Source organism: Sciurus vulgaris (genome assembly GCF_902686455.1).
Source record: "Sciurus vulgaris genome assembly, chromosome: 4".
Classification (NCBI taxonomy): Eukaryota; Metazoa; Chordata; class Mammalia; order Rodentia; family Sciuridae; genus Sciurus; species Sciurus vulgaris.
The window spans coordinates 120,030,285-120,607,000 of NC_136464.1; the positions used below are offsets into that span (position 1 = coordinate 120,030,285).

At 33.2% G+C, this 576,716-nt stretch overlaps 2 protein-coding genes across 4 annotated transcripts; one reads left to right on the plus strand and one right to left on the minus strand.

Moving 5' to 3' along the window:
- Nucleotides 1–58,793: 58,793 nt before the first annotated feature.
- DACH1 (dachshund family transcription factor 1) lies at nucleotides 58,794–452,812 on the plus strand. Of its 3 annotated transcripts, XM_079138922.1 has the most exons (12): nucleotides 58,794–60,266; nucleotides 222,540–222,655; nucleotides 271,486–271,647; nucleotides 327,625–327,780; nucleotides 328,223–328,395; nucleotides 341,861–341,996; nucleotides 345,481–345,615; nucleotides 405,319–405,470; nucleotides 413,106–413,253; nucleotides 416,627–416,770; nucleotides 417,269–417,337; nucleotides 450,093–452,812. In XM_079138922.1, the coding sequence occupies exons 1-12, from the start codon at nucleotides 59,413–59,415 to the stop codon at nucleotides 450,128–450,130; spliced, it is 2,283 nt and encodes a 760-aa protein (XP_078995048.1). In that variant the 5' UTR covers nucleotides 58,794–59,412; the 3' UTR covers nucleotides 450,131–452,812. The 3 variants fall into 3 exon arrangements, with proteins under 3 accessions (XP_078995048.1, XP_078995049.1, XP_078995050.1); XM_079138924.1 differs by lacking the exon at nucleotides 327,625–327,780 and having other exon boundaries at nucleotides 58,799–60,266; XM_079138923.1 differs by lacking the exons at nucleotides 327,625–327,780; nucleotides 450,093–452,812 and having other exon boundaries at nucleotides 58,798–60,266; nucleotides 417,269–448,917.
- Nucleotides 200,272–201,161, minus strand: LOC306660570 (large ribosomal subunit protein eL8). The gene has a single exon (XM_079138944.1). It carries the CDS (start codon nucleotides 201,143–201,145, stop codon nucleotides 200,345–200,347), a length of 801 nt encoding a protein of 266 aa, XP_078995070.1. The 5' UTR covers nucleotides 201,146–201,161; the 3' UTR covers nucleotides 200,272–200,344.
- Nucleotides 452,813–576,716: the final 123,904 nt, after the last annotated feature.

Below are 576,716 nucleotides of genomic sequence, written 5' to 3' on the forward strand. Positions count from 1 at the left end.
TGTTGGGAAATAGCAAAGTTCTGGAAGAGTGTGGAAACAGAAATAGTGCTCTGATATTAAAATCTTGCCACCCACTGTCACTACTTACATATCTGATTTTTTATCTAAACCATTTTTAACTTCACTTCATATTTCTATTTCTACCTATCATGGGTCTTCTGGAGCCTAGGTTTACCTAAATCATTGTTGTTCATTGCAGCCTTTATATGCACATGTGTGTATGTCTGAATATGGTTGAAAGAGTTGACAAGAAACCACCACCTCTACTCAGCTTTTATTTTAGACCTTCTCATGGTGCATATCCACAGATATTTGCTACCTTGGGTTCAAGTTTCCCACCTACTCACTTTCTAATCTTTGTTTCTAGGGGTGGGAATCTACATATCATATGTCAATTTTACTAACTGATTTTCTGTTAGACTATTATTTGTAGGTACCAGAGGGAACTTGAAGGAGAAAGAAGAGAAAGGAATCATCCTCTCCCATTTACTTCCAGTTTGCTTTCAGCTCCCATCAATTATAGCCTGACAATAACATCCTAACGATAACAATTTGTTCCAGTACTAATAATTAATTCCAGTTTGAAGTTGTTCTAACAATCCCAGAGTAACTTTATAAAGCCATCCCAGAGACAGAAAAATCTGTTAGTTCATATCCTTTCTTCACAGGATAGTTCTCCAGCTCCACAGAGTCCCTTCTGGTTCAGAGACAACCACACTGTCTAAGTAACCGTTTTCCTCAAAGGGCTGACTTATGGCTCCATGGAGCCTCATCTCCAAGATCTAATAATACACCCTCTTTTCTTTATCCCCAGTGCAAGAGGTGGAAGCTGCTTCTTGTGACCACTTCTGTGACAACCTCCTGTATACTTTTTACATTTTCAGTTGTTCAGTACTTGGCCAAAAATATTTGATATTAATGTTTATCTTTTGAAATACTTGGAATGGTTCATGGAATGTGAAATGAACACAAGTTGATGTACTTGATATATTTTATGTCCCTTACATTTTTAAAAAAACTATTAGTACTTTGGGGTATAGAGAAAAAAAGAAACCACAATTGTGCATATTATATTTTATAAACATAAAAGGTGAGAAGATAGTAAAGCTAAGAATAAAATTAAACAAAATGTCACATATATTGTCATATTTTCCTTGCTTTCCTTAATTTTGCACTGTCTTTGTGGGTCACACTGGTAAAAGTGAGATATGAGGTCACCAAAAGATCTGTGTCTGGTTGCATTTTTTTTTTTAAAGGACTTAGCACAATTTGGCATATAAGCTGGTTTTTTTTTCCCTCAAATAGTATACATATATGTGAAAAAACTTATATAATCAGAAAAATGAGAGATTACACTTCACTTCCATATGATCTATCAAAAAAATCCTATTTTAATTTGGCTGGTTATTTTCATGATTATATAATTAAAATTATATCTATAATAGCATTATTTATAATGATAAAATATCATGGCCCCAAATTTGACTTACATATCACCTGTTTAACATAAAATTTTAAAATTTAACATAAAAGTAATGTTAGTTTATTTTGCCTTTGTATGTCATAGGCATCAGTATGAATAATCAGGTTAAAATAAAATACTATGCTGTTTTGACACTGTTTTAACAAGATTTTTTAATCAATTCTCATTTTATTTCACACATTTTAATATTTATAGATTTTTACCCTTAAAAGTGATATTTAAAATTTTTAATTGTACTTCATACACCTAACTTATTGTCCTCAAATAACCTCTTATGTTATCCTAATTCTTGCTTCCTTGACTTTTGTCTAAGAGAGGAGTCAAACTTACCCTGGGGCAGTAGGACATTTGTCCAATGTAGTGTGGAGTAACCTGTATTTTTGCATGTCTTATAGAACCCAAGAAGATGAAATTTTGACCTCTATTTTGCATAGTTTCTAGAATCTTTGACCATGTATTTCCACTTGTGTTATCGGAACTAGGTCAACCTAACAGCACTCTTTCCCACTTTAGTTTAGTTTTGTTTTGGTTTGTCGTTTCCTTAAGAACGAAAGAGCAGCAAATAATTAGTGGAGTGTCAACCCAAATATTAAAGAAAAATATAAACCTATTGATAATGGTAACCTTAAGGGCCATAATTGTTTAAGTATCTGACTCAGAACAACCATTCAAATTTAACCTTACTTTCTGAAATGAACTTTTAATGAATTTCCCAAGTAAAATGTGTAGATAATCCTTGGATTTGTCTGAATGCTGAAATAATTGCTTTTAAAAATATTTTCCTTTTTTTTTATTTTTCTTTTTTATCCTTTCTTAGCACTGGAGATTGAACCCAGTTTTGCTTTAGAACTGAGCTACAATCCCGGTTGTTTTTATTTTTTATTTGGAGTCAGGTCTCACTGAGTTGCAGAGGGTGACCTTGAATTTGTGATCCTCTTGCCTCAATCTTCCTCCACATTCAGCATGAATGACTACGTTCTTAATTTAGGATTTTTGCAAAATTGAGAGAAACCTAACCCTAATAATTCTATAGGTTGATGTTGTAAGAATATACAAAGATATTTAAAAGTAGAGAAGCTAGAATTTTGTTGAGGAGTTTAAAGAACAGGTAGGGTTAACTTGTCTACTGTAAAATTTAGCAGATACATCTCAACTTGTAGGGGTATCCATTGCAGAAAAACATACAGATTATTTGTAAAACATGGCCATATTCTACAACCCATGACTGGGCAGTATCAGAAAGGGAGGAAGTATTTTCTCCATAAGTTGCATATTTGGGGTATTTATGCAGTAAGCAACTAGATTTTGGAAAATCATTAAATGAAGATGCTAATGCAAAACTCACAACTGCCAAGTTATCCTTCACCAGAAATTCTGGAGACCACATATGACCTTATTGTTTAACTCTCCTAAAATCTGAAAGGGCTTGGGTTAGGAAATTAAAATATACTAATGTAAAATATAGATAGTAGAGATCTATGTCTTAGAGGAAATACACCTAAAAAAATAGTTTGAGTCTCTTTTATCTTATTTTGTTTTGAATTTAGTTTGTTTTTGTGCATTTCAACTACATAAAAGGTTTACAACACAAGTTTCAGAGTGGGAAGAAAAGCACAATATCATTTTCCCAGTCCTCTCATTAGGAAGATAAGATATTATTTATCCATTTTAGAGAATAAACAACAGAGCTCTCAGAGGAGATAAAGGAATTGTCCCTGGTCATCTGTGACAGTGGAGCAGAGAATAAAACCGGGTCTCAAGTCTTTAATATCTATAATTTTCCAATACATATATGCTTCTGATTTCTTAAAATATAAATCATTAAACAAATCTGATGCTATGCATAAAAAATCACTTTGAATATCTCTAAAATTACCTAAAGTTATCAGTGACAGAGAATGGAGTCTAAGTTCTGTTCCTTTGCATATGATTTTAAGATTATGAAAAACATGAGGTCAAAAAGTTCTTATCCATTAGTTCTGCAAATGTCCTCCTTTGACTGTGATTGACAGTTTTTGACAATGATTGATGGACTCTGATAAAAAATGACAGGCTTAAGTGTTTTGAACAAGTTACATTTCAAAAGAATTAAGTTGCTAATGGATTAACAGTGGTCAATGATGAAAAGTCCACCGTTGCTTTTTATCATTACCATTCTTCATAGAACACTGATGATCATTCTCTCAAGTTCTTCCTGAGATTCCAGTGAAATAAGATTCCCTTTCAGGCAAGATTTTATTTTGTTATGAGTTTCAAGATAATCCTTTAGATCAATCACTATGACTGAGAGTGCAATGCAGAAAACTCATTGCTAATATCAGATCTTTGGATACACACAGATTATTTTTTTTCAAATTCATGCACAATGACAGGTCCATCAGACCCAAATCACTTCCAGATATCACTTTTCCTCTGGACTCAGACCATGGTATTATTATAATTTGGACAATCTTTCTAATGAATTAGCAAATCTTTGGACTTGTCACATGAAGTTGAAGGTACCCATTTTTAGTTCCTTCAATGCAGACTTCTTTTAGCTCCTTTGTTGATCTAGGATATTATACAGGCAGGGGGAAAGAGATGATTTTTAAGTACTCAAAATAAATAAGAGTCAATCTGACTATCACCTCAACATATCTCCACACAAGTCAATATTGGCTGGGCACAATGTTACCTTTAATTTGTTGCCTTTAATCTCAGCTACTCAAGAAGATGAGGCAGAAGGTTCACAAATTTGAGGACAGCCTCAGCAACTTAGCAAGATCCTGCTTCAAAACAAATAAATAAATAAGTAAATAAATAAATAGGGCTGGAAACAAAAATAGTCAATTTTATCTCTCACAAAAGTGTATTTTTCCAAATTTCTCCATTCTATCAGTAGTATTAATATTTTTAAATAAATAATTAATAGTCTGTAGTCACCTTTGTTTTTACTCTCTAATCAGGTCCAACTTATTTTTAGATATTGCTAACTTTCTTTTGTGACATATTTTATGTCTTTCATTTCTTTAATTTTCATAGTTCTCAACTTTGCTGTTGTTCTTATTTTCAAGCCTAGAAAATATAACAGCAAATTCTCATAAGTCTGAAGAAACCATGCTTAATAGTAGTAATGGATAAAAAGTCACGGGAGCTGTGGTTGATGGACCAGTCAGCATTAATCAATAGTTGATCATGTCAGGTTTCAGTATTAGAAAGACTAACATCAAAATTTTGAATGTGGAACAATGTGACATAATGTGCTTTAGACTTAAATAATCTGGATTTCAGTCTTAATTGTCTCATGGCACCTCAAAGTCAGATTTCTCATCTGTAAAAACAGAAATAATGAAAATTATCATTTGTTGTGTGTGTACGATATGCAATGCATGGCAGGACATGTGTCTTATTTCACTTAACCCTGACATAGCAACCCTGACAAATAAATAGCATTCTAAGTCTGATAGTCCAAAGGAAAATAGTGAGCCCAGGAAGGTAAATTAATTTTTCCAAAGTCAAACTACTAGTATGTGACAGAACAGGTGCTCCAATCCATGATCATAGATAGGAGAGTTTGTTCTTTAACCACTGATCCTCAAGTGTTTATACATACATATCAGGCATTAGGTCAGGAACATAGTAGGTGTTCAGTGAATGTTGTTTTTATTCCCTTATAATTTCATTACTGCTTATTAGAACACACTTTAAGCACTGGATTCATTTCTATAGACTATACAAAGAATGCACTATAAGCTAAAATTAATTCGAAACACTTGAAGAACAAGTAGCTCCCACTATTATATACAATTGTAATGCATCAATAATTTTTTTAAATAAAAGAATGAATAGCATGATGAATTGCATGATAAACAGCTCATGTTCTGTTACATATTAGCTGTGTGACTTTGGAAGAATTAATTTACCTTCCTGAGGTTCATTGATTTCCTCTGGAAAACAGGGATAGCAGTGTTATTTATTTAGTAGGGTTACTCTGAGGATTAAATAAAATAAGACATATGTCCTGTCACACATTGCATGGCATGTGGTAAACATGCACCATTTAAATATTGGTTATATTCCTTTATAATTACTTTCTCCAATGTGCTTGTTAGAGCACACTTTAGGTACTGGGTGCGTTTCTGTTGACTACGTTAAGAATGTAACTCAAGTAAGTTGAACCACCTGAAGAATGAGTAGTGATGTGCTAGGCATGTGTATTCTGAAGAGTAAAAGGACCCTAAATGTACCTGGTACTTGTCTTCACAGTGGTAGAATTGTGTGTGAGTGTGTGTGACAGAGACAGAGAGAGAGAGAGAGAGACAGAGAGAGAGACAGAGAGAGAGAGAGAGACCAACACATGAAACTTGGGTGAATAAATGTACAAGTTATTTCTAGCATTCAGTTACCCAAGGTGGATGGACTGTTTTAGGAAAAAAATATTGTCTACTGGAACACAGAAAGTGTGTTACACCTGGCGCTGGTTACATTCTGGAACATCTGCATATAAGACTTCTCATTCAACACTTGAGTTCAGTAATCTCTCCCTGCCTCTCCATCAAGTTGGACCTCAGCCCCAACTGTGAGCCCCTCAGGCACTTATTGTAGTGAGCTAGACCACCCTCTCCCCTCCACAGCTTTGGTGTTTCTAGCACTCTCCAGATGGACCCCCTTTGCTCTGCTGCTCTTTCCCCAACACTTTCTACTCTGCTCTCCAAAAACCCTGACCCTGTATTAATAAACGGCCCTATCGGGCGACCTTTCCTTTTCACTCACTGCCCTCTTTGCCTTCTTGTCTCATTAAAAATCTGATATTCGAGCTAAGCAAACTTCTCCCTGGTTCCACTTTCCAGTTTCAGGGGCCAATTTTCCCACATCCAGTGCCACAAGGCCAAGACTTGGGTTTGCTCTCTGAATCTCCAGGGCCATTGACAGTTACTCTTTAACTCTTTAAAGCACCTCTTTGAGGCTTCTGTCATTTGGCACTCTCTCCTTGTCACTTTGGTGGATTCTCCTCCACATTTTATGAGAATTTTGGTACTTGTTTCACAGTTGACCAGAATGATTTTAATATGTACATTGCTGAGTAGTCCAATGAATAGTCCTTCAGCTTTTTGCTCTTCTTAGTTCTAGCTTCTTTCTCTTTTGCATTTCAGGAATGTATTTCCAAGGTCACTATAAATATTTCTCACACCTGTTGTTGATCTGGCACATTCCCAAAATATACTTAGTTAATATATCGCTCTTTTTAGTACTTTACCCAGATTCTCTGTCTGCGTAAGAATTTGAATTTGAATCTGCCTGATTCAAATCTCCGATGCTTTTCTTCCGTTCTTTATACTCTCTTCCTCTTGGTGTGATCTTTACCTTCTTTTCTGATCTTTAGACTCCATGGGCTCTCTTTTCAGTGACTGAGTTGCTATTACTCTTGTTTTTTATTCTCTTGTCTTTGCACCTTGTTCTGCAAATTCAGTCCTTAGAGAAGTTCCAGACCTTCCAATCTTGAAGTAAAATCTCCCTTGAACATATATCCTTCTCTTCCTGATGTTTATTGCTTCCTCTTTAGGTGAACATCCTGAAACTTCTTGAAAAAGTTAGTTGTCATTTCCTTATGTCCCATTCATTCTTAATGTGGCTTCTGCTTCTACCACTTCACTGCTTCTGCTTTCACAAACATCTTCCTTGCCCTCAGTATTACCAGGTGCTTATCACACTCCATCTTTCCATGACCATTGTCACTGCTGAATACTCTTTCCTCCCTGAAATCCCATTTCTTTTGGGCCTCCATAATCCTTCTCTTCTAGACTCCTTTCTTTATCTGTTTTTTTTCTACCCTATCTTCTCCCTGTTTTCTGGTTTCTCTACTGTATGCTTTCTATATCTCACATTATATTATACTGTCTACTTATATTCTATGGAAATACTCTCTCTAGAGGGCCTCATCAAAACCTCTACTCTCACATCTGCACTAATGACTCTCAGTTTCCAGGTCAGAAATATTCTAGACACCACTCTTCTGTGTTTAGCTGACTTGTAGGGGTATGTATGTGCCTCACGCCGCTGCCTAAATTTAACTTTCCATTCTTGCACTGGAACCTCTATCTCTTCCTCTACTGACAGTCCAAGAGTCTGGCACCATGTGGTTCTGGCCAAAATCATTAAGAGTTATTTTGTATTTCCTTCTTTTTCCCCCCATATCTACTAAGTCACCAATTCTTGCATTGATTCAAAAATCGTTTATTAAGCACGTGTTATGTAATATGCAACTGCAGAAGAGTGATGATATGTAATATACTACAGCAGGAAAGAGATGAAGAAGCTTCACCTGGACAGGATGGCATATGCCTGTAATCCTATCAACTCAGAAGGCTGAGGCAAGAGAATCACAAGTTCAAGGCCAGCCTGGACGGTCTGTCTCAAAATCAAAATAAATGAATAAATTAATAGGGCTGGAGATGCGGGTTAGTGGTAGAGTATCCCTGGGTTCGATTGCCAGTACTGCCAAAAAATAAATAAAACAAATAAAACAAAAGAGCAACAATAATCAATATTGAAAATTCAGTGTTATGAAAGTACATAATTGTTCTGTGAAAACAGAAGGTCTGATTGAGTAGAACTGACTAATACCTCTGAGGGCATCCTCTCCTATCCTCTCCTTTCTATTTCACTTATACTTTGTGCAGTAGCCTCTTGTTCTATACAGTCTGAACCTTTTAATTTACCTTCCTCACTGTTGTCAGAATGACCTTTCTAAAATGCCATTTTGATCATGTCACCAGCTGACTTTCAAACCTTAAGTGGTTCCCAGGACTGTCATGCTATAGCTCACAGTTCACAGCTTAACATCCAAAGCCCTTCACCCTGAGGCCCCAGACTTATTTCTAGCCTCTGAGATGAACACTGAGCCACTTATTTTCACTACTTTTTCATATGATGTCTTTTTCCTGAAATGTGTGAGGTTGTCTCGTACTTCTAGATCTTCTCAATTATTTTCAACTCTTCATAGAATACACCTTCCTTCATTACGTCCGGGAAGGCTTTCCCAGTTACCCACTGCCTCAACTCCTGTTGAGAGATCCTTCCTTAACTACCATATCTCCTTCTATATTACCACTATCACGGCAATGATTAATTCATTCACCCAATATTTATTGAGCAGCATCAAACTTTAACTTATCTGCCCTTTTCCTTTACCACACCACAGGTCCTCTGAGAGGTGAGAGGAAATATTTTTTATCTCATTTTAGATGGATGTACCAGAACATAGTACACAGTCCAATAGGGCCCCAAATACAGATTGTATGCAACAAATATATGTCAAATGGATGAGTTCTTGCCACAGGAATTATTGAAAGAAGTACACCATGTTACTGGGATGTATTGGGAAGGCCCATAGCCTAGTCATTAGAATCTCTGGAACCAGACAATTTATATGAATTGTGGATTTGTTATTTATGAACTCTGCATCCCTGGGGCATTCACTTACCCTCTAAAGGGTCCCAATTCTGAAAAAGAGATACTACTTGTTTCTATCACATAAAATAGTATATAAATTCATACACCAAAAGTACTTAAACAAGGTCTGGTCATTGTAAGAATTTAATAAGTGTCTGTTATGTCAGAGGCACAACATCCACGAAATGGCCACTTTGTTTCAGCACATTAAATTTTAGCAAGCGATAGCTTGTTAATCTAGTTGATTCTTAATATTCTTTTAAACTCTGAGACTGTATGTATTTATGATAATATAGTCATTCATTTTACTAGTATTGGAGTAATGTAGATTATTGTAAGCACTTCCATGTTCATTCAGAGCTACTTCCAATAACCAAGTTATGGAACCAACCTAAGTAGCCACCTGCAGATGAACAGATAAAGAAAACGTGGTAATATGCACAATGGTAAACTATTCACTCATGAAAAGAAGGACATTTGCACCAACATTGATGGAGGTCATTATGCTAAGTAAAATAAACCAGGTGTAAAAAGACAAGGGATATACTTCAATATCACATTGAAGTATAATTTAAATCACTCAAACTCTTAGAAGCAGAGATAAAATGGTAGTTATCAGAGACTGAGGATAGAGGGATAGAGAAATGTTGGTCAAAGGTATAAAGCTTCAGTCAGATAAAGGGAATACACTTCATGTTGTTTTAGAGCTCTATTGCACAGCATTTTTATTATAGTCAATAATAGTATGTTGTACATTTTTAGCTGGGCATGGGTGGAAAACGCTGATAATTCCATCAGTTTGGGAGGCTGAAGCAGGAGGATCACAAGTTCAAGTTCAGTTTTGGCAACTTGGTGAAATCCTGTCTGGAAATTTAAAAAAAGAAAGAAAGAAAAGAAAAAGTGTGGGGAATGTAGCTCAGTAATGGTAAAGTACCCATGGGTTCAATCCCAGTATCTGCTTACTCCTAAAAAAAAATAAAGAAATCAATTTTTTCAAAGCCTGAGGACACTGGGAGAATTTAGATATGATTTAGGTAGATCTTTATAACCTAAATCTGAAGTTCAGAGACAGAGTGTTGAGACAGCATTTTAACTTGATGTGCAAAGTGGAGTTAAACAAGTAGTTCTACATTTTTAAACTAGTGGAGCAAGAATTCAAGTCTAGACTCAGTTCAATCCAACAAACATTTATTTGTTCAGAATTTAACACTTAACACTCAATTCTAAGATGAAAAGTCAATGTGGTATAGTCCAAGCCCTTCGGGACCTCTAAAGACAAGTTGTGATAGACAATAAAACCATTATAATACCGTAGGAGGAGAGTTTTAACCGAGGTGACCAAGACTAACAGAGGTACTGTTATGGCATAGAAGAGTGAACTTAAATTATGAGTCCAGGGAACAAAATAGTATGTGATTTGAATCAAGAATGATTCATAGAAGCTTGCCAGGAAAGAAAAGGTTGGAGCAAGTCAAATAAGGAGGTCAAAGTACAAAGGCATAATGTGTGTGAGCTTCAGTGAGTGCTGAATGACTAGAAAATAAACTTAAAGTGGGGAGGCGGTGGGACGAGGCCAGGAGAAGAGGTTTTACATTTCATAAAATGTATTCCAAACACTATTCCAGTGAAAAATGAAAATGAACACCAGGAGTCAGGGCAAACCTATTATATCAAATGTTCTTGGTTATGATCAGAGAGATTTGAACACCATTTACAGGATGGAGCTTCAAGCCCCAGGTATACTAGATGCAAGACAAGCACACTGTTTACAATACTACACATTAGTAGAGAAAAAAAAATTTAATATTCAGACTATGTTCTCACTGATTTTAAGACCAAGCAAAGATGAGAATGCAGGTAGTTATAGTGTTTAGTGAATATCCCCAGACAATGTAGTGCCTCACAGTGCCACTAAATTCTTGGTTAGAGCTGGGTGTGGTGGTGCACATCTGTAATCCCAGTGGCTCAGAACTCAGGAGGATCTTGAGTTCAAAGCCAGTCTCAGCAACAGTGAGGCACTAAGCAACTCAGTGAGACCCTGTCTCAAAATAAAATACAAAAAAGATCTGGGGATGATGTGGTTCAGTGGTTGAGTGCCCCTGAGAGCAATTCCCATTACAAAAAAAAAAAAAAAAAAAACTTGCTCTTTAATACTTTTCCAATGAATCAAACTACTCATCAACATGGTCAACATGGCTTGATTGCTTATTGCCACTTCTGTACTGTGTAGCCTTCCTGGATAACTTTCTCCCAACTTTATGTTGGACAAGAATGTGTTATCTGCTGATGTCCCAAGAAAGGCTCTTTTCTCAATGACCTGCGGACTCTTGCTGGCTTGAGAGTTAAGGATCTGTGTCCATCAATTGTCTGTTCCTCTTAGATCCTCTCCTGTCCCCATTATGTTTGATTTGTACTTCAGGGAGAGTTTTCAGATTTCCTTGAATTCTGATTTCTAGGTAAATTGAGCCAATGGAAGACACTAGTAGAATTGGATGGTGAAGAGTAGGGGGAATACTGGGTACAATTCCCCTTTTCCTCCTTCCTGTGGCATCTCCACTGGCAGGAGGGTCACATCTCTGCTATGGACTTGATTTCAAAGGATTGGCTCTGTCCTTGGTACTCTCAGTTCCCACGGGATGGCCCTGGCATCTATTTCCTCAAACTTTCTATGGTTGATAAGGTGGATAACCTCTGAATTGTCTTACTGGTTGACTTCTCAGCATTTCTTTGACCTGGATAACCTATTCCGTGTGATGAATTCCTTCTGTTACACAGCCGTGCAGTTCTTTCCTACTTCCAGGCTGAACTCTTGTTAAAAACAGTGTATCTTTAAATATTTATAGTGTACATATATTTATTGACTTTGAATTTCTCTATAAATCTTTTATTTGAATAAATTAGACATGATATTATCCCTACTTGAGTTTTCAGTCACTTAAAGAAGGAAAAGCTGATTTTTAAATTCATTACTAAACACTTTTCTAAATAGAACCTAGCAGAGTTTTTTCCTCTAAATTTTGTGGATTTTAAATTTTAAAAAATTAAGTATGTGTTCCCTTTGCTTTTTCTCTAAGAATTTAGTTGCCTTTACCACTTGATCCTCAGCTGAAAACATCCCACTGGTAACAATAAACCAATTCAAATGCACCTCAAACTTACCAGGTGCTGACTGATAATGACCATGGGGATGGGTCATGCAAATGCAATGGTTAGTAATGTAAAGTTTGAATATCCAAAGGTCATAATCATTTACAAAATATTTGTGCTGTTATTCTGTTTGTAGAATTTTCTGTTTTCAGATTTATTAATTCATTCAATAAAGATTTGGGAGGTTTTAGTATATATTTAATATATACTAGGCACTGTTTTAGTATGAGGGGAGATAGTAAAGTACAAACCAGACAACAATCCTTACCTTCAAGGAGCTTAAATATATAACTGTATGTTCTTTACATAATCCCTAATTATAAAGAAGTAAAACAAATCAGTAAGAAAAAAAAAGATGAGCTCAATAACATAAAGGTCTAGAGTTTATACTGATGATTTGCTAAAGAACAAAAACAATTATGTGAGAAAAGTACCTCTTTAGTAACCAAATTCGAAGTTTAAGCAATTAGAATTTTCACTTCCAAATTAGCTAAAACTAAAATTGTGTATAGTTATAATTCAAGGGGCTCCTGAAACTCATGCTTCATGACTGATGTGATGCTACAGCCTGTACTCGTACATTCTTCTTTTCTAAGTTTTCTTTCCACAAAAGATGTGTGCATACTCCTTGAAACATTAATTATGACAGCAAAATAAAACTATAAAAATGTTCAACAATAGCATATGGGTTAAATGAATCAAGGTATTCATACAACAGAATGCTAGTCAGCATTTAGAGTGTTTTTATAATATTTGACAGCATATATTGTCATAAAAAAGTGTATTCAAAAATATGCATAGGATTGTCTTATTTCACTTACATGATATTCTCCAATACCATCCATTTATTTGCAAATGCTGTAATATTATTCTTCTTTATGGCTGAATAATATTCCATTGTGTATATATACCACAGTTTCTGGGGGTGGGGAGTGAGAGAAGAATGGAGGAACTTTAGATCATGTAGAAGGAAATGAGAGGGAGGAGGGTATGAAAAATGGTGGAATGAGACAGACATCATTACCCTATGTACATGTATGATTACAAGAATGGTATGAATCTACATCATGCACAACCATAGAAACGAAATGATGTACCCCATTTGTGTACAATGAATCAAAATGCAGTCTGTAAAACTTAAAAAATAAATAAATGTTTTTTAAAAAATGCATGGCACGGGTGCACACCTGTAATCCCAGTGGCTTGGGAGGCTGACACAGGAGGATTGCAAATTCAAAGCCAGTCTCAGCAACTTAGCAAGGTCCTTAGCAACATAGCAAGACCCTGTCTCAAAATTTAAAATTTTTTTTTTTAAAAGACTGGGGATGTGGCTCAGTGGTTAAGCTCTCATTGTACCTAAAAAAAAAAATGCACTCAGTAAGATTCCATTGTAAGGGTATAGAGATTTTATCCCCTTTTGTTTTACTTAGTTTTTCACAATAAGTACACTTTTCTTTAATAATAATAGTGTTATATATTTATAAGAGATATTCTATGTTTGGTTTTTAAATTCAAGACCATGGAGCCAAGGTTGAGTAATAACACTACCTTACACAGGCTTCTGTCTTGTTAAGCCTTTCCGACTGGGTGTGTTACATTTTTAACATGAATCAATTTAACATAAATATCTTATTTATATTTTAAAGGGTCTAAAAGAGAAGTACCTTTCTAAGCATACCTATATAGTTTGCTTGCAAAAATTCTTAAAATAGCTTTTACCCATTAAAATCTTAAGAGGATTACACAATCTAAATTAGTGCCTGAACTGCAAAAAGCTGTAATGAACTTATTATTATTGCTTTCCAAAATATAGACCAATTCTTAATAGACTATTTTACAATAGGAAGTGCCTTTAGGGTCAGTATAACAAAATTAAGATCAGTTTATATAGCCTTACAAAGGTCTGGTGGCAGCATAAAAATGACCAGTGTAATTATTTGTGAGTTCGTTAGCTCACACATCATTTTCTTTCCCAAGCTTGGTTTATAATGAAGTGGACTGACATATCTCTGGCTTTTCTTCCAGAAATTGCATTTGTATTGTACTATTTCTCTGTTATATAAAGGCTACTTAAACTTACCTTAGTGTAAACCAATTTACAGTTGTTGGATCTGAGATGTGAGATTGATTGGTCAAGATTTGTCTTCAGTTATTTTATTTGAAATTAACCACTGAGGGAAATACAAAATTATCCATCAGGTGATGATAGCCATTGAGCAAGAGATACCAGGTAACTTGTTCTCCTTTGTAGTCTTCTCTTTACAGTCTAGATTTAGTTCCTGCTGCTCCATGTAGTCAGTCTTGCAGTTCATCTCCTTACATCTTTGGCGGTCTGGTTCCTGGTTGCTCTTCATGCTCAGAACCACCATCCTCCATACCTTCCCCTTAATATTCAAGTAGCACCTCTTAAGGTACTATTTTATCACATGGCTCAGCCTTCTCTAGTCTAGTGCACTGCTTAGATGAATAGTTTTGGACATCTAAGAGCACATGTATGGTATTAAAAGTGCAGATTTGATGACCAAGTACTTTAAGATCAAAACAATTGTTTTTTTCTACAGTAATTTTTATAAACCAAATGCAATTAATTCCCTTTTCATTAGTTGTCTGAACCAAAAACTAAACACCATATCCCAATACATTGGAAAAACCTTATACCAATAAATTTAATATTTACCATTAAATATAAAAGCTTTTATGAACATACATTTTATTTGCTGAATCACTTCATGTAGTAGTCAAAAAAATCTTGAGACTATTTGGGTGACTATTCACCCAAAACCAGTTTTCATAGTTGAGCTCACTATGATTTGGAATTATATTTCAGCTTAACTAACACTTTCTAAAAGAAAGCCTGAACGAAAGTTTATTCCTACAGGAAGTTAAGAGAGGGGAATACTCTGGATTATCTACTCTATTTGTATAGAAACTACTGCAACAATTGACTTGAATTATGTGCAGGTCTGAGGCAGTGATTAAGGTTGTTGATTAGACCCAATGTTAGCATTAAACATTAAACATATTTTCTACTAACCTGAAAGTAAAGTGCTTCCCTAGTGTGGAAGACTGTTTTGTTTGTTTGGTTGATTGTTTTTTTGTTTGTTTGTTTGTTTAGTACCAGGAATCCAACCCAGGGAAACTCGACCACTGAGCTACATCCCAGCCGTTTTAATTCTTTGAGACAGGGTCTTGCTTAAGTTGCTTAGGGCCTCACTAAGCTGCTGAGTAAAGAAGTGATTTTATTTTATTTTTTGAATGTGCTTTAGTAAAAGAAATAATTTCTTTCAGGAATGGTCTTTTTATAATTTCTGACCAAATATCTTTTTTCTTCCATGGCTTCTATTTTCAATGCTTGAGATAAAGGGTTAAAAAAATATAAACTTAGCAACAGTATTTGTTTCATTAGTGTGCTTCTAGCTCTCCATAGTAAAAACTGACTTCATTGCCAGTACATATTTAGTGGGAAGTTTTTGCTGTTGTTTTTACTTGGAAAACTGTATATCAAAATGGTGAAAATTATGATTAACTTTCAATGTTAAAACAAATACAACTGGGGGGAAAAAAGCATAGATTTTAAGTAGTCACCAGAATTTAGTAGGTAGAATGTGAAAAATTCCTAAGTTTAATCTTTGGCTTTTTCTCGGACATCAATTCCTGGATGAAGGGTACATTGTACATAAATAGTCCATGCTGAGTGAAGCAGCTAATTAACATACCAAAAGTAACCCACTTAATATTAGTCAATGGAATAGCTTCCCAAAGGAAGAATTGTACTGTACTTGAAGTTATCACTTGAGTCATTTAAATTGACATTGGACACGGCATCAGAGGACAGACTACAGGGAATATACTCTCATTGACAGAAAGAATGGGTAGAGAGAAGGTATGAGAAAAATAAAGATGGATTAAAATTACCAAGACATCTTATAAGTTATTTATTTTTCTGAATCTATGAAAATAAATAGTAAATAATGCATAATTTTATGTTTGTATACTTTTTACATAGTACTATTTAATTTTTATTTAAATGAAATATATGAGCCAGACAACCTTTGGGGGAAATTTGTTAAGGTCTAGTAGCTTAATCCATTTGACTCTTTTAACTGAGATATGTACATAAAATATCACTGTATATGTGATTATTATAAATACTATTTTATCAAATTTACTATTATTAAAGTCTTCCTTCAGATATAAAGGTGCAATCACTACACTACTTTTCCACAATTATGGTGTGCCTCACATAAGTTACCTAATTCTAGGAATATATTTCTATTCTTAGAAGCTTTATTGAAGTCCCCAGTCAAAAAAAAAAAATCTATATTGGAATGTTAGTGGTAAACCTCACTTACATAAATAATGGTGGTCCTGTGTAATGCATAATTTAGTCATGCTTAAAAATAATTTGTCAGTGTGAATAGGAAGCAAAATAAGCTGGTGGCATATGAACACTATTCAGGTATCACCCTGTGCAGAATGCTGCATTTTAAGACTTCACTTTGTTAACTATATTTCCTTGTCCTTAGAGGCTCCATCAAAAATCAGTGATTGTATAAAACTATAGTATTATCATCATATATAAGTTTAAATCTTTGAAGTTTGAATAAATAAATTTCAATCAGTGGGTAATTCCCAGCAATGCCAAGGTCGTATCCAATTCCAGTCTGTAAGTTTGTCAACCTCTCTTTAATCCAGCTTTGCCTTTGACTGTGTATCTACACCCCTCAGTTTGATATCTAACTCAGTGGTTCTCGACTGAGGATATTTTGACCCCCATGTTGTAGTTAGCAATACCTGAAAATGGTTTTAGTTGTCACATGAATCAAAAAGTGAGAATGTAGTGGGAAGAGGCCAGGGATGTGGCTATGCCTAGGATGCCTCCCACAACAATCATTTTCTAACCCAAAATGTCAGTAGTGCCTAGGATGAGAATCCGTTACTAATTCAAAAGTCTTCATCTTTTCATCAAAGAGAGACAAAACCTTCAGGGTTTAAGCTCTGAGGAAATCTTGCAAAGGGACCAAAAAACTTTGCAATTATAGATCAGATATGTATAAACTCAGCCAAAACCACACCCGGGAATCTAATTAGTCTCTCTGGGCACCAGTTTTTTTAACCCTTGTTCACAGTTCTCACTGCCATGAAAGCATTCATTCACGCATCCCATTCACTTACCAGACACGAGCTGAGCCCATATTATATTGATGGTGTACAGAATAACTAGGATTATACAGAGGTTTGCACAGTTCTTGATTTTTCTGGAGCAATGAGTTTACCCTTTAGTATGTATCCTTCACTGAGGATCAAACTGACTCTTTTATGAGTCTTAGTAAAGTGTTTTGAATTGATTGATTGATTGATCTCTTTCCATTCCTTTAGCAGGTTTTCCTATTGAAAAAGGGACACACACACAGGTATCTTACGCTTCATTGGCGTTTAGCATCTCAAGACTACACAAGGACAATGCTTTGAAAGTAAAAAGTACTAAATTTAAGAAGAGACTTTCTACTCAATAATTCATATGCTCTGTTCATTTCTCTTTCCTTTTGCCTCATCTTCTTTTTTTTAAGGTTTATGCCCTCTTCTATTATTATCACCATTGAACTAATGCTTAAGGACCTAGGAAATTAAACATTTTTTAAAAGTACTTTAAAGAGTAAAATGTAATGTGGAAGAATGCAAATAACAGAATGAATATGTTGACTTAATTAAAGTTGGGTTGGGAGGGTAGGGATACAAGCAAAAAAAAAAAAAAAAAAAAAATGGGTTTTCTTCACTTCGCTCTTCCTGAGTCTCTGAAGAGTGTGATCCTTGCTCTTTCTTCAGAATGACACACACATTGAGTCGTGTGACCTAATGTCATAGTCATAGTCCTTGATCTCATAGTAAAGAGATGACAGAGCACACCTCTTTGCCAGGATTATTAGCAGCTCTTCACCATCACCCTGTGATGGCAAGAATTAGGTTAAAGAGTTTTTGTCTTCCTCACTCTATTTTAAGCAATTAACCCAATTCATACATAATTTTAGCTTTTAAATCTAACATTATCATCAAATACAATTGTTATAGCGTGAATCCAGATTACTGAATCTTTTGTATAGTACCAAGTTTTACCAATGAAATTGCTCTACTTGTAAGTCTCATTTTCAGAAAATATAGACTCAAAAAGAGATTAAGATTTTTTGTGCAAGATTTATTTTTACCTCAGAGAATTCCCATTAAATATGGAACATGTTCTATTAATACAATAGAAACATGTTTTATTTGTGAATCAGGATTTATTCTCAGGCAATTAAGGGAAAGAATTTTCTTTAAAACAAGAAAAAAGTTTGTTTTTTTTTTTTTTTTACAGTAAGTTGAACCCATTGCATTAGTCATCTGCAGTGTTAAGAAACTAATAATTGTTTTTTATGCTTTTCAAGCCTCTTAATTTAGTAAACCTATAATTGAAAAGTGAAATTTCGCAATAAAATAATATAACTCAGTTCATGTTGCTATGGGAAAGTAGAGGGTTTCCTCCTACTTTAGTTTATTAATTTTCAAATAATGCTTAAGGGCTTGTTATGATAGTTCTTTACAAGGTAGTAAATATATAGCTATCCAGACTGTCTGGGTTGAAAACTAATTACCAGAAACTGAAGCATTTAGGCTTGCTATTTTTGCAATTCAAACAACTCCAAACACAATTTTCATATTAAATCCAATGTGCAATGATGCAGGGATATCCTCAGAATGAAAACCATGATCTGAACTATCTCTCATCCTTATTCTTGTTTAGAAGCAAGGCAGCCAGAACATTAAAATGTAACATTAAAAAGAGAAGCTGAGGAGGCAGGTAGTAAAAGCAGCAATCTGAAAGAACAAAAGAAATTTAAAATGGAGCCAAATAATTAAAAATTTCTTTGAATACAAAATTACTGAAGCCAAGAAGAAAATACATTATGCACAAGGAAATACCCAATAGTATATGGACCAGAACATACATCTAAGATTAAGTTAAAAGGTTTTCTATAGTTCTCACTTGTAGTTTGCTTTAAATCGTTTTGCAAATGATATATTTAAGAAAGTCACATTTTTGGTGGCAGGGAGTGGTACCAGGAATTGAACTAGGGAGCACTCCACACATCCCCAGACCTATTTTGTATTTTATTTAGAGTCAGGATCTCACTTAGTCTCTTGGTGCCTTGAGTTTGCTGAGGCTGGCTTTAAACTCACGATCCTCCTGTCTCAGCCTTCCCAACCAATGGGATTACAGGCATGAGCCACATCGCTCCCAGCAAGAGAGCCACTTTTTAGATTACAGAGAAACAACATGTATCCCATTTGTTTACAATTAAAAAAAAAAATAAATAAATAAATAAAGGAGTAAGAATAGGAAAGCAAAGTTTTATTTCTCAACAAGAAAACAAATACAATAACACAAGACATCTAACGCTTTTATTCATACTTTTAAATGGTCAAAAGATATTATATTTTAAAAATCATTTCTAGACAGGATCTTTATAAAGACAAAAAGAGCTTCACTGTCATTGAATAATTCCAAGGCTTAGAAATCAAAAATAAGAAGTTTAATGTCAGATGCAGAAACCCTGCAGATGCAAAATTGAGTTAATGTTTCTTAATGTCTATTGAATAAATTAGGTAAATGGGTGTGAGGAAATTTTTGTAAACATTTGCCTTTGTGGGTTTGAATACAGTTGTAGAGAGGTTAAGGGGGGAAACAATTGTTTTGGAAAACTAAAATCTTTGGCTTAACAATTGCAAAATCTGGCCTGGCTGCTTTAGAAGTATGAGAAGAAAGCAATGATTGATGTATATTGTCTAATATGAAATACAATTATATGTATACTGACTTTATGTTGTAGACCAAAAGGGATTCAATGGTCAACAGCAATCCTATGAAATAAATTCTTTACAAGCTGGCTTACTTAGGAAGCCAGGTGCAGTGGTACAGACCTGTGATTTCAGCAACTCAGGAGGCTGAGTTAGGATCTCAAGTTTGAAAGCAAGCTCAGCAACTTATGAGACCCTGTCTCAAAATTTAAAATAAGTGGAAAGGGACTGGGGATGTAGCTTAGTGGTAAAGTGCCCCTGGGTTCAACCCCCAGTACCAAATTTTTTTTTTTTTTTTTTTTTTTTTACTTAGGGTTATAAGTTATGCAATTGATATATTCTTGAAAAATTGCGGCCAATTTTTCTGTGAATGAAAACCTATTATTCACATTTAAATTTGTTGCATATTATATAAACTGGTTCACAAGGAGACACACCACTTTTTGTTACTGAATGCTTACTTTTGAGAAAGAAAATTTATTTATGGCCAAGTTTAATTTTCCTTTGTTGTTATTTACTTTTGTTCCTTTTTAAAAATATTTTCTTAACTTTTGAGTACCCTGAAATGATGACGATTATTAGTGCACAGGAAATACAAAAGAAGAAATGTGGCTAGTCTAGCTCAAATGGACAAAAATGGAATGAGATGGTTATTATTCTGAACAACTTCCTGGCATTGTTGGCATAAGGCGAGGGAAGAATGTGTGAGGGAGACTGACTCCCTAAATGTATGTATCTTTTCATTTTCAACTTTATCACAACTATTGAATACAATACATTGGAAAGTGGTGAGATGAGACTGAAGAGATGAGAAGTATGGACTTCTCTTTTTGTTCCAGTCTGTAGCAATAATAGAATAATAATAATGCTAGCATCTACTGAGAAACAGCAGCATTACTAGTTAAAACTGAACACACTCCTCCATTCTACCCCATCTTATTTCTTTTTCTCCACAAGTCTACTGCCATTTTGCACACAATATATTTTATTCACTTATTGCCTTTCTTGTTTCTCTTCCCCCACTAGAATACAAGTTGCAAGAGTACCCCTAGGAGACATTGAAGTAACCATCCCAGAACCTACCACTTACATTTATTGCTTTTTATGTGCAATAATTATTTTCCTGCAATATTTTAGTGGGATGTTTGTTTGTTTCCTACAGATCCAGGAAAAGGCAGGGAAAACTTAATACAAAGATCCTGAAATAAGAGTAAGTGCAAAATGTACAAATAACAGAAAGTCAGGCACTGTGGTTGATTTTTAAAGAAAGTGAGATGTCCCAGACCCATTGCCTCCAATGCTGCTGCAGAATGAAAAGGTTACTGTGTTAGTCAACTTTGTGTTGCTGTGACCAAATTACCTGACAAGAACAACTTAGAGGAACAAAAGCATCTTTTGGCTCATGGTTTTAGAGATTTAGTTCATGGTTGGCTGACTCCATTGCTCTGGGCCTGAGGTGAGGCAGAATATCAAGGTGACCAGGAAATAGAGAGGGAAGGGGTGAAGAGGATGCAGGAAGATACACCCTTCCAGAAAATACCCCCTGTGACCCATCTCCTCCAGCCATGCCCCACCTGCCTAAGTTGCACTTAGTCCATTCAAACTAGAATGATCCGATTAGGTTATAACTCTCACAGTCTAATCATTTTACCTCCAAACTTTATTGCATTAACACGAACCCTTTTAGGGGATATCTCATATTTAAACCATAACAATTACAGAAAGTGAGAAACCATTACAGGTTTTAAGCATGAAAGTGACATGGTCTAATACAGGTTTTAAATAGATGTCTCTGACTACTTTGAGAATAACAGATTTAGGCAGAGTGGGGATGCAAAATAGAATTGTGAAGACAAGCCAGGAAGACTTTGCAAAAAAAACAAATGGGAGACAATGACAGTAGCAGAAGAAATGGAGAAGTAGACATATTAGAAATGCATATTTATAAAGTATATTTTTATAAAATCACAACCAATGTGATTTTCTAAGAAATCTCACTGAAAGCAAGCTGCATGAGCAAGAATATTATCTCTCTTGTCCATCATGGATCCTGTTGCCTAATAAAAGTCCTGGCACATAATAAGTGTTTAATGACTTTTTGTAGATTGAATGAATGAATAGGTTAACAAAGGAGAGAGAGCAGGAGTTAAAGCAAGAAATGAATAAATGCATTTTTACTTCAGGATAGGAAATTGAACACTATTTTTTAATTTATGAAAACATACAACTGCACAATGAGGATTTTTGTTTTGTCTAGTAAAAATGGCATAAAGTTGTCAGTTGCTTTTTAGTATGAAGTATCCAATACACTTAGATTATGACTTTCTTACTGGTGTTCTATATCCTTTGACCAACAATGATATGCTAATGATAATTTGACATTTAATTTCTCTTTTATTTGTTCATGGTTTTAGTAAGAAAAATTAAATGATGACAATCCACTATAAACACAAATGCATGCACACTCATATGTATATGTGTGTGTGTGTGTGTGTGTGTGTGTGTGTATAAACATAAATATTATTTTACTAAGATCCATTGGTCTAAAAATCAACTCTTAACATTCTAATTGAAGCTGAAAATAGTAAGATGTTTCAGGAAATTTCCTTTTATCTCCATAATAGATAGATGACAGATAGACATAGACATATACACACATATCTACATATATATACATATAGATATGTGTGTATATATTTATATATATGTAGAGAGAGATAAAATATATTTATATATAAATATAAGTACATATATAGAGAAACAGTGATGGAAGAGAGACCAGTAACAACCTGCATTTAAATTAGTTCTGTCCTGTTCTTCCCAAGCAAGGGCGAGGAAATATGCATATACCTTCTTAAATGCTGGAAAAGTTAACCCTCTTTTTCACAGGGAAAGTAATTTAACTATAATATTCATATTACTCAAATATCCTTTTCGAAGAAAATGTAACATTTTATCTTTAAGTATTGATTTTAGAAACACAAATAATTTTTAGTCTCCATCTATAATTTCTCCTAATTTTGGCTATGTTTAATTACTTTCCATACAAAGTTCCTAACTGTGAGACTGATTTTTGAGTCACTACTGTAGTCACAGCAATGACCTCAATAATCAGGTATCTCTCTTGTGGATATTTCTAAATAAAGTTGATGCAATTTTCCAGTCTAATTTATATAGAAGGAACTGATCTAGGCCAAATAATATTCTTATGTGTTTATCCTGAGAGAAAATAGGAACCATGTTAACATTCAAGAACAGTTCTTACTCTATAGATTATGAAATGCCATTTATATTGTATTGGAAATTCATAACATATTTTCTTTAGCTATTGGGTTGCAAAATGAGGTCATATAATGTGAAATGGATTTTTTGTATAATCAAATAGGTGAATGTCTGTTACATCTCTTTATATATTATTCCTTTAGAATCAATTATATTTAAAAGTTGTATAACATGCATTTTAAATCTTTGTGGAAATGTGAAGTAATTTATGTAGACAGCTAAAATGAAAATCACACAACTCACTTTGTAGCACAGGTATTTTTAATAAGGATAAATTTGGCCTACCCCAATTTGTAACAGAAATATACATACCTGTTGTGAAATAACAAGTGTCAATATTATTTGCCCCATTCAAATTTGTTTCTTTGAGCTAACTAGATACATTTTATCAAGGGCATTGAAATTCATTCATTCATTTACATTTCTAATATGAGCTTCAGTTGTCTGAGCTAATAACAACTGCTATTTGTAAATTAAAACATTTTATCTCTAATAATGATTTCTTAAGAAAGGAAACCTTGAAGTATGACTATACAATCATGAATTCTTAAAAACAGAACTTACCTAGTTTTCTCAAAAAATTAAATCAATATAACAGCATTTACTCTTTCTTGACCAAAACATATTGTCTCTTTGGTTATGAAGTATAATATTCAGAAAAGTTTGAAGACACTGTATCATAAGATTTCAAAATCAAAGTTGAGCAATGTAAAAAATCAAGTTCCTTTAAGTCAGTAATTGCTCCTTTAATAACTGTTGATTGCAAAAATTGCATTTTTTCTTTGTTAGTTTTTAAATAAAACCCTGTGATCCATGTGTTTAAGAAGTAAACACTTTTACAGGCAATAGAGGAGTGCTTAGGAGCAGCATGCTAGAATTAGACTGTTTGTGCCTGAATCCTTACTTTGCTGTTTCTTAGGAATATGTTTTGATTTTGACCAAGTTGTTTGACCAATTTATGCCCATGTTTTCTTATCTGTAGGATGGATGTGATAATAATACCTATATCACAGTGTTCAAAGTTCAAAATTAGTTAATATTTGTAAAGTTCTAAACTCTAAAAATATTTATTGTCTAATAAATATATAACATTCTTATATCAAAAGCCCCACAAAATTACCCCAAATAATACCTTTTTTGAAACATGACAACCCTATAATAAAAGGAAGAATAAAAAAGCAAAAGAAAACATTTAAATTATTTTCAATCTCTTTCCTACCATTAAAGACTACACCAGGGACTTTCCTGGAGTACTCTCATTACCATTAAGTCAAGAGACAGATACAACCTATGCAATACTGGTTTTTTTGTGTGTTATGATGAAAAAGCATGATTGCCCTGAGGTATAACTGAAATTTATTTTACTGTTAGTACAATATATTACTGCCAGTTATCAAAAACTTACGGGGCTCTGACACTAAACAGGTCGGTGTAATATCAGCATACTGAGAACCAAAGAAACCATTATTAATTTTCAGTAATTAATCACAAACTATCCTACAAAAAAGTAAAAATCTTCTAGAAAATAACCATTTTTTAATCACCAGAATAACTCCTCATAATTGTGGACCTGTGCAAGAGTATAATTGGACATCTGTATAATGTGTTTTGATAATAAAATGCTACATAGCAGTTTGAAAAACTATTAAGTAAAATAAATCTTCCCACCTGGGCAAATATACTTAAAATAACCTGATGACCAGATGCAAATACGATAGAATCCTCAGACCCCTCTGCAGTCCACAGCTGACTCCCATCCCTGGCACTTCTCCCCCATTGCCTGCCCTTCTCTTCCTTGCCAGGTCAGTGCTAGGAGATACATTGGCATGAAGTAGGAAGCCACAACCCTCACATCTGTACTCAGTTCTCATCTCCAGCAAATATTTACTCCCTAATAAACTTGCAGACCTAAAAGTGGCCCAGGCAGTCCCCAAGGAGACAGATCCCCGGAATAGGCATCTGCTAGCTTCAGGAAATGGTCACTTGGTTTGCTTGGGTTAGCTGTCTAGGCCTGCATCTATGGTCAGCATGCCAGTGATTTCTCACCTTGTATGAAGAGGTGTGCAGGACCAGGGCAGGCTCTCCCCTACATAGACATAGTGATAAAGAGGATGGCAAATCCAAGAAGATCCTTGTCACAAATCATATATATATATATATATATATATATATATATATATATATACATATATATATATGTATATATATATACAAAATTGTCCTCATTATTTCAGTCACACCTGGTATACAAGAGGAGATTTAAAGACATAATAAATATTTTTTCTACTAAAATATACTGTTTAGAGTAAGTGATCTATTGCTCTTGATTATTTAGAACAACATGTATCTGACCCATTTTCCTTAGATCTTCCTTATTTCCACAAGTTTATCTAAAACAGTGAACTCACCCACTTATACAAGTTCAGTGTGGTCACACATTGAGTTTGTCAACCATTCAATAAATATTTACAAAGCATCTATTATGTGTCAGAAACAGGACCAGCAATGAGGATACAGTGTTCCAAGAATAGATCCCATTTCTGCCTTCTCTGAACTTAAAATCTAGGGAAAAAATCATACAAACAAAGATAATGGTGCTGTGTGATAAATGATACACAGTGAACTCTGAGAGTACATAGACAGCTGCCTTGAAAATCAAGGGAGGTTTTCCTGACAGGAAGAGACTTACTTTTGACCTGAAAACCAAGAAAAGATGTGGGTAAAGTGAAGGTAAAGAAAAGTTAGAATAGGGCTGGGGTGGTAGCTCAGTGGTGGAGCACTTGCCTAGCATGTGTGAAGCATTGGACTTGATTCTCAGCACTACACATAAATAAATAAATAAATAAAATATAGGCATAATATCCATTTACAACTAAAAAGAAGAAGAAAAGATAGAATAGAAGAAAACATGCAAGTTCAAGAGAGTCTCTTTCACACACACACACACACACACACACACACACACACATTCTATGGTTGGCAGAATTTGTAAAGAGAATAACTGATGGTCATAGGATGCAGAAGTCAGATGATAGAGGATCTTCAAAACTCACATGAAGTTTGAACTTGATTCAAATAGTAATAGGGGACATTGAAGGGATTTATGCAAGAGAGACATGACCAAGTGAAAGTTTTACAAAACTCACTCCAATATCAGTCTCCAGAACATATTAAAGGCTGGTGTCATAATATAGGTAGAGGATAACAGTGATCTCTTCCAAAAATATGGTGAGGTTTTAAAGGAAATTAAGAGGAAATAAAGTGTAAATAGCATCTTATTTTACAAGTAAGACTGTCTAAATGGTATCAAAGGTGAAGAAAATGGAGAATGGAGGTTAAGTTCTGGATTCTGTGTTCAGCTTCTGGTTTATTAATCTCTACAGAGAATGGTAGGAAGAAAAGAAGTTTAGGTCACAGGGAAGAAGTGGTGCATGAGTTGATGCATGTGCCCTAAGATTTGGTAAATTTCAGACTGTGGTGGGTCATCTAAATACAGGGATGTCCATGAACCAGTGGAGATACCTAGGGAACAGAGTTGAGAGATAGGAACAGATTTGTGTAATTATCAGAATCCAGAGAACCAAAGAAACCATGGCAAGGGGCACTGGGCAACAGAGAGGGTATGTGGAGTGAGCATAAATGTTGGAGAGCTGGACACTGAGGTTGGCAGAGAAAGCAGAAATTGCAGGGAATGGGAGAGCATCCAGAAAGGAACATAAAAGATAGAGAAGGAAATGCCAGATTTATTTAAAGCAGCTAATTTTTTTTAAATTGGGAAATGAAGAAAACTTGAGTGTTTACAAAGCACTGAGTAAATTTATATTTACTCAGATACAAACATATGCAGTTTTTTCCCACAGACCATATTCACTTATAATCATACCCAGCCCCACACCCACACATATTCATAGACACCACACATAGCTCCATAAACCTACAGGCATGACAGCACCACATATGCAAATTCTCCTCCATTAAATTCAACCTCAGGACTGCTCACATACTAATTATTAACTTGGAGAAGTCTACTGATTTAAAGTGAGAAAGCTTTGGTTTATGGCTTAAATAAGACCATGGCTCAGTTTTCTACCTCTTAAATGGGCACAGTAACACTGGCACAGAGGAGTTTTGAGATTTAATTGATGTTTATAAAGTGATCTGGGAGCCCAAGATGAAAGGTGCTATGTAATGCTATTACTGTTGCTGGGGTTGACGGTAGTGACCTCACTTAGCATTTGAGTATTGCAATAGTCTAAACCACAGTGTAATTCAGGATGATAAAATACAAGATATTATTAGATGACTTAGAGGTAGTGAGACTATGACTAAAGTTTCCTTCTAGATATTTATATTTCATTGTCTTTTTGATATCTACAAAGTTTTACCTCTAACGTATCATGCAGATTTTTCATTTTCTGCTTTATCTTAACATTGTATGACATTATGGGTAGAAAGCAGTCTTGGGAATCTTCCAATTCAATCTTGAATTCACAGATGAAGAAACTGAATTCCAAGCTTACATTCTTTATCCCAAAATTACCCAGTTGGAATTTAAAATCAAGTTTTAGATTTTCTGATTTTTCTCTAATAGATTTCACAAACCATAAGTCTGAAATTAGGTTGCCATACCAGATAAGGGATTTACAAAAACATTATTAGTAGAGATGTTGAACAATTTTTCATATATTTGTTTATTGACTGTATATCTTCTCCTGTGACATGTCTGTTCAGTTCCTTAGCCCATTTATTGATTGGGTTATTTGTTTTCTGGTGTGTTTTTTTAGTTTTTCATATATCCTGGAGATTTAATGCTGTATCTGAGGTGCATGGGGAAAGATTTTCTCCCAATCTGTAGGCTCTCTCTTCACATTATTGTTTCTCTTGCTGAGAAGAAGCTTTTTAGTTTGAATCTATCCCATTTATTGATTCTTGATTTAACTTCTTGTGCTTTAGGGGTCTTGTTTAGGAAGTCAGGTCCTAGGTCAACTTGATAGTCACAGGGTCTCTGTTCTGGTGCCTAAGTCTTTGGTTCACTTTGAGTTGAGTTTCCGGCAGAGTGAAGGATAATGACTTAATTTCATTTTGTTACATGTGGTTTTCCATTTTTCCCAGCACCATTTGTTGAATACGATATCTTTTCTCCAAAATATGTTTTTGGCTCCTTTGTCTAGTATGAGATAACTGTATTTATATGGGTTTGTTTCTGTGTCTTCTATTCCGTATCGTTAGTCTATGTGTCTATTTTGGTACCAATATTATGCTGTTTTTATTACAGTAGTTCTGTAGTATTGTTTGAGGTCTGGTATTGTGATGCCTCCTGTTTCACTTTTCTTGCTAAGGATGACAGAATACCACTCAGCTTTAAAGAAGAATGAAATTATGGCATTTGCTGGTAAATGGATGGAGTTAGAGAATATCATGCTAAACAAAATAAGCCAAACCCAAAGTGACAAAGGTTGAATGTTTTCTCTGATATGTGGATGCTAATTCACAATAAGGGGAGGGGCAGGGCTAGGAAAGAATAGACTTACTTTATATTGGGTGGAGGGGAGTGATGGAATGGGAAGGGGTATGGGGTAAGAAGGATATTAGAGTGAAACAGACATTATTACCTCATGTACATATATGGCTGCATGACTGATGTGATCCTACAATATGTACAATCAGAAAAATTAGAAACTACACTCCATTTATGTATGATTTATCAAAATGTATAAATGCATTCTACTATCATGTACAATTAGAACAAATTAAAAAATTTAAAAAAGAAAACATTATTAGTAGTAAACATTATTAGTAGATAAACACATTAGCAATAGCTTTGAGAAGGATAAAATAGCACTTCTTAAAATTAATACAAGAGATACTTTAAATTTAATATTGATAACAGAATAACCATTACTGGAGAAAACCAATACACAATAGAGACACAAGAGAAGGATACAGTAATTAAAATTCATGAAGTACAAATGAGGTATTTGATATCTCCTATTGTTAGTCTTGGTGAAAGGAAAAAATTTGTTAGCTTTGTGTATCAAAGGATTTGATTTTTTTTTAAACCTATATTTGTGACTACAACCTTGGTCCTAGGTACTTCACTAAACTTTGAAGACAAAGGAAAGAGAAATACAGTTAAGTTGGCTGTTTTCATCTAGTTTATAATAAAAAATAAATAAAAAAGTTAAAACAGTATAAACATTTTCAGATTTTAATCAGTGCTATAAAAGAAAGAAGTAGGGTAGGTTATATGAGCTATTAATTTAGATAGATCTGGGAAGGAGTTTGAGTTCAGAAACTGAGAATTTAAAGGAGAAAGCAAAGCATAGAATATGAGCAAGAGAGTTCCAAGCAGATATAATGACATGACAAGAAAAAGTTTGGTTCAAATGAGACTCGTGTGTGTGGCATGCAGTGAGTGAGTAAGCTACAGGATAGTGAGATTGGCAAGGGCCACACCTTGTGTCATGTTATGGAAATGATGTTCAAAAATGTTAGAGGAGCCGTGGAAAGGTTTCCATTGGGCAGAAAGTGACTAGACACAGGTTTTCAAAAGTGTTCTGTTGATTTACTGAAATGAGGTTGTGGAATCATCCCAGCATGAAATGAAGGAGAGTTTGCACACAGTGTTGTGGTGGCCCAGGGGAGGGTTGAAGGTAGCCGGAACAAGAAGATGGAGAGAAATGAACAGTCGATGGTATAGTGCTAACAAGGTCATGTGACATGCAGAAAAGAGAGTAAGGATGACTTTGAGGGTTAGAGTTGAATAACCAGGTACACCATCATATTACAGGGATGGGAAACACAAGAAGAGAAGTACATTTTAATGGGGGAAGTGAAGAATTCCTTTTGGCCTGTTTGAAGCTTGAAATTTTTATTGAAAATTCATGTGGTGACACCAAAGAGGCAGTTGGACATACAAATGTGGAATAACTTAGAGGAAGAGGGTATTAAATATATACATTTGGGAGTTAAACTTACATAATATAATAGAAATTTTTTGGAAGATGAAAGGGTTTAGTAACTGAATTTTGAGGCTCAGTAACATATAAAACCATAAGAACAACAACAACAAAACTACCCATCAAATGAAACTAAAAAGAGTAAGCAGATAGATAAGAAAAAAATGAAGCAGGTGTGGAGGTTGGGAAATCAAATTTCTGTTAGGAGGCAGAAATGGTCAGTAATGTCCAGTGCTTCTAAGAGGTCCAATTAGATAAAGCAGAGAACTGTTTTCTTATTGGCAACACGGAAGTTGTTGGTGGACTTTACAAGTCTAGTTCTGTCATTAGACTGAGATGGACCAAAAAGTTCCAAAGGGGAGATAGTGAGTATAACAAGTATTTGAAGAAAATTTTCAGTACAGGAAAATAGAGGAATAGGACTTGGATAACAGAAATATTGAAGCAAAGATAATGTGTGTGAGTGTACATGTGCAAGTGTGTGTGAGTGTGTATGTTCAAGATTAAAGAACTAGATCAAGTGTTTGCACAAAGGGTCTGGTTTGAGATAGCATCTTAGAAGAGGATAGGCAACAGTCATAAATATAATCCAAAATATTCAATTTCTACAATTTACTTCTCATTAACCGTGTAGGCATCTGGGGAGGGTGACATTTCATAGCAGGTGTGTAGAAGTTTCTGGGTGATTGCACTTTCTTGCAGCTCCCAGTGATATTTATCTAAGAACACAAGGTCATATAGAAATATGAATGTGTTGGTCAGACTTCAGTGGGTGAAAAAGAGAGTAAGTGTATTAAGCAGAAAGGAATTTACCATAGGGAATTAGATGCTTGTAATCTAATATTATAATATGGGGAAGAGAGAGGCTAGAGGAGCAGAAGTCAGAAGGCTGCCAATTGACTTAAAAGCAACACCACCATTACAGACATCCAGAGTCAGGAAATGACTGCTGCCACCCGAGTTGGTGATATGTCAGCATGACTAGTCATTGCTAGGGGATGCTGAGATTGCTACCATAAAGTTATTCTTGATCGGCCAGCAGTAGCAGCTGTGGTGGTTCAGGGCCGTCAAGGCAGTGTAGTAGACCCTCACCAAGTCGAGGGAGAGACCACAGCATAGATTGTTCTAACAGCAGACATTAACATAATAGCAGGAATCATAGCAACTGTATTTTCTAATAGAAATGTCCAAAGAAGGAAGGAACATAACTTGTACTTCACGTACACTTTCCAAATCTCTCCTGGGTACATACTTTAAGGAGAAGCTAATCAACACCCAGAACACTCACTACAAGAGAGCCTTAACGCAATTTTTAGCTTTCCATCATAGAAGATGAATTAAGTGGAAGTCCCAGTTCTCTAAAATGTAGTCAAAAAATTAACTTGATTAAGGCCCTGAATTTAATTTTCAGCACACAAAAAAAGGAAAGAACAAAGGAACGAAGGAAAGAAGAAAGGAAAAAGGGGAGGAAGAGGAGAAGCTACAGCAGAGCAGCTAACTATTTTAATAGCATTTATAAGAAAAATTCTAAAGGATAAGAGATTAAACACATAACAAAAGTTATTGAATAACTCATAATGTGTCTGTCCATAAAATATAAAGCTATTGAAAAATAATGATGATTTATATTTGCAAGAAATCATTCATTCAACAAAACTTATTGAGCTGTACATATATAATAAAGCATATGTAAGATATATTGTTCAAGGAAAAGACTTAGGATAGGGTATATTATGTGACCTCAGGTACAATTTAAAAACCAAGTCATAGGTGTGCATGTGTCAGGCTCTGCCTTCCATGGATTCTCTCACTTAATCACCAAGACAAATGTATCATTATCCCCACTTTACAGGTGAGAGAACTGAGACCTAGAGATATTAAGTAATTAGTCTAGCATTAATTAACTTGTTCAACAGAGGACAAAGGCAAGATTTAAATCCAGACACTCTGACCATAGAAAGGAAATTGTCATTTATTTTAAAGTCATAGAATACTTGTATTCTTTTGTATTATTCAGAAAACATCTCATAGATATTATATTCAGATTTTCAATGTAGTGGTATAATTCTGTGGATGATCATTTTGAAAGTTTGGTTTTGTATTCTTTGTTATTAAAGAATTTTTTTGGGGGGTAACTAGAAATTGAATCCAGAGGGATTTAATCATGGAACCATATTCCCAGCACTTTTTATTTCTTGTTTTGAGACAGGATCTCACTAAGTTGCTTAGGGCCTCGATAAGTTGCTGAGGCTGGCTTTGACCTTGTGATCCTCCTGCCTCAGCCTCCCCAGTGGCTGGGATTACAGGCATGAGCTACCACACCTGATCATATTTTCTTTTCTGATCAGCAAAAGCTCAAAGTATGAACATTTAGATACAAGAAATATATTGTTAATTTTCAGGTTACTTTAACCACATTTATCTTATAAAATCATTTGCTTACATGGTATTACTTATTTTTCTCTTCATGACTAATTCACATCTAATGTGATCTATAAATAAAAGTCATTTACACCACAAAGAATTTGCTAAACAATTTTTCAAATAGTAAAACCATTATTATATAGCTCATCAACTTTATTTTTACTTTAACTGTACATTTGAAAAAAGAAGTATAAAATGTTCCTGCCTATCAGTTTATCTGGGTTGCTTTTCTTAAAAAAAGAAAATTAATTATCATGATATACTCTGAAATCAAATGACAAATATGGGTCATACACAGATTTTTTCATAAAAGAGCTCAAGACCAATTAGAAGTACTAACTATAAAAATAAGAATGCTATTTTATATGCTTAAAGAGAAACTTTGCTTGGATAGAATTTTAATAACTGTGTCAATTATAGCTTACTCAAAAATGTGTGTTGAGTTGCCTTAAAATATTATAGGAAAGAGATTTGATATCTTTCCTTATTTATTATCTCACATAAATCACATACACATATTTGAAAGACTAGACCAAATCCAGTGCTCAGAGTTCCATCAAAAGTGAATGGAGGAGAAAGGAGTGTCCCCAAGGTATGGGGATAATGATTGGGATGAATGGTAGTCCAGCATGGGGGGAGGAGAAGCACTCAAAGAGATTGTGGCTCTTTAGTTCTGGCAGAGGTATTGACAAACTGGACCAAGGAAATGCTGGGAACCAAGTCATCAGGATTAGAGAAAATGGAGAAGGTGACCGTTTTTCTTTCCTTGGAGTGGTCTCCATTCTCACATATCTTTACTCTTTTTTCCTAAGGCTAAATCTGCCTCTGTTTCTTTCTCCTGCAATTCCTGGTCTCTTCTCAAATATCCACAATATCTAAACTTCAGTATATTTACCTTAGTTTGAAAAATACTGTGTTACGTTCCTGTTATCACTGTTATTTAAATGAGTGAAATGTGTTGTACATTTTTCTTTGTCCTTCTATATAGGTCTTAAATTTTTTTTAATGATACCTTCTGATTTAAGAAAAGTTTTTCATTCTTGTCATCATTTTAAATCATGTGATATCAAGTTAACTATGCCATGACTTTCTTTTAAAATATGAAAATTTTAAATCTAGAGAATTTTCTTTCAGGAGTATACCATATTCCACCAAAGGAAATATTTTAAATTGTCATCTCAGGAAAGCTTTCAACACAACCCAATTATTCTCTGCCCACCCTTTCTTGTTCTTCTTAACCTGCAACAACTTAATCCCTGCCCTGAGTGATTACTCAATAATTATTTTGTGGGAGGCTGAAAAGATTGCCTAGGGCCCCTCCGCCTGCATGTCTGGCCCTGTCACTAACCTAGGGTACAGGGTGAAGAAAGGGGTGAGCTGAATCTGCTCTTGGTGACTCAGGGTGTTAGTTAGCTGAAGGTGTCAGATGTGTGAAATAGTATTTAAAGGTAAGTGTTGGAAAGAGACATTCTAGGATCAATTAAAAGTATGTGAAATATACACTGCTCTTTGCAGGAGATCACAAAAGATGAAAGGTGTTCCAGCAGTGTTAAAGAATGATTCAGCCTTGAGAAGGATTCACAAACATGTATTCAACCATTACAGTGCACATTGGATGGTCCAAAGTTACTGCAACATTATCTGCATTCCTCTTACTTCCCAACATTTTCATCTGTCAGAAATGTAAATCTGTGTAGTTTTCTAATTCTATATCATACAAACTGGGAGATATCTGGAGTTATATGGGAAACTACAGTGTTCAGTTAACTCAAGTCCAAAGACTGGAAACTTAAAGGTAAAAATTACTGTGGCCTATACATAAATTGAAGAAAAGTTCAATTAGAACTAAATGGTAGTTGTAACTTCCAAACCCAGGTTACTTCTTAAATATAAGCGCTGTTAATGATTATGACATGCAATCTAAATAAACAACATCATTGGAGTTTTAAAAAAGTCAACATAAATCTTACTACAAAAGCTAAAAGTGTTTCAGATCCACTTTACTTGGTAAAGATAATCTCAAACAGGCTGACTGGTGGTAAGATTAGGAAATGGGATAGAAAGAGGGTAGATGGAAGATAAACAAAAAATAGTAAGAAAACTTCAGAAAAGTAGATTAAAAAAGATAAGACTGTTTCAGTAAGGCCAAAATATTTACACTGTTCATAATGTGAAAAAAAATTATAACATAAGATTCACATGCTTAAATAGAACTAAATTTTCTGGAATACCTTCAGGATATCAGTAAACAATTAATAGAACAATAAATATGACTTTTATCTGCTGGCTCTACTAGATTTCTAGGCATGGTTAGATGCTCTGGAACCAGACTTCACATTATCTATTATTAGACTCTAACTTAACATTAGCAGATCCCAGACTCTATAATTAGCATTCATAAACCATTAACATAACTAGTTCTGAATTAGTTTATAGGATTTGAATATCTATGATACTGTCTATACCCTTTTGGTACTATAAATTTTTGTCTGGGATATAATTATCTGACTCCCCAAATTTCTATCTTAGACTTAATTAAATGTATGTGTGAGTTTTTGTATGTGTAATTGAGTGTAGTGAGCAATACCATATTTGCAGTGGGTATTTATTTGCAATGAATATCCTCAACTACAAAGAAAAATGTTTCCATAAAATGGGAAGACAGAATAAAGCACCTAGAAGAGGCATAACCTTTTATCAGGTAACCAGAATATCAAGGCAGAGAGAGAAAAAAAATAAATAAAGCAAAACTTTATCTCAGAAACCCAAGGGTGGTTTTATTTCTGTGTAAATTTGTCTGTTTAAAGTTTTCAACATCTTAAGAATGAACACAGATATTTTCCATTTTTAATCTATCATATCCTACTTTAAAATAAATTGAATCAGCCAGAGTTAAAGTTTTCTATGCAAAACACCACAGAGAAATTGAACAAGTAAAGAAAGTAAAAACAGTGATGTGGCATAATTATGAAATCTTAGAGAAGAGGCATGGCAAGTACAAATTGATTATAGACTTCCATCTTATTTGTTGTGACATTCAGGGAACAGCTTTAGAAGTGAATGTCAGGGGAATGTTCACATGCTATCCTATTCCTGCGGTCCTATTTTTATTAGTTTCATTGGGGAATTTCATATATTCTTAAAATTATTTTACAGCTCATTGACAATTTTAAGGCAATTGTCTGGGAACTCAGCATGCTTAGAATGAGTGTAAAGTAATAGAAGAATATTGTGCAGGATGAGAATTGTGCTCCCTAGTTCTTACCCTCAGAACTGTCAGGGCCCTACAGAAGAGCCTGGGGCAGTCACAACCTCAATGTTTGTTTCTTCATCAAGGAGATGGGCATAATGATACTTATCTATCACATGGAAGTGTTAGGAGAATTAATTAATACTTAGAAAGGACTTTGAGATCCCTGGATGAAAGGTACTCAGTTAGTGCAAAGTGTTATTATGCTGGTTTTAATAGTTATGATTACAGAGATATTAAATATATGATATTCTATTACCATGCAAATTCTATTCTGGGTTGGTGCTCTGGGTTACATATCAAATGGATTTAAAGAAACAACTTTCATGTTTGTCTTTAATTTAGTTTAAAGTAATGCACGAGTGGGAAAGACAGGAATCTTTATTTCTATTCCAATTCTTGACATTTAAATTTTTGCTTTTTAAAACATCTAATAGTGAGGTTCTTTTAAATCGATAAATGATCCTGTATTGGGTCTTCAATCCTGAAGTTTCATGAAGACACTTGCTGAGGCTACATACTGCTAGAACACTGTGAATGTGCTCTGAGAAAGCCTCTCCTGGAAGAACCAAACTCTCCTAAAGGACAACATTGAGAAAGGCTGTTTGAAGAGCTTAGCATCCTGTCTCCTCAGTAAACCTGGTGCATTTATCCAACTTCTGCCCAAGACTCTACCTGGTATTAGGGAGAGAATAAGGTAGATTGAATGGAAAGGCCTGCTGGGAGGTTTGAGATTATGGGATGGGACTGAAAGAATTTCAGAGGAAAATCCTTAACTGCAGTAGCGATAAAATGGCATGGACTAATCAAAACTAGTCAAAAACTTACTTTTATGTTTATTTCATTTTTTTTTAAAGATCCAGAAATGAGACGTAGAGGGAACATACAGAAACACAAAGAAATTGGCAATGATGTAAAATATTTCAAATGAAGAGTATTCTCGAAGGTTAAAGTATTCTACTTTTAAATCCTTTCAGTCTTGACTCCCTCCATTTGTCATAAGTGTTCATTTACCCATGTTATAAGAAGGTGTATTCAGAGAGATGAAGAGTTAGTATGGAGTCTGTATGAAAAATATTTACAAATCAGGATCTGGTTTTGCCTTTGTGTGTGTGTGTGTGAATCTGAGTGATCGGAAATAGAAAGCTATTTTCTCTAATAGTTGTATGTCTCATTTGTACACCACAAACCAAATGTAAAATGCTGGGGATTTTTAGAAGTAACAATAATAATATAGAGTCCTAATTAAATAATGTATTTAAACTGGGAAAAAATCACTTGTTGGAGAAGAGGTAGAAAAATTTAGTTTAAATGTGATAAAAAGATGAGGTGCCTATAATAAGAGGAATCTCCACAGTTTATTTAAGTTGAAGTGTGCATCAAGAGAATTTGTACTGTGAACTCTTCAAGGGAGTTTCCTTGCATCATGTCCTGGGAAAGAGGCTAACATTATGAATCTTCTTCACACTTGTGCTCTTTAGCATGACCAGTTTGGAGGATATTTTGAAGAAGTTGAAGCAGAAAATGAAGACATAGTTTTCTTTAAATCAAACAGAGGGCTAGGCATGGAAATGCTTTGAAGAGTTACTCTCAGCTGGTTTGTTGCTGTGGTGGTGGTGTTGATTGTTTTTTACAGAAAGGCTAACAATTTTATTTGAAAAATGGAGGCATTTGTAACAGACTTGTGTATTAAGATTCGTGCTACTCACAGGTCTTTCTTTTTGTGTTAAAATATAAACATCATGAAGATTACTATTTAAGTACTTTTCAGTATATAATTCAGTGGCATTTATATATTCATAATGTCATCTAACTACTTCTGATTCCGTCTTGAACTTTTTCATCCTTCCAAATGGATTTGCTGTGCCCATGAGACAATAACGTCGTATCTGCCTTACCCAGTCCTTTGTACTTTCTGTTCTACGTTTCTTCTCCATAAATTTGCCTATTTATAAGTGGAAATATATACTATTTGTCCATTCTTCTATTTTTTATTTCATGGTGCTTAAGTTTTGTTTGTTTGTTGCTTTGGTTTTTTTTTTTTTTTTTTTTTAATTTTTTTCTGTGTTATGGATCAGGCTTAGAGCTAATGCTGAGCAAGTGCTCTATCTCTAAGCAATACCCTCTAGTCCCCCAATTTTCTAAAATAAAACGACTACCCTAATATTACTGACCTGAGTATGAACTTTGGGCCCAGCTTAAGTTCACTCAGGAACTTCTTGGAAATTTTCTTGTCTTCCACAAAGTTGCTCACATATACTTTCTATACAGAATCAAAAAAGATTGTGCTCTAACTCAATATATATATAATTAACAAATTTAGACTTCTAAATGCAGTGTTAGTGATGTAACTGATACTAGGCTTCTAATTATGAACTCTTCTAAGGCCTAAACTGCTGTTATTTTAAAGAATATTTTTGAAAATGTAGTAAGCTATTTTTAATCATTATCTATCTAAATCATAAAGTATTTACAAAAGGACTTATCACGTAACTAAATTTTGCAAAGCAAGGATACCTTTGTTCTAAACCTATCTTTAATCATGTTCAAATCGTTTTCAAGATTTATTCATTTTGCTGGTTTGGTTTCATTCTGTTCTGCTTTTTTCTTTAATGTGGCTGTGAATTGAGATATCGTTTGTATTGTGAGGACCAAGAAAGCAAACTCAAATGGCACAACCAACCAAGTAGGTTTGTTAGCCCCAGTAATTTGAAGTTCACAAATAGGGCTGCCTCCACTGGTGCCAAGTTTGAGATGACTCTTTCTCTCTGCCCTGCTTTCTAGAATATCTGCTTCATCTCACATCTCTTTTCTGACTTGACTGCATAATGTTTGCCAAAGATAATGGGGACCACATTCCCCCATTGTCGCATGCAGAGAAAGTGAGAGCTTTTCTCTCACTTCTGTCTCAGCATTCCATATAAGAATACCAAGATTCTGTGTGCCAAAGAGCTAAGGTCCATGCCTGCCCTTTGTAAATGACAGTGCCCAAGGACTAAAAAATGAACTTACTAGCTTAAGAGATCTGAAGACTTCTCTCTGGGGAGAAGTCAGCTTTCCCTAAGTACCTGGGCTACTGTACTGCAGTCCTTCTGGGAGGTAAGAAGTGAGACAGACATGAAGGCGTGCACACAGACCCACATGGTCTGACTCATTATCCCATTCTGTGAATAAAATACAAAGACATTTCAAAATTATAAAAAAATACACTGGGGTGTATTTAACAATTCTTAGATGGGATATTTCAGATATTATATTACTGTACCACATATAAAGCTTGCCCACAGAACCTTTTAATTCCCTAATTTAAAAGTCTGGGAAAATAGTTATATTTGGATAAAGAATGGCATAGGGGACAAACCCACATAAATACAGTTATCTCATTCTAGACAAAGGCGCCAAAAACATACATTGGAGAAAAGACAGCCTATTCAACAAATGTTGCTGGGAAAACTGGAAATCCACATGTAGCAAAATGAAATTAAACTCCTATCTCTCATCCTGCACAAAACTCAACTCAAAGTGGATCAATGACTTAGGCACTAGAACAGAGACCCCATGTCTAATAGAAGAAAAAGTAGGCCCAAATCTTTATCATGTCAGCTTAGGACCTGACTTCCTTAACAAGACTCCTAAAGCGGAAGAAGTGAAATCAAGAATCAATAAATGGAATGAATTCAAACTAAAAAGCTTCTTCTCACAAAGGAAACAATCAATAACGTGAAAAGACTACAGAATGGGAGAAAATCTTTACCACATGCACCTGAGATAGAGCACTAATCTCCAGGATATATAAAAAAACTAAAAAAACTTAACACCAAAAATCTAAATAACCCAATCGATAAATGGGCTAAGGAACTGAACAGAGACTCCACAGAAAAGAATTACAGTTGATCAACAAATGTATGAAAAACTGTTCAACATCTCTATGAATTAGAGAAATGAAAATCAAAACTACTCTAAGATTTCATCTCACTCTAGTCAGAATGGCAATTATCAAGAATACAAGACACAATAAGTGTTGGTGGGGATGTTGTGGCATATATACATAATGGAATATTACTCAGCCTTAAAGAAGAATGAAATGATGGCATTTCCAAAAAATGGATGGAGCTGGGGAATATCATGCTAAGCAAAATAAGCCAATCCCCAAAAACCAAAGGCTGAATGTTTTTTCTGATATGCAGGTGCTAATTTACAATAAGTGTGTGTGTGCGGGGGGTAGCTAGGGAAGAATAGAGTTACTTTGTATTAGGCAGAGGAGAGTGACAGAGGGGAGGGGGGATGGGAGTAGGAAGGATAGTAGAATGAATTGGACATTATTACCCTATGAGCATATATGACTACATGACCAGTGTGACTATGCATCGTGTACAGCCAGAGGGATGAGAAGTTGTGCTCCATTTATGTACAATATGTTAAAATGTATTCTGCTGCCATATATTCTGCTGCCATGTAGAACTAATTAGAACAACAAACAACAACAACAAAAGAATGGTGTAGGGAATATGAAAAATGACTCCCATTTCTTTTCTTGTAGTCCTATGATAAGAAAAGTAAAATGTCTGAGGAAGCAAGAATTTGTCTACAAAAATATCATATTTATTCAATTGATGATTTCCATCTTTTTTTCTTTTAGCATAGGAACACTTTCTTCTAATAAAGTAGACTAAGAAAATCAAAGAATGTTCCCCTGGTTTAATTGAAGTAGAAAATCTGGAATAACTTTCTACTTTTATTCTCCTCCTTTCAGCAATTTTTATTAAAACAGGAAGAGCACTGGTATGGAAGTCAGACATGTCCTTGGAAAAGTTACTTAAAGTTTCCCTGAGACTTATTTCAAAATTCATTCATTTGGTTAAAATATTGAAAGTTTTGTGGTTACATATAAATGTCTACTTCAGTTTCTGTCTGTCAGTAATGCAGGATTAAGTGCCCAAGTCAACCCTTTGACAACAAATAGAATTTCTGGATAAAATGTATGTCTGTGCATGTGTATGTGTGTAAATTTTATTTTTTTAAATACATCCATTAGGTGGTGAGAAATATGTTGTTCTTAGACCAATGAACAAATGAAAAAGGGATGTTTAAGAAAAAAGCAGAGCATTGAAACCTGCTTTAGCCTGTGAGCATTTAAATATTAAGATAAGCTTCAGTCTCAAATTTCAGGTCCCTGCTTCTTCTTCCTCTTTCTCTTTCCCTTTTTATGGGACATAGACAGGGCTAGAAAAGGTGACGAAGTCAAGAAAGTGCAAAAGAGCAGTTGAGTTGACAATGGAGAACACAGAAAGGTCCAGAAGGTGGTGATGGGTTGGGTGTCCTAAGGCAGTCAGCTGAGGAGCCAATGGCAGGACCATGGTCTGAGGAGACAGCAGATGGGTCAAGGCCAAAGAGGTAGCCCACATGCTTGGGATACTTGCTACTATAGGAATTAGACAAATAATGAATACGTTGAAGATAATGGAAGTTAGAATCCTCACTTTCAGAAAAGCAGAAAGTGGAGAAACTAAACTAAAATGAACACAATGGGCATTATTGGATTGGAAGTGGAAATATTGTACAAATTCACAGGATAGATAATAGATTCATAAGTTGACTTGCCAACATATAGATGACAGATATTGATAGGTTAAAAATAATAGATATAGGAGCAGATATAAATGTGTGTGACACAAACATTTTTTCTATTTATTTGTATTAATGCATATTTTTTACTTTGTTTACTGAGAGGGTCTAGAAATATTGAAACATGTAAAGCATCCTGGTGTTGATTTCTATATACAATCTCACCTGAGAACTGAGTTAGATAATAGCTGATTCCAGACCTGAGATGTAGAAATCATAAGATGAATGTGGATTTTGTACCAGAAACTAAGAATGCTATGGGCATGTCAAAATGACAGAAGTTGGCTGCAATAGGCTCAAACTTGCCAAATCTGTGCCAGTATCAATGTAAAAATAGAGAATAATAGATGAATTACAATGATTCTAAAAACAAGTAAAAAATAATTTGGGAAGAAGAACAAGCTTCTCCTTACATGAAAGAAGAATGGCAGAAATAATAGATTAAACTACTTGGCAGTCACCATAGTGATGGTTGATTCCAGTAAGTTATGAATGGATATTAAGAGGCAAGGGAGAAGCTGGGGTTGTGGCTCAGTGGTAGAATGCTTGCCTAGTACATGTGAGACACTGGGTTCAATTGTCAGCACCACATAAAAATTAATAAGTAAAATAAAGGTATTGTGCTGATCTACAACTAAAAAAAATATTTTAAAAAGAGGCGAGGGAAAAAATATAAAATCTAAAATGGTGGTACAAATAAAAATCACAAAATAAGATGAGAGACAGAAATAAAGAAGTTATTTCAATACATATAAATAAGCTAAAGAGCGCACTTAAAGCACAGAAAGTTTCCAATTGGATTGAAAATAATGGACCGATGTTAAGGGACACCCTAACATGCAGGGACATTGATAAGGCAACATAAATGCACATTAAGGGCTATAATAGAAGAAGAGAAAAAAAATTAAAAATCAAGTATGTTAATAAAAATACATTAGACAAAATAAACTTAAGGAAAATGTGTTAGAGAAAAGGTGAGACTTAAAAATGGTACATAGTTTAATTCACCAGAAAGATGTAGGAATTCTAACCTTGAATCACCTAAAAACATAACCTCAAATTATTTAAAGCAAAACTTGGCAGAAGTAAAGGAGCACTAGACTAATCCACATACCAGGAGATTTAAGCACAGCTCTCTCGATAATAGTAAATCATGTAGTCAAAAAATCAGTCAGATTTTGAAAGCTTTAAACCATAAAATTAACAAGGTTAACTGAAAGAAGCACACAGAACACAGAAACAGTTACACCCACAACTGTAGAATATACTCTCTTTAAGCATATGTAAAGTACTTAAGAATTCTACTTAGGAAGATTATCTGTATATATAACTGTTACTACAAGGACCCCTCAGCCGCAGCATTACTCATGTTTTGGTCTGGATAATTGCCTGTTGTGAGGGGCTGTCCTGTGTATCATAGGATGTTGAGCATCGTCCCTGATCTCTACCCACCAGATGCCATTACCAACATCCTCTCCCCTCTTCCCCTGAACCCTCCATTTCTGCTGTTAGACTCATCAGCTCCCATGATATTAAAACTTAAATGTGTAAAGTAAAATCAAAATTTTTTTAAGTTTTAAGTTTTAATATAATTCATTTTCTGTTTTTATTTTTCTTCATAGACATCTCTATTTGTATCTTAGATAAGAAATTTCTCTATCCCAAGAATATAATATTATTCTTTAGAGCTGTTTTAGAAACAGCTCATAGAGATAATAGATCTTCTAAATGTCTCGGAATTTATGTTTGGGATTTATCCAAATTGAATCAAATGAACAAATGCTTGTTGTATGCATATATGCCTTTTTTTCTGGGATTATACAGGAAAAAATACCTTATTCTCTAGCTGATCATATGGAATAATATAAGTTCATTCAAAATTTAAATGACCAAGATAAAAACAGGAATTCAAGGAAATAATTTCATAGATTTTACAAACGATGGATCACTTGAAGCTAAGATAGTAGATCAAATAAAGTGAGTAAAAGAAAAAGGATTTAGGTTAGCAGAAAAGTTATGAATGAAAAAGTAGAATTCAATTATTTAATTCATTTATTCTTTAATATTTCCTTCATTCAAAATTTGTTTCATCATTCAGATGGAGTTTACCTGTTTCTTAATGAAAGCAAAGTTATATCTGAGGATTGTTAAATGTTTAATATACTAAACTCCATTTATTAGAAGATGATTGAGACCTGTTCCTTGCCATTAAAGAGGAGAGAGAATATTAGTATATCATAACAAATAAAAAAATAAATGTACACATATGATGATGTGAGAGCACAGAAGTGGAATAGTTGGCTCTTTTGTTGGTTTGGAGAATCTTATTTGGAGTGACATCCTGGAGGGAGACAAAGAGTTAGCTAAGCAAATAAATATTGGAGGAGGTAGTCATTGCCAAACACTCAGATGCATGAAATGACATGGTATAGCCATCTGCAAGTAGTCATTTCTCATTTAACAAATATTGAGTCACTTTCCTATTTTAATCGCTATACTAGACAAATGATAAAGTAATAAAATATGAATGATGTAAAGGAACTTTTTAACAGTAGAAAAAGTCCCACAATAAAAAAAGTAAACAACTCCTGGTAGAATTCCAAGTTATCAATAATGTTCTGAAAAACAAGAACAGAATATGACTCAGACTAATTAGAATCAATGGAAGTATTTTCACCATAGGAGTGGTATGATTTTAATTTACAAACATTGCACTTTAGACTTCTAAAACCAGAATTATACCATGAGTGTATTAGAATACAAAAACAGGAGAAAGCACACCTTCTAGGTCATACTCAGTATTATCTTGAACTTCATTCTGAGGCAAAGGGGCACAACTGAATACTTTTAGTCTACAGACTATGGACTATATTCAAGATTCATATTGAAAATGGTACACTCAAGATCCAGGATGGATCTGGAAATAATGTAGGTAGATGAAGGACAAGGCTGGAAAAGGGAGTCAGATGGGAGACCCTAGCAATGGTCAAGCAAGAAATGATAAAGACCTGAGTTTGGGATGTAGCTCAGTTGGTAGAGTACTCGCTTAGAATGCATGAGGTACTAGGTTCAATCAGCACCACCGAAAGAAAAAAGAAAAAGAAAAAAATGATAAACTAAAAATCTAAAATTTCTTCTTGCAATAGAAAGTGTGTCATTAGAAATCAAAGATCTAGTATTTGAAGTGTTGCACCCAGTCTTTGAGGAAACTTTGGAATTAGCACTGAGGGGAAGGAGAGATGGAACTGATTTAAGGACACGACATAATTGTTGGAAGACTCTCCACTGAAATAGGAAATCATAGTTTGTCACGGTCATAGGCATTTCATGATTTGTCTGTTTAGCACTCCTCACCTTTTCATCTAAGAACTATCTTTCCCTTCTGGAGAACTTCTTAGCCACCCACCTCCATGATAAGTATAGCCCTCACATTAGAGCTGCAATTCTTTTAGATTAGTCTGCCTTGTTGGCCACACTGATTGAGCTGCGAGTGAGTATTTGACTCAAGCTGAACCAGTCCTAAGGCCAGAATGATCAGGGATTACTAACATATTCACAATTAGTCACTATTTATTCTAAGTTCTGTGTAGAAACTCATTTAGTCATTGTAACAATGCAATGATGTGGGTATAATTGTTATCTCCTTTACTTAGCTAAGGAAATAAAGGCACAGAGATGTAAACTTGTCCCAGGTCACATGCAGACCAGGTTTTGAGTTCCAAGCATTGAACTTCACATTCCACACATTCTTAATCATTACCTGATGCTGTTCTGAACCAGTTCCTTCATCCAAAAGTGTTCAGATGTCCCAAGGTGACTCAATCAGAGCACTTCTTGGATTTCTAATCTTGGGTATCAAAGAAACAAATCTCAATTCACCTCTGGTTCTGGAATTAGAGACACTGAACATGATTGCTGCTTGGAGCAGTGAAATTAGCTATGTAGAACCCAGACGGAGACTGAAAAAGGCACCCTGACAAAATGTGCTATCAAAGATCAGAGATAATACAAGGAGATGTCTGGATCTCTGGTTGCAGTTAACACTGAGACTAACTGGAGCCCTGACCTTCTATTAGTGTGGTGATGTGGGCTTATTCAGACCCTTTCTGCATAAGCCAACTTACACTTAAAGCTTGCAACCAAGAGTCATGAGTAATTAAGGATACCAATCTACATAGCTGTGGGAGAGTCTTTAGCAATGCTCAGTCATCCAGTAGGATAGCAGATTGCTCTGTTAGTACTGACTGGGGATTCTCCAGGCAGTTGTGTTAGGAAGACAGGGGCACAACTAAGTTGAACATGTGAAAGACAGACAAGCGGGAGAATAAGAGAAATCAGCAAGGAGTGTAGATCATAGTGGAAAAGAAAGGAGGCCCTGGGGTAGGGTGGGCAAGTGATTTAACCTCTGAAGTCTATTTCCTCATTTTTTGCATTGAAGTAAGAATAATTGTCTCTCTCACATGTTGTGAGGATTAAATAAGATAATCCATAGCAAGTTTTTAACACAGTCCCTGGCATATAGTAATTGCTCCATTAATGCTGTAGCTGACATATGTATCTGGTGCTATGGGGACATAGACTCACAGAGAAAAGGATGTCTAAGCTGATATTATAGGACAAATGTCGTTAGATAAGTAGAAACTGGCAGGTTCCCCTCTCTTATAGCTCCATGCCCCTTCATTCATCTCTCACTTGCAATACAGGTGAGACTAGACTTTCCTACACACATTCCACAGGGGCTCAAGTCATAGTCTAAAATATGTAAATAGATAACTTCGGGGATAAAATCTGAGTAACATACGGTAAATAAAGAGAAAAAATTAAATTCAAAACACCATTAAGCATTTGCATTATTTTAAGTTTTACTTTGAAACCAAAATACTTAATTATTAAAACATCAATATACATGAAATTACATCATCATTGATGAAATCTCTCCTGTCTGTAACAAATGTAATTTCAGCTCATAGTTTTGCAATGAGTGATGAGGAAACTTCCAGATGGAGAGCTTTAATTTGTGAGATTTTCCCTAGTCTATTCGCATTGGCTTTAACTTCCATTTTAAATTACAGAGAGAATTCCCAAAATTTCAAATAGCCCCAAGAGATCTGATGAAATAGCTAATCTCTTTCTATGAGCATGCTAACAAAAGCAATTTCTTACCGAGCTATATGCTACCCAGTGGGACTGATAATGAATCTGCATTATAGTAACCTTTATAAAAAGGGAACATAAGAAGACCTTTTGGGGAGGTGTATTTATTAGGTGGTGAGTGTATCTGTCTGTATGTGAATTCCGCTGTTTAGATCCAGCTTTCACTCAACTATGCCAAGACCTTCTGTCTTTCAGTTTTAAGCAACACCTCTGAATTTATAATACAACATCCTATTACATACCCCAATGTCCGTAAATATCAAACACCAACATGCTGAGCAGCTTTCTCAGCATTCAATATCTCTCATTTTGAAAAGGAATCTCATTTACATAACTGATTATAAGCTTTCTACATATTTTCCTCTAGGATTTATGGGGTTCAAACTTGTTTTGATGCAGTTCTGTGATTATTTGTTTATTTACAAACTGGAGAAGAGGGGAAATTTGCCTGTTGTCACCCAAACATACAGAAGCAACATTTACTGGGAGTCTCCTACAGAGGGCGCCTTCACCTTATTGGAAAAGAGAAACTCAGTGGGTACCACAGAATTAACTAAACCTTAAAGGCAGAAAGCACTGCTTGCTTTTACTAACTAGTTTTCTCCTGTATGGTGTTTTTGTTACCTTATCTTTAATGGAAAAGAACTGGCATCCTCTGTCTAATCATTCATAGACACAGGCCCGTAACACTACCTTATTATTATGTTCAGCCTGCCTGTGGGTGAGCTGGAGACAGCTGTTCATATTGCCTAAGAGGCAACAGATCAATGAAAGGAAGGGAAGGACAAGTTTTGAGCTGCCTTTTTGCAACAATGTCCTTTATTCGACAGAGGATATTTTTAAAGCATTGTATTGGAAAACAAAGGCTGATAATAAAATACAATGTTGACAAAACAAACCTTTGCTGTGTTGTTATGATTAGTAAGTGCTTTTAGACTAAAATTACTTACACAGAAACAAATAGGGTGTATTTTTTGGATACCAAAAATACAATGAGTTATAGACTATAAATCTAAAGACAGTGTTATTTAGAAAATTCTGAAAAGGTGTGTGTGTGTGTGTGTGTGTGTGTGTGTGTGTGTGTGTGTGCATGCATTTGGTGTATATAAAACAATTCCTTAAAACCATTTTCGTGTAAATTATGAAAAGATATATAAGTAATTATGTTGTTAAAATAAGAGAGTATCATACTGTGAAGATATAAGTTCCTTTTCTTTGAAAATATTACTTTAAAATTTTTTTCAACATAAGTACCACATACATCTAGAAGACTTCAAGTACAGCATCGATCTGATGTTGGTTTTCGAATGCTTTATGTTTTATGGTGGCTAATAATATTAACACATAAATTCAATATGTATAAATAATTTTTGTATGTTTGCCTTTGACGGGTCCTAATTAGGAGGCTTCTTTTGGAAATTCAACAAGTAGTTGTCAGTTTTATTAGAAAAACATGTTGGCTAATAAAATTAAAACAATGATGAAGCTTATTCCTGAATATTAAGGATCAAAGAAACATTAAACATAAGTTTGTCTCTTTCCATTTGCAAATAAGATATTGTTTAGTTGACAGATGTGCCATTCAATACCTATTATATTTATAAGGAAACTCATCAATTACAGATGATTCATTTTATATTTTCCTTTTATATTCTATGCTTAGAGATAAGTATTCTTCCAATAGGTGCTATTGGCCTGTAGCAGTTGGGCATGTTTTTGTTTTCTTTTAAGTTCAATTTGAAGTATACTACAAAGAAGTGCAAAGGTATTTTAGCTATTAAAATTAGTTTGAGCTTCCATCTTTTAAAACGTTTATTAAGTAAAGGCCTAAGGCTTCGTATTAGGACCAACCACAAAAGTTCAGATTACTGGAAGTTTTAATCCTTCTTTAGTAATGACTATCATTGTCAATCAAGTCACTTACATAAAAATTTAACAAAGAACTGTCTGGTAAGCCTGTACTTAATTTTATGCTAATGCTGTTATCAATGTGTTTCGAAATCAGTTAAATTGGTTTTTGTGAGAAAAAGACCCATTTTCCTGTTCAACTGAGTTGGTTGCCCTGTCAAGAAAATGCCTGGGAAGCAATGCTCTGCCACACTGGGGCCATTTCCTGGTGTTGGATGGTTTCTCCCACTTTGTTGCATTCCAAAGCTCAAGGCACTTCTTTGAAGATGCAAGGCCATTCAATTCTTCCCTACTTTGCAGCTTCACTCTAAAGGGAGAGTAAATGAAAAAGCCACGCAGTTCAGACAATTTAAATGGGGCAGCAGGAGGGCATGCTATTGCTCTGTTAGGAAGAGCTGTGAGTGATCCCTGCATCCTCTCGGGAAAGAAGTAGAGTGACCTTTCTTTAAACCAGGATGAAAAATCAGAGGAAGAGCCTGGATAGTCCCCTATGGAAAAGCAGATTAAGACTGGTGAGAGACCTCAGAAAAGTAATGTGTTTACACAATCAACTGCTTGTTTAACGCCTGGTTTTGCACAGCTCTTCAACAGGTGAGTTTACTGGTAGATGCTGCCATTTCCTGGTCAAAGAAAGAAAGAGAAGAAAAAAAATAATAATAATAAAAAGAAAAGAAAAGAAAAATCCAGAAACCCTAGGGCTTTTTGCAGTTTGAATTTCATCACATTCACTGGTGAAGTATTTCTCAAGATCTTAAAAGTCTTGTCCCTAAAACAAGTCTCCCTTCCCCAGGACCCTCCATTCCCATCATGCTGAATTATATCACATGAGTGTGTACACCTAAGCAGTCCCTGGAAACACATCAGGGGCTCTACTAGAGCATACAGAGATTCTTTAAGCAGTGATAGAAACAGAAAATTGTGAAGAGTTTAGATCCAATTGCACTAGCCCTTTATATTTTTTTTCGGTTCCTTTATAAATGAAATGAAATAAAACTATTTTCACCTGCTTACCTCTAAAAGGTCTCCTTGAGGACAGTTGGGGGGAATCAATAATTACTTGATTTTTAAAACAATACCTGGCTTATGGCTCAAATAGCTGTAAGTATAAAGGGAAGTTCTCATATAATGCTAATTGCGATTTTTTTTCTTTCCCAAGATTAGGGATAATATATAAGGATACATGTCCTATGAGCTCATAGTGAGAGGTTGCCTACTGTTTTGTTCTGCGAATATTTCTGAGATTGCCTCTGAGCATGAAGGGAAGGAGTAGAGTACCATATGAAATGTCTGTCATGGTCACTGGGGAAATGGCAGCCTGGATCTGCAGTTCCAGGATTGGATGATCTTCCAGCCTTCTTTAACACAACATTTCAATGATGTTAATGTAATAAGACTCAAGAGAAACACCATATAGTAAAGTCTGATTAGGATAAATGTGTTTTCCTCTGTGACTCCTCAGCAACCAGCATATAGTCAATATACAAAAATAAGCGCATTTTGTATAACAGATAATATTATATACATTACAGTGATGGTGACACTAAGTTAAAAACTTCACAAGTCACTGTGCATACCCTCTGTGTATCCATGTTTGGGAGGCAGAATTTCACTCCCAAATCTACTTTTACTCACTGTCTCTAGCAATATTTTGGGGTGCCCTCTCATTTATATTTTCAGTCTTGATGAAGACTCCCTAGTGGCTCTTTGATGACTAAGTAAAGAAGAATCTTTCTGCATAGATTCCAAATAAAAGCCTTAATTACTTGTAGACCCGAGATTGTCTTTTCTATTTGAAATCCATTTTATTAGCATCTCTGGATTTTTGCCTCAAGAATTATCCTAAATTAATTGTCTATTACATTAGAAATGAGAAAGCATATCAAAAATTTTGTTACTTTTCAATATCCTAGTTTGAGCTAGACCATACATGATATGAAGAATTAACAGTTTACATAATTTTGGGGGAAAGGAAATGGGTGGCATAATACATAAGCAGTTTTAATTACCCAGCTGATATTTATTGAGCACCTTGAAACTGCTAAACTTTATGCTCAATATCTGAAAGAAATAAAAATGACTTGAGACCCCCTGAAGAGAAACGTATCAACAAGTGTGAAGGAATAAGAGAACTGTCTTTCTCATTCAAATGCAGGGCGAAAATTATGAGAATATGTGGGGATAAATCAGCAAAGATTCCTGAATGTGCTGAGTCTTGAGCCAATCAGGAAATTATAAATCCTGAATTATATAGGAAATGATCATTTTCTCTAATTCATTCTCCAAATAGATAAGAATAGATTATGAAGATTTGCTGGACATGTGAATGAACTGAACTTTGCTTCAAAAGCTAAAATGATTTTAAGGCATATGGGAGAAGCACATGTCTGAGGATGACACTTCCCCAGTGGGGTTATTGCAGTCTGTATCTGGACGATGCTACCCAAGAATAAAGAGGTCTGTGAAGAATTTTTTTAATATACACACCCTAGCAGTGTTCCATAGTCCTCTCATGAACACTGGAGGAGTAAGGAGTTGATCTGGGGAAATCTATTCAAGGAAAAATTAACATAATTCCAAGTCTGTGGCCGACATCATTAGCAGAGGATTGCATTGCTGTTCGTACTGGTAATGTTAAAAAAAAGAGTTAATTTCTAAGTTTAAAGATTATCAAATGAATTTTCAGAGCCATTGTGTTCATCTTTTTCCATTTCATTCTTGAGAAAATGCACCTTTATTTCAAGATTTAACCTTTGCTGAAGCATAGGGCTGAGACCCAATCATAACAAAACACCTCCCCCTTAAAACCAGTACTTCAGAGCCCCGTTAAATCAAAAGAAAAATTCTTTCTCTCCTCCCCAGTCCCACAGCCCTCAGGATTTTAAATGGTAATGATCAGTTCATTTGAGAAAATGGCATTTTAGTGCTTCCCTTCACAAGCTCTTAAAGCGTATAAGGTATCTCTTTCCCAGGGATCTGCACCTCCTTTTGTTTTCTAGCATTACTGGAACTGACCTGGCATGGATCACTGGGTGAGCAGGCAATCTTAAACACTTCTCATATAAATTACTGGTTCCTTTCCAAGTGCAATTGCTCACAGGGTAATACACCATTTTACAACTCTGATAGCCAAGTCTCTTCATTCTACTGGGTTCCACTTCTCCCTCCCTCCTCTCACCCGCCCCCCAACTCCACCACCAGGAAATGAACAGACAAAAAGACTGATGGAGATGTGAACCTCAGAAATGTACAATCTGGTTCAACCTCCAGTAGGTTCATAGTGGACAAGTTGCGATATTCGATTCTCCTCTTTCTTTCGGGAGTTCCTCTCAAATCTTTTTGCTTGCTTCAAAAGCCATTTAGCGACAACAAAATTATCACAATAGCACACTCTACATATGTAGACACTTGTAAAAAGCAAGTGGCAATAAATATGGACAGCTCCTAAAAAATATTTTTAAAACTTTTCCAGAAACAAAATAATGTTCACATTTTATGATTCATGTTTATTGGGTAGATATGTCGCATTTAGCTTCCATACAAATAAGATTTACCATTAATGAGTACTGCCAGATCCATTGGATACTAATGATGGCCATATTTTCCAAACCGATGTCTTTTTCCCATGAACTCTAACGACAAGGTGTGTTTTTACTGACAGTTGACTCGGATCAGAGCATGCAGTATTGTATTTCAAGTTGTGGCTCTGTAAAACCCTGTAACTTTCTTTGAAGTCAAACAGTGTCAATCTGTTTCTATGTCTGAATAACTCTTAGAAGAGCCTGCCTGACCCAAGTCAACTCATTGAAACATACTATTTCCCCATAATTGATGTTCCAAATGAATGTCCTTTCATAATAAAATGTGCTGGAAAACAAAACAGCTTTGCATCCAGCACAAGTTGCATCATAATTAAATTTTATTTTATCCCATCGAGGCATGCTAAATGTTGAGCAAAATATAATTTTAAGTAATTTGTTTGTATTCTTATCTGTAGGAGTTGGAAATTAACAGCGTTGCTAGTTTGCGTTTACTGTTAAGCCTGGAGAGCAGAGAGATTGCTTTGCAAACATTACAGTTATTATGTCTGCAGTTGGTGCTCTTTGTATAAATTATTGATCAGCCAGCTTATTTTTCTTTCTGCTTAATGGATATTATAGCATAGCCGTTTACAACGCTATAGTTAAGGTTGTGTCAGCACTTCCATTATAATAAACCCTCTGTTACAGGGGTTTATAACTTGTTGTAAAAATTTGCTCTGGGCTGAAACTTGACATACAAGATCTCCGGCTAGAAGGTAGCAATTGTTGTTCTTTCAACTTTTAAAAAATCTCTTTGTTCTGAAGGGCAATAAATAAATAAACAGTTTATTCTTTTCTAACAATCCTTGAAATTTCTGACTTCAAATAAAACAATTTTTATAGGCTATTTGTTGGACAATGACCTCTTCTTTTATTTAATAAAGCAAAGAAAAAGAAAAAAAGAACAAGATAATAAGTCAAAACAACAACAAAGCAGACAGTGAATCAATAGAAACTTTTATAATCAAGTTAATATATTTCTACTAACTTACAAAGTTATACAATTATTTGTTTTAATATTAAACATTTAAACATTTATATCCTTCTCCCATCCCACTCCCAACTATATATCTCTTAAGTAATTCAGTTGCCTTAATACTGATCTTGGTTATTTAAAGAGAAAAAAATGTAACCATTAGAAAATGCCACACATGAAAAAGTGTAATTAAAGGTATAGTATTTTCTAAAAAACTACACATTTAAATATTTGTCTGACTTTTTGACCTTACTTCCAGACTGCCTTTCCTCTCATAATGGCCTGACTTAAGAGATGAAAGGAATTACCTGAATTTTTATTATTCTTGTTGCTGCTTCCTTTTACCATCCAATTATACAATGATCTCACTCTGTTTATTTCTTGAATATTTGACTGGGTTACCCTTACTACCACCCCACAGATGAAACAAAGGACTCTTACAGGGAGGGAGTATTGATAGGAAAGTATAACTAAATTGTCATGGGGAGTTGACCACTTCTTGTGGAAATTATGCAGTTGGAAGTCAGAAAAACAAATCTATGATGACTTGGTTTTCTTTGTAACTAGTTTTCTTCTAGCAACTCCGCTCTCTCCTCCTCCCTGAATTTAGGAATTTCTTAACCTATGTTCCATAACCAGGAAAGAATTTTCTGCCACATGTGTTATTCACTCTGAATCAGGAGAGAAGGGGGTAAGGATAGGTTAGTGGGGTCACCTTGCACAATTGGATCTAGGTACGTGTGAACCAGAAAAATGAATAATAATAATATATAATATGTGCATTCAGAAAGGATATATACATTGCTCACATTCCCATGCTGTCCAACAGATGAAAGTTAGTTATCACCATTTTAATCACTTCTTTATTAAGAATCACAGTCTGTAATACAGAGTTGGAGTGCTTCAAGTTATAGTGTGTTCACCTTCAGCTTCCCACCCTCTGTCCTCTGGGTAATTCATCACCAAGCTCTCTGTACTTGATTAAAGAATGCATCAGTGAGATAAGAGTCCCACTCGACTGGAATTAGAAGAGAGAGGAAGCGAGAAAGTGAGAGCCACCAAAAGTCAGAAGTTGGAACAAAAAGTGGGAGGGGCAGAGACGGAATGTGGAAGTTGGGAAGTCTTTGCTTATGGTAGTTAAGGTTTATCTGCTAAGCCGATTGCTGAGGCCCTGTGTCTGAGTTTAAAAGGCTGGAGAGAGTTACTGGGCATAATTTCTCCATCTTCAATGATTTACTACAGAAGTGCAAACATCATTTTTGGACTCTCTCCTGAGAAAGGTTTAACACTGTCAGTGAACTACTGGTATATCCGGATATCTTTCTAGATTTGCCAAAGTTTGATAGCTCTTCAATAAACCCAGACTTGAAATTTATCTCAGTCTTTTTTAAATTTCTATTAAGGAAATATTTCCATTAGTAAATATGTAGATGTAAAAATGATCTTCCTCTTTACTTCTCCATTGAGATATATCTTGGAATTGTTGAGAAATGCACTCCATTGTTAAGGCTATTTGTGCCGGGTGTGCTAATGCACTCTTTGATTGAGTGAATTAGCAGTCATAACAATCTGGCAGTCTGGCCATAGAAGTGTGCTCAAATTGATTTGTGTTATGGCTGGACTGGAAAATCTAGTGTTAGTTGTTTTTTGCCCTGGGGCATTGTTTGTACCAAACTCTACTTTTCATTTAATTTTCCAATACATTTTGAAAGATTGAAATGCTTGTGATCAACATTTGATCCACTTGCATTATTTAAAAAAAAATTCTGAAAGTAATTTCAGATTCCAAAAAACCTTGCTTTCAATTAGAGTAAACATAATTAGAGTGACGTCGTGCTCAGAATGGTAAATCTCCCTTTGAATCTATTAAGCATGTTATCTCCTTGTCCTGTCACTGAAAGGAATTCAGTATATATATGGAGTGTACATCTGTATTTTTCTGTGCATGCTTCTAATAGAACTTGAGAAAAATTAAAATAATAAAATTATAATGAATCCTTTCTTGTTGCCTTTTTGCATATGCTTAAATTGTTTCTTTCACTTAGTGATGCCCTAAAAAGAGGATTCTCAAAGCTTTCAGGAAAATTTGAGAAATTAAAGGAACACATTCAGATATACATTGCCTTTAAGTTACTCAATCATTTTAGTTTTTATATTCTATGAAATACGCATTTTCATTTTTTAAGATAACTGTATCAATTGCTATATTGAAACTCTGAAGATTTAAAGACATGACTTATCCTGGCTTTGTCGATATTTGTGTCTTTCTTACAATCTTCTGCTTTGCTGTCGTTTACCAGAATTATAATGCAGTATGAATAAACCTAAAAAAAATGACTATTGATTACAGAGAAATCTTTGTGAAATCATTTAGTCAGTTTCCCCACTTGAGAAATCAGTGAATAAAATAGGTCAATAGATAAGGATGGCATAGATGAAATACAGTGCTATGCCTCCTTGGGTTATAAAAAGGGTCAAAAATAAATCCCCATAGAATTCATGTTTTATACTCATAAAATAAAATGATACTTACCAAATCCCCACTACAAGTCCATCTTTCTACAAATCTATTCTTCTTTTTTTAAAACCACAGCTCTGTGAATATGTTTGTATGTGCCCCTGTTTCATTTCCTTGTCACTGCCCCTTTTAACCAAATAGGATGCCCTCATCATCTGGCTAAAGTGCCTGTTGTCATCCAGGTATTCACGGGGACTCTGACTGCAAAAGCTACTTTGTATTTTCTCACTGTCTCCTGTAACCTTACAGATCTTTTCAAAACTGCACTTCATATTGCACTAAACTCTATCTTGTGCCGATTTTTGTTAAGTAATAGATGATGAGGCTTAAGACCACTCTCTTGTTTAGTTCCCATTCGGACGGATCTCATCAGGGGAGGAAGGGAAGAGGGGGGAAGGGAGGGGAGGGGCCAGAAGGGGGCAGGAGGAGGGAAGAAAATACCTTCCCTGAACTGGTACAAGCTAAGCTTCAAACGATATCCTAGGAAAGAAATTAAAGACTTCTTAATTAGTGCAGCAATTAAGCTTTCTTGGTAGCATTTTAATCAGCACAGGCCCTATCAAAGGACAAACAGAACGATTTGCAGGTCTTTGAATTTTAAACAGTCTTATTGATTCCTGCACAATACGTCTTCACAAAACACAGGGAGAATTTTCTAATATCAGTTACAGTACTTTGAGTTTTGCTTATGCAAATTGAGTGAAGGTTGGGGAAGATGAGATGCAAGGAGAGGACCTGAAACAACCAGAGATGTAAAACAATAAACAAACAAGACAAAAGCTCTGAAAGCTAAAGATGCAATGGAGTGAGAATGTGAAATCTCTCTCAAGTTGATTTATCTGCTGCTGTTAAATACTGTTTGCTTTAATCGTTGGCAACATTTCTCAAAAAAAAAAAAAAAAGGCAAGAGAAAGATAAAAAAAAAAAAAAAAGAATCCTTCAATTTGTTTCAAGGCTTTTCTTTCCTATGTATTTCAATTTGCATTATATGCCTTTTCTAATCCTATTGTTTGATCAAAGGGGTAAGTGGTGGTTCCTTGAAGAGGTTTAGAGACCTGAGGTCAGGGAAAGCTCCATTCAGGTGGGGGCAAATGCCCCCAAGCCCTGTTCTGAGTAGAGCACGTGCTCAGAGGTGCAGGTTTCTCTGTAGAAGGAAATTGGGAGTTGGCTTTTAAGTAGGGTGGGATGATGACTTGGTCAGCTATCACTGCTTCCTGTCTGGTTTCAGAATGTGGCAGGTATTGGTGAGTGATAGTTTAAGGAAACTGTGAGAAATGTGAATGGTAAGGGCAGATGTGGGGCATTTAACTTCCATTTTTTTCCCATTTGTGGGACTAAAATTTAAAATGATGGTTTGGAGTATAGCATCTTAAAATCATATCAGAGTTTATTAGAAGTTAGGGGTGTAATTCCATAATAAGATTCGCTTTTCATAGCTTAGTACTTTCTTCCTTTTCCCCTCATTAACACAATAAATTGGCATTTTTAAAATGGTAATATTTTCTTAAACATAAACACTTAAAGCAGTGTTTTGATGTATGAGACAAATATTGAATCCTTTTAATTGAGGACAGATCTGGGGGACTGAAAAATCAATAAAATTATTTCCAAATATATTAAAATATATTGGCTAAACTAGGCCAAACAGCTGTGTCAACTTTAGTTTTCCTTACAGAAGTTTATCTGCTTTTCTACAATTTTCTGAATTCTTAAAACTCAGAAAAACCTCTTGATATAACTGCCATGCCCCCAAAAGTTTAGCATAAACTTAGATTAATTAGTCAGTAGTGTCATATTTCTCTGTAGATAGTTCCTTTACCTTTTGCCACTACACTTCAAAGAGTTTAAAGGATTGACCTAAGGAGAAAAGTAATGATAATTTTAAAACCAAAATGGCAAAAATCTCATTATGAATTTCTCAACACTGTGAACCTGCTGTTAATAGTTTATGTCTAAAATCCAGGGAATGCTTGTTTCATATCCTGTGAAGCCCTGAGTATGTGTAGACAGGTTCGAAGTCTCACTATTTAAGATTGCTATAGATATAAGCAGCAAATTGACATGACTATGCTCAAATCATATGTTGGTCAAAGATCCTTGAATAAGTATCTCCATGCAACAAGTTAGAAAGGAGAAGAAAAGGAAAGATGAAAGAAAGTCACTCTAATCTCTGCCTAATGTTTTTAAGTATAGCTACCCTTTCTGCCTTTACAAGCCAACCAGTGAGCTTAGTTTTTGTTCTCATTATTTACAAAACAAACACATTTTCATTGACAAACTGAAAAGGACCTTCCCAAAATATAGTGGTACCTTTCAAATATGAAAAAAAAAAAAAAAACCCACAGAAATATCATGTTACTTAAATAACACAGTAGCAACTAGTCTTGGGTCTTAAGGGATATAAGGATGGTTGGCTACTATGAAAGACAGGTGAATTAATTATAGAGTTTTGGGTGAGAAAAATCAGAGTGCTTTTGTTTTCCACTTTTTAAATCTTCAAGGGTGCCCAATCTCTTTGAATTATCTGAGTATAATAGGCATTTCTGACCTGTCTTCAGGGCGAAAGTGAAGTTATTCTAAAAGATCCATCTCATGGCAAGTATTTATTTTTACAGTCTATTAGGAGGTAAGGAATTAAATAAAGCATTCTGTTTTTTTGAACGATTTTGGACTTTCACCCCACAACTTGAAAGCTGCACTGAAAATTTCACTATCTTTACAAAAATAAATAATAGAGAAATAAAGCAATCAGATGCATAAAAAACATTACGCTTTGCTTACATGTAAATTTTTCTCAAAATAATTTCTTAATAATCATGAAGTGGGGATGTGTTTTCATTTAAATCTCTTTGCAGAGACGCTGGGAGATAAATCCTAAATCCTTGAAGGCGAACTCAGAGCGCTCTGGCTCCTCTGGAAGTTGGCAGGCAATGGCTTAGAAGCTTTTGGGGAAAAAATTACCAGTCGTCGCGGAAGAAATGGAATATTAGACAAGCAATTTAACGGTAGTAGTAGAAGAGAAGCAGATGATGGTCTCTCTCTCCTTTTCCGATCGCCACTTCTGTGTCCCCAGCTTTTCCTCTCCGTCCCTCCCACAGTTTCTTTCCATATCCCCCCTCCCCTCCTCCTTTTCTTGCTCTCTCTCTCTCTCTCTCTCTCTCTCTCTCTCTCTCTCTCTCTCTCTCTCTCTCTCTCTCTCTCTCTCTCTCTCTCTCTCTCTCTCTTTCTCTCCTTATGTCTCGCGCTCACGGAGTCTCTGCTCGGAGTTCCTGGTTGGATAATTTGGGTTAATACTAGTGAGTGAGGTTTTTGCGGCTTCAAAGGGTATTTCAAGTTTCCGGAGCTCCTCCCCTCTGCACCGTGTGACAACAACAACTCGTCCAGCCGGCAGCCTGCACTTTTCAGCTCATTTTCTCTCTGTCATTCCCCTCTCAATCTTTGATCAATGTACTTGCCAGGGAGAACCCAAGTCCCTCAATCCTCCTCCTTTCCACCTTCATCCTTAACTTTGTGCTAGAGCGGGACCCACACAACAACAGTCGACCCTCCCCGTCCCCGCCTCCCCCCAAACCAGCCCTCGATCCCAGCCCCCGGAGAGGACTCGCATTTCGACTTGCGGGACACTTTGTGCGTTTCTCTCTAGAGCGCCTCTCGCGCTCGCCCCTCCTGCGCTCGCTCTTTCTTACCCTCACCTCCTTTTCCCCCCTTCTCTCCCTTTCTCGTCCTCTTCGGAGTTGTTGTTGCCCCTCTTGCTCCTTCTCCCCCCTTTTCCCCGTCCCCTCCCGGGGTGTGTGGCAACTTTTCCCCTCTCTTCTCCTCCTTCTGTTTCCCCTTATATGTGACCATGGCAGTGCCTGCGGCTTTGATCCCTCCGACCCAGCTGGTCCCCCCTCAACCCCCGATCTCCACGTCTGCTTCCTCCTCTGGCACCACCACCTCCACCTCCTCGGCGACCTCGTCTCCGGCTCCGTCCATAGGACCCTCGGTGTCCTCTGGGCCAACTCTGTTCCGGCCCGAGCCCATCGCTTCTTCGGCAGCGGCGGCGGCCACAGTCACCTCTCCCGGCGGCGGCGGCGGCGGCGGCGGCGGCGGCAGCGGAGGCGGCAGCGGCGGCAACGGAGGCGGCGGTGGCGGCGGCGGCGGCGGCGGCAGCAACTGCAACCCCAGCCTGGCCGCCGGGAGCAACGGCAGCGGCGGCAGCGGCGGCGGCAGCATTAGCGCTGGCGGCGGCGGCGCCTCCAGCACCCCCATCAACGCGAGCACCGGCAGCAGCAGCAGCAGCAGTAGCAGCAGCAGCAGTAGCAGTAGTAGCAGCAGCAGTAGCAGCAGCAGCAGCAGCTGCGGCCCCCTCCCCGGGAAACCCGTGTACTCAACCCCGTCCCCAGTGGAAAACACCCCCCAGAATAATGAGTGCAAAATGGTGGATCTGAGGGGGGCCAAAGTGGCTTCCTTCACGGTGGAGGGCTGTGAGCTGATCTGCCTGCCCCAGGCTTTCGACCTGTTCCTGAAGCACTTGGTGGGGGGCTTGCACACGGTCTACACCAAGCTGAAGCGGTTGGAGATCACGCCGGTGGTGTGCAATGTGGAACAGGTTCGCATCCTGAGGGGACTGGGCGCCATCCAGCCCGGAGTGAACCGCTGCAAACTCATCTCCAGAAAGGACTTCGAGACTCTCTACAATGACTGCACCAACGCAAGGTAAAGAGCAGAGTGTAGCCTCTGCCGCCCCCGGCCCCTTCCCACCCGCCTCCTCGCCCTTCCCTTGCTCCCTTTCCGGCGCCGCTTGCTCGCGCGTCCGCGAGCCGCGCGTCCTGGCGAGCGCGGCCCTCTGGTTTCCTTCTTTGGAGCTCGCCAGCCGCGCCCGACCCCCTGAGAAGTTGGCACTTCACCCTGCCCAGATCTAGCTCTTTCGGCCGGGTCAATCTTTGCTCGCCTGGCCGCCAGATCTTGGCTGCTGTGGGGCTTGGGAACCTCAAGTCTCGGGGCGGAGGGGGCGGGAAGGAGGACGGCGCCTTTCCTGGAGCCACTGCCCCCTTCTCGGCGCGCGCCGGCGTCTGGGAACCTCTCTCCGTGCTACTGCCGGAGTGTGCGCTCCCAGGGACCTAGGTTCCACAGCAAGTCTCTGGGTACCTCCTGGGGGCGGGGGGAGGTCGTGACCCTGCCCCGTAAGGTTCGTGGGGCAGGGAGACACGCTCCGGGTGAGCGACCGGTTAGGAGGCCAAGGTAGTGGGTTGGCAGTCGACGAAGGCACTTTGAGGTCAGATAGGGAACGACTCCTGAGGCTGAGAGGCCCTGGGCAATCCCAGGGAGTTCAAACCCAAGTCCCAAGGGGCTGCTTGTCGAGGGGAGGGTCCGTGTGTGTGCGCATGTGTGTGTGTCCGCGTGTGAGCATTTGCGTGTGCAAAGGAAATAAAGGGGTACGTTTGCCCCGAGGCAGATGCGAGGGCACCAGCTGGTTTTCTTCTATAGGGGAAGGTGATCGGGTGCCCCAGACTTTTGGAAGCCGAACTAAGAGAGACGGAAAAGGAAGACCACAGTGCTTTCGCTAGCTCACTGTTTTCAAAGTGCGACTTCTTTTTTCATTCCTTTCTTTTCTCTTCTTTCTTTCTTCTTCTTCTTCTTTTTTTTTTTTTTAAAGGTCAGTAGCTCCCGCAACGAGCCAGGTGCACGTTTTTGCACTGGGATGCTCTGCGGGCCTAAATACTGTGTGCGCTGACTTTCCAGCCCGGCAAAGGCGCGCCCAGAGGAGGCTTCGGAACTGGTCCCGGGGCCCAACCAGTTTTATGCTAATGAACGCTCAGTGGGGGAGGTTCTACCAGGAGGGGGCGGGAGTGGGGTAAGTTGTCAGTTTCGGGGTAGAAATGAAGATTCCACTCGCTTTTGCAGTTCCGCTTTGTCCCCACCGCTCGCTTCAGGGACGCGCAGAGGGAAAAGTTCACAGATTCCTAGAGAAAGCGAATAGGGAATGTTGAAAACCTCAAGCAGGCACGTGGGAACAGGGCGCAAAATTTGAGTGGAAAACTTCGGTACCTTCCAAATAAGTTTAAAGACTGAGGGAACGGAGTTGGTGTGTGTCCCTAGAAGAGCTAGGGGAAGCTGAAGTAGAAGGAAAAAGAGGAGATCAGGTACAAATGGTAAAGAAAAGGCCACAAACTATTCCTTCCTTGGAGAAAGATTCCTTCGGTACTGCTGGAGACGGCTGTAAACCCCAAAAGACTCGAACTCAAAGGAGCATATGTCTTACCCCGGCCTGACCAGACATTCTTTTCCGTGTTTATTTGCCTTTCTTTATATGGAACATGAATGTATGTCTCGGTTTTGAACCTTCAGTTAGACTATTTTTTAGTATATTTGTGTGTGTGTGTGTGTGTGTGTGTGTGTGGTGTATGCGCGCATGAGTGCCCAAGTGCATGGGCAGGTGGCAGTAGAGATGGGTGTGTGTGTGTGTGTGTGTGTGTGATATCAAGATCATTAAATATCATTTACTCAAACAATTGGAGTTCTTACTCATCCATAAGGTAAAATATTTGTCCCAAATTCATTAAAACTATTTGCACCAGAACAGTATTATTCTGGAGTTTTAAAGAATATTATGTAAAAACTGAAGTCAGTTCAAATCCGATTGTTATAAAATTGACTCTCCAGTAAATTGGTAACAGGCTGGTTTTCTCTTTGGTAATGAAACATCCAGTCTTCTCCAAATCCTGTGTGCATTGTGTGTATGTGTGTGTGTGTTTATGGCACACATTGTACGAGGTAATCAATGGCCATTTTAGTACACACATGCACACACATACACAATTGTTTGAGAAAAGTTCCTTCAGTGACTGCATTATAATGTTGTAATCAATGTAACACTTGATCATTTTTATTTTGTGAAATTTTGTCCAGACTTTGAATTGAAGTCCTCATCAGATGGTTGAAGAATAGTCCCAAAGTTATTAACTAGACATTTTAAAAAAAATTTTTTCTTTTTTTTTCCCCTGAGATTAACAGCTCTAGAGTTTAAACTTCCAGAACCAAGATAAGTTAAATCCAGTGGAACTGCTCATCCCTCCAAAAATATCTCATCACTACTCTAATTATGTTTCAATTACCTGGCCTTAATACTTTGCAATTAGATGTGTTGTTCTAAAATCCCATTTCAGGTTATTTTTAAATGAAATATGGGAAATTTATAGATATAATCTTGAATTTTGATCTTACATCAACTAAAATGCTTGCTCAAACTTAAATACATGTAAATATGTAGTCATTAGCCTGAGAAGATATGTTGTTGTAGTTGTCGACATCTACCTAGGTTTTCCTAACTCTGCCCCTGACTAAGGAAATAGAAAATTTATAATTGATGGGTTCAATCCCCAGCACTGCAAGAAAAAGAAAAAGAAAATTTAAATTTAAAATTAAGCTCCCCTCACCAGAATGTACTCTTTGCGTATTACAATGTTGGCATCATTATTTTCAATAGTAATTACCAGTGTTGTTGTTTTATTTCTTTACTTTGAAAGCAACAATCTAAGTGTTTTGCATCTTAAATTAAAAAACAAACAAATTCCATTTTTATTCAAGTCCAATTTATAATTTTGCTATTAGAATCTTTTTTCATTCATCTAGATGTATTGATCCTTTCACTCTAGTTTCTACTCTAGCTACTTAACAGACCAAGGAAATAATTTATACAGAGTGTAAGAGAAATGGTGCAAGAAGGCAAACTATATAAAATTACATACATATTTGTGTGTGTTTATATATAGTGTATAGCTAGTATTCTGAATATATATGTACATACGGTGTGTGAGTGAAAGAAATATCAAATCTTAGCACTCTCAGTTTTTTATGGAACATATATCTAATTATGATCCTCAGAACTATTTAAATACCAGGAAATCCAAGGAACCAAAATGATACTAAAGAAAAGAAAGGCTCATGAACTTGCTTAAAGTGGCTCAGTAAGTTAACAGCAAACCTTAGAGCAGATTTGATTTGCTTGGGGCCATTGTATTTGTATGCTATCTATGAAAACTGGAGTAAATGTTGAAGCCATCTGTCATTACCACGAGAAGATGAAAAAGAGACTATCACCTGCTAGATAGTAAAACTAAAAAGTGTAGGTCTCCAAACATGAAAGAAAATGTAAGGAAATATATTTAAAAGTTGTCAAGGGGCAAACTCTGACCTTGTCCAGCTTCCTCCAATTATTATTTTAAAACTAAACATTAGTTGTATGGACTTGTCTGTTGCAACAGAGGTCACTTAATTAACTGCTAACCATTAAATAACAACAAAAAAAGTAAAGTAATTATGTACATGGTCAAGTCTGTGTTTGTACAAGTCAATTGCTTGTTTGTAGATTTGGGTTAGGATTCATTTTTGTGTGAATTCAAGTAATAAAAAGTGACTTATGTTATCTAATATGCTTATTTCTTTGATTATGGTCAGAAGATGATCTTGTCTCACAATCTTTCAAACCAGGTTGTGGATATAGCTTCTATATAGCTCCAAATTTGGGAAATTTTAAACTTGAATAGATTCGTTAGTCTTATCAGACATTTTATATGCGTATACATATATTAATGAACAGTATTCTTTTGTCTTGAAAGTTGATACCATTCATGGACATAAAATTGAAAGTCTTGCTAAGCCTTTTATGTTTCAGTAGCAATATCTGAAAAAATTTTAGTATAAGTAGTACAAGATTTTTTTTTTCCAGTTCTTGACTTTATTTTTCTTGTCAGGAGTTTTTAGTAAAGATGGCAAGCTGAAACAGTCTATATTTATTTAACATTTCCCCTGTTGCCTGCTTTTCAATGGCACAGACTCATGCATCGATAAAGTTTCAACACAAATACAGATTCACTCCCTTCTAACAAATAATTACGATACTTGGCACTGAGAAATTCAAGGATTACTTCAAATGAAGAGAGGCAATGCTTTTGAAGTTTTTGTATTACAGTAGATTAATGGTTCCTATAAAGCCTAGTGTCTCATTTTATAACATTTCAAAAGGAATGCAACATAATTAGAAGACCAAGGCATAAAATATGAAAGTTTGTTTGGTTCCATAACTTATTTCTCTCTACTTTAAAAATATTAGAAAAGTGCATTTTAATAACAAATATATGAATAAAATAAAAGAATATTCTAATCTAGAATTTACATGGCTCAAATTATATTGCAGAATACAAATTCTTGAGTTATTTGGATAGTATCTTTCAACTTGATATTTTTCTTGGAATTAGTCTCCAATAATATCACAGTATTATTATTAAAAGTGCACATGTTATGAAGATATTTTACTTTCTCAACTCTAGTTTATTAGTTAATACTCTGAGGGAAGAAATTTGATTTATATAAATGATGTTTTCTTTTGTGAAACTTCAAATATTATATAATATAAAGTACAGGACAGGCTTTTTTACCCGAGTTCTCTTACACAGTTTTAAGCATTTGGTACAGTATTTTTAAATCATCATTTTATTAATCAAAATTTGCTGTTGCTTTTTATTTAATCTATTATTGTTCACTAAAGTTGTATACAAATTACTGAGACAAATATTAGCCACCCTCTTTTTGCCTCCCTACCTCCCCCAGTCCCCTGAGATGTGACACCCAATATTGATTAAAGTCTTGGCAGGATTTGAGCATAAATCACCCTTCTCTTTGGCGATTTACTAGGTGTGATTCACCAGCATACAGAAACATAATATGCTTTATTGTTTCTCACTTGATGCTTTGTTTTTGGAATGTAAGTAACATTTGTAAATTAGCTTAATGTGCAACCAAGTAGTTGTTATTTTAAGGATGATTTTCTGCTTCGACTATCAATTAGTATTATTTTACCTTTCCAGGTTATTTTAATCAATCGTTTCATACAATTGCCTTTGTCAATCAAGTAAAATAGTCATTAAAATAGCATTGTGTTAGCAATATAGAACCCAAGCATTACAGAATACAATAGGAAATGAAACTCTCACAGGTTGTAAACTGTCTCCCTTTGAATCCTTGTTTGAAGAAATAGTTTGAAGTATGTCTTCTAAATAGGTACAGGTGAGTCTTCTAGATTTCATTAAACATTTTGATTTTAATGTTTGTTACTTGGTTCTTTAAACTCTGTTTAAATTTAAACTGAATTTTTTTTTCTTTCAAGGATGTTATTTTCAAATTGTTCACACAAAAAGTCACATCAAGTTATATGCTCTTAAAATGATAGAAAATGTAGAATTTGATATGGACTATTTAGGTATCAAAACTGTAATCAAGATAAGCTTTGTCATTTTGTATTTGAATTGTTAAAAAAATATGACCTTAGCTTTTTCCAGTGTGTATCATTTTCTTAACTGAGGTAATGGATTCTGATTGGTTGGTTATACAACCAATACATATATATACATATATATATATAAATAAAATATATGAATGTATATATGTATGTATGTGAATATATGTATTATATAAATGCTACAGTTTAAATATTCTAGCTCAGACTACATTAATATTTTCAGACTTTTGGACTGCATTAAGCAACGCCTTTCCACTATATTTGTTATGTTCATGGGTTAATTTTTAAAAGAAGACAGCATTGAATTAAAAGACCACTTAATGCAACGTGAATAGTGAGTGTAATATCAAAGGCTCTGATTTTTCACAGCTACACATATTTTAAACATAGCAGAGCTTCTGTGTGTACCTACCTTGTGCTCAAATTCCTTTACTTCTCAATTTGCCAAGAATATTTCTAATCAGAAGTGATTTTATTCTAAAGTATCTTGGTTTTAAAATAACTTTTAATTACTGATATTTTTGCTTTTTAAGGTATATCACATATAAGAATAACTTAATTGGAATAGTGTAGTTAGTTTACCAACTTCTTCCTTTGGAAAACAAAGAATACCAAGGATGAGATATTTGTATTTGGTTCTTATGAGCTATTGTTCGATTAACTGGTGACTCTCTTTATTTTGGTATAACTATTTAGTTTAAGAAGAATTTTGAGAATCTGTTAAGAGTGTGACAATCGCTGCTGGTTGTAGGCATTTAACGATTAACTTTTTGTGTAAGTACACAAGTGTGTTATTTAAAAAATATATATATGTCAAGTCAAATAGAGAAAATCATCCAAATTGCAACCTAAAGTTAGGGACCTCAGCCCAGTTTCATTTTAAAATTTCTTGGTGTATTCTGACGTGAATTTCTTTTATTAGAGAAAAACATTCTCCCACTTAAAAAAAAATTGCATCTTTAGAATTTTCTGCATTGACTACTCAATGTGCCAATGGCTAAATTTTATTCAAGGGGTGACCCTCTTGTTTTCTGATCCAAAATAACATGTAGTTCATCTGAGATTTTAAGGTGGGAATCTTCTGAACATTTGAAGTATGTGACTTGACTGGAAGTTGCCAGAGCAACTTATTAAACTGCACAACTCACTATGTTATTGTTTAATTGGTCTTTTAAAATATAAGTATATTGAACTATCCTACACTATGCAGCATAGAGGTACACTAAATAGCCACTTGCTTAAAAAAAAAAAAGTTTTAGGGAGTGATGAGGGGGAGAGAGAGAAAGAGAAAAAGGGAAAATGTTTTACAGAAGAATCTAAAATAATTAATCATTTTGTATGCTGAATACAATATCTGGACTACATTTCTAGTAAGATGTTAAATTGAAATAAGCCAGGCACAGAAAAACAAATACTGCCTGATATCACCTCTATGTGGAATCTGAAAAAGTTGAATTCTTAGAAACAAAGTAGAATGGTGGTTGCCAGTGACTGGGGAAGATATTGTAAAAGGATACAAAATTCCAGTTAGATAAGAGGGATAAGTTCAAGAGATCCAAGAGATCTGTCCTACAACATAGTGATTAATAATAGACCTTTATGAATCCTGTAGAGAATTTTGAAAATAGGATTTATGTTTGACAAAAAATTTAAGCCATGATTTTCATAAAGCACATATTGAAGTAGGCAACATAATAAATCAGTTTATTTCGATGAGTCACCTTGAATAATTGAGGAATGTTTTTCTTAGTATAAATAAATGGAGAAGTAAACATAATAGAGTAAAATTTCACAGTGTTAAATTATCTTTGTATTTTTATGGTATCGATATTTCTAAATAATTAAAGTATGCTTCCCATCACAACAGGAAAAAAAACAACACCACTTTTTTTCAAGAGCAAACAAAATATATCTCAGGAAAGAAACTATGCTAGATGAAAGGGAACTATGTAATGGAAGCATGTAGAAGCATTTTCAAGTACTTGTAAATTCCATTTAAAGCATATTGGTCATATGTTAAATAAAGGCAATGAAAATAAATAGTATGTGTTAAACATGAAGTACTTTATTATATTCACATATCAGGCAGATGATGTATTTTATTGAAATCTTAAACTATATCCTGAAATTTTATAAACACTAACAATGATTCATATTTTCATAGTGTTATATTTTTTAAAGATTTTATTGATGTGTGAACCAAGTAAATCACCAAAGACATAACAAACCTTTCAACTCACCATAGTCCTGCTAACAGTATTCTTAGTTTATACTTAAAATATCATTTTTAAATTTAATTTAACCAAATTCTTTGAAATGATATTTCTTGACTTGGGCATTTTCTATTTTATTAGTGCCTTTGAATTTTAAAGAAAGTACTTGGAGCACTTTTAATTTTCATATTACGAGTAAGACATCTTATACTCAGATGTTCTTGTGTGTGCAACAAGTGTAAAATTTTTATCAGTATTTTAGACATCTGTGGTGGACATTTCTATTCATGTTAATCTTAGTCCACTTGTAGTTTGTGTATTTATATTTAAACAGTCATAGCAATGTAAAAACTTTTGCATACATGTTTATAGGTATATGTACACACACACACACACACACACACACACACACACAAGCTATAGGACATGGGACCACAGGACAAAGAGTGTATCAATAAAACTGGTTTTACTTTTCTTTTTTAGAATTTATAGAGGCCTAAAATACTATGAAGCACATTTACTTACCTCATGATAATTGAAAAACAGTCAAAAGAAGCAATTTTCTGTAAAAGAAGTAATTTAAACTTAAATATTTAAAAATACATTGCACAACATGTAGTTTCTAGGACAGTGATTAAAAACGTTGCTCATTTTCCTAGATCATAATCTTTATAACTGAAATATAGTTTTAATTTGCTATTTAAAGGATACATATGTGGGAATTATTTTATTGGTATGAAGTAGATATTCAACAATTAGATACTAGATTTTACACATTATTGAATAACACTAAATGTGCTTGATGTCCTTGCTCCATTTATTTTATTGGTTTATCTCATTGCTTCTTGCACTTCAGAGCAAGTTATCTTTTAGAATCAGTGGATAAATGATAGGAAAACAATTTCATAACCTAAAGAAAAGAGTCTGTCTTCTAAAAGTCTTGCCATCAATGAGATGAGTTAGGAATGAGGTCAGTGGGTTAATCTTTAGGTCTGCATAAGGAGATGTATATTACCACTTCTTGAAGTAGACTGTAATTGTCTTTGAAAACACCTGGTAAAGGACCAGTTAAGTTGAAATCAATTACTTTCTCAATCATTCCATGGCATTTGTCAAGTCATTACTTCACTGGTAAAAGTGCAAGCATGCATACATTCTTTTTCAAAGTAGAAAGCAGCTTATAAAACAGTGTCTACTTAAGATTCTGCTTCATCTAACACTTGTGGAAATAAAAAGAAAACAACCCAAATCTTGTATGTAATAAATAAACCTTATACACGATTATTTGGTCAGAAGTTCATCTTTGCATTTAGTTATCTTAATAGAAACATTTAATATCACTTTGTGCATCGAGAGAGAGAGAGAGAGAGAGAGAGAGAGAGAGAGAGAGAGAGGGGGAAGAAAAACTTGTTTCAAAGTATTTTATGTCTTATGTGATCTGATACCTGTATTCTTACCCCTTAAGAATGCTCTGACAAGTGTGTATGATAATCAAAGATGAATGTATGTCTGCTGTTCACTGATTCTTTCTTCACACCATTGACAGCACATGCAGATTTGAACTTGTAGCTAGGAACAGTGCTTCCATGCTTCAAATTGCCAAAAGACCCTCAGGGATAGAAACTTGACCTGCTTTTATGAAACCATAGAATTACATTTATACAAGTTACCCCATGGGAAAGGAATGAACTGATCCCAATTCAAACCTTAATATCAAAGCCTTCTGGGTCAAATTTGATTCTTTTTCCTTTCTGTTAACACCTGTATGGCTACCATGTTTAGTCACTTGATATTCTTAGAAATTTTTAAAAAAAATTATTCATTAATGATATTGCACTAATTAAGCCAAAGTGCTATCAAAATTTTGGAGTTATTTGTTTCCTTGTGTTATTAATATGTCATTTTTCAGACAAAATGCCTACCCTATATAAAAACATCCTAAATTTAAGGAGTTTAAATGCAAGTTTATTTAATTGCATATGAAAACATTTACTTTGTACTTTTGAACTAATTTGTCCCCACTAATGAGTTAGTTCAACTAGGGAAAGAAACTCCTTGAAAAGAGTTTTTCTTGTTATAACAGATTTCAGAATAAGGATTTTAATATGAAAGTATTTAATTTTTCCTAGTTACATTTTAAATGGTTATATTTCTTATTTTCTTTTTAGTCAGGCTACTCATAGAAGGGGTTTCCAAAAACTACCTTTGCCATTAATAGAAGCAAATGAAGGTAGTTACTGATAAATGAACATGCATAAAAGATTCTTTTATTTTGGTTGGATTCACTTTAGTTATATGGAATGGATCTAAATTGGAAATTAATTCAACAAATGTTGAAACTAACGTGTTTATAATAAAGAAGATTTTAGGTATGTAGGAGTTTTCTTAGTTTCTGGAATATCAAAATGCTATATCATACAAATGCAAATGAGTAACTTATATGAATGGATAAGGTCATAATATCTCTTTGCTTATAAAACTTACAGTATTAATGAGCACCATTAGATTATTGAATGAGGACCTATATCTCCATATAGTTTGACTTGCTTTCAACCTATACACATAAAAACAATTTTTAAATGGTAAAATACCACATGTATATGTTATTATAATTCAATATGGTGTTAAATGATTCCATTGTTGAATTTTGGAGTTGAGGTGAGCAAATTTCTTTCTCAATTGAATATTTAAATAAATTTCAAACACCTTTCACTTCTTTTTCATTTAACATCTTTAAAAACATTAGGATATTTTTATTAGATATTTCTCTACAAGAACTAAACATAAAAAATTCCTCATAAGAATGGTTATAATAAATCAGTCCTCGAAGTAGAGAGAGGGAAATATTAAGCTTTCTAATAGAAGGTACTCTACTTTCTTCACTATCTTAAGTCATAATCCAGAAGAAAATATTTGGAGTTTTAAACATGTGTTGTTTATCTTTTACTGGCCATTTTGTAGCAAAAGTCTTACTTTTTTAGTAAGCTAACAGTTTTTCTGCCTTATCTTGACACTTTTCATTTGAATGAAATTGAAGTATATCAACTAATATCGCTTTAATGCCATATTTATAAAATATCAAAGTCTGATCATTTATTTAATTTAAAAATTTGTCCCAACTAGTTTCATGGTGATTTAACATGGTCGTTGCTCTGCACTTTTTTTTTTTTTTTTTTTTAACTGTGATGGAAGAAGGTAAAATAGGTAGACTTAAAAAGAACCTATTTCAGGAAAGACAACCTATTCTGACTTTTGTAATGGTGATGATATGAGTTTTCTATGACCTTTTTTGTCTTCTAGTGGCATCTTACAGCTCTTTTTCCAAAAATGATTGATGGTACACACCACATGAACTGGAAAAAATAATCACATAAAAAGCCTTGCTCTAAAAAGAAGAAATGGAACTTCATATTTTTAATATTGCACAAAATTCTACGTGATACACAAAATAGGAAGCTGTTAGCCACCAAACTAAATTTCATTTCTTTAAAATACCTTTATCATCTAAATTATCCTTTTAGTAATCCTTCTTCTTTTTCTTATTATTTTTTTGATAAAAACTCTAGTAAAATAGTAAATGAAATAGAAATACTTTTTTACAATGAAATTTACCTGCAAACATCTAACCAACAACAGAAAGAACTCTGAGTTTTTGAGCTGCTGATATTTAGGCTAGATTTCTTTAATTCATCAGTGTGAAAAATATATAATTTATTTTTATTAAGGCATTTTATTCAAACTTTAGGAAATGAAATGCAAATGGTATATTTGGTCTGGAGTAAACTTTTCTGCTCTCTCTTTTGGGGAGTGGGTTAAATAAGGGCCCATGACAGGAATGCTGTTTGTTTTTCACAAAAGTTGTTTGTGATTTCAGGTACCCTTGGGAAATCTCTTGATCAGATTCACATCTGTTCCTGTCAAAGTGGGTGCTAAGATACCGGTCACCCAGCAACCATGTCCAAGAGGGAATTGGGCCGATAATAACTTCAAAAAGGAATGACAGATGCTAGATTAGGATGAAAGACAAAACGCATGAAAAATGAGCTTGTTAGAATCAAAAATTTGTTCAAGCACCTTTATGCAAATTAAATGAATATTGAATATTTGCATGCAGTAATTTCTACTTTTTCATTTGATTGAAAAGAAAAGAATAGTGCATTTAAACTCACAAATGCCACTTCTTTCTATGGCACTAATTAACATACAAAGCAGAATCTCTTTTTAAAAATCAGATTAGCCACCTGGGTTCTTATATCTCTGCTAAGAATGTTACAATGTTTTTCTTATGACAGTTAGTACTCTTTAAGATGACTTGGTTCATCTAATATTTTTTCATAGTAAACAGTCTTGTGTGAATTAAGATTATTTTAGATGGATATAAATCCATTTCTTGAGAAAGCAATTCAAAAGTAACCTTATCCTGTTGTCCTTGAAATTGGTTAATGTACATTAATAAAAGATCACTCAAGAATGAGTTCACACCAAAAGCACAGGCTTCTCATTGACTGGTTAAATAACAATGCATTAAAGTAAGGCAGAGTGGTATAACCGAAAATAAAGTAAGCAGAAAGATCTCTTCAGAATTTAAGATGCTCTTTGATACATTACCAGTTTTTCTATTGAACTGTTCACATACTAATCAGAATTTAGAAGGCCTGATAAAATGTAGTGATTGAGAGAGGTTTCTGAGTCTTGGTTTAGCAATGTCTAATGTGGTCACGTAGAGAAATTGATTTTCTTCAGAAATTAATTAATTTTTCATATCGCCCTAAGCTGCAGTTAAAAAGAGTGCATACTTGTCTGTTTTTTCCAGAAATATTGCCTAATCATATTAATACCATTGCCCCAAGGATGAAAAGATAATTGTACAAATGCATTTGGAAATATGTATCACTGAGTATTTATGATTAAATTATGCAAATGACCCAGCTCTCATCCTTTCCAGACCCAGATTGTCTAATTAGGATTGATATGCTGAATAGATGTTCCAGAATTTGAATACAAGCATGTCCAAGGAGCAGAAAATTGGAAATGACAAGGCTGAAATCTAAAGAAAAGTGTCTTTCGTTTCCATACTTTGTTAATGTGCTGTTAGCAGTTGAGGGCTCCCCCCCTTTGGCTATTTTAAGGTTCACATGTCCTTATTAGAAACAACTATGGAAAATGAATCAAACTTTAGCAAATAGCAATTCATTTCTATTTGGTACTTATTTAAAAATAATAATCTCTTGGCCATTCTAAGGGAACATCACTAGCAAGTTGCCCCAAACAATGTAAATGCTACCCTTAATTGGGTGGCTTTTATTTATTTATTTATTTATTTTTAACTTCCTCTGAATTAGTTTCTTAGCTTAATTTCAAAGCTAGTTTCTCCAAACTTAGGGGTATACCAATGAAATATTTTCTAAGGATATGCTTTTTTTTTTTTAAATACTTAGTTCATTCACTTGTCTTTTTGTACTTGGACAAAACTATTTAAGCAATGGTTGTGATCAGAAAAAAAAAAAAAAAAAGCAGCACTTTAAATGTAACAATGTTTGAATTTGAGGTCCTCAGCAGGCTTTCTCCCTCACTGATTGCACTCATTCATCTTAGATGGAGGGATGGCAGTGAGGAGCTAGGAAGGGACTAGAACTGTCAGGACTCCAGCCTTTGTTAAGCAGCGGGTAGTCACTGCCTCTGAACTCGGCTGGCTCCTGCTTCCCATCTGCAGGATGATGGATTGCTATGTTTAATACATTTCAGCTTTTGTCTGTCATAGTGTGGACAGACAGTACTATCAGTGATTTCAACAGTGATTAGGAAACCATTTCAAACCATTCCTATTGGCCAGACAGCTTCCAGGAATGTCTGATGAAACCTACTCATTGGCACTCTCTCCATATAAATGTGTAGCTTAACTAGGCAGAGATTGTACACTCACAGTTTAAACCAATGCAGAAGCCTACTGAGAATTACCAGACTATATTTCATTTTAGAACCAAATTATATATGATAATATTAAAAACATTTGGGGTCTCGAACTACAATATTCATCCCCAAAGTCCAAAGTTTAAGATGAATTGGTATTCTTCATATAGTAACTACACATGCTTAATGACAGAACTGTATTTCATGGACCATGATGTCAGTTGCTGCTATACTTACTGATATTGAGATGTTTACCTGCATTGAGAGGGTTGACTGTGAGGACTGTGTTAAAGCAATAAGATGTGACATGGCATGTGCTATGCTGGGATTTGCTGAGCTGTGGGTGCTTTGTGATTCACAAGCCCAAAGGGTGAATGATTTCAACAAACCAGAAATGCACTATCTATGAACTCAATATTCTCCCCAGAGTGTCTTCTTGTATTTATACAACTAGTGCTAAGAAATACAAGTAACTAAAGGAAAAAAACTATTCTTTTTAAGCCATCAGTAACAGGCAAAGTTTTATTTCAAGAATGAGACAAAATAAATTGAATTGATAACTGACACATTGTTTACCAATTATAATGTCATATGCCAAATGCAATATAATTTATAAAATGTATCTTAAAGAGAGAGTTTTAACTCTCAATAAGATGACACTCCAGCTAAAATTTTGTAACACAAATCAGGAGCAGTTACTTGCTTTTAATTAATCTCTATTAAGAAGAAGTTTGAAGAAAACATTTAGCTGGTCAAAGAAAAAGGTCTGATGAGAATAAGAACTCCAGTTCTTAGACAATTTCACCTTAGTGATATGATTTTGATGTTGCAAAACGTTTCCATGGGATTCTTTCAGTAAGGATTTCTGGTTTTCAGTGTGTGGTTTCAATCATACACATATATATGCATACAACACAGCTCAAGTGCATATCACACACATTGTAGATCTTTTGAACCAACTCAATAGCTAAAACTTCATGGCATTTTGACATTGATGACTGGTAATGAGGACAGGTGGTACTTTCTGGGAAAGTTATAAAAACATTCATATGTTTTTCAGATTACCTTGTTCTTCATCATATTTTAAGGTTATTGAAACGATGTTCAGTGTAAACACTGCATTCATTTAGAATATTCTAAAGGAGTCATTTGTCAGAGTGAAGAAAAAATAGGCATATATATTTTTATATAGAAATTATGTAAGCAAATCAAAGCTATTCACATTTATGTAGTGCATATTCAGTGAACTAAGGTACTATCCACAATATTTTTTTTACTGCATAGTCATTCTAATATGTGGTAGTCAAACAGTGAATTTTGAATGCTCACTTTTGCTTTCATGGTAGGGGAGTGGTGCAGGAAGGGAAATTGCAGTAAGTTGAGAGAAGGATAAAAGATAGAAGAAGCTATTAGCAGGTCACATCTCCTGAAATTGCTGTGATGTCAGGAACTTCCATGAAGTCAAAGGGAAATGCATGACCTGGATAACTAGAATTAAGGTTCCTGGCCTTGAACTTACAGAACCAAACTGAATGCAACAGCAAGGAGTTGTTGAGTAATAATAGTGTGCTGAAGTAGAACTCTCATGGAATGGTCATACCTTACTCAGCTACACACATTTTTTAAGCTATTTGTTAAATTTCAAGGAGGTACTTAATACTCTGAAAACTTAGGGTATAGGTCTGTCTGGGGAATAGACCTTAACAACAGGAAAGGACCATTTATATTGCATAAGAGCCATATTCTTTCCCCACACCAACAAAATACATGAAGTATAAGTGCTTGGTAAACTCAAATGTGTGTTCAGCTCATACAGAAAACTGTTTTTGTGACAGCACATGTGTGTATGTGTGTGTGTGTGTGCATGTGCATGCACATGTATCTGCATGCACTCTGTAGGTTGCCAACCCTTGTTATGCACATTGTTAGTCTTATGTTTAGTTAAACCCCATAATTGCAAAGTAATACAAGCCATTTGTCTTACTGTAGTTAAGTAAAAAAAAAAAAATGTGCTGGAAACTAAATGAATGAGTTTCTCATGAGGCTAAATGAACGAGTTTGCCGTCTGGAAATGTTTTTGAGTGAAGGAATATTAGAATCCCCTTTAATCTACTCCATCCATCTCTAGCCACAGTATGCGCACACTGGCTTCCATATGTGCACAGCACCTCTAGCCCTACTGTCTAGCTATTACTGTTTGGTAGATCCATAATTGGGGGACATAGGGAGTCAGGCCAGCAGGTTCGACTTCCTATTTCTCAGTAGCTTCCTATAATGATTCTACCTCTAATGAGGTGAATTACTACTGCATGAAAAAGGAGAAAAAAGGGTTTTGGCCATCTTAGCTAATAAATCACATTGACTGCCTGGCTGATCAGATCAATTGTGCATAAATCAGTGCCTTAAAGAGTCTTAAAATAAGATTCTACCAAGACCAATCGATCCACTGGCTTGTATAAAGGCATGGTCTTTTGCCCATAGTGCGCTGAACAAGAGACCACAGTATTGAGTCTAGTATATGCTATCAGATGCTGAAATGAGTGTTTTCAGAACTCAGAGGTATGCCTTTGATGTATGAAACAGTTGTGATTGTCACCTGAATTTTTTTGTCTTCTTCAGTTTACTTTTGTTAGGCTAGCAAGGAGGTGGATTTCTCTGTATGTATAAGAAAACACAGTTTTTAAAACATTAGCAACAAGTAGCATTCTCAGAATCATTTCCCACAAAAATATCTTGATGCTATTTCAAAAGGAAATTGTCTTTAACATCAAAAAAAGTATTTCATTACCCAAATAATTGTAGCTGTGAGATTTACTCATCTACAGACATTTCGGAATCAAGAGAAAAATTAGGAAACTTAATTTCAGATTTTTATCATATCCATTAGCAACTAAGAGATGTTGACCTGTTAATCTGAAGCTCCATGTTCTCAGTTGTAACATAGGAATGATACAGATGAATTTTTTTTTACTTGTTTCAAAAGGAGGATAGGAATGTGATAATAGTTATTTGAAAACACTTCAGAAATTGTTTTTGAAAGAATTACCTGTTTAGAATTCCCAACTGAATTTTTAAAATTCCTTTTACCAGAAAAGTTTATAAAGCAGAAAGAAAATGGTTCTTGCTATCACACTTTGCTCTTCTAAGGAAATTCCAATTAAATCATAACTATTAAAAATAAAATTTTGTGAATTCTGAAAATTAACAGTCCAGTATGTAATATTTGTTATTTATTAAAGTTTTTTTAGCATTAATGTGTCAAAATATTTTGAATAATAGGTTAACATGGCAAAATCTTTGAGAAGCAATATAAAACAAAATATAATCACAGCACATATAGGGAAAATAACTTACTTTATTTTGGAAGAGAATAATTATATCTATAGTAACAATCAGATAATTTTCTATGAAAGCAGAAGGTTCTGGAGAGGTTTAAATCAGGCATTATCAAATCTTTGATTTCCTTTAAAGTTGGGGAGAACAGTGTCCTGAATAAAACATGTAATTTATAATTATTCTGTAGAAAGCATCTTTAAATCTCTCAAGTGATTATTTTCTATAGTCTCTTGTTCTGAAAATAAACTTTGGATAGACATTCAAGTATATTAACATAAAATTGGGTGTCTGACAAATATTCTGTTAACTCATCAATACAATACAATGTCCCTGTATCAGAATACTATTGTTCTGCCATTATCTATAGATTTATCACAATGTCTTGACATTTTTGTAAATTATGTAATACACATTGTTTCTCTCTTGTTCTATTGTGAAATTTAGTAGGTTGTTGAAATTGAATCTGATTGATTTTTCTGTTGACATTTGTCTACAAAAGCATCTCATTTCTAAAATTCACCAGAGGCACATTTTCCTTTATGTACCTAAAATTTTAAAAAATATTTATCAGTTTTTAAGTTTTACTCCTCAAATTTATCAACAGATTTTATACCTTGAATGAATTTAATTTCTTCTGACTAATAATCATTTTCCTTGGATTTTGGTACAGTATTCTCTTGCACCTATTTTTGTTAAAATCCTTAGTTTACTTTCTGGCACATAGTAGACATTCATTACAAACACAATTGGCTCTCATAGAAATTTTATGTGCATATTATTGATTTACATGAGTATGTTCTTATGGGATTATTCATTATAGAATTCTTTGTTTATTAACAAGAAATTCAAACATTAATATAAATACATATGTTTTAGATTTTCATGTAGAAACTTAAAAAAAATCACAAAGTATATTTAACACTAATTCTTAGGTATATTTTAAGGTGTCCTTAGTTTCTGAATGTTTCTATGTTCTTACAGTTATTTAGGTCCAATATTTAAAATTTGTACATATTTATACATGCAGGATTTTATAAGGTTGCTGTTTTATCTTTATCTCAATTGTTATTAATCATGAAATACCAACAAATATACAATTTTCAGAGTAGCTAAACATTTGAACTGTCAGGTCAAAAATAAAAATATATACATTTGCAGTTTGATAATTAAAGATAACCGTTTTTGTGTTCTTTATGTGATATGTCACTTTCACTCCTTATAATAGTCATAAGAAGTGGTTCTAACTGCTTTTAAAGATTAAGAGTGCTGCTGGACTTAGTGGCCCGTGCCTGTAAACTCAATGACTCAGGAGACTGAGGCAAGAGGATCACACATTTGAGGCCGGCCTCAGAAATTTAGCAAGACCCTGTTTCAAATTAAAAAAATAAGATAAAATAAAAATAAAAAGCGTTGGGGATATGGCTCAGTAGTTAAGCACCCCTGGGTTCAATCCTGGGTACCAAACAAAAACACAAAAAACAAACAAAAAACCCCAAAACCAAAAACAACAAGAGTGCTAAAGGTCAAAGCAGTTAATTGACTTTCCTAAGTTTACATGGCAACTGGAAGGAGTAGTATTCAAGCAATCACATTCTAGAACTTTTATTTCTTATTGTATTATCCTATTCAAATAATACTTAAACAATGACTATAATTTAGATTACAGTTGGAAGATTATAAATTATTTGGAAATGACAATACACATAGTATTAAAAATGTCCGATATGTGTATATATCTTCTGTGTCTGGAATTCGAGAGTGGGAAATATTTGTTCACCATGTTGATTATTGTGCTTTGTAGTAATTTTCTTATTTTTTGAAAGAACTTCAATATTGTTTATAGTTATATGATTTTCAAAAAAAAATTTTCACATAAACCATGTAAAGCAAGCCAACTGTAATTTATTTCTTTATGTAAATATAGAAATGATATTAGATTTTATACCCGTTAGCCCTGTAGATGAACTTTCATCATCTTTAATTACACAATAGAAGTCCATTGCATGCTCTTCCAAGTCTGAAAGTATATTTTCTTGTTCCCTTTTAATTCCTTAAATCTTGTTGAAATGTGTTCTGAAAATTCTTAACAAACTCATTACCATGATAGGGTCTCTTACTACACAACAAATAGTACACATTAAGGTCTTATTGTACTTGTAAGAAAAGTTCAAAATAATTGCAATGTTAATTTATTAAACTATTATGGATTTAGATCAACATTAGTGAGAGAAAGTAACGTATAGGAATAAATAACTGGACTATTTTCTATTACATTTTCAATCCTTTTCTGATAGATTCTAACTCGTCTTCTATACCTGTGTCCCAATTCCATCTAAGTAATACTGTCAGAGTAAGTCATACATTATTATATTTAGCTTGTTTTTAAAAGCTTGCAAACCATTCACCTGTGTCTCTAATTGGGTTTAAACATGCTATTGGAGGCAGAGTTTATAGCAAAGTTTTTAAGCTGAAACATAACCATGGAAAGTTTGGAGTGAGGTCTGTTTTTCTTCACATACTGTTCTTGGGAATCAGCTTCATCATGGATGTGTTTTTTCATTCAGGTAGTTTGCCATTCTTGTTGATGTTGTTAGTTGGCTGTTATTTTTTCTTTTGTATGGCCTTGTATTCTGTGTGAAGGACTTATTTATTAGATTGGCATATTTCCATGACATGCAAGTTGCTTGGTGACATATGTTCTTCTTCAATTTTTTTTGTCTTTGGGAAGTATGGGAAATAATGGTTTTTTTTCACCAGGTTAATTATTATGTGAGAAATGGAAGGGAACTCCTGTTGCAGAATATCTGTGGGTAAGGTAAGGAGTTAACTGTGGCACAGTTAAATATTGGGAGTTTTTCTGTTAATGTTTAGTGTCTCATCAAAGTCTTGAGTAATAGAAAGTCATGTGTAAGTGATATATTCCATAAATTCAGTACAAAAGAGTATCATATTTCATGACTTCAGGAGAGAAGACTTAGTTTAGGAGGCTTAGTTTAAAGACTTAGTTTAAACATAATGTTTAGCTATGAGTCTATATTTTTAACAGTGAGTTGCTGAATTATACCAACTGTATGTTGAAAACGTGATGGGCCTTGAATTTCTAAAGTTTTTGCCTATTCATAATTGAACCCATCGGTATTCAATTGGCATTCCTTTTGCACCTTCTTAACTCTGCCTAGATTATCCAGGATTATTTGCACTCTTTACTTACAAACCTTATGTGATTTTAAACTAACAATGTTATGTGACATGAAGGAAATTCATGGAAACCTCAGGAGTGTGCCTTAAAAATGGTACCTGTAAACATACTAAGATCATTCAGTTTTAAAATCGATTAGTGCATGCTTTGGGGAGTCTCCAATCTTTATTTCTTCCTTGGTGACTTGACAGTGCTAAAGATTCAGGTGTGGGGCCCTTCTGTAGAAAGGCTAGGATGTGCCCAAAGCAGCAGTGTGCACTTCCTCTAGAGACTTACCTCTTATTGAACTGTCTTCATCCTTTTCTCCTTTGAAATTTGCATCTTTGCATTTGTGATTTCCCTGGGATAAAAAAATCACAAAGCTTTGCACTTAGCATACTCATTTAAAAGGAATAAATATATAAACAGTTTAAGCAATGTACAAAGCTGCCTGTAACCTTCACCATAAATGTATTTTCCTAAATGACCTTGATACAACTAACACATGTTTGGTTCAGTGTACTGTTACATCCAAGATCATGTCAACTGGGTCTTGATATACAGTACCTACAGTAACCATGAAGTGCATTTTTATCCTCATTTGTACGTGTCCAATAAGCAGGACAAGCTTCTTGAAGAATTGTAAATAAACTTCATTATAGTTTGCAAATTTGTAACTTATACTATTGTTTTTGTCAAAATGACATGAAATCCTAGAAGCAGCATTGCTGTTTTTTAAATAATTTCAGGTAAGGTAAGACAGTAAAAAAGAAGCCATACACATTTCCCATAGTGTAGTAGTTACAATATTCAAATGATAAAAGCATTTCTATTCCACAACTATGAAATATTGTTGAAAATTAAGATTCCCTTTATTTTTTTAAATTATTTTTTTAGTTGTCAATGGACTTTTATTTTATTTATATGTGGTGCTGAGATTTGAACCCAGTGCCTCACACATGCTAGGCAAGTGCTCTACCACTGAGCCCAGCCCAAGATTCCTTTTAAATAAGCCATGCCTCAACTGAGCATTCCCCTGTGAGCCAGATCTCTAACAAGACACTCACACTGACAAGTTTGAAGAACAGATACTTTTTTTTTTTAAGAATCCTTTTTTTGAGACTTTATTTATTTATTTTTATGTGGTGCTGAGGATTTAACCCAGTGCCTCACACATGCTAGGCAAGTGCTCCACCACTGAGTCACAACCCCAGCCCCGGAACAGGTACATTTTGAGGGTGAAATTATTTTCTGGCTATTTACAGGCCCTCCTTGCTAAGTAAATTGTAAATATTTTAATATTTTAAACTTTAACTCTGAGTAATAGGTGAATATTTAAGCATCTTTGTTTCCTTCTTACTTCACTAGCAATTCCTCATAATCCTTCAAACCTTTACCTTGTTATTTCTCTTCTCTTTGGAATTTACACTTCTTCCTCTGTTCATCCTTGCTCACTGGTACTGGTATCCTTTACAAGATTTGTACTATGGAATTTTTTTTCTTATTTTGCTCCCAATATTACTTTTTTGTGAGTATTTGTTTATCCCCAGCATCACAAACAGCTGTGCTTGTTTAAGTGAGACAACCACCACAAGAGCCATCTCCAGGCTGGCAGCTGTAACTAAATTTAATTTTCACCTACATTTCACAGTTTATTCATGGTGAGAAATGCTTCTATTCAACCATCTTTCCAGTGGACTAAGAAAAACGGGCATACCCAGTCTCAGACAAAGAGCTTAAACTTTGGGGTTTTACTAGAGGAATTAAATAAAGACATGATTCCTCATTAAAAATAGGTAGTTTTTTTTTTTTTTTAGGTTCTAGTATGAGTTGCTGTATAGCACATATAAATATTAATTCATCATGTTAATGCTGTCAGAAATCCTGGGAAGACAATATTACAGTAGAAAATGACAGGTTAGAAGATGAAGTGGATTAATATTTACAAACTTCTTCTAGTTAAAATCTTGGATTTCATGGCAGCCCCAAATTTTGGGTTTCACCAGCTATTTGGCTGCCAGGAAAATGAAGGCTTTCCTCAGGAAGATGAGGGCTCTCCTCAGGAAGATACCCCTATTTAGGATTCTTCTAAAACATACAATAAAATAACTCCTTGGACTGTAAAACAACCATTACCTAGAGAGAGTCTCAGAATGTTTTCTGTGTGTTCTCTCTCAACTTGAACATGCCCTTTATCTTTTGTAAGGCAGAAAGAAAAGCGATAAGCTCTTTTTCTAAGTCCATAAATCACATCTCTCTTGAAAATCCAAGCTTAAAGACACGAATATGAAGAAATTAAAATCAACTATATCTGCTCAGATCTTGGTGTAGCTGTTAGAAGTTACAATGTTCTTTTTATGTACTTTACTGTCTTGCTACATTTTTTATCACTTTCTTCTCCTTTTATTCACTTTGCATTTTTCATTATTCTTAGTAATATAATCAAAAGACACACCTATATTAATGAATTTAAGGCTTTTGGAAATAAAAGCAGAGTAAGCAGACAGTCTGCAAAGGCTCATGATGATGGAATGATAATGAGGAGAAATAAATGTTAGTTTTCAGGTATTGTAGGCTAGACTGTCTGGAGATCAGGAGACATCTCTCTGCTCATCAGGGTTAGGCACTGACCAGCTCATCAAAGGCCCTGTGCAATATGATTAAAGAATTCGAACCTTATATTGTGGCTAATTATAAATCATTGGAAGATTTTTATTTCATTCAAAGATTTTAAATTAGGGAAATAATACAGATAACTCTAGAACTCTCAGAGGATTGAATTGAAGGCATTTTAAATAGATGTTATTTTTACAATCCAGTTTGAAATAACTGAGTTTGTTTAAGGCAGCTGAGTAGGGATTTTGGGAAGGAAACAAATAAAAGAGAAACTGAAATTGAAAAACTGAATGAAATGTTAAAAGGAAGAGTTAAAAGGAAGTTCAGATTAAATCTCTCATTTTTAGTGAACAGTACTGTCAGTCATAAGAAAATGATGAGACAGTTTCTGTGGTGAGAAGTTATTCCATTTTGAAGGTTTTGAGTTTGAGATGCTTGTAAATTATTCAGGTGATACCGAAAACACATTTCTGGGGTTCAAGGGAAAAGTCAAGGTAAGAGCTCTAGATTTTGATGTAAACTTTTAAAGAAAGTGTAAAATAGGCATTATATTTATGAATGAATGGAACTTTTAGGTAGATATCAGACTCAGTTTGTGAATTGATAATTTTTGAAAAATTAATTTAATTTATTTATTTTTGTGTGTTGCTGAGGATAGAACCCAGTGCCTCACACATGCTAGGCAAGCTCTCTATCCCTGAGCTACAACTCCACCCCTGAATAGATAATATTTTAATAATGTCTTCATGATATCAAAACAGTGAATTTTTTCCCCTTTGTCTTCTGGTTTCCGATAACACGCTGAAAGCCACATATCAACTTTTATAAGGAAAAAAGTATTTTTACTAATTCTCAGAGGTCAAGTATTATTTTTCCATTATGGATCACTCAGAAGTTCAATGTGAGTCAAACATACAGACCCACGAAGAGCAAGTCTTTCCATGCTGCTGAGTCATGACTGTAACTCCAAGAAATGCCATTATTGTATTTGATTTTAAGCTTGTGATAATGAGTGTCAGACAATGGGAACCTTCTGTACCAGAATTTGAAAAATACCACTGAATGAAAATGAAAGCTCTGTTAACGTAGTTCCGCTTCACCTCTAAGCTGACCTTTTAGTGGAGAAGCTGCCGCTGTGCACACCAAAAGGTAGGCTCCATGGAAGGCAGCAGCAGAGTGTGCTTATGGATCGACCCTGGCGGTTTTACTTTAGAGCCAGTGGACAAGACAAGTATAAAGGATTTGCCTTTGAAATAAACACAGATGACTAGGAACAGCAAATGAATATCATGATACCATTGAAAAAATGAGAGGTCATGATCTAGTGTATATCAATCTCAACATTAACACACTAAAATTGCTTTGAAATTACTTTAATTCAACCTTCTCACATGAGATGGCTTCTGAACAATAATGCACATTGCTGTCAGTGACCCGATTCTTTCAGGGGGTTGATATCCTGAAACTTGTTTCACTATGTCTCCATCTTCTTGATAGTATTATTTAGTATTTTTAGTTCTTAGTGTCTATATAAAATAAAGTCTGTTTTCTTCACTGATTTAGTAAATTTGTGCTCAAGTATCTTTGTTAAATGAGTATATTTATAATTTAAAAAACATAAAGAGCTATTATATCTACTGGTGAACAATGTGGTATTGTTCTCACTGAACTCCTTTTTTCTAAAACTCCATCAAGACATTTTCTTAATAATGAATCAAAATTATATGTCAAAAAACAAAATTCTACCTTCATACTTGAAAATATTTATCAACTTTCTATAAATAAAAATTATCTCACCTCTGAATATAAGTGTTTAGTCAGCTTTCCATCACCGTAATGAAATACCTAAGATAATCAGTTTATAAGGAGAAACGGTTTATTTTGGTTCATAGTTTTGAAGGTTCCAATCCATTATCAGTTGGCCCTCGTACTCTGGGCCTGTGAGAAGGCGGCACATCCTGACAGGGAGGAAATGGCAGAGCAGCCCAGCTTACGTGATGGTCTGGAAGCAAAAGAAAGAGAGGAAGGAGCTAAGTCCCAGGGACCCCCTCCAAGGGCATCCCCAGTGATCTAAGCATCTTCCTCTCGGCCTCACCTCTGAAAGGCTTCTCCACCTCCTAATAGTGCCAACCTGGCAACCAGGCCTTATTTAAAACATGGACCTGTGGGGGACATTCAAGATCCAAACGATAGAAAAGAGTCTGCTAGTTTTGTTCCTAGTCTATATATTCTAATATATTCATCGTTAATTAAATGCAATACCAATATGGTTTTAAACTTGAAGCTATTCTATCCTTTTGAAGGTATGTACTTCTTAGGCTTCTTGCTGACATATCTATTCTGTCTATCATGATTCCTTGGCTCTAATAACATGGTTCTTGACCTGATTGAGGAGGGAATACAAGCAGTATTCATGTTCAGTGTCTACTATGTTGACTATGTATACCTCCTGCCTACCTGAGAAGCAGTGATAACCGGGAGTAATAATTACCAGATTTTCAGATCAGCTGTTTATCATACTCTCTCCATTTCACTTTAGCAGAGTGTTTAAAAGATATTTTGGAAATATTATTTTACAAATGAAAACAATAATACTATTACTGAATGTGCATGAACTAGGATTATTTTGTCTATCACTGAAGTTGATGAAATCAAACAGTAATTTCATTGTGCATCTACTCAAAAATTCTGAAGGGAACAAATATTTTCACATATAATCATGTGTAATATCATATGACCGAATGACTAGAGGTTTAATTTAAATTAAATACCAAAAGTAGGAGTATATTTAGTAAATACTGGCTTAAATTTTCTGCTAGAGAGTATGTTTATTTGTCTCTTAATCTTTTCTTATTTTGAATTCTTATTACTTGTCTTTTCTACTAGAGTTTATAGAATCTCAAAATTACGTGTGTGTGTATGAACTGATAAAAACTGCACTTCATCTATATCAGATGGGTATGTTTCATGTACCTAACATGTGTCAGGCGTTTCTTCAAGGAATTTGGGATAAACCAATGAATATAGCTGACAAAAATCCCTGCCCTCAAGAATTTTATATTCTAGAAGTTATGGTTGGAGGTGGAGACACAGACAATAAATAATTAAGATAATAAATAAACAAAGTATATAGTTTTAAGGTGATAAATGCCAAACAAATAGATCAGAGTGAGAGGGACTTGAGGTGTGGGTAGTGGGACAGTTGAACTTCTAAATATAGTGGTCAGAATGAGGCTTACCTCATTGAGAAAATGACATCTGAGTCAATATTTGAGGATGTGAAGAGCTCAAAGGCATTTTAACAAAGCTTATTTCTCTTTGCATTTTCTCTGGCTTTGATTTTCAGCTTAGTAGAGGAGGGAAGTAGGAAATGTGGATCAGAGGTAATACAATAAAGCTTTTCATTATATATGAGTACGAAAAGATTAAAGTTTTTCTGCATTTCTGGGGGACAAGAGCAAGCTATGCCACAGATAAAAAGTAGGTTTTAATATCTTGTCTCTAGTACTCACTGGCTCTGGGATCTTAGGCAGATTCTTAAAATCTACAAGCTTCAACTTATTCATCTCTGAAAGTGGATAATAATACTTTGTGTTATATTAAATGAAATCATACATTTGAAGCACTTTACACAGGGACTAACAATAAATATTTAAACATTAACTACTAATTTTTTCTTAATAGTTAATCTGTCTTTGGAAAATGTAGAATTTTTCAAATCCTACCATAATGGAGCTTTCTTTCTAAAGAGTAATTACTGAGTACTTAGGATAGTCAGTAGTGGTACATCATTTTTCTGTGTGGTCAAAGGAAGAAAATATGTGATTTGGAATTCAAATATTATTAGGCAATATTTGACCAAGACAAAGTATGATTATTATCAATCCTGCAGTCTGACTACCCACCATAAACTCTGTGTCAAGGATTCTGTCCTTATTTGGAGTCAGAAATATTTTTGTGTTTTCAGTTGGAAAAATAAACTGCAATGATTACCATTCACTTAGTTCTCTGGTAAGCGATATAAATGTCCTAAATTGAACAGAATATTTTCAGGTCTAGGTGACTTTTAAAGGTAGAACATTTCTAGTGATTTTGTGAAATTAGTCTTTCAGGCTTTAATGTAAATTTCTTTATTGTGATATATCCTTTGCTAGAAGACTAACTTTCATCAGCTCCCCCATCTCTTCAGGTGGGCATAGGTAAGGTGACCATAAACTTTATTGCCAAACTGGGACACTCTTGAGAATAGACTGAGGCAGTATTAACAATTATGCTGGGACAACCCATGTAAACACGGGCCCGGAGGGCACCTTTCACCAATATATAAAGTATCTAGCTGGTAGCTTAAATATGAGCAGTTTCTTTTAAAAGTATGAGATAATTATTACTTCAGGGATAATTTAAGGAGACAAAACAAAATTACCTTTCTTGGAGGCAGGCCAGGAGAACAAGGTTCTTACCCTTGTTTTTTGTTTTCATTTTAATAAGCATGATACTGTTTCTCATGAATGACAGTGATTACAAAATTGATTAAAAGCTCATTTTAATTCAGACTTCTCCACACAGCCTTCTTTTCTTTAGTTTACTTCTTCAAGTCCTTTTGCTCTGTTTCTTGCATTTCTACACATCACAGTAAACAAGTCTTTATTTGCCTTGGCAAGCCTAGGTATCTTATTCATGAAGTGTGCAGGCTAGTTTCTTTTTTAATAGGCTGGTAGTTACTGTTTTTCAAACAGCTGCCTTTGGTCTGTTGTGTTTTGGTTTTATTGTGAATACATGAGCCTGCATTCCCAAGGTTTTTGCCACAGTTTTCACCATGTTAAACAGTGTTGGAAGAATAATGCAATTTGGGTAGAGAGTTGGGAAGAAAAGGGGGAATTTTTGGCAAGCCTACTTTTGTCTCCTTGTGCTCTCTCTGCCCAGCAAATTCCTGGGCTGAGCCTCAACACTAAATTCTTCTCACCGTGCATAGAAAGCATAGAGAGAAATTCAGGTAGGAAAAGAGAGGAGTATAAAAAGCAGAAGGAAAAATATCCTGTATCTAGGATTTTTCAGAATACTAACAAATACCTTGGTATCTATCTAGTTTCCCCAAATTATGCTGATTCTCTGATTATCAACACAAAAATCTATGCAGTACTTTGTTGCTCTCAAATGAGTATTATTCCCAGTATCACACTGGAGTCACAATTTTTGAAATGGGACAAACTACACCAAATTTAATAGTGCATCAAAAAGAGTCCTATGTCATTGAAATTCTAAGGTGAATACAGCTTTTATAAATGAATAGGATAGGTCAAGCATAGGTGGTGGGGAGAGGAAACAGGCACTAAAAAGTATGTGGAATTATATGCTGAATTCTTCAAGTTCTGACTTCATTCTTGGGACTACTTCCTTTTATATAGATAGTGATTCCAGAAATGATGTCCCATAATAGTATTTCAGAGGTGCTCTTGGGCGCAATAGCTCTAGATAGTAGAGATTAGGTAGATATTTGGGGTCTTTGAGGCTAGTTTGCTTCACGGGCTTGTTATATGAGAACCTCTGCATCATCCATTTTCCTCTAATCATGTTTTCCATTTCTGGTGTGTGCTTCGCTCATAACCCTGTTTTTATATCATAACACTTGCTGTATCAGCACCCGTTCTCTTTCCAGTGTTCAGTTTTAAACAGCCTCATTATGAAAAATATAGTACTTAAAAACATGGCACAAATGTGTATTACTTCAGCACAAGATGAACAGATTATTGAAAAATGCACTGAGTGCTGAAGCAACTTTGTCCTAAGGGGCATTTCACTATTTTAATTGATTCTTTTCTGTCCATTTTATTAAAAGTCCTTGGAGAAGGTAAATGGCAGGTTACCTCCTAGAAACAAAGGAACACTTGACTTACTTGTTGTAACTACTGCTGTGTCCATACTTTTGTAAGGCTGAACTTTTTTTCATCATTTCAAAGTAGCTTATAATGATGAGCAAAAGATGAGGAGCAATTAGCCCCAACTTAGCTAGAGTCTACTTGATTTTTAAATATCATTTGCTAATTAGGAAAATGAACATAGTTTTACTAAATAAGCTTTTTTTTTTTTTAACAAAACTAGGGATTTTTAAGTTATGATATCAAATACAGTTAGCATGAAAACATTTTGTTAATTTAGCATCACAAAGTCATTTCTAGTCCAAAGCGCATGACACTGTCATAGGCCTTCACATGGAGGCCCTGCCTGTAAAAAGTAAAAAAAAAATTAAAAGTAAATAGTCTTATAAATTTTAAAAGCTCTGAGGTTTATAAAGCTTCCCGGCTCTATTGCCAAATCACAGGATGAATGTGGTGTGCGGGTTATGATGCTTATATAAGACCAGATATGCTCACCCCCACCTGAAACTTGGATTAAAAGTAATAGAAGAAGAAAAGAGGAAGGAAAGAATTCCTGATATTACATGATGTTTGTAAATCTTAGTTTCAGTTTATGAACATTGTTGCCTTCCACTATCCCAACTATATACTTAAAGTGATAATGTGCACAATTTAAGTTTATGGACACTTTGAAATAAAATTTAGTTTATGTTTACTTCCTTTCCATATGTAGGTGGTAAACTTTGGGTCTTTGTTTTCTAAACATAGGGAGGCAAAATAAAAGGTATGAAATTATGAGAACATAATGTACCTTTCTAAATAACTCAGGACTGTGTCTGAGTGAGTGACCCAGGTCCAGTAGACCACAGAACCTGGAACTCAGTGGGTCAGCAGATGTAGGTGTCCGTCAGTGAAGCCTCCTCGGTTCTCCTGGCCCACGAGCTCCAAACAAATATGATGCTCTAGAATTCTTTGACATCACTGTTGGCTCTTTCTTAGAAATTATTTTCTTTTCTTGTAGCTTTCAAAACTTTCTCTTTAGATAGGTCTAAGACAATTCTGAAGAGGGGACAACTTCTCTGTTAACATCTTTCAGAAACCATATGGACTTCATTTTCTTAAAACAAAAAAAAAAAAAGAGTGGGAGGGAATTCAGATTGCTTCCCTTAATTGTGTTGTCAAAAAGAAAGGGAAAAAATACAAAAAAAAAAAAGTTTCTTCCCTTTTTAAAATCAGTAGGAGTTATTTAAGTATTAAAGCACTGCAATCCAATCTAGTTGGTCCATCAAACTTGGTCAAATATAATCAAAATGAGAATAAACAAAATGAGACAGCTGATTCAGTTGACCCTAACAGGTGGGATGCCTTTTTACATTTTGTATTTCCAGTGGTAAAAGCCATCTTATTTTTAGAAGCTAAATTGATCAAGGTTGATGATTTGAAAATGTTTCTCTCATATCATAACAACCACCACCAATTAAACTATTCAAATTCTTTCTGTGATCAACTTGCTTTTTAAGTACCTTTTGCTATTTATTAAAATTGAACATGTATATTCATCTTTAATAGCATTTTTACAAGAACAGAGATTGGAGGTTACTTTACAAAAAATTACTGTTAAAACTATCTTATTAATTTAACCTTTTTCCCTGCTTCTCACATTGACAAAATTGCAAACCATACTTATGTTTATTTAAGTCCCAGGCATTTCAGCTAATGTTTACTTTTGGTATTATCTAACATGTTGGAGTCAAATTATTTTGCTATTGGAGAGAACAACACTCCCATTTTAAAAATGAATTGTTGCCTTATTGTTTATATTCAACAGCAATGTTATACATTTGGAAGAAATAAATATTCTCTTCTTTTGTCAATAAGAGATCCACTTCATTTATTCCTATTTAGTTGTCTTCTCTTTGTCAGGATTTAGACTAATGAGAAAATCTTAGAAAGATCTTTTACTGTCTAAACACCAAGCACGCAAGTGCTTCTCAATAGAAATAACACAAGAAATGCGTTCAAAGACAATACATAGCCTGAGAAATTCTTGTGTGCTGATAGCTCCCCAACAGTGTTGTCACAGCAGGAAGACATCAGTTGAAGAAACAGATAGTGACCTCAAAAAAAGTCTGGTCAGCGGTGTGGACAGGGTTTCACAAGATTATAAATCACCCCAGGGTCGCTCTGTTCCCACCATAAAGAGAGCATGGTCGTTTTATTGTAATCTAATAAGAGATGGGAGCAAAGGACAGCTCCAGTGTGTGTTTGCAAAAAAAAATTCTTGATTACAGTTTCAAAACTATACAGTTTCCCCGCTATTGAAGTGCAGATTATAGGGGTTAAGGGCATGTTAGGATTGGATTACCTTTTATAGCTGTATGTTATCCCCTGGTTCATGAATCAGAAAGTACTTAAATTAAACTGAACATTTGGGAGTAATCCCAGAATGGAGCATGGTGGTAGAAAATTAATCATGATTTGGTGATAGATTATTAAGCTGTTCATTTGAAGGGGGTCTTTCATGAAATCAGAAAATTGACTTTCTGGTGTGGATGTATTAATGGGGGGGGAAGTGATGTATTTATATTAGGATTCATTTCAGGAAGAATGATTTAATGAAAGAAAACACACATGTATATAAAAATGTGTACAAAAGGCAAAAAATTAAGTCTGAGTAGAGCTACTACCAAATTTTTCAGTTTCTGGTGTTTTAATATTTTATATAACACATGCTCATATTAATTTATATGTTTAGTTTTACATAATACTATTCAACTCAAAACGATTTAGTTACTGAATATTTTAGATGACCTATTTTGGCATCAGTAAAAATAACAATTCCATATTGAAAGTCCTTAGGAATAAGAAAATTATTTCAAATGAGATTGAGGATTACTAAGGAAATGGTCACCAAAATTTTAAAGTTAACCTCTAGATTTAAAGACGTTTAAAAATGATCCATGTCTCTTTATTTGCCCTAGCTGTGCTTCCTATGGAGTGAAAGGAAGGTTTTAACTCTTTATTCAGTCATTTTATCATCTGTACTTAAGCTTCTTCAACACTATTTGATCTCTGTACATTTCTGGACCCATAATCAGGCGTCCTACCATTTAAATGGATTTTATTCCCTAACTTATCACCCTGGCTTTGTCAGTTTGCTCCTCTGGAACCATGCTGACATCTAGAGATAAGTCCTATCAGTCTTGGGCTATTGACTGAATTTTGATTGTGAAGAAGCCATCACTTAAGAGTAGAGAGAAACAGAGTGAGGTGTTATTGCCAAGGATGTATTTTATGTTATGCTTCCAAAACCCAAAGGTAAATAAAATGGAGTTTGCAGCTTTTCATTTTTTATGAGGCATAAGTTGGACTTAGCAGACTGTTGTCAGGGTCTATCTTCCTTTCCCTTCAGAGTCACAGGCCTTGTGGTTTTGCTCTCATTTAGTTTTTTTTGTTTGGAGCAGAGATGAATGTGAAAGGGAATTCTGACTCTCGAAGGATATTACACTGGTCGGTTAAACATAGTGGGTCTTTAATTCATCTCAGTTTATTTTCCACTTGTCAATTTCTCTTTGTTTCTTCCTCATTTATATATGCTTAAGTAGGTGAGTAGGCAGATTCCACTGTGTGTTTGCCATATACTTTCTCCAGTGCTGATAAAAGTGCTACTACATGAACTGGAAATGATCAATATCCAGGCAAGTTTTCTTTTTTGAATAGAGGAAAAAAACATTATTTTTGTGATTCACAGACTGCATTGACTGAAAGAATAAGAACTGTGAATGCCATTGCAAATTCAAGTTGAAAATGACCAGGATAAGAGTATCCCATTTTGTGTACTAATCTATGCTTATTTTACTGTCTCCCAGGGTCCCCCTGGGAATTTTGCCTACAGAGATTAGGTTTGATTTCAACCTCTTAGGTCAGTTCTGAATCTGTAAATATTGCAGATGTTTTCTTTTTTTCTTTTTCTTTTCCCCCCACAATTTATAACAGTAAAATGTAAGTGAATATCTCCACTTAAAATATCTGGTGATTTTAGGAGAGTAAGCTATTCTAATTTTCTGCAAGTAGAAGGCGCATCATTGATCATTTACATCATAAATACTTCTCTATTTCTACACACTCCCTATGTAAAGAGTACAAATTGATTCACAGCAACCCACGTCTAACATTGAAATTTCTCATACGGCTAAGACTTTCATATAGCCATCTGTTTTACATATGCATTTTTTCTGGGTAATCTTTCTATTTGAGGCTATTACTGGATAGCCTCAAATAGAAAGTACATAAGTGCAAATGCCAACATGTATTTTTGTTAGTGGTGCTGAATAGACTGGTTAAGGTAGAAAAACAAATGTACTTACTTTGATTTATCACTTCTGACATTAGCATGTACCATACTGCTCTCCGGGAAGCAAAATGGTTGCACCTGAGGACAGTGATATAAACACTACTTTGATTATTTGAAACAAACCATTAGGCTTTGATGAAAGAACTATTACCATAGTGGATCCTGTACAGGGAGAGAGTGCTTGGAGATAATGGATGAGCAGTCTACAATTACTTGTTTAGAATTTAAAGAAGTCAAAGCTTCGTTTTTAGAAGAAAAGAGATATATAAAGTGAATTGAATTTTGTATGAATTCATAAGTGAATTTTTACTGCTAATATATACTTGGTTGCAGTAGAACAGTCTTATCTTTTACGTAATGTTGATTCGAATTAGAAAAATACATTTTGTCAAATTAATTGTCTTTAAATTAAATCGAATTAATCATTCTGTTATACTTTTCAAAAATAAATTTCCTAAATAGGATTATATTTATTTGCATCTAGAGTCTAAATATTTTCTTTCCTTTATGTTTCAACACACACATGCACACCCTCATGGTACTGAACCTATTTATGAATTATTTATTTTATGTGATTCCTAGGTGGAGATGGTACTTGACCAATGCACACATATAAAATATACTCCAACTACTAAATATTCCTCACTAATAAAGAAATTTTATTTAAAAGTTCTAAGTTGAGCTAAAATACTTAAGTTCTTGAGGAGGGTAACTCTTAGCTTTCTTATATTAGTATGTTGGTATAGACTGTCAGAATAGACAATTTCATTCAAGATTGAAAATGCCTGGTTTATTAAACAGAATTTAAGTGAATTTATGTGGGAGGGGAGTGCAGAGTATGGAAAGAAGCAATGGTGGACACAAGTCCAGCAGTGGTGGCCTCCATGAATGGAGGATGAGTGGTTAGAGAGGAGAGCTTGAAGGACTGCAGGCCTTAGAAACTGGAAAACAGGATACTGGTGAGGTAGAGTGGGCCTCTCATGGACAGGCTATGGCAAGAGGGAGTGGCCAAGTTGAGAGGCAAGGGTGAACCCCGGAGGCACCACAGAATGAATACAAAATCAGTGTTTTCCCCAATTTTTCACAAGCCTGCCTAAAACCTCATAACCAACCTGGGTGAAAACTGAGGAGCATTTTCAACAACCTGTCTTATTAAAATGATTTGCTTTGTAGATGAGTTACACTCCCAGCCCTTTCTTTTTAAATTTTTATTTTATTTTTGAGATAGGGTCTCGATAAATTGCCTAGGCTGTCCTCAAATTTGCAATCCTTCTACCTTAGTCTCCTGCATAGCTGGGATTATAGGCATGCACCACTGTTATAGTTTTAAAAGTTTAAAACTTTAAAATGATGTTTATAAACTTTATTTTTTATTAGGCCATGTTATATTTGGGTGTAGATGGCACAGGTATAATAGGTGAATTTACCTCTGAGCAAAAGCCAGTTTCATAGAGGTTAAAGAACTTGCTCAAGGTCAAAGACAGTAAGCTGCAGGGAGATGAGCAGACCTGGATCTTATCAGTTCACCCAGTGCCTGTCCGTTACCCTGTGATGCAGCTTTACACTTTTGAAAGACTGTGGTTTCCTGATCCTTAGGGTTCAAGTCTTCCTCAGAAGAGCTTAGCACAAAAGACAAAGCAAAGTGTGTACATAGTATGTCCCTATGTGATTTCATTTTCAGTACATTTCAATATTACTTATTTTTTTTATATTTTTTTCACAGAAGAGATGAAGGAGGGCTTCATTCAGTGGCATTAGAAGCAACCAGCTGGTATTGTAGGTACTGACACAGCATCTGAGATTACATATTTATGTTACAGAGTTTCTGCTCAGTTAATCAAAAACTATCAGAAGGATTATGAATTTACAAATAACCTCAGGTAGTATTTAATATTTTTATGAAATTAATGTCACTTTTCTCTTTTACTGTCTGCCATACAGTGCAATGTTCTAAAATTCAGATGCCAGTTTTCACAACAAAGGTACAGAGACTGTTGCCTTGAAGAAGGATTTGCTATTTAATCTATGCCTTAAAATCAGAAACCTTGGAAGCCATAATCAGTCATATCTTTAAGATTTCTTTCCCTATTCTTTTCTCACTACTTCAACTGGTATGCATAGTCTGAAGTTTCTAATCAGTGACATAAATTAAATTATCAATGTTTAAAGGGTGCACTCCCATTGAAGGTGAATCCAGTGTTTTTACAAACTTAATAAGGACCATTCTATCAATGACCTATTTTTCTGTAATACATTGACAATCGTTTGATGTAGTTCTCACTCCCTTGAGCTCAGCTTTATTCTTTGGGTCTGCTGCCTCTTCTGTTATTATGGAATAATTTCCTGGTTGAATGAATGTTTTCTCAAGTTTCAAACTTAGTTCACAACCCAAGGATGCCTTACCAATTAAGTGACATGTTGATTTTGTTTTTAACCCACTTGGCATCCAAGGCTGTACTTTTCAAATTAATGAAACCATGTTGTAATGATTAGTTTTTGGTTCCTGCAGCCAATATGTTATATAACAGGAGGCGATCTAGTAGGGAGTTTTGAATCACTGGGATCCAGAACCAGCCTCACCTACAACCCCGAAGACTAATCATAACACAATCTTCGATGACATTGGTGGTAAGTTGAAACTAGTGAGTTCTGTCTATAGGAATCAAAGTACATGTGAGTGCTGGAGTTTGAAATCTAAGACTGCAAACACCAACTTTTTCTCTCACCTCTCCTGTTTCTTTATTTTCAACCAAAAAGCATTTCAAATTGACATTATGAAAGAGAACTATCATATTAGCATTCATGGTCAAAATGAGAATAATAATGCCACCCTCTTGGAAGGTTTTAAAAATTGTCCTAGTGGAATGTGAATGTTTTCTAGGAAACATGCACAGATTTGATTGTGAAGCATCCAGAAGACTTGAAGTTTAGAGGTACTGATGCTCCTTATTCCAACTTATAGCTAAAACAAGATTTGAAGCAATTAGCCAGTTGAGCAGCCAGCACACATTCTGTTAGTTCATTGTTGGTCAGGCACTCTTTGGGATGCTAAAGAGAAAATGGAAAATAAAGGAGCTGTTCTTAAGCATCTACTACAGAAGGTACATACACCATATATATATCAATAAATATATATATATATGCACACACACATATATGCATATACATATATATACACACGCATACAGTTATATATATATAAGCATGTAAGTTAAAGAATTAAGTGCACTTTTACATGTGTGGTCATACATATATATAACAGACAAAAGTGCACTTAATATATCTCATCTTAGAGGAGGACTAAAGGTAGGAGACAACCTCTGGACACATGGGATGGCATGAGCCCAGACGTGCCAGTAAGAAATATTTTTATGCAGTCTAAAATCTATAAACCTTTTGAAGTAGAATAGTGAAAGAAAATTCTTAAAAGATTGGAAATGTCCAGATTCAAGAAAGTTTCTTTTATTTATCAACTGATTTAATTTCAAATCATTCAGAGGATCCTAAAACTAGCATTTATTTAAAAACAACAATAGCAACAATGCATTTGGAATCAATATTGGGAGAGGAAATGATAAAGTCAACAAATATGTTTTATGTTGATATGAATATACTAAGGGCAACATTATTTTGTTGCTATAAAAATGTTTCTGATAATATCAAGCAGTTAAATTGACATTTCAATAGTTGTTTTGAGATTCTAACTTTTAAGAAGCAGCATTTGGGCTCTGGTTTGATATGCCAAAGGTGGTGGACTCGGGTGTTAATTTTTCCGTGTTTTGAGTTTTACTCGTGCTTGGATAGATACAGCAGTCTGTGCTATTGCCAGATGTCAGAGTATGCTTCGCGAAGCTTCTCCATATATTTTGCTACTTCCCAGAGGTAAAATCTTATAGTGTGAAATAACATTCTTGAAATATAAATATAGGTTGTCTTTAATTTTTTAGACTTTTTAGGTATTAATCAGAAAAAAACCAAATATATGTCCACCTCAAAACTTGTACACAGCAGCATTATTAATAATAGCCCAAACAAGGAAACAATCCAGTTGTCTACCAACTGATGAATAGATAAATAAAATGTGGCAAATCCATACAATTAACTATTATTACTCAGTGTTAAAAGGAAATTAAGTACTAATGCCTGCTACAGTATGGAAGAACCTTAAAACATTTTGCCAGAAAAAAGAAGACAGACACAAAGGACCACCATTATAAGATTCAATTTATAGAAGGTGACCAGAATAGACAAAGTTATATAGACTTTAGATTGTGGAGACAAAAATTCTAAAATTAGATTGTGGTCATGTTGTACAAGTCTATGAATATTATAACGTCATTGAATTGTATACTTTAAATGTATGATATATGAATCATGTCTCAATAAGGCTGTGAGAAAAAAGATTTAATTAATATATTGGATAAAGAAGTGAATTAAAAATGCAGAATTACCACTTTTTGCAGTGGTATATTATTTATAATGTTCTTAAACAAAACATGGGAACCAAATTGGTAAATAAAAGGATAAACTAGATTTGAAGCAAATAATTAGTAATACATTTAAGGACATCTTTTTCATTATTTAATTTAAAATATTTTTTACTTTAGTCCATCAATTTTGATAGTTATAGAATTTAGTAAATTAATAGCTCTCTTACATCCCAAACGAATCAGTGATGATTTCCTCACTTCTCCTGTGAGAGTTTCCTTAATTTAAGGCTTGATAGTTGAGGACATTCTTTGAATTTAATAGTATGTTTTCCTTCAATTATCAAAATAATTTTAAGCAACAGTATTCAAATACCCATGTTTATAAAATACATAAATATTGATATCTTCAACCTCAAATTGCTCAGGGCAACGCATGTGTTTGGACAGAGCCTTTACTTTATTGACTTTATGAAAGGAAAGAACAGATGCGTTTTAAGGGTAAATTCCCCCATTGTGTAAACTACTCCCTGGGAGTAAGTGAGGAGTTATATTAACTCTTTTGATGAAGTAGTAATTAAAATAATACCCCAGTGACTGGGAACAGTTATCTTCCAAAGCTGCGGAAAGAAACAAAATGGAGAACTATAGTTTTAGCTAAGAGAGAAACTCTAGTTGCAGTTCTAGAAAAAGCTAAATGAAAATCAAATATGTCATGACTTCAGCTTGCCCAATTAGTTACTTCCTTCTCTTACTCCCTCATTCCCCTCTCTCACGCATTCATTTATTTCTGTTTTTGCTTTGAACATATCCACCATGTTCACTGAATCTCGGCCACATGCTGGGTAGATGTTACTCTTACTGTGACATGAGTGTCACTTCTGATTACTTAACATTTTTATGTTATTTATGTAACATTCAGCAATTAATTGAGCATTCATTCAGAGAATTAGGAAAAATTTCTCTACTCCTCTTTCCCTAGTCGCAGTGTATCAACTTGTTTTGTTTTTATTCCTTCATTTTCTGAGTGATGTTTTGACCTTGAATATAACTTTCAGAGTCTTAGCTGACTCATCTTTTAAATAATAATAGTAATAGTAATATAAAATGTTCATGGTTATTAGGCAGATAAAGTTTAAGGATCCAATGTGTGAACTTGAATCTTGGCTTTTTGTAAGCAGCTCTTTATTGAAGGACCTCTCTATATGTGCCACCACACTAGACAATAAGCAAACAAAAGAAATGTGTTGATGTTTCCGACTGACCCACAGAGACTTAAAGTCTTTATTACTTTTAAAATTTAAATAATATAATTTTTTATTGTGTGATATCTGGCCACAAGTTCAAAAAACTTTGAGCTATTACATATGATAAAAAATTAGTAAGCTATTTCTCCTTAATAACCAGTGGATTAATGGAATTTCCACAATGAATTATGGCAAGTGTTTGATACAATTCCTGATAAGTAGTCTTCTATTTTTGAGTGAAGGAAATGCATTTAAATAATAATTATTAGTATTATTAATAATATTATTACTTGTAGCTGACATAAACTTGCAAATTCTTTTTAAATTCTTGTCACTTAATTTCCATTTATATTGGTTTAAATACCTCCATATGATCATTGAGTAGTGAGTATAACTATATTGCCATGAGAAATATTTTGATGATTTTTTTTCAAGTTTGTGATAACTTGGTTTAAAATGTCTCATTGAGTAGCCAAAAAAAAAAAAAAAAAAAAAAAGTAAGTTTTATCTACAGTTGCTTTCTTTAAGCCTTAATTTTAATGCTACCTTTGGTTATCTGTGACATAATGCATTAAATGACTCTCTCAGCATTTTCATATTTTAGATATAGGTTTAACATCCAGGAGCATTTCCTTGTATGATGATTTTGATTGTAATACAAGAAATAAAAGGAAATGCATTTCTCAGTGCCTCAGTGAAAAAGTTTAAATAAGTTAATCACTTGTCTTTATGAGGCCTTTCATTTCATAGCTCGATAGCTCTCTAAAGTTCCATTGTCATTTTTTAGTATCATTATGTGCATGCATCTAGAAACAGAAGGTTTAGCTAAGAGATGAAATCCTTTTAATTTCCAATTTGAACACATTGACCCTTTCCTTTGTCTTAATAAGTAGAATAACTCGTATTGCTGGATTTTGTTAATGGAAACAAAAGATGGAATAATTTTTCTGTCTTATCTTTACAAAAGCCTGCAAAAGGGGACATTTTAACGAAAGTGTTGCTTTTGTTTATTATGCATATGGATGGAATAAGAAAAAATAATCTTCAAATATTTTTCTTATTTCTGAATGCAGTTAATGATACTTTAGCTTGCAGAAAATTATGATTCAGGGCATTCAACCATTTTTGTGATGGTACTGTGTGGTTTTTAAAATATAATCTCCTAAAGATAAATTTTCTACAGATATTTAATATTTAAAACTATAACTTCAAATCTATGTAAATGAATATTTCTTGGTTCTTTATAAGTGAGATGGTATTTTCAAATTAGGATTTATTTCTCATCCTCAGAACTATTTAATTATTAATAATAAAAGCAAGAGATTTTTTTAAATTTTGTTTTTCTTTAATTTTGTCTCATTTTCCATTGCTATCACTTAAGGCCCAGGTGGACTATTAGCCACTTTTTCCAGACTTTGAAACACCATTACATCTTAACCTTCCCCCTCAATTGTGGTGTCTAAAGTGACAGGTTAATTTCAAATTCAGTTTTGATTGAGCATATGCCACTTTTTTACATGCTTTACATAACTAAAATAGAGCTGTCTTTAGAAATCCTTATATTAGGAAAATGAATCCTAATGAAGGATGGTTTTCTTCAATAAATGCCTTTCCACATTCATTGCAACTTTCTAGAAGCAAGTAGTCTCTTAGATATAAGAACACCAGCAAACTAAGAAATCCAGAAGCAAGTATATAAGGAATGGTCTTGCACTTTTTCTTTATTTAAGAAATCCATTAGGGAGGATTTGAAGAAAATTAAGATATACTTTATTTTCCTTTTCCTTTTTAAAGGTAGTATACCTATTAATCTATGTAACATTCTGCAAAACACAGTTTTAATCTCTTGTGGGTTGATCTGCTCACTACAAATATAGAAGTCACATTTCTTTGCCAATTATAGCATTAGTTTATTTAACAGGATATTTTAATAAGTGATACTCAAAGAAGGACTGAATTTCATTGAGGTGTGTGTGTGTGTGTGTGTGTGTGTGTGTTGTATGGTTTATGTTTATGTAGTATATATTATTTTACCGTTTTAAATTTAAGGGAATGTATTCCACTTGCTTAGCACCAACCAAAATGAATTATCAGTAGTAAAGAGACTGTAAAAATCATAAATGCTTTAGGATGGTTGGATAGAGGAGCAACCCTCCCCCCCAAAAAAGTGTTATTTTAGTTTGAAAACAATAAAGCCTACTCTCATCAGATGAGTGCATCAAGAAAGAAGAAAAAGTAGTTTACATTATCAATCCTACCTTACAGGGATATTCCAAGTAGAAATTTTTTTTTCTTTTGCGGTGCTGGGGATTTGAACCTGGGGATTTGAACCCAGTGCTTTGTGCTTGCAAAACAAGTACTCTACCAACTGGGCTATATCCCCAACCCCCAAGTAGAAATTTAAGACTAAATATTGTATGGAAAATAAGATGTAGCCTAACTCAGGGGAAAATTTGAAATTAGCAGCCTATTTGATATTTAAAGTCTCAGAGTGATCAAACTGAGCAGGGACCATAGGATCATCTACTCAGTTTCTTTCAATTTACAGACAAGGGAGAAGAGGGACTTGGAAGGACTTTTTGTAAACCTCAATGAGAGGAAACCTTACCAAATAGTGGGGTCACGAATGGAAGTGGATAGAATTCATGATTTTTCAGTTCTAGTAAAATAGAACAAAGTATTAACATTAAGTCAGTTAAAATGCACAAAACAAAAAATAAAAGAAGTGGCCTTCCAAATTTGTGTTCACAGATTGGAGAAGGGCGAAACCTTTTGAAAAGGGCAGTCACTTCAGATAGTGTGATTAGGAGTCTGCAGCATACATTCTCTATCATGTCCATTTATGAACTTCATCATTGACTGCTGGTTTTCTCATATTGCATCTTCATGAACAGACAGATTCAGCCACATGAAAGTATAGCTGTCTTATCTTGTGGGCCTCTGTTTTTGTCTAGACCTCTGTTTTAAGTAGGCAAGGCTCAAACTTTGTGTTTTCTCCTTTGAGACATGATGAGTGGTGTGATTAAGTTCCCACGAAATGAAACATGAAAAAACCTTTCTCTTTCTCATTTTGTTCTCTCTTTTGGTCTTCCCTTCTGATTCTCTCTTTTGCCCTTCCACCCTTGTGGGATAGTTTTTAGAAGACAATTGATAATTCTGTCTTTCCTTCATAGAACCAACACTAGCAAAATTATCTACGGAAAGACATTTACAGTGTCCTTTCTGCCTTAGAATATGGGTTTATCCTAACGTACATGTATGATTACACAAATGGTATGAATCTACATTGTGTACAACGGTAGAAACGAAATGATGTGCCCCATTTGTGTACAATGAATCAAAATGCAGTCTGTAAAAATAAATAAATAAATAAATAAAACTTAAACTATTAAAATTGTCTTAATATGATACCCCCCCAAAAGAATATGGGTTTATGACTATGTTGTTCTGCTTGTGGTTATTTTTTATTGGATTAACATTTCAAAAACATGTTAATATTTTTATTTGGTATATACTGAATTCTTTGTCTTTTAAACCTAAGGTTTAATGTTTTAGTCTAAAGCAAAGCCACTAAACAAAATATATGAAAGTTAAAACTTGAAAACCTATCTTGCATTCCTTAATACTTTAGAATGCAAACATCTTATCAAGATCTAAAAAGCTCTACATAAGACTTCAGCTAGACTCTGGGGTGTCCTTAGGAGTTAGAAATCTCATCTTATGAGAAACCATATAGCCTCCTTTGCAGGAGGGTACTGCCATTGGCTTTGGGTACAGGAAGGCTGCCTCTCCTTGGCTGGATACTAGAGTTAGGGTATGGTGTTAGTGGCTGACCTGAAGACCCCTTGACAGGTCCTGCCTGTTTTCTGACAATACTGTAGATCTTCTGTACTTCCTGATACTTTTCTTTTTTCTTTCCCACAAGAACTGTGCTCCTTATATCCTCCTGTGATTAACTTCAGTCTTATTCTGTAGGAATTACTTAAAGGCAACAGACCTGTTTCTCAACTATCCTAGCTATTGCCACCCACATCTTCCATTTCAGTGCTTTGGATCACATTGTATTATGTTGTTGCTTTAGCCTTTATCAGGATCTAAAACTATCTTTCTAGGTTTCCTGGTTATTTCTCCTCAAAATTCTTTTGAATAAGGACTGCTTTTCACCATTGGATACTTAGTGCTTATAGCAGCACCCACACTTCAGAAGGAATTAATTAATGTTAAATGAATGGTGAAACCAAACCTTTGTACTCTTCAGTTTGCTCTTGTTCTGTCAGTAGTGTAGAATGCAGTTTGTACATTCTTTATTACATTTGTGTGGCTGGAAGGAGACATGGATATTGAGGACTGAGTGGCTCTTAATCCCTTCTTGCATCTAGTAGAGGAGTAACTTGTGATACCACAGACCATGAAAAATACCTTCAGCAAGAGGTTGGTAATCCCAGGCCAGGAATCCATAAAATAAAAGGAGAGAGGGCCCTATGATACTTGTCAAGATCTCTGTTGGATATTTTCCATGTGCCACTCCAGATCCACCGTGTATCATTGCCAGTTGGCTCTACCCACTGGGAGCCAGGTTTTCATGGACTTTCTTTTTGGCCTCCCATGCCTTTTGGCTTTTGGATGTATTTAGTCAATGGAAAGTGCCAGCTGGCAGTCAAGAGAGAAGTGGGAGAGGGGGGTCAGGACATTGATTTTCTTTCCCTTCTTCTGCTAACTTAATGAGGGGTGGTTTCATACCTCCTTCAAAATCCAAAGTTCTTGCAAGAAATCCCTTTCCTGTTGCTTCAGCTTTGATCTCTGCTAGGAGTAACTCATTCACCTCTGTGCCCCTTTAGGCCTCCCACACTTCATAGCCCCACACTTTCTATTGGTTTCCTTCAACTCTGGTAGGACTTGAAATTATACCCTACATCTTCCAATTCCCCTAAGTTACAACATTTGAAAAGACCCTGTTCTCTTCTGAAATCTTAATGGATGAGGGAGGAACCAGGGGAGTTGTATTTAGAAAACTAGAATGAGAAATGAAAATTTAAATATGCTTTCAGAGCTTAGCATAGGTTACAACATACAAAATGACATCCCAGTCAAATCTAAGCTTAATGGACAAACCCCATAGGAGAATCTACTTTTTACATTTGATTTTTGTTGTTGTTGTTGTTAGTTGAAAGGTACAAATAGTGTATCTAGAAGTTTGCTTATGAATATTAGTCACTAGTGAAGCACAGCCTGGAGCAGTTAGACACACAGTGTAACTAGCAGTGCAAGAGTAGAAAGAGGATGATCTAATAAGTAGTAACCTAGAAGAGGCTGGCGTGGATGTGGGTCACAGCTCTGGAGATCATGATAATTAACAAGGTGTAGTGACTTCTCACTACAACCAAAGGAAATCCAAACTGCTTACCGGGATTTTCAGGCACTTCTTACCAATCCCTTACTGCCTTCTTCATCCCATCTGCAATCAAGCTGCATCCACAATAACCCTCTCTTCCATCTTGCATGCACCAAGCTTACTCTTCTGTTCATCTTTTTTCATTATTCAGCTCTCCAACTCTCAGAGTGGCCTTCACAGACGACACAGCAAAAGCAGCCCTGCATCCCAGAGATTCTCTGTCAGTGCTCCCCTCATTTATCCTCCAGAGAACTTGTGCTTATTTTATTAACTTATTTCTTATCTCCATATCTTCTAGTCCCTTGAGGGCAGGATGCTTGTCTACTTCAGCTCTGTCTGGTAGAAAAATGATGTGAGACATCATCATTTAAATTTTCTAGTAGCCACAATAAAATTTTAAAAAATAGGTGAAATGAATGTTCACCACATATTTCATTTCCTCAGTATATCCAAAAATAATTTCAACCTATAGTTAATTAAAAATGCTAAATGAGAAGGTTCCCCGTTTGTTTTTCATAGGAAGTTTGATATTTGATATGTAGCTCGCACTTACAGCATGTGCCACCTCAACATTTCCAGGAGTCACATGCCAAGTTCTCAGTGGCAACAAGTGACTAGCAGTTGCTCTATCAACTCCATGTCCTTTATGTGTCCCTGGAATCACTAGCATCTGGAAGAGGCTTACATTTTCTAAGAGAGCAATACATACTCAATAGTATTTACCTAAATGGCAAAATTACACTGCATTTAGACATCTCAGTGAGTTGGAACTGTAACAGTGTCACAGAGAACCAGAGTGTTGTATTAGGAGCAGAACTCTAAAATTTCAATCCAGCAGTCAACTATCCAGTCCATAACTCTATGACCAGGATAGCTTCTCTTTGTCTGAGCTATGGTTTGTGCTATCTGTAGTATTGAAATTTTGGACTGGCTGACCTTCTGTGTCATTTCCAATTCTAATATCTTATTGTTCCTTTTTCTCCACCTTTATTTTCCTTCACATATTACATTCTTATGTTTCTCCAAGATGTACAGTTCAGGCAAAAATGGAATAAAGGGACAGTTGCCACTGAATCTGATAACAGTTTCTTACTATCCCTGTCACTTTTACCAAGGTAGTATCCTTACCAAAGAAAGCTCTGCTTGTATTACTGTTGTGATTACATTATTACCCTCTCAATATAGATATGTAAATATTTCATTGAAATATCTTCCTGTATTAGACGTCATTTTATTAAATTTTTGACGATCTTAGTTTTGTTTAATCTGAGCTTTTTAAAAGACCAGATACAAATGTTATCCTTTCCTTATATTAACATAGTCTAGAGTTCAAGTTTATGCATGTGTAGTATTCAGTATTATGCCTGTTGTGTGAAATTTTGCTTATATCATTTATTGAGTGTTATACACTTGGGAAAATGTCAAACCATTTTCCTAAAATAAGACTTGAAAAATCACTCAAATCACTCTTCCAAAAAGCAGTTACAATTTTTTATCATGCTTACTCTTTAATACCTTTTTTCAGTTATTTTAAATTCTGATATGCCTAGTTGTCTTTCCTTTTATAAATGACTGTAAATGCTATTACCACCTTGTTTGAAAATGTGTTATTTCACAGACAGTGTCTATATGTGAAAAAAAGTGCTACACCAGTTCACCAAGTTAAGAAACAGTGTTATTTTTGGCAATGGCAATGATGAATTCAATTGTGCACTGAAGCCTGGCTCTTGCTCAGCTCCTTCCCATGTTTAGAACCACACAAATACTTTCAAACCCACACCTAGGAAACAGTCTGTGGATGTTTTTACTTGGACAGTCTTGCTCCAAGGAGTATTTGGACATTAGCATAAAGGTTGCACATGTTATACAAAGTGTAATTAAAGAAGCTTTGATCCCCAAATGTCAACTCGCTTGCTAAGTGTCATAACAAAGTGTCAAGCATCTGGTATACAGTTAATTTGTAGTCATTAACTCCATATTGTTGATGTGACAGTTTGTTAGCAAAGCAAGCTTGACAGTTGCATTTTGTTCTTGATTGACACCTACAGACCTCCCCACCCGTTTAGTTTACATTCCTTTTGAGGGTTCCTCAGGTTGCATTTTTACTGCTTAATTTCCCCCAACTTATTAGTTGAAGTGCTGGTAAACTTTTAAAACATAGGCCATATTAGTTCAGAATTCCCAATACCTTTTAAATGTTCTGACTTTTCAATAATGTTGAAAATGAAGAAATATTTGATCTTCCTTCAGAATCTAAAGATTTGTTCAAGTAATGTGACAACATGTGCATTATCCTGAAGCATAATTGTCACAAATAACATATTTATAATATGACAATTGCTATGGCAATTAATCTAGTCAAGCACTAATTTCTTGTACAGGTCCATTAATAATTTCCACTTTTCAAAGGCTCAGGAAACAGATAACTGTACACTTCATCATATTCTTAATTGAATTGATTTAATCCAAGGAGTCCACTACAATCTAATTTCAGTCCTTCCGTGTTTTAAAATTTTAGTTGTATTGAATTATGTGCATCTTGTTTGATGTCAGGTTTTTATCAGATATTAATAGAATCTCATTTAAAAATATTTTGTGAGATACTTCATTCCTTACTCTCATATATTCTCTTGTTATTCCAATCCCACAGTACATACTTAGGGTTTTGCTTTAGTAAATTATATGAAGGAAGAATTACATAATACATTTTGATAATAGTTAATTTCTATAAGTAGGATTAGATATTCGCTAAACTAAGCAAAATGCATAATTTATAGGCTTGTACAAAGTTGTGGCAACAACCAGAATGTTTCATTCACTAGGGGCCATTTTGTTTTTAACTCCATTTGGCAAAACCACTTTCTTGACAAATGCAATAAAAGCACTAGGAGAAAGCTTTTAGTTTGATATTCATTTCATATAGTTTATTTTCTGCTAGCAGATAAAGCCACATTAAAATTTATTTGTTAATGGGATCATAATTCATTTGTTTTATTATTTGCATTAATTTTATCCCTTGCCCTCTGCAGTCCTTACAAGAGCACAGCATCACCATGGAGATAGAACCTGACTGAGGTCTTGAATTCAAGACCTCATTTTTGCCCACAAATGGACATTGCACATTGAATAGCTATTTTCATCTTTTTATGTCTCCCTTTTCTTGAACTATAAAATCAAGTTAAAGGACTAGATAATCTCTTACATTTTTCTAGCCTTGAAAATTATGTTTGCATGTGATTTTACATTATGATTGAGAAAGGCTATCCACTTATAGAAGGTGTGATGTGCTTTATACAACTCATGCTCTGGAGAGTTGCAGATGTTAGCCAATCTGAATATTCTGTTACATCACAAGCCTGTTAGATGACTGGTATGAAAACTAGTCCATGTGACCATGTTTTAGGTTTGTTCTTAAACCTGTCCCATGCTACCGCTGTTTTCCTTTCCAATTGTACTGTCTTTGAGCTGGAGGAAAAGTGAATTCTCCCTCAGAATGAGGAAAGGAAATTTCACTGATGGAAGATAGGAAGGTACCTGTGAGTGGATGAGAGAACACAGGTTTGGATGTCAGAGGAATTATGGGACTGACGCTTGAATCTGAGCCACTGGGTCTGATACACCTGCATTAATCACTGTCTCGGCCACATGCTAAGACTGAGCAAGTGACTCAACATGTAGGGTCCTCTGTTTCTTTATCCTAAATATAGAATAACATCTGCCTTGTAAGATTTTGTAGTATTAAATAATATAAGGATTGTGTATAAACTTTCTGATCCTTGTTAAGAGTTCTTTAAATAGTAGTTGTAACTACTATCTTAGTAAACTTAGTTTGCTTTTAGTTCAGTTCATTCTCTCCTCTGTGAAAGAAAAATATTGAAACTCATTTCTTAGGACTGGCATGCATGTGATGGATGACCAAGTGCAGTTCCTAGAACATAGTAGGAAGTCTTTATTTTGAATGTTTGATATCCATTGTATTTGTTTGAAAATTCTGAATATGTTTAAAAAAATCAATATTAGACAAATACTTTATGAAAAGTCTTGTGTAAGCTTATAGAAAGAAGTTTGAGTTAACAGTAATGATGTGGTAGAGTAGCTGTGAGTTTTCCCTTCCTGCAAAGAAGGGGGCCTGTAATGGATCCAGCAGTTTGAGACACCCTGATTATACTGTTATTTAGCATTTCAACTTAGATATAATCAAGATTTATATGCCAATGGCAATTTAGGTGATGCAGACCTCTGAATTATAAATTTGGTCATGATGGTGGGACTAAGTGTTTTCCAGGTGCCTCCCATTTTTGTGGCACACAACTTTAAACTCTTCTTGTAAGAGCAACCCCAAGATAATGGCAGCACAGATTTCATTGGCTAGTGTATAAAATGTATAAAATGGACATTGGTAGGACATACATATTCAGTGCCACAGTTAGTTGTGAATGGACTTCAGGGAAGTGTTAGTTTTTTAATTTATGATTACAATGTTGCCATGTTGATGCCTCCTAACCACCACTGACCTATCTTGTGCTACTGATGACGGTATATAGTTTTAATATCTTTGTACTGAGCTCATCAAGATAAGAAAACTATACTTCTATCAAGAGTAGAAGTTGATTAAATACATTAAAACAGTGATAAAATGTAAAATTATTCAATAGCTCAAGAATTTTTAAAGTTGATCACAAACTGACATGAAGATGTAACATGGGAGAACATACAACACTGATATATGCTGTAAGGAAAGTGGAAGCCAAGGATCATGGACAATTCAATAATACCCTTCAGAGTGGAAACTGATGTTTTTATCCTCTTGAGGTCTTAGATTTATTTATTTTTATGCCTATTATTGCCTGACTTCATAGGGAACAGGTTCCAGAAGCTCCGGCTCTTTGCAGTTGGTTCTCACAGAGGTTCTTCATTGGGAGGAGCAGGCTGGTGCTTCAGTTGAACACGGGTAACTTTCTCTTTGGTTCCCTTTCTTTTCTGATAATTTTCCTTCAGGCATTTTAGGGAGCTATCTTGACTCTTAGAGTACTTGGTATGCTCAGTATGCCCATTAACGCTCTTGGCAAGAATCTTGCCCTTGGGGCTGGGGTTGTGGCTTAGTGGTAGAGCCACCTGGACTACATGAGGCACTGGGTTTGATCCTCAGCACCAAATAAAAATAAAATAAAGGTGTCATGTTCACCTACAATTAAAAATATATATATATATATTTTAAAAAAGAATCTTGCCTTTAACTAGTCTCTTTAGAACAATGCCAACAGCATGCTGGGTAACATGGTAGATTCTTCCAGTTCTGCCATGGCAACATTTGTGGGCCATTCCTTTTTTGGACAGTGTCTATTCCTTTGGTGTCTACAATATTGCCTTTCTTGTAGAATCACATGTATGTGGCCGACAGAACAACCCCATGTTTAATTTTTTCCCACATTTTTATTGGTGCATTATAGTTGTACACACTGTTGGGATTGTTGCTACATATTCCCATATGCATATAACACACAATATAACATTAAAATTTGATCAATATATTCCCCATCTTTCTTTTCCTTTTTCCTCTCTAGCTTCTACATATGAGAGAACATATACCTTTAACCTGATACTCCATGTGTCTGAAAGACCTAGAGGACATATATTTGTTATCTCCCCTCTTTCCCTTTATGTTCATCATTTTGGTGAATTACTTGCAGATAGGGGTTTTCACCCAAAGCATAATTATTTTTGTTAAAATGCCTATAAAATTAGAGCTTTATGCCTAATATTTAAATTCAAATACATATCTATCCCTTGAGTTTAATCCTTTTGAAAATTTATCAATAAGTGATAAATCAAGGAAAAATAAAACATCCAGTATGATCCTTGAAATCAATGGTGAAAGCACAATTTTAAATAGTTATAGGCAAATTAAGTTATAAGTCAGTTTTTGAAAGACTTTGAACACACGAGAGAAAAAATGTATATGAGGAGAAATAGAAGGAAAATCTGTTTGGTTCATTCTGCTTTCACTACAAATGCTTCAGATTCGTTTTAAATTAAAAAAAAATCAGTGTTTTAAACACTTTTAACTGCTTATAGCAATCTCTAGTTTCCAAAATATATTTACAAACATTAATTGATTTGATCATCACACATTGATATCAATTACCCCATTTCAGTGTGGGTCATTGGGTTATGCCAAAGGATGCTTCAGTTAGCTTCATGGCACTTGCTCTCTGCATCAAAGATTCTGGTGAAATAACAAACATGTAGAATCAGAGGACTATTTCTGGCTTGGGAAACCTGAAGCTTAAGTACACTCAATTATTTTTCCAAGAGTTTCTTTATGGTTTCCTGGTGTTACGTGAGATACTCTCAAAGATGTTAGATATTCAATAATTAAATGGTAAACAAGTAGTAAATTAGTGGTTTATAGAGGAAGAAAATGCAGGCTTCTAAAGAGCTTGACTTTTTGTTCACTCATAAATCATGATAGAAAAATCAGATAGGTCATATCTACTATTTGAAAATTGTACTAATTTGGGGAAATGTTTTATTTCATGAAAACTTGCTTTTAATATTCAGTCTGTAATATATAATATACATAGATTTTTCTGTTAGAATCATTTAGTACAGTATCAATTATGCATTTTATCCTTTCAAATAATTCATTTTGAAACATTGTAATGTTTCATCTTGCGGTAATTCCACTTAGATCTTGTTGGAGAGCTGTAGTACCTGTCTTGAATAAAACATTATATGTTTATATATGCAATTCAAGAGTATCAAAGAAATCAATAATCTAAATTTGGATATATTAAGTATACTGAGAAAATTAATAAATTAATAGGAAACATCTTGCCTAATATAATCAGATAGTTTAGAGAGGGGTAGAAGTTATTAGTTAGTATGGAAAGAAGGCGAATTATTTCTATTTCCTTCAAACCAACATTTAATAAATATTCACAGGATATTATTTTAAAAAGGCATTCTGGTTAGTAGAATATCTCTCCATACTAAATTTCCTATTGAGCAGGGACATTGGTAATCTATACTAATGAGGACTAGAGCCATTGAAGATTACAGTATTTTGGGAATTAGCAACTAAGCAAAACACACAAATTAAAGAATCAAGGGCATCATAAAATGTACTGCATCATAAAACCTACTTGTTCATTTATTTTGACAAGTGTAGTTTAATTTAAATTATTTATGATACTGTGTACTCCACAAGTAACTGTAACGTAGTGCATTTTGTTAAAAATAATGAAGTTGAAGCTATATGAGCCTTTAGATATCATTGTGCTAAAAGATTACAGCAATCAATTTATCTCTCTCTACCACTTTTACAGGCAAATTCATACGATTTTCTATTCCTGTTCAGAATTTTTAGTCATCTGAATCAACTATCTTGACAATGCTTTTATTACTTATATCTTAATGAACTATTTAAGAATGAAGCTCTTTCATAAAACAATCTATGTTAGAATAAACAAAATTCCCAACAAACCTGGTCATTTGTTATAGATCTTATGATTCTACAAAATTACATTATTCTTATTAAAGTTTACACATTTATAGTTGCATATGTTAGAAATATCCCCTTGAATAAAATCTCCTTTTGCTGTGAAGAGGCCTGTGAAAGGATATTGCTTTGAGCATTCGATGAACCTGAATTCAAGTATTGGTTTCTTCTGTGCCATTTTTCTTTCTCTCGACTGAAAATGGATCAGTTTTTTTACTTAATGATCACATTTTGTGAACATTAAGTTAACATAGAAATGTATCTATACATTATTTAATAGTCTTACTAACTGGTGGTTGCTATTATGTTAGCATTTGTTCATTTCTGCAAATTCATAAAAGTGGCACAGTTGTGTTTCAAGTCAGCTTCTCTGCATTTTTGTGTTTTATTTTTCTTTTGAGAACAGTGATTCAGTTTTCTCTGTACATGTTACACACATGTGCTCTATTTTTTACCATGGCTTCCCTGAATATTTGAAAAGTATCTAATCCCCACTATTATTATCAGTCCATTTCTGAGAACTCTGAATTTATGGGACTTAGCACTCAAAACATTTAATTCAAAAAATGTGATGGTTTAGTCTGTGTTTCTCTCTTTACCTTATTGTAAACCTGGGATCTTCATATTAGTTAATCTTTAATTATAATATCCCTCTATCCTTAATGTCCTTTCTGTTAGATCTCTATACTCATGTGCCCCATTAGTTTTAGGAATGAAGATTTATATCATTTGAGCACATATATTTTACTGTGAAGTTATTAAATAAGACTGTGCATCATAGGAATAGGAAATTGATCTTATTTGTTTAGCAGTGATGTCATTCATTTCTTATAAATTTTTCTTTATAAGCTGGGTAGGCTTTTTTCTTAAGTTATATTTATTAATTAGTGACTGCTTTCAATTTAGTTTAAAAATGTGCATGTGAAATAATATTAAAAGTTTTTAAATACCATTTTCAGGATGAAGAAAATAATTTTTTACATATTTGTTTTCTGTTCTCATTGGAGGTATGTTATGAATATCTCATCATATAAAAGACTTTGATAGCCATAAAGTTATTACTAAGAACCTAAATGATCAAACTTTATAAAAAGTTCAACAACCAGCCATTTTATTCCTCCTTCTGAAACACTTAAAGCATATAAATGGTCTACACTTAAGAGTATCCTTCAGAATTATAATATGTCAGAAAACTAATTTATATGCATCAGGTTCCATTCCTGTATTTGTTTTGGCTTTAAGTAGCAGTGCAGCTTTTAATTGTGAGGTTTTAAATTCTGCAATTAAAATTTACCCTTTTTACTAAGAGGGTTGAGTGATAGTTTTTGATTTACTTTGGACAGTTTAGACAAATTATATTTAAAAGAGCATAAAGATGCACAAAGCATTTCCTCATTCAGAGAAGGTCAAAGTGTCTTAGTTGCATTTTTTTGAAAGTTTTACCTTGAATAACTAATGATTCTTCCTACTGTATTGACTAAACCTCGCTAAAGACATACAAGCAGGATGTCAAACTTCTTGAAAACATTGACTCCTTTGAAATCAGTGACCAAATGACCTTGAACAGAATAAGGAACATGATAGTTTCTATCTTACAATGTTATATTAAAATCACCTCTATGAAGGATGCAGAAACTGATTACATTAGTGCCTCCAAAGATACTTATATTTCTTTTTTGATTACTTTTGTGTTTATGAAAATAATGAAAATTCTTTGCAAACTGCTAGAAAATTTGTTTAGAGCTTTGACCATAGCAAAAGTGTAGTAGAAATTCTATAGACAGATGTTTAATTGGATCAAGGGAGACCATAAAATGGATAATTCTGGTCAATAATGAAAGTTGAGGTCACAGGAAACAGGTTTGTAGAATAACAACAGCAAAATCTCTTGGAGACTTTTTAAAAGAAGCATATTAAAGAGAGATTACAAATATGAAATGGAATTTAAATTAATTCCTGAAAAATCTAGAGTTATCTGTGCAAGGCAGAAAGAAAAGAATTATCAAAGATGCAGGTATATGAAAGAAAAAAATTTGAGATCTGTTTGGCATAGGCTCACATGGTAGACACACTGCTCCTGGGTGGGAGATGATACCAGATATAGAGTAATGGTCATATCATGATGAGTCTTGCATGTCAGGAGATTAAGCATGGGAGATGTATGATTTGAGTTGTGCTTTTAGACTAAATAAATTACTCTGGCAATATTGTTTAACGGGATTGATATTTGCTCTAGGAAAAGCATTCAGGAAACAACTGTAACCATCAAAGTTAGAAATTATGAAGGTTTTTTAGGATTAATATACACAAGCAGTATCAGAAAAAATGGAACATGATACATTCAAGGAATAGTTGGGATTTGACCTGAAAGATACTCTAAATTATTCAGACATTTAAAAAATTAGGATGTATATTACTTTATTTTCAATGTTATGATTCAATTTTTAGGAACTTAATTACCAAATATTGGTATTAGCCTCAATGTAATATAGTGACCAAACTCTAATATTAGATTCGTCTTTCTGGAAACTTTTGTTAGCACAAGGAATTATAGTTGAAAAGAAAACTTTTGTCTCTAAGATGGAATAAAAATTTACTTGGACCAATCTTAAACCACACAGTTGTGTTTTCTTTCTGAATTTGTAAAGATCTATGAAGTTTCCCGATAGTTAGTGGCAAATAACAGCTGCTATTTTTACATATTCAGGGATTTTTTTTTCTTTTTTGCAATCTGTGATAAATACTGGCAGAGCTTTACAGAATGACAGGGGTGCTGAAAGTGAGAATGAACTGGCAAACATGAGGTTCCACCATCTATTTTAGTTTCACTGAAGCTACAGTTCTGAACTATAAATATATTTGCAAATAATCTTACTGGCATGTTTTAATGTTGTTTTTGGATATAAACCTACCATTTTAAAAGACAGTTGTTAATTTAGCATAAATATTACACGTGCTGATGTAAGGATCCCGATTTAACTTGCCCATTCTTTTCTGCAAAAGCAGGGACTGAGTTGGGCACAACTACTTAACACCAGAAGTTCCTCTCTTATGTCTTCCTTCTACTCAGTCCTGGAACCTCACCTGTGTCCTGAAGTTGCAACTGTCCCTATCTACTTCCCTTGTGTCCTGGGAGCCCTTGATGATGTTCTGACCACATTTCCTGCACTAAATATAAACTCATCTCACTTTATGATTCTTAGATTCATAATCAACTGATGAAAGAAGTTAACTAGTTGTGGTATGTTAATGAAAAGGTCATGATATTTTGGAAGGGCTCCTTTATTTTGCTTCTAATTCAAAAAATTATTCTATATGGAGAGAGTTTAGACTGGGTAGAGAAGAATGGTGATACCCTAAAAAGTTAGCAGGAGGAATATTTGAAGGTAGATCAAGAAGTTTTGACCTTCTGAGATAATGGTAAGTTTTAAGAAATCTAATTAGGAGATTCTTCATAATATGTAACACTGCTTAGATTTAAATAATTTGACTTTAATTAGAATGGCATTAACCATTTCTGATACACAATATCTACTCATTGCCTAAGTTTTCATACTTAAGTCTTTGTAGTTAGAGTAATTTCCAGTGACTGACTGCTCACAAGGCAAATAGAGTAAAACATAGAATAAGATTTTTCCTAATTTAAAATAATGCAAAAATAAAATTGTAAGACTGTTTAGTCTATAAGACTTTTGTGACAAGCAACTTCTAATATCCTATCCAAGTGTATAACATCAATGCCACATATCAGAAGGAAATGATGATTCAGTGTTGTGATTCTAGAATGTCTCATAGAAACTATTTACGTCCCAGAAAAACACTCTTGACCTTTTATGGCTAAAAAAAATGGTCAATTTAAAGTAGTCTAGGATGAAATTTCATCTTAAGTTATTTAGTAATATACCTCAAAATTATAATAAATGTAAGTCTCAATTATAATAAATGCAAGATTTGAAACAAATATATCTCCTTAAAAATTTGTTCTTGATTATTCTTGAGTGAAACAAAATCCCATGAAAAAAAGAATATAAAAATAATAAAGAAATCAAGTGGATATTGTTATCACCTTTCTTTTCCCAAGCAAATATAAGAACCATGCACTTGTATCATTGTTAGAATAAAGAAAAACATCCTGCTAAAAATTGCCAAAATTTCCACCTATTTAAAAAGCAAAAAAAAAAAAAAAAAAAACCAAAAAACAAAAACAAAAAAACAAGTGATTTTAGGAGATGCTAATGGTTAACCAGGGTATTCAGTACTTTTCTATTTTGTATTTCTGACATTTACAAGGACAACAGACAAAGCAGAAATAAAACGTTATGTGTTTTCCCTCAGAAAACCAACCACAGCTGGTGGGTTTAATTTTATTCTACCAGCCGTGACAGCAGTCTTTTTAAATATTGAAAGTGTGAATTAAAGCTTCTGCAAAACAGTTGCCATATAAATTTCCTTATCCACTATTAATTATATATGAAGTATCAGAAAATTGCCCTGGTCTAGTTGCCCTGGTGGATTTTCATATTATAGAAAATTGCCCTGGTCTAGTTGCCCTGGTGGATTTTCATATTATAGAAGTAGCAAATGTAGAATGCTCTGAAGTTCCCAAGACCTCCCAGAGAAGATAGTTGAGTGTAGGCAGCTGTTGTCTGTCCTCCAAACTATCAAGAAAGTAGCCTGCAAGACTTTTGGCTATTATTTCCTGGTCTCATGGTCCATTGATAATAATCATATACACATTCAAACTCACCTTTTTGACTCTATAATGTACCTCTTCAGTAGAAATTTCCCTGGTGATAGAAATATGCTGTGTCAGCAGTTTAGTTCAGTAGCCACTTACCACTGGTGGCAATTGATTACACGAAAAGTGGCAAGTAAAATTGAGAAAATGAATTTTTTAAAATTTTACTTGATTTTAACTTAAGTAGATACACTCACATAACTAGTGAAGCTTCGTAACATGGAAGTTACATTATTTTATTCCAGAAGATAAAACAAACAAAAGACTTACCATGTGGTAAGGAAGACAGGATATAAATTTGTACATAAATAATTAAGTTTAAGTAAGAACGCTGTATTTAAACATACCATAAAGTCAGACTTCCATGGTGGTGTACACCTGTAATCCCAGTGGCTTGGGGAAGCTGAGGCAGGAGAATTGCTAGTTCAAAGCCAATCTCAGCAGTATAGCAAGGCCTTAAGCAACTCAGTGAGACCCTATCTCAAAATAAAATATAGAAAAAGGACTGGGGATGTGACTCAGTGGTTAAGTGCTCCTGGATTCAATCCCCAGTACCAAAATGCATTAAAAAAAAAAAAAAAAAAAAAAAAAAAAAACAACCATAAAACCTAAAAGAATGTATTGGAGGAAAGAAAGAAAAGGGGTGGGAGAGACCAATTCTTGTTGGCAATGGCAGAGAAAGGCTTATGGAAGTAGAAATATTGACAATCCTTGAGTAGTACCTGGACAGATGGAGCTTATTTACAATGGCATTCCAGATGGTGGACATTATGTGAGCAAAGGCAGGGCTTTGGAGAGTCGAGGCCGTATTGTGTAGTTAGTGTGTGATAGGATTTAGTTAGAAGGTTAAGAAAGAGAAGCACTGAATATCAGTGAGGGCCTGAAGAGAAGTCCTATTTAGTGGACATATGGGAATCACTACAGATATAGGGAGATGAAATAAGAGGTAATAAAATAAACCAGGCCAGAGGTATGAGGCCGGAATTAGTGGTGGCAATTTAAGAAAGGGATGGGTATGAATCGTGGGTGCATTCTCCTATAGTTCCTGTCTTCTATAGTAAAGTATTAAAAAGGAGTTCTAAAAGCCAATCTATTCCTCCTGCACACCTGCCGGCTTCTCAGCTTAGTATCTACCTACATTTTATAGTGATTTATTATCAAGTACTTAGTCCTAGGCACTAACAAGTAAAACTTACATGTGTAAGAACCTGGCAGGATCCAAACCATCAAGGGTGGTTTTCAAGAGAGGGAGTCGAGATGGAAGCCATGTTTTTCACTGCTAGATCACCTTGGTAGTGAATGGATGAGAAAAATAAAAAGAAATACAAATTTCCTATTTCTTTGTGAGCTGATATAAACCTGGGTCAGTCTTTATAAATGGTGAGAAAGTATAGAGCCTTTTCTGTGAAATGAATGTCTAATAGGCTTGATGATTGGTAAGTTAGTTTATTTTTTATTGTTTGATTTTGAATGAGATATTTAGGAACCATTTAAACAGAAACCTTAAAATATAAAGGTAGGTTATCTAAATAAGAGATATTTATTCTTAGGTATGGTATTTACAATCTTTAAACTTGGGAAATTTGCATCTCCACAACCATGGGCAAATGACTTAATGTGGTACTATATAAATAGGATTGACATATAAAATGTAATTTGGTTTAAATATTTTAGATATAAATAAAGAACATTCAAGTAAAGAAGTGAAAATTCCAATTAGGTACATCAAAAAATAAACATTAACGCTTGCAAAATGTTATCAAACTGTTAGAGAGAGTGTTTGTTAAGAATCTAGTTGTGCAATGAAATTGCCAAACAGGATGTTCAAGCATAACCAGGAATCTTGCACGTCTTCAGCATATCAGAAATTGTACAAAGTTCCAACTTGTTCAAAAGTACCTTCAGATACTCAACTGGCATTTTATTCTCTTCAGTACTTTTCATTGATGTGCCACATTTAAGGAAGGTTTCAAAATAGTGTGTAAGAACTCAAATGTGTTCGTACACTTTGAAATTTTACCCACAAGTTATTATCAGAAACATTTTGCAGCTAATTAGAAAAGTTTATTTTTCATACCCTAAATAAGTACTGGAGGTAAAAAGACTTTGTGTTTGCCAACAGTTTGTTTAGTTCTACACAATTAAATCATAATACTACTTTTCTGAATAATTTTTAAGGTTTTTCTCACATGTTCTTTGGCTTTCAAATTGGTGTGTGAATTTTTAATATAGCTAAACTCTTAGTATATCTATCATGATCATAGTAGTTTTCTATTTTGAGTGTTTTTCTCAGACTCTGAAAACGATATTTTTTTATCCCAAATTAATCTTTGTTTTTGTTATTCACAAAAGATTAAAATTCTATTATTAAATTTTCTGTATTTTGATTTGAACATACACTCTCATTAAAAACATATATTTATTAGTTTGTATTAATTGAGAAAAATAAAACCTTTCTTTTCTTGGGGTGGGAAATTTGACATATGTGTTACATTTTCTTGTTGCTCTGTCTTTGCTAGCTTTCCTCTTAACGCTGAAAATTTTCTAACTCTTTGTCTTTCTTTCAGTAATTTAATTCCACCAGAACAGATTAAATATGCCTTATTTATATTAGCATATAAATTAATAATGATTCAAACACTTATTTAACATATAATAGGGAAAAAGGGGGCATTAAATGGATTCACAAATCCTGTTGGTCACTGCTTGTGACTTAGATACTGATAGCTATATTTTTCAAAGTTATTTTTTTCTCTCATGTTCATAGACTAAATTTAAATGCATCCTGAAATATAAGAAAAGTAAAGGATGGTGAATATTTGCTAAAAAAGCAGACAATCTGAAAGGATTAAAATGCTTTAATCAGACAGGGAAAAAAAAGGCTTTGGCCACTTGATTAGGGCTGATTTCCACCATCTGCTTATACTTACTGAGGATCTAGCCCTGACTGAACACTAATTTGTGCACTTCCTAGAAATTGAAATCTCTCAGCAAGCAAATTAACAAGAGCAGGGATTCAGCAATAATGGAGCTCCTCGGCTTTTGTTTCTCTCTGACAGATGGACAGGGTGCGCTCAAATTGAATTCAGCTTTAATTGCATTGTGCCATTTAAAATTTTATCTGCTCCACAGATTTTGTTTACAGGTTTCAGGATTCCAAACCTTTGGAAGTTTTTTTTTTTTTTTTTTTTTCAGTACTGGGCGAGATAAAGAACATTGTAATTCTGTGTGACTGGGAGGTGTTCATTACAACTCCTTGCCCTGAAGGGTGGCACGTTAAGAAAAGGAATTATGTTTTAAAGTCTGGGGCAAATGGGAAACAATTCAAACTTTGCATATGTTCAAATATTGGCAGATCATAAATAAAAGTAATCAGAAATGCTCTGTTATTTCATATCTAAATAAAAAAGTAATTTTCCTTGTTTCAATTAAAGCATTTCAAACTTTGCCTATCAGTCTATCATTTGGAACCTGGAACTCCTGAATTCTAGAGATAAACTTTTTTGTAAATGAATCATGATATTCTAAAATTACTTTTAGTTTCTGCTTGATTGACAGTCTTCAGATAGATCTGACTTATATGAACTGTTCTTTTGAGCAGAGGTATAAAATACTAAATCATTTAGGCATGTCCTAAACATTCCTGTGAATCTAACGCTGAAGATGCATTTGTTGCAAAATTGCTTGTCAATCTACAAGCATTTCCTCATAAATCTATGGCTTAGTAGGTACTAAACTCTGACATTTCTGGTGGCAAACAGAGATCCTGAAAGCTTGAATATACCATCATAAGATTTGATTTGCACCCTATTTATGTGAAGATTGAAGACTTTAAGCTATTGAGCACCTTGCCAGAAATGACTGAATTTGCTTTACATAGGCAGATAGCTCAGACTGAGGAAAGTGTGGAAAGGAGGACCACCTGGGGAAGAAGTGGATTTTCCAAAGTCTAGGAAATGCTGCTGGGTGCTTATCCATAAATTATGTGTGTTCAATGTGTACTAGAAAAAGTTCTTAAAATGTTTTATTGCCTTTAAAATATATAATTTCTATTTGTTTAAGTTCAGTTTTATAGCCGAGTATAAAGGATTTTTAAAAATTTTCGCAGAAATCTTTTCAAAGGGACTTAAATTAGTAATAATTAAAACTATCAAAGAATAATATCCGAGGTCTTCAAATTAGCAGCTAGATTCTATGTAGATTTTTGGGTAAAGCAGTTTCTTTCTAGAAAATGAACTTACATTTTGTCGTAATGAGTCATTTTATATTTTTCAGAGGTCTCAGTTAAATGAGGATTTGAAATCCTGGTTAAGTAATCAAGTGTAGGTGTGGCAGAGAACATCTTAGTTTTATGAAGTTTAGGGAAATCTCTCCTGATAAATTTTTCATTTTCTGTACCTACTTTCATTGTAGACAGTTGGGTGGGGGATGTGTGGATTTTAAAAGAGCAAATGTTACAATCACTAAATGACATAAAACCTAGAAAAAACTCTTCTAAAATTTTTAGTTTGCAGTATTTTTTAAACAGAGCTTCAGTGAGATCAATACAGAAAGCTGATCTGAAAAATATTCTTGCTTCTTAGGTTTTTTCCCTTGGGTTTTCAAATTGTATTTGTTGCTTTTATTCTTTTTAACACTCCAGTTTTGTTGAATTAGATTTCTCAGGTTTCTGTTCCCTCTTGCTTCCATGCAACCTTTGGAAGTACGGGTGCTTTATTTTAGTTTCATCCTTAGATACTGTTCTTAAAAAGGACTGGTTTTGTATATTATGGTAGCATTTTAATGGAGCCTTATAGATAACCTAGTCCAACTTTCTCATTTCATAGATGAGGAAACTGAGACCCAGAGAGTCAAGGATGACTCACACAAGAACACCCTGGGAGCTATTGAAATTACCAGAATTAAGTCCCTACACTCATAAATCCCATATCAGTGAAATTTCTGGAAACATCAAAACTTCCACCCTCAATAACTATTAGTGAATTATTCAATATAAACATAAATACCAAAAATCCTGAAACAACACTAATAAGAGAATAGACTATACACATATAAAACATATGAACACACAAGTTTTTTCAAGAGATATAGAAATAATATTTTCTCGTTGCCAATACTCATAATGCATACCACATTTATAACTCATACCCATCACTTTCTTTTTGGTTCTTCCACTATACATTCTGTACCCAAGATATAAGCATGTACTTGCAGATTCATAAGCTATGAATTTTGGCAATTTTCAAAACCACCTGGCCAGATTTGGGCTCCTTTTACTTCCTTGGGAATTCCATCATAGAGTGCCAATTGGGGTGCTGGGTGAACCTTGTGTTCTGTTCTTGCCAACACAGTGGTTGAGAGCCGGTATGTGCTATCTGTCTCAGGTTTATAGTCTGGTACAATAATGTCATTGCCCCATGTGGCAAATGGTGTAAGCTATTGTAAAACTGTTTGTCTATGTGATTAAGACATTGCTGCAGTGTGCAGCACCAGCCAATTACTTTTTTAATTTAATTATAGCAGAAAAAGAGAATAGCATAATAGAAATTCTTGTCATAGGGAATATGTAAAATGTAAATTGAAGAGCCATGAAAATTTCATGCATTGGCAGCCTGATTTGTTTTTATTTTCAACTTGTTATAAAGACCGCGTTTATTCAATGCCATAAAATAAGACATAGCAGCATTTAGTAATTACTTAGTTCTACATCAAAATAATTATATACAGTACGCACTTGTGATCCCCTCTGCTATATATGAATGTAAAAATAAACACTTCGGGCCCTGTATCAGTTTTTACTTTTAGATAGTGTAAATAAAGCTGAATCTTCAACTTTCAAATTAAAACTGATAACCTTGGGCATCCAAGGCTTTTATAAAGGAAGGGGGAAAACTTCAGCTTGCCTCAAAACAGGTTGTGTCTCTGGAATGCTTCTGGGACTAAAGAGATCAATTAAGTGTGTATAAACAAACAGTTGGAAAAAAGCTACTAAAACAACAGAGGAGAGAGCTCTCTATTGGGCTCCAGAGGCCTGGGGGAGCGAAGTTTCATTAACTGGATCTGAAGTCCTATGGCCTTCTATAAACAGGCATTAATTAAAGAATGTAAAAAATAAAGTTTCAGACCTTGCAATATGTTAATGATCATATGATTCAGGGCCCAGGAAGGAGAAGAGCAGCAGAGGTCATAAAATAAGCATGAAGCATTTAATATGAGTGCTTGGCAGGGATTTCTGCAAATTAGTTGGTTATTTGCTGGTCCAAAGCAAATTAAGGTGATTTTGCTTCACTTGCTAATTTTTTATGTGCATGCTTGGCAAAATGTTTTTCACAAATGGATGAAGGTTATTGTTAATGGCATAATGAGAAATATTAACATATTTAAATAAACCTGAAAATTCTGACATACAACACAAGCATGCAGTTTATATTTAACACACATTGAAATTCTGTTAGGTCCTGAAGATGATTTTAGATGAAATTATGGAAAATATGCAAGTCATAATGTTTGGCATTACAAATATACCTTATGAACTTTTTCATGCAGTAGCATAGTGTTTTTGAAAAAATTAAAGGGCATAAATGTGTGTGTGTTTGTGTGTGTGTGTGTGCATGCACACGCACCTGTGTGTAATGACTTCCTCTTAAAATGAACTTTCATAGTTCATCTGCTTGATGTTAGAAAGGGGGAAAGTAACAGATAAAAGTATGTCTCAAGAGTAAAAAACTAAATTTAGGGCTGATTATGGTTTCCTGAGAGGTGGCATTTTTTAAACTCCAAGTTTAGTGATACACAGTCTGCTTTCTTTCTTCATTAACTTGTCTGTACATATTTTCATTTACATTTTGACCAGGCTAAATTATTCTGTTTTTATTTTCCAACATGGTTCCCCTTAAATGGTTGCATTTCGTCAGGGTACTCAGAGTGGAGTTTAAAAATTTGGAGCAACTTCTCTGAAAAACTCTTTTGAAATTACAGTGAAACTGTTCTGTCACTTTAATTACCAAGAAGTTGCACAGAAGTACTGAATTTGGCAACAGAGCCTTATATAGAAGGAGGTACTGGAGTAGGATGCTACTATTGACATTGTTCTGTTACAGCAATTTTAGATGGACAAATTGCAGTTGAGAAAATTTCATGACTCGGTAAAATGAGCAATGATGACATCTGTGGATGCGGGTCTGTTCATATCTTTGCAGAGCCTTTAGGGAAATAAATATCTCGGAACATTCGGTGAAGTGAAGCTCACTCAATAAATCAACCTGACACAATAACACTTCTGGCACATGAGCCCTACTTCTCCTCAGCACCACCTACCCCTCTGTGTTCCTGTGCTACCAAATGGTGTCTCCCTATAGGCCTCTAAATCAAATCATAGCACACAAATACAGTGAGAATTTATTGGGAATTGGTTTTGTTCGGCAAAAACATTACTTATTAGATGAACTGAAATGATAATAAATTTTGACCCTTTAAGGGCTGAGCCAGTTCAAGTAATGTGCTGGTTGATAGAAGGCATCTAGAATTATCTTACAGGTAACATCTTACCATGAACTGTGTTAAGTTCTAGTAGGATTAAATTCTGATTTTTTTTGGCTTAGTATTTTTCTTCATATGAAATCTATTACCTGAAAATACCACGTTTTCATTTTTAAACCCTTCAGGGTGACATTGGGATATTTGTTAACAAAAGCTACATGGGGGTGTGTGTGTGTGTGTGTGTGCACATGCTCACACATGTATCAAAGCCACTTTGAGTTAAATACAAGGTAAGAACAAGATAGCTCCAAAATGACAATATGCAACAAAAGATATCTACCATGATGAGTACAATGATTATATCTGGATAAGGAAGTGAGAAAGGAGGCAATTAACACCCACAATATTAGAACTGTTAATACATGTCAGAGGTTTATAATAGTTTAGTTTTTTTGGGATTCCCATGTTTGAAAATGAAACAAAACCAAGAAACTGAATGTTAGTTTTTTTTCTTACCCAGGGAAACTAATAGCTCATTCTATTTTTATTATAAATTTCTTCCACTGAAGGTAATAGTTAACAGAGAGGATCAATAGGAGAAACAAATTTCCTATCCCTAAATAACCTTAGATCTCCTGAGAAAATATTTTTCTACAAGATAAAGTTAAATGGTGAATTTTCTAATTGACTATGTTTGCATGATCTGTCCAGCTTACAAATGAGTACAATATATTACATGTCATCTATACAAGTGTGTGAAGTGTCTCTGTGTGATTTTTCTTCTTCATGTGATTTTCTTTATGTGATTTCTTAATTAATCACAGTCCTTATAATTAGTTTGAAACATAATATTTCCTGTGTGTTTACCTGCTAAATGAGTCACTTTTTACAATAAATATGTCTTGGGAGATGTTGGATATTTCTGGAGGGAATGTTTGTAAACTTAAATCATTAAACTGAAACATATTAGGGCATTTCTAATGGGAATTACTGATACTGAAAATTTGGTAGTAATTCAAAAGCTTTGTCACCAACCAAATTTAAAGTGATAATATCACATATGATGTATTATTTAAAAGGAAAAGACTATGACTTTTATGATTGCTATAGTTTTACCTGTTTACAGTTTTGATCAATAAGAAACAATTCATTCATTTTACCTAATTGAAAGAAACCTTACGTACTATTATTCTGGTAAAAAAAAAAAAAGAAAGAAAGAAAGAAAAAAAGACAAATGCTACCTCCTTTTTCACAAAGAAAGTAACAAACCCCAAAGAATTGGCACAATTTCGAAGGCATTTTGCAGAATTAGGAAGGTTGATGATTATAAAATATGAAAGCTAAACAGGATTTCCTGAAATCATCTTGCTCAATAATAAAAGTCATTCCAGAAAGAGAGTTGCTTACTCTTTTCTTGAAACTCCGGACAAAAGAAAAGTCTACAGCCTTTCTTGGACTGTTTATGTCTAGTTACTACTCTCTTAAATATTTTGTAATGTTTACCTTGATTTTTTCTTGCTATATGTTATTAAGTCTGATAATTCTCACAAGAGCATCTCCTACATGCCAGTTACTATGCTAGGCTATGTATTAGCATTTTTTAACTTGGTCCTTCTAACAATCTTATAGGACAGATATTATAGATTCCATGTTAGATTGAAGTTGCAAGTGGTTAAATATCTTGATCAAGGTTATGTATAATACAAAAGCCTTGAAAATTATATTTTGCTGATTTCAAGATCTGATTTGCTTAGCTTTTTTGTTTTCTCGCAGTAGCACATATTACACCTAAAAAAAAAAATCACTTAAAGTTAATTGAGAATTCTAGGTATTTATGTAAAACTGCTTACTGGTCTTACTCTTTATCTGATTTAACCATACTACTACTTAAGAACAAGTTTACTCGTCTTTTCCTGTGATTGTCGTTATTTCAGTTAAAAGATAAAAATGTAGTTTTCTTAATTCGTTTGATGTTTTTTTAAATGACAAAATGAGATAAATTGAATTGAAGAATGCCCCAAAGACCAAAAGCAATTCTAAGAGAGGAGTCCTTGAGAACAATATTGTCATGAATACAGGATTTGACAACTTTCAGGTGATTCCATCTTGTACTTACCCTCCCTTTCATTCTGTCCTCTCTCCTTTCTTGAAGAGTTGAGGAATGTTAATGCAAGTTCTCCGAGTCCTAATGACTAGATATCATTACTTTCTCCCAATTGAGTGTGGTTTGTCAACACTGGGAGCAAAGAACGTAGGTCTTAAAAATAATTTGAGGGCCAGATGAAGTAGTCTATTGCTGGCCACCACCAAGAGTGTATGCCTGTTTGTAGTGGCAAGCTCATATACTTCATTGAATAGAGGGTAATATTAGGCATTATATGACTATGAGTGGAAAATATATAAACACATGACCAGACAGAACTCCCAAACTAAAATCTCAGTTTTAGATTTTGAAAGGTGGGTTCTACAATATTCTTTGCTTAACTTGTATTAGATATAAAATTATTTTCAGAATTAATTCTGTACTATCAAAAGTGAAAGCATCCTTTGAAGAAAAGAGAAACAATTAGTCCCATCTTCAAAATAATGTAAAGACTTATTGAAAATCATCCCTTGCGTATTTTTCCTATTGCCTAGGCTCTGGGCATGTGTGTGCAGGCACGCATGTGTGTTTACAAAACACTTATTGCAGAAGCTATGTTTCTTTGAAATATACAATTATCTTTGTTCTGCTTTAAATTGTACTTAATTATTTCTATCTGCATCAAGTTTTGAAAACCAGAACTGAACATAATATGTCACTTATTCAGGGAGATTTACTGGGTATAAAATTTATAATAAATTACATTATGCTGGGTTGTAAATGAAGTATTAAGAGATTTTAACACAGTTCCAGTATTGAAATTTGGTTAAGAGGCAAATAATAAAGATAAGAAGCTAAGAAGAAAAGTGATTAAAAGGAAAAAAAATACAAGAGATGCAAAGACATATGCAGTCATGTGTTAAGTGAATGATGCGGTCAGGGTGTCTCTTGATGGGGTGAGACATGATCTCCAAGGCTGGCTTTGGAAGAGGTGGTATTAAGTACAACCAGACTTCAGTGGTCTTGCACTAGACTTGATGATTGTGGAATATGAGAAATGAGCACACTCCAGTGGATTAATTTGCTTCTCTGTATACTTAAACAAGTTGCAATTGGGCAATAGTCAAAATTAGTATGTGCTAATGAAACTTTATTATTCATCAAAATATTATAAACCCATTTAAATTAGGAATTTATTTGGAGGGTTTTTATTGCACTTACAAATAGTTTCATGCTGTTATTATAAAATAAAATATCAAGAAAATAATGTTTTGGTATTCATTTATCTACTATAAAACCATTGTTAGAAGTTCAAATTAGCAAATGGATTATATTAGGACAGCTTCTCAGACATGGTGTGCTTTTTTGAGTAATCATAGATTGAGTTCTGAAGAATCTAGATTCCACCAAAGGATGATCACTGTAATGTGCTCCAGACAAATTTGGCTCATTATATGTTAATATATATAGATGCTATCTTGGGAAGTATCTGGAATTCATTGTCATGCTAGGATATCTGTCAGCTATTTGGTTATTGGTTATTTCCAGAAAAATAAGTCATTTTATGACCTAATAATCTGAGGTTGTTAGGAAGATTTTATGTTTATATGTTGTTAATGTGGATCATTTATCCCATACTTCACCAGGGATCTCTATGAACTGTTTTGTAAATATAGAGGTAGCTACTTTGATCTAGACATAGAATAAAACAAGAACACCTAACTAAATAGCAGCTAAATTACCTTTCATCTTTCCTTCAAAGCAAGAAATAAAAGTAATCATTGTAAAGTAATGTTTTACATGTTCCTTAGATTTTGACTTTCCTGGTCACCTGGAAGTTGCTAATGTGAGTTTGACTAGAAAGCCAATAATGGAACCTCTTGCATGTAGGAGAGAGTGAATTGAGTGGAATACATTTTTCAATGACACTTTCTGTTCTTTAAAATCCTTTCACTCTCACAATATTAGTTTTTGCTTTTAACTTTATATACCCCATAATACAAAAAGATCTTCCTTAAATTTGGAATCTTGGTTACCAAATATTTATTAAATCTCTTCTTCCATGCTTTATGCCAAATGAACCAAAGTAAACCTGTAAATCTACTCATCAAAAGAGTTGTTAACTCCTCTTTTTTCCCCACGTTTCAAAATTGTAATTCTTGGCCCAAAGGAAGTACTTCAGAATTGGTTCCACCAGTTTTAGTGGAACTTCTAGAGATACCACAGTTAAAAACTTGCCTTCATGAAGCAAATCCATGCAATGAAATCACTAAAAGGTATATATAGGTTCAGCTAGAGCATTCATTTGTTTTTCTTTTGCACTGTAAGAAAAAAAAAAGTCTGTTTCAAATCCTATTTGTCCCTTATCTCTGTTTGTTCAGTTGTTTTTAATATCACATACTGAAAGAATTTCAATAGCAGTTTCACCATGAAGTCATTTGTTATCCTTCAGCAGGCTTTTGCCTACTGAATTGTAAAGCAGTTCTGACTATTTGCATCCTCCAGATGGAGCGGCATATAAACACTCCCAGATATTTCTGGTAAGTATGAAAAAATATCTTATTTGTCCTTTCTGTGAATAAATAAGAGAATGTCAAATTTTATAGACTAATAAATTTGTATGCCAGAACTGACATTGAATCTCTCATGGCCTGCAATGTCACAGACCCTGAGAAACAATTTTTTTCCCTTTTGAATGAATACTAAGTCAAAAGAAGCTCAATAAAAGCCAGAAATTGATTGCATTGTTTATGTCTGCCCAATATTCTAATTCAGTTGCAATATGCTGTGAGGAAATGCAATTTACATGTTTCCCAGGCTTATTGCTCAACAATCACTCACATATACATGCTTCTGTATGCCAGAGAGTTCCAGTTACGGGTTAAAATGCCCTTTAGCATTTAATCTACAACAGCTGCCCCCCCAATAGATTTAGTGCCATTTTTTAATAATATGTTCATAGAGGTATTGAAACAGGTAATTGTAAAAGGCAACTAAAATATCTAAATTGTAAGCATAAAACTTGTAATATGTACATATATGTTGACTTGTATGCACACATGTGACTCAGAAATAGTACTCTAGATGGGATAAATTGAATGGTATCAGTTCAAGCAAATTTTTTTTGCACTTTTCCAGCTTAGGATTAAATTTGTTTCTTATATTTAAATTGTTATGCATAACGTAGGGTGTCTAATCTTCATATTCAGTTAAATAATGAACCTCTTCAATATCAGTGGTGATTGACAGTTTAATACTGCTTTTGCATTTGGCAGATTTCATATTATACCATCTTGTTTCTTTAGAAATTAAATCCTCTATGTTCTAAACAGAGTAAAATCATATATTTTACAAAGTATACAAGAATAAATAATTTTAGAGATAAATATATAAATAAAGCACTGAAAAATTTAACTTTGCTTTACTTTATCAATGTGATAAAAATGAGTCCTGTGAACTGAAAGTGGACTGTTTCTTACCTGAGTTTCTGAACAGTTTTAATGAGTAATATATAATATAATATTTCTTTTCTTTCATTGGTGCAATGAAAACAAAACTTGTTATCATATTAATCAATATTTATTTAATTTCTGGAGAATGAATTTCCCAAAATACATATTGTTGAATGAGAGTAAAATGAGATATAAACATTTAAAATCAATTTTAATAATGCTTCAGAATGGATGTTGATAAGAGTTTGAAAACACAAGTTCTTTTTAACTTATTACAAAGTATGTCTTTATACATTTTCTCCAATTATGATGTTAAAAAATAGTTGAAATTCAAGTTTGGAATATTATTGTTATTATGAAGCATTGCCGTCACAACTGCCCAGTGTTTTTGATTCTTCAAAACTGGGCTTCTACAATTCAAAGTAACATAATGTATTTTATGTTTTACAAGCCGATACAGTAGTAGAAGGAGGTGTGTGTTAAGTATACTACATCACCTAGTATGGTACAAATATTTCTTTACACACTTCAGTTTTAAACTTGGAAATTATCTCTTGATACTAAATTGTTTGATTCAAGTCATGTGTGTGTGCAAACGTCTATGTATACGCATATGCATAAACACAAATGGATATATGCATATAAAAGCCACAGGTGTTGTCCAGAAATGGGTTGCAGACTATGAAGACTGACAGAATATATGAATGGGAAAGGACACCAGAGCATCTTTTTTCCAACCTCTTTGATTTATACATTATTAAATTGACTCGCAGGAAAGTTGAAATAGTAAGCTTGAAACAGTACTCGAAACACCTACAGATTCTAAGTTCTGTCATCTTTCCTCTTTGATTCTGGCATTGCTTCTATCAGTGGATTGTTTTGGAAAGTTTAGTGTCCTAATGGTCATCTGCCAAATCACAACAGTGGTTACAACACACACACACACACACACAAACACACACACACAAACACACACATACACATGTATATACACACACAATATATATTTATATATACATATATATGTACTATTCAAACTATATAAGTACTAGTTTAACTGTCACTAAATTCTAGATACCACTGTTACTGTATTTCAAAAAAAATTGTTCCAAAAATAAGTCCTATTTGAAGCTCCTTTCAGTTATTAAGTCTCCCAAATATTTATCTTTTGTTTATTGACATGGGCTTCCCAGATTTCCGCTTCTTTTGTTCAGCTGTAGTAAATTTGGCATTAAAGGATGATATTCAATCCTGGCTTCCTCTATAGAGTTGCACCAAAGTCAATGAGAATTTTACACAAAAATACAGGATAAACTATGGCCTTGGAGTACTCATTTAAGACCTCAGAGCAGACCTACAAGACTTCTGTGCCTGGGAAGGGCTTCGTGCTAAATTTAACATTGCAGCAGAGTTTCCAGCTGTTGACTTGATATGAAGGAGGAGAGCTGCTTTTATGACTGATTACTGTCCTCAGGAGAAGGAGGGAAGTGGAGCGATGCTCTCTGCAATCCACCGAGTGCTGTGCATATTCTGTGGCGCTGATTTTAGAAGGCTCATAACTTTAATGACTTCCTTTATCAGTTGTCATGACTCTAGGCTTTGAAAATCCTAAGACCTAGGAAGGGATGACTAGGAATCCATGTAACTGGAGAGGTAGAAAATGCCATAATATTATAAGATCACCTTTTGAAAAATCTCACACTGTTGAAAGTCACTTGTGGTTTGTCACTCTAGCTAAAGTAGCAGCTAGACTTTGCCAGCTGTACTTAAAGATCTTGGTTTTATGTCTTTAAAAAATGTCATCTATTCCTTCAATAACTTGTAAGTCCCCTGTCATTTCTTTTTCATGTAAGCACACTGGAGTTTTCCCTTTTGTTTGCTGCCCCTGCTTTATTTACTTTGATCTGCTGTGAGAAAATCTGAAAGTGTGTTGTCCTAAATGCGAGCATCTTACCAACAAGATGTGAGGCCTTGTAGTTTGCATTGAAGAAAAGGCTCTGTGTGCAGACGCAGGTTTTGTTCGTTCTCTCTCCCTGGTGGGAGCCTTAATTGCATTTTCTCTCTCTCACAGTGGCTGGCTAAGGAGTGCCTGCCTTCCCTGCTGATGCTGAAGTTTTCAAGCTCTATTACTCTGTGACGGAGAAAATTCCTTGGTCCAGGAAGAAAAGGGTCAGATTTAAAAAAAAAAAAAAAAAAAAAAAAAAAAAAAGAGAGAGAGAGAGAGTGTTTAAATAAGTGTTGTCAATTTACCATGCACAATAAACAAAAAGAAGAAGCAGCAATAGAAAAGCTATTTTTTTTTTCCGCCTGAAATTCTTGTAGAACTTTTAGGTAATGTAGTTTATAAAATGTCAATTTTATAAATGTCAAATGGAGAGGCTGTCCTCAAGGTAAAGAGGTTACACTCTAAACAAAACGTATCATTAATTTGTGTTTTTTTTTTTTTTTAGCCATTCTTACATGATTAAAATACATATTCAAAGGGTTATTTCTGGAGTTAATATTAAATGTTGTTGTATATTGATATGTATACCATTGTTAACCAAGTTTCCAAGATCTAATTTTATTAACCTTTCCACTTTCTGTTATAACTTACTGAGCATATCAGCAATATGCTTGAATCATTAAAGCTGAAATGAATGTTTTAATATGCTTGTCATCTGACAAAGTTCACCCAACATACCTAGCTTGGAAGTGGTGACTGCCACATCTGCCTCCACTTTCTACACTTTTCATCCTGATAGGACACAAAGCAGTAACAGCTCAGTCTAACATTTGCAGTTTCAAAGTATCTAAACATGGAAGCTATATTGATTGTTTGAGTCTTCAGTGTTGTATGTATACATGCATAAGCTAATTGTATTTTTTAAAAACCTATGTCTTCTTAGTCCAACTAAAAGAGGTTACTCAAGCATAGACTTCATTTTGCAAGGCCTTATTTTATTCCTGTTGCTTACTCCTAAAGCTTATCTCTGCTGCCTTTTTAACTTTCCCATTGATGAACCGTGCTACTTCTTTTGTCCCTTCCCTTCTCTTAGCCTTCTTAAATTCACACTTGCCCTCTTCCAAGCTGTTGTCCACCAATGCCTGCCCCTCATGGAACTCCCTGAATATTCTAACCTCTGGTACTTGTCCACTAGAGCTGAGGGAAGAAGGACCCTGGTGGTCTAGGAATAACAGTGGGATTTTGAGATAAGTAGTTGTGTAGTCATTGCTAAAACAGATGATTGGAAGTAGCATGAAATTGGTTGATGAAGAAGGAAATATTGGCGGAAAGAGATGCTGGGTAGCTAAATATATGAAGGAAAGAAAGATTCTGGACAGTAATAGTGAAGATATTTTGCTAGGAGTTGGCATTATGGATTTTAGTTAGGACTATACTCTCCCACTAGTAATCACTGGACTTTTCAGCCTTTGTGCAATGAGCTGAGCCAAGTCAACAGAGTCTTTTCAGCTATATTGAAAGGCACTGATCCAGCACATGAAGTGAAAACATCTCCTTGATACAAGAGCACACACAGCCTTAAGAACACATTAACATCATAGGACAGATATGATTGTCATTAAAAACAGCATCAGAAAGCTGTGCTCTGCTTTATTTTCTTCAAACCTGTTAAAAATGAAAAGAGAACCTTCTAAAAACTAATTGAGGTGTGTAATATCTATTGAACACATGGCATTTTGTTTTTAGCTACATTTAGGATGAATTTTTCTTTAAGTTTTCAACAATCACTTGAGTTGTAAACAGAATAGAACTCTTTTCATTGAATGATTAGTGAGCCCATGACACAGAGACATACTTACATAATTCTGTTCGTTCTAATTTGTGAAAAGTAAAATAAAATGGACTAATATAGCAAAAATGCAACTTGATTTCTTAAGTTCTAGGAATATGTATGTTTAAGTTTGAGAATCCAAGCTAACTGGACACATTGATTTTGTGGTTCAGATACTCATATCTTAGAACTGTCAAAGTTGAAAACAAGGAACAAATGGCAGTTTTAGAAAGCACAAAGGCCTCTGTTAGTGTATTTTATTTGCCCTTAATTCCATTATATGTTTTTATAAGTACTTCTTAGAGTTTCCCCTTTCCCTTGTGGCCATCGTTCTATTTATTTCTGCAGGAGGAAGAATTGTCAATGGATCCATACATCACTGAAGTCTTAGGACCGCCGATCTAGATAATCTGTTCAGCAAATGGCTATTCTATTTATCAGCACATTTTATTCTGATAGAAATTCTTTACAATAAAGGCTGGGGAACCTGATTATTTTTTTAAATAGGTCAAGAAATGGATCAGAAAATCTGCAGGGGATTTATCTGTTTCTAGTACTTCATAATGACAAAACTTTCCTTGACTAATGAGCATGTCTAGATGAATTCTAATATATAAAGAAAAGGGTAGAAGAGGGCAGTGAACTTCTAAGAGATTTGGAATAATTGCAGTGATTGAACTCAAAAGATTAGAAATAGTTTGAGAGGCTTGAAAAGTGATAGATAGGCTCCAGTTTGTTAACCCAAACATACTCTGTTTTCTTTTATGAGTGATGTAAATCACATGGACATAATAAAAAATAAGGCATTTTGTATACCAATTCAGAACTAATATTATAAAATTCCCTTAAACTCTGGCCTTAAAATCTCCTACTTTTTTTCCCCTTACCTGAGCAACATATTTGTTCCACTTTTATTCTAATGCTACATTTAATCATTTATCTATGTTCTATGCATACACTTAGTGCAGCACTTATTGATTATCTATCTAGGACAGTCATTATCTTTCCTACCAATACAGTTCTAATAGAAAGTATTTTAGATGTAAGATATCAGAAATAACACGAATGTACTCTTACTTGTAATATTTTATTTATTCACATACTTGATATCACCATTACAAATTCAAATGTTGTGATATTATAAAAGTATGTGTGTGTTTGTGTGGGCATATAAGTGTATGTAGTCCCTGATTGGTCCTGTGAAGGAACCCTTTGATATCTTTATTATTATCTTTCACCTTCAATGGCAGTCTCTTATTGAATTTCCTGTAGTAATGACTTGAGGGGGTTTTGAGGAAGGTTTTGTTTTGTTTTGTTTATAAGAGAAGTTCTCTTGGGAGAAGTTATAAAATAATTTTAACTTTGGCTAGCCAAAAATCTTCAGACCCAACCTTTGCAGTAGTAGCCTGCAAGAATGCATATTACTTATACTATTTTTGAACACACACAATGGCCATAGATAAATATCTGTTTTCTGATTTCCTAAGATGTTTAGGTATGAAAGTAAAGCTAAGAAACTCAACTTAGCACATATTAGTTTAGTGCTTACCAGATTATACACTGGGGGAAATTGCATGTACATAACCAAGACAGTCCTGATGCAATGCTGTTTAATGGGAGATTTGTAGATTTACTAGTGACTTTCATATAAGGCAATACTTAATACAAACTTCATCAGTACTAGAAACTGAGATAATTTGAAGGATGAGAGAATGAATATTCATTTTCCAATGAAGCAATGTTTTAGATGGGTTTCAAAGAGCAGGAAGGTATGGAATGAGTGGAACATGTCCATTTTGCCTGAAACTTAAGAATCTGATGATGTGATAGTTAATAAGTTGGGAACACATTTTTAGAGCAATTAATGTCTTCTTGAGAAATCAGGACTTACTGTGGTAAATAGTGTGGTGCCATCGAAGCTTTCTGAAGATGATGTGATCTGATCTGATTTAGCTCTTTTTAAGAACCATATATGAAGGTTCATTAATCTTTTGTGTAGGCTGTGTCAGATGGCAGAAATTTAAAAATGCTATAATAAACGGAAGTTGCCAACTTGTATCTCATAGACACATTTCGTTTAGTCCAGACAGATTTTTCAACTATGTGAATCTTTTTTTTTTTTTGTACTGGGAATTGAACCCAGGGGCACTTTACTATTGAGTTACATCCCCAGCACATTTTAATTTTTTTTAGGACAGGGTCTTGCTAAGTTAATGAGGGCCTTGCTAAATTGCAGAGGCTGGCCTGAAACTTGTGATCCTCCTGCTTCAGCCTCCCCAGTTGCTGGGATTACAGGAGTGCGCCACCATGTCCGGCTCAACCATATGGATCTTATGAATCTTAATTCTTCAACTTTAAAACTGGAAACTTCAAATGAAAATCAAGATCCTTACATCTTTTAAGAATCCTAAAGATCTGGTCTCTAATGTTGGCATGGTGACGATTATTTAGAGGTGAGTGGTCGCTGCCTCCTTTCTGTGGGATCTGTGTGCAGGTTTTCCGTGATCCCCACAGATTTGGTTCCCTGCCTTCTTCCTCACATCGGAGCTTGTAACCTTATTATAACCTAAGGAGTAAAACTGAAGCTAGAGTCAAAGTTTCAAACTTATCATACCAAAATCCTTGAAAACAGAAGTTATAATAAAATTCTGAAGTATATTCATTGGTTACTCAGAACATTGTTTCATGGTTGGCTTTTTTCCCTTAACAGTTTATTTTTGAGTTATTAACAATAAGCATGTCATCAAATTAAAGATTAGACTACATTGCTCATTTTTAAGACATTTTAAAAGTATATTTTACTATTCAGGGAGTAAACCAAGAAAACAAAACAAACAAAACAGGCAGTAACAAAGAAATTTCAATTAAAATAGCAAATTTTGTTTTGTTTTTAGAGAAGGAAGAATAAGAGTAAGGGAGATGGAGAGAGCACATAATTTTTCAATAAGATAAGATATTTTTCAAAAAAAAATTTTGGAGTTTTAGCCAGATTTTCAACATTGACATTTAATTGCATCAATTTGTAGTGAGTTTTCAATGATAGGCTGTGTTTGCTGTTCCATACCTTACTTTTTGTAACATGCTCTTTATTTTATTTAGGTAGGTTTTTTAATCCGTGATAAATTAATTTATTTCACTGAAAAATATTTTACTATCAAATCTAAAATGTAAATGATAGTCTCAATTAAAAATTAAATTTTGATTCAAATAAAATAATGTTAACATGATATAAACTAATATAACACAAAGAAGGAACTCTACCACATATCCTTGTTGAACCTCTCTCAGTTCCCTAGACTTGCCAAGCTCTTTCTGTTAGGTAGGTTTTTGTGTATACTGTCTATGTGACTTATCTGGAAGTCGCCCTTCTTCTTCCCTAGGCTGGTCTCATTCCTATTCAGGTCACAGTGTAGCTATCAAAACCTCCATTCATCTTTTCCTGACTTCTCTCCCCCAGGCTGGGTTAAGAATAGAGTATGTAATGTTTTATGATTTACAGAGCCTTTTAACATATACCATCCCATTCGATCCTCATTATCCTCATCCATTCATTCCCTCATTCATAAGACATTTGTGAAGCACCCACTCTGCCAGGCACTGACAGAGAGGACAGGTTTCAGGGATACAGTTCTGGTTCTCAGGTAGTTCACAGTTTAATAGGGAAACCAGTCTGTGTTCTCTGTGTTGGGTTCAAAACTTGAGGCTTGCACAAGTAGAAAGAAAAAAAGAGGTGGAAGCAGTTGAAAAGAGATAAGTAGGGATGGGGAGGAGACACAGGGAAGCATTTTTACTCAGTTTTGAAGACACCAACGCAGTTATTTGGGAAGAGATGGAAAGAGGCAAGAGGGAGGGGACACAAGTACCTGTGTGGCTCCATGTAATAAAATTTTTTTAGTTTTGTGATCTTCATCAGTTGAGTTCCTAAATGGTCTAGGATGGAGTGCCCAGTACTCTCTGTAAGAATTACTTCATTTATTTTACGCAATGACTCAGTGAAGTGGATCCTTTTTATAGGATCCAGAGAAGTTAATGTGTCTTATTCAAAGGATATTTTGCCTTGTCATTTCCTGTTTCCTATTTTCTAATATGAAATGTTAAAATTATGCTGTGATCCCTTTTCAAACATGTGGGAGTGGGTGAAATTCTTTTCCTCTAAAATCAAAAACCAAACTCTTGGAAATTTCTTTCTTTCTTTTCTTTTAGATGTATAAGTATTTAGACCTTTGTTTTATGTAAAATTCCTCTATTTTCAGAATATCTGTGCTCTGAGAAAGTTCAACTTAGATGTGACTGAAGAAAAGGCAACAAAGCCAAGTTTTATAAAATGGCATCCAAGTTTTGCTGAAAGATAGGAGCACCTTCCTTTTCTGTTTATTTGAAAAGCTACAATGAAAACATCACATAAAACTCCAGCTTTCTGGTATATGCTTTTTTAATGTAGTCATCTGATAAATGAAGGGCATGTTTAAGCAAGGTACTTCCTAGGATAATTATCCCATGGAGTGTGGTGGAGTGAATTTAGTGTTTCCAGGTTCTGTGTTTAGGAAATACTCTTAAAGTAAACTTATGAAGATGCAATTCTGGGAAGATGCATCTTAAGTGATATGTATCATAAGAGATATGTGTAAGAGGTAGGATTTCTACATAAATTAGCAGAGGAAAAATTGTAGCTTACTTTGTTGTACTATATAAGAAGAAATTTTTATTGTAAATAAATGTTATTTTAAAGAAAACCCTATCTTTTGCAAACTAGGGTTTCCACTAGCTTTTTTAACTATACTTTTTCTTAAATGTGAAGGCATTTGGTCAACATTATAAAGCTATAAACCATAGAAAGTTAATTAAAGAACTACTGAGTGCTCTTATTGGTCACTGAGGGGAAATTTGAAAATATAAATCACAGAGTTTGTTCCTTAAGCATTTGCTCTATGGTCAAAGGAAAAATCAGTAAAATAGACATCTTAAAATAATTAATTGCGTTTGAATTGCATATTACTTACATATTAATAAAAATCAAAGTATTAAAAATTAGTGAATTAATTATTGGAAATTCGACTTCTAATACTGAGTGAATATTACTAGCTGAGTTATATAATCTAATATTACTAGCTGAGTTATCTAATCAAATTTTAAATTTGATTTAAAATTTTTGATTTGTAAAATGAGAAGATTAACTAGTTGATTTGTAAGGTCCAGTTCGATTCTAATAGTTTTATTTTGTAACTTGTTAATTTGAAAATTCATATATACTGAACAACTGTGTTGAAAAAGTGGAACTATTCTATACAAATATTTAAAACTTTAAAGCCTGATAGAGGTCAGAAAGTTTTCTGTAAGTTATACTGTGAGGAAAAAATAAGACAAAGAAACTTAGAAAAATAAAGCTCCAATCTACAAACTTGAAGTTCATATTAGTTTTTATTTTAAAATTATGGAGCTACGAAAGGTGGGGGCAGGGATAGAGAGAAACTCAATGAAATTAGCAATTAGTGACAACCTAAAGCAACAGGGTTTATTTGGGAGAAGAAATGCCAAGTTTTTATCTGGGGAGCAGCATTCAAACATACTTTTTGTTTGTAAAATGATATGTGAGAAAGTGCTCTCAAGAAGTTACAAGATAGCTTCACATAATTTTATGAATGATACATTTTCAATGAAGGCAAATGATCTGAGATTCTAAGAATTCAAATACTATCATTACTCCACTTTTTATTGCTTATTATAGCATCACCCAAACTATAAACACTGAATTAACTTTAACCAATCTAATTTTTTATTAATCAACATTAATAAAAATATCACATTAAATAACGTCCAAAGTTTTAATGCTACACTATATAATTTTTCTTAGGTTATTTCCCACATTAATGAACCGAATTATATATTGGGGTTATATGTAAAAATTAATGGTGGGACTCTTGGTTCCATAATCTGACCTTTAGAAAATCTGAAAATCAGACGTTTATCTTGGATATATCCTAAAACTAACAGTAAAATGTGAACTCATGGTGGTGCTGCCAACTCTGATTGTGACATTTCACTATGGACTATTTCCCTTATAGATTGTGCCCATTAAAATGTTTCTGCTAAAATTTGTAGTGTAATAGTGACTTTGAGAAATACACAGGAAGGAAGGAAATGTTTGGTCAAATTACTGCTTAATTATTCCAAAGCTGGAGTGACTGGCTTTGTTTTACCTCTCTTACTGAATAACTTTTGATGCAATCAAACTGAAAAGTCAGGAAATTAACTTTTATGGAAATTGAGTCATGCATTAAATGCTTTTCTAATTCTGATACTGTTTATTTAGTAACCAGTAAAACTGAACTGAGTTGTGCTATGAATTGAAGGATCATGACTTTAAATAAGTAATTCTGATTTTTTTATTACCCCTATTACTTGGCTGGCGAACAATCTCTAGTAAATTTTTATTGATAATTTGTTATTTAAAATAAAAAGACTAATGTTTGTGCTAATATGATTTTGAGTTTTCATTAAGTTTACCTGCAACAATGAAAATTTTTAATTTGATTCTTCATATTTGCTACCTATTGTGGCTTTATTTTCTCCTCCTTTGTCAACGGCCTTCATATAACCTTAAATAGAGAGAGGTCTGTGAGAACCACACTTAGTTCTTTTGTTACATTTTGCAACTAAGACTATGTTTAAAAATAAACAGAAATGAAGTAACTACAGCTAATGTACGTGTCTTTGTAGGATGATGTATGTTTTATATATGCATCTTTATTTGTAGAGACAGAACTTTTATACCAATATAAAAATATGAAGCCTTTTCAAGATTATACTGCAATTGCAGAAAATGAAATGAATGTACGTAATTTTCAACATTCCTTTAACAGGCCTAAAATGATCTGCTTTTGTATGAGCATAGGACTATGACAATTGTTATCTGTCTATTTTCTTCAGGTTGTCATTTTGAGGTAGCTTTTTTGCAGTATCTTTTAGTCCTATCTCGTAGTGAGATGGCAGATTCCGCATTGTTCTTGGCCTGGCAGTATATTTGTAAAGACCTAGAAACAATGGTCATTTCAACTATGACCCATGTTCATGAATCATCAATTTAGTTTCATAGAAAGTTACAATGACCCATTTTGTTCATGCCCTAACATCTACTAAAGAAGAGTTACCTTTTCAGAAAATGTAGTGCTTTTCAAGAGCATCTGAGGACAGGTACCTAGGAAGCTGTTCTAGAATGGAACATCCTTATATACTGTAGAGAATACACTGACTTTGGAGGTACATTAAACTGGGAGTGTGTCAAAGGTTACTTAACTTTTTAACTTGCTTTCCACATCTGTAAATGTGTATAATGTCTTTGGCAGAGGGGTGGTGTCTGAACAGATACAGTACATAAGATTTCTATTATATAGAATAGACTCAAGAGAAGTTTGTTTCTTCTGCCAGTATGTGTTTTCTCTCCAAGTGGACGGAACATCATCACTTCCACCCTGACACTCACAGGATATCTTATAAGCCTGCAGATGAAGGGGGTCATTCACATTCAAACAGCACTTAAAGTTATATTGTCTAGTCTACTTGCATATTAATAATAGGAACCCTCAAAACTAAGAAAAAGAGAAAAGACCAGATTATTGTGTGAATAATTTTGGCCATGTAGCTACTACCTTAGAAGGTAATTGCTTGACTTTACATCTCTTTTTAGAATATAACGTTGGCGTTACATTTGGCCTATATATTCTAATTTTGTATACCAACGTGTAGTTCGACAGTACCGTGAGTCTCACTGATTAGTATGAACGTCAGAAAATATGATGCTACTTCAGGGTAATGTTAACCCAGGAGTCACATCACTGACTATCATTTTGAAAATTTGTTTATTAAAAACATTTTGTTTGACGTTAGAGCAGTGCACTCTTTCTTCTTGTTGCCGTTGTTCTTTTGGGTATTTATTTATTTTTTTGAGGGGGTGCAGACAATAGAATGACTGGACTGTCTGCCATTACTCTATTTATAGGAAGTAAAATTAAAGCCTTAAAGATTAATGTGCATAGTTTGTGAACAAATGCAAAACAACAACCTTTATGAAGACTATTTGTATGCCATTTCCATTGGTTTACTCCAAAGATATATTCTCAATGATAATAAAGTAATAAAAGATTGTTTTCACAGCTGTTTGTCTTTGATTACATATTTCTTTGAAGTACTGTAATAAGACAGACTTTGAACCTGGAAAGAGATCAAATAATGAATTGTTCTGCTTTGTGAAGCTTAAGAAGGGATTTTATTGTCGAAACATATAGTGCGACATATTTTTTCTTCTAACAGTTAAATAATGGTTGAAAGTACTATGAGATCATTACAGATGGACTAGATTAAAGGGCTTGGGGCCAAATGTGAGTGATCGTTACCAAAAATTGGTGCTTCAGTTTAAAAAGTCAGGTTTTATAATTTTCAAATACTTCATTTTGGTGTAGTTTTAAGTTAAAGTAGAATATTATAAAGATGTTAGACTGTATTCTCATACATATGCCTAAAGACAATACAAAATTTAAATTCCAAAAGCCCAAGAGACTTTTTCCCGAATTTGTGATCTACTTTGGGTTTAGGCAGATTAGATTAAGGAGATTCTGTAAATTAAACTAAATGTCATTAGATAAAAGAACATTAACAAATGTCATATGGTTTTTCTTTTAGCTAAAATAGCAACTTAGGATATGTAGCAAAAAGTTCAATTTAACATTTCTAATAGATTTTCAGATGCTACATATTAATATAGTTGCAACTATTGTTATTTCCACCTATTTTTTCCTGTAAGAATTACATTATCTATTGATCAGAAGGCTTGTGATGGGTATTATAAAAATAATAGAATTAGGCATAATCATTGTAGCACTTTGTTTTGGCTCAACTTAGGGTACATGTACTATATAATACGATTATAAAGCATCAACTAGTACTAGGGTAGCTATTTCAGTATGTCATTTTGTTTTTAAAGTTATGTTACAACAAAGGACTGCTTTTGTAAATATGTGGAAGTTCATGACCGTATATTTTAGAGAGAAAGAATAGCATTTACATGCACATTTTTGGATCTCATTTACTTAGTGTAATATTTTTCTGAACTAGTTTTTGTTGTATTTAGAGGAAACTTTTTTTCTTTATTTAAGATATAAACCTTTCAAATGATAATTTTCGTGGAAATACTAGACAAAGGAATATTGTAACTTTAGAGATTTTTATGATGAAGGTGTGTTTAAGAGATGTCACTTTGATATTTTTACATTATGTCCTACATTTGTCAGCTAAAACCAGGATATTGCCTCAATGAGAAAAAGCATGTTCTGCACTTGTCAAAAGGCAGTAAGTAATGATTAAAATAGCAGTGTGAAACGCTAGGAGATTAAAGTGATGCTAATGATAAGTGAGAGAAGAAAAGGGCAAGCTATATTTTAATCCCTGAGAGAATGGTTAATGACTTCTATTGCCTGAGATTAAACTAAACCTGTCTCATCAGCTTTTTCTGCCTGGTGAAAAAAAGCTCTCTGCACTTTAATTTATTAAAGTCTTTTAAGGAAGCACATTGATCTACAGAGGTTAAACTTTTAAAAATTGTGCAAAATACACACAAATGCTTTAACAAAAGTGTGATTTTGTTGCTTTTAGGCATACTCATAGATTTAGAAAGAAGCCATTGTCTATGCCTTAGTATGTTTAATTAAGGAATATTAATTACTTAAACTAGAAGGTTTGTTCCTTTTAAAAATCAGAACATATTCATATTACTGTGTAGGCAAGGGGCTGCTAAACTGTAGAGGAGCTCAGTCCATATGAGATTATTGTAGTAATTACTGCATATTCTGTTCAGAATAATGCATGGACTGTTCAGAGAAATTAATTATTTCATTTGAAACCCTTAAAAACTATAGCAAATCGAATCTTTAAATGGATCAACTTGTCATTATGTGTAGATAACATGTTATTGCTAATTTCAATGTTCAATCCTTACATGGTCTTCCAATTCACATGTGTTTATTTTCATCCTTTATCCATCCTCAACCATAAATGTAATGTCTAACTTTTTGAACTAGTATTTCCCTTTTAAAAATGGTAAATTGGTTTACCATTTACCTTTTCCTCATGGGACAGAGTGTGTGTGTGTGTGTGTGTGTGTGTGTGTGTGTGTGTGTGTGTGTATTTAGTGGTACAGAAGTAGGAAGAGGGAAACTTAAAAGAATTATCCTCAAATCTCTTAAGTGAATTTGAGGACTATATCCAAAATAATTAGCAGTTCCCAACACTGTATCTTAATTGTGTTATATTATCTATTGCAAAGAAAAAATTTTTTACCAACTCAACTCATAGTAGTTTGTTAATTCATCATAATAAACAAAAGTCATTTCTAGTTTAGAAAGGCATACTTTTTTCTCGAGTTCTGCAAGTACTACTTGGGTTTAAAAGTTACTGATTTTTTTTTCCAAAGTGGATACAGGAATACTTAAATTGATATACTCATTTCCACTTACATACACAAATGACTTTTTAATTCAGCTATCTCATGTTAGGATTATGTCTTAACCTAGAAGAAATTTATCATGTGATCATTCTGGCAAAGATTTTTTGTTTTGGTTCCTTTTTACCCCTTTGGTGATGATGGTCTTTGTAATCCTGTTAATATCCTTCATTCTTAAGATTATATTTCCTTCTACTAACTATACCAAGAACTATATTGAAGATCGTTTATAAAACTTTATTATCTAAAATATTTTAAAAACTTTATTTTCTACCTAACTTTTTAGGCTAGGGAGTTTAAACTCAATACATTCTTTGATGTTAATGAAACACCAGTTTTTCTGAAGGCCATGTAGCCCTAATGAGCAGCTTCTTATAAAAGAACATTTAATCAAGGTTTATTTTTAACTTGTTTAAACAGATCTAATAGTTTGTGCTGATTTCATTTCAGTATAATAATTGCTAGCAATCCTATTAGTAAGTTCTAGTACAGGGAAGTTAACACAAATTCCATTCTAATGAGAATAGTGTTATAGCAGAAATCATGTAGACAAGGCAAGATCTGTATTATTTTGGAAGGACAGAAGCACCTGGAGATTCCGTCCATAGATTTTTTTTTTTTTTTGTAAAATTTGAGTCCTGAGTTACTAATATGTAAATGAAATTTACTAGTTTTATTAAATATGGATTCATGTTGTCCTTAAGAGGAAAAAAGTTAATAACAACGCTTTGGGGAAATGCTTCTTTCTGCCTGTGTGACACTGGGAATCGAACCCAGGGTCTCACACATGCTAGGCAAATACTCTACCACTGAGCTACATCTCCAGCCCTATGGCAATGTTTTGAAAAAATAAATTACATTTATTATCCATGCACATTTTGCTGTAGATGTTTTTCTTATAGTAAAGCCAGTTATGTAATTCAGTTAAATTTTACACACCTATGGCGCATATAATATTAATCTGTACTTGGATGCAGTTCAGTGGTAGAAGTACAAGTTAAGCATGCAGTAGGCCTTGGGTTCAATCCCCAGGAACCCACTCAGCCCCAAATATTAATCGATCTTTGAATGTCTGTCTTCTTTTTGTTCTTGAGCTTCATATCGAAATGAAATTTTACTAGGTTAGGAGACATATAAATTGTATAACTGACAGAATTAAAGAATGGTTTAAGGATAGCAGAATAATGACAAGTAATTTCAGCTAGTATTACATAATAGAATAATTTTTAAAAGAGATGACAAAATAGTCTGATAATGAACCAAATGTTTTAATTACCCTCAATTAGCTCTTAGAATTGGCTGAAAATAACATTGTGATACTTTAGGCTCTTCCATGAGAGGGAAACTCATTGCATTCAAGAATGAAGACAACTGAAGCCAGAAATAGGACTCTTAGTGAAAATGTAACAAGGCAAGGATTCAGGCCCAGCCATGAAAGTGAATATCTGCTAAGTTCAGGTTACAATCTTTTAAACTTTTTATTACTTAATATGACACAGTGACATTTAAAATATGGAGAAATTGAAGATAAATAATATGGAGTGAATGGCAGAATTGATTTAAAATTTTAAAGCTGTACTAAAAGTATTCTAATGCACTGAAGGGCATTTGTAAGTTATACATTGTTTATAGGTTTCTGATTAGAATCCCAAAGCATAATGTATTACAGCTTGCCTTTCCCATGAGAAAGAGAATACTCTCTGTAGAAAATAGTGGATAGTAAAATTTAGCCTCTTTTTTCATGTAAATCATTCACTTTTTGTGAAAGGCCCTTATGCATAGGATTGTCACCCTTTTTTTTCAATAATAACATACATATTTGCTGTTCTGGAAGATTTCTTTGTGAAGATTATCATTTATTGCTCTAAAAGAGTAAAAATGAGAGTAAGACTGTGAGAACTATGAATTTTATACCCTTAACATAAGGAATAATCTTTCACAAGAGTACTAAAATCAGGATGTGTTGATAACTTGAAAACTTAGGCGTGTCTTTGCCTACATTTGGTTGTTCAGAAAAGTGACCCTCACAAAATGTACATCATAATTAACTAAGATGCTTGATGTGAATCAACATATGGAATCATTGCTCTCAACTTGGATAGATTGGATCTTACACTCTAAAGGTGGAGCCTAAAAATTCATATTTCTGAAGTGGTCCCACAGGTGTTTCTATTGCACACAAGGGTTTAAGAACCACTATTTTAGAGAAAGCATAACACATTATGAGCTAAATGGGAAAGACTCATTTTTAGCACTTTGTACCCAGTAAAATGAACCTAGTAGAAGATTAAGATATTTTGCATAGAGTGTTTCTATCAAATCTTTAAAGCAGCAAGAGGAAGAAAAACTTCCGAAAGACATTTCTGGCTTTAAATATGATGTTTATATGGCACACACACGCCAAATTTGTCATATTTTATACTGACACTGTATGTTCAAATGAATTATGTCATCTAGCTCAAGTTCCCAGTCTATCTTAACTGCAAACAAACTCACACTCTTTGTTCTGAATGCTTACACACATTGCATTCTGAATACTAAGTTAGAATGTATTTACAAATCTGAAAGAACTGCAATGTTTAATGAACAGGAGTCATAGAAACTAACTTTTATTCCTATGTCAAGATAAAGTAGTATAATACAGATGAAAATTGTAGCAAAGGAATTATGGTATCAAAACTAGAGGGAGAAAAGCACCAACACTGAGAAAGAGACCCATCAGAAGTGTGGTATCAAATCACTCAGTGGTGGATTGTTCTTAATTCCACAAATTATGATGTTAAAAATTGTCTAGAGTCCACATTTTCCTTGAGCTGTTTGAACAATTTAAAAGGAATTTGGCCAACCTCAGAAGTAATATAACATCTATCAAACAATGCCAGGAAAGGTTTTCAGCTTAAAGATTATTCCATATTTTATTGTAGCTGCCTTATTTTGTTCTGAAATTGCCTGTCTTTTCTGAATTAGAAAAGAAAAAAATGACATCTGAATAGCTTACTTGTTGTGCTTAGGATCATACTACTATAAGTATGACACTAGCAAAAGTTAGTAAACTGTAGCTATAAATATCTTGCTCTCTTAAAGGCAAATAATAAACAGTTTGCATTTTTTCCAGTTACATTTACTGAATATTTGTTTTCCTTCTCGGGAAAGGTATAGTCAGAATAAGGAATGAATTTTTCATTACATCAAGACATGTGTCAAACCTTCCTACCTGCATGGAGCTTCTCCCTGACCTGGTCATTAAGGAAATAAACTTTTCATTTGTGTGTGTGTGTGGTGCTGGGCAGTGAACCTGGGCCTGTTACGTGCTAAGCTTGTGCCCTGCACCCCTGACCATCCTTTCTGCAGCTTTACATTCATTCCAAAAAGAGGATAGAAAGTAGGAAATCTCAAAGTCATCTTTGTTTTGTCAGTGACTTGTCTTATTTCAAAGAGAGTGATGAAGAAGATATAGTTAATGATTAAAACATTTAAAGTGGTCAAGTACCATGATTAAGTCATTAGGATTCTTGAGGCAATAATCGGGCTTATATCATTGAAATTATTTTAATGAGAATATACTTAACATTCTGAAATTATAATTATGATTACCCATAATAATACTAATAGTAATAACAGGAATTTCCACAGTTAAATACATGGGAATTTAACTTATTAAAAATGCTGAACTTTGCCTATGAGGTTAAATCATTTCATTGCAAAATATTGTTTATCTACTGCTTGTATTATCCTTAATGTAAAAAAAAAAAGACACCCATATTCTTCTTATCCCACTGAAACTTACACAGAAGAAAAAGTGTTAAAGGGCTAGGAAAATATTATTTCATCATTCCTGTTCCATTAGAATTCACTTGGGTGGCTGAGAAAATGGTTTATGGATTAGAGAGAGAAGAACAAGCTAAAACATTTCATACCTTCATCTCTGATAAATTCCCCAAACTCATTCTTTGCATCTGAGCCATAAATAACAACCATGCTTTTTGCTAAAAAGAGCTTTTTTCCTACACCAGGTCTTTTGTCTTGGAGATGAATGCTATAATAAATTTGAAGTCTTAGGGGGGGCATTGTTTGAACTATAACATTATGGTTTACAACTGTTGCTTCTATTATGAGGAGGATAAAAAGCGACTATGAAGCTTGATCTCTGTCATAGAAATGGATTAATATTTCAGTCTTCAATGTGGGTCAAGTGTATGATTCTCCCCAAAGCAATTCACCATGATTAATTTTTATTATGTGGGCATTCAGATTCTCTTTATATTCTTATGTATTTTATTCCCCTACCGAATCACCCCTCCAAATACTATATGACTTAGATTTTTCACATGATGGCAGACACACAGGAGTTTTAGATTCTTATAAAAGTTTTAATAAAACCTTGTAGAAAACAGCCTCTAAAATTTATTTTTTCTCAAAAATTATATGAATAATTTATGTCCTACCAGAAACCCATGTCATTGTATTGATAACACTGAATTTGTTTACTGATAAATAATGTTAAATATTATATTTTAATTGCCAAGTAATATGATATTTTAATTTCTCTATGATTAAATAATTAACCATTGGGAAAGCATACTCTGTCATTGGGGAAAAGATGGCAGTTGCTTAAAGGTGTAGTTTTTAAAGTCTGCTTTATCTGAAAGGAGAATGTTGACTGCTAAAAACCCAAAACTTCTGTTGTCTTTATTATCTTTATCTGGACTGTAATTTTTCATATACATCTGCAAGATGCTAATGACTCATAAGTTTGGGGTGGATTTTGGACTTTTAATTGAGACCCCTTTTTTTTTTTTGTTAGTTTGTTTGTTTGTGTTTTTCCTTCCCTCAGGAGGGAAACTGAAACTTTGTGTGTGCCTGGGGGATGGAGTACTAGGAACTGAACCCAGGACCTTGCAGGTACTGGGCGAGTGGGCAAGTGCTCTACCTCTGAACTATGCCCCCAGCCCTGAAACACTTCATGTGCAAATTATTTCATGTATTGAGACATTTTCTTCAGGGTTTTTATTCTTTCTAGTACTTTGAGAAATTTAAGGAACTTCAAGATATTTAATTTCAGTTCTTACATTAATTATTCCTACAAAATATTTGTATGAGTGATCAACAAGTCCTATTCGTGTGTTTAGCTTACAAATTATGGACAGCCTACTGCACACCAATCACATGTGAGACATAAATTTGAAGAAATGTTGACTTCCGCTTCTAGGAAAGCTCAAACATCTGGTATAGACAATTTCATGAGGAGAAATAATAACTATCATTGGGGTCAGGGATAAAGGAGGTTACGTTATGCTTGGTTCAATCATATAATAGTAATTTAATTTTTCTATGCAGTAGATCTTAAACCTTACTGCTAAGAAAAAACCTGACATGCTTTAAAAAAATACCAATGCTCAATCCACAGGTGACGCCAACTGAGTATGAATCAAGCGGTGAATGAAACCAGGCCACTGGGGCTTTTAAAATTTCCCCAGGATTGATGTCTGCTGGGTTAGAAGTAGCCTAAAGAAGAGAAGGCTCTGTAGAGAGGAGGTTAAAGGGAAATGGAGGAAGGGAATTCCAGGGAGATAGGAGGATATGGTTAGGAGTAAGGGCCTTCAATTTAGACAGAACCTGTTTCAGATCTTGGCTCTGTTCCTGTGATTATAGATGAGTTAGTTATTTCTGGGAACACTACTGGTAAAACTGGGGATCTTAAAACTCATCTTATAGGGTAAATAGGGTGAGTAAATACGATAGTATATGAAAGCATTTTCAAAGTGTGCCTGGCTTATACAGTGATTGCCATTGTTATTACTGCTTAGGGTGTTGGAGATATTGGCAGGGAACAGATATTAATTTGTTCCCAAGTTTGGAGTTGCTCTTGAAAATAATGGGGAGGGGCTGGGGAGATAGCTCAGTCGGTAGAGTGCTTGCCTTGTAAGCACAAGGTCCTGGGTTCCATCCCCAGCCCCCCCCCCCCCAAAAAAAAATGGGAAAATACTGAAGACTTTTAAAGATAGTACATTATATAACCAAATCTGTGTAGTGCAAGTAAAACTCTATTAGACAAGTAAGTGGAGGACAAATTGGAAAGTACAGTAGAAAATGGAGGCAAGAAAACAAGTTAGAAGACTGTTAAAACAGTCCGTGTAAAGATAGAAAAGACTTTTACTGAAACAGCAGGGGAGAAGAGGAAGTGAACATGATGATGTCTTCAGGGTTGACCTATGGAATTCAGTGACAGATTACATGTTTGTTGGCAGGACAGGTGAAGTCATAAGTTAATGTCTTCTACATACCTATATCCCTTCTACATGCAAAAGGAAGGAAGTACAAAAAGGAAAAATTATTGAGAGATGAAACAGTTATGGGGATGTTGTGTTTTTTATAAAAGGAATAACTAGGTGAGAGTGTCTAGACTAGTTGACTGCTGATATCAATGGGGAATCACTTATTACCTCACTTGAATATTGTGAATTGGAACAAATGGGATCCCCTGGGCCTGATGATTTAGAGAGGGGACAGCTAAGGATGACACTTGCATAGTTTTTATTTTTAGGAGGACAAGAGAAGACCCAGTGAAAAGGTAGAGGCAAGGTTAAAGATGTAAAAATATAATTAATTATATTGTTGTTCCTAAAATTAAAAGACCAATAATATATTTCAAGATATTAACAAGTTGTCAAGATGTCAAAGAAATCAGTCTGAAAAGAATTCTCCTAATGAAAATGAAAGAGTCAGATGTTTACCACATGGGAATAGCTTCAGATCCTAAAAGTATAGAAGCACAAAGAGAGCTCTCATGTATTGTACACACCTTGACTGAGCACCCACTATGAACACAGCCCCATGCCAAGCAATTACCAGATGTGTGAAGACTGCTTAACCTGATACCAGAATGAACTACATCCCAAGACGTACAAATACCAAGTTTTCATTATGCCTCTGGTTTTCATTTTTAGTTCGGAAACTTTGTAGGCACTTTTACTGAACATTTTCTTTATTTCAAAGAAACATTTATAGATTTATGGAGTTAAGTCTACTGTAATTCTTTGAATAGGATATGCATATGTGTGTGAAGATTTGCTGGTCTATATAAATGACATAGCATATTATAGTGCTAGAGATCTTAAATGCTGCGTTAAGAATAAAATTAGTTGAAAATGAAGTTCACATAAGGGCAGTTAATTATTCATATTATGATTTTTAGTGGCTATAGTATTCTTTTTTAAATCATCCATATGCTAGTGTCCAAACACTGATATCTGCTCCTCAGCCATTCATCTCTCTGTCCTTGTGCCTAAGTGATTGTGCACTAACTAGGTATTCAACAAATGTTTGTTAAAGGAATGGATGAATGAATAAAATATTTTGCAATCTGGCAAAGTAAGGGCCTTTTACTCCTAAAGGTTATTGAAAAGTTAATTTGTATTTCCAGTCTCATTGTTGCATTAAATTTGAAAACATGTGTTAGGTGTTTTGGCCAGCTTTTCCTGTTGTGAGCATACGCCTTTATCAATGACATTCCAGTCCCTTTCAGTTTAATGATCAATTAAAATGTTTACTACTTGTAAAAATAATGTTTTTTGCACAGATATGTAAAGGAAGGAATTCAGAGTTTTAAATTAAGATTCGGATAACTTTGATTAGAGGTCTGAAGAATATTAGGCACTTTAAATATTTCAACCAAACAGACTGAGGCACAACTTGATTTCTCAGATTTTAAATTTTAAATCATTATCATAGAATATTAGCATTTGTGAACAAAAAGACCTTGAATATAACCTGTAAAAACTGTCATATTTTATAAGCAAGAATGAGAAGCAGTGTTGTGAAAGAGTGCAGACTCCTTGGATTTCAAATTTGATTTTGATATTTAATCAATGACATAAATCTGGATTTATTGCTTAACTAGCTCTTAGTCTACTTTATAATCTGGAGGATGGTACAACAAAATTTATTCAATGAAACAATCATGATTATTAACAGAATTAATATGTGTAGGATGCTTCAAATACAAACTAAATAAGGTGGTATGTAATTGTTAATGTTAATGACTATGACATTGACCTCAGAGAGTATTATCAGTCAAAGCAGAATATATGGGGAATTGTCTCCCTATATAGCAGTATTCAAACTTTCTGTATCTCTGTGGTAAGCACAGTTTTATATACCAGCAAAAAAACTTATTTTGGTTTGCACTTTTTTAAGTGACCTCCAATGACTGAAAAAATTGCATTATTAATATAGTCCAGTAATGATGACACCAAATTTTAAATGTAAAATTTTAAAATGGTCCTACTCCTTAGATGCATATACTCCCAAATCATTTTTATCATGTAATGTTAATCATTTTCTTCATAGCACTTACCCATGTGTGACCTGTTTTTTAGTCAATCCTTTGTTCAGCTCTTCAGTCAGTGACTAAGTCCAGGATGATAGGAACTTGTCTTTTACCACTTGAATGCTGAGGGTTCAGAAGATGGTTAGGACACTGTAGACCCTCCATAAATGTGTTGTGTGCATTGTCATGGACTGATTCAGTGAAGTCTGGTTCACAGGGGGGAGTAAAGTCAACTTGAACTGTACTGAACAGAGAATGAACTCGTAGACGGGAAGTGATTCAAGTTCCATCCCCCTCCTTGGTGAATTATTTTACCTCACTTAATATGATGTTCTGGTCTGTGTAATTAATATAATTATCATAACAGTACAGATCTTTAAGGATTGGTAAGTTCATAATTAAGTATACATAGTAGGCACTGAATTATCAATATTATGATCAATAGTGGTAGCAGCATTCTTATTTAAATCACCCATATTTGAGATAGTTTGCTAGTAAATATAACTTATTACATTGTCCATGTTTTAAATATTTTTATTAATGAAGTTAATAGAAGAGTGTTGAAAACCTTACATGTGACTTTGTCTTAATAATATTTTAGTGATCCCCTACTCCTCTTTTATTATAAAAATTATGATTGACATATAGTCGTTTAGTTCCTCTTCTCAAAGGATGGCCCTGGAATCAGCATTATGAGTGACCAAAGTAAGGATGCAGAGTCCTGGGTCCTGCTCCTATGTATTGAATCAGAACCTGCGTGTAGCAGCCACCCTGCCCTGTCACTCCTGGTGTGTGCATTCTGGTGTCTGAGATGCTTGAGCTTCAGGTGATATTTTTGAAGGGGGATAAATAGTTAAGAATCCTGGAGGAAAGAAAAAATAAGACGACTTGCAAATGTTCCCCACCAAGTCAAAGCAGTTCTTCTCACTTCCTGAGAAACAGGAATTATAGGGTAGGTCAATAGAGCATTGTTTAAATAAGAGGAAAAGAGAGGGGTTTAAAGTCACTGGCTAACTACAGGAGATTTGTGCCTTATTACGTAACATGGGATCGCTTTTGAATAAGCTCTTACAAGAGCGGGCAAAACTGTCCTATTATACACATTGTACCCTCTGTCCTACAGAGTAAATTATAAGAGTGCAAAACTGTAATGACTATTACCGGAATATTTAATAAGAAGGATAAAATAATAATTTGAGAAAAACGATTCCCCAAGGGACCAAAGATTAGGATTAGAATGAGAGTTAGAATAGCATAGAGGTAATTCAACATTTGATTAAGGACTTAATCTACTTATCTTTATTCAACTCAAGCTTTTTTCAAATTATTAAGATTTGGTGAAATGAGAGTTATTTTTAGACGTTCTTGCCCCCCAGTGTAAGAATGAAAGATAAAGGATAAAAGGACCTACAAGATGAAGGATTTATGATAACATTGATGCAGAAACAATGGATTATGGAAATGATCACGCTATATTCTGTGAATTTCTTGAATTTGAAAGACCATATCAAAATTTTCCGATATTTATGAAAAAGAAAACTTGGAGTTGAAAGTGCAGAGTGTTCTGTGTGGGGATGTGCTGGGTGATGAAGATAATGACCCCAGCCAAGAGACTAGGGAGAAAAACTAGGAAAGAAAGGGAGAGAAAAAAAGACTAATAGAATTCTGACAATTGAATTGTATTTGGAAAGATAAATTGGTCAACGGCACTGGGAAGGGAGGGGGAAAAAAAAAAAAAACCCTTACAACTACAACACCCTTGAGTTCATAAATATGCCAGTATCCATTTTTTCATTATTAGTAGACAAGGCTGTGTCCTTTCCTTTGATGATGGTAACGAGTTCTATGACATTGCCACTTTGAGTTCTTGCTTCATTAGATTGGGTGACTGTTTATTTGAAATTGTAATGAAATATTTACTTTATAGAGCTATAAGGATTAACTGTGATAATTGAGTGAGGCTGATCTGGAGCTTTCAGTGTAATAGGTCCCCCTTGTTTGAATACAGAGCGCAGTGAGAATGAAGGAGCAAGTGAGTGTGTTTCTGCCTGTCACTTTCTTTCTACATGTTGCTTTTTCTTCTGGAGATAAGTGGGCCTAATGCTGAACAAATACTGGAAATCAGAAGCCACTGAGAATCATTCGCCTCTCGCTTTCCCATGGCAGCATGATAGACGCTCAATCAAAGAACCCCCTCCTCTCAGCAAAGCAACAATTTTGTCACCACGAGCAAATCCAATTGAAAAGTCCCTTGGACTGAGAGGAGAACTCCAGTTGTCAGAATCAGCAAACAGAATGAAAAGAACTAAGAGGAGTAAATTGGCACCTGGGGCCTCCGTGGTAGCCTGTGATAGGCTGTGGCATTGTGCTGGGTAGACATTCAGCCATTTTCAGATATAATGGGAGAAATTAATGCAAATGAGTCAATGGAATGAAATGCATTTTAATGCAGATTTGAGGGACTATCCCGAACTGCTTGATAACAAGTCGCTTTAAGAAAAGGCTTACATTGTGAGGACTCATTTTTTCCCCATTTCTTCTCACTAGTGCCTCATAAGGGCCCTTTGTTCTCTAAGTAAACTCTTTCTAAACTATTGACATTGCTCATTTATGTGAATTTCAGATTTTTTTTCCCCTGACAAAGTAGCCTTGGGTGATCTGGGAAAACGTTAATTGCGAGAGGACAAGGAAACTGGCTGAAACAAGAAATGCAATCATTAAGTGTAATGTTGCAGTTGTCCATGCCTCATTATAACATGCATACAAGGCAATAAAATGCATGTTTCACAAACAAATCTTTTGACAACTATAGTTCAAGAGCCTCCAGCTGTCCTGCTTTTTTTACGTCTATTTCTCTTGGTTTAGTAATCATTATTGAAGCTAAACTTTGGATTCCCAGAACAGTTCTTCATATTATGCAAGAACCCTGATGATTTTCAAATAAAAAGAATGTTGTCAATTTTGAAAATATTTGCATTTTCCAAAGTTAACCAGAATTTCTCACTAATGTTTTGTTTTGGAAATGATACTTCGTGATCATGGGGAGGTTTGGGGGAGAAGTAACTCAACCTCAACAAAGACATTCTTTCACAAACCAATATTTAGAGTATTTAGCTCCCGTAGGTTGTCTTTCCAAGAAGAAAGAGCACTAGCTGAAAAATTAGGGCTTCATCTTCCACCTTTAAGTTCATTATGTTTTCACTGGACTATGAATGCATATCATTTTTTTTAAAGGGACAAAAATAGTTAATCAGATGAAAAGGTCATCAAGTATAAGTGCAGCTTGAAACTGGTGAACTGTCAGACTCACAAGTAAAGCAGCCAGAAAAGGAAGAAAAAAAAAAAAAAAAAAAAAAAAAAGGTAACAGATTCAGCATTGTCCAAAAGTTCCAGACCAGTGATTAATGTGTAAGATAATGGACTTGGGAAATGAGTAAACACTCCCCATGCTCCCTGCTTTGTGCTTGAACGACTTGATGACAAGGGCAGAGCAAGGTGAGAATTTAAACAGGACCACAGGAAAAAAAAAAAAAAAAGACAAAGAATGGCAACAACGTGATGGGAAAGGTGGGGGGGGAGCTCACTGGTTGCAGGCTAGAAGGTACATTATAACTTTCTTCAAATCAGGCATTAACAGTGTACTAATTTAAACTTCAACAGGGGCATGGAATTACTGGTGGAAATTATATGCTGCTCAGTCATCTTTTAGTACAGCAGATATTTATACTCACCTGTTTTCATTTATTCGTTAACTTCAGCAGGTCCATTAAGAATTCAGATTCATATTCGCGTTCAGATGCATCAACCTCAGGGAGAGGCGAGGCTGGTTTTTGATTAAAGGTGCATTTCAAGGTATTTGAGGTTATTGCTTAAATAATTATACGGACACATTTGGGGGATATTTCTCTATAAAAAGATTTCAGAATCTGAATGTCCTGTTTGTGATTGCATTGCATTTCCTAGCTGTCTCTCATCACTTGTGTGACACTTTCAGGAAGGTATGAGTCTCTTTAGAAGTATTTAGCATTCATTTACACTGAACAAAACATCCTGTGGTTTGCTTCTCAGTTCTCACACTGTATGTTTCTTCAGGGACCTAAGGAGATCTTTGCATTGGTCTCTTTATAGCATTATTAATTTAAAAATACTAATTTTGTCAGTCCTTTACATGAAAATCTATTTCTGCTTCTGTCAGTCTATTTTAAATAAACACATCACATTTGACATACATTGAGTGTTTATCAGTCTCTAAAGAAAACCTGGCAGCTTCTCTGGAGAGCTGTTACCCATGCCTTAACCAGTGTTTAGCCAACTTTGAGTTTGCCCTGTGAGGAGACTGTGTTCACAGCCTGGAATCTGTACCGCTCTCAGGGGATGATATCTTGAGTGTGAACTTCAAATATTTGAAATCATCATATTGGCTATGAAATCTGCATACACTTTTCATAGTGTATCCTTATGTTTCTATGGATTTTGTAATTGTAATCCTGAATCTAGAAAATTGGAGATTGCTTCTTCTTAAATCCACTTCAGTGAGTCATTCCTGAAAAGCATTGAAGTTCCTTTGTGATTATCAGCAACTGACTTGCTAGTTTCAAAGCACCTTTCACAATCTTTTTAGCTTTTCAAAAATAGACTTGTGAGGTTGGTTTTATTACACCCATTTCAGTGATTAGGAAAAATAGTCCCTAGAGAGGTTAAGTGATTTGCTGAGGCTAGACAGCAAGAAACTCTACAGAGCCTGGCTTGGACACTGGTTCATTTATTTTCACTAAAGGCTCAAAAAAAAAAAAAAAAAAAAAAAAAGCTTTAAAAAATCAAATCATTTCCTTATATTGCTCTTGATCTACTGCTTATGGCATTTAGGGCATTAAAAGAGTTTTTCTTAATTTTCCTTTTGATCCTGAGTCTTGAATTACTATGTATTGATTTAAGTGATATTTTAACATTTAATTGAATGCATGTTTATTATGAGTTACTGAGGCATAATATTAATTATTCAAGCTAAATAAACTATTTTTGCTTTATGTCAATAACAAGCCCTTTCAAAAAGCTTCAAACGTGTGTTACATTTTTACTGGAACTTTTAATACCTATTTCTCATGTTTTATGCATTGAATTTTACTTAACAAGAAATCAAATAGTGGCAGTATATGAGTTTTTTGTTACAAATTTGTTATGTGAGCCATTGTTTCTCCTGATCCTTTAAATTCACTATGTCATTTTCACAAGTGAAAAGCAGCCAAGTAAACATACATCCTAATTTGGTATTTCTATGATAATCAGTCATTCAGTCTTTCTTGGTTTAAAGCAAACTTTCTAAAGTTATTGTAGATTTCAGATCATGCTGTTAAGTACACTGTGCTTTTAAAATTTCTATCTTAAAAATGACTGTTTTGTATTGTAATTAGCTCTTTCTGTATTGGTCTTCACATTAGATTGTGAGTTTATCCATTCAGAGGGAACTTACTGTACCTTAATCTTTATTTCCTTGAATTCTAATAGTGTCTAGGCCACAGTTGCCAATCAACACAATACCTTTAAATTTTTTTTTCACTGTTTTGAAAATCGACCCTCAATCACAATCTTAATTCCTTTCAGAAATACAGGTATTGAAATGATAGATGTTAAGTGTAAATGTTAAACACTCTTATGCCCTGACCTATTAGGGCTTAAGGAAATACAGAGAAAATCTCTGGTATAGTCCAAGTACACTGTTAAATATCTGATCTTTAGGCATTTTCAGGTTTGTGAATTTTAAAAATTTCATACTTTTCCTACCATTGTTTTAATATTTAACATTTTCATAATTTTTCCACCTCAAAAAATAAACTTGTGGTCTTCAGTGAATATTCCATTCCATTATTTTGCTGTAGTATTATTGAAATTGTAAGGGTTTGCATTTTTAGAAACAAATGTGTTTGTTTCTAATGCTATGATTAAAATAAATGCTTCTGAAATTCATGTGAAAGAAGAAAGATAAGTGAGGGATAGACCAAATTAAATTTGAAGACAATATAAAAATCTGTCTTTATTTTTAGGCATTATTTTGTGGGAAGCACTATTTGCCATTCTAAAAGCTGCTTTTGTAGATGTGGATGGCCACGTTATTTCTTCTTAGTCTACATAATTGAAACTTAGGATCCGTGTATTGCAGTCCAGACCATTTTTAGTCCTAGAACTCTGAATGTCTGGGTGCCATTTGCAGATCCAGTAAACCAGATCACACTTAGAGACATTTCTATTTCTACCATGGTCTGGGACCTTAGCCAAGCAGTTCACACTTTTGGACCTCAGTTTCCTCTACTGAAAAGCGAGTTAAGATTAACTACTAGTTTTGGTCAGAGTAATAAAATTAACACGGATTTTTTCTGACCCTCTGATAGAGTCATTTAAACTTGACGAAAACAGTTCCTGTGAAGAATAACTTTATAAGTAGTTTATGGTCACCTTTGCTATTCCCATCAGCTCCATTTCTAAGCACCTAACTATATGGTAACTTTAGTGTTCAAAATATCTTTGTTTTCTCAACTTATGTATGGTAGGTTAATAAATATCCATTTAAAAAGAGAATTTTCTATTTATGCTTACTTGACTAACATTTGCTTTCAAAAACAAAACCAAACCAAACAATAAAAAACAAAAACAAAGTTCCTAAAGCTGGAGTGATATCAGTGGTAACTCTTTTAAACATTGTTATTCAATATTAGCCAAGTGGTTTCCAGGCAACATCTTGGTATGTGTAGTTACCCTGATTATGATAAAACAAAACTGATGGATAAAGTTAATCATTTTTCTTACTAATTTTCAAAGAGAAGTGTAAGAAAGAATTTCACGATTTTCTTCATGGTCTTTTTTGCCCTTCTACTGGCTAGAAATATTATGATATGAAAAGTGATATAAGCAAATGAAAAAATTGTAGTTAATAATTGATAATATACTTGCCTTCATATTCCACCTCTTTACTCTTTTCATTTTTTGACTCGTCTGCAATGCAGTGTGATTCCGGATAGTGGCGTTTTTTTGTGTTCTCCAGAGTTGTGATGTGCTATTGTATTTGTAACATTTTTTTTTTTTTTTGGTCATGTCTTAAAGATATTATTTGGCCTATATTTGTCTTGAATTGAACATTGTTTGAGAATTTCAGGAAATACTTTAGGAAATGTGAGACACCCTGGGGTATTACAAAATTTGGGCTGAAAAGCATTGGCCCAGAGAATGGTTACTAAATTCTGACAGCTGTTGGGTCAACAGGCTAAGCCATTTAACCTCAATAAACCTCATTTTTCTCATCTGCAAAACAAAACTCAGTGCTGACCTACTTCATAGTTCAGGTTGGCAGCATCTAGGAAAATATTGGGAGTGAGCATCCCCCTGTAAAGGATTAACTCCCCTATCTCCTAAGAACTTTGAATATCACAGAGCAGATCCTTCACTGCATGGCATGGAAGACTGGGGGATGGAAAGGAGGGCAAATTATATTTGTAGTTGGACAGGAGTCAGGAAACCTACCTCAAATTTGTAGGGATATTCATTGTGGTTCTCCATAGCAAGGCTTATGGGTGGATCCAGAAGGGAGATGGGCATGATCAGAGAGAGGAAGCATTAATCAGAGAGCTAACTGTGAAATCCTCTATTTAATAGATCAATTTTGAATTTTACTTCAGGAAATAAATATTTATTTTCTTGAAGAAAGTTGAAAAATAGAGCAGAAATGGATAAAACTAAAAGAAATACTCAAATGGGTGATGTCTAGCGTGCATTAAAGAAGATAATCATCGATCAAATCAAGTCACAATTAGGTGCCTTCTGATTTAGTCATGCTATTTTGGTATCTCCTTGCACCTGGGGGCTGAACCAGTTACAATATTTTGAAACAATGAAACATTTAGCCATTTATACTTTGACTATGGCACCAGAATTACTTTGTATTACTTTCGTGTGATTTGTACACATAGCAACTAATATTTCTCATAGCATGGGTTAGAACTCTTGGCAGCCTTAGAGACCGCTGACCCTAGTGACTTTGCTTTTAAAAAGGAAATATGGCATAATTCAAAAAAGAATAAACCATTGCAGGTAATTGAGAATTGATTATATTTCAATACTCAAAATGTGGAAAGTTCCAAAGCTCTCCACTTATGAAGGGAGTAAGGTGAGCTGGTAGTAAAACATGGAATATGATTTTCTTCATGCTGTCACTAGAACAGTGTCAGCAATCTTTGAATGTTTGTGTATTTTTGGACTTTGGATATATCAACTTTGTTATTTATATATCTGGATAGAAAGATAGATAAAAATGACACTTAAAAACTTGCATACTTATTGCTGTAAGCTATCATATCTGCAAGCAGATGTTGAAGTAAAGATTAGCCTTTTTTTGCATGTGGTGGAGCACGAACCTTTTAAGGGATCTATGAATTATTGCTTTGGTTCAGCATGAGTGCAGTAAGAAGAAATGTACCTCATCTGTAATACACTGTGTAGACTAATATCAGCTCCTTTTTTCTTATATTGCAGTGAGATATTGATCTGGTAAAATGGTACCATATTGGAGCTGTCTGTTGTGGTATTCATCATGCTGTCACATCCCTAGTGCCTTGGAGTTATTGGAAAGTGGAATTGAGAGAGTTCTGTCATTTGGTGTGGCAATCCATTCACAGGACAGTCACTACAATATTTGCAGTGGTTCGCTTATTTTTCTAGCTGGGGCGGCTTCACCTATAGTAACAAGAAGGCTTCTCTGTTACCCCATGCAGAGTGTTGTTAATATGTTAGGTTTAACTCTTCTCTAGCTTGCTTTGCGTGTATATCATTGCTCTTTTCTAGTCACTGCTCACACCTGCTGCCTGTCTTCACGCTGACTTGTGGAGCTTATTCCTATGGGACTAGTATATCTGAGCTCTGGCTTCAAGCTTCTTTGCTTTTATCTGATGGTAGTAAGGAGGTAAAAGATGAACTTTTATATGTAGAAAGCTTTTAGTTTCTTCCCACACTAAAATATCAGTTGTGTTAAAAGAGCTTTCAAAAATATAAAAAGATACTGTCAATCTCCAAGGATTAGATTAAACAGTTTGAATGAATTATTTTTGTTTTGAATTCTTACCAGAAACCTGATGATTTTAATAGAATGTCATGTTTTCTTTAGAAAAGCAGAAAGAAAGATTTTGTTTGGGGAAATAATTATTATCTACTAAAGCGTATTACTCAAAGTGTATAAAGAGTTTATCATCTTTAAGAAAATGAGTTCCTTAAATTCCTAATAACTAAATTTCAGCTGTAGCTAAGTAACTAAGCAAGATCAAAGAGAGAGAGATAATTTCCTGGTTTGGAGGAGTTTAAATGAAATTTAAAAAGTTGAATATAATGTCAAAGTAGGTGAATATTTTGATAGACATTAATGTAAAAATTGTGGCTACTGGAAACCAAGAATATGGTATTTTGGAGAAAGTATATTTTTTAAATTGACAGTTGAAAAGGACTAAATATGCAAATATCTTCTGTATTTAACATACGATTGTGCACTATTGTTACTACACATTCACAGCATGTGCTAAAATAGCTCAGAAGGAGCTTTCAAAGTGTTTCGAGCTATGACATGCATTTGTATTAAGTTATCCATACATTTTCTATGTGAGTCTTTAAAGTGTCCACTTATTTGCCCTTGCTTTAGGAGGATTAAAACCTGAGAAGATGGCATTTCAGTGACTTTTCAGTTTTTTTCCCCCAGCAAGTATTTTTTTTTAAACTTGTTGTAATTCTATCTTTTTAAAAAATATTTTTCTTTTAGTTGTTGTTGATGGACCTTTATTTATTTACTTACATGAGATGCTGAGAATTGAACCCAGTGCCTCGTACCCCAACCCAGCAAGTATTTTTATCTCTATCATATCTATTATAAAGGGAATGCTAAATGAATCACAGAAATAAGAATGAAAAGTTTTCAAAATCTCAGTAAACATTGCTGTAAAGTTGATCAGACATAATTTTAGAATGCATATATAAGGTTTTAGATAAATAATGAAACAGTAACACATTTGATCACAATGACTATAAGTTTTGCCTAGAAATATTAATTTTTTTAAATTTTGGCATATTGGCTTAATTTGCCTATTATTTATGAGATGAAATGTATTGTTATATAGGTAAGGGGCCATGTGATTTAACATTTTTTGAACTATAATCTATTGCATTTTCCAAAGATCAACTTTTGACTTCTCACTTGCATATTTATAGTCATAGCTACAGCATATTTTTGAGGATAAATATTTTTTAGGTAGTTTACACATGCTATGCATCAGGATGTGCTAGAGGATGAAGGTGTATTTTGAGTAAATCAACATGTTTTGATACCATTTGGTCAAGATTATAAGGTATAATTCTAAAATAATTTCAATATTCTATGAAGAATTTAGATCAACAAGATTGTTAATTATTAGAAAGGGCAGAATAGTAATGTTTTTACAGAGCTGTTATTGTGCTCTTGGTATTCACTAGAATGGACAGAAATAGAACAGCACTGTCCTCTGTAAACAGTTTCAATTTGATCTGTGTACATGATAAAAATCTTGGCTTCTCAATGCATTTAGGTGCTGTCATAGCTGTTGTTGCCAAATAAGAATGCAGTGTGATGTTATTATAGTAAACAGCACTTAAGCACAGCTGGCAGAATTGATCAGGGCCACATTAGAGTGAACTTCAACAGATGACTGACGCAGCAGAAACAATAACTGAATATGCAAACAGTTCTTGCAGTGAATGCTCTGGGGATCAGGCACCATTATTTTTGACTTTGAACAGGGAAAAGGGGCAGATTTGTAACCTCCTTCCATACAGAAAGGTTCTGGGTATTATGTAAACATCTGACTGCCATTTATAATGGTGGTTAGTTACAATGCAAAACTGAAGCCTCCCTTGACTATTTGCATTCCATTAATTATTAAAGAAAAAAAACATAAACATCAGATAACTTTGTTTAATGTTTCACATAGGAATTTTTTTTAGCTTGTCTTTTCTCAATTAATGTTAGTCATCAAGAATTTCTGGTTTAACTTGGACAACAATGTGTGTGTTTCATTGATGACTCCCACCCCTTCCCCTAATTATTGCAAGAGCTAATTACATGAACTACATATTGCTGTTTTCTTATTGTACTGATTTGATTATTAAAAGGGAATAGCATAAAAATATTAGATAATATTTATTCATGATATTTCTTTTATTCTTGGCTTTAAGGCCAATTTACATTTTTCTAATTACTAAAAATATGAAAAAAAAAATAAATAGTATGAGGACAATTAAATTAAACAGTACTTTCATTTCCAACTTTAGCATTTAATTATTGAATTCTAAATAAACAATTTGCATCTTAAAGCAATATTAAACCATTTTTATAATGCACTCCAGTTAAGATACATGCTAAATGAAATAGCATAGTACATTAGATTGCCATTAAAAGGCCCTTTTACTTGAAATGCTAATTTACCTTTCTTTTCTGTACAATCATTAATTCCTCTTTCATTCATTCATGTATGTATTTATTAATTAAACACAGGTGTGTCTTTGAGGCAATGTGAGGTACATTTCCTTATCCCAAGGAATTAGGAAGACAGTCAAACAGAAATAATTGCTGGGTGGTAGCAGTGGTTGCTATTGGCACACTAAGTCATAGTGTTCCAAGAAGACAAGGTATATGACGGAAAGCTTCATGGAGGAGATGATGCTAAATTGCGGACACTAAACATGTGGAGCTGGGGAGGGAGAAGGAGAGAGGGGTGTTCCAAGCCAAAAAAAAAAAAAAAAAGCATAAGAGGCAGCAAAGAGCTAGAGGGAATATGACAGAATTCATGGATTTTACTCATACCTAACAGAGTGCCTGACACATAGTAGGTGCTTCTATAAGTAGTTGCTCAAAAGTATAAAACATGAAGACAAGGAAAAGTGTTTGTGTTTGTCTTCAACCTGTCTATTTCCACTCCTCCTGGGACCCTTTTGTTAAGCATTTCCTCCCAAATCCTCAACTCTCGACTTGTCTAACTCTTTCTTCTCATAGGCATGGTGTATTTTTAAAATGGTGATAATAATGCCTGGGGTGCTGAGTTATTATGAGGTCTGGAGATGAAGTTCATGAAACTTCTGGCCCTTAGAAGGATTCAGAGATGATACAAATGACCCCTGGTTTCCTATTGGTTACTCCTCTCAATAATCACATTTCCTTTTTTTTTTTTTTTTTTTTTTTTGAAAAAGCAACAACAACAACAGCAACAAAACCCAGAAAATGAAAAGTCTATCCAGGCCCTGTGGCTTATGCCTGTAGTCTCTCAATCTCAAGTTGAGAGCTGAGGCAGGAAGATCCCTTGATTCCACAAACTCAAAACCAGTCTAGGAACTTAGCAAGACTGATTTTCAAAAATTAGTAGTAATAAAAAATTAATAAAAATGAAAACTAAGGGCCGAGATCCTTCCTCTATCATAAAATGTTCTCCAAGTGCCTTTTTGTCTCTTAAAGTGTCTTCAGCTGGTAGGCACTGTTGCTTTATGAGCTTCAGTGTATGGTTTCAAGTTAGTACACCATGCTACTTTTTAACTATGTCTCCTACCATGTTTTGCTGAGCAATGACAATGTTATACTGCTTCAGTGCACACTTTGGTTTTTCTCCCTCAACTTTGTTGCATGATTTTTATGATTTTTCTTCTTAAGATTCTGTTGTTAAGGAACATATTTCATTCATCTTAATCTGTACCAGTGCCCATGTAAAGCCAACCAGTCAGTAATAAATTTGAGGCTAAAGGTGGATGGCAATATTGTCCTAACTTAATATTTTTAGAGTTGGAAGTGACCACACTGTTCCCCCCAAACAATCTACCTACATTTCCCTCAGAATACCTGATTTGTTTAACTGGCAGGTTCATGTACACAGTGGGCAGGACATTTCTACACCTCAGGAATGTGAGAGTGGACCAAAGTGGTCTAAAACTTTTACCTGAACCATCTTATGTCTCTTTATCCCTCTAGAGCTACTACAGTACTATACAAGGGCCCATTAAGACATAATTCAATTAGAATCCATAGGGAAATGAGGCTTGAAAGGCAGAACTCACATTTCCTCATTTCCTTCCATGGACCCAGGAGAGATGCTCTCAAGTAAATATAGCTCCTGAATTTATTTAAATCAAACATGTGCTGAAGAAAGTGCAAGAATCCTGCAAAACCTCCCTCTCTAAAGCCCAGTCTGGGCACATACAATTTTTCAAATGGGAAGCTTACTTTGTTAATTCTTTCTTATTAATTCTATGCATGGTATTGACTAAATTACAAAATTCAGTTTTAAAACTCATGGTTCTAAATATTTTGACGTGTAGGCAATGTTCTTGTCCTTTTGTATAAAATAGATATTATAATATATAGCTATTCATAGATATAACTATAACATATAATTACATACATGCAAAAATGGTTGTTTATAAGTGCAAATACAAAACATTAGTGTTTGTTTTTTACTAGAGATATATGTACACCATCAAGCAGAATCTTTTGAGCCTGAAATAGTCTTTTCCATTCTTGTTCATGAGTTTCCTCTTTATTGCTGTACACTTTAGATGAATCTCCTTTGTCTATGATGTCATTTGTTATAATGTAACAAGTACATTTTAAAATATATTTTATTGAGCAGATTGACTATAAATTGGCCTAGTACAAATTTGTAGTTTGTGAGAACCTCAAAGTCCAACTAATTATTTTTGTGAAGGAACTCAGAAACTTCTACCAACTTACATGAGTAACTGGTGTTGCTACCAGATACTCATAAACTTGCTCAGATGACCAAAGTTAATCTGAAGACATCTAGGGGGTTTCTTTCACCACTTCTTATAAGCAAGGTGCTAATGCTAGGCACAGTAAAAAATAGGTTGATGGTACTACAGAGATTCAGATTCCAAATAGGACCTGAGTAGTGAGGTTATACTACCAATGACCTGGGAATATCTGCAGTTGATTTTATCTTATTAAAATTAATATGCCTTCTTAAGTGCACAGTTCTTAAAAAAAAATTGAGCTACTTAAGCGCACTTCAACAGTACCAAATCTGAATTTCCAAGTATAATTGATTTTTCTATTCTTAAACTCCAAGCTTCCATTTTCTCTTCTATGAAGGGAAAAACTTACTCTCCATATTCTCTTTCATTCCTCTTCCTTACTGTCCATTTTGAATGGCTTTTCCTTACCTGTGATGTCATTGGGGACATACAGAGAGAGGATTACTTCTTGAATATTGTCTTAGTTGTTAATAAGTACGGATGACTCAGATTTTTTAAAAATTATTTATTTATTTTTATTTTTTACAGACTGCATTTTGATTCTTTGTACATAAATGGGGTACATCATCTTGTTTCAATGGTTGTACACAATGTAAAGTCATACCGTTCATGTAATCATACATGTATACAGGGTAATGATGTCTGTCTCATTCCACCATTTTTCATACCCCCTCTCATTTCCCTCTACATAATCTAAAGTTCCTCCATTCTTCTCTCCTCCTCTCCCCTCCTACATTATATATCATCATCCACTTATCAGGGAAAACATTCGGCCTTTGGTTTTTTGGGATTGACTTATTTCACTTAGCATGATATTCTCCAATTCTATCCATTTATTTGCAAATGTGATATTATTCTTCTTTATGGCCGAATAATATTTCATTGTGTATATATACCACCGTTTCCTTATCCATTCATCTGTTGAAGGGCATTTAGGTTGGTTCCACAATCTAGCTATTGTGAATTGAGCTGCTATAAACATTGATGTCGCTGCATTACTGTAGTATGCTGATTTTAAGTCTTTTGGGTATAAACTGAGGAATGGGATAACTGGGTCAAAAGCTGGGTCCATTCCAAGTTTTCTGAGGATTGGATCACTCAGATGTTTTGAGGACCATAGTAACCTACTTATTTTCCCCACAAGGCTTTAGAGTGCCCTCCAGTTTTCTTGGGAAGAGGTACACCTTTGGCTTGGATAAAGGCAAGTGTCAGTGTAGTCTCACCATAGATGGTGAAATATCAAGCACCTCTCAGTTCAGAACACTGTCATTTGGGCACAGAACCACACAGTTACAAGGCTGTTAAAAGTCTTGCACCTGTTTGGTGATTGGTTTTCCAAGAAGATTCACACTGAATTATTTCTTAATCTAGGTATCGCAGTTGTTGGACCAACTTGTGGGTGGAAACCTGAAATCTATGAAGCCATGTTCCAGTTAGCCTTTTGTGCCATGAAACTGCAATTTAGACATCCATTAGAATTTGCATTTTATGATAGTATAATGCAGTTATTGCTTTTCTTCCCTTTCATGTTGACATCAAATTTTCTGACATGCACACCAAAGTTTGTATGATAGTTATGTTTGAGAAATTTCATTACTTCAGAGCATTAATTTTCATAGACATTCATGTGTCTATTACATACATTCCCTTGACAATGAGTCTCTAGTAGAACTTGAAGGAAGAGGCAAAAAGATGAAAACAATTCTGGGGCAGATGAATTCTTCAGTATCTAAGAGATTTGTGGAAAGAAATAGTGGAAAGGGAGAATTATTTTAGAAAAAAGATAATGAAAACAATCTTTCATAACACTTCTATGTTTAGCTCATAACCTAATTATATACATGTGACTTACTTTAATTTTCACATTAAATGCAGATAGTATTATTGCCACTTTATACATGAGAAGCAGATTCAAAAATATAGATTTGCCAAAGGTAACTGAATAAATAAAACAAAGTCTCTGATCCTAAGTCTAGTGCTCTTACAGGAAAACCTTGTTTGGTTGTGCATTTAATTTATGTTTGACTTCAAGAAAAAAAAATGGTTGGAACATCAAAGAAAAATTCTAAACTTTGTTCAAGCTAGCAAATATTTTTAATGCATGATGCTTTGCATTCAAAATAGTCCTAGAAACTACTTTCTCATAAAGTTATAGTTTTTTTTTTTTTTGGGTGCTGGGGATTGAACCCAGGGCCTTGTGCATGCAAGGCAGGCACTCTACCAACTGAGCTATATCCCCAGCCCCTAATCTATAGTTTTCAGAAAGGCATTTAAATATGAACTGAAGTGAATTTCCATAAACAATATTCATCCAAGGTAGTTGTTGACTACATGATTAGTCTTCGGCCCTGTCAGTTGTAAGAGTCTTTGCTTTCTTCAGGAAGCAAGAAGGGTCTGTTTGTAACCTGTTCCTATTGGAAAGATCCTCACTGACTCTCCAGCCGCATCACCACACTCTAGATATTTCATTCTCCATAGCCACAGGATGTTTCTGTGGTCTTTACTGTCCTCCAGCAAGATCACACACACTTTTTCAGTATTTTCTTGGTCAGGGCTTTCAGATCTTGTCTTAGGATGGTTTCTAGGACATCCGGGTCTTTCTTAAACATTTAGGGTATGAAGAAACAGATTCAAAACACAGTGGGAATCCTAAGTATCTTGTTTGGGACATTGTACTTCATTCCCTTGTAAGCTTCTAAAATTCAGGAGTTTTATTTCTGTTTCATTGCTAAATTAAAATATATAATGAAGTGGATAGTTTATCCAAAGATGATCATTTCCAAATCATCAAATGCTCAACCATTCACTATTCCTATTATTTGGGAGAAACTCTGTCACTGAAAAATAAATAAATTTATTAAATGCAATGCTTTTAGTTAAATGAGATTTCCAACAGACATCAATTTCCTCATTCACACTTTATCTGTCCTCTGAGATGTTTAGGTTTGGAAATGAAAAGTAGCAAAATGGGTATGTGGTTCCTTTCTTATATTTTCTCTTTTACTCTCCAATATTTGGGATTTCTCTCAACCTGATGAAATCTTTTTGCAATTCAGTCAAGTTTTAGCATAATTATGGAAAACTGAGATCACATGAAAACAAATATATGTCAAAAGGATTGAATCATTTCATTTAAGAGAGACATGCAAAAGACCTTTTAAGTATAAATTTCTCTCTTGTAGATGTGAATATTTTATAAGTTCTTCTTTCAAACACCCATGTCAATCTTCCCAAATCACTGATTTTATAAAGTCATAAAAACTGTTTAAATGTATTTAGGAAGTGCAATTCATGTAAGGAATTAAGTCCCACATTTCTTATCTGTAATAGAATATCCTCCAAATCAGGCTTATTCTTGGGCTTTGCCATATACCTGCTTCAGGAGATTTAGGCAAGATACCTAAACCCTTTTTTATCTTACCTGCTATAAAGGACATATCCACCTAACAGAGTTAGTCTGAGGATTGTATAAAACAGTGAACACTTTGGCAAAGTGTCTGGATTCTTGTCTTTAATACTCCTCTAACAGCATCCCCTGAATTCAAGCAGACCAGACACTGTTTTCTCAAATTTATATTGTTATGATTTTCATCTCCACCTATGACTTATACTGTCTCTTGTGACTTTTTTCTCCAATCTGTTCAACATATCTAGGGTTTCTATTTTTCTTGGGGTCCAGAAAATATTCCCTGATTATTTCTCCCTTTCATGATCTGTCCTTTTTGCATTCACATGACAGTAAGTTTGTCAGTTATTTAGTCACTGAATTAAATGTACTGTGTACTCTTGCTTAACTTTGGTCTTTGGGTATGTATGTTTTGCTTTCCATGTAACTAAACACTCATTCTTTTACTTTGTCCAGCATGCCACTGTGCAAGTACCTGGATGTCAGTACTGGTTATTTTATCTGAAGGGTTGTCCAATCAAGTCTGTTTTAGTCTTTCAATTGTTATGTAACATTAGGGGAGGCACTTTGCTATGAGCTTCATAAATGTCTTCAGAGAAATAGCACTGGGAGTAAAAACACTAATATTATCTTTAGAGAGGAGATATTGAAAACAAGAGATAAATTTAAGGCAAACTTTGGTTCTTCAAGAGTTTTGTGTACTGATCCCTCTGCACCTGTTGGAAGATCCTCCCAGTAAAAAAGAAAAATTAAAATCTTTCTAGCTTCTAGAGGGGAAAAAAAATATCAGATCAAGAAGATTATGTTGAGATGTTCCAAGGGTGACATTTGGACAAGTCTGCAAAAAGGAAGGACAATAGAAATACCTTTACTGATAGTAAACATATTTTTCATTATCCACTCTATTTGGTAGAAAGAACTACAAAAAAATGTTTGCATTTTTCTTCCCTTCCCCCCCCCATGGTAATAATTCTTGTAAATATACAGTTTCAAATTTAAAACTGTAAATAAATCTTAGACATAACTCAAAGTTAAATAAACTAATCAAGGTTTTGCTTGTTAGTGATTAGAACACTTTATGTGTTACAGTTTCAACATTGGTATCATATCTGAGGGAATGAGAAAAAGAATAAAAGGCTAGTAATGACCATTGGTAGTTGGAAATTTAACTGAGAAAAATATCGATTTCTTTATTAATTAAATTTTCATAGTGTAGTAGTAAAATCTTAAGTTTCCAGCAATTCTATTGCGGTATATAATTTTTTTCTGTCTTAAATGACCGTACATAAACATTCTGTAAGATGTCATTACTTCCTGGTTCAACTTCATACTAAGTTGCTTGTTTACTTGTATGTGCCAGAATATCCTAGAAAATCTGGGAAAAAAATTACTCGCATTTAATTAAAGGGCTTTAGGAAGGATGATTACTTCTTTATCCATTGTATCTATTTAATAATTTTATTTTATATATTTAAATGTGGATAAGAATTAGTTCACATTTCAAAGTTAGTATATAAATTCCTAGTTGTAGTGACATTATTAATTATATCAAGCATTTTGAGTAAATATTTTGTTGTATGTTTTGTTATATTAATATAAAAATGAAAATACAATATTAAATAGAATAAGCAAGTAGATTGTAGACCGTTTCCTTAATTAAATGTTCCAGTTTCTTTTTTCATCTTACTACTCCCCATAATGATAACAGAAATAATTAGAATTGAGTTCCATTCCTGGGTAAACAATGGAATGAATAAAGTTCTTGTTTGATCAATGTTTTTATGCCAATCTGACCTTACTTAGCATCGTCCGATAAAGCACTTCCTTGTGGGCATGCTTCCTTCCTTTTCTCTTTCCAATAATCAAAATTAAAAAAAATCAATTATCAAATTCCTTCTGCAGGCTTGTTCCTCTGCGGGGAAAGGGTGTGCCAATTAAGCCATAGGAATGGTTTCAAGGAACCTGTTTGAACTTAGGTGGGAGGATAATACCTATGTAGCAACTGTGTAAGAAAATTATAAAAATAACATTATAGAATTAAGCAAAAAGGGAAATGTTCCACTTCTCATTTGAGTTATAGCAGTTAGAACCGACTTTTCTCAAGAAAATTAATAATACTTGCTAATGTTTCATCTTGATAATATATTACCACTGTGCTAATATGGGCCATTTCAGGCCATCTTCAGTCATAGGAAATAGGAAATCATATACTTCTCTTAAGTGTCAAGGGCAAATGGTAGGTAGATGTACTTCATTTAAAAAAATACTTTTAAATAAAATAAATTTAAAATTTAATTTTGCATAGAATATTCAAATCAATGTTTTCTGATTTTATGTTTTCAATGTGAATAATGACAACACATCAGGTATGTTAATGTCATGTCATGATATAATTCATTATGTACTAGGAAGTGACTGCTTTGAGATATTAAGCACACACACATCTAAGGCAGTAAGAAGTATAATTATGGATCACTGAACTTAACAATTTATCTTACCTTATGCCTTGTCATCTAATTCTTTGAGTTTGTGCACCAGTCAGTACTGATACAATGTTTTTTTTTTTTTTTTTTTTTTTTCTCTCTCTCTCTCTTTTTATTTTGTTGCATTACTGGGATTCAACCTCATCTGTCACTGAGCTACATTTCTAGTTGTTTCTTCACCTTATTTTGAGATGAGATCTCACTAGATTTCTGAGGCTGGCCTTAAACCTGAGATCTTCACGCCTCATTCACCTGAGTTGCTAGGATGAGGGTTGTGCCCCTACGTCCAGCCATAAGAAAATTTTTTGAAACACAAGCATTCTGAAATATAAAGCAGAAATTTACTGAGGAATTTTTAAAGTAGTGCAGAATTTGCTTCTTTTTAAAGAAAAATATATTATTTTTTAGTTGTTGATGGATCTTTATTTTCTTTATCAATTTATATGGGGTGCAGAGAATCGACCCAGTGCCTCACACATGCTAGGCAAGCACTGTACCACTGAGTCACGACCCCAGCCCAGAATTTGCTTTTCATGTGATTTTTAAAGTTAAAACAGTATATACATTTTGAGGAGTCTAATTTTACATTCCATCTCCCTTCCTTCCTTCCTTCCTTCCTTCCTTCCTTCCTTCCTTCCTTCCTTCCTTCCTTCCTTCCTTCCTTCCTTCCTCCCTTCCTTCCTTCCTTCCTTTCTTTCTTTTCTTTCTTTTGTGGTGCTGGAAATCAAACCCAGGAAATCACATGTATTAGGCAAATGTTCTAACACTGAGCTACATTCCCAGCCCAACTCCATAAGCTATATTGCTATATTATTAATTAGTTTTTGAAATATCAATAAAAATGATGTATATACTTGAGAGAAAAATACTTGTTAGGGGAAAGCTTTCACAAAATCATGTATTTTAAACTTTGTTTTACAGTGAATTATTTGATTGATAAGGAGTGAAGTATTTGGAATTCATTTCATTTGATGTAGGTAGTAAAATATATATATTTTATATATGCCTTGAAGAAGATGTGCCAGATGTGTGATTTGGCTGTCTTCATCAGGATGAGAAAACAGAGAGAGCAAAGGATAAATCCAATAGATGTTGAATTACTTTTGCGTGTGGGATTCTGGTTAATGAGACAAAGTCTGGATGCAATTATTTGGAAAGTTCCTGACCTTTTATTTGTACAAGTTGATATAATTATGATTTCATGAGGAATGGTTTCGAAATTCTTAAACCAATTTTAGTTTCATGTTTATATTGTGTCTTTTACTACAGAAATCCTGGAAATGTTTTCTACCCTTTACTTTTACACTATAAGTTTAAAAGCATGTGTGATTAGCTTCAGAGACCTTTAGTTTAAGACATCATTTCAAATAATTATTCTTTCTGAGTTACAAAGAGCAGTTCTAATAATGTTCTGTGATTCTCAATTCGAACGCCTTCTTTTTGCTTCTATTTGTACTTAAGGACAAAAAAATAGAAAAAATAAATACATGCATAATGGTTCTTACAGACCAGCTAACCAAACTTAGAAGTCAAGTGACAACTTCAAAAGCCATTTCAGGCTCATAGCTGTCTACTTCTGGTATTGTCCCATCTAGTACAATGGCTCCCACTCACATGTGGCTCTTGAGCACTTGAAATACAGATAGTGCAAATGGAGATATCTATAAGTGTAAAGTGCATGCCAGTTTCAGGAGAGATAACAGGAAACCAATGTAAACTATCTCAATAATTTTGCTATTTATTACTCATTAAAAGATTGAGCTAAGAAATTATATTATTAAAAACTCTTCAATTTCCAATATTTTGAAATAATTAACACAAAATTAAAATTTCTGATAGATTTTCATGAACTCTCTTTTGAACAGTACTGTTCTAGACATGAATTCACCTTCCTTAAATACAATTAATGCTTCAAGCCTTGATTCCCCCTCTTCTTTTCATTGGTCAATTTCTTTTTCCATCTCTAGTGTACTCTACAATGTGTTCTATGTTGGCTTCCACAGAAATATATACTTAAATTTCTCAATCGTCCCTTAAAGTAACCAGTAACCTCTTGTTTGCCAGATGGTCCCGATTCTTATTCTCTTTTCCTTTCTTCTTTTTCCCCAGCATTTGACAAAATTTTCTGCCCTTTTAAGTCTTCATTTTACTTGTCTGCATCCTTTCATTCTGTGTTCTCCCTCTCTGAATTTTATTTTTCAACTAATATTGTAAGTGTAACTTTTTCACTATTTAACTCTTTTAATCCATTAATAGACTGCTAAAATTGGAGCTCGTGTGACACAAAATTCTCTTCACTCCTTAGTCTGCTCCATCATATTCCATTTCTCTAAGTCTCTGATGATTGAAAATTGCTTCTCAGTCGGAATGGTGGAGGGGTTCTCTTCACTGGAGAATTCACTTCCCTGCTGAACTTCTCTTACAGATGAAACTATATCAAGTCTGTGAATATGTCGGAGTAATCAGCAGCCATTCTTATAATATCACGTCACTCATGATTTGAATTCGTATTCTTGCGCCAATGACTTCCAGTATGTGGTCCTCTCTCCTGAGCAATAGGAACTCTTCTCCGACTACTTGATGAACACCACATATAAAATCCACCACCACCAAAATATATTAAAAATTGCACTTGTGTTCACTTTCATTCTTATTTATCTTTTTGTTTCCAACAAATTCACTTATAATTCAACCAAGCAAGTGCTCATAGTTTTAGATATTATTAATAAACAGATTTCCTTCACTTGACTTCATTTCATAAACTCTCAAGCACTGTTGATATTTTCATATTCTCCCAACTTCACTATTAAAATTGCCTCTAGTCTAAAATATGGCTGTAGTTTGGAACAAGGTGAACTTCGGAACAGGAGAGTTTCTAAATGATATCCTTGTTCACAGTCTCTCCATTTATGTTGGAAACCAAACTAATAATGACTAAAGCAATGAACCAAATGAACAAGCAAGAACTACCTCAATAGTTATTGCCTGGCTATAGTAAAAGATCAATATGATGTCATTTTTAACTTAATGTATTTTATGAGTCTTTTCTAAAATACTCCTAGCTTCATCTCTTTTACACTTCTCCAGTGTAAATGATCCCTTCACCAACTTGATCTATTTATTGTTTTTCATAAACACTACACATTCTGTGACTTTAATCCCTCTGCTTCTGTTGTGTCCCTCTGCCAGGAATGCATCTTCTTTACCTCTCTCTTTATCCCCTGGTCTCCAATACCCATCATTGTTTCAGACCCTTCTCAAATTCCACCTCCCCCAGTAGATCTTGGTGGTTTCACACGACTCCTAGCTCTCTTTTGAACTCCCCTAGCTTTTACTCTTTAACTTCTAAAATGTCATTCATTACACTGTATATGGTGTTACAGTTTTTCATACACACATTCTATGCTCTGCTTATTCTTCTAAGAAAGAAGAATATGTTTAATGGGTGTATCCATGTTTGAATCCTTTGTGTACTACAGAGCTGAGCACATGGTATTTAATACATTATGTATTATAAAAGTTCAATAACTATTAACCGGGTAGAAGTACTCATGTACATCAGATCAATTAAGAAAATATACTGTTGTTGCTCTAATCCTAATGTTATGATTATCTCATCTGTGCATTCATCTACGCAAACTATTAGGAAAGTGAGTAAGAATTCATATTGACTCCATCTTTCTTACAAGAAGCAACATTGTACTTTGAATATATTAGAATGCTCTCATTTTTCACTTCCATTATCTAACCCTCAAATGTATCAGCCTCTATTCTTGTTTTTCTGCAATCACAGTTCTGCTTGTTCGTTTTTGAATTTGTGTTCCTCATAGTGAATTTATTTATTTATTTTTAAATTTACTAGGCTTTTCCATGTGCCTTTCTGGTTTGTTCAATAGAACTGTCCCTGTGTTCAAGGCCTTTGTCATCATACTTGTGAACTTGAGTGGAGGTATGCTGGCATGCACTTAATAATTATCCAATTTTTGAATTAATCTTATTGTAATTAAACATCATGGTCATCTGTTCTTCTAAAAATATCACAAATACCCTAGGACAAATATTTGTCCTCTTTTTGTAAATTTTATTTTCAATAGTTACTGATCTTTGACCACTGGAAACATACACAACCGTTTTCCTAAGCTCTGTTTCTTCAGAATTCTTTGATGTTGATGTTTAGAGAAATTGTGCATATCTCTATTATTCTAATGACCTAAAGACATTTTCCATACTCTTTTTTTGAGGGGTGATGGGTACAGGGGATTGAACTCAGGGCACTTGACCACTGAGCCACATCCCTAGTCCGATTTTATATTTTCTTTAGAGACAGGGTCTCACTGAGTTGCTTATCACTTGCTTTTGCTGAGGCTGGCTTTGAACTCACGATCCTCCTGCCTCAGCCTCCAGAGTCTCTGGGACTGCAGTCCTGAACCACCACGCCTGGCTCCATACTCTCTTGATGCATTGCAATGCTTTCTGGTGGCTAGTGCCACTAAGAGAGATTTTTAAGCCATTTTATGTGAATTTTTAATAAAAAGTGAAGTATGAAATGCCAACAATCATTCCCAGCTGCCATTTGCACGGTGTCTTTAATTTCACTGACATCCACTCTTGGCTCAAATTCTCATCATTATCTAAAACAAATACCTATTCTGTTGTATAATAGGTAGATAGGTTTGTATAACAAAGCGGCTAAAATTTTGAAGTGGATTATTTCATTGTGAATAAAAGTAATTGAAATCCTTTTTCCTCAGACTCTAAGTCACTTTTAGAATCTTCATTCCCTCAACTACTTAGGAGCATTAACCCATCGGAGTAATCCCTTTGATAGGTGGGAAGAAGTACACATTTGAGTATGTTTTATTTTTAAACATGTTTAATGGGTGTGCTTTGTTTGACTTGTGAAAAGATTTTTTATGAACAAAGATTATATATAAAATATTCATTTTAAGAGAATAATATGAATTCTTTATGATGACAAATGAACCATTTTATAAAATGTTTCTATCATTAATAAAATGCCACCCTATGTGGTAAAACTGCAAAATGACTAACTTTTTCTATGAAGTAACTTGCGTATCAGAATAACCTATTTGGTAGCCTTTTTACAACTAAAGGGACTGTGCTCCCTAATGCTGTTCAAATCACATTCTAGTGGAAAAATACTCTCAATAACAATTCTTCTTCTTATTATTACTAGTATAGTGTTAAAGTTATTAAAGAATACATATGTCCAATAGCAGTATAATTTAAAATTAAAGTATGAGTACATCTGTTTTCACTTACTATTTATCATTGCCATTTCTTTATAAAGGACCTTGCTATATAGTTAGGATTGATTCTAGAAATGAAACTGTGGGGTAAAATTATGAAATTTCGATTCGCAGATAGAGGAAATGATATGAGTAAGCATACAGAGGTGGGAAGATCATGGAGACCAAAGAGAAAGCATTGTAGAGAGATGATACTAGAATGGGAATTTGGGTTCAGACCATAAAGAGATTCTAGTATCATGCTTAAGGGATTTGGAAATATCCTGTAGGAGGTAGTTGGCGAAGAGTTTCTGGAAAGGGCTAGATAGTAAATATTATAGGCTTTGCAAGTTGTATGGCCTCTGTTGCAACTCTTCAACTTTGCCATTGTAGTGTGAAAGCTGCAGTAGATAATAAGTAAACAAATGGTTGTGGCCATGGTCCAATAAAACCGCATTTAGAAAAGCAGGTAGGCAAGATTTGGCCTGCAGACTGTAATTTGCTGACCTCTACTCTAGGGAATGGGGAGCCAATTGATGTTTTTTAAGCAAAGAAGAAAAGTAATTAAACTAAAGGCTGAAGTAGGACAGCAGAAGAGATAATGAAGGGAGGGATAGATTGAATAAAACCTTTGGAGTAGAACTGATAAAGTGCAGGCCACGGTGGCCCAGGTCTGTAATCCCAATGATTCTGGAGGAAGAGGTAGGAGAATTGCAACTTTGAGGCCAGACTCAGCAATTTAGTGAAACTCTCAGCATCTTAGGGAGATCCTCTCTCAAAATAAAAGCAAAGAGGACTTGGGGTATATCTCAGTTGTAAAGTACCCCTGGCCTCAACCCCAAGTACAAGCAAACAAACAAACTGATGATGTTCATGATAAACTCAAGGTAAACAAGTGTTTTTTTTTCTGTCGCCTCTAACTTCTCTCATTTGTAATTATGCACTACATTGATCTTGTTACTTACAAGGAAGGAAGGAAGCAAGAAAGCAAAGAAGAAAGGGAGGAAGGGAGGGAAGGAAGGAGGGAGGGAGGGAGGGAGGGAGATGTTCTTCCACAGTCTTGGGCTTAGAAAGAGCTGTTGATAGTGGCAGAATCAAGATCCCCAAGATTTTGGGAGGTTGGAAAGAAATAACTAATATGGGTAATATAAAATTTCTAATGGTGAGTTCAACATCCTTCATTGAAAGTGTTCAAAATGATGCATTTATCAATATTATTGGAGATTTAGTTGACTGCAAATTCAGTTAAAAGTTGGAGAGACAACATGATGAAGGAAAAAGCACACTGAAATGATCTCAGAAGAACCTCTGCAACTATAAGGGGTAAAATTAATTATTATTTTGATCCTCTCAACTTCTGAAGAATTTGAGATCCAACTGTTTCCCTCCATAGAAAAGGAGTCTGGAAATTTAGGGTCAAGTTTCTTTAAAAAGGGCATTCAGTTGGATTGAACATGCATTCTCAAAATTTCCCAATATTTGAATCCCAAGCAATTCTGGCATCAGAATGCTTTCTATTTGAATGTAATGTTATAATTAGAATTAGGTCAAATGGATATTCTTTATCACCTTTTAAAAAAGATCAGGAAGTCAAGGAAAAGAGTAGTTAAGTGGCCACTTAAAGTTATGTGGCACTCTAGTGATAGACTCAGGATTAGACTTTGTCCTGTTGCATTTTAAACCCAGACCTGTCTGTATATTAACATGACCACCCCCTGAAGAACATTACACTTATAGAAACAATTTTTTTATGGAGTTAGAGCTACTTTGCAAAGGTATTAGCCCTTCTGTATCCTTCTGTGAAGTAGACAAACTAAAATGAAGTATGTAATAGTTAATTGTTACAATGGTATTCTGTTTAAAAACTATATACAGAACTAACTTATTATAATCTGATTAATTAAAATGTACAATTTTGTGCTGGAGATATAACTCAGTGGTAGAATGCTTGTCTACTGTGCACAAGGCCCTGGTTTCAATCCCCAGAACCTACATATTCTTTTTAATAAAACAAAATACACAATTTTAAGTTCCTGATGTGCTTTGAATGCTTTACAGTTCTCAGAAGGACACAATTCACAATTACATTATGAAATTAGGAAAAGTTAGCCCTTAAATGAAAATAATTCTTATTACTTTACATAGCAATTATAATTAATAAAAAATAACTAATTGTACAGTAACAAAATATTAATTGCTGTATATAAAATAAAATTGATTCCTTGCTAAATAAGTTTTGAGGTATTTAACAGAGTACATAAGGTTTATGTATCCATAAATGCAAAATAATGAAGTGCATATATGTTTTTACATCTACTGCATGTGTGTATATATGTGTGCACATGTCTCCTCTGTGTATATGTGTGTGTGACAGGTATAAAGGAACAAATGTAAATTAGACAACATTATGCAAGAAAAGTTACATTTTCTCACTGAGTAGAACTTTTGACTTTGCATTCATGACTCTATGCTTATTGCAAATATATTCAGAATTAAGGGACCTGTCATTCATGTGATTGAAAATGTATGTTTTACACAATTTTTTATTGCTTCTATGTACTTAACTTATAATGTAGGAAACAGAAAGGTGCAAATAGTTTAAATACTTGATTCTTCTTGGAGAACAGGTTTGTGCAGAGCACAGAGGCTGGTAGCCCCAGGTAATGACTTTTGACCATCCTTGGAACTCTTCTGCCCTTTTGGTTACTTTAGTTTTCCAGCTATAATATTAGTAAAGCTGATTCACCTTTATTGTACCATGAGGAAATTACTTCAGTGCTAAATGTTCCTTTAGAAATGGAGCACATATACAAAACATCTTGGTGAGATGATTTTTTAGAGGAGAGGCTACAACCCAGTCATTCCATATCATTGTATTTAGGACACACTGCTGAATCAAAGGATTTTGAAGTGAAGGTGGAATTGGTAGAATATATTTCTGTAACCCAAGTACCTATAAGGTTTAATCTGCTTTGGGCCTTGAAAACAATTTTGAGAAGTTTATTATTTTTACTATAAGTTGAGTAATTTTAATTACCGAATGTTCTTCTTTTGGAGAGACTGAAAACCTTATCACCATACATAAATATATTAACAATTGAATTTGTACATACTATTTAGTTATCAGCTGGTGCTAAGCTAGTTTCATTCTGTTGTCCCCAGGTCTCTCATTTGCTTCGCTATTGTTTTCCATAGATTCAGCAAGCCCTAACATTTAATATTAAATGATATAACATAAATAGCAGTGTACTGGTGGGTGAGCCATCTGTGTCTTCTTCATTCTGTGGCTGTCAATCCTGATTGCCAGCAATGAACCATCCTCAACTAAGTTCTTGTCCAGGTCACTGCCATGTTGATTTTTTCTTAATATATTTACTTTTCCTAAATAGAAGCAGAGTCCTCTTATGTAGTCATTATTGTATGTGGTTTTTGGAATAATCATCTCTTAGAATTGCATGCTTAAAATGGAATTTTTCACAATCTAAATTTTTTCCATTCCTTTCAGCATTATAATCTGCCAGAATTTTCTCTCTTATGTGGGGCCTAGAATGTGGGGTTTGGTTCAGAAATGCCAATGAAAATCTAATTATTAATCGAAATAGGGATATAAAGATTTAAAAAACACATTCATTTTGGAAATAATTTATTTGAAACAAATTTTAACTCTGGAACATGAAATAATTTCAGCTAATTTGTACAAATGTTTAATGCAAAATATTAGATTTCAAAGATGTGCTCCCCCTCTTGTCCACCATGCTTGGATGTTTTTGTGTTCTCTTATGAGGGATCCTTTCATCAGTCTGAGGTGAATTCTTTTATGGAACAAACCAAATTTTTAAAAAAATAAACTTCCCATATGCTTTTCATTTACTTTCTATGAAACTACATAAGGTAGCTGATTATCATATTTAATTTACATAGTTAAAAAACTCAGGGAGGAAACAAAAGCCAAACAGGTGGTTTGTATTGAAGAAATAAAATAAGCTTTATTATTATAGAGTAAGACAATTCTCTTTCTATCACAGTACTTGGGTAGAATAAAGTAGACAGCTCATGCTGGGAAAACTGAAATGTAGAGAATGCAAGAGTTAAAAGACAGACAATACACTCAATAGTGTCTCAGGCATGGATCTCTGAAAATCACGATGAACCATCCAACTTGAATGAAGAAAAAGCATGAGCTTATCTTTCGTTTGCTTTGAGTTTTGAACATCATTTTATAAATTGAGCATGCTAATGATTTCATCTTTCTGATTAAATTTATCAAGTTATTTAGAGTTCCTATGTTTAAATGCATATGTAAAAAGGTAACCGGCAATTATTGTTATGGCAGAATACATTTTTTTCTCTTTTGAAGCAGTTTCTTGTAAAGGGAATATATTTATGATCATGCTTGTATAGTCCTTTAGAGTCATTTACCTGTTTCCTTAGAGTCTTTGCTAATGTTATCAACTTAAAAGTATCTCTTCTCATAATTTAGCATTTAGCCTAGTTGTTCAGGTCTTAATTTGGGCAATTCTAGTTCGGGTTCCAAATATCTGTTCTCAAGTAGGTATGATCACAGTTTTGCTAAGTATTAAATAGTAAAATAAAATCTTTCAAGTTATCAAATAAATTTTCTAAATATTTAAATTGAATCAAATGCTTTCTTTTTGTACTGAAGTACATGTATACTCCATAGAAAATTAATGCTTTATGAAAGGCACTTTTTCCTATTTTCCCAATTAAATTGACATAAAAGAAATAACATTTTAGAAGCAGTGATTTTTGAGAGTGCTCATACATTCATATATTTTAATTGAAGAAATCCTGGATATGAGGAGTGTTTTGCATTAAATTCCACACCTGATCACATACATGCCTGTTGGAAGGTTTCCAGAGTGTAGTCTGGAAGGGACTGTTACTTCCAACTTGTGCCACTGAAATTAAGATCTACTCCCCAGAGAAGACAAGTGAATTAACACAGTATGCTTTATGCACAGTGAAAACAAACTAATCTGGGTTACTACTTTGCTTAAAACTGTAAAAAGTGCAATAGTGCATAGCTGCAGCAGATTGAGGGAACTCTGATGATTTGTTTATGTAGCTTTGTTCTAGGTTCTTCTGAAATGCTGAGATTCTCTGAAAACTAAGGTGAAATGCTAACTACTTTCCAAAGGAATACTCTCTTGCTTTTCCATTTCCTAATTTTCAACTTTTGATTACACAAAAGATAGGCTGATCGCTGCTAGCAAAAAATTAACATAAATGACCAACAAACATAGCTTACCTCTTTGTACATATTAGACTCATTTTAGTAGAGAGAAATCATCAATGTCATATCATTAGCAAATAAATAATAATCACTCAGACATGAAAAAGTATTCAAAGACTGGAAGATTGTGGTGATGAAGACAGGAGAAATAATAGAAATGTGCACCAGGGCTGTTGGTATATCTTGTAGAGAATATCTAGAAAATTAGATTAATCAAGGAGCAGACATTTGGAAGAAAGTTTGTGTGAATGCCTGACAGTCTTGCTCTTTCCCTCATTTCAAATGTTGGCAGGGTAGCAGGCAGCTCCAAGGGAAATGTGCTCCTTTCATACTTGAGTAATTGATGAATTGTATGCAATATGCAAATGAGAATCCATAAATCTTATGAATGACAGCTTAATTTATGTGAGCCTTAATGAATGCAGGATTAGATTTTAATTAAATATCCTCAAAGGCACCCTGAGTAGTAGATTTTTTTAGGCCTTGTTTTTTGAAGACTTGTTTCTCAAGCCATGCATTTTACAAAAGCAGAAAATCGGGCAAAGAACTTAGCCTATATTTTATAATAAGCATTGTTTCATTTCGCTTAAAAAAATAGCAGATCAAGTGATTAGTTCTTCACAAAAAATGTACATATCTCTTTATTTTCTACACATTTCACTAAACTTGATTACCTTTAATTACTGTTGGTCTTTGATATCATATGCTATTTTTAATTACAAGAAAGTTATTAAAACTTTACCAAAAAATACACTGGAGCTGAAGAATTGTTTAATAAAAGATTATATTAGATAGATAAACATTTAAAGTATCAAATCTAATTTGAATAAAATAAGGTCTTCTTAACTATTTTTTTCTTTTTCGAAATTGCCTCTCCAGACAATACCTAATGAGATAAGATGATAAATAAGACTATTTCATACATGATATTTAATAAGGAGAATTGCATACTAAAATTAGACTGAAATGATGTATACTCCTGTGGAATAGTTACCTTCTTAATTCACTTTAATACCTTGAGTTTGAATATAGGTTTTTCATGGATTATATATTAGATGACAAATGTTATTTTGCTTTTCTGTTAGGCATCAACTTTTAAAATTAGCATTTGTTTAATTTAAGATTAAAGGGTAAATTTGATTTGCTGTTTGGAAAAGTGTTTTTTTTTCCATTTGAAATTTTTTCTTGTGAAATCATACTGAGCTTACATTTTTAGTACTCACCATTTGTTCCAACTGAAAGTTTTAAATCTCAGATGTAAACGCATTCTTTTGATTTTTTCCCTCAATAATCCTACAAATGCCTCTGTGAATATAAGTAGAGAGACATGCACACTTTTCTGTCTTAAGTGACACAAACTTTATACCTTAAAATAATAGTTTATTTGCATAAACCTTGTGTAGATATGCAGGTTTAAAATAGGCCAATCAGAGTCTTGGTCCACAGCTGAGGTTCTAAAGGAAGAAGTATCTATGAAGATCTCTAAATTACATGCATCATTTTGAGGAGATGACTGTAAATTCATTTATGATTAGAGGGACCCTTAACCTTCAACAGGTTCTCCATGGCGATTCCTTATCTAAAAAAAATGAACTACTATAATGCAAAATACAGTAACAAATACATAACTTCACAGACCAAAGTGTATCTATGTGAAACCAGAAAAAATCCAGGTAATCCAGTATCTTTATAAAGCAAGCAACTTCTCAGGTCAATCATGTCTAAACATTCTTTCTTTAAATCTTATATTAGTAATTTTTCATCACCATATTTTTTATTTTCAGAGCAATATCCAAGTAAAATATTCTGCATTTTTGCTTTATTTTCAATGACCATCACTATCCCAAATATTGTGGTAAATTAAGGAGTTCATTTTCCTGATAGATATTATCAGTTATATTCTTAACCTGTTTAGGCAAAGCATATCTACTAACAAAAATTTATATGTACTACATAACTTAACAATACAATTCTGAAGAAAACAATATTTAAAAATATTTTAGAGCCAGGCATGATGGCACACACCTAAAATCCCATTTTCTTGAGAGGCTGAGGTAAGAGGATGGTGAGTTCAAAGCCAACCTTAGCAACTTAGCAAGACCCTAAGCCACTTAGCCAGACTCTATTTCAAAAAGGCTGGAGATGTGGCTCAGTTGTTCAGTTCCCCTGGGTTCAATCCCTGGTACCAAAAATAAATAAATAAATAAAAATTTCAGAAAATATCAAGATTTAACTGTCTTTAAAGTTAATATTTTATGTAGTTCGATTAATTATACTGTGAGTACATCACTTCCTTTTCTAAGAGTAACTAAGCAAAGGTATTTTACTTTCATATTAAAAGTAAGATAACACAAATTGAAGGGAAGGACCAAAATTTGAATCAAGTGAAGATTTCCAAGAGAAGTTTTTAAGTAGAATTTCATATTCTTGACAATCCGTATTTGCCTTCCCCATCTCTGATTAGTTTCAGACTTGTCTGGTAAATTTGAATTTACTTTGTCTTCTTTTCTGAAGCTCACCTGAGTCCGTAACTTCATTTTCTTTTAGGCTACATTGCTGAAAACAGAGCTTCGTGATGAAGATGCCTTTCGACATAATCTTTTAAAAAGATGACTTATTATTGTTTTGATGAGACTTGCTTGACTAGAAAAATGCTAAGTCTTTTGTTGTTGTTGCTGCTGTTGTTACACTATTTCTAAAGCAGTTCTTTGCAGGATTTTTGTTTTTAAATATTGTGTACATTCAATTTGACTAAGAGATATGTTGGAATCCATACATAGACTACATTCTTTGCCAACTGCAATATCCCTTGTTTAGACGTTTTGCACTTGCTGTAAGGATTGGTAGAGAGAATTGCTTGTTCCTTCGAAAATCCAAAAGTTATAGTTAGCTGTGACTTACATTAGTTATAATATAAAATCTCATCCATGAGAAAAAAATTTAACACGGGTGTTTTAGACTGCCAAATATGTGGAAGTTTTATTTCCCTAATGTGATCTTTAGTGGAACTGATTGAAACTTTTGTTTAGAAATAAAAGTAGTCATAGATCATAAAGAATTTTAGTGGTTAAGTTCCTTTACAATTTTTATTTAAGACTTGAGACATACTGTAGTTTGTTTTACGTATTATTACAACTAAGTTCAATGTCCTATATATTAGTACATGCTTATGTGAAGTAAGCATGCTTATATGAATTTCACATTAAAATAATTCATCTACTTTGCTGTGTATGAAAATAAGAAGTATTCAGAAAAGGAAGTATATGGCTTCTCCTTCCTTCCTGATTTCTATTTGTCATTTCAAGTGTGTTTTGGGTTATTTTGAAGAACAGGTAAAAGCAGATTTTATGAAAAATGTTAGGATTTTAGGCTTTAGTGTTGATCAGTTGGAAAAATTTAGAATTTAAATTGGTATTCACTAGATATATTATTTTAATCATTTTAAAGTAATTATATTGATTCATTTAGCAAATTATATTTGATAAAGGACAAAATGTTTTGCCTAGTTGGAAGTCGCCAAATGAATACTTGAAGCCCAAGTATTCAAAACTGTTTCCAACTCATTTTTGAAGGTTTTAAAATGTAAAATTATCTTTCATTTGAGTTGAACAGGATAAGTAAAATCATAGTGCTCTGAGAAGTTTTGATGATAGAAGTCTTTCCATATTTGCTGCCTATATTATTTTGAAAATTAGCATGTGTGATTGGAGTTCCTGGCAGATAAAAATTTATGTTTCTACTTATCTTAGCTTTCAGTGAATGCCTGCAATTATTTGCCATACTAAAAGAACTCTTCATACTAATCTAAGAATTGAGCTACCCATCAAAATATTCTGAAAGGAAAATGAAAACAAAAGTGCATAACAGTAATCTATTGTTTAAATTGTTAAGAAACAGAGGAGGACTGGCATAGGTTTGCAAGATATATATTAAACAAAACACCTTACTGAAAAACAGATTCTATCTTAGTTATTGTGTCAAATACAAGTCAATATCAAAAGAGGTTTTCAGCATTGCTGTTCAGACACCTAGTTATTTGTGGTATCTGAAGTTATATCTTAAAACATGACACCAAATATTTGGAGTACTCACTCAGACACGTTTTGAGTTTTCATTTATTTGGGGATAGATAAATGCAGAGTTAGTCTCTGCTTTCAATACTAGAATCCCTGGAAAAAGGTGAAAACAAACCAGGGAATCTCTAGCACATTCTCATTTTCAAAAGTGTTTTAGTGGTACATCCAGTCTCCTAATAACGGAGTTACTCTAAGCCTAATGCCTGCTCCCAAGCACTGTGGGAAGAGATAATAAGAACTTTTCTCAGGACACATCCATAAATTCATTTTAGTTAACTTGTTAGGGGGAAAAAAAGGTCAGGAAGAGTGTATTTAGTCCCCACTGTATGGATGCAGACATCAAGTCCAAAAATGTTGAGGTCATACAAAGAAGCAAAGGCTGAAACTGACAAATCCTGACTCAAAATCCAGATCTTGCCCCACATCTTGTGAAACTGAATGTTACTGTATGACGTTTAGAACTATTGTTTCTAGGTAGATCAAATAATAAATGAGAAAATGATACACAACTGCATCAGGATCATTTTTAATGCATTAAAGTTTCTACATCAATGTAAATGATGTACACAACTATGGCATTTTCCAACTATTATTATCTTGGAGTATCCCCTCCAAGTTTTTAAGTTCTATCAAAAAAAAACTCTTAAGCAAAATATTTCTTTGGTATGCAATATGATTTTGTCATGAATGACTATAATTAAGAAACCATAGGAATTTCACATATAAGGGACTATTTTATGTCATAGTCTTTAAAAGAGATTTTGTTTTTTTAAAAAGCAAACAAGCAATTCTCTGCCTTCTATCCAATCACATAAAATCTCATAGGAACCCTGCATCATTAACAATCTCAACAAATTTCAAGGAGGAGGGACTCAATATGGTAAGGAGAAAAAGATAAAACTTACTGAACTCCTTAAAATCACCCAGCATGTCCATAAGGAAAATTCAAAGGAAGATGGCTTATTCATTGTTATCATGACCATATTACCTGTTTATTATACAGAAATTCATTTATATATGAGTTAATGTCATATGCTAGTTATATACTGCTAAGAATATATTGCTTTCTAAAAAACTGTTCTCCTTTAGATAGCCAAGTTTAGATAGCCAACTGTGAAAAAAATTAATTTTTCAGAGTAACGATTAATATACTAAAGTAGAAACTTACAAGTATAGACTTACAATTTTCTAAGAACATATTTCTAATTCTATGCATGTAATAAATACCATTAAAACAGATATACTATTCGAAAGATTATTAAAACAGTCATATATATATTCATAATTTCAAGTGTGTATAATATAGCACTCAAGAAGTAAAATGCTTTAACATACTATCAAGAACTTTTATCTAAAATCTTATTGTATAAATGAAAATTATTTTTTCCAATAAATTTTAGAGAAAAATGCTGTTATGTCTAAATTATTTTATGATATCACACAAAATAATAACAACCTAATTTACAAAACAATTTATTGTACTGCAATGCAATGAAACAAAATTAGAGGAAAACAAGGCTGTTTCCTATTCTTAAAATGACTATTAGTTCTCTTGAAATAGCACCTAAAAACAAAACATAGGTTGGCCCTTAATTATAATGTTGCCATCAGAACCCTCTATCCCAAGCTGCTTTTATGTAGGTAGAGTCAGATAATTATAGAATTTAGAATACCCCTAGTTACCGAATGAGTAAAAGTGGCACATAAGTGTTGGCCCTTCAATTCACAGCCTCTAGTAAATGAGAATGTGTTCATCTTTTACCTCCCCTCGTGATAATTATCATTGTATTGTTAGATCACATTTCTTGATTCTTGTGTAATTTAGCTCTGTCAGCATTAATCTCTTGGCTGTTCACATCAGTGGAACTAAATGTCTGCTTAATATTATGGAGGTTAGATGATTGTCATCCTAGTTGGGAAAAAACAATGAAAGAATTTACTGTGATATTAGGCAAATATATCATGAGAGTGCACAGCCTAAAATCTGAATATATATGCTACAGGGAAATCATGTTTGGAAATAGATTTGTATTTCCTTACTCTACAAGACTCATGTTGGATTTAGTTTTTAAACATCTGTAGATTACTTTTCTCCATTTTTTCCAGCTATTATTATTATTATTATTATTATTATTTGTTCTATAGTATTTATAGCAGATAATAAGTATGGATCCTGAAGTGAAAGAGGAATGCTGTTTATAATGTAGATTTACATTTTTTCCTCAGTAGGTGATAACAGTTACATTTATTAGGGTATAGGACCATTCTGACAGGTGTGAGGAATAACTGCTCGATAGGAACTCACTACTACAAAAAAAGGAACCTTTTGATAAGACATCATAGTGCTGATAAATAAAGTTCAGGGAACATAGTTGTTTATTATGCATCATTTTATTACCTTTCTATTGATCTTGATCTTTTAGCAAAGCATTGACAAAGGAAAACCAATTGGAGACATTGGTATAATGCACCTTTATCTGCAATGTTATCTTTACATAGAGGACTGATTAGCAGGTGAAGGATTCAGATTTTATTAAAATACTCATTGAATTCTTTATGGAATCTGAAAACTTAGAATTCTAAATGAATGGATCCATTTATATTATATTTTAATAGAGTGAATCAAACATATTTGTTAAACCTGATTATGTGCTGAGCACGGTGGCACATACCCGTAATCCCAGCTACTCAGGAGGTTAAAGCAAGAGGATCAGGAGTTTGAGGCCAACCTAAGCAATTTAGAAGGACCTATCTCAAAATAAAAAAGAAAAAGAGATGGATATGTAGCTCAGTGTTACAGCACCCCTGGGTTCAATCCCCAATACCAAAAAAAAAAAAAAAAAAAAAAGAGAGAGAGAGAGAGAAAGGAAAAAAAGCATGATTATGAGCTAAGCCTTGAAATAGACATTGTGACTGAAAATCTGGCAAAAGTTGTGACTCTTACTGAGAGAGAGTATATAGCATATTTGGAGAATGTGAAAGTGCTGTGCACAGGGAGCACTTTAAGACTTAATAAGAGAGCATACATATATTGGTAGATCAGTAGAAATTCAGACTTCTTCCACTGCTGGCCTCCTGGAGTCTATTGCTTTCTTTTTTCTCCTTCCTATACTGAAATCCAACCACACTGGCTTTTCTTAGGTTTCCTAATCAGGTAAAGACCTTCTCCATACTAGGTTCTTTTCCCTCACTGCTTTGCTGGAATGTGTTCCTCTAATTTCCCCATAGCTAGTAACTTCTTAAGACTCTAGTCTCATCTTAGAGAAGATTTTTCTGTCCTCCTGTCCAGAGGCACCATTCTAATTCTCTAAATACCTGTTTTTAAATCTCTCTTCACCCAGATCCTTACCCTATATAATAAACTCTTCATGAATGTTGTTGAACAAATAAACAAAGATGACAAATGGAGAAACATAGGATGAAATTCAGTGGAACTTTCTGGGAAGCCCACTTGCAAAATCTTTTTTTGGTGAAAAGAAAGAGTATGAATCTTCCTTAATGGAAAGAAAAATGTAAATAATGGCATAACGCATAGGAAACATGAAGACTGTAAGCACTGTACACAAAATATCAGATGACATTGATTTCTGGCAAAGAATCAGTGCCTTTTAACTTCAGCACAATAAATGATTCTTGTGTGTCAATTTCGTGCAAGAAATTGTGATGTGAACTGCAAAGTAGTTAGATTGGTGAGAATTTGGGATGTTAATTTTATAAAGAGGCTGAAAGGTAAAAGAAGAGGCATAAAGATGTCACAGGAAGCTATGCGATCTGATAGTGTTCCTTGAGCAGCAAATCCTATGATGAAATAAACCATTCAAATGCCAGGTCAAAGGCAACTTCTCAAAGGTGGGCACAAAGGCTTCATTTCCTTTTATACTTAGGAAATATCACCAGAGGTTGCATTCACACATAAAGAAGAAACCTCTTTTAAGTACAAATACTCATAATTTAAGATTTTAACCTTAATTATCAATTAAAAATTTGCAGGGTTGAGTTGATTATTAAAGGCCAAATGCTGAAAAGTATAGATGGCTTGGTGTAATGGACTTAAATGTCAATGGAAGGGAGCAGGGTTGTAGCTCAGTGGTACAGAGTGTTTGCCTAGCACATGTGAGGCATTGAGTTCGATCCTCAGCACCACATAAAATAAATCAAATAAAGGTAGTGTGTCCTATTTCCATATACATACATATGTATATGGGAGGGAGGATAAAATGGGAGTCAATGGGAGGATAAAAATACCAAGAAAGAAAGTTTCATTCAAAGTGGACATGAGGATTGTCATATTGTAATTTTCCTAAATCTTCTTTTGGTGATTACTCTTTTTGCCTGATGATTTTTCATGTAAAAGCAATAGGTAGGATGCTTGATACTTGGAATGTTGATAAAGTAACTAGTTAACAGAGTAACAGAAGTTTCTAAGGAAATAAGCCATTAATTAGTGAATAGCAAAAATAAATAAATAATATTTGAATATATTATCAACTGGACATGGTGGATGTGATGGTGGTGATTACAGTAAAAGGAATAATAGAAATTCAGATTAGAAAGCAAACTCAACAGGGCGTGGGATAAAGCCTATACCAAACACCCATGTCCATTTCACCCTACCTCTGATAAACTGAACAGGTTTTCTCGTTTCCTCTTGGCCATTGAAGGGACAGAGATTTCAGAGGAAGATAATTTCTTGCTCTATCCACAAGCCTCTCCTTAGATCTGGCCAAAATACTCTTCCCCTTTATCTGTGAGTTCAGATGCGAAAGATATAAATTTAATCTTTTATTTGGTTGTCCTTTATTAAATGCTTCAAAGTTCCTGATCTGTCCTAATCTCTTCCTAAAACGTTTATATTCCACATGGGACCTTACTCTTTCTCTTTTCATTTGTTTTGGATTTTGAAGCCTTCAAACCTGTGCTTGCTCTTTCTGGAGGTATACTGGGTGATCAATGATCTTTCAAACACACAGGATTCAAGACACAGGGTTCAACAGAATCCTTGGGCAGCAACTGACAAAGTCAGAGTGGTTCTCTGGTTCTGGTTACTGCAGTGGACACTTATTATCCTACTTGATTTCCATGGTTTCTATGAGTTGAGATTTTTTTTTTTTTTTTTTTTTGGAACAATAACTCTAGATTTATTTTGGGGTGAAAAGGAAAGGGATATTAGGTCTAATGATATGACTAGTGAGCTTAATGATCAATAGGCAAATCTCAAATGTAGGTAGAACAAGGTAGACTTTTCATGAAGTGTGTGTAAATCTAAGCTACCACTGAGTTTCTTCCTAGGCAGGAATATGAAGAAAACTAAATTTTCCTCCCCTATTGACTCTTTATTTATCTTCTGAGAGTTATAAAATGGACATCTAAATTACGAAAAAAACTTATGTACAGTGTAATGAAAAGCATTAAAAATGTAAATGAGGAACAAATCTAAGAGATGGAGTTATATCTGAGCATAGGCTAATATAAATGAAATATTTATGATTCTTGATTCTTTGTCTCAGAAACTAAATTCCAGGCAGAGAGACATAGAATGAATGTGTGTATGTGTGGAGTGTGTGCTTGTGTGAATATACACACACACAGGTTCCTTGTAGTATCGGAGAGACTGTGTTTTCATTTCTGGTCACCACCTTAGCAAACCAATCAATGAGGCATGAACTGCTATCTGCAGTGAAAGAAATGAAAAATAAACCACAGATAATCCCTCAGTTAAAAGGTTATTCTGTGTGATAAAAGCTATTTTGTTAATTTATTTACTTACTGGTACAGTGAGATAAAGTGAAAGTACAATTAGGGAATTCTTGTTGAAAGGATTTTAAAGGGCAATGATGACTTAATATTTTGTAATATTTGATTGACAAGAGCATTTTTAAGCTAAGTTTTTGTAGCACATTGAATTCTATACTATTTTCTTTAACTTTATATTTTAAATTTTGTAGATATGTACATAATATAACTGATTATTCAAAAATAAAAATAAAGTCTTCTTTAAGTGAATATGCCACATTTTATTTTTTATGTCTCTTAAGTAGGAAAGGTAATTTTAGAAAGGCTGTTCTTGTTCTCTAATATTTTCTATTAATTGCATTCACGATATATACTTTTTTGAAAACATTAATTTGTTCTTTTTCCAGTCATTTCATGCAATAAACTGTATTAATTTTCACTTGTTACCAGACTTCAGTAGCCTGTGAATGAGAAATATTAGAGAACATAATTATTGCATTTAAAGGCTTTGTATTCTTAGAAAAAATGAGACGTAAATTGTCATATTAATGGGCTAAGGATTATCATATATTCCAGGTACTCTGGAAGTAAAGGGAAGTTGGTAAGTGATGTATACCTGGGAGATTAGGAGAGAAGTTGATGAAAACTGGCATCAGGTTTACTGCATTGACAGTTGGAGGAAAGGCCATCCCAGGATGAAGGACTAACATCTGCAACATCTGTAAAGCAGGGATATATATCTATATATATAAATATATAGATATATATAGATTATATATAGAGATATATATCGATAGATATATATGAGAATAAAAGTATCCAATTATAGGGTATATGAGAAATTATACCTAAATGAATGGAGGTGCTAGATTTTGAGGACCTTGTATGCTATGAAAAGAAATTTGGTGAACTTTTAAAAGATTTTCAGAGGCACTGAGGAGCCATGATGTTCAATCCATGTATCAGTTAGGTCAGTATTCAATACTATCGCAGGAAAAATACTACAGGAAAGGACCTGAGATAAGGTAGGAGCAATAGGAATGAAGAAGAGAGTGAATTGGGAGATAGATCATAGGTCAAGTGAATAGCAGCTGGTGACCATTGTGTTGAGAAGTAGAAAAATCATTGAAGGAGAGAGAATTGGGATGACTTCTTAAGTCCTATCTTTGGGCATCGAAAGTATGGTGTTTTAGTATTAGAATTATGGAATCCAGTAGGTAATGAGAGGCGCATTTAAGGTAAAGATAAAACGTTTGCATTAGGCATCTTAAATTCAAAGTGCTTGTGAAATGTCCAGGTGCCCATACGCCTATTGATTTGGAACTCAGGAGAAAAGGGAAAAGACCATTTCTACATCCTCAGAAATTTGTTTCATCATTAATGAATTAGATATCAGTTTTATTTATAAGTCTGAGGGGCATAAAGTCTGGATTAGGTCAAGAACAACAGAAGAAAAGCATTATTTAGAGCCCACTCATTGTCCCATGGAACTGAAAATTGTATTTTTATTTATATAGTCTGTTTCTTATCTTCTTCTCACTGGAAATAACTCTGCTGTTATACACTGTATTCACTTGTAACTGATATTAAAATTAACTATTTTAATAGTTATGCAGGCAGCTATTAAATTTTTCATATAATGTCTTTACTCAGAGAAATCAGACAGGGCAGGAGGAAGGACAGTGTGACTGAGGGAGGAATGGGATGAAGATGCTGGCCAGATATAAAACACTCCCTTCATAGGCTGGAAGAACGTGCCCCTGAACACGGCACAACACCCTGAGTGATCTTTCTCCTTTATTCTGACTGTTCACATACTCCATATTAACCACTCTATGATAACATTAGCTTCTTTGACTATTTCAGATTTTAAATTTTTATCAGCTGTAAAACACCTGGAGGGTGTCAGAAAAGGGAAGATGTGGATTCCAAAAGGTTAAGTGACTTGCCAAGGTCAGACATCTAATGAGTGACAGCTTCTGTCTTTTGATCCATAGCAAAGTGACCTGTGTCTCTATTATTCAGAGGCACCATGGTATAATGGAATAAGCTCAGGCTTTGAAGTCAGAGATATGTGGACCTGACACAAAGATCTGAAATTTATGAGTCATACTGTTGGGCCAGTCAGCTCTAATTTTCTCATCTGAGAAATGGAAATAATAATGTCTTCCTTAAAGGGTTGTTGGAATTTAAATGAGATAGACATATCACTTTGTACAAAGTAGATATTCCACATCTGTCCACTTTCCCCTTTTCCTCAGTAAAGTCACAATCAACTCCATATATTCTTAAACTGGGAGAAAAGATAAGCAGTGAATTCATGGATTAAGACTTCAAAGGTTAGAACAAGTTAGGTCAATAGTCTCTGTAACTTGTTTTATTTTGGGGCTTCATGACCTTTGTACCTTTTCTATTTTAAAATACATTTTTGAAACATTTCTCTTTATTTGTGCCTTATATATTTGTTCTGAGCTTCTTCAATAGGTTTTTAATAATCAAGTTAACATTAACCTACACTGTGCATTATTTTTTCCTCTCTCTCTCTCTTTTTCTTTTTTCTTTCTTTCATTGTTTTTGGTATATGGAATTGAACTCAAGGGTACTTAATCACTGAACCACATCCTCAGCCCTTTTAATTTTTTTTTTTTTTTTCATTTTGAGGCAGGGTATTGCTAAGTTGCTTAGGGCCTTGCTAAGTTGCTGAGGCTAGCCTGGAACTTGCAATCCTCCTGCCTCAGCCTTCCTAGCTGCTGGAATTACCCGCATGTGCCCCCACACCCAGCAAGTAATATTTTCATATTACTTCTTGAAAGGTCAGTTTAAGAATTACATAAAAAATTAATCGTATATTTTCAAAAAGAATCTTGAATGTACTTAATAATTTTGAATCCGTCTGTTATCTATATTTAGTCTAGCTTTTTCTAAAATGTATAACACTATACCTTAATACAAACCTATGTAAACCTATTCCTACACATCATTCATCTAAAAAATGAATTTTCATTAAGAACTGACTTATACAAACAAGTTAAAGTATGAAAAAATAGTTGCTAAAAACATTGTACTTTAAAAAAAGGATTCTCTTATTATATAATTCTGAAAAGTGCCAATTTAAGTATAATTGTTGATGCAGTGGCTTGTGTCCTGGATTTTTTTGGAACTCTCTCTATTTCTTCATTCAGTTAATATTTTGAACTCCTTTTGTATGTGGGACCAAGTTCTGATCCTCTCTTATTGGTATGTGGAGGTCTATTGTTACCACAGCAAAAAATCTCAGCCACATAATCCAATTCTACCATTGGAATCAAGTTAGCATTTAACTTGCACTTTGAGAAACATTTTCAGTATTACTACTTGGAAGATCAGTTTAAGAATGACATAAATATATCAATCCTATATTTTTTCCTTAATAAAGTCACAATCTTAACTCCTTTTGTTCTCAAAGTGTGACAAAGGAGGATAAATGAACCCACAATTAAGACTTCAGAGGTTAGACCAGTAGTTAGGCCAGTAGTCTCTGTAGTTCTATTTTTTGGTTTCATGATCTTCATATCCTTTCTATTTTAAAATACATTTTTAAAACATCTCTCTTATTAAGGCCTTATATATTCTATAAAATATTATAAATAGTATAAATTAACTCACATGGAATAACATTCAGGACAATATAACTGGGTATCTACTTAAGAATTACAGCTAATATTTTGACATAATTACTATGTAATAAATTTATGAGACTTATTTTAAATATCTACATAGACATTTTGAGAGTGTCAAGTAGTTATAGAACAATTTTTCCTTATTATTTTATCATCTTTACTCATTCTTTTAATATTATAATTGAACATTAGGAGTTGTAATCCAGGGCAGATCTAAAGTACTTCCATAATACTTAATTATAAATATTGAAAATTATATTTACCTCCATGATTGTTTCCGGATATAGTCACTCTTTTGAGAAAATGATGTTTTGATAGCACTACAAATTTTGAAACCTAGATTTAAAGCAGGAATGCCAGTAGCCCTTTGAATGAAAGAGAGAGAAATGATGGTAATACAATTCGTCTAATTCACTATCATGCTTCAGTTGTCAAAACAGCCAATATTTTAATTAGTGGATTTAATCAGCTATGACTTCAAAACATTATTTCCTATAGAAGAAAATGAAAAAAATGTTTCTTACACAATATTACCTTTTAAGACAGGTTAGCATTAGAATCTAATAAAATGACTTAATTAAATTTAAGATTAACTAAATCTGAATGATTTAAATAATCTGTTCTTTTAGAAGAGCTTCTATTTTATTTTGTGGGACTAGACCTTATCTGCAAATAAACTTTGGTATTGATATAATTATAAGAGAACAATAATATATTTCTGCTGACTACCACTTAGTCCATGTTTTATGCACGTTTAGACCATTGAATTAGTCTCTCAAACAATAGAAAGAAATTCTTTACTAGAAATAGCTTGCTTTTGCCTTGGCTTTGTGGCAAAATGACATTAGGGAACATATATGGTTGTTGTTGAACCTGATTGCTTTAGCAGCCCTCGGGTTGATAGTATCAGGTTCCAGCTTGCCCTGCTGGGTCAACGTGGACCCAGGCCTTCACAGAGAAAAGTTCAGGGAAAGTTCACTTCTATTGTTTTACCATGGTTACAAAACAGAAAGGAAAAAAAAAAAAAAAAAGGAAGAAGAAAAGAAGAAATCTTGGGTTTGTGACCTCTTGCTGCCATGAGCCTTCTACTGGGTTCTCTTTGATTTTGTCAATTAAACATTGCAACAGAGAAAATTAAAACTTACAATAGTCTATAAATGAATAGAAGCCAAAGTACACTCCATTATCACTCATAGGTAATCCTCAGACATACTCAATGATTCTAGGGTCATTCCAGTAAGTATTCAGTTAAGTTTAATTTCATTTAAAGTGTTATTTATATTTTTCCCCATTAAAAAATTAAAATTTGCAAAGTTGATTTGGGAGGGTATGGGTAAAAATTTATTGAAAGTGATTTTACTTTGACTTTGTGTCGAAATAAATTTTAAATTAAAAGGCCTGATATAATTTGAAATATCTTCATTTCAGAAGTTTTATTTACTTAAATAATATGAAGTTGTGACATTACTCGGTAACATCTAGGGGTCTTTCAGGCATAGGTGGAAATTCAAACCAGTTGAAAATCCTGAAGTTCTGACTTTATACTAAACTGGTGGTAATTTTTGTTCTAAAAATATTTAACAAGTATTACTTCTGAGGAAAGCCAATGCAATCTAGTTTATTTCATATTTTGTCCTCTGAGCCTATAAAATCTTATGGCTCACAAAGTACAGCTGGAACTATTCTTCCTACTTTAAAAAATATCAGTGATACCTGTATGTGAAATGTTATCTATATAACACAAATAAAATTACCGCCAAATTTAGATATTTCAGTCAAATTTTTGTTCACACATTATTTTTCAAATATTATTTTATGTACAAGGAAAAATATATTTCATGTGGAAGTTTGAAGAACTTTTTTTTCTTAAAAAATACATGCTCTACATGAGTATATATTCAAATGAATTAAAAGAGGTTTACTTTAGATATTTCTTTAAGTAAAGGCATTGTGGGTTATTTTAGACCCATAATGTAGTTTTAGACCTTCAGTTTTAACTATACAGGTCCTATATGATTTTATATATATTATGCATGCCAAGAACTGGTTTACAGAGCAAAGAGAAAGAGTTACATAGAATCAAGATAACAGCAAGATGAATCTTTGTAACTCTGTGGATGACACTATGATATGTGCACATTTGTTTATTGATCTTTTGCTGTTTTGATTAGCATAATTTATTTTCCTTGAAGTCACCTGTGTCAAGCATAAAACTGAACTTTTCATAACCTAAATGAAGTATAGTGAAGGAAAAGTGAGGGATGTAAGTTATATTTAAACTAATCATAAACAAAACAGGAAGTATCAAAAAAATTTCTCATAAATTTTATCACATCATTTATATTAATAAAAATAACACTCGTGCCATTCTTCTCAAAAAATCTACTTTCAATGTTATGCTGAAATGACAAAATTTTAAATTGACTTCATACTATTTATATTTTTAAAATCTTAAAGATTGTTTTTCTAAACAAAAATCAATTCTGGTTAAAGTTATAAATTATGAACTTAATCCGACATCCACAATTTTCAGTGTGGTTTCTTGGTATGTTAAGGTTGGAAAATATTTAATTTGTGGAATGTTTAATGTTCTTGATGATCCCTTTTGAATAAAAAAAAAAAAAGACTACTTGGAAAATCAGGCAGCTGAGTAACTTGACTTTTGCATTCAGAGGTCATCTAGTCCTTCACTTGCCTGTAGATAGGACTTACCTCAACCATTCAGGATAAATGGCTGCCTCTCAGATGTTTAAAATCTTCAAGAGAAGAGTCTACAGAGACTTTCCCTGATAACCTATTCTAATGTTTAACTGCTCTAATGAGAGGAAGAACTATTTTTTCATTTCTCATCTACATCCCTCTTGTTGCAGTTTAAGGGTTGATACTTATTTTTAATGTTATTTTCCTGCTCTTTATTGCTGTGTATTTTGAATTTATTATTGGCCAGATTTTCCCAGGGCATGAAGAGTTAGAAATAAATCCCTTGCATGTTCAAGGATCCAGCCTAGTGTATGGCCTAAATATATATTGCTTAACTTCAATGGCCTTGCAGTCATGTTTTCTCTCTCTTTAGAACCATTGTTCCTCATCGATAAAGGGATGTAATTATTTACTTTTATACACAATAACTGACTAGGGTATTGTTTGATCTGTTCATGCTCCAGTGCACTAAATGGCTGTAATATGAAGTGGATAAGAAATATTTAATTTTTCTAAAATTTATCCCAGAAGTCAAGTTTAAAGTTTCTTCCAACAAAGAATTCTCCAAAGATCCAATAAGAATTTTAAGTTAATTATTTACTTTGTAGGTATTTCACTGAATTCATTTAATTTTTCATACAAGAATCCATGAAGCTAAGTATATTTTTTAAAAATTTTAATTTATATATTTATTGATATTGAATTACAATTATCCTTCTGTATCCTAGTGGGATTGGTTCCAGGTTTTCCATAGAATTCCAGGATTTCTCCATCAATACCAAAATCTGGGGATTCTTAAGACCCTTATATAAAATGACGTACTATTTGTATATAACTTATTCCTATCATCTCATATACTTTAAATGTCCCTAGATTGCTTATAATATCTAATACAATGTAATCACTATGTTATTTAAACCTTCAACAAATTTATTTTATAATTACTGTGCTTATTTACTATGTTCTCCATATTATTATTTTGATTTATTCAAGTTTATAGTTTTGATGAAATTTTACAAAAGTAACAGTTTGATTTTGAAAACTCCAGAAAGTTTCATCTAAAATTTTCATCTACTAAACATTTTTTAACCCAAAGTGAACTATCTAGATCTATATTTTAAAAGAGTGATTATATTGATATTTGAGGACCTTCTCTCCAAAAGGAGTCATTTCCTTACTTAATATAGTTGCATCCCTATTTCAAGGGAACTAAGTTAAAGAGTGAAAAAATTCAATCATGTCAAGTTCATTTTAATCTTACTCTTTAACTCTATGGTATGTTAACTGGTTGTTTTAGAGTTACAGAGAAAGAGAGGTTATCAATAAACTGTGAAGAAGATATAGTTTGCATTATGCATGTTGAATGGATTCTTGATCAGAGCTTCATTTTTACTTTAAAAAAAGTTGGGTTTTAGTGCAAATTAATACTCTTTTGCTACAAAACTTCCATGCTGAATTTTAATTTATAGGTGATTACTGGCTTTTCAGAAAAAATAACTGGATTACTCTCTATGTACATGACCATTTTCTATATTTTGGTGGACCTGTGAAGCTTTCTTATGGGTTCACTTGTAGAATAAAAGGCAAACTGTGGTTTTGTTTATAAGGCACCATGTCCTTGAATACTTGCCTCATGCTGTCTTCTGTTTCATTGTTCTCCTATAGCTTATCTTCATTTTTTTTTTTTTTTTCTGGATGAAGGACAATTTATTATTTTTATGTACAGAAACCCAACCGTGTACGTTCATCCCAGTTTCGTGGCGAGTTCTTTAGCCTTTGCCTTTTCTAGCTTGGCGATTCGAGCCACAGATTTTGGACCCAGGACGTTGCCTCCCCAGTGGCGACGGATCTCATCATATCTGTCATTGTAGTTGGTTCTGATAGCTTCCACCAGCTTAGCCAGAGCTCCTTTGTCTTCCGAGTTAACCTGTGTGAAGGCAACCGTGGTGCACGTCTTCCTGTGAACCAGACGTCCCAGCCTGGCCTTCCCCTTGATGATGCAGTAAGGGACTCCCATCTTGCGACACAGGGCAGGCAGGAAGACAACCAGCTCGATGGGATCCACGTCATGTGCAATCACCACCAGCTGAGCCTTCTTGTTCTCTACCAAGGTGGTGACAGTATTGACTCCTGCTCGAAGGACTGGTGGTCTCTTTGTGGGGACATCCCCTTTGCCAGCAGCCTTCTTCTCAGCCCGGGCCAACAGCCTCTGCTTCTTCTCCTGCTTCGTCTCTGGTCTGTACTTGTGGGCCAGCTTGAGCAGCTGGGTGGCTGTTTGGTGGTCCAAGGCCTGGGTGAACTGGTTAATCGCAGGAGGCACTTTGAGCCGCTTATAGAGAATAGCCCTCTGGTGCTGCAGCCGGATGTAGCGAGGCCACTTTACAAAGCGAGTAAGGTCCCTTTTGGGCTGGATGTCCTGTCCGATGCTGAAGTTCTTCGGCCTCTTCTTGAACAGCGGGTTCACCACCTTCTTGGCTTCCTGCTTCTTGACCACGGCGGGGGCCGGAGCCACCTTCTTCCCCTTGGCCTTCTTTCCTTTCGGCATCTTGGGCAGCTCTTCATTTTTTAATATAGATTTCTGCTATCATTTTCTAGCAAAGGTTCCACCATCCCATCTTTCTGCATAACTTCACATTTCATACTATACATTGCATTGCTGAAAGTTACCATTTTTTTTATGAATATAAGATCAAGTCTTATAGCTAGGCTTTTAAGGCCTTTGGAATTCTGATTACAAATTATTCTTTCAACTTTATCTTCTTTAGATCTAAGAGCCTAATTATTATTTCTATATGAATTTTATTTCATACTTGTCTGCTGAATTTCTTCCTATGGAATTTCCTCACCTTCTTTCCCCTTGCCAACTTCCAATTATCCTTCAAGATCCAAATCAGATCTTAAGCATTCTGAAAAGCTTAGAGCTTATTTTCCCAATGTTTACCATCTGCTTTTGGCTCCATGTAGAAGATTCACATTCAGGCCAGACCTAATACAAGCTGAAAATGCAGGGCCCCTTATTTTTAAAAAATGATAGGAATTCAAGATGGTGACAGCAGAGTATTAAATCCAGCAGAAGAATCTCTTCTTAACATGCATGCTGTACAAATGCTCAGATTGTACACTCTGCAGAACCTTTTCAAGGAATTCTCCCACAGTGTGTAGTTCAACACCTTTACTATCCCTTACCATTTAATGTTGGTTGTATATATGGATATGTGACACAGACATGCTTATGAGTTCCACTAAGGTCATGTCTTAATCTCTGAAGTTCTGTATCTGATTAAGTTTCCTCATAAGAAGAGAAGCTCAGTAATTTATACTGAATTGCATGTGATTGTATTGAACTATGATTAAATGTGAATTGTATTAAGGGAGAAAAACACTTAAATGTGGGTTTCTCTAATGGTTTCCTATCAAATAATTTGGGAAAAATTATCTTTTATAAAATGAAAAATATAGTTTACCAATAAGGTCTTTGAAACAATTTAAACAGTCAACTATTTATACTATTGAGATAGATTCATTATAAATGTGAGAATTCAAATTGAAATGGAGTTCAAAGAAGTATTATAAAATATTAAGTATTTAGTTGTCTCTAAAATAAGAATGATTACTTTTTGCCATTTATTGAACATTAAGTAGTACTTAAAATAAGAATGCATATTTCAGTCAGAATAGAATAAAATTGTGTAGTGGAAGGAAATTACCATGAGCAAGTAAAATTATCCTGTAACAGTTTTTTGGCAGATAAAAGCATAAAGAAAATATTATAGTTCATATCTGTAAGGAAATCAATTTTGTTTTTGCATCAAACCAGTGTGCAAGGAGGATGGAAGATGTCCAAGTAATTACTTCACATGTTTTTGTTTAATTTTAGGTCTTTAAAAAGAAATATACAACAAATTGAGAAATTATGTCTCACTGATTACTTCAAATCTGAATATTTGCATACATACTATCTTTATTGGGAGAGGGTCACTTCTATAGGATCACTCATTGTCCATACTGCTAACATATAGACAAACTTTGCTTTCACTTCTTTCTGTTGAGGAATATTCTAGGAAGAGAATGAAAATAGGTCATAAATTCAACTGTTTAAAATTTTGGTATTGTAAGCCATGAATCATAAATTCAACAAGCCAGAGATATGATGAATAGTGTCTTTAACATTTAAGTAAACATTGACTTCAAATGGCCTTGTCCCAATGCACAGCTGATCATCAAAATTCATCCCCAAATTACCTAAAACTGTAAAAAATAAATGAATAAATAAAACTCATTTGAAATGTGTAAGAGATGTGTAAATCTACAAAGGTGTTAGAGAAAGTTATGAAAATTATATGTAATTATTTGGAAACTGGAATTGTGAATCACTTTCTGTAATAAAAGAATGCTTTGCTGTTCAAAAAAAAAAAAAAAAAAAAGCTCTACCACTGTTTAGGGTTACATACTAAGGTCTGAAAATGTTCACATTAGGAAATACTCTTTCTGATTAAGTTGTTGTAAGACTTGTAGCTGAAATACTCTTTCTGATTAAGTTGTTGTAAGACTTGTAGCTGGGTGGTAAGTTTACGAAATGTTTATGAGTGCGATCACGCGATAGATTTCTTGATTAACAGCAAAAAAAAGTCCTAAAAATGAATAAACGATATTGTATGATGTCCAGAAAAATAAAGACTTAGGTTAATGATTAGTTGTTGGGGAAGGTGGGCTGTAATGGAAAGGGGTGAGAAAGAGATAGGAACTGAGAAGCACACTTACAAAATTCCTTGAAAACCTTGAGAACAATTGATTGATTTAATTCAGAAGACTGCATGGCACACTGAACAGGATTAGACTATTCACGTCTATGCTTGATTTTTTAAGGGAAAAAAAAAAAGACTTTCCAAACATGGATGGAAATGGTAGTTATAGTCTTTTGCCTACTAACAGGAGAAATAGCTTTCCCCAAGTTTTTGCTATCTAAGAATTGGAGGAATTTTTCTTAGTCACAAATTGCCTCTCTGCCTATGCATTCATTTATAGTCTTGGGCTGTGTGAATTCAATAAAGAATTCAAATCCACAAAAACATTTTTTGAATAAATTCATTTTTAATGATGTTTAATGATTTTTTAATGATGTTTAAACCACTGTCTTCCATACACTTCAGTGGTCCTTATGTACTCATTGTAAGCAGATTTTCATTTGAAAAATAAGCTAGTTTCTTCAAATGAACTTCAATGTACCAAGAGTTGGAACTAATGGTATTTTGGTCATAAGTAGTGCTATATGATCAATATTTTCTTACTTCGAGTCATAGACCTTATTCTTATTCCCAACTTGGAATCACTGGATAAATGAAGATCAAAATATCAACACAAATAGCTAGAGGGCCAAGCACACCGGTGCACATATATAGTCTCAGCAACTTAGGAAGCTGAGGCAGGACAATTGGCATTTGGAGGTCAGCCTCAGCAATGTAGTGAGCTACTTAGTACAATCCTGTCTAACCTAAAAAACGAAAATATAAAGTAAATAAGAAAGACTGGAAATATAGATCAGTGATAAAGCACCACTGGGTTCAATTCTTAATACCAAAAGTTTTTTAAATTAAAGAATGTATTATTGCTTGAGAAAAGTCTAGTTCAAGGCATACAATAATTTACCTTGACAATAATCACTGGGTTCGTTTGGATATCTGATAGTTTTAGGTCCTTTTCTTAAATTCTACTCAGCATTATCTTCAGACACAATGGATTGTTTTTATGTATGTGTTAGACTTAGCATTGCTACCATAAGATGTGAATGCAAATTAATAGTCATTTAATCAAAGTTCATTGGAGAAATTACTGATTTTAGAAGCAAAGAAGTGCACTTACAATAAATAGATTTTAATTTTTATTAAAACATTTATCTCTATTCTTCCTTATTTGAAGAAATTGTCATCCTTAAGTAGGTAGAAAATTAGTTTTGTTACGTTAATTTGAACTCAGTAAAAAGTTTTACATAGTAATAACTTCACGTTAGGGCTGCATGTATGTAATATAGTGTAATTCTTAGTCAATGTTTGTTAAATATCCAAGTCTTAACATGTATGCTTCAAGTAATCTGTAACATCATTCCATCTCCAACCTCCCCTCCACTTCGCCTGATGAAGATGAATTAGCAGAGAGGAACAGACTAGTTCCGTGAGGTATCTAGTCTGACTCCTATGTGATTCCTTACCTTACCCACAGGACTGGAAAGCTTCCGTTTTCTTTTCAAAAGTCATTTGTTTACTTCTGATGCTTTATATCTGCAATTGATCTCTGGCCTACTTATGCTCAGACATTTTAAATAGTTACAACAAATAATTATGATATTTATGACGTATCTGGCCTGGTCAGCCTTACCTACAGCAATGAACAATGCCCCAAATCTCACTATCTTATGACGACAGACATTTATTTCTAGCTCTGGTAACTCATGTTACTACTTGTGCTGATCAGTGAGGACTCTGCTGAGCTCTGTTGTTGTCTATTGACCCAGGTGTTCTCATGGAGGAGGCAGGAGCTCAGGAAAGGACAGAGCTAAGGTGGTGCATGCCCGAATCTTAGTCATGTCATATGTCATCTCTGCTCACATGCCATTGGTCATAGGAAGTCCCATAGCAAGCCCAAAATCAAAGGAAGGAAAACCTTGTACAATGAAAAAATGTGTATTTCTCATCCCACAATAAAGGATGGCAAGGGTGGGAGGAAGGAGCAAACTGAATAATTAATAGCCTGTTAGTCAACGTGAATTTATTAAATGCCTGTTATCCTTTGACTCTGCTGGGGTATTGTAAGTAAGGAAATTAAGTTCTTATTTAGAAGTGAATTTTTGAAGAGAGAACATTTTAAAAGTGATGCAACCCTGACCAACTACATTGTAAAATATAGATTGAAATGGCAATAAATATGTTAGAATACAGGTTGTTAAACAGATATTTGAAAATTCAGTCATATATATTCCTAATTAGTTCCTGAGTAACAGTGGCAAGGCTCTTTAATATGATTCTCATATAACCTCTTGAAATGTTATGGTCTAATAATTTTTTCTCTTGTGCAAAATTCTTGTGAATTGATTAAATTGACTTTAGAAGGGGTTTATTTTTTTCTCACTAATTTTAAAGAAGTAATTTATGGCTTAATCCTTTAAAATAAAATTAAGTCTCCATTTGGCGGCATCATTTATGCTGTTGTCAGCACCACCTTTTCCTGAGATAATTATTATCATGTGTTTCAGGAAAGATGTTAGGGTGTATTTCAATGCTTTTTATTTTTTTAATCAGCATCATTCCTTGTCTCAATAAATCTCTATGATTATACAAGTTCAATGCTACCTTTTGTGTGACAATATTTTCTGTTTCAATGTAGAGCAAAAATAAATTTAAAGTAATTGCTTTCAGAAGTTTATTGTTTTATCGGACTATTGTAAGTAAATAGTATGCAAAGCACTTGTTAATGTTTACTTGCTAAGCTTACTCAAGGTAGATGCTTATATAAGCCCAGAATTACTTTCTTTCTTCTCTGTTTCATAGTACTTGAAGCTAATCAAGAAACTAATTCATTGTTGGCAAACTTTAGAAAATTATTTCACAAGAAATGTAGATTTAAGCATGCTGTATGATATTCATTTTAATTTACTGTCAAAATAGTGAAGTTTATATGAAAATGATGTGAGAGTCTTTTTAATTTGAGAAATTTCATATTTTTCAAAATTCTTTAGATCTGAGTAATTTAAGTTTAACATATACACTATTGTGCCTTGCTTGATTTTTTTTTTCTTTTTTTGGTGATCATGGGGATTAAACTTGGGGGAACCCTACCACTGAGCTGTATCTCCAGCCCCTTTTAATTTTTATGATGAGATAGTATCTTGCCAAGTTGCCCTGGCTGATCTCAAACTTGCCATCCTCTTGTTTCAGCCTCGTTCCTGGGATTACAGTCATGAGACATGGTGACTGCTTGCCGTGCCTAATTTTTAGAAAGACAGTATTGTAATAACGAATAGAATGAGAAGGATATGGTATGGCTAAATGTTAGAAATATTTTGAGGATGTAGCTCAGTGATTAAGTGCAGGTTGCCTGTGGCCCTGGGTTTGGTCCCCAGCACCAAAACATCCCTCAAAACCCCAAACAACAAAAATCATTCTTTTGATAAGAAGGAAGAAGAGGGAAACTTACAGCACTGCATACAGGTGCACGTTCACACATATGTATTTGTGTAATTTGGGTTGGTTATGTCACTTTTGATATTCCTTCTTTGGCATTGCAGCTTATATATAGGACAAGTATAGACATTAAAGGGATCTCCGCAAATATTTCTTTGGACCTGATGAAAAGTTTTGTGTGAAGGATGAAAACAAGAAAATTTCTTGCACTAATTAAAAATACCTGTTTTGTTGTTTTTTTTCTTTTTTTTGGTAGTTTTTCCTTTTTTTTTTTGGTAATGGGTGTTGAACCCATGGGAGTTTAACCACTGAGCCACATCCCCAGCCCTTTTTAAATATTTTATTAGAGGCCAGGTCTTGCTGATTTCTAAGTGCCTTGCTAAGTTGCTGAGACTGGTTTTGAACTTGAGATCTTTCTGCCTCAGCCTCCTGAGCCCTTGGGATTACAGGTGTGCGCCACCTGGCCCTGTTAAAAATACCTTTTAACACAAGATTCTGCCATTGTCTTTTTTTCATTCTGTTCAAATGGTATGCTTACATAACAGTAGATTTTGTTGTTAAGAAGCTGCTTACCACAAATCACCCATTTGAGGTAGAATAAATCTTATCAATGAATCCACTAAAAGAGTATGGGGCTCCCGTGCCAAAGATCCTCCCTTATAAGAAGAGATGCTACTCTTTTGTCACTCAATCAGAAAGTCCTTGAGAATTAATAAAATTCACTGCTAAGGCCTAAAAAATTAACCTTCGTGTTTGGGAGAATGGAAAGCTTGTTTCCAGAGAAGTCAGGTTAAATGCTAACAAAAATCCAAAGACATTTCAAAAACTGTCTGATTGCTTCAAAATGTTAAGATGAGAATTTTTTATGTAGTTAGCAATCCTTGTGTCTACATTCATTTTTATTATTGTTATTTATTATTATTATTATTATCTGCTTTCAGTTTTTGACATATTATTTTGTGACAAAAATTTTCTTTGCAATTCTAGCCCTCCTTGGTATTTAAGAAGCTGAAGTGACCCAAAGTTTCTCAGTTTGTAAAGGAGCATAACCAAGTCATAAGTTCTAATCAGTGAAGTCTAGATGTTACACTGCTAATATTCAGGAAGTTTAGAATCTATTTCAGATTATTTACTTTTCTTCATGCATATGGTTCAGAATATTCTCTTGTGCATATGCAATTTGTTTTGATTTAACATTTTTAGAGCATTAAATGTTGAGTTTTCTTGTTCAACAAATAATTTTCTTTGCTTAGCGCCAAACTACCTCTGAATACTTTTCTGATTTACAACACATACTCAAACTTGTTCAATGGCAAGTACTTAGAAAATTGAAAAAAAAAAAAACTAATAAAGAATAAATTGAAGAGAATACATCATTCACTCTGATAAAGGAAAATTACTGATGATTATATAAAATATGATGATTTTACTGTGGTCTAAAATGTCATAACATAAACATGGCATGCTTTTGTATCCGTTTTATCTAGCATTCTAAAATATGTAATTTTAATACCCTACTTGAAGTTTAGTCTACAAAATATCATCATTTATTCAACCTAATTTTATGAGCCTTTGGAGTTTCATTTTTGCATATTTTCTCTCATTATTTCCTCAGGATGAACTGATAATTTTTCAGTATAAAAGTATTGATTTAATGAGTATTCACATTATAAATTTTTATGTATAACATTAAATAGTTCTTGAGATATATTATGTGTATGTATGTTTGTAGTATCTGTATATCAGCTTTGCTAATTTGGTAGACATAATGTATTTTTTATATAATTTGACTTTTAATCCCTTATTTACTAGTGAGGTTGTAAATCTTTTAATAAGTTTAATTAATTATATATTGGTATTATTTTCTATTTATACTAATTTGTCATTTAATATTTGACTTTGACATGAACATATTCCTTTCTTGTCACTTTTTCAACATTAGTATTCCTAAAAATGCTTTTAATTTATACATAGATAATTCTATTAATCATTCTCTTAATAGAATTCTCTTAAGTGGCATTAATGCTGTGATTATAAAGTTCCTTATTATCTTAAGGATAGTTTTCTTTTAATTTTTTCTAGGTTTAAATATGGAATTATTTAATCTACTTTTTTAAATGCTTTAGGTGAGAATCTATCTCTGCTCTTCAAATAGCCGGTATATGATTCTGTCTTCATCACTATAACAAAATACCCCAGGCAGTTAACTTATCAAAAGATAAAGTTCAAGGTCCTGAAGGATTCACTATAAGATTGTGTGGCCCATATTTTTGGGTCTCTGGCAAGGGGTGCATATCATGAGGAGAATACATAGCCGAGAAAACTGCTTTACCTCATGACAGAAGCAGCAGCAAAGAGACTGAAAGTCCCAAGTCCCCCTCAGGAGCATGCCCCCAGTGACTTAAGGATGACCCACTGGGCCCCAACTTCCAAAGCTTCTGCAATCTACAAACAGTCTTGCTCTGGGACCCAGATGTTAAAACAGGAACTTGAGGGAATGCTTTTCCAAACCATATCAGCTAGGAAATTGACCTGACACCACTTTCCTATAACTTAGCCCTCCAGTGATATGGAATGCAACATTTTAGGGCTTTCATATGAATGCATGCTCTATTGTGGAAGTGTGAATTAAATTTTCAAGTACCTGTGCCTAGGTTTTTAAATCAAGTTAAAAAATATACATGTTTGGACATGGAATACCTTGGTTGATGATTTCAAGTTCCACAGGTTCTCATCAGCTAAAAATTTGTGGATTATTTTCTTTACAGCCACCTCATTTTGTAGAGCTAAGGCAAATCCAGAGTTCCCAGTTAGAGGTAAAGATAATTCGAAGAGGGTGATAACTTAACAGTCTTCCACTTAACCATCATTATCAAATTGGCACCACACAAAACATACTGACATGTCAGAATCCCAGCCTTTTAAATACTTAAATTACTAAAACAATGTAGATTCAGATACCCAAACATCAGCAATGAGCATCTGCTCCTTCCTTCCACTCTTCATTAACTTTTTTCATTTAATAGTCAATTATTAATTTCCCTCTTTGTGCTAGACATTGTTATTATATGCTGTAGATATGCTAGTGAACAAAACATTTAAAATACCTGCCCTCTTGGAATCTGCAAAAACAGATAATAATCAATAAACAAGTAAATACATAGTACTTCTGAAAAATACTTAGGATAAAAATGCAGTGGAGTGGGAGAGGGGAGCTATTAAGTAGATTCAGTGCCACTTGGTTCTGGAAGATGAGCCATGGGAACTTCTTACTGAAGAACATTCTAGGAAGTAGCAACAATAAGTCCAAAGATGCAAAGATGGCCTCTTTTATTTTTGGAATAGAAATTATATTCAAAGTTGGGCAGTATAAATAGTCTTTTTTTTTTTTTTTTGCTGTGCTGGGGATTGAACCCAGGGCCTTGTGCTTGCCAGGCAAGCACTCTACCAACTGAGCTATCTCCCCAGCCTATAAATAGTCTTAAAAGTGAATTCCAACAATCTTCGAAATGTGGCATTTACTTCTGATGAAAATTTCTTAAAGGCTGAAACATTTTTATGATTAGCATGGCAATTCATGATGGACTTTGGCTCAGATAGAACTCATTCAAGTCAGTTCTGTAACTGGTGTCTGTGACCTATTTTTCTCTCACTGGGAACCATTCCATTCATCCACAAAATGGGAATAATGATAACAACTATGTTATGGCATTATTGTGAAGATTAAATTATATAATGCATGCCAGTGTTTAGCATAATATTTGCATTGTTAATTGAGTCATTAGATCTCAGGATTTTTATCTCCATCTTAACAATAATAGCTAAATTAAATTTCATGTTAACCACATGAAAACTATAAAATTGTGAGACATTGTTCTTCACATATTGTCACTTCCTAATGTTACAGTAAGTCATACATTGCTCTTCTCTAAATGCCTCATTCTCGATATTCCATATTTGCCTTGCTGTTTATAAATATAATCTGTTACCAAGCTCACCCCTGTTGTTTTAGATGGTCCTCACTATTGAACACAGATTTTCTGCCCTCTGTACTGAAGAGTTCAAAGGGCTTCGCAAGAAACAAAGTAGGTCTTTACTGCAAAGGCCTTGCAATATATCTGGGACTATAATACACAGAAGCAGCATACCGAATATATAAAAGTGATTTCAATAATTTTGTGCAAATGAAGCATTTCTCGAGGGTCCTAACCAACTATTCTTTCTGATATACTCTACACTTTTTGGCACTGAAGCCCTTGACTGTGACAGTTGAAGACCTTGAATGCCTTTTTATCACCTTTCTTCCATTAGTTGCAATCATACTTTTGATTCATGACCCGTCACAAATGTCTTTTCCTTCTTGATGTTGTCTACAAGTTTATCTTCTTTTTCTTTCTTTTTTTTTTCTTTAAATAATTTGACTCTTAGTGACATCACCGTGTATTCCACTAGTAAGAAGCCCTATTCTGGAGAGATCGTTGGATTTTGTTGTCTCTGTCACAGTATTTAGGATCTGCCTTAGTACCAGTGGCTATCTCACGTTTCCGTGTACACTCATAACATTGAGAAGAGAGAACATATTTGGTGCAGATCAACAGATTGATAGTCCTAGACTTTGAGGATAGTTTGGTGGACTAAGGCTGGAGCATATTTTTAAATACTAGATAATCTACCAAAAAGCATTCAGATTAACAAATTGATTGCAATGTGGAATTTTATCTACCATTGTAAGAAATCAAGACATATCAGTTATTATTTCCTCTAGAATTCTCTCTGTTGTAATGTTGGGCACAAGGTTTAATCAAGAAACAGTTTTTCTATTTGATATAATGAATAAGAAAATCTATACTTTGGTTTAGAGTTACACTCTACTTCAATGTATATTTGCTGTAGTGTCTGTATTTTTAAAATGGAAACAATAATATATCCATCTTACAACTTTCTGGAAAGCAAATGAAATAAAATTCATGAAGTACTCTAAAGAATTCCTGGTGTCTATAAATACATCTCTATATAAGCCATTGTGCTGTAGATAATTTAAACACTATTAGACCCAAAAGATCAGAGGAATTAGTATAATGATGGGATTTTAAAAACAGTCTCTGCCCACTATTCCAGGAAAGAGAAAAAAATCCCATCTTAAAGCAGTGTCTATACCAGTTCAAAAAGATAATTGCCAGTGTCTTCTCCAACTCTATGATCCAGAAGTTTATATCATAAATTCTTATAAAATCTAACATTAGTATTAAAAGACCATTCATTAAAGAAAACAATTTCATAAAGCATTAAATAGAATTCAATTAATGTAAATTATATTAATAGCAATGTTTGCTGCTTCTCTAACATAACATCCATGTCACATAATGAATTAGCCACGTTATAAAATCTCTGTGGGCTGGAAACAGCATACCTTTGTCTGTCTTAATATCATCCTTTCATCAGTTCATAGGCCCAGAATTCTCATGGGAGAATCGAAAAGTTGTCAGGAGGTCCCTGAATTCTGGGGTTGGTATCTGAATCTCTGTGTTTGGAAACTACATTTTTTGACAGCTCTCCATGCATTACACAGTGGAGGAGAATGGAGGTTGTATTATTTTTTAATAACTGGTTTCTCAAACAAATTACTTATGTACATTTCCTCCAGAGGCAGCATACAAATAACTTGTCAGTGGAGGGTGAAAACATGCATTTGAGGTTGAGTCAGCCATCTTGTCTCTGCATTCATAAGCAGGAGACAAGAGTTTTGATTTAATAGGTTTTGTTTTTCACTCTTATTTGAAACTACATCTCTAAGGACTAATAGTTTAATATAAATATAACTATGGTTTCTGCTTTTTTGACTTTTATGTGAGGTTATTTGTATCAATAGATGTGTGTGTGTATAGACTAAGTTTGTGATTGATTTAGTAAACAAAGATTGAAACATACTTTTTTCCCTCTCCTTATTGTTGTGTTGTGCTGATTTCTTTATAAAATATTTTCTACATCTATATAAGTATATGATAACAATTATGATTCAGATTGAGAATAAGTAAGTACAGAAAAATAAAATTAAATTCAGTTGACTAATTAATGAACTTCCTTGTTATGGATACAAACCCCTGTTAGAGTAAAATATCAAAGGAAGATGGGCTAGTTACTGATTATATTCAAATTTCTTTTATAAAGTTGATCATACAACACTAAATTATGTTCTTTTTGAATAAGATATCAGAAAAAAGAGACATTTTAAAGTAGGTTAAAAATCATGATATGCTACAGTAGTTGTTCAAAAATCAGTGCCTACTACATATCTAATACATTTCTCAAGGTAGAAAGTATGGAGACAGTATGGAGTGAGAAGATGAAATCAATGAAACTATTAGACAAGGATTACGTACTAGGCTGTGTGATGCTAGCCATTCTTTGTAGGAAAGAATGAATCATGACTTTGAGCTATCCAGGACTTCATTAGAGAAGTGTGTGTATTGGTGTGCATAATGTGTATAATGGGGACCTGCCTCTGTGGATGTTTCCTCCCTTAGCATCTCCCTCCCCTTGACCTTCCTCAGTTACTAGCTTCCTTTCATACCTCATCTTCCTTGAAGCGCTCCCACATGGTATCCCCACAGCAATCCATTTTCTATCTACTTCTTTACTATTTTTCAAAATAGATTGTGTGCTACTTGAAGTCAAGGAAAGTATCCTAGTGATATTTCCCACATGTATGTTGCGGGTCAGGCAAATTAACATGTTTAATTAATGTATGTTAACCAAATTCACACACAAATATGCTACGGTTGTCTCCTTGCACGGTGCTCAGGGATAGGCCTTTGCAGGCAGATTGCATGACTCACTTCCTGCCCCTTTTGTTTTTTATAGGTGAAATATCAAGTAAGCCATTTTGTTTTGTGGTGTTTCAATGTCCACCAACATCAGTAAAAGAAGGATAACAATAGTATCTATTTCAAAAGTTTTTCATGACTATTAATAGACTTAGATCACATAGTGAACTTAGTAAGTGCCTGGTAGTTAGACAACATAATATAACTACAATTATTTTATCTACTATTTCAAAACAAAATGAAAACATTTGGGAAGAGGGCCTTCAGATTGTTGGAAGTGGCATCTGCTACAGAGAAGAATTCAATATTATTTTGAGACTGAAGAAATATGTGCAAATTGGGGCCAAATTAAAGATGATCTGCAAAAACAGAATGATAGTCAACCATAGCCACTGCATATTTATGAACAGGCTCTTGGCATGTACCATTGAAATGAAAGACTAAATACGTGATTTTGGTTCTAACAAAATGTAGACAATAGTAATTGCTGAGAAGTTGTAATCATTTGAAATTCAAATTGAAAGATTATAAGAAAGAAAACTTTTTTCTTTGTGCTCATGGAGTCCCTAACTTATATAAATTAGTTTAGATTGCCTGTTTTAGTTGGAATATCTTTTATTATTAATTTCCATTTCGTAAAATGTGGTTTCGAGGTATGACAGGAACTGTGAAAAAGATATTAATACAGTATTATATTAACTTTTCCTAAAACTTTTTAAGAAAGACATTTATAGTTGTTTGTAATTAGTTCAAGACTTGTTCTTTGAAGGATTCTATTAAAACTTTGCACCATAAAAAAAATCATGTGTTACATGTAGACTCATCTGTGACATGGAAGACTCATGAGAAAAAAAGAAAATTGTAAGGTTTTTCTTTTGGCTCATGGTTCAAGAGGTGAAGCAGAACTTGAGAGAGAGAGAGAGAGAGAGAGAGAGAGAGAGAGAGAGAGAGAGAGAAAGCTAGCAGAGGAGGAGCCCACAGCAGGAGAGCCAGGAACAAGATATAAAATCCCCAAGGGCATGCCTCAGTGACTGCTTCCTATGGGCATGCCTCACCTGCCTATAGCTACCACCTGTAATTCATTCACATTATTGATATATCAAATGGATTAAGCCACTAAAATTAGGTTATAGCTTCCATAACTTAATCATTTCACCTCTGAATATTCCTGCATTGTCCATCCTGAGCTTTTGTGGGACCCCTTATATCCAAACCACTAGAGCTGTCTAGACAAACATGTCCCTAAGTGAAATTTGCAAACAAATTGCACTCTGGGAGCAATATTATGTTTATGGATATATGGTATATGCCACAGATATATAAAAATAAACAATATTACATTTTCAATGTTTTCCTAATTAAAAATTTAAATTTTATTAAATTAATTTTAGTCTTAAAATATACATGAAATAAATTTTTACTGATAAATAATTTGGTGTACTTTTTAAAGGGTCCCTTACCATTGACACAAATTGAGGCAAGAATATATGAAGTGCCCCTATTTGATAAAGATTAAGTTCAAGACAATATTCACTTAAGACTTCTTAAACTAGGTTAATATATTAATTCTAAGATTAACATATCTAATATATTTAATGCTTTTTTAAAGAAACTTCTTTACTTGGACTTCATGTATGAATTCTAAAACAGAGCAGATTTATAAGCTTAAGGGTTAGATTTTCCCAAGTTATGGAATTAATGAGAGGGGTACACAAGTGTTTTAGGCTGTCACTAATTGTTACCACAACATACAAATGCTTAAGAATGGCTTAGTTACAGTCCAATATGTTTTAATTCTTATATGGGGTAATTTTTAATTCAGTGTTTAGTAGCTCTAATTGAACTGGAAACTTCTGGTATTTTGTCTTTGGCTTTGGACACTGATTTTTGTATTAAGTAATTTTCCTGTACAACTTAAAGTCTAGGCACTGTGAGTTTTGAGGTCACAGAAAATGGAAATTCTTCTTCACTAGAGTAGCTAACTTCAACTATTTATGTTTTTATTAGTTATGATTTCAGTTTATTGACATTAGCACTGTATTTTGCATATCAACTCTTGTGTTTCTTCTACCTGAAAATCAAAATATTTCAGATTGAATGACTCCCTCCTTTACAAACTTTTCCTTTTGACTTATTTCTAAAATTGCCCAGGATTCAACTTAAACCACAAAATTTGATGTTAACAGGTAATTGTAACTGAACTTCTCAGGATTCTTTGCTGAATTCAGGGATGCAGGGTAAAAATCCACATTCTGTCATCCAGTAGAATATGTAAATTGGTATTTTTTTTTGGTTTCCTGGACAATAATTCTCAAGTGACGATTCTCATGTACCTGTGACACATAGAAATGTTTTCATAATGTTTAGGGATCAGGGATATGCATAATTGCAATATATATTGTACTGAACATTTAGAGCATCAGTCTCTAAATAAGCACACTCCCTGGAAATAACAGGTTTGATGGTGAATTCAGTTTAGTAAATATTTACTTTATCACATCCCTGGAGTTTTGTTATACATATCAACGTAGTGCAAGCTCTGAGAATTTGTCTCACAAAACAAAATACTAAAACTTTGGGAATTTGTCAAGTTCTTCGTGAACACATGCATATGTTTAATAGGTTTGACTGGGCAGTTCCCAAATTAACTTAAACACAAAAACTTTTTATTGAAGTATATTTTCCCACAGAATAGTTTTATTTTGTATCTTTTTGTGTAAGTATTTGTTCAGTTCATGAATTGAATTACCTGCTTTGTAAATAGTTGTGAGGGTTCTGTGATTTGTGCTCAGGAGCCAGTGAACTGAAGGTGCCCTCAATGTGTTGTCCCTGAGGATATTTTAAGTTCCTGCCCCACACAACATTGTATTTTGGTCACTGTAGAAAGTCACCTCTTGGATGAGTTGGTTCATAGTCTATTTGTACTGAGAACTATGCATGAGTGACAGACACACCTTCAGAACACAAAAGGTCCAAAAATTTGTGGGGAGTAAGATTGAGAAAGTGCTCACCTTTGTCATCATTTCAAGAGTATCTGTCCAAACTTCACCAACTCTGAGAAAAACCATCAACAAAACCCCCCAAAACCAAACCAAACAAAACTTTAATGCAAAGGGAGAATTATGCTAATCACAGAGCATTTAGAGTATTCAGATGGTTGCCTTTCAGAAAACTCAAATTTAAAAAAAATTAAAATTCTACTAACCAGTTAACAAAGTTTAAAGGACAGCCGTGCATTTATAAACCGAAGATTATAAATCAACTGCTTCTTTTGTGAAATATAGATACACACACATTAATCTTAGAAAGTCCTTTGCAAAGTTGATGGATCTGTTTCCTGAGGTTGATTTAATCTGGAAGATATCAATGATTTTCTGTAATTTTAATCTTTTAGGCAGATTTTATAATTCTTAGAAGGATAAAAGTTTTACATATAATATCTTTTTTTAGCAAATATTTCAGAATTCAAATGGATATTTTTAAGAATTTAGAGGACAAATTATATGAGTTTATGTAGGTACCAATGAAATATCCAGGATCACCATTTATCCACAATGAATTCCCTGAAAAATATAATTGGAGCTATTGAAGTTTTACTTTTATATGTTTATTTTTTTAGAATTTTTAAACATATGCTTGTGACAGAGAAATTGAAATATTCAGTATAGAAAAAAAAAATAAATTCTCAATCCAGAGATAATCACTCTTAATAATTTAGTTGTGTTTCACTCTTTTCTCTATGTATTTAGCACTTGCTTTATTTGATTTTTTTTCTCTCTCACTATAATTTGTCTATAGATTCAGGTTTGTGCCTTGCTTTTTCACTTCACTTAGAATATAAACATTTCTCCACATTATCATAAACCCATAAACATTAGTCTTCCTAACTCTGTAATGTCCAAGTGGATATGCAAATCATTAAGCAGATTGTAACTTTCCAATACAAAACAAATTATTTATAGAAACATGAACATATTTAATATAAACATACCTATGTAAAATGTTCTCATTTATCTTGGTTCTATAGAACCAATTTACTAGAAAAAAAGTGCAGAATATTACAGATTCAGAGTTTTTCCTGAGTAAACAGATTTGAGAGGGCAAATGAACTCTTATAGACTAGATAACCAAGGTACTTTCATTCCTAAATACCTATTTGTGTTTCAGGACCCATCCCAATGCTCATTTGCTCCCATGTATTTTCTGTGATACTGTTACCTCACACACCATTTCATTTTTTATCTTCCACCACAAAGAAAGGGCTGCGTCTTTATTTCTTACAGTCCTCATGTGTGCCCCAGTGTTCCTGTACGGTAGCTGTTTTCTCTTAGATAAATGAATGAATGAAGGGTTGAATTGAACCCTCCTTCCTCCATACAGGTGGGATTTGTACCCCACATTTCTACTGATCAACTACGTCTACATTTCTATAGGCTCTTTCTGAATTTTACTTGTTTCTTTACTCCGTATCTCAGTGAAATAATCGAACTTAATTTCTCCAAAACTACTGAAGAGATTAGTAGGAGATGATGTCTATGGAGAAGCTTGGGAACTAAAAAAATCTGAGAAGTGCCCTCCTTCAACAGTTCAAATTCCTTCCATTTCTTCAATGGGTTTAGCTTCTTATTAATTCACATCACCTTTGTTTTCCTTTTTTTTTTTTTTTTTTTTTAGTAAACATAATAAATGGACTAGAAAGTGTTGGTTAACCTTACACAGTCAAGGAAGAGACAGACAAAAATTAGTATGAGATTGATTTAGTGATGTAATTGAAGGAAAGAAGACCACCCAGGGTGACCTGTCTGAAAAGAAACCTTTTTGTTCAGAACTGCAGGAGAGAGTGTGGCTGGGTGAGTCTCTAAGTGCTTGGGATATGAAGTGTGGATTTGAGCATTCCTAAATTGTAGTCCTCTTTTAATGAAGTTGTTTGAAAATACTAAAGGAAGTACGGTAGCTACGGTGGGAAGCAGGCTGAAACAATTACAAAGTCTGAAGTTGAAATCTGAAGTTGTGATTTTATTCAAGCTTCTGAGTGTAATGATTTAAGTGAGGTCTTCTGTTTGGCTAGAACTGGGAGAGCTGGGCTTGCTCTTATCCTCTGGGACAGACTTGGGTCACTGTTGTAGATCAGGCTGGGTTGAGTGTGGCTGCTATTGAGGCAATTGATCATTCTAAATGCTTTTGCTAATTATTTCACTTCCTTGTTTCAGTTTAGGGTTTTAGCTTTTCTGTCCAAGAATTACTGATTTTGAACAAAACATACCAGTTTATCCCCCAAACCCTTATTTAATTAGATATTCAGATACCCTGATTTAATTAGATATTGACTAAGGGTATACCTTCTAATAAATTGTTAGAGTCAATATTATAGTTAGGTCTGAATAGGCAATAAAATATGTGCTTCTGACCACCGTACTATAGATAGATAGATAGATAGATAGATAGATTCTTTTTGGAAAATCCCTAAAATTCTTTGAAAGGAATTTGAATATTCAAGTGTTTTACAATTAAGTTATCTTCCCTAGAGTCTTGTAGGAAGTAGTGACCCTCTAGAAGTTAGCAAGACTGTAATATTGAAAGATTACCAAGTCTGTCAATCAGGAGACCTAATGGTAAGTTATGAAGGAATAATGATAGGAATGAAATCTTATTAATAAATCAGTTTCCCTGCTTCCCCTGAACTGAGAAGTTGTGTATAACTCCCAGGGGAGTGCCCAGTGGTCTTGTGCTTTAGACAAAAGGGTCAGTGGTTTGACTTGTCTTCCCAAGTCTTTTCTTTTGGCCCCTTCTGTTCTTTGCATTGGTATCTCAAGACTGCACTCTCACCTAATTGTAAAGTAATCCCCAGTAGGGTGTCAGTTGATGGCTTTAGGGTGTTACCACCACCAAGGGTATTTGCATTTTAATGGAAGGTTTTAAAAGAACTCAAGCTTTGAGTCTGAAAGCAATAAATCTCTATTGGTGGAATTTGAGGCAATGTGATAGATTGGGCAGGAGAAATCTGTGGTGAAAGGAGCCCACTGGGCCTGTTCTAATCACAGCATGAGTTAAAGTGTTCCTACTTAGGAGCCTGACTTCTCCTTCTAGAGTGAAAGCTGTGAGGACAACTCCTGTGGCCAGAATAATAAAGCACTCCTGCAAGGTTTCCTTTTCTTGAAAACAAGCTAAAGGACTGAAAATTTAAATCCTTTAACTTCCTCTGCATTTTCTATCTTCTCCCTGGCATCTTGGTAGAGATTGCCCATTACTCTCTTCTCTTTGTTCGGACTTGAAATGTATCTTCAGCACTATGTTGAGAATTGGAATTTCAAACTTTGTGCCTTACTTTTTATATCCTGGAAAGTTTTTGATCACTGGTATTGATCAGGTGGGATGCTTGAGAAATTCGGGGATAAATGGTTTCACAAATAGGTTAAAACTAATTAAAACAAATACAATGAGCCAGGTGTCATTGTAAGTTTTAAGGACACACAGGCCATGTTTTATGCACTTTCTGCCATGTAGTTTTGGTAGCAAAACAGATAAATAGGTTAATGCAAACATTGCAGAAAAAATTATAAGAGTTGTTCACCATAAGCTGTGAACTACCACAATGTCTCAAATGTAAAACACAGTCAAATCTACATGTTAGAAAAATCTTCTGGAATCAGTATGGAGAGTTGTCTAGACTGTAGACTCTACAGTAGGACAAAGTTGGAGGTAGATCTTGGAAGCATTTGGAAAGCCTTAATAGTAGGTCAACTAATAAATGAGTAGTTGATCTGGAAGATAGGAGTGGGGAAAAAGGAAAGAGAATGGATTTTTAAAAATGTCTTCATAGAGATGATATTAGAGTGAGCAAGAGAGGGAGACAAAGCTGAGTCCTGGATTTTTGGTTTAGTCAATTAGGTACCATTTTGCTGAACCAGGGAAAGAGGAATAGATTTTAATGGGGCACATGCTGAGTTCAGATTTGGACAAGCTGAGTCTTAGATATTATAAAACATCTCAGCAGGGATGTTTACTAGATAGACATCAATCTGTCTGAATCCCAGGAGGAAGATCTGGGCCATAGATGTATATTTAGCCATTAGTCTTTAGCATCTAAGTGATGACAATAGAAGAGATCATTCGGGGAGAATGGAAACTATTAGAAGGATGTTGATTGATCCTAGACAAATAACAAGAGTTAAAAGCCAACCAAAGATGAGGAGTAATAATGAAGAATAAGAAGACTTAGCTAGGGAGATAGTTCAGAACAATAAGCAGGAAAGTATCCCTATTGGTTAACAAAACAGCCAAACTTGCAAACAATCTCCCTACTGTTTTTCCAAAGCCCTCCAGGATCTGACCCTCAGCAGTAAGTCTAGCAGTTTTAGTCCTTATTCTATTTAACGTCTCAGTTCATTTGAAACAGCCCAGACATACATTTCTATTACTTTTATTCTTATATTCTCACTGTAGTGTACTTTCTCCCATTCTTTTCTTTTCCTACATTTAGTCATTCTTATGAATTTTCTTCTAAAGCTTTACTCCATCTTTCTTCCCTGAACATAGATATCAGCTGAAGTACCAATTAAGACATGGGTTGCAACTTTCTTATGGGACTTAGCCTATTACAATTTGCATCACAGTTATTTATGCACCAGATTCTTCTCCCTTGGCAAGAGTATAAGTTCCTGATGACTAAGAACTCATTCCCTCAAATTATTGTCCATGGTGCACTGCTTTGAAAACAGCAGGTATTAAGTGATTATTTGTTCAATGACCACATATACTACATACATAAAATAAGAGTATCTTTGAAACTTCTGATAAGGCAAGGGAACTCAGCTGAGGCAAACACGAAAATGCTTACTTATGAAAGAATGTATCTGACGTTTTTGATATATCTAGGTGTGTATTGGCCAAATAAATTATGGAAGAGCATTTCATAAAAGTGCATTCATAATACAGAGGGCAAAGATAGAAATATAGTGCTAACAATGTTCGTTTCAAAATTTGCTAATATTATATTCTTGATGTTATTTTCATACAAAATCAGCTATGACTTGTCTCCTCTTCAACCTCTGTTTTTATAATTTTAAAATTAATCTTGTATAATGGGCATGTAAAGGACAACTACAGCTGAAACAAAAGCACAACATTTTTATTTATCTAAAGACAGAAGTAAAATGCTCTACTGACAGTTTCTCAATGATGTTCTACAAACATCTCCAAGCTTTTCCAATATATTTTAGTATATTAAAAATAAGGCAACTTAGTGTGGTTGTTCACTTAAATAGAATAAGGGTTAAATGATAACTTGACTTATCTTTTAAATGACAAAAAATAAAGAAATTGCAAGACCTTTTCACACATTAGATATGTATTGTCATTTATCATCTAGATATCAGGCTAGCAGTGCGAAGTAATAAAACATATCATCGAAAAATGTGCTATAGGTCTGAATCACTCTTTCATTCCACCTCCCAGCTAACTGTAGTATTAAATCAAACAAGCAGAACATTTCCTTAGGCAGCCATTGCCTTTTAATTTCCTGAAGAACCTTAAAATATCATTCATTACAAGTACTACACATATTTGGTTTTAAAAGTCTCATAATCAATAGCAGGCTGACCTGTAATAATTATTACAAGTTAGTGCATAATTTTCGTGCTGAAGGCTGCATGCAGAACTTTAGCATATGCAAACGAGGCAATTCAAACTGTGTATAGATATTAATATGAAGAAGCAGGTAACGAGGTGCAGGCTATGAATTATGCATCAGGAGTGGCTGATCTTCAATGAGGAAATGAATTCAGCATGTAATCTAATTAGTGATGGAAGTCTATTACATCTAACTGCAAAGCAACGTCCTTGAAACAAATTTATTTACAGTCCATGTTACCACTTGAAACAACTTTGAAATGATGTGTAAGACAACAGCTTAATTGTAAAATTTTTTGTTTGTTTGTTTCAGTTCTAGACCTGGAAGGCCTCCTAAGAGGACTCAAAGTGTCACCTCCCCAGAGAACTCTCATATCATGCCACATTCTGTCCCTGGCCTCATGTCTCCTGGAATAATTCCACCAACAGGTAAGAGTGCTACTTATTTATGCCAAAAATATTAAAAATCAGCCAATATCATAGGTTGTATACATACTTGTTTTTACACTTGTATTTTTATGCATCAATTTTATTTTTGTGTACACTAAAATAACATTACTGCTAACAGTTTATTTCGAAACTGCTTCATGATCACCATCATTTCTTTCTTTAAAATAAATGAAAGAAACATAATTGAGCACAGTGCTAGAAGTTGTTTTAATCAATCCTCCTACGAATATCAAAAGCAAATTATAGCTTCTATTTTCTTGTTAAGGAATAGAAGTTCAGAGAGAATCAGTGACTTTCTCAAGGTCAGTGAACTGATAGCTCTTCGTGCTAGGCCTCTAGATTCTAAACTTAATTCTCATTCCGTAAGAACCCAGAAATGAGAGGCATGCATTTTTAACAGCAGATGACAACTATGTCCAATAGAATATCCGCTATTTTTCTCAAATAAATTTCTCTTAGAACTATTTAAAGCAAGTTTATTCTTAGAATTTTGAAAATGTATAAGTAAAAAAATGAGTCTTGGACCACATAAACTCTCTTCTATGAAGAACTTGAATAAGGTACTGCAGCAAAAATTAATCATTTGATTTTCAACAAATAGATGTGTTCGTTAATTCTTTTGTTTACTTATACATTTGCCCACTTGCAATTTTCATCAGGAAATTAGCCACATTCATGAGGAAATTAAAATAATGATATTGTTATATCACATATAATATTTATATTAATTCTTGGAGTCATGGAAGTTTAATAGGAAGAGAGACATCTAAATGTCATGTAACACAATCTATATAAATACAAATCTGGAAAGACAAAAAGAAAAGATTTCCTTTTGTTTCTGATTTCTTCTATCAATATTTTTCTTTTCCTTGTAGCATTTTTTTTTTTCCCTTGTGGTTTAATATAACCTTGGGTTATCTGATTTCAAATTTCCATATTTGGGTCAAAGTCCCTTGAAGTCAATAACTATCTCTAATGTACCTTTACTTTTGTCACAAATCTGAAAATTTCATTCACCTTCATGGATATTTATCAGACATCAGCTGAGTTGAGTTTTAAGCTCTTTGTTCATTTTATATATTTAATACTTTTTTCATCAATGCACCAAAGCTTCGTAACAGCAAACAACTGAAATTCCCATAGAGATTTGACTTTTTTGTGCTAATTTTGTGGATGAAAAATTGAGATGTGATAAAGAAGTCAATAGTTGGAAATTTTCCCATTACAAAGCAGTTGTCACCATTTCTATTTAGTTAGGCATGTTTCTCTAGTAACCAAATCCTACTGCTTGAAATTCTAATTTCTAATTGGGATCTGACATTTCTAATTTCTAATTTCTAATTTGGGATTTGGAAAAGGATTCAGAAGCAGATTATTTAGCTTTATAGTTAATTTTATAGTTGATTGAATAATAAAATTTCCTCATTAGAGAATTTAGATTTTTGGTACTACATAGAAAAATCTTTTGTACTAGTTAACCTTTCATATATTTTATAGTGGAAAGACTCAAGTGTGAAAGAAGAAAGACCTGAGTTTTTTATATAATTAACTTTACATGAACTATTTTGGGTTTTTTAATGCTGGTTTTATAATCATTTTTCTGTATTTGGTAAGCTACATTGACTCTCAAAATTTATTTCATCACAGTTCTCCTAAGGTGAAAATATATTGTACATTCATAAGAAAATAGGAAAGATCTTGTTCCAAATTGTCTTCCAATATTTAATCTTTCAAGGTGAAGATAATAAATACTTTAGTACCAAAGCAATAATGAAATAAAATGATACCTTCAAAATCTAAATGTACCAATACCTCACACGATTAACACCATAAAGTATCTCTAATAAATGAAGTTCATATGTTAAAGTGCTCCAAACATAATATTAAATTACTTTTGAAAAAACGTCTTCCTAAAATATGTTACGACTTTGTCCACTGAACATAGTTTCAGCTTGACTCGTTGTTGCTCCATAATTTTAGAAGCAGGGTCATTTTATGTATTCCAGTTGCTCTGCTATTCTTCTCAGACAGGTTTTTGTATCTTTGTCCTTTCTAATGTGTTGTGAACCTCCAAAAACAGGACTGCTGTCAAGCTTATCAAGCATTACATTGAAAGAGACCTTAAGCAGTCATATTCTGGGAAAGAAATGAGGAAATGGAGGCTCATGAGGAGAGCAGGCTGGGTTGGAAAGGGGATCTCGGAGAGTTCAGTGCTCTGTAGAGCCCAGTGAATGGCTTTGGGAGTGTGAACTCACTACTCCCTGATTCACTCACTTTCATCTTTGAGAACGTGATCCAAAGAGGTAAGGTTGCTAGAGTGTGACTGTTGCACTTGAATGGTATTATCATAATATATTCAATATAATTTCTCTTTTTACATAAAAATTTTCTAGACTATGGAGCAGTTTAGATTTTGGGAAATACAGAGTAATGACTCCATATACAAGGAAACATACTATTTTATTAACTGGCAATCTAATGATCTGGGAGTACAGTTTGAATTTAAAATCTAGAGCTTAATGGAGATGAGAACATGGAAGGCATTATGTATTCGTGCATAGGTTATGATGGCTACATTTGAGCCTTATCATCCATACCTAACACCTTTCTCCCAGGAACTATTTTTTGTATGAGGAAATGGTATTCAATATGAATATATAGGCTTTCATATTCTGGGACTTTATATTTGCTACTTCCCCTTAAAAAAATGATGCATTTTCTTTTTTTCCCTGAGAAAGGTGAAGTGTGTTATTTAAAAAAATAAATAATATTGATAATGCTATATTTCTCTATTCTTGATATTAAGCAAAACTGGTTTGATAATGTATATACAAGTTTTTTTAAACTATGAGTTTGAATCTTTAATAATTGTTTCCAGAGTTGGGGATTTAGTCCAGTAGAGTATTTGCCTAGCATGCATGACGCCCTGGGGTGAGGGGAAGAGAGGGAATTTTCTTTTCTAAGAGATTGCAGTATTTCTTATCTTTAGAGATGTAGATTTCAGGAATGGGGTTTTTAGCTTAGTGGTGGAGGTCTTACCTAGCATGCCTGAGGCCCTGTTTTCCATCTTCAGCACCATAAATAAATAAAACACTTGGATTCATGTTTCTAAACTGACAAACAATCAAAGAGAACTAATGTAAACATCAAGATTAAAAGGAAGATGCAAACAAAATCCCCCCAGATTTCAAATTCCAGAATTCAATTGTAGCATACTTCATGAACATTGACTTGCATGTTCATTACTTCTCATGGTAATAGCAATTTAAAAGAATAAAATGTTGTAAATTTACCTTTGAAGTTGCTTAATTTTGTTCTGTGAACAGAAAATTATTTAATTTTGCAAGTTTACAAACATCCATTTATTTATTCCTGGATGGTGGTTATTATTTTTAATATATAGTAAAATATATATTAAATATATATTTATATATATTAAATATATTAAATATATATCTTTATATTTTATATATATTAAATATATATTTAAATATATTAAACATATATATTTAATATATATGTTTAATATATTAATAATATTGGTTATTATTTTTAACCAATATGCTATGCCCATATTTTTTATTTATTTTTTTTATTTTCAGAAGTTGAACATTGGAATTGCTTACATTCCTGGAAATGTTTCTTTTCTCAGGAAAGAGGCTATCATTATATTTTTTTAAAAGTCCTGTCTTAAAATTATATATTTAGATATTTATAATAAAGAAGGCAAAAAGCAAACAGAACAAAGTAAAAGAATTGTGAAGTTACTTATGGAGTTTTTGTTTTTTTTGTTTGCTTAAGTAGACCGTGTGTAACCTTAGATGTGGTTGTGGGCAGATGGTAATTTCAGAAAGTTATGATTGTCACTAGATGCCATGGCAACCACAAGTTGAAGTAATGAAAAGAAAAAAAAGAATCTTCTTTGTAGAGTCTTGTAAGGCCCTACTTCCTGTAGTGGTCGTCACACTTATTTGACTGAGCACTTGTCTTATATCATTCTTGATAATAAACACTGATTGAATAAATTTCTTTTTAAACAGAATTCCAATAACATTCTTGCTTTTTATAGAATCATGTCTATTTACAATTAAGGAAAGGGTATTTAGGAATTCATAAACACTTCCTTCTTGTGCCAGCAGTGCAATTTGGATAGTGTTTTGGCAACTTCTGTTTTTATCTTTAGGTCAGAATACAACCTGGTTTTGAAATACAATTTTCCTATCAGTATTAAGAAGTTACCTACTGAGTCAAATACTTGGATTTGACATTAAAAGTTATCCAATAGCTATTTATTTCAAATACTCTATCAAATGAATGAGTGAATTATAGTTTTGCTTCTTGGGCATATCTTTCTCTCACAGTTACTTTGTAGACACATAACCAATATGCATTCAGAGGAAAGAAAGTCATTGTGTACACACATACACTATACCTAAGAGGTAAGACTTTGTACCTTGCAAATTGATCATTTTGGAAAAATACAGGACCAGGAAAATATTAATCTAGAGTTAATCCCATTGAAACATTCTTATTTTAAAAAAAATTCAAGGAATGTATTTGTGTATGGATTGTTGATACAAAAATGTATTTTCAAAGATTATATTCTTTATTTTTCCAGCTAAATTTTAGTTAACAACAACAACGTCCAAGCTATCCTTCATAATACCAGCATTTGTAATATTTTCAATGCTTTAATCATTCTACCTTCTCAGGAGAAAATTCATAGTTTGGAACTGTGCCTTGTATCTTGATAAATGTATTATAATAAATGTATTCCATGGGGGGACTCACAAGTAAGGACTCACAAGTAAGTAACAGAAAGATGTACAAGTAAAATGGCCACAAATGGATTGATCATCTTCACTAATAAATTAAACATAATCTACTGAATACCTCACTCAAAGAGTGACTACGATGTAAACTGTTTAAACCATTATGTTAATATGGTATGTTATAAATGTGGTTTTTACATTTATATATGGGGAATATTTGTGAGGTTATTATCAGCAGATGCTTTGAGAATAGCACCTTTTAATCCATCACCTATATAATACATACTGCCCTTTAGTATTTCTTGAAGATAAAATAAAAATATATATATATATATATATTTTTTTTCTTCCTTTATGGAAAGCCAGCCTAAACATCAGACTTCATCATTCATCTTATTAAATTTTAAAACTTGTTTTGGAACTCTGTTATTTTCCTATAGCTGCTCTAACAAATTACCACAGGTTGGTAGCAGATCAACAGAAATTATTTTCTTATCGTTTTAGAGGCCAGAAGTCCTAAACTGGTACCATTGGGCAGAAATCATGGTGTCCATAGGCCACACCCAGTCTGAAGGCTGGAAGGGAGAATCCATTCCTTGGCTGTTTGAGTTTTGGTGACTGCTGGCATTGCTCAGTATATGACCCCCTTGCTCCAATTTCTGTTTCTGGGGTCCTTGCCTTCTTTTCTTGTGTATGTGTTCATCTAAAATCTCTCTCTGCCTCTCTTTTGTAAGGATACTTGTGATTCTATTTAGGGTATGTTGGCTAATACAGGATAATCCCTCCATCTCAAGATTGTCACATAATCAGATTTGTAAAAACAAAACAAAACAAAACAAAAAATCCCTTTATTCATCTTAAGTGGCATTCCCAGGTTCCCTAGATTAGGATGTGGAACATAATTTCAAGGACATTTATCAGCCTTCCACCACTCAGCAAGTCCTTAGGAATCAGGTATCCGGAGAGGTCCAAATGTGTTGTTGTGGATATGTACACAATGTAGCCTCTGTGAGGTTTTTGGTCAGTTTTGTTCACTGTGATATCACAGTGCTTAGAATATTGCCTGACGTGGAGTGGATACCCCAAATAAATATTTATTCAATGACTATGGCTAATAAATGTCTAGTGAAAGTACTACAAGTACTACAGCCAAATCCACAATATGCCCTAGCTCTGTTACTAGCATAGAAATTCATAAAAATCCTTTTTCCTAAGCTCTTAGAGCAAAGATCTGTTATTTTTAGATTTAATTAAATAACCACATATTACTAGACTTCTGGACAGGCCTCTCATCTACTTAATTTAGAAGAAAATTACAGTCCTTTCTTCCCTAATTTATTTCTTTCTTCCAAATTTCTGTTGAATTCTGTAATCTCATATGCCTACGCTGGACTGCACTAAAAATTATAATTTGCTTACACTTTCTCTCAGTAGATTTGCAGTAATGAAGTTGCTAATGTCTCTAATTGACTAATTGCAAGGTATTGTTTGCTTCCTTTTGGTAATGTGATAGCTTCTTTGACAAGAGAAGTTTGTTTACATTAGAAAAGCAAATCAAATTTTCAGAGTCAACTTTTGATTATGATAGTGGATATTACATTGGCTGGAACTTTGTAGATTATCCACTTCTTTTGTGAGATTCTTAAGCAGTGCTCTAATCCTTGGTTACTCAGTCTTTTGAATATTGTCTTTTATGGCACCCTGAAATTTTTTCCACCAATAGGAGGTGCTATTATTATCTCAGTTCTCTCCCTAACAGAGAAGTGAGAAATGCAAATATTTTTCATTCAGGCAATATTGCTATAGATACATTTTTAAAATGCCTAAAAATATTGTAAAACAAAAGTTATACAAAACAAGATAAAGAATATTTGTTTATTTGCTGCTCTAAGACTAATTCTGGATCTTCAACTCCTTCCCTTAAGATTGTGCTTTAAGCTTATTTTTATAAGAATTAACCATACCACATTGGAACAGTTTTTTTACTCTCTGCATACTTCTTAAGGATCAGTTTGGCAACTTTAGTCTGTCTTGTCTTTTGCAAAGAAGTAGATTGATAATTGAAAAGATTGAGAGAAACAAAATTTCTAGAGAAAAGGCAAAAGGCAAAGGACCATAATATAATAAAACTTTGCATTAATGTCCTAAAACATTCATTGCCTATTTGTGAATGAACTTAAGAACTGATTTGAAAACATTCTGCATGAAAAACATTGAAGCATTTCACTTGGATCTGTAATCATATAAACCAATACTGTGGTAGAACTTTGGGAAATGCTAATATAAACCTAAATTTAATCAATAGGAATATAAATACTATTTTAATACTGTACTTCAGATGGCATCTACATTTTTATATCTAGTCATGGCAACGCATTTTTTAGTAGGACATTGACAAACTGGTGAGTATTAAGGAACAATTTAGATGATGTGGATTTGGAAATGATGATGTTTAGTCTGAAGTGTTACAAGAATTCTGAAACTGATGATAGCATACACTCATATACTATGCCTTAGATTGGGGGAGGTAACTCAAGTAGGAGCACCTACTCAGCATGTGCAAGGCCCTGGGTTCATTCCCAGCACCAGAACCAAACCAAAAAACCACCACCAGAAAAGGGTCTTGTTTAAGGGAGAATGGCTCTAAGAGTAGAATGTATACCAATAACATCTGAATCATTCCTTCTGATGAGAATGTTTAAGAGGAAACTGGGGTGAAAAGTTGTTTGCTAGAATTTTATATTTAACTTATTTTTATAGATTTTGGGTGAAAAGTTTTTTGCCATAATTTTTATGTTTATTTTTATAGAAAAGAGTATATATGGTATAAAACAGTTTTTTTTAAAAAAAAAAAATCTCTCCCTTCCTATCAGCCATCTTTTCCCTTCTTAATAATCACTATTCTTAGGTAAATTTGAAACTTATATTAAGAGAGAAGCAGACTGGATAGTACCATGTGTTCCCTTCTAATTATAAATTCTGATGCTTTTATTTTACTTTACCTGGAGTTTTTTTCTCCCATACTCAACAGGGAACTTTCTAGGTAAAACTGTCTATTTTTCAAGGTTTCATTATATATTGTTCATGGTTGTTTTGTGGGGGGGAGTATAAATTCATGTTGTTTTGGCCAGTTTTTAAAAATTAATTTTGAGAAACATACTTCATACTTTTAAGCAATAATCCTCTTTCTCGCTACCCTGTTTTTCATTCATGGAATATTTGTCTAATGGGTAAAAATGTAACATAGTAAGATAACCCCTTTTTTTTTTTCATTTGTAAGAAATTTTTAAGGCCCTTCCATCACCACCTCACTTCCCTTCTCCTTCCTGAGTACTTGGGGTTCATAGCAGCAAAGTTAATAGGAGCAAATGGCACCTAATATAAAGGAACACCTATAATATAAATAATATACTTATAATATAAATAATATATAATATAAAGAAACAAAAAGGAACACTTATAGCTGTGATAGGATTTGGAGCTAGGAGTGGGGAAAACATCACTGTTTAAACTGATAATCATCAGAAGTAATGACAGAACAACATACACCCTAAAGGGATTTAAATGAAAGAACTGGAACTTTACTATAAATTACATTGATTTGACTTTCCAATTTAAGAAATAAAGTTTCAAAAGAGGGGTTAATCCCTGAAAGTCATAGGAATCTTTCACTCACACCATTCTGAAACGTAGAAATGAGCCATTTGAACGTTTTCATCCATTATTTTCTTCACCATAAAAATTTTTTAAATATCAAAATTATTTTTAAATTGTCACGAATGTCAAATGACATAATTTATAAGAAAGTTTTGGGAACAATGAAACTAAACTAAGGTAAATCATTAATTAAACGGACTGATTTCTGTGCTATTGATTATTACTACTGGCTATCTGTGTTCAAACCAACTCCATTTGATTTAAAAATAAAATTGATAGTATCTTTAAAAGTATAGCTTTCGCATAAAATGGTTTCGTTTAGCAAGTTATTTATATGTACTCAATAGATACTCCTAGTAGAGGGAGTTAGCACTACGTTTTGGTTACTACGTGTTTACTTTTCAAGACCATAATGTCACTCAATTCATTTTACAAACTTGTATTTGTGGGGAAAATAAACTTTTTTGGATATGAAATGTTACTTCTATCATTATAATACATGTTCAATCTGTCATATATTGCTTTCAGGAAATATGCACATTACAAATGAAACTAAGCCTTAAAAATGGAGATTGCTTTCAATTGATTATATCTGTATGCTAAGCTATTTAATTGTTGAAAATGAATTGACATATTGTAAACAATGAAGCTGTTTTCAAAATGATAAAGGTGTAACCTAATTCAATAAATTGAATCAGATTACACAAACACTTTTGCACTTCATTAAGGAAGTAGTCAGTATAATTAACGTGAGAGCTTTTTATTATATTCACTGTTGATATATGGCTAAAATATACACAGTAGACTCAACTATTTGAAAATCTTTGTGCTATTTCATATTTTAATGAAAGTTACACAAATGCAATTCCTAGCAAAGATCTTCATAGTTTTATGTTAATTTTAGAATACAATGAGTAAGTCATGACTCATCTCTTTAAAGGACACTATTTTTCAAACAGAATGATATTGTGACGTAGCTACTATCATGGAAGTGAAAGGCCTGGCTTTTGTGCTTTTTCCTGATCAGTTACTAGCTAAGTAACCTGAGTATTAGTATTTGGACTCACTTGTTCAGTCATCGCAGATGACTACTGATATCTAAAACATCATTTTAGGGAAGAGTCTTGTCCAAAGTTTCACTATTATTTACTAGTCAATTCAAGTTTTCTGATTTCTCTTTATACTTTCCTGCATCAAGTTACCTTCTGAAATAACTTCCTCATTTATCATCCTTCTTAACATCTGCCTTATTGCCTGCTTGATAGGAATATGCGAAGAACGAAATGAGCTAATGAATCCAAAAGCATTTTGCAAAGTGTTACATAGCAAGGTATCTGATTTTGAGTTTTATTAGGATAATTTTCAAAGCAGATTTTTTGCCATGTTCCAAAGAGAATAAAGTTATTATCTCTCTGTTTGAGCACATCAGTTCTGGAAATAATGGGTTCTTCCCATACTTATGGCATCAGGTTGTAATCACCTCCTTATTTCTTTTAAATTGGTTTTTGCATCTTGCCATTAGCTCAAATAAAATATTTTTCTCCTGATACAATCCTCTTTTCTTGTCAATGATTACTTTTTGATCATCATATAGAGAATTGTATGATTCATAATTAATTTACTGAGATGTGTTTTATATCACATCCATTGGTAGAGTATCATTCTATTCAGATAAAATGTATTCCCTTTAGTTTTCATTTAAGAAATGCAATTATTATGGAGAGACTGTTTTTCTAAATATATATTTTCTAATTTTCTGAGCTTGCTTCCTGGGATGTGAGGATTTGACTTAAGGAAATAGAATATTGAGTTACAAAGATTAAAAGGAATGTTAACACTTTGTTTATTTGAAAGGGTTATGCAAATATAGGTTATTATTGTGGATTAGAATTAGAAATGTAATGCTGTATTATCAAGATTTTCTTTAAATGTATAAAATATTCAATACTAAAGTCAATAAAGTGTTTAATTCCTCTATTAAAGCATTATTCCTCAGAAGTCAATTTTTTGAGCACTTCTTTTTCTTATGAAAACATTTATTTTCTAAATGTGAAATGTAATGTTGTAAAGGTTTTCAAAACCTGTCCTTCTATTTGGATACCTTATTCATCTATTAAAGCAGTAAAATGCCCTTTGTATTCTCTATTATCTTATATTGCTTAATAAAATCCCTCTAGGAATTATATTAGGGAGAAAATGTTTAAGTAGAATTACATTGAACTATGTTGATTTAAATGAATATAAATGCAAGTATCTCTAAATTCCAAGAAAATTAATCTCTTAATAATACAGTATAATGCTATTTTGAAGTTACTTGAGCATGAGATTCATCTCATCATACCTAACCTTTAAGTTACTTATTGAATAAATTAAATTTAAGGATACCATTCCAAGGAGAACCCGTTACCATATGACCTGTCCATATGAGTTGTCTTTTTGATTTATAATGGCAATTGCTTTCTCGGCATGAATTCATGACATAATAATATTCTATGAATTTTTGAAATTATAGTGAGCTCCACATCAATCATCTATATAAAATACTATATGTATCAATGAGAGGGCACTATTGGAATGCAGACATTTTAGAAATATGCACTTTTTCACCAATGCAATATTGTTATTTTAATAAAAGGGGGAGGTTGCTTCTTTTGATATATTTTAATTGATCATAAAAATGGTCAGCCTCAGGAATCCCATTAGCATACTACCCCCATCTTCTCAACAGTAATCTTTATTTTTCCTTGAATGTGTCAGTTGCCCATTCAGCCAATTTTGCCTAGATTGCTGTTGTTCTTGGCCTAAATTCAAGGAATATTGCATCTGGGGTTACTACCACATTAAGTCTTAAATTTCAGGATTGTAATTAAACAAGGCTACTGGTATCTGTTCATGTTACTTTTATCTGTAAACTCAGAGTGATATAAAGTAAGATTTCAGTTACAGAAAGAATTGTGTGCTGCCTAAGTTTTCTCCAGTTTCTCTTTATAAAATATTGTGTAAATACCTTTTTTATAGTCTTTTATGAGTAAATATTTTTTGTTCCTATCTTATATGATAAAAGTCCATAGGTAGACTTTGCCCCTCAGCAGCTACCTCAGTTTTTACTTAATCTCACTTAATTTTTCTCCTAAAATGGCACATCTACTAGCATACTGGGTTCTTTGTTCTTTTACTATATCTTATGTCTACTTTTCATTAATGATCAATATACTTTGAACTGATTTCTTATCTCCTCAATAATTTAGCATTTCTTCAGTAACATATTGGAAGCCCAATGGGTACACTTAAAGGGAACTTTAAAAAAATTTTAAATAGCTTATTCAAATTTACAATCTTTATCATGTGGTTTTGTAGAACTATGGCCATACAAAAATAATATTTTTGCAAATTAAAATATTTAATATCTGCTTCAAAATACACATCCTTTTTATAGATATTCTTACACTTTTGGTGTCTATTTACTAAGACTTCATCTATGTATATACTGTATAATTGATAGAAACAAAACAGCCTATCAGATCTATGAACACTTAAGTTAATTACTTTTATATTTGTCATTAATCTGTACATATTTTTCACTACTTTATCTTCAGTTGCTAGAACTGTCTCTGTTTAAAACATTGTTAAAAGAATAATGATGATAATAATAAATTGGTTAAAAACGGGATAGTGCAAACATTTATTAACCACCACATTGTAGGAACTTAGCAAATAGCTAATACATAATTTATTTCACATGACAACTATGAAGGAGGTATTATTCATCCTATTGTACAGATGAATATATTGACATATGAAATTTAAATAACTTGTTTGAATTGAAGCAAAGGCACAACTGGGCATTGCTCAGGGGTGAACAATTATAAATCCTGTTTTCATTATACCATTGGTGCTATTTCCGAGGAATCCATTAATCTTTTTCGAAACAGTCGTACTTTGAGAAGAATGGAAATAAAGATTTCTCTTCAGGATAGGATCAAATTCTAATAGAAAATTTCAAATTATCACTAATGTGCTTAATGTAAAACTTTGCAGCACAACTTCACATATTGAACAGAAAAGTTAAATTCTTGTAGGTATTCTAGTCACTGGCTTACCTTATGATATTTTCTTGATAATATTGTATTCCTCTTTTTAATGCTGGTTGAAGGGATTATTCTAAAACAGTTATATTTTTAAGAGTCAAGATGTTCAGCCTCATGATTTGAGGACTATTTAATACAGGGGTAAGAAAAGGATAGTGAAAAAGAAGTTAAAAATTATAGTTTTCAGAATTCAGAACCATGCTTAATTTCTTAATAAATCATTATGTTTGAACTTTAATTCCAACTTATCATTACATTGAGTGTTTATGCAATGGCCTATTTAATATTTTTACATTATACTTTGCAGAATGATGTAGTGTTAATTGACTGACAAATGTTTAATGCTATTAGAGTTACTTCTGAATTTTATGAATAGTTAAGCATAGAATCATTTTACCTGTAAGTCCCAAGCACACTATTTTACTCGAAATAATTGAAAATTAATTTATTAACTTTTATTAATCATGCACTCTTGTGGCCTTCATTTGCTGTATTGCTCATTCATAGTAAATCTCTATGTTATTTTTATTTGCGTAATGGATATTACATGGTGGAAGCAATGTAATAATTGGCAAGGGCAATTCAGTGTAGGCACTTTGTCTCCAAGAATTATAGTAATAGCATTCACCATACTATATCAAACACTATACTGTTTGATATAATTTGCAAAATAGTTGAAGCTATATTTCAAATATTTAATTTTAAGTTGTTTTATAACATTTTGAAAATAAAAAAACAAAATACTATTACGGTTTTTAATATATATTTCCTTTTTGATTTTTAATGCTGAATTCTTGCTCGCCTATGAAATTTGTACCAGAATAGCCCATATTCTTTCACTTTTAAAATGTGGTAAATAAGTAATTTATAAATATACTATAGCCATCTCCCAATTATTTTTAAAGCAAATATGATGAATTCAAAATTATATAATTACTATCATTTCCTGTTTGTATTGTATCTATAGTCATAGTGAGTATTATAATTTTTGCCATTTTCACATCAAGATCTCAATGAACAGGAAATAGAAATTATTTCAAACTATTATGGTTATTAAATAAACATTCTCCATTTATTTTGTCATTCTGCATTATCCTTGTTTTTCAAAGAAACAGGTTGTTCCTGAAAGTCACAGAAAGTTTGGTCTTGGTACAGAAGTTAACCTGTAGCATTTTTATTTTGTATGGTATCTCCAAATCCAAATGAGAGATTTGAATATGAGGACCTTGACTTGACTCACCTCTGCTTAATTTTGACAGTTGTCTTAAAGTGAATTTAGTGTTTAATGAAATTTTCTGGACTGATAACTCAAGACCTGAAGGGAACAATTCTAGTGGTGAGAAAGTAATTTTCTGGCCTAATTACACCTTTGGCCTCACTACAAAGTCTGTCAACAAAAATGCCAGGTTTGATCATGATATTTTTTGACATGTATTCACCAATCTACTTCACACAGGAGAATATTTTACAATAGCATTTGGTATTTTCAGCTGAACTAAGATTTTACATCTGGGGATAAGGCCTCAACATACTGTTATCAATTGGTGGCTCACTGAAATCATTTTTAAATTTGAAAAAAAATTACTTGGGTGTTAATGAACTTTACATATTGTACTTTGGCAATCTGCATAGCCACATTATTAGATGAGATGGACATGCAGATTATGTCAAATAGCAAACGAATGATGTATTTTCTTTTAAAAATTGAATACCTGGAATCTCTATGTTATTTCTGTATTTCTTTCATTATTTTTCCTTTCATTACTTTTTCTTTTTTCTTTTTCTTCTGCTGGGAATTAGATCCACAGCATTTTACCACTAAGCTATATCCCTAGCACTTTAATATTTATTTCTTATTTTAGACATTCTAACAGCCTAGAAGAGTTAGAATCCTGTAGTTGAAAATTTATAAAACTGGGTTCCTTTTTAAGAGCATCTTTGATTTACCTCATCCACTAAGGATTTATGTGACATGCGTTTCCCTTACATTTCTGAGCCTGAGTTTTGCTATATACATGTTTCAATAGCATTTTGTTTAGTTGTCAATCCTTGAATCCTTCCTCCAAAAACTCCTTGACCAGAAAGCATAAAGATGTTGTACTGAAGATCTATGCACGTTGTTCATATGAACCCAGGATGAACTTCCCAAACCTGAGTTATCTGTCCCATCTATCTATCTCTTTTGCTTTCTTCTTGTCTTCATTCTTCTTCTTTGTTTTCTTTTTGAGTTTTAGAAGAAAATTTAAATGTCAAGGTTGTTAATGAAACCTGTGTTTAGCAGAGGCTGAGACCTGTTCAGAGAAAGAAAGTTAAGAAGAGGTTATTTAATTATTGTCTCTGCTGTTTCTGATTAGAATCTCTTATCTACTTTTCATAAATATTTCCCTCAGTTGAAAAAGTTACACACGAGTCTATATGTACACCCAATCATACACCCCCTTAATTTCCACGTAAGTAAAGAATTTATAGCCATTAAATATAATATCGCTGCAGGTAATCTGAAACAAATATTTATTGTATTTATTATCATAAAATACACTCATAACTATTTCAAAAATCATTTGAGAAATACACACTTCAGAAGTCATCATTTATTTATTCAACAAATATCATAAGTTACAAAGATGAAAACTACAACCACTCAATGAACTGTCATTGAAGGTACAAAGTGGCAAGTACCCAGAGAGTCATACAAAAGCATTTGTTTTCTAACAGGGAATAGAAAACTGGAAATTAAAGGAATCATCATTGTCATCATGGTGGAAAGTAGTATTTCACATTGGTTTAAAATAAGCATGCTTTGATTCAAAAATTCATTTTATGGAACAAGTATATAAAATAATTTTTTAATATTTGTGAAAAATAGGAAGGATTTTACATTTTTATAAAGAATGTGATATGAATGCTTGAAGATTCAAGACAACCACCAGCTGACTAATGAATGTGTAGTTTTCAGATTATTAGATTATTAGTAATTTCCTCCATGGCTGCTATTGGGATTACTTGTTTTTCCGTTACTAAATCCTTTTACATATATTATCTCAATCTAGATAACATGTCTTTGGGTAATTATTATGGTTTTACAGATGAAGAATTTGGGCACTGATTTTTCTTGCTCAAGATGGTTAATCTGACTGCCAACCCTATCTTCTAAATCTCTATGCAACAACCCTGCATGCTTATCAGCAGCATTGTGTCTATAATGGTTATTACATTTTGGTCATGATTTGAAAAGCAATAAAAAAGAAAACATGTATTCATCAATTTATTTCACTCTGTACCCCTGTAACAACCACAATTGCTAGGTTCTACCTAAGTAAGATTTTCACCTCTGGAAACAAAATCTCAGTGTACTATTGCCAATTTAGTAAGACTACACTTAAGTCTATTTTAAACTTGCGAAGTTATTTAGGTGCTAAAGAGTTCTACATAATGTACTGTTTTGGCAATAACCTTATTTGATTTGACCATATCAACAGTATTGTGTCCATTTATGTTTATTATGTCTTGAGAGCTCATGATAGAAAACAATCTGTCCAAATTGGATCATCAGAACTGGGAGTTGTTTTATTAAGATTGGTTGAAGGAAATGAGGACATTTTAGAGAAGACGTGAGGCTCTGGGGAAGGACTAGTCACTGTGTTTGGATATTTAACAACTATGTGGATTAATTCTTGATTGTTCCAGAAGGCAGGACTAGACAAATGAGTGTCACTTATGACAGAGAGAGAAATATAGGAGGGAATCCCAAATATTAGCCCACCAAGAAACTTTGTGGACCAGTCTGCATTTATTCTAAGAAGTTTATCTTAAGTAATGGCTTGACTAGTTGTGTTGTGGAGGGATTTTTCTTTTACATTTAGGAAATATTTTCAATTATCATAGTTATTAACTGTGTGATTCAGTATTCCTAGAAAACAAAAATAAACTATAAGGGGTCATTTTTTTTCCCTAAAACTTTTCATTTAATATTTTGCTTTTAACAATCTAGCAAGTTTATATTTCTTTTCAGCAGTATAATTATTGAATTGGTTGTTTGAAATACACACATTTGATTATATTAATTTTAGATATATTGGTCTAATTATATACATGAATGTTGTTATTGAGCAGTATCCTATGAATCATTCTATTGTATGGAAAGGCTATATTTCAGGACCCACCTTAAGTAAGGCCCTTTCTTCTTTCTTAATATTTAAATTGTCACTTGACATATCTAAGCAACAAAAGAATAAAAACATTACATTTTACTTAATAGAAAATTTAATTTGAAAGATTTCACAAAATTTATTTTGCTATTATGGAGATATTTTCTAGTAATTAAATTTACAAATAAAATGGTGTAGAAAAACTAAAGTTATTCTTATGGGTTCTTGTTATATATATATATGTTTGTTTTGTAAGAACTAGTGTGAATTTCAGAAAAATATCATTTAAAAATTATTTCTGCCTTTCCTTGTTAAAATTCTGTTTTATAATGATCTTGTGTCTCCATTATCATCAACATTATTGGACATTTGTACTTCAATGTCATGTTATGATTGAAAACTTGACAATGACAAACTGTGAATTCATTGTTATTTCTTCCTTATCAGCTAGACTGATTTTTCTTTATGGTAAGTTCTGTTTTAAATAATCATAGAGGCTAAGGCCCTAAAAGAGTTGCTATAGTTTCTAATGCAACCCAACATAACAAAAGCAACTTATACATATAAAAGAAAATAATTTAGAGATTCATTTAAAGTCTGAACTTTTATTTTAGGCATTCATACATTTTATCATGTTATCGTCAAACAATGTTTGGTGGTACATGATAAAACCTGTTTGCACACTGGGGAAATTGAGAATCAGGTTTGCTGTTCAAAGTTAGAAAAGGGCAGAGTGAGAATTTAAATCCATGATTCCATGCCTCTGTTCTTCCCAGGGGATGCATTTAAGGAGCCATTGCTGTCTCATAATCTCAGTACGTTGCTTACCCTATTCTTAGTGAAAATAGTTTTGTGTTTTGTTCAAATTGTTACTAAAATATTTTAAATGGTTAAACCTCAAAATGAACATGAATACTTTATATGTCAGATCTGAAATATCAACATGCTATACGTTCAGAACCCTTGTATATAATTATGACCCCTCTAACATTAAGCAGGTGACTGGATTAAATATAAGTCAGGCATAAAATGCCCTGCATGTAGCAACATAGTGAATCAAGCAAATTATCAAACTGCAAAGCTCATTTTGTGCTCTGGGCAATTTCGGCTGCCAGCACTTATACATCAAAACTTCACTCAATGTACGATTGATTTTATTTTATTTTGTTTATTTTTAATTCCCTACAGCAAGCTGTGTTAGTTTTGTAGAATGTTGTCTGCATCATTAGGTTTCTAAGAAATTATAGTTGTTTCAGTCATGGTTGACCAAAATGTTATTCTCTTCTTACAGACCATGTATTTGGGTTCTTGGATGGGTACCATCAAGCTGAAATTGGGTAATGCCAGTGACTCAGACACATACAACACAACACAACATACAAAAAAAGCATCAATAGTATGAGATATATGAACATCTGAAGAATAATGCTGTAAAATCAGACAGCCAGTGTCCATTAAATATATTTTCCAGTTCAAGGAAAGAGGTTCAGATTAGTTTTAAAGTCCAGTCTTATGGCAGGAGTGAATTCCTGGGTAACATGATACATGTCTTCTTTTCACAGTTGCTTTTTATGTTGCCTTAAAACATGTCAAAAATCCCAATAGAGGAGCCTAAAAGGAATGTCAGCTCTGTGGTTATGTAAATCGAATTGAGTGCTTTACAGCAGGTTTAAGATTTTTATAACTCAGAAGTTGTTAACAGCCAGCTGGTTTGTATCTGTTTTTTATGGTTATTCTTGTCATATGCAGCCTCCACAATTTTTAATTATATTTTATGGTATGTGTTTTCCTCCTCTTGAATCCCTTAGCCACTCTTTGCTTCACAAGATATTTTCCACTGGGAAGAGAACAAGCACAGCGATGGGACTCCATCACTGGAAATACAGTTGTATAATTACTTACGACTAACAGCTCTATAGTGTGAAATTCAAGTAACTTTCCATTGTAAATGCATAACCTTCTATTAGAGCAGTGAAATTGCTTTAATGTAACAGTATCTGCTTGGAAGTTGCTAAGCTGCCTCCACTTCCTTCCTCTAAGGTCAAAAACATGATGATCATGCCACTCTTTCTATTCCATTTTAAAAATTCTCTCTTTCTCTTTTGGCATTCATTATGTAAATTAATTTCTGCCTGATAGCTAACTTCCAAGTGCATGCTTTCTTTCCTAATTTTGATTATACCAGAAAGATAATAATTTATATCATGGTTCTAAGAATCTAATACTCTAGTTAAAAGGCATTGCTTTATAGCCCCAAGGGTGGAAATGAATTTTCCGGAAGTTTTTTGACACCCTAGTTGAAAAGTAAGGCTAATAGTCAGTATTTTTTCTCTTAAAAGAGTGGAAAAATAAGTTTGAATTTGAAAAAAATAGTGTTTTTAAAAAAAAATTAAAACATACATTTATCAAGGAAGTATATGTGGGTATATTTGAGAGAGATACTTTTTAGAGATTCCCAAATCTTTGAAACTCTATGCAACTTAAAAACAACTATTTGTAGCTCTGCTAATTTTTTGCAGTGCTAGAAATAGAACCCAGGCCTTCACGTATGCTAGGCAATCACTCTACCACTGAGCTGTATCCCCAGTCCTTTAACACAATTTTTTTTTCATTAATGCTTTACAAAATGAAAATATGCCAGAAAGGCCTGAGTTTCCAGTTTGGGAAATATGGTAATGTATGCTTAAGATTTTCAAATAATCAATTTAAAACTGCTGCTAATATTTCAGATCTGATGAGACTACTCAAGCTAGGTGAAGGAGATGAAAATAAGTAACTATGAGTTGATGTACATTATATGAATACGTACTGGACTTTGATTATTAAATTCCAAATCAATTTTGACTCTATCATAAAAAATATATAGTGCATAATATGCAACTAGTATAATAAACATTCTGTTCGGGCATCCTGTGAACTAATTTATGTAATCCAATTTTATTACTTCAATAGGGTAAATGGACATAATTATTATCAAACAATAAGTTGAAATATCATACTGTTAGTGACTTTTATCATAATATCTAACATATTTAATATCTGGCATATTATAATATCTGGCTTATTTAAGATGCCAGAGTTAAGGTTCAGAAATATTTAATGTGAATCACTGAATACTTTCATTTTAGTGTTAGGGTATTTAGTAGAAATTAGTCTTTTTCCCCTCCTCTTTAGGATTGGTTATCAAAGCACATTTTTTATTGAGTATGTCCAGAGTTATTTAAATTTATAAATGTGTTTTTGAAACAAAATTAAACAGATGAGGTAGACATATTTTGAGACTATACCTATAGTTTTGAGACTATACCTATACCTATAGTTCAAAAAATTTTGAACTATCTCTGTGTCTGTGCATGTCAGAAAGTCAAGTAAATACCAAAGGATATTGTGAGAAAAAGAAAAAAGGGAAAGTGTTTTTTGAATGCAAGAGACGTACAAGGCACTGTACTAGGAAGCATTGTTACATTGACTTTTCACAAGGATTCCGTACAGTGTATGTAATTAGTCTCATTAATAAGGTGAGGAATCTGAATCTCAGGTTGGCTAGCTAACTAGCTCTAGGATTAACAGTTAAGACATAGTAGAGACAGTGTTTGACCATATCTATCTATCATCTTACTTAAAAACTCATCTTTTAACCCCATAAATACATATTGACTTTTCAGAAACATTTAGAAATAACAAGATGTTCTGATTTTTTTAGAAAAAGCTAATCTGTCAGCATTAAAGAGTTATAATGCCAGTTTATGTAAAGGAACTAACGATTTTTGTTTAGCAACCAAACAATATTTGGGAAGGAGAAATAAAAGAGAAATATATTTTGGAAAGAAAACAGGTAGAGGAAAAAAATAACAAAATGCATTCAGATTTAGGATAAGATAAATCAAACAGATTTTAAGACTGGTGGCCTTAAAAAAGTGGTTCAGTTTTCCTGTAATCAACCAAACTTTAAATAAAACAAAATTTAAAAAAGTAGTTCACTTAGCTATTTTCCCAGGGTTAAGGAGTTATCTACTGACAAGTAGAAGTTTTGATCAGATACACTATTTGGTAGACTGAAGAACATTTATTAACCAATGAGGCTAATTAAGGAACTTAACACTGTGAGATTTGCCTTAAGCTGATGCTAATAGTTTGAACTGAATAGTAGTATCAATTAGGGCATATGATGAGGAAGAAAATAGAACGAAGAGGGAATGCAGAAGGAAGGACACAGGCATAGGAAGTGACATTCAATATTGATCTTAAATAATGTACCCTGTGGCCAAAGATAATGTAGAATTGGGCTGAACAGAATGAGAAGAAAGAAGAAAGGTGTGCTTCCAAATGAAGACTAACCTCCTAAATCCCAAATAGCTTAATTTGAAACACTTGTTAATGATAAACTTTGAAGCGTCACAAAAGTGTCAAGGTCTTTAAATTACTGACCACTAAAAGTTACTTTTTACTTTCTCCTTTATGTGCTTCATAAAAATTGTGACTCATCCAGAATTAGCCTTTAATAACTTTCTTCTTTGGTTGATTAATTTAGATGAGGGTGACATTTAGTTCAAAAAATTTTCTTGGGGGTGTGGATGAAATTCAAACACCAACAAGTTAAAGGAAATGAGAGAGAAAAAAAGTGAATTTTTTTTTTTTTTAATTTGGGATTGCTATTATTCAGAACACTAAAGACTTTCAATGTTGTTTGTATAATTTTGTTACATTTTTTTCTTCTGTTTAGATTAAGAAAGAGGTTCAACATCAAGCTGCTATGCCTTAGTGAAGGGTTTACAAAATGATGTCTTGATTTTTGTGTTTGAGAAATCAGGATATCATTGGGAGACACTTCTTATTCACAGAGTAATTAACAGCAAAATTAATATAATAACATAGTGCCATGTCATATGTCAGATGAGTAGAGTGGTCAAGGAGGGCTGAAAGTTCAGACACTCAGATCATCATAGCTGAAGTCACCAGGGATGGCTTTGTGCAGGTTGAGCAAAAAGTTGATTTCAGTTGTTCCAAATGAGTATCAGAAAATTTTTAAGTTTTGCATCTTTAAAAAAAAAACACTTAAAAAATGTTTATATTATATTTATTTTTTTAGTTATACATGAAAGTAGAATCCATTTTGTCATAGTTATAAAAGCATGGAATATATCTTGTTCTAATTCAGACCTATTAACTCTCCTTCCCCTTCCCTCTAATTTTTTGTTTTTAACTTTTCTTTAAAGTCACACAAGCTATAGTAGAGGTCACATTCCACACACCCATGCATATGGTTGATGCAGACATAGGGATCCAGGAAGAATCAGATGTCTGTACACATGACTAAATAAGAGATAGTCTTCAACAGGATGTAAGCCTCCAGTTTTTCCTCTAAGCCTGCCTTACTTCATTCTTCACCTGTCTCCCCCTTAAATAAATATTTTATCATTTTATATTATGGTAAATGATTTGTTATTTTCCTAAACTATATATTATCTCTGCACTCTGTATGCATTTGGGATTATTTTGTGTGTGTGTGTGTGTGTATGTGTGTGTGTGTGTTTGTGTGTGATTTAATGGCCAGAATATTGGCATTTCAGACTTCGACGTTGAAGTGAATTTAACATTTGTGAAATGCAACTTTCGCAAAAACTGAAGTTCATAACATATTTATGTACTTGCATATTATAATCGCAATTTGGATTCAGTCTTTCACTTCCTTGAAGTTCACTTAGAGTACAGGAGTTAAGAGTGTGAACACCAGTGTTAAACACAGCTGTTTTGAATTCTGACTGTTCATTTATTAGTTGTATAATTTTATAATGTTACTTACCATTCGCATATCATTCTCCTCATCTGGAATTGTGGGTGTGTTTAAACATAGATGTAGCACAATTATTTCTATAATGTTTACTATAGTTTTGAATACACAGTACATATGTCAATGGTGGTTCTTTTGTTTCTGCTTTTGTTGAGAACATATGAGAAATATTTTTGGCAAATTTCAAGGATAAAACAGTGTATATTGTTAACTGGTCACATTGGCTCTTTTTGTTTTCTGAAAATTCAATTTAATTTGTCATTTCTGAGATTTTCTTTTTTTCTTACTCTAGGAAAATAACTTTTAGAATAGACGATAGTAAATTCTTCAGAAATATATTTACTTTGCAAGACAGTAATCTCTTGGAATGTATAGAAAAATAAATAGAAGGTTTATATGTAGAGGGTGACATACAACCTTAGGCTTTGTTTTTGCAACCTTAATGTTGCAATATTTCATGCCCATCAGGCAGACAAGACACTATAAGGAAAAGTTCAAAGGAGGTAACAGTTCTAGTAGAGTGATGTGATAAAGGTGGGTGTCAGGTATAACCATCATCATAAGTAAAACCCTATGCAGATTCCAAAGAGCAGCTTCTGCTTTTGTTCTTCATCTGCAAAGTGAAATAGCTTCTGAGATAACAGAAAATGACAGATTAGGGCGCAGCATTGGTCTTGAACTTACTGACAATCACACTTCACTCAGGCTTAGGTTGTTTAGGTTGTTCTTTTGTTAGAGTTTACTTTCAGTTCTTCCGTACATTTGATGTGTTGACTTTACAACCGGTGGATGTTTGCAGATGCTGAAAGGAGTGTTTTGTTCTTGTAAGTAAATTTGGAAGAGTATTTTTTTTTTGAACATGGATTTAGGGGATGGGTTTATTGTGCTGGTTTCTCTGTAGGACTTGGCTAAGGGAGATGAATTTTGTCATCAGATGATAGGTGTTGAGTTGAACCATATGAAATTGCTATCTTATAGGTTAAAATTGGTCAAATATCAGCAATTTCCTAGAGTTCAACCAAATGTATGGTTTTATTAAGCTTAAGAATATAGATTTGTGACATATGGAAAGATGGAGTTTTATTTATTTTGAGACTGAAGATGAAGAGCATTTGGTTAAATTTTTGCCCCTTTAATGATCTTTAATTATCAACTGCACTGACAATCTCTCTACTGTTTACATTTTCAAGATTTTTTTTTCCCCTGTTTTATGCCATTTATTCATCATTCAAAAACTGAATGCTTACTCTCTGGAAGACACAAGAGAATAAAAAGGAAGTTTTAAAAATTAAAAAGATAACATCAACATGACCTCTATTTTCAAGATCTCATGGTAGAGTTGGGTAAACTGGTTAATAAACCAGTTTAATTACAATATGAATTAATAAATATTATTTGAGACAGAGGAAGACAATCATATCAACTCTTCCTAGGAGGTTATACTATATTTTGGTGTTTAAACTATGCATAGGAGGGAGGGAAAAGACATTCCTAACAGAGTCAACTATGAAAGCAAAGGATCCCATACTGGAACGAAGGATGGTTATTTGTAGTTTTACATAATATGGGTCAGAGCAGCAATGTCAGTGATGTATCTGCACAAGTAGGTGAGGGACAGGTTGTGAAAGTCTTAGCATTTTATTTGAAACTTGTGGTGCAGACAACAGGCAATGTCAAATATGTTAAATCCAGGGGGTAGAATGACTTAGTTTTGTATTATAGAAATAGAAGGGTCTGCAGTGCGGAGGAGGGAATGGAAGAGAAGCAGGGTAACTATTTTTCAGAGTGCTAACACAGAGTCGAGATCTGTATTAGCATTTAGCCTTCTTTTCTGATCTTCCGTTTGTGTGGGCTGGTACCTCTCTGGTTCTAAAGGGGCCAATCAGTGATCTCTTATGTGATCTTTGCAATCTTCTGCATGTATGAGTTGCCTATGTCATATGAAACATAAATAGTAATACAATCTAGCATGACAAATGCTAATTAAGTAGCTCCTCAGAATTTCAGGGGAAAACTCATCAAGAGTTCATTCATTTACTGAATGTTTAGTATATACCAAGAATAGCTTCGGGAGCTAGATTAAATTGAATAAGACATGGTGCCAGTCTCATAAACATATGTGATAGAATCTTTCTGAACACATAAATTTTATGTGTTTGAGAGATGCTATGGTAAATACAGCTTGCAGTCACCTAAAATTATATTTCAAATATTTTCATTGTATACTCAGAATTTTATGATGCATACATATCTCAAATCTTAAGGAAATGCATTCTATATAAAATTCCAGTTTTATTTGCATTCTTAAAGATGTATTAGAGAAATTGAATTGAAATAGCCTATTAACTTACACCTTTGGTTAAATATGAATGGTTTCAAGTAATATCAAAACCTTAATCAAGCACCATTTTCACAGAGAATGCTTCTGTTGAAGAGGTTTTTTCACCTCTACTTTTGATGCTTTCTTTCCTCCATTGATCCTCACCTCTCTTTTTTGCACCTTCAATCTCCATTTCAATTAATACCTTCCCTCTTCCCACCAGAACATTCAAACCTTCCTCACCTGAACAAATGTTTAGCTCAGCAAACCTGTTTGGTTCTCTCCATCAGGCTTAATGAAAGAATAAGGTGCATTTGTTTTCTTTCTTTTTTTTTTTTTCTCACCTGTCGTTAAACCCTCCACATCCAGATTTTGTGTCATCCTTCCTGTGACACTGTTCTCCTGAAAACCACTTCTCCTACCTCCTCATTCCCATGTTTCACCCCTTAGGTGTAAACTCAGTGAGGTTATTTGTTCATTTATTTCCCCTGCCCTCTCATTTTCCTCCTTTGGGAAACTTGGCAACCCTTAACAATTTTCAAATATACCTTGCTAAAATCTTCTCTTGGGCAATTGTACCTCAGCTCAAATGCCACATGCCCCAAATGGGATCTTCCAAACTTGCATCTCCCTCTGTTCTTAGTTCTTTCTACTGTTTGGAGTTAATTCATCACCATCCTCCATTCTACACTATGGCATTAATTTTAAATCATCTTTCCCAGACTTAGAGTGAGTCTCCATAGAGATCAAACTGTCATAAATGATTCCCACACCTATGAACATCTCTTCATTGCTACCTCCCCTTCCTCCCTAGTTCTGATCTTAGGGTTGCACAAAAACACTGTCTTTCTTCAGTGGCCTCTCTTTACCCCAAGTTGTTTTAAATTTAGCTTGATGATGCAAAAATTTAGTCAGGAAATTTTGTTAAATATTCTATTAAGCACATAAAGAAAATATATCATTAAGCACTTAACTGTTTACATGTAAAAATATACAAACACATCTTACGTATGTGTCTATATGTGATATGCATTAATCTCTATATATGCATTAATAACATTAATGCAGTAATTTGCTTTTTTGACAGATTATCACACATATAGTAACTTAAGACAACACAAATTTAGCTGGGTGTGGTGGTACATGCCTGTAATCCCAGCAACTCTGGAGCCTGAGGCAGGAGGATTGAAAATTCAAGGCAATCTCAGCAAAGATATTATCTAGACCCTAAGCAAGTTAGTGAGACCCTATCTCAAAAGAAAAAAAAATTAAAAAGGCTGGGGTTGTGACTCAGTGGTAAAGTGCCCTGGGGTTTAATCTTCAGTACCGAAAACATACAAAGAAACAAAAATCCACCACCACCACCAACAACAAAAACCCAGACAACACAAATTTGTTATCTTAGATTCTGAAGGTCAGAAGTCTGGAATAAATGTTAAAATCAAGGTGTTGAAAAAGCTTTGTTTCCTTCTGGAACTGCCACAGAAGAATCTGTTTCCTTGCATTCCATTTCCCAAGAGAGGCCACCCACATTTGTTGGCTCATTGTCCCCTTCATTCATCACCCGAGCACATCACTCAAAACTCTGCTTCTTTTATCACATATATTTTCCCTGACATCAACCTTCTTGATGACTTCTTATAAAGACTTTTGTGATTATATTGGGTCCAGTCAATTAATCTAGGATAATCTTCCCATCTCAAGATCCTTGACTAAATCACATCTGCAATTCCTTCTTACAAGATGTGTAAGAACGTATTTAAAGATTCTAGATATTGGGAAATCCTTCCTTTGGAAGGGGGGGGGGGGTCACATTATTCTGTCTCACATAAAAAGTTAATCTTCCCTCCAACTTTAAAATTCTATTTTACCAGTAGTAGAATACCTCGAAAATTGAATGAAGCCCAATCAAGTTATGTATTCAGAATCTGAACTGGGGTCTATCACATTGCATCTTCTATGTAACTCCTAATGAACTAAGCACTGTATTAGGTGTTGGGATATCCAGTTCAGAAAAATCGTGGAGGTACCTGTTTAATGGCTAAGGCTGTTTGAAATGCACATCAACATGGCCACTTGTGATACCCTGCTAAGGTCCACACAGCTTAGGAAAGAAGCCTTAGAAGTGGATGAGTGATCAGTGAGGTTACTGATCAGCACTGCTCTGTCCATGGCACTTCCTTTGTCCAATCCCATGGATGCTTCCTGAAACAAGAAACTACATTACAATGGAATTTAAGCATACTTTTGAAGTAACACCAATCTTCCTTTTCAGGTTTATATCCTACACATCTCCATCCCATGTGTCTTGCCCCTTAAACACAATATTCACAATATATGTCCAACATGATCCCATTTCTTTTTTTTAACCTTGCAATACTTTTTTTCTCAGTTACCTCAACCAATTTTATTCCTAAATTTTAGCTTTTTCTCCAGTACTATCATAAATCTAAAACTTTCATGGATCCCCTAGTCTGGATTAATCTTCATGATCCAGAGTTAAGCACTATCCACTTCTAGTACCACTCATGCATTCTTCATTGTGTTATAGATAATTATGTATGACTCTAGCTCCCAATCCAAAAAGTAGGTTTATTCCTTCTCTCTTCCCCGCTTTCTATTCTTCTCATCCTTTTGTCCCTTTCCTTTCTTTTTTTCTATACCTCATTTTCTTCTTACCTTTCATCATACATGTGTTCCACACATCCTAAATATCTTCTTTATGTAGGTCACTGTTTCTGGTGCTGGACATGTAGTTATAAATAGGCACAACACAATCTCTGCTGTCAATGACTTTATTGTTTTCAGGGAAGGGGTCACATTATACCTATTGTTTTATATTTTACAGTCTGAATATAGAATGTAATAAATCATTATTTGAATTGAATATCTATGGGGATTGAAATTTACCTGGAAACTTCCACAGTCATAGCCTACTCATAGACTTTGAAAGGCCTATGATAATAGTTCTATGATAAAAATCAACAAATATACAATTGAGTACCTATAGTTTCCTTATACTTAAACTTTTTTTTCTACTATGGAGATTGTATATTTTTTCTACCATGACTATTAAACTATATTTTGCTCTAGAAATAAATATTAAACAGCTTATACAACAGTCAGTTCAAATGACTTTTTCCAAATTTTTATTAGCACTGAAAAGCAATAAGATGCTTACATAATTGCCAGTGAATTTTACCTCATTTTTAATGAATTACTTTTCATAAGTGAATGTTGGAGTCTGTTCTGTTTGTACATATCTTTTTTAAAAAGTTAGAGCTTTATAGTTATATGTAGTAGCTGAGTTCATCCTGATAAACTTAAACTTGTATCTTACAAGTGGGTCTTAAGACTTGAATTACACTAAAATAATCTACATATGAATTATTAGCAATCAATGATTCTTACAAGTTTATTATGATGGGGACGCACTATTAATTTGAATTATTACATAAGTAAATGTATATATTGAAATATTATGTGACTGCTAAATTTTATGAGAATATTTTGATAATAGTTATCATTAAGGATAGTAAAGTTTAGAGTCTTTGAGAATTCTACCAGTCTCTGTTTTTCTGTTTAAAAGTTGATTTGGTCTCCTATCATTACATGGAGAGAAAGGTAGGAGTATTCCTTGTATACAAACATGTTTAAATGGGTTTATTTACCATGCAACATGAAAAATCTAAATATCTTGTTATATATTAGGTCAATATATTTAGATAATTCGAAACATAAAAACATAAAACAAAACAAAATATTTCAACTTGTAATCAGTAATTGATACCTATGATATGTGATTGAAGCTTAATGTTGAAAGCAATGTAAGAAATTGGGAAAAAACATACTTTTCTGAGAATGGAAATATTTCTCTTTATGTAATATAGACTTATCTAGTGAATGCTGCTAGGTCATACTGAGTACTATTTATATACTGGATTACTTGACAATTAGAGATTGTCTAGGTAACAAAATTAGCCATTAAATTGAAATCAACATAATGATGGGCGAAACATTACTGGTATAAACTTAGTTGGTGTTATTCATTCTCATATAATATTAAGGAAATAATTATGATATTAGCCATTTGGATCCTCTTTTGTTTATCCCCTACTATTCTTCACTATTTTGTTGTAAATAAAGAGTAAGTCTGAAAAAATTTACTTATGGGATCAAATGCGTGTTTAAGGAATTTGCAAGCTTGGGAGTTTGGGACCGAGGATCAAAAGTTTGTGGTCAGTTTGGGCAACTTAGTGAGATCCTTTCTGGAAATAAAAAGGGCTGGTGATTACCTCAGTAGTAGAGCACCTGCCTAGTATGTATGAGACCATAGGACAATCCCTAGTACCACCAAAACAGAAAAACAAACAAGCAACAAAAAAAAGAAAAACCTATACATATTTTTGTGTGAAAGCCAAAATGCATGGCCTGCCAGTGGAGATAAGGATTCCAATTTGGTTCTAGCCCCTACTCATAATGTGAATTTTGAGTTAGAGAAGATAACCCCTAAGATAGTACCAAAACTTATATCTGAGTCTGATAGTTTACTGACCATAAACACACACACACACACACACACACACACAAACACACATATATTCAGATATAAATTTGCTTCATAATAATTCTTCATCATGATCTTTTTAAAATCAATATTTTATTTTTGATTTGCATGTATTAATTGCATATCTTAATGAAGTTCAGTGTAATATTTGCAAAGATAGATAAATGGTATTTCATGACACTAAAAAGCTTCTGCACAGCAAAGGAGACAATCAACAGACTGAAGACACAACCTACAGAATAGGAGAAAATATTTGTGGCTTTTCATCTGACAAAGGATTAAATTCAGAATACACAGTGAATATGAATTTTAAATTTAAACTTTTCCTTTAGAATTTCTGTTAGAGAAAGGTTGTTTACAACCATTTAATTGAGTCTCTTTTTCTGTTTTGACTTTACCATATTTCTTGTAATAAAGTGTCTTTGGAGTTGAGATTTGTATAATTAAAAAGTATAATGTACTGACAATGTGAATCCTTTTGAGTTTTTTGCAATATGTATTTTTTATTAGAACACGAATTAAATTCAGTTTCTATCACTTTAAAGTTAGTTTTCATACAGTGTTGAACTATGAATACTAGTGTCTTTCAGTGTCAGAGGATAGCAATGATAGCCTACATATATGGAGTGCTGATGCGCAATGCACAGTTGAGATTTGTTACCTGGGCTCCCACATGTAATTTTCATACCCACTACTACATGGAGTTACTATTATCATCTGCACTATCTGGGCATTTAAGAGACTTGTCTAAGGTCCTTAGTAAGTCATGGATCCAAATTTTATGTAATTTTTTAAGTTGCTCCAGAGTTCTTCTATTAAAGTACTTATAAGAAACGAAGTTCCTTAAGAGGAATGTGTTTACCTACTGGGTTCTTTTATGTATACGGGGAAATACAGTTCAAGGAGCAGATTTATGGGATTGATGTCTTGTCCCTGTCTCTGCCATCTGGTCTGAACAAGTAGGAGCAGCTTCATTAGTGATGGGATACTAATGCAAAAATGGTGGGGAACAGCCTGTTATAATGAGATGATAGCAAAAGGAAGGGATGCTGTCAACATGAAACACCTCTGTACTACAGCTATTACAAATCCTATGCCATTTGATGTTCCCATCAATTGTGTGAGATACAGGCAACCTGGTCCTCATTTTTACACCTGGGCAAAAGTTAACTGAAGTAGACAAACATTAGATCTCACAGAGGCCACCTTCCTAACGACTGACAGGAGTTTGAGATGCTGATCTTGAAATTTGAAGCCTATATTATTTTTTCTATGTCATATTTTGCTATTGCTCACAATTTTTAAGATTTTTAAATCAATCATTTTTGATGATATTAAAGATGGAGGTGCAGAAGAGATTAAATGGCATTGATGTGGCAATAAGCATGTGTACTCTTAAAGCTACTGGCTCCCCCGCTCCTCATGGTAGTTACCCCTCGCACCACTACTTTAGTCCTACTTGAGCTCTGAAGTTTCCATTTCAAGTTTTCTCTACACTTGTCTTTATCCTTCAGAAGAAAGTACACGAGGCAAATAATTCTCATGTCTCAAGGCATTGAAGAATATTAGCACCACCAGTTTTAGCCATCTACTGTTACCAGAAATGTTTAAATTCTATTTGGTACATCTCAAAAGTGACCTTTTCCTTGGTGTTCACATCTACCTTTCTTTCTTTGTCTTGACCTTCCTTCCTTCTTTCCTTCTTTCTTTCTTTCTTTCTTCATTCTTTCTTTTCTCTCTCTCTCTCTCTCTCTCTCTCTCTCTCTCTCTCTCTCTCTCTCTCTCTCTCTCTCTCTCTCTCTCTCTCTCTCTCTCTCTCTCTCTCTCTCTCTCTCTCTCTCTCTCTCTCTCTCTCTCTCTCTCTCTCTCTCTCTCTCTCTCTCTCTCTCTCTCTCTCTCTCTCTCTCTCTCTCCCTTTCTTTCTGATAGATACTGGGGATTGAACCCAGGAGTGCTTAACCACTGAGCCACATCCTCCACCATTTCATATTTTTTCTTTTGAGGCAGGATCTCACTAAGTTGCTTAGGGACTCACTAAGTTGTGAGGCTGGCTTTGAACTCACAATCCTCCTGCCTCAGCCTCCTGAGCCACTGGGATTACAGGCATGCACATCATACCTGGCAACACCTTTATCTTGTACATATTTGATTATCTGGGAATCAAATGAGGTACATTATCTTATTATGTATTCTGTAGACATACTATTATGTTATTGATTTTATGAATATCTCCAGCTAGAAGTGGCCCAGGAAACTTGAAGCAATTGAGAGCAATTTCATGTTTCTGCTCCTGCTGTTTCCAAATATAAAAATCAAGGTCACTATATAATTTTATGGATCTTTTCTATGCTAGGATCAAGGCTTTTATTATGAGAAATAAAATAGTGCCTAAGAAAAACAACGATATTATCTTCTGATCTTGGAGCTACACATTCTGTTGAATAAGCATGGGAAAGATTAAAACATTGGAAGATTTGAAATAGCAAAGTAAATGGATTTCTTTGAGGTTATTAACTTTTAATATCTCAAAATAAGCTTTTGTCACAGGCCTTATTAGGTGCTACCCTGTAACCAGTTTTTGCCCTCTTTTTTTTCCTAAAGGAATCTTAATTTTATTAAGGTGCTAATATTCCTCCACCAATGATGTTCTTACAGCCCCATATTTCAGGTGTGAGTCATGGTGATACCATTCCCTTAGACCATGATTGATTGAACTTAATCAGATGAGCAATTATGACTAATGAGTCCTCAGGTGAGAGACACTTGACCATCAATTGGGAAAGATTTCTTCAAGGGATAAGAAGAAACATATAGGATAAATAGGTACTCATTTGTAAATATTTTTAATTGAACATTTGGATTGCTGTAGCCAACCTGTTAACGTGGGGACATCCACCAACAAATAGTAGAAAGAAAATATGGTAAAAGTTTAGATCTAAGACATCATTAATCCACTGATTTAACCAGCTGTTTTGCTCTTGGAAACTTTTTGTATGAAGTCTGCTATGTTTTCAGGATGATGATACTATGCATGTGTATGTTATACCAGGGATTGAACCCAGCAGCACTTAACCAGTGAGCCATATACCCAGCCCTTTTTAAATTTTTTTATTTTGAGAAAGGGTCTTGCTGAGTTGCTTTGGGTCTCGCTAGGTTGCCAAGGATGGCTTTGAACTTTTGATCCTTCTGCCTCAGCCTCCTGAGCTGCTGGGAATACAGGTATGCACCACTGCGCCTGGCAAGATAATGATTTTAATTTTATTTTTAATTCGAGGATCTTTTCTTATATGCTCTCTACTCCCCCAACCCAACTTCACAGCTCATGCTTTACATTATAACAATAGAATATACCAAGACTTCATATTTGCGACATTGTGCAGCATATTTCCATGTTCATCTAAGAATTATTTTTATTAACATGTTTATAAAGTGATTTGATAGTGTCAGATGATAGACACTAAATAAAAAATTATTTTCATTTTTCAGATGTTTCAAATGTTTCATTTTTCACAATGTTACAAACATACAATCATAATTTTCCCATAGCCTCAGGTACCTCTAATATTATCTATGCCTTTTTTTCTTCATTCATCCATTTTTTACTTAGAAATTTCTGCAAGGTGCCTGAATAGAGTTGTATTAATGATATATTTTCTTTCCCTTTTGAAATTCATCAGAATAGACACTGAAATGAAGGTTTTATTGCAATTGTCTTTAAATTTAATCAGTGTATTTATTGCTGTAAATGTAGATCTATAAATGATTCTTCTCTCATGAAAATATTCAAGTGCTGCATTCATATTATTATTATTGTAAATTGAAGTATATGAATAAAACAAAAAGTAAAGAGTTTTTTCACTAAATGGTACATATGTAGTCCTTTTGAGATATTTTTAGTGTACTTTCAAACAATTTAAAATATTTGACACCACTAAACTTTACAAAATATGTGGATCAACTTTCTTGGTAAAAATGACTTGTAGCTATATTGCTCACATTTTCTTCCCCAAATGTAGAAAGTTGGAGGAATGGAGCACTTAGGAAATCCTTAGCTTTTTAAGTGACACATATTAGACCCTGGTTATCGATACTGTAAAGTCTTAGTAACTTTGAAGTGGCAGAAGAAAATGATTTGATTTGACTGTGTCACTGAAAGAAAAACTATCGCAGAAGCTTTATATCCGTTTTTGGTCCTGCTACCCTGGATAGGGTATATGCCAGTTTCTAAAGCTTTATTGAAGAATTTTCAAGCCAGAGTTCAGTGGCTGAGTTTGTTTCCAAACTTGAATTTCTCGAGTTTCAGAGACACAGACTTCTATTAGGCCACCAGGCTAGTGAAGCGATGTTTAGATATTATTTCAATCAAAGAACTGTGTTCCATTACCCTGGGATCTATGTCAAGCTGTGGATTAGGTTAAAAAACCAACAAAAGCTCCTGGTGGTTGAAAGATTATAAGTGTTTTGCTACATTACTGCATTGCAGGCATGAGCACGTTCTTTCAGTGTTTTAGAGTTTCACAATGTTACAATTAATTAATTGTGTCTATCTAGCTAAAACACTAGTCAGAGTTACCGTCTGCACTTTTAATAAATCCTTTGAATTCCCTTGATCTTTCTTTTTTCTTATCCTCCCTGTGTACTGTAGCACAACTTTCCCAAACCCATAAAACTTTGATTAATGGAACAAAGAATTAGACTTGAGATACCTGCTTTTGTTACTCTCCCATGCTTCTCTGACCTTAAGGTCACTTTCTAAATGTACCTCAGCCTTTTCTCTTAAAGAACAATAAATGAAAAATATGCAATTTTAAAGCATGTCTACCATTGTTAGTATTAAATCTTTTACCCATACATATATAGTGTGCATATATAAATATATAGAATCATATATGTATGTATGTGTGTATATATATATGTATACACACACGGACAAAATATTTGCTATACACACTCATATACTGTTTCTTTTCTAGGAAGTAGCTGACATTTCTTCATTTTTCTTCACTGTTCTTTAGGTTTCTGACTATAATTTGTACAAAGTAGATAGAAAATAAAGTGGGGTAAAAAATCATATTGTCAATCACTCTTTGGACCTTATGGTTTCTTACATGAAATTAAAATCCATTCATCGATTCTAAAACTTTTCTAAATAACAAAAACTCTGTCTCAATTTGCTTCAGACTTTGGTAAGCAGGTTTAACCGTATTTTTAAAAAATCCTATGTTTTGGTCCTTATTATTCTATGCATAGAACTTGATTTTTTTTCCCTTTCAGAATTTGAGTGAGATAGTCTTTAACCTCTGTATTTTTCTCTCTGAGAAGTCTTTCAGCTCTTCTTGGCAAAAACAGAAAGAGGCAGAACTGCTGGTAGAAACGTGCTTCATCCTTGACCCCAGTAGAACTCGCTGCCCCCCAGCTGTGCAGAGTGTATTTCTTAGTAGGGAGCCTGGTCCTGCTCTCACCTGGTGCTGCTTGTGTAAGAAGCCATCATGTTCAGATTCAAAGGTGGCCAAGATAGCATCCTGGGGACATGTCCCTTGCATGAAGTAGAGCCCCAGTTCTGTTGGAATGCTGCTGAGTGGGAAGAAGGTGGGGTGCCCTGCTGAGAGCTTTGTGATTTGGGGGGGGGGTGGAACCCAGCAAGGGGTGTCCTGCTAGGAGGAAACAGTCAGCTCTCTTCCCCTTTCCATTTGAGAATGTCTGAGGTAAGATGCAGATCACTACTTCTTCCCTTTCCCACAGCTAATATATGAACTCTGTCAGTGACACAAGGATCTGCCTTATTTATGCTTCCGTGTGCAAAATCAAGAAGTTGTAATTGACGCCATGGTAACTTTCTTCCTTAACAGAGTGCCTCCTGAAAAAATAGAATATAATTCAGAAGAACTCAGTTCATCTACTTCTCCAGAAAACAGTGAAGTAAAAACTATACCTAGAGGATGGTTGGTTGAGAGCCTCAGCTAAAGAGATATAATTGTTCCTCTTAAAATTTTTAATTGCCTATCAACAAAGTAAATTTCTACCAGTGTTTTTGCTTCTAAAAATAGAAGGACTTATGCAGTAAAACAGGTCAGATAGTACGTAGATAACATCTTACTTGCAATGCATTTAATTAATATTAAAACTCCGATGCACAGTGCATTAATGGTGAGATTATAAGACATTATGTCTTGCTAAGCAGGAGACGACAATTTAAGAGTTTAGAATTATGGGGAAGAAATGATGTCCTCCTCCTTCTCTCTTTTGTAGTTTTACACTGAACTAAAGAGATCATTCTTTAAGATTCAACACCTAAAGAATGCATTTTTAAAAATATTGTTCAAAGCTGACCTCTGCTTTTAGAAAAGTTTATCTGCACTTTTTCATCTGTTTAGAAACATACATTTTTGGTTAAGAGATCGAAGACAATCTCTCTTTGTCTTTTTTATTTTTTTCTCCCTGAGCTAAGGAGGTTGAGATAAAAAAGAATGACTGCTTTAAAAGTCACACATGGCTGTAATTTAAGATTTTTTTTCCCTCTCATTGTCCGTAACAGTTGAAAGAAACCTTCAATGAAAGTTTATTAACTAGGCCAATGCCTGAGGCAATAAAGGTTCATTTATTACCAGTTTCTTGGCTGTTTTTCTTCTTCTATTTTTCGGTTAAACTCATAGCGTAAGATAATACTTCACAAAATTAAACCTTTGACCTTCTGTAGAGTTAAGTCTCCTTTGATTAGATAAAGTAACAATTTATGGTCCAGCATGAGGTTGCACACGAAATGAATAATGCAGCAGACTCCGTGTGGACTGAGAATCTATTGCTTTTGAAAAGATGAATGCTGTTTAAAGGGGGGAAAGTCCGCTTAAGTGTGTTGTCTTTATTCAGTATGCACTTTAACAATATTTCAAAAGGCTTTCCTTCCAAGATAAAGTTATGTTTGCATTTTCTAATTCTCATAAGGAAGATGTATGGTAAAAGTGTTGCAGAAAGCTTTTGAAACTTTATAGGACTCATGCATGTGGCTGTGTCACATATTCTAGGCATTACAAACAGCTGAATTATAAAATTAAGTGTACGAGAAAAAAGAGCACCAATTTTACAAATGAATTTCCAAATAATGAGACAATTAGAATCTTATAATTTGCAATAACATGAAGTGGCACTATTAATATGAATTAAGGTAGTATTTAACAACTTTAAGATGAAGAAGAAATGTAATAGTGATAATATATAATAATAATATTAAAGTGGTTCTTTGTTTTCAAACCAACCTATAGGAGCTCAGTCTCTGATTATTATGATGTAGTAACCTCTGAGGATAACGATAATGTTTTAAAATTTTTAAACTTAGGTCATAGTATAAATTTGAAATGCCATAACTACTGTCAAAACAGTGATTAAATATAAACTTTCCAGATATTTCCTTCATTTTTCTTTTTTTTTTTCAAAATTATTTAGAAAAAGTGAGAAAAATCTCAAATTCAATAATGAAAACATTTTATTGGGATTACTTACTACAGAGGAGACATGCATACTTGCAGAAACAGAAGTGATGTTTACTTCCATCTTCAGCTCGGTGGAGGTAGTGAGATGTGTACATAGGACAGGTCTGCGTTTCTCACAAAGCTGTTGTGATTAGCTGGTTGTTTAAATTACTAATTGACATGCAGAAATTGAATGCTTGAGAGAAGTGTCTTAGTTTGGTTCTTTTTCAATTAGCTTAAATTATTTAAGGTGAATAAATCTACTGCAGTGATTTAGTTTCTTTTAATAGAATCTCATAGTGCAACACAAATTAGGTCAAGAGAAGCCATTGGATCAGTACAGCTACTGACATTGCTCCTAAAAGGAAGAGATGTGAGGAAAGTTGAGGAGTTTCTAAGACGTACTGGTGTTTTGAAACAAAGTGAAAAGCTCTTTCAGAAAATGAAATTGTCATATTTCTTAGGTATTAAATATCTCTTTCTCTTTGAGTTACTTTTTTTTTTTTTTTTTTTGTACTAGGGATTGAACTCAGGAATACTTGACCCCTGAGCCCCAGCCCCAGCCCTACTTTGTATTTTATTTAGAGACAGGGTCTCACTGAGTTGTTTAGTGTCCCGCCATTGCTGAGGCTGGCTTTGAATTCACCATCCTCCTGTCTCAGCCTCCGGAGCTGCTGGGATTTCAGGCATGCACTACCATGCCCAGCTCAAGTGACTCTTTTTGCAACAAAAAGGAGAAGTGAGTAGTATAACACCAAGTGTTGGTAATCCTTCCCTAGCATTCTCTTCAATGAGCTGCATTGAATACATCAGTCAAACCTTTTATGAGCAATAATATTAAACCTGAACAGCATTTATTCTTTAAAAAAATGATGTAGGTCACATCATAATCAATCTAAATAATTTGCCTACCTTATGCTCAAAGAATTAACTAACTTGACCAGGATTACAAAATTGTGCCAAGAAAAAGCCTTCATTTACTTTTACCATGCCACCTTCTAGGAGATAGATGACAATCATTTGATGCCACCCTTATTTCCTTTGAATCCTCTCTATTACATGGTAGTATTTATTTTTCTAAATTGATCAGGATTGTTCTTTTCCATGGTCCAGTTTTAAAATTACAACCCAAAACCTACTTTCCAAGTACTCTCATCATTTGGATTGTCCTTGTAACCCAATGAGGAAAACACCCACCTTGCTGACGATGGAGAATAAATGATGTGGATATACATGCAAGAACCTCCTGATGGCGAAGAATGCGTGAGTCTCCACCACAACACTCTTTGTTCTTCCTGTTACTTAGGGATTGTGCTTGTATGTTATTCTCAACTCACCCAGACCCTGACCTCAGTTTAGAAGGAAGGAAAATGCATCCGCTTGCTGGATATCTTTGTAACTACATGAATACATTTCCTTCATGAGTCTATTCCTTCAAAAAGTTTATATCACTGTGTCAGAGAACTGCTGTAACCACATCATTCCAGTAGTCCCACGTCAGTTGGATAAACTTCCTAAGCAAGGCCTAGATGGAAATTGATACCTGTGTCTCTTTTTTTTTTCTTTTCATTTCTCTCCTCTTCTCACCAACCATACTACACTGACAGGGCACCATATGATACCTGGATTCTGGAAAAAGAAAAACAAGGAAGACTTATTGAAGTATCAAAGGATTTAGTACAGGATTTATGTGATAGTGACAAAAGTAGAACATTTGGGGAGATTATCTTTAAGCTAAAATGCTGATGATGTTATTCTTTTGTAGGAAATTAAACTTATGACACCATGCCCTCTTTTCACTTATTATAGTGCATGAACTGTCACCAGTAGTAACAAGTAGCTGCTTCAAAAACATCCTTTTGGACTATCATGCACTGTCAGTCACTCTCATGCTAGTGAGAGCCAGCTCCCTGGGGTCCATTAATTGAGTGATTTTGCTTGATACAGGTAGTAATAAATGCTGGGCTTTAGATCAACATGGGGGTAGCTAGTGCCTATTTTATCAGAGAATAGAAAAGTATAATAAATGGAATACTTCAAAGAAAATTAATGTTTGACTGTTTCAAGTTGTTTATAGTTATAAATTGTTTCATTTTGAAACTTTGCAGAGGAGAATAATTTATTTACTTTTCTCTTTCTCTCTCTTTATGTTTTGCTGTATGTATGAAATAAAATTCAGGAAAATATTCCGAATTTTATATTTCACAAATACTACAGATTAAAAGTTTTGTGCATAAAGATGAATGGCCATTATTTCTGTAACAAAGATATTCTAAATCATGTAAAACTTAATCACAAACGAACATTTAGATTGGATTTCTAAATGGGCTCAACTAATATTTGTGACATCCTCTGAGTGTCTATAACCTAGACTTCTTAATCCATAAACTACTGGAGCAAAAGGGGTCATTTTCTTTCAAAGACTACATAGTTTAGGGTATTCTGTACTTTTCTTTTTCCATTTATTGACAGAGTCAGTGTGGTCAATGCTGAACTGGGAGTTAGAGGAACTGTGATTTCTCTATCATTATTTAATGGTGTGACTTTATAAAAACAATTAACCCTAATGCCCTTAAGTTTCATCATTAGTAAGACAAAAGGGTCACACTAGTTAAAGTCTTTTTATTCCTCATGTTGTTAAAGGTCTATCCAAGTGGTGACTTAGAAATATTTTTCTAATGGTAGTAATATTAAAGGTGAAATAAATGATGTCTATTCAAGATCTTGTGCCAAGTTCAACTTTGTATAATTAGTTGACATTTTACTGAAAACCAAATTTAAATTTTGTATTGATTATGTTTCAGCCTGTTTCTATGAGTCAGTGATCACAAGGTGAGCTTTTCAGAAACGTCCATGGAAATCGCTCAGTGACTTACACAAGGCCAAATGACATCCCCATGGTGTTCCCTCCTTCTGACTTGACTGCTGCTATAACCCCTTCTCTCTAGGAAACTGGGCTTTTAAGCTATTCAGAAAAAGAATGCTAAATCTAATATCTATTTGATTTATCAGTCATTATCAATCTACTAATAATAACGTATTTCTTACTATATGTTTTTCCAAATCAGTGGGGTTTTGTTGTTGTCATCAATGCAAATATTTTAAAAATCTAATTTAATCAATTGAAAACCTGAAAACTGGTATAGGGAGTGTTTCCATTAGTGGCCTTAAGGATCAATTTTCCTTTTCTCTGCAGAATACAAATGTGTTACAAAGGGCAAGAAAAGTCAGTCTAATGGACATTAAGAGACAAGTTCACACTGAAAATCTCCAGTCTAACCAAATTTACAGTTAATTTACTTATTCTTGTCATGAATCCTTTCTATTATTTAAGCATTCAAGAGTGGGGACAGGCATGGTTCACTCACAATTTTCATTTATTTAGAAAGCATTAAGAAATAACATAATTGAAAATAAGTGTCAGGTTTTGGACAGCCAGTATTTAAATAAGGATAGGAAGAAAGCAGGGTGAAAAAAAAAAGGTACTGATGTTTTCAAGTTATACCGAGCCAAGAGTTCTTAAGACTTGGAGAGATTTCAATTGAGTTGTAATTCAAACTCATATGGAGCATACAATGCACCTTCAACATAGTTTCGCAAAGCATCTATAGGAACTGTCAGGAGCAGAAAGATTACTTCACAGTAATGACTGTTGAATTGAACTATGCTTTTTGATGTTTTACTTTCTGAATTGAATTGTTAGACAAGATTAATTGCACACAGTGAGAGTTTTAAATGAATGACTATGTAAAGCATTAAGTTTCTCTGTATGGCACTTGGGGAAAAAATAGCTGGAAGGTTTAAATGAATAAATGTATTTAATGCACAAAATGCCTGGGCTAATTTTAAAATTCCTTTACTAACATCCTTATTGAAAATAGAAACCCACTTTATTCATCTGTCTTGGTTATATTGCTCTGGTTGAAGTAATTTAATATTCTTGCTTTCCACTAATCTTCTAGTTCAACAGAAGTAAACAATAGGTTTCATAAATTAAAAATACACTCTTCTGAACATGCTTATAAGATTAAAAAAACAAGGCTGTAAACATTTATGACTGAAACAAACTAGATTGTTCAAATACTGCCATGATGTATCATGTATATCAATATGGCACTGATATCAGTTAGAATGCAAACAAGGTTTTAAATGATGTGCCCCTTCATTTCAGCTGGAGAATCCGCTTCACACCATCTGCCTATCAGATGGTTAGGAACCAGGACTGCGTATTAATGCCACATGTTCGATTTTCCTCCTTCTTGTAATGGTTAGATTCATATTGCTAATAGCTGTGCATGAGCACTGTCGATGAAATTTCTGTGACGGTGGAGTGATGAGATATTTATAAGCCGCCTGTCTCCCTGAATAATCAGTAGGAAGAATGCCAGACATAAATAACTTATCAATTCCAGAATATTAATAATAACTACCATTGGTTATAATCTACTGCATGTTTAATCTGGTTTCTTCTAAATTTGAGTAAAGTAACAGACTCATAAAAAGTCTATAATTTGGAAGGTTTGAATACTTACCATCTCTTGGATGTAACCCATTTTATTCAACCATTAGGTTTTGGGAAATGCATTTTATATGGAATGCAGTGTAAAAGTAGACAACATATCAAACATTTGGAAGTCATCTTGATGTCTTTGAAACCAAAGATCAAAGATTGGACCTTTCAAGTTAATGAGCAAACAAACAGATCAGAGAAAGAATTTGACAGCAATATGTCTCTTTTATTGATATTTATAATCTACAGTTGTAATCTTCTATTTATAACTAAGGGCACTAACTTACTTGAAATTAATAGAATGGGGATACTTTTCCTTTTTTAAAGAGTTATCAGGATTGCTTAATGGCATTTGAAGAATTTAAAGACTGTTTTAATAAAAGTTGAAAGCAGAAGAAAACTGCTGTCTCTAGATAAAGTAAAATAACATTCCTAAATGGGAACAATGTCTGCTTACCTTCCAAAAGATACATCTTATGCACTGGTTTTAGGATACTGAATTTGAAATAGCAAAGGCTTTGTACAAATACATCACAGAGTGAAGATTTAGTGATTTTATGATAAATTTGATCAATGTAGGCAGCTAAATCAAATGATTTGCTAGAAACATGATTTTTAGATATCCATCCAAAACATGGTTTTTATCCATGGCTAAATTTGCGTTTTATGCTGTTAAGTACTTTTTGTCATATTTACATTTTTGTGAGTAACAGAACAAAGGTACAACTAAACATAAGGACATGATGGATATTGGGCATTATTTCACAAGATCAGTTATGATGTGTGGCAGGCTTAAAATTATCCAGGCTGTTGCACATAGTTTTTCCACAGTAAGTCTCCCTGACACTCCTGTGAGGTCAGAATTTTCCCTAGTTTTAGAGATGAGATTTTTGGAAGCCCAGAACAGTATAAAACTTGGTGTCCTATACAAAATAAATTTGATGCATTTTGTCCAAAGTTTGTGTGGCTCTTCAGAGTATTTTCTTCAACTGCTATATTGTACATTTTCTTTACATAATAGCAAGCTTGGATAATCAGTAACTTCTATGTTGGTAACTAAATCCATAGGAATTTTGGAGGACTTTAGTGAAGCATTGAAAAAGAAAAGTAAAAGAAATTGATTAGCTAGGACACACATTTTTAACAAGAGCCAGTTTTTAAAATAACATAGCACATGCTTTCAAGGAGCAAAGCGGAATGGAGCGTACAACAATGTGTTTCCATCATAATTCATGCAATAATATGACAAATCATGTTTCTAAGTACTTTGTAAAGATCTACTTATTCCTTTAAATTGCAAGTGATAAAGTTGGTTGTGATCAAATAGGAAAGAAAAAGAAACCTAAATATTTTTATATCACATAAGGCTTATGGGATACTAACCTTTGTGTGATGTGGGGTCCCTTTCCTGAAGAACGATGGGAGGTCTATGACTGCATACTATGTGACCTGTTATGCTTTGTCTGAGGAAAAGAATGGTTTTAAAACAAAGCATTTCTAAATCCATTGTCTTTACCAGAGAGAAGGACTTTAAAATACATGTGAAATTTCCTCATTGCTGATGATAAAATTGAATTTTTACAACTTTTTTAGAAGTGAAGTGAACCCATTAAATTCCAAATATTTAAATTTTATGGCTATTTCAGTGAAATTGACATAGGTGCACTAAAATAGGTCGAAAATCATAAACTATAGCTTATATATCTTTTATATGTATTTTCATGTATATGTAAAATATATGCATATATATTTAAAACACTCTAATCATTCACTATTACTTTAAAGAATACCAAGAATATAAGATTTATTTGAAAACTTACCATAAGTAGTATATTTGTTGCCCAATTTAAGTTTTTATGGGCATTTCACATCTGGAAAGATGGAAATGATATTATTATACAAATTAAAATTATTCTACATTTGACTTAGTTCAGTATATGTTTTGTCTTGGTGTATGAGGTACTATAAATCTTGGAGTATAAAATATAATGGGTGGGTTAATCATTTCTTAGTGTGAGAGACGATTTATTTGTTCATAATATATATCATCTACTTATCTTCTATTTTGATCATTTTGATACAATCATTTGCCTTTCAACAAGTTGGTTCCAATGCTCACTGCCCTTAGATTATTTGATGATCACTTGAGTTTGTATTTTAACAAGCTCCCCTGTTTTTAATTTTATTTTTGTTGTTGTTTTGTTTTCAGCATATTCACTTTTGAAAGTCACTGTGATGATGATCTGATTATTTAATAAGTATCTTTCTGAGGTACAGATATTCTATGTAAATGTTGACTTGTGTTTTTCTCTAGATTATATTTTTACCTATAAATTAAAAAAATATCCTCCAATGAATAAAAAAAACTTATGAAAAGTGTATACTTTGAGAAATACTAAATTATCTAGTTCTGAGGTCAAAATGGGTTGTTTTGTTTGGGCAGAGTTAAAAGTAGTGGTAATTTACAATATAAGGCACTTCAGGGTTGGGAAAATTCTCCAGGAGTCTGAGGCAAGGAGAGAAGTCTGACAAGTGAGAATAGGGTTACAAAGGGAGTTTAAGAGTGTGTGGTATTCTCCAATTTCATCCATTTGCCTGTAAATGCCATAATTTTATCATTCTTTATGGCTGAGTAATATTCCATTGTATATATATATATACCACAGTTTCTTTATACATTCGTCAATTGAAAGGCATCTATCCCATTTGTTTACAATAATAAAAAAAAAGAGTGTGTGGTAAACATTATGTGTCACCAGTGTTTACACCAGTGGGTAATCCTTAATTGAATAGAAAATGTCATCAGAGTTTGAATTCTCTATGTAAGATAGGCCAAAGACTTGAATTGTTTTCTTACACTTTCTTTTCTTTCCTTAAGGCTATTTCAATTAGGGAATGACCTACACAATGGAACCTGTATTGAAGGCTAGAGCATAGATTGTAAACTAAATTTTACTAGGGAAAACAAATGGAAGAGGGTCTGAGAATTATATTGGAGATTTGTAAGAAACAAAAAGGAACTATAATAAATGTGTGGGGGTGGAGTTGGATGAACATTTTGTGATCTTCACCAGCCCTAGGCAAGATGGACCTATGAAGAGTCATGATTTTATATTAAATTAATGACATTTGTTACTCCTACTATATTCACATTTATTGTAACAGAAAAACAAATGGGTTAAATTACTTTTCATTGACATTGTCAAAATAACTACTGTATTTCTCCTGTCTCCGCAAGTAAGCTGGTTTGAGAATTATTGTTTTCATTCAGGGACAATCTGTGCCAAACATCGTGATAGATGTCTAGGATCCATAAACTAAGAAAGTATTTCTACCCCTTTGGTGCTATAATGTAGTTGGAGGAGCTAGCCATAATTCCATCAGAAATACTTAATAATAGTTCCATAAGATATTCTCTTAGAGCTGTACCCCCTCCCCACCAAAAAAAAAGTAAGCTCCAGAAAGAGATCAAAGCCAGGCACGGTGGCACACTCCTGTAATTCCTGCAGCTCCTGAGGCTGAGAGAAGAGGTTCACAAGTTCAAAGCCAGCCTTAGAAAAAAACCAGGCACTAAGCAATTCAGTGAGACCCTGTGTCTAAATAAAGTACAAAATAGGGCTGGGGATCTGGCACAGTGGTCAAGTGCCCCTGAGTTCCATCCCCAATACCTGGCCTCAAAAGAAAAAAAAAAAAAAAAAAAAAAAATAGAGATCAAGCAACTGCTTGGTTCTACTCAGATTTCATATTAAAATGACTCATGGGATGCAGATGCTAATTCACAATAAGTGGGTGACTAGGGAAAAAATAGAGGTACTTTGGATTAGGCAGAGGGGAGTGAAGGGAGGGGAGGGGATACCAAGGTATGAAGGATAGTAGAATGAATCAGACATTATTACCCTATGTGCATGTATGGTTACACAACTGCTGTGATTCTACAATGTGTACAGCCAGAAGAATGAGAAATTACACTTCGTTTATGTATGGCATGTCCAAATGCATAATAAAAATTACTAGAGAATGAATAAATAAATAAATAGACAAAATTTTGAAAAATGACCTATGGTACAGTAAAATCAACCAAAAATACATAGATGCAGAGACTCCATCTCAGACCTTCTGGGTCAGAGTCTAAGATGGTAGCTATTTGCTTGGTTTAAAAACCTCCATGGCTGATTCAGATGCACAGTTAGGGATGGTGAACCCGCATTCAGTGTGAGGGGTGGGTTGGGGAAAGTCAGGTATGACTGTGGAAAGGAATGAGTAATAAACTAAGCTTGGAAAGATTGATAACTGTTTCCTAAGTAAAGAATGAAGAACAAGGAATCTGAGCCTGCTTCTTTGAGGAAATAATATTTAAGCCATTACATGCAGAAAGCACAAGCAAGTCTCAGGCAAGATGTTAAAAAAAAAAAAAAAAAGGAACAAAATATGAAGACTACCCTGAATGAAGGAATGATGTGGTCTACAAGAGGAAATGAAAGGACTAAGTATGTGGAGCACATAGATCAAGGTGGTACTGGGAGAGCAGATGATTTTACACTGACTGTCAGAGAACTGAACACTAAGGGCCCTGACAGCCATGTGACATACCGAATCTAAGCACAGGCATTGGATGTCATGATCGGATGTTCATTTTCATGAGGTCATGTTGACTTCTGCATGAAGAGTAAGAGATTGGAGGTGGGGAAAGTGGAAGCTGTTAAGAGTTTATTGCAGTAGTCTAGGGAAGAAAGCGTGGAAGGTTGCCCTGAAGGGGCAGTGGAAATGGAAAAAAGATATAAAACATGGAAGCTTGCACTGAGGGGACAGTGGAATTGAAGGAAATGGTTTCAATTTGAAAGCTATTAACAAACTAAAATGAAGAATCCATAATATGGCCAGGAGGGGTAGTAAAGCTAAAATCAGCAACTCTCACTTACGTCACAGTTTTCTTCCTGTGTTCCCAAAACTGAACTAAAAATGGACTATTATTATGTATTTTACATAATAATATGCAAGTACATATATGTATGTGTGTGCATGCATGTGTGTATATGTGACAACGTTTGGAATAGCATTAGAAATGCAAAACTGGAAAAAACTGTCAGACAGAAAAGTAAAGGAGGTTTATAAAGTAGATCAGCTATTAAATAATAAAATTATCAAAATGGAGTTTTAAAAGTTAAGAGCTAATGCAGTCACGTAAGGACAAGTATGATTCTCCTAACTTAGGTGGCTGTGCCAGCCCACAGATCCTGCAGAAATCCTACCTAGGTTTGGATCTAACTTACTGAGGAGCTAGAATGTATAGCTTGCCTTGTTTTTAATTAACCATGATGTGCAATTCCTTATGCAGTTTATCTTATTTGATTCCAATGTCTTCCGTTTGGTATCAGAAAGGTTTTACAGAAGAAGAAACCATTCTCAGGAAGACCTATGGCTTGTCCTAGACTAGTTCATGCATAGCTATGTTTCATGTTACTTAATTTGATTTGGATCTATTTGATAATAGCAATCATATCTCAAGTTGTGGGTTTATCTTTATTGTTTGAATACTATGAACAAGTTTTGCTTACAGCATTAATCAAAGACAAAGGCCTGAGAAGTATCGTAAACTGCGGACAGTTTAACATCAGGCAACCAAGAGAAGGGACAAATGAGATGTTCATATTGGTGACAAGGCAAAATCAAGGAAGAGATTTTCTGGGAAACAGACTTAGAATTTTAATAGAACAGGAAAGAAAATGTTCTGAAACATCTTTGAAGGAAATGAGTAATTGGGGAGAAAATTCAATCATAGGAAGATGAGAGAATCAGCTCAAGTTGAGACTTAAAAGGCAGTGAATGCTCAGACCAAACCCCGATGAATTCTTTGAATTTAGTTCAGTGCCTTTTAAGGGGCGGTGATCAGTTTTCCCTGCAAAGATCCTATCTGTAGGTCTTGTTGAGTTGGGGTGAAAATGGTCAGGGCCTCTTTGTGCTGATCTGAAAGGAAGGTGAAAGATACTCCTACCGTCTGAATAAGTAGTAGGAATTTTCACAGAAAAAGACTTCCTAGTAATTTCTTGGGCTGCAACTTATTTGCTATAGTAACTAGAAGTGATGATTAGTGGAGAGGAAAAGAGGAGAGGGGTGCTCCGTCTCTAATCTACCAACTGGCTGTTGAAATAAATCACACAGATAAATTCCCAGAGAGCAGGAGCACAGCAGTTAGAAATACTAAAGCAGCTGTAGCTATAAGAATACAGTGAGGGGTGCTGGCAAGGATATGTATCCTCTCAGAGATAAAGTTCTAGAATTAGGAGAAAGTATTCATATATTCCATTGTCATTTTGCAAGGAGGAGCGCTGGGCTAAAGTAAATTGACTTGATAAAAGTTCACACATTTAAGGCAGACAAACCACTTCTGTGCTCAAAAACGTTCTCTGGTTATTATCTCTCTATATACATATTTAAAGTCAAAATAGAGTGGTTTTAGGATTCTGATCTTCCAGTATCTGGTCTCAAACTTTGTTTCTAATCTACCCCTACCTGTTTTTCTCTGGATGAACAGAGCTGGGCTATTCTAGAGAAACATCATAGTACAGTGGTTAAGAATGTCAACTCCAGGACTAGAATGTACTGATTTAAATCCCATGTCTGTTTTCCTAGTCTGCAAAGTAACTTAAATCACTTAAACTTTAAAAAAACTGAATCAAATTATTTTTTGTTATGTATTATTCTTCTTGAGCACCTTGAACACAGGGGAGACCAAGCTGCGTAGCAGCACATGGTCCCACTACGGAGTAGGTCATCATCTAGTGGATGCACAGACATTTACAGTACAGCATGGCACACACAATAATAGAGGTATACATGTGATCCAGGAGAGAATAAGACAGACATCAACACAGCTGGGAGCTGGGGGTGTCTGGAGGGAGCTGGGGGCCAAGATTCGCAACAGGAGTGGGATCTCACTGGAGGATCAGAAGTCAGTCAAGTGAGTCCCAGAGCAAGATCACTCCACATAAAGGGAATGGCATGTGGGAAAACAGGTTTGAGCAGGCATTTAGTGTATGGGAAATGGTGGCATGTCCACAGACCTTGAATGTGGCATGATATGGCAATGAAGCAACTTTGGGAGATGAAAGTGGGTTTGTACTCCTGAGATAAAGGCCTCATGGGTTAAGCCAGCAGTTCTGATTTTTCCCTCCTTTTAGGCAACTGTAGGGGATTTTAAACAGGGAATAGCATGTTCGTATTTGTGTCTTTGACAGATAGTCTGGGTACATGTCTACGATTATATATCTGTCTTAAATTATGTTTCTGCTAATATTTAATTTGGAAGTTAAGAAAGCTCTCTCCCCCTTTTATTAACATTGCTTCATTGGCTAGTTGGGAATGAATATGTCATCAGAGTGTTGCAATCAGGTATGCTAATGTATGTTTGTATGTGAGTTATATGAAGTACATGGACTATTACATGAAAAATCAGAATTTGAATTACCTCATTTTTAATTTATTCTTTTAAGGTCTGACAGCAGCAGCTGCAGCAGCTGCCGCTGCTACCAATGCAGCTATTGCCGAAGCAATGAAGGTGAAAAAAATCAAATTAGAAGCTATGAGCAACTATCATGCCAGTAATAACCAACATGGAGCAGATTCTGAAAATGGGGACATGAATTCAAGTGTTGGTAAGTTTTATGTTCACTAAAACTGTGATCACTTTGCTATGGAATTACTTTGCTAGAACAAAACTATTTGTTACTCTTTCAAAAAATTGTTATGTTCAATTTGAAAACAATGCATATTTTGAAGATTCCATTTTTCTTTTCTGAGAACATGCACTCTAAGTAATACTTACCAATATTATCTTATTATAGTACCAAGCTTATGTCTGTAACTTTTACAATAAGTATTCAATTAACATCCTATAATACAAATCAAATAAATTTTAAAAATCAGAATTCTAAAATATTGAGTATAGGTTAAGTTGACAAATATACACAGTGCTACACTTTATGTTTTCATTCTTTTAATGCATTTTTTAACAAGTAAGAAATGCACTACCATTAATAGCAAAACATACAGTAGCCTTGCCCCAAATTATGGGGATGCCTTCAAGACCCCAGAGGATGGCTAACACAAGGGATTAGTATTAAACTCCATATAATTACTATGTTATACATATATCTATGGTAAAGTTTGTTGTAAATGAGGCACAGTAAGAGATTCACAATAATAATAAAGTAGACCAATTATAATAAAGTACTATGCTAAAATTATCTAAGAGTTATCAATTACATATTTCTGGAATTTTTCCATTTAATATTTTCAAAGCAGAGTTGATTCAGGTAACTGAAATAACAAAAAACAAAATCGTGTGTGGGGAAGACTACCATAAACTTAATCTTTTTATGTGCAGCCAAGGATATGGATTACTTTGAAAAACTCTTTGTACCCAATACCATTATCAATGTCTCCCTCCTTTAAAAACTACAACTTTAATTTTTCTTGACTTTTTTTCCCTCTCCTGCCATATGGAGAAAAAGAAATGAAAATTAATTGCCACAAATAAACTAAATAAAAGTTTTACTTTTGCAGAATATTTGGGTAATTTGTTTTGTGAAATATAACAATGAAATCTCAAGCATCTGGCTATTGATACAGTAAAATGTTTTATTCTGTCACTGCACTGTATTATTTTCCTTTAAAATGAAGAAACCATGCTCAAAATACAATTTAACAAGGGAAATTTGGTTTCTAAAAGATGTGTGTAAGATACCATATATAATGTTTGCTTATGAAAAATACAAAAATTCATGATAATTCAATTAAATTATCTTTTCAATGCAGCATTTTAACAGAGTATTTTGTAAGATGATTAGTAACTCTCTGCTTTTGGTCCACTAAAACATAGATAAGAGGCTAGGGATATAGCTCAGTGGTAGAACATTTGCCTGGCATGTGTGAGGCCCTGGGTTTGATCCCCAGCATTATAAAATAATGATGATGATGATGATGATGATGATGATAATATAAAAATTTTAAAAAGACACATTTAAAGGTGTCTGCAGGAATATTATGGGTTTTACTAATCATTGTTTTCACTACAGTTCCGAGACACTTATGCCAGAAAGGAATAGTAGAATAGGCAGTAATTTTGAAATATATACACAAAGTACAAAACGTATCCCTGATGCTTCCGTGATGATAAAGGGCAGCTTCTAATGTTAAAAGGGGAAAACTAGAACTTTTCAGCAGAACCTCATGAGGAATGTTGGAAATGACTGGCAGCAATGGTTTGAATTGAGAGTAGGTGGTGGTGGCAGTTCTTGGAAAGGTGAAGACATGGAAGGCAGCCCAAAGAGAGGACTCTAAACTGAAAGGCACTAAGGGAAATACCACTGCTCACATTTCTAATTAATTTTAGGGAGAAGACTTAGAGGGCAGAGGATTTTTTTAGGTCATGGTTTATACACATCAATTTAAAAAGTTAAATCAGTATTGAAGTGAAATGAAAGAATTACACTTCTGTTTTTAGAACTTCTAAGGATACATTTTCTTAACACAAAAGTATTTTGTTTGGCTTATAAAATCAGAGAATACTGAACACTTTTAAAAATATTCTATTGACCACTCTACATTTTGGCTATCATTCCAAAATGTAATCTGGATTGTTTTCAAATTTTTCTAATAGACATTTTATCCTGGCTGTTCTTTTTTTAAGTACATTTTTTAAATATAATATTTTAGTTGTCAATAGACATTTATTTATTTATATGTGGTGCTGAGGATTGAACCCAATGCCTCACACATGCTGGGCAAGTGCCCTACCACTGAGCCACAACCCCAGGCCCACAGGCTGTTCTTGATAGTTGGGTTTTGGGGAAGAATTCTTCAAATAGGTCATGTAATGACTTTTAAAGCAAAATTTGTTAAACATGTTACCTCTGATTTTTTTTGAGCAACAGAGCAAGGGATAAGCTTTGGAGAACTAACAGACACAAGATAAGGGGAACATGACTTGTAAGTAAGCATTAGCATACATTTAATATTTGATAGTTTAATACCATTTGCCTGCTGAACAAATTGTAGCTTACTTTCATTATTTAGGTACACAACCTGTCATAATGGCTTAAAATATACATAATTTTAATTTCTCTATATTTTAGTCAGAGCAAATCACTTTTCTTCCTTTCAGGTATTTTGTTGATAATTTATACTGCTTTTTAGTTTTGACATGTACCATTCACTATTGAACCAGAAGCAGAAATTTTCCTAGATTTTAATATTTTGAGATATATGAACATTGGTGCCATTTTCTAGTCCCAAGACATGTAGGTCATTTTTATTGTAGGTATCTTTAGCTGATTTGGGAGAAGAAAGTTTATCACTGTCATTTTCATTCCATTCTCATGTGCTGTTGTCCTCTGAGAGTTTACAATTTATGATCTTAGCCTTCATGTCCACCTCCACCCCTAGACATTTCCCTGGAGAAAAAGGGAAGTGAGTGAGGGAGGGAGGAGGGAGTTGGAAAGAAGGTGGGGGTTGATCTTGCACATATCAGACCATTTGCTGAATTGAACAATTTTATTTGGCCCCAGACTTCTTCATTCAGAGGACAATGCATGCCTCTTGGTAAGTGTTTAATAATTATTTGCTCTGTGACTTTGTAAAGTTATGTAAACTTTTTGAGTCTAACATTCTACATCTGGAAAATAGTCTAAATAGTAGTGTCTTCATCATGAGAATTAAAAGATGTGTTTAGTATTATCCCATTATTTATTACAAGGTCTGCTTATCACATTGTTTGGTTGGAGTCTTGGTATTGCTTTTGCTATTACTATTTCTCTAAATTTGCCCTTCTGGGAACTTCCTTCCTCATTTTACTGCCATCAGCTGCTTCCTCCTCTGTTTTCTTCTTCCTCTGCTAGGTATTTCTTAAGTTATAGGCCATGTGAGAAAATGGGGGAGGGGGGAGCAGCTTTTATATCATTTGGATTTTGTTGTATGTTTGATTTTAGCTCATTCGAAGAATACAAAAATAATGTAATGCAGGCCCAGAACTCAAGGGGCATACACTCTCTGGGCAAGATGAATAAATAGTCATAATAGGACATGGTGACTCTCCCAGGAGAATTAGTTATCATGACATGGTAAGGAAGTGATATTGAAGAATATGAATTCTAGAAGGAATTCCAAGAATCTCCAAACCCTCCGTGTCAGTACACAGACTTACTGCTCTCATGAATCTATCAATTGGCTCTTTGAAGTAGTGAAACCCTTCAGGGAGGTGCTACTTAAATGATGTATCATTGGTACTCAGTCTTGCCCAAATCCAGTGACATTTTTGAAGTCAATTCAGGCCTCTTTTTACTTCCTTTACTCATCTGATTCACAAGTTCTGTCAAACATTTTAGGTTTTCCTTTGTAGGAGCACTGTTTTCCCTCTTGGTCGTAAATAAAACCTTATAGTCCCAGGAAATAGATTTTATTTTCACTTGGTTTGGCTTGATTTGGCTTGGTGAGGTGATAGCATAATTTCATTATGGATGACCTTTTCCAGTTCATAATATGAATCTTAAAAATTAGACCAAAAAGGGTGTATAAAGAAATCTCTGGTACTGATGAATAATTATTTTATACCCCAATTTTACATCGTAACCTTGAGCTCAGATCTTTCCAACAGAATGATCACTTTAGGAAGAAGTGAGGACCTCAGGATAGATCTGAGTGAGGCATCAGCATGCTGAGTAAAATATATGGCCATGTCGCCATTCTCCCTCATCCACAATCAATTGGATTCTTTTAGTTTAATATTTACTTGCTAAGATGAGATGCTAGTCTGCATGGTGATAAACAGTCTGCTCCTGGCATCTGAAGGTGACCTGTCAGTTCATATGGACAAATCTCCTGCTTACTGAAATGTACAAAATAAATCATTAAAGCAGGCAGGTGCTCATTCCCAGATTTAAATCACCATAGATTTATGATTTGAATTAATGCTTCATTTGGCCATAGAAATAGATGCTGAGACAAATGATATGCACTGGTTGGGGTTTCCATACTGTAGCCATCCTGATATTGATTACTGAGATGTCTTAGCAATCTCTTGTTTATATCAAGTACTATCTTGTGACAGGTTGGCTGATATGAGCTACATTGCAGATAAGAAGGAAAAATGTCCTGGATTCTTTTTAGTGGCAACACTATCCACAACATACAGGCCAGATAAATTGCTATTTTTTTGCTTTAAGGACTGATCTGCATAACCAGCTTAAAAAATGCTGCTTGGAAATTGAAACTGGGATATTGGAAAGGCCGAATTTAAAACCGGTGAACCCAAGGTCAATTTGATAGTATCTATAACTATGTTTTATCTGTTTATCGTCTTTTGGCATTATGCACATTTTTTGAGGATACTAAATTAATCACAATTGGCTGAGTCTAAATAAAGGAAACTTAATTTTACTTCTGGTTTTTAAATGTTATATAAATATTGACATAGTGAGCATCTCTTAAAGTATCTATGTTATTTAAATTCTTGCTAAACCTAGTGTCTTACTCCCCTCACTAAAGACAACAAAGGAAATAAGCCTTTAAAAAATGCATTAAATATTATTCCCAAATGTAAAGTTTTGTGAACAATAATTTACTAAGAGGCAGGAAAAGACTGCATTTTTACTTCTCTTAACATATCATTTAAGGAAAACACTATTTACACAGTTTAAAAAATACTCAGAGGATTTGAGAGGGACCTTTGCCACTAGCTAATATCTGACTCATAGAACTGGTAAACAGCTATCAACAATAGTAGATTGCTTGCTTCGTAGGAAATGAGTTCATATCTATTCAAAATGTGATCTCAAAACAGATGTCCCAAGAAAATCTCATTGTTTAAACTATAGTCATACCCCCCTAACTGCTGTTATTTCTTTGAGGAAGTGAAGTAATCCTAAGACTTCAATATTTTGTCTTTCTGAACACTTTGGAACATAGGCAAGCATATGCTAATGCAGTGATCTACAAACCTGAACACACTTCCCAGGACCCAAATATATGATTCTTTTTCATTTTTCTCAAACTTGTAAGATTTACAAGGATGTTGGAATTTCAGACAAAAATTATTTGAATTTTGGATTAATAATGTGTTCTTCAAAAGCATTCCTGACTCTTTACTACTCCTGTCCCCCAACCACCACAAGCAAACAAATACATGGGAAAAAAACAAAACAAAACAAAACAACAACAACAACAACAAAAAAAAAAAAAAAACAAAAAACAGGCAGATAGGGAGATAAAATAATCTTCCCCAGCTGACCATCTCCTTATCTTTTCAAAAAAACCATTCCTGCAGAAGTAGAACAGTTTACACTGGAGTCATTTCCTTTCTTCTAACACATGTGTCTATTTAGAAGGAAAAAATTAATTTTATGATTTCAGGAAAAAGTCTTGGAGACCTTGAGAAAGCAAATAAAAAGAAACTGAGAATGCAGGCCACCAAGCAGAGCTCTGCAGTTGCACATTGGATTCTCTGCCTTGGCAATGTTAATGAACCTCAAATCCTTCCTATAATTAGATGAGGGAATTGCTTATATTTTCAAACAGATGATGCTGCTATAATGAAACGATTGACAGGGAATTTAAGAGTGTCTACAGTAGTCATTTGGTTTCTGTTATAAAAAAAAAAGTTTAAAAAGAAGATTGGCTTTAGACATAGGTCCTGAGAGAGGTAGTAATTTACATAGCATGCTATGACAGGTGTCTTTGTATAGTAAGGAAATAAAATGGAAGACTAGAGAAATGATGGGCAGGTATAGCAATTTTTTGGGGAGGGGTGTCCTATGCTTATTCTGCTTAGGTTCTTTAAAAGGGGCCGAGACTCAAGAGATGGATCCGGATTGAGTGCACAGCTGTAACTGCTGATGAGCTAATTGCTCCTTATCTCTCAGCCCCATTCATCTTCATTTTTTACCAATTACTGAGAATTATCTGTGTTCTCAGTTGGATATGAGAGTTAATCCTTTTTGGTTAAGCTGGCAGTACTGTGAGCAGATTCCAAATCGGAGGGTGAAAAAGCCAAAGCAAGCTTGCTCTAAAAATGTCTCCAGTTCAATTACAGTATCACTGATTCATAAGAAATTTGCTATTGTTTAACAGATTAAATGTGGAAAGTTTTTTTTAACTCGAATGTTTTTCTCCCTAACAATAATTTTTAGGACCCTTCTTCCTGCCTGATGAGTAATATTCAACAATATTAATAGAGTCTTGCAAATATGGAAATACATAGGACTATCCTAAAAGTGTGAAAAGATACTGACATATGAAATGAGAAATATTTTAGACCTGATAACCATCATTTCATATATAAACATTTTTAATTGATGCTTTTCCTCTCTGTGGCTTCACATATGGTCAGGAAGGTATGTCCAAATATAAACTTTTTCACGAGTGTCATGTTAGTGGAATTTTAATGGAAGACCACATAAGTATCTCTTAAAAGTGTTGGAACTGCCATGGTCTGTAATTCAATTGATTGTGTATAGGCCATATGGTTAACATCATTCCCCATGCAAAAGATGTCTTCATATCCTGACATTTTACACAAAGTTGTTTACCCCAACATTAAAAAATTAAAGCACCAAAATACTCTTTTATCAATTTGAGTGCATGTGTAAATATTTAGTATGTATGGCATTTTCTTTATTAAATATTTTAAATAAGATAGTCTAATGAGAAAATATGAAGAATAAAGAGCAAATTTAATACAAAACTATCAAAATGTGGTTGTGTAAAATTTGAATACCTTGTAGCTTGACCAAGATAAGTCACCCTACACAACCTGAGGAGGTGTAGGAGCAGACAACAAAATATGTCAAAAGATGTAGTTTCTACTAATAATGTAGATAATAAGACATGTATCTACTTAGATAAGTCTCTTAACAGCCCAGATTTCTTATTTAATGTATAAGAATTTTGGAGTCGAGTTTCCCTTTTGGCTCTAGTTTTTGAAAATTCAATAGAAGAGACAAGAAGGCATTCTTTAGAGTTATCTAAAACAAAAAATATTCAGAAATACCTTACCTGTGTCCAAAGAAGGCATCATAATTATCTCATGGTGTGTCTGTTTAAATATTGTGTAACCTTTACATGTGATGGATAGGGAGGGACAATATTTTTTTGAATGAGAAAAAATGATAAGTTTTTTTAAATTTGGTACTCTACACTAGTTCACTGGAGTTCTGAACCGTTGAGATGATAGTTAATGTTGTCATATGCTTGTAGAAGAATCATGGCATCATTCTGCATTTTCTTTCATAACTTGTTTTTAATTTTCATTGTTTATAGAAAATAATGGAAGTGCTAATTAATTACTATATCAATAATAATATTTTTCACGTTTTAAAATTTACATTCCTAATCTTTTCCTATGTTAATAAAATCATTAGAGTATGATGAATATTGTGTGCTAGTTTCCTATATGAACTATAAAATATGTCCTTTGATACAGATAAGCAAAATTCTGGGAGTATTTTCCATTTTTCATGCAACAACTTCATTTCATGAAGACTTTTTTAATCTGTATGGACTTTGGGGTTATACTATTAGAAAATACTGTGGAGTGATTTTGTTTTAATTTCAAATTTGCTTATTCTAAGAAATGACTACATGATAAAAGAAACTGGAAAATTCAACCATATCATATAAATAAATATAAACTAAATGGTTTTAAATGGCTCCATATCCTGTGTAATCATAGAATGTAAGGTAATGCAGGGTCTATTCACATGTATGTATGTAAGGTAGACTGTATCACACTCCTAGAGACTGAGTGCCTTTTCATTAAGGAAAGCCCTGGAAATGAAAATTATTACCTTATATCATCATGTTGAGAAGATTCTATAAACTTCAAAAATAAAGCATAGTGGAAGCAAATATTTCAGTATAAAAGTACCGAGGCTATATTCAGTTTTTTAAGATCTGACAACTCTCACTTTATTCATTAACACACTCATTTTTTTTGTTTATATTTTAACTTCATATGATTGATGATATCTGATTAGCATAAATCTCCAACTTCATGTTCTATAAAATATAGTGACATGTATTTTTAAGTATCTTATGATATCCCAATATTAGAAAACTTATTCTTTCATGTAACACTAGGATGTTCTTGGTCCAATATTGTGATTGTGTGCTCACAAGGATATAATTCTGAGTCTAAAGTGCTTGCTGCCACCAGACCTAGTGTTTCTTGTTGGTGTGACTGTGATTCTTCTCTAAATTGTCCAAATATTCCAAAATTATACAAAGACATTTGTGTGAATCATTTCATGTCAAATTGAATGCCAGTGTAGCTGAAGGATTAGTAAATAATACAGTAGTTGACATAAATGACTACAAACATCAATTCACTTAAGATGAAATGATGTGGCATACATAGTTTTGTGAATTCTTGATGTCACCACCCCATCCCCCCCATAAACCTGTATAATTTGGAAGATAGGAAAGAACGGGGGATTTAAATATGGTTTTCTTTAACAGCAGGTCATAATGGAAACATAGACCCTTACATTCAGTGCTGAGAGAATTACCAGTTTGATAATGATTAGGAATGTTGTTATTAAAACAGTATGTGCAGTTCATTTTCAACAGTTTTGAATTAGAGTCTGCACTAATGAAACGGATACGGTTTCCTTCACAAAGGGCAGATCTGTTAGTTAATATCGCTGCAGCAGTGCCTCGCAGACCATGCCTTTAGCTCTATTTGTATTTCACAGCATGATAAGCAAAGAGTGTTGATTTTCAAGGATCCTGCTGATGAAAGGTAATGGCATTATTACATCTTTATCTCAAAAGCAGAACTGAGTGGTAAATGATTTTTTTTTTCTGTGTTGCACAAAAGATTTCTTGGTTAGAAAGCCTTTTTTATTTCTTTACATCGTTTTAGTCTTGGAAATGATATGTTATTATTTAATGTCTGCACAGCAAGCTTGAAAGCACCTAATAGCGAATGGATTGGAAGTGAAGTACCTCCTGTTCACAGATATGGATCTTCTCAGTCACACGCTGTACCAGCTGTCATCCCAGCCATACTGCTGTGATTTAATTAGTCTGTTTATGTCCTTTCTAATAATATTTCCATCTCTATGAAAGGGCAAATGCGACAGGGACTTTTCCCTTTCTGGTTCTGCAGACTGAAGAATGTGGCCTACATCTGATATGTAGGGGTGCAGGACTGAATCACCATTCCTGTCACTTCAAGCTGTTGATAAATTGTTCAGCCAAGAAGTGTACTTACTTCCTTGGGGTCATTTGTAGGCTGGAAGTAATAATCTGCATAGGGACAAAGAGGAGAGAATATGTGTGTGTGTGTGTGTGTGTGTGTGTGTGTGTGTGTGTGTGTATGTGCATGTGTGTGTGTATTCAGTCATATACATTATATAGGTCATATATATGATCATATATACAAATATGTGTATTTTAAAATTTAAACAATTTATAAGAACATATAAACTCTGCATTTTTCATTAGTTCTGTGCATGTCTTTATGGCACATATTTAAGTCTTTCCCTGGATGGAGTTCTTACAAAACTGCAACATTTCAGGAATTCTCAGAAAAGTTTTTCATGTTTTAAGTGAAAATTATAGGGAAGTAATTCTTCTGGAAATTTATCTGTAAAGGAGCTAGATAAGACCTTTGGGGAAAAATTTGTTTTATACAATATATTATATCTTAAGACATTTAGGGAAAGATGAATTCACTGTCCTCATAAAACATTTAATAGTTGTATTTTTACTTTAATTTTTCCAGTAAGTCTACTTAACCTAAAAGGATAACTTTTGTTCAAAGCAAACTACACATACACAATTATATAAGTTTGTAGAAATTAATAAAAGAATTTAAATGTGATGTAATATTATTTAATATGATGTGCTGATTAGTAATTTACACTCAGGCACTATATTCCAGTGGCCTTAGGAACATTCTTGCTTCTATTTTGGGATTCTATGACTATATAATATTTTGGGAGATACAAATTCATATGAAAGAGCTGAAGAAAATAAAAGATTTATATAGAAAAATATAGTCATGTTTATCCAGAAAAAAAAATCTATATCATTTGTTAATAGTCTAATTGTTCTATGTATTTTAATCTAGTTTTTAGAAATAGAGTCGTTTCTCTTCTTCTCACTGTAATTTAAATGCTGAAATTGTATTACAAGGTCTTATGGATTATCCTACTTTTGCTTGTATTTTTCTCTCCCTTCCTTAATGTTTTGATATCTCCACTACATTTTTGGAGAGGGGCTTATAAAAACAAGTTTACCAGATAATAAAAATTAAGTATTCACTTTATGTAAAAATGTCAACATTAAAAATCAGTAGTCTTATCAAGATGATCAACTTGTTTTATAAATTATTTCCTTTAATAGTTTAAATTTCAACAACATACAGTTGCTGATTGTAATGCAGGCAGCACATATTTAATTTTTCCCCCTTGGTTTTACCTATGCCTCTGTTTAAAACTATACCTATACAAAGAGAAGTTCGTATTCTAGAATATTTTGAAATACATACATAAAAATGAGCATCTTGATTATAGAATTTCATATTCATATTAGTACATTATAGCAATGTTTAAAATTCTTTAAATTACTTTTTTCCATAATATATGACATTAAATAGCTACACACACACACACACTTTAATCCGTACATTTCAGCTTCTAAAAATTTCACATTATTGCAAATATAAACTGAATTTATTAGTACATTTATTTTTGCAATTTATTTTCTTGATTATTTTGTTTCGCCAAAATTTAGACATATTTATTTGACTATCTTTCCCCTGAAGTGTAATTTTCGCTATTTTTCTGCATTTTCTATACTGTCTGACTTAAATGTGGATATGATTAAGTTATCTTGACACTAACCATTTTGATGCTTGGAAAAACTCACTGAGAAGCATTTGATGGTATTTTTTATTAATTGGATAAATGAATTGTGAGATGTGTGATTGCATGATGATGCACTCATTTAGTTGTTGCATTTTGCTTTTACTAATCTCTGTCATATTGGATTTATAAATGGAATGGAGTGACCTTTGAAACAGTGATGGAAATGAAGAGATAAACACAACTTGAAAGGACAAACCAATTAATATCAATGTGTTTGCTACACACACATGTGGAATTTTAATCCTTTGCTGTCTACAATAAATTTGTGGTTCGTTTGTTGAGTTAAGGGAGCATACTTTTTTTTTGATCGTTACAGGTTTTAGTCATACTTTTACTAAAATATATAATTTTATATGACCTAATTGTAATAAAAATTTCATTATTTTTAGTGCAATAAAAGTTGGTGATACTACCTTTAAAATGTTTGAAAATATCTCCTTTTAAGAAAAAACATTAAACTGTGAATATACACATGTGCAAACACATATGCACATTCATAGTATACATTTTTAAAATACATATGTTGTGATTCTAGTTATACAAAATTATTGAATAGACCACTGTTTTGTAAATTTAGACTCATAATTGATCTTCTGCCATTGTTCGGAGAATACTTTCTAAAAATCCTGATTCAGGAATCATAAATAAAGCATTTATTATTTTAACCTGTTGACCTATAATGTTAAAATTTATTTTTCAAAATCGATAAATATACTTGAGTATGCTTTTAAAAGAAAACCTGAGCAACCATTTATACTTCCTTCTTACCTCATGCTTTCTCCCTCTGCCTTCCCCATATTTTACTTAACTGAGTTTACGTTCTTTAAAAAAAATAAAGCATTTCTGCTGTGGTGTGAATTTTAGTACACTTGTACTTTCTATTCCCTTTAATAGCTTAATTATAGAATATAATCAATTTAATATACAGGTTTTGAAATATTGCCATTGATGCACAACAAGGAAAAAAGTAATACAAGCTTGACATTTTAAAACACTTGCATTGAAAGACTTTCACTTCTAATTGATTTTTAAAAGAGTTCCCTGGAAAAGTGAACTCAGAAATGTTTATAATAGTTTTGGCAACATCCCAAATGTTTACCATGAAATGTAACTCAGCACTTTCTGAGTTTTCTTAGGAACCAATAAAGAGATTTTCCATCATTGGCTCAATTCATGTTCACATTGAAGCCTGTACATAAGATGTCATTTTTTAAAGACATAAATTCTCCAAATCATTACTTCAAAAAGAAGTGATTTTAAAAAGTTATGAATGAGCAAAAGGCTATCTTATTTACTTTTCTAAAATTATATGTTTTCTCCTCCTTTCCCTTTTTTAATCTATTGGCCTTAAAACTTTGTTGAGGAAAGCCACCAAAAGATGATGTATGTTAGATATATTAATATCAGAGTTCCCTTATGGTTGACTGTAGGTGTGAAAAAACTTCATCAGATAGCTAAAAATTAAAGGATATGACATTCATTTTACTTTAACAAGTAAGCAGACCAAAATGCAGATAGCATTGACCGCAGCAATTATTTTAAGAGGATATTGCTAAGTATTTCAGGAAAAATGATTTCATTGACTAGTTGCTTGTCAGTTCCTGTACTCTTTTTTATTGATTGCTTTTGAATATATAGCCTCATGATTGATGCTGAACCTGCTTCCTGTGAGTGAAAAGAGATCAATTTACACAGAAAATGAATAAACATCCTTTATTTAGATCTCTACTTTCTAATAATATTAATTTTTGAAGTTTACTATTTCTTTGAAACTAAATGAGAATAGTTGGAAACTTTGTAACCATTTTATTCTTCTGGTTATCTGTGTGATTTTTCCTGAAGTGTGATTTGGCATAATAATATGATATTTTAAAGTATGATTGGCCAGAATGAATCATTTACTCAAAAGTATTTCTTTTTGAAATGAAGACTGTAGCATAATTGCATAACATCTACTTATTCCCCCAGGAATCTGGAGTGATTTGTGGCTTGAAATTTCTGAATCATAAACTCATGCAGTGCAGGCAGTATTCCATTTAGTCAATAACCAGGAATTCTGATTAGTTGAATATAAATCACTAATGTTGAGAAATAAAGGTGACAAAAACAATGAATAAAAAGAAATGAATTGATAAACACAGGTAAGGAAGTCATCCAATAGACAATATTACCTAATTTGTCAAAACAATCATTACCCAATGCAAGCTGCTTCTGAGAAATAGATTTTCATAAAAGTGTTCCTTAATACCCATTCATATGTCTTTTTCCCAAATTTGAACCCTAAAACTGAATTAGAAGCAAATATTTAAATGTCATCATTCTCTCTCCCTGTCTCTCACACATATATATGTCTACTTTCATACTATTTAGAACGCAGGGCTCTATTCTTTCTTCATTTAGACATAAACCAAAAAATCCGTACAAATTAATTTCATTTTTTATAACCACAAGTAGTCTTTCTATATAGTTGTATATGACTCAAAATTCCATGATGTACATGTACTTAATCTTTATGTCTCCAACTTTGTACTAATATACCAATTTTCCTTTCTATTAATTCTCAAACTTTGTTAGTACTTTATAATATTTATTGCAATTCCTTCAAAGGAGTTTTGGGGGGACAAGATGGGAGAGAAAGAGAGAGAGATCATACATATAGGTAAAAATTGAGAAAACAGACCCTTGTGGCACAATTAAGAGCACAAAATCTAGTGCCCTGTTGAGTGTAGTGTAACTTGGCTTCTTTTTTTTCACTATTGTGACATTGTTGGCTCCTTACTTAGCCTTTCTGCGTTTCAGTTTCCTCACCTGTATCACAGGTGTAATAATTCAAACGACTTTCTATGGCTTTTAGAGGGTTGTTTGGGTCAAATTAGTTCTTGCAACCCTGCTTGACACATTGTAAGCACTATACTAACATTTTTCTTCAGTAGAAATTTCTTAAATAGAAAATAAAAACTGAGTCTACACATGTAGTTCTATGGTAGAGTGCTTGCTTAGCATGAATGAGCCCTGGGTTCACTGTCTAGCACCACAAAAAGAAAAAAAAAAAAAAAAGAAAAAAGAAAGAAAACTTACACACACACACATTCATATAAAACTCTTCTTAAAAACATTCATAAAAATCTTAAAAGCTAGGACTCCCAGTATTCCCAATGTCTCAACTTTAGTTGAAACCATCTATGATGTTGCCTACTATATATGCCCTTAGGATCTTCACTATTTATCCAAAGGACGCCTCTTTGATTATTTACTGCAGTCTGAGCTTGCTGTCATGCTCATGAAATATGCTACCAGATTCAAATTACATTGGCTTCACTTTTAAAAAGTACCCAAACACAAACACACACACCCATAAGCACACATAGTGGAAGAGGAAAGTTGTCAGTTCTTTCATTTGCACATTTTTTGAAGAGATCAATAATCAGCTTGTAAACTTTATTGAAAAGTTTTGTCTCATTTTATGTTGTCAGACGAAATACATACTCCAACTGTAAAAACAGACATTACTTTATTCAGTGCACATAATACTTCCTTTAATTAGCCCTTAATAAGCTTGGTTTAACTGGGATTTACAGAAGAACAGTGGTCATTAACATTAGCCAGATTAAGGCTGTGTTAATTACTATTGATAGATAAAATAACGTGCAAAAAAGGCTTAAATTATTCCTATACCTATGAATTGAAAATAAGTTGAAAGGTTTTAAATGGAAGCTGTATTTTGTGTAGACTTTAAAATTGAATTTTGACTTCTGTACATGTAGGTATAGATAATAATAGAGAATGTACTTTCATGATTTAAGTTTTATACCTTCCATAAGCTTACCATAAATAAGAAGCAATCTTAAACTATCACTTGGGATAATTTCCTAAGATTTATGCGTGAAAATTTTTACATTTACTTTATGATTTATGTTTTGTGAATTTACTTAGAAACAAATATCTTAACCATACACTTCTTTCAAAGACTTAATTACTTCCTATGCAATAACTGATAGATATGGATGATTTATTCTCTCTTACAAGGTTTTTGTTAAGATTGTGACTTTTTCTTTTTCTTTCTTTTTTTTTTTTTTTTTTTTGTGGTACTGGGAATTGAACCTAGGGCTTTGCGCCTGCTAGACATGCCCTCTATCCCTAAATTATACCCCTAGCCCAGGAATTGTAGCATTTTTATATTAATGTTGTTTTTTAAATTTTTATCCCTAGCCTTCGTATATGTTTTACCAATCACATGAAGGTAAAATGAAGGTAATGAAGTTTATCTACTTTTCCCCCGTGTATCATATCATGGACATTACATTAAATGAACCTATATCTCAGGATTCTTCAAATAGTTTGTTACACAACCCCACATCCATTTTCTTAAAACTGCCCTTGCAGAATAAATGTATTTATTAAATGGACATTATTGAAAGCAGGCCAACCATTCATGAGCTCTAGTTTGACATCAATGGAATTCTTCTAGTTTTCACCCTACATAAAATGATACAGTCTAATGATTAAATTTAGTTGATATCACATCCTCCCCTGTAAATAATCTAAATCACCCCTTCCATCTAAAGATCAGTAATAAGAATTTTAGTATAGTTCTAGGAAGAATAGATTAGAAATATAAACAATGTATGCATTAGCATGGACTCTGACTTTGATCAGTGTTCTCTAAGCTCAGTATGTAGCAATTTATTTTTCAAACTCAGGATAAGATGCTCTATCTAGAAAATTTGGAATAATCTTTGAGATGTCCTTGCCCTCTTCCTTGCATCTACTTTTATATGTAATACATCTGTTCAGTCTTCCCCCAAATGAAATCTAGGATTCATATTCTTCTTTCTACTGCATTCGTTGCCAACATGGTAGTGCAAGTAATCAGTACCTCCTGCATGGGCCACTACATAAACTAACTACTTTTCCTATTCTCACTTTTTGTCTTTTATAATTGTGTGGCCTTATAACAGCTGCAGTGATGATTGTCAATCATAAATCAGTTTGTAAAAGTTTTGCCTCATGCAGATTCTTCAGTGGAATTTTTTTCACTGGGCTTAGAATAAAGTTCAGCTTCCTTAATATGGTCTGTAAAGACCAAGCAGAATATGGAATGTTCCTCCCTTCCCATTTCAAAAAAAATTTTAGGCTACTTTTCCCCTGTTCATCCCCCTATGTTGGCCTTTCTCAGGTTCCTCAAACATACTGAATATTTTCCTCCTCCTGGAACTTCCTAATAACTGGCTGGTGGTGCTTTCTTCTCCTTGCTCTTGACTTACTCTTACTCATCACTCTCTGCTTAAGTGTCTTTCACTTAATGCTAAATTTAAATTAGTTCTCCAAATATGTCCTTGACCTCCTCCATTCCATATAATTCTCTACTTGCTGTAGTACCTTGTACAATTTATAATAATAACTTTATTTGCAAGATTGTTTGCTAACTGATTATTCTCCATGAGACCATTAGCTCTGAGAGTCAGCAAGAGTGGCCACATGACTATTGTGCACTGCTAGTATACAATTTTCAAAAAATACTTTGAAATGAGTGCTTAGTTAGGCAGGAATACCTTTTTATACATTATCCTTCTTACCATTGGCTTTCTCTTGGCTCCTGGAATTCCTCTGTATTTATCAAATAGAGTATTTCTTTCACTTCAAGCTATATTTTGTTCAGTGTCACCATTCCAGATTATTACTATGTAATGTTTTAATTCTCATTTATCTATACCGCCTCATTATTTTAATTTAATCTGAAAGGTAAAGTGTTAATATTGTTGGCATTTCCATTTTATAGATGAGTAAATTGAATCTCCGAGGAGGTCATCTCTTTGCTGACTTTATATACCTTTTAATGTGTTATGGGGTCTGTTGTTTGATCTCCCACTTAACTGTTGATTCCAGGTTCTTAAAATAGAGAAAAAAGTATCATTCTTCCTTAAAAGTATTAAAATTAGAACTCTAAGAACTCGAGTTCCCATTTAGTTCTCCTAGTATCTATTGTGGTAAACTTAAAGACATATGTATGCTTTATTATGCATCTGACTTTGCTAATTTTGATTAATTGTAGTGTTCAAAGTTAGAATTTAGCAATTTATATAGTGCTATGGTTGTTTAATATAATGGTAGTAAATGATATCTTTAAGTCACTCATATCAGCCTCCATATTATCATGTGAGGAATGGGACAGCTTTTCAGGAGCACAATATATAAACCATTTAGATTCTGTGGATTTAATTCATTTCCCTACAGAAAATGTGAAAATAAAATGAGCCAGTATCCTGTTAACTTCATTATCTATCACTTTCCTTTTTTAATCATTGCTCAACAAATTGCCCTAAGAATTAGAACAATAAAAATATTTTTGTGACTGCATTTTTGTTTAATATACATTTTAATCCATTCTCATTTGATTGTCCCCCACATAATGCATATTCTCTTATATCTGAGCTGTTTTACTCAGTATGTTCCTTGGATTATACTATAAACCCTTTGTGGCAGGGACCTTGTCTTTTTATATGCTCTATAAAGCACCATGCATACCTAGGGAATTTTATGAATAATAATAAAAAGGAGGCAAAAAAGCTTTCATCAGCAGTGTTTTATTTTGCATGTGAATTTAAGGATGAATTCACACTATTGTCTATATTTCTGGAGAAACAGCTGCTTATATTACAAAAGTTGACTATGAAGAAAACATGTAATATTAAATCTGAAAATTTACATTGTTGGTATAGGAAAAATAAATGAAGCAATACAATTTGCTTTTTCCTGTCCATTATAAAAATATTGCCAAGTCTGGCATGTGGTTCATAAAATCAAACGTTGTCTAACACAGCTGTGCATGAGGAAATGAAATACTGCAGGTATAAGAAACCACCTGTTTGCCAGAACAGGAGTTTCAGAAAAGATAAACAGCAGAATTTTATATGACTCTCTGTTGAACATCTCTTGTGCTCTTAATACTAAAACCTTAATTCTTGTTCTTCAAACAGATGTTTTCCATGTGAATTGAAGGTTGATTCCCTAATAAACACTATTGGTTTTTCTAGTCAGTACACCAGATGACATTGAAGAAAACTGTCAAAAGATGAATTTGCAAACAATTCAGTCTTAAAAATCAAAATCATAACAAATCACAATTTCCTGTTTGTTCCAAAGGCTCTCCCTTGTCTTCATTATCTTAGTTGCAAAACTCTCATGAACTTAGTTAGTAGTGTTCTCCCTTGATGAAGAGAAAGTCTGAAATATGCCATAAATCATACTGAGCTACTAGAGAAATTCAAATTGCTGTAAGCACAAGTGCCAAGGGACCGCTTATGCACTGCCTGAGCCATAATGCAACGTTCACAATGAGATCATCGCATCATAATCTCATTCTGACTGTGATTTGCTTTGTGTGTGTGTGGGTGGGGGAACTAAAGTGTCAGAGAGAGAGGCAAGAACAATTGTCAGGTTAGATTTCCATTTTACATTAAACAAGTGATCAGAAAAGCACACTGGCCAGTATTAAGTATTAAAGAATTTAAAACTTCTCCAAAGATTTATCTGTTTGAGACATTTTTTTATAGGTTTTATTCAGGTAGATTTAAAACCAAATGTTCTGTGGAGACTTGAGAGACAACCTTTAACATATTTTTTTTTTCTCTGCTGTGGATGATGTAGAATTGTCTTTTATTTCTACTTTTTACTCTCCATAGTTCTCAATCTAGGACTGGGCATAATAATCTACTCATGTTATGTATTAACAGTTTAGAATAAAGTACATTATAGTATTGGTGGTATCACTTAATATAACTGTTATAAAATGCTACTTGCTTTATAAAGGGTTGTGACTTTTCTTCTTTCTTGACTTAAAGTAAAAGAAAACTAAAAAATGCAATTCATACATCTTTTGTCCATTTTTAAGTGGGTTAGATTTTTTATATCTTTCTTAGTTACACACTGTCTTCATAAGGACAGATGCAATTGTGTTTATATCCCCAAACTAGGCCAGTGTATTCCATGGTGTGTATTTAGAATATTCAGTATGTTCTGTGCACCTAAAGTTTGCAAAAACTTCTCCTCTGTTGGCACAGACCACTAAGTATTTATTATACAAACTTGGCATATTCAAACCTATGTGATTCCCTTTTTGAAGTACCACTATCCTTCATTCCCTATTAATTGGAGGAGAATATAGTTTTAGGTGTAATTATAAGTGGAAACATATACCATATTCCTCATTTGGAACATTATTTACTATTGAACTAACCTGAGACATGTTTAAAAATAACATTTACCTGGCTGATTTATATTTGATGATTTGCAAGCAAAGTTCATTTTAAGAATTTTCTAGTAACCATATAGTAATAGATGGCATCAACAAATCTAATGGAGAGTAAAAGTGTCATCAGTGTGGTATTATAGTCAAAGTCAGAAATCCTACATACTACAGAATTTGGATTCTAGCTTTTTTACAAACTACGGAAGATCCCTAACTTAAGTGTGGTCAACTTAAGACTTTTCATCTTTATGATACTGAAAAATTGGCACACTGTCAGTAAGACTTCCTGCATTGATTTTTGATCTTTTCCTGTGCTGTTGACATGGAGTATGATACTCTCATAGTGACTGGTAGCAGCAGTGAGCCACAGCTCTGTCAGCCATATGATCATGAGAGGAAAGAACCCTGCCTTGTGTTACTAAGCTATGGTCAGTGGGATAGGTAGATTGAATGAATTTTCAATTAAATGATACTTTAGCTTACAGTGTGCACCTCCATGTAAGCTGAGGAGCATCTGTACTGATGTGTTTTTAAGCAGGCCCATACCTTCATTTTTTCTTTTGTAAGATGGACATAATGATATTTTGTTAATAGTTTTAATGGGAGAAACAAATTTTAATGTATATTAAAGGAGTATATTTATTCTTTTGCAAATAGGGTTGTCTACATAAATGCTAGAATGTTATTATTACTTACATGATTAAATATATATAACATGATATTGGCCAATCATATTGTTCAGAAAAAAAAATGTTTTCCTGGTGTGCATATAAAAGTGGTTTTCAAGTGACTGTCTTATCAATTCAGTTCTCTTTCTTTTGAATAAATTTATGATGATATATATATCTTACCATAAAATAAGATGTAGTCTCTATTACAGATACTTTGTTTATACTTCATATTCTACATTTCACTGATGAAACTAGAAATTATAGAGTGCCTTGATCATGAGACAGTTCTCACCACTGAATAGTTCTGGGAATCAGAGTCTTCGTTCCTAAAATGAGGAAGCAAATGCAGTAATTTTCAAAAATTCTCACTGTTTAAAATGTCTTTAACTTTTTATGACTCCTGCTCCTTTGAAACTGAACTTCTCAGAATCTTTCTGAATTTTGTTGGTATCTTTCAATTGATCATGTTTTAGCTACTTTCCATAAGGCACCAACCCTGAACAGGGAACGTATGTGCAGTTGCTGATAAGAATCTTAGTATATGCCCAATGAAATGTGTTTACCATAACTTAGTGGTCACTTCCATAAGCATTTTTTCTGGTAGTATTAAAACAACAACAGTCAAATTTCTAAGAGACAAATCTTATTCATGTTTGGGGATAACTAAAGTAAAAATTAGCTCTAGAAGTCAATCTTTTTATTTTTCAAAATTTCTTTTTCTCTTGGAACACTGATATAAAAAATCATATATTTGAGGCATTTTGAAACATTTATTATTACAGGGCTAAGTAACTGTAGATAGAACCTAACTCTTTTATATTAGGATCATAGCATATAAGGTCTAACGATTTATACAAAACAATAATGAGACCATATGCTTGAATTTAAACTGGGAATTTTTAATATCAAATAGAAGAAATGCAAAAAAGGATTAAATTATCATATTGTGAAAAAGTTATTCAGGTGAACACTTGTTACTTGTTATTACAAGTATAAAGTATAGTCTGAATAAATCTATGAAGAGCTCTTTTTTTAGTGCAATTATTTCCTATAATGTGTAATTTTTCCTGCCCCTTCTGTTTATTTTAATTTCAATATGAAAGAAATGATCATCCCATTTTCTTTGAAATTGGTATAAAGGTAAAACCACAAACCTCTTGAAAGAATTCCTTTGTTCCCAATCACATGAGTGTTGTTGGAACAAAATTTTACCACCTGCCAAAGGCTTTAAAAACTAAATCAAAAGGCTCACTGCTTCAAAATACTCAAACTAAAGGTAGGTTTCTGGATGAAAATGTAATGACTGGATCATTCTCATTACACATTTATTATTGTACAGCAGAATTAATGGATCTTTTGCTACCTTTCAATACAGAATAATTCATACATGAAAATATTTAAATCATGAATAGTTAGATTATTCCTTCATTCTAAAAAATTAGAATTGAGGTTTTCACATTTAGGATGTATCACTATTTGTGTTAAAACTTCCTAAAAGTAAAAGGAAAAAAGGTGAGGTATTTCTCATACTAGTTAAAACAATTCAGTAATGGCATGCTTCATTAACTGTTTGCATACAAGACAAAAGTACTTTCTGATGAAGTGGAAAACCAACTTGGGACCAATTTTCCACAACATAAATTCAACACTCATTCTACCTCTTGATACCTTTGTATTCAAACTACCGGGAAGATTTTTCATATCTGTCATACCACTAATCATTTTAATATTTCTACTTTAGATTCTCCAATCCTCGAAAATGCTTCTATTTTACATTCATTTTCTGAGAATAAGCTTAAGATTTACATTTACTAATAGTTTTCATCTATGCGAATCCATTGCATTGACAGTTTTCCAACTGATTTAGAAAGAATATATTCTTAGAATATAAGGAATGTGATAAACAGTATTAAAATAGACAGCTAAACAAACTCCTGGATACGTTCGATTTCTGTCTCTGTTTCTGATCTCTCTCTCTATTTATATACACACACACACACACACACACAGAGTTTATGTGTTCAATATATGAGTAAGTAGTATAATGAGTATGATGAATTGAGCATTATTGCAAATATAGTTATTTTATAAGATGTTGTTTATGTTGATACTAGAAGAAAATATTACCCTAGTAAATTTGCAAAAGAAGTAACTGGTGATTTGCAGGAACACCATTGTTGATCATTGTGTCACAAGAATGTGGATTCAGTGATAGGTGAGTCAGTTCTGCCCATTAAAAACATAATAGTGACTAAGTGTACCAGACACGATGAAGTCACCCATGGTCCCCGTAGGTTTTAAGCTATTATTTCATTTGTTATATTGTATTTTGTCTTTATCAGCAGTGTTCAAACATCTATTTTGATCACAAAGGTGAGAATCTGGGAGACAGTGTCTGTCTTCACATCTCTAAGTTGTAATCTCATATTTTCTGGACAAGGGGGAAAAAGGGACATTATACTATGTTAATTCCTTAATGAAAGTGAGTTGCTGATCGGGGAAAATCAAGCTTTCTTTGCTTGCAATATCATAAAACATCCTTCTCAATATACTGTGAGTCAACTTTTATGTAGGAAAATTTTTTGATAAAACTTAAGAATGTCACCTGAAAGCATGTTTTGATTATATGAAACATAATCAATTTATAAATATCCATACTGTGAAGCATTATTTTATCATATAGCATATTCTATATCTATTATTTAGATTTTTATTTCATTAGAACTTGGTGTTGTCTGATCTCTAAAGCAAATGTTTCAGCCCTTTGAATTTTAAAATATTTATTAAAAATCGTTGAAATTTCGGAAATAGAAGTTTAAACATACTTTTAAGAGTTTTCCTTTTTGGTTTAAAAAATAACATTCTGCAATTTTATTTCTTTGTTTCAAAAATGAACATAATCATACTACATTAAAATAATTGTATGATCCAAGCCAGAAGATATATTCCCAGCATGAAAATGTCATAGTAGTATAAGTTGAGTATTTGAAACATGATTATTGATTCAGTGAGCTATATATCATGAAACATGTAAAATATTAACTTCCTTTACTATATAGCATACTGATCTTTAGAGATTTTTTCCCTCAAATATATCATATAAATTCAGTTTTTCTAATCAAGTTTTAAAATAATCCACTACTTAGGAAACACTTTAGTCTAGTACATTTGCTTAAATTAGGCTACATCTGTAGTAGTTTTAGAATTCAAGCCCTTTTGCATAAAAATGGATCTGTTCATGTAAACATCTATAGACCACTTTCCCAATAGGGGGAGAAGAACAAATGAGACAAGTGGAAGTGTTTTAATTTCCTGCTTGCTACTTTATTTAAGATGCTGGCATGCAAAATAGCTCCTTTGAAAATTCCTTTGTTTTGACCTTTCAGCAGGATTGGATGCCAGAAATAATATGATCATGCCTTTAATGTAGGAGGTGCTAAAATTAAATAGTTTCACTGCCATTTGTGACTCCTGGGTTCTCCAAGGTATCTAGTCTCTGATCATTTACTGGTTGAAATAATTTCTTTTTTGATACTAACAATAAAGTTAAATAGTGGTTTTTTTTTTCCTGTTTTTGTGATTTCATCTTCATTAGTTTCAATTTTTAAAAAGATCCAAATTATTGAAAAGGATAAGGTCAATTTTTTTTTTCTTTTTTTTTTTTTTTTGGTACCAGGGATTGAACCCAGGGCTGCTTAACCACTAAACCGCATCCCCAGCCCATTTTTTTGTTTGTTAGACAGGTTTAGGCTAACTGCTTAGGGCTTCTCTAAGTTGCTCAGGCTGGCTTTGAATTTGTGATCCTCCTGCCTCAGTGTCCCGAGTTGCTGGGATTATAGGAAAGCACCACCCTACCCAGCCAAAATTTTTATCCTTGGAAAGGTAGTGTTTAATCATTTGCCCTTAGGATAAATTGTCCATTCTTGACAGCAGCAGTACTGGTTGAGTTACAAAAGGTTCTGCAGTTCTGTCTACTGAATATCAAAGTAGTTAATTTCCATTGTGGAAAATTGAAGGGTGGCCTTGTTTTTCTGTTAGAATATTGAGTTCATTTTAACTTAATGATTCAACAAGTATTTTAGGTAAATATGTGCTTAAGTTTTTAAGTGCTTTTTAAAATACAAGTTGAAGGGTTGGGCATGGTGGCAAACACTTATAATCCCATCGACTAGGGAGGCTAAGGCAGGAGGATGGTAAGTTCAAGGCCAGCCTCAGCAAAATAAAAAAAAGTAAAATAAAAAGAGATGTAGCTCAGTGGTGGAGTGTCCCTTTGTTCCATTCCCAGTACCACTGCCCACTCCCGTAAATGAAGAAGTAAGAAATTGCAAAATAAAACTTGAAAACATCAGTAATCATTGAAGATTGTTAATTACATGATGTTGATGTTGTATTCTATTTTACTATTTATTAAATATGTTAACTTTCAACTTCATAAGTAGAATCTTGGGATATATATTCATTCTATCAGACACTTTATATGAATGTATCTCAACTCCTCCACAATTTGACCTAGTGGCATTAAAAAGAAAAGATGAACTAGCTATATATCTGAACAGTTATATTCAGCATTAATGGAAATTTCGATATTTCCAAGTTGTTTTTACATTACTTTGTGAATGTACCAATAGACCTGTGTTTTTCTTCATAATAAACAAACAACAATTTGTAATGTTAATAACTTTATTTACATTGAGCAAACCGTATACATATATCACATATAAAATTCAACTTAATTAAAGCATAAATTTTGAAAGCATGTAATGTTTCCAACATATAAATATACATTTTTCTTGATAGGTAATTTTTATGAAATATTACCTGTTAGAGGATCTATCCCATTTAAAATTGGCCAACATATAATGTTTTAAAATTCATTGTTTATATAAACCAGACACTATTTTATCTAAGACTGCGTATAACAGAAAAGAGGACAAATCAGGCACTTCTTAAGATGATGGGATTCTTTAGCTTAGACTATCACAGCTTCACAGAGAGGTGCTTTATTTTCCTAAAATAAACATTGAAAGCGATGCCCAGCCCAGCCACTCAATGCATGCATTTAACACTCCCTCAGAGGAAGGTCTGGTGTGCCGGGCCCACTAGGTTTTAGATCTCAGAAGGGGCTTTACACCCCATGGTGTAGGCACACTTCTTTCAGTGGAAAGTATGTCATTAAAATACTGCCCTCTTACAGTGACTTCAAACTAGTATAGTTGGAATTGTTTTTGGTCACTACACACAGCAGGACAATCATTTTGAGATTCCCATGGAGTAATTCACCATTTTTATACATTTAACAATATGGGAAATCAGTTTCTTTGTGACAAGTAGTATTGATTTGGATCCAGTAAGTCAAAAACATTTTCAGTTTTTGCCAAAAGAGAGAAGGACAAGAAAAAGGAAGACGGCAACCCTCATGCTTGATGGTTACACTCTGAACGCACTTACATATTTACCAAACAAAAATGAAATCAAATTATAGATGAAAACCTATGAATGAGAAACTGATCTTATTTTTTATCAATCAATGCCCAGTTAAATAGGCCATTGCAAAGATTTAGTATGAGTAGAAAAAAGCCTATAATTGAATAAAATGTTTTACTAGTTAACTAGAGAAATATCCACATAGTTTATTCTTGCATTGTAGAGACACATTCTCAATGAAAACATTGTGTATTGTATTATTAACTTACAGCATATGATCTCCATTTCTGCCTCCCTCAATTTCTCCCCCCTGGGATAGTAACAATGTGGACTCACACATTTACTATATTAATTAGAAATCACTACCTAATATAATTATTCTAGCAAGCACATGGTGAGTTCTGAAAATATTATTGACAGAATTTCTCCATTTAACTCTGGTGTTAAAAAGATTTGCATGTCTGAAACTGCCTTGATTAGATATTGTTTTTGACGACTCTGCTCAGTGTTTTACTATATGCACATTAAGCATGAGGACTTTTAGCACGTCTGAAGTAACATCTGCTCTGTCTTTTTGTTGCAGGGTTCATGGTATAATTAGCTCTATATTTCACCAAATACAATTTTGCTCCCATGGCGGACAAAGCAGCATGAAGAAAACATAAATAATTGCAGATTAGAGAAACAGAAGGCAAAGTGGGTGTAGATGGCTTTGATAAAAAAGGGTTAAGGAGAATAGAAGGTCAACTCATTATTAAGAAAAAAAGGAGGCAGTTAAAATTAGATATGGTCTTTGTAATTAAAGAAAACACACACAGATTTTTCTTTTAGCAATGTTCCCTATTTGGTCAAATAGCTTAATGATTTGCAATGATGTAGTTTGTTTTGTGTTTATTTAGAAAACACTTTAAGCACTGTTCATGCTTGGATACATAAAAGAAAATTTAATTAGAAGAAATGTTGAAAAGATATAGCATGTTTCCAGTCATTTCCCAGAATATAAAATATAATTTCTTTGATAATGCCACTTTTACAGAATCCAATGATCTCAGTGTAGCCAGCTAGTCAAATATTTGGAGCCTGCTCTTCTGATTTCATTGTGTCTCTACTTAACCAGTAGCCAAGAGATTTGCATGAGCCAGTAGTATTCCTTTCATATCAAATTTGTATTTTTGGTGATTATTTATTATATGAAACATCTCATTGTTCTACCTGATACAAATTATATTAAAGAACATTGCACAAAATCACAGTATGGAAAGTTATATTTAAATAGTGTATTTTGGCAATTCATGACATAATCTAATATACAATTTTTAAAAACTTTTGTGTGATCAACCATTACATTAGCTTCAAAGGTAAAAAAGTAATTTTCCTCATCTTTCACTTTTAGATTACAAATTATAAAAACATTTTGAAAGGATGGGATGGGAGTATAGTTCAGAAGTAGAGCAAGTGCTTACCATGCACAAAGCCCTGGATTTAATCCAAAACACCAAAAAAAAAAAAAAAAAAAAAAAAAATCATTTTGAAATGATAATAAAATAATGAAGTACTGACCTTGGCACTTTATTCTTAAGGCAAAAAAATCTTTTGAATCTTCAAAATCTTTGAAACAAAGTAATAGTGTTATGTTTTTGTTTTTGTTTTTGTTTAGAAAAAAGATGTGTAAGAGATTTTCTTCTTACAGGTATTCATCCAGTGGAATAAAATAGGTAAAAATATGGAAACACCCAGTCCAACTCTTTAGCTAAAGCATAAAGTTAACATGTCAACTAGAACAATTATAAGACAAGTAAAATAAGACAAAAAGAAAGACAAAGTATTAATGAAATATTCTGTAGTATAGCATTGAAGGACAGTTTAAGAGATAATTATATAAGGCAACTTAAGTAATTTTAAAAAAATAACTTTTTCCCACTATGCCTTCCCTTATTGAAAAAAGTGAGACAAAATATTTCTGTTTACAAAAATATATTTTCACATAGTAAGCTTAGTTATATTACTAATCACTCTAATAATGCCTAGGAGATTTTATCATCTCCCTGTGAACTACAAAAGTTCTCATCCATCTTATCTCAGGGAGATTTTTTAAAAAATGCAGAATAACAGAGGCATATGCAAAAGTGAACTATTCTCAGAAGACAAGTGCCACAAAATAAGACTGTGTTATTCACCTATTCTTTGACTTACTTTCATCTTTGTTGGACAGATAGAGAACACAAAATCCCACTTTGGAATGTATGTGAATATTTAAATTTTATTTTCCTGGAAACCATCAAACCCCAGTTGAAAGGAACTGTTTGTTTAATTAGTTTAGAGTTCTTGAATTCTAGTTGCACTTTAGAATATTTCTAGCTAGGGTTGAGTTCAGTACTACAGAGCCTGTTCAGTAAGCACAAGGTCCTGGATTAAATACCCAGCAAATTGAATACAAACACAAAGAAGACTCTTGGAAGAGCTTGAAAAAAAAAAATACCCAGATTTGCTCAAAACCAAAAAGTCATAATCTATAAGGATGGGTTCAACGTACTGGTATTTTTATAAAGATCCTGGTGATTTTAGTCAAAAGTCAGTTTTGAGAATGAGCAAATTCTAGTTTAACTTTTCATGATTTGAGGCCCTTTGCATATTTTTTTGTTAATGTAATCTTAAAACTATTTGTTATCATATACCCATTAAGCCATTCCATCTATAGATAATGTTTGACTATTGTCAAGTTTCTGTTACACATAGTTCAAAATGTGTGAGTCCTTTCAGTGTTTGAAGAAAACCATAGTGGACCTTTCATTTTTATGGTGCTCCTTTCCTGGCCATTTTCTAAATAAAGTGGTATCCTCAATCCTTATTTATAATTACATTCATATATAAGTGTGTGTGTGTGTATGTGTGTGTGTGTGTGTGATGAATTCTACATAATATATATATATATATATATAATGTAACCTTGCAGTACATAGTTATAATTTAGTTGTATGTACATAAATATAGGCAAGTGAATGTCACATGAGATGACTTTGTTAAGTTAAATATATTAACATATCTCAGAATTTTGGCATATATAGTTTGAAGAACTAGAAAAATATTTTGGTCAATTTAGTTCTTGTGACCCTTATCTCTGAATAAATGTACCTTTTTATGTGCTTTACAGTATTTTGAAGAAAATAACTAAGATTACAAAAATTATCTTGTGTTGGTAAAGCTAGTACAGAGAATAAATTTAATTCCACTAATTTTGATTTCAAAGTCTATATTTTTTCTTTACATCAGTGTCTTTCCCATGGTTACAATGATCAAGCAGAACTGAATATTTCAGTCCTATGTGGTGACAAATATGTAAACAACCATAGTTACTTTTTTATTTTTTTCAAATGATTGATAAATACATTGGGACACTGAATGAGACCCTGTATGAATTTTGGGGTCTCTTTCCTGAATGCTAGGGACGACCATGATTAGATATTATGAATAGAAATTATGGTAAAGATACAAGATTTGTTCTGCCTTCTCACTTCAGATATTTAGCATCTTTATTATTCAAATACAACCCACACATTAAGCCTCATTTATTCAAATTTTGATTTTTGTGTATATGTGTGTGTGAAGAAATAATCCATGAAAATGAAACTTATTTTTCTATATACACAAAAGTTTTAGCTTAGCATAATTTGTATGGAATGATGAGATTAGTATTGACCATTTATCATGTTGATAATGTTACTTATTCAAAATATATAAATACAGAATGTAAGGAGGTGTATCATTCTGGGGAATTAAAGTCAATTTCATTATGTGAATACATAATAATATACTGGTGGGGAGATGTGCCTTCATTTACCTTTCTTGCTCTATTTTTTCAGTTCAATAAATGTCATTGACTTTGGGTGTCTTTTAAAACTAAAGATGTAAGTGAGTAGATAAGATACAAAACTTCTGCCTATTGCTTTTGTTCAGAAGAGGGCAAGGGTTGTGATGATGTCCCTGAAAGCTCAGGAATGGTTTAACGGCATTTCTATATTCAGGTTGTATAATTCATAAATTTCTTTAATTTCCAAATTATATTAGATTTAATGAAATTTTACTCTTAATTCATTTGATTTAGCTACATGCTTGTCTTTAACTTGTGGGTGAGAGAAATTAGAGCAATTCTGTCTGAAGTGGTTTAAGGTAGTTTTAAATGCAGGAATAGTGGAGTTCCGCCACCCTGTAAAAACTCAATTTTGACATGAATGCTCATAGGTCTCCTTATTTACATCACCAACATGAAGCTTAAAACTACAATAATTTTGTCAGATTTTGGCTTATTTTATCTTTAGTTTTTAATAAGAGTTTTGCAGTTCAGGAAAAATGATGTGTTTTGAGCTGTATCTTGATATAATTAACTTATCCAAATATAAATAAGGAGAACTCTAACAGTAAGTTACTCTCAAAGGATGAGAGGTAACCCTGATTTGAAAATAAATAATGTGTAAGAATAACTAGAGGCAAATTCATACTAAGATCATTTTATTTTCACAAATGGAAAAAATTGACAGATTTCTGATACTCAAGAATATCTTTCCCGCATAATTTTCACTGTGACCAAGGGGGATACTCTGTTGGTTTGGAAGTAGAACTATTAAAATATGTTTTCTATTTCAAATATGTGATAAATGGTAGTCCAAGATGGAAGAGAGCTGCAAATACTGTTTTTCAAATGCAGCTATTTTAAATAGGCTTTTGATAACTGAGAACATCATGACCCAAAAGAACATTGTGTTAGGGAAAAATTTATTATGTAAACCATTAGTATTTCAGGGGTAGTTTATATATTTTTCCACAAAATATTATTGCATAGAATAGAAAAGTAAACATCAATAAATTACTTAAAAATTAAATGAAGTATCAAAATATTCATATCATTTCTCCAGTTTTAGGTTTTTCCGTTTCCAGTGACTATGGTACCATGTTAACAAAATTCTTACTAGTGCATATTAATAGAAGGCATGTAATGTCATCCTTGTTCCTTTCCAATATTATTTCTTCTCCTTTCAACAAAACATACAGTGCATTGAGTACTTAAATAATGAACCCATTATGCTTCACATGTATGAAGCTATGAGTAGGTGATTAAGTAGGCAGGGACTATGGTGATCATCTCTTCACATATGAGGAAACTAGGGTATTGAGAAATCAACTAAATCTCTCAAAATTAAGAGAGGAAAATCACATAAAGGGGAGTAGAGAAGTAGGGAAATCACATAAAGGGGAGTAGAGAAGGGAATTGTGTTGTTTTTTCCAATATTGTTTGTCATTACTAGGGGAAAGAATCATATGCATTTAAACCCTGGAGCTAGGGGATAAGTATTAAAGGATGCTTTTATATAAAAACACACATGCATTAGGCCCTCTGTATCTGCAACCAACTGTGAACTGAAAATATATGGAAAAATTGGTCTGTTCCAAATAAGTACAGACTTTTTCTTTGTTATTATTCCTTTAACATTATATTATAGTCACTATTTATGTAGCATTTACATTGCATTAGATATTATAAATAATCTAGAGTTTATTTGTAGTATACATGATGATATGAGCAGTTTATATGCAAATAATGTCCTTTTATATAAGATACATGAGCATCTGTGAATTTTGGTATCCAATGAGAATCCTGGAACTAATCCCCTATAGATACTGAAAGATAGCATTAAATTTAAGTGCAACGTCCATTGATTACCTTAGACTGTGTGTTGTACCCTCTTTTTATACCCCCAAGTCTCCAATGCCTCCTTCGGAGCCCTACGTAGACCTATTATTTGCCCACAGAGTTTTTAATGCGTATTTTAATGGTTCTTTTCAAACTTACTCTTCCCTCTGCAAGAATCATGCTTTATTAACCTACATTTTCAGTGATTCTTTTTCTATCACAACCTTTGGTTGCATGAGCACATATTTACTTTTAGTGCTTTGTTCAGAGCTATAAAAGAGAAAATGCAGATGTAGCCTTAATATAGCATAATGACATCTTTCATTTATTGTAGGTTTACGCTTTTGATGCTGTTGTCATGAGTTTCTTAAACTCATATTCTTCCTCATAGTATACATATCTTTGCATACTTTCTAAAAGTCACATATATTTTTAATACAGTTATTATAAACTGTATATTTTAAACCCAATGGATTTAACACCATAGGTATGGATATAGTGCCGATAAAAAGACATTCCCCAAAGTGTATGAACTTCAAAATTCTCAAAGTGTATAAAGACCTTGGTATTTTGGCATCATTTCCTCTCTGGTAGGATAGGAGCATCTTGAGGGCAGATTGTGTGATCAACATATCCCTTTGTGTTTGGAGCAGTGATTCTCATGCTGTGTCCATTCAGTAAATGAGTTAAAATATAGAAATGAACTTCTGAAGTAGAATCCTGGAATCAAAGAAATATTAAGCGAGTGATTTTATATTTTCAAGATACACTCTTTCCAGTGAAAACTTAAACAACAACTTATGAGATAGGTTCAGGACTGGAGGCCTTTTCCTTATTAGTAATTTGATTACTACAGAAATGAAAAAGAAAATACTTCAGTGTTGTCATTAATATCTCTGCTTGTAAATTCTCTCTCTCAAAATGGTGACTTGACTAGAAGTTAAGTTGGGATATACCAAATTAAAAATCTCTAGAAGAAATTTTTTGTTTACTTCATTAAACCCATTTATTCTTTATTCTTCTTCTGGTGTCAGTTATTGGTATCTCTGTTTTTCACTTTATGGACTGTTAGTGTCCCCCACCAACAAATTCATATTTTGAAACCATAGTGCCAAAGTGACAGTTATTGGAGACAGGGATTTGGGGGGATGCTATTTAAGTCATGAGGGTAGAGCCCTAATGAATGAGATTAGTGCCCTTATAAAAAGAGTCCAGAGAGACAGCTTATTTGCTCTTGACTATGTGAATATAGAATAAAAGTCAGCAGTCTACAATTTGGAAGAAGAGACTTACCATGCTGGTACCCTAACCTTGAACTTCTAGCCTCCATAACTGTGAGAAATAATAGTTTTTTTTTGTTGTTGTTGTTGTTGTTGTTGTTTTCCAGTTCTGGGGACCAAATCCAGGACCTCACACATGCTAGGCAAGTGTTCTACCACTGAACTACACTCCTAACCCATGTGGTGAATTTTATAGCAGCTCAACTAAAAGTTGTTCATGCCCAGAACTTGAGATCTATATCTGGTACCCACACATAATGTATCCACAGATTCACCCATTTCTTTTTTTTTCACCTCCTTCATCGTCTCTTACTGGGTTATTGTGAAGGTCCCCTTACCTGATTCTGTGCTTTCTCATTTTCCTCCATAAAAGACAGAGTAGTCCAGTAAATACATTTGTCAAACCAGGTCACTCATCTGCCTATAAACATCCCCAGTCTTTTCATTTCATTTACAGCAAAATAATAAAGACCTTTCAGTAATCACAATACTCTTCATGTTTGGGTTCCTTGCTTCTTCTCCACTCTAACTGCTCCTCTACCCAATCACCTTTACTTACTCACCTCTAGCTATACTGACCTCCTTGCCATTTCTCAAATATTCTAGGAATGCTGACACCTTACCCTCCCCTCCTGCAGTTCTCCTTACCCAGAGATCAAACATCTTGTTCTCTTAACTTCTTCAAAAGTTCCCTTCTTATTGAGGCTATTGTAGGTGACTATTTTAAATTGCAACCATCTTCCTCAATATGTAAACACTCTCTTTCTTCCTTTCCTATTTATCTTCTCCATAGAAATTGTCCTGACCTGATGCACTGTGCACTTTACCTATAGTATAGTATATAGTTATTAGAAGGTCAGCTCCATGAGGCCTGGGACTTTGTTGTCCACTTTATTCATCACTAATCCCAGTGCCCTAGAACTGTGCCAGCAACTATTATTTGATGAAAGAATGAACTGAGAGAGAGAGAGATGTTTTATGGCACAAAAACATAAAAAATTACATTGTGAAACAGAGTTAACTAAGAAAAAACTATGGACATTCCAGTTATTCTTTAATAAAAGTATAAATGTTTCATAGAGATCTAAGGAGAAAAAAGCCCCTCAAAATTCTTTGTTCTGATAAGTGTCGAAGAAATAGTTAAAACATTTGTTTTCTAAATGTGACATGCTCTAGGAACTACACATCACGTCAGCTCATGTTTACACATTATGTTACTATAACTGCTTAAAATGTAGGGATTTTTAATTGAATTTTATGGCTGGTCTACATTGTTGATAGTAATTTTTATGTTATAGCTTATGAGCTTAGTCATAGAAGGATACAGAGAAATTTCCATTGATGTAATAAAATATCTATAAAAGCAAAATGGTGTTTCCTTAGTAGGTAGTTATGTTATATCTCTCTAAATCTCTGAACATGCAATTATAAATAAATGAATTTTAGAAAGAATATTTTGTAACTTAAATAACTTCCTTAAATGATAATAATCAGCGATATATTCCTAGATGTTACATAAAATATATACATTTTAATAACATTATTTTGACTCTGAAAACTACCAAAGTAATGTATTTTCAGATAGAATCCCAAAGCTTTCTAAAAAATTTCCTTATATTAGAGATCTCCTAGTCAAGCTGATTATTTTAATGTACATGTTTAAAAACACTAAATGTTTATCAGTTGGATTTCATTTAATACATCAAAAGAGTTATGAAAATGTGAAGTTTATATTCTTTAATATTAGGTTATTATCTTTTTTCCAAATGGCCAACATAGGTTTTTAATTGGAAATTATATTGTTAACACTTACTTGCAGTAATCAAGTTATTAAAATAGTCATTTATTTTTTCTTAGAAACATTAGGAATTTTAATTTTTCAAAAACATATTCATTAATTTCAAGGAGAACTCAAACTTCATTCCTTCATAGTTGTTAATAGTCATTTTATATATTTTACTTACTTCATCACGGGAAATGATGATAAAAAATTGGAATTTTCCATTATTATTGACCTTTAAAATCTCTTAAGTTAAGGATTATGAATACTTTTGGCTCAAAGCATACATAAACTTGCTATTTTCTTTTTCTTCTACATATTCCCACTCAACAGCACTTTCTTGAATTTTAAAATGGATAACATTCGTTTGACATTTTGCAGTCTAAAAATTAAATTTTCATGCTTGCTTTGAATGCATCTGGGAACCTAGAAATGAAATTTTGATAGAAATAAAAATGCCACTGGGAATATTATTGATTACCCAGAATGTGTGGCTTTCATTTACCAATTAAAGCATATTAGCCTAGTCATCCAAAAATGGGTTAGATCTATTCTTTCAACCATTGATATAATAGATAATTTAGAGCCATTGTCTGTTAAAGGTTTCAGATGATCATAAAATGTTAGCACATAAAAGAGCTGATCTGATTAACTTTCTGGAATCTAGACAATCAGAAAAATATTTTCATAATGTATTAACATACTGAGATTATAAAACAGTCATAAGACATTAGTCTGAACATTCATACCACCTTCAATGAAAGGGTCCTTGTGCATTAACTACTAACTTAAAAATGATAAAACTGAAAAACAAAAAAACACTCAAACTGCTTTATATTGTCCCAGCTCAGTTTTTGACTTTAAGCAATCTGGCATTATATATGAAACCCTGTTATTTTTCCCCATTATTGTATAGAGATTTACTCTGTGCACCACTTTTATTCTTGTTTCTAAAAATCTGAACTCCAAGGCAGCTTCTTATCAATTGCATGTTGCTAAATTATAATGCTTTCCTAAACTCTAAAGCACCATTTTAATGCTAATTATAATGTATTGGCTTCATTTTGAATGACAGTTTGCTGAACGCCTATTCTGGGCCATACTGGGTTAAACAGAGGCAATGTAAAGTCTAAAGATGAAATCTTTACTTTAAAGATCTTACTTCCTGTAATATTGAAAGAATATTGCATTTTTCAGTGTTAGAATTCAGGTTGTCATATTCTATTTGAAACGTGTAAAATTTATGAGTTTTAAACTGTACTCTTTTATTTTAATGTTCGTACAGTCTTAACTATTTTTCTGTTTTGAAATCTGATCCCCTCAAATCTAATGTTTGTTAAAATGGTCATAATTTCCTTTTCATAATTTTATACACTCCAAATTGACCTGGTAAAAACTCTTTTTATTCAAATACTTCTCATAATATTCATATGGCAGGTGCTTTGCATACACTCATCAAATTCGTGTGATGATTTGGTGTATTATACGTGAGAGACTGAGGCTTACACCATTGCTGTAACAACTGGTCTTCATTTTGTCTCATCACACTCCTGTAATCATAACCATGACTTCTACTTTGTAATCATTGCTTACTTTATCAATCACCTAATTCTACATGCTTTATGCTTTAATCCTTTGCTTGCTCTGTGAATAGGTGTTTTCCCCATTTTCCAGAAGAACTGTTTTTGAGGCACTGAGTCTTAATGCTGAACACTGCAATGGCAATATTTAAAGTCACATCCACCTTTCACCTAATTCCTGTGCTTTGCCACCACACAATGAATAATAACTAATTAATTAACTAGTAAAAACAAAATTTTATCAATTATTTGACATGCAGGTAATGAGCTTTCTTTATGAAACTGAAGAGCAACTTTTCTAGATCTGTTGTAACTGTAAGAAGTCATAACAGAGTAATGTTGGACATACTAAAACTAAATTAATATATAACATTGATGTCATAAAATGCCCTCATCATCCTAAAATGTTCTCCCATACCATAGCATTTGCCAAAGTACCATCCCAGGATCCATGGAAAAAAGGGTTCCCAGAACACTTCCAGGGAGTCAAAAAGGTCAAAACTCTTCATTGTAATAATCTGATAACATATTGTTTTAAATCTCATTCTTTTATGAATATATGGTGAAGGATTTTAGAGGCTACCTGGTTTGTGACACATATGTAGTGATTCACAACAGACAAAACGGAAGTATACTTGAAAATCAAATGATTTATTTCAAGCCAGTCATTGCAGAGGTTTGTAAAAATGCAAAATAAAATATTTTGTTTCTCATTATATTTTTGGAAATATATTTATCTCTCATAAAGTATGTTATTTATGCTAGCAGTTGATAAATTTGTGCTCACTTAAAATTAAATTGTTAAAAAATTCTCAAGTTTTCATTTCTGATATGGTAAAACTGTTAAATGTAATCTATATGTATAAAGAAGTCCCAGAATCCAAATGTTCAAAATGGATGATTTATAAAATTATGTATTATTACCAGAGTTTTGATTTTTTATTATTAGAAACCCTAATCTTTTTACAGTAAATTTTACTCCAGAGGCTTTTTAAAACTTGCTGGTAGTCATTGGTGGTAGTGAAAAAAAAATAAGTTTCAAATGAGAAACTTGAAAATCAAAGATATTGTAAGCAACATAGTGGTCTTAGGAAGGTTGGCAATGAAAAGGAACTAAAAGTTACTTTCAAAATTTCTGCTGATATTAAAACTATTATACTACATGAAATCTGATTTTTTTTCTTTCTGTATTTTTCAGTTTAAACTCTGTTCCTGACTGTTTCATACTACTTTTTTTCTGTGCATCTTATCCATTCAGCAAATGTTCAGGGAGGGCAGTCTCTGCACAAGCTTTTCTAGCCTATGGTGAATTCCAAAGTGCATATGAAAAACACTCTTCGTGACTTTCAGCCAAACTTCACTGCTAAATGGTAGAACTTAGATTCAATACAATAAAACAACCAGTGAAGTCAGTATATATATTTATCCATCAAATTTTAATTCTTTGGAACTGAGAAATTTACTTCAATAAAAATATTGTATATGTAGAAATACAAAGATTCCCCATCTTCCTAGTCAAATGTATTTCATTTCAACTCTCTAAATATTTTAAAACATACTTTAAGTGTAACTTTTATATGAAAATCACGAGAACATGTTTTCCTTTGACTCCTTCCTTAGAGTCATGATATAGGAACTTGACATTCAGTGATAATTAAGATTTTGTATGTCAGATTTTCAGTCTCTTTTGAGAAAGGACATTTATAGCATAACCTATGTCTTATGAACCCCAGAATACTTTATGTTTTTAATCTAAAAAGCAGTCTTAACGTTTTCTTTGTATTAATTTTCACCTCTTTAGATTTCCATGGAGGACATTTCTAAAATTTATAGTGTAGCATAAACACTTCTTTTAGTTAATTGTAGAAGTTTAACACTGACTATATTTACAGCCCCGTAGGTATAGTTGAAAATTTACATATTAAACAGAGTTACTCTGGCATGGCTTTAGAAAATGATCTGTGCTCTTAATTATACCTTTAGCATAAATGTGCGAATGTCATTTACTGAAATTTAAAAAGGAAATCAATGATGATGAAGATAATGATGATGATAATATAAAACATATTAATTATATTAAGTTGGCAAATTTTGTTCTTTTTCAGCATTTGATGATTTACGCTTAATGAGGCTATTAGTTGAAGTTTATTTCAATATGATGAAATTTCCAGACTTTTAATTAGTTTCATAGTCATTTCAGGTCTTTTTAGGTGAAACAAAAACTTCAATATCAATGAATTCAAGCTAAATTTCCAAACTAAATTAAGAAAGTGTATAATGTTTACACTTTTCATAGTGATTAACTTCATTCTTAGAGTCAATGACTGATTCATAGTGTATAAAATGAGTACATAATTTGACTTTATGGAAATGATCTGGTCATTCATTTACTTTCTATATTGAAAATAAAATTCTTATTTAAAAAATGCAAGTTATCAAATGCCAAAAAGAAATAATCTCATAATATTTATAGCTACAGAACAATAATTATCAATATTTTCCAATTAATATTTCTCTTTTCCTTAAGCAGTTTTCAGGATACTTAAAGCATAGTCCAAAATTAGAGTTGACAATTGCAAATACCAACCAACCAACACAGTAATAAAATCAATACTTACATTTCCCTTGAGGCCACTATTTACTGTTTGCTGCACCATTTCCTTAATGGAATGGCAGTTATGTTTGCAGAAACCTTGTAACTACCATTTTTATGTTTTAACTAAAAGCAGCTTTCTTGAAGAAGTATGATCAAGAAATTCTTCAGTTACTATTAAAAATTGTCATAAACATTTAGTAGTGATATTTTGCTAATCTGGAGCTAGTCTTTTATGTCCATTCTGATGGACATTGACTTAATATTTAAACATCTCACTATATTTAAGCAACTTGCCAAATTTATATGAACACATTTGTAATTATCAAGTACATTTCATTTTGGGGTTGCTTGTGGTAGTATACTCTAGAAAAAAAAATAGAAAAGAAGTAGGGGAAGGGAAAATAACAGCTCGTTATCTCTGAACAATAAAATTATTGTGATTGACAAATTGATTTACTAATTTCATGTAATTGATTTTTATCATTGTCCTGATTGGATAGTAAGTCCCCCGATCCTGATTGTTTTGGTTTACTTTTTTGTGTTGTTCCTTCTGAAGAAGTGATATCAGAATTGAAATATACTGTTATATTTGTCTGTTTTCCTTTTATATATAATTTCATTGCCTTTGAAATTATGTAATATAAATATGGTATCTTTACATTAATTTTTAAAGCAAATTTTCACTTTTTCAGGATTCAAAATTTGAAACAAATCAATTTATCATTACATTTACTTCTGATTTTGTATTAGAGCTAATAGCATGAGAGTCATTCAAGATGAAAAAGTAAGCACATTTTATCATTGAGAAAAGTTTATTCATGGTCAAACTTTGTTTTTATTAGTACAAACTAAAATGGAAAAGTTGTATGAACAGAATTCATGGCCTTTATTAGGGACATGTTTTGAAACAGGATATTGAAAATAAAGTCCATTGGCCAACTCAAGTCTTTTTACATGATGATGTCAGCAACTATGTAGAGTGATAAAACTGCAATATTTTCATGACAAAGAAAAATTCATATCCACATCTTTAATAAATGAAGGAGAAAAGAAGTGTCCTCAGTTGGTTCATATGTTCCCATCCAAACCTTTGTAGCTTCTCTCAAACTGTAAATATTGAGTGTAAGATCAGAATGAATGTGGTGTTGAATCAAAATTAATCGCTGAAGTTATTACTTACGGTGTCACACGAATTCCACATTCAGGCTTTTCACAGGAGCCTTTGAAGACCCCTACAGGACTAACCAAATGTAATTGATACAGAATCATTGCTATACAACAGCTGCAGGAACAAGGTGCTGCAGCTTTTACTTTAATCTACCTTTCTTTCTGAGAGTTTATTATGTTTTTGAATTTATTCTTTTGTAGATGTGGGAGCTATCTTTTTTATGGAAATTAATCTTTTTAGAAGATGTGTACTCTCTTTTTCAAACACTAATACATTCATTCAAGTATCCTATTATTCAGATCCAGCTGGCTTTTATCTGGTGATATTTACTTCAAAAAGCCAAGTTAAATGGTATCATAGATTAATTCTCAGGGCACAGGAAAGCTTTTTTAGAGAAAAACATGATTTGGTAATTATGTGAAATATCATAATAAAAATCACAGAAAATGTCAAAAATGGGTTGTATAATCCATCATAATAGGAAACTTCAAAAAGTTGTTTTCTTGAAAATGTGGTGCTCTTCGTCCATTATAAGTTTTCATTTCAGTCAAACCTCATGTATTCTAAAGTTTGCTTTGGGCCTTAATAAACTGATCATGAATTTTAGGTTTCTGTTTGTTCATATAAAGCAATGAAACTTCAAAAGGGGCATTATCCACTACTATCTCTTACATAAATCAAACTGGAAATAAGACACATTTTACAATTCAATTTAAGATCCCACTGAGACAATAATGTTGCAAGCTGTGCATTTTGCAAAGTAATATAGTAATGTCTAGTTTGCATTTTTGAAAAACCAAATTAATCACACTTTATTGAATACGTTGGAGCAAACCTAAAATTCATCTATTATTAAAAACTTGTGCAACAAACACAAACTATATTTTATACATAAAGGACAAACTCATTTATTCATTAGGATAAAAAACTTGGAGTTTGCATTTTCTTACTATGAAAGAAATGACATTTGCTATTGGGGCTGTTTTGAATTTTTAAAAGCAATCTATGCATAGCCAACTGCTTGAAAATTTATTTTACTATGTTAAATTGTGCTAGGTGTTAACACTCCCAAATCAAAATATAAGTTAACCTAAAAACTTTGGGATATGAAAACAAAAATCATTTCAGTAAGTATATATACCTTAGAGAGATATCTCATACAAATTTAAAAATATTTATCATGTATTATTTTAGATGTGACAACTCATAATAATATCATTTTATGGTTTTGATAAGGAAAGGAAAAACCTTTCAAGGTAGAATGAAGGTGCATTGTGCTCTGGGATTTTATTAGGTTGCAGAAAATAAGTACTTTCTGCATGTATATATTTTGAGGTAGAATTTGAATTGGATGTTACATATAGTATTAGATATAGAATTATTGTGGCATCACTTGGAATCTATTGCCTACATAATATATATTATATAAGGTTATTTTCAAGAGGTCAGTATTATGGAGTTCTAGTGAATATAAAAATTGTGAAGAGTGAAAAAACAGTAATGAATAGAGAACAAAGTGGATAATACATCTGGAATGTGTATTTTACTGGTGCACATTTTTCAATGTCAGTGTAGTAACCACTGTTTTACTCTCTGCTGATGTGTATAATATTATATACAATAACAGTTATTTGAGGTGCTACAGAACAGCAATATGCACTGCACTGCATAGAAACAGCAGTATTAAAACATATTTCTAGATTTAATTTTGCTATAAAAGTTTGAACCCAATCTTATTACATTTCACAGGCTTTATTATGTAGTTCTGAATTTTTGGAGAACATTCCCTTTTTACCATCCCCAAATTGTGTCACTCCAAGAGGGTCTAAAAAGTGTCTGTGCACCCTGGAAAACAGAGCATTCTCTTGTTTTTCTTATAAGAACCCTACTTGGCAGAATCATAGTCAATACCTACTATGATTGTTGCCCTCTGTCATGGAAGGGTAAACTATATCTCTTTAGCTAAAGGTTTCCAAATGAGTTATGGTTAGTTTCTCTGTATTTAAGAAAACAAAAGAAGGAAAACTTCTCTGCATGTCAGGAAGTATTTTATAAGCCACCAGATTCAGATACAAAGCAGAGCATGTGGGTAACCACTTGTCCTCACCCAACTTAATTTTGTCAGGTCTGGCTCTGGAAACTAATTTGTTCTTCAATCATCTTCTTAGAAAACGCTAATGATAGAGAACACAAGATTTTTTTTTCTATTTTATCAATTTTCCAGTGGCATGAAATATGAGAATCAGGATTCATGCCCTGGTCATATCAATGTCAATGTAGTGGATGACAGAACTCAGGATGATTATTTCTGATGATGAGTTCCTTCTCCTCGGTCGGGCTATCTGATACATCACTTTAATCATATCTCTCTTCTGCCTAAGATGATGACCAAACTCATCATCCTGACATCTGAGAACTTTCATAATCTGGCCCTAGCCTACCTCATTCTGACTTCGGATGCTTCCCTTGTATGTACTTGCTCCTTCAGTCAATTGAGTTTCCCAGCTGTCATCCAGACTTGCCATTTATGTATGTCTTTGCCTCACCGCACAGCATAGGCAGTTCTCTGAACTAGGGTTGCTCTGTTGTACAGTGGAAAGGATTTAGGGTCAGGGTTCAGGCAAAATGTTCCAAGATCATCTTTTCCTAAAGAACTATGTGACCTCAAGCATTTAATCACCCTGAATCTCATTTCCTCTACTATAAAATAAAGGGATCATGCATTATGGTGCCATCCTCAGTACAGTATTACCTTACTACAGCATTTAAAATAATACCTGCCCAACACACATTCTTACATGTGCACATATCCACACCTTCACACAAAATTCACTCTCATCCCTGTATGAGATCTCAGTTAGTATCTCAGTTAATATACAATGTTTATTTATTTATTTGCTCACCATTATCAACCACCTACCTACCAACTAGAACATAAACAACATGAAGATATAGATTTTTACCTGCATTTCACATTGCTATCTCACTCAGTGTTTCCAACAATGCCTAACACATGGTTGGTGTTCACTATATACTAAGAGAATGAATAAATGAGTGATTTCACTGCATGTTTTGTGATATAATTTTTGATTCAAATATTGACAGAAAAACAATTGCATATTGTGTAGTGAAGTTTAAAGATTTTTTTTTTTTTTTTGCTCCTCAGTTTCTCTGAAGTAGTACTCTTGGCATTTAGTTCTCTTGATGATTACATATTGATTTTTTTAATTACTCATTTTGTGCCTTATTTCATTATTTTTCCATTTGATATGATTATGTTTCTTCCCCTTCCTCTCTAAGATTTTTAATATGCAGTGGATAAACTTTGGGATAAACAAAAACTCTAAGCATTTTTCAAAGCCATCTTACTTCTCATCCAGAATTGAAAAATATATTACTATTACCCTTAATAAATGTGCATAATAAAAAGGTTTGCAAAAATTATTTTTATAAGCTCAGAAAATATTTGACACAGTTCAAAAATCCAGCTCTGGGAACTGGAGGTATAGCTTAGTAGTAGATTGCATTTCTACCACACCTGAATACCTGGGTTCAATCCCTAGCACCTTTTTGGAAAGAGCAAAAAGAAAAAGAAGGAAAGGAAAAAAGTCTCAAGGCCTTTTTTATTCTTCTATTCTTAAACATAATACTTTTATGAATTAAGTAGTTCTAAAATAAATACACGAAAAATAGCCACCATACTAGTTACATTAATGTTTACACAGAGCAATTAAAAGACAAGTCATTTTTGTTTTGTTGTTAATTGGTGTGTCTAGAACACAATAACTTTATGGTTAAATGCTTCAAAGATATTTATATTAACATACAAAGTATACACCAATTTTTTTTTTGTCAAAGCAACTCTTCATGGGAAACCTATAAAATAAAATTCTAAAATGTGCCAAAGAAAATAATTTCTGCACAGATCATTTTAATCAAGGGAAGTTCTTAAGTATTTGTTTTGAAAAATCATGTTTAGTGTAGCTACTGAAGTCTTTAAAAGTTGCTCAATAAAACATTTTAATTGAGTAACATTTACTGTAAATTTAACAAGATGTATTTACCCAGGTGACCATAATACTTAAAGCAGGCACATCAAAATGGAAGAATCTGTGAACTGTTGACAGTGGTCCTGACTTTCCCTCCTATAATGATATGATAGAAAGTATATGATAGAATCATGAAAAAAGTAAGAATGGCATAATATTTTAATAGTGCGAGAATTTTTTAAATTATAACAGATTTTATAATCACAAAGGAAAATAATATCACAATATTTTTTATTAAGGAGAGTAATTAATAGGTATATTTTAATAGGTATATTTCTCTTTATATTGAAGATATTTAAAATGCAACAGCTTTATGACTATTATTACCAGATAATGATAATTTGGATAGATGCTATTTTTTTAAGTTAAAGATTTTTTTTAATTCCTGATTTTTTATTTGTTTAAAATTGATAGCAATTTCATCACTCACCATTTACATTTTTACTAAGGATTTACCTTTTACATGTTGATGCTGGAAAAAATATTAGAGAAAGAAAAAACAAAACCAAACAAATGTGACTAATTTAGTCAAATATCACCTTGACAGTTTTTATTTTCAATGAACTTAAAAGCTACTTTTAGCGTTTGATTCTGACATTTAATCACTATATATGACTTTAAATGTAGCTTACTTCCTATATTCTTCATTGGTCACATTGCAGTTATAATAGTTACACTAGATAATTTTTAAATAAAAATGAATAAGGATGTTTAAATTTCACTTTATACTGACCTATGGGTGTTGATATTGTCAGAAAATCAATCTTCATTTAAAAAAAAGCATAGTTTCTAATCATTTTACTTATTCTAACTCACATTGTAATAGCAACCTACAAAAGAATACTGTAACCATTTATTCTTGTGATAAAAATTAGTGCTTATATTTAATTCCCAAATTGCAGTATGGAGGTAAAATGAAATTATCTATATTACTCCTAATCTTCCTAAGTGTTTTTCCTGTTGCCAGCAACCAAAATTTTATTGGTCATTTTGACCTTGAAAACCTCCTCCCCTGCTTGCCCATGAAAAACTGATGAAAAGTGCTTGAACAGAATGTCCTCACTGTGCATAACAAACTATGGGAAGAATGATACAGCTTCACATAAACAGAGGCTTTCAACAAGCCTGCCATCTGTGTGTAATCTACACCACACAGTACAATATTATTTCAGTGGTCCTTCAAATGTGCTGGTTTCTTCTCTGTTATGTGCAGTCCCTCTAAAGCCACCTCTCTCCATAAAATTCTTAAGAGGGAGAACTCTGTAATGACTGCATATCATGAGTATTATATTATAGGTTGGACTAATGACACCTTTTCAGATTATGCTTATTTGTGAATATTTGCTTTTTTGTCTCTGTTTAGGCTCTCTCCCTTAAATAGCAGATAGGATTACTGAGTCTTTAAAACCAATCATAATGTTATTCATTGATTTGTTCAGGATTGAGGGCTGAAGATATGTCAGGCATTCATGTATTCATATTGATTATCTTACTAAAAAGAATATTTAGCTTAGAATAAATAGAGATTGATATTATTAAGTGGATTAATGAGCTGTTTTGTGAAGAATTTATTTTAACTTCCATAACTTTTACTACATTTTGGAAGTCAGACATATTTGCTTATTCTTTCCTACCTCCTCCAGATTTCTGTTTTTTTAAATGGTCCAGGCTGGTTTACTTGAGACTTGTTCTGAGGATTATTGTATAAATATTTTATTTTTTTCCATGGTATCTTAGAGCATCATGACTTGCTCTAAGATACACTTACAAACTATGATTTCCATATCTTACTACACTTACAAACTCATGATTTCCATATCTTCTTCCCTGTGTATCTGCTTTTCTTCCAAATATTAGTCTCATATTTCCAGCCACCAATTGTCAGTCTCTACCAAATTCTATCAAATTTATTTTCAAAATGTCAAACCCATTTACTCTTTGTCTTCTCCATATTCCATTCCAGTTAAAAAATAAAAACTGTGAAAATACATGCTGAATTTGTGTATCTTTTTGCCTTGCTACAAGTTGGTCTGTAACAGAGGTTATATTTAATTTCGAATGCACATTGATGTTTACCACACATGAATATCAAAACTGATGTAGATTTGTAGCTTTCAGCTCAAGAACTGTCTGAAAGTTTTTTCTTGTTAGACATTGGGGACACAATAACAGCAAAAGAGAGATAGGCCTGGCCATGTGGAGCTTACATGAAGCCAAAATAATTTGGAGCTTTTCCCCTACCAATGGAAAACAATTGAGGACCTGTAAGTAAGGGAGTGAGAGAGTAAGATTTTTTTCTTTAAAGTAATGATGGTCCTTGAAATGGATTACAACAGCTGAGATAGAAACAGTAGAGATAAATTACATAGATGGAATCAACAGGACATGAAAAGCAATTGGATATTGGTGGTGCACAGTAAGAAAGCAAAGATAAGGATGATTCCTATCTTTCTGGCTTATACAATCAGCTGGTAATGTTATTCTTTGAGGCTAAACAGGTCTGTAGAGGATATAATTTAATACTGAGATTCATACCTATGAGAAATATCAATATAATCCCCATGAGCATGCCGCCCCATCTATGAGAGTTTCATGCTTTTGGAAAAAAACAGTTTTGCCTCAAAAAAAAAAAAAAAAGATTTTTCAATTTCAATATAAATATAATTGAAACTGAAAACACTATAAATTCATGGAGATTAAAACATTATAATTTATCATAGTCAATACTTATACATGAATATGAAATTATTAATGTCATATACCTTGAAATTGATTACTAACAGTATAGAAAGTCCACCTTGAAAATTTATTTGAGGTGATTGTAAATCTATAGGGAAATTACAAAATCCTCGGAAGAACTTCTAGTTCATTTGTTTGCCTAATGAAAAATAATCTGATGAGGTAAAGTGGGAGAAGGTGGAAATTCATTGCTGCCAGTAATGAGAAAAGCTAAAAGCTATAAAAGTTAGTATATCTACATTATACAAAGTTACTTTAATAACTGTATGATTATACTTGAGATTGGAAAGCTTGAATATGTACCTGGGATTTTAATTTCTACATTGTCCATTGTCTGTGATAGAATTTTACTTAAGCTGTGAAAATTAAACAACCAGTTTTCAACATTATTTTTTACTGAATAAAATAATTTGGCTCCTAATTACAAATATTCATATTAATAAGACATTTCAATATGTAGTCAATGCACACTAATCTGGCTAGTATTTCTTTCCCTACGCTGAATCCTGTGCAACTATTTACCTGTTCGAGCCTGCATTTATTTGCTTTGTTTTGTTTTGGGAATCTGTTTTACCTGGTTAACACTTAGAGCATGGTGCTAATGAGTCCAAAGACAACAGCAGCATCAAAAAGCAAAGTGTTTTCTCATATAATTATCTCTTTCTTCTATACATATAGTATTTAACCTTTTATCTTTATAGTAATAACTCTATTTCTTTTAAGTTGCATCAAAACTTTCTGGAATTTGATATGAAATAAGGGAAGGTATATAAAGTATTACACTGTATATAAAGTAATTCATTCTAAATGTTTTCAGAGTTCAAAATCAAAGTTATTTAAAATTGAAACTATTATTTATTTTAAGTTTCCTAGTTCTGTTCTTGTTTTCCATAATTCTTCAAAGATTCTCAGGATAAAACAATAAAGAATTAAAAATATAATAGTGTCTGCCTATTTGTTAATTATCTTTTTAATGTATTGCACCCAGCATTTAGGAATCTGTATGTTGCCTCTGATTTTACTGTTTATTTCCTAGTCTTTTAAGTTCAACAATCTTTAGCTATGGTAAATAACATTCAAGCAAACTTTTAAAATAAGCTGTTCAAGTTTCCATTATTTTATGTCACTTCATACAATATGTTAATTTATTGCTTGCTACTTTTAACAACATTATGGAGTATATAAGGCAATAGAAACATGTCAAATAGGAGAAGAAATTTAGGTTAGCAGATTTAAGTTAGCAGAGTGATGATGAATCAAAGACCACTAAGAACACCTGTATAATATTATCACCATTATATAAAAAATAAAATATTTAGCATTCAAAAGAAAACATCACAAGTTAAAATAGAATTCCCCTAGTATAGACAGAATTTCAGCTTCCTTGTTATCAAATAGCTGACACTCAGGTAGCACAGAATAATGACAGCAAAAGAAACTAATTGCTTACAGAGTAACATATTTACCTAAATTATATATTAATAGGTAATGGGATGGTTAGAAATCATGACAGTATTATTCTTCCTTTCCAAGGAAAAAATAATTTCATCAAAATTTAAATGAAGTAATATTGGTTATATGACAGCAAAGCAATTGTGCTTTTCCCAAACTTCCAAATCAAAGATATATGTGCAGATATAAATTTTAGAGTTTGGATTTTGTTTGCTCTATATTAGTTTATGATACCAAATAAGAGGCACTTTATAGGTTTTCTTTGCTAAGACACTGCACTTTATCAGGGGCACAATTAAAAATGGTGCTGTTTAGCTGGGGGTGAAGCTAAGACGTAGAATATGTGCTTACCATGCACAAGGCTTTGGGATCGACCCCTGGCACCAAAAATAACAAGACAAAAACAGTGACAAAAATGTTCTATTTTAGATTGTGCCCCTAACCTACCTCTAAATATTACCTGGTTATTTTTAAAAATATAATATATATAACTCCTACATGTCAATTAAAAATAAAATGAAATGTAAAAATTAAAAAGATTTCTTCTTTCCACATTGTGTAAAAGCAGTTTGATGAACTCTAATCAAAACTCCAGATTTCATAATTTATATTTGCCAAAGCAACTCTGATGAGCTCAGTTAATTAACAAAAAAAAGAAAAATTAAAAAATAAAATTAAAAACAATGTTATGTAATTCATAAAAGGCCTGTTTCTAATGTTTATGTGAAATACTTGTACTGAGATGATATTTTATATTTAATTTTTTTATTAAGTTGCAATCAGTCACTAAAAGATAACTGATTTATTCTCACCTACCTCTGAAGTAACTGAATGTCCATAGCACCTGTGACTAGTACCTTCTTTTACTCAGTTGTCTTGTTTCCATTGTTAAGATAGAGTTGACATTCTTCTAAGTGGTCTCCAATGCTGTAGAGCAAGTGCCTGCTCTTGCCGTCATTTTCATTGTAAACAAATCTTGACAATGTCAGGTTCCTGTCACAATCTATCAGTGTCACTCACTAAGCAGTGGTGTGACCGTTAGTCCCTCTGAGATTTGCCTCCTTTATCAGGGTCAAGCTGTGGGAAAATCAGAACAACTAGTTGCATGTCACCTAGACATAAAGTATAATAATATTTAAGTATACTTTTACTATTTTAATGCATGCTGATTTAAAAGGAATTGTATTTATAGGTCACTCTGAGTTTTTTATTTGCTTATTTTATTTGATTTCTATCCCAAATTCATTTAAAAAATAGTGTGGCCTTCTCTTTTGGAACCTAACCTCATCAGATATATTTAAGAATGAAAGAAATCAATTACAAAGTAGATACATATAATACACTCAAGATTTTTTGCATTTTTATTAAAGAGAATATAACAATATTATTCCTGAAAACATTTGTTATTTCCTTTTTGTGTTGCAAAAAGATCAAAGTGATTGTCTCTCTTTCTATGATTATCTCTACATTTAATCATTCTTTAATTTTTGAATTCATAGTAAACTCTTTTCTTTGAACTTCTATCTCAATAATTAAAATTTGTCACTTTGGGAAATAATATTCCAAATGTTGAACATTCACATTTCTTTCCATTTATTTCAATTGATATGTAAGAATTACTAAAATATGATTTATAAGGTCATATTTCTTGTAAAGTCTGTTTAATAGGTTACATAATAGGATATTGAAAAGAATTTTTCCTGTAGTCCACCATAGGAACAAAAGGGGTAGGTACTCCTCATTTCAAGGACAGTCAAAAACAATCAGTGCTTATGAAGAGCAGCCAAACAGAATCTTAACTATTACTCCAGACTCAATGAATATTGTCTGCTTGTTTATCAGAGGGGACTACCACAGGGAAGGGGCATTTGAAGAAGTCATTTTAGTGAAGAGACATGTAGCAAGGGCCTTGGCTTGTTAATCTTTGTTGGAGCATACTTCTTTATTGCCAGGGTAAAGAGGTGGAGTTCCAAGATAGTTATTCAAGGATTGCAGATGTTTACACTTTATTTCATAGCTGGATTTCTACTTTGGTGTAGATTGGATTTGTTTTTGTTACATATCTGAGCAGTATCAGGGAGAGGTAGCAAAGTGGGAAGAATGAACATCACCATATCCAGAGGACCAACACCAGAAGAAAGGCTTCATTATCAATAGGCAGTGGAATCTTAAGGAGCTTAGAAAAGCACAAAACTGGAGATTTCCATTGTCAGGGTGTTTTGCCATTAGGAGGTTCCCCACAGAAAGCACCAGGCATTGCCCCTGAGGAGATGTTAACATTTAGGCACCTGTTACATGGAAGGTGCCAATAGCCTATTAGGCATAGCCATAGAAACTGCATTGGTGGGAGAATATAAGCAGGAACTAGTTAGCAAAAACCTGTTTTCATGCTTTTCAGAAAAAGAAAAGGAAGACAAGTTGTATGAAAGTCTCATTTGTACCTAGGTTCTAGAAAAGGCCAAAGCTAACAGGATGAGAAAGTCAGGATGAGTGTTAACTGAAATGGATTTTATACTCAAAATCTGTCCAAGGCTACTAAGGCACAGAAAAGTGAAGTTTGACAAAGAATGTTTGAAGTCAGTAATTAAAGGAAAAATAGAACCATTTTATATTTGCAAGCTATCATTTCTGACTATTCAAAAATCTAGTTACATTTATAGTAAGGATAGCTTTCAAATTTGAGATGTATGTTTTCTGTGTTTAAAATCTGGTTCTAGTAATTAGAGAAATTTGAATCAAAACTACTCTAAGATTTCATCTCACTTCAGTTAGAGTGGCAATTATCAAGAATACAAGCAACAATAAATGTTGGTGAGGATGTGGGGAAAAGTTATACTCATACATCGCTGGTTGGACTGCAAATGGGTGCAACCATTATGGTAAGCAGTGTGGAGATTCCTCAGAAAACTTGGAAAGGAACCACCATTTGACCTAGCTATCCCATTCCTCGGTTTATACCCAAAGGACTTAAAATCAGCATACTACAGTGATGCAGCCACATCAGTGTTTATAGCAGCTCAATTCACAATAGCCAAAGTATGGAACCAACCTAGGTGTCTTTCAACAAATCAATAGATAAAGTAAATGTAGTGTATATATATATGTATATATATATATATACAATGGAATATTACTCAGCCTTAAAACAGAATGAAATGATGGCATTTGCTAAAAATGGATGGAGCTGGAGAATATCATGCTAAGCGAAATAAGTCAATTCCCAAAAACCAAAGGCTTAATGTTTTCTCTGATATGCGGATGCTAATTCACATTAAGCAGGGGAATGCAGGGAAGAATAGAATTACTTTGGATTAGGCAGAAGGGAATGAAGGGAGGGAAGGGGGTGTGGGGCTAGGAAGAATAGTAGAATGAATTGGCCATTATTACCTTATATGCATGTATGACTACACATCCAGTGTGATTCTACATCCATGTACAACCAGAAAAATGAGAAGTTATACTCCATTTATGTATGATGTATCAACAAAGTACATTCACTGTCATGGATAACTAATAAGAACAAATTAAAAAAAGAAAAGAAAAAAACACAAACCTGGTCCATCATCAAATATGTGTTACAAAGTACAGTTAAAATATAAAAAGGGTGCAAACCAATGAAAATTGTCTGAGCCCATGAAAAGATTAATAAAGTTCATCAAACTATTTCCTTTTTAAATACACTATAACTATGTTTTAATATTGGAGTGAGGAAGGACTAAAGAGAGGATCTCTCATACCAAGTCCTTATATATTGGAACTTCATTAGATCTATATCTTAAGATAACCTTGTTTGTCTCTGATGAATACACATCTTTTACACAAAACAAACATTAAATATAATCACTTCTTACTATAAATTCCTTGAATCTTTTTTTTTTTTTTTTTTGGTACCAGGGATGGAAGGGGGGGGGGCACGCACTAAACCACTGAGCTGCATCCTCAGCACATTAATTTTTTATTTATTTTTTATCTTGAGACAGGGTCTTTCTAAGTTGCTTAAGGCCTCGTTAAATTGCTAGTTTGAACTTGCAGTCCTCCTGCCTCAGCCTCCCAAAACCCTGGGATTACAGACATGCCCCACCATGCCCAGCAGTTCCTTGAATCTGATATGCAATTATTGGTTTGTTTTTAATATCAGTATAATTAAGCAGGGTAAATGAATTGTTTCAGAGTATGTAAAAGCATAATTAGTTATTGGGGCTGAAGATACAATTCATAATCTGGTGTTAATTCCAATATTCCTTCTTACACTCAGGTACCTGTTGGAAGCTGTGCACGAATTGTGGGTTTGTTTGAGCCCTCATGAGGTTGGTGGGTTGCTTTTCTGAGAACTCCTGGTGAGAATCGGTCCATTGGAGGCTGCTCAGATAAAGCTGACACCCTACTAGGCTCAGTAGCCCTGAGTTCAAAGGCAGTTGCCCAGAGGTAGGGGAGGAGGGCCTAACCTGCTAAACTCCCATCGAGTTGTTTCTGCCATCTTCTTCCTGTTTCCTCAGAAAGTTCTTTACACTGAATCCCATTGTTGTTCCCACGCATTTAAATAAAGCCCTTGGACTCCATTTTGGGGAGTTAGAGCTGGTCTCCATCAGAGTTGTTTCCTATTGGATCCTGCTGTTTCACTTATTTCTGTGTCTTGTCTTTATTTCTTAAATTTCCCATGCCTTTAATATTTCAAATCTGACTCACTGCCCTAGTTTGGGGAAACAGTAAATGTCATGTGGATTGTGACATGTACGCACTTATACCTGGCTGCCACAGGCCTATATATCTGTCAATTTTTAAACTACCCAAATCACCCCATAGCAGTTGCATAGCACCCCAAACTTCATGTTGCATGTGGTTCTGCCACTTGATTTCATCATAGAGTAAATGCCTGCATGTGCTGCTATTCACAGTTCAGATCTGCCTTTGGTTTTGTCCGTCCAGTGTTTCTATACTGCATGCATTCAGGACTAGGTCTGGGAGACCCTTCCTGTGCTCAGTCCAACCTCCTTACATTAAAAAAATGGTTATGGAATTGGAGAATATCATACTAAGTGAAATAAGTCAATCCCAAAATGTTTTCCCTGATAAGTGGATGATGATATATAATCAGGCTGGGGGGCGGGGTGAGTGAGAGAAGAATGGAAGAACTTTACATAGAGAGAAATGAGGGGGTATGGTGAGATGAGGCAGACATCATTACCCTGTGTACATGTAGGATTGCATGAATGGTATGAATCTATATCATGCACAACCACAGAAATGAAAAGATGTACCCCATTTGTGTACAATGTATCAAAATGCAGTCTGTTAAAAAAAAAAAAAACATAATTTAAAAAAAACGGTTATAGAGATGCAATGACCAACAACTTGGTGCACTGAGTCTTCAAAAACTCATGACTATTTTCCTCGACTCTTTTCCATTTTACATTTTTTGATCATACTTTGAGTTTTATATACATGTGACTACCTCCTATTACAGAATATATTCTTTGATGAACTAGGGCTATATCAGGTTCATCTTTTTATTTCACTGTAAAGTTGAAGAAGCAGTGCGGTTCCACATAAGAATTGAAGAGGAGATATGAATCAGTTCTTTTCTATCTCTCTCTGCCAAATCTTGGAAAGTTTTTAATTTATTGAAGCTGCTGCCATCCCTGGAAGTCATGTTTGTGTGCATGTATGTTTGTGTGCAGGCAAAGTACATATATACTAGCTTATATTGTGATATGTATTGGCTTAAACCAAAACACTTGGAATCATACACTTAATAATCATGGGAATGACTTGTTCTGAAGTGACCTGTTTTCATTTCTTATTTATTCATGCTAATAGACAAGGATGTTATAAATAATGCAAAAATCACTTACAACTGAGTTGGTTATATATTGTATATTTTTCATCAGACTTGGTTTCTTAATTGTTTGTTCTATTTATTACTCAAATAAGCTAACATCATCAGTATTTAACAAATGATGATTGGTGTAGAAAGCTAGGAGCATTTTAGGTAGTGAGAAATCCAATCTAGTATTAGAAAATTGCTGTAGAAAATTTATCTATGAATGATTGATATTTAGCCAAAAAGAAAGGACTGATATCCTGGGATGCAAAAGAGATATGAAAGTAGGTAGTGTATTGTCTAATAACTGTTTTCAGAATAATTTATTTAGAATTTTAACTTAATGTTTTACATCTTAAATTTACATCTCAATTTTCACAGGTTTTATTGATTAAATATGTAATAAAACTTTGCACATGCTTTGATAAAGGCAATGTAAAGTGAAGATATTTGTTTTATCATAATACTCTTGACATTATAGATTCGGAGAATTCATATATTTATAGTTTTGCTTTTTTTTGGCGGGGGTACTGGGGATTGAACTCAGGGCTCACGACCACTGAGCCACATCCCAGGACCTATTTTGTATTTTATTTAGAGATAGGGTCTCACTGAGTTGCTTAATTCTTTGCTTTTGCCTGAGACTGGCTTTGAACATGCCATGATGCTCCTGCCTTAGCCTCCTGAGCCCCTGGGATTACAGGGATGCACCATTATGATTAGTTATAGTTTTGTATGTTTGACTATAGGTTTGCTGTAAGTGTCAAAAAGTGATGAGTAGAGGACCAAGGTGTATAAATTGGTGAATATGAAAGTGAACCTTTATATAATAGTGTAGGAGTACAGGAGCAGGCTGGAGAAATTCCTTTTATGTGACTCATTTCTGTATGAAGCTATAAACCTTTTTTTAAACCAAAAGCTGTCGTGGTTTCTTGTAAAATAATAAAGATAATAAAGATATCCATTTTAATTGATTCTTTTCATTGTTTAATAAAATTGCTTTGTTTGATTGCTGAAGAATTTGAATTGAGTTTTCATTACCCACTTCTGAACAATTTACTCTAAGATCCAGACAGTATTGAGCTAATGAGTTTGAATTTATATTGAACCTTAACTGTCTTCATGAAGTAAATGGAAAAAAATCATGGCAGTAACTAAGTATTCTTCATTAAAAACTATGTTGTAGAGATTTTACAATGAGTCTTTCAGTAGAGCTAAAGCATTAAATTGGAGTTTTACCAACTTTGCTGTTTCCTTGCGTACTATATACTATATGAAAATATGTTTTTTTCTTTTTCTTTAAGAAATAAAGGACTCATAAGCTGACAGGGCTATTAGTGAAAAATTCTAAGGGGCAAGTTTATGTATTTAACAGATTCTATTAAGGGATAAATTGTTAATTTAATTTGAGGACATGTCTAAATTGAAATGGTTTATATGCACCTTCCAAGGAGTGTCCTACTACAATGTTTCAGATTTTATTTTATGTATTTATTATTTTTTTTGCAGTACTAGGAATTATACCGAGGACCTCCTGCTTGCTAGGCAAGTGCACTACCACTGAGCTATATCCTCAGCCCTCAAGATCTAGTTATACCTAAAACATTGCAACCCATCTTGAAATGTAAACCCTCAAATGCATGCTGACATTGTCACAATAGTAAATTTCTCTGTATTTAAAAAGAAATGATGTGCTTATTCACACATAGTAAATATTTTGCTTTAACATTTTTGTCTTTCATTAAGTGAAATTTCGTGTTCTCTATACAATGTCTAACCAAGTTAGGCACTTCATGATTTTATTTTTAGCTTTGCGGTGGAATTAAGTTAGACATTTTAAATCTAAATGGTGACTAGGATACTATTTAATCCAAGAATAACTTTATATTACATAACCATCAGGATACTTCAGTTCCAAGGAGTAATTATCTAGTTCTATAATAGAGTCCATTTAACATTAAATTCCACAAACAGGATTAAACTCTGCAAAAAGGTTAAACGTTACGGAAGCATTTTTTTTTTTTTTCAAAAATTTGAGATCTTATTGTAGGAAATAAGAAAAGAAAAAGAAAATGCAGTTTACAAGAAATTTACTTTCTTTAGCACATATCAGTTTGCCAAATATACATTTTTTAAAACCTCATTTCAAATTGGTTATTTAGAATTTTGGGAATAATATCATATCCAAATAATTTATATTCATTCCCCACAGGCAGCAGTGATGGTTCTTGGGATAAGGAAACACTGTACTTCTCCCCATCCCAGGGATCTCAGGCTTCTGTTACCCACCCCCGCATGCCTGGAGTGTATAGTCTTCCACTTAGTCATCCTCTCAACCATCTTCAGCACAGCCACCTTCTGCCAAATGGTACGATGGCATTTTTTAGCAATAAAAAAAGACAGTTTAAAAATATGTTTAACTATTAGATAGTAAAAAAAGGACATTATAAATGGATATACTACCTTTAGACAACTAATGATGATAAGTTAAAAAAAATTCTAGTTCTTTAAACAAGATTTTACACTGATCAGATGAAAACTATAACAAAAAAGATCATCTGTATAAAACACATGAGGAAAGGTGGTATGATAAACCATGGCACCAAACTAGTTAGTCAAAAATCTAATTTCCCTGAATGGTGAGTGAATATTGTTGCACACAAAGAGGCAAAATAATTTTTTCTTTGACTGCTATTATAAATTTTTCAATTTTAATGATATGTCTATAATGATTTTAATAAATGATAAATACTACATTCCGTGGTTTTGCTTGGAACAGCACAATGATGATATATGTGTATTTTTTATAGGACTGGAACTTCCTTTTATGATGATGCCCCATCCTCTAATTCCCGTCAGCCTACCTCCAGCATCTGTCACCATGGCAATGAGCCAGATGAACCACCTCAGCACTATTGCTAACATGGCGGCGGCAGCACAAGTTCAGAGTCCTCCATCCAGAGTTGAGACATCTGTGATTAAGGTAATGGTTTTCTTGTTATATTATTTTGTAATGTCGATCTTAAGTCATCATATCAATCTATTTTTTGTTCCATAAGTAAATATCACCTATAAACTCTAAATGATAGTAAATAGGTTATGAGAAAAATCACTCATAATAAGTAGCCCCACGGTTACACAAATGTTTAAAGAGGCTAGAGGTAAGTTCTCTTTTAAGAGAGACAACATAGGACATTAAATGGTAAGAGTTCAAATACGTGTTTTTACTTGAAGGTATGTATATATTATGAGTGTGTGTGTTTTGTGCATGTAGTGTTATAAGCCTCTAGGTGTGGAGAATCAGACAACCAAAAGGATCAAAATCTCCTATTTACTCACGGTATCACCTTGGACCTGTAACTTGGTATTTCTGATTTATTCAACATCTAAAAAATGGATAGTATAGTGTGGATGCATAAACTAAGTGAAGTAATAAAGTTGAGTTATTGTAAATTCAAAAATATACTATGAGTGGAAAGTAACATTGTCATGTAAACTTCATATTTGTGTGTGTATATGTGGTATGTGTGTGTATACACACAAGCATATATATATATATATACACACACACATAATTTTCCCTCTTCTTTCTGTTATATATGTGTATAATTTAATACATACACATTAAATGGGTATTAGGTATACATATATACATATGTGTATATATATATATACACACACATATATATACATATATATATTTTTTATTAATTTTATTTTATAATGGGCATTTATACCCAAATATTGTAATGACCATTGTCTGATTCAGTGAGAAATAAGAACTATCACAAAAAGAACATGAAGAATACATTGTGGGGCTACAGTTGTAGCTCAGTGATAGACTGCTCGCCTAGCATGTGTGAGACAGTGGTTTCAATCCTCAGCACCACATAAGAATAAATAAATAAAATAAAGGTATAAAAATACAATAACATTAATTTTTAAAAAAGAATAGATTGTGTCTTTAATCCCAGCTACCCAGGAGGTCAACACAGAAAGATTGCAAGTTCAAGGCCAACCTGGGCAACTTAGTGGATCCTGTCTCAAAATTTAAAGAAATAAATATATAAGTAAGGAGCAGGGGTGTAGTTCAGTAGTAGAGTACTTGCCTAGCATGCACAAAGCCCTATGTAGATTTCCAAGCAATGCCAAAAAAAAAAAAAAAAAACATTTTCAGTTTTTAAACTAAGTAAAAATACTTCTTGCTGCATGATCCTCATTTGACAAAATAATTGCCTGCTTTTTTCTTAACAAATGCACTTGAATTCAGGTTAGTCTCTAGAGCATGTCTTGTATTTTTTTTTTTAAAGGGCCTTTTTACCACTTACAGAGAATGTTGATTAATATGCAGACAGGAGTTTTTCTTATAAAAATGACTCTGTAAACATAGATGTGTACCAGACCCTTATATTAGTTTTTGAGTATATTACTCGAAGTATTTACTAGAAGAAAATCACAAAATGCATTACAGAAGACCAGGATCAACTACTAAAAAATCTGTACCTGAGAGCATAGTGGTAAGGATTAGCCACATCTTTATTGGCCAAGGGATTGGCAAGGAAACTTCCTAAAAACTCATTTTCTTTGGAATGAGTTACAGGGTTTCTCTGTTACTAGCTGATTTGTTAATCAAGAGTATCACTGGATCATCTAATCTATGATAATTTTTGGTAATTGTTTTTACTGAGAATTTAACATTCTAATCACCTGACTCATTCATTATAGTTACCTAGAAGAAGATTTTAGATGAGGGGGAAAAATCTTCTAAGTGTTGTTCTTATTGTGTTTGTTGGCTACGTTAGCAAAATCTTAGAGCTAAGTGTTAATTATAGGATGTGATTATTCACATTTAAAAAATTACTAATGAATATTATAATCATCTTGTAATCTTATATTTTTTTACTTTTAAGACTAATCTGTTTTGTAATCTTCAATTTAGGTAAGCTTTACATTAATATGTAAAGCAAAAATATGACTGGAAAGCAGATGTTAGTAGTTCAAAATCAATAGGCATAATAGTTGTCTTAGTTATGACCTGTACATAATTTGGGCATGAGGTGATGGCTTACATGTTCCTTAATCCAAAAGCCATCAGGCACATCAGTAGCTTTGGTTTATTTTATTTTTCAATATATACTCATTTAAAAATATTCATGATACATCTAATGTTAATTAGAATATTTACATTTGATAGGATAGCACATTTTAATAAATCCTTGGTCATTTAAATTTAGGTAAGTAGGAGGAAGTCATTTTCCTTCTGGAATAGTTTTACAAAGCCATCCAGGACTAGATTGTTGAAAGTCAGCAACATTTGTGTGGTTTCCAATATTAAGTTTAATAATAGAGAGGAAGTAGATCCAGAGGAAGGAAATATGCAAAAAAGGAATTAGAATATGAAGGAGCTTTTTATCTTTAAATGTGTGCCAACACTTACAAAATAATAGTGATATCCCACTTCCTATTTTCCTGGGACAAACATTTGCAGAAATTTGGCTACAGATAGATTAAAGAAAATTCTGGAATTTGAATATGGTGGTGGCATAAATAGTGATAATAACAGGTAAATAGGAAATGGCTGCTCTGAGGATGATTACAGAAACCTAAAGCCAATAGTTCTATTGCCAATGCCAAAATGAAGTTCAGTTGGCATTTGCATCAGGATCCCCTTTCTTAATGATACATTCCATCCATCTATCTTCAAATTTAACACTGACACATAAAGATTTTAGAAAGTGAATACATTTCAGGAAATGTGTAAGAAAATTGTAATAGTTCTAGGTGTTTGAAAACACTCACAAGACTTGAGAAAAATCAAAGGATTGGCCTCAGAGAATAAGGTTGAGAACTTGGTTCTGTAAGAACTTGGTTTCTAATTATTAGAAAAGATAGGTTAATGAATAAACCTCTTTTAATTTGTATATTACCAGACTTCATAGTTCAAGAAATGTTTAGTAAACACACATGACATACATTGGTTAAATTTAGTTTGGGCAAGTTTTTGTTTTTTCCCAAGGAAAATGGTTGATCCTTGCGTCACAGTGAACAGCATTTAGTCCATGTTGGTAATCAGAATAGTACTTGCAAATATGTTGGTCTGAGAAGATTCTAGATTGGAAGGCTGACTGAAAGTGAAATGTTTAAGTACTAAAGATTCACTCCCATATCAGAAGAAATAACTTCTGAAGAGAAAATAGAAATGTAAATGATATTCTATGGGTTGGAATCCACCATTTATAATTTTTGAGAGTAAGGACAAGAATTAAGATGCAAAGGAGAATGGCAAGAATATGTAGGAGAGAAGAGAAGCAAAGATATAGCTCCTAAGTTTACACAATCTCAAAATACTCTTTTTGTCACCTGTTCTATGGAATGAAAAATCTTCAGTAATTTTTTTCATTGACATTCACAACATCATATGAAATGTTGATGCCCTTGGGCAAAATCCACTTTTCTTCCATCATTTGTATGACCATGAATTACACATGGTTTTACATTTTTAACTGATTAAAAATGAAACAAGAATAACAATTCATGATACATGAAAATCATATGTAATTCAAATTTTAGTGCCCACAGTTTTTTTTTTTTAATTTACATAATGTCTATGACTACTTTTACATACAAAAATAGAATTGAGTAAAGTATTTGCTATCTGGACCTTTACAGAAAAAGTTTATTGATCTCTGCATTCGACTTCTAATAAATTTAAATCATATGAATCTTAGACTTTGGGTAAGTGAGGCAACTCAGACTAAACTCTTGAACAATATTAAGCCAGCTAGAAGAGAAATTAAAGCACTAAGTTTTTAAAGTTGAAAAAATTAAATGCACTGAAGAAAAGCAAAGTAGATAGAGGAAGACTATGACATTGCTATTTGCTCTAAATGTAAGCTTCCATGAGACTGTCTCTCAATATTGAACTTAGCTTTCTGTGACTGATTTTTTTCAGACTACTAGAAATATTTTAGCAAATTAATTTTAAGGAAGAAATGGGCATGTTCTCTTTAGGTAAAAAGAATTTTAATTTAAATCCTTGATAATTAAATAACTACAGAAATGTGCAATGATTATAAACACTGTATTACTATGTTATATGTTGGTAAGACCCATTTTTTTCTACTTAACACTAATAGACTATGAAGCGACAGATGTAAGATTATATGGTATATAATCCTGCTCCCTTGTAGTAGAGAAATGATTCTTACATCTTCCCCATCCATTCTTCTTTTGTAGGATACCTGTTCAATTTTCAGCAAATTTAAGAGGGAGAGAAATATATTCATTAACCAAATTGAAATTTACATCTCAATAGTTTCTACCTTTACTCTTTTCCCCTCCAGAACTGGGGATTGAACTCAGGTCCTCACACATGCTAGGCAAGCATTTAAAAACTGAGCTATATCCCCAGCAACTCACCTTGTTTCTTTAGTGTGTTTTAATTATGCAGAATGATGTGCTTCATTGTGGTGTATTTATGCATGCATATAGTATTCTTTGATCATATCTACCTCCCCATTACCCTTTGACCCACCCCTCCCTTCCCCCCAATCCCTCCTTCCTTAATAGTCTCCCTTCTGCTTTCATGTTGTCTTTTTTTCTTAGATATGAGGGAAAACATGCTACATTTGTTATTTCAGTAACATTGTGATCTCTAGTTTCTTTCATTTTCCTGCAAATGACATGATTTCTTTTGTCTATAGCACTTGAATAAAACTCAATTGTGAATCTATACCACATTTTCTTTATCCATTCCTCCTTCGACAGGTACCTAAACTGATTCCATTACTTTGCTACTGTGAATTGTGCTGTGATAGACATTGATATGTAGATATCTCTACGATATGCCAACTTTAATTAGGGTATATACCAAGGAGTAGTATAGAGCAGTCTTTTTTTATTTTGAAACAAAATCTCACTAAATTGCCCAGGCTTGCCTTGAACTTGCAATCCCCCTGACTCAGCATCCCAGATAGCTGGGATTACAGATGTGTGCTGCTCTGTCTGACCCTACCTTTACATTTAAAAGAAAGATATCTACTAATTTTTCTTTGTTATAGCCATTTAAAGATTTAAGTCCTCTATTACAGCAAAGTATAGTGTTTATTCTGCTAACCGGTGCTCCAGTGTCTTCTGACCATCCCTTGCCAAATTTCTTGGTTGAATTCTTTTCTTTCTTTGTAGAAAAATCCTCTAATCCCATATAATACTTTAGAAACAAACTGACCAGTGAAGAAACACTAGAACTAGTATAAGCCCCAATTTAGACAATAGTCTATAAAAAGCAGCAATAATTCTAAGACTGTTTTTTGGTACTTGAATATGTAATTTGGCCTTTTTGACATAATTTCCTATTAAGCCAATTTTTTTTGTCTTTTGCTCATTTTAGGAATTTGCATTTATCCACTTTTTTTTTGTTTGTTTCCAGGCACTTGATGTTGAAGTTATAGATATTTCTAAGTGCTAACATCCCAAAATATAATGTTAATGATATATGCCATCTTTGTATCATTTCCAAATTTTAAAAGAATGTTTTCCTTTATTACCTTAAATCACAGAGTAAAATAAGCAGTATAAATCAAGCAATCAATTCCTTCTGTCATTAGAGAATTCGTTAATGGGTTTAAATGTTCTACTAATTGATTCTCTGTGGATACCATTCATCAAGTAACCCCAAATCCCCTAGAATAAATCAATATTTTTCTCACTTTTTTATTTTTACATTCACAATGATATCATGAGAACTTTGGGGAAAAAAAGGTTCCTGCTAAAATAGAAGTAAAATTGAAGAGAATAAAGACAGTATATTTATTGGTTTAAAACATGAATTTTGAAAAAAGACCTCTTGAGTTCTAATTTTCCTTTACCACTTCCTAATCATGTGATCACGGACAAGTGATTGGATATCTGTGATTTTTTTACTTTCCTGTAATACTACTCACCAGGTTGTCAGAATGATTAAATTATCATTTATAAAGTCTTTCAAAATCTCTATGCATCAACATTACATTTAGCTTATCACTAGTTTTGCTTTCCATCCAAGTGTTTACAGTCACCTATTTTAGGATTTTGACAGGGATTCCTGTCAAACTTATAATATACAATCATAAGGCTGTAACGAGACCCCTTTCTCTCTCTTACCTCTCGTGTTCAGCCCTCATCACCTAGCAAAATGTGTACTTTACTTTCTATTAATCAAGGACTTTTGGGATTTGTAGTACATAATGTATAAAATGCATTTTTTAAGATTTCACTTTTCTTCAGAGATAATGTAGACTTGTTTTTGAGAAATTTGACAACACTGAATGGATTCTACATTGTTGAATACACATCTTTCTTCACATGGTATATTACAGAGTTCCCCAAGGATAGTTAGTTATTTTCATTTTTGAGCAAGTGGTGTGTGTGTGTGTGTGTGTGTGTGTGTGTGTGTGTGATGGAGAGAGAGAGAGAGAGACAGAGACAGAGAAAAACAGAGACAAAGATAAACACTATGAAATTCTCAAAGAATTAAACACTTAAAATAGAATTTATAATTTTCCATCCTCTAATGCTTTCCTTCAAAACAGTTTCTTAAAATATTATATTAGTAAGTAGGACTTTATTGTCATAAGTTTCAAATGTGAAAAGAATATAAAAGGAAAATCAGAGTGACCTAGTTCTCAAAGTAGATTCAAATCTTAGAGCCTCATATTTGTTTTTAGATACAGAATAGTTTATTCTTTGGACAAACATAAAAATCTCTAGATGTATGCACAACTTTAGAAGTAACTTTTTCACAAAAAACTATTGCAATGATTTTTACATGGGTTTACAAAAATAGTTAAGTATGTTCTGGATATATTTATTTGGATATTGACATTAAATATGAAAAGGAAATGTAACAAAAAAGTATTGCAACACAGTTACCACTAAGGATATATCAGTGTATTGAAACACACCATATATGTTTAAATCCATGAGTTTATAATAATTCTAACTCATCCTTCATCGTTGAAGAATTCTAAGGAACTGATTCTCTTGAAGGCCAATCTATAAATAAAGGATAAATAAATGAACAAGAACACTCATTCTTCCTGCCTTTTCCATGTAAACTGTCTTTCAGGATAACCAATAATTTATTTGAACAACTTTATGTTCATAGAAATCTTCTAAAAAACCCAATGAATAAGGAACGATAATATCTCCATATTGCAAGTCTTAATGAAGTGATGAATCTAGGCCATGATTATCCTGGTGGCTGGCGTCATAAAAGGCAACCAAGCAGACATTATACCTTCCTGATGGAAGCATGTAACACCGTCTATGAAATAGTCTTAATCCAAACAACTTGAATCAAGCCTGTAGTTTTAAATTTGCAGGAAATTCAAGGGATAGAGGAACACAGAGTTAAATAGATCCATTAAGAGAACTGATGGTGGCCTCTGAGAACATACTCTATGCCTTACTAGATAAAAAATTGGCTGCAAACACTTGTCATGCACAGAGAGACTGATACCAGTGCATGGCAGTGCTGGCCTGGTCAGAATGTACCCTTTTCTCTTTCCACTCCTTTCTCTACTCTCTTCCTTTGGATTCACCCCTTAATTAAGATGCTAGTCTTATTTATATAAGGCTGAATTCTTAATTCCTGAGTCAAGAGTATGTTTTGCTGCTTAAAGTAACTTATATTTCTATATAGTGTCCTGAAAAATTATAATCCCTTCTAAATTAACATACAAATATGAGGAAAATATAGTCCTGCAACACTAACAAATATGGGCAAAAAGACCAGAAAGTTAGGTTGTTTGAAGTTATTCTCAGGCATCCTATGAGTTCCATATTTAGTAAAATTAAATGTTTCTTGAGTTGCATCATTGAAACAAACTTTCAGAACATTATAAATATTCCTTGGATCCTCAATTTAAGACTTTGAGTGGTAGAGTTTTAAGATGGTGACTGCCTGGTCTTCAACCACACATAAGTATGTTGGTATCATTCAGTATGTCTCTTAAAAGTACTTTTTTGCATTTTCCTTAATCCAGAATCCCAGCTCTATCATTTGTCTTCTTTGTACATATTTACGGAACAGGAGAATTTGTGAGGTTTTTTGTTTTTCTCTTTTGGTACTAGGGATTGAACCTGGGGCATTTAACCACTTAGCCACATCTCCAGCCTTTTTTATATATTTTATTTAGAGACAGGATCTCCCTGAGTTGCTTAGGGCCCTGCTAAATTGCTGAGGCTAGCTTTGACCTGTTGGTCCTCCTGTGCCCTGAGATTACATGCCTACCAGAGCAAGAGAATTTGAGTCTTTACTTAACCATAGTTTGTGATATATGTTCAGTGAGGAAGGAATTTTTGTCAGTTTTGTTTACTTTTATAAAACACCAGAGCCTAGAATCCTGCTTGGCATATACGAGATGTTCAGTAAATGTTGTTGAATGAATGAATTTAAATCTGAGCTTTCGCAAAGCATAGGAGTTTGGGTTTTATATAAATAAAGAGTACTGCTCAACTGTATCAATTTTGGGAATTAGTTAAGTTATATCAAAATAATTCATGTCTCCCTACTTCTGTGTCATCTTCAGTAAAGTACTCTAACCAAAGTGAATAAAGAATTTAAAAGAGCAGCCAGGTGTAGTGCATGCCTGTAATCCCAGCAGCTCAGGAGGCTGAGGCAGGAGTATCATAAGTTCAAAGGCAGCATCAGCAATTTAGTGAGACTTGTCTCAAAATTAAAAATAAACTATAGGCTGGGGATGTGGCTTGGTGGTTAATAGCCCCTGGGTTCAATACTCAATACTAAAAAGAAAAAAGAAGAAGAAGAAAAGAAAAGAAAAAAAGAATTTAAAAGAGCTAAATAAATTAAATCTACAGAAATGGTCCTTTAGAGAAATGAGTTGTGATTATACTTGCTACTCTAAGGAAATATTTTACTTTGATAAAATATAATATATATTTTTCTCCTAGAAAGGAGGCTGCTGAGATAATGCAACTTTTAAAATGTGTAATCAGATGTGTATAATATTAAGATTTTATACTTTTTATTTTAAAATTTTAGAGTACACTGTTTTTTAATTCCACCTTTGATTCTGAGTTATCTTGTTCTACCCAGCAGCAATATGCAGCTTTTCCTTTATTGTTATTCTGTTACCATTAGTTTATTAGTATGACCCTTTTTCTGTGAAAGAGTACTCCTCTTAAATTTTCATTTATTATTGTGGAGAGTTTTATAAAGATGGAACATTGCAAAAGATTGTGTTTTATTGATTGGTGGAGTTGATGCAGTACTATAAAGCAGTGTGCTGAAGTATTAAATTAAATATTCTTTCTATCTATTCTACTTCAGGTCCATCTTAGAGGTTAAAGGGCATTACACAAATGAAATGATAAATCTAGTTTACATAGTTTCCCTATAGACATTGAACTACTTCTTTTTTATTATGTCTGAATAAAACTCATTATCTATTTTGTTTCAGTAATAATTATGAGATTCTCTCCTAAGCAATTCTTTACTGTCTGCATTATTCTCCATCTTATAGAATACCCTGGAAAGCCAAGCATATAAATATGATAAAAGAATTAAGCTGTTGAAATAAATTAATTTATTGTGCAACAATGTATTCAAATCTTACTTACTCAATGGATTTTACTTTAATGAAATTCTTCAAAGAACAATACATTATGTTCCAAAGATTGAAATTATACATTAAGTGAAATGAATGAATACATTGTGTCTCAATTTATAGAAAGTTTCAATTGAATAATTAAGCTTTTAAATCACAAAATTTGCATACATTAAAATATTTTCTTTAAATAAAACTACTAAGTATTGTCTTTGTATTCTTTTTTCTTAAATATAAACTGTAATTAAAGCAAAAGTAAGGCAAAAATAATTAAATTCTACAATTGTACCACTATTTTCCAAGCCTTAAAGTATGCTGTTAAAATGAATCTTACATTGACTTTAATCTATTTTTGCTTAATTTATTATGTGATCTTTAGAGTATTTTGACTGAATAAACAAATAAGTAAATAACTTATGAATTAAAGGAATCACTGCAGGAATCTTTCACAATTAAATATATTGACTAATGAAACATTTTTCTGCATATATTACAAATATTAAATAAGGAATTCTTTTCAACGGCACAGACATTGTTGCTAGAGTTTTATGCATTAAATATTTAAGTTTTTATGATTTAATTAAGAAAAAAAACCCAATTATAATGCTTTCCATTAACACTACTAAGAAATCTATTATGGCAGGAAAATCAGACTTGCAAAATGATTTTAGAGCAATGATTTATTTCTAGATTGTACTTTATCTGTGTTCGACCAGACATGTGCCATTACAAATAAGATCACTAACAATTATTAAGAGAATTATTAAATGGATTGATAGATAAACAATTGAGTGATGTTTCAAAGAAAATAAAATGTTTAATTTAGAAAATGTTATTTTTATGAAAATATAGCAATGCTCTTTCCTAAATACATATGCTATATTTCACATACTATGTATTTCTGTGTAATCCAAGTATTAAGTTAGATTTATTAGAAATTAGTTTTATAGGAAGTTTAGACAATAGTCTGGAGATGCAGCTTGGTGGCGAAATGCTTGCCTGGTATGTGTAAAGCTCTCTGTTCAAACCCCAGCACTGCCAAAACTAAGTAACCAAATAAATAAATAACTCTTAGATAAACTCTGTGCCTCTACCAGAATTTCAAGAAATCAGTTGTAGACATTTCCCATGTATCTTTTGTCATGCATGCAATTAGCTACAGCATAATTTATTAATGTTTTTAAACAGGTTTCCAAGAAGTTCTATACTGTTTACAAATCGTTACTCTAAAATAAATGTACAAATATTCATAAAGAAATACAGAATTCAACCTTTGAATATTTTGCAAAAATCAAGATTATTCCTTGATTTGAGATTGCAAAGATTTGATATGAAACTTGCCATTTAAAATGACTTCATAATTCAGGGTAGAGCCGAATGTTAGGAAAAAATATTTTAAATCCCAGTTGCTTTTATATTATAACTAGAAGGTAAGAAAAACTTGGCATTTAGATGTGAATTCTCTGATCTTTTAAACCATATACATATTTGTTTCTTTAAAAATTTAAGTCATCTTGTTCACATCATGGACTATACAGAACATAGATATTTTAGAAGCATATTTAGAAGCACTCATGTAGTTGGAAAATAACTGATAATATGTTCACTTTTAGTGTCATGAGAAATGATTTCAAAATGTTAATCTGAAAATTGTACTGTTGAATACCATTTTCTTTAGTATCCTATACAGTGTCAAACGCTTGATGTGGCATAAACTTCCCTGAACAAGCTAATTTAAATTTTTAAGATCTGGGGGTGTATTATTTGTCTCTTTCCTTCCCTGCTGTCCCATTTATTTGCATTTTGTCTTTAAAGTGGAATTCCACAGAACTTCAGTTGGAAAATATATTGCATATATATTTTTAAATTCAAATTCCATCTCTCTTTTTAAATTGTAAATGGACATGAAATATTTATTTATTTATTTATTTTTATATGAACTCAGGAACATTCCCCTATGAGAATCAAACCAGGGCCTCACACATGCTGGGCAAGTGCACTGAGCCACACCCCTAGTCCTACTGTATATATTTTACATATACCTAGATATCAGTTTTGTTATTTGTAGAAAATAGAGCACTTAATTCTTAACATGTCATCAATTGAAGTAAAGTTTTAGCACTTTGGTATAATACTGACAACAGACCTGTTCTTTGGAAAAGGTTCTTATTGTCCTTTAGGAAACCAATCCATACATTTTACATCAGTATGAAAGCTCTTAAATTTCAGCAAGTTATCACTATAAGATTTTAATATGCATTTCACCTTTTGAGAGAAGAATTCAGTTGATGGTTTTTTCTTTTGCTCCTTTTATTCCTTTATATTTTTGTTTGATAATGCAAAACTTTTGTCATGAAATTTCTCATGAGTTCATCTTTTATTCTATTGTATGTACATTGGAAAATCATTTTATCATATGGATTTTGGATATGATCCATTTGTTTCTCTTATTTTTGTTTTATTTGTCATGTTCCACTAAGATAAAGTCTCAGCATATCTCTTGTAGATGTTTATTGACAAATACACAAGGCAAATTAAAAGGGTATCACTCAAGTGGCACTTGATCTTGGTTGCATGCTAAAATTACCTTCAGAACCTTGGTAAAATCTGGGCTGTAGTTCATGCCTAGTATATTGGTTTCCTCGGGTCACCTTAACAAAGAACCAGGAGCTTGGTGACTTGAAACAACAGAAGTCTCACATTTCTGGAGGTGTGAAGTCCAAATCAAGATGTCAAAAGGACCATACTCTCTAGACTGAGATTCTAGATAGAATCCTTTCTTTCATCTTCATGGTTTTTGCAGGTGGCTAGCAATCCTTGGCCATTGTTGGCTTACTGATGCACGACTCATCTCTGCCTCCATCTTCAAACACATCTGTCCTCACATCAGCTTCTTGGAAGGACACTAGTCATGTTGAACCAAGAGCCCACATATGTCAGCATGGCTTCATCTTAACTAATTATATCTGCATAGACCCTATTTCCAAATAGTTCATCAAGATGTATGTCTTAATATCTGAAGATATAAATATCGTATTGCTCAGAATAGAAAAAGTCAAAAAATGGATATGATGCTAATCTGTAACTCCATTTATAACAACTCATTGGAGGCATTTATGTAATTCATTTGCAGGTCATTGAAACCATAATGATACAGAGCTTAGAGCAAGAGGTATGGAGGGAGATATAAGGGATTATATAAAATAGTAACAACTAATACACATTTCATGAATTCTTCCTTAATGTTTGTGTGATTGAATTTGAGGTAGGGGTTTATAGAGAGAATTATTTGAATCAAGGGAAATTATTGCAAGGTTAGTTAATAACCCATTTCCATGATGCCTTACATTGCGATTGTCTGAGCATGCCCAAAGCATGTCAGGATGAAATAGCTGTTAGCAGCTTCTTTGGTGGTGGTGTTATTCTGATCAAACACGTGGATAATGTGTGTGCTAAATGCTCTTCAGACACTTGCCTAAACAGGAAAATATATTTAAAGATTCTTCAAAATGGTAAGTATTGAGAACTGAATCTTGCTTGGTTCTGTGAATTCTCTGTTGTCATATGGGTTCTTAATTGTACAGTTCAGGCTGTCTTTGGGCTTACTTTTTCTCTGAAGAAGGAACTAACATCTGCCCTTATCAATGAGGGCATTTTAAGTCATTTTCCAGGCTTATCTATAGAATCACAGCTTCATAACCCTCTTTGCCTACTTTACTAAGAAAAACTGAGTTATTTAGATGATCAATGGATTGAAGAATTTAAAATATGCTAAATTTCAGGCTTTACCTCTTTAAATTTACCTCTTTTCTTCCTCCCTCTCTCCCCGTGGCGGCCTAGGAGCGGGTTCCAGACAGCCCCTCGCCTGCCCCCTCTCTGGAGGAGGGTCGGAGGCCCGGCAGTCACCCGTCATCACACCGCAGCAGCAGTGTGTCCAGCTCCCCGGCGCGGACTGAGAGCTCTTCTGACAGAATCCGTAGGTCATACTTTTACTTGTCACCATTTTAAACTTTATTAGGTGCAGGTGGCTTTTCTAATCAAAATGCCCTCATTCCAAATAGATCTCAGATGTATCATGTTCTGAAGCTCTGTAGCAATAGCCATCTCTCAAAATTATGTTTCCCAGTTTGGAATATCATGAAGTATGATACAACATTAACAGGTTCTGATATAAACTCCCTCAGTTGATACTACTCATAAAGATTTGAGCTATGAAACAGAAAAAGTAAGTAACCTTCTAGATTAGTTTCTGAAGTAAATAGCCAGTTCTCAAGTATCTAATGTCTGAGACTATTGTTTAGGGATTATTCAACTTTATTTCTTTGATCCCACTTCTGCCATTTTTCTAACTCATTAGTTTTTAAAATTCATTATTGAGTTAATGAAGATATCCACAAAAAGGAGTAAAAGAAATCAAATTCAAGATGGTAAATATTGAAGGGAAAAAATAACAGAATGAATCAAACAACATTACTCTATGTAAATTTATGATTACACAAATGGTATGCCTTTACGCCATGTACAAACAGAGAAACAACATGTATCCCATTTGTTTACAATAAAAAAAAAAAAGATGGTAAATATTTAAATGGTAACAATAACAGAAGGGAGATCTGTATCATAGAACAAGCCAATCAGGGGCAGGAGGAGGAAGGGAAAAGGAAGGAACTGGGGAATGAGATTGATCAAAATATGTTAAATACTTTTATGGATATGGCATAATGAATCTCACGATTATGTATAATTAAAATGCACCAATAAAAAAGACAGTATATTCTTAAGAAATTTCTAAATCACTCAGGTGATCAACAGATTGAAGAATTTTAAATTGGCTAAATAAAGTTAAAATTCCGTTCAAGTAACAGGTGACTGTATCTATGCAAAAATTGAAGAATTTTTAAAATAAAATAAATATATTAAAAAGAATGGCTTATTTGACAAAACCAACATGTAACATATTATTTCCAGACCTTATGTGTTACTTTACAAAATCATATCTATAGTGTAAGTTTCATATAATTGTGCAAAATTTATTGGAGTTAGTTGGTTGTTGAGAATATTTCCATAAGAGGAATATTTCCATAAGACACTGTCTTAGTGTGTTGTAAAGGAACTTTTGCATAAGCAAACGTCTTAGTCTTAGAACTATTGGTGTGGATAACTGAAAGTATGTACAACAGTAGGAAATAAAAGTATAAGATAGTCAATTATTAGAAATTACATAGTTATACATAATACAAAATATCAGCATTTGGTTTGACTGTTCTAAAACTTATTTCTCTAATTTCATGATGTAATGATCACTTTTTATTGATAAAAACGTTTGTATCATTTGACAACCATTCCCAAATCAATCATAACTTCTGTATGCATTTTTGCTATGCTGACACTAGACATAAATTTAATGATGAATATTAGTTTCGTTTCTATTGCTTTTATATGACATGGTCATTGGAAAAGTCCTGTCCTCCTAGAGAAAGAAAAATATTTGTTTTCCTAAAAATTAAATGGAAATGATGGACAGATTGAGGAAGATTTGAAAGAGTTTTGCTATAAGTTCATGTTATTTTATTAATGATTGTATTTTACTTATTCTTAATAGAAACAGATTTTTGCATTCTTGTGCTACTGTAATTCCTTGAATCAAAAACATACAACATACACACATATACCTCTGCATATATACATCTTTACACATATGTATGTTTATTTTTAATATTTAAAATAATTTTAGACTAACAGAAAATTTTCAACTGTCATATGAATAATTCTTATATATTTTCCACCCAGACTCACCCAATTAATCAATCTCTGTCAAAAGATATTTTGGGGCTGGGGATATAGCTCAGCTGGTTGAGTGCTTGCCTCAAAAGCACAAGAACAAGGGTTCAAATCCCCATCACCACAAAAAAAAAAAAGATATTTCTATAAAGGCAAATTTCTACCTAATACCAGTCTTAGACATAAGGCTTTTTTGCCTCAAATACTTGATTATTTTCAACAAATAAGATATATTTCTTACAAAACCACCGAATAATGATCAAAGTCAGGAAATGAACATTATCATGTTATTAGTATTTAAGCTATAGACCTTATTCAAATTTCAACTATTTTCCTAGTACTATTTTTATTAGCAAAAAGGTTTTTTTTTTTCCTGTTCCAAAAGCCAATTCAGACCCACACATTCCATTAGTTATCATATACTCTCAGTTGCCTTTAATTAAAGAAAATGGAACAATTCCTCAGTCTGTTTTTCTTTCTGTATTTTCTATTTTTGATGGGTATAGATCATTCATTTTATAGAATGACCCTCTGGATTTTTTGATGTTCCTCATGATTAGACTTAGTTTATGTATTTTGGGCAGGAATCACAGCTATGAGAGAACATCTCTCTCAGTGAATAGTGTCAGGAAACATGGTCTTTGTACAGTTCTGATGATCACTTTATCATTCTGTTAAGATGTTGACTACCACCTACTACAATGGTAGATTTTTGGTGTTATTATTTTGTTTTTTACTTTTGAAGGTATTAAACAACTTGTTAAGAAGTATGTTGAGCATATAGTTAATAACTTTTACTACTAATTAAAAATCATTGATCCCCCAAATAATTACTAATAATGGTTGTCAAATGATATTCTCTAACATATTCTTAGGACATTTAAAAAATATTTTCCAGAGAAAATAATATTTTAATGTATGATTCTTTTTCCTCTCTGTTTTTGCACAAAACCAAGTTTCTCATGGGCAATCCATTAAGTGAATTTATTGACTGGACTGGGAAAACCATGAGCATCTGATCATCTCAATAATGACAGTGTTTTATCATTTCAATAGTGACAGGTTACTGTTAATAGTTTTAAAAAGCAATTATTGTTTTTATTTATTCAACCATTCAGTTGGTATTAATCACTTTTATTTTCAAGTTTGAATTCAGAGCCAAATTTTAAAGAAGTACTCTGATATCTATGGCCCCTTGAAACAATAATTTTAGTGCCTTCCTTTATATTTGCCTTTTCAGGTCACTAGAATATTATTTATTAAATTTTAACTTCACAGTGTTTAAAAGCACTCTAATATTCAGATTGTAGTTGTTGTAGAATTAAGGAAGATTATTTACTGAGGAGAGACTTGTTTGCACTAGATTAAAAAATTTTAGTTCTTCACTGGTAGTATGATATAATCATTCAAAACTACTCTGGTCATTAAAAAATATTTATGTTTAGGTTTATATTTTTATGTGGCATAAAAATAAAATAAAATGGTGTCATTTTTAATATTTCCTGCTTATCTTCAAGAATTATGGTAATCAATCTTCACATTTTTTAGGGCTAGATTATAATTTTAAAGTTAGACCTTTATGATTTTACTTATTTTTGAACCTGAGAGTTTGATTGATATATTTGAACCTTTTATGTTATGGTGTTTTTGTGTTTGTTCTTTTGTTTCGGGTTTAACAGCTGTTCATCAGAATGGGTTGTCCATGAACCAGATGCTGATGGGTTTATCACCAAATGTACTCCCTGGGCCGAAGGAGGGAGATTTGGCAGGTCATGACATGGGACATGAGTCGAAAAGGATGCATATTGAGAAAGGTAATTTATGATTATGTGGCTTTATTTTTCCTGTTCAGTATATAAACTAGATTTAATCATGGATGAGGTGTATCTCTATATCATGTGAACCGATACTATGTAAACATTTAAAAATGTATATTTTTAATTTTAAAATGGGCCTATTCAACAAAAAAGAGATGAAGACCTGCTGCTTTTCTCTTAAAAAAAAAAAAAAAAAAAAAAAAAAAACAGGTAGGTAACAATTTAATTCACAGTACATTTTTAAAAGAGATTTGTTTATCCTAATTGTAATCTCTGAATTCCTAAAGGGCTGCTCTTTGTCTTTTTTCATTACCTTTATCATCATTTTCATTTTGCTTCCTGTGACAGAACAACAGCAGCATAGAAAAGATTATTGGAAGTCTTTCTTGGATGAAAGATATATATATGGTCATTGAATCCATAACGGCATATAAGTGAATCTCATCAGTAAATGTACTAGTTATTATTCCTAAATTCTAGTTAACAAATAACAAAACCCAGATTGTATAAAGCTCCAAGTTTCCTACTGGTATTTCTTTTTATTTTGGTGAGGGGTGTACCAGGGATTGAACCCGGGGGCGGTTTAACTATTGAGCCACATCCCAACACTTTTTTTTTTTTTTTTTTAATTTTTTATTTTGAGACAGGGTCTCACTAAATTCCTTAGGGTCTCACTAAACTGCTGAGGCTGGCTTTGAACTTGCAGTCCTCCTGCCTCAGCCTCCTGAGCTTTTAGGATTACAGGGGTGTACCATCATGCCCAGCCCTACATGTTTTGTTTGTATGAACCTAACCCATTTCCACAACCTACACCCTTTCAATGAGTATTTTCATGCCCTGTTTCATTAAGTAAGGAAATTGAAGATTTTTTAGTATATATTTCAGAAATTTATGCAAGAAGTTATGTTTTCAAATTATATATTTTAAATTGTGAGTATATGAGCCTTTCCACCTCTACTTCAATTTTAATTAATGTTTTCAACTTTTTAAATATAGATGGGTACTTTGCCTGTGTTTTTCAACATAAATATCAAATAATCATGTTACTAACAAGAATTATTTCTTTGGGGCTGGGGATATTGCTTCATTATAGATTATTTGCCTAGCATATTGCTTCATTATAGATTATTTGCCTAGCATGTACAAGACAATGAGTTCAATCCCCAGCACCTCAAACAAAATAGACATACAAACCCTGAATTATTTCTTTATAAAACATGCTTACACAACGGGTACAACTGATTATTAAAAATGATATTAAAAAGAATTGGATATTTAGATAATTAATTAAAGGGAAAGAAATGTTTGAAGAGAGATTAAGTCTTGGAAGGGCAATATTTTGTACTACACACAAAAAAGTAAAACTACTTACTAAAATAATTTTCCATTCAACATAAAATATCTCCACTAATTCCTTAGGGAGAAAGAATACAATATTTGTACAGATTTTATTATATGAACTGTAGAATATCAATGAGAAAACTATAATCTTTTCTAGGTATTAGCATGTTAAGGTCTAGGTATGACTGAGAAATAGCACTAAGAAACTTCTAAATACTTATTTCAAAATTTACTAAGTAATTTGCTATTACTAGCAATTTACTATTACTGTATGCAATGCAGCACTACACCAAATGGTCCTTAAACTTCTAATTCTAATTTTTCAACAATGATGAAAAATATGTTGTATGTTCTATACCTTTTTATATTTAGCCAAAAAACTCGTATACAGCAGTATTATGATAATGAGCATAGAGATTTTTTTTCCAGTACTGGAAATTGAACTCTGGGCCTTGTACATGCTAGGAAAGTGCTCTACAACTGAGCTACATTCCCTGTCCTTTTATATATTTTGAGGCAGAGACTTGTTAAGTTGCCCAGGCTGGACTTGAACTTGTGATCTTTCTGCCCAATCTCCCAAGTCACTGGGATCATGGGCATTGGCTACTATGCCTGGCAAAAATTAAAGTTCTGTAGAGGTTAGCATTTTAACAAATATTTACCTATAACAATTAATCACATGAATTAAGAAACTATTTCCAAAAAGGTTCAGCAAAAGAATAAATTCCTACAGAATATTATGAGTGACTCCATTCTCAGCTTTCCCATGCTATTATTTATCTAGTTTAAAATGAGTTGCATACAAGGCAAGGTTTCAACAATGTACAGTAGAGGTTAAGGTATTAGGGCTTAGTTATTTTCCAGAACTTTGGTGAATTAGTAGATGAAATGTAAAAATTCCAGAGATGGTAGTGAATAGAACACTAAAGGTACAACCAATACTATAGTTGGAATAAGGGAATAATGAATGTGTTTTAGTCAGTTTTTTTTTGTTTTGTTTTGTTTTTTTTTTTTTTGCTGCCATGACTAAATGACGTGAGACCAGCAAAACTGTAGAGGAGGAAATGTTTATTTGGGGGCTCATGGTTTCATAAGTCTTAGTCCATAGAAGGCTGGCTCCATTCCTTCGGGACCTAGGTAAGGCAGAACATCATGGTGGAAGAGTGTGCAGAGGGAAGCAGCTCACATGGTGATCAGGAAGCAGAAAGAGAGACTCCACTCATCGGATAAAAGTATATACCCCAAAGCTACGCCCCAATTCCCACCTCCTCCAGCCACACTCTACTGCGTCAGTTACCACTCAGTTGATCTTTTTCAGGAGATTAATTCACTGATTGTGTTAAGACTCACAGCCCAATCATTTCTCCTCTGAACCGTCTTGCATTGTCTCACAAGTGAGCTTTTGGGGGACACCACATCTAAACCATAACAGAATGCCATTAGAACTTTTGGTGAAGAGCTTTATGCAGCTTTATCTTCCAAATTAAGATGACCTATACATTTTATAACTATTTCTTTTTCATGAGTTATAAATTTATCTATCTTATCATTCATTACAATTATTATAAATTTGCCACCATGGAGAATTTTTGGAAATAATATTCCAGTGTAATCTAGGTGTTCCATTTTTGTTTTTCTTATGTTCCTTCCTCAGCAAGTCCATTGCATCATTTTCCTTGTTATTTGGGGGTTGTTTCTTCACTGGTATACATCTGCTAGACTGTCAGCCTAGAATCACCTGAATTACATTTGCTTTAAACAGACTAGGGACTGTATGACTGCACACTAATCTGAACTGAATTACTAGAAGACTAAGAAACAGGGAAGAGTTAAAACTGTGAAGATCACATTCTTTAAGGAACAATGGCAAGGCAAAAGGTGGCATTATCTGACCTTTGCAAGATACATTTCTATGAAATGTAGTGGAACATTGTGACCCTGAATGTACATAAAAACTTACTCTATTACTATGGGACTTCTGATCACATCAAGGTTTTCTAAATGGTTTTTCAGTCAGAACAAAGACCTTGGTTATATCCTAATGTTTCCCAATATTTTAACACATCTTTTATAAAGGAAGATCAATTTTTAATATTCTCCCTAGAAATGTGATGCTACCTTTGATTTCAAATGTAGATATGCAATCATGGGAATTTTAATAAATTTTGATACTGTTACATTGTTTTATGATGCTCTTTCTTGCATGAACTCACTCTGTCTTTTATCTACTTTTCAGCATACTGAATTAATAGTAAATATTCATGGGCTTTCTAGATTGATAGAGTCTACTAAATTAAAAATTGTTTTCTTTCATGACTACATTTATCATGTCCCTCATAATAACCCTGTAACTTTCTTACTACTCATATCTGTATTAAACAAGTAACTTTATTTAGAGACATTTGTAGAGAAATTAATTATATGTTCATGTCATTTTAGGCTTGGACTTCTTATATATAATTTGCTGCCTACCAACTAAATCATTCAAAAGGCAATAATTCTTAAGAAAACATTGATACTAAAAATAGATACTGAAATTCATTTGTATGCTGAGAATTACTGTGGTCTGAAATCTTAATCATCAGTAACTTTTTAACATTTTATGTTCTTCTTAATATTAAATAGCTTTTGGCTCATATTCTATTAGACAAAAAATTAAGTAACCATCAGCTGAAGGGCCAGTGGCTTTACAAGCATTAGAATTTGAAAATACTAACTGCTAAGTAAATTCTTTCATTTTTGAAATAAGGACTACTCTAATAAGGGTTTAAGCTGAGGGAGAGTTTAATTAAAGCACCTTCAAAATATACATATGAAAAATGAGTTAGTGGATCAAGAAGTGACAGACACAGAAGTGGTGCAGTCATCCCAAGTCTAAGTAGAATGCTTTTACGATTATGAATTTCTATTAAAATCAGGAGTTTGTAAAAGATGTGTGCCCAGAAAAATTCTGATGCAATTACATAGCATGTCTTTAAAATGATCATTATGTCTTTTCCCTTTTCTACAAATCCCAACACAACCCAACTTCTCTTGAGCTTCTGGATTTTATAAATATTGCTGATCTTTTTCCTCAGTCTAAATATAGTAGTAATATAGTAGTAATAACTGACATTTGAATTACATAGATGGACTCACTGTTTCTTGATGCTGCATCTGTTTAATGCCCCATACGTTTGTCCTTTGACGCTAAATTACAGTCCGTCCTCTATCATGCATAATTTGTTGGGTTTTCCTTAAATTATTGAATTTCAGCACATTTTGGAGCAAACTTCATACTTCTCCTGTATTTTAATAAACACAGTTTTGTAATTGTGGAATATATTGCATTTTTAATATACCAAAAAATTAAATGTATAATAAAGTATATAATATTAGCTTCTTCTAATTGTAGCAAACTTAAATATTTATCCTTGGGACTAACTGTTGAATGCCTAATTTATATTAATGCATTTCAGTCTCACATTAAGTATTCCAATGTGATGTAATTAATTAGTAAATATTTATTAAGAACCAGATATATGAAAAAAACAAAAGAAATTTAAACATTCTCTGCCCTTCCCCCATCTTCTTTGCAACAATTATATATTTTTTTCTTAATCTGTATCTGAATATTTCCTCTACAGTTAATGTTTTTCCTTAATTTGTTTTCATAGAATATATATATATATTTTTTTTTTAATTTTATTTATTTATTTGTATTGTAAACAAGTGGGGTACAACTTGTTTCTCTGTTTGTACATGAAGTAGAGGTATACCATTTGTGTAATCATACATTTAAATAGGATAATGGTGTTTGATTCATTCTGTTATTTTCTCCCCACCCCTCCCACCCCTCTTTTCCCTCTATACAGTCCCTCCTTCCTCCTTTCTTGCCTCCCTCCCACCCCCCCATTATGTATCATCTCCCACTTATCAGCAAGAGCATTCATCCTTTGGTTTTTGAGATTGGCTTATCTCACTTAGCATGATATTCTTCAATTTCATCCATTTGCCTGCAAATGCCATAATTTTATTATTCTTTATGGCTGAGTAATATTCCATTGCATATATATATATCACAGTTTCTTTATCCATTCATCAATCGAAGGACATCTAGGTTGGTTCCACAATCTGGCTATTGTGAATTGAGCAGCTATGAACATTGATGTGGCTGTTTCTCTGTAGTATGCTGATTTTAAGTCCTTTGGGTATAGGCCAAGGAGTGGGATAGTTGGGTCAAATGGTGGTTCCATTCCAAGTTTTCTAAGGAATCTCCACCCTGCTTTCCAGAGTGGCTGCACTAATTTGCAACCCCACCAGCAATGTATGAGTGTACCTTTTTCCCCATATCCTCGCCAACACCTATTGTTGCTTGTATTCTTGATAATTGCCATTCTAATTGGGGTGAGATGTTAAAAACCCACCAACTTTCTTTTACTATGAACACTTCCAGGATGCCAACATTTTAGAAGCAGGACTAGTTTGCGAAGAGTCATGAAATTCAGGGAATTTTCTTCAGTCCATAAAACATGTCTTTTGTGGCTTTTTTTTTGGGGGGGGGCATTGCCCAAGATTTCCAGTGTTTGCTATTCTTGTATAAAATACTTTCTTTTTGGTACTAAAAGTAGAGGATGGAGCACTAAAGGTAGCAATGTGTATAGCAAATTGTCCACATTTGAATTTCCTCCCTTGTTAATAATGTGTCCTTTGCATTCATCCTCATGGAGCTCAAGTTTGTGGGAAATTTTTCAAAAATATTTTCTTTTGCAACCACCCGTTGCTTAAAAATTCTAACTTTACTAAAATTTTAATTGAGTCTTCAAATATGGCTTTCTTCTTTTTAATTCTAGATTGATATATACTAATTTATAGTAAACGTTACATACAAATATACCTGAACCTGTTAGTATCTTTGACTAAACAGATGCATATAGACTGAGAGAATGTCTTCTTTAGAATTTTCAATGTTCCAATAATATTCATATACATCATAGGGCTATGATTATTTTCAGTTTTAAAATCCTCTAACATTCTGCTTTTTCTTTACGTATATCTTTCAGATATAATTTTTTTGCTTATTTCAAAATCTCTTATATTTTCCCTAAACATTACCTATGATGTAACTTTCCTCCTCAATTTCCAAGCCTTTGAAATAAAGGTGTTAATGCCAATACTTTTAATTCTGAATTTTCTAATAATGGACAGCAATCTTTTATGGATCTGAGAGCTCTTCCTTAGGTGGCAGATTTCATTTGCCATGCTCAGGTGAAGCCTTCTCAAGTTACCTGTTTTATTATGCTATGCATTATAATTTCTATATGCAGAGCTTCTAGTAATATTTAAGTGACAACTTAATAAAATCCTTCTTTACAATTCCCATAACAACCCCTTAATGATGGGAAATTGGTCTAAAATATGGGCTTTGTTGTTATTCTTTAACTTCATGCAATTTGATGACTGTCCTGTCACGTCGAACTTACATGTTTCTCAAACATCCTCTGTTCTTTACAAGGTGACTTCTGTTTCTTCCCTTACCTGTAATCTATATCCCTTTTCATATAGATGTGTTTAGCCCAAACTTACCTGTTAGGTCAGAGGGTATGTCTTCTTACCTTCTTTATATTTCTAGTATAAGGTTCAGCTTTAGTGAATCTGATAAATAATTTTTGGGATTTAAATGAGATAATATATGTCTGGAGTCCTTGAGCCATATAAATATTCAATGGAAACCATTAATACTGTCAAGTTAGCTACTGGATATGTGACTTGATTATATAGAGGATAAAATGCAAATGTGTAAACCACTGAATCCAGTACTTTATTTATAATTTATGATTCTACAGTTGTCATGATTCATATTTGATCTCAAATGGAAAATTAGAAACTATGATTTATTTATTTATTTATTTTTTGGTATCAGGGATTGAACACAGGGTTGCTTAACCACTGAGGCACACACATCCTCAAACTTTGTTTGTTTTCAATATTTTGTTTAGAATCAGGGTCTTGCTGTGTTGCTTAGGACCTCACCAAGTTGCTGAGGCTGACTTTAAACTTGAGAACCTCCTACTTCAGCCTCTCAAGCCCCTGGGATTACAGGTGTGCAATACCATATCCTGCTGCATCTTATTAATAATATTAATGTACCACAGACACTTATAGTACTTTTACTTGTGATCAGATAAAATGTCTTCTCAGGGGAAAAACATGAAAGACTAGTGATTATTTGGCTAAATCTGATTTAATTTCTTGATTCCCTTTGGTATACATGGAGCTCACTTCCTAACTGTCTAAGAAATTCTTTTATGTAGTCACGCCAATAGCTAACATTGTTCCAGCATTAAAAGTTAGGAAAAGAGTAATTGCTCTTTAGATTAACATATTAGTTCCACACGTGAATTTGCTTCATTTCATTACATATTTGTCAATCATTATAAACCCCCAAATTTTATTTCCTTCATGTCAGATGTTAATTGGACAACTTATTATGTGGCTTAATGAATTAATAATCTGTAGGGTTTTTTATTCTGCAGTTTATTTAAATATTACCTAAACCATGTTTTTTTTCTATTTTCATGTTTATTTCTATTTTTGCTAGTTTCTGATTGAAACTTTACATAATCTGGTGTGAAAATGATCTATAGAGGGTGTATACATTTTCAATATTATGTTTTTAAGAATTTACTCCAAATTGAAACTTCCTTTCAGAAGTACTGACTTACAAATCCAACATTTTAGTAGAGCTACAACTATTTATATTTTGTACATTTTAATTTTGTAAATGGACAAATATGTTTTTTTCAAAAAACTACAAAACTTTTTTATTATTCCCTCATTAGATTTATTAGAAGTATGCAAAAAATGTTCATTAAAGTCCAATGGTTGTTAACCTTAAAGAATAACAAAATACAAATGCTGAATTTCCACAAATATTTGATGACTGTATGATATTGTTGTTTTATAGAGTAAAATATCTTCAGTGTATACTTTAACTTAATATTTTTGAAGTTTTCTCAACTGAGATGTAAAATACAATATGAGCATGATATTATTTGACTTAACATTGACTTTTTTCTAAAAATAAATGAGTTGTTTATCTCATGCCTAATCATCATTAAATTCAGATCAATGTATTTAAAAGTACATGTTTTGTTAGTTCAAAATCTCCCCTAAATACCTAAGTTATTAAATAGGAAAAGGGCTACCATTTAAAAATATCATTTCAATTTTTAACATTCATTGTCTGTTTTTATTGAAACTTTTTATGATCTTATACGTGCACATGTGTGCCCCTTCCCAAGAACAAAGTACACAGCTTGACTTTCACTTGGCATGTGATGGAGTGATCCTACTTTGAATGCTATATTATGGGTTAAGAAGCAGAGTAATAGCCCTGTTGTCTCTTGTGCTTAGAGCAGTTTGAATTCCTCCATCAAATTGATGGGGTGATTTAACACATTTATTCAGCCTCGTTTACAGGACATGTAAAATGATAGCGAAGCTCAGGTAAATACTAAAGATACTGGAACTAATTTGGAGGAGCCTATGTGACATGTTAGATCAAAAGTTAATATGGAACTAGTGGCCATTATGTTAAATGCATAATAACCTGATGATATTTTGAGCATATTTTAAAAGAGATAATTGCACACCTATTCTGGAGAATTGGGTGCAATGTTTTTCTTTGACTTTTCCTTGTCTATCACCACTTAATCTTATCCTTTTGACAAACTGTTCCTAGAGATTTATGTGATAACTTCTGTATATCATAATTACTTTTGTTCCAGTAGAAGCCATACTTTAAATTTTCTTTTAAATTTTATATTAATATCATTGCTAGTATCTTATGCTACAGTTTCAGAATATTAAACAAGTACAATTGTTTTAACTACTGTGAAATTGACAGATGAAGCTGAAAACCAAAAGCACCTTTCATGGGATTTTAAACACTATTTTCCTCCATATGCCATCCCAATTATTATTTAGATATTACATTCCTAATTTACTGTTAAGGTTGATTAGAATTCAAGCCTCTCAAAAGCATGCACCAAAGGTCTTGGGCTGTGGAAAACATTTTTATAAAATAATCCATTAATGCAGAGGAGTGCAACTAAATTAGTTAGCAATTTGCTGAGCATGAATTAATGAACAGAGCTTCTTCCAGCTCCCAGAGTTGTAATTTTCATAATAACCTCAGACCTTTATTTGGCAGGTTGTTTAGTTTTTTCGTTTGAAGGTTTTCATTAGTCTAATGAGGACTGTGCAAGGGCGAGCAGTCAGCACAATTTACATGGGGAAGCTATCATAATAAATGAAGCAATTTGAATAACACGCAAGGGTTTATGCAACAAGATAAGAAGAGATTGTAGAGCGAGATTTAGAGGTAACCAATACATTAGACCAACTAATAACTGAAGTAATCCCAATAAAAGACTTAAGTGAAAGGAATGAAATTAATGATATATACAAAGTTGTAATGATATGATACATGATTCATTAGATTAATAAAATAAGTATTCAATTGTTTTTAGTGCTTTTTGTCTAAGCTTTGTTTGTATCAGGCATTTTAATTAGGATTGTTCACTAGATCACTTTGCTTAGTTAACTTTTAGACCATAGCTGAGGTTTTTAATGATATTTTCTCCTTCTTATTTAATCTTTATAGCCTTGATAGTTCATTGAATTAATTATATGCAATATATTGTGTATGGAGATGCTTTTTAAAAGTAATTGCATATCGCTCTACCTAAGTGGTGATTAAACTTTAGGAATGAATGCTCAATATGTTTCTAAATTCTTTTAAAAACAACTTTGCTTCTACTTTAAGTAAAAGTACTACAAGTATTTAATGTCCTATAATTTCATCTCATAATTGGAATAACTAAGACTGTTATTGCTAAATTCTCAGATTAAGAGGATGAATTTATAAAAAGACATTATTAGAAATGTATTCATTTATATTTTGTGCACATCTTTAAGCTACAAACAAGAAAATCTGCTTCAAAAAATGCCATAAATTTTCTTCTTTACCTATCCCTATTTTTAAAAATGTATTTTTGCTCATGAGCACTTGAGAATTATACTCTTATGCAGGTAAATCAATATGAATATTTCATGTACTTTTACAAAACCATAATTTAAGGAAAGAGTTTATAGGATTATTTCTTAAAATTTTATAGCAAATGATGAAAACTTGAGAAAGTTGATTTCATGCTTGACATTCAGAGCCAATTACTTTAAAACTTAGTAATAAGTATTTTCAACATGATTATGTACCAGCTTTTACCAGGTCATGACCTTGAGAGAATTCCTCTTCTAATCAAGTGTCTATTGGAAGTGACTAAAATTGATGGACTTGTTTGAAGTCTTTGGCATTTTTTCTTCTCTTCTCATGAGCTTGAAATATTGGCATGCTTCTCTGTCCTGATTTCAAATTACAGCTTTTTTTTTTTTTTTTTGTACCAGAGATTGAACCACTGAGCCACATCCCTAGTTCTTTTATACATTTTATTTACAGATAGGGTCTCCCGAAGTTGCTTAGGGCCTCACTAAATTGCTGAGGCTAGTTTGAACTCACAATGTTCCTTCTTCAGCCTCCCAAGCCACTGGAATTACAGGCATGCACCACCGTGCCTGGAAGATTGCAGCATCTTGCTGTAGAAAAATTAATGGATACTTATCTTTCCTCTTGTTAATGAAAGAAACAAATGGTTTAGTCTTCTGTTCATTTGTAAATATGTTAAAATCAGCTTACGATACTATTTATAAAGTTATGATGCCATGTATTTCAAACTTATACTTACATTTATCTTTATGGCATATCATTTGGAAAAAGGCAAAATTGCACTATTTTGTGAACTAGATTTTGTTAAAGTTTACTTTCTATGAAAACTACTTCCAGAAAATAGGATCATTATATAGGTGACTATTTCTTAGGTTTGTCCTCTTTTCCTCTCCTTCTCTTCCCGTGTTTGAAATATACAGAAACAGGTTTAAGTATAATTTTGTAGTATAGTGTTAGCTCTATGATATAAGTTGTTAGCTATCTAATATTTTGAAGTTAGTAGAGCACGAAAATAAATATATGATTTCTTCATATTTTATCAATTTTGCTATACATTGACCATTATTATTTATTACTCTCTGTTATTGTTTGGGTCTGGGATGTCCTCTGAAAAACTCAGATTTTGAAAGCATGATCCTCAAGGCTGCAAGTTTCCGAGGTGGAGCCTTTAAGGCAATGATTAAAACTCTGATGTCATCAGTGGATTAGTGTATTAATATGCGTTAATCCATTGATAACTGAATGACACTGGATAGTAAATGTAAGCAGATGGGACATATCTACTGGTCACTAGGGACATGCCCTTGAACTAAATCTGTCCATGGCCCTTTCCTGTCCTTTTCTCTCTCCCTTTCTTCTCTGTGGCCTCCACAGGGTGAGCAGCTTTCTTCCACCATGCCCTTCCACCATGATGTTTTGCCTCACCTTACCAGAGAAATGGTCTGCTCACCATGAACTGATATCTCTCGAACCATGAACCTAAAATCATTTTTTTCCTCCTAAGTTGTTCTTATCAGTTATTTTAGTCATAGTAAAGAAAACTGACTAATACACTACTATTATTTATTATCTATCCTAATATGATACAAGTACTCTAAGGATATGGTGAAAAATCTTGAATTTACAAAACAATTCTATATTCATCTTAGAAGTTATTACCACTGGAAGCATTCTGGCACTGGGGAAAGAGAAAAGTCTTAGAATTAGACCTCTCTGTATTCAAGTTTTTGTTAATGTAATGAACTTGGTAAATGACAACATCCTGAATCTTCAGTTTCTATAGCTTTAAAAATTGAACGAGTAGCACCTGAAAATAACAAAGTTATGATGTGAGAATTAAGAAACCTATTACATCTATATAGATGTACTGTACACCTGTTAGGTATTATCAGAGTTCTATCAGAAAATGAAGAGTGAATAGGAATAAGATAATGGGTATAAGATATGGGTATAGATGGTACTAGAGTAATCTAGGAATTAGTAGAAGCCAAGTTTTCACATTCTGGTGCTCCATCTGAACTTTTGCCTGGTGGTTCAATTAAATGATGTATCTAAAGGGTTGGGCACTCTCAAAGTCACACATTAAAGAGCAAGACAGAGAAGGTGGACAGTGAGTCTGGGGTGGAGTTAGGAATCATAATTCACTGGATTTCAAGTTTCGTCAGCATGTGGTTGGGTCTGTATTATTTACAACTTGATCTTCAGCGCCCATCACACAGACTGGTACACTGTAGTGGGTTGAATAAAGAGTGAATGATAAAAAAAAAAAAAAAAAAAAAAAAAAAAAGAATGAATGATGTATCTGGTCAGTTGTCATTTGGTCTACGTGATAGCACCTAGAAGAATATAACTCCAGGAAACATTTGTGTAACCATTTGGCACAGTTTTGCTGTCATAATTTCATACATTTAAATAAAACCACAGTAAACAATTTCTCAACAGTATTCTAATGAAGTTGCCATTTATTAAAAAGTAAGCAGTTTTCTCTATATTAGTTCACTTGTTCATTTATTTGTGACTTCCTACTGTGTGGCAAGCTTCTTGCTAAGGATTTATAAATGAATTTTAAAGGCGAGACATGAAACACTGGTTTATTTTCAAGACACACTAGTGAGAGCCTTTTGAAATTGATGATACTCTGTGCTAAAACCATATATAGGTATTATTTTTAAAATCATGGTTTTTATTTGTCTAAATTGTGATCTTTACTCAAAAGTGGCTATGTGTCTCATGACTTTGTTTTTTTTTTTTTACTTTAATTGTATTGATGATGACAAATACTCAGGAAAATTTCTATTTCCTGTCTGTGATGTCTACTCAATAGTTATAGTTCTAGACCTACAGCTTGTTGAAGAACTGTTGTAGGCAGTATATGCCTTAGTGGTAACAGTGGGATGATTCAAGGGAAAAGATACGCAATAAATCACTACCATGGTAGGTAACAGGGAAGATGTAGTTCTTAGGGAAGCATGGCAGAAATTGTGTGCTTAACCCTAAAACTGAGGATGGAACACCTTTTCAGTGTTGTCATCATTTACAGATGGGACAGAAGAGCAGAAGTGGCCTATGTCTAAATGTTGTAATCAAGGGAAATTGTTTTTGGAGATATATAGCACTACATTCTTCAAATCAGTGTCAACCATTTATTTTATCTAGAAGAAAATGCAAATCAAGGCAGATGGATATTTTAAAAGTTATATATATATATATATATATATATATATATATTTACCTCATAAAATTTAGATACTCTATGGATCACCTAGAGTATTTGGTCCATAGTATCTAGTCAAGAATGTCAGTTTCATTTGTCCATTGGGAAATAGATCAGAAATTTACCTATGTCTGTATTTATTCATAGAAATAGGAACATTATGTAAATCAAGGGTTTTCTTTTTGGGGAGGATAGATTTTCCTCTGAACTGAAATTTATTCATTTTTTTTCTTGAAGTTTTATTTTTTTGTTTTAATCATTTATAGATTTTGGATTTTCAGTTTGTATTATATGTAATAGTATTCAGTTTGAGGGGAAAGACAACATAAATCTATAAAAGACTCCAATAAGGAATGTGCCCTGATTCCAGCATATAATTCCAATATTACTCAGAGTCAAAGAGTGTTATAATTAAGTGTATTTTCTTTCTTTGGGGTTTCTTAGACTGATCTCAAGTCTTTCATATCCCAACAAACACAGAGAGTAGGCTCAGTCCTTCTGATACCATAAACACAGTCCATGTTTTATCTCAGTATAAATGCTTTTCTCAAGTTAGGCAGTAAGCATTAGGAGAGAGAAGTCTATGCCATAATAGTGGAGATAGTCTCTCCTTCACCCTCAATTCCAGTTTCCTAAGGGTCTTCATTTTTTCCTTTTATGTATGTATTTCATTCTGCTGTGATCCTAGTTATACTAAGAGCCTTTATAAGACTTTGAATAAATGCTGATGATACAATAGCTGATCTTTCATTCCCTTCAAAATGCTTGCTTATTGTTCAAATTGAACACAACTTTTGCCTTCAAATAGCTAGAACCCTAGGCTTACTTAGCAGAGGTAGAATGACTTATGATTTCTTCTTTCTTTTACAGTGTGTTGATGTTACAATGAGAAATTTTGAAGTTAGAATTTAGAGTTTATATGTTCTCTTTCCCATTCATGAATGAAATACTCATAAACTTTGTTTTAGAAACGAGAAACTGGAGATTAAATAGACTTACTCTGGTTAGTTTTGACAAACCTCAGAGGAATGATATTTATTTATCATACAAAAATTTTAAGGACATTATCATATGATAATAATATTAACAATAGTAATCAACTATCAAAACATCTACTTTTCTCTTTCTAACTACTTGTTCATAGTTAAAAATGTAATGTTTCCATTAAATAAAGAAACTTACAGCATGTCTGAAATTAACTCACTCAGATAACTAATGAATAAGCTACATTTTCTCATCAATATTTAACAGTTTTAACTCTCTACTAGTATTTATACTTGATTTGAAATTGTAAAACTTCTAATGCTGATAAAAAGAACTGGGCAAAGATCAGTGGTTTTGCCATAAATGTCAATAAGTTTTTAAAAGAATAGCAAGCTAAATGTTATTAAATGTTTAGAAAAATTCATAAAATTCTATAGTAACTAATTTTTAGAACCCATATAATCAACTTATTTAAATAAATTTCAAAGCAAGTTCCAAGGGTGTTTTGTTTTAGATAACAATTTAACGCAATACTATGCAGAAATGTCATTGAACTGTCATGAAAATTTTCATGTTTTTATGTTATTTTATCTAATTATGTCAGAAGACTTGTTTTAAGATACCAAATGATTCACATGGTATCAATAATGAAACGTAAAATGCTATAAACATATTGAAAATGTGACCTGTAGAATAAAATAATTATATTAATCTCAAACCCAGTGTGCTTCTTGTAAAGAAAAAGTTTTAATTACATCTTAAATAATCAAGTAATGCATCTTTTACTTTTTACTTTCCATCATATACCTTTTACTGAAGGTATTACATAGTTTATTTGAATAATTAAATATTAAAGCAAGTCTTGCACATTTTTTTCCTAAATCACAATCATTAAGAGAAATTACTGAGCCATAAAATAAAGTTTAAGGAACAGTAGAAAGACATTTCTGGAAATAATAAAAATATTTCCTTGTGTAACTGATACTCCTTGTTAAGTAAGAAAGCAGTCTTTCTTTCCTGTTGGTTAGTAAATCCATTGCACCCAGTTTAAAGCATTCTAAAGCAAAATTTCTATGAAACCATTAGAAATCAGTTTTTAATATGAGTGAATTCATTATCGATGAGTAATTGCTTTATAATTTGTACATATTTATGAAAATATTCTAGAAAATTAAGATAGGTTATAATTACAGATTATTTCTCCTACTTCACAAAAATGTTATGCAAAATAATCTATTTTTAATAAGCACTTAAAATAAGGAGCATGGTATTCCCCACCTATTGTGCTAATAGAATATGTATTTTTGTAAAGTAAGGAGGGTTGTAGGATAGATAATGAACAGCAAAGGTTTTTATTTTGGTGATTATTTAATCAAAGACTTTAAAAATTTCTTCCAATTTTACCTTAGGCAATATTCTAGAAGTTGAAGTTAAATTTACTAAATATGATTATATAATAGGCTAAATATACTAATTAATTAGGATAAAACAAAAATCTACAGGTTGCTGTAATGTTCATAGCTCTGTAAGATTTTAGAATGATCTTTATTGTATTATAAGAATTGTGATGTTATACAGAACATAGTTTCAAAAGAAATCTGGATTTTTGATATGTAGTATCAGTTCCATGTATTAATGATAGTTATGGTGATATATGCTTCTGTGATAACCCACATCCAATATCCATCCTAAGAATGACATGACCAAAGGCATTTGTAATTATATTTACTTCTGAAAGATTATGGTTTATAGTTAAAACAAAAGAGGCATCCTGTCATTTTCTAAACCCGTTAAATGTGACAGAATCTATTTTTCTGCCAAGTTGTGAGGACCAGGCAGAGAGCAAATTTGCTGTGGTCAGCTAAGTGTAACCACTGAGCAGGAAAGTGAATTTAATAATGCATTATTGTTCTTCACTGAAGGTGAACTGTTACAGTGCCTTTGTTATAGCAGTCTCGGGCTCTGCTTAGGTTTCCAGATGCTGTGTAGATTACCTGATTAAAATCTCTAATGCATGATAAAATGTAGCAGGTATACATTTATATTAGCAGAAATGCATCCATTTTAGGGCCATAATACTGAACCTAATTGGAAAGTATTTCCCAATTAGATTACTTTGTGAATTCATATTGTAAATAAATATATGTTATATAACATAGAATAAATGACACAAAGTCATAAATTCATAAAGCTCATCTTAAACCAATGATGATTACTTAGTTGACACCTGAAAGATATTCTAATATTTTATGATGCAGTTAAGAATATGATTTTTTTCAATAGTACTTATATTAAATGTTATAAGTGAAAAAATAAAAGATATCATTTAAAGCAGAATCCATTCTTTCATGACAGAATTCTTTTCATTGACCTTCCTTTTCCAGTTCCATCTTAAGATGAAACTTTCTCTTATAAATATATTGATTAACTGCAGTGCTTTCATAAAAGTTTTAGTTCTCAGTGAGTTGAAAAATGACAGGAAAAAAAGAGCTTGCTTTAATTTTACTTTATTTTGCCCCAATTTAAATTCAGTAAAAGATAAAATATGTGTTTATCTTTAATGACTTAGATATACAAACTTTCTTTAGGAAAGCAAATACACCAGGGAACTCATATATATATATATATATATATATATATATATATATATATATAGATTAGTTTGTTACTTTAAATTCTTATATTGATTGGGGTTCCTATTAAGATTTGAACTTATGAATATATTGCAGATTGTAGGCTTCTGTTCATCCAATGTATTATATATGCACTCATGGTTGAGAATCAAACAATTTTAAATGTATTTTTCAGACATTTTGCTTTGTTCTAGCAAGCCTTTTGAAGGAAATATTTCTTTCACTCTGCAACTGAAAGGGTGCTCACAACATAATCTGCAGTTGTCATTGCTGAACTTTATAGTAAAGAGGCAAAGAGAAGCATTTTTCTGAATATCAAGAACACTCATCAATGAATATCACTACAGGCCATAGAACATGCAAGTTCAAAAGACAGAAGCCAACCAGGAGCTGACAAAAAATAATAATAACTGCTAGACCCAGTATGAAATATTTTTGTAGAAAGGTGACTGAGAAAATGATTTTTACCATCTCTTTGCTTTTAATAAATAGAGCTGTGTTTGCGAAGTAAGATAGACTATAACAATTTCAGCTCTATCTGTACTTGGAACATTTAGATATTAAACACATAAAATTCTAATTTAAGATTAAAAGTATAATGTAAGTAGCAGTGCAATGTTGAGGATGAGAAATGAATTATAATGTGATGATTAAACATAAATATACAATAACTGCCTAAAATAATGTAAACTCTTCAACTACACTGTTGATTTGACAGTGTTCATCCCTCCTTTTGAAAGGACAGGAATGATTACGCAAAATTGAAGCACAACATGTATATGATTTACCTGACCCTTAAATCATATATATATATAACCAGAGCTCTGTAGATAAGATAGGTGCCAAACATTTGAAACTGCTTTTATTCTTAATGTTATTTATTTAATTTTGTTTTGCTTTTGTGCTAAACATGCAGTCCTGCTACATTTCCTAAAAATTTCCAGAATCTTTAGTAAGTTGTGATCATCATTACTCCCCTGGAGAGTTCATGGGAAGGTTTAAATATTTTATACTATGCATTTTAATGAAATTTGAGAATTCATTTATTTTCCCATAGACCTAGAGCCAAAGGAAGCCAAATGATCCCAATTCTTTTGGACCCACATTCACTCCCTCTGGACTTTAGAGTTCCCTTTTACCACTGTAAGGTTTGCAATGTGGCCTTATGGAGTGCTACTCTTTTTAATAACATCAGTAAAGGCTGTGATAGCGGGGAATGTATCAACTTTATACCATTCAAATGAAACCAAGTTTTTGATTTTGTTTTGGTTACTTCAAATGGTAAAGAAGCATCTGACTTACAGTAGGAATTATGTGACTCTGTAAATGGAATGTCAGTGTTTCCTTTCAATTTCACAGTCTCTTACTTATGTTCTCCATAGTCCTTTTCCTTGTTCAGAATTCTCACATGGGCAGGGGAGACCTTCCAAAGTTTTCTTTGCTTCTTCTGCTTCTTTAGACACTACTAACAAAAGCCTTGTGCATGATGTAATTGCCTTTCCTTGGAGAAAACAAAAATACCACAAACAAACAAAATTCACATTATAGAACTACACTCATATGTCACCTCTGTAATGGAAGAATGAAATTGAAGATGGCATCAAGCATTTCATCCTACAATTCAAGTAATTAGATTTTAACTTTAATATTACTTCAATTTCTTCCATTCTCTAACTCTGAAAAACAGTCAGTGTGGAATGTCTAAAAGAGCAGTGGCGTAGGGTGGGGCCTCTAGCTTTAAAGGTCAAGAAACAATAGTATAATTTGAGATGTAGTTTATGGGTGATTATGTTTGCAGATCTAGAAAAGTAGGAAAGGGTTCATGGAACAGAAGCTGACATATCTAATGCATAAAATGATTTGGGAGTTTTGGTGGGTTATATTTAATCTTGTGGAGAAAAAAATCAGTACTATTTCTAAATCAAAATATAAAGAAGAATAGGGCACCTTACATCATACAATTTCTCATAAGGAAAACAAAATTAAAGTTCAGGGTGATAACGCCCTTGCTTCCATGGAGTTTATATTTTTATGAAGGATATCAACAGTAAACAATAAGCAATAAACAATAAGTGGACAAGTCAGAATAAGAACTAATATTAGGTGGTTTTAGGGACAACCTAATCACATTAGGTAATGTGATAGGAACTAGGGTGGGGCATTATAAATAAGGGGGCACTGAAGTTTTCTCTGGGGTAGCATTTGAACTAAGGCCTGAATGACAAAGGTAGTTGTGGCAGGGCCCAGGGAAAGGTTATTAGGCCAACCTTTCAGGCAGAAGGACCAGCAGCAAGTCTAAGGCTCTGAAGCCAGGAGGCCCTGACAGGAAACCTGTTGGCTGGAACATAAAGATTAAGACAGACAACATGGTGAAATGACGTCAAGGAGGGAGAGTGTGCCCAGTTTATTGGAGGTCTTTGCAATACTCTGATGAAAGGTTTTATAAATATCCACTGAAGATTTTAACCAGGAGAGTGACATGTTTCTACTCATCTTTTTGATGCAAATATATAATGGAGTGGGGAGCTGAAATTAAAGAAGAAACTGGACAAGAGGCCATTGAAGACCTCTTGTCAAAAAATGATGGTGACTTTGAATAGGATGTTGGCCATGAATGTGGAGAGAAATGAATGCTGGTGCAGGGAGGTGTTGAGAACTTTTTGATGGATTTGATAATGAGGGAAAGGTGATAGAAAAAGAGAAATCAGGGTGTTTCCTACAGTGAGAGGTGAGTGATTTATCACTGTTACCATTCCTAGTTCACTATCCCACTTAGTATCCCACAGTCCCAAGTGTTTGTTGAATGGATGGCTGCCATGTTTAAATTGGATCTGAGGCCTAAAATTTGGCACATGATGACCAATATAGTAGAATACTTGAGTAGAAGATGCAATCAAGGCACAGAAAAATGCAATTAGTTATTAAGATAGTCTTTATCATTTCATTATTAAGCCCTGTTGCCTAGAGCACACTGCCTTCAGGTCAATAGTCTTAAGTACTTGCATTATGCCCCAGGGTTTGAGAAGCCAGGACTTCTCAAGAACTTTCACTAGTTATGAGATTAAAGCTCCATAGATAAATATTTTCACCAAAGCAGCTCTCCCTATATCTTCTGGGATAAAATTTCACTGAAGAAATATTTCTTCTGATAAAACTTTGCTGAAGCAACACATAAGTTATATACATATCTATAATTATATGTACTTGTATGTATGTATAATTTAGATTCTAAATTTTTAGATGTTTGGATTCTTCATGTTTCTAAATACATTTGTTAATCAAACAGCTATTTAAATTAAACTCTCAGATTGTGATAATTTCTTATTTTTAAGGGGTGGTAAATGTTGCTAGATCTATATTTGTTGAATTTTTAACTATAGTAATGTTTAGGAAGAACAAATCAATACATTCCTTTTGAATCAGTTACTCTCAAAATGAAATGAGAGTAAATAACTTCATCAAATAAAACAAATAGGAGCATGAATCATTTAAAGACATTTATACTTTAATGACTTTGCTTAACCATTTTCTACCTCAACTTTGTTGCAAAATTTTCCCTTGTTATCCAAAGGAACTCTTAAATAAATTAAAATGTACTTAAAATGCCTGTTTTCCCTTCGGATTAGTCAACCTGGAGATAATGTTAAGCCATTGTTCAAAACATGAAAAACAAAAAATCTTGAGGCAACTTAAGAGTCTTCAGAATACTTCTACAAATATCTTCAGTCATCATAAAATTTCCTTAGGTTTTGTGTATTTAGGAAATTTATCAAAAATATATAAAGTCAAATTAGAAGAATAAAACATGCATTAACAAGCTATCATATGAGTCCATTACAAATATGTTAATGGAAAGTATAAGCATCAAAACACTGTCCTGGGGAAAAAAGATACTAACCTGGCTTCATTTTAACTTTTTTGTAACCCACAGACTCTCTGAAAGATTGACCATGTCTGAATAATAAAGCATATTTGCTATATTTATATGTGCAAGTTACTAAATGTACTTAATTATTTTATGATGAAATGTATGATAATCACTATCACTCATATTTTTGACTACTTGACTAATAAACATATTTCAAAGTTTAATTGAAAATCTTAGTAATATATTATTTGGAAATTCTTAATTCTCCTTAAAAGCAATTTATAAAGAAAATGTACATGATATGAGCCCATTATTGTTTATAAGATCTAAAAATATAATGAGTATCTGTTAAAATACTTCTTTAAAGTTCTACTTAGACATAATTTTAATCAGATTTATATGTTATACATTATGAATGTCATAACAAAATATATGTTGAGAGTGTTAAGCTTGGTTTTTTAAATATCATGTTTCTATCTTATAAATTTATTACATAAAACATTTAATATTTGCTATAATTATTTTAAGTGACATGAAAATGCTCAGATTTGTTAAATCATAGTTGGGAAAGTTAAGGAATCAGACAGTCATTAGCTTTTCATCCAGTGATTTTTTTTAGCTTGTGCTTCCTCAATCTTTTTTTTTAATGAAAAGAAAATTACTTTCATCTAGAATTTCAGCTGCATTATTTGTATTGAACAAACTTGTTTCACTGTACATAGGAAGAGAACTAAAGGAATGGTTTGATTTTAATGGAAATTTCTTGATAAATTTGAACTTTTCCTACTTTCAATAATATACCATTAAAACGAGTTATAACTAATATTTTCATGATATTATATGACAATGGAATTTATAGTTTTTATCATTTTATATATTTCATTTTCAGTCATCTTCCGCTTCCTTCAGAAGTTTTTTTTAATGTAGAAGAAATCAAAGTTTTAGAATGGCATTTTATATTTTATTTTATAATCTACATGATTTCTTATATCTTCTCCTTTTGCATATCTGCAATTGCAGACTTTGCACACCCTTAAAATATAGTTTACTCTTACAATCTGAAAGATCTTGTATTGATGTTGTGGTTAATTTTAGAAATAAATCTTTGATATGATCAGAAATTCTCCTAAATGACTTATTATTAAGATATTGAATAATCCTCAAGAATTCCAAATCATTTATAAGTAAAAAGGCAATTAAACTAGTGAGCATAATTTGATTTCAAAAGAACAATTTTTTTAAACATACCTGTTCTTTCATTATTGTTACTGATGTTTGACTTTTTCCTTCACATTTAGTGTACCTTCTGCCTAATGAGAAAATAAGCAATAATAAAAATGTAAATCAACATCAAAACTGTTGCCTTGCATTGAGAAACCATTTCAAAGATTCTTTATCAGTTGTTCATTTTCCCCTGTCAGATGTTGAAATCTTTTACTACCCTTCATATTGCACAGAAAAACGCATCTACTGATAGTGTCTTCTTGTAGCTAAGCTGTGAAGAAGTCAAAATTTCATTTGTAAAGGCAGTTATCACAAAAAGCGTTGCAGGCCTAGGTTATTGGTCCTTATTTAGCAGACCCAAAGATAAGATGTCTAATTTCCTGACCAAGCTCTTCTCATGTGTTTATGTGAGTTTCTCTCCTCTCTCTCTCTCTCTCTCTCTCTCTCTCTCTCTCTCTCTCTCTCTCTCTCTCTCTCTCTCTCTCTCTCCTTCTCTCTCTCTCTCTCTCTGCTGCTGGGGACTGGGTGGAGAAAAAGAGAAACAGTGTTCTTGATGAAATGCCAATTTAAAAAAATGGACACTTAAACTTTCTTTCAGTATTCTTTTATTCTGGATACATGTATGCCAGTATATTAAAATGTGTGTGTGTTGAAGGGGGTGGAACGGAAGACCCTACCAGTACATGCACAGAGAGCATTTCATAGTTCTAGAGAGAGAGATGTCAAATTTCTTTTGTCTAAAATGTTGGAAAGGTGTTGAAAAAGGCCCTTCACTCAATTTTGATGAGATTACTTTGAATGGGGCTTTAGAATTTAATACAGACTTAAAATAAATGTAGTTTGGGTTTTATAGTGCTATAAACATCCTAATGTTTAAAACTAAATCACTGAGTAGTAGGCAAATAATTCATGCCAAACATGAAGTTTTCTTCTCACATGTTTGTTTCACTATTAGAAATAAAAGTAATTCTCTCTCTCTCTTTCTCTCTTACTTTTCAATCTCTCCATTCTTCCTTCCTTCTTCCCTCCCTTCCTTCATTCTTCCCTTCCTTCTTTCCTTCTTCCCTTCCTTCCTTCCTTCCTTCCTTCCCTCTCTCCCTCCTTCCTTCCTTCCTTCCTTCCTTCCTTCCTTCCTTCCTTCCTTCCTTCCTTCCTTCCTTCCTTCCTTCCTTCCTTCCTTTAAAGCTGACTTCCAAACTTAGAAGAGGAAACATTTTTCTAACTTTAATAAATGGAAAATATGGAGAAAATATCTTACAAAATATGCCTTGAAAAGATTTTCTGTGACTCATGGTTTCTATTATATTCTTCTAACATTTAAAAATAATGTTAATGATATCATTTGTGCTTTTAAAAAATGTTTAAAAGCAACATTTCTGACCAGTTATTCTAAAAATAAAGTGTTTTGCTTAGTGATAAAAGCACATGAACACATTAGATCATTTCTTTCTCTTCATCTGTCTTCAATATCATCACAACATTCATTATTAGCACAATCTTTTCACAATTAACTACTGTGAAGAATGGACTTACTAGTTTTTATTTTGATAAAGATGTCTTAATTATTTTTGTGTTGGTTTGGAGAAATCCTGTCTAAATTTCTTTTGATGGAATGGTTAGTTTAACATGCAAAGAGTAAATCTTAAAAGGTGTCAAAGGAATATCTGAAAAACTGATTTAACTTAATATTTACCTTTATTCTTGTTTCCCTCATCTATTTCTAAATTAAAACAAATTCTTAAACTATGAGGAAATGCAGTTTTTAACTCTTATAGCTTTAGATTTTATTGTGTTCTCACAATGCAATGTATTTGAAAACCCAAAGAATGAATTCAAGCTAAGGTTATCTTTCCTAAATGGAAAAAAAAAAAAAAACGTAAAAGTCTGGCAATCACCAATAACCAAACATTATCATCATATGGTTGTTGCAGGTCTTATTTAAAAAATAACAATTCACTAATTTCATTAGTTAATTTTCTGCTTTCTAAATAAAAGAGAAGAATGAACATTATAATAAGAATTTGTTTAGTTCCTGTTATATGCCAGACATATACAAACACACACACATTTATAAACACACACACACATACACGTGTGTGCAAACACACAATTTTTCTTCAAAACAGTTATATAAAAATATAATGTTTAAGAATGAGGCCTAAAATCTCAGTATGATAGATTAGGTATCCCAAAGAGATTTTTAATGCATGAGGTGATGCTTTCTGTTTCACTATGCTCTTTTGAGCACAACCCTTCCAAAAGCACATACACAAAATGGCAACACTGTAACAAGGTTACTCAAAAGTATTGGAAATCTAACTCATTTTTCTATAGTGCTATCTTTCCTCATATGTATTTGAGCTGGTTTTTTTTTTATTCATTTATTTCTTCATATACTTTAATATTTCAACAGGTCAAGTCCTATTTCTGAGTTCACTTTTTAAAAAAAATTCATTGATGATCTCATTATGCAAATTAAATTTAATGCACAGAGTTTTACTTTGTGCATCTCGTATGAGATTATAGAATTTCAGAATTCATTCTAGAGGATCTCATTCATAGTTTTTCAACTCTTAGTGATTTATTATTGGAGTTTTTCTTAAATTCCCTTATGTTCATTCAAGGACAAACAACTCTACTTTGTGTACGAAATTATAAACATTACCTTAAACATTTTTTCAGTGGAAGTATGTGAACAGAATGTATTTGAAATTCAGTTTTGTCCTGAAATAAGTTGCATGAGTTCAACAAATTGTACTTATGCATCCATAATAAATACATTTAATATGCCATCAACTCCAAATAAGACTTTTTATTTGTCAAATAAATTCTTTTGTAAAGCTAAAGAAATAGACCTCTCCCAAAAGTGAGTGTCTCAGTGCTCACATTCAGAGGATGGCTCTTATTTATTCACTAATAAGAGGAAGATACCATCTTAAATGGTAAAGTTTCCCTAAAAATAATTATCTGATTTTCATGTCATTATACATATTTTTTCTAATTTACTTTCTACAACCTACCACCTCCATCTGTCTCCTTGCCTCATGCTGATTAAGGAAAGGAGACAAAGTATGATGGTAATAATCCAAAGGCAACCTTGGAAATTAACTTTAGAAACATTTTTTCTTGTTTCTTTTATTTAGGCAGATATAAAATGGAGGTGGAATTAAAATTATATCTACAGATGAAAGATATCTGAATTGTCCTTATATTTCAATATTTACCTACTGAATACATTATTTATTGAATAAAATTACTGAATATGCTGTGATGTCAGAGTATTAGTTTCTATTCTGAAGGGTTGACTTTTTTTTCTTAAGCACAAGATGATCAGAGAGTATGATTTGCTTGTCTTCTCTCTTCCTTTTGCAAAAGAATTAGAGATCTGAAGTTACCAGAAGGAATGGGAAGATGTAAGACCGAGAAATCAGGTCAAGTGGTCAGGAAGGATTTCAAGTTCATCTCCTTCCCTAGGGTGTCTCTGCTAATGCTTTTTTCCTTTCTTTAAAAAGAACAAAATTGTAAACCTCTTTTCAAAGTTTAAGTACATTTTTTTCTTTACCTATTTAACTTTCTCCAAAAAATGTAAAGTAGCTTTCTTTCAACAATGAAGAGGACAAAATAATATGCTGACACAATAGTTACCACATTGGTTAGTGAAGTATGGAACAAAAAGCCAAGAGTGCACAAGAACAATGATGGAACACATTTTTTTTTCCCTTTCTGAAAGTGCAGCATGACCTCTGAATTGATATATAGCAGTAAGAGAGCTTTATTTGTTGTTCCATGCCCTTCTCTAAGTAGTAAAACAAATAACATTAAATTTTTCTTGGTGTTTCAAGGTGTGTAGACACACAAAGCATTATATCTTTTCAATGACTGAGCTGTGTTGCTCATTCAAACTTTTACCTTTTCATTTTTCTCTCTGTAACGTTTGTTTTGTATTTACCTCATCTACCACACTTTAATGTTATTTAGAGGATCTTTCAGTCTGCAAAGGAGGAAGAGCCAACAAAACGGGAACTTTTTTTAACTCCCACCTAATTCAATAAAAAAGAGCTCTACATGAAGTATTTTTTATTTTGAGTATTTATAGATTGAAGCTTATCATTGTTATGGTCATTTTATTGTTTACTCTGCAGTGGCTATTTTGCTAACATACTGCTTTCCCAAATTTTTGTTTTCCATTATTACTTTAGATCTTATCTTTGGGGGAAAAATATTAACAAACTGTGTGGAGGCTCTTTGAAGCTTTATAATCCAAATTAATGTGTTTAAGGAATGGTTCTTGACTGAATTTGCATTTAAAATACATAATGACTTATGTTTGCAAAATTATATATCATAAAGTTATCTGAAGTCTTTAGAGAATATTTTCTGAAGTTATTTTCCAGCAGCGTACCATAGGAGAGAGAAAAGGGACCTGGAGACAGACTCATCTGGCTACCCCCAGGTGTCATACCTATAAGTGGGATACTAACAAACCAATAAAAATACCCAAATCCAAATCTTATTAGCTGGATGTTATGGCACATATTTGTAATCCCAGCTACTCAGGAAGCTGATGCAGGCAGATCGCAATTTCAAGGCCAGCAACAGCAACCTAGTGAAACCCTGCTGGGAATATAGTTCATTGGCAAAGCACCTCTGGGTTGAATCCCAGGATTTCCCAAAGAACATGTTTGTGTATACTACATGAAATCACATAATAATAACATTAAGACAACTTTTGGCCTATACTGTTTGTTTTCATTTTTCTTGTTCTCTATTTCCATTTTCTTAGTGTTACTTGTGGTAAATATATGCATTTCTGCTCTCAGTTATCTAAAGGGGTACACTTACTTGTAAGGTTGCCAATTAATAACATTCACTAGGTATGAGGGCATATAAGAATATTACTTGCTAACAGTAATGATACTAATGTGACAATTTTGAAAATAGTAATATAAACAACTGACTTTTATACAACATTAGTATGGGGCAGGGACTATGTCTTCTAAGTTCTCTCTAATGCTTATAGTGATTTGCAAAGTTGAAGTCATCATCCTTACTTTACAGATGAAAATTTGGGAAACCAAATGATTCATTCAGTTTGATGCTATTCTCATACAGGGAAACTGGATTTGGAATTAAGTTTCTGCATCTATTGCTTTTTCCTGAAGTAATCTTATTCCATGAAGAAAGGACATACCACACATTTGGTGAAATGCATTTATAAATAGGTAAAGTTATTGATTGGACTTCTAAATCACAATCTTATCAACACAATCTATTCACATAATTCTTTTACACTTGAAAAGTTCCCTCTTCTAAACATTGAAATGTCCTAAACAATTTGCTCAGGCCTTTTGTCTGAACTCTATGTCAGAATTGATCTTTGAGGAACACACCAGCATATTTCTTTCAGTGTTAAATCTCCCTGAAAACTTTAACTGAAAATTTTGTATTACTCTTTCTCATGCAATGTTTTCTATCAGCTTTACAATGTATAATGTTCAAATTTTCAAAGAATTAATGTTAAAACATATCTACATCTTTATATTTTGTTATTTACCATGAATTGGTATGTATCAGCTTGAATTATTATTTGCTTATATGTGTAAGAGTTAGGGATTCTTCTAAAAAATGTTAGCACATTTTCCAAAGGCAGTTCAAAGACCTTTATCTACTTTTTATTAACAACTTCCAGTTTCATGTCATTTGTGTTAGTTTCTACTACTTTTCTTCCAGAAAAATAAGTAAAAGCCAGTGTTGCTTTTGAAATGGAAAAATTGTTTCAAATCATTGGCAAAGCTTAATGACTTCTGACTGCTGAGATATGTTAATTTAAGCCAGACCAAATGTTCCTCAGCTGCAAATATTTGGTGTTGTTCACTGGGAACTGGCAAGATTTATGAGGGCCCAGTGGCAAAGGCTCTGTGCTCACATGCCTCTCATTGTAATTGTTTCCCGTGTTCAATGATGAAGGACTGTAAGGGAAGAAAATACCAACTTTTCAGAGCCTGGCTATTAGCCTCAAATAAGATGCTATTTCGCTTTTGATTTACTATGGCATCTTTGTGCCATCTAAGTTATCAAAGCCCTTTCAACTTTTCTACCCCAATTCTGGAAAAATATGATATGTGACTGTTTAACATACTCTGAAGTTGCAAAATCAACAACAACAACAAAAAAGGAAATGAGGAAATGACTTGGTTTCAGTAATAGATAATTATAACATATGTAAGGGTAAAGGCAGTTTAAAACTTTCATTAGTAACATGTAATGCAACTATATAAAATTAGTATTTCTAATATTTCAACTGCTTTCCACAAATTATTTGTGATGCTTTCAATTATAACCAAGGATATGTGTTATATTTATGAATCTATATTAAATGGATTTTAATAAGCATAATTGAAGGCACCTTGTATTTTCAAAAGAAAAAAGTAGTACTATGAAATATGCATATTTACTTCCAACTGTTTATGATATTTAGAAGTATTATTGAAGTAGGGTTTTTAACACCTCAAAAGATTAGATGTTAGTGATAGAAGTAATAAAAGTAAATTGAAGTAAAAATGTAATAGACAAATTTTAAGACTTCTATGAAAGAATTGAGCCCAGGACACATTCAAACTTGAAGGAACTAGCCCCAAAAGATTTCATTTAGAAGAGAGGATTTTGATTCAAAGTAAGTCTTAAAGGTCTAACAAGAATTGTCAACAAATAGCTTTGCAATAGTGGTACAAACCATCTAGTTCTTATATAACAGCAAATGTTTAAATATCCTTTGTCATTATACATATTTCAGAGACTGAGAAAGAACAATCCTTCCTTCAAAATGATTACATTTAAAACCCAAGCACTGATGTTTATATACACTAACTCTCTTCCTTCAAAAATGACTATAAACATAGGACATTTTATTATTGTTCCCATTTTACAGAGTAAGAAATGGAGTCAGAAAGCAGCTGTAGTCAATATTTATACTCTTAATGAATCCTATATTGCCTTTTAATTCTGGATATCTTTTGGGAAATATGTCAACAAGAATTTGCTTGCAGTGGAAAATGAAATCACCAAAGATGACAGAAAAGACCTTGCATATTTATTCAAGTGCTTTCTTGCATACTCTGAACCTTTATCCATAAAAAAAGCACAGCTGGTAAAATATATAATGTTTGAAAGGGATAAATGTATTTGCATTTTTCTTGTGCTTTTTCATGTAATATCACAAGATTCTGTATTGTTAAAGGGTCAGTCTCTGCATTATTCCATATTGAACTCCTTAATTACCTCTGTATAATAAAAGGAAAAGTGCTGACAGAATGCAGAAGAAAAATCTAAATTCTTTTCTTGCAATAAATGTGACACAGATTGTATAAAGCAATATTTTTGCCCTTGAAATGCTTAGAAGTATTGACATTCTGTCCACTAAATTGTCAGCTTGTCTTTAAGGTTAGAGCTTCTCTAGGTTCTTAGCATTTAACAGTCTGACATTGATCTCTTGGTTCTTCAGACTTGTATACCACCAGCAAACAGGACTTGATTTTGAAGCAGGGCCTTCAAGCTTTTACCCTTGATGATGATATCTCATAATTTCCATATATTATGCTAGAATTGTTAGATTGAATTTCCAACCATTAAATCTGATTTCAAATATATTGTGAATCTTAAAGTTTTTCATAAACTCAATGTTAGAAAATGTCTTAGGAATCAAGTGACAAATAACTGAATAATAAAATGCAGAACTCAAAGTAAAAGTAACTAAGTGTCTGGAATAACTAAGCCACTGGAATAAGGATGTCCACATGCTTAATACCATCGTTTTGTTTTGAGTGCTTAGGTAGACCTCATGTCTTCAATAACTTTGCCACAAATATGAAATATTCCCAAGAAAAATGTAGACACACTTTCCTTTGTGAATCTTTAAATCCTGGAAGTGGGAACATAATTTATAGCTTTTTAAATAATATTTATTAATTCTTGGCAATAACTGGACTTTCCAGATAATGTTTTTATTGTTCCATTAGTTGGTTAAAAAATCATAAGAAGAAATGGCAATGGGAAATTTTTAAAAAGATTTCTTTGACTCTCTCCACCCACAGGCTCTGAGCAAGGCAGTAAATAGTCCATTTTTGTTAATGAAGCTTCCCTCATACAGCTGGGATTGTTTAATATTTTACGAGTGTTACTTTGTTTTGCTCTCAACGATCTCAGGCAGTTAAGGATTTATGAATCGTGTTTTTCTCAGCCCATCTGCGGTTTCCTATCTTCCCTGGCCTTGAGAATATGTTTAAATTTATTAAAGCGAAGCAAAGGCTCATTATTTCAAAGGAGAGCCAAAGTGACACAGTGAATTGGTTATTAATGGAAAGGCACTGCCATAGGGCGATTGAAATTTAATGATATCCTACAAGAAAAAAATGAGGGTGTCACTTTCCAAAAAGTCATGCTAAATGCCAGCCTTTTTAAGGTCCTGCCGCTAATTTTATGCCTGCGCACAGTAATGTTTTCAAAAGCGTTTAGGAAACACGGACCAGTGACTGTACTGATTATCCTTTTCACCTTCGCGCCTGTTCCAAATGGGTTTGTGCAGTGAGCGATTTAATCTCTAAATATAGGGAACGTTAAAAAAAAATAACATTGCTGTTTTTCACAAGCTAAGGGCCTTTTGCAATCCTCCAGAGATGGACTTGCAAATATGCTATCTCCATATGCTCTCAGTAAGCTCTCAAACTGGCGGATCACCAAAAAAGGAAAAAAAAAAAAAAAAAAAATCAACCCCTTGTTTTTTTTTTTTTATTCCTGTCATTCAAAAGATGTTTTAATGTCATAGCCTACAAACTATATTTAATAATATTCAGCTAACATTCAGTTTGAGCTACAGAATGGGACTTGGGGTAATGTTAAGTTTTCCATATCTAACTTGGACTCTATTGAATTGCAGTGTTGAAGCACCAAGATACCACTTCATCTCACCCCATTTAATGGAAAACAGACACCTATCTATTAGCAAGAACACTTCACTGGTATATTGAGTTATTCCTTTTAGAGTTACTGTGTCAGTGATTTTTCTGTATTAATTGAAATCCCCATAAATTATTTAAAACATTATTTCAAGTACCTCTAGAAAAAAATGTTGACATGGTAAGGTACCTACAGTCATGGTTTATGACATTAGATTATATTCATAAAGATTCCTAAAAACACACTCCCTTTTATAGATTTTGCTTTATTTCAATTATTCTTCATGTGTGGCCATTGCAATCCTCATGTTTTACCTCTGTATCTTTTTCGAATATGTTATTGAAGTTTGAGAATTGCCTGGGTAACATTCCAGGAAAGGGCACGATTTAAATTTAGGGTTCTAGTTCAATTAGGCTTGGGATTCAGCAATTTAAGCAATATGTTAATTATATGAAGTAAATATGAACATTTTTAATGCAGGAACAACAGTGGGTCCAATTTTAATGCATTTTTACTTACTAATGCTGAATACAAACTAAAATGTAAATGGTGCATTTGAAATGCACTGTAGTAACATATAATTTTCTCATACTGCATATGGTAATATTAAATTGTCCACTTGTGGCAAACACACTTTTGGATGTAGAATCATATGAGTTCTTTTTCCTGTTTGTGACAAAATATGTGTTTCAAGAATTTCAAAAATTAATTTAAAAAAAATAAATTTATATTCAATTCAAAATTATGTTAATAAGATTTTATAACTTGTGATCACACATTGGGGAACTTTTCATTTATTCTAGGTCCAAGCATGAATCTGAATAGATGAGAAAAATGTTCAAATCTGAGAGACAGTAATGCATCTTGTAGGAGAAAAATCACTTGGAAGAGGGTGTCAAGGACCCTCAATTTAAGTTCTTCCAGGTCCTTCCTCTCTCTTAACAGTAAACTTATCATCCTATAATCTTCCTAACAAAGACATAAATGCTTCAGCTACATATATTTTGATTGCTTCTCGACAGTTTACTGGAGGCTTAGCAATGACAGATTTCTTCATTGTCTTTTTGCCAAAATTTGTCCTTTAAGTCATTTTTGTTGACTGCCCCTTTTAGCAGCTCACCTCACAATGAGAGAGAAGACAATTAATGGGAGGGTGATTTATCACTGCCAAAAACTGTCAAGGACTTCAGTTGTAGCTGGAGAAAAAGCAATTTCACATTATGGCATTTCATTCTGAATACATTGTATTTACAGCTCACAGTTTTATTTTCAGAGCCTATTATCAGGTGAAACAGTTGCATCTGAAATGTTGTTTGTGACATAGGTGACCTGTTAGGATTTGATAAGTATTTACGCCAGAGCACAAGGGGCTCACACATCTGCTGTTGGCAGAAGCAATGGAAAAAAATAACCTGGAAATGAGGCGTTTGATTTTTCTGGTTCCTACACTCGAGCATCTGTTGCTATAATTAAGTGGCATTCAGTAATTGCAGTGCAATGGTGAAATAAACATATGCATTCTTGCCAGCTTTTAGGATTTGGTGTCCTTACAGTAGGAGAGACAAGCAAAGTGACTTCAATAAGAACAAAAGGTTTTGTAGCAAAGTTTAACCATTAACTTTTTGGTAAAGGAGAAAAAAAGAAAAGGAATTTCATCCGAAAGTGAAATAGTTTTCGGTTTTAGAAAGAAGTGCCTGGAATATTCAATCCTTGGAACAAACTTTTCATCTGTAGGAATGTAGAAACAGGTTAAACACCATTCCTGAGTAAATTACATCATGAGAGAATAACAGAATAATAAAAGTAAAGGTTGTTATGGTACTAGGTCATGAAGAAGTGGTCATAATGAAAGTAGTTTAGACAGCTAAGCGTTTTACTTAATGAGTACAAGAAACAAGTGTGTTTGCATTTGAACTTGACTTTTAAAAGCAGTATGTTGAGTTGTTTAGGGCTAACATAGTGTTTTAATAGTTGGAAAATGATTCACAAGATGAGGAGGACAATAGGAAGGACTGCAGAAGAAACATATGGGGGAATTAAATCCCCAAGGCATCAAGTATGTTATCCAGGTGCTTCTAAGATCTGAATCTCTATGTAGAGGAAACAGTTTAGAAAAGTTCCCCCAGCATCCCTGGGGATTCTCACTCCCACTCACCCGCCCTTTCAGAGAATGTCTTGCCTTTGAAATAAATAACAGTTTATAATAGCAAGACTTGAAAGTGCCCTGTTTATGAATACTGTATATAATTCCTAAAATTCTTGGTTCAGTGCTTTATGTTCCATGAGTTGTTCAGAACATAGTAGAACAATTTGGATCTGGTTGTTGTACTGTGGTAGTTTGCAGTTTCCTGTAAGTGTCACATGATAAATTCTATTGTGCTATAAATACTTACAAACAATGAGTTTGGAAGTGAGAAGAATATGTGAAATTCAGGCTGTCTTTAGTCAAAGTTTTAGCATGTTCTTTAAAAGTTTTAGAAGGGGTTTGTTAAGACTGCTAAGGACTATATGTTGGCTAAGTAGACAAAGCTACATTTAGAGGTGTGAAGCTCTTCCTTTGTTGGCTATTGGAGTTTAAGTATCCTGTTGAGACTGGCTGGTATATGATTTGGCATTTTCATCTGATGCTTTGGCATCTTTACTTTCTGGGTAAAGACAAGACATGCGGAATCAACCATGAAGAGATGAAAATGATGTATTATGGCTTCATAATGTCAAAAGACGTTGGGTATCTACTTAGGAGAGAGCATATAAAAACAATAGTTCCCTTGAATTTGAAAGGTTAAGAACATTGTGTAGTTTATTTTTTTAACCTCCAGAAGGCAACTTTAAAATGTGTATTAAAATAGGTTTGAAAATTTTAGTTCCCATTCAAGTTGCATTGAATAGTAATGAGATTTAGAGCTATATTAAACCCACATGTATTTATACGTTTCTATCTATATCTATGTCCATATTCATATCGATGCACTTTTAATGTGGCAAAATCATAACAATTTATGGAAGGAGCAGAAAGAAAAATATGATTACTGCCCTTCATTTGCTTTCAAAAGGTATATTAATAGCAGCAAAACGTTACATAGACACACTATATGACAGATACTGTTCTAAATACTTGAGATATAATTTAGTATTTATTGCAACTTTCAGAGTGGCCTCATTACCATTATCTCTATTTTACAGACGGGGTAATAAGCCAGAACCTAAGGTCATGTGGTTGGTAGGTAGCAGGCAGGTCTGAAAACTGATTTGAAGAAGTTTAGCTCCAAAGTCCGTGCTATTAAACATGCTGCCTTGCATTCAACATGACTAAATTAGACATATTCCATGGGCCCACAGAACACAGAACTTTTACATAGCTTAAATGTAAATATGCTCCTCAAGTGGGGAAGTTGTATATGTGTATATATGTTTGCAAACAAGTTTTTGGCCTATATATATGCCTGATAACTTACCTTTGTATCTACCTATTGTGATGCTATGACATCATTGGAACTAATACTATATTAGTATTGATTTTAAATTCCCCTCCTTACTTTTCCCAAATGCAAGGACTGCTGTACTCTCATGTATTTCATGATATCAGAGACAAAATTGTCCTATCATTGACCTAATTTCCTTTTAGATCTGACTGTATCCCTCGGATGAAATATTCCCTGTTACATATTCTATGATTTCATATATAATTATATGTTATTGTGTAACATACTTTTATGTACATAGACCAATCTATACTTTATACATTTAATTTAAACTAGTTATTTTAGTTATAATTAATAATTTGTACCTCTTTTTTTTCTGTGCGTTCATACTTGAATTCTGGAAACCTGTTAACTTTTCCTTTTAAACTTAATATGATTACCTCCTTTCCTCAGAGCCTTTTTTTATTTCATCTTCCCTAAATTGTTCTTTAAAATTATAAAAATAGATTTCAACTCACCCCATGTCTTCCGCCTTGGTAGTCTGAAATAACAACAATAAACATTTTATAAAAAAACCTGTGGATTTGATTGTTAGACCATCCCCTGAGGCTATGATGTGGTGGCAAGAGCATGACATAAGCACACTTAATTCTACAATTATCTTCGGAAGGTGGTGTCACTTTACCTCCCTTTTAATGATGAGGAAACTGAGGTGAGATTAAGATTCAGAGCTTGATGATGCAGGTTGAATCTTGCACATATGTATGTGTGCTATGATGGTTAGGACTGAAGCATAGACATCACAGAGTCACCTGATGCATTATAACATTCCTGTCAGCAATGGAATGCATATATAATGATGTTCTTATAAGACAATAATGGAGCTGAAAAATTCCTATTGCCCCAATGATGTTATAGTCATCATAAGGTCATAGCACAATGACCTTATTATGTGCTTGTGGTAATGCTGGTATAAACAAACTTACTGCACTGTCAGACTTATGAAAATATAACGGCACAATTATATATAGTACATAACATTTGGTAATTATAATAATCAGATGTTACTTGTTTATTTGCTAACTTTTTATCAATTTGGAGCATAGTCTTCCTCATAAAAAATAGTATGCATGTTCTGGTACCAGCCTCATACATCTTCTATTTATCATATCTCTTGATTGCATCAAAAGGCCACATTAAGTGATTGACCTTTGATGATGTTAGCCCAATGACAACAATCACATAATGACACATTTTCAAGATCATATCCCTGTTTTTAAGCAATGCAATACCATATATATTTTATATATAATATACTTATATATTATATACATGTCATACATCTATATCTACATATATCTATCCATCTCTCTCTTTATATATATATATATAAATATGTGTGTGTGTGTGTGTGTGTGTGTGTGTGTGTGTGTGTATTTTGTGGTTAAACCAAAACATTTGAACAATAAATTATCTGAAACCTTGGTGGTAAACTCTCATATAGTTCTCAGAAGTATTTATTTATTCATTTTTAATGTAACTGATGTTTCCTTAAAGAAAATTTTGAAAGTCATTTTGTACTTATGTTATTTTTAGATCTGTTAATAAAAATATTAGAATCTTAACAGAAACAAAATTCACCCAAGTGATATTAATGTAGACAGTAGAACATAATGGTTGAAAGTAGGAGTTCTGAATTCAAAGAAATCTGGGATTCTATCTCCAACCCAATGAAATAGTGAGTATGCTCTTAAGTTTTAAAAACACTAGCTATATTAATCCTCATTTCTCTAAATGTGAAAATGGGAAAAATTTTGGGAAAAAGACTATAAACCTGGGAGAAGTTGTAGGACTAATTCAATAATATGCATACTTAGATAATGATTGTTCATATCACCTTTCATCATCATCAATCACCTCTACAAACTGTATCCACAAGTTTACCAACAGGTTATATTCCAGAAATTCACTTGTAAAATGTTTTAAGTTTAAATTCCTCTGATCTCATAGACTAAAATTACAAATATAGGCTAGAACTAATTGAAATAATATTATCGGCCTATTAGTGATACAATACAAATGTGTAATGAGTTAAATAGTCTCCCTGGAAAACTAGAGCTAGACTGTTAAAAACGATTAGGATAAAAGATGTTATTAATCAATCTTATTGTATCAAATAGGGGTCAGCAAACTTTTCTGTATGAGGCAATATTGTATATAACTTAGGCTTTTGGGGTGTAGGATTCCTGTCAAAATCTCTCAACTCTGCTGTTGTCATGAGCAAACAAGTCATAGACAGTATATAAATGAGATTGTGGCTCTGCCCCAAATAAGCCTTATAAATATTAAAAAAATGAATTTCATATTATTTTCAAGTATCACCAAATGTTACTGTTATTTTTACTTTTTCCATAATTTCAAAATGCAAACACCATTCTTTGTTCTCAGGCTAAATGAGCTGGATATGACCAGTGCTCTGTAGTTTGCCTACTTCTGGTCTGAAATATTCTTTAGTCTCTTTGAAATTTTTTCCTTAAAGTATTTTATTCCCATCACCATTGTGACTTCTCGAACTTGAAAATGGATTATTTTTACAAAAAGCTTGAAGATGCACACACTAGGAGAGAGTGTCGATAACCCAGAACCTGAGTCAGAAGGCACAGCCTTCTCATTTTGAATGTAGTTGAAATAATTGTATACCTAACACAATTGCTGTAAGCAACAATGAAATGATATTTTAAATGAACCAAAGTTATGAAGCACTATAGAATTGTGAGGTATAAGGACCTCACTGTATTCACTTGCTAGAGCCACAGACTGACTGGCTTACAGAAATGTAGTTTTTAAAGATCTGAAGTTAAGATATTCAAAATTAGGGTTTCGGAAATTTGGGTTTTAGTCCGTCCGTGGCTTGCAGGTAGCTGCCCTCTCACTATAGGTCCTCCCATGGTCTTTCCTCTGTGGTGCATTGCTGGTGTCTTCCTTTTTTCATAAGGACACCAATCCTATGTTGGATTAGGATTCTACCCTTATGACCTCATTTAACCTTGATTATCTCTTAAAGGACCTGTATATAGAGATCAAGAATTAGGGCTTCAACCATGTGAATTTGAGAGGTACACAATCTGGTCCACACCAGTCCCATATTAATGATTAATTTTTCTATTAGCCAATGTAAGTTACCCATATAAATCCCCTCAAGTATGACAGAGAAGAGTGTAATATAGAGGATAGTGTGACTAGTGAGAGTGCAATTTATAATAGCTTCTTCAGTCTCAAGATTCAAAAACAATTTTTTTTTTTTTTAAATCTGAGGTAAGTCTAAATAGAATTATATTATGTTGAGCTTTTCTTGTACTAATTTGGTTTTTGTATTTGGTATATGAAAGTAAAGTGCCAAGGAGTAAATTTAATTTGTTTTATAGAGATTGATTTTTTGACCTGAGTAAGGTTAAAACAGCAAATTCTTTCTACACTAGAAGTAAGGAGTAGGGTTTCAGGACTTCTGGCTGTGTTCATGCAGAAACTTTGGCCACCATATACTATATTGCTTTCCCTAATGCCTTCTACAACTTATTAGTTTTCTTCAGTGAGCATCAGATTACTTATTTCCTAAATGTTTGTTTGCTATCTATCATGTAGACCTTTTTGTTTGCCTTTAGTTGATTAAGTCATGTGTCAAATTCTATTCATGGTATTGCTTTTGGTGAAGTAAAACAGATTGCTTTGGGGATCATCAACCCTGTGGGAATTTAAATAGTGTTGTTTTGATATTCTACAAAATGTTGAAATCCTGGCTTTTTTCTATCATTACTCTTGTGAATTAGTCTTCATATGTTTCGGAATATTTTTGTTTCTTGTAAACAGTACAGTTAATGTTACGTTAGTGCATATATATTTGGTTTCCAGAAAAAGTGTGGTAAAAAATAATATAGTCTTTAAAATCTAAAAGTCCCACTTAAAACCACAGACTGACAGGTGTTTAACGGACCCACATTCATAATCAGGCTTCTATTGACAACCATTATTTGAAGAGTCAGTTAGATAGTTAATTTCTAAATTCTCTTAAGCCAAAAAGCAGCAGTTGAGTTAATTTTGTCAATAATGTGGAGATTCATGTTATGGGATATAGTTTGCTAAGAACCTAGTGGAGGCCATAGAAGTAATTTTAATTGAGATTTTTACAACCATTTGATAACAGTGTTTTGATCACTGTAGTTAGGGCAGGATTCCAATAAAGGCCATAAAATCTGTGACTAATCCACTGAGTCACCCAGTCCCTGTCATATATAGTTTAATGGCCCATGCTGCCAGGAATTATTATCACTTTCTAGTGATAATTTTTAAAGAGAGAAACTTTGTGGATACAAAAGATGAATGAGAGTTGAAAACTTGTGTTTGCAAAGACAGTTAATACAACATTCCCCCACTAAAGTATATGAGAGTTTACTCACTTATTTATAATGGCTGTTTCAACTCCTAAATCATATATAGAGATATAAAAATATATGTGTGTGTCTGTTCGTATGTATATGCATATATGATTCTGATGAATATTTTAACTTTCCTTGGTTAATGTTTGCAGGGCACTTACAGATGCTAGAATAATCTCTAATGTTTTTGCTCAATCTGCTCTGGAGATGGATGAAATAAATAGTTTAAACTAATTAATGTAACACCAGCTGTTACAAGTGCTTGGCAGACGTCTGTGCGTTTTGATGGGCAGGGAGCGGCTGTTGTACTTGACTTTATTTTAGTACAATGTTGATCACAGTATAAGCTGGAATAAATGACAAGCCAAAAGAAGGAACAGAGGATGAATTCCATGTAATGCAAAATAATAATACCATCTTCCCTAAAAATATATAATTTTTTAAGCCAGGGGATAGAAAGACTTGTGCTGGACTTCATTATGTTATAAGGCCTCTGACAGCTGCTAGGTTAAATATGCTACTAAAATAAAGGTTTGTGATCTTGGACACTGTCCTTGGTTTTTTTCAGAGAAACTATTAGAGGTACAGGTATGCAGTGTCAGCTAGATGTTTGAGACCCTCATTCTGCTAATTAAGTGTCTAGGATGGAAAAAAAAAGAAAAGAAAAAGAAACTGTAGTCATGAGAAATGGGTGGGGAAATTATTTCAATTGTATCATTTCAGCAGGTTGAAAGGAAGGGTATTGAGCTTTACTACTTAATGATTATGGCTACTATTATTTGAAGTTTTCCCTGGGTCCTTGATATACTTATATGCATATCATTTCCTCATGGGGGAAAAGGGGAGAATCCACAGCTGGAAATCACTAAGCAGTGATGGTCCATTAGAATAGAATGGAACTGCCTATCTCCTTGCAAAGAGGGTTTCATTTGTCATCCTGCAATGGAGAAAAATGCTTCTGCCAATAGTCATTGTTTCAATAAGACTGAAAAGAAGTTTAAATAGCCTCCTAACTTCTATTTTAAATTTGGAAGGCAGAATCTCTGTGCTCTGGCAGAAACAGTCGTTGCTATCTCAGTATGTGCCAGCATTAAGATAACAGTGTCATTGTGCAGATTGTTACCCTGTGAATTTGTCTAATAAGTTATTACAACATGGACTGAGCAGATGGCAAGTGTGCTTCTGAAAGAATTGATGGATGGGATATGATGTCATCAGTGAGATGACAAGGTTCACAAGGTACTTGACCTCCAAGAATAAGTCCTAACTGGTTAGAATTCTAATGGTGAACTTTGGTGACACTAGCTAAATGGGAAATATGTGCAATTTGTATTTCTTTATGGTGGTGTTTACCCCCTTTACTGAACTCCACATAATGGGATTTTGTCCCTGAAGACTCCGAGATATTGTTGGAGGGTTGCACCCTGTAACCTTCCGAGGATTTCAAATACAAATCCACACATCTAAACTTTAACAAAATCACAGCAAACGTTATTTATGAAGTCAGGTTCAGAGCTTTCCCTTTTTTATATGTATATATGCAGAAAGAACTTAGTTAAGACATCCCATTAATTTTAACATGTTATCACAAAATAGCAAAGTGCTGACTCCGTGAAAATATTCAGTGCATAAAATTAAACTTTTATATTTTCATTAAAATATGTTTCTATATATACAAGCCTAAAATAAGCTGTCAGAGAACCTGATGTTGTCTTTATATTTTAATTATGACTTTACTTGCACTTACAGGTGACAAACCTAAACACATTAACATTTTTATTTCAATATTATCATTTTAAAATTTCAAATGACTTCAGGATCTATTCCATATCATCTATGAGTTGTGACCTCAGAATTTACATTGGCCTGGTGAATATAGTCTGGAAGAATATCATAACATGTATAATTACTGATATGGAACTCAAAGAAAATGAAGGCAAAACATGATAATATTGTATTTACATTGTGTGGAATCAAATGAAGAAGAAACTAGTTGTTTTTAATTGTTTTGTGGAGGGAGGGCTGACTGGTTAAAAGGCATGTCCAAGAAGAAAACATAGATGTGTTTAGGAAAAGATGAGCATCAAAAGCATGAACTTCCTCTGAACATTCGTCACATCAGATTTTATAATAAGTTGACAAAAATTTCAAAGTCTAACAAAAATAAATTACCTTTAGTGTGTGGTAGGCTGAATTGTGGGTTTTTGTTTTTGTTTTTGTTGGTTATTGTTATTGTTCATTTTGAATGACTGGGGCAAGGTTATTAATAGGCAAGAGTTTTGTAAAATAAGACAGGTTTCTTTTTGTTAATGGAGAGCAAAGAATATATACAAGTAGCTATCTAATATAAAGGATATGCATGTTTTGTGACATTGGGGAAGAGTAGTTAAGTGCTAGGAAGAACTTTAAAATATATAATCATATCCATATATATATATATATATATATATATATCAATACCATCAGCTGTTAAAGGAAATACCTGATTTCTATAGCTCAAATGCTAATGAAGTTTAAAAAATAGTAAATTTACCAACTAAATGACTTGGAGGTAAGATAGCTTACCCCTTAAAGTTTTTGTGATAACTTTACATGAATTTCAGTTGCAGTAGAAGATACAGAAATGTATTTTAGTTTATTCCATATTTTTATATAAATTCTAACTATAAAGTGCTAAGAATTTCTTAATCACATTACACTGGCAGAAAAACTTTAGCCTATAGTTACAAAGTTATAACAATGAATAAATTTTAGAGCAATTACTTGGTAATATAGATTATAATTTAGATTCAGTCTTATCTTTTTGGATATATCAAAGCCTATATGTTTAAGCCAGTTCTAAACTCTATAAGCTTATACTATCATACGTTAATATTGCCTAGATGATTAGCATAATTAAACAGTATTCTGTCAATGTATATCAAGTGATCAAAAGAGCTTATGAAATTATTTGATAAATTATTCAAGTGTACTTGCTATTTTTATTATAAATGAAATAACAGAGCCCATATCTCATACCACATTGACACTCAGTATTGATTATATGGCTAAACCATTTTCAGGGGCTGCCTTTAGTTAATCTGATCTCTTTTTCTGTCTGAGGTAGATAAAATATTAATACAAGGTAAATGAGTGCTCACTGAACTTGCCATATGGCCCCTGTGGAGGACAGAGGGGCCTGGGTGGCCTATGGACTTGCCATATGGGCCTAGAGGGAAAAGGTAAGTATTACACAGAGAACAAATCTACCATATGGACTGGGTGGAGCACTTGAGACTCTAAAGACTTTCTTATACTGGGACATTTTCACAAAAGAATAAAAACCACATAAATAATATATTATACAAAACCCCTTGAAAATGGATCAATTGTTTAGATTTAATATGATGCTTTCAAGCAATGTCCAGCGCATATAAATAATCATGGTTTACTTTGAAATGGCAAAGAGGATCATCAATCATTTACCCCTGACATTTTTACATTGCATTTAACATCTGTTCCATAATAGCATGGTACAGTAATATACTTAACATCATATTACACACTGAACCTAAACAAATAAATATAACACTAAATTAGAGTTTCTGAAAGTTTGCCTTGCTTCTAATATTTTTGCAAATACTCTATTATCTACTTCTTTCATCACTTGAATTTTTTATTATTATACAGAGCAGATGAAATTAAGCAAATGGCAAAAGCAATTTTCTTGGTACAATCAAACCTCATTAATTTGGTTTCTGCTAATATGGAATTTATGATAATTCAGCTTGGGCTTGATAAAGTTTACCTTTGTACTAGATATAAAGAAAAGATTTGCTAAGCCAATTATTAGTATAAACAAGATTACAATGAGCATGTTTAACCCACTTAAGAGAGCATACTTTTCAAGGATTTTAGCACATTAATTGAATGCAAATACATACTGCTAATAACAAATGAGTCTAATTTAGTCTTTGAATCAGGTCTTGTAGTACCTGTATTTGGTAGCAGATGGTTCTAATTACTGTATATATTTCTAAATTCTGTGTGTATTTTTTTCAGTGTCTATTACATATACATTTGTTGAATGTAAGGTTAGCCATTTCCACCAATCACCATCTCACTTTATTCTTCAAAACTTGCATGTCTCTTGTTTTCTTAAAGGCTATAATCTTAAAAAAAGACTACTTGCCTTTCTTCCAAGGCATAATGGTTCTTCTGTGGGTTTTGTAAATTGTTTTTTTATATTTGAAATAATGAAAGGTTTATAAGAATCAATTCAGAAACATAATTTGGTAACTGTAGACATATTTGAAATTTTATTTCAAATTATCCATGTAATTCTTTATGAAAAATTCTTTATTGGAAATGATCATAACATTGATTCATGTAAGAATTTGGGTTGTTCAGGATCTGACCTCATTAATGAGTTTATTCACACTTTGGAATCCAAGAAAAGTGTGTTAAATTAATCCAAATCTTTGGATGTTTTTGGTCTACTAGACCAAATATTTGAGTTTCCTAACAAATTCAGAAGTCTTCACTCAGATCTCATAATTGGCACTTGATATTCACTTTCTGTTTTGGCATTCTTCTTTTATATTAATTTTCCTCTTGACTCTCTAGGAGTCTAGAGCTTTTTATTCTGTCCCATTCACTTTTATTCTTCTTAATGGTACTCATTAATCCGTGTGGAAAACCAAAGGGAAAATCACAGCACTATTCTAGATTATAATACTCCATAGGTCTGAGAAACACGATGCAGAAAACACTAGACAGTGTTCAGGATTGCAAGAAAGCAGATTCTGGCAGGTGGTAGGTAACAAATGAAAGCCTAGAAGTAGCAGGCAAAAATGAAATTTAAACAAATAGGTATATGAATGAATTTGAAGTCTCCTTAACATGGTATACTGTGTTCTGTGTTGAATTCCCCAAAAAAGGAATTCTGAGATTGAAAACATAAGAACTATATGTCAAGGGAAACCAAGATGTTTGAACATGGAACCCAGCCACAGTTTCTGGCATGGGATGGGCCTCAATACAAGTTTGTGAACAAATCCTCCAGAAAAACAAAGCAGGAATCCAATTACTAGGAGTAGGACCCCAGACTAGAGCTGATCAATAAAGACAAACTGATGTTGAGTTTCTATTTGTTAAATCTCTTGGCTTGATATGCCTTATATTACAACTTCTGCTGACTAAAAAAAGATAGATTAGGTTCAATGATTGCTGGCTGGCTAAGTGGCATATATACGAAAGCAAGGGAAAGAAAAGGTAATCATTACAGTTTTAGATTTGCACCTATAAAGAACTAGAAGAGTTTATTCCTTTTTCTTTTCCCTCCCTCTCTCCCGCTTTTCTTCCTTCCTTTCATTTCTTTTTCTTTTTGGTTTTTGTCTTTGTTTGTTTGTTTGCTTGGTTCTCTTTTTCTTAAAAAACAAAACCTTTTGGACCAAAGTTCTTGGTAAGTAAAAGATATCTTTATCTAAATGGGATCATCATCAAGCACTCATTTCCTCCATCCCATGCCTTGCTCTACCTTGTAATTTCTTGAGCTTGAAAAGATTAGATAAAAAGAAAAGAAAAGTAGTATGGAGACTAAGAATAAGTTACCATAGATGTTTTGTGAGAGGAAAAGAGAATGGTATTCTGGAAGAAAAGGCTTCTCCACCTGTCAAGGCCACTGAGAGTCAAGGATGGAGAGGTCTGAGAACTGACTGTTAGGTTTGGCAAGTGGATGTCACTATTAACTTTGACAGAAGTAGTTATGATGGAGAGGGGGCGATATAATTGACTGAAGTTGGACTAAAGATTAAATCATAGGGAAAAGATGAGGTGACAGTGATTACAGAGAATTTCTGAAAGTGAAAATGGAGAGCTGGGACAGAAATTCAAGGGACAGATTCTATCCAGGAAAACATATTTTTTAAAGATTTTATTAAATATACTACAGCCTGACTACATGCAATTAAAATCATCCAGGAAAGAGAAGAAACATCTATAAAAGAGGGTACAAGCGCAGTAGTGATGTCCCGATTATTTACTAAATTTAATGCAGAGTAGAGAATGACTTCCCCAGCATCAATTTTTTTGGAAAAAATGGATCCAGAATTAGGCCGAAAAATTTAGAGGATTATATAAGCCAACTCTTCCCCCCACAATTCAAGACTCCAATTTCAGGGCTGTATTTCTTTCCATCCTCACCTACTCTTCACCTCCATAACAGTCCAAGCCCTGATAACCTCTGACTTGGGTGTATTATTTGCACTCTTAACGTCTCACCCTGTGTGTATTCTTCCTTCACTTAGTATGATACTCCTTCTATAACTTCTGTATTGTATATTCCTTACCTTGTTTTGATTTTGTTTTACTCCCTCAATTTGTGAACTCTTCTATGGCAGAATGTCTCCAAGTTTCTCTGTACCTTACCATATTATGTTTTTGTACTCAAGGGTTGATGGGATTAGTAGAGAAGGAAGTTATATGTATTAGAATGTAAGTTTCTTTGAAAATTATGCTGAAAAGTTCAGAATGAATTTTATAATGGACAGACAGCAGAGTATGAAATTTAAATTTAGGGAGATTGAAGTGAAAAGTAGCAGAGACCCCCATGTATATGGGATTACTAACCTTCACCTTAACACCTTGGTGTATGTAGGATGACAGCTGAGAAAGAACAGAGAAATGGGAATATTCTGAAGAGATGACTCAGTGAAGCTATGCATAAGAAGAAAAATTAAGTCAAAGCTGTTTCTAGAACAATTTCAAACGTGGTAGTAACTCCAAGAAAAATAGAAAATAGTATTTGAAGATTTGAGAAACTGACTTTTGTTTCACAATGTTAGATTGATTGAGAAAATGGAGAGAAGCACAAATTACAGTCAAGTAATAATTTGACAATATATATTTTATCACATTCTTTCTGTAAGCGTATCTTTCCTGCATATGAAATGATGCAAGGAACAGATTCCTTTGTTTTCATTATCTTCTAAGAGAAAAATGTATTAGTAAATAGGAAAGGGAATTAAAAACCCCAAATAGATGAAGAGATAGGAAGAAACATTGGCTATTCTAAATGTATTCAGGGGCATGTGAATTATGTTCTAAGATATTTGAGCCAAATTTACAGCCAAACTTGCTGGCCCACAAAGAGATGTGATCAACAAATAAAACATGCTAATGCATTTATGATATTTAAAAACTGGATAGAAGCACATTTCACACACAGTGTAAGAAGCTCCTCAGCAATGATTGCAAGGAAGATTCTAAACTAATTTCTTAGAAGATAATGACCAGGACGGTTATGGACTCACAAAGAAACCCTTTTTTTTAAATATAACCTCATTTACTTTGCCTTTTAGGTGAATATAAGAACAATAGTATGAAAAGATTCTGATAAATATTTATTGATAAAGTTTTTGTCAATAATATGTAGATGCTAGAGAATTAGAAAATATGTTGACATATAAAGAACAAAAATCTAATGTGGAGGAAGATATTCATCTCTTGGCACCTAGGAAACAAGGAGAGAGAAGAAGATGGGGGCCCAGTATCCCCATTCCAAGGCATACTTTCAAAGACCTAACTTCTTTCCATCAGGCCCCACCTTTTGTGGTTCCACAACCTACCAGTAGCTCCACAAGCAGGTTGCAAAGCCTTCAACACATAAGGAACACTTAAGATCTGAACCACAACAAAGTTTGAGATAATCAGTCATTACTTTTTCTTAAAGTACTTTCTTCTCCTTATATATTAAAGTCTTAGCCATGCCATCAGGCTATATCCTGATCTCCTTCATTTTTAAATTAGATTCCTTCCTCCTCTATAAAGTCTGTGGGTTTTTTTACTTTCTCTGATATTCCTCAGTATTATCTTTGTTAGAGTATTTAGTGTATTGTGTTGCATTTGCTACTTACCTATAAATATTTCTGGAATGACCAATTTTCTAATTTGTCTAATTTGTCGACTGAATCAGTCGGCAAAATAAAATGTATTCATATTTTAAGGTTAATTTGGTTTCATAAAAAGTTCCTGAAAAATTTTATGATTAACAGTAGTAAAAACAATTTTGTTAATGAAGGAAATAAAAGCTTTCTTAATTGTGTCATGACATTGTTGAAGCTATTGTTATAATAGGCATTAAATTTTTCTAATGCAAAGTAGCATTAAAAAAATGACTTTTTCACATTTATTAAAAGTATAGGAATAAAACATGTTTCATTTGCTTGTTCATATATGAAGTACTTTCTGATAAGGTTGAATATTATAATTCTCAAATTTCCAATCAGTATTAAATCATTATGAAATTATCTTTCAATATGCATGATACTTATAATAACTTATACTTTAAGGTACATAGACTAAAATAAGAGTAAGAGTAAAACTTTCAGGTTCTACCAGATTTTTACATTTTTATGAAATTTCATTATATGAAGAGAAAAAAACTGAAAAATAATTTATTTTCTGAAATAAACCTATGTATTTTCCTAATGCTTCTCATGATAGTATTTAAAATAAATTAATAATTTAGATATAGAATAGTTGCTGAATTGGCTAAATATAAAAGCTATACATACCTATATACATGTATGTACCTATGCATTTATATAACTGTGTATGTGTGTGTACACTCACGGTTAGATAAACACACACACATATATACTAGTTTTTCAATTTTTTCAAATACAATAGAATTTGCAGGACTATTTTATCTGTAGTAGATATTTAGATTCTTCTTCAAATACTATTAAGAAGATTCTTTAATTGATAAATATGTTTACAACTTTGAGATTTTGGAGTAAAATTAAATACATATGAGTAGCTCGAGAGATTAATTAATTTCACTTTGAAACACTTTTCAAAACTCTATTGAGCTGGGCATGGTAGCATGGCTTTGTAGACTGAGGCAAGAGGATCACAAGTTCAAGGCTAGCTTGGGTGACTTAGCAAGACCATATCTCAAAATAAAAAATAAAATAATTCTCAGCAGGTAGCTCAGTGGTAAAGTACCCTGGGTTTAATTTTCAATACCAAAAAATAAATGAATAAACTATTGATTCATGCTATATACACTTTTTGAAAGCCTTGAAAGTGCCAGGCACCATTCAAATACAGGGGACAAAACAGCCAAACACTGAAGAAAGGAATCTTATTCTTAAAGACCTTGTCTTGTAATTAGGGAAGACAAGCAAAAGGAATTACAAGAAAATATCCAGTGTAGTAATGATGCTAGCATGATATGAATTGAACACAACATGGGCATGAAAAGTCTCAGGGGCACATAAAGCTGAAACAGGGATGCATTCTCACGAGACATACATAATTAGAAAAATATGCCATTTCTGCCAGATAATTGGTCATGGTCAACCTGCTCTTGAAAGTCATAGGCTACAGCCTCACTACCAGGCCCACACAAGTTCACACAAATCTGACCCCTTGCTGCTCCACCTTCTGCACTAGCCACTTTCCTCTCACCCACCAGTACTGATCCACGCAGCCCTTCCTCATTTTCTCTCTTTCTGGGTTAGTTGCTTAAAGAATCTATGCTACATTTTCTACCTCAAATGCATACATTTTTCAAAAAAAATTCTTCAAAATGCTTATGAGGTATCCATGCTATAATGCATAAGTACACAAAGCAGAAAATACTTTGAAAAAATGATAGATTGATGGTTTTATTTATTTGAATTTTTAAAGATTTTAAAACAAATGAAAATTTAAATATATGATGAAAACTTAAATTTCTTATTTCTATATTCATTCTTTGACATATTTTGAGCTAGCAGATACATTTTATCTGACAATATCATCTTTTTATTCTGTGCTACAAAGAATGGTTGTAAACTGGAAGTTAGTTTTTTGAAACTTATATGTAGTAGAAGCCCAAGAATTTGCATTATGTTTTTATGCTCTGAGAGTTGGGAAATTGCAGCTGTGCTGTTTAAGAATCCCCTTCTCGCCAAGGGAAGAATGCTGACAATGACATAAACATACACTCTTAACTTTTTATATTTCCCTAAATCCTAAAAATTAGTGCTCTCCTTTGCATTTTTATATGACTGTGTTATAAAGTGGTTAGTTTTAAAGGAAAAAGTCATAAAATCTCAATAGGTAAAAGGAATATAAAGGTCACTTTATTTAACCTCCTATCAATTTCTAGGGAACAGTTTCTGTAATATCCCTGACAATATCAACCTCCACATGGACACTGTGTCATGGCAAACTTACTATTGTGCAAAGGAACCAACAGGACTTTTAGATAGCTGAATGAAATTTTACTATTCTATGCATATACTCACTAGTCCCTTTTCTGTACATGGTAGCTATAAATATATTTAATTGATTAGAAAATAGTGGGATTTTTAACGTTCAAAATTTTAAATTTCAGAATTTTTATTTCCTGAATTCACATTTATGAAAAGGAAACTGTAAAGCATTTATGTTCCTTCTCATTCATTCAGACTCAAAAATGTAAACTAAGCTCAGCTGAAAATGATCTGTATTACAATAAGAACACAGGGTTTAATAAATTAACTGGTTTTGGAAATAAATTATATGATACATCCAACCAATCAATAATAAAAACCTACATACCAGGCATTGAGGTGACTGACACTGGGGAATAAGATGGGCAGAGTTCCTTTCCTCATTTTTTTTTTTTTGTATTAAATAGACTGAAGGAAACAAATATGTAAATGAAATTGATGACAATTTCAATGAATTTGATCATTTAAAGTAGTCCTGGTAAGATATATTAGTAAATAGTTGTTATGAATTGGAGGGGAGAAATTACTTTGTTTAAGACAGTGATGAGATGTAGTTACCAAGTTTGAATTTCGTAGAATTTTTTCATTCACGTACCATGCTCCTGTCTCAAGCTTGTGGCGAATGGTAGTAGGAATGAATGATTTTTGAAAGCACACCTGTGGCTTTATTAGGGTCTATATATTTAGTAAATTGTTAGACTTACATAATTCTTCTATATCAACAAGCTGATGTCTAGTTAGGGTAGCAGCCCAGCTGACCCTTTCACACCATTAGAGCAGAGTATTAACCAGGAACTTCAGAAACTCAGTGGCAACCTGGAGCACAGTGATTGTCAGGAGAGGAGTTGAGTGTGATATTGAGGAGGGACTTGGAAACCTAAATGAAGTTCCCATGGTGGAAACTAGGGCAAATTCATGACTAGGATTACAGATAAGGAATTCAAGAGATACTGAATTGGAACAAGTGCAGAAGACAATTTGTGGTGATATCCAGGGTTTAAATGCAACTGATGATTATAGTAAGACATGGGATCTGCCTCTCCTGAAGTGAATCTATTGGACAATTGCGTTGACCTAAAAATCCTTATGTAGGTCTTGCTTTTTACCCCATCCAATATATGTGTCACTTGAAGAGTGATACTTTGATGGCTAATTATCTCTCACAAAGGAAGTACATACCTTGTTGATATAGTTAGAATTTGATAAAATTGTATAGTGGAAAAATTTCCTGGAGCTATTCTGCATGGGCTACTTAATGTTAGGTTGATTTTAATGTCTATGATACTTATGGTTGGAATTCTCTAGTCCCATGGAAGGACAAGCTTGAAAATGAAAGAGCATATATGTCAGTGGGAATAGTCAATTTGAGGGAATCTTGGCTATCCAGTGTGACCATTAGTTGGGTTTTAAGGAGTAAGTCAATCCTTAAATGAGAAGTGAAATAGAAAATTTTAACATTTTCCTTATATCCTGAGATACAAATTTGGGGGTGTATGTATATTTCTTGTATATATTTGAACACACATATCCAATACATTTTTGTAATGCTTATAAACACTTTGTATTGTACTCCTTGGCTGTTTGAAGAACATGTGCTGTGAAACAAGGCTATTTGGATTTGTATCTAGGCTGCTGTCTTTACTATGTATCTTGGCAAGTTAATTAACTTCATTTTACCTTCATCTACTCAATGTTCAGAATGAGGATAACACTAGTATCGACCTAACAGAGCTGTGGTGAGGATTAAATGAGTCAATGCATAAAAAGTGCTTAGAACATTGCTTTGCACACACAGGAAGTACTCAGTCTGTGCAGATTATTTTTGTCATGATGATGATTATCATATCTAGGCCCCTGACTGTGAAAGAATAGACTAGTTAATAGAACCTTTATTGAGTAGTATCATTTTTCTATTGACTTTTTATTATGTAAAATTTCCAATAAGGATAAAATTAGAAAAGGGCAATAATGGATATACCTATCCATTATTCAGCTTTAACAATGGTCTTCCCAAGGTCAATATTGCTCCATAGATACTCTACCGAAATTCTTCTCTTCTCCCAGAAAATATCAAAGCAAATCTGAAATAGTAAATATTTCATCTGTACATGTTTTTCTTTTTTTTTTTTCATCACTTATTTTACTTTGTGTATTTTCAGTGTTTTAAAGATAGGGACACATTTCCTTAAATCACAAACAGATTATGATTATCAGTGCTAAAATTCTAAATATTTATTAAATAATCTACTAGGCCTCATATTTTACTAATTATCATTTATACATATATGTACTTTTACAGGACTGTATATTCTTAAAAGTCATTCAAACTATTCTTCCCTTGTATTTCCTCTATGTTGACACCATAACTTTTAAGGAAAAAGAAATAAAAATCTACAAAGTTGAGTTTGAAAAGTTGGGGTCAATCATTAATTGGACTTCTTTCACTTGAAAAATAAAAGAATTTAGGCTAAACGATTTCCAAAGGCATCACACAATGTTGATATTTCCATGATAAATTTTAATCTAAACCCCAGGGGCAAATCATAGTTTAAAGAATCCAATACCTCAGAGCCATTTTATATTTTGGGGAATAATTTAGGAAATATTCTGTTCTTATGCACTTAGCGATGGAATTCATTTTCTATTTGAAGATTCATAAATGAAAAGGAAATATGCAGGAGTGACAAGAGGGCAGGATATCAAACTATAGTACCCTAAGATGTTGCACAGTGTTTCTCTTCACGTTCACTTTACTTTTATAGTAATATTAATTTTGAAAAGGCCTTGGATTTATGTGACATCTTCTCCTCCCGCCCCCTGAAAATTCTCAAAGCACATTTCAGAAACTCATTTTTGGCAGATGTAAATTTAAGTAAATTGGCCAAGGTCACAGCACAATAAGGACAGAGTTATCAAGGGAATGCAGTTTCCTGCTTTTTCCACCATCCATGAAATTAGAGTAACTCCACCCCTTAAAATGAAAGGGTTTACTTTTTTTTTTCTTACTGAAATTATAAACTATGATTTGGAATATTTGTTTTTATCATTAACACAGGCTTTCATGGTGATGTTTCAGGGCCACAGAATGTTTATGTGTGCATTATTCAACTACTATTTCTGCACACATTACAACCTACACAATTTGTTTTTAAAAGGAGAGTGCATTTTTTGTTTGAGCTGAACCATCAGATTTTCTTTTTATGTGGTATGACATGATGAAAAAGCTATCTGTAGGAATAAAACTAGTTCACTTTCTATGGGCAAGCACAGACTGTAAAGTAGATTATTAAAGTACACAGAAATAGAAAATTAGATCAGAAGTGATGTTTTACTGTGAGGTCTTCTTTGGGCCTTATAAAATGAGAAAGAACTAACCTTGTTCTATTTCTGAGTCCTGAAAAAAGCCTCGTAGCAGGCATATCACCTTTAATTAGGTTTCTACTTTGGGGAAGCATTTTACCAGCCCCCTTTCATTTATTTTTAATGATGTTATCACTAACAGGCAAACAGTCCCTTAATAAAACAAAAACAGTTTCTATATAAAGCCTGGTGTACATGTCCTGAGTCAGTCATCTAAAAACAAATGTTATGATTGTTTCCTTTGTGCTCTTAGAACCCTTAATGGCCCTACTGTGCAGATATGCAAAACATCAACCTAGGAAATATAACCGTGTCTGTTATGTAGCTTTCAATAAATACTTTTCCATATTCACTTGCAGGATCAGCAGTGAGGTTAAGCCTACAGGGTCATGGAAAAGGCAGAAAGGTCAATTAAGTGGATCTTTGCAGCAGAAGCTGTGCCAGCTTTTTCTTATACACTTATGACTTATTACTTCAAGAAATAAGCAGAGGTGAAAACAGTCCCAAACGTTTGAAAGTTGAACCAATGTGTGTCGGTATGTGTGCGTGAGTGTGTGTGGGGGGTGCGCCTGTGCATTAAACATAGCTTAATACCATTCCACTTTTGCCAAGAAATTCCAATTTGTGGACAGATTAAAAAATTTAGGCACAGTTACATGTGTACTTAAGTTCTGTTATTTCAGATGATTTTGCTATCAAGGCCAAGTTTAGAAATATTAGTATACAGCTGATCTAGAAATTATTCATACAGTTTTCAGATATACAAATGCAGAATAGCTAAAAATCAAGACTTTATGTTGAAAAAAAATAGCAGAAATATTTTTTACCCTGAAAATACAATTTCATCAGAGCATTAGGGTCCCTGATTTTCTTCAGCTGTCACCCCTGTATGGTTTCCTCATACAGCCTCTTGACCTCCAGTTTTAGTTTTTCCTAAAATTCAATGCCTATCCCTTGCAATTAAGATTTTACTTTTCTTCTTCTATCTCCTCTCAACTCACATCACCTAAAAATAATCTCTTCTTTTTCTAAATAGCCACTGGATTCCATTTGAATCATTCTTTTGGCACAAAACCTTAATGCAATTATAATTGTATACTTATAAAAAATCTTCCTAGAGCTTTCTTCTACCCCAAGATAATGTCTGTGCAATCATTCTGTAATCAATAGGGTGGTTTTTCAATAGAAGGTATTTTTAGTATTATTATCTTGGATGGAGGATAACTTTAGGATGGACAGACTTCTCATTTTTTCATTTTGTATTGTTAGAGTTTTTGCCCCATTTTAGTTCATTCACATATTCTTTCCACAGAAATTAAAAAGTGCTTATACTATATGGCATAGTTAAGATTATAAATATGTTCTCTCCCTGACTAAGGGAGTGGTTCCTAACTTTTATCAGCATCTTCAAGGTGAACTATCCAAAAGTTAAAGAGTCACCCATATAGATGGTAGTTAACATATAGTACGATTAAAATAAATACTTCATGCATTAAATTAGGCAAAACTGTGCATGTAGTATAGTTTAAAGCTAACGTTCAGCCTCCTGCTAAAAAAACACTTAAAATATTTTCCTGCTTGTATTACTTTTTTTTCTTTATTCACCAAATTAAAAATTCAGAGTTCTAATGCTGCTTGAAGGCTGTCTATCCACAGAGCCTCTTTAGTGTTTTTATGTTTCACACATTTCTGTGAAACTTATGCTGGTTACATTTTGTGTAAGTCAAAACAAAAATTCCCTAGGTTGTGCTGCCTAAAGAGAAATTTGTGAACTGGTTCATACTCTTTTGCCTGTTCTCAATTTATTTCTATCATAGTTAATTTTAACTACTCGACAAACTCAGGTTTACATAAAGCAACTGATGCACAAATAATTCTGTTATCAACATGATTTATCTTCACAGAGAAGTAATTGTTATCAACCTTATCAGAGAGAAATTGTGCAGGGCACAAGAACAGGATTTCCTCCATGCCACATTGAAACCAAGTTTCCAATTTAAAATTTATAATCAATTTGATTGTTACTCACTTATACATACTATATATTCATATAACATTTTATATTGTACAAAGTACTTTCACACACATAATCTAATTGGATTTAAACTATAATTCTTTGAGATTACAATCAATGTTTTAAAATGGCTTTGCTGCTCTAAAATTTTGTAGAAACTGGTGGAATCAGTACTAGAACTCATACTTTCTGGACCTAGCGTAGTTTGCTTTTCATTTTACCATAGATATATGACATAGGATTGTGATGTTCATTTTATAAACTATCACTAGTAACTTTAAATTGAGAATTTGAAAAATGAATATAAAATTAAATGTAAGAAATAAATCTTATTCCAGGGTACATCTAGATATTTTGTAAATATTAGAAGATACACAAAAGTCATGTCTCTAAATTTTAATGCTCTATGTAAAAATTCTTTATTTTCTGGGATGATGAAAATAGAAAAAAAAAACTACATGACCATTTTCTTACCTAAGATTACAATCTGAGGTAATATTATTCACTTTATTATTAGTTTCTCTTGCCATTTAACCCAGAATGTCTAGGCAAGGAGTAAGTCAATATGAACTATGATTGTCCTTAGTTTAAACATGTGTGTGTTATGCCTGGAAATAATTTTCAAATTTTTTTTTCTATACACCAATCCTTAAAATTTTAGATTATCTGTGAATCTATTCCTGGTGAATAATTTGGCTGACAAGTTTATAAAAACACTCATAGGTATATCTTACTATACATTTATGATGGATATTATTTTGAAAACAAAGAAAAATTCATATTAGAGAAATTTATCACTGCTGAAGGGAAGTACCATATGCTTTAGAATTTTTGTCAACTTTTTTTTTCATTTTGTCAGTGCAGAAATAATTTTCATACAAACTCTCAGATCTTTTTTAAACATTAAAAATATGTAATTTTTCCATTTTAATAATAATGTTATTTCTATTTCACATCAAGATTAATAAATATGAGTCCCCTTGAAATATAGATCTTTCTAAAAGTGATTGTTGTATGTCTAAAATTTAAGATAATAAGACATCAGAGGCTATTACACACACAAACACACCCACACACACAGACACATACTTGAAAGAATATATAATCCAAACCCAGAGGAATCAGTTGTGAAAATAACAACTGAGTTAGATTTTATTCACAGGAAAGAAAACATTTTAAAAGTAGAGACCTATTATTTTTTTAAACATCATTGTTCCTTAGGATATCCTGCTAAATTGTTATGTGTGATAAGATTGGAAGGGGAAAAAAAGCTTGTCTTACAGAGGTATCAATCTTACTGATGGTCAGTTATTAAAAAGTGACTTAAAATATGAGTAGAATCATGAAATGAGTGATGAGAAAAATGAAATATCATTTTTATCCTTTATTCATTTAAGACTTTTAAAAATATTTTTCTCTTTCATTTCTCCATTTCCTTGACCTACTCTGTTGCTATAATTGTCAATATTATATGATTATCCAAATGTTAATCAGTAATTTTTCTGGTCATAAAATAAAATTATTTGTTTAATTATAATATGTGCAAACTCCATTCTTCTTTATGAAATCTCTGTAGTTCCCTGAAACTGGATTAAAATACAAGAATCCTTTAAAGTTAATAGCTACACTTTTTGGAAAATTAGAAATAACAACTTGCCTAGATAACTAGTGTTCATTGCCTCTTCTAGATTCTGATTGCTTTCTACATTCCCTGTTTGTGGCTGCACAATTCTAGTTCTGACTCTTCTTCACTTTGTCTCCTCCTTTTCTCTGGGTCTCTGTCTTTTTCAACTCTCCCTCTGCCTTAGTTTTCTAAGGATACTTGTCAGTAGACTTAGGGCCCATCCTAAGAAGGATAATCTCCATAATCTCCTCATCTCAAGATTTTTAATTATGTCTCTGTCTAGAGTTGGAATGAACCAGTATTCCAAATAAAATAACATTACCAGATTCTAAGAATTACACATGTATGTATATTATGGTGGTCACCATTCAATCCACTATAGAAATACAAAGGAATTCCTTGTATGATTCTTGCAACTTTTCCATTAGTTTAAAATATTTAAAATGAGATATTAAAGACAAAAATCCAAAAATCATGGCATCTGAAGAGCCAACTTTCTGTAAAAGAAAAAAAAATTTAAATGTGAATATTAAACCAAAATAAGTATTTTGTGAATTTTTACTTTATCATCAAACACACTTTGAAGTCAGAGATTATGTGATGTCAAAACCACTACATTTTCTGACCTCTCAAACTTTTCCTTTAATCTTAGAACATTTAGGATATCACAGGTCATTTTTATTTAAAAAGGAAGACCATGTTCTCAACTTTACAATCTTTGTAGGAAGAAGTAAAAGAGGTTTTCTATGATAATTGCTGTGAAATGATAAGTTTTTCTCAGATAAGAAAGCATTGTGACCCAAAGAAATATCTTTGATTAGTTCAAACTTTGATTTGTTTGTCTTCTTTTAGGAAATGATCTTAAGAATCATCCTCCCCCTCCATTTTTAAATAATAATTCTGTCCTAAATTTGATTGTTTTTTCCCCTACGTATTGAAAGAAAAATGACCTTATATAATATATCCACTGTGTAAAATGATGAATGAATGAATCCACTCAAATAAATTTATATGGAGTGATAGTTCATTTTCACATATTTGGAACTTTGATGACCAAAATGACATTCCACTGAAGTAATAGCAGAAAAAATAGGCAGGCAGGCATGCACGTACACAATCACACATGCAGAACAATTTTAATCTTTTGCTGGAATTAACAGTATCTAAAGGAATAATGATGGGAGGCAAATTTTTACTAGGTATGAGAATTAGCTATTTGACAATAAGTCACTGTAATCTACTTGAGTCTCTTAAGGCTTTCAGATTGTACTTTCTGCATTCTGTCTAGCACATTGTTTATTGGAGGTAAATTTTGGCTACTTGAAAGTAGGCATCATGAGTATAAAAGAGATTTAATTCATAGAACAGGAACTGTAGTCAAGCACAAATTCCTGAAATTAAATTAAATAATCATGGGATGATGGAACTTAGAATCAAACATGTGTGTGCATGTGTATGTATACAACATTTTTCTTTTATTCTTGGACAATTTTTGAGAAATGTGGAGTCACAGATGCTAAAGCTGAGAGCAACCTCAGGCGGTCATCTGGTTCTGTGCATTTCTTTAAGAGACAAGCAATTATTATCCCCATGATCTATTAAGCCACATTTTCTTTAGCATGTGACAGCTAAGGTGATGCTGATCGAAAAATATTGCTCTCCATTCTTAAACAATTTCACATGCACATAGATGTTTAACAAGCCCCTTTTCAGAGCTATTATGAGAAAACACTAGCAGCCTTGGTCTGAAAGAGTAATTTATGATATCTAGGTAAATGGTGTCCAAGATCACCTTGCTCACATTAGCCATGCGGTAGCTCTACCCCTGCACTGCAGTCTTTCTTTAACCCTAGTGACAAGTGTGATAAAAAAAATAATGACACCATGGGTCCTACTTGAGTTGCTTACTCTGTTTCTTTTTCTAGTACCTGCTGCCTCAGATCATCTGTCAGTAAGTTAACAGAGGAGGGAATGGAAGGAGAAACTGCAGAGGAGTGAGTGAGTGAGTGTGAGGAGAACAGTTAATAGGAAGCCTTGTGTCTGGTACTTCTCTCCCCAACCTTTCTTCCCTTTGGTTCATTAACTAGAAATGTGGAAAGGTGAGGAAATGAATTTAACTTGTTCTGACATTAGTGAGGGACAGGAAGTGTGGCAGCTTCCATAATATTTCTGCCCCAGAGAGAGGTAATTGGAAAACGTGTTGTGTGGTTAGATGTTGTAATGAAAAATAAAAGAATGATCGAGGAGAACAGTGGAATCAAATTATAAGCATAAGACAAGTGTGCTGAAGTTTTTAGCAACTTGCAAAATTGAGAGATACTATCAGGACTGTGCAAATACATTGCTCTGATTAATTTTCCTGGGGTGAAATATGAAAATATTTATAAAATTAGGAATCCTGCCCTGAATAAAATTTTCCCTGTGATTAAAATAAACTAAAATCAGCCATGACTTGTCTCTATCTCATAAAGAACTGTAAAATTGTCAAATGACAAAGAACTGAATAAAATGATTTCACTGTGTGGGGAAAAATGTATACTTGATCATTACTCTAAATTGCTTAAAAGGTTGAAGAATATTTAATAAATGAAGTAAAGACTATCTTAGAGGTTATAAATTTTTATTTTCTAAATATTGTTATGAAAGTTGTATTTTATTACTCTTTCTTCAGATCCTCCTTTTCATACACAAAAGCTATAGTTGAAATTTAAATATGAAGGTAAAAGATGTTCAAGTTCAAAAGAATTAAATCTTTGACTTTAACGACAGTGAATAATTCAGTTATAATTTAGGAAGAATGTATTTGGACTCTAGGTTTTCCTTTTAGATGTGAAATGAAATATTTTAATTGTTTATTCCTTTTTATGGTTCTTAAGACTATATTTGAACAAATCATTAATATAACGGAAGGGTTAATTGAGAAGGAAATGCCCCGATATACAAAGCATTCCTCTGATATGAAGCTCTAGAAATATTCTATTGTCAATCCAAAGAGAACAAACTAAAATGAGATAATTGGGAAGGTGCCCATAAAGTCAGCCTGAATATATTATCACAACTATATATGAGATAATATTTGTTTTAAAAAGATTCTATGGCACTGTAAACTCAGTCTCATTAGAGACTGCATTTAAAAGGCTTATAAAGTTACTCATTAATGTTATCTTGTTGTATCTCCACAGCTTTTTCATTAAAGAAAATTCAGCAGAAAGCATTTTCTCCTGATAGCAGGAACCAATTTGCAATAAATGTTCTGGAAACCACTAGGGAAGCCATTACTGAGGTCTAATAAAAACAGACAAGCGTAACTTGTTCTATATTTTTGTTTCAATCACATACAGATGAGACCCCGCTTTCTACACCAACCGCAAGAGACAGCCTTGACAAACTTTCTCTAACTGGGCATGGACAACCACTACCTCCAGGGTTTCCATCTCCTTTTCTGTTTCCTGATGGATTGTCTTCCATAGAGACCCTTCTGACTAATATTCAGGTAGGTCTTTTTGCTATCTGGAGGAAAAGAACATAGAACCCTCATATGTAGAATTTCTTTCTAAAATTCATCCTATTCCAACTTAATCTATTCATAGTATAGAACAAGCTGTGGTATTAAACTTTTTCTCAGAAGAGGAAGATTTCAAACTTGCTACACTAATCAAATTGGTTTAAAATACTCAAATGTGTATATTAAGCCATAATAAAAACTTACATAAAAATTTCATGCACATTTAGAAAAACATTCTGCCTAAACGGCTTTCTTTGTTGCCAACTAATTGGATAAAAGTTAACTGTTTAGTTTGTCTAATTTATTAAATGACAGCACACCAGTTCTAATAAATATTTAGATCTTTTTAAACTGCTGGACTTCCAGTGAGGAAATGGTATGTTTAGTCATTTTAAATATGTCTAATATAGAAGAATCCAAAAAATCCCTTCTTTCATAAATAAGTTTGTTTCAATTAGTAGGGTTTCTTCAAAGAATAGACTTCAAAAAGCTGTACAAAATTTTCCACGGATTTCCTATGTGGTCCTCAGGATGTATATTTTATGTACGTACATTATGAATCAAAGATACTTACAGTTAACAATAACATAGAGCATGGAGCCAAGATAATAAGAGTGTTCGAAATGGAAGAAAACAATTTTCTTGCCCACACATGAAGTGATCATGTGGACCCCAGATGGAGATTTTTGCCATCTACTTTTCCATATTTGGAGTAGCTAGTGTTAAGCATGAGTTTACAGACAATAGTACTCGTAAGTTTCTCTTTTTAAAAAATTTTTGCTCTAACACTCCATCTTCAGTGATATTTCTCTGCACATATTTCCTACCATATTAATCTTTCTCCCAGTAGAAATGTAATTAATTTTATTTACCTCTCCAAGGACATAACAGAAGGCCTTTAATGTAACATATCTTCTCATCTATTAATGTGGCATTTTTAATACTAATGTAATTAGAGTTTTCAGAACTGTATTCAACATTAAGGTTTTATATCTCTGTAATTGAAATAAGTCATCAATCCAGCCTAAACTTAATCATAGACCAATAATTGATTATATTTTTAAATAAACATAAGACATTTTCCCCTCAATTTCACTTGTATTATTGTTTTCCATGAGTTAAAGTTTGTAGTAAATTTTCTCTTTCATTAAATGCTTTCAGAAAATATCCCTCAACATTTCTGGATTTAAATTCTGAAAACTAGAGAAAAAATTCATTTTCTTGTGTATACAACTGCACATGAAGTAAAGAAAAACCCATTTGTATGTGTGTTCCTTAACTAAAAACTCTTTGACCAGATGAGTGAGAATTTAATTCCAGTTTCAGCACAGAAAGCATTTCTAGGCTTCATCTGTATAAGCCCATGCACTCATCTGAAGAGTAAGTTTACACATGAACCCTTCCATTATATGTGGACATCACGTATCTTAGTCAAAAACTGACAGTTTGAGAGTATTCTACCACCCACTCTATGCCAGAAACGCTAAGACTAAAGGATGCTACCCACATCAGCTCAAATTCATTATTCTCTTAAAAGTAAAAGAAAAAATAGAGAAGAAAATGCCAGCTTTAAAATGCACAGATTCTAGACAATTTATTTATTGAAGTGGCCTTAAGCCTGATGTGCTCTCCTTTCCAATCATATACCTTGCAGATATCTTTTAGTAACAGTTAATGGTAGGATGATAGTCAAGACAAACTATTTATTTCCAATCCAAATTATGGGGACCTTAAACTGATAAAATTAGAACATCTACAACAGGAATGTTTCATTAAAAAAATTATGCTTATCTACTTCAATCTTACAGGTATGTACACACATGTAGGCATTATAGCTACGTGTAAATATGCATGTAAAGTAAAACACAGATTGACTCTTAATGAGTTCCATGCACAAATGCATACACATACAAATATATGCACATATACATGCATACGTACACATTTACAAATGCATATATACATGCTATATTTATGATAGGTATGAGTTCACATCATTTTAGAAAAGATAATAGATGCTGTTATTATTGCCACATTTATTGAGTTATGATAATATCCTAAGAATGGTACAGAATGTTTAAATAGTCATGACCCTAGCTTATTAGACATACAGTATAAATGTGTTTGCTGTCTAAATTCTAATTTGAGTAATTACAGTCTGCCTACCTCAATTTCTGCTGAAGTTTCAATTATATATAATGGTGTTCTCAGCATTCTAGTCTAAATGGTAACATACATGTTGTGTAGCAAGTTTAAGTCTCCATATTTCTTCTGAAAATATTTTATTGTTATTAAAATTCATGGCCAACAAACTCAACTAGTGTGTTTATATTGCTCCAATAGTAAATAATTTAATTTCATGATATACTATAATTTGACAATTCTTGATTAGTGATTTTATGATGAATAATAAAAGGTCCCCTACATAATACCATTATCAAAACTGAATTTTCATAATTGTCATTTATTTCTGCTTTAAAATAAGATCTTTAGAAAATATATATATATAACTGGGCACTAGATTTTTATTAACTAGTGGGGATATACTACCCTTTATTGACATTTGAGGTTTTTGGAAATTAAAAGTAATAATAGATAAAGATGCTCACAGTAAAGGATAGTAATTTTACATTAATGAGAGATATTAAGATATATATCAATCTTTGTTTTTAGAATTTCATTTATTTTATGTGGAATTTTACTTGTGTTTTCAATATGAGTAATCTTTCATCATGACTTTTTTCTTCAAACATGTTTGAGGAACTCCTTAGAGATTTCACATGAGGAAAAATTTTAGTGGCAATTATCTGGATATGATACCTTCAGATATTGACTATCACTAGAATGCATTCAAAGAATAATCCTAACCACTATTCCCTATTTTAACTTCCATGCTATTAATCACAATAACCTATTAGTATATAGGATTAGATGCAAATTAGCTGTTTATCCATCTTTTTACAAAAATGGTACAAATGGCTTACCATTATTATAATAAGAATAGATAAGTAAAAAATGAAAATGTAAAATATGGTAAAGAATGTAAAATTTAATTAGGGATGAGGTGAGCATTGAAGAGTTTTGCTATAAAAAGTGTATGGTTCATTATGGTTTGCCTACACAGAGAAATTAAGCAAACCAGGAAAACTCAAATGGAATATTCACATCACAATAAATAAATTCACTATAGCGAATTTGCTAATAAACAGACAAATTCCAACCATGGTATCTAAGAAATATTGTCTATTTTTGTGTTGAAGGGCATAAAATAAAAAGTAATTTAAGTATTAACCCGAAATATCTATCTTAAAGTCTTTAACATTTCAATATTATAGTCAGTCATTCTATTTCTCATACATTTTAAAAGAAATTAATAATTTGTTCATTTGCATTATACACAATAAAGAGGCATACAAAAAATTAGAAGAAAATATTTCAAATAAACAATAGAATATGACACTGACTTCAAAATATGAGTTGTCTAAAATTAAAATATGTTGGTATTATATGTTTTCTCATTTGGTCATAATTATATAAGTGATTTTCTCACCTTTGTTCCCATTCCCAATTTAGAAAAGACCATAAAATATTAAAATATCCCAAGATTATAAACACACTTTATTATGATGAAGAGAGTAGCAGTAATCTCTGCAAAACCTGGAATATATATCAAATTTTAAAATTTATATCATATTCAAACATATATATGCAAATTTATAACAAATGCAATTTTAATGTGCCGTCTTTACAGTAATTATGCACATTTTACACTGATTTTTCTTATCAGTCTATACAATGGATTTTATTGTTATCCCCACTTTACATATAAGATTATGGAGGCAGATATGGTCACAGAGTGGTGGTAAAGTCTGAATTTAAACACAGGTTGACTTCCATGTTGTCATATTATAAGACATGACCATATGAATTATAAGATGCATTTGTTTATACCTAGAAGTGCTTTCTCTTGGGGAGTCTGTCATTAATCATTTTTGGAAAACAATAACTAGAACAATAGACTAAGTATATTTTTTTCATTGCTAAAAGAACTTCTATGATAATGCATTAGCTGATATTGTTATTCTTTTTCCATCTAAAAAAAAAATTCTGGTTCCAAAGAACATGATCCCTTTTCATTCTGCAAAGAGATAGGAAAATAGTAAAAGGAAAAACAAAAACAAAAAAAGATTAAGTAGATGAGGTTCTGATCTTGGCTTAGTCAACTCTCTAGTTTGGGATTTGGATCAGTCATCTTATCATTCTGACCTTGTTTGTTTTTAATTTTTAAAATGTTTGAGTAGAATGAGTGATTGCTAAATTGTGTTCAACTAGGATATTTTACTCTCATTAGAAGTAATACATTATTGAGCACAAATTTTATCACATAAGTTTCAGGGACACTCAAGGACACTTTCTTATCTTATTCTGAAATAAATTTGCATAGAATATAAACATGAACCAGGTAAGTTTTTGCTCTTGGTTATAAATAGCATGTCAGGACATTGTTCTTTCATGCCAATATTACTTGAAGTCTTATGCAGGCAGATATTTGTACTTTCTAAGCTATAGATAGTAGCAACTTTGCTACATCAATGGGAGTGCTCTTGAACAAATCCTAATTCTCTCAAAAAATCATGAAAATAATTTACAAGGTAGATTATTTTAGAAAACAAGAACATTTGTGTATTATGAAAACCATCATGCTTCACATATGGAAAACAAATCTGAGGCCAACGAAGCATTTTGTCTCATAATTGCTGTGCCACACAATAAGCTTAAAATGTATTTCTTTAGAACTGTCACTACCCCAACTTCATTCTTCTGAGAACTTGAATTCCCCATGGAAAAAAGATCATGTTTTAAACCCTCTATCTTTTACTGTCTTTCCCATCGTTACCACACGTTTGGCTAGATATTGGATATCCAAGTGAGACACAGCATTTAGTGTGATCTTTTGCACACCATCTATCTGGAAAATTTACAGAAGTTACACAAATCCAAAAGTATTATCATCAGTAATGGCTGAAACAGTGTTTTAATAATTTGTAGATGTTGTGAATACTACTTGATACTGCTTCTTCCCAGCCCCCTGCTGCATTTAAATTTAATCGTTTTTCTGTATTTTTTGTAGCAGAGCTGTCACTGGCAATAAAATACTTTTGCATATGCATCAGTTTGGCTCTAGTGCAGATTTTTGTTCACACTGGACTCCTACTGATGTGCACAGATTTAAAGTCTAAGAATTAAGTTTAATTTTATATATAGCTTATAAGTAGTCCCTACAGAGTATTGGATCCTAAAAGCTAATATTTTTCAGACATAATCAGCAGGAATAGTAATGTATTACCATTAGCCACATTTTAACAAAAGGAAACAGTTAACATAAAAGCTCTTAGCAACTTCATTCTTTACAAACGAATATTAATGTAAAATTAAACAAATTAGAATTGCAGTTTAACATTATTCAACATGTTTATTCATCATGATTGTTTCATATTTAAAGAACACCAAAATATTGTGTTTTGTCAGCCAAGGACAATAATAGTTTAATAGTAATTTATTTTAAACAGCTACTGATAATACAACCAATCAACACATTAAGTGGTGCCAACATTGGCATCTTGCTAAATAATCTCTAGACATTGCACAGAGAGTACATCTTTCAAAGATAAGTCAACAAGAGCAATCAGAGCAGAAAATTAGAATTTGGTATCTTAGAATTAAAATACAGCTAAACTAAAGTTTTAATTGGGGTGATCTAAAAGGGCACTTGATGTAATGATCTCTTTCATTTGTTACTAATTGTTTGTTCCTGATGAAGAAGAAACATACAGGAATGTTGGATTGAGCTAAGATGGCAGTTTCCTTAGCAGCTATGTTTTATTGTTAAACAACAAAAGAGTGGGGAGGGGTCAATTGTCACATAGAAATCCTTCTACAGTTTCTTTCATATCAAACAAGAAATATCCAAGGAAATTCAGGGTCAGGTATAAGAAATACAAAATAATTTATGTGTGTTTGAAAAGAGAATAAAAATGGCTTACAACTTTGCAAAAAGCTGCATTGGTGGGCTGAAGTAAGGTTACACCTTTGCTGGACTTACAAATCAAGTTGGAGTTGAAATTCCCGATTGACACTGCTCATATTGAGTGTTGAAGGGGGTCTCATCTTCAAGTATATCTACAGATGGTCTCAACTTCCATCTCATTTATAATTTCAAATGAAAAATTTAGTATGTGATATTCACATACTAACACAAAGTATTTTCAACTTCAAACCAGCACTTCTTATTCTTGAATTGATGAAGATAGAAATTTTAATTTCAATTTTACTAGTAATTTTTGGTCCATTACATAGAGAAAGCTTTCTATATGTTTAACATATTCTCATAATCTTCTTGTCCAAAAAAATCTTAAGATACTGCTAATTTTTAAAAGAATATAGTAAGCCAAATTTTATGTATATATCCCCATAATTAGTCATATGAATAAATATTCTTTTTTAATAATTTTCCTGAATGTTACTCTCAGATTGCTAGAACCATTTTACACCATTTGCATTCAAACAACTTTGGTTTGAATACTTTAAATTTATTACAAATTTCAAGAAGAATATAGTACTATTATAATAATTTCTATTCATGAAGTTTCTGCACTCTAATATGTGCTACGCGCTCTCTGGACACTAGGTACAATAGTGCAAAGCAAGAGAAAATAATCCTACCTCAGAGTATACATTTTACTGGAAAAACACAATATAACTTAATAAACAGATGTGTGCCAATATTACCTAGTGTTAAATGCTTTGAAGAATTTTAAGGAGAGGAACTAGATATTTTTTGAGGCTATTCCAAGTTTGATGGTAAAAAAAAGACATCTCTTGAATGGTGACTTTGTGTAAGCCACTCAAAGATTTAGAGGACAAGCATTCAGGAGGGGAAGAGAAAGAGCAAAATCCCTGAGACAGAAACAAATTGTTGAACTGAGAAAAACAAAGAACATTGCAGTTGGTATGATCATGTTAGAACGTGGAAGAATGAACTCCAAGAGAGTAAGGAGACTGCCAGGATCACATAGGGCTGTATCAACCATGTCAGATAACTACTTGCATCAGATTTTCACCTACATTTTCTTTTCAGTTCTTGTTTTATTGGTGCATTATAATTTTACACAGTAGTATTAAGTCACATTATGCCATATTCATACACGCACATAACATAATTTGATCAACCTCATTCCCCAGTACCTTCTTTTTCCCTTCCTTCTTCCCTCTGCCTGATTCACCTGCCCTACTCTACTGAGCTCCTTCTGTTATTATTACCAATATTTTAATTAGTGTATCAATTTTTTAGACATGCTTATGTGCTACCCTCATTTAGTTTGAGTCTAGATATTCTAATCTGAAACAATGGAACATGCGTGGTGTAAATATTTATCCTCCTACATAGTTTAATTAAATTGAGAAGTTTTATGCTTTATAGTATTTGTCCTAGTGAGTACAGGGTGAAGGTATAAGAATTTAAGAATTTGGTAAGTGATTTCTTCTCTTTTAAGATGCTTTTAAGTATGAATGAAATGTACTTTGCACCAAAATATCACCAGTCTGAATACCTTCTTTGTACAGGGGCTCTTGAAAGTTGCCATAGATAATGCCAGAGCTCAAGAAAAACAGGTCCAACTGGAAAAAACAGAGCTGAAGATGGATTTTTTAAGAGAAAGAGAACTAAGGGAAACACTTGAGAAGCAGCTGGCTATGGAACAAAAGAATAGAGGTATTGTTGAATTTCCAACTAAATTTAATACTTTAAGAAAAAAATTTAACACAAAAATGTAATAGTATGTCTGGTGATTTACATTATGAGAATGCACATTTTTTGTTGATTTACCTGCAACTAAAGTTTAGAGCCGAATTTGGATCATGGGCTCACTGCATTTCTTAATCTCCAAAGTACATGTTTTCTCTTCTGTTCCTATCTCAAGGGATTTAAATCTATCCATGATATCATTGATCCTGTTATGTTTGTTGCTTACTGAGTTTAATGAATTCATAGTTCTCTTTTTTGGCAGTACTAGGGATTGTAACACTGAGCTATATCCTCAGCCCTTTTTATTTTTTATTTTGAGATGGGGTCTCACTAAGTTGCTGAGGGTCTTGCTAACTTCCCAAGGCTTTTCTTGAACTTTTGATTCCTCAGGATTACAGATATGCATCACTGTTCCCAACATGAATTGATATTCTTAAAATAAGAAATAAACTCTGATAAGATGACAGCCATGAAGAAAAGTTTTGTGTTCTTTCACAGCTGCCCTTTGAACACTTAAGAGTTAAAGTCATAACGCTAAAATAGAAAATACTGATTATTCAAGCAAAGCAGGTTTAGTAAGATATTTATCAACTGAAATTGAAGACTGATGAATATCTGAACAAATGAGTAAAGTTGAATGTTTGTATAATTTTCTTTCTGAGTACCTCATTTTCATTCTACAAGGTCAAGTACACAGAATAGAAACCAATATGAATTCTTATTGGGTAAAAGTAATGATATTATTGATCTGTGAATTGTTTCTTTTAACACATTGTACAGTGTTTGTATAGATGATTTTGAAGGTCATTCACATTTGTATGTTTATGTATGAATTTAAAGAGTGTTTACAACCAATTCCTCCTTTGTTTAAACTATTTCATTCTCCTAAGTATTCAAGAAAAGGGGGACAATAGAATTCCTTTTCTCCCATTTGATAAGTATACAATGTAAACATTCCCCATAGTCTCCTTTTATATATTTGATATGGTCATTTAAAGACCATTGTTTCTGTTCTCTTTTTAAAAGTAGGAGGATTTACAAGGCTGTTTCATTAGTTATTAGGTAACATCTAGTGGGGTCCTGGGATAAGGTTTATTTGAAAAGCTTTCACCTAGGTATATCACACAGTTCTAAATAATATGGCTTCACTAGATTAAAGGCCTAAAATAATCAAAATAAGATAAACACTGCTAATGGATGTGCTCTAAGTGAATAAGTTAGTCCAGACACAGAGTTCAATCTGTGGGGCCATCTTCCATGAGATCACCATGTCTTGATTTTGTCACACGTGGAGAAGTCTTTTGTACAGTACAAAAAGCAGGTTCTTGGATTCCCAAAACAACCTTTGAGTATTTGAGAGACCATCATAATTTTATTGATTCCAACCTGTTAGGAAGTTTTACATTCTGTTTTATTTCTTTAACCACTAGAGGGCAAAACATTCACAGATCATACTATGAATATCCCATTTAATTAATTATGAACAATAAATTAAAGGTAATAACTTATCTATCAATATCTATCTATTATAAATGTGTCTATTGAAGCAGTGTATTACCGTGAAGACAGAACATAGCATCCTATTTGGTTCAATCAAATAGGAAGAAACAATGAGTGGTCAATGGTAACATAAATGTAGAGTTTTGAACATCATGGGGATGTATAATTTAAATAAATATTGCAAAAATAGTGTTTCTATTCAAAGAAATTTACAAATAATAATCTTTGGAAAGGAAAATAGTAGGCAAGTGATTTTGTTAAAGTAAGCATATGGTTTTCACACTATTAAATAAAGGAAAGCAGCATTTATTCAATTTAGTCAAAGTACATTTTGATTAAACTTTTTTTAAAATTACGATACAGCAATAATAAAGTCAACATGTTAATGGGCTACCATCTTAACAACCCTATTCATGATAAAACAGGAAATGTAGAAATTAGAAATTGAAACTAAAATATTTACTTGAACCATTGTTACCTCATATTATATTTTGACTAAATATTGTACTAAAGAAAAATAGTGGTGTTTATTAAGTAAGAAGTTAAATAGTGAACTTGGAATGATTAATCTTCAGGAAAAACAAAAAAACTTTCTCATAGTGTAACACTGACATCCACAATGTTTATTAATTACCAAAAAAGATGATTTCAAAGAACACATATGGTAACTAATCAGCATATGTTCTTTGAACATCTATATATGTAATATATATATGTATAGAAAAGGTTAAAATAATTACTATTCCAAAAGTACAGTTAATGTACATTCTGTGAAGTATGTTCATAATTATTTATTGATTAATATATAAATATTTAAATTTTCCAGTAGGAAAAAATGTATCATAATCAACTTTTAATATCATAATCTAATTTTATATAAAAGCACATTATTGTCATCAGTGTCACGTTATCATTGGCAGTGAGGTTTTGTTTTTGTTTTAGTACCAGGGAATAAATTCAGGGGCACACGACCACTGCCCTATTTTGTATTTTATTTAGAGACAGAGTCTCACTAAGTTGCTTAACCCCTTGCTTTTGCTGAGGCTGGCTTTGAACTCATGCTCTTCCTGCCTCAGCCTCCTGAGTCACTGGGATTACAGGTATGCACTACCACGCCCAGCTAGCAGTAAAAGTTTTATACTTAGCCAGATTCCTGCAGAGTGGAAGTATACTTTTTTGAAATTTTTTGTAGTGCTATAAATTTGCTATGAAGAAATAATTCTCGGAGAAAATAGCTTTGTCAAAAAAATATTGTTCATGTATGTTAACAAGAGTATTTTGCTCCTCATATACAAAAATGTTGATATTTTCTAAAAGTTCAAGAAAAATTGTTAAAAACTTAGTTGGTGTTTCACAAAGTATTTATAAAGGAAATGCTTCCCTTATGACTCAAAACTGATGCATCATAAGGAGTTAGAAGATTTGTTCATAATGGTTTATGCTATTTAAATTACTTCATTCTGATAAAAAGGCAAAAAACAAACCACAAAATTCATTTAATCAAGCTTCTTTTGTTAGTGAGTTCAAATATTTCCTAAAATTAGTTTCCTATTAATTTTTTCTCACATATTACAATTAAAAGCATTTCTGTAATGCAGTAGTTGAAAACTAAAATAAAAACTGGCTTCCTTGGACATTTTATTTAGAATCATTTTAGATAAAGGTGAGAGTTTTTGTTTGTTTGTTTGTTTGGTTTTGTTGTTTTAAATTTCACATGTAGGTGTGCTCAGTCAAGCAGGAAAAAAAATGAATGAAATAAGGAACATACACTATTTGAAAATTAGCAACTTTATACAATTACACTTTAAAATATTAATATTGTACATACATTCTTTTCTAGCCATTGTTCAAAAGAGGCTAAAGAAGGAGAAGAAGGCAAAGAGAAAATTGCAGGAAGCACTTGAATTTGAGACAAAACGGCGTGAGCAAGCAGAGCAGACACTAAAACAGGCAGCTTCAACAGATAGTCTCAGGGTCTTAAATGGTAAGAAAGTATATATTTATGCATCACCAACTTTTATTTTTAATACTGAAAGGAAAATTTAGACACGTATTTGTGCTTTTGAATATTTCAATGTCTTGTGATTCATTCATCTATGCTTGCAGCTGAAAGCATGATGGGAAGAATGTGTTGGAGAAATTCTTTATTTCATAGTTGTTTCAACGTTTTTTTTGTTACTCAACCCCAGAATCTGGGACCTGGCATTGCTATTTTGCTTAACCAAACCTTTTTCTACTGAAACACGACATAATATGAATTGAAGGACTTCCACCCTCATTCTATCTTACGAACAATATTATATTTCTTTTTTATTCAAATCTCCTGAAAATTCTTATGGTTATAGTTTTCGTTCAACCTTTAAAAGGTGACAAAGATTTATGTGATTTTAATTCAATGCTAAAGTAACAGGTTGCTCTTTTTTTAAAAGGACAATAGGAACCAAATGAAATATATGTCACTCTTACCTTTCTGTGCTTTTAGACTCTCTGACCCCAGAGATAGAAGCTGACCGCAGTGGCGGCAGAACAGATGCTGAAAGGACAATACAAGGTAGGAATTTGCAGAAGGCTATAAATCTAGATCTTGCTATATGAGTTTTTCCTCAGCTTTAGCCTGCTATTCAAGCATGTAGCCTACCATCTGGGCCACATCAAAACAAGTTCAAACAAGGTCAAGTTCATCTTGCTTGTTTATATGAGTGAATTCATTTTGTGCTGATAGATTTTCTTTAAATTAACAGGTCATTTCTGTTTATACAATGCAATTAAAAAGGAATAATTAATTTTAAACAATGTATGATTTAATCTCAGACACAGTAAATGTGTTTTATTGAATGTTTAAAGCCCAATCTAATGCAGGAGTATTTATAAGTTCTATACCGCATAAATAAAAGAATAGATTAAGCAAATAGGTAGTTCTTAAAATTTCAAAGTGTCTAACTACTCATTTTTTGTGACAGAGTAAGGTATATGCAAAATGAACTAGTTGAATGTTAACAATAAATAAGATTGTTTAGTTCCTATGTGGATTTCCAAATATTCTATATGCCATTATATACATTTTAATAACACAAATCTGCTGAGCAAAATTATTTATAGAATACCGAAGGGAGTCATAGTAAACACTCAGAGGAGCTAAACATGTATACTGCCAAGACCACACTATTAGGAAAGAGCAGGATCAGAAGGTAGCATTTATAGTCAAACATGTATTCTAGAAAACAAACTCAGTCTAACAACATGAATACTAAACAGAAAAAGAGCATTTGTTTTCTACTCTAAATGGAGATGATTCTTCAAAGGGAAGTCTAAAATGATTAAGTGCTATAATCTTTCCCATTGCTTTTATTTTGCATTTTCAGGTCAATCACATTTAGGATTTGTACAACATTAATTGTGTTACTAAATCAGCTACAAAAATGTAATTCTTGGCACAGTGTAAAAAATGTACACTTTTTCATACTATCACATGTTCAGTAAGTAACAATCAGAAACTTGAAGAAACATTCTTGAGGAAATAATGTTATATTCTTTTGCCTGTATTTATTTTACTTCAAGCAATAACAATTAGTCTTTGAATACTAGGACTTGAACCATATGCTATTCTGATATGTTTCCTTGGATAGAAGATTGATGCAATTGTAGATGTAAAAAAAAAATCTCAATTTTTAGAGTATCATGGCTTTCAGAACAATTATTTATGTGAGTATATCATTAAAGACACAAGATTTCTATTTCATCTTATAAAAAGTACATACATATAGAACAAATTATGATGGTTAACAAAAATCCAGTACTCATTTTCAGGGAGGATAGCTCAATAAGATCAATTTGTATGTAGGAACCAAATTAAGCACTAATTCAGATAATGTTGAAATGATCTAATATACAATATATTTTTGTATATAAATCAGAAATTCATTGTTCATATTAAGTGATTAAGCAATGATTAAACTTTTTTTAAAATAACTCACATAATGTATATGCCATAAATTCATTGTCAGCGAGTTTTTGGTCATGAATAAAGCTGAAGTTATTTCTATTTTTGATTTGTAAAATTCAGATATATTCAAGTACACATCTTAATGTGCACAAAGTATTGATGTATGAGGTCAAAATATTGACCGTATTCACTCTCTATTACGATTTGTTTGTTCTGTTAGAAAAATAAAATCACAAGATGCCTTTCCTTTGCTATCCAGAAAGCTATCAGTTGAGTAGCACAGTAAACCTACCCATATAACCTTCATGATTATAAAAACAAAACATATGTATAATTATGCATAGTAATTTAAAGCCAACTATAAATTACTGTAAATTATTATTGTTTTTAATTGTAACATAAAATCATTCATTCATACAGCCTGCCAATGTTCATATTGCTCAAAGTGCAGTTTTTAGTAAAACACTTAACCCAAAATTTACAATTTTTTGTTTGTTAGTGCTTTTTCCCCAGAGTTGAATTAAAAAAAAAAAAACAACAAAAAAAAACTATAAATGAATCTAGCTGTTAAGTGACTTCAAAAGGTATTTCATTAGCAGTTGGATGTTTCCAGAACTTTAAAAATAGCAGAATAAAGAAATCTTTTGTTAACTTTAACTCCATTATATAAGTACATTTTGCCTTTTGAATTTTTTCTAAACTTAGACTAAATTAATACATTTGGAAGCTAACAAACTGAATAAAATTAACTGTGAAGAGAAGAAATCAAAAAAGAAGACTGAATTTAGTTAAATTCTGTCCTAAGCAGAAGAATGGGAAAAGCAAATAAGCAAGAACTAAAACTTGTTATTAATTTGTGAAATGGTCTATGTCACACACTTCGGTAGGCATGAGCACCTTCTGTTTCACAATTCAAGAAGGACAAAGACTCTGCCTCTTGCTTACTTGGTTTTCTCTTCCAGTGTCCCTATGCCCAGGTATTACAATACTCAGTATTCTTTCTTACTCCTAACCCAACCATAACTGAAATTATTCTCAATTCCAAAAGAAACTCAATTAAGAAAAAAGAAACAATAATTTTTATGCTTGTTATGTATTTTTAACATTTTAGCTATCAGTAAATGCCACACTTGGCCCAAGAGCCAGTCCCCTAGATGTTGGGCACCTAAATATTGCTCAAGTGCTAAGTCATTCCCCTCACATAAATAAGTACCTCAGGTAGAAAAAATATTGCTTCATTGACATTTTATGTCACCATTTTCATAAAACTAAAATGGGAAAGAGGAAATCAGAGGGAAAAAACTCTACGTTTTCTTGGTAAGTAAGGTAAATCAACTCATGGTACACGGGGATTAATTCTTTATTGCTTATTTTTCTAATAACTAACTCAAAATTCATGTATTTGGTGGAGATATTGTACATACAAACATACAAAAATTTAAAAAATATTTCAGAGTCTAAAGTATATGCCGGTGAATGCTTGCATGCCAGGAGTCTTAACAGATTTATATATCATGATTTGTGCTGGAATTTGAAAAACTTACCCTACTTTATGCTTTTTCTAGGATCCTTTGACTGTATAGACAGAATTTGCATAAACACTCATTGAAAGATTTTCACTAGGTATTAAGTATCCTTCAAACCCTCTTCTGCTCCTACACATATAAATGTACACACACACACACGCACACGCGCGCACACACACACACACACACACACACACACACAGAGTCTCTGTTGCCAAATCTATAACTTGATGGCTTTCTCCAATTAATTCCAGTCTTATTGCATTTTCTCTCCCTAGGCGATACCATCTACTTAAATTATTTGTTTAACACATATTTTAAAAATTTATAAAGATATCTCTCTGATTTCTGATTTACACATCTCTGAACCACTCCCAATAATATTTTTTTTTTATCTTACATAAACCTGAAAGTTCAGGGTACAAAACAGAAAATATTCTGCCCTCCTTCACAAACCTGTCTTCCTTTGGTGTTCCCTCATTATAGTACACTCACCGAGTCCAATCCTTAATATATGAAGGAAGAACTGAACCTGTTTTTCCCTACCTCACTCTCTCACCTTTTATACCCTATCATACTTCTTCTGCATTAATTCCTAACTCCTATTGTACTAGAATTTTTCTCAATGTTATTTTTCTGAAAACCTTATTTCCCCACCCACCAGGGACTTTCCATCTTCTTCCTTGCATTTACTTACCCATCCTTTGAAGTCTCAGCTTAAAAATTACTCTCTCCAGGAACATTTTTCATATTCCTTACCCTGCTTCTGGGATACCTACCTGTCCGTTAGGACTGGCTCTGCCTATTAAAAGTTCTTACCACACTTTTCATTTCCCCACAGGAAAATGCTTTGTGTTTGTAATTCTTTCTTCAGCATTTCCTTCTCTCAGAGATAGCTGGGGCTGAGTGTGAGACATTCTGTTTTGTTTATGATTGGTACACATGTCTGGTAGCATGCAGGATCCACAGTGATGCTTGATACGTATTCCTTAAAGGAATGAATTAGATACTGAGAAATTAAGACCTTTGTTAGATCTTGTGGATATGAAGATCCTTTTTGTTTGACATTTCTCAGACATTAGTTGGGAAGACTGATGGGAGAAAATAAAGGATGGATTCTGACTGTGAAAGTCAGAAATATAAATTCTGGAAGAATTAATATTAATTTTTGATAGCTCAATTAACAGTGCATGTTCATTCTTTGGGTACAATTCTAATGCATTTTATTGTTTGCACATTTGACAAAAGATTCAAATTCTATACTCATGTACATCCAAATTTCTATTTTAAATTCATATTTCACTTAATATCCCATGATCACATTTACTAAGTGATTTTTTCTTTTAATATACATTAATAACTCATGTTTCTTTTCTGATTATAATTGCAATAGTTTAAATCTTAACAATTTTCTACCATGTGCAAATTCTTCCATAAAATAGAAGAATCATGAATACTGCTATTCCATATATGTCTTTTATAAAATTTCTGAAAAATCCATGTTTACTTTCAAAATAGTAGCTTTTTGCTTTTTAAGTACAAACTTAGCCCTTTCAACCAAAAACTAACTTAAAATCAATGGAAATGTGAACCATAGTTTCCCTGACATCTTAGGCTATCTGCAAATTATGCTTGCAAAATTTTGACTTCACTTGAAAGTATCTCTCTTTCATTTACATCCAATGACCATAATCAAAACTATTTGGCTTTTTATTCTTTTTGACTGATCTCAGATCACAGAAAACCAAATATTCTTCCAATAAAAAGACATAAAAGACTTGTCTACACATTAACAAATTTTTTCCAATTTAATATCTTCTTTCTGTTTCCTATATATTTGAGGATATATGCTCAATTTCAAAATTATTCATTTATTCAACAAATATTTATTCAACATTGATGATATGCCAGACACACTTTTATTATGTTACTGCATTGGAAAAGAACTTTAAGATAAATTGAATGTCTTTATTGTACAAAGGAGGAAATTGAGGCCTAGACAGAGTGGATGACTAATTCTTAGCCACACCAAGAATTTATCAGAGTTAGAACTTTTGCTTTCCACATTACCTGTTTTCTTCCTGAATGCTTTCAGACTAGGATTATTAAATGACATCCTCTTTTCTCCTTAAAATATATTATTATTATTATATAATTCATAACTTATAGCTCCAAAACATACTGCATGTCATTCTTAAGAAACTTCTCTGATCAAGCTTTTTTATTGAATCAAATGTTCTGGCACTCAGTGAATTTTCTAGTAATACATTTTCCTTCATTTAGACTTTAGGAAATTACATATTAGGTGGAAATATTCACTGACTAAAATAGTGAGGTGGATTAGGAATTGATATTTATTAAGACTTTCCTCCTTTTCTATTTAATATTCTAATTTAAAGGCATGATTATCTTAGAGCCTAAATCTTAGAGTGTCTAATTAATTTTCTCACTGTCATCCTTCTAGTTAGTTGGATTTTTTTCACTTAAATCCAGATTTATTACCCCAAAGACTTTGTTCTTTCCACCATATTTTGCTTCTTGAACTTAGGTCTCTTATAGGATAATCACTTGCAGCCATATCAGCCATTTTGGATAATTATCACACTGCCTATTAATGACTTAAAAAGTTCACATGATTTATTTATAAAGAATGATTTACAGTTGAAAAAATGTTTCTTGGTTTTTACCTTTTTATGAGCCATTTTGTGTATACTATGTTTACAGACCCTTTAGACACACTGGGGAAAAACTCATCCTAAGCAAAGGAAATTTAAAAAGTGATGAAAAAATTATGAAATTAATCATATTTATCTAAAAAATTCATATTCATCCCTGTAATTTAGTATATAATTAACTTTATAATAAACTTAAAAGTCAACAAATCTAATTTCTATATAGTTTATGACACTTGGAGAGTGTCTTGGTTTCTTTTGAAGTACATGTTTGATTATAAGTTGTATTTCTGTCAGCTTTTATGCTGCTGTGACTAAATGACCTGATCAGCACAACAGTAGAGGAGGAAAATTTTATTTGAGGGCTCACAGTTTCAGAGATTCTAGTCCATAGAAGCTGGCTCCATTCCTCAGGGCTGGAGGTGAGGCAGAACATCATGGTGAAAGAATATGGCAGAGGAAAACAGCTCACAGGAAGCAAAGAGGGAGAGGGAAAGAGAAAGAGAGGGAAAGAGGGAGACAGGGAGAGGGGAGAGGGAAGAAGGAGAGATATCTCCACTTGCCAGGTACAAATATATGCCCCTCAGTTAATCCCATTAGGGATTAATTCATTGATTAGGTTAAGGATATAACCCAATCATTTCTCCTCTGAACCCTCTTACATTGTCTCACATGTGAGCTTTCAGGGGACGCCACATCTAAACCATAGCAAGTTGCTAAGTGACAGCCCAAGTCTCATACTTTAACAGTGTTGAATTGAACACTACTTAAACTTACCCCTTTTAAGATCTTTATAAATTTTTCTAATTTGATTGCCATACAATCATTTTATGCATATTTCCATTTCTAATACTTGAAAACTGACTTCGTGTGGAAATGGGGATTCTTTAGGCACCTCTACAGAACCTAGCAATTAAAAAATGCTAGGGTTCTGATCTAGATTCAAATCTCTGCTCCACTATGCCTCATCCTCCTTTAGCAATTTAGTAACGACTGAGAGTTGTGAAGATTAAATAAAATAATCCATGTAAAGCATAGAACATACTGGGCATACACTAGTACATACACAATTAAGTTTTAGCTATTAATATTAAATTTTATTATTATGAATTAATATATTTATTACAGGGCCTGGTGACTGTTAAACACTGAAGCTATTGTTAACTCTAATATGTAATTTACACTTCCTTTTTTGGAAAATTGGTCTTCATTTATTATACAGTGTTGAATTAATTCCATAATTAAGTGTTTGTGGAGATTTTAGAAGAATATTTTTTAGTTACCTAAAGTTTCCATATTTAAATATTTCTTTATTTAGATTAAAAGGGGAAATAAGGGAAGACTTTCTTAAAAACAAAACAAATAATAATATAAGGTTTAAAACTGAATTGTGGACTGATAGTACACCATATTGACTTTTGGTTTTTTACTTAGAAATAATCACCAAAGAGATTATTTAAAACTATTTTTCTTGACCTTAAAGTATAAATATTAGAATGATATTACTATGAACAAAACAAAACAATAATAAATTTCCTCCTAGTCTTTTGGCACTGGTTTCTGATGTTTGGCAGCATTTCAATGCAACTGATCAATTTAAGACAGCATTGATTAAGTTGAACAAAAGATGCTATTGATGTAGGTGGTAACCAATAAACAGGCTATTGTTCCATAGTTATCACAAGTCATTGTTGACTACTCATTTAACTGAAATCACACTTAATGTTAAATAATGTTTCAGAAGACACTCATGAATTTTAATACTTTATAAAATTTTAGAATAATATTTTCTCATAATTTCAATATAAACTTTTTTTTGTTTAAAAATATATAGAAAAGCAAATCTTGTTTTTGGATATAAGTGATATAAGTGGACATGCTTAAACTACAAATACTGAAGGCCCCTTGCGGTTTTTTGTTGGAAGTGGTTTCTTTGTAATGTAAACCAATTATGAAATTAATGAACAGTAAGTGTGGGGCTGCTAAAATAGTAAAACATAATTCATTATAACTATTACCATATAATATTATTTCAATGTATGATTTCCATAGAGCTAGTTTTCTAAGTTCCTAGTTCATTTTTTAAAAGCAAAGCATGATTGTGGTCATTTTGTCTGTGTTGAGTAGTGACATTTCATGAGGTTTTTGTAATGTTATTTCAATTCTTACTCCATTGTTCAAATCTAAGGCAGAGTAATGAAGGCAAATTGAATGTGCTTAGGTTGTAATTTATTTGATATCATTTTTCCTAGTAGGAATAATAAAATAGAGGATTGGCAATGAGAAGGTTTTGGGGATATAGAAATTACTTTAATCTGGGAATATTAGGAATAGTGGATTTGAATTGGAAATTTAGAGAGAGGAAAATGGACATTGTACAACTAAATTGCTTTTAAGTACTGAATCAGACCATTACTAATAAAAAATAGAATAACGTTTTATTAGCATGCCAAAACTGAAAAATTGAATTAAACTTGCTTGTTCATGAACGTATTTAAGATTTGGCTTGGATTTGTCTGAACACCTACTAAAATCAAATAAGAGTCATAAGTAGAAACTCAGAATGATGTTAGCTAAAGATCAATTCTAGATCCATTTTGATTTAATATCTTAATTAGTGATGTGGAAGAGTGGTTAAACAAGTATATCAATGCAATCCAAAAATGATCCTAATTTAGAAAATGTAACATACATCTGTGTGGACAGTGTGAATATGCAAAAGAAACTTAGGGAATTTAGAAATTAAGAGAATTACCTTCATAAGAAAGAAAATGTAGTTTTCAGATTTGTTTTTGAAGAATATTAAAAAGCTCAGTAAATATGATTGGTAATATATGTCGACTTCAAAATATTCATAGTCCCATAGTAACAATGACTAGCTGCAAGACTGAAGGATGTATCAGAGATCAAGTAAGTAGAAAATGAACCTGCCATTTTAATTTTATATATTTTATTAATGATACTTTCTATTATAATGAATACCAAACAACTTAGAAAGTTTTTTGTTCTGATCAATACTTTCTTAATTTTTAGAGAGCATATTATCTTTAGACTTAAGAAAAACTTATTTATTACAGGTTTTTGCTTGGAGTTTTTCACCTTTATTATAAAGGGGAAAATTGATGAGCATTTATCCAATTAACTTGCTCAATGAAAATTGTAACAGTAGAAAATATGTATAATGTCTACCAAGCCGAAGATGATTATATGTAGTTATGTAGATTAGAAGTATCTCTAGTTGTGCATATTCTCCAAGTCTGTTTTATCTTTTTTCGTATGCATTCTTAGACAGTAAAAGCAACTTAAGGGAAATTTTTTTAAAACAGAGTAACTTTTTGGGATGAAGTATAAAGACAACTTAATTTTTTTCTGAGAAATGTTATATTTAAAGAGTTATAAAACTTATCTGAAAATATTTAAATTACCAAAAAGGAACTCCCACATTTAAGTATGTTCATTAAAGTATAGGATTTCTATGACAAACATTTTAAAATGACACAATATACATGGTTATAGAAAGTATGTTACCAATTTCAATAGCATATATACATTTAGACATCCAAGACATGTAATACCCTTTGTTATAATTCTCCCTTAGAAAAAAAAATAAACCATCATCATTTACTCTATAAATATAAAAATGCTTATGGTGTATTATTCCACCTCCCATGGTTAGGGACAGAATGCAGACATGCCACAATAATGTTTTTTTATTTCTACTGTTCGAACCATATTAATGAGAACATCATTTTGGAGAACTAATTATTTCTATTTGTCTTGTGTCACACTTTCTAATTCCCCTATATTAGCACAGCCAAAGCAAATTAATTGCTTTTCCAGCAGTTGAACCTTGTCCAAGAATGAGCTCACATTCCCTTCCAGTTTCCCTGTTTGTGGGAGTGCATTGTGTCAAAAATTTTTCTTGATACTAAACATAGTCTTGAGAATACCTTTACAGATTTCTGTGTGCTCACTTGATGAAATTTATAAGTTTAAGTGACCCGCCAGGAAAGATAAAGTTCTTAGCTGCAAGATTATACATCAAAACAGTTAAAGTGAAATTAAAATTAAATGAATGAATCTCACTGAAGCAAAAAAAGCAGTAATTAATGGTTCCCTTAATTGTCTTCATAAAATATTTGCATGGGTCTAATTTGCATAATTTGCATGTATTAATTAATCTTTCAAAGGAATTTTGTGCTGAGAGAAGCCAAAAAATCTCTTTGTTTTATTTAAGATCTAATGAAATATTTATCTTCTTTAATGAACTTCTCATCTTCATTAAAATAAAAATTGCACAAGTTTGTATGTTTTAAATGCTTTTATAATTGAAGTATTCAAAAATTCTCTTTAGACTTACAACAGCTGAAAAACAAACACATTATTTAGCATTCAGTATCATTTTAGCAACAGAAACACTAAAAAAAAGAAAGCTCAATATCACTTTTTCAAAGGTGAAAAAGCATTTGATAGATGAATACAGTTATTTAATGTAAAAAGCCAATTTTTAAAGTACTGATATTTCTTCCAGTGGCATGGATAAGAAAAATCAGTATGTTAGTTGTTTGGGAAATAGTTCATTGGTTGAAAATATTTTAGCTGTTCAAAGAAATTAGTCCATAAAAATCCATTTGTTATTATTAACAACTACTAGATTGACTAGCAGTGTTTTCCTGGCAGAAACTGTACAGTTCCAACTTTATTCTAAATCTGTCTTTTGAAGAATTTCAGCAAGAGCTTCTCCTCTCACAAACTAAGAGATCACAGTGAAAACCAAGAGACGTGCCTTGGAAGGGATGAAATCCAAAATCTCAGCAAGTGCCAAATTGTATATATTCAAGGGAACAGAGGAATAATGTGAGGAAGAGAGCCTGGTAGTTAAAAAGCCATGAGGGAAGGGAAATGGTGATCTGTTAATAGGATTCATTCTTTCTGACACAGCTGTGTTTTAATACATTACAAAGAACATCAATTAACATTGATTTTCATGGCAAGCTCATTTTATATTTGAAGAAACTGAGGCACACAGACATAAATTACTTGAACTCAGTCAACTCAGGATCTCTGAGTTCTTTTGTTTCTATATACCTTGCTTCCTACATGACAGCGATGCTTTTATCTTGAGATAATATATGAAATGGCTATGACTAGCTAAATGGTAAACTAGATGATGAGGGTACCATAAATTTATAAGGATTAAGATTCAAAATGAAACTATATAGTTCTTTTCATGTAAAGATTTTAGGAATGTGATTAAGATAATTAAACTGACCTGGGTTTTTCTGTCAAAAGAACTCATCCGTAGTAAAAAGCCATTTAAATTAGATTGTTACCCACCCCCACAACCATCCTTAACTTGCATTTTTTCAAAGTTTCCTCTGAAGTAAAACAAAGTTTAGCCTTATCTAAAGTAAAGAAAAACAAGTCTACTAATTTGTAGAAATAGTCAATAATTCACTTATAAGATAAATGCCAATACAGATTTTCTTTAGCTTTTATATTATAATTTACATAAATAACTGATTTCAAAATGATTAAAATTAATATGATTTAATGCTAGGAAAGCAGTAGTAGACTGAAAGTGGCAGTATAGTGTCAGTTACCATTCATTCATTTTCTGGTCTTGACAACTTAGATTACTGCTGTTCTTAATTTTTTTTATCAAGATGGCAAAAGTACCTACATTTTTTTTTTCTGTGAGCACACACACACATGTATATACACACACACAGTGTGTCCATGGTCCATTTGTACATTTATACATGGATTCTGAATCCAAAATTCCTGGGTTCAAATTCCCATGCTGCTGTTTATTATTTCTATTATAGTGAGTATATAAATTAATGTTTAACTTTTTGGATTCTTAATCTGTAAATTTCATATAATGATAATAAGTATCATATAGATTTTTTAATGTAGATTAAATGAATTTGTATATGTAAAAATGGAATCAAGACTAGTAGAGGCCAAGTGCTGAATTATTTGCAATTTTTACAATTATGCACAAATTTAGTGTAATAGTACTTGCAATGATATTCATTTTTGGTAAAAATTAAACATATCTTAGATGATTTTTAAAAAGATTCTCCCAGGTCAAAGAGTATATATATTTTTTTCTGTATGACTCATGCTTTTTCTTTTAGGCATGATTTAAGCTGGAAAAGGATAATTACATTCACTAGATTTTCCAGAGTACTTAAAAAATTCATGAAAGGGTGTGAATTTTAGTATTTATGCAATTTAAACAGTAAAGCTTAAGGAGATTAATTTGCAGCCACATATTATGTAAGATTATTTATCTTCTTCAAAATTAAAGATGAATGTATTATTTTTGACTCAAATTAAAGATGGAAGTGTTAGAGCTTCTTAATTTTTTATTGTATTTTGGCGAATTTCTCTTTACATGATTTGTATTTTCATATAGTCTGGAGTAACTACAGACTCTTCTAATTCATATATAATCACACTCCTGAGATAGTAAATCTCCAAACATAGTTCCACTTAAGCTTACTAATTACACCTATAAAACGATGAATGATGGCTACAAATTATTGGATCTGACTCTCATTCTTTATTTATTTCTCCCTGGGAGAAAGAGTACTGGATGGGGAAATTTTAGACCATAAATTATTCCCATACAACTCAGGTGTGCCCTGTTTAACTTTATCCCATACTATGGTTTTACATTAATTTATGAAGTCTTATCAAGTCATTGTACCAGAATTAAGAACTGCTTATTTGTTTTTCATGGTAAAATCTTTCTTTGTATTAATAATTTCAGCATCTTATTTTAATGGCATGTATAGATTAATATATTTTTAGGCCTACTTGAGTCCAAGTCATAATTGTCTCTGACTTGCTTTAATAAATTTTTCCAGCAAAGTTTGATGAAATTTCACAACCTAGGCCTTCAGCCTAAAGGGTTGAAAAAGAGGAGAATTTTCACAAATGAGAAAATATTAAACATAAGCAAAGATGAACAGAAAGCAAAAACATATTCCTCTTCTATACCAACAGATGGCACTGGGTTCCAGCCAACTGTTGCCATGTGGGACCATAAGCCCAGTAGTGCTATATCCATTTTCTAGAGAAATTCAGAAATATACATTTTTATGTAAGATTACAGATTTTTATAAACAATGTGGAAGTTCAAATATGATGCAGGTTTATTTATGTTCTCTAGTAATATTAAGACAGATAAAAGACCTGTGAATCTCAAACAGCCTATAATATAACACAGTATGTCAACATACAAACCAAATTGAAAATATCCCTCAGTCACAAATAAAATGGGAGAAGCTCACAAATCTTTATCAGATGAATACAATGACTTCCCCTAAGTGCTTTGAATTCAGGCATACTTTGGAGATAATATATGGAAGACTGTTTGCCCAAGTTTTCCTTTAAATTATGCAATTCAGTTTAATCCTATTGTATTAGGCATTTAAGTGATACAAATATTGCAAAGAATAAAACACGTCCAATATTTTGTACATTCAAATTGTTATTCTTAAGTTGTTAGGATAAAGAACTTTAGAGAAGTTGCAGAATACTTTGAAGAGTCAATTTATCATGTACTATAGCTCATAGGCTTGTACTTCCCTAAGAATTCAGTATTAATCCTGAATGTTTCCTGTCAAATAAAAATATGAATCAAAAGTCTCAATGAATGGAAAGAGTGAAGTAAATGTGATAGGTAAAAGGAAAAAAGAAGAGTTCATGGGATAGTTGTCATGTTTGTAGTCTATCTTTTGGAACATATCTCTTATAGCACTTTTCTGGATGCAATTCCCTTGAGGTATGTCATACTTATACTTACTTTGGAAGGGTTACCAGTAGTAGAGTTAATAGGTGACTATAATACATTTTTTCTCTGAATAATCACATTAAATGTATACATTTTATTGTAGTATTAAAATGAAAATTTAAAATATGGGTAAAATTTAACCAGTGGCATATTGTTCCTTTTAACAAATGAAAGCCAGTGGCTCCATTGCACTGAAATAATTTGGATTGAAACTAGGCAGAAACTTCCTCACTGGCCCTCAAAAAGACACCCATACAAAATCTAGATTAAGCCTGTTGTATTGATTATCAACATCAACTGGCCATTTATCCAGAGGAAGTATAAAAGCACCAAGAAAATAAGCTGTCATGTTAAACAGCATAGCAAATCTCATTTTATTAAGAAAACTGGGAATAGTGTTTAAATTCTACAGCCTCTCATATCTTAATTTCACATCCTTCATAAGACTCTCAACTCTCTAATTCCAGAAGCACTGATAACATTTCTGTGAAAATGTTATGAAAATTAATGCTTGAGTGATTATAAATTAACATAGAAAAATTTGGTGAATTTTTTAAGTTGTTTTTTTTACTTAAGTTTTAGTATAAATAGATTTTTTTTTGATAAATCCATAAAATTGCTTTCCTAAATGTGCACAAATAGATTTGTGAGTAAGTGCCCATTTGGATCTTAAAGTCAATTCTCGGTTGCCTTGTTTTGAATAGTATTTCAATGTGTGATTCAATTCCTTTGTCAAAAATTAGAAAATAACCATTTGTTTAAACCCAACAACTCTTAGAACTCAGTAGTCTCCTTTTTATGCTATATGTATAAAACAAAGTAAATGTGAAAACCTTTCCAATTACTTTCTTAATGTTAAAAATTTATGGTCAACAAAAAGGTGAAATTGTATTTCATTATTCTGAAACTACAGATTTTTATATTTTAATAGTTGCAGTGCTTTAACCTGACATTTCATGGAAAAAGTATGCATGAAATTTTAGCCATATTTAATTTTACTAATGATTGTTTAGATTTCTGAAAGACTTTTTAGTCAGCTTTTTCACTGCTGTAACTAGTAGACCTGACAAGAACAATCTGAGAGGAGGAATAGTTTATTTGGGGGCTCACAGTTTCAGAGGTCTCAGTCCATTGCTAGTCAGTTTCATTCCTTGGGGCTGGAGATGAAGCAGAACATCATGGGGGAAGAGTGTGGTGGAAGCGGCTCACATGATGATTAGGAAGCAGAGAGAGTGAGTGACTCCACTCACCAGATACAAATATATATCCCAAAGGCACATCCCCGCCAAAGACCCACCTCCTTCAACCACACCCTGCTAATCTTTAATTACCAGTTAATCCCAACAGGGATTAATTCACTGGTTGGGTTAATCCAATTCATAACCCATTCAATTCTCCTTTAAACCTTCTTGAATTGATTCATACATGAGCTTTTGAGGGACACCTTACATCCAAAACAACAGACTTGAAAATAATCAATATTATTTTTCATTATTGGCAGAATTCATTGTTTCTGGATGAAATGACTTTACAATGTCACAAACATATAAATACCAGAATTTCTTTTTCTGTTCTTAATTTTAATTTTTATTGTAAATTGGCAATTTGTAATTATGTACACAATGGTGTATAATGTGATACTGTGATTTATTAACATGAAATAATTAAATCAAGCTACTTAACATGTTCATAACCTCAAATACTTTGCATTGTTTTGTAGTGAGAACATTTGAAATTGGCTCTTAAGCAACTGAAATTTAAAATACCCTATTGTTAAATATTTTCATCAGTGTGTGTTATAGAGCTAAAAGAACCTCATATATGGCTCTTGCCTAAGATTTTGTACTCTTTGAACACCATTTCCCCTGCCCCTCATCCTCTGGCCTCTATAACCACCATTTTGCTCTCTACTTCTTGAGTTCAATTATTTTACATTCACATAAGTGAGAACATGCAATGTTTGTCTTTCCATGCCTGACTTACCTTACTTGGCCTAATGTTCCTTAGTTCTTTCCATGGTGTCTAGTTTTCTTGTTTTTTTTTTTTGTTTTTTTTTTTGTTTGTTTGTTTTGCTGTTTACTTCCATTGCCAAAAGTCATAAATGGTGAAATCTCCTTCTTTTATTAGAGTCTGAATAGTGTTTCATTGTGTATACTGTATTTTTTATCCATTTATTTCCTGATAGATATTTAGGTTGATTCCATACCTTGGCTATTGTGAATAATACTGCAATGAATGTGGGAATATAGATATCTCTTTGATAAACTAATTTCAAGTCTTTTGGGTGTGATTACCTAATCATGTAGTAATTCAATTTTTAGTTTTGAAGAACCTCTGTGTAGTTTTTTATAACGGCTGTACTAACTGAAATTCTCACAAACAGCATACAAGGGTTCCCTTTTCTACATATCCTCAACAACATCTATGTCTTTTTGATAAAAGCCATTCTGACTAGTGTGCGATGATATATCTCACTGTGATATTACATTGTATTTTCCTAAAGATAAAATATGTTGAGCATTTTTTCAAATTTGCTTGTATGCCTTTTTTTGAGAAATGTCAATTTAGGTCTCTTGCCCATTATGTAATTGGGTTTTGGTTGTTTTTCTTGCTTGATGTCCTAATATATTTTTGATATTAGTGGATTTATGACTTACATTTTCTACTAACCTGTACATCATTTCTGCATGTTATTGTTTCCCTTGTAGTGCAGAACTTTTTGGTTTAATATAACCCCACTTGTGTAGTTTTTTTTTTTTTTTTCCACTTTGCTGTTTGCTTCTGTTGCCAAAAGTCATTACCCATACCAGTATCATGTAGTTTTCCCCTTTTTTTTCCCTATTAGTTTTATAATTACTGGTCTATTGTTTAAATCTTTAATCCATTGTAAGTTGATTTTTAAATTCAATGTGAAATAAGGGTCAAATTTTATTCTTTGGCATGTGGAAATATAGTTTTCCCCAACATGATTTATTGAAGACTGCCCTATCCCCTTGCACATTCTTGAAAACTTTGTTGAAAATCAGTTTTTTGTACAAGTATGAATTCATTTCTAGTATGTCTATTTTGTTCCATTTGTTGATGTGTCTATGTTTTTCTTCTTGCCAGTATTGTGCTGTGTTAATTACTGTATCTATGTAGTAGTTTGAAATCAGGTAGTGTAATGTTCCAATTTTGTTGTTTTTTCTCATGATTGCCTTGGCTATTCAGTATTTTTTTTATTAATCCACATGAATTTTAGAATTTAATATTAAATTTTAGTTTTTATTTATTCTATACTGTGGTTGCCTTTCTTCCTTGTATCCCACTATCTAACGACCTATATTTTCATTTGGGTCAGATAATAAATACAAAGTGTAATCATATCTCAAAAATAAAGTTCCAGAAGTTCCAAAATCATTGTTATTAAAAAACTTTAGAATTACTATTTTCATTTCATCTAAATATTATACATCTGTGTCTCTTCTTGAAACCCCTGTAAATAGTATAACACTCTATAATCTTTACTGCAGTGTGAAGTGGGAAAAAAGACATAGGTGAACATGATCCTTCAAGTGACTTCCAAGCAGTTTTCAATTAACTACTCTGAGAATCATCTTATGAACAGTTTAGGAGAACAGACTTTTTAAAATGATTCTCTAAAACATGAGCATCAATTTTTTTCACATACATGTGCTCTTGAATTTTCAAAGTCCTCATTTAGCAATTTAGACACTACAAAAGTTCAACAGAGAAGTAAATTAATATCCCATGGAATGAATTTTGGGAAATTATTATAACTAATTCCTGGAAAGTCTATATGTTATAGTTAATTCATTTTACCAAATACTTGTACACCTAAGTTCTAGAGCCAAGAAAACTACAAAACATGATGTCTTTTCTAAATAATTCAAAATATACTAACATACAAAAAAACATTTCTAATAAAATATGTATTTAGTAAATTTCTATTGATGCAGCTATAGATATTAAGGTAATTGTAGGAGGTATAGAAGCTGCAAGTGAAGCTTTATATAAAAGCATGAAGGGTTTATGCATTTGATTTTCCTGTATGAAACAGGAAGAATTTTAACAAATCAAAATATGAGTCTATATACTACTATTCTATATAAAACATTGTATGTACTCATGTTTTAAAATTTTTCTGTAGAATTTATTTTCACTTCTATAGCTATAAGAACTCACTTACACACTACTGACAGTATGAATCTGAAGCCTAAAGTTAACTTACTAGAGAAATCCAAAATTTAGATATCTTGATTTTTTTCCCCAGGAAGATGTAAAAGCTCTATTTTTCTCTTTTAATAAAGTAACCATTTTGAGTCAATGCTTCTGAAATGTAAACAAAGTACTTTCAGAGCAAAAACAAAACAATTCATTCTGGTTAGGTAATTGGTAAAGACTCAAGTCAAGATCTGTATGTCTGGATCTTCTGAGAAGCCATGCTATCAATATATTTTATATAACTTTGGCAAACAAGAGAACTGAGAATCATGAATTCTTGTGAGAATGGCATTAAATAATATTTATTAAAATAAAAACCTGGGCCCCCGTCTTTGTTAAATCTGAATCAATATACTAAATCTTAAGTAATATACACATTACATAAGAAGTATTCATATGGAGTGAAAATAAAGATGAAGAATGTTATTAATTCAGAAACAAGGTTATAAGGATTCAAGTTTTGGTGTGATGCAGAGTTGATTGGGAAGGTACATTTGAAATACAGGGGAGTAAATCCAGTTGAAAATGGAAAATGGTAATTTGATAATTTCAAGTTGGTAATCTGTGAAAGAGATACAGGCTATAATAGATAATGAGTTTGTGTTTACTGATATTGGATGCATTTAGATAAGATTGTCAACACCTGTATGGAAATGGTGTTGGAATTTGAATGTGAGGTCCACATGAGATGTACAATTTTGAACACCATTGAAGCTGATAAAATCCCTTACATTGAAAACATAGAAGCTCTTACCATAATCTTTATATTATAAAGTTATTGCACAACCCATTCTTCTGCAATGATAAGACCATACACTAAGAGCAACAAATGTAACATTAAGAGGCTAAATATATGCAAATGGTTGAGTTAATATACCTTATAACATTTTACACTATCTTTACATGTAATGAATTGATCTAATGTTTTTATATGGCAAAAGAAAACACATTATGTGACTTTTTCTTTTATGGAAGTTAGAAAGGATGTATTGAATTTGTCCATGGAAGTGAGAATAATAAAACTTGAGACCAAAAAGTTTACAGTGTTAGCTTATGTACATGAAATTAGAATATCAAATGATAAAAATACATAGAAGTATGTTAGATAATTCATATTTTGACTTATTTATTTTGCATCTTTGTTGATTCTGCAGATTTTTTCTATGACAAACTGTCTATTCAACTCTTGCATTAAGAGACATGTATTTTTCATGATATTGTTTCATATAGCAATATGTTGACTATCAGTCCTTTCAAGTAATCAAACTACATTGAATAGAGCCATAAACAAAAAAGCAGCAATAATTTACTCTCATTGTAAGCTTTTCCCTTTGATGCATAGGTATTCTTTGCAATCATTTGAACAGTATAATGCATTCTTATTTTGATGAAGGGAAAGTAAAAATTATTCTGAGACTTGGTAAGTAAAGAAAAATAGGCTTATGTAACAGTGTTCTGAATTATCACAACAAAGTGTGGGTTATACCAAAATAGTACTAGCCATACACCCATCTTAAACTTTAGGAACATCATGATTTTTCAATACATAAGGCATTTGGAAATAGAGTAATCAAAGTTCAGTTCAGGGTTGCAACATTTATAGTTTTCAATTGAACTTTGCACTAGGAAAGAATCAAACAAGAACTGACCCTTTTGTTAAAGATGCTTGATGGAGCTGTGCAATCATCACATAGCCATTATGTATTAAGGATATTGATAGCAAAATGGCCGAGATTTATTATCCAAGACTTATAAGTTAACTTTCTTGTAGTTTCAAAAGTACATTTTCTTAAGAAAAAAATGGAACTGAAATCTATCCAGTTGCAATGGAGATAGGATATCAAGAATTTTAGACAAAATTATGTATTTTTGGTTGAATGATTTAGGTTTTCATGAGTGCAACTTTAGAGTATCCCTAAGAGCAATATAGAGCTTCTGTGATAGGAAAATAAAGATTTTATTATGAAGTGGTTTTGACACAGCCTAGATTAGTTCCTTAAATTCATAACGCTTCTTGAAATCTAACGTTAATTCATGATATAATGATCTACATGATAACACAAGTTAATTTTATTCATGTCACAATTGCTAGTGATGGGAAAATAAGGGAATACTGACAGTAACCACAGCCATAAGCTATTAATTTTAATGGAAATAGTGGCCTGTGTTACCATGACCCATGGCAGAATTTCACAGTAAGCATGTAATATACATATATCAGCATTTATCTTATTTCTAAATATATGCACATTTATTATAATATACTTTAAATATTTAGTTGTAACGTTTTATGTTTATTTTTAAGACTGTATTAAAGAAATTTGGTAGTCTCATGGAATTTAATATATGCTGAGAACAAACTGGAATTTACGTAAGTTAAAAATCTAAAGTGCTCCTGTGTTTCCTGAAATTCTTTGTTTCTAGAGACAAACATAATTTGTGAAATGCAAAATTGTCCATTAGTATTGAATATTTTGAGGATAGTGTATTTTATCTTTTATGTCATTGTTTTCCATTTTAAAAAGCATTTTGTATCTTAACATTTGTTATTGTTTGTGGCCAGTTTGTTGATATTTTCAAGACTAATTTGCAAAAAATTGTTTCCTTAGAAAACATGCAGTATGATAAACAACAGTTTTCAAGATTGCAAGACACCACGTTTAACCAAAATTTATCTCAGTCACTTCACTGAATCAAAAGCTCAGAGGGACGTTGAATATGTTGTCCTTGCTCAGTGTAGTAGTATCTTTTTAGATGATTTTAATAAACAGTTATACAGTATGTCTTTTTCTCTTTTCCTTTTTGGTGGTTCCTTAAATTGTAACAATTCCAGCAGTAGGGAGCTGTATGATTGCTTGAGCCATTACTTCCATCATAGTGCATTGTGCCTTGATATGATCTTTTGTTAGTCTGAGACAAGATTAATCTGAGGATTAGATTATTAACAACTATTACTTTTATTTCTGAGAAGATGGCCACATGTCAGGGAATAATATTATCAGTCTTTTAAGGGAATTATTTTTATTTTCAACAAAGTCAAAAAACTTAGGATAAGACAAGTAAATGTAATTCCACTTACTAAAGTGTATGTTTGTGTATATATTTGTATATGACAAAGCAAACGTTTTAAAAGTTTAAAAATATTTTGTGACTTAGAGCAATGTATCCTACTATAAGCAAAAGGGAGTTTTATTTTGTTTGGTTTTGCCTAATATAAGAAATATTCTTCTGGGAAACATATAGTTGACCATATTATTTCTCAGAAAGGCAAGCAGGCCTCTAGGAGAATTCACAAGGTGGATTTGGTTTGGCAAGTTCAAATTGCCTGCAGTAGTAGATCACAGTATTTCCTGTGTTCCAGAAGAAAGTAAACTGTGGTATATCACACACTACAACTCATTAGAACTGAAATATTAACCTGACGTATTTGTCAGCTAGTCTTTCTTATAAAAGAAGGACTATTAGTGGCAAAAACAAATTACCTCAAAACTTCATAGTTTAACAGTATTCTCTACCTCAATGTGTGTATGTGAGCAATCTGGGAATAGGTTACAGGATCCTTTGCTTTGTGGTCTTCTCTGAACTGCAATAAGATAGTGGCAGGGGCTGCAGTCAACTCTATAGACTCCCCTGAGGCAGGATGCATTTCTAAACTCCCTAGTGCGACTCTTGACATGCTTCACATCCTCAGAGGTTTGCACTGAAAGCCTCAGATTCTTGCTGGCCATTGGCAGGAGGCAACATCAGTTCCTTGCCACATGGGATTATCCATAGGAAAGCTCACTACATGGCAGTCTTCTTTATCAGACTGAGGAAAAAATTGAGAGAGTATTTGCTAGCAATGTGGAGGTTATAGTCTTTTTAGAACCTAATCTTGGAAGTGATGCCCCATCATTTTTGCTGTACTCTTCTTTGAAAGCAGGTCACTGTTATGAGGTACAGTCCACACTTTAGAGGGAGAGATTGCGTAAGGATGTGAATATATGAGGCAGGGGCTATTGCTAGCCATTTTAGAGAATGTGTACTACAGAGGGCTATGAAGAAAATAAAATCAAGTTACTTGGTAAGATTGGAATTGGAACAAAAAATACTATATAGTTCAAACATTTAGGGGACTCCAAAACATATCTAAAAGTTGATCCAATGTCCATATCAGTCTTTAAAGTAAACCTCACTCCTGGCTGGTGAAATTTGCCTGATTAATTCTGCTTTCTCTCAGGCTGGATTTCTTGGCAAACACACCACTGCTTCTCATATTCTTCCTTTAGATAGTTCTATCATCTTTTCTTATCTGTTTTCTGATGTGTTCTTTAATATAACTTTCACATCTATGAACTGATTCCTGATGTGTTGACTTTAAAATTGAGTGCACAGAGGACTACCTTATTTAATAGTTCTTGTACAGCATGTAATTGTTCTCACCCACATACTGTCTAAACAATAGTTGATGATTCCATTAGATAAGGTGTTAAGAGAAGCTATTCTCCACAAAAGTGTCATTTTCTTCATTAAAATTTCTATTTATTGAAAAATTTAGAGTGATCTTCCATTGAAATATGCTTATCATTTGTCAAGTTTAGGCATAGACCTGCATTGCACTTCATCATTGTGTAAATATGTTAAATAAGACTCTAGAGATTTAGAAATTCATTCATTCACAATTATCTCCCTAAACAAATATAGCCTTTATTAAAATTACCAAATTAGATATGCTATAGAAAATTTAAAAAGTGGAAAGAACTAGACTATATTTTTAAATGAAGTTTTTTTGCTACACTTAAAATAACTAGCTTCTGACAAGAGTTGCCCTTCTACCTGCCTCCTTTTTTTCTTTGGTCAGAAATAAGAAATGCATTTATTCTGAAAATTCAATTTATTCACAGGATTTTGCCTATCTTTTGCAGTTGTGAGAGGATACAAAGTCTTGATTTGAAAGATCCCTATTTTTCTTTATAGAATCTTACTTGCTCAAACAAGGAATCACTTTTTTCTTCTATGTACTGTTTTAATTAAGCATAATGAATTATACATTCATAACTCAGGTTTACATATGCCCCAAAATGATTATTTCCTTCCATCCCTATTTCTTAGTCTTCTTTTCCTCTAAAAGAAATAGAAAAATGGAGAAATTAGTGAGAGATTTCATTGTGTTTCACTTTGCTGAAGTTGTTGGGAGGTCTCACCTTCTAATCAGGACAAGGTAACCTAAGTGCCAAAGTACTCCATTCTCACTTGCTGGTACATTAAGCACTCTGATGATCTCTAGCTTCTTACTAATGAATGCTTAATTAGAACACACACATACACATGCACAAATACTTTACCAAAGCAGACCTACCAGTAATATAATTTTTTTTATTTATATAAACCAAACAAAACTTCAAAGAAGTCTGTGCTCTGCCTTTTGCTTTTGTTTTGGATAACTCTTAAAAGATAAACGGATATTTCTTTCAAATGCAACTTAAGAGAGGGGTAATTTCCCTATAGCAATGAATATGCATTAGCATATACAGTCCTAAGTGTTAACAGGTAATAGGCTTAACTAGACTTCATAAACTTTACAATTATAAATTTACCATTAAAACATGATGGACCAATAGACCAGAATCTTGTTTATGTCCACACCCTCAGAGCAGTAAGTTCCCTGAATCCAAACCTGCTTTCCCTGGAGAAATCTATTAAGAAAATCACTAACCATTTATTTACTGTCTAATACTTGAACAAGACTTCTCAGAAGCCTTATTGCTAAGCAGAAAGCGTATGTCATGGAGCTACTGTCCATATAAACAGTGAAACATTATATGTGGATAGCAGAGAATGTGAAACTTCAATTTATTATTAGAAAATATCTGGTGTTACTGACTTATTGAAATTTTATAAAACTGTAGCATTTTTTTAAAATTTTTAAACCATTAAGAAATAACAAATATTTTAATAGATATATATGTTTAACCTGATTTAAACATTATGCACTATCATACATGTTTTGAAACACTGCATGGTATACTATTATCAGGTATAATTTTTATGTTTCTACACACCAGCTTAAAAAATAAATTTAAAAAAATTAACAATGGTTCTGAGAAAAACCCAAACTTATAGAAGCATTAAAGACTAGTATAATATTGTTATTTATCTTTTACCAAGATTCATCTATTCCCAATATTTAGCCCCAATGTGCTTTATCATTTTCTTGATCTGATATTTTCTGAAGCTTTGAGAGTAAGATACATAGACCTTCTACCTATAATAATTAACCACGTTTTTTTCAGGGAATATTTACAAGGGGATGTTCTTATACAAAACACAATTTATTTATCAGCTCAGTAAATATTTTATTGACACAATACTTTGATCTGACATCCAGATTCCAGTTTTGTCATTTGATCGAAAAATGTCCTTTTTTTCCTTCATTACTGAATCCAAATTAGGATCATGTAATATATTTAGTTGCCATTTATCTTTAGTCTTAATGTTCTCTTAAGTATTTCCTTAGCCTTATATTTTATAAAACAGACATTTTTGAAGAATACCATCCTTTTCTTAATAGAGTGTTTCTCATTTTGTATCCAATGTTTCCTCATGATTAGGCTCAGCTCATATATTCCAAGCCAGTATACTACCCAACTGAGGTAGTATTCTTCTCAGGGTATTAACATCCAAAGGCACATAATGTTCATTACCTTTCCTTTGTTTTGTGATATTAATTTCGATAATTCCTTTCATATATATATCCTGAAAACTTCCAAGATGCCAGGCTACATTCAAAGTGCTATGTGCTATCTGCTTTAATTGCTTAAAGCCAGACTTTAAGCAATTTCTAATGAAGCATTTCGTTAGTATAGTGAAGATTATTTGGAAGAAATAGCTGTTCGAATACTATGACAAGTGGTTGTAATACTCAGGATTTAGCAATATATGTTTATATTGCTATAATATATGGTTGTATCCTGTCTTCATAAATTAAGACCAATACTTCAATTAAAACATTTTGTCAGAAGGGCTTTCTTAAAGTTAAACATAGAATTCCCTGTTCCATGTTGCATAGACAAATAGATTGATGATGATCATTATTGTTACCAATTGTGCTTGGTATGGTCATGGTGATGTGATTTTATGAACATTTAGTTGTTGAATACATATGAGTACACAGAACTAAGGGTCCAGATTTTCATACCAAGTGGGAAGGTTCTTCTGTACTGAGTAATATATCTTTAATACCCAGTGAAGTAGGATTATCTTCCTTTTGGAAGTAAATTCCTCTTTGCCCACAGAGAGCACCAAGATAGCTGAGCTTAAAATTCAGGCAAAGGGCCTCTTTTTAAAGATTCTCATAAGAATGTACTTCTAAGAGGAACCGTGTTGTTGTAAACTAAACTGACTATTGGGAAAAGTATTTCTTAGGGCTGGAGTTGACTAAGTAACTCCATACTAGTGAGATTAACTATTTCCATTCATAGATCTTGAAATGCCTTCCTTAGACATTCCTCTGTTCAGTTTTCATTGCTGGTTTGTCTGTTTAGTTTCCCAATTAGGAAGAGTGATTCCCAGTGAGGATGGTGTCTAGGTCCATAATTCCCACAGTTTAGTTCCACTTACTTCAAATTTTCAAATCATCAGAGTTAGAATTTTTCCTTGCAACTGTGCTTACCTGGAGTTTGGTAAGTTCCATTAGAGAAAGGAGGGTTTTACTTTCATCATTATTGTCTAAAAAGGTAATTTCCTTGGGTCAACTTGTGTATCATAGCTTTAGAAGATCTCTCCTTAGGATGGTTTAACCTAGACTGCATTCTGTCATGTAATTCCTTCTTGGAAGAGAACTAAAAATATATCTAAAAATTGTTTCCAATGGCAACTTTCTTGTCTTCATTGTAGCCACAGTCAAGATCTTTACTCCAGGGAGTGGGGCTGTAGCTCAGTGGTAGAGTGTGTCAGAAGAGCCTTCTTGACATTAAATAGAGAATTGTCTGTTGTCTATTGGACAGAGAAACAGTAAACAAATATTGCAGTTCCCCATATTCAATCCTCAGCATAAACTAAAGAAAAAAAAAATACTCTGCTTCATACTACATGATATTATCTACTCTTCTTTTAAATGAAATATGCCATATTGATCTGTTAGGTAATCTATTATCTACTTCTCATACCATTATATTAGGATGATACAGACATAAAGTCCTTTACTACACACAGTTGTTCTTTACTCCACACAGTCTATGCCCATTCTCTAGAACAGCATCTGGGGCTTATGGATAAAGCATACAAAAAAGGATCTAGACCTTTGTCACTTTGAGCCAACTCTGTAGACTTCAGGTTTCTCAGCTATAACCTTGAATTAAAAAAAAAAAATCAAAATACATTGCGACTTTTTCAATTTTTACTTTTTAATTATATTTTAACATAACCTTGAACTTATTAGTATTCTGGCATCTGGCAGTGACTTGAACTTTATTATCTGCATTTCATGAGAAGAAATGATGTTTACTCAATATCCTCTTATAAATGGGTTTGTGTTGAACATCAATCTCTCTTAAAATATTTCTCATGTTCAATGTAGACTTTGTGTCTCTGCTTCTTTGCTTTAGCAGTAGCAGAATGTTCTTACTCTAAATATAAAATTTAAAAAAAGGCAAGAAACAATATTTTCTTTAATTAACTTCTTCCTTTGGGGGTTTTAGAAGAGGGGTTATGACTTGACAAAGATCCTTCCCATCTGTTCCTGTTTGTTTGCTTTTATTTTGACTTCCTTTCGTTGTCTTATCAAATACCACATGAATCATTAACATTTGTTTTCATCATTTGTTTTGATTTCCTTTTCTTCACATGATTAAGACATTATGTTGAAAGAAGTGCAGGGCTACCATATTTTATATTAACCTCATATTCTTTAAGTAAATATTAAACTTTCGAGATAACTGATCTTATATGTTTGCTTTCTGCTGTGCTAATATTTTCCTCAGCTCTAGAGTAGCAAGGCATGTACCTGTACTTCTGTTTTGTGAAAGCAGAAACTTTCATTAAATTTCAGGTGTTCTGTATATAATTTTTGAACAAATATATGCCATTTTTAATAAGATTACTTTCTAGCAGGAAACATAATGTATTGAGCCCTTTGTGCAAAAGACTTGTACTAGCTCTTTATAGATGTTTGTGAGAATGTTCTATCAAAAATTAAAATATATATCTATGTATATTTTGAGATACTTTTCACTAGAATAATCCCTTCTTAATGACAGGATTTTCACACAGTGATTAATTAGATTTTGTTGTCACCCAACAAAGCAATTTAAAACTGTTCCAACTTTCAGGTTATCTTCAAATATAGAATCTTATTATATAATGTGATTGGTTATCAAAAAACTTCATTTAAAATACATGATTTATTCAATATTCTAATTTTTACCTATGGAAAAGTGATAAATTCTTTATCTGTCTATATGCATATGACATTATCAATAACTACATATAATACCTGATAAAACATTAAAGCAAAACATTAAATTCATTAAGTGAACAAAAACTTCTAGTTCTCATTTCTCCTTCCCCAGCAATAGCAAATAAATAACAAAGATTATATATACTTACTGGGTCTGATTTGATGATTTCAACTTTAATATTAGAACCTGAGATTCAGTTCTACAGAAGATTTAAGATTTTTTCCTTCAGTTCCTTATCTGTGGTTATATATCTGCATAATAACAATAAGATTCATACCTGTGATAAGCTATCAGTGATTTAGTTAGATACTTTCTTATATGCTAAATTATAGCTATAAGCATCAAATCACAATGAACTTTGAGACTATTAGGAATTTGTAATTTAAATAGTTTCACTCAACCCCTACTCCCAACTGCTTTTAATTAGAACAGATTTTTTAATTAAGTACTCCCATGCACAAAGTTTAGCTTGACAATTTTCCCGTCATATCAACATCCCATACAAAAGAAAATAATAATCCTGTCAAAGGAAGGTGCTTTTTCTGAAACCAGGCTGTACGAATTCTGGTTCTTATTTTGAGCTGTCAGTTGAGGCAGGGGAGACTAAAAGGAAGCCCCTGACCCTGGAAGCACAGCAAGAAACAGATAGGCAGTGTAGTGATTGCAAGTCAAAGATAACTCTTTTTTCTCCAGTTACTTAGTAGAGGAAAAATGATATAATGGAAAAAAACATAAAAATTGTTTTCACAGAAATAGTAAATCCCTGTACTTCCATTTTGTTGCTCTTTGAAAATGTGCCTTTTACAGTTGTTTCTGTAAAAAAAACACAAAGAATACCTACTTTGTTCAGCTTTTTGGGGATTTTAGAGTTAAAATGTGAAGGGCTTTGAACTCAATAGAGCTCAGAAAATAGTAGCTGTACTGATATTAATCATTAGTGCCATTATCATCAACTTACTGGATATTAAAGTAAAGTTGTTATTTGGAAAGTCCAACTCAGCATCAACAGGAAATAGGAAAAATATTTTTCTGTGGCCGACACATGAAAAAATACATCAAGACAATGTAGGAAATGGGAGGAGAGTGGGCAGGTATGAGACGATCTATTTAGGAGTTAAGTATGATTCACAATGGGCAACTCTTAAAACAAAATGTATGAATAAGCCCTCTGAGTCTCCAAAAATCAAAGGGCACACCTCTGAAATATGAGACCTCAGTTATGGAAACACTAGGGATTCCAATCTCTGTTCTGCAGCTTGTTTTCACTGGACCTTCTCTATGGGTCCATGGCTGTTTTTGCTGTTGAAAGAGTCAAGAGAGAAGGGAATATTGGAACGGTGATTTTATAGCATACAAAGCATGGCATAGTTTGATTTATAACCCATTTTACCTTCCAAGCACTCTCATCATTCAGCTTTTATTCAGATGGTTTGTTATCAGAAGCATGAATTAGAACTATAGCCCCGCAAGTCAGAGGTCTGTTGTAAGCTCTCTGGGTATGTCCATATGTAGATACTTACTATGACCTATGGGACCAAAATCTTCTCTGAAATAATATAAAACTAGTTAAAAAATTTTATTCCAACACACTTTTAATTATCCAGAAGTAAATTTCAATAAATAATGAAAGTTTTAAGTAGAATTTTTTTTAAAGGTAGGTTCTGGAGTCTATCTATGCCTGATATCTTTCTGGCTTTAGTTAACGCTAAGGCACAGGATCTGATATTTAATGTTTAGTCATAGAAAGGCCTTAATTGTAGCAGGTGGGAATTCATTTCACAGCTGACATCTTTAATGCTTGATGCATATGTCCATTTGTTAGGAATATTAATCTTAAATTTCAAAGAAAACTTGTTAAAAGTGGAATCATAGTAGGTCAGATTCTGAGCCTATAACTATAATGTATATAATTTTTATTTCATATATGAGCCATAGTAACGAAGCTTACAAAATAATTGTTATGTTTTTATTTTTCTTTATTAGTTCTTTTTAGATATACATGACAGTAGAGTGTATTTGACATATTATGCATATATGGAATATAACTTATCCTAATTAGGGTCCCATTCTTATGGTTGTACATAATGTGAAGTCTTACTGGTCATGAATTCATATATGAAAATGGGAAATTTATGTCTGCTTCCTTCTCTTTCCTGATCCCATCCCCTTTTCCTTGCCTTCATTCCCCTTTGTCTAATCCAACGATTAGACATTGGCTATTCCCCCAACCCCTATATTGTGTGTTAGCATTCAGATATCAGAGAGAATATTTAGCTTTTGGTTTTTTGGAATTGACTTATTTCACTTAGCATGATAGTTGCAGTTCCATCCATTTACTAGCAAATACCATAACAAAATAATTATTATGTTTTTAAAATCAATGGAGTTTTATTTTACATGAACCTTAAAATGTGTAGCATGCTAATTAGTTTTTATCATATATGTATATTAATTTTTCTCTTCAAAAGTTTAACATTTAAAGCTACATTAAAACTTTTAAGGCAAGCATCATTCTAACACATGCTCATTCTAATATTGGCAAAAAAAGAGATACAGCTGCTGCTTTTATGAATCTGACTATGTAGCAGGTTCAAGTTGTTAGAGTACATTGTAATGGAAAATAAATAGCAAAGTTCTAAAGGAGGTCAATAGGACGGAGCAGAAGTGTAAGTTTAGAGGTAAGGAGTACCTATTTTCCAGACTTTCAGAAGACAAAAGAGGCTTAATATTCCAACATAGTATGGAGCTTGGTGGGCTATAGAATGGAGAGAAGGGCCAGGGTCACTGAAGAAGAGAAAATGGTAAAAGATGAAGATAAGAGGGGAAAACCCACGTCAATTTATGTGCCATCTTGTAAGCCATGGTATAGAACTTGTCTGTTCATGTGAATATGGATATTTTAAATAATTTTTCACACTGATTGAATTATTTCTAAGTATCCTCTCTTTGTCCCTGAATTCTTTCCACTTATATGCTGTAGATGGCACAAAAGATTAGAAAACTATTTTTCAATACTTTAATTTTTCTTCAATATACAGAGGTTTGGGAGATTCATAACACCAAAACATTAATTTTGAGCAAATGATTATTTTGAACAAATAATTGATGAAAGACCTCAATTAATGGAATCTGAATTTGGGAGAAGTTGAGAAGTTTTATTTTGCCTCTGTCCAGTCATTAGAAAATTGTGTATTTTTCAAAAGTCAGATGGGGATGATATTCTCCATATCACTGAATTCAAGGTGAAATAAGACAATTGAAAGGAGCTAGAATTAGAAAGTTCTGGTAAAATTATCAGCACTCTACTTTTTTAGTTACTTCTATAATATCTATTATTATATTGTTTTAAAATTATGTTCTATTTAGCAGATATCATTAGAATCAAAATTACCTTTAAAAAGACCAATTTAATCAGGTGTTAGTAAGTCTATGAAAGACTATAGTTTTAGTTTATTTATATAATATAAAGTTTATTGGATTATTTACAGAATCAGAAGTTGAAACTCCTACTAAACAAACTATAAATTATTATATGTTAAGATGCTTACATAATGTGACAAATGCATAGCTTTGTACCACGAACAGAATAAGCAAACAGAATAAATGAGTTCATATTCCATGGAAAAATCCTGAATATTTCACAGCATGTAAGTGTAGTACTAACATATCCACACTTAGAAATTTTCATCAAAATTATATGACTTTGATATTAATATTTGATCAATGCTTGCTTTGTAAAATTGCTATTTTAACATCACAATGTCTACTGCTAAATTATAGTAATATTTAGCATCAAGGAGAGAATATAGTTGGGGGCCTGAGGAGATAAATATTTTTAGGCCACATATCTAAGCAGGTTATTCAGCACAATTTGTGTATCTCCTAAGTCATTGTTCAAAATTAAGAGTGCAGTTGCATGAACAGTATATTTTCATTGGTAAATATTGGATTATATCTTATATCCAAAATCATATACTATTTTGAGTGAACAGATATTCATTGTGATTATATGTTTGAATTATTAAGAACGCTGATACAAGATTGCTGAATAGAGAGCTGAAGATATTTGTTACCATTATTCTTAAATTTGGACTAGATTAATTTTAGAGAGGCAACTAATATTTAACACAATTTATTAGAAAGTAGTTAATTGGATACTAATGTCATAGACATTCCTGCCCCTGTTGAGTAAAACCAGTAAAATGTGGATGTTAACAATATAATAAATTATATAATACATATTTGGGTGGGTATGGGACTGGGGTTGTGGCTCAGTGGTAGAGGGCTTGTCTAGCATGTGTGGGGCATTGGGTTCAATTCTTAACATGGTATATAAATAAATAAATAAATATCCATCAATATATTTGGGCGGATATATTTATGTATTCTATGTAAATTACACGAAAACTCTCATTTATTCTTTTAACACATATTTACTGAATGTGTTTGTGATAATATCAATGACCAAAACAGAGTGAGTTCCATTTCATCTTGGAGGAACATTTCAACATTGCAAATTAGGCTAGGAAAAAACATGAGTGAGGAGTACAGAATTGGGGCCCATCAGCATTTCTATTAAGGAGAAAATGATTTATCATTGGTGGTTATAAGTTCATATTAATTACTATATCTTCTGTAAATAAGATAAAAGCATTTCATCAGTTTAATGTTAAAGATTTGTAAATATTTATCTTTTCTATTTCTTGAAACTACTGTTAGGTTATTTCTATTTCCTTATTTAGATTAACTTTTCAAGTTCTTGAAACCACTGTTCGGTTATTTCCGTTTCCTTGAAACTATAAGAAATTTTGCAAATATTCATATGGTAGTAAACATTTTCTGCATTTGGAAAACTTTGCTTTTCTGATCCTTTTACCCTCTACTTCAGGTTTTAAAATTGAAATTCAGGCATATCTTACACAAATATATCCAAACTTTAGGCCAAACACAAAGTGGACAGTTTTAGAGGGTATTTTGTTTGAGGAATAGTCTTATGCTTTGTTCTGATTTTCCTTGGGTTTTATTTTCCTGTTTCTTACTTCTGCTTCATTCAAATACATTATTCAATGTGTCCAAGATTTGATCTCTTCTTATTTCTCACCAAAATGTGTTTTGTCATTGGTAAAAAGTTGAATAATATATATTTACACTTCAAGATTTAATTGTTGTGTTAATCTCACTTCAAGGGAAAAGGTTATAGTTCATTGACAGTAATGAAATAACCTTGGTGGCTTTCATATAAATAGCAACAAATGTGCACAATAGTTACATTACATGGCATATTTAACAACACTTCTAAAGAGCAAGAGGGGGCTCAGTCTTTCCTGATGCAGACACACCTGAGTGCATTCAGAGAAAATTTGTTTCTGCAAGCTTGGAGGAAGTAATTATCATTCAGGAGAAATAAACTAACTTTGCATATCAGTAAAACACACACGCATCCTCTTATCTAGTTTCCGAGTGTTCTGGAATTGATATCAAAAAAGCAAATATATATTTATGAGAAGTAAAAATGCTTCTTGATCATATAAACTTCATGTAATTATTAAATTAACTTTGAGAATATATGAAAACTCTTCCTAAGGTAAGTGAAGGTAAAATAAAAACTCCAAATTTTATATCAGGCTATATAGTTCTCATATCCACATTTGTTCCCTAAATGCTATGTCATTAATTGTTTTTATTATTTATTTTTAGATGGAAGACTGTATTTGAAAACTACTGTCATGTACTGAATCTTTCCTGTTGAAGAATTCCTTGTTATAGTAAAGAACTTTGCAGTCAAACATTCGTCATTGGAAAGTTCAGAAAAAATAAAGTCCTTTTAAGGGAACTTCCTCAATTTTGTGTATTAATGTTCTTTAACATTTAAGTGTTCTACAAAACCCAGTTTTCTCCATTGATTTTCACCTGTGGTTCATACCAGAGACTTGAGAATGTTTGTAAATGTGCAAGTATCAATCTTCTTACAGTGAATAACTGCAACTTTGCTGCTGGACACTTGTATACAAGAGTTAAAGGCAGGTCTGAATAAGACCTAGCCTTTTTTTTTTTTTTTTTTTTTTTTTTTTTAATAGAATGAACCATTTTTCCTCTTCTGATAATTCTGTATCTGAGCACATCAACAGACTGCTATAGCAGTGGTCACCCAGACTTACAGAATTACGTACCCCCCAAACCAGCAAGAACATATGGAAATGAACTTGTAAGGGGCCTAGAGGATTCTGGGGAAAAAGGTAATATTCTGTTACATCTCTAATTGTGGGTTTTCTCCTGAAGATTTTTTTCCACATACTTTCCAAAAGACCAACAAATGGATGCTGACAACAACCCAATGAATAACATTTTGCATATCTGAAAAGAAGCATTAAACACAAGCCAAAAGGTTTCACTGAAGGTCTCTTTTTCTTAAAAATAAATAAATATATATATATATAAATAAATGTAACATGTTTTGATTCCAAACTGGTAGTGGTATATAGAATCAGAAATAATAATGTTGCTTCTTATTCAAACTGTTGGTCACATGTACAGTATATAAACATAAAACACACAGGAAGGTATTATGTATGCAGTAGTATACTAGAACTTAGGAAAATGAAAAATTTAGAAAATATGTTTTGTCACCCTGTTGGTCAGAAAGATGTCTTTCTGGTTTTAACGCATGCAGGCATGTAAATATTTGTCTGGAGTCACAGTATTAATGAATGAGATCTTAAGCATCTGGTGACATCAGAACTCTGTGTCAGCCACTTTTATTTGTATATTGATCCCTTATTAGTGCCCCAAACTGCACTACTGAGAATGGATTTGTGGCTGAACAGTAGAATCAAAACACCAGAAATATTTTTATATGTTTATGCCATATTATGTTAATGTTGCTGAAAAACAAAACCTAACAAACCCTTGATGTACCAGTCCAATACCATGTAGCCCTGAGTGATAAAGTTAAAATGTGTTGTGCTTCCCACCCTGGACAGAGGGAAGGGTGGCTACTTGTTATTTTCACTGTCTTTTTGAAAGTTACAGTATGTGTTTTCACTTTTGTGCAGATAACTGGAAGTAAAGCTGCAAACAGTGCTTATTACATCCTGAAGTTACCTTTTCTTTGTTTTTATATATCTGGAGTCACACCTTTAAAAACTGATATAAATTAGTACACTCACTGTACATTTTATGATTTTTCTGTCATCTTAAAATTTTTATGATTATAACATTATTTATTACCATAAAACAGCAAAATTTTAAGTGACTAAAAAAAGTAGCATAAAATGTTTAAAGATAGTTCGATTGGGTAATAATCATTTGGTTAAGAAAAAATTAACATTATAGATACTCTGGCACTAAACTTCTATACTTTTTAGGTCTTCCTTGTAATGCTGGAACATAATTCTTTTATGTAACTCGCTATTTACCAGCTAAGTCCATTTTTTAATACAATAAAAAGGTTATATGTACAGTTCCTATTTTAGCTTGCTTAAAAAGGGAGCAATATTTTTATTTAAAATATTGTTAGTAAATGCTTTATAGAAACTTGGTTTTCTAAGCATAGTTCTTCCATAACCATCTTTCGTTGTTGAACACAAGAGATTCTATTCCTAGTTGTATGTATTTTTGTTTGTTTTTCCCTATATGCAATTTTAAAAGGATTATAACATTTGAAATCAGAGAAACTTGTGGCAAGCTTTTGAATCATACATTTTTTGAAAGATTTTTTAAAAAGCCTACAACTTACCTATGTAGTAGAATCAGTCATTGCTCTGCTCCTGGCATAGAGTCATTTGTTAAGTGGGCTTGAAAAGTTTTAAAATACATACTTTCAAGACCTTTGAGAATGCTTTAGTGTTTGTTTCAAAATAAAAGGCAATTCTAGTAAGGATTAAAGAAAAAGCTATCAGCTATATGTTAAGAGAGACTCTTACTAACATGTAAATATTACAATTCATGAAATGTTATTGTAAGTCTGTAACTTAATTTTCCCCCTTTTTTAGTTAAACAGGTTGGTTTAGAAATTTGTGTTTTGGCATAAACCAGTAAAATTGTGCCCATTTTATTGTTTCCATGCTTTTGTAATCTTACAAATATTAATGTCTAGTTGTTCTATATTATAACCACATTTGCGCTCTATGCAAGCCCTTGGAACAGAACATACTCATCTTCATGTAGGACCTATGAAAATTGTCTATTTTTATCTATATATTTAAAGTTTTCTAAAAATGATAAAAGGTTATTACGAATTTTGTTGTACAAAACCTGTACAAAAATCTGTTTTTACATCATAATGCAAGAATTGGAAATTTTTCTATGGTAGCCTAGTTATTTGAGCCTGGTTTCAATGTGAGAACCACGTTTACTGTTATTGTATTTAATTTTCTTTTTCTTTTCAACAATCTCCTAATAAAAATGTCTGAAATCTCCTTGTGACTTTATTTACAGTTCGTCTTTATTACATTTTTGTGAAATGCATAGCATTGAAGGAATATTTACTTTCTAATGGGAGGCATCTAAAAACAACATAAGTCAGCTCTTTGCAATTCAAAGGGAACAATGCTCAATGATTTTATTTAACATGCAACTGCTTCTATCTCTAATATGAATTACTGTGGTGAAAAACATCATAAAAGCACACTCTGTAGTTATTGTTTAACAAGCAGATTTTCCATATTTTGTTTCTTGCCAGCTAAGCAAACTGCCCACATATACATGATTTATTTATGTACATTTCTCAGTTTATGAAGCTGTTATTTGTACCTTTTTCCTTTATATTCTTATATTCCCATGATTCTTATTTCACAAAGCTTTGTGCTGAATAATGTAAAGTAGACATGTTGATGGAACAAAATATATTATTCCCATATCTATAAGAGTGTGGATTTGTAACTCTAACTCAGTGTTTTGCTTTCAGTTCTATCAATGCAAAAATGCCTATAATGACTTTGAAATTACAATATCCTTTAATAATATACAAACATTTTAATCAATCTAAAGTGCCACATTTGAAGAAATATTGGGTTGCTATCTTTGTGAATATTCTAAATATTCTCAAAAGAATGGAAAATGGATTTTTTCTGTCTAAATGAATTATTTCAATGAATTCCTGAAACAGTATATGAACAAATTATGATTTTTCCCTAATAAAAACCTAAAATGTTTATGTAACCATTATAAACACATTTTTGTCTTCTGTCATTATGTGCTCATGTCATTTAAGACTTTTGTTTGAACATCATAAAACCTCATGATGTTAGTGGAATGCAGTTGATAATTTAGGTTTATCCCCACGTATTTTCATTGGAACTAGCAAATTTAAAATCTGCACAAAAGCCATTTACTACTGGAGGAGAGTATCTCACTAATATAAATTACATGGATTGCATTTTAAAACATAGAACTAAAGATTTTAATAGAATCAAAATATTATTGGAAATAGCAATGTAAAATTATCAGTTTTCTTCAAGTGCAGGCTCAGTGCCAACGCTTCTGTTTGACATGTATAACTGGTATTTGTAAGCTGAACTGATTCGCATTTATTCATTTAAGTTGATTCATTAATTCATTTAAGTTGATACATTAATAAAGTCTCTATATTGCACAAAGCACTACACTAGATGTTGTACTGACTAAAGTTGAAAACATAGTTGTCCCAGAACAGTTTATAATTTTCTTGTAATAGGCAATTGCATTTTCAGGGGAAAAAAAAATTCACTGAGTATCATTTGCTCAGCAGTAGACACAGAACTGATATTAAGAGGGTATTGACTTAGACACCTTTCCTCTAGGTAGTAACAATCTAGTGACTCACTTTATACATTAACTTTCTAGAGAACAGTACAAGATGTTTGAGGAGTCAGACAATTGGCTAGGAATTGAGAAAAAAAGTAAATATATTTTTCCCTAGCTAAAGCACCATACCAGTTATTCATGTTATTCATTTATGTCAATTATATCGTTATTCTTAACCAATGATCTTAAACTTTGTTTTTAGCTAAGTTCCAAGTTTAATTACAGGTAAAAAGTAATTTTAACAACAAACAATAAATTTCTGATATGTTCAGATTATTTATAATGAATGTAAAATATTTAATACTTATCATTCAGCATGTATGAATCTCCAAGGTAAGTAATGGCTTAAAATGATTCAAACACAGAGCACAGATTCCTAAATGCCAAATGAGTGCTGAAGTAATGAGTGACATTTGTGTTGGTGGCATCATTTACATTTAGAGATTAATGAACTGGAGATTTCAAGTTGAACAATTGGATCAGCTAGGACTCCTTTGATAGTTGTAACTAAAACAAATCCCACGAGGTTAAAAATCAAAGGAATTGATTATAAAGACAGAGGGGTCCATGTGGAACCTTAAGATATGAAGATAGGCAGCTCCTCAGGGCCAGGGGTCAGGTACTCTTTTGCCTTCATCTTCCTGTTCTGCTCAGTAGCTCTGCTTTTCTCTTCTCTGCAGACATGTTTGCTTTTCTTGTTCATTTCTTAACTCCTTTATTATTCAGGAACATAAAACTCAACCCACAGGATTGAACCAATCATTTTCTCTTTCTTTTCCTATATCAGATTTCCTGAAAATTCTGATTACCTCATGTCAGCGTACATGCCAGAAAATTTTCTTGGTAATACCTTGGATGCATTTGGGGAATTTTAGAGACTACTGAATCCAATCAAATTGGAATCTCTGTGACTGGGTGTGGCATCAGGATTTTTAATTTTTTTAGGTGATTCTAATGAGTATCTAAGGTTGAGAAGCTGGGAGAGTGACCAGTATTACATATGATGCTTCTGCTGTGGGACAGAGAAGTATTTGGTAGTGAGGTAGAGACCATTGTGAATTGTGCATACACTACAAAAGGCAACTAATTGTTATGATGGATGATCAAATATTTTGAAAAATAATTTTTGGCATTATGAACTTAATTCTAAATTGAATATGAATTTTCTTGCTCAGGTGCAACAATTATACATTTTTTTTTCTAAATAACATTATTGATAAATCCCACCTTTGTAGCAATTAACTGTGCATGGAGGTAAAAATTCCATCTCAATTTTTTCCAAAGATTTCTCCTGTGAATGTTCTAAAAATGTTCATTGGTCATTACCATTTGGGGAAAATCTATGTTTTTCATGCCTAGGATCTAGCTTCTAAGACGGATCCGCCAGTCGTTCTTTTCAGAGACTGTAGAAACACAGTTTTAACAGTCTGATGTGGTTCTCAATGTAGACAGAAAAAACAGTTAAGACATTTGCATTAATGGAGGGATGTAAAGTTGGGTGAAAGAAGATAATGTTTCTACACTTTACTGGTACTGGTACAATGTTAGTCAAGGTAAGAAGATCGTGATGGGCTTTGCAAATATAACTTAATACCTAAAGCAACCCCTAAAAAATACTTATATATACACACGCACATATATATATAATTTATTTATTTATATATATACACATATATATCTTTATATATCTAGTATAACTAGAACGTTATGGTGAGTAGCTTCCAGATAAACAGTAAATATTTTCATAATTTATTCAGAGCTTTAAGCTACTTTGTTAGTAGTTTCCAAACCTCTCAGGTACTTTGGCTGCTCTTTCAACAATGCTAATTTTATGATTATTAAAATCAAACATTATTGATTACATTAGCCAACAGATGAAGAAAGTTAGTTGATACACCTTCAGTACTGTACATGTATTTTGCATTTAGAGTCATGTAGTCAATTTCAACTATATACTTCAGATTGATATTTTAAAAATTAAGGACTGAAATGACTATTAATTAGTTATTAAAATACATTAATTAAAAAAATCCTATTGCAGGTCGCTCCCACAAGTGAGGGAGCTGGAAGATATTGAAATCAGTTGGCAGTTTGTCTTTTAAGTCATCTTATAATCTCAACAATATCATGTTTTGATAACAATATTAGTTATCAAAAGATTTCACCTGTATGTCTGTGCAGAAAACACTAATCAATAATAAATTTAAAAAAAAAAAAAGAAAAAACAAGTGAAAGGAAGACCAATAGAGGAGAAGAGATAGAAGAGAGGGAGGGGAGACAGAAGGGAAAGGGGATGGAGATTGGAAAAGAAAAATGGTTTTCCATTGATTTGGATTATTCAAATAAATCCATCTGACTCTCATGTACCTGGGTTCACTTAAGCTGAATGGTTTTTGGCTCACTTCATTAATATATTTTGATGCTTTTTAATGTATGCTTTATGCATGCTTTTTCTTTTCCTGCAGACAACTACTTTGAGACAAGAGATACACAACAGGGCCTAAGTAATAGTGGGCAAGGATCTTGAGAAATGAAGTTCCTGCAATACAGAATAGGATAGAGCAAGAGCAGAGCAAGTGGGTAAATTACCTAATAACACAATGTATCCTAAAAGGAGAAAGGTAAGGTGTGTGGGGGGGATTTTTAATTGACTAACAAAAATGATTTAACATCTAGGTCCAACGGATATCTCAAGTTGATTGTTAGGGGCTTTGTGGAGTAACTTCTGTCCCTGGGGAATCTTCCATCTGCAGTTGTCTTGATGAAGCCAAATACACTACCATTTTGGCTGACTCCTCTTCTATCTGATGAGTATTCCTTGTTAGGTCTTGATTGCCATCTACTCATTCTTGTAGCTATGGCACATGTATCCACAGCAAATACTCAGACATTTGGACACACAAATGCTGAGAATAGTGGAGTATTTTCCGTATCAGCGAACTATCTCTGTGCCTTTGTCAGAGCAGTAAATCAGACATACAGTCCTACCATGAACTATGAGATAGTGTCCATTAACTTCTAGGAAACAAAAATCTCTGAGTAGTTCTCTGAGTGGTTCCATCAAAGTTTCTTCTCTAGATTTAAGATGAAAGACATATATTTGTCTCATCCTAAGGATGTTGGGAGAAACATGGAACCAAAGTAACTCACAGTTCTCACCAACAACCATCTTTACCTCAAATTCTTTACCCTGTATCTTAAACCTCTTATAATTTTGAGGTGAATGGATAGCTTAGTTTACATAATTGATTACCAGATACCCATTTGCAACTTTTGCATGACCTTACATCTTGCTTTAGATGTGGTATCCATTTTATTTTCCATTTTATTAATTAAATATTTTAAAACTTATGAGATAGTTCTGTATTGTAGTCAGTTGTAAGAATCAATACAGAGACATTCTGTGACTCTTCATTCATTTTCCCCCAAGATAACATTTTGCATAAATATGGAGCAGAATCACAACAAAGAAATTTACACCGAAACCATTTATCAAACTTATTCAGATTTCAGTTTTACATGTATCCATTTGTGTGTGTTTAGTTCTATAAAACTTCATCACATACATAGATTCATGTTACCACCACCACAATGAAGACACAGAATATTTCTGTCACAAAGATCCCTCATGTTATTTTTTTTTTATAACCACAACCACCAACCTCTCTCCCAGCCTCCCTCAGCACTGGCAAAAATTTAGTCTATTTTCCATCTTTTTAATTTGTCATTTCAAGGATATTATATAAATGGAGTCATGAAGTATGAAACCTTTGAGATTGGCCTTTTTCACAGCATGATACCCTTGAGATCTATAAAAGTTATTGCACTTATTAGTTCTTTTTTTTTTCATTAGTTCATTGTTGAATATTATTCCCTAGTATGAATATACTTTTGTTTAGTCATTCCTACTGGACATTTGAATTGTTTCCAGTTTGTGGGTATTATGAATAAAGCTGCTAGGTATATATACATTCAACTATATGTTTTCCTGGTGAATAAGAGTTCTCATTTCTCTGTACTCACAAGAGTTCAGTTGCTCAGTCATAAGGTAATGACCTATTTAATTTTGTAATAAACTGAGAGACTCTTTTCTAGAGTGGTTGTACTGTTTCATATTCCCATCTGCAATATAAGTAATCCAAGACAAGTGGTTCGGTACCTGTCTACCTTTTGACACAAGACACAGGAAGGAGGGAACATACCTCTCTTTCTGTCTACTTCATGCCAGGTGGAGATGAAGGCTTAGTTTCTCACTGAAACCCAACGACCAGGGATTAGTTGGCTATGAATCTAAGTGGTGACTAGCCCAATCTTGCACTGTCTCACTAAATCCCAGAGTTACCAGTCAGTGGGGCTGGAAGCTCAGTTCTTTACCTTGAGTAGACAGAAGGATGATTAACTTCCACTTGGTTATTAACTAGGGGATTAGAGCCTGACTTCTGCTTCCACAAGAAGAGGTGGTGGTGGTCAAGGACAAAAGATCAGTTTCTCACTTTTCACACTAATACACTTCATCCTCCTGAAACACAGAGGGTGGGATGGCTTGGCAGAGAAGTTTTTCCTTTGGTGTTTGGCTGGAGTGTGGGGGATAGTACCTGAAAAGTTTTATCAGTTAACTGGTCCTTTGTGTAGAGGAACAGGTCTATCTTGGAGATTTTTTTTGAGGAGGGTCTCTCAGTGGTTCTGGAATGTAGACTTCTACAGGACTTTCTATGAGTTATATGGAGGTGATTAAAAACAACAACAACAACCTGGACTCTAAACTCTGGCATGCCTCAAAGCTTGAGACCCCTAAGAAGTTCTCCTTTTTTCTACCTTTCAGAAACTATACTTGTTTGTTGTGTTTTGTGCAGAGTTTGAGTGGTACAAGAATGGATCCTGGAAGAAGAAAGTTGTTCATTGGCCAGAACTAGAAATAAATGACTTTTTTGTCTACATTTTGTTTTTATATTAACCACTAACATTTCTTCTTCTTCTTCTTGATTTCTGCTTTATTATTATCACATCAAAAGTACAGAACTTGGGCTGGGAATATAGTTCATTTAAAGAGTGCTTGCCTTGCATTTGTGAGGCCCAGTGTTGGATTCCCAGTACTGCAAGAAAGAAAAACAGAAGAATCTGAAAAACATTCATATGTTTGTTATTTATATTATAACAACATTTTGCAGAGTAGGTTGAGTATGATTTTATGGTTAACTGCTTGTAGGCATATTTTTATTGTGAACTATTTCAAAGCTCCAGAAAATAGAATCACTGATTATTAACAGTTTATCCCATTTGTGTGCTCTGGCACTACTCTCCCCAACCCCCACAATGCCCACTCTCAGAAATTTTAAGGATTCATGAAATATTTGAAAAATGTGTTAATACTAATATGAAATTGTAAATATAATAACATATTGCTCTTTTTATGCTCATTTTATGGTAAAATGCCCCATATTTGGCCTGCAGTAGCTCACTCAAGCTGATGACTGTATCCCTTCAATAGCTCCACGAATTGCTGAGCACTTGCTTGATCTCGAGCTTAAGAAGATCTTCCAGACACATTTGATACTTTAACTTCATGAGCCTTTGTTTTGGAACATCAGCAGAAAACTGATACTACTACATGTTGCATACAGTTAAATATAGTTGTTTAAAAAATCCAGAGAGATCTGTTTCTAGAGAATTCTGAAAATTTATATTAATTTATATCTTAATTATACCTATTCTCATTTTTCAGAATTCCTTTTTATTTATTCCTGTTTTTAAATTTTTATTATTATTATTATTAATATTTGGGTACCAGGGATTGAACTCAGGGGCTCTTGACCACTGAGTCACATTCCCAGCCTTATTTTTTGTATTTTATTTAGAGACAGGGTCTCACTAAGTTACTTAGCACCTCACTTTTGCTGAGGTTGACTTTGAACATGTGCTCCTCCTGCTTCAGCCTCTGAATTCACTGGGATTACAGGTGTGTGCCACCATGCCCAGCTTTATTCCTGCTTTTAAAGGCTGTTTCCTTATTTTTTTTTTTTTCCTCTTAGAATGCTTGGTAAACTATAAACTCTATTTTCACACTCATTTCTATTTTGCCAGTGAATAATTTAAGTGGTTCACTTAACTTAGTAACTTAACTTAGTAAAGTGTGCAATATTTCAATATGCGGCTTCTTTCCAAAGAATACAGGTCCCTTAAAGTAGCTTCATTCTACTTATTCCCCTGTTTTAGATGCTATTTTATTTCTAATTTTCCTATTTCCCATAAACATTCATTGTTGTTAGTAGTCTGCCATTTTATGGGCTTTTTTTTTATTAGTATTGTTATCATCATTGATTTGTAATTCTTATTGAATCTCTTACTTCTTGAATAATTTGTTTCCAAAGTGTATTTTAAAAATATTTTTAAATGAAGTTATAGAAAAAGTAAGAAATTTTATTTGCTGGTAGTTGTGTTAGCTTTTTTCGTGGCTGGGACAAAATACCTTGGACAATCAACTTAAAGAAAAATTTATTTTAGCTCATGGTTTCAGAGGTTTCAGTCCTCAGTTGTCTGACTCCACTACCATAGGCCTACAGTGAGGTACAACATCATAGTGGCGAGTGTGTTGTAGAGGACAGTTGCTCACTTTATGGCAGTCAGGAAGGAGAAAGAGGGGTAAGAGTAAAGAGAAAAAAAGGGGTTAGGGGATAAGATATATACCCTTCTAGGGCACAGCCCCAGTGACCTATTTTTTCACATGATTCCCTATGATCTACAGTTTCCACCACTTCCCAATAATACCATCAAATTATTAATTCATCAATGAATTTGTCCACTAATGAAACAGAACCCTTTTGGGTCCCTAAAGTGCATGATTATAGGTTTTTAGTGTATGGTTTTGGGAACAGGCACTATTCTTAGACCTGTGTGAGCCTTATCTACCTTATCTCATATCTAACAGTGTTCTTATTCCTTTGAGTGTTGCTTGGTCAGGCTTCAGTTGTTTTCCTTCACACAGAGGTGTTAACTGCTGAAAACTCAAAATAAATCTTCTATACATAATAGAGGTTCCCTTTCTCTGCTGTTCTTTCTTTGCCAGTACTGTGCTCTGTGAATTCAAGAACTCTCATTCTCCTTAAATTCGGAGCTCTGTCTCCTCATTGAGAAAGTTCTACCCCCACCTTTCTTTTCCTCTTTCCTTTTCAGCTTTCAGGAAGAATTTCTTGACCATCTGTTATGGTTTAGATATAAAGTGTTTCCCAAAAAGCTCATGAGGTAATGCAGGAAATGTTCAGAGGTAAAATTACTAGATTATGAGGTTGTAACATAATCAGTGGATTAATCAATTTGATGGACTAATAATTTAAATGGATTATTACATGGTAACTATAGGCACATGGGTGGGGAACGTCTGGAAGAAGTAAATGACTAGGGCTGTGCTCTGGGGATTGTATTTTATCTCCTGCTCCTCTCTCTCTCTCTCTTTCCTGGATGCTGTGAGCTAAATATTTTTCCTCCTCCAGTTCTTTCCGCCATGATGTTCTGCCTCACCTTGGGTCAGAGCAAAGGGATAGGCTGACCATGAAATAAGCCTCTGAAACTATGAGCCCAAAATAAACATTTCCTCCTTTAAGTTTTTCTGGTTGGGTATTTTGGTCACAGGGATGAAAAGCTGACTAACACACTATCCTCTCTTTCCAGTTTACTGAACAAAGGCCAGGTACTTCCTGACTCTATCACAAAGTATCTGAATCCGTGAACACATCTAGAACTTTATTTATCATTGTTTTTTATCTGATTTATTTTCTTCGAAATGCATCTTTAAGGAAATAATTATGACTTCTTTATTATTTATGTTATAGGTCCCATCTCTGTGAATGAGTTCTAGTTCTTGATTAAATGCTTACTAAAATCATTAAAAAATAGTAATCTAAACTGGCCCTAAAATTTTCTGTCATTTAATATAACTATAGATAAAAATAGTGTTTGTGAGACCACTGGGAAGTAAACAGTCTCAACCACTGGTTTCTAAGAGTCAAAATTTCTTCACTAATGACAGAAATCTCAGATCAAAATTTCCTAAGCTAAAAACTAAAACTAAAACTAACTAAATAAATAAAAACTCAAGGGTTATTGTAACATCTTTTATAGTTTGAATAAGGACCTCGATAATATAATCAGTACATATGTTTTTCTCTCTCAATTGATCCTTTCTTTTTTCTATTTCTTTCAAGAGCCATAGAGAATCATAATTTCTTCTGGCATCTATAATCCTCTATGCTCCTAGGTTCTATTTCTATTTTTCTACTTCTTCACCAACAGTGTGGCAAAAATGGCTACTTTTGTTGTTAACTGAATTCGCTATTTCTGTAGCATAGTGAAGTAGCAGACTTTTTTTTTTTTTTTTTTTCAGGTTATTGGCTTCTAATAGCGTGTGAAAGAATTCTAGCTAATAGTTTGAGGATGACATTGATACATGAACTTCTAGGCTGGTCCACTGAAATATCCCCCACATTTCTGTGTACTCCTTTTCCTCCCATGGATGTTAGCCTCAGAGGTACAGAGTAAAACATTTGATGATGAAACACCTTGCTTTACCCTATTCCCCTGAATACATGTGTGAAATAAAACACCCTTCTCCCACACCACCCACCTATTTGTTTCGGTGAGTCCCAACTTTTAAAATTCAACTTTAAAAAAAACGTTAGAACAGTAGTGTTATTAAAGAAACAAAATGGTCTTGGTGACTGAAAACTAAGTGGAATTGCTTCTGTGAAAGATTTGAGTCATAGTCACCTCTAGAGTAAAGGAGGAGGGAGTCAAATATACTCAAATTACTTAGAAGAGAATGGGAAAGGTAAGGTCATCCACTAAGAGGTATAGTGTAGTATTTTTACAGAAAAGAAAGTGGAATGCTATACTGACTCTACCATATATCCAGTATAGTTGTTGATGAGAGATTCATTGAAGAAGTAATGTCTTAAGTTCCCATTTTTCATGGTTTGTTGGCATATATTATCTCACTTAGTCACATGCCCTTTTGAATTATGCATCTTATTCACATTTTAGAGCTGAAGTCATGAAGTGAAGAAAATTTAAGATATTTTTATTTATTAAGTGCTTCCGACTTTGAGTATGGGGAGATTTTTAATTCATTTGAAGTTGTATGTGACTATAAATAAGTGATACTAAATGAATGCTTGAAAACTTTACTCATTGACACCCTTCTATAGCATTTCTGGCTCCTCCATTTTCTTGTGTAAATAATTCAGATAACTGGTAAAGTTGAAAAAATAAAAGAAAAAGACAAAGATGGAGAAGATGAACAAAATATAAAGGATGATAAAGGAGTGACATCTGGGGGATGATGGGAAAGGAGATTCCAGCCTTCATTCCCCAACAAAACACAACAATTGAATGATTAATGATGAAAAAACTCTGGGAGACCTCAGAAATTAAGAAAGAGCAGAAATAGAGTAATGAGGGGTGGGGAGAAATACACACAGAAAGTGTAGGAAGAAAGACTTAATTTGCCTGCATTATTCCATGCCCCAGCCTGCTATAGGTCAGCACTAAAAGAGAAACTAAAAGGGAAACTTAACCTGTAAGTTTTCCTTGTAAAGAGAAGAGTAGGATGAGCAACAGGTTTCCCCAGGCTGTTAGGGCACTGCCTAAATGACCTGTGACACTTTCTCCCAACCCAGGTCAAAGGGAGAGTAACATATCTGAGACATCTGGAAACAAGTAGGAACAAAGAAGGAAATATTGGGAAAGAGGATTTACAGAATTTAGGGTCACACTATTAGGGTGCAATATAAGTTATCAAATTGCTTTAACTTTTTCTATTAAAATAGTGATACAATAAATGAAACTGTGGGTACAAAATATGTTTACTACCAAATGAGTTAGTTTTATTATAATTGAATATTTGATAGTTCATGAGCATATTTTGAAAGTCAATCAAATAAAATATACTAGTATTTTTGACTCTGGCCTCTACTGTTAAAGTGTGCATAAATATCAGCAGTTATTATACTTGAATGCCTATTGACAATGGATTCCTAAAGAGAATGACAGCATTTTCTAACCAAGAATACATTCAAGCTTTGAAGAAAATGGAAAAATATATTCCAGACTTGTTGGCACAGTACACAACCTATATTAATATTATATTTTACAGCATCCTTGATTCAAATCTGATTGATTTCTTTTGCTGCTCCAATTTGTACATTTCCCAATGAGTAGTCATATTTGTAGATGAGTCTGCACTAGATACATTATTTTCTTGGCTTTTGAACAAATGGAGATCAATATTAGGAAATATATCTATTAAAAGTCTGTTCACTGTTGTTCACTTGTCATGTTGAATAGTGATTTCATGTCTGTTTTCCTATAGTTTTGTGCTCAGAACAAAGGCCAAAACTGTTGAATCTTTCTTCATATGCTCCAAAATTATCGCAACTCTTCATATGTGAAGAAGCAAAAGTATGTTAGTTTTTACAAGCACATATTTTTATATTTGATATAAAAATAGAACCAATTAAAATTTGTTGTTTTCCTTGAGAATTTGACACTTATTGAAATAAGAAAACTTGTAACTTAATTTAAGTTTAATTTTAGTCAATTAAACAATTAATTTAATTAGAAAAACTCAGGTACAATAACCATTTGTAAGAGAAAAAAAATTACAGTAAGAAAACCATTATGTAAATTAAAGATATTCCAGCACATGATTCCAATATAGCAGCTGTGAAGATGTCATCAGGCTGAAGCAAGTTAATTGCTTAAAATATTTAGTTGAGCCTTAAGATTAATTTTGGTTAAAACATAGTTTTTTGATTTGTTTGGGTTGTAAAGTCAGAGATAGCCTTATATTTCTTCAGACAGCTGGAATTTCTTCTGAGAACATATGAGAAATGGATCATAGATGGGGTTCTCTGAGAAAACGATTCAAACAGAAATTCAGATACAGGATGTTTATTGGGATATACTCTTTGGAACAACCATCATGAAAGACTGAAGAAAACAGGACAGAGCAAATGATAAAGCTAAAGATTCAGTCTGGTATAAGAGAGACCTCAGCCTATCCACAGGAGGAGTTGTATCACATAATAAGCAAAGAAAATTGGGCCTCATGACTCTATACAGATTGTATGTACTTAGATATGGCTTGTCTCCAGGAAGAGAAATGACCTTAGATAGGAGATGTCAGATGCCAATAAGCAGAACAGCTTGGAAAATGAGTTTTGAAGGTGTAATGTATGGTTAGATACAATAGCAATTATTAAAAAGTGAAAAGGAGGAATTTTCTCCCTAATTGTGCATCTCAGACTAAGAAACCAGACCAGAGTTCAAAATGCAGCACCTCTGTACCAATAGCCATCATATACTTAGTGTCCTTTACTCTTTCTTTTTATAATCTGCTATGTGGTATTTTAACTATGTTCTGTCTATGGTTTTATTGCTCCAGCTATTTCTATTACTGTTTAATTTATATTTTTAATGATGACTTCTAATCTTCACAGCTACCACACTATTCTTTATGTGGGTCTCTCTGCTTTTCTATGACTCCACTGTCTACTTTGTGTCTCAGATTCAAATCCCTTAGCTAAGAGAATATTATCATGTTAGATTATCTTACCATTCCAAATAAAGTATGTCTCTTGGGCATATCTCCTGTGCCAGATTCTATTATGAGTTGGTTTATATAAATTATGGCCTTCAAACCTGCGATTTGACCAAATTAATGAGATCATAGGGCACACAACATGGTTATCTATTTATAAAGAATTTTTTAGAAGGAGGGCTATGGACAAAGAAGGCAGTAAATATGCAGGTAAGGGACAATTTAAACTGAATCTCATTGGTCAGCTTACTAATTCATAGTGAATATCTATCTAGAATTTTATTACCATAATGTTTGTCACATAAGAAGCTAAAAAATTTTATTCATACAAAATATCCTAAAATGATAGCTTATAATAAATATACCTGAAAAAACTTCCAGAGATTCTAATAAAATTAATTTGGGATGGGATCCTAAATTTGCATTTTTAATAAACATTTTGTGTCCATTAGGTTGCAGATAATTACACATTGATTTGTTTTAGTGAAAGACATTTCAAAGAAACAATCAGATATTTACAAAATATTGGGAAGGTTAGAATTCTTGGCTCCAGATTTAACTTCCGGGAAAAATTCCCAAAAGAACACTGTGAAAACTGACCATGAAATGAGCTCCCTCACCTGTCATTAAGGCAGTTAGGGAATTAGGTGATCTCTGCTAATATGCATGCCAGCCAAATGGACAACCCTCACCTTCCCTGTTAGCACTGAATAACTATGGTTGAGGCAGGGGGCCCCCTCCTAGAGTTGTCCCAGAAAGATCTGATCATATCCACAATCCTACAAGTAGCAGAAATAAGGAAGAAATCGGGAAGCAATGCTTCTTTTTCCTGATATTCATTTCCTTTTTGCAATTCTCATGGATGGTCTACTTGAAGAAGATAGTCCTATATCTAATTTAAAGTGAAGGGAGCCAGCTGTGGTAGTGCATGACTGTAATCCCAGAGACTCAGGAGGCTGAGGCAGGAGGATTCCAAGTTCAAGGACAGCTTCAGGATCTAAGCAAGGCTGGACGCAACTGAGACCATCTCAAAAAGTGATGGGGATGTGGCTCAGTGGTTAAGTACCTCTGGGTTCAATCTCTAGTACCCAAAACAAAACGAAACAAAGTCAGGGGAACCTTGAAGAGTTGCCGTAACTTCTACTCTACATTGAGCAAGCTAATCTGAAATATCTGCCACATACCTCAAGTGAATCTGTTGCAGGTAACCATGAACCATAAAATGAGAAAATGTATTATGGAATGGTAACTAATTGGACCCGTTAGTGGATTCTAATCAAGAAGAACAAACAACACAAAGACTGCCTTTTTAAATGTTTGAATTTTACTGTGTTACCAAATACATTCTAATTACTCAAAAGTACGTGAAAACACTATTATTTTTATTTTATTTTGTCAATCTGTGCAGGCTTTCATATTGACGAAAAGCGCTAAATATGGGGCTGGGGAGATAGCTGAGTCGGTAAAGTGCTTGCCTTGCAATCACAAGGCCGTGGGTTCAATCCCAGCATCACACACACACACACAAAGCACTAAATATGAGTTTACCAATTTCGAATCTGAAATACCAAAATTTAAATTAATGGATAGTACTTAATGTACACTAAAATAATGGACTGATTACTTAATGAAATGGTGTTAATATGGCTTCAAGGCATAGCACCCAGATTTGCTCTTCAGTGCCAGGTTTTTCATCTTGTTCCTAAGATTGATAAAGCAGAAGAAAGAGACAAGAGGAGATAATCAATGGAAACAGCAGCACTGGTGGCAGCCAAAGCATCACTTAGCAATCACCAATCATTCAGGCACACATCTGCTATCCGCTTTTCTCTGTTCATTTCTGCCACAAGTGAAATACTGTGACACTAAGTTTAATACAAAATATAAATTTTTCTTTTTCATTTTTAAAATAACAAAATGGAATAAAATCTATTTCACTGTAGTATGTGTTTCTGTAATATGAATGTGCTCACACAAATTTGGTAAAAATGAAAATATGATACAAACATTGTATTGATTCATACTTGATTTTTCTCTACACCATTTCTTAAATGTTCCAAGGAATTTAATTTAGAGGCAAAAAGGGTTGATCAAGAAAGAGATGTAACATAGCTTGCGGATAATAAGTATATTCATCCTCCTTCTAGGCCTGGTATACTGACAATATCTCCTACAATTGTTCCTTCTACAGGCCTGGGCACAAATGGTTGATGCTCAGAAGGGGATGCTAAGGCCTACTGAGATTTGTCTCCACAATAAGAATTCATTATGTGCCTAAATTGTCTTTATTGTGATAAGAAAACTAACATAAAACAAAGGTATTAATAATCTGTAATTTATTTTTTTAAAGGTAGCACTGTTCAGATATCTTTTCTCTCTTCTCAGAGCATTTCATCTAAGAAAGAAAATGCTGAACTTGTTTGCTGGAAGATTTCTTTTTCTGGCCCATTTTTTATGATTTCTAAATTGTACTTGTTAAATAATTCTTTGAGTTTCAAAATAAATAAAGCAAATTTAATAATTTTTATGTGAAAACATAGATCTCCTTATCTTGGTCCAAGTGACCCTGTTATTTTAAAAATTTAAAACTGTAAGAAGTTTCCCTTTTTCTTTAGTGTAGATCTTCACTAAACATTACATTCAGAGGACATTTATTTGTGCTATCTGGGTACTGAACAAACTTGGCTAACAAATATTTCCCAAGGGTTTCCCTTAGATTTGAATTACACTGGAAAAATCTGAAGATAGGTTACTCTCAGATATAGTCATTCACCGTTTTCTTTGTTCTGAAAAAGGGTAATTTATTCAATTTGTGTTAGCATTTACATCTCCTCAGGAAGAGAAGATTTTCAAGTCTTGTAGCATTGTGTTCTCTCTGGTTTCTTAACATTTTTATTTCAACATTTTGTCTATATAAAGCTATCTCTGTTCCTATTGTACACCATAGTCCAACAGATGCATTTGCTCACTGTTGAATGCTACAGGAAGGGAGAGGTGCAGCTTGTTTCCTCAATCACCCACAAGGTCCATTCTAGACCTTTGCCTTATAACATCATTTCACTTACTTCATAGCCCTCTCTCATGGTTCAAAAATCTATAATGATTTTGGGATTGATGTAAGTGCAGTAAAGTAACACACATTATTTCATTCAAGAAGCCACATAAACTTTATCTCCAAAGCAGCACTTTTGGATATTCTAGTAACAACTATTAAGATAATGCCTTATCTTGAGTGTGACCATTAGTTTAGGATATCCAGGGACACCTCTGGGCTCTTAGCAGCTCCTCTTTGGGACGCCTGAAATCACCAAATAACTACCTCTATGTATTTTCACTTGGGAGAGTCATACCTGTAAACAAAGTGCATTAATACAAATGAATCAATGAACTATGGAGGAAAACAGGACTTGTTATACTTTTTTAAGAATCATGAGTGAAGAGAGGGGAAGTGGTATGGGAGTAGGATGAATAGTAGAGTGAAACAGACATTAGTACCTCATGTACATATGTGACTGCATGCCAATGTGATCCTACAATATGTGCAATCAAAAAAATGAAAATTACACTCCATCCTATGTATGGTCTATCAAAATGTATAAATGCATTCTATTGTCATGTAAAATTAATTAGAAAAAAATGAAAAATAAAAAATAATCATATAGTATATGTAAACTAGCATAGTATTATTTGAAATTTTGTGATAGAATGAAATTCATGTTATGATTCTAGACAACCATTCAGAAATAGAAAGGGTAGACTAAATCTCTTAGTTAAGAGGTTAACAGCTTGCTTGGCTTGATTAAAAAAAACCTATTCATGCCTTTAGTAAACTTTAACAAACATCTTATCAAAGGGAAATCTTAAAACTTCCTATTAAAGTCAGGAAAGTATAAGAATGCTATCACTGCTCCTATTCACCATTATGTTGGGGATTTTTGTTGGTGAAAAGAAAACATAAAAATAAGTAAAATAATAATTAGTTTAGGTAATGAGGGCATTCTCAGCAAAGTAGGAAAAAGAAAGTATACAAACCATGGATTGATAATGGGTCCAAAACTTCTGTATAAGATCAATACAGAAAAACCATTTGCATCATTATTCATAAGAGATATCTAGATACAAGTAAGGATTGAATAATATAGGGCATTATAGTGATTTTGCACTGCATCATAAAGATAATAGGAAAGCTTTATAGAATTTTAAGAAGAGATATTATATATTGCCTTCTAAGCAAGCTGCCTTCTAAGAAGGCTTGAAAAGAAACAAAAATAAAGATAGGAGGACCTTTAGTTAGGTGGTGGTTGTAACTCAGTAAGAGATGAAAGTGGACTGGAAAAGGGAAGTGATATAGGGATGTTCTCCCCAGTGGATGAATGGAAGATACAGTCTGAAGATCTCAGTGATTTATTAGACACATGTAGTGAAAGAGAGAGTGAGGACTCTGATAGGCTTCTTATCCACAAAAAGAGCAATAACAGAGAAACCAAAAGCACCAATCATTGAGCTAGAAAACCTAAGAAATAGTCCATTTGTTGGTAAAGCACATGAAAATGAATAGTTCAGTTCACTGAAGTTTTAGATTGTCACAAAATATCAAGCTGAAGGTAATATTTTAAGAAATTTTGTGAATCACACAATTGGAGCTAAAGACAAAAGTCTGAGAAACTTGGGGATAGTGATTATTAAAGAAAGCCATGACAGTGAATAAGAGCAATCAGAGAAACTGTAGAAGTTGAGAGATAATAAGAAAGTCAAGACAGTACTTATTCTCTTTTACCACTAGGACAAATAAGTTTAACCTTTTAAAAGGTATGGCCAAAGAGGTAGGAAAAAAAAAAAAAAAAAAAAAAAAAAAAAAAAAAAAAAAAAAAAAACAGGTAAAAATGGATGAAATATCACGGAAGAATTAGTTACAAAGATGATGAGAAAATCAGAAATGGAGCAATGAAGGTAAAAAAAAGCAAGACAATAAAATAAAGCTTTAGTGTTTGCTGTTTAAAAATAACTAAAATTCATCCTTTATCAAAGTTTTGTCATTCTTACACAAATGATTCTGATTGATGCACACTTTTCTTCATGCTAGTTCAACAAACCCTGAGTTTTGCTTTTCCATCTGTGGTTAAAAACATATCTCTAAGTAAACAAAAAAAATGTTTAAAGAGTCCTATAGGTTCATGTCTAGTTATTTGAAATCAGGTTTTCATTTTGAATCGTTTCAATAAAAAGTTTGTATCATAATAGAATGACTCCTTGTCTTAGGCTGTGAACAGATGAAACAGACCCTCCTATACAAACCTCCAACAATGTATTTAAATCACATTACTCAAAATACTTTATACATGAATAATTTATCTCTTTACACTGTGGAAGCTTTGCATTTCAGTATGTTCTACAGCTTTTGTAAGCCACCTCTGATTAATCCCCAAATTTGTATATCACCTGAAATTTGCACGCAGGCATTGAAGACACTTCAGCTGTTACAATACTTTTTATCCCCAAGTTTGATAAGCCACCTCTGATTAAGCCACAAGTAAATGCTAGATACTTAGATGCATGCTCTAAGTACTGTTTTCCTGCAGACATCTGATATTGAAAATTTTTATGCATGATTTCATATATACATTGTGACTAAGTATGACTAAGTGACTTGAAAGCTTAATTTCACTTAAATGGATTTTAGTCCTTGCTAGTTCTATTAATGTAGTCAAAGTGAAATAAAGATTAGTTTAAATGTGAAAAAAAAAAAAAAAAAGCAAGACATCTTACATCATCTTTGGTCAAGAATAAGGAAAAGTGTCAGATGTGATAAAGAGCTTGTTAAGGTTATAAAAGAATTCACCTTGACACCTGACTGTATGATAGGGACCCTCAGGTCTGTTTAGGAGTGGGAGGTTATGGTTTGAAGTGAATTTAAGTTTCTGATGAATGGAGAGACACTTGTTCCTCTGGACTGAGTCAGACTACTGGATTACAAAGATTGGCAACATCTCTCAAGGCTCAAGACTGATAGCACATATTGACAGTTAATTTTTTGTATTACTTTTCTGATATTTGGTCAAATGCTAGTCTAGATGTGTCTGTTAGTGTGTTGAGGTAGGTTAGCATTTAAATTGATACTACAGCTTGCCCTCCCTTCTGTGAATAGGTCTCATTCAGGTGAGGTTCTTAATGGAACTAAGTGCTAAATCTCCCTCATGTTAAGAATTCGTGTCTGACTGCTGTGAGCAGGGGCATTATTGCCTGCTTTTGGACTTAGTATGAAACATGGACTTTTTTTGGACTTGGTATGAAACATGGGCTTTTGTTGAGTTTTAAGCCTACCAGCATTTGGACTAGAACACCACCATTTGTTCTCAGGTGTGCAGCTTGGAACTGCAGATGGAGCACTCTCTTCCTCTCTCTTTTCTTCTCTCTTCAGATACACAAGCAATTGCTTCGCTTTCTCTGGACAGTTCTAACACATCAGTAGACTTCCAGGTGTGACTGCCATCCTTGAATTAACGGGAGACCCTGCAAGACAATGCACAAGGGAAGATCTGAATCCTTGGAATGGAAGATGGTTTATTTTTACTTAAAGGAATTTTTCTGTGCTAGATGTTGTGAGTAAAGCAAAAGTGAAATTTGTTGTTTATGCAGAAGATGAATATCAAAATAAGAAAAGAAGAAGGAAATTGATTTGGGAAACATTTATTATGAATCTTTGATGGGGCACTGTTTTAAGGCATGCTACATCATCACTCACATTATCTGTGTGTATCATCATCATAAATAAACTTATAAGGTAAGTATTAAACTTGTAATGAAAAGGAGATAATGTCATAAACTTTAGGTAACTTTCCTAAGGTCACACAGCTAGAAGGTAGATGATGGGGGTAATAAAATCCAATTTGTCATACTTTATAATTACTCTTTCAAAATCTTTCCCTTATACCTGGGTATTCATATCTATGTATATGACCATCAGATAATGATGTTAAATGCATAGTTATCAGAAAAATGTTAATATCAAATGAGGAAATTTAGGCCAGTGTTTCCCAAACTTGAATAATATTTTAAAGCAGAAACAATTTTATCAGACTCAATTATTATTTTGAATTATTTTAATATAAAAGAAATATATAAAGTAGAAATGTATTTTATTTTTAACCACATGAACCAAATAAATGTACATATTAAATGAAGCAAACCTAAAAATAAATTTATTATAATTGATAATGTTGCTTACAGAATGAATGAAAATAATCATGACTATACTAGTCTACTCTAATATTTGACCTGATAATACTACTGTTTGATGGGACATGAATTTGCCAATAGACTTCCATTGTCAAACTCCCATGGAAATCTACAGACTGTTCTGAATTTATATGGCAATTATATGACACAAATGTATAATTTATCTAAACGTCATGTATTAATCTTCCTCAGTTCTTTTTCATTAATGTGAGACAATTTCAATGAAGAATACAGCATCAATGTTAAGGTAAACTGAAATTCAAACCTGGATATAAACATTTTATTGTACTATTTTAAGGCATTTGTTGAGCCAGGCAACTCAGAATACACATGTACTCATTTTAAATAATGTTCTGGCTTTTTATATTGGCAAATGACTTTAGTCTAAAAACAAATACTTTCTGTACATGGGTCTTCTTATCTGTATAACAGATAAAAATAGTAGTTATCTCATGGATTTATAAGAGTTTTAGAAGAGTTAATATGTGTTTAATACTTCAAATGTCCTTCTCACCCAGTTCCCAATAACCACTGAATCACATCCCTGACCCTTTTTATTTTGAGACAGGTCTTGCTAAGTTGCTAAGGCTATCCTCAAACTTGTGATACTCCTGCCTCAGCCTCTCCAGTTGCAGAGATTACAGGCATGTGCCACCATACTCAGGCCTAAGTAGTTTGTATCTCCATTTTTAATATTATAAAATATCAAACTTTTAAAAAACTATTATTAAAAATTCAAAAACCTATAATGATATATCCACAGGATTCAGGATTTATGGAAGCTCAGTTTGACAAACCCTATTTCAAATTTATGTACTATTTGTGTCAGAGAATTGTGATTCACATACACAGAACTACACAGAATATTAATCCCAGGTTTACTGCTGATATTTTGCAAAAATCATTCCTTTTCCCACAATCCAACAGTCACATATTTGGATATTTTTTCTACTTGTCTTTCCATGGGCCCAACCATTAACTCTGTTAAATTTTGAGTAATTATATTTAAATGTTCTGAACTTTTCATTACAGAAGATCTAGCACTGTTTTTTCTTTGTATATATATACGTGTGTGTGTGTCTAATTTGTGTTGATATACTCTTTATGTTTTGCTTATCTAAAAACTATATCATTTTAGAATCATCACATATTATTGATTGCTATAAAGTTCTAAATATTTTAAAATTCCTAATGAATTCTGTCCAAATAAAACCAATGTCAAATTATTCCGCCCACTCTTTTTCATACTCTATTTACTATGATCCTCAAAGCCAAGGGAATCAGATGCCAGATTACATGGGAAAGCAGATGTTATGCTGACCCCAGTCAAGACAAGCCAGAGTCATTTGAGCTTCTCTTGTGAGCATGGACCCTATTGAAGATGCATTTTTGCACACCAATGACAATGTCCTTTTCACCTCAAAGGCAAAAATTGTTTGCATATGGAACTCCTGGATGATTGACACTTAATTTTAAAATGGAGGAGAATGAAGGACAGTAAAAGAGAATGAATTACCTCCTAATATTCATGAGAAATTAGTAATATACTGGTTTTTAAAAGATGACATTTTATTGTCAAGAAACAGAGGAAGATCATGAAACTGTATGAAAAATTTATATATAATTCACTAAAAGTTGAGTTCTCAGCTCTAGCTAGATAAAATCATTAGAATGTCACTAAATTGTATGAATTGTCTGAGTAAATTTTGTTGTGCTGTAGAATTGGGATAAGAAAGGGAAAAACATAAATAAGAAACCTCAAGTAAATTGAAAATGTCACTACTATAATAATTTCAGTAATTATTTAATTCTGCTGCTAATTTAATATGAGTCAAAGATTTTTATTGCACATATCACTTGTTATCCAAGAAAACAAAGCATAAAGTTTACTACCACCAGTTTTCTTTTTAGTACTATCAGGTTACATGAAGGCTCTGTATTTATGTATTCCTTTCAGGCCTTTTCAACAAGATCACTTTCAGCTTTGAGAATCAATTTTCCTAGCAATACCGTGGCTTGCTTACACACTGAACTACATAAAATTTTTCACTCATCTATCTGGACTATGTGTGTTAACTAATTTGTTCTACTGAATTCTGAACACTTTTTAAATGATGCATATCATTTTAAAGGACAATACAAGATTTTACAAAGTCTAGTAGAAGCAACTAACTTAGCAACTGGCTATTATATTATTACTTTATATCTGAAACACCTTCCAATAGTTTTATATTTGAGCTGTCAAATCAACAACCATTTGAACAATGATAATCTAAGATTCAGTAAATATAACAGAAAATTTCTGATATTTGGTCCATAATGGATTAGTTTCATTTCTCCACAACTCCAATACTACTGACCACAGTGAAATTGTCAGGAAAACAAAATAATGGAGCTAGATTCTATGAGATAATTAGCATAAGGGAAGTCTACATTTGTGAACACAGACAAAACCTAGCTTTGTGGAACACAATGAATGTGATTGGCATAACTGTTTGACCCCTAGTTTGACAGGGCAGGGGTGGGAGATTCTCGTGGTTCCATTCTTTCTTTGGAATCACAGTGTGAAATGAATGCAGAATGCTTCCATTCTTACCCTTTCAATTTCTCTTCTCCCCTCTATTAGTCAGCTTATAAAGCTTTTACAACTAGCCCTAAGATCATGGTTGTGTGATAAAGGAGCAATGTTGCCATTGGAAACTTTAGTTTGGCTCATTTACTTTCTAGAATACACCAAAAAGAAGTAAAAGAGAAATGTACTTTGTAAATGCTTTAAATAATTACCAAAATGTGAAAACTAATTTAAAAAACAGAATTTGTGGATCAAATGACCTGCACCTTTCTATACATGTCAATTCCATTACTGGTATAAAAAAGTATATAGAGTTCCTCCTTTTTACCATGTAAAAACATCTTAGTTGCATATCTGTTTTTCTGGTGCAGGGAATAAATTCCCTTACATACCAGCTACACGGTAATATGTCTGATGAAGTTGTAACTATGACTCAGCCTCTAATGACAACAGTCAGAACATATGCCCCACTTTTGCTGAAATTAGTAAAATAAATGGTTAAGCTATATTGAGTACTTACTGTATGCTAGGCTTTGTTTTAAGTGTTTTACAGGTATTATTAACCCTTTTGGTAATCCCAATAAACCTGTGAAGCAGAAACAAATTCCATCCCATTTTATGGATGAGAACACTGAGAGACAAGAGAGGTAAAGGTCCTCAGAATTCATACGTGGTCAAACTGGAATTAAAACCAGGCAGTCTGGCTCCGAGGCCCATTCTCCTAACCACCATATATGACATGCCAATATAAACTATATGATTTTGAACACAATAGGGTACTGTGTAACTGGGGTTTATCTCAGTTTTTCACAGATAATCTGTCTCTTCTTGGGCAAATCAGTTCATTGTTTTTCCATCTGTTAAAATAAGGGCATAATTTTCAAAGTATTACACTGATACAAACACAAACATATATAAGTATTTTTTCACATGTAGTTTTTTATAGAATCCATTCTAATCTCCATTTACATGTTGTTTGGGGCCTTCCTTACAAAAACAAATGTGTTGTAACTGAAACTCGCATAAAAAACAAAACGTTGTCATTATTTTTTTCTGTGTTCCTACTTTCTAAGAGATAAGTGAATGTATAGTCCCACTTTGAATTTTCTTTATTTCTCCTGTGCTAAAGTTTATACAGTCTCTACTCACAGATTCAGAATTTGCAGATGGTTGTTTTCTAAAATCTGTGCTCCAAGAGAAAAAAAAATTATGACAGGCACAGTATATCTATCACTCCTCTTGAAGAGTTCATGTATCTCTTTTAATATCATAAAGAGAAAAATGAGTTTCCAAGCAAAGACAACAAAATGGTACAGGTGGAGAGAATTAAAGAAATAATATTCAATTCTAGTTCAATCAAAAGTAACCTGAAAAACAAAGAAAATAACAGACATTTAGTGATACTATCTCCATTTCACTTTATGGCAAGTATTCAGTTTATTATATTTCTAAGGGGATAGTGAGAACATGATTTTTAAAGCCTTATGCTCTTCAGAACAGTTTTCAATAACAATTAAATATCATGTCTCATCACCACAGTTGGGGTAATATGAGGCCTCTGTCCTAGTAAAGTACATACAAAATTGAAGAAAAGTAAAATAAATTAAAATTTTATATTTTTGTGGATGTTTGATGACTATCTTAATGGTAACATTGTCATGTGTGCAGTCCTCCATTAATTCCCAACCACACTGATTGTCACAGTTATACAAAATCTATGAAGAAAATAAATAAAGAAAACTTTTCTCATTTTGTTTATTCTTCTGAATCCATTCAAATTTTCATCAAATGCCTTCTGGAAGTATCCTGCCACCCCCAGTAACAAATTGGGCTTTAGGATCCATCTTTTCATATCTATGCAAAGATCACTTTTGTATCCTAGGATACCTTGCCAAGTGATTTCCTAGGATATTAGAATGTGATATGATTTGTGGAAAAAAGCATACCACACTTTTGCGATGCATACCATGCAAAAAAGTGTATAACCTTTCCATTTTATCTTAGAGACATTGTTGGTGTTAAAATAACTCATATCAATTTTTTCACTTATGCCTTTCTTCTATTTTTCTTTGTGTGTGTGTGTTTAGAAGAATGACATTTTTAATCATTTGTATTCATTTTATTTCCTACGGTATACTCAGTAACTTTTTTGAAAACAACCTGTTATTTAGGTTTGTCCTTTTCCTTTCTATTAAAATGATTATGGAAGATATTCAGATTTTTAACATTTTGCATCTAATGGCTACTACCCAGAACAAAGTAAGTCTCTTAGTTATCTTACTATGCCATTTGTTTCATTTATACTTTGTTCCAGGTGAAAATAAATATTAAATAAATTGATTGACAAAACCCCACAGAATTTATTTTTGGCTAAAAATATTTTAACTTGGATTTTCATTCACACTTAAAATATGTCTTCTCTCATAGGCATAAACTAGACCAAAAAGGAAAGAAGAGGAGGTGGGAATCCCATAAAAATTGAAAGGAGATCAGTGGAGCTAAGGGAGGGGAAAGATGAGGAGGAAAGAGATTGGGATAAGAAAGAAATTTAACTGATTATGCTAGGTACATACATGAATATACCATAGTGAATTTCACCTTTATGTACATATATGGAGCAATAATTAAAAACTTATAAAGAGAAGGAAGATCACTAGAGTAAGGGAAGGAGAACAGGGGGAGGGAATAGGGAAGGGCAAAGAGAAGTACTGGGGATTGAAGTGAAGTAAATTATATTCCATGCTTTATGATTATGACAAAATCAACCTCAATATTTTGTATAACTATAATGTACTGATAAAAAAATTAAAATATGCATACAAACTTTGGCATATGAGTTCTAAAAATTGTCATGTATGTCTAAGAAGAAAAATTACTGAAAAAATGCAGTTATATAACCATCACTATCATAAAGATACCAAATAGTTATATAACTCACCAAATGACCTTGTGCTATACAACTTTGAGTCAATTTCTCCTCCCAACTACTGATCTGGTTTCTATTCCTATAATATTGCTTTTCCAAAATATATGAATGGAATCATACAATAGGTAGCCTTCTCAGTGTGGCCTCTTTCATTTTGCATAATGCATTTGTGATTCATCCATGTTTCTCAGAATGCCAGTATCTTTTTTTCCCTTTAACTGTTGAGTAGTATTACAGTTCATTCATTCACTAATCAATAGACATGCATGTTTTTCTAGTTTTGATGATTATGAATGAAGTTGTTAAGATATTTGTGTATAGGTTTTTGGGTTAATATAAGTTTATATTCCTTTAGATAAATCCTTAGCCATTGCTGGATATTTAATAGGTACATTATTAGCTTTATAATAAATTTTAAAAAACTGTTTTGCAAAGTGTCTCTATGAACTGCAACCAGCAATGTATGAAAGTTCAAATTGTACCACATCTTTTCCAGCACTTCATATTGTCTGAAAATGTTACCCATTGTAATAAATGTAGGGATATCTCATTGTAATTTTGAAAACAGTTTATAAGAAAATCAAGAGATAATTAAACTGTGTAGTTATCATTTCCTGTACTCTTCATTTCTTTGTGTAGATACATATTTCCATTTCATATTTTACATCTAAAATAAGAACTTCTTGTTAAAGTTTCTCTTCTGTGAGTGTCCTGGTGCTGGATTCTTTCAAATTTTGTATGCCTTTATGTTTGGAAGAGATGATTCCTGTATATAAATTTTTTTCCTTATGTACTCTAAGTCCTTTACTTTTATTTCCATCAAAAATGCTGACACCTTTGCCTTTATTCCTCTATTCATAATGTATTTTTCCTTCTTCTCTTTATAACTGATTTTGAGCAATTTGATTATGATATTCCACAGTGAAGTTTATTTTTATACTCAGGGTCCCTTGAGATTCCTGAATCTGTGGCTTTTGAAAAAAGTTGTGGTCAAATTCTCTTCAATTTTTTTTCTGTTTCCCCTGTTCTCCTTTAGAGATTTTCATTAAATATATTTCAAGCAACTTGAAGTTGTTCTGTTTATTGCTTCGCTGTTCATTTTTAAAAACTGTTTCATTTTGGACACTGCTGTCTTCAAGTTCATTAATTGCTATTTTAAAACTAAATAAACTGCAATTTCTAATCTACTGTTTATTCTATCTAATCTAATTTTCCTCTTGCCCATTGTGATTTTCATGCCTAGAAGTTTGATGTCTTTCACTCTTTCTAAAAATATACATACACATTCTATGTATGCACTTAATTTTTTGAACATATGAAACACAGTTTAATGTCAATGTCTGTTTAATAATTATAACATCAATTTTTATAGGTTGATTTTTCTTTTTGTTATAGATCCTATTTTCCTGCTTTAGTGCATGCATGGTAATATTTTACTAGCTAAAAGATGAATTTTAGGTTGTGACATCCCTGATATTTTAATGTTACTGGGAAACTATTGAACTTTTTCTTTGGATGCAGTTATCTAGAAATAGTTTCTTTCAGGTCTTGCTTTTAAAATTTATTAAAACTGTAGCATTAACAGTCCTCAGTCCAGGGACAATTAATGTCCGTCACTAAGATAGGGCACTTTATCTACTCAATGGCCTATGAATTTTTTTTTTTCAAATGTAGGTGGTATGGACTATTTTTTTTTTCTAGCCCTTTTTGAAAGTCAAATACTGTTTCCCTCATCTTTTGAGGTGGTTGTTTTTTAACCTAAAGTAGTTCTCACCCATCCATAAATGCTTGCATATGTGTACGTATGTGATTTATATTCTGACAAATACTGGAAATGACACCTCTCTGAATCTCTATAGACTTTGCCTGTGTATAGCTCTCTGCTCAACTATGTCTTTAGAGTGTTAGCAACCATGGACTTTTGGGATTTCTCAATTCAGAGTCGATTACTAACCTGCATTTCCTCCCTGTACCTGGTCTTGGAAGTGCTCTCAGGCAATAAGCTGGGACAATTGCAGGGCTCAGCTCACTTGTTCACATCTCTCTGGGATCAGTCCTTCACTGACATAAGTTCAGTGTCTTATATACTTTTTTCTTTCTTCTTCTTTCGTTCCTTCCTTCTTTGGTATTTCAGATGGGAAAAAATTTAGGTCCCTATTAATCCATTTTGATTGAAGGCAGAAGCTAACTTTGTTTCTTTCTTTCAGTATTGCCTCAAAATTAAATAATAATATTTAAACCCAAAAGGAAAAAAATAAACTGCAGAAATCATGATAGTTTAAAGAAATATTCAACAAATAATGATCATGGAAAACAGATGAGTAAATGGCATCTGATTTAGCTGAGCAGAAGTGAAAGCCTAAGCATTTTCGCAGTAAGTGTCCATTTAGAATCCAAAGAATTAATAGTTGCAAAATCCTTGAATGTCTCAGGAACTGTGAGAATATTTTCAAAAATGATCAGACTGAATGTTTTATTTCAAGTTAAGTTTCTGGCTTAAAAAAAGGGGGATGGTGGTGGTTCAACATGTCATCAGATGTAACAGGGAGAAAAAATTCCATTTAAGAACTCAGAGTCCCTCTGAATATCAATCACAAGTCTTCTAGAATCAAAAAAGAATGAAGATGAATTTTCAAATTTTTGTTCAGTCCAAACTTTTGTTTTCCTAAGGGAAAGATATCCTGGGCTTAGGGAAGCTGGGATCCCATAGTGAACCTGGGGACCAGAGCAGCTGGTCTGGCAGGAAATCTCAGGAGCCATGAGTTCCAGAGCAATAGAATCTACACTTGCCTATGTCTGATAACAGAATAGCTTGTTCTTTTACCAGGACCTCTTCAGTTTCAGGGTCCAAACTACAAGAAATATAATACCAAATTCCGTTACATGTGATTCCACCGCCATCTTTTTTGTTAACCAGAAATTTGTCTTGAAACAAAACAATGTTTTACAAATCTAGACTGTGACTGCCACCATATTAAATGGCATCTTCTCCCTTAACCCTGCAGAAAGCTTGATTCATATATGAATATGTTGAATTACCAATCTCTGAATTTTTGTACAAGGACACCTAAGGGAAAGGAGGACTTGAGTAATCACCTTACAAGGAAAGTGTGACTTATTTTCCCCTACTAAGATCCCACAACATTGGCAGAAAGCTTTATAGATCTTAATGAAGAGATAAATTAACCTGATAAGTTGTGTCATGATGTGTTTCCATTTTGGTTTGTCAAGATATTTTTAAATATTCTTTTTATTTTATTAACCCATTAATTGTCAGGAACATATTACTTAACTTCCACTTGTGAATTTTCTGCAATTCCAACTTACAGATTTCTAGATCCATACAATTATGACTGAAAAAGATAACTGATATGATTTCAATCTTAAATTTGTTAGGATTCGTTTTTTGACCAAACAAGTGATCTTTCCTAGAGAATGTTCCCTGGGCACTTCAGAAGGATGTACCTTCTAGTGCTGTTGGATGGAATGTTTAGAATATATTTGTTAGATACAGTTGGTCTAAAGTGCAGTTTATGTCCAATGTTTCCAAATTTATTTTCTGTCTGGATAATCTATTGCTGAACACTAGGCATGGAAGTCCACTAACAGTATTGCATTACAGTCTATCTCTTTGGATTTATTAATATTTGCTTTGTATACTTAGGTATTCTGATATTGGGTACATATATATTGATAATTGTTATATCTTATTGGTGATAATCATTATTTAATGTTCTTCTTCCTCTCATATTAGAGTTTTTTATTTGAAGTCTATTTTAATTGATATAATGGGTACTCTTGCTCTCTTTGATTTCTATTACATAAAATATAATTTTCCATTCCTTCACTTTGAGTTTTATGTTTCCTTACAGGACAAATGAGTCTCAAACAGAAGAAGGTGAGTATTTTAAAAAATCACAAATAAACAAGTTATTATACCTCAAGGAAATAAAAATCAACCAACCAAACAACAACAACAACAACAACAAATTTAAGTCCACAGTTAGGAGGAAATAATAAAGACCAAAGTAGAAATAACTGATAAAGACTAGGAAAAATAATACAAAATATCAACAAAATTATAAGCTATTTTTTCTTTGAAAAGGTGAACAAAATTGACAGACCTTCAGCTAGGGTAAGAAAAAATAATGAAGACAAATAATAATAGAAATGACAAAAAGAGATACATTTGAAAGGACTGGCAACAAAAGCAAAACAAAGAAATGGGATTACATCAAATCAAAAAGTTTTTGCACAGTGAAGGACAGAGGAAAGAGACCATTTATAGAAAGAGAAAAAGTATTTGCAAAGCATACATTTGTTAAGGGTTAATATCAAAAATAAATGAGATCAAATAACTCAATAGCAAAGAAAACAAAAAGATGGACGAGATTGGGCACTTTTTTCAAATATGAGGAAAAAAATCAGAATAGACATTCCTCAAAAGAACACATACAAGTGACAGTCATGAAAAAATGTTCAACACCAATAATCAGAAAAATGCAAATTAAAATGCAATACAATATCACCTCACACATTTTAAAATGGGTTATTATTAAAATGACAAAAGATAAGTGCTGGTGGGGATGTGATAAAAAGGGAACTCTTGAATATGCTTGGTGGGAATATAGCATCATGGAAAACACTATGAAAGTTCCTAAAAAAATTAAATATCAAAGCTATCAGTACGGTCCAACTATCCTACTAATAGCGTATTTCTAAAGAATGGAAATCAGTATCTTGAAAAGATACCTCAACTTTCGTGTTTATTGTAGTATATTCAAAAGAGCTGAGATAAGGAGTTAAGTGTCCATCAACAAATTAATGAATAAAGAAAATATGTTTATGGAATACTATTTAACCTTAAAGAAAGGATAACATATGATTTGGAACAACATGAACCTGGAGGACATTATGTCAAATGAAATAATCGATGCATTAAAAGACACACATAGTACCTGATCTCACATGCGTAATCTAAAAATGTTGAACTCACTGAAGTAGAAAGGTGAATGATAGTCACCAGAGGCAAGGATTAGAAGGCAGGATGACTAGGAAGATATTAGTGGAAGAATATAAAACACCAGCTAGAGAAAAGGAGTGAGTTTGAAGGATCTATTGTACATCATGGTGAATACAGTAATAACAATGTGTTGCATTTTTTAAAATTTTAATAGCCTTTTTAAATTTTTTAAAAATTTTTTTACAGACTGCATTTTGATTCATTGTACACAAATGAGGTACATCATTTTGTTTCTACAGTTGTACACAATGTAGATTCATACCATTCGTGTAATCATGAATGTATACAGGGTAATGATGTTTGTCTCATTCCACCATTTATCATACCTCCCTCATTTCCTTCTACATAATCTAAAGTTCCCCTATTCTTCTCTCACTGCTCACACCCCCACCCCCATTATATATCATTCTCCACTTATCAGGGTAAACATTCGGCCTTTGTTTTTTTGGAATTTGAATATTGCCAAGAGAATATATTTTTAAGTGTACTTAGTACAATAAAATGATAAGTATATAAAGTACTGCATAGTAATTAACTCTAGGTATCCTATATTTCAAAATAAAATTCTGCATGTAATAAATATATACTATTTTTGTCCATTAAAATAAATTTTAAGATGTGAATGTTTGATTTTGAGTCAGATCTTATTTAAATTAAAAAAAAAAAAACTTAATCCCCTTGAAATCTGCCTTTAAACTCTTCTCAATTTCATTCACATTGAGAAAAATGCCTAAGATATTTCTGAGAAATGTTTTAGTGCAAGAAAAAAACCCATAAAGATAGTTCTTTGGAAGTTCCTCAAGAAAAACAGTAAACTCCTGATACATTTTCCAATAGTGAGTTCCACTAGTTTACACATTTTTGCTGACTCATATTTACATATGAAATGACAATCCACCAACAGTGATCCGAGAGTTTTAAGGTAGAGAAAACTTCTATTATGGAAAATAGAGACAAAAACAAAGTAATGAAACAACATAAAAATAAATTTGCAGGAAACAAGGATTCAGTAAAGATTATAATCTATACCTATAAGAGCTAAAATAGAATACTTATCAGTAAAATAGAAATAAGATGTTACAAAATACCAGTTGGAAGACAACAGTTTCAGAAAAAAATAGTTGTAAAAATTAAAATTTCCATTCATATTTTATAAGAGGAAATCAAGAATCCTATTGGAAATTTAGGAAAAAAGAGCTAAAAAATGTAAAGGTGGAAGAAATGGAAAGAGAATAAGAGAGGACTATAAATGAGTTTAAGATAATGGAGAAAATGCAAAGAAGGAAAATTTTAAAAAAACAACAAAGGTTTATTTTGATCAATTAAGCCAGCAGGGAGTCAGACACAATTAAAAGATTCATACTAAAATATAGATTCTTCAAATCCCTAAATATCAGGACAAACAATACAAATCCTTTAAAGAACGCAATAGACATACACCCTGCATACAGAGTCCATCCTTATTATTCATGAATTTCAAATTTGCAAATCAGTAGTCTAGAATGAAAAATTTACTTACAACTCCAAATCAATACTTCTTGTGCCTTCGTGTTTCTTGTGGACATAGAGAGTCACATAAAATGTTCCCTGGCGTGTGCGTTTCCAATTAGCTGGAATAAGGTGGTATTGACTTCTTGCTTCTTCAGCTCTTCTACTGTCAGGGATTCTTCCTGGAGGGTTCCCCTACCGGTATCTCAAGTATCTTGAGGCCTATTTCAAGTGCCAACCGACTGGGCAGAGCAGAATAGAATCTTTAGACTTTAATCAAAGACAGGATTCACGAAAGCTGACATTCTAATGGCACCTGTCCCCAAGCCCCGCAAGAACGGTTCCTTTTATTGGAATAGAACTGACAGCAGGATGGGAGGCAGAGAAGCATGCGCAGATTTACATCCTTTTCACACGGTCCTTTTTGCACTCACGGTCCTTTTTGCACTCGCCACTCCACCGCCATCTTGGGTATTTCTAGTTTGAACTGGTTCTGAGGTTTGGTCTTCTACCAGGTGCCTATTGGAGGTGCTGGACTGTGAGAACAGGTGAGGCGTGTGGAAAAAATGGGGTGGGGCCTTCCTAGTGTCACTGTTGTGAACAAATGTTTTTCCTCATGTTCTATTTAGTGCCTTATTTTTCTTTTTTTCTTTTCCTTTTTTTTGTTGTTGTTATTTTGCTGTTTAAAATGACTCCGGCCAGGCTCAGTGGCGCATGCCTATAATCCCAGTGGCTGGAGAGGCTGAGGCAGGAGGATCTCGAATTCAAAGCCAGCCTCAGCAAAAGCTAGCTGCTAAGTGCTAAAGTGTTGTCACTGTTCCTAAACACTAAATAAATAAGTAGATGCCTATCATATGCCTTAAGGAGGAAATACCTGTTTTGGATAAGCCTCTTTCAGTCACATATAGCACTTGACCGAACCCACAGTACAAGGTGAGTTCAATGTTAATGAATAAATAATGTATACATATGAAGAAGTTTTGAAACAGAAATGCACATATATCTAGTTATATATTTATGGGTTGGAGAAAATGTAACTTTTTGTTTTAAGGTGCATAGGTTTGTGATGTTTTCTTACATAAATAACCAGAACTATGTGTAAATGAAAGAAATAGGACATAGGCGATATATACCTTTGTCAATAGAGAAAACTGCATACCTAAAATTATGGCATTTTACATATACCCCAAGTGGCATTCGGGAAAAGAATTGTAGGCAGATTGGCCATCTTAAATCCACAAAGATCCTGAAATAGTACAGTAATGAATGATGTTCAAGCTGGAGCAATGAGTTAAGCATCTGGGGGTCAAGCTGTCCTTCCGAAACATTTGATAACAGACTATGTAAGAGCAGACTGTGTTAACCTGATCGGATGATGGTAACCGGAGAACAGACAGGCCAGATGTGAATCAAAAAGAAACTTTATTGCAGAATGGCTTTCAGGCGGTTCTCTGGTCCATTAAGGTGTTGAGCCTGAAAAGTCCCACGTGGCCCCTATGGTGCTGTTTCTCTAACCCTGGTTTTGGGGAGGGGAAGCTTGAGGACTTCATGTCCTCCTGGGATTGGCTGAGGTCCTTTGTCAGTGCCTGATTGGTCGCTTCTTTAGGTATTCCCAGGCTGCTAGTTGCCCTGTCCCCAAGTCTCCCTGAACCACCCTAATGCTTTAGCCGTCTTATATATTTTGAATTTAACATACTTTTGAAATTAGTATGTTACAATAATCTAGTCATTTCCTTAAAATCTTAAACATTTTATTTCCTAGATTCAGTATTGCATTTCATTAGATGAATTTTACCAAATAATATACTACTTTACTTTTTCCTACAAATAGGAAGAAAACAAAAACTGTTTGAACTTTCTCATTTCTTAAAATAATTTTCTTGTTTTCTTTACATACTTGCATAAATCATTGTGGAAGTAGATATTCTGAAATACAAAGACATTTGGCCACTTCAAGCTGCCCTCTGGCAAATAAGAACATTGGTGTCACGGAACACCAATGAGACCTTTCTTCTTGCATGTACTTTTGAAGTTATTCTATTTAAAGGCTTTGTTTTCCCCTCATCTTATCTTTCCTCTACCAAGTTATAAAACTCTACAACTTCTTTTAATTTTTCTTTCATTTTACACAATTGCAGTCTGCGCTCTGTGGATTTATTTATTTTTTTAATGTTAACATGCTGGGTGCAGTGCTGCACACCTGTTATCTCAGCAACCTGGGAAACTGAGACAGGAGAAATGCCCCTTGGAGGCCAGCCTCAACAACTTAGTGAGACCCTGCCTGGAAATGAAATAAAAAAAAAAAGAAAAAAGAAAGTCTGGGGATGCAGCTTGGTCTTAGAGTGCCTCTGAGAGAGAGAGAGAGAGAGAGAGAGAGAGAGAGAGAGAACGCAAGAGAAAGGAAGAAAAAAAGATCAAATTATGATATTTTCTTTTTTTCAATTGTTTTGCCTCCCAAACTGTATAAAAAGGAATCTACCAAAGAGTACAGAAGAATTAAGTACTTTATTTATTTATATCTAGAATGATTATATGTCCTGGTGTGTCCAGGGCAGCTCCAGTTTGTGCCTATTTTCATATCTTGTGCATTAATTGTTTCCCTTTTCAGTCTCTAAAGTGTTTGGGCTAAACTACCTAATCTCATATAGCAAATAGGCTCTACATGTGAATTATTTTGCAACTAGATGGCCAACAAAAATACAAATGATGAAAAAAAAATAAGCTAATTTTTTTCTTATACTTGAACTGTTATAACATCAGTATGGCCCCCTACTGCTTTTTGGCTTATTTCACTCGTATATATATCCATAAGTTATATATATCCATATATTTATATATATGAATATATACACACACAAATATCCAATTAGTAGTTTATAAATAGGATTTTTATAAAGAAGATAATGTGTAGATAAAGAGCAACACCTGTCATCAAGTTCTAGTTAACAGAGAGAGATGGAAGCAATTTACATTGTGATTTTAATGTTTCTTTTTCCTGAACTGAGTGAATGAAAGCATAAGTAAGAAGATAGTTCTAGTCTTGTAGAATATGTGACCCAAAATAGGCAACACTAGCTAGTTTAGGAAAAAAGAGCTGCACCTACTAACATACATCAGAAGACCACAGTATAATCTAGACAAACTAAGGCATACATCAAATGTCACCTTCACATTTGCATACGTAGTTGCTGACCAAAGAGAAATCACATAAAATAAAATGGCAGTAGTAACAATAGTGCACTCGATATTAGCATACCTATACTTTTGTCTTGAAATATGTTCTTGAGCCTATTCAAGAAAATACTTTTCCCCTCATAACTTCAAAACAAAGCATAATTTGGAAAAACTATCCTGAGCTCTTATTAACCTACACTAAAACATACTATTCTAAATATACGCTACATAACAGGTAAAATTGTAAATTCTAAAAATTTTGCTCAGCCAAGACATTTTTTAATAATCAACGCTCACTTTCACCTTTATACTAAATAATACATTCATTGTAAGAAAATACTTATTGTATTTTAATGGAAAGTTTTCTAACCTAGATTTATAGAATTTTGTACCCAAGATGCTTAGTGATTACTTCCTTAAATAAATAGTTGATAATATGCTTTGGGAATTTAAAATGATCTCAAGTAAGGCTAACAACCTTAGTAGTTCATCATTATGCATATAATCCACAATTTTCAATTATCCATGCCACTGGTTTGCTACTTTAGCATGACTAATAAAAAGTTATTATTATTGTTGTTTCTTATTTTTCTCTACTGAATTACAACTATGAACAATTCACGAAGAAAATGAACGATTCATACCATCTCTAATTACTACTGTCATTGATTTATTTGAAGCTGATTATACAGAATTACCATACTTTGGTTAATGCTTTAGCTTTGAAATTAAATATGCATAATATTTTTTCAGGACTTGAAATACACCTCTTATATATTATTGATATTTTTTTATCTTGTTAACAAAATCATCTTCTGTGGATAATTATTTAAGATGTGTACTTACTGCATACAGCAGATACTGTTCACTGGCTAATACATAACCATGTATACTTTTTATTTTCTGCTCATGTCATTCATCTATACATATAAATATATATAAATAAATACATATAAATATATATATCCTAAACTTGTGGTCAAACTTTAGTCTAGAGATAGGCATGCAACAAACTTCTGACCAGTGACATAGAAGATATCAGTTTTCTGTAGTTCCTTACCTAAAAGTAACAAGACACATATTCATGATAAAAAATTATTTGCTCTATCCCTTATTTCTTTTTAGGGAATCCTGGAGGTGCCGTAACTATACTGCAAACAGCAAAAGTAATTAGGTCAAAAATATAACTCACTAGTATGTTGTAACTTAGAAAAAAAATTTGAACCCTTAAAAACATCACTGAGGCATACTTACTGCTTATTACTTGTACAGCAAAGATCTTTATGTTTTGAGCCATTTTTAGTAGTTTCTCTCTCTGGGGATGGAACCTAAGTGTTAGCACAAACTAAGGCATACATCTGCTGGAAGTCTTCACAGATACCTTAACAAAGTTCTTATTAATTTCAGAAAGTTCTATTTAAAATGCTCTTCTTGACCCATTCATGGATATACTGTTTTTTGATCTTGTTATATATAACTAACACCTTTGGATTTAGCTTTTTTTCAAGGTCTTGGGTCAGTCTTATACACAAGGTAGGAAAATATACAATCAAATAGGCTTCTTACCAATTATTCAACCTCAAGTGAATGTTACGTGCATATTTGATATGGTCGTTTCATGAATCCACTACCCAGGTTTTTCAGTTTTCCTTTAGAGTAAGCTTCACTAGTATAAAAAGTGGTTAAAAGCATGGTCTACTTTTAGGTCTTTACTCTGTCAGTGATTAGTTTTGTAAATTAACAAGTTAGTGAACTTTTGGGGTTTTGGTTTCCTTGTTGTGAAATGAGATGAATGTGAAGATTAAATAAAAACATGCCTCACTCTGCCTGGTAGTATATCTGCTAAATCCAATAGAAGGCATGAATATAAGTCTTTTGAAGGTTCATTTAAAAGCTCAGAGGAACTTAGTAAATCATCCAACATGACACAGGAATCATGGACCAAGAAAATATTTTTTTTCTGTTATATCATGCTGTCTAATTTCTGTGGTCATAATTAGTAAGAGCACTCATTTCTTTTGTTTTTCTGAAGGCAATTATAGCCATTTTCATCCATGCCATCACTCTTTTCCAAGGGAGGTGGAGGAAGATGTTTGGCATCACATCATTGATATTCTTGGTGAAAATATTTGAAGAACATTGAAATAGGATACCACGTGGTCACGTGCATTGCCAGGTTGTTAAAGTAATTGTATATTAGATATTCAGAACAAAGTGATTTTTGGTATTTTGAATCCTGGTTATCCCATGGTTTAGAATTAATTTCATTTTGTTCTAGCTTTTTATTTGCTCTCAAGATATAATTTAATATGAAGTTACTTAAGGAATGAAGGACAGCAGCCAAAATAATAATGATTTCTTCTGAAAGATGGTAAAGAATTAAAGGCACAGAAACCTCTTTGCCTTTTGCACCCAAATTTTATTCTTTTACATCTGGTGCCATGTGAACTAGTGGCAGGCACAGAATGAATCATTGTTGCACTATCATTAACATAATGCCTGTGTGTAGATTTATCAGCAGACTTTCAGTTTGATAAACTGTTGGCATGTAAATATTTCCTTGAAGAAATTCCAGTCCAGCTGCTTTTGTTTACAAATCTATCAATGGCTAAAACCATTGAATGCATTTTGCCTGTTTCTGAATTATAATTACATGTCTAATTGTGAATTAATTATAAAAGAGAAAGACAAAACTATACAATAAATATTTCTCCATTTCTGGATTCATGCCAGATTTTTCCATATGCATGAAATGTAAGATCTTACTTACACATGCAATTATCTTACATTTTTGTATTTATATGTACAAGTGGTTACATAAAATGAATTTGAAAAATCATTTGATTCTTAGGAAAACTGCTTATTCCCTTGTTCTGCTTTCTTCTTTATACTGCTTAATCACTCCAAGGCTCCAATTAAGATTAGATTTTGATATGCCAGTCACATTAACATCTAAACTGACCCGAATATTGAATATTTGCAGCTGTCTAGTGTTTCACATGCAATTGAAATGATTTTCTGATTGTCCTCTGTGAACAATAGCTACCAAATATACAAAGTCACAAATTAATATAAATGAAAAAAACAACAAAAATACAGTGCTACAGTGCTTTTTTCACCTTTTATATTAATTTGTGATTTCACCAGCAATACAATTCACAATGAGTTCACCAGCAGTACAGACACACAGATGGAAAGGAATCATCTCTACTACTCAGATAACATAAAAGGCATCTCATTATTCATTGTTTCTGGAACATAACAGGCATATAGTGAATAAGTCACACTAGATGCCCTAGTGTTTGTCCATGAATGTATGCCAGATGGGCAAGTCTGAGAACCAGTGCTATACAAGTACTGCTCCCAACTCTGTCTCTGAATATTAAGAAAGGTAATGTGAGAAACTACAAAAATCTCTGTAGCATGAGGTCAAAGGTAGAACACTCTTATCTCAAGAAGAAGCTTTGATGGCTTTGGGTTTTAAGACCTGCTTCTCTGCCCAGCCCAGATGACCTTACTGGGCATTCAAATCAAATGCAGAGACTCATTCATAGAGACTCTAAAGTCATCTTTAAATACCAAGTTACAAAGTCCCTAGCACAGACAAGAAGCCCTATGTTTTAGTCAACTTTTTCACTGCTGTGGTTGAAAGACCCAAAAAGAATCATTTTAGAGGAAGAAAAGTTTATTAAGGGGCTCATGGTTTCAGAGTTATCAGTCCATAGACAACTGACTCCATTCCTCAGGGCTTGAGGTAAAGCAGAACAACATGGTGTATAGTGTGGTAGAGGGAAGGGACTCACATGATGATCAAGAAGCAGAGAGAGAAACTCCACTCTCCAGATACAAAATACATACCCAAAGGCACACCCCCCACCCATACCTACCTACTCTAGCACACCTTACATGCCTTCAGTTACCATTCAGTTAATCCCCATCAGGAGATTAATTCACTGATTGGGTTAGACTTTCATAACCCAATCATTTCACTTCCGAATATTCTTGCATTTTCTTACATATGACCTTTTGGGGGCACATCACATTTACACCATAAAACCCTATATATGTATGTTTGTAGAACTATGAGACTAAACTGAAGATCCCAGATTTCCTCTGACAGTGGATAAAGCCACAGCATGATGGACTCTGTGAAGCAGGCAACACTTAAGAATCTATTTCTCCCTTGGCTTAGGTGACTTAGCTCGTTGGTGTCAATGCAGGCACTTTCTCAGTATCCTCAAATAAAAACAGCAGCAACAAAAATAACAATGTTAACATAGTATTTTGAGCATTTCACCAAATACCTTTTTATGAATTCTTATTTTTTTTAATCCTCAAACACCCATTTGGCATAGGGTGCTGCTATTCTCATTTTAAAGAAAAGAAAATTGTAGCATGTTTAGACTGAAGGATAACTGAAAAATCTTTGTGATAGCACCTGAAAGCAGGTTCTATTTAAATTTGAAATCTCTGTTCTTAAATCCAGTGTATACCAGAGATATTTTGATTTGCCTCTCTGATGTACCCATCTGAGTTGTTTGTTTTGGTAAATGTACTTTATCTCTCATTGTAGAAGGGGCCAGATAGGAATTTGAGAAGCCTATTTTAATTAGATTAGTTTGATTTATGTGGTCTTAGGACCTCAACCTGTTCAGTTTTGATTAGGAATTTTACTAACTTGAGAATGACTTAAGGGTCTTTTCTATTAGATAATACTGTAAAACAGCACCAATACATGAAAAGAGTTAGTACTGCTGGTCTCCCTGCTTTTGAGATGTGGGGTTGAGATTTAAGAGAGAAGAAAGTCTTGGCTAAATCAACACATTCTTCAGAAATCTATGTGTAACCACAATTCTGAACTTATCCTTGGAGATAATACAGTCATATCAGCCAATCTGGATAAAAAGGTGTGAAGTTTATTATCAAAATCATGAATCCAATTCTTGTTCTCTTGGACATTTTTTTCATGATCAAATGTGTTTTATTTTTTATTATTATAACAAGTTAATATAAGATTTTTTAAGGAAAGAAAACAATACTCAGAAACATTAGGTTACAAAATTAAAAAGAATGTACCCTTGTTCTCCCTAACTTCAGCATCAGATTACCATATATTTGTGGAGACTTTTCTACCCTGTACAAATATAATGCCATATAAAAGAATGCACCCAACTTTTATTACATTATCTTTATAGTTAACTTTTTTTTACATGAGTCTATCTTGGGCATCAATATAAAACAGAATTCACATCTTTGCTCTTTTAATGGCTGCTTAATGTTTCTTAGAATGGATGTAAAGTTTTTCAGTCTGTCTCTATTGATGGGCATTTAAAGTGTTACTCAGCTGACAAGTAACTTTAAAAGATACCATGTCATACATAATCTCTTGTTACTTTGTACATATATTAGTATCATTTGACATGGAAATATGACATAGAATAAGACAAAGACATAGAATGATGACAGTTTTTCTGATTGAAATGGCATAGGGTGTGTGTGTGTGTGTGTGTGTGTGTGTGTGTGTGTGTGCATGTTCACATGTATACACATGTATGTTTTGCTTTGGGTTTGATTATTGATGTTTTAGGGTCTACATGCTTATCACCTTGTCTTTATTTTTTGTCTTCTGCACAAAGTTCAACCACATTTCCAAGCTATTTTTGGAGCTCAGTGTGACCTTTTGAGTGAATTCTAGCCACAGGTATGTCAGCAAGGTAAGGTACCATTCTCAAACCCTTCCTAGTGCTGGGCAAGTTGCCAACATATGTTCTTCCTTGCCCTTCATTCCCCAGGCTTAATACAAGAGTGTGCTGAAGACAGAAAACTGTAAGATAGGAAGAGCTTGAGTTCCTGCTTTACTATGTGTATGAAAGTCACCTGCAAATATTGAAACCCCATTATGGACTTCAGTAATAAATAAATAATTTATTGTACTAGATTTGTATCACAATTTGGGGTTTACTCATTAAAGAAACTCAAAATATACGTGACTAACCCCATACTTCTAAAAAATGTTTTTTACTGTCTTCTTCACAGTGAGGTCTTTTTATGTTCAGATATTAAAACTCCTAATATTACCTGGAAGAGAACTGATCAGACTTCTGAATAAAAACAAAAATATTATTGACTAGATCTAGAAACCATAGTATCTGAGCTATATTTCATTGATATGCTTTGTGCAAGGAAAAAAAAATAAACCGTAGACTCAAAACTGTATGTAGAGAGTCCTGTTGGGAATTCACCAAAGACCATCTGATTTTGACCAATATCCTGTAAAGAAAAAGAAAGTATTGCTTAAAGTCATTTTGAGTATGCTCATATTTTAAGACAAAAGAGAATATTTTATATTTTTATACAGGCCTGCTGGAGTCTATCTAAGGCCTAGAAGTTTATATTTTAAGGAACTATAAAGTAATTCCTGCAGAGAAAAATCGAGGACATAATAGCCAAGTGCCCATGGTATCATACCATTGCACAAAGTCAGATTTTTGCATAAATCATATTTGACAGAATTTCCAGCTGTCTGTACATGGTTCATTTGGTCACACTGTACTTAATGAACTTATGCCACAAGCAACTTTTCAAATGATAATAACTAAGAAGAATAGTGACAACCTTAAAGATGTAAACTTGACAAATGGGTGAATAAAAATCCTACAAGTTGTGTAAATGGAGTCCCTCCATCACAAAAACTGAATAGTTAATGGCAGTTCTGCTCTGCATTAGCCTACACTAAAAGGCCCACTTTACTTCTGATATACGAATAACCACCTTTAGCATTATTGAGAGTTATGCAACAACAGATAGAGGATAATACTTTCCTGTGGAAGGAATTTACAAGTTATGAGCCTACTATTTATTTGACTTTGAGTTACCCTTGGTTTCAATAATCCTTAGTTGAAACTCCATGAATATGTATTAAGGGGTAAAATATGAAAAATTTAGTAAGTTGTTTGAGTAGTTTATATATTCTATTATTCTAACTTACAGCTTTCATTTTTGTTGAATAAGGGAACTCTGGGCTCATAAAAAGTTTCTTAAAAAGTTAAAAATGCAAGTTAAATTACTTACTTAAATTGTGAAGTATACCAATTAATTCATTTTTGCTTGTCGTTCTTAAAGAGAATTTAGCAATCATCCTTCATTGTCCTTCCAGAAACAGAAGGAAATGTATTAATTATAATTGGTAATTTGAAACTTGTACTATTCTGTTTTTATTTTGAACACCTCTGTGTCTTCATTGCAACTAGTAACAAAATGCACTTTATTTTATGAAATTAGTAAGCTTAGAAGCATTACAGTGTCTGTTTAAGGAGTTTATTTAACAAGAGACTTCAACCAAAAAAAGAAAAGTGTCTAAAACAGCAAGTTAGTGGACATAAACATATGAATACATATGTAAAGATTTTATATTAAACATTAATGTTTGATTTTAGGTAAAGAGTACTGGCTGAGAGAGTTAATACAGCTTGTCAAAAGGCATGCATCTGGAAAATTTCAGAGTACAGATGTGGATCTGGGTCTCTCTGTTTCCAAAGCTGATGACTTTTCTAATGCAATGACTACATTTAAGAATATGTATTCTTGAATTAAAATTAACTAAGAGGAAAATAAAAATTACAGTGAAAATCTTTTGGTAGAGAATAAGAAGTTAGAAAAAAAGAAATGAAATATATTATATGCTAGAATGGACAAACAAAATGCAAAATGTTTTCCAAATGCATATTGTGAAGCAGGGACCATATCAGTATTAGTAATGATAGAAGACCGTATCTGTTAGAAGTTTTACTCTGCTAAGAACAAAACATCTCACAAATTCTTATGTATTTGATCATTTTCAACTTTTAGATATAGAGTTTGCCTTATTAAATATTTCATTATAAAAAATGTAGAGGAATCAATATGGGGAATGGTAATTTGGGACACTATTATGATGAGTAAAGAAAACTGGGAGTGGAAGAAAAATGATCTTTGGGAGTATGTGACCATGTCGTTTTTAAGTGTATTAAAACCAAAGAAATGATGGCTGAATGTCACAAGATTTGTACACAGAACTTTGTGACTTTATGAGAGTTGATAGGAAAATAGTTATGTCCCTATTGTTGACTCAAAAAATGAAAGTGGCTTATGAGATATAAAATAAGCTTAAAATAAACTTCTGGTGGTGACATACCATAACATTAAGTACTTGGAAACTGCTTTTTGCATTGTAGCAAATGACATCACATACATGTATATATTTGCTAAAAGCTAATATAGACAGGGAGTGATATGTAGCGTGCACATACACAATATATTGTTAAGTTGTAGTTATTTCTCCTTAAAGAATGATTAAAAACTACTTCACCTATGTAGGTGCTTTCCTTGTCTTTGGCCTTATTCGGATGTAGCTCTTCTTTGATAAACCTGGTTATGTAGATTCCTTCCTCATTGTGTCCTTCAGCGTTCTTTTTTTTCCTCACAGTTACCTATAGTGTGATAAATAGGGTGACCACTACTTTCTATGTAAGTGATTAAAAATCATACATATTTGGGCTGCATTTGATCATTTTCAACTTTTAGACATAAAGTTTCATCAAAATAATGTTTCTGCAAGTGCAGCTTTCCTTCAACATACATTCTGAACAATGCTTTCTCTTCTTATTGGTCAGAAAAATGTGTCTCTTCCTGTTTGTGTATCCTCTTTATTCTTTGAGCTATTTTGTAGCACTTCAAGTATTATTATAGCCTGTATAATAATAATAAAAAAAAAGACAAATTAGGTACTGTTCATTTCTTACTAGTTATTTGGCCAGTAGTTACTTATATTACAAATTTATATTTTACTGATCACTATGTATAATTCTCTTATAATTACTGTCTGTAATACTTGAGTGTGGCAGAAACAGCATGCTCATTTAATATTCCATCTGTTTTCACATTTCCCAGCCCCTTAACAATTATATAAGGCCATGTGATTAGTTCTGGTCAATGGGCTATGGGTAGAAGGGAAATATGACACTTCCTGGCAAAGGTATAAAAGAGGGAGTACATGACCTTCTGGCCATCTGTTTCACAAGTATATCAGACATGGTAGTCTCATTTGAGAAGGATGGTGACCAGATTGAAGTTGCCTGGGTCACCGATTCACCATACAGAGAACCTTTGCCCTGAAACAGAGATGGCAAACTACAGTCATTGGGTCAAATCTACCTCACTACTTCTGAGAGCAAAGGACTGAATTTTTTTTAATATGTGCATGTTATTTATCCATTATCTATGGCTGCTTTCATACTATCATGTCATAGTTGAGTGGTTACTATAGAGATAGTTAAGACTTCACCCCAAATCTGACATTTTACTGAAAAATTTACCATGCCTGATTTAGAGTTCAATAAGTAGCATGGGATCATTCTTATATCTTAACAACAAACAAGAACTAAGACCTTTAATTTCATATGGTATTTCTAAAATATTCTTCAATATATTTCATAAATGATTGTCACTGGCTCTTTGGGGTTCCAAAATCCATGGATATTTGTCACCGCCTGCAGCAACAACTTGCACAGGTCTTATGGGTGGTGGAGTGGAAACTGAGGCCCTTCTATCTTTCTCTTTCGTGCACTGCTTTCTTGCTTATTATAGAGGATAGAGGAAATGAGGTTTACTTGCTTTGAGAGGAGAGAGAGAGAGACTTTGCTTATCAGAGAGAGAGACTTTGCTTAAGAGAGAAACTTGCTACGCCTTAAAGTCCTGCATCCTGTGAACTAAGGGTACGTCCACCTAAGGTGCCCTAGTGATGCGTCTCAGTTCTCCGTACCGCGATCTGCTTTCTGCCGCTGCCCCTACTTGCTGCTGTGTTCTTTCTTCTGGCTTCTCTGCTAATGGCTGCTGTGGCGTGTCTTCTCTGGCTACTGCTGCGCCGCATGTCTTCTGCTACTGCTTTTCTGCTGCTAATGGCTGCTGTCTGTGTTTTTCCCTCTGGCTGCTTCTAATGGCTGCTGTCTGTCTGTCTCGCTCCGCCTACGCTTATATCACCTCCAGGAGGCGGAGAGCAGGGCCACGCCTCTTACGCAAAGATTAGGCGAGACGCTTGGAGCAGGCAATTAGTGCTCGAGAACACATGTGCATACATTGTGTGCGTGGTCGAGAAAATCACCTGAGTGTGCTTATGTCAATTAACCTCCTTGCTGCCGATGTGATCAGGCACCATCCCGGCGCCGCCAACATGTCACAGCCCCCAACAAATGATCATAAAATTGTACATTAAAGACATGTCTCCAGAAGTGTGTGTTATTTTTTTCTGAAGAATAAACACATTTTATACACCATGTACAGAAGATAAAATAGCAGCACCATCATTTGAATAAATGATGCAACTTATGCTAAAGATGAGATTGGATGCTCTTACAATAAAAATTTCTCTGCATATTATTCCCTGTTTTATTTTGATGCATTCAATTCGTTCTCACTATGGACTTGAAGTAATTTTTCCTGCCCCTTAGGTGCCATCAGTAAAGGAGAACAAAAATATTCATTGACTTTAGAATCTATGTATTATTATATGGCATATATTGCACTAGAGTCAAGTTACATCTGAAGTATAATTTAGCAGCTGTTGCTTATCTGAATCACTTGAGAGAACTATAAAGAGAAGGACTAGATCATGTGGGTCATGTGTACATGTTTGTATGTTTTGTGTGTGTGTGTGTGTGTGTGTGTGTATAAGTATATTATAATATTTATATGGTATCAAGGATAAGATAATGCAAGGCTTTACACTTATTGACCATGACAATGGCTGTTTTAGTAGCAAAGATTATATAGAAATTCAGATTTCTAATGCACATGTGACAGATTCATTTAGGAGTTTTCAAGTGCAAATTAAATTAAATGCATGTTGATAGCCATAAATATATTTTCCCAAGGAACTTATATTTCATATGCTCTTAAGTTGATTATTATAGAAATTGAACTATTTGATTCTGTGACTGTTTTGCATCAATTGTTGTCTACCTCATCCATCCTGTATGCATAAATGATTTGCACATGTGCAGGGATTCCACACAAGATCAGATTTAAATAAGAGTGTATTTCTATTAAAATTGTAAGCTCTAGAGGAATAGTGTTAATGTTTGAAATTTCTATTAATAAAGTAACTCTAGAGGAATATTTCATAGACATTCAGTAATGTTATTCACCTTGGATACTCCATATGCTGCTTTAAGAAGGGTGATGGACATGACTCGGACCCCTTTCCCTATATGCTAAGAAAGTAAAACACCCAGGTGTACTGTTGACACTTAGCTCATCTCTAAAAAGAGTGAACAGACTAACTTACTTGGGGCTGAATTTTATCACTTTCCAGTCTCTTGATTTAAAACAGTGATTGCTGCAAGAATCCAAAAGAAGTTTTTCTGTAGTATCCTTCCACCTTTCTTTTGGGTTTATTTCTTTTTCCATTTTCCTTGAACAGAATGATTTTAGCCATCCAAAATTTTGTTTTGCCTTATTTATGACTTCTTGAGTAAAACAGTGCTGATAATGTTATAGATCTAAGCACTTTCATAATCAAGCATCTTCTTATAAAATCAAACAAATTTTGGATTTGTGGACACATACGAGTTGCATTTACAGGGAATATTTTCCTGTATTCTTTATTAACTATGGCCACTATTAACCCTCATAAGACAAAAATACTGTAAACAGTTCTAAAAGTAAAATACTATATATTTCTCCTATGTTGTTTCTAGTACTTCTATTGTCAGTTTTATTTTCTTTCCCTGAAAGTTTTCCAGTTCTGTTCTTAGAGAAATATTCAGAACTCTTTCCCCTACAGCCAGGAATTGTGTGTAATGTACAGTGTCCTTTAATCCTCAGATTCAGTATCAGTCATGTGATTATTTGCTATCATCTACACTTACATAATACTTGCACACATACACTTATACACAAACGCAAACACAAATTCCATACTCAGAATTTTTTCACTTGAAGTAGTAATTTTCATCAATCTCAACCCTAAATATAATCATGTAGGTAGCTTTGAAAAAAAAAAAAAAAACTGTGCAATTCCCCTTCCCAGAACAAGGCAAGCTTCAGTATTTGTGTAAGTTCTAAAATTCAAGGAACCCTAGTATGTTAATATAGTCAAGTGAATGTTTTCATATTAGTAAATGAAAAATCACATTTAAAATTGCATTATACCACCTATAAACAATTGAACATATAGTTCCTGACCTAGAAACACATGGTAATCAAAGATTTAAACAGATATAGTGAAACCTTCCTATTAACTGAAAATAGTTGAATGAGTCACATACACTCACTTTAATGCATCGATAAAATAAGTTTTAAATGTGTTGAATTTATGTCAAAATTGTTCATTGGCAGATTGCTCACTGTCAGGCCCCTATCACCCGCCATTTACCTGCCTCTTGCCGGTCCATTGCCTGCCTTACACGTATCCATCACCCAGCCCACCAGGTTCACCTCCCGATCCTCTGACAACAGTCAGCAAACTGATCACCGACCGCCAGTGGAGCACCAGCTGCCTGCCTTTGCCTGTAAGTTCACTGTTACAGTACCTGCAGGTTTGGATACACGTGGCTGCCACCATTTTGAGACAACAGCCAGGCCCCATAGGACCCCTGGCCAGACAGACTGAGCCCCGTCTCCAGGATCCCTCAGCCCGACTGATCACTCACTGCCTCTGGGGCCCTCACATCCACTGACTGCTCCCTGCCACCAGGACCCCCCAGACCAACTGACTGCGTCCTATCACTGGGACCCCCCAGACTGACTGATTGCACCCGGCCTCCAGGATCCCGCAACCTCAACAAACACACCTGACCTCCAGGACCCCTGCCTGACCAACCTCACCCTTCCTCCAGGATCTCCAGCTGACCATGTCCACACCCTGAGCTGCAGCTCCCCAATACCAACACATTTGGAAACCAGAGCAGCCATATTGGATAATCCTGGAAGCCGTAGCTCCGATCTTTAGGTGAGGCAAAACCCATCCTGAGACACCTGCTGGAGACTTCAAGCTCATTGTCAGGTACTTTTCATACATGAGGCTACTGAAGACTGGGAGGTTTGATTACTATATGACTGTTATACTGTAGATTTTCTTTTTTCTCCTTATTGAACAATTTTAAGTTTTTATTTCTGTACTTTTCTTCCTCTCTTTTCCTTTTGTTTACCTGTTTCCTCAGAGTCTCTTTCTCCCTTTTTGCATGCTAACATCCAATTTATTTTGATTACACTCTCACCCTTTCTATTATCTAGAACTCCTTTCTTTTATTATCCCATTAACAGCTACATTCTATATCCCTCTGCATCCTCTTTGTCCTCCATTAGAAACTACAGACCTAATTGCAAATCTGTTTGTTTTACTGAAGATAATATCTGAACTCATTCTGTTTATTATGACAATATTGTTATTGTCCTCTTGGGGGCTATTTGGTCTAGGATTGCATAGTGTCTGAATTGGGCACTGCTAATATTGTTCTCCCCTTAAAGAAAAGGTTTTGGAAACCTATAGGGCCACTATAAGCCTATATGGGGAAATCTGCAGTACCCCAGATCTGCACTGATAGAGGGGAAGATATATGAACAACATGAAAAAAACAAGGGAAGAAAATGATCGAAACAAATCTAGATTCTATATTAATAGAATCCAATGACAGTATGTTAGAAGAAATGTCAGAAAGGACTTCAGGTTATACATGACTAAGATGATTCACGAAACAAAGGATGAGATAAGAGAGAAAATGCAGGCAATGAATGATAATACCAATAAGCTGAAAGAGCAACTGCAGGAAGCAAAAGATCATTTCAACAAAGAGATAGAGATTCTAAAAAAAAAAAAAAAAAAAAAACAACAACAACAAAATAAAATGGAAATCCTTGAAATGAAGGAAACAATAAACCAAATAAAAAACTCAATGGAAAGCATCACCAGAAGACTAGACTACGTGGAAGACAGAACCTCAGACAATGAAGACAAAATATTTAATCTTGAAAATAAAGTTGCCCAAACAGAGAAGATGGTAAGAAATCATGAACAGAATCTCCAAGAACTATGGGACATCATGAAAAGAGCAAATTTAAGAATTACTGGGATTGAGGAAGGCACAGAAATACAAACCAAAGGAGTGAACAACCTATTCAATGAAATAATATCAGAAAATTTCCCAAACCTGAAGAATGAAATGGAAAATCAAGTACGAGAGGCTTAGAGAACACCAAATGCACAAAATCACAACAGATCCACACCAAGGCACATTATAATGAAAATGCCCAACATTCAAAATAAAGATAGGATTTTGAAGGCCGTGAGAGAAAAGTGTCAGATTACATATAGGGGGAAGCCAAAACAGATAGCAGCAGACTTCTCAACCCAGACTCTAAAAGCTAGAAGGGCCTGGAACAACTTATTTCAAGCTCTGAAAGAACATGTTTGCCAACCAAGAATCCTATACCCAGCAAAACTAATCTTCAGATTTGAAGATGAAATAAATCCTCCGTGATAAACAAAAGTTAAAAGAATTTACAAATAGAAAGCCTGTGCTACAGAATGTTCTCAACAAAATATTCCATGAGGAGAAAATGAAAAACAATAATGGAGATCAAAGGAAGGAACTACCTTACAGAAAAACTACTCAAAGGAGAAACCAAGCCAAATTAAAAACTAAAAATAAGCCCAAATGACTGGTAATACAAATCATATCTCAATAATAACCCTGAAAGTTAATGGCCTAACTCCTTTTCGCTGATGACATGATTATATAATTGGAGGATCCAAAAAACTCCTCCAGAAAACTTCTAGACCTCATCAATAAATTCAGCAAAATAGCAGGCTATAAAATCAACACGCATAAATGTAAAGCATTTTTATACACAAGTGATGAAACATCTGAAAGGTAAATGAGGAAAACAACTCCATTTGCAATAGCCTCAAAAAAAATAAAATACTTGGGAATCAATCTCACAGAAGACGTGAAAGACCTCTATAATGAAAACTACAGAACACTAAAGAAAGAAATTAAAGAGAACCTTAGAAGATGGAAAGATCTCCCATGTTCTTGGATAGGCAGAATTAATATTGTCAAAATGGCCATACTACCAAAAGTGCTATACAGATTCAATGGAATTCCAATTAAAATCCCAATGACATACCTTACAGAAATAGAGCAAGCAATCATGAAATTCATCTGGAAGAATAAGAAACCCAGAATAGCTAAAGCAATCCTTAGCAGGAAGAGTAAAGCAGAGGGTATCGCAATACCAGATCTTCAACTATACTACACAGCAACAGTAACAAAAACAGCATGGTATTGGCACCAAAATAGACTGGTAGATCAATGGTACAGAATAGAGGACAGGGACACAAACCCAAATAAATACCATTTTCTCATACTAGACAAAGGGGCCAAAAATATGCAATGGAGAAAAGATAGCCTCTTCAACAAATGGTGCTGGGAAAACTGGAAATCCATATGCAACAGAATGAAACTAAACCCCTATCTCTCACCCTGCACAAAACCCAACTCAAAATGGATCAAGGACCTCAGAATCAGACCAGAGACCCTGCATCTTATAGAAGAAAAAGTAGGTCCAAATCTTCAACATGTTGGCTTAGGATCAGACTTCCTTAACAGGACTCCCATAGCACAAGAAATAAAAGCAAGAATCAACAACTGGGATAGATTCTAACTAAAAAGCTTTCTCTCAGCAAAGGAAACAATCAGCAATGTGAAAAGAGAACCTACAGAGTGGGAGAAAATCTTTGCCACTTATACTTCAGATAGAGCACTAATTCCAGAATATATAAAGAACTCAAAAAACTCTATAGGAAAAGTACAAATAACCCAATCAACAAGTGGGCTAAGAAAATGAACAGACACTTCACAGAAGAAGATCTACAAGCAATCAACAGATATATGAAAAATGTTCAACATCTCTAGTAATAAGAGAAATGCAAATCAAAACTACCCTAAGATTCCATCTCACCCCTATTAAAATGGCAATTATCAAGAATACAAGCGACAATAGGTGTTGGCGAGGATGTGGGGAAAAAGGTACACTCATACATTGCTGGTGGAGTTTCAAATTAGTGCAGCCACTCTGGAAAGCAGTGTGGAGATTCCTCAGCAAGCTTGGAATGGAACCACATTTGACCCAGCTATCTCACTCCTCGGCCTATACCCAGAGCACTTAAAATCAGCGTACTACAGAGATACAGCCACATCAATGTTCATAGCTGCTCAATTCACAATAGCCAGACTGTGGAACCTACCTAGATGTCCTTCAATTGATGAATGGATAAAGAAACCGTGGTATATTTATACAATGGAATATTATTCAGCCATAAAGAATGATAAAATTATGATATTTGCAGGCAAATGGATGAAATTGGAGTGTATCATGCTACATGAGATAAGCCAATCTCAAAAAAACAAAGGATGAATGATCTCACTGATAAGCAGATGATGATACATAATGGGGGATTGGAGTGGGGCAAGAATGGAGGAAGGACGGACTGTATAGAGGGAAAAGGGGTGGGAGGTATGGGCGGGGGAGGAGAAAATAACAATGAATTAAACACCATTACCCTATGTAGATGTATGATTACACAAATGGTATGCCTTACTTCATGTACAAACAGAAACAACATGTATCCCATTTGTTTACAATAAAAATAAAAAATTGTTCATTAATCTATAAGTCTATAAATAGTACTTGTGATTTATGTTTTTTATTTGGATTAAGGTATGATTATAATTTGTTTTTATAAGAATATGGTGAAAGTAGTGATTAAAATTATTTCTCACATAATACGTAAATGAATAACTTTTAGAAATAAGTTTAAATGCATTTAATATTTTTTATTTTATTACTACATTGTGGAGTATATTCTAAGAAATAAGCCAAAATGCCTAAAGATGTCCATTACAGTAATATATATGGAGTAAAATACATATTGTGAAATGTTTATTAAAAAGCTAAATATGTAAGTCTAGTGAATAATAATCATCATGTCTTTACTACAACCATTAATAATCATGTATTGGGTTGAAATTTTTGCATATATAAAAGTCAAGTTATAAAAATTAGGAGATCATTGCCGAATAATCTCAGTTATGCTAAAGGAATTTATTTTAAAGGAAAGAAACGTCTTGCCTTCACCTCTGCAAAGAAGAACAGACTAATAATGACCTGCACCATGGAGGGTTTTAGGAAACAAAAGAGTGGCAGAGGATCTTTGGTGTGACATTAAGGTTTATCTATGACATGACACAAGCATGAATGAAATAACACATTATGGTTATTATGCTTGATTGGAATATTGACTAAGTCCAGCTACAATTAAGTTGACTGCATCGGGGCTTCTGACAGTCAATAATGAGTGGAGGCATATCCCAAAATAAAAACCACTAAAGGCATGACAGTGCAGTTATGTTGGGTCATCGGTAAATAGGACACTAATCCATTGTGATGTCTTATTTAAGAGGAACAAGTAATTGACCTTGTTTACAGCCTTCACGTTGCAAACTGTGTAATAATTAAGAAAGGGAACTTGTCATGGTCATGCTTTTGATATAGGTTTGGTCAAAGATGGCTGGTGTTCTTGCAAGACAAAGTCAGATAACAGGTGAAGCAGTAGTAAACTTAAAGTGTTGGAAGATGGAGTAAATAAAAACGCACTAACATTACTGAGATATGATTGTTGTTGGTGAATTTCCATGTATGGGATATCTCTTCTGCTTTGGATCACATCTACAAGAACACTTAAAGTCAATTCTATTTCCTTGACAGGTAAAAAAAAGTTTTTTAATAAGGCAGTTTCTGAACATGGGAGCAAAAAGGGTCATTGTTTTTATTTGTTTGTGTTTACTGAAATGTGTTTCCTGTTCTGTCTACTTAAGTTTAACATATAAATGATGTCTTGCTCTAGAAATGTGGAAACTGGCCAAATGTCAATGAGTAAATTGATATATATCGTTTGAAATAAATGCCTCTGAGTCTTCCTCTCTTTAAAAGCATGGGTAATACTAGATATGCTTATGTCCTGCAGATATTCATGATTACGTATTTTAAAGAACTGGAAGCACATTTGCCATTTTTCAGTAGGCAGAATAAGATGGTTTCATATCTTAGAATTATTTTGATTTAAAGACTAAGAAATTTCAATAGACTGATATTAATGAAGAAGACTACCACAACTTAGTAGTGCTGTAAGGTTATGAACAAGACAGTATTGATGTTGGTTTCCTTGTGAACATTTTAGTCTTCCTTGTTTTTAATTTCTCTTGAATTTTAGTGATTCTTGTTCAGCATGAATCATTAGTAAAATTCTAAATAAAATGAGTTTTTAGAAAACACTTTTAAAAAAGAAGAGAAAGGTGTGCATTTTCCTGAAATACAATGAACTACCATTGGTCTTTTAAAATTAAATTCTAGGAATTCAAGTGTCAGGTTAAAGGGGCTAAAAGGATTTGGAACAAATCTAAAAATCTTGGAGATTTGTGAAGAAAAATTTGATCTTCAAAATTTGCTTACTACTGACCTTACACCTTAATTCTGAATTATCTCCAAGTTGGATTTTCTACCATTTGCCAAAATAAAGAATAACATGCTAATAGTTAGTAAAGTAAATTTGGGTATTTTATTGATTAATTCTATCATTCATGCACTGTCTTGAAAATATTTAGTTGCATGATTCATTCACTTTGCACTTAATCAGTCTATGAATTATGTGACTAACCATGATAGGCCAACAGTGCAAATGATAAATTTAATGAATAGAGTTTTCTGATGCATTTTATCTTTCCAAGTACATTATCAAAAATGAAACGTTGCCTCTAATCCTAAGAAAATATAGTGTAACTCTTGGCAGCTTACTACTAGAACATTTTTATTCATGAGGGAACAGGGCAACACTTGCCATTTAGAAAGTAATATGCTTTTCTCTATCTGTGAGGTAAATTTGTTATCATATCTATAATGGAAAGCAAATAACATGTCTTACCATCAGTTTACATTCTTTGTAGCCATTACCATAATTGAGGGCATGGAAATGATGGAAAATACCAGTGTGTTGAAGAACAGCGAAGAGGATACAACGTGAAGGGGAAACTGGTATTATTGATGCCCTAGTGTTTTCTGGTTCATGTCTCTAAGAACAGAGACACCTTTCACATGTTCATTTTTACTCCTCCTTTTATAAGAGGATAGCCATTCCAAGTCTTTGTAAAAATAAAACAGTGAAACAGAATAAACCATAAAGAGGCCAAGATAACTAATCAATTGCATCCATTTAATTAGCCAGAAATATTAGTGAACAATTTTGGATGATTGTCTGAATTGACTAGTGGTTTGACTAAGCTGGTGAATCAGCAAAATGGTAGTTTCATGAAGTAATATGATCAAGAAGTAGATGGTAGAACTCCATATAAAACATGTAAGGAGTGGTAATTTTTAGGTGTTACTTCATCATGGCATCATGCCAGAATATCACTATAGTAATTATATCTTCCAGAATGCATCACAGTAATTGCTACATACTTGACATTGAGAATGGATACATCCTGTATTCCACTATTATATGTAGTTTATAGTTCACATATGTCTCTTATGCTCTATTTTGTGTGGATGAAATAGCCTACTAATTTTTATCGCTCTTGGAATACCTAACCAAGTGCATTCTTCATGAGTTTACCCACAGTAATCTTTTGTAGACACAAATGCAAACATGTTACCTTATGAGAATGCATATTGTCTCATTATTTTAAAAGTCAAGTACAAAAATCTCAATGTAGATTTCAAGTCTGTGTATGTTCAAAATCTGACTATAATCTGCTTATTAGTACCACTCTCCTCTTTATTTTCCAAGCTTTTCCTTACAAAATTTCAATTTTACAGATCAACCAGTCTTCTTTCACACACAGTTCTTAAAGCATTCTGTTTGTCAACCCATCTACCTAACTCTGTTTTTGAGTTCTACATGATAATGAGTTTAGGAGAAACCATTTTGACCCTACAAAACAGGATAAATTTTGCATATTCATCTGTATTGTGTTTGCACATTCACCTATATTTTTCTTTGGGCAAAATATATTACATTTTAATGATTTGTTCAGATTTTTCCTCTTGCTTTTAAGATCTGTGTTTCACAGTGACATGTACATTCTCTTCACCTATTAATTCATCACCCTATAATTTTATAATTAAGTATATAAGAGCAAATCTTTCACAGATATCATGTAGTGATAAAAAAGGTAAGCAAGTAGAGATCTTAATAATTTGGTTGATCATCAAAATACTTTGTTCCTAAGGTTTATATTTAACACAGCTATAGCAGTGTTTGATTCAGATAGTTTGATTCCAAGGTATTTTATTTACCCATTGAGGAATAGTTTCATGCCTGAGGAAGCAGTGATATTTTTACCTTAGTGCTATGCAGATGAAGCTAATTCAGTCATTTACAAATACACTCGTTCATTCATTCATCCAGCTGACATTTGTTGATCATCAAATGCCAAAAGTGAAGGCTTAGCCCATTGTTTAATATTGAGTCTTGTTTATGCTTAGCTAACTGTAGAAAGAGAAATCAGTAATATATTTTTATATGATTTTATTATTTTTCTAATAAAATCAACTATGAGAAATATGGGAGATGTTTATCTTTCTATCAATTGTTTTAGCATTATGTGTACATAGCCACAGAGCTTTTTTTTTTTTTTTTTTTTTTTTTTTACGTTTTATTGACAGGATGGACAAACAATTGTAAAAAAATCGAAAGAAAATATCTTGAGATAAAAAACACAGTAAACTGTATTTACTGTTTCATTTCAACTCATCGAACTCATATCATGCTTAACAATCTGTCTTCATCATTTGACTTTCTTTCCACCCCCTGAATATTAGGAATATTGTTCCCTATTTTATCATCTCCCCAATCTCATATATAAGTTTTGTTTTTCTGACACTAGGAGAAATCCAGGGAACTGTGAATATTGTGTAAGATATCATACCTATGTATTCATATGTGTGTATTTTTCATTATTTACCTAAAAATTAAATTGTGAGGGATTAAAATAGTTCTCATGTAACCCCTTGGTAGTTCTCAGAAGAAGATTGTTGTAAAAGGAGAAGCCTAGCCCTTACTTCTTTCTCAGACTTTCTGTTTGGCTATGTCATGCTTTTTCTTATACATGCCATCCACCATTTTGTCCTCAGAAGAGGCTGAACCAGTGGCGTACTGCTATAAGGCTTTGACTCTCCAAACCTGAGAACTAAATAACCTTTTTTTTCTTCATAAGTAGTTTGCCTCAGATATTTCATTATGATTTTGTAAAATTAGCTAATAAAATACAGAAAAAAGTCTTAAATTTTATCTAATTTGCATTTTGTGAATAAGAAAACATGAACATATGTTGACTGTATTAATCTATCCAATAGCTTTTCATTTATATTTTATTCATGAAACAAATATTTACCACCTACTATATTTCAGCCATTCTGTCAAATGCCGGAAGTTAGTTTTAGATAAGGAAAATGTGGACCTTGCTTTATCTTTTAGTGCAAAAAATAAATCCCAGACACAAGAACTGTAAATTGAGATAAGTATAGAAAAAAATGTATATGTATTCTTGAATCCTTTGACTACCAATTAAAGTTATCTATTGAATAATTTGTAAAAATTTCATTGAAAAGAGGATATTTGAGATAAAAATTAAAAGATGAGAAGCATCCAGCTTTATTTCAATCAGTGGAGCACAAATATAATAATACCATGGTCAAAGGTTCTGAGTTGAGGAATTTTTAATATTAAATGCACTGAAAGGAGAATGGTGTGCCTAGATATCAAATATGGCAAATATTTGAAAAATGAGAACAGAGGGTGAGTTTATGGTCAAGTCAATGTAGCATTCTGATTTGGATAAGTTTTGAGTGTCCCCCAAGAGTGCATTTGAAAAAAAATATATATGTTAAGCTAATAAGACTGCTATATCATTTCAGAAGGAAAATGGTATCGAGGAACAAAAATATGACTCATTGATTTTAGAAAAGGAAATGGAAAAGGAAGCAAATGAAAATGATAAGGTCAGTTGGGAAGATGATTTAGTAACCCAGGGAAGATCACAGATCATTCAGATAAGAGGACTAGTGATGAAATATAACTTAGTAAAATTAATGAGATAGCAATTACAGAAAAATGTTAACAGATTGTAAGAGGAGCAAACAAAATGGAAGAATCAAAAATAATTACCAGATTTCTGACTTCAACAATTAGGTAGAAGTTGATATATACTAAGAAAGACAATCTGACTTAGTAGAAAATTGATAGGTAAATTTGGGAGTTCTTCAATGAGGCATTTTAGAGATTGTGAAATAGATCATTTAAATGTGAATACTTCACATTTGAAAAATGTTCTGTCCAGTTGAGGTCAAATTAAACCAGGTGGATGTATACTTTCGTAACACGAAGAAGAAAATTGGACTTAACAATTTGCAAGATATTGAAGGTATTGAACATAGAGATTTATGAAGAGGTATGGGAGAGATAAGTAGAAAATCAAAACAAAAGAGAAACATGGATATTTAGAGGCTAGGTAGAGAAGAGAATGTGATATATTAGAAAGCAGAGATTGTAATAGGAAGAAAATAACAACTATCAAATGATATAGTTGTTAAGAATATGATGAGTACACATAAATTTTCCTTATTCTGCAATAGGAAAATGTATAGTTATCAGGTTTTTAATTTTTTATTTCACTTCTGAGTCCATAGGCTTAAGGTATACACTTTTATTTCAAAAACCACATATAAAAAATTCATATGATAACTTGTATCTTTCAATTGCATTATTTCAATCATTTAAATAGACTGTATTTTCTAACATTTGGATTTAAATCTACCATTCACCTGTTTCCATTTTGCACTATAAAAACTTTTAACTTACATTATGCTATTTTAAACTATTGTATAATGACTAAAGTCTGATAGTGATTTCTTAGGTTATTCAAGGATCTTAGACATTTAAGTATGTTTATTCCCTTCCATATGTTATGTTGTTATTTACATGTATTTTAAATGTGCATACATGTTAGATGATAAAGAACTTCACTATTGTTTTGTAAATTAAATATTCATTTATATGTACCTATAGATTTATCATTTTTGATTCTCTGCATTTTATTCTGTCTTTATTTTATCTCATAATACTTCCCTTCTGCTTGAAGTACTACATCAACATAACTTACAGTGTAGTCTGTTGGTGACAAATCTTTATAGTTATCTGTGGAACAATGAATTTGGCTTTCATTTTTAGGATTCTTTTCTCTTAATTTTCATTCATTAAATGTGTAATTTCAGTGTTTTCATTTTTTATGGAGATTTTAGCTGTTGGGTTTTTTTTTTTTTGGTTTTTTTCTTTTCGTTATTGTTGTTGTTGTTCTTTTTATATATGATAGTAGAGTATAATTTGACTTTTTTATATAAGCACGGAGTACAGCTTATTTTAATTAGGAGTCCAGTCTTGTGGATGTACAGGATGATAAAATTGACTGTGGTGTATTCATATTACATAAGAAAGTTATGTCAGAATCATTCTACTGTCTTTCTATTCTTTTCCCTCCTCCTTTCCCTTCATCTCCCTTCATCTAATCTACTGAACTTCTATTTTCTGCTCCCTGTCTTGTTGTATGTTAACATCCACTTATCAGAGAGAATATTTGACCTTTGGTTTTTGGGAATTAGCTTATTTTGCTTAGCATAATAGTCTTTAGACACATCCATTCTCTGGCAAAATCATTCTTTTTTATAACCAAGTAATATTTTATTGTGCTTATATACCACATTTTCTTTATCCATTCATCTGTCATAGGGCACCTAGGTTAGTTCCATAGCTTAGCTATTGTGAATTGAGTTGCTAAAAACATTGACGTGGCTCTGTCACTGTAGTGTGCTGATTTTAAGTCCTTTAGGTATATACTGAGGAGTGGAATAACTGGGTCAAATGGTGGTTCCATTCCAAGTGTTCTGAGAAATGTCCATAATGCTTTCCATAATGGTTACACCTATTTGCAGTCCCACCAGCAATGTATGAGTGAAACTTTTCCCCCACATTCTTGCCAACATTTATTGTTACTTGTTTTCTTGATAATTGCCATTCTGACTGGAGTGAGATGGAATTGCAGTGTAGTTTTAATTTGCATTTCTCTAATTGCTAGAGATGTTGAATATTTTTTACATATTTGTTGACCATTTGTATTTCTTCTTCTGTGAAGTGTGTATTCACTTCCCATTTATTAATTGGGTTAATTTTGTTCCTTTTTGGTGTTAAGTTTTTGAGTTCTTTATATATCCTAGAGTTAATGCTCTATCTAAGGTGAAGGTGGCAAAGATTTTTCTCCCATTCTGTAGACTATCTTTCTTCATGTTCTTTTTTTTTCCCCCCTCTCAAAACAGATTGGGGACTCAGGAAATCTTTGTGCTCTTGATTGTTTCCTTTGCTGTGAAGAAGCTTTTTAGTTTGATACTATCCCATTTATTGATTCTTGATTTTACTTCTTGTACTTTAAGTGTTTTGTTGAGAAGTCGTTTCTTAAGCTGATGTAATGGAGTGTTGACCTATCTTTTCTTCTAGTAGACAGGAAATCATTAAAATCAGAGTCAAAATCAATTAAATAAAAACCAAAAAAATTTTAAAAAGTCAAGGAAACAAAAAGCTGGTTCTTTGAAAAAATATCAATGTAATGTATAAATCCCTAGCCCTGCTAACCAAAAGAAAGAGGGAAAAAACTCAAATTTCTAATATTCGTGATGAAAAAAGAAATATCATCATGGACACCACTGAAGTACAGAGGATACACAGAAACTATTTTGAAAACTTATATACTCCAATAAAATAAAATCTTAAGGACATTGACAAATTTCTAGAGACATATGACCTACCCAAATTGAACCAGGAGGACATAGAAAAATTAAACAGATAATTTCAAGCAATGAAATTGAAAATGCCATCAAAAGTCTACCAACAAAGAAAAGCCCAGGACCAGAAGGATTCTCAGCCAGTTCTACCAGATCTTCAAAGAACTAACACCAATCCTCCTGAAATTATTCCATGAGAAAGTTGTTGGTTTTAGTGTTATTTCTTTGAGGCAATGTGATTGTTTTCTCTAGCTTTTAGGGTATTTTTTCCCAACACATCCTAGGTATGATTTCCTTTTATAGAGGGTCAGGTTCTAAAGTCTCTGGTATCTGTTGTTTGTTGTCTTTTGACAATACTAAAAAATTCTCAGTGGTTACCTCTTCAAATATTAAATTGATCATTGTCTCTCCCCTTTTTCATCATATTGAAGATTTTGTCATCTTATGGATGGTACATATACTGTTTTCTTTACTTTTTTTTTTCCACTGCTGGTTTCAAGCACGTTTTCCCCCATTTTGTTTTCTTGTTTTTTGTTTTTGTTTTTGTTTTTTTACCTCAAGCTAATATATACTGAATTGGATTGACAAATCAGATTCACACAAATCAGAGAATATACCCAGTAATGGGTGTTACTATTCATTTCAATAATTCAGTTAATCAAAAGGTTCAGATGTAGCTGAGATAAATTCTAGGACATCAGAGATGGTCTCCACTACTGATGGGTACTTACTATGTCAGGCATGACCATGAGGATTATAATAAATGATGTCTTTAAATAAGGGATATTGTACAACTGAACAATAATGTTATTTCCTGATAAGTAAAGTCCATTTAAAAAATAAAAATGGTTACAGTGCTGTCATTGTTCTAGAATTTCTTAATTTTAATTTTTTAACTTACAAAAATTCATTGATAAACATCTATTTCCATTTTACTTCATCCACTAAGATTCTCCCTATAAGTCTATCATTATACTCTTTTCATTTTTATCTTATTACTTCTAAAGATTTATCAGTATTTCCATGCGAGGTCAATACAAATGCAATCAAACAGAACATGTTCAAAACTGTGGTCAACTTAATTTACCGCAATCAATATACAAATGACCATGAATCTTGAAACTATTAGAATGTGAAACTTATATATCATTTTAACTGAATATTCCAAGAATATTATATGTGAGGAGCATATTAGAAGAATTGACATTAATTTTAAAGAAGTAATCTTGAAAAGAAATTTAATTTCTTTATTTATGGAAGATCACAAGTTTGAGGTGGCAAGACTGTGCAACTTAGTGAGACCTTATCTCTAAAGTAAAAATGGATAGGAGTGTAGCTCATTGGTAGAGTGCTTGCCTAGCATGCAGAAGACCCTGGTTCAATTATTAGTACAAAACTTAATTTTATTTAGTTGTGATGAGAATACTTAAAAGTCCTCTCTTCTAGCTGTTTTGAAATGTACAATGCATTATTCTTAACTGTAGTCTACTGTGGAATAGCACACAAGAATTTATTTCTTTATCTAAGTGTAATATTGTATCTGTTGACCAACTATTCTCCCTGCTTTTCTGCTCTCCCCAGTCTCTGGTAACCACTGTGTTATTCTCAACATCTATGAGATTGTAGATTTTTTAGGCTTTGTATGTGAATGAGAATATGTGACACTTTTCTGTGACTTTTCAATTTAATTTATAAAACAAATTCATTTTATTTTTAGTGTTTAAGAAATAATGTGATGCATGAAAATGACTAATTATCCAATTTCTAATTTAATTTCCATTCTACTTGCAGAAATGATCTTGTATTAGCTGACTGGTGATCATATAGCACAAAGCCCAGACTCTGAGGGACTTATGAATTTTAATAAATGTTTATTTCAGTATAGTCAAAGCATGGTGAATGAAAGATTATAAAGCTAAAACAGTTCCCACTGGGGCTTTGTGGTGGATAATGTAAAATATCTAAGGGATGCCATGAAGACTCTTCCTTTTGAGAAAGAGAATAAAAAGAAATTAGGGAGTGTTGAAGACAATCATCACCATTAAAACCTTTTCTTCGGCATGGGCCTAGGAAGAGGTGACAGGCGCTCCTAAGTGCCAGTTTTTATCTTCTGTCCTCCATCTTATCACTCAAATATTACATGCACTTGTATTCTTTTCTTCCTAATTTCTATGTCTACAACTAGTTAGAAAACTCATAAGCTTATTCAGAAAAGTACAGCTAACTCTCCTTGAGAGATTTAAAAAGGGTTTCACAGGTTGTATTTGAAACTCAAATGATAACTTGTTTGAAAAAGAAGAGAATAGGCAAAGAAATTCTGGAAAAGGAAATAGCATAAATAATAGCAGTGACAGTAGGAAATCCACCACATTACTAGGGAACAGTGATTTCATTGAACCTGGTAGAAAACACTGGTACTAAGGAAGTGGCCTGAAATGAAATTGGAGAGTTGGATGTGATTAAGGAATTTGGACACAGAAAATAGGTAAGTTAGAGAAAACCAGAAGATCTTATTAGTGCAAGTTATGAAGACATTGATTTCAATGTATATAAAGATGGATAAGCAATTCAAAACAGTGTTCAAAAATATGTAGTATATCTTTCAGGGAAGGAAATTAAATTCCCAGCACTAATCTAGCGTGTGTGTGTGTGTGTGTGTGTGTGTGTGTGTGTGTGTGTATGTGTGTGTGTGTATTATACACACACACACACACATATTTTGCACTTGGATACCCCAAATAAGTTAAAATAACTCTACAACATATTTAATTCAAGAAAAATAAGTTAGCAAATAATTATTACATGTGTGGGTATACAGTGGCTTGACAGTAAGGTATTTGATTTTATGGTTCTACCTAACTCTTTTTACCTAAAACTATTCCAAATGTGAAAACGTAGACTAAGGCACTAGAATGTTTAGGAAAATAAACACTTAAATTATAAGTGAATTCCCCTTTCCTGAAGTTTATGTTTCATGCATATAGCATCTACCTAATTTTGTTATGAAAAGGCAACCTCGTATGCTAACCTGTCCATCTTAAACTTTCAAAAAACATTTTATTTTTTAACCAATAAGAAAATTAAATCAGTGAAAGAGACATTTATTTCTCAGAAATTTATTTATTATTTTGCACATTTTTTAAAAGAGATTCTTTCTCAAATTCTAGCTTCACCTGGGGGGTAGGTATACAGTACTTCTACAGCAAGCTACCAGGGTCAAAGTCAGGCTACGAAAAACTATATAGAACATTTGTGTTTGGGCTTTTATTTTCCTATCTAATAATTGCAAGATTTTTTTAAAATTGTAAACAAAAGGGATACATGTTGTTTCTCTGTACATGGAGTAAAGGCATACCATTTGTGTAATCATAAATTTACATAGGGTAATGTTGTTTGGTTCATTGTGTTATTTTTTCCCTTCCCCCACCCTTCCCACCCCTCTTTTCCCTCTATACAGTCCTTCCTTCCTCTGTTCTTGTCCCCCTCCCTAACCCTAACCCTAAACCTAACCCTAACCCTAGCACCTCCCACCCCCCATTATGTGTCATCATCTGCTTGTCAGTGAGATCATTCATCCTTTGGTTTTTTGAGATTGGCTTATCTCACTTAGCATGATATTCTACAATTTCATCCACCTGCCTGCAAATTCCATAATTTTATCATTCTTTATGGCTGAATAATATTCCATTGTATATATATACCACAGTTTCTTTATCCATTCATCAATTGAAGGACATCTAGGTTGGTTCCACAGTCTGGCTATTGTGAATTGAGCAGCTATGAACATTGATGTGGCTGTATCTCTGTAGTATGCTGATTTTAAGTCCTTAAGATTTTTCTACTTTTATGATTTGAATATTATTTTTCTATGTTCAAACTTAGTGTGTTCTTAGTAAAAAAAAAAGTTCCAAAACTAAACTATTGACGTTTTATTTTTTATTTTAATAAAATGGCCTATAACTCCCAATCTTTTCATTCAGTCGTATCTATAATACATGTTCTTGATCTTCACTACAGGAGTCAATGAAATGAGAAGATACCATGACTCTCAGGAGACCTATAGAGAAACAGAAATTTTATATTTGGCAATACACTTTGGGTTATGTCTAACACATTTATATAAGGAGGACAGTATACACATAAATGTCATAGACTGAAAAAACTTCAGCACTTTTCAAGGACAGTAAATTTTGCTCAATTTAACAACCTGTTTTAGGGTAAAGTCAACATATTCTAGGTAGAGCTGAAGAACTCTAAGAGTAATTCTTATTATACCTGATATAATTTTTACCAAATGCACAAGTCATGAATAATTTTTAAATGATCTTATTTTTGTTCAGTCTTATGTTTCTGATTTTTAAGTATTTACAGTGATTCTAGATGATGCCATTGTCATGCTTATTTTTTCTAGACCTTTAACTAAAAACTAGTTAAACAGCCTTATATTTGAAGGAAATTAAAGCTATTATGAGATTATACATTGGCAGTACTCTTGTTGATGAAGATGAACTTCATAATTTCTGGCCTATATAAACCACCATAAAATTCTAATACAAAAAAACACCTTTATATAGACCACATTTTCCATAATAAATAGTTGAAGAGGTTCAACAGATTTCATGGCACTTTAAACATTTGAGTGTTACCATCTTGTTGAAAGTATTTTTCTCAACTTTCAAGAAAGTTCTCTCATTTCTGTTTTTATCAACCGTTTTGTTAGTCTCTTTTATTAGTGCTTCTTTTGCTTGCTATGCATGTCACTAAAAACAGGGAATACCTGTAATAGTCAGCTTCCCTTTTTTAAAAACACAGGATACACTGCCTGAGGCTGGCAAAGTCATGTAACAATCTGGGAAGGGGATATGGAGGAAGGAAGGATAGTAGAATGAATCAGGCATTATTACCCTATGTATGTATATGACTACACCACTGCTGTGATTCTACATCATGTATAACCAGAAGAATGAACAATTATACTCCATTTATGTATGATGTGTCAAAGTGCATTCTACTATTATGTATAACTAATTAGAAAAAATTTTTAAATGTGAAAAAAATATATAAAATGAGAATAATATGAGGGAAATTGTGGTAGTAGGAAACTAGAGGAAAAAAGGTCTTCAACATCTATTTTTAGTGTGAGTTATCTTCTGTTATACTTCTTGATGACTAATTACTAACAAAATCCAATAAAAATAGGAAATATGAAATAAAAAGGTAAAAATTAAAATTACAAAATAATACATAACAATCCATAAAGCTTAAATAGAATGAATCAATTCAATTTTCCAGAGGCATAAACTTTGTTCTTACTTGGGTCTAGTGTTAATTTTTTGTTCTTTATCATACTTGCAGTTTTTCAATTTCTTAGATGTAAATTAGGGAAGATTGTAGGCATTAGTTCTACAAATAGACTTTGTATCCTTTCCTCTGTCTTCCTGGAACTACCATTATATACATGTTGGTACTCTGATAGTGTCCAAAGACCTTCTTTCATTTTTCTTAATTCTTTTTTTTCCCTCAGACAGAAAATCTCAATTGACTTTTTTCAATTTTATCCATTCTTAATCTTCTAGATCAAATACACATTTTTCATTTCAATTATTATACTTCTCAATTACAGGATTTCTATTTAGTCCTCTTAATCATTTTCATTTCTTTATTGATATTGGTAAGACATTGTTTTCATACTTCCCTTCGATGGTTGGATAGTCTTTCCTTTTGTTCTTTCAACATATTTGTAATAGTTGAAGTCTTTATCTGATATATCTAACATCTAGGCTTCCTTGAGGTAATTTCTATTCTCTTTTCCTGAGTATGAGTCATACATTGCTATTTCTTTATAAGTGCTATAGTTTTTAATTGAAAATGGGATATTTTAAGTAATGTAATTGGGCTACAATGGAGATAGTTTTTGCCTGTATTTTCATTGCCTTTCTAGAAGAGTGAACTTTTGGAAGCCCTTGCTCTTCCATTCTGTAACTGCTTCTTTCCTGTGTATTTAGAATTTTTTATATATTTTGCATACAAGTTCTTTATCACATAGATGACTTGCATATATTTTCCTCCATGATTAAGATTTGACATTGCATATCTTAACAGTGTCAAAGACAAGTTATTAATTTTGATGATGTCCAGATATATCAATTATTTTATGAAATTGATTGTGTTTTTGGTGTCCCAAATAAGAATTAGTTGCCTAATTAAGGTCTATGTTTAGATTTTTTTTATTTTGACTGTGATACATTTTGAGTTAATATTTGCCTATAGCACTAAATATAGATAGTAGATTTTTAAAAATGAGGCTATCCAATATTTCTAATGTCACATATTAAAAAGACTAGATTTTCTTACTGATATTCATGTGTATCTTGATTAGAAAATCTTCCATCTATATATGTGGGTTTATTTCTCACATCTTAATAATCTTCTGATCCATAATTATAGCCTATTTATATTTATTTTAATGATCCTTAATTTTATTAAAGTTTATTTCTGTCTAATGGAATTCCTGCTTGTTCATTATTAGTATGTAATAATAAGTTATTTTATTAATAATAAATCGCCCCTTCAATCTTGCTAAATTTGCTTATTAGTTCTAGTAATTTTTTCTTTACTTTTAAATAGATGTTTTGAAGTTTCTTGCATCGACAGTAAGGTTGCCTCTGAATAAAAACTATTTTATACCTCATTTTTCTCTTAAGATACTCTTTATCTTATTTTTTTCTTCTTTCACTGTATGTAATCCAAAATGTACAATAAAAGTGTTGAAAAGAGTTATTCTGACCATAAGGGAAAATGTTTAGTCTTTCATCATTAAGCATGATGTTGCTGTGGGGTTTTCATAGTTGTCTCTCATTGGTTTGTAGAATTTTCTTCTTACTTTATTTTCGTGAGAATTTTTTTCAGGATCAGTCATTGGATTTTTTTAAAAGTACTCTTTTCTGCTCCCTATTGGGATGATCATATATGAGTTTCCTTTTTTAAAGTGTTATTATTATAAATCACACAATTTTTTAATGCTAGAAACATTTTTTTTTTGCATTCATGAAACTAAAACCACATATATGATGTAGAAATATTTTATATTTCTGAATCTAATTTAAAGTAGTTTATTCAGAATTTATTTTTCCAGTTCAAGGAAATTTCTAATTTCCAATTTATTTTTTTCATTTAATATAGATTTAGTGTTCAAATATTCTTGGGATTTTCACATTCTTAGGAATGTTTAATAGTCCTACTCACAAAAAATTTTGAAGACTTAATCTTTCAATTAAAGCAATGATTAAGGAGATAACTGGTTTTCCTTTGGCATTGTACTGATATTTAAGCACTATAAGATTTCATAGCTATTTGAGTTTATCTAACTAGATACTTGGACTAGTTTTTAATCCAGAATAGCAAAACCTTTGCATATGCAGAAAGAGATAAGTCTAATTGAGGAAGGGATAAATTCTTTAAAAAACATACAAATCACCACTGTTCTGAGGTAGGAATAGGGAAATGGGATTTATATCTCTGTGAATGGGCAAATAGTAAGTTCAGTCTACAATTCCAAAATATGGCAGCTTTGAAGAATAACCAAAGTGATAAGTGATAAGAATACAGAAGAGCAGTTAACTATTTTGATCCATGAAATTTCAAAATAATAGCTACACTAAGTTTATGGCCACTCTTTACTTTTTTAATTTGTTATTTTTAGATATACATGACAATAGGATGTATTTTGATATACATATATGGGGCACAACCCATTCCAATTTAGATCCCATTCTTTTGGTTCAACATTATGTGAAGTTTCACTGATCGTGTATTCATATATGAGTATGGGAAAGTTATGTCCGATACATTCTACTGTCTTTCCTTCATACCCCATTGTCCAATCCAATGAACTTCTATATTTCCCTTTTCTATCCTCCCTTGTTGTGGGTTAGCATCCACATGAAGTTTTCCCACTCCTTGGCTTATACCCAAAGGACATAAAATCAGTATACTATGGCCACACTTTCTTTTGACTCTCTTTCTAATGGTGCTCATGATTACCCCTAGTACCTGATAATATATTTTGTTTGGTAAGAAATGTTTTAAATAATATATACTTCACTATCTTAAAAAGACTTGTATGTGGGGCTTGGGATATAGCTCAGTTGGTAAAGTGCTTGCCTTGTATGCACAAGGCCCTGCGTTCAATCACCAGCACCACAAGCACATGTGAAAAAAAAAGAGAAACTTGTATGTAAGTTTATGTATTAGTAAATTTGCTATTGATTTTAGACAAATACATATCAAAGGAAATTATATCCAGGACTAAAGATAAAATAAATAAGAATAGTAGACACTTCTGGCTAATTTCTTAGTCATGTGATTAAGATCTCTAAATTCCTGAAATTCTGCTTTTTAAATACAGTATTTACAAGTTTTCATGTGCATAAATTAATAATGTTACCTTTAGTATACATCAGTTACACATGGTCTTGGTTTATAAGAAGGATTTTCTTAAAAAAAAAAAAAAAAGAAAACCTTTCTGACTTTATTATGCAGAAGCCATCAGACATTGTCAAGCTAAGACAATCATCTTGATTATTTTTGGTTGTTTGGAGGATAAGTAAAATTCACTCAGACAAAAAATAGTAACTCTTGGGAGGCAAGCAATTTTGTTTTGTAATGAAGTGTGCTTCCCTAAAAGGTGATTATAATGGAGTCTGAAGGGATAGGGATAAAAGCCTTATCGTTTATTTTTTTTTTTTTTAAGTCTTTCATATCAGTAAGCTCTGGGAATGTGGTCAGATAGTCTTTGCGGGCTGAGGTATCCTCCAGTGAGCTGCTTTGATACTAACAGAGTTACATGTTTAGGACATGAACATCCCAGTATCTGTTCCATCGGGCACTTTGTTCTTCATATAAATCACAGATAGTGAATACAGGATGCTGAGTGGTCCACTGAAGAGCAGAGCTAATTTTTAGTACATTGTCCTCTATCTCCAACACTCAATCAAATATTTTGTACGCTAGGTTTTGTTCTTGGAAAATTCTTACATGTTTTCAAAATGAGAAACTAATCTTCCAGTTTCACTCACTCTGAAGATCCTAAGATCTGTGTTGATGTGTGCATGTGTGTGTAAGTGTTTGTGTGTGTTTTCAGAAACAGGGACTCCTTATATTGCCCAGACCTGCCATAAATTCCTGGGCTCAAAGTGATACTCTTGCTTCAACCTGCTTGGAGGCTGGGACTACAAGTGTAAATCACCATATCTGGCTAGATCTTATTTAAAAATTATTTATTTATTTAAAATTTATATCCAAAGAAGATCAACTTTAAATAATTTTTACTCTCCACTTTTTTTATTAAAATATTTTTTTATTTTTGCAGACACATTTTGATTCATTATACACAACTACTTTTCACTTTTAATAAGACATATTTTTCAATGGAATAATCACCCAGACATTTACTTTTGGGGACATTGATGATAAATAAATATAAACAAACATAAAATTTTAACATTAACATAAAACATTAAATTTTAAATCTATACTCCAACAAAATAGAAAATTTCGAAGACATCAACAGGTTTCTAGAGACATATGAATTGCCTAAACTGAACGAGGAGGACATAAACAATTTAAATAGACCTTCAAGTACTGAAATAGAAGTCATCAAAAGCCTACCAAGAAAGAAAAGTCTGGGACCAGATGGGTTCTCAGCCGAGTTCTACAAAACCTTTAAAGAAGAGCTCATTCCAATACTTCTCAAAGTATTCCATAAAATAGAAGAGGAGGGAACCCTCTCAAACTCATTCTATGAAGCCAATATCACACTGATACCTAAACCAGACAGAGACTCATCAAGGAAAGAAAATCTCAGACCAATATCCTTAATGAACATCGACGCAAAAATTCTCAACAAAATTTTAGCAAATCACATACAAAAACATATTAAAAAGATAGTGCACCATGATCAAGTGGGTTTCATCCCAGGGATGCAAGGTTGGTTCAACATCAGGAAATCAATAAACGTAATTCACCATATCAATAGACTTAAAGTCAAGAATCACATGATTATTTCAATAGATGCAGAAAAAGCATTTGATAAAATACAGCACCCCTTCATGCTCAAAACACTAGAAAAAATAGGGATAGTGGGAACATTCCTTAACATTGTAAAGGCCATCTATGCTAAGCCCATGGCTAATATCATTCTAAATGGTGAAAAACTGAAAGCATTCCCCCTAAAAACTGGAACAAGGCAGGGGTGCCCTCTTTCACCACTTCTATTCAACATCGTTCTTGAGACTCTGGCCAGAGCAATTAGACAAACCAAAGAAATTAAAGGGATACGAATTGGAAAAGAAGAACTCAAACTATCCCTGTTCGCTGATGACATGACTATATATTTAGAGGAACCTGGAAATTCCACCAGAAAACTCTTAGAACTCATAAGTGAATTCAGTAAAGTAGCAGGTTACAAGATCAATGCCCATAAATCCAACGCATTTTTATACATAAGTGATGAATCTTCAGAAAGAGAAATTAGGAAAACTACCCCATTCACAATAGCCTCGAAAAAAATAAAATACTTGGGAACAAATCTCACAAAAGAGGTGAAAGACCTCTACAATGAGAACTATACAACACTAAAGAAAGAAATTAAAGAACACCTTAGAAGATGGAAAGATCTTCCATGTTCTTGGATAGGAAGAATTAATATTGTCAAAATGGCCATACTACCTAAAGTGCTATACAAATTCAATGCAATTCCAATTAAAATCCCAATGACATACCTTACAGAAATAGAGCAAGCAATTATGAAATTCATCTGGAAGAATAAGAAACCCAGAATAGCTAAAGCAATCCTTAGCAGGAAGAGTGAAACAGGGGGTATTGCAATACCAGATCTTCAACTCTACTACAAAGCAATAGTAACAAAAACGGCATGGTATTGGTACCAAAATAGAAAGGTAGATCAATGGTACAGAATAGAGGACACGGACACAAACCCAAATAAATACAATTTTCTCATACTAGACAAAGGTGCCAAAAATATGCAATGGAGAAAAGATAGCCTCTTCAACAAATGGTGCTGGGAGAATTGGAAATCCATATTCAACAGAATGAAACTAAACCCATATCTCTCACCATGCACGAAACTAAACTCAAAATGGATTAAGGACCTCGGAATCAGACCAGAGACCCTGAAGATTATAGAAGAAAAAGTAGGTCCAAATCTTCACCTTGTTGGTCTAGGATCAGACTTCCTTAACAGGACTCCCATAGCACAAGAAATAAAAGCTAGAATCAACCACTGGGATAGATTCAAACTAAAAAGCTTTCTCTCAGCAAAGGAAACTATCAGCAATGCAAAGAAAGAGCCTACAGAGTGGGAGAATATCTTTGCCACCCATACTTCAGATAGAGCACTAATCTCCAGAATCTATAAAGAACTCCAAAAACTCTACTCCAAGAATTCAAATAATCCAGTCGACAAATGGGCTAAGGAAATGAATAGACACTTCACAGAAGAAGATCTACAAGCAATCAACAAACATATGGAAAAATGTTCAACATCTCTAGTAATAAGAGAAATGCAAATCAAAACCACCCTAAGATTCCATCTCACCCCAATTAGAATGGCGATTATCAAGAATACGAGCAACAACAGGTGTTGGCGAGGATGTGGGGAGAAAGGTACACTCATACATTGCTGGTGGGGCTGCAAATTAGTGCAGCCACTCTGGAAAGCAGTGTGGAGATTCCTTAGAAAACTTGGAATGGGCCCTCCATTTGACCCAGCTATCCCACTCCTTGGCCTATACCCAAAGGACTTAAAATCAGCATACTACAGAGATACAGCCACATCAATGTTCATAGCTGCTCAATTCACAATAGCCAGACTGTGGAACCAACCTAGATGCCCTTCAATTGATGAGTGGATAAAGAAGCTGTGGTATATATATACAATGGAATATTACTCAGCCATAAAGAATGATAAAATTATGGCATTTGCAGGCAAATGGATGAAATTGGAGAATATCATGCTAAGTGAGATAAGCCAATCTCAAAAAGCCAAAGGACGAATGATATCGCTAATGAGTGGAGGATGACACATAATGGGGGGGAGGGAAGGGTTAGTGTTAGGGTTACAGTTAGGGTTAGGGAGGGGGCAAGTATGGAGGAAGGAAGTACTGTATAGAGGGTAAAGAGGGGTGGGAGGGGTGGGGGGAAGGGAAAAAATAACAGAATGAATCAAACAACATTACTCTATGTAAATTTATGATTACACAAATGGTACGCCTTTACGCCATGTACAAACAGAGAAACAACATGCATCCCATTTGTTTACAATAAAAAAAAACATTAAATTTTATACTTGAAAAATAATAGCATATATTTTGGAATTTTGTTAGTAACTTGGGAAATAATGAGATTCTATTTTGGTGTCTCCTTTGCTAAATAGATGTTTTTCTACCACATTTTGCCTAAAGCCAATTATCTTGCTACTTTTACCAACTAAAAGAATCATTTCAGGTGTTATTTTGAAAGCTAACTGGGATTTGAATATTGTTGTCATGAATGAGATTAAACAAAATGAACTGTATTGTGAAACAGGATTTCTAAAACATGATCAGTTGATGTGTATGTGCCTTTCTTAATGGATCTAGATATTGGGCCTTCTTGTCATGTTAATTATTTTGTTAGGAAAATATTGTATTAATATAATATTAATATTAATATTGGTATTAATAACTAAGGCCAAAGTGATATGTTATTTAACTCCTTATTTCACTGTAGGTGAAATTCTGTGGAGAAGTTTAACTGAAATTTGAAGGAAAAAAAGTAGTTAATTTTTAAAGAGGTAATAGATTTAGTTAGTAAAAAAAAAATAACATGGAAACTATAAGTTCAAAACTCCATTACCCAGGTATCTTATTTGCTAAAGGGATTATAGATAAGTCAGAGTAATAAACTAAACTGTTTCTATGTTTGTGCTACCTCACCGATTCTACCTGGTAATCACTACTGCTTAAGAAGAACAACTAGGACTAAGAAAATTGAGTTTATTCTTCTGATGCTTATTTTTTATTAGCTTAGTTTATTAACGAATGGGCCATTTTACTGTCCATTTTTTCTCTGCGTCTTCCTGCCAACTAGGTCAATTAAGCCTATCAAAATGAATAATGCTTTACTTACATATTCTTCAAAAATTGGAATAAGTGATGAAGAATGACAAGGTACAGATTTCAGATGTTAAAAAATTTAACTAGAAATATAATTTACCACATTCAAATTATTACTAACTCAGGAATCGAAAATGATAGAATCCAGGTTATTAGCATATTTTAATTTTTCACATTAAATATATACCCTACTCACTTAAAAAGATATTATGATCAAATTATGAGACATGAAAGTGCAAACAAGTATTTTTGTGATCACAACCAAGAGAACTACACTTGTGCCTCTCTGAGGTAGTATGCACAAATACAAAATAGAGATATGTATACCTTCATACCCAACAGCATTTCCTGAGCATCATTTATCTGCAGGGTATTGTGCTAGGGTTGGGAAGTGAGGGTGTAACAAAGATCTTTGAAATAAGACCCCACATTATCAAGGAGCTTAAAGATAAAATGCTGTATCTTCATTCAGACATTTTAGAAATATTATTTAGAGAGCCAGTGCTACTGCTAGTTGAAGAAGGTGGCTAGTAGGATTACATTCAAAGGTATATTATGTGAAATAGCTCCTGGAAACTTTCTGAAAAACAAAAACAAAAACAAAGCTTTCTCTTGTCTTCAGAAAGTTTTTACAGATGCTCCCTGATTTATGGTTGCTACATCCCAATAAATCTTTACTAGTTTGAAAGCATTGTACTATAGCTGGATCTTAACTGTACCCCAATGTCTTTGTGTTAAAGGCTTTTTCCCTAGCTTGGCACTATTGGAAGGCAGTAGAACCTCTAAGAGGTAGGGCATAGTGGCAGGCCTTCAGGGTGTACCCTCAAAGGAATAGTGGAACTATGACCTCTTGTTCTTCTTGTCTTTCATTCCCTGGAGATTAAGTGAGCAGTTTTGTTCCACCAGGAGCTTCTGCCAGGATATACTACCTCTCCATAGTCCTAACAGATCATTCACAGAAACCTCCCAAACTATGAGCCAAAATAAGCTTAGTAAGTTTATTATCACACATATTTTGCTATAGTGAAATAAATCTATAACAGTAAGTCAAAGATTTGTTTAATGCATTTTACCTGTTAAACATGATAACTTAGCAACACAGTATATTGCTGTTAAATTGCTGCTGCTTTAGGATAATAACCAAATTTCTCACCATGCTGTGTGTTTATTCTGCCTTGCCAATCTTATTTCTTCACACTATTTCTATTGTGTAGGTTTGGCTTTTGCAGAATCTTGATTTCATTACTTAAAGATTCCCACACATACTGACCCCTCCATCTTTCTCTAGTGTACTTTCAACCAATACTTTATTCTCAACCCTTCCTTTCTCTACTCAAATATTAGGTCCCTGACTCCACAAGACTAGATCTGGTTCTTTAACTACAAGTTCCAATTGCATCCTTTATTCTTCATAGCACTTATCACAGTGAAAATTTAATAATTAATTATGTAAGTAGCTGTTGAAAGTCAGTCATCTTGCCATTGTATAATTCTCATGGACAGCCTATCTCATTCACCACCCCAATGTTTCAAGCAAGTGAAAGTAAGTAGAAACTATGAATTCAAGCAAGTGCAATAAAAATTTTCAGTACATTTGTTGCACAACGAAATTTAGTAAATCAAATTATCTTTTATAAAATTTTAATGAATTATAAAGGATAATAAATCTGATTATAAAACATAATGACTTCCTGGGTGATTGAATCTTTATTCCTATTATCCCTCTTAAGACCTCAGAATAGGTCCTTATATAATATTACAGTGGTACCCAAAGGTCCATTCTGTAGATAATATAATGTGAATTGTGTATGCTTTATTTTCTAGAGCAGTTTTAGGTTTACAGAAAATTTAAGTGGAAGATAGATATTTCTTCTATCACTCTTTATCCTCACATATTCACACTAACCCACTGTGAAAGTTTCCCACCAGAGTGGTACATTTGTGACAATTGATGAAACTACTTTGATACATCATTATCACCCAAAGTTCATAGTTCACATTAGGGTTCACTCTTGATGCTATACATTCTGTGCATTGTGACAAATGTATAATGACATATATACAGCATTACAGAGAAATACAGAGTATTTTTACTATTCCAAAAATCCTCTATGCTCCACCTATTCATTCTTTATTTCCTTCAACCCATGATAACCACTGATCTTTTTACTGACTCTATAGTTTAACCTTTTTCAGAAGGTCATATATTTGAAATCACCCTGTATACAACCTTTATAGATTGGCTTCTTTAACTTAGTAATATGCACTTAAGGTTCCTGTGTGTCTTTTCATAGTTTGACAGCTCATTTCTTTTTAACATTTTCTATGCTTAATCCATTCCCCTAGTGAAGGACATCTTGGTTTTAGTGTTTTTGATCTCTAGCATTTCTTTTTAGTTTTTTTCTTACAGTACCTCTATCTCTGCTGACATTGCCCATCTGTTCTTGCAAGCTGTTTTATCTATTAGAGTTCTCAGCATGGCATTCATAGTTGCTTTAAATTCTTGTTTGATAATTCCCAGATTCCTGACATAACTGAGTCTGTTTCTGATGCTTGCACTGTCTCTTCAAACTGTGTTTTTCCCTTTTAGTATGCCTTGTAAATTTTTCTTGATAACTATACCTGATGTACTGAGTAAGAAAAACTTCTAAACACATATTTAGTAATGTGATATGTGTAGATGTGAGGGATCAGACATATTCTTTAGTACTATGATCTTTTAGTGAATTCATAGCTCTGGACCGTAGAATTCATATGTGTTCTGCCACCCCTCAGAAGGGTCAGAATGGCTAAAGCAGATTGGATTGGGATATTTCCTTTCCTCAGGTAGGTTAGGTTCTGAAAGATAATAGTAGTTTAGTTTCTGTTAAAAGTATTTCTCTTGAAGGTAGACATTGTTACAAAGAACATGTAGTGGTGTGTTTTAGAATGGTACTATTTTCCCTCCCTGTATCAGAAGCAAGAGGATATTTTTCTTCAGTATTCACAGTGAGAGAAGTTTAAAAATCATAAAAATGGGGAGAAGCTTGTGACCAGAACCCCAACTTGTTTCTTTCGAGCCTCTGGAAATTCGTAAGATACAGTTCAGGATTTTCTGACTCTCCGCTAGTCTGGCAGAGGTTTATGCTCATGGGATTTTGCTCTGATAAATTGAGATTCTCTATTTTCACCTGTCTTTTTCTCCAATGTATGGAATAGTGACCTTCTCTGACATATCTAAGAAGAGTTGTTCACAACTTTTTTCTGTTGTGAGGATAGTGTTGGTTTATTCGCTTTTCATATGCCGGACCAAAAACTGGAATCCTTTATAATGTATGATTTAAAAAAAAATTCAAAAATTGTGGAAATGAATGCTTTTATATGGACCAGGTATTATTCTAAGTGCTTTACACATTTTAACACATTTCAAATTCAGAACTACTCTAGAAGGTAGTTATTGTTATAGATTCTATTTTATAGGTGAAGGAACTTAGGCACAGGGAACCTAAGGAATTTCTCCAGGGTCACATGACTTGTGTTATGCCATGAAAAGGTGAATCCAAGCTGTTTAAATCCAGTCTGTGCTTTTAGTCCACATGCAACTGTTAATTACCTACAACTGTTTACATTCCTTCTCCCCTTTCTCCTTTGTAAAGAAGCGTAATTGAATTCAGTAATCCACCTTTCCTCAAAGTGATCAAGTCTTTGGGAGAAGAGAATCAGAAGGAACAGAATCATACTGGTTTAACTGATCATGCTGTTTATATTTTCTTCAATTGGGATTGTTTCAGGGATAGACATAACTGGTCAAAACAAACTGGTCAAAGATACATGAAGGAAGTTCTATGAGATCTCTAGAAATGTATCTCTTTTTCTGTTTTACATTGTCATGTAAAATATGGAATTCATGTGTGCAGCCACCTTATGAATATAGGAGGTTATAGTTGACATACTGAGATTGGGCAGATTAGTAATATGAGAAGAACCTGAGCTTCTGATTATGTCCCTGAGCTTTTTGAAAAATTAACCCAGTTCTGGAACCAGGTTTGTGAGTTATTTTTGTCTGAGACTATAACATTTCCTAACTGTTGAAGATATTTTGATAGGTATTTTTTATAACTTGCTACTGAATGTAACTAATGGTGCAAAAACCAAAAAAGCAATGGATAAATTTAAAGTAGTTATTTGAGAGTTATGCCTTTTGCCTGACAAATAGTATTTCTCACCATAAGATCCAGAAAATTTGGTCCCCAAAATAAAACAAGCTACAGAACATTTGAAACAATATTTTAGGGGAAATAAAAATATGTAATAGTTAAGAAGGTAGAAATTGAAATCAGACTCCTGTTTCAATTTTTTGTTGGAACACTTTCAAATGTTGTGACCTTAGACAAGTTGGTTAACTTTTCTAAGCTTTGGTTTCTTCACAAGGAAAATACCTACCTAGTAAAAATACCTCAGGATTATTATGAGGGTTAAACAAGAGAATCTATGTGAAGTTCTAAGAAAGTACAGAAATGAGGCATTACAAGAACTAAATAAATGTGAGCCATCATAACACTTTGATTTTATGAATTACAATATCCCCCACCACTTATTTTCTTCCTTATAAAATAGTCATGTTCACACAAGGGAAATTCACACTGGAGTAAAACTGGTTCTAGTTATTGTACTTTACTAAGTTTTCTTAACATTATCTGAATAATTTCAAGAGAAAAAATAGATTTGTTTAAACAAAATCACCTTAAAATTACTATATATTTTAGAATTGGCTTTTTAGTCTATCTACACTGCTGATTTTCCAGTTTTAGTGTAGAATAGCAAATATTTATATGATGTTAATCTTATGGATAGTATTTAAGTGCCAAAAAATGTAAGTTTTCAGTTTATGCCAGGTATAGACTATTAGAGGTCAATTCTGATACCTTGTATGCTTCTTTTAATTGATTATTAGAAATGAATTCAGTAATAAAATAGAAGTTCCATTTTAATATGCAAGCATAGTATTTTTAGTATTTGACAATGATATGTATAAGTTGTAAGTATGAAAATAGATTTGCCATTTTCTAAGATATTAATCGGTCCCTTGCTTCCCTTATAACAAGATTTTTAAAATGTATTTTCCCAAGACTCTTATTCATTTATTTTCTTAGTTTTTTTCTTTTAAGCCACAGACCCAATGATTCCCTTTGATAGCCTTTCTTCATTTTATTCTTAATAATGACTCTTTGGGGAGCAATGCTATGGGGAATGAGATTGATCACCCATCACTGCTGCTGATGTGCTGTTTAACCAAGCCGGTGAACCATACACTGTCATCATAGAGGGTATCAAATCAACAGTGTGTGCCATGCTGCCTACACTCCTGTGCACCTAACAATAATGACAATTCTTTTAGTTCATTAGACAGCCCAAGAAACTGCCAAGTAAGTTAGAGGATAAATTATTTTATGTGATTTTGGGGTAATCTTTGTGAATAAAGAAGTTAGAAAACTGTGTGCTGAGTATATGACTTCCTTATTTAGAATGTTATTTGTTCAGAAGATTCCATCATTTAGGACACAAAGAAAAAAAGAGTGTTTTGGATCTAAATACATGATGATTTTTAGCAGGTAATTCTCAATGGCAGTGTCTTGTCTTCCAATCACTTTTGGAAACATGGCAACTTATTTAGCCATTTGTTTACTGTTCTAAAATTCTTTGACTTTGTGCTATGCTTTTGTTCAGTTAGGATTTTGAGAACCTTTTTATCAAAGAGAAATATAAATTATTATGTTTATTGGTTAATTATTGTATCTATTAATATTTTGGTTCCCAGTGACACTGTCAGACTTTCTAAGACAACATCCCTATTGTATGTTTGTCTTCTAGTGGCCATACCTTACCCAATGTTTATATCCTGCTTAAATCCTTAATTTTTACCCTGTTTAAGTATACAGAATTTAACATTTTCTCAAATATTTTAGTATGGAGTTTGTTATTTAACAAAGAAGACTATAATATAAAAATCAGTTGCTTCTATTCTCAGATAACTTTTTGTTTATACTATTTTCTCCAAATTTGCTTTGAAGAGTATGATTTTAAAAACACCAATTTTTAAAAATAGATTAGTAATATTCACCTTTCACATATCAGAAAAATTTGTTATCAAAACCAAATTTCTGTACAAAACCAAGTTTTTTGTTCATAACTATCTCAGAAATATCTAAAAGTTAATAATGTTTAACATTTTAAATTTAATGAGAATAACATTGCCAATTCACATAATAAAATAATTATATTTTAATACTGGATGTAATATGGAGGAATTATTATTAATTATTTTTAAGGAAAAACATGTTTTTATAATCTTGAAAATTAAAGAACTAGTCTTTATTTGAAAATAAACATAAGCACATTTTAAGTTAATATATAATAATTCTTAACACGTCTCACATTTAACTGAACCCCAAACAGCTTTTTGCTTGCTCCCTGTTTCTCTGTCAAAATTGATTGCTTTCTCCTTCTTGACAAGGTCTCTGTTTTTGTCTTTTTCCAACTTATATCTTGGTTACAAAATGAGTGCCTTAGTCCTAATAGATAATAAAAAAATTGAATAAGAAAATGAATTAAGTAAAATAATCAGTTCATCCATTATTGTGTGTGTATGTGTGCGTATATGTGCATTGTGTGAATTTTAGAATGTACTAGATCATATGCTTGGAATATTTCACGAATAAAATAAATATAATAGGATATATAGAAAGTAATTTATTTGAGTTTCTTTGCTTCATAAGTGTGCTTAGACATTGACAATATTAGTGCTTTTGAAGTCACTACAGGCAGAGATCCACTAAACCTTATAGAGAGTCTTTTAACTTTATATGTGCATTATGTGAGGCAGCTTAATGAAGAAGGAGGGAATATAAGAAAGAATAATATGCACTTTAATAAATCATATATCCTTGTGCTATTTAAATGTTTCTTCAAGGTTGATTGAAACTTTAACCTCAGTCTCAATAAAAAAGAAAAGCTTCAAATTTGCCAGACCTTGAATTTTTACAACACTATGTTGAATTATGCAGTGATCAGTCAATTATTCATCTCCCTCAGCCTGAGATAGCTGTGCTTTGAAAAGCATGCAAAAATGGGGCTACAGAATGTGATGCTGTGTCAACACATTTCACTCAGGATTGCTTACAAGACAAATTTTTGTTTCAACATTGATTCTAGTTTTCTTGATGTTTGCTTCTAATAAGGTACCTGTTACAAATCAATTTCAGTTTGCATGCTTTAGTTTCTGATTCAGGATGATACACTGCCAAAATGACATTACTGCCTTTTCCATAGATTTCTGCACCCGTGTGAGAAATAGAGATCTTTCATAATTCAAGGTAATCTTCACATAGGACCGCAAAACAAGTCTACTTTTCTGCTAATAGAAGAAGCAAGAATGAATGAACTAGTTCTGTATTCCAGAAGAAATTTATCTGTGATAGTTGGAATTCTTAATATTTCATCAATAAAATAAATGGAAATAGGGATGCATAGATGTAAGTTTGCTGGCCTCTAATATGTCTATTTCAATGGAAGAATTCTATTTAGGAAACAGAATAAGGAAAGAAAGATTTTATCAGTGATGAAAGGCACAAGCTTGGAATCTGAATACTTAGTTCAAATCACAGTTTTACCATTCGCTAGCTCTTTAATATAGGACAAGTAGATTTCTTGTCATGAGTCTCAACTTCCTCATTGTTACAACAAGGAAAGAAAACTTAATTCATAGGATCATTATGGAGATTATATAGAAGAATTTATGCTAAGTATTTGAAATACAGTGTTTGCCTCAATGTAAGCACTCACAAAATTTTTATCTGATTTTATTAACCAGTTGTCAGAGTTGAGAAGTCACAGTTATATGAACTGTAGGACACAAACTTTATAAAACTAGTAAATTTGATAAAATACTCTGTCCTAAATCATTAATGAATACTTGCCAAAATTCTATTTCCAAACTTCTTTAGCTATTTGAATTTAATAGTAGGTATTTAGCAATAGAATAGTATGCAGAATTAGCTTCTTGCTGTGATTATCCATAGTGACAGCTCTATCTGTCTCATTGTTCCCATCAATACATTTATCTTGCTTTGTTTTTATAAGCTCTTTCAGCATAAGTAGAACATTCAGAGACCCAACATAAATTATGGAATTCAAATCTCAGTTGATTTCCTGTTTAAGGTTAATGTATTGGGGCAGTCCAAACTTGACAATGAAATTGCTCCCACGTTCAAGGAAAGATGGTTGAATGGAATTGAAAATTTGGAAACTATTCAATTCAGGTACATTGTGGACCCAAAACTTTCATTTTAACATTAAATATTTTGCAAGGTTGAGTAGTTTAAATGCAATATTAAAAATTTTTGTTGTTGTCAAAATGTTTATTCATGACTGCAGAATAACATACAACTTATTTCAAAATTAGCAAAAGAAAGTGTGTTAGATTTTCATTGCTATGACCAAAACACTTGACTAAAATAACTTAGAAGAGGGAAACCTTATGTTGTCTCATGGTTCCAGATGTTTAGTCCATGGTCAGCTAAGTCCATTCCTCTGGCTCGGGATGAGGCTGAATTTTATGGCTGAAAGTTGTGATGTGTGATGGAGGAGTGCCATTTCATTCCTGGTGATACCGCTCCCTGTAATGTTGAAGTTTGAATCCTAGAGAAGCACGCCAAGGCAAGCATATTAAGCAGGTTTTATTTAAAGGTAATAATATAGACTTATCCCGGGAGGGAAAAGGGGGCCATGGCTGATGTTCTAAAGTCCCAAGAAGTGAGTGCACCCTACATCTTTTATAGGTTAACCTCTCTTTTGTTCTCCAGTTGTCTCCCCCCTTATCTCTCCTTCCTGCCTATGTGACTAGGCCTGGTTTTGCAGGTGAGATACATAAAGTGAGAAGTGGATGGGGCAGGGGGATGGCCAAAGTGATTCAGCAAGGCAAGGGCCCAGGGGGCATTATTTAGCAGCTCCTTGCTTGCAGTCCTTGATAAGGACAGGTAAATTTGGTAATCAATGGGCTCTAGAGATCCTTGACATTCCATTCTCCCAGGGGCTGTCTCCATCTTCAAAAACAGATGGCTTTCATGGGTTCATTTCCTTGATTTGACCCAATCCCCTATTTCTACACTAACTGCCTGTCCCCATTTCTGGCTTCACTGGAAACCAGGAAACAGATAGTGAGAGAAAGAGGATGGGGCTGCAGAGAAGATAAATCCTTCCCAAGGTACACCTCCAGTGATCTACCTTCTCCAGCTATGTGCAACCTTTCTGTACTTAGCTACCCAGTCAGTTCATTCAAATTAGGATGGATTAATTAGGTTGTAGCTCTCATAATTCAATATTTCACCTATCAATATTCCTTCATTAGCACAGGAACTTTTTGGGGAAACCTTATATCCAAACAAAAACATTCCACCCCTGGCCCCCAAAACCTCCTTTCTATCTTCAAGGATACCTTACTGTTTATCAGTTTCAACATTACCCACAATCCAGGTTCAGTCTCCTCTGAAACTCAAGGAAAACTCATGGCTGTGAGCCTCTGTAAAAATCAAATGCAAGTTAAATATATTCATTTTACGGTGACTGAAAGTAAACATTCCCATTATCAAAGGGAGTAATAGGAGGAAAATTGTGAGACCAAAACAAGACCAAAAACCAGTCAGGCAAAAGAGGTCCCACCACTTTGCTTGTAACTCATGCATGTAACATCTAGGACCCCTGTCTCTGGTTGTGCTCTCTAAAGGGCTTGGGAACCTTCACCCCTTTGACCCCTTTTATAGATTGACTTTCTTCACAATCAAGAGCTTTTCTCAGCAGGCACCTGCTTTTCTGGTATCTCTTAATTCCTTGGATCTCCATTCTAGCTTTGACTTCACTTTCACAGTTTCATGTATCACCCTCAGCCCTCCGGGATTCTTGACCCTGCTACACTTTACCTGGCCTTTAGCATCTGGCATAAATAGCACCATGTGGATGATGCCAAGGCCTTCTACTAGCTTGGGCAAGAGCTGGGCCTCCTGAAACAACAGCTGCTGTGGCTTCCAAGTGTATGCATGACTGAGAATGGAGAAACAATTTCTGAAACCCCGCTCCCTTGTGTACAAGCAGGCTGCCTCCATGATTGTTCTCAAATGAATTTTCCCTTCCATATCCTTGAAACTGCAATGGGTATGGTCTTACAAATTCCTGAGATGCCCTCAAGTCAACTTTCCTATTGTCTCTGTGCAAAGTACTTAGCATTTCTTTGAGGTATTTAATCTCTTTAAAATTATATCTTCCTTGTCCTTAGTTATACATGTACTTTTCTGACCAAACTGCTAATCTTCAAAATCCTCAGTTCCCTTTCCTGCTCCCAGTTCTTATAGTAAACCTGGATAAAAGCCACCAAAACATACATGCAACCATGTGCTTTAGGACCTTGTAATTTTCTCTGCCAGATTAATTAATCTACTACCTTTAATTTAGCCTCTTGGAAAATCTCAGGCCATGGGGAAAATATAGACAACATTTTTGTCAGAATGTAACATGAGTGGCATCTAGTTCAATTTCCAATTGAGTTCTCATTCCCCCTCTGGAACATAATGAGCAGAGTTTTTACTGTCTGCATTCTGGTCCTCTGAGTTCCCACTAAAATTTCACATTAAACTCCTCTTACAATAGTCAAAATCTTTTCCAGCCTGCATCTCCAAACTTTTCTAAACTCCTCCCACAAACCATTTTCAAAGGCTTCTGAACCAGATAGTCAGGTAAATCACAGCAACGACCCACTTCTGAAAACCAATTTCTGTGTTAGTTTGGCATCACTGAGACCAAAATACCCAATAAGAACAACTTAAAGCCAGGCACAGTGGCGCAATCCTATAATCCCAGTGGCTTGAGAGGGTAAGACAGATAGATGGTAAGTTCAAAGCCAGCCTCAGCAATTGAGTGAGGCTCGGAGCAACTTTGGGAGACCCTGCATCAAAATACAAAAAAAATTTTAAAAGGGCTGGAAATGCAGCTCAGTGGTTGAGCACCCCTGTGGTGGAAGAGCACTGCTTCATTCATTGAAGGGAACACAGAGCGGGAGAGGGAAATGCCTATAAGAAAGATGAATCCTTTCAGGGTTTGCCCACAGTGACATACCTCTTCCAAGCATGCCCCACTTACCTATAGTTACCATGTAGTCTGTGTAGGATGGACTAATTATGTTACATCTCTCACAGTCCAATTATTTCCACCCATAAACATTTCTGAATTAACACAGAAGCTTTTGGGAGACAATTCATACCCAAACCATAACAGAAGGATGTCAGCCACAGTCTATGTGAGGATGAAATAAGTATCCCTTGGAGATGTGGAATGGCTGGAACTAAAAAGTCTGAAAAAGTAATATCAAGAAATAAGGCAAAAAACTCAGGAAAATAATTTTGAAGCATGGGCTTGACAACTGGAAGAGACCTGATGAGTCTGATCCTAACAAAGGGGAAAGCCTGCAAATGCTTTATTGATAGTGAAACACACCAAAGGAATTTATGGTGAGGAGGGATTCTTCAAGGTAAACAAGAATTGAGAAACTATGGAGAAGTTGGCTTGACTGGGGACTTATCACTTGCACAGTAATTCCTCCTCCAGGCAGCTGGCACCTCAAGGCAAGTTATGGCACTGGCACTGGTATCTCTCTCCACCTTCTGGGAGTTGCTTTTGAACCTAGGGCTGTCTGAGTTAATAAATTCCCCCATATCACAGAATTCTCTGAGCAGGACATCTGCCAAAGCAATGGAGCAATCTCAGATGGGTGAAATTGCACCAAGAGTTCTCCAAGGGGCTTACCTTTGCTTCAGAATTGACTCAGACACACCTACAGTTCATTCACAGCTTCCCACAAAAGGAAAACTAACAATTGAACATGGTAAATTATTCTATTTTAAAAAGCAAAATTAGCCACTACATTTCTAAAAATGATTGCATCTGAGCATCATAGACTGAAAGTGTTGTGAAAGAACGTTACCAAATACATAGACATTGAATATTTTAGATATATAGTTGTCCCTTGTTAAATGTATTTAAAAATAAATCAATTCTAATATAACACAAGTATGTGAAATCGAATTTGCAATATAATCCATATAGAATGGATATTTGAAACAAAACAAACTCATTTGAGCTTTTCTACTATATGGAATATCAACCTTATAAGCAAGATTACTTTCAATGGTATAATTCTCTCATTAGAAATACTGAGTAAAAAAATCAGTAAAGAATGTATTAATGAATTTGGGAGCAAGAAATCTGGACAAATACTTGACCGATCTAAAAAAATTCACACTAGCCATGTTGTTTAGTGAAATAAAACATACTTAAAACTAAAAAAACTTAAGGGTCATGAGTTCATCAATAGTCTTATGCTTACATTGATTTTCCCAACCTCAAGAAGTAGTAATTTTAAGTTCTTTAATATTTTCAACTTGAAATATGTGAAGTTAAAAAAGATAAATGGGTTCACTTAATTATGCAGAATTCTATCAGGAGAAACAACAAATATATTAGAGGATCACAGAGAAATATGGTAACCAAGGATTTGGAGTGAGAGATCTAGGCTCACATTCAGGGTTATCACCTCCTTCTCTTTGTGACCATGGTCAAATGTTTAACCTAAATATATCTTAATTTGTTAATTAAAAATGATGATTAAAAAATTTAAAAATATATATATATAAATGATGATCAAATTTAACTTTAAAGGGTTATCCTATCATGGAATGAGATATCAGTTATGAAATATTTCATATATGTTTTAGCATCTGATAAAGTGCTCAATTATGGCATTTACTGGTAAATCATGACTGTCTGAAAATATAAAAGAATTTACCATTTTTCAAGATACTATACAAATTGATGTGCTTCTAACATATAATTTCTAAGAGTTATGTATCTGATTTAAACTAGTATGTCTTTATCCTGTTTCCCTTACTTTCTTGTTTTATTGAACAACTTCTGTCTACCAACCACTACCACCACCATGACATTTAGATATCATCATCATCTATACATCTATCAAAAATATATATAAACATGTTTAAATCTAATTTCTAATTTTGAAAATGTTTCATTGTATTTTCTCTGAATACTCCATTTAAAAAAATAAGCTAGGAAATAGATTTATCTATGAAGGTACCCCAGAAGTATAGACTCTTGGGTTCCATTCTAGACTTGAGTCAGAATTCCTAGGAGTGAAGCATAAGAATGAGTATTTAAAATTTTTACAAGATACATTCTCAGGTCATGCTGATACATTAAGAGCCACCTCAGTAGAGTATTTAATGTTTCTTTTCTGTAGTACTGCTAATACAGGAATTTCAGAATAAAAATTACACAATTCATTCGAGGGAATATTGCTATTTTTGCATGTATTTATTAATATCACATCTTCTTAGCAAAAATCAATCCAGACTGTAAAATATTGGTATTTTGACATGCTAAAGTAGATTTTTAAAAGTGCCTATAGAGAATAACAAAAAGAATAGAAAATTAAAATGAATTTGAAATGAAGGCTAGTATAAACTGGTCAATGTAAAAAAGCTTTATGTACCTGCTAAATACAGGCCACAATTTTTGATCTAAGCTTTGTCCAGTTGAAGCAAGGAATGAAAAAAAAAATAAGAGGTTTCATAGCATTTGTATAAGCTATAAGATAAAAACCCATCCATTGATGAAGAATAATTATTCCTGATAGAGACCAGAGATAAACTTCAATGGTTTGTACATATATGATACTAGATTCAAATAATTAGGAAGATTTCAACTAGTATATTTGAACCAAGAAAATATAAAATTTCTAGAAAAAAAATAGAAAGTTTTGATTCCTTCTGACGAATGAAGGTTCTGTGTATACATCATTCTGAAAGTAAACATAAACTTTAGCATTGTAGGTATAATCATAAAATTCCAAGGAAAATTAATCTTCTGAATGTGGTTATTTAAATTGCAAAGTGAATCTTACATATCTTAAAATATCTAGATTTATTTGTTTCTAAGACAACATTTTAGTCTTGGAATGAAATACTACCTTTCCTCTAATCATACCAGAGGTAATAACACAGTGCTAAAAGGGCTTCTTCTACTAAAGCTGGTACAAGTGATGAGGCCAATATAATTTAGGGTATGTTCTATCCTTTTGAAAGAGGTAATTCCACATGAGATGACTGTAATAGATACAGTATGCTGTGATGTAGTATACAATAATAGAATGTAATATAGCATTGTATGACTGTAGGCCTTAGAATGACAGTCCTGGGCCAAACGACTTAGGATGATCAATTTGATTTACACGTAAGAGTTGATGCAAACCAAAGCACATGAACATCATGAAATCCATTTAGTCCTACCTGCAGTGATGAAGACCTAGAAAATAGTCATTTTCTTTCCATCTTTTCCTGATGTTCAATTTTGGTTGAGTGCCATATAATGTACTGAAATAAACTGTCAACATACATAGCCGTTGCTCATTGGCAAAAAGCTCTGCTGCTTTTTTGGATGGATGACAAAGTGTCTATAGCATCAACACAGAATCTTATAAGTACAAGATTAGATGTATATCATGCTGTAGTGAAATGCTGCTTTGCTCTAATTCTATCCATACATACTTTCATCTATGATTTCTTTTAAATTCAATTCAGTCCATATTTATTGGAGGGTTTATGCACAAAAGCTATGCTGAGTGCTAAGAATACGAGAATGAATAATACATGGTCTCTTGAGAAAATCACAATATACTGGGTAATACAGGTATACAAACAAATAAGTTACAATAAAATATGAAAATACTTTTAGGATCATAAGAAAATGTGCAATGGGAGCTCAGAGAAGAAAACGGTTAACTTCTTTTAGGAAAGTTATTGAAGAGATGACATGTGACCTGGATTTTATGGGAAGTAGAGAGTTATCATATTCTAAGTTGTAGGAAAAATTATGTTTTGAAACAGGAAAAATCTGTGAATGTCATGGCATGTTGCAAAGGTCAGTAAGACAGATACATGAGAAAAGAATCTAAGTGAAAGTTAGAATGAATAGAAGGAGAAATTGTGGTTTTAAGCATAAACAATTTGGGTACACTGAATGACATTGTATACCAAGATGATGAATTTGAAATTTTTCCTGTGTTCAGTGGGAAGTTGTGTCTCACAGAGATAAGTAACAATCATTTTCTAATGATATCATATTGAAGGGATTAGAGAAATTGGAAAGAATGAAGATAGACCTGGAATAAAAGAATGGCAATGACAATAGAATTAGAGACCAGATTGGAGAGACATTCCAACAGAAGAAATATAAGATGATCTGGTGAATAATAAAATAGGAAAGTGGGTAAGATCAAAGGGAAAAATCAAAATTTTCATCTTAAAATAACATAAAAATGGATGGCACATCTTTTAACTAAGAATGAAGATTTTAGTTAGAAGACTTTTTGAAAATACTACTAAATTGAATTCAATTTTGCACATGCCAAATTTAAGGCACCTGTAATATACAGGTGTACAGGTGCCTTATAAATTTATACAGTTTTTGGATAAGCATTTGTAAGTATAGCATGATTCTTATGAGGTAAAGAGGAGATGGGGAAAGAGACTTGAGATTCACTTACATATACAATGTAATCTAGATTATATACATGGATAGGATCATGTGTCAGGTATACCTTAGACACCTCCTCATGTATTCCCTCTTCTGTCTTTGGACCCTTAGGTATTTGTTCCACCCAAATCACTACTGTAGTCATTGGTGGGCACTTCATTTCCACACCTTCTACTTTCTCCTCTTTTTTTCAAGCTATCTCTTTTGCCACTATAGTCTAAAACACAGGCAGGATCTTCTTAGCATTCTTGAATGTACAGACTATTAGTATTAATGCACTATGAAGTGAAACTGTGATCAATGGAAGTCAGGAGCCTGAAGATAAATTGTTTTTCCTCTTCCTCAAAATGAACTCCATTAGTTTATACACTTTCTCAGAATATGGTCTGATGTAATGCATCAAACCTTCAAAAGTACATTTGATAATGGCTGCCTCTAGTTAACAGATTAGTTAAACAGGGTGCCACATCCTGTTTCTCCTCTTCTCCTTGTTCCTTCTTTCCCTTACTTGTGCTTCCTTAGGATTTATCTTTCTGATAGAATGGGACCAATTAAGGCCTCATCTAAGTCCAAGTGCTCTCTGGGGAAACAAGATTATTTCACAATGAGAAAGCTGTTTCATTCCAGATCCAAATGAAAGAAACAAACTACTCAGTAATTTGAATAGAAAACTTTAATATATTTATTAACCATAGTCGGGGCTTAGAGAAGTGAAGAACTGATGAGGAATAATTCAAGTGAACTCTGAAAATTACAGGCATAGCAGATATAAAAAGCAGCTACTATCCATTGGGCTAAATTATAACATCCAACAGGTTTGCTGACTGGTAGGTGCTACTGGCTGTTGGCTGCCATAGGAATTGGACTCTGAAAACATCAGTGCTATGGATGCTTGGGACATGCACTTCAGGAATCTTTGGAAAAAAAAATCGTTTAGACTGTGGGTACTGGGCCTTGGAAAAGTTGCAGGAACTATCGATACTAGGCACTGGAGATGCCATCTTGGGTTTTCTCAGTGAGGACTGGAGACAGGAAGAAAATTTTTTTTCCTTCTGAAATGTCACTCCATTGCCCTCTAAAGACCCAGCTTGACATCATGACATCTGGCATAGAACAAATATTTAATGGGATTCAGCCCATTTTCACTAAGAAGACCCAAAAGGTGAAGAAGCTGAATATCAATAAATCTTGTCTGACACAAAACTATGATACTTTGGAAGAATATTATGAGTAAGAATATAAGCTAGATAATGGCTCATGACATTTTGAAAGTGGGCAGAGAACAATGAGATAGTGAAAAAGATGTATAGATCAGAGAATCAAGGAGAGGAGGGTACCTCAAAAGCCAAGGAGACTTTATTTTTTGATTTTTAATTTTTCACCTATACAATAAAACATAAAATATATTTCTATTGATGAGGTACCATGTGATGTTCCCATACATGTATGCATTGTATTATGTTTCAGTCAGGGTAAGCATATTTTTCAATAATTTTCTATTTATATTGAAAATATTCAAAATCCTTTCTTTTAACTTTCTGAAATACACAGTATATAATTGTTACCTATAGTTGCCATGGGTGTTATACAATAGCACATTAGAAATTCTTGTTCTAAATGCAAATTAGCACCCATTGTTCTGCCTTTCCCCATGTTTTTCTCTCTCCTCCTTTCCCAAATCTCCAGTAACCACCATTCTACTCTCAGCTTCTGTGAGATCATCTTCTTTTAGATTCCACTTATGAGAAAGGTCATATCACTGGCTTATTTAAAAATATTAATCTCAAATTCCATCCATGTTGTCACAAATGACAGGGTTTCATTCTTTCTTATGACTAAATAACATCCCATGATTTATATGTACCACATATTCTTCATCTATTTGTCAGTTGTTGAACACTTATGTGTTTCCATTTCTCGGCTATTGTGAATGGTTTTAAAGAATATTATGTAGTTAACAGATTAATTACTTTGGATAGTGAAGAAGGATGAAAGTAAACAAAAATATTTGAATATCTAAATATGTAAGTCATCAGTGGTATGACTAAGTGATGTTTCAGTAAACCGTTTAAGGAAGAAGCCAGAATTGGGTGAAAGGAGTAGTAGTAATGGGATTTTGAGGAAGACAAGATATTCAAGAGATTTGGGGACAAACGGAAAGTGCAATAATATGAATGGTTATTAGGAAGATTTTCGTTATATTATTTTTGTCATTACCATTTGTTAAAAACACTTGGAGGTGAAGGAGAAAGATATAAAGAGATGAAAGTTGGGGGGATGAGAACTCCTTATGGAGCAGCAGAAGCAAAGCCATGGAAAAGAAGAATCTCTTTCCTCAGAGAAAATGTTGAAAGGGTAATGATGGTTCAGTACATTAGAGAAGAATGCCTATGGGAAAAACTTAGGGCTGCATATGTGTAACTTTTCACTTTCCATCCTACCTTGTGGGTAGGATCAGAGCAAGTCACATATAGGAGAAAGTCATTCCTCAATCTAGATTGCCATATAATTACCTGTGAAATGTGTTGAATTTGTACATTCCTGGTCTACTGACTGCCTAGAGATTTTGGTTTAATAGGTCTAAACTAGAACAAAAGACTTCAGTTTTATTAAAAACAAAGTTTTAAATTTGAATTATTTTTATGTTCATAGGAAACTCCTAAAATTGACTTTAACCTCAGATAAGCCACACGCATAGTTGTGTCACGGTTTTATACATGTTGAATTTATGATTTATACTTGATGCTATCCAAGGTCCCTTTGAGAGCCAAAATTTCATAGCAATGTTATAGAAGGAAAATAAGAAACAAAAATGATTGTTATTTGCCCAAACTTATCCACAAATTCACTGATAAATTTGAGAGAGACAAAGGCCGAGAACATTGAGACACCTAATTGTACAATTTTTCTTTTTTTGCAAAATCAGTTTATGTAAATCACTTGACTGAACCAACTCATGAAGTGGCAAACGAGTGTGCGTCACATGTATCTATAACTCAAAAATGTAACATCAGTGGAGTAGAGTCCAGTATGAGAACACCATACTGGGTAAGTCTGTATATGTGGAAGACTAATTGTGGCTCAAATAGAAGCATATTTTAGGACTTACACCAAGAGAACAGAGAAATAAAAGGAATGTAAATATATCAGAGGTAACTGTAATCTCCCCTCTAAACCTAAATGATCCTCTGATTGACACTTTCAAACTTTAATGCAAATCAACTGATATCAGATAAACCTAAGTTGCTTAATTAAGATCAGATTCCCAAGGAACTGTTGCAGATGGGAAAAGACCAAGAAAAACTCTAGCACACTAAAAGACAACTGGAAAAATGGGTGAAATTCAAAGAAATTCTAGATGATTTAGTAATATTGTGCCAATGATAATTTTTCTAATCTCAAAAATTATACTTGGTTGATACAAATTGTTAGTACTAAGATACATGGACTGAGTCAAATAGAGGACTTAGTACAATTTTAGGAGTTTCCTATGAACATAAAAATAATTCAAATTTAAAACTTTGTTTTTAATAAAACTGAAGTCTTTTGTTCTATTTTAGACCTATTAAACCAAAATCTCTAGGCAGTCAATAGACCAGGAATGTGCAAATTCAACACATTTCACAGGCAATTATATGGCAATCTAGATTGAGGAATGACTTTCTCCTATTGTGACTTGCTCTGATCCTACCTACAAAGTAGGATGGAAAGTGAAAGGTTAAGAAATAAGATCTCAGCAGGAATGGTTACTCCAGCTTCATACTTTGGTTCTCTACACTGAAAGGAATATACAATCCTCCCATGAAATGTAGCCTCCCCATCTCTCACCTTTCCTTACTTGATGTCAGATTCAAAAGCAGTCTTATACATCTTTGAACCTAAGATTTTACCTTGTCGGAATTTGATATTTTGTTAAAAACAGAGGGTCACTAGTAATTTTATATGAAGGAAAAATATGTTTTAGAGCATGATGTTGAAGTTCAAAAATATACATCTAAAATATCTCCAATTTCAGGAAGGCTTCACGTTGGAAAGATATGTTGGATTTTTTGAAGTTGGATCCAAATCAGTTACAAGTCTAATACTAAACACTGTTGATATGTCAGTCATTTTCCAGAATGGTGTGCTATTCATACTGTTAAATGAACATTTTCATTTCCCAGATGAGTGATCTGCTATCCATCCTTATAATATGGTGTAGTGTACCCAGGTTATTTACATCAGCCCTGCTCCTTTACAATGAAACTGTTTCATTGGGTCACATCCATTGAAGGATGCTTTCAAATATAGTAAGAAAGAACCTAACAACATGCTGCTTGTGATTAATCAGAGATGTATGACAATGAGAAGATCTATTAGTATATAAGAGGAATATTATGGACACCAACTTTAATAATGCATAGTATACATTTAAACAACCTTATTTGGAAAAGATTCATATTGACTATATTCATCAAAAAGGTGATTTAGTTGAGTTTTTTCCTTGTATTTTGTGATTATGCGACAAGAAATAGGAAACAGTATTTGTAATTTCAATCATCTGATGAGTTCTGTCCTAAAATTTAGATCTTTTAAAGCATTTTTTGAGATATGTTTATTTGAATTTTTGTAAGCTTTTATGGATAGATTCAGATACTAGTATGATTTTCCTTTCAAGTCAAATAATTTTTGTATGAAGTATATTCCTTTTTCACACAATAAATGCACCAGATAAGTAACAAATCTGTAGATTGAAAGGAGTGAATTTCCTTCCATAATTTATTGCTGCTGAATGGAAACTAATCTTGTGAACGAGGAAAATAACTGAGAGAAATGTTCTAAAATCAAAATTCCCTACAAAAAGAGAAAAATATTTGCTCGGATTGAGTCATTCACATGTGCATAGATTAACTATGAAGATTCTAAGAAATTGGTCCTGTATTTTTTTAATTCAGCAAAATATGAGTTCTCTAAATGAAACAAAAACGAGTAGGAATAGGTATAGATACACATCTAATGCAAACACACACAAACTACTATACTGAGAGCTTTAACAAATCCTCATTATTCAGGTAGTTAAAGAGCAAGCTAAATAGCAGCACCACCAGTGCTGTAAATACTCAAGGCTGACAGAGAAGTGGTTATGACAGCTTTCACATTATCTTATTGCAGAATCAAGGCAGTAGTCACAGCTGGCTCATATGTCAAAATGTGTCAGGACTTAAATGGTAAAACAGGAGTGCAACAGCAATTGGCTTTTCAATCAATAACACAATCAATATATTTCACAGATATTTTCCCATATCTAAATTACTCTGCAGAGATGAGGGACCCTGACTGAGTGTTTATAAATCAATAAAACACACAGCTAAAGGACATCTGCTCCTGTTCTTTTTCTTCAAGGTGCCGTTTGCCTTTTCTTTCCTTCTCTCTTCTTATTTAAGAATGTACTTTTAAGGACAAACAGCCCTCTTGTGCACACAAATCAGCTTACTGCTGCATTTTGTGTACATGATGCTTTTGAATAATTTTGTGCTTGAGCATTCAACTAAGTGTAAGGACAGGTTTTCTTAGCTTAGAATGTTTGACTGTTAGAATTAATAAAGCAGCTTTCAAATTTCAAGTAATATATTCTACATAAACTTCAAATAAATAATATCAGAGTACAGCATCCAGACTTACGATTTGAAATAATAACCCAACGCATTATTTTTTCCTTATACAGAACAATATTCTTGCTGAAAATCATATATTGTATTTGTACAGATATGCCACAGATGAGAAAAATGCTGTCCTCTACAAATATATCCTCTTTGTAGAAAGATATGGTGAGGAAAAAAAATTAAGAACACCCAACCAAAAAAAAAAAAAAAAAAAAAACTACAAGTTAATGCAAAATTTTAATACTGACATATATTTTTATTTCCTTCCTATATATTAAAATGAGGTGAAATATGAAGAATAGTTTAACAAAAGCTTTGGTGTTCTGGGTTACAACCACCATATTTTATCACTATTCTTTATAATACGGAGCAATATTATGATTCATACTCTCAGTGTGTCTTTAAAAAGAGAAGGTCGTATTGTGTTACAAGTGGAATGCAAATTAAAGACATCAATCCATATACTTTTCCTAAGCTCATGTTGCTAAAAGAAATATTTTCCAAGTTGATTCCACTAAAACAGTCATTGAGGCAACATGGTAAGGACATCACTCTTTTATGAACTTGGGACGTGATCAAATAAAAGTAGCACCAATATTGAAGATATGCCTCATTAAAAGCTCATTTTTGCCCCTGTTTTCTCTGATCTTTAAGATTGAGTGGAAAATATAAATTTATAACTAAGATCATTCATTTCTTATTCCAGTGGCCAGAGTGACTAGTTTGCCTATCAAGTTAGTAATGTTTTAGGAAGAATTTCATTCCTTCTGTCAGTGTTGTCTTCTGGTGTGTAATTATCTTCACACTAGTGATTAGTTCATTAGAATGTCATTTTCTTATTCAGATTCTGCTCTTTCTTCTAGCCCCATCCCTCAGAAATTCTACTCTTGTAACTTATATCCCAGCTAAGTTCAACCCCAGTCTATTCCTTGAATATGCCTTGCTCTGGCAAGACGTCATGTCTTTTTTTAACTTTCTGGAAAATTTTTGAAACTATTGTGAATTTGTCAGTGCTTCAAGGTCCACTTGGAAATTCAATTCTGTCGTTAGGCCTATCTTAGCCTCCACCTAGAAATACTCTTTCTTCTAAATTTGCGTGTCATGTTTTTTGATTCTATGAAATGCTTGATAATTATTTTGTAATTATTTATTAATGATTGCTTCCCTAACAATAACATGGTCGAATTCTCCAATCTTTGGCACTTGCTTTGAGCATTTTTTAATTCCTTGCTTCTGAATGAATATTAAATTGTTTATTTTTCTTGAAGGAAGAACATGTTTAAAACCATTTATAAAAAGCAATAAAAATTGATATTTAGCACCTAGAAAAATTTTTATTCAACATATTTTATTCACATAACAAGTATTCATGGGTGCATCATTTGTGAGGCATGGGATATACAGTGGATATACATGGGATATACTTACATTTTTGTAGTAATAAAAGAAATTGTGACTAAAGCAATAATGGATATCACTTTTATTGGAATTTTCCAAAGATTTAACATAGATTTTTAAGATGTATACATAATATATTGCAACAGTTTTGTCATGAGTATGTTCAATGTGATATTTGGCATATACTTACAACTAAAAAAATGATATTTCTTATTTATCTGAAATTCACATTTGAAATCTGTATTCTTGTCAATTTTAAGTGTTATTTAACACTTTATCCATATATTACTCAGATCTTAAAATGTTATTTTAATGACAAAAATGGTAAAAGAAAGTAAAATGTTAAATAGTATGTACAGAACAACAAAAGTTTTATTCTTTTCACTTAAAACATGTAAGTAAATAATGGAAAACACCTAAGAATATTTAGAAATAATGGTATTATTCATGGATTCAAACTCTCTACACCCTCTACCCATTGGGTACATATCAATTATTTAGACATAGACACAAACATAATGAAACTGTCCTATATGAAGCACAACTTTATTTCCAAACTAGTTTTCCTTCCTGTTACCAACACCAGTTAGTCTGCCTCCTTTTCTTTCCCTTAAAGTCAGTCTTATTTCATTCAACTTTTCTTCCTGAAAGTATTGCCACCTAATCTTCCAGGATGAAGATTTTTTGCAACTTCATCTTTATTGTCCTTAAAAACATGAATACGTCTTTTCTATCTTACAGCTTTTCACTTTCATTCCAATGGTAAAATAGGTAACATGTATTTTAAATAAAAGTAATACAAGACTCAGGAGATCTTTACATATTATTTGTAGTTGTGGTTCACAGATATTAAAATGGAAGTCCTCAGCTTAATTTATAAGATGAGTCTTGACTAGCCCTCCAACACCTTCAGACCATATTTATGGTAGTCATTCTTTTGACCAAATTTATGGAAGTCACTGTTCTTTTTGTCTTTCTAAAGAGACAAGAACCTCTCAAGTCAAACTAAAGGAGAATTATTCTTACCAAAAGGGTAGTGTTCGTCTTTATGGAAAATACTTATGAGTTAGTCTAAGTACATCACATAGTAAACCATATGTAAATTCACTTTACAAAAATATTTGTAAAAGCTTTTTATAAATAAGTTTGTGGCCTTAAGATGTATCAGGATCTACTAATCACTAAACAGCAGCAACAGCTTACCTTCATTAAGTGCTTATTATGTTCCAAACACTTTATATATTAAGTTCAAAATGAAATATAGCCAAAAATTAGATGATCATTTTTACTAATGGTACATATTTATAGTGGAATAATGGTACATATTTTTGCACATATATAATACAAAAATGAAGACAAAAGCAGCATTGATAGTCTGTGTTTAGGATTGAGAATTCTAAAAATACTATAGTGTCTGCAGCCAAAACATAAAAAGGAACTATATTGATGCAAAATATAAATTTGACAGGTAAGCAGTAGTCCTTGCTTGGATGAAAGAAAGATCATTCAAAAGAACATTTTACATAGTCATCTGAGATTCTGCACAGAAATAATATTTGTAAAATTATTCAAAACCTCACTTTTTATGATACTCTCTGTAGATATTCAGAGTCAGCCACTAACTCCCTTCTTCTTCTCCATTTTTACTCTTTCTTTTTTTCTTTTCTTTCCTTCCTTCCTTCTGTCCCTTCTTTTCAGTGCTGGGGAGAGAAACTAGGAATAGGCAAGACTATTTCATCAAACTACATCCCCAGCCCTCCATTTTATCTTACTTAACAATGCTAACAAAGATCCTTAAATCTTCTGAAGTAAACTTAAAGACATTACATTATCTAGAATTGAAACCCATGCCATCATGAGATGTGGAGTGACTTAGGCAAAGGCAAGTTTTGAGTTAATTAAGAAACCAACAGAGTGGCAAGATTTGGAATCTGCAAGAAGACATGGACAAAATACAATTTCTACATCAAGTTTTTTGTTGTGTTGTTTGGTTCGGGTTTGGGCACTGAGGATTGAATTCAGGGCCTCAGACATGCCAGGCACAATATCTATATACAACTGCATTCCCTATATCAAGCTGTAAAATTGATTCAGAAGATTCAATTGATCTCATTATTATAAAATTCAATACAGAGAAATTTAAGAAAAGTTAAGAAGAAAGCTAAAAGTATTAATTGATAATGATAAGAAAGGTGATTAACTAAGGTTAGATTCAGTTTGATTCAAAGGCAATAAATACATGAAAGTTATAAATAGTAACAGAACCGTTAGAACATTTTATTGACAGTCATGCAAATAAATATTGACCCATGAGCTTAGTGTCTAAAATAAATTTGGTACATTTTCTTCACAATTCTTGTCAACCTGGGTTTGGTAACAAGTTACATTTTGTTGGAACTCTGAGAATACTTGTTGCAGAAAAGAGGTTGTCTTCTTTTAACCTGCTGATTACTAGAACACTAAAAGAGTACGGTTGAATGGAAGGCTGAAGTAATGGCATTTGTAATTTAATTTGGGTCAATGAACATTTGAGGAACCAAATATAACTTTCATGGTCTAATAATTTTTGAAAACTCTTTGAAAAGCTGGTTTAACATTGATATACTTGGAAATAAAAATCTTTTGAAATTATGCAATATATCAAATACATATAAAGTTCAAAGATATCTACTTACCATATATGTTAAAAATACTATTTCTTCTGTTTATTTCAGAATTTTGGTTGTTAAAATATGAATATTAGAGATTCCCTTGAAGTTATCTTTTCCATTTTATTCCACATCTCCCATTGCTAAGAGAAAATAAGCATCCTGAATTGGATGTTCTTCTCCTTCTTTTTTTAAAAGAAATTTCCTTTCTTATTTTTAACAAGTTAAAGTATTACTACAAAATTATATGTTCCTATAAAACACATTAATTTTTTATATTTTCAATTTGTATGAAACATCTTATTAGATCACTTGTATCTTGTTTTCCTCACATATCAAAATATATTAGAGATTCAGCACATTGATTTTTGTAGGACTAGTGTATTACATTTGCTGCTTAATATTTCAGTGATTATTAACAACTTATTCATCCCTTTTCTCTTTCAGTGATATCTTTAATCATTGAATTTTTTGCTAAAAAATTGCAGTAATCAACTCTCTTACACAGGTCTCTTTGTACATGTTACTATTCTCAAGGAAATATGATTTATAAATAGTTAACTTTGTAACTACACATTGCTAGCATTTTGATATTATATATTGGTAAAATTTCTATGCTATTGGAAAAATCATTTTTTCTATACACTCAAAATTTGATTCTTTTAAAACCTTTTCTACATGCTTTATGTCTTCACTCTATACAAGAAGCTATATTTGTATACAATTTTTTTTGTATAGGGTTTCTTATAGAAATACTGTTTAAAGTGTTTTATGCAAATAAATTATTAATTGTCTATACTGCTATATGATGATTTTTGTTATTATTTTTAACCAATAAAATAAATCAGTGAAGGAATCTAAGGAACTTAAAGAAGACAGGACTAAAAAATAGAAGTTTCACTTGAATATATATAGATCTAAATTTATTTTATGTTTTATTTGGTATTTTCTCTGCTTCCTAAATCTTGAATCTGAGAGTGCCTGCCTTTTGTTAGTTTTGTGAAAATGTAATGATATATTACATTTATCATACATACATAATTTTACATTGAAGTCCACTTTGTTGAATATGAAAGTAGCTACTTCTGTTTGCTTTGGGGTTGATTTGTATGGGATATCACTGTCCATTATTTCACTTTCAGATTATGGATATCTTTGCCTCTGAGATGTTTCATGTGGGCAACATATGGATGGATATTATTTTTGAAATCCAATCTGACAGTCTATGTCTTTTGTTGAAGAATTGAGACCATTTAAATTCAGTGTTATTATGGAGAGGTGTTTATTACTTTCTGCAATTTTGATTTGTTTCTGATGGTTGTATTGGTCCTGATTCTCACTTGCTTATCAGCTCTGCTAATGAAATCAATTCTTTTCTGAACTCTGTTTTTAATCTTCTGTGTGTAGGATTCCTTTAAGTATCTTTTGCAATGTTGACTTAGTACCATAAATCCATTGGATTTATGCTTATCTTGAAAGGTTTTTATTTCTTCTTCTATTCTAAAGGATAGCTTTCCTGGGTATAGCAATGTAGGTTGGCAGTTTTGTTCTGTTTTGTTTTGCTTTCATGTTTTGAAATATATGTTCAATGCCCTTAAAGAATTAGGAGTTTTTTGGATAAATTTCTGTGGTTCCTATTGGTTTTCCTCTACAGGTGACCTGCCATTTCCTTGATCTGGAACTTTGGAATTGTAACCACTATTTCTTATGGAGAAGTTAATTTCTGTTCTTGTCTATTTGGGATTCTAAATGCTCCCAGTATCTGGATGTCCATTTTATTCACAATGTTTGGAAGTTTTTCTGCCATAATTTGACTGAATAGGGTATCAGTGCCATCTGCCTATATCTCTGCTCCTTCTACAATACCTATGAGCCTCCTTAGGTCTCATAATGTCCCAAAGTTCTGGAAAATTCAGGTCATAGTGTTTTGTTGTTGTTTTTCTTTTTTTAAATTTGGTCCAAATGTTTCAAAGTGTCCAACTCGTCTTCTGCCTTCTTCTTGATTTTATCTATTGGAAAAACTTTTGATTAATTTTTATTTTTTTATTTTTATTTATTTATTTATTTTTATTTACTTTGCCTTTCATTCCCAAGATTTCTGATTGGTTCTTTTCCAAAATTTTACTTTACTGAAATGCTTTTTCACATACCATATTTTCTCCCTTCATTTTTTCCTTAGCTTTTCTGGTTATTTTATCAACTTTTTTATTCTTTGTCCAGCATTTCATCCACTGTAATGTCTATGCATTCAGTTTTTGGGAAGGGGTGATTTTTAAACATTTGGAGGCATCTTATTGACTTGTTTTCTCAGATTTCCCAAGATCCTATATTTGTGCATCTGTTGTGATGGTTTCCTCTTTCTTTTTTATGTGAGGATCTTTTAGTGAGCAGTTTTCCCTTTTTAATAAGCCCTGAATGTGGGATACATCTCACTGTCAACACACCCAATCAGCATAGTCATGTGCTAAGCTCAACTACTGGTAATTGAGAGTAATTGCCAGTAACAGTGGTAATTGAAGAGCAAACCCTAAATGAGTATATATTTTAAAAACATTGCTAATTATCTCTCCAACTCTATTACTCAATGAAAACAGTGGATGAGAAAAAATGTAGAATATGCTGAAAACTTAAGCATTAATGATAGTATACTTTATACCAAATTATCCTAGAATAAAGGGAGAAAGGAAATAAAGGAAAAAGAACAGAAAAAGGGTACATGTGGGAAAAGAGATGGAAAAAAAACTGCAGAGGAAAAGAAGGAAGAGAAAGAAAGGAGGGAAGTGGAGGCCAGGAAGAAGAGGTATTGAGATAAAATTTGGTTAATTGAAAGAATATTAAAATTAGTTGGATCCATGAAAAAACAAGTAATGAGGGAGGACACAACAAAACTCATTATACAAAAGAGCTATTGCAACAATAAAAAGACTCCATCATAAAAGACTAAATTTTCTTCTTGCTGGGATATTTAAAATTGAGATACTACTTTTGCATCCTCTCATGGTTATAAAAACAAGTGTTGGCTCACACTTGTAGATTTTCATGCTTTAGGTAAGGCAACCCATCCAAAATGCATGCGTTAACCAGCATTTGGGGTACAGGGCAGTGACCAGAGCTTATGACCAGGACCAGTGGAAGAGGCATTATGGGGGGGCAGGGTGACAATTGGAGAAGGTACAGGGTAATGGTCAGGGTCCAGGACTATGACCAGTGACTGGAAATCAGGGCTATTGCCAGGGCCTGAAGGGGTGGACACTGGCAGGGGAGACTAGTTGATGTCTAGTAGAAGTACACATTACTCCCTAAGCACTACCCTTTCTGGCACACACTAGGATATTGCCCAATGCCAAGGCAAGCTCTGTTCCCAATGCTCCACTCCCCCCATTAGAAAGGCTTAAGGGAGGCCTGTGGCAGAGAGGTACTTTCTCAGGTGATGCCCTTCCTGGCAGAGATGAACAGTGGCAGAGGTGTATGCTGCTTCCTTAGTGCCACCCTCCCTGAGAGAGGTGTAGTGAGGAGGCCTGAGGAGAGGTGCATGCAGTACTCCAAGTTCTTCCTTTTGTGTCAGACACTCAGTAATGGCCAGTGGCAGGGATGCATGGACTCCCTAGGCACCAAACTTCCTGACATGCCCTGGAAATGTCTTGTACTCCAATTCTGCTCAATTCCACTCCCATTGCAGATGCTGACCAGGGCAAGGTTTTTGGTAGCCTTCAGTTTGAGGTGGTTCTACTTCACAGATTAGTCAGATGCCATGCTTCAAAGATATTCCCTTCCATATTAGTAACTGACATCTCTAGGTGGGATAAAGTTGTAATTATTTGAGTGCTTCCTGAACTATATGCTTAAACCTGGTTCCTGCAAAATGCCAGCCTGCCAGTTGTCTGCTAGCAAACTGAGAAAAACAGAACACTTCTGGACCACAAGCTAGCTTATGAGCTCCTGTCTCAGCTCAACTTAGTCTGACTTTCTCTTCTCTATTTCTCAAGTGAAATTTTCAGCTTTGCATTTCGTCTGTCTTCTATTATTACTTCTATCCCCAACCTACCTTGATTGTGCAAGTGCTTGTTCTGCTTTAGCACATTCTTTCGTTTTTTTCTGTTCTGGCACCAAGAATTTCTGAGTTCCTCCAAGCCTCTGACTTTCCAATATTGTGATTCAGTATATTCCCTCTGTCACCCACTCCTGTCATCTGCTCTTCTCTCACTTCTTTGATTCCAAACTGTGGAGAAATTGATGTCTGCAACTTACCATCATCTCTTCCATCTTGAATCCCCCTTGTATCTAATTCTTAACATCTTCATGTTTTGCTTTTTGACTCCCTTTGCTTCTTTCAGGCTCTTTAGGGTTTTAGATTTATTTTTCTCATTCATTGGCTTAAAAGTTGTATTTATTATTTTAGTGCTTCTTCTTAATTTTTAAACATTCATGTTCTACTTAAATTCTAAAGTTAATAAGTGTGTCTACTTTTCTTTTTTTAAATTTATTTTTATAGTAAACAAATGGGATACATGTTGTTTCTGTTTGTACATGGAGTAACAGCATACCATTTGCGTAATCATACATTTACATAGGGTAATGATGTTTGATTCATTGTTATTTTTTCCTCCCCCGCACCCCTCCCACCCCTCTTTTCCCTCTATGCAGTCCCTCCTTCCTCCATTCTTGCCCCACCGTAAACCCCCATTATGTGTCATCATCTGCTTATCAGCGAGATCATTCGTCCTTTGTGTTTTTGAGATTGGCTTATCTCACGTAGCATGATATTCTCCAATTTCATCCATTTGCCTGCAAATGCAATAATTTTATTATTCTTTATAGCTGAATAATATTCCATTGTGTGTGTGTGTATATATGAATATATATATATATATATATATATATATATATATACACACACCACAGTTTCTTTATCCATTCATCAATCGAAGGACATCTAGGTTGGTTCTACAATCTGGCTATTGTGAATTGAGCAGCTATGAACATTGACGTGGCTGTTTCTCTGTAGTATGCTGATTTTAAGTCCTTTGGGTATAGGCCAAGGAGTGGAATAGCTGGGTCAAATGGTGGTTCCATTCCAAGGTTTCTAAGGAATCTCCACACTGCTTTCCAGACTGACTGCACTAATTTACAGTCCCACCAGCAATGTATGAGTGTACCTTTTTCCCCACATCCTCTCCAACACCTCTCGTTGCTTGTATTCTTGATAATTGCCATTCTAATTGGGGTGAGATGGAATCTTAGTGTAGTTTTGATTTGCATTCCTCTCATTACTAAAGATGGTGAACATTTTTTCATATGTTTGTTGATTGCTTGTAGATCTTCTGTGAAGTATCTGTTCATATCCTTAGACCATTGTTGATTGGGTTATTTGTAGTCTTCGTGTAGAGTTTTTTGAGTTCTTTATAGATTCTGGAAATTAGTGCTCTATCTGAAGTATGAGGGGCAAAGATCTTCTCCTACTCTGTAGACTCTCTCTCTTTGCATTGCTGATAGTTTCCTTTGCTGAGAGAATGCTTTTTAGTTTGAATCTATCCCAGTTATTGATTCTTGCTTTTATTTATTGTGCTATGGGAGTCCTGTTGAGGAAGTCTGATCCTAAGCCAACAAGTTGAAGATTTGGACCTACTTTTTCTTCTATAAGATGCAGGCTCTCTGGTCTGATTTCAAGGTCCTTGATTCATTGTGAGTTGATTTTTGTGCAGGGTGAGAGATAGGGGTTTAGTTTCATTCTGTTGCATATGGATTTCCAGTTTTCCCAGCACCATTTGTTGAAGAGGCTATCTTTTCTCCATTGCATATTTTTGGCCCCTTTGTCTAGTATGAGAAAATTGTATGTATTTGGGTTTGTGTCCGTGTCCTCTATTTTGTACCATTGATCTACCTGTCTATTTTGGTACCAATACCATGCCGTTTTTGTTACTGTTGCTTTGTAGTATAGTTGAAGATCTGGTATTGCGATACCCCCTGCTTTGCTCTTCCTGCCAAGGATTGCTTTAGCTATTCTGGGTTTCTTATTCTTCCACATGAATTTCATGATTGCTTGCTCTATTTCTGTGAGGTACGTCATTGGGATTTTAATTGGAATTGCATTGAATCTGTATAGCACTTTTGGTAGTATGGCCATTTTGACAATATTAATTCTGCCTATCCAAGAACATGGGAGATCTTTCTATATTCTAAGGTCTTCCTCAATTTCTTTCTTCAGTGTTTTGTAGTTTTTATTGTAGACATCTTTTACCTCTTTGGTTAGATTGATTCCCAAGTATTTTATTTTTTTGAGGCTATTGCAAATGGAGTTGTTTTCATTTCCCTTTCAGATGTTTCATCACTTGTGTATAAAAATGCTTTACATTTATGCGTGTTGATTTTATAGCCTGCTATTTTGCTGAATTCATTGATGAGGTCTAGAAGTTTTCTGGAGGAGATTTTGGATCCTCTAAATATAGAATCATATTACCAGAAAATAGTGACAGCTTAAATTCCTATTTTCCTATTTGTATACCTTTAATTTCTTTAGTCTATTTGCTCTGGCTAGAGTTTCGAGGACAATGTTGAATAGAAGTGATGAAAGAGGACATCCCTTTTTTGTTCCTAATTTTTAAAGGGAATGGTTTCAGTTTTTCTCCATTAAGAATGATATTGGCCATGGGCTTAGCATAAATAGCCTTTCCAATGTTCAAGTATGTTCCTACTATCCCTATTTTTTCTAGTGTTTTGAGCATGAAGGGGTGTTGTATTTTGTCGAATGCTTTTTCTGTGTCAATTGAAATAACCATATGATTCTTATCCTCAAATCTTTTGACATGATGGATTATGTTTATTGATTTACAGATGTTAAACCATCCTTGCATTCCAGGGATGAACCCCACTTGATCAAGGTGCATTATTTTCTTAATATGTTTTTTGGATATGGTTTGCAAATATTTTGTTAAGGATCTTTGCATCTATATTCATCAAGGATATTGGTCTAAAATTTTCTTTCCTTGATGTGTCTTTTCCTGGTTTGGGAATGAGGGTGATATTAGCCTTATAGAATGAGTTTGGTAGGGTACCCTCCTTTTCTATTTCCTGGAATACTTTGAGAAGTATTGGAATGAGTTCTTCTTTGAAGGTCTTGTAGAACTCGGCTGAGAATCCATCTGGTTTTGGACTTTTATTACATGGTAGGTTTTCAATGGCTTCTTCTATTTCATTGCTTGATATTGATCTGTTTAAATTGTGTATGTCCTCCCAATTCAGTTTGGGAGAAGCATATGTCTCTAGTAATTTGTCAATGTCTTCAGTAGTTTCTATTTTTTTGGAATACAGATTTTTGAAGTTGTTTCTCATTATGTTATGTATGTCAGTGGTGTCTGTCGTGATATTTCCTTTTTCATCACGACGTTTAGTAATTTGAGTTTTCTCTCTCATTCTCTTTGTTAGTGTAGCTAAGGGTTTGTCTATTTTGTTTACTTTTTCAAAGTACCAACTTTTTGGTTTGTCAGTTTTTTGAATTGTTTCTTTTGTTTTGATTTCATTGATTTCAGCTCTGATTTTAATTATTTCCTGTCTTCCACTACTTTTGCTATCATTCTGTTCTTCTTTTTCTAGGGCTTTAGCTGTAATGTTAGGTTATTTAGTTGTTGACTTTTCATTCTTTTCTGGAATGTGCTCCATGCAATGAATTTTCCTCTTAGTACTGCTTTCATAGTATCCCAGAGATTTTGATATGTTGTATCGTTGTTCTCATTGACCTCTAAGAATTTTTTTATCTCCTACCTGATATTTTGTTATCCATGTTTCATTCAATAGCATATTATTTAGTCTCCATGTGTTGCAGTAATTTCTATTTTTTATTTTGTCATTGATTTCTACTCTCAGTCCATTATGATCTGATAGAACACAAGGCATTTTTTGCATTTCCTAATGGCTGCTTTGTGGCATAACATATGTTCTATTTTTGAGAAGGTTCCATGTGCTACTGAGAAGAAAGTGAATCCACTCATTGATGGATGGAATATTCTATATATGTCTATTAAGTCTAGGTTATTGCTTGTGCTATTGAGTTCTATGGTTTCTTTGTTTGGTTTTTGTTTGGAAGATCTATCTAGTGGTGACAGCGGTGTGTTAAAGTCACCCAGAATTATTGTTTGTGGTCTATTCAATTACTGAAATTGAGAAGGATTTGTTTGATGTACAGGGATGCACCATTGTTTGGGGCATAAATATTTACTATGGTTATGTCTTCCTGATTTATGGTTCCCTTAAGCAGTATGAAATGTCCTTCTTTATCCCTTCTGACTAACTTTGGCTTGGAGTCCACTTTATTTGATATAAGGATGGAAACCCCCACTTTTTTACTGAGTCCATGTGCGTGGTAGGTTTTTTCCCATCCTTTCACCTTTAGTCTGTGGATGTCTTTTTCTATGAGATGAGTCTCTTGCAGGCAGCATATTGTTGGGTCTTTCTTTTTAATCCACTCTGCCAGTCTAGTCTTTTGATTGATGAGTTTAGGCCATTAACGTTCAGGGTTATTATTGAGGTATGATTTGTATTCCCAGTCATTTGGGCTTATTCTTGGTTTTTAAGTTGGCTTGGTTTCTCCTTTGAGTGGTTTTTCTGTAAGGTAGTTCTTCCCTTTGCTGACCTCCATTGTTGTTTTTCATTTCCTCCTCATGGAATATTTTGTTGAGAACATTCTGTAGCACAGGCTTTCTATTTGTAAATTCTTTTAACTTTTGTATATCATGGAAGGATTTTATTTCATCTTCAAATCTGAAGGTTAGTTTTGTTGGGTATAGGATTCTTGGTTGGCAAACATGTTCTTTCAGAGCTTGAAATAAGTTGTTCCAGGCCCTTCTAGCTTTTAGAGTTTGGGTTGAGAAGTCTGCTGCTATCTGTATTGGCTTCCCCCTGTATGTAATCTGATGCTTTTCTCTCACGGCCTTCAAAATCCTATCTTTATTTTGAATGTTGGGCATTTTCATTATAATGTGCCTTGGTGTGGATCTGTTGTGATTTTGTGCATTTGGTGTTCTCTAAGCCTCTCGTATTTGATTTTCCATTTAATTCTTCAGGTTTGGGAAATTTTCTGATATTATTTCATTGAACAGGTTGTTCATTCCTTTGGTTTGTATCTCTGTGCCTTCCTTAATCCAAGTAATTCTTAAATTTGCTCTTTTCATGATGTCCCATAGTTCTTGGAGATTCTGTTCATGATTTCTTACCATCTTCTCTGTTTGGGCAACTTTATTTTCAAGATTAAATATTTTGTCTTCATTGTCTGAGGTTCTGTCTTCCACGTGGTGTAGTCTTCTGGTGATGCTTTCCATTGAGTTTTTTATTTGGTTTATTGTTTCCTTCATTTCAAGGATTTCCATTTTTTTTTTTTTTTTTGAGAATCTCTATCTCTTTGTTGAAATGATCTTTTGCTTCCTGCAGTTGCTCTTTCAGCTTATTGGTATTATCATTCATTGCCTGCATTTTCTCTCTTATCTCATCCTTTGCTTCTTGAATCATCTTAGTCATGTATAACCTGAAGTCCTTTCTGACATTTCTTCTAACATACTGTCATTGGATTCTATTACTATAGAATCTAGATTTGTTTGGATCATTTTCTTCCCTTGTTTTTGCATGTTGTTCATGTATCTTCCCCTCTATCAGTGCAGATCTGGGGTACTGCAGATTTCCCTGTATAGGCTTATAGTGGCCCTACTATAGGTTTCCAAAACCTTTTCTCTAAGGGGAGAACAATATTAGCAGTGCCCAATTCAGACACTATGCAATCCTAGACCAAATAGCCCCCAAGAGGACAATAACAATATTGTCATAATAAACAGAATGAGTTCAGATATTATCTTCAGTAAAACAAACAAATTTGCAATAAGGTCTGTAGTTTCTAATGGAGGACAAAGAGGATGCAGAGGGATGTAGAATGTAGCTGTTAATGGGATAAGAAAAGAAAGAAGTTCTAGATAATAGAAAGGATGAGGGTGTATTCAAAATAAATTGGATGTTAGCATGCAAAAAGGGAGAAAGAGACTCTGAGGAAACAGGTAAACAAAAGGAAAAGAGAGGAAGAAAAGTACAGAAATAAAAACTTAAAATTGTTCAATAAGGATAAAAAAGAAAATCTATAGTATAATAGTCATATAGTAATCAAACCTCTCAGTCTTCAGTAGCCTGATGTATGAGAGGTACCTGACAATGAGCTTGAATTCTCCAGCAGGTGTCTCAGAATGGGATTTGCCCCACCTAAAGATCGGAGCTATGGCTTCCAGGATTATCCAGGATGGCCGCTCTGGCTCCCAATTGTGTTGGCAAATGGGGAGGTGCAGCTCAGGGGTGTGGATGTGGTCAGCTGGAGGTACTGGAGACAGGGTGTGGTTTGTCAGGCAGGGGTTCTGGAGGTTGGGTGTGTTTGGTGTGGTTGCAGGATTCTGGAGGCCAGGTGCAATCAGTCAGTCTGTGGTCCTGGTAATAGGACACAGTCAGTTGGTCTGGGGGTCCTGGTGGCAGGGAGCAGTCAGTGGATGTGAGGGCCCCAGAGGCAGGGAGTGATGGATCGGGCTGAGGGATCCTGGAGACAGGGCTCAGTCAGTCTGGCCAGGGGTCCTATGGGGCCTGGGTATTGCCTCAAAATAGCGGCAGCCACATGTAATCGAACCTGCAGGTAGTATAACAGTGAACTTCCAGGCAGCAACAGGCAGCTGGTGCTCCACTGGCGGTCAGCGATCAGTTTGCTGACTGCTTTCAGAAGATCGGGAGGTGAACCTAGTGTGTGTTGGGTGATGGGTAGGTGTAAGGCAGGCGATGGACAGGTGAGAGGCAGGCAAAAGGTGGATGATACGCTCCTGACAATGAGCAATCTGCACTCAAAATGGCGTCGATATGCTGGCAGACTTCAGGTGATCACAGCAGACAAATGGGGTAAACAACAGGGTATCCATAAGCAGCAAAAACTGCCTCACCAAGAAACAGATATCCTCTGCTTGAAACCGGAGTTATGGAGCAAAAAGGAACGCAGTCTCCCTCTAGTCCGCCATCTTGGATCTCTCCTACTTTTCTTATGTTTAAAAAAAGTGTTAGAAAAGATAAATTTGTGGGCAAGGATAGTCTCTTAGTACAAAATGAATAAGCTGGATATGATTCTAAGACTAGAAAGATATTCCTAGGCTTGAAAGATGGAAGAAAGATGCTACTGGTTCTTTTAGCTTCAGGGACAAGCATCTATTATAGTACCAGCAACAACTGCTTCTCTTCCTATGTCTACATCGAGAAGGCATTCATTATCTCCTAGGAAGACAGAATCATGGCAAGCACAGAAAAGATTTTTGTCTCCCTCACAGGACGTGAAATCATTAGGGACCCACTAGAACTGAAGAAGTCATGAAAACAGAGAATAAAGATGTCTCCATGTTAATTTATTTGGACTACTTGATCATGGTATCATGGTGTATAATTTTTTAATGTGTTTATGTATGCAGTTTTCAAGTATTTTACTAAGAATTTTTGCATCTATGTTCATCAGGGTTATTGATCTGAAGTTTTTTTTTTTTTTTTCCTTTATGTGTCTTATATGGTTTTGGTATCAGGGTGATACTGGGTTTGTAGAATAAATTTGGCAGTACTCCCTCTTTTTCTATTTCATGGAATAATTTAAGAAGAATTGGTTTTAGTTCTTTGATAAAGGTCTGGTAGAACTTGTCTGAGAGTCCATCTTGTTCTGCCCTTTTCATTAATGAAATATTTTGATAGCCACTCAATTTCATTACTTTATATTGATTTAAGTTTTCTACATCTTCATGGTTCAATTTGGGTAGGTCATATATCTTTAGGAATTTGTCAACATCTTCAAGGTTTTCTAGCTTGTTAGAGTATAAATTTTCAAAATAATTTGTTTACCCTCTGAATTACATTAGTGTCTGTAGTGATATTTCCTTTTACAGCTACAATTTTATTAATTTGAGTTTTATTTTTCTCTTTCTCTTGGTTACTTTGGTTAAGGGTTTATCAGTTTTATTTTTTCCAAAAACCAACTCTTTGTTTCATTCATCTTTTGTATTTTTTTAATCTCAGTGTCATTGATTTTATCTCTGATTTTAACTATTTCCTGTCTTCTAATGATTTTGGTGTTAGTTTGTTCTTTTTTTCCTAGGACTTTGAGATACAATTTATGTTATTTGTTTGGTATCTTTCTATTCTTTAAATGTATGAGGTCAATGCTATGAACTTTCCTCTTCGAACTGTCATCTACTGTTCCAGATATTTTAATATGTTTCATCACTATATTCATTTACTTCTAAGAATTTTTTTTTATTTCTACCCTGATTTCTTCTCCTATTCATTCATCATTCAAAAGTGTATCATTTAATCTCCAGATATGAAAGTGGTTTCTGTATTTTATCTTATTGATCATTTCTAATTTCATTCCATTATTATCTGATAGAATGCAAGATATTATATCCATTTTTTCGTATTTTCAAACATTTTCTTTGTGACATAAAATATGGTCTATTTTAGAAAATTTTTCATGTGTTGCTGAGAAGAAAATAAATTCAGTCATGGATGGGTGAAATATTCTATAGATGTCTGTTAGGTCCATATTATTAATTATGCTTTTTAGTTCTGTAGAATCTTTACTAGTTTATGTTGGGATGATCTGTCTGGTTGTGAGAGAGATATGTTAAAGTCACCCAGTATTATTGTATTGTGGTCTGTATTGTTTTAATTCTTAATATTGAGAAAGGTTTTACTGATGTATGAAGATGCTCTGTTATTTGGGACATGAATATTTATAATCATTATATCTTATTGATGTATGATTCCTTAAGCAGTCTGAAGTTACCTTCTTTTTCTCTTCTGATTAAACTTGACTTGAAGTCCACTTTATCAATATGAGAATAGCTACCCCTGCTTGTTTCCAAGTCTCATGTGAATTGTATGTCTTTTGTCATCCTTTCACCTTTAGTCTGTGGATGCCTTTGCTTGCGAGATGAGTCTCATATTGTTGGGTCTTGTTGTTTAGTTCAATCTGCCAAATTATGTCTTTTTAGTGAACTGTTTAGACCATTTACACTCAATGTTATTATTGAGAGATGATTCTTATTTTCTGCCCTTTTGATTTATTTCTACTGTTTAAATAAGACTTAATTATCCTTTAATTTGCTATACTATGCTTTTGGTGTAATTCCTCCCTCTGTTGGTTTTCATTTTTATTTTTTTATTTCTTCTTCATGAAATATTTTATTTGGTATGTTTTATAGCACTAGTTTCTAGTTATGAATTCTTTTAGCTTCTGTTTATCATGGAGGTTTTTATTTCATCTTAAATTCTTAAGTCTATTTTTTCTGAGTATAGTATTTTTGGTTGAAATCAGTTATTTCATAGTCTGGTACATATTATTCCAAGTCCCTTTAGCTTTTAGGGCCTGGTTTGAGAAATCAGTTAATATCTGGATTGTTTTACCTCTAAATATGACTAGTCTTTTAAAATTCTATCCTGATTCTGCATATAAGGTGTTTTCATTATAATGCATCATGGAATGGACCTATTGTGATTTTTTATATTTGGATTCTTATATGTCTCTTATATTTGAATGTCCCTCTCATTTTTAAGGTTAGGAAAATTTTCTGATATTATTTCATTGAAATGATTATGTATCACTTTAGCTTGTATTTCAGAGCCTTCATGTATCACAATGAGTATTAAGTTTGACCTTTTCATGTTGTCCCAAATTTCTTAAATATTCTGCCTAAGGTCTCTTAACATCTTTTCTTTATGCTCAACCTTATTTTCAAGTTCATACCCTTTGTCTTTGAGATCTTGAAATCCATTTTTTAAATGGTCTAATCTATCTGTGATGTTTTCCATTTAATTTTTAATTTGGTTTATTGAGTCTTTCATTTGTAAAATCTATTTCTTTTTCAGAGACTCTCTTTATTGAAGTTATCTTTTACTTCCTGTATTTTCTCCCTGATTTCACTACTTATATTTTCTTTTAGCTTATAGAATATTTTAACTATACACTTTCTAAATTTCTTCTCTGACATATTTTCCACTGTGGTGTTGATGAAGTCAGTTGGTGAAGCATTATGGTTCTCTGCTTTGTTCCCTTGCTTCTTTATGTTTTTGTATGTCTACTCAGCTATTAGTATAATTCTTACTTTTCTTTTAAGCAAAGGACTACTTTATGAGTTTCTTTCTCTTAAGAGCCTTGGGTTGGTTGAATATCCAGAAAATGATATTCTAAGCCAATGTGGGACCTCTCCTGATCCCAATATCAGCACAATTTTAAGAAATGCCACTGAATCTTATACTGTAATTGCTTCAGAGCCTTGGTCTATTAAACCATCTGAGAAATTTATGTGGCTATTTTTCTCCACATTTCCTCAAGTCCAGGTATAGTCTTGTACTAAAGGTCTAGCATAGGTAAAAAATTAGTTGTTAAATTTGTAAACTTCCTATAACCCTAAATGAGGGCTAAAAGGGAGGGAGAAAGAAATATTGGGTAAAAAATAGAAGGAAAAAGAGAGAAAGAGGGAGGAAGAGAGAGAGAGAGAGAGAGAGAGAGAGAGAGAGAGAGGGAAATAATATAAAAGAATAAGTTATACCTAGGTAGAAAGAAGAAATAGATGAATGGTGGGTATTTGAGGTAGAAGCAGATAATGCACGAAGATGAATGGGGATGAGAAGAGCAAGTACAAGCTAGAGATAGGAAATTTAAAAAAATGAAGATTGATTCCAATTAATGCCTTAAACCATTAGATGAAATACATTCAAATGGATTTAAGGTACAATGTTGGCTGTTGGAGTAACAAGTATTGCTCAAGTTAAAGAGCTATTTACATGATTAAGTTGACATCAGGATTATTTGTAATAAATCATATCAAGGTGAAGAAAATTCTTGTTGAATCTTGGTTTGAATTTCATTAGGGTTTGGACATTTGGCAGATGTTCATTGTTCTTTGGCTGTGGACCTCTCCATAGTTGCAGGGGCAGAGGAGCTAATTCCCTAGTTACTATTAACCTCCTACCAGTGGCTTCTGGTTTGTTGGCTCAGAGCCCTGTAGCTGACTCTTGGAAGGGTGCATTATTGTGGCTTATATATTTCTATCTTGTGCAGGAGTTCAGAATGCAAGCTCTGGAGTACCTTGGTGATTGTTCTAGGTTACTGTGTACCTGCTCCCCTCTGGGTTTCATCCTAGGGATACAAGTTTGGGACAACATACAGAAATCAATAAATGTAATTCACAGTATCAATAGACTTAAAGACAAGATCACATGATTATCTCAATAGAAACAGAGAAAGCATTTGACAAAGTATAGCACCCATTTACATTTAAAGCACTAGAAGCAGTAGGGATAGAAGGAACATACCTTAACATTGTAAAGGCTGTACATGACAAAGCCAATGGCACATTACTATAAATGGAGAAAAATTGAAAGTATTTTCTCGAAAAACAGGATGTTTTCTGACATGATCTTATATTTAGGAGATCCAAAAAACTCCACCAGAAGACTATTAGAACTCATAAATGAATTCAGCAAAGTAGCAAGATGCAAGAGCAACACTCATAAATCAATTATATTCCTATACTGTAATTATAAATCTGCTGAAAAAGAAATTAGGAAAACTATCCCTTTCATAATAACCTCAAGACAAAACAAAACAAAACAAAACAAAATTTGGATATCAGTCTAACAAAAGAATGAAGAACCTTTGCTGTGAAAGCTATAGAACACTAAAGAAAGAAATTGAAAAAAACCCCTAAGAACTCAATCAATACATGGGTAAAGGTACTGAACAGACACTTTTCAAAAGAAGAAATACAAATGGTCAACAAATATAAAAAAAAATGTTCAACATCTCTAGTAATTAGAGAAATCAAAATTAAAACTGCATTGAGATTTCATCTCACTCTTGTCAGAATGGCAATTATCAAGTATACAAATCAACAATAAATGTTGGTGAGGATGTGAGAATAATGTACAATCATACATTGTTGGGGGGACTTCAAATTAATGTAACCACTCCGGAAAGCAATATGGAGATTTCCTCAAAAAACTAGGAATGGAAATACCATATAACCCAGCTATACCATTCATTGGTAATATGAAAAATATTTAAAACTAGCACACTACAAAGATGCAACCACCACATCAATATTCATAGCAGCACAATTCACAATAACCAACTATGGAGCCAACCCAGGTGCCCTTCAACAAATGGATGAATAAAGAACCTGTGATAGGTATACACAATGGAGTATTACTCAGTCATCAAGAAGAATGGCTTTATGACATTTGACAGTAAATGCATGGATCTGGATACTATCATGCTAAGTGAAATGAGCAGGTCTCCAAAAGTCAAGGGTTGAATGTTTCCTCTGATTTGTAAAAGTTTATGCAAAATAAAGAAGGGAATAAAAAATAGAAGAAATATCAGTGGAGTAAATGAATGGAATGAAGGGAAGGGATGAGGCATAGGATATGGAAAGACAGTGGACCGAATCTGACCTAACTTTTCTATGTACATAAATGAATATACCATGTGAATTTCAACATCATGTACATCCACAAGACACTACTTTAAAAAAAAAAAAACTATTAAGTAAATAGAGATATCAGTAGAGTAGAGGGAAGGGAACCAGGGAAGGGAGGAGGGAAGGGAAAGGGAGAGTACTGGGGACTGAATTAGGAGAAATTATATTCCATGCTTTTATAATTTTATAATTAGGTCAAAATGAATCCTAATGCTATATATAAATATACATATGTAAATATATATATACATATATGTAAATAAAATATATATATACATATATAGGTATATATACCTATATATGTAAATAAAAAGAATCAATGAAAACACTTAATAATTGCATGGATGTTTGAGAAAATATCTAACTATTGTTCTTTCATTTTTAGATGCTGTAGACATATGATGATGAATTCCATAAATAGTTTTTTATAAGAAACAAGTGTCCTAGAAAGTTGCACTATATGTTCATTTCAAAAAAGTTACTATATTCTGTGTGAATACTATTTTTTTTACCATATAGATGACAAATCACAATGTTTTATGTTGCTTCATAAGAAGCTGAATGAAAGTAATATTTTTCTTGAAGTAATTCTGAGAATTTCAAAATTCTCAAAATTTATAAACATTCTTTGACACAAATGGAGTTAGAGAATATAGTATTACATAGGTTAGGAAATCTTACAATAGACATAAGCAAAGCTTTAAGCAACAATAACAATAACAATAAAAAAGTAATCCCTATGAGAGACAAGAGTATAAACTGGGGGAGCAAATTAAATAGTCAGCAAGCAAATTTTTGTGCTAATGCGATCACCTCAGTTGTATCATCAACTCATCATATACAACTTGGAAAGACATTTAAATACAGAATCAAATGAAAATTGCTTTTAAGGGCAATTACATCTACAATTTTATTAATCTAATCTTCATAAGATATCTGTGAAAGAAAAAAATTCAAAAATTCTTATCACAATTGAACAGTGAAACTTAAAATATTAAATATGACTTAAAGTAGGTATTGGTGATTTCAAAAGTAAGCATTTCTATGGCCTAACATAAACACTGAAAGATTTTTGTAATTTGTACATTACAAATTTTGAAAGATTTTGAAATTTGTAGGGCTACAGTTTGAAAAATTACTAAAGGCAAAAAGGATGCCTTAAAGTTATCAATATACTATTCTTCCTTGGGAATAAATTAGACTAATATGCTTTACAGTGATTTTCTTAAACAATAAAAATTTGATGCTTGGGATAACTAGAAAATATTGTGAATTATAATACCTAGTTTTGTGATGATTTTAGATGAACCTTATTTTGTAATATGGCATTATGTCCCAAAATGTTTTTTTTTTCTAACAGTTAGATTCTGATTATTTAAGAAAAGTGAATACTTGAGAGATGGGTAAGATAACTGAGACATTGAGTTAGAAAATGAACAGTAGACTTGTATCTACCCCCCACCAATGTTTTGCAAGTATTATCAATACTGCTTATGTTTTCTAGAGTTGATGAACCAAATTTTCAAACTATGTGAACTAAGTTTGCGTAATTTTAGTTTGCAACTTTTCATTTAAGGATAAATCATTAAACCCATCTACATAGAACAGCAAGTTTGTTCTTTCATATTCTGAGTGAATGCACTATTTTAAACAGATTTCTTAAATTACAAACAATTGCCCTTTTGCTCATCTGATCTTTTACTGTTTTCTAGTAAAAAGGACAGTCGGGATTTCATATACTTCCCTTTTGTCTCTCAACATTCCTTTTGGATAAAAAAAAAAAAAAAGCCTTTATGCTTTTTAATCATTCATTGGAAATCAAACATAAAATATCATTTAGATTACTTTTAAACTACCAAAACCCTATTTCCTCCCTAGGATTCAGTAAAATATAGAGTGGGTTTGATTTGATTTTTTTGTTTTGTTTTAAAAGACTAACGAGGCTGAATTCTAAATTATCAATTCATTTCAAAGATGTCCAATACTTTCTCAAGGAAATAACCCAGAAACAGCAATTTTATTTGCAGTAGTAAAAGTTCTTTTCCCTCGCCAAACTATTTCTCTTTTTAAAACTCAAGGCAGGATTAAGGCCACTGGTGCCAAAATAATTCAAAAATATAAATAAGTCCTTATTATTGCTAGCTTGCTATCTATCATCTAAGGTGATATTTTTAATTTAGAAAATGCTAAACACAAATATATAATAGTTACTTGCTAAAATGTAAAGCACATTATTAAGATGGTAATGGTTAAAACAATTTGCTTCTCCCTCTCTCTCAACCCATTTGAAACAATACAGGCTGTTCTGGAATTCACAGGGTTAGATATCTTTGTAATAAAAAGGATGCTAAAATTTTGACTTTGACCATGAAATTTGTTCCACTCTTCTTAAGAAACATCACTAACCTGTAAAAGGATTTTAACAACATGTCTTTCAAAGTCAAACAATGCAATTCTTATACAAAAAAGGACCCATTGACTGGTAATGAGGTGTGAGAAATTTCAAATAGCTTGGTGTGGGACCAAGGTTAATATAATTATGGACCACAAACCCCAAGAAATCATTCACTCCCTTAAGACTGAACTACCAGCCTGCAATAAAAGGTGGTCTTTCAGTCTTCAGTGCACTGATTTAAAATGATCTATTGATTTGGACCAAAGAAAGAAGAATATACTAAGGAACTGAGGCTGCCTCCAAGTGATAATGAGCAGAACTGAAGGAATGTAGCTGTGGGATGGGGAATCTTCTTTCTACAAAAGGCTACGGCAAAAGCTGGAACTTTAAAGAACAATGACAGAGATTTGAAGAGGAATGTCATTCTTGTGGTCCCTGAGAAAATGCATAAAAGGATGTCAGGAGCTACAGAGAAGACTGGTACAAATGAATAAAGGATGGGTTCTTTGCACTTGCAGACTGAAGCAAGAACCAAAGAGAATCACACAACTTTGGGAACTGTGGAAGCTTCACTGGCTTAGAATGATTAAAAAGCAAAACAAAACAAAAACCAGAGCAAATGAAAAATGTGGTTAAAAAAAAGGGCCCATCCCTTTTTCATATTTGTAATATGAACATTTTCCGATGTATTCTGTTTCTGTGGTTTATATATGCCCTTGTATTTTTGATTGATCATGGATATAGATATGAACATACATTTTATAGATAATTTCTTGGTAATAATTATATAATTGAAAATAGTTAATGAATTATTTTATTTTTGTATCTTAAACATTCTTGCTTAAAAAATAGGTGGCAAAATAAGAGAAACACTTTGTGTTTGAGGCAAAAAATGTATTTAATACTATAATTTTAAACTATTTATTTGATTATAATTTCAGGTTCTTTTGTAGCTGGGTTTAAATAGTTTTGTCTCTACTAGATTCTTCAGTAAGAATATTCTTAATTGGTAGAGAAGAAATTGACATATTATCCTTCCTGTATAAAAATAAAAATCACATATATTCTGTTTAAGCATCAGCATAGACACTGAGTAAACGTTTAGGTCAGCATTGATCACATTTGCCAGCTATTTATTTAGACACTTGATTAAACAATTAAGAATTAAATGCAATATAAATAAAATATTCCCTCCCTCCCCCAACCTCACCACTTCTCTCTTTTTCCACAAAGCCCTTCTTCTTCATAATGTGGCTTCAGTTTTGAGAGAGATTTGAAGCAGTTTGTAATATGATAGAAAATACATAGACTCAGGAAAACATGAGTGTAGATCTTGACTTTGCCAAATACTTAGCTATAGTTTTGACCTATGCCTCTCTTTCCAAAATGGAAATCATAAGTTCAGTCTAATTGGTGTATAAGTGTGCTCTTTTATCATCTAATTATATTTGTTTTGTCCATATTTTCAGTTTTTATTTTAGCAAAATTCTGTTATGTGTACCAAATGAAAACAAGAGGCATATATACCTCAGATCCTTCCATCTCCAATTAGCTGAGTATATCCTCTTAACATTCCCACTTGTTTCTTCAGTATTATAATCTATATTTTAAATAATATACTTATAATTATGCTATTCTATTTTACATATATTTTATTTATATAATTTTTTTTCAATTAAACATCCAATTTAAGACACCAAAATTATTCTTGCTTTCTCCACATCTGCATTGTAATTATGAATTTTAGGTCAATCAATGTTCAGTAGTTTCTCTTCATGATTACATAGTACAGTTTGTAGGTGTGCCAAAATATAGACAATAAATAAATAAACATTCCTACACCATTTAAAAAAAATTCTCTGGAATTAAGTGCCTCATTTTGTAATTTGGTAATATTTTAAAGTGTATTAATAATTTATCCCTACATTATGTAGAAGAATTATAAAAGTGTGAAAGTTCTACTTATATGGTCACACAGTTTTTTGTCATCTGTGTGCATGTGTGTGTGTGTATGTGTGAGATAGCTGTGCATGATGTTTTTCTTTCAATTACTGTTTTCTCTAAGAGCCAACAGGCTCTTAATAGGGAGTCTGTCTCACTAGTAAATCCTTTTGCCTCTCTCTTGATTCAGTTCTTTGTTTCTTTGTTTTGTTTATTTCTTGTTTTAGAGAAACACATCTTCAAGAAGCCTCTTGAAGAAAGTACACTGGAACTTGGAGATCTTTCTTAAGAAATTGTATATTTGAAAATAAGTTTTGAAATCCTGCATGTTTGAAAATATTTTAACCTTATATTTAAATGGCAAAATTTCCATTATTAGAGATAATTCTCTAGGTATTTCAAAGGCATTTTAATTGTCTTCTAGCTGCCAGTTTTGCCATTAATGAGTTTAGTGCCAATTTGATTACTGAGAGTTTGTAATTTTTTATATTTTGTCACCACTTTTTAATCATAAAAGTTTTTGGATTTGTCTTTTTGTTACTATTGCTCTAATATTTCTCAGTGCTATGTTTTAATAGAGCACTAATTTGTCTGGCTACCCAGTACACCCTTTCATTTTACATATTTTGTGCTTTAGACCAAAAAAAAAGAGATTTCCATTCTTTTCTTAGTCAATATTCTTTCAACCAATTACTCAGTTGTCTCTGTTATCCTTTTTGTTAGGGTGGTAGAAGTCACAATTTTTTTATTTCCCTATAAATTTTCTTTGATTTGCTATTATGTTAACATTTTAATATTGCTTTTGGGAAATTCCCACAGTTTTTCCTTTATAACATCTATTGTTTTCCCCCCAATATATTATTATGATTATATTCTATAAATACTAAGAGTTCCTCCTGGAACTCATGACATCTTTCCCATTTTTGTAGTGTCCTCTTCTTATTTATATTTGCAATATCTCTAACAATCTCAAGATTTTATAGTTGGCAAAGATGCTCTTTTTTCCCCTTGTATTACATTTTTCTTAGTTTTTTGTTTTAATCTTCATCTTTCATGTTAACAGTTTTTTTTTTTTTATTCAGATGACTAGTGAGCTTTGGCTGACAATTCATAACGAAGAGTATAGAATAAACAGATGATTGCTAAATCATACATACATGGCATTTCATGAATGGTGAGCTTCGTCATAGAAGGAAGATATGGAATATTTCATTAAGGAAACTCTTACAACAGATCTGTCAGCCTTTTTTGTTAGACTTGGCAGTTTCCCCAAGTGGAGTCCTTTGTTTCCTGCCTTAGTCTCCTGACTAGCTTCTGACTTCCAATTTTCAGAGGATTGGTTGAGTAAAAGAGGCATGGATTTCACCATTTGGAGTATACAATTTTCCTCAGTGCCTTTGTTTTCAAAATCATACCTCACTTTTATATTCAACAGTGCCTTTTCCTTAGTTCCTGAATTTCTTGGTTTTAATTTCCCCAGGGGGTGACCTCACTATGTTATGGTGGAGGTTTATTCAGATTTTGTGACTTGCTGTCCCCTGCTTGACTCAATTAGTAATCGCTGTTTTTTACAGGTACCTATTGTCTTCTTTTGAGACATTGCATCTTGTTGCTTAAGTGCCAGCTTTCTTTTTTCTGTTAGATTCAGTTATCCTTTGTCTGTCAACTCTCAGCTTTCCAGCATGTTGAAATTCTTTAACCATTAGTGTTTTCTTTTCTATTCCTTTAGTGTTTTACATTTATACACTCTTTCTTTTCTTTTTGCTGTGTTCATGATAGAACCCAGGACCATGGGCATGCTAACATTCTACCACTGAGCTATACCCAGCCACATGTTTATACTTTTTTTATTGATCATTTTATTGCCATTTTAGTGAGAATTTAGGTAGGAATGAGGGTAATTATTTATTTACTCTGCTGTACTTATCCACTTAATGTCAGTGACTTTTATACTTTATTTTTCCTTTATAAGTAATACAATATGTTTAAAAAGTAATCTATTATGGGTTGATAAAAATTGATAAGCAACAAAGAAGAAGGAATGAAGGCAAAGTAATGAAGAATGGAGCTTCTCTAGTTGAAATGGATGCATGTGAGATAAAAACCACACCAACAGGATCTCACCTTTCTCTCTATTCCCTAAGAAAATATCAGCAGATGCCTAGGACACATTTTGGGGAACACTTTGAAATTCATATAAGTATGATCATACAATACTGGTTAAAGTTTAGTTCTAAACAACAGTTAATACTTTACTTTGTTTAAGCATAAATATATTTTTGGACAGGCTTAGAAGAATGAATGCCATATAAAACTATAAAAAAATCTCATTATTTCTGCTATGATTGATAAGTCTCCTATCTCTGATTTAGGAAACCACCAAATAGGGATGGTTCTGTGATAATTTTAAATGGAAAAATAGTTATATCCACCAAATTCTTTTTTCCTTCCAACCTAAAAGTTTTAAGCAAATTGATTGGTGGAACTTCAATCACATTTGGAATCTAAAAGCATGAAAGCACGAATGTACATTCTAGTCTGTTTATCCCTTAGGAAAAGGCAGGAGTGGGTGTTAAGAAAGATAATCTATTATCAATTTGTCCATCTAACTAACTACTTACATCAGCAGCAACTTGCCTTGCTCACTCAACAATATAACTTGGATATTTTAGCTCTACTTTTTCTTTTAAACACATGCAATCACAAATGATTGAATTTCTTCAACCATGCTCATTTACTCAGGCAAAGAAGTCAGATGCTTCAATTGGTTCAAAGTTTGAGTTTTATATAGTAAGTGTAAGGCCCCCAAAAAAGGGCCCCCAACTCTGTCCCATGGATGGACGGCAACCCCAATCAACCGCAGGAGGCGTCACTTGATGCAAACCGCAAGAGGTGTTTATTCCAGCGCGCTGGGACCCAACTCCAGGAGTCGAGTCCCTAGCAGAAAATCTTGTAGGTTTATAAAGGCAGAAACCACACATCGGGAGGAGTCACACATGAAAGGGGGAAAAGGGGGGACAAAGCTGCCGGGAAATTTCAAAGGGGGGTCTGGGTTTGCTGATAACATACAACATGTTTCACAATGTTTTACAATAGGGCGTAGATTCTGGTCAATAGTTTCTGGTAATCATTCTGTTTGATCACTATCTGGCTATCTGGCTCAATTTATCCTTTTATTCTCTGTTTGGGGCTGTTTCTTGGAACAGCTTTAAGGGCTTTGTTTCCATTCCTGGGAGGGTGACCTTAGGGAGTTGAGATGACTGGGAGGGTGACCTTAGGGAGTTAAGATAACTGGGAGGGTAACCTCAGACAGCTTAAAAAAATGTCCATTCTTTCATTTCCCCATTTTCTTTTCTGGTAAGTTCTAATCATGGAACTTCTGTCTCTATATACTCTTCTCCAAAGCTATTTCCTTGGCGGAGGGACTGGTATTGTTGCCTAAGCATTAGTACCTGTACAGCACTTATTCTTTCCCTGATGAAGGTGACTAGGCGATTTCAGGCAGGCAAGAGCCGAGGGGGCGGGCAACCAATTAGCAGCCCCTTGTTTGCAGTCCTTGATAAACAGTCCTTGATAAAGGCAGGTAAATTTGGTAATCAATGGCCTCCGGAGATCCTTGACATTCCATTCTTCCAGGGGCAGTCTCCAACTTGCAGAGGCAAATGACCTCATGGTTTCATTTCCTCGATTTGACCCGATCCCCTATTTCTACACTAACTACCTATTCCCAATTCTGGCTTCATTCCCCCCTTTAGCTTTAGGAACCCATAACTGCTTGTTAAGAAAATGAAAAGGGGCGTCGGTCATTCTGGCTGCTTCGAAGCTGAATGGGGGCAGCGAGGGGCAAGCAGTTTGGAGTTCCTTCTTTTTAAAAAATCGGGTCAATCGAGGGGTCCCAGGAAGAAGCCTGGTTGGAGAAGAGCAGGTTGTAAAGTCGTCTGGGGGTGGCTGCTTCTATGATAGAAGAACAAAAAGACATGAGTACTGAAATGAGATTAGCACAAAGTAAATGTTGCAGCATCTGAAATATGCCACTGAGTATCATGAAAATGACAGAAGTTAATCTCTCACCAGGAGGTGGAAGAACTGAGAAATTGTTCCCATAACTAGGCCTAGCAAAGGCTGGAGAGAACAAGGCCTTTATTTGGGGACTTTAACATTGCCATAGATGTCCCCAAAAAATATAGTTAAGCTACTTAATGTCATCTGATTTTGTAAAATATCCCTTTATTGGTATAACCTGTGTTTAGTAGAGA

Excerpts from the sequence above, each read along its gene's own strand:
- LOC306660570 (XM_079138944.1), bottom strand. The coding sequence starts at position 201,145 with ATGCCGAAAGGAAAGAAGGCCAAGGGGAAGAAGGTGGCTCCGGCCCCC.
- DACH1 (XM_079138922.1), top strand. The coding sequence starts at position 59,413 with ATGGCAGTGCCTGCGGCTTTGATCCCTCCGACCCAGCTGGTCCCCCCT. Across the intron at positions 60,267-222,539 it reads AATGACTGCACCAACGCAAG|TTCTAGACCTGGAAGGCCTC; the intron begins GTAAAGAGCAGA and ends TGTTTGTTTCAG. Across the intron at positions 327,781-328,222 it reads CAGCCACCTTCTGCCAAATG|GACTGGAACTTCCTTTTATG; the intron begins GTACGATGGCAT and ends TATTTTTTATAG.